Consider the following 576716-nt stretch of genomic DNA (forward strand, 5'->3'; position numbering starts at 1 on the left):
AGCGCACCTTATGGATCTCCATGCAGCTCACATGTAATCTTTCCACTCCATCACTAATGGAAGTTGCCTCCAAAGCAAATTACCACAAGGTCATCTGCAAGCCTGCTTCACCCATAAGTGAGGCCCTAGTCAGCAGGGCCCCCTCACACTCAGGACCTCCCAACCGGCTCCCCATCTGATGCCAGTGACTGATGCCATGACCAAGCATTTCCTTTGGTTTTTAAAACAGAGAAAAGGCAAGTGCAGGTTTCCCCAGAGGTCTATTCTTTGGGCCCTGGACTTCCTCCTCAGGAGGCAAAGTCTGAGAGAGAGAAAAATCCTCAGGACCCCCACACCCCTTAAGCGGGTGGTTAACAGTGCAGGCTTTGAAGCCAAGCCTAACTGGGTTTGAGTCCTTTCTCTACCAATTCCCAGCTGTGTGATCTTGGGAAAAGAATTTAAGTCCTCTGAGCCTCAGTTTATTCTGATAGTAGTAACTACTAAGCAGTTCCTCTGAGGTTTAACACAGGTAAAGTGTGGGGCATACACGAAGTATTCAACAAATGGTGAAACAAAAAGGAGAAAATCCTACTCTCTGTCCCAGTAACCTGTCCAGGAAGAGAGCAGGTCATCACAGAAGGGAAACAAGGCACACTTGAGAAACCCCAGTTAGGTGTACAAGCCCAAGGGAAATGCTGAGTTGCTCCGGGAAACGAGGGGCATGTTTTTAAGAAGAGGCTGTGTGGGGAAAGGTAGAGGAGATAGAAGAAAACACACAAAAGAGAAGACCTTGGCGGCTGGAGAAGAAATGGGGGATTTTACTAAGATGTGCTAAGTTTAAATTGCATCATTCCCACCTCCCCCTGAAGAGTTCAGTAAAGCCTCCATTTTTATTCGCTGCACTGGGGAGCTGGATCTTTTGGGGATGCAATGGGAGGATGGGTTTGACCCATCCAAGAGGCCTCTAGGGTGTAGAGCAAACAGGCTATGCATGGAGTTGCCCCCTGGCTTGTGTTACCGTAGTGAGAGTGACCTTGGACCAAAGCTTTACTGGGCAAGAACAAGATCTTTATTTATTTCATTTTTTATTTCAAGCCCCTACCCCTTCCAAGTTGGCAGAAAACATTGACACTGGGCTTTCTTGGAGTTCCTTTTCCACCTCCTCAGTTATGTGGTGACAAAAGGCTGGGGAGGGTTCATCCTATTCCTGTATCACCCACCCAGGCAAGTATGGTGGAGGGTCCCCTGCCTCTGTAAGTCTGGTGGCCCTGCTCTGGGGCAAGGGAATCTTTCTTTAAAACAGCCCTTGTATTGATTTTCTGGTACAACTGACACTTAGTCTTTCCCTTGCTGGGTTGCTATACACCCCTCAAACCCCCAGCCTGATACACACTCATATACACACACACACACAGCAGGCAAGCAGGGCGCCAGGCACAGCTTCCTGCTCTCAAGAGCTCCTCTCTCTTTGGTACACCCATCGTGTGTTTTCCACCTGGAATCTGCTTCAGTCATCTGCCTGAAGAAAGCGTGAGAGGTGGGGTAGAGGACGTCTTTCCAAGTCAGTACAGATAGCCCTACTTTATTCTCTGCACTTGTCGCATCGTATGGATAATACAATGATTTTTGGTTTTGTTTGTTTTGAACCACCTCACTATTGATTGGGGGTTATTGAAAGGGTCAATTTCTTGAAATATCACCCCCACTCTATTCTGTTACCCTGTCACCGGTATCATCCTGAAGGCCTGCTCTGTCATGGTCACTGACACACCTGAACAGCCAGACAGAGACGGGGCACTACAACCTGAACAATATCAGAGGTGGTAAGGACTCTTTTGCAGACTTGCTCCAACCCAACTCTTTCCGTGCACAAAGGAGGGTGAAGGGGCCTGCCTTTGGCCACACCCATTCAGTGGGTCAGAGAGCCAGTGCAAGAATCCAGGTCCCTGAAATCCGTCCCAGGTTTTCCACTCTGCCAAGAGGAAGGCTGAGAATTCTCAAAGGGGATTGACTACCCTTGCTCCAAGCCTGCTCCCAGTGCAAGTCCTCCTTCCCTCCCCGGGCATCTGGAGCAAGCCATCTACTTTGGAGGCGGGAAAGTGTGAGACCCAGCGCCTCCCCATAAAGACGTGTAGCTCCGTGTCTGTTTCTGTTGTAGAAATAAATGGTTTCATGCCACACTGATTTCTCTACATCTTTGCCTTGGTCACCTTTCCTTGTCAGGATACATAATTCTACTTTATTCTCTGTATTTGCCTCACAGTATTCCACAGTCTAGAGTTATCATGTTGGGTTTTTTTTGGGGGGGGGTTGTTTGTTTTGTTTTAACCAACCCTCTATTGATGAACATTTAGGTTATTTCAAAGATTGCAATCCACGCTACAGCAGAAGTGCTTTCATGCCTCTTTGTGCACTTAACTCTACACTTTTCAAATAACTCTGGCACCCACACCATGGGCAGTGTGATGGGTGTCTTCACTACGAAGCTAGGTGTAGGGAAGGGTGGAATTTGCCCACAGTCACGCAGTAGGTTTGTGCTAGAGCTGGCAAACGTGGAGCCCCCACCTCAGCCTCCAGACCTAATACTCTCTTAGTGCCAGTTAGTGATCATGTAACTGTCCTCTAGTTTGGGTCCAGTTTGAATTGGCCATGGTGGTCTGCTTATTTCAAATGGCCCAGAAAAGGCAAGTGTGTGGGTTGTGCCAAGCACTGTGTCCTCAGTGCCAAGAAAGGGAAAGACCACTAGAAACCTTCATTGGTTGACAGGGTCCCATGTGTGGGCCCCCAGGAGATGATGTAGCCTGGACCATCTTCCAGGCTTACAAAGCACACTTAAACCTGTGATCTCATTTTAATCTTCTAGGGTCTGTATTATTTACCTTCCCCTTTTAGAAAAGAGGAAATTGAAGCACAGAATGGTGACTTGTCCCACATGATACAACTAGTGGTGGTGGAGCCAGGACAAGGGACTTGTTCTTTAAAAATACATACACTATTACTACTGAAAGGGAAAACAAATTGCTGTAAGTATGAAAAACTGAAATAATAACTACAGAAACAAAATGGCAACACTGCAGAAAGAAACTCGGGGCCAAAACCAAAACAAAACAAAACAAAAGCAAAAACCTAAAAACAATCTTGTTAGGTGATAAAGGGCACATCATCTCATCCGTTTGAACCTCAGTTGTTTCATTTTTAAACAAAGAGAACGGTAATAACAATAATAACATGCACAGCAATGGGGCTGACACACACTACACACCACCCTCATGCAATAGCCATTTCCACATCTGAGCTTCCCCTGGGGGCTTGCATTCACACATACATACTTAATACGGCTGTCATCAAAGGAAACACACAATTTTGCTTCCTGCTTTTTCACCTGACATTGTCTCATAAGCTTTTCCCACTCGGCTACCTGGACTCAGCAATCACTTTTCCAGTGGCTGCATTTACCCAGATTAATTAATTCCTGCCACTGGTGCTGGACATTTATCACCACCAAGTTTTCACTATTTTGGCTGATGTTTTCAGCCTCAGAGACCCAAAAGTCTGAGACTGCCTGAGGCCTTCAGACCCTGAGCTCCTGCTCTCCCCAGGCTGTTTACCCAGCCCCACCTGCCCTCTGTCCTGGTGCCTGGTTCAGCCCTTGCCTCTCTCGGGCCTGAGGCAGAGCTGAGACCTTGCCTGACGGTGTCCCGTAAAATCTCCAAGCCACAAAACATCTTCAGAACAGGCTGAGAAAAGCTCTTGGGGAAAAGGGTGAAGAGAGCTTCCCTTGATATCCCCCAGCCCTTCCTGAGAACATATGCATTTATGCTCCATACCCTTAACTCAGGGACTTCTTCTAAAATCTAACCTGAAATCCCTTTTTCTCTTCTTTCTTCACAGGATGTAAACTTTTTTGGCCATGGACCTATGAAAATGTCTCCAGAAAGTTTAAGAAGGCATAACACTGTCTTTATAATTTCACCAGGTTCTTGAACTCCTTGAGCTTGCCTGTGCAGGTTAAGGATGCGGCTTAGGGTGACATTATCTCCTTCCACTCCTCCTGGCTGCCTTCCATTGCTTTCACTGAATACAATTCCACCACACAAGCACCTCTTTTTCAGCCTTGGGCCAGAATCTGTTCTACCCATTTACCTGTTAGTCCCTGGAGGTTTCAATAAAGTACTAGATGCACACCTGAGGGACATGGGAGGGGGTGGAAATCTGACGAGCTGGGTACAAGTTATGCTTCCCCACTTGTTGGCAGTGAGACCTTGGGTCAGTCATGTACCCTCCCTGAGCTTCAGTTTCCTCATTAGAAAAATAGGGGAAATTATAACCTGTACTTAGCAGGAATGTTGGAAGATTCTGTTTGTGAAAACGGGGGATATGCCATAAAGCAGCTATGAGAGTCCCGTGCCTGGAATCACTGTGGAAAACATTTCAAGCCTCCCCCCTCCCCCCAAGGTAATGTTCTTCGTTGCTCTTCCTACGCACATAGACTAGGGGCTTGCTCCACTCTGCCCCACCAGGACCCTCCAATCTAACCGTGTCATGCTCAGGTGAGCCCACATCTCAGACCCCAGGCAGTGAGCTCATACTTGAGACTCCGACCGCGAACATTCAGGACCCAGGAGGACCCTCTTCCTGTCTTCTGTACCCCTCACCCTCGCACCCAGACTCGAGCGTGCCCACCCACCCAGCTTGTTTCCCCCTCTTTCCCAGCGCAGGCGCGCAGCGGAGATACTCACAAAGCTGCCCCCAGCACATCTGGGTGCGCGGGCGGCCACAGCTGGAACGCGGGCAGGTGCGCGGTCCGGCTACCGGGCTCCCGGCCGCCCCCCGGGCCCCGCAGGTAGTGAAGAAGGAGCGGGTTGGGGGAGCCGGAACGCGGGGCGGGGCCCGAGGGGTGGGGGCGGGGGCCTCTCGGCCGGGCCGGGCCGCCGACCGACAAGGGGACAGAGAGCGGGAGGTGCGTGGAGCCAGCCGCAGCCGCAGCCGGAGCCCGAGCCCGCGCCCGCGCCGCCATGCCCCTGGCCTTCTGCGGCAGCGAGAACCACTCCGCCGCCTACCGGGTGGACCACGGTGTCCTCAACAACGGTTGCTTCGTGGACGCGCTCAACGTGGTGCCGCACGTCTTCCTGCTCTTCATCACCTTCCCCATCCTCTTCATCGGTGAGCGCGCGCGGCGAGCGGCGGAGGAGGGAAGGGCGGAGGCGGGGTGGGAGGAGAAGGCTCCGAGCGCCGCACCCTCAGGGTCCCCTTGCGGCCAGGCGACCACCGCTCGCCTCCCTGCTCTGCGTTCTGCCCCAGGATCCGGGGCGTTCACACGTCCGCATAGCTCTCACCCCCGGGGTCCACCTGCACCCGCACCCACCACAGCGGACGCTCCTGACCCAAGTTTTGCCACGGCAGGGCCCGAGCTCAGATGGAGAAAGGGGAACACAGGGGTCTCCGTATGCACTGGAAAGATCAGGAGGCGTCGGGTTGTACCCTCAGTGGCACTGTGGAGGGAGCTGGGTCACCCCTCCCCCAAGGCACCCTTCCTGTCAGCCGCAGCGGGGCTCTGGGAGGAGTGCAGCCTGCGCCTCAGAGGCTGGAGTGGAGGCCCCGCGAACCCCTGTGCTTCCCCGAGACTGAGCCGGTCAGCAGCCTCCGACAGTTCCGGGGTCCCACTCGCCCTGAGGGAGGAGAGGCTCCGCTTCCTTTGCGAACCCCACCGGGGCGCGCGTCTCCAGAGCGCAACTTCTCAGGCTTCGTGCAGAGCAACCCCGACTGACGCGCAGACTCACAGCGACCCCAGAGGCCTCCAGAGCCCTTGTCTGAAAGCCCTCTGCAAAGTTGGGTGTCACTGCCCAGACAATCCGACAATCGTGCGTGCCTCTTTTACTCGGGTCCCCTTCATTTCTCTCCAAGACCTTGAATTTCCAAAGCTGGCTAGCTCTATCAACTCATAAGATGTCCCCTGCCTCCCCCCAAAAGTTTTCATTCTCTAATTAAGAAAAGCAAATTTTAAAATTCATATGCAGTTTTGGGGAAGAAAGGAAAGATTGTCACAAAATTAGAAAGAGGAGATGCTGCAGAAGCAAAAAGTTGCTAGTTATTGACAAAGATAACTAGACAGAAATAGGAAACATACTCTCATATGTGTATCAAAAATTGTACCAGCATTTACACTTCTGTTCACAACCAACTGGTTTATTTACGTGGTAATTTGTTCTATAAGAGATCAGTATATAAAATGGATATCTGCACAGGTGGGCCTCTGTGGGTCCAGGCTTCATGCTAGGACATATAGTCCACGTGTACCAGACTGGGCATTCTCATGCCCAGGTGTACAACTGGGTACACTCCTTATCCCCACCATGGACCCAATGCCTAAGCACTCTCCTGGAGTTCATGCAGCCTCCTCCAGATGAGTCAGGCTTCTGCCTCTTCCTGTCTCTCCTTGCAGGATGGGGCAGTCAGAGCTCCAAGGTACATATCCACCACAGCACGTGGCTCCACTTCCCTGGGCACAACCTGCGGTGGATCCTGACCTTCATGCTGCTCTTTGTCCTGGTGTGTGAGATTGCAGAGGGCATCCTGTCTGATGGGTGAGTGACTCTCAGAGGACTCAGGAGAGTGGATCTACTCCAGGGTGCTTCCTGAAAGGCCCAGGGAGACCCCAGCTCACCTGTACTCCATTAGCCAATATCATTTTGTTTGCTAATTGATCCAGCCACTGTTTATCCAACATCTTTTGTGTGCCAAGCTCTCTGTGAGAACCAGGCCCTGCTCTCAGTGCAGCGAGGTGGAGGGAACCTGGATCTGCATGCCAAGATCCAGTGAAATAATCCTAGAGCTGAGTGCTCCAACTCCTCTGGATGATGCCAAGCCTCTTCCATGAGCTGCTGGAGTTACCCTCTTGGGGGAAAAATCTTGCTTAAGCTCTTTCCTTGGTTCTCAATTGTTTATAAGGTCCCAAGTCTTCAGCCTGGCATCCAGGTTCCTCACAGTAGGCCCTCATTCCCAAGATCCTTCTCCCCAAGCCCACCTTTCCTGTGGGACTCACAGCACACTCTTCACATCTCTGCCACAGCACAGATCATACTTTATGTTAACATCTATATCTATCTGCAAACTGTCTCCTTCTAAGTCAGAATGACCTCAGAGTTGCAATCTGGGCTTTATTCATCTTTGTATTCACAGTGCAAGGCACACGACAAAGCTCCGTAGACCCTCACTGACTCCTTAAGATGCAATAATGTTGCAAGTAAGCACTCTGGGATGAGAAAGGAAGGCAGAGTTGGGCAAGCTTCAAGGTTGAGGGGGCATCCGAGTGGAGTCTGGAGGGATGACTAGGGTTCTGACAGGCAGAGGAGTTCCAGAGAGGGAGGGCCTGTGGAGCCTGAGGGAGGAGAAACAAAGGAAAGTCACCATGGAGGAAAGCAGGCCGGGTGGGAGCAGTGCAGCGGTGCTGAAGCATGAAATACACGCAGGAGAGTGATGCAGGCTGAGATTTGGAAATCGGGGGCATCTCCAGGAGAGCTTCAAATGCCAGGCTGAGTGTTTGGGTTGGATTTGTCAAGTTTGGAACAGAAGAAAGATGTAATCAGAGCAGCATTTTTTAGGCAAGAGCTTGAGAGGGTGTCCAGGGTAGCTTGGAGGCAGGGAGAGGCTGGGGGTAGAAACAGCACTTAAGAGGTGGTCTCATTAGTCTAGGTGAGAGATAACTGCAGCCGGAAATGGTGCGTCAGCAGTTGGGGGTGCAGCCCAGGATGATTTGCAGCAACCACCTCACTAAGGAAGAGTTGAAGAATCAGCGAGGCTCAGTGACTGCCTGAGTGAAGGGGTGGTGGAGAGTGGTGGGCATTTGGCTTAAATACCTGAAGTCCATTCCCTGAGAGCTGGAATCAGACTATGCCCAGCCAGACAAAAGCTGGCTTTTGCAGCTGGCAGCAGGGGGATGAGATTTCCCCCTCCAACCCCGCCAGTCACACACACACACACCCTCACCCTCCCACTCCCAATGTCCCTGCATTCTGGCTTCAGGAGCAGTAATCTCTGTGATAACTGTTTGCCTCAGGCATCCTGATTATCAAAGCCCTCAGATGAGCAAGAGGACCAGAATGCATACTGCCACATAACTAGCCGGTGACAAGTCCTCCTCCCACCTTCCATCCCAACACCCCTTCCAAAGCTGCACAAATGCTAGAGAGGGGAGGGATACCTTGTGGGCCTCAGGCCAGAATATAGTCACCAGGTTATAATGAACAAAGTGACAGAGAGGAAAACACCCTTCCTGCAGATAATGTAGACCTGGATCTTCACTAGCTTTTCTGCTACGCTACATACCAGCTGTGGGACTTTATACAAACCACCCAGCCTTTCTGGGCCTCACTTTCTCTGCCTGTGAAATGAGCATCATAATCCCTGCCTTGCTTGCTTCATAGGGCAGTGGAGAGGGAAATTAGGGCGAGACAGGCTGCAGGGCGCAGAGTGCAGTGTGGCAGAGCTCTGGGCAGACAGTATGTTCCCAGAATGTGTGAAACTGGAATGAACCAGGTGGCTGTCCAGCAGCCCCTCCCAGGTGAGGCAGCACCTGTGTCCCAAACCGCTCCAGCTCGGTGCAAATTGCCATCTCCTCCCCAGAGGACAGGTCAGCTCCTCAACTGGACACTTTTCACCTGGCCTTTGCTGGTTTCCATCTGCAGCCTACACCCCAGGGCAGGTGAGCATGAAGGAGGGACATGGGAACGGGAACAAACAGGAGGAGAAGCCACCATCCTTGCCCTGTGGCACCCTCAGTCCACCTCCCTGGGTTTGCAGACTTGCCTGGAAATCTAGGGGGCAGATGAGAGAGGGGGTTGGTTAAAGCAGTGGTCTTCAAACTTGAGTTTAGTTTAGGGTAAGCCTCATTTAGTGATTAATTAAGGCATCTCTAGCCTGTAGGGATTCCTGTCTTCTTTTAGGTGTTGTTTCTCTGTGATGCTCTGAATTCAGAAGAAACAAAGCAGTATAGGTTAGTGAGGAATTTTTTTTTAATGTAGAATGTTTTCCCAGACCACCATATACTGGAAAAAGGCCTATAAAGTTTTTTAACCTAATTTCTTACCTAATTCAGAGTATATTATTCAGTAAAGAAGTCAAAATCTATTCTATTAAGTTATGTCATAAAATACGTATTTCACTTATGGTTATTTCTTATCTTATTTCATCTTATAAAATGTTTATCATTTCTACCTCCTATTACAAAAAATGAATTTATTTAAACTTATGAAATAACATTTTATATGTCACTTAAAAATATGTGGGAGAGTATAGAGTCTTTCAAAATTATTTCAAGGAGTACAGAGGCAAGGGTTTGGGAGACACCTGGGCAGGGTGTTGATTTTTTCCAGTGTCCCCACTAGTGGCTGATTGCCTTGTACCTTCTGTATCAGTGTGAAGACCTTTTGCTGAGACTATCCACTAATCAAGGTTTGAAGAATATCAGCATTTACAGTCTCATTCAGAAATCTGGGATGTGAGGGCGATCTGGCTGCGACATCTGTCATCCCATTGATCACCAGGGTTGATTCGGCTGATCTGGCTGGCTAGGCAGGTGTCCCCTTCCTCCCTCACCACTCCATGTGCATCCCTCCCAAAGCTGCATGCTCAGTTGAAGAGGACGACCATCCCCAATAGAGGAGGACCGTTCTTCTCCATCAAGGGTATATGAGTAGCTGCGCTCCCCTGCTAGAGCCTCCAAACAAGCTCTCAAGAAATCTGGAGATCAGCTTTTTTAGTTGATGTGGTGGCTTGGTGATAGCATCAGGAATGCAGGTTGTCCCCATTTTTCTATACCATCTTCTGTGTGTCCCTCATACCTTCCCTCATGGTCACAAGATGGCTGCCCAGCTCCAGGCATCACTTAGGCAAGGGTAAAGGGAGCATACTCCCCAAATGCCTCTTCCTTATGCAGGAGATCATCCTCCATAGACATTCCTTTACATCTCATTGGCCAGAACTGGGTTATATGGTCATCCTCAGACCAGTCACTGACAAAGGGGTCTGGAATTGCATGCCTGATTGACTAATCACTATCCATTCTTTGGGGCTGAGCACATTGCTGCTGGAGCAAACTTGTGGTTCTTTTAGCAGGGAAGGAGGAGAGCATACCATTAGTTGAGCAGCTCACCTCTATATTACACCGTAGTCCCACCAGACTACTTGGGATCCAAACATGGCTCTCCTCATTCTCCCACCACCCCCACCTTTTCTATTGAACTCCTGCTCATCCTTCAAAGTCCAGCCTGGTGCTACCTCCTCTGTGAAGCTTTCCCTGGTTGCCCCCCCTCTCCTTTGTGCTCTCAGCCTTCTGTCCATCTGCAATACCTCTTCCCTAGACTGCCTAGTCAGACAGCTCTGAGCACGGTTGCCACCTCCCTACCATCAGCTTTTGAAGGCAGGGACCTTTGGCACACTGAATGGAAGGACCAGTACCAGCAAAGGCAGCACCAAGGCTGGAGACTGGAGGAGGCCTTCTAGGAATGGAGGGGATCCCAACATGGCTTCAGTGGAGAGAGCAGGCCCAGCAGTGCTGGGGAAATGACTTGAGGCCATATCACCTGTGCCATTGGCACTAGGCCTGGGTTTTGCTTTCTATAGGAGGGAACCTTGGAAGGACATGATCAGGACCAATTAAGGTGAGCCTCCTCACCAGTTGGGGGGGTGGGCTGCATTCTGGGAGAGAGCTCTGGTTCTCCATGGGGCTTATCACCAAACCCGAGCCCACCCACCAAGGTATCTGTGAGTTAAAGTGGGGAGGGGATAAGCTGGTATTGGCTGCCTCCACCCCCATCCCAAGGGAGGAAACAAAAACAGTGCCTTTAGGCTTATCACTTAGCCTCTCTGTGCCTCAGCCCTAGAATGAGAAGACTAAGAATACTGACTTTATAGAATTTTATGAAGATGAATGAGTTAATACACATCGAGTACTTAGAACCGTGCCTGGTGCAGGGTAAATGCCCAATAAATATTGACTCTCAGTGTTGTAATTACATCACCTGGGGAGGGATGCCGATGCTGACTTACACTGTTCATGTTCTATGGGGTGATCACTAAAAAAGTTGTGGTCTTCAGGCCCTTGTATTGCCCAGGGGACCCCAGGGCAGAGACTCAGCTGTGTTCACTCCCAGAGAAGTGGTTCCAGGCCAGAGGCTTTGCGGCTGCGACTGCCAAGGCCAGCTGCCCTACATCAGGTTCTGTACGCGTGAACCCAGGGAGGGAAGGCCATGAATTTCAAAGCTTGAACACCGATCCCGCACAGCATCTCTGTGTGGCCTCCTGGGCCCCTTAGTTAACAGGTGTGTTTGGGGTTTGGGCTGGGCAGTGCTGCCAGCATAGGGTATGGAGCTGTGCATATGTTCTGGAGGCCCTGCCATGTGCTGAGCCCTAAGCACAAGGCCTGGGCTACTCTGTTGGGGTACTCAGTCCACCCACTCTTCTCTCTCTCTCCTGCCCCCAATCTCAGGGTGACCGAGTCCCGCCACCTCCACCTGTACATGCCGGCTGGGATGGCGTTCATGGCTGCTGTCACCTCTGTGGTCTACTATCACAACATCGAGACCTCCAACTTCCCCAAGCTGCTGATTGGTAGGGAAAGGCGAGGAGGTGGGAGAGGGAGGGGGTAGGTACCTCCATTGGTTCCTTCAGATAATGCTTGCTGTGGACTTACTATATGCCTGGCACTGCTCTAGAGTTTCAGAGGTAGAGAAGAAGAAAATTCCTGCCTTCATGGAGTTTCCAATCTGGTGGAGAAGATAGATAGGCAAAGACATTAAATAAACAAACAAATAAGTAGTGATGATGCTATGAAGAACACAAAGCTGGGTACGGGGTAGAGAGTGAAGGCCGTATTGCTGTCTGTACAGGATGCTCAGGGGAGGCCTCTGATAGGAGTGAGCATGCAGATATTTGGGGGAAGATATTTCCGTGCAGACGGCACAGCGAGTACAAAGGCTTTCTGATAGGAACAAACTTGGCAGAGAGGCCAGTGTGGGCAAAGCCAAATGAGCAAGGAAGGGGAAGAATGGTAGGAGATAAGCTCAGGGCCCAGGAGAGGGGCAAGGAAGACTCCTGGGCTTTGGGCCTGGGCACCTGGGCGAAAGGTGGTTTTGATAACTGACATGGCAAAGTAGCAGGCATTGGGAGTGTTTGGGCCATACTGAGTTTGAAACAGCCAACTCAGGTGTCAAGTGTCAGATGAGCAGTTAGACAAACAAGTCGGGCATCCTGGGGGAGGTCAGGGACAGTCATGGGCTTATAGGTGGCATCTACAGTTTGAACTCCGATGAGGCTACCTGGAGAGAAAAGAGAAGGCCCCCAGGACCAGAGCCAACATTTAGGGAGACCCAGGAACGAGGGCCCGCTTAGACCTTCTGATGCCATGTGACCAGGGTCCCAGGCAGAAACAGCAGCGATGAGTGTTGGCATTTATTGAGCATGCACAGTGTGCCAGGCTCAATGCTGAGCTTCCTCCATGCATTATCTCACTTAACCCCTACACTTGTCCTCTTGTACTGTTGCTATCCCCATATTACGGATGCAAACACTGAAACTCAGAGAGGTTAAAAGTAATAACAGCGAACATGCACTTGGCACATGACGTGTGTCAGGCACGATCCTAGGTGTTTTACTTAGGTTAACTCACTGAACCCTTACAACAACTCTATGGGGTAGGTACAATTATTGTTCCCCTTTTACAGATCAGGAGACCAAGGCTTAGAAGTTAAGTGACTTGCACTAGTCTCCCCAGCTGGTCAAGGGGCAGAGCCGGGTTTAGATCCTGCAAGTCTGGCACCAAGAAGGCTCTTTAAAAGGCTGAAACTGTGTGTTCAAGGGTCCTCAGACTGTGCTTAGGCCAGAGGTATAAATCCACAGGTCTGCCTCTGCGTGTCTGAGGCTGGGGCTGTACATGTGGCTATTAGGCTGTGGTCAGACTGTGTGTCATTAAGTCAGACTGTGATTTTTAGGAGTCACAGCATCTAATTGACATCTGGGAGTCTGGAACTCTGTGTGCTAAGCCAGAGATAGTACAGCATCATAAGAAGGCAGAAGATGTTTCCGGAGCTAATCACAGGTCTACCTTCCTGTGTCAGGTGGGAACGGCTCCATCAGGAGCATCCAGGGTATGCCCCCACCCAGGGGTCCCTGTGTGAGTGTGGCTGGGGGACTAGGGAGCAGCAGGTGGAGGAATGTTAAATACAGGCACCAGTGTCTGAAGCAGCTTCTCAGGCACAAAGACCCCTCATTAACCACCAGGGCCTGGCTGACCCTGGAAACAACCTGTCTGGACATCTGGTAAGTTCATTTTCTCATTCTCCAGAAAGGACATAATGTTATCTACTAAAAGCACAAGTTACCACCCATGAACGGACCAGTCCTGCTCTAAGGAACAAGGACTAGAGTTTTGCGTTCCACAGAGCCAGAAATTCTAGAACAGGGAAAAGTGAAGAGGGTGCACCCCATGAGCTGCAGGGCAATGGCATTAGGGGAACAGCTGGCCTTCTGAGGAGGCTACTGGCTGGTCACAGGTCTGGAATCCTGCAGAAAGGTGACCCATGATGCGGCTTACATTGTCCCGTGAAGTAATCTTGTTCCTGAGTCCAGGTGAGATCAGGAAGTATTCTATGAGAAGGTCATGTTTGAGCTGAGAACTGGAGGATAGGTGGGAACCAACTGGGAGAAGGGACAGGGGAGTGCTTCAGGCAGAAGGAGCAGCTGGACAAAAGCCCTGAGGCAGAAGCAGCAAAGACGCTAGGAAATGTGGGGGGAAACAGTGCTGGAGTGCGGTGAGCAGGGGGAGGGCTGAACTTTGAAGGCTGAAGTGGCAGGTGGGGCCTGTACCGGGCTGGACCTTGAAGGCCACACCACAGGCGTTAGTCTTCATCCTGAGGACAATGGGAAGCCACTGAGGATTGGAGTGTGTGGGGTGTGTGTGTGTGTGTGTGTGTGTGTGTGTGTGTGTGTGTGTGTGTTAACATACACATAACATAAAACTTTCCATTTTAACTACTTTTAAGTGTACAGTTAGTGGCATTCAGTACATCGACATTGTTGGGTAACTGTCACCACCATCCATCCCCAAAACTCTTTCATCTTCCCATTAAACAATGACTACACCCATTAAACAATAAGTCACTTCACCTCGAAACCACCATTCTAATTTCTGTCTCTGTGAATCTGACTACCCTGGGTACTTCAGATAAGTGAAATCATACACTGTTTTGTCCATTTGTGACTGGCTCATTTAACTTCACTTAATAGTCTCAAGGTTCACCCATGTTGTAGCATGTGTCAGAATGTCCTCCCTTTTCAAGGCTGAATGACATCCCATTGTATGTATACACCACATTTTGTTTATCCATGCGTCCATCAATGGGCAGTTGGGTTGCTTCTACCTTTTGGCTGTTACAAATAATGCTGCTATGAACATGGGTGAGTTGAGGTCATATTTGATTAAATTTAGGCTAGATTGGAAAAGGCAAGAGGGGAAGGGGGGAAACCATGAGAAGGCTCTCAGGGTAGTCCAGGGGAGACATGATGGTGGCCTGACCCAGGTGGCCACCCCAATGAACAAAAGTGAATGGATTCAAGATAATTAGGAGGTAAAATAGATGGAACTTGGTAATAGGTGGGATGTGGCACTGAGGGAGAGGAAAGCGGGGGAGAAGCAGAGGTAATGTGAACTCAGAGCTTAAAACCCCCCAGCGGCCCCTGTGCTACACCACTTTCTCCCCTTTCTTCTGTTCTCTCAGTCAAGCACTAAGCCTTTGCCGAGTGCTGCCGTGTCTGGCAACAGGCTGAGGGCTCAGCACTGTAGGACAGGACTGTTGAAATCAACCCTAGCGGTCCTGGGTCCACCGCTAACTCCCTTTGTGACCTTGGACAAGACACTCAGGCTCTCTGAGCCCCAGTTTCCCCATCTGTACAGAAATAGTAAGCCCCTGCCTAAGTCGTAGGGTTGTTATAAAGATCAAATCAGACCGTATCTGTTAAGTATTAGAGGTAAGACCAATTTAAGACGTATTTTCAAGTCTTGGCCCCAGTAGTAAACCTACTAAAGATGTTCTGGTGCCTGGGATAAAATCTGTCTGAGGGAGTGTAGGTGTGGAGGCAGGGGGATGGCCTCCAGCTAGAGGATTCCTTGTGACCTGGAGACCAGACCCACCTGAGGGACATCATCCCAATCTTGAGGGGTGGAACCAGAAGCAGATGCTCCTGCCCTCAATCCTAATGCTCTCACCCAGGGACCCGAGATACACGGCATTTGCCCCTCCCTGGGCAAGTTCAGTGTCTCAACCTAGTTCCCAGCCCAGAGCCAGACTAGGGCAGACCCCAGCTTTTGTCCCTACGAGATGCCCTGGCGTTCATGTCCAGGCCCACCTAGGGATAAAGAGCAAGGCAAAGATCTCCTTCCTTCTCTGTGGTTCCTTTAGAGAGGAGCTCTAGGGATTTAGGCTGACCTTGTATTGTATGTTAGATCATACACATCATATATCATAGAGCATATGACTCTCGGGAGTAGCGGGGTAAGGACTGCCTGTGCTAAAGCACCCCCTAAAGGGGGACTTAGTTATTGCTGTCTTTTGTTGTCGCCAGCTGACAGTGGTTTATTGGCAGATTTGAAAGAGGGTGGGTGAGTGGGGATTTAGAGATAGAATCCACTGATAGCTTCTGATGTTTATGGTCCCAGGTCTGAAATCTGGAGATAGTAAGTATATTAACAAGCTGATATCCAAAGAGTACCCACTGGGTGCCAGGCTCACTGTGCTAAATGCTTTCCATACATTGCTCACAACAACCTTTGAGACAGTACTATTATTATTCCCATTTTATGGATGAGGAAACTGAGGCCTAGATGGGTTAAATGACTTACCCAAGGTCACATTGCTATTAAGTTACAGAATCTGAACCCAGGTGTATCTAGCTGCAGACCTAACTCTAACCACTATATGCACTGCTTTGCAAGGCGGTGACTCACTTTTTTGTATCCCTCATTCCCCCAGGCTCCCTGAGGAGCATCACCATGCTGCAATGGACTCTGGACTGGGTGGGCCAGGGATCTCGGCCCTTACCCTCTCTCTGTCACTGGCTTGCAGTGAGCTTGGGCAGGTCACTCCTCACTCTGGGCCTCAGTTTTCTCATCTGCAAAATGAAAGGGCTGGATTGGAGGACTTTTAAGATCTTCCCAGCTTGGAAATTCCACAGTAGAGCACACATGCAAGGGCTCTGGCTCTAGGCCAGCCCAGCTCTGCCACTTAACAGCTATGTGACCTTGGATCAGTTACCAAACCTTTCTGAGCCTAGATTTCTTGTCTGTTAAATCGGGGGTGATGGCAGTACTTCCTTCATAAGGCTACTGTGAAGAATAAGTGAGATAAAAATATTTAATGTGCTTATTTAACACAGTCCCTATAACTTCGTTAAATTCAAGAAATAATTTTCCTATATTTCTTATTATTATTTATTGTAAAGGGAAATTTGGCTGACCACCTTGACTTACAAGATTATTGTTATTTTTGAACATGCCTATCGTAGATGATTTAATGTATGTACATGGTCTCAAAACCACACACTCACATATTCACACACACACAGACATCCCTTCACTCAGAAATGGGCACGCTCATACCCATAACGCTTATCCACACACACACCTCCTTCCTGACACGCTTCTTTTCTCTCCTCTCCACACACTTGCACACACGCGAGTGCATAGGCAGACGAATATGTGCACGCACGTCCTCTGTGCTCTCCTGTCTCTCCTCGGCAGCCCTGCTAGTCTACTGGACCCTGGCCTTCATCACCAAGACCATCAAGTTTGTCAAGTTCTACGACCACGCCATCGGCTTCTCGCAGCTGCGCTTCTGCCTCACGGGGCTGCTGGTGATCCTCTACGGGACGCTGCTCCTCGTGGAGGTCAACGTCATCAGAGTGAGGGTAAGCAGGCCGCTCCTGGGCTGCCACCCAGCTGAGGACACACCTGGGCCGGGGCGGGGCTTCTGACCAGGGTCCTGCCCCTGCATGTGGCCCCATCCTGCTTCTTAGCCATGCCCTAGAAGGAGTCAGCTTGTTTTACCTGCCCCCAAAAGGGGAGTTGAGGCCAGTGGGAGAAGTCTCAGGAGGAACATTCCATCTGTCCCAGCTGCCCTCTACCCCAGGCTCCCAGGGAAGAGGAGGTGACAGGATGTGTTAGCCGAGGCTGTAGGATTCTGGGTTCAATTCCATAGAAAAGAAATAAAAGCTTCAGGGTACTGGCTTCTCCGAGCCTGTTTGATTTACTTTTTTTTTGAGGTCAGAATGGACTTGTAATTATGCATATGAATAAGTAAATTTGGCTGTATTCATGTCTTTTTTAAAATCATTTTTTCTGGCCCCCTTTCCCTCTCTGAGAGTCATACCCTCCCCTCCTCCAGCCTTCCCTCCCCGAGGTAACCGAGATTAACAACCTGGTATGTGTCCTTCCATTCTTTGTTTATGAATATAATACCACATACTTTGTTCAGGTTTTTTTTCTCAACACATAAGTATTGTTTTTTTTCTCTCAATATTTATTTTATAAAAATGGGATTATATTCCACAGTTTTTTTGCATCTTGCTCCTCTCATCTAACATAGCTCTTAAGACTCCCTCCAAGTATGGTATGGTTAATTTTGTCTTCTTAATGGCTGCATAATATTCCATCATGTGCATGAGCCATAATTTATTCAGCCATTACCCTATTGATGGGCATTCACTTTGTTGCCACGTTTTTACAAATAACATATTAAATATACTTATATATTTATGTATTGCTGCTTTTATTTCTATGGGAGAGAATCCAAGGAGTGGAGTTGCTGATTCAAAGGGTGGCTGTATTTTAAATTTTAATTGATGTTGCAGATTACCTTCCAGAAATGCTGTAATACACCAGCAGTGAATCAGAAAAGCTTTCTCCCTTCCTCCGACCAGCAGTGGGAGTTACAGCCGTTCTAATTTGGGCTAGTCCGATGAGTGTGAAGTGCCACTTGAATTTGCATTTCTCGGACTCCTCTGCTTTTGGTTGGTAATTTGCAGGGTACAGAGGCTTCTACATTCCCTGCCTCCACTGACCCTCACAGCATCCCTGTGATGCAAGTACCACCCCTTTTTTAGATGAGGAGACATTTTAGATGAGACTTGTCCAAAGACACCTTGCTAGTAAGTGGAGGAGGCTCCACTGCCTGGCTCCACATTCTGCAAATCCTACATGAAACAAGGTGGTGTCCTCAGATTTGTAGAAGACAGTATATGGGAGATTCCTACTCTTCCCAACCCAAATTAAACCCAGCTCAGCCCAGAGGATTCAGAGTGGACCTCAGTGAAGAGTTATGGGTTAGGAGACCCTGGCACTATGGGCCGAGAGGAGCTGGGGGATCCTTTTCCTGGGGATAGGTAAACAACGGCCCCATCTGTTAGAGGTCAAGGGTGGGGTGTCACAACACCAGATCGTTGCTGGGGCAAAGTGGAGGGTGTTGAGGTTGCAATTACCCATCCCCAGTGGCTCATGTGCCCCACAGAGATATATCTTCTTCAAGACGCCGAGGGAGGTGAAGCCCCCCGAGGACCTGCAGGACCTGGGGGTCCGCTTCCTGCAGCCCTTCGTGAACCTGCTGTCCAAAGGCACCTACTGGTGGATGAATGCCTTCATCAAGACTGCCCACAAGAAGCCTATTGATCTCCGAGCCATTGGGAAGCTGCCCATCGCCATGAGGGCCCTCACCAACTACCAACGGCTCTGCGAGGCCTTTGAGGCCCAGGCGGTCAGTGGGGGCACAGCCACACCATCCATTCCCCACCTTCTGATATAGAGTCACAGACGGGGACATCAGATAGCATCAGGTCAACCCCTGGTGGGACTGGGGGAAACTGAGTCCCAGTGAGGGGAAGAGACTTGCCCTAAGTCACAGTGAACCAGCAACAAGCTCAAGACCAAAGACTCATAGGACGGTCACAGCCAGAATGTCCCTTACAGTTTAGGTCCTCTGATCTAACCCTTTAATTGTCCATGTGGGGAAACTGAGGCCCTGAAGGGAAGTAACCCTACTGGATTTCCCATGCCCTGTGCTCGTCCTTGTGGAGCTCGGTGACTGTAAAGACGGGAATTATCACCCATTTGGAGAGCAGGGGCATTAGTGGCCTGAGCCTTACAGTAAGTCTATGAGTTGGACCCGGCAGGGATTTCTCTCAAATCACTGAGGGAGAAACTGAAGCCTTGAGAGAGGCCATGACCTCCCTAGAGCTGGTGCACAGCTGGTAAGTGGTAGAGCCAGTTGCCTGACTCCCAGTCCAGTGCTCTTTTGCTGTCCCTGCCCTAGCATCAAGGGGAGACACTGAGGCAGAATGGTGGTGCCTGACTGGCATATGCACTCCCTTATTATGGTGCTATGCTCACGACATAGTCCCTGACCAGCTGTGTGACCTTGATTCAATCTCTGGCCTTAGTCTCCCCATCTGGACCATGATGGCATTGATAAGACCCACACAACCATACACTTGGCGGTTCCATGATTTCTTCCTGGAGTTCACCTTTTTGCAGCAGATATGGCCACAGGGTTTCCCCAGGCAGCAGGAGCCAGGGGCTACCTGGGAGGCTGGGCCTTGCTGTGAATGAGTCCTCAGTGACTCTGATCTAGCTGTGGGTCTCTCTGGGCAGCAGAAGGACACACAAAGTTCTCAGGGTGCCCGGGCCATCTGGCAGGCCCTCTGCCATGCCTTCGGGAGGCGCCTGATCCTCAGCAGCACCTTCCGCATCTTGGCTGACCTGCTGGGCTTCGCTGGGCCACTGTGCATCTTTGGAATCGTGGACCACCTGGGGAAGGAGAATCGTGTCTTCCAGCCCAAGGTAGGCCACCCCGGGGTAGAGCAGGGCACCCTTTGCAAGGTTTTCACTCATGGATGACAGTGGGCAAGAAAGTGATGAGTGTGAGCTGTGGCTGTACCGAGGAGGCGGGGTGGTCCTTACCATGCACAAAGCAGTATCCCCCTCCAGGAGATACTCTGCATCTGGTCAACAGAGATGCTAGAAGGTGAGCCTGTGCCCCTAGAGGAAGCATGGTGCCCTGCTCTTTTCCCCACACCATAATACCTCTCTCGGTTATTTAGCCACTCAGAAAGTTGCAGGAAGTGCATTTGTTTATCCAGTGTCTAGAGCTTCTATGATTTGTTAACTTTCAGTTCATGTCATCTTAACAGACTCTAAATAACTTCTCAGGGGTCTATCATCTTCAGTGTTGTATATCCATAGCACTCGAGGTTCTGCAGGGCCATCTTGGGGGTTGCTGTTATGGGGAGGAGAGTGGGAAACCTCCATGTGTAGGGCTTTTTCTCCCCCTACTCCAAATGTTATTAAAAACTGCTCTAGTTTCTTAATATTTTAGATTTTCCCATTAAAATTTCTTTTTAAAGGAAAGCACTATGTCTCAAAAATATTTGAAACCCATTAGACTAGATGATATCCAATGGCTTTCCAGCTCTAAAGGTGCTACAAACTGAAATCTGTCTGGCAAAAGAGACAGAAAATCTTTCCGTGGGTTTATTTTCCTTCCTTGGGGGCAAAAGCATCCTCGCTGGGGGAGAGGGGGGAGTAGAGTACTTAATTCTTTCATCTGTTTCTTTGCTGCTTAGGTTTAGATGGTCACAAAACAGAAGACTTTTCACCTCTGATAAGACTCAGTCTTATTTTCCCAGCAAGAACGTTGTTACAACCTTTTAACCACAAACAGACAGCCCCAAAATGATGCAGGGAATTACTAATTAGGGATCTGATTACTAATTTTCGACTCTCCCTTGTGTAGTGTTATTCATCTCATGGGCTCCAAAATTGCAGATAGCATTTAAATCCTCAGGAGGTTCATTTGAATTTTTTCTGGAGACATAATTAATCAGCTGAGCACTTTTGGTCAGGAATATGAGACACTCCAAGTCTGTTTGTCTGATTTACTCAGCAAACATTTATTGAACCCTACCATGTGCCAGACCTGGGTTTGGCTGCGGGAATACAAAGGCATTGGTTATGATGAGGGCATTTAACAGTATAACAACCACTTACTGACTGCTTAATACATGCCTGGCTGTGTGCAGAAGTTATCCATGTGCTAATCTCATTTAATCCCTAAAACAACCCTCTAGGGTAAGTTTTTTTTTTTCTGTAACAGCTTTATTGAGATATAATTCACGTACCATCAACTTATGAGGTAGGTATTTTTATTCCCATTTAACAGATGAGGAACTGAGGCTCAGAGAGGTTAAGTAACTTTCCCTAGAGTCTCTCAGCTAGTTAGTGACAGAATCAGGATTTGAATCCAAGTCTCTTTTACTCCATAGTCTGAACACTTGCAATCATGATGCTATATTGATGATGATGATGATGATGATGATGATGATGATGATGATGATGATGATGATGATTATCAGCCAACACTTCTGGCTCCAAGGATTGTGAAACCCAATGGAGAAGAGAGAAATCTAAACAAAATATTTTTATGTCATGTGTTAAATGCTACAACTAGGAGGTAGATACAAGGAACTGTGGGAGGAGGGAGTGACTAACTCAGCCAGTGATCATGACACCTTCATAGAGGATGAGATATTTGAATGGGGCCTTGACAGATGAATAGGAGTTGGCCAGGCTAAGATAGGTAGATTTCTTATTTAATCAAGAATGTGAGACCTCTTTTTGCTTATTTAGACTTCCGTGGCTTTTGGGGCCTTCTCTGTCTTTTGAACCTCTGACTTTTACTTGGCCCCAAAAGAGGGAGAAAGAGACTGTTTCTCCTGTCTAAGGAGTGTCACATTTAGTTTCAGTCTGACCATAGGCAACCCCCAAATACTCCATATTGATAAACCTACAGCAGCATGGAGCCAGTTGTTAATATTAGGGGGAAGTGACCCTAGTCAGAGCCCTCATCAGCTTGTCCACATCGTCTTTTTCTTCCTGTGTTTCCCAAAACTCTTATGCGAGTCTCCTAAGAGCTCTGAGGCCAGATGTGTCAGAGATAGTGAGAACAACACTTAGAATATTAGTTCATCTGAATGTTAGTTTTGCCTTCGCTTTTCTCTTTGTATACAAACCCTGGGGTTTGCGGCCCTCTCATTGGAATACTCTTGTCTCAGTTACTTGTCAGCACATAAATCCCCGGGACAGATGGCCCTGCCTCAGTGGCAGCAGGCCCTATCAGATTTAATATTTGTTCCCTGCAGCCCAAATACAATCAGCAAATTACAGACATAGAAACGAGAGTTGAAAGTAAATACAGTCTCCAATGTCAGCAACAAAGAGTCCTCAATCGTGTGGTTGCCTGGGATATGGTTTAATTTTCATTTGGGTTTCAGGGCTCAGAAAATGAGGGAACAGGGTCATTTATTGAAGTTATTTGGTTCACCCCCTCCCTCCCCCCTGCCTCTTGGCAGCTCTAACCCAGAGAGACAAGTGCTATTCTGGGCTTTATGAACCTATTCTGGGCTTTATGAACCTGCAAAGAAGGAGGCTCTCTGCTACATGTTGCAGTGCTTAACAACCTGCTCAGTGAGAAAGCCCTTCTTTCCGTCCAGCCTGAATCCATCCTGCTGCTGTCAGCACAGCCGGGCACCCGTTCTTCACTTTATTATCAGTAGCCACCCTGTCCTCTCTTCCCTCTGCAGGATACTCGCAGTTGGCAAGAATCATACTGCCCTTGGTATCCTCAAGGACAAGCATTTCTTATTTCTCCTTTAATTACTGGAAGTGTCACATGGCCTGCTAGATCTTTGACACTTGTGTCCCCCCGCCACTCCCCAGGGAAAGCTGGGACCCGGTCTGGGCATGACCCCTGATAGATTTCTTTCCAGCCCCCTCTCCCGCCCAACCCCCATCCACAATCTGTCACCTGCCGTGGATGCCACTGATCTCGCTGGAGGGCAAGGGAATTGGATTCATAAAGAACTGCTGGCATCTGAAACTTGCCAGCACTGCTCTAGGCTATCAGCTGAGCAGAGAAAGAAATAACAGGCTGGGTTTGCTCTCAGGGTCAAAGCTTCCAACAGCCTCTAAACCTCAGTGGAAATTGTGTGTAGGTTAATGAGAGTTTGTTTCTGAATGAGTTCTCCTGGGACCTGCTTATGATTCTACATGTGTGTCTTTCTGTTTGTCCCTGGGTCTCTTGGTATGTCTCATTCCATGTGTATCTGTGTTCCCACTTGGATACCCATATTTGTGACTATCACTATGGCTATTTTATGAACTTATAGGCATTTCTGTGACTTTGTGTCACTAGCGTGTGTTTTGGTCTCTTTACAACAATGCCCATGTGGCTGCTCTAGCCTCACTAACCCCTTCTCAGCTGCCAAGATGCACCTCCAGTATCACCTCCTCCAGGAAGCCTTCTTCTGGTTGAATTAGATGCTCCTTTTCTGTGCTTCCATTATTTCCTATACTTGCACCATGAAAGCACCCCTTGTCTTTTTCCTCAACTTGACCCTGAGCCCCTAAGACAGGAACTGCATTGTCTAACCTCTCTGTGCCCAGATCCATGTTTGACACCCAGGAGGTCCAGGAGAAATCATTCTTCAACAAGTAATGCAGGCATTACTGTATATTGAATGCTTACACTTACTAAATTTTTTGTTTACCTACATTATTACATTGAATTCTTACAACTTTTGGAAGTAGAAAACCCTTAGTGGCCTCATTTTACAAGTAAGGAAACTGAAGCTCAGAGAGGTTGAGGAACTTACCTAATGACACAGTGGCTAACATAATGAGTCAGAATTCAAACTCAGATGTGGCTAATCTCAAAGTCTAGGCTCTAAACCACCATGTCAAAAGGTTGTGAATGGATGGGTGGGTGCCTTGGTCTGTGGGTGGTCAAAAACAGTTCTCAGTGTTTACACCCAGGGCCTCCTAGGGCTGTGAGACCTGAGGGCAATTCACCTTTTGGCCCATGCCAAAATTGGAAGCAGGAGCCTAAGTGACCCCCTCTCCTTAAACTCCAGAGAACAAAGGAAGGGGGCCTTTCCAGTTATACCTTTGGCCAGGCAGGGGCAACGGGGTTCAGAACGGTAGAATCAAGAGTCCTGGGTTCTAGTCCTACCTCTGCAACAAACTCCCTGCTATAAAAAGTAGATGGAGGATGAAGATCATATGCATAAATTAATTTAAAATATGTTTATTGAGCGCTCCTGGGGAAACCCTTGGAAACAAACATCATTTCTTCCCTGAGAGCTTGTGAAAATGTGAGACTAGGGGCATCTGATCTTCCAAAGCATTTACCTCCCACCAAATGTCAAGCTGTGTCTTTGGCCTTTTCTCTCCAGCCTCCAAGGTGCTGGGCAGTGCCAGTGCCCTCACAGCCATTTGAAGCTTCCCAGGGTAGCATCCCTGGCCTCTTCGGCTAGTCTAGTACCCACTTCTTGGGTACTTGGCTATTCTGGCCTCCATCTCTTTTATGCTGTCTCTTTGAAGAGAGATCAAATAATGACCCAATGACTTACACCTGTAAGGACATTGTCATTTTAACAGGTCCCCAAATTCTTGATCCAAAGAAATATAACTTCCAACCCTTTCGAGCATGTGTGTTGTTAGGGGAAGGGGTCAAGGTTTTCCCTTTAAAGCTGCAAAAAGAGAATTTGTTGCTTGGTTTAAAATGTACAAATATTAATGAGTGCACTTAACAGATACCATAGCCTAAGCAATGAGATTGGTGGATTTTTCTAGCCCTCATTCTCCAGCCTACGTGCTTTCTGACCATTACGACACAGTGAATGCATGTCATTCCACGCTGCGGGAGAGCTTTCATGATGATTGGTGTTCTTGGGTGCACAGTGTTCCCATGAGTATCATAATATATACTTAATCATTCCCTAGGGTTGCATTTACATGGATTTTTGCACTCTCCCCCTGCTATCATCCAGAGACAGTACATCTTTGCATATATAGCTATTTCCTTATGTTAAATTATTTCCTTTGGGATAAATCCCCACTATGTGCTTTATGGCTTTAAAATAATGGACTCCATTCTCCAGAGCTGGATCGCTACAGAGGCTGGTAGAACAGAAGAATTCAAAGTCATGTTAAACAGGACCAGGTTTTTCCCAAGCCTGGAAACCTTCATTTTTGACCCAGAACCAGCCAAGCGGGCATGTTTCTGTCTCCTACAAGTCACAAGTTTGTAGCTGACAATAGGAGACTCAAGGTCAAAAGGCTGGATAAAGATTACATAGTGGATCTAGGGTAGTTTTTGGCATCACACAGATTCGTGTTCACATGTTCTCCTTTCCCAGCATGTGACCTTGGGCGAGCCACTTAACCTTGCTGAACTCTTTTTCTTCATGTATAAAATTGGGCTAGTAATGGTACTCCTCTCATTAAGGTATCGTGAGCATTACCCTGATAAATGTTGTGTCCTGCTCCTTGCTTCCCTGTCAGGTCAGGTCTCAAGCCCCGCAGCCTAATTTTAAGGTCTATTTTGTTGCTTCCAGTCCATCCCCACCCTCTCCCTTCTCCCTTCTCCCACTGCCTTTCCCTGTGGTACTTTAACAAATGAGACAGACTCAGGGGCTTCAGTTGTTGGTAGGGCCTTCCTCTAAGAGGCCTCACTTCTGCCTATGGCTTCTTCCTAGTGTCCCCCAAAGGGAGAGACCCTTGTCCCACAGAGCAGGGGAGATACAGTTGTAAGCAGGACCAGCTCTGTGGAGCTGTGAGGGCTGGTTAAAAGGCCCTGTTGAACTGAGAGGCAAGATCTTTTCTACCATCAGGAAGCCCTGTATCTGGGTTGCAGGAATTTCTGACTCTAGAAAAAGAACTTCATTTAGAATTCTGTTCCTTTTGGCTTGATCCTGGCCACAGTCATCCCTCAGGCTCTTTCTCATCACTTTGTTCCCACCACCCCTTTACCCTGCAGCAGCAGCTCCCACACCCTTCCAAACCACTTGCAAAGTTCCAGGCAGAGCCTCAGAAAAGGGGGAGCTATGGAAACATTGATGTGTCTCTGCTGGGGAGTGATGGACTTAATCAAGATCAAAGTTTTCCTGGGAGCTGTTGATGCTGAATTTAGAAACACATGCCGTTGTTCTCTGGTATCTTTAGCAACGAAGTCAAAATGGTTGTTTTTTTTCCCCACTGTTTATCATCTGAGATCTTTCTGGAGGTGCAGGGGGAAAAAAGCCTTAAATTTGAAAGGAGATCCCAGGAGCCCACAAGGCTGGGGTGTTTGGGCCTGAAATAATCTGTAACAGGCGATGAGTTCCCATCTCTCGCCTGGGAGCACTACTGCCATGTTTTCCAGTGGTCTTTCCTCCCCAGAAATGTCTACAGGGCAGGCTGTTGGTGACTGGGGGACAAAACCTCAGTTGGATCTGTTTTTGTAGCAGACAACACACATCAGGAGATTTGTTTTAGCAGTTCTAGTTTTGGCTGTTCTGTGAGTCACTCTATTTATTCTCGTCCCATTCAGAGTGAGCTCCCTGGGGCCTGGTGCCCACCAAGCTGAGAGTCATATCTACAGGCATGAGGTTGGAACTGGGCTACATTCTGTTCCCCTAGGTGGGATGATGGAGAGGGTATAGGCAACCCTCCCTGTAGTTAAAAGAATGTTCAGTCTGATTTTTCACCCATAAACAGTTGCACAAGGTTTTGCAAGCATAGAAGGTCCTATAATAGTGGCCACTGTGGCCCAGTAACAGGTACCAATGGCTGTCATTTTGCTGGCAATGACAGTCACCTCCGCATTTCTCTTTCCAACAGACACAGTTTCTCGGAGTTTACTTTGTCTCATCTCAAGAATTCCTTGCTAATGCCTACGTCTTAGCCGTGCTTCTGTTCCTTGCCCTCCTACTGCAAAGGACATTTCTGCAAGCATCCTACTATGTCGCCATTGAAACTGGAATTAACTTGAGAGGAGCAATACAGGTACTTGAACGATTCGTTTTTCACTTCATAATAAGAACGGCACTATTTGTCCTCATGAACATGTTGTCAGGGCTGATAAGGCAGCCACACAATCATCAGAGACCTCGGCTCCTCCTGTCGTGGTGCTCTGCCAGCCTCCTCACATGACTTTTGTCTCATGGTTTAATAGGACTATTGAAATTGCCACTATCATATATACATTTAAACCAGCAAGAAGAAAGATGGGACAATAGGAGGGAATGCTGCCTTATTTTAAAATCATAATGTAGAAGTTGCACAGATCCTCACATCCCATTGGTGAGAAATTGGCCACATGGCTATACCTAGAGAGGCTAGAAAGTGTGGTCTTTATTCTTGACAGCCATATATGCCTTGCTAGAAATTCTTCTTATGAAAAGAAGAGAATGGGTATTGGGGGACAAATAGCAGATTCTGCCATACCCAGCAATTCTCATGAAGTCACTAGAACACTAGGAAGTTGTGACTAAATTCCAAAGCCACTCATTCTTCAGAAATGTTCCTCAGAATCATTAACTTTGATTGGTCCTCTGGGAGCCAGGATCAGAGACATTGCAGAAAAAGGACTGAGAGGAGAAGGGTATAGCCTGGGCTGGGGACAGTATCAGGGTCCAAACTTTGGTTATCCTGGTATAGTCTACGTGAACGGCGCCCCCTGGAGTTGACATGACATAACAACACTGCCCATCCCCAGTGGTTTTCTCATTGAGAAAGCAGAGCCATTACCTCAGGAATATCATCACGTAAGAATATGGGAAAGATCCCAGGAAAATCCAAGACCCTCTAGGACTCATAAGGGAAGAGCTCTCCTAGCTCAGAGCTAGGAGAACCAAGCTATTGCTTGTTCCAAAAACCTCTCTAAAAACCCCAGCCACTGCCCAGACCCTTCCAGTGACAGGCAGGCATGGGCCGCCACAAACAACAGTAGTAGTTTTGTAGTCTGATTTTGTAGTCGAACAGTTTTGTAATTAAATCCACTTTCTACTTCTATGTCACAAATCGCACACTGGCCCAATATTTTCCAATTACAGAGCCAAAAATGTTGTTGTTGTTGTTGTTGTTGTTGTTGTTGTTGTTGTTGTTGTTGTTTTTAATGTATTAGGATGTAATTGTTTTTTATTAAACTGTCTGAATCTTTTGCACAAATAACAGAGAGTAATTCATATGTCCTAAAAAGAAAATGCTGACTTTAATTATGGGAACAAATTGGGGGAAAATTTCTTCCTTTCAGAGATGTACAGAGATTTATAGATAAAGGTTTATGTTTTCATGTGTTTGCGAACAACTACAGTTCTTGCATGAAAAGTTATTAAGAGAAATTCCTGTATTATATATAATCAGTTGGTTGTGTAATTCTGTGTATCCAGGTCTTTACTTAATCATGCTTTATTTGATAGCTTATGTTCCTACCTCACTGAAACTGGATTTATTATTATTCTTTGAAGACTGATTTCACATAACTTAGGATGTGCATAGATCTGTCAAAAAATATCATTGCCATTACTTTAAACCTTACCCAATATGTATCTAAACTCATAAAAAGACATAAGATAGGTTCATGCTTTAAGCAGATCTGACCCACAAAAAAAGCCTGGGTTTACACAAAAGATGGATTAAGGGCTGGAAATCTGCCTTACAACAGAATGCACAATAGAATTTCCTTTAAGAGCAGGCATCCCTAGGACATTCAAGACAGGAATGCACTTTTCCTTGTTTAAGGGCACATAGCCTGAAAATTGCCAACTTTCTGGGAGGCACGATCACTCTGCATATAGAGCTTTTAGGTTCAGAGCTCATGGGGAGTCATTACCATGGCCACTCTCCATCTGCCCTGGGGAGACAGAACAAGGTCCTGGGGGCAGGGACACTCAGGACAGTGCTGGGGCTGATTGACACAAACATTGTTTCTTACAAGAAGGAAGAAGACCTTCCCATGCTGAACTCTTGCTCTGTTTCAAGGCTCAGTTAAGACAGGACTTGGCCCCAGAGCATACCCCTTCCCTGGTTGGAGACAGCCACATTAAAACAGACGGCTGCTGCACTTCATCATTTTTATGGCTCTAAAGTGTGTTCTCCACTGGCTTCTGGTAAATCAAGAGTACAGCTGGACATGAGGATCGCTTTTAAGGCTTAAGAACTAATTAAGTCCTGTCTCCAAGGGAAAGGTCTTGCTTGCTGGGGAAGTAGCTTGCCATACTGGCGTGGATTCCTTATGTGAATGCTGCCTCTCTGACTTGCTTGAACTGTAATCAAAGCCCTTTACCTCTCTGAGCCTTAGTTACCCTACTTGTAAAACTGAAACAACCATGCAGTGCCCCTTTCCAGAGCTGCTTTTGGGCTCCGTGGAAGAATGCCTGAGAAGCCCCTGGCACCTTATAGACACAGGGCATCTGGGGTGGTGATTAGGATGTTGATGATGACAAATGTGAAATATTCTGCTCTCATTTCCAGACCAAGATTTACAATAAAATTATGCATCTGTCCACCTCTAACCTATCCATGGGGGAAATGACTGCTGGGCAGATCTGTAACCTTGTGGCCATCGACACCAACCAGCTCATGTGGTTTTTCTTCTTGTGCCCAAACCTCTGGGCTATGCCAGTACAGGTAAGGGATGTGTGCTTTGTTGGGGGGACACAAAGCCAGAATCTGCTGGTACATGCCCAGTGATGAGGAGCTCACCATCTTCCACTTCAGGTTTGCCTGTACCTTCCACCCCCTTGGGGTCTCCATGGAGTGCACCCCTGGTTCCTATACTGTCTCACACTCTGCAAGTGGTCTAGCCATCTCTCTCTTGAAGATGAGAGAAGACAATGTCATTAAGACTTTAAAAATGCAGCCAATCTTTTAAAAAAAACTATATAATAATCATGCATGGACCACTTCGGCAGACATTAAAAGTTATGTGATAGTAAAGCACTTAATTACATTGAAAAGTGTTCATGGTATAATTTTAAGTAAAATGAGTACAAAAAGGCCTTATGAGATTACAAGTGATTTTTATTTTCTTTATGCATTTCTAAATTCTCCAATAGGCATGTGTTATTTTTGGAAATCTAAAACATGGCATTTTCTAAAGCCAGACAACCTTTGGGACTAGCTCTGGAGGAGGTGCATTCTCCCCCAACAATAGAGATTCCTCAGCGTGGTTTACCTGACTCTTGGCCTTATCTGCTCCGTCTCCCATCCGGAGCTCTTCCACCACTCCTCCACCACGGAGTCTGTGATTCCTGTCCTGTGCCTTGAAATGAATCTTCACTCTGTGCTCAGGCCAGAAGCTGAAATCCCAGATCCATTCCCAGAGGGCCTGCAGGCTGCCAGGGGGCTGCCTGGCGTAGCAGAAAATGTCTGGATGTGGGTGAGACAGGCTGATTCAAATACTTGGCCTCTCTGAGCCTCGTTTCCTCAACTGTGAAAAGGGGACGATTCCTTCTCTCTGGAGTTGCTCTGATGATTCAATTAGATAATACAAGTAAAGCACCAAGCAGTATGCCTGGCATAGAGTAGTCACCAAGTAAACATCAGATCCATGTAACTTGCTCACTTTGTTGTGAGTAAGGACGTTACCAGCCCAGAATCCACTGCTTCTTGGGATATAGAGTCCATTAACCTTAATCTAAAGTGATTTTTATTGGTCTTCCTTGCCTATAAAGTTTATATTTAAGAGACACTAAAGGAAAATAGGAGAGACTCGCATAGGGAGGCAGCTAGACAAGATTGGATGTAGGACAGGAAATCTGATGGCCCTTTTTACGGCAACAGCTGTATATGCCGTCCCCCATTTCCACTTACCCACACTCAGACCCCTGTGTCCCCTCCACTCTGCCAAGATGGACCAATGACTACAAAAGCTCTAGAAGGGCCTGGAGAGCTCATCTAATACAGTCCCGGCCTTTTATCCTTTCTCTTGTGTTCCCTTGAATTACCCATTTCAGAAGATTTTGCCCACCAAACCTGCTGCATTGTTATGGTTACTGTTACTAATAATGTTTGTTGTACAGACACCATTGCTAACAATACTAATACTGACTAATAGCTGATAACCCCTGCCCTGTGCCTGGCCTGCCCAGCCTCTTTCACTTGTGTAATTAATTCTCACAACATGGGGTTGGGAGTGCGAAGGAAATTTTTACATCCGCTGATTACTTACCTTTGCTTATTTATTGTGAAGTATCATTTTATTTTCTATTTTTAATTCCTCAAAAACTGCACCTTTGCGCTTAGAGCTTTGACCGGCCCTCAAGACCCTGTGTTACCACTGGAGTTGATACAATCCCTTCAACCTGGTCAGGATTCCAAATGCAATCCAGTTGGCCACACAGCACCCAAGGCTTTTGATAGTATTGAAATTAGCTCAGGAGCCCCATTCCTTGTCCCCAAGGACTTTCTCGCTGATTCGTAATCTTTTTTTGGTCATATGTATTTTTTTTTAAGTAACAGCTTTATTGAGATATAATTCACCTGTTTAAAGTGTGCAGTTTGGTGGGTTTTAACATGCTAATGCGAATTGTCACCATCACAATTTTTGAACACTTTGATTATGCCAGAAAGAAACACTCATCCCTGCCCTTGGTCCCAGGCAACCACTGATCCACATATACTTTTGAAAACCTAATGACACTGTCTTCTCCGAAAAACAAATGTGTATTCATGCATTTTTCCTACAATTTCAAGGCTTTATGGGCCCCCTGAGGCCAATGGACAACCATGTTAAGGAACTTGGCCATAGTGAGGACCTCATGCTTCCTCATGCCATGGGCCTCAGAGGTCCAGAGAGGGCAGGGCCCTTACCCTGGGTGACACAGCAAACTGGTGGTAGCACTATATCATGTATCTCCTTTCTGTGGGTCCCTAGTGACAGAGTTCCCATGAGGCTTGTTTGTTTTTAAGAAGGAGGGTCAGCCACCTTGTCTCCAACTCTATGCCTGGCACTATTCTAGGTGCTGATCATGTATGTTCATTTAATCTTCACAACATTCCTGCTAACTAGGCAATTAAAATCACCATTTTAAAAATGGAGAAAAGGAGACTCAAGATTGCAAAGCCAGTAAATGCTGGGACTGTATGCAAATTGAGGGCTGCAGACTCCTGGGACTATAACCACCCCAATTCACAAGAGGTTGCTTTCCTAATTGTGACTAGGAGAAAAAATAGCCCTTTTATTCCCCACAGTCGCACTGCACACTCAGAATCCCTGATCTCTGGTGTGTTCTCCTGTGGGGTCTGTTCAAACCCTCATAGAAGGAAGATGGGACAGAAGGATCTGAGCAGCATGACAGGGGGTGGGTGGAGCATGAGGAGGAGCCCAGTGGCAGCAGCCGCACCCCCAGCTCCTGCCCCAGCAGCTGCCAGCACTTGAAGGTGGTGGGGGTACAGAAGCCAAACCCCATTCGGGGCCCTAGTGGTGACTCTGGGAGAACTCTGAGAGCTTACTAGTGTCTGGTCTACCCAAGCTGCTGAATGACACCCTGAATGCCTCCGAATGAGGACAGCAAATGAAAAGATTGGATGCCAGGGGTAATTTTCCAGAACAGTGATAGGTGTGGGGCCCAACAATAGTGGGAAGGTTCTTCATCTCCTGATGTGCTCCTCTGCCCATCCGTTCCGGCATTTAACATCAGTTAAACACTGGGAGGCAGGTAGTGAAGGGGTCATTTACCAGCCCCTAAGGACCTGCTAATGCAGGAGGCCTTCTGCAATTAATAGACATTACAGAGCCACCCACCCACCCCTCTGTCCTTGAGACAGTGCGGGAGCTTAGTGCCGGTGGGTGGGTGTAGGGCTCAGGGAGTCCAGGGATAACCCAGGCACAATTTTTTTTTGCCAATTAAATAAGACAGCACATCTGTTCCTCTAGAATGAGCCCTGAATTTAGAAGTATCTGCCTATGAAGGCAACCTAAGGAATTGTCATCTTGATGCTTTGGGGACTGGCAAGAGTAATTTACACTTCTCATAAATATTCAGAAGCAGGCAGTCATTTACATAGAGCTAGAAACAGAACAAATTCTCTTTTCAGAGAATACCTGCCAGATTCACTAAAAAAAAGATAAATAAATAAAGACACCAGGAGCGTAAGAATGAAAAGTGAACTCTCAGACCCGGAACTGGTTGTGTCTGGCATGGCTGCAGCTCTTTTGCCCCTTTGCACATGTACCGCTTTTTCCCAGTGAGAGTGATGCATCATCCGTGATAACCAGCAAACAGAACAAAAGGTGCTGCCATGCATTGTGCAGCCTCAGCTGGGAGACTTCCATCTGGAAAATAGACTTGGAGAGAGTTAATGCTTCAGCCAGCCTTGCAGATAAATGCAGTTACCAGCCCAGAAACTCTCTGCCCATCGTGCTCATCCCTCTTTCTGAAATTGCTTTGCCCCACCTCCTCCTCTGACCCCCAAGAAACTTCGGGAAGCTGGGCACCGAGGCATGTCCCACTATAGGGGAACTTTAGGAGCAGTGAGGGGATTTTGCAAGTACCTCCTGGTGGGGCAGCCCCCAGATCAAAGGTCACTCATTGCTATGACCCTCCCTCAGATCATCGTGGGTGTGATTCTCCTTTACTACATCCTTGGAATCAGTGCCTTAATTGGAGCAGCTGTCATAATTTTACTGGCCCCAGTCCAGTACTTCGTGGCCACCAAGCTCTCCCAGGCCCAGCGGAGCACACTGGTGAGTATCTGCAGGTGGGCACATGCCCCTTTTCCCCATCCTTCCCCCGTGTGTCTGCCTGATCCCTCTCCCCTCAGAGTAGTGGGTCCCCTCACTCTTCCTCCAGTTTCTGCCAAACAGCCCCCAACACACATCTGCACTATGATTGACCTTAAGAAGTTCACTTCAGCTGCCCAGACTTTCGTTTCTTTGTGAAATGGAAGTAATGGAGATGGCAGGCAGCATCCCTGTGGGGACAGAGGCGGGGCGTAGTCTATGAGATGGTGAAGGCATTGACTCCGCTCCTTCCTCTTGGGTGGGATGGGTCAAGGGAAACCCTTCTCTGACTCAGTGACTCCTGGCAGGAGTATTCCAACGAGAGGCTGAAGCAGACCAATGAGATGCTCCGCGGCATCAAGCTGCTCAAGCTGTACGCCTGGGAGAACATCTTCCGCACGCGGGTGGAGAAGACCCGCAAAAAGGAGATGACCAGCCTCAGGGCCTTCGCCGTCTACACCTCCATCTCCAGTGAGTCCCCCCACCAGCCAGCCCTGTGTGCTGCTGCCTACATGCCAGGACAGGTGTCAGGGCTGAGGGAGGAAAATGGGGCCGGAAGTGGGAGACTTTGGGATCAAGCCATCCAGGAGAGCCTCAAACCGTCTCTTGTAGCAGTACTCGCAGAAATCAGTGTTCCTCAGTCATTTATCCAGCAAATATGTACCAAGAGCCTGCTATGTGCAGGGCACTGGGCTGGCCTCAAGATACAGTGATGCTAAAGACGGGTGAGGTCTTTGATGTTGTATCCAGCTGGTATGTTATCGAGAGGCAGCAATAAGTGGATAAATAACAGGAGTTTCAAACTTTCCCAAGTGTGGGGACTCCTTTTCAGTAAGTCAGACTGAGTTGCCACTGTCCTAAGGAAGCTACAAGGAAGCTTCCATCTACCTGGGGCCATGAGAGAGAGAAGATTTTTCTTTGAAGAACAGAAGCCCAAGCATGAGTTCTCACAGGTGTAGGGACTGAATTTATGTTAGCTAAGTGGTTTGGGAATCTCAAGACCAGAAAATAGAGGGAAAGAAAGACCCAAACTGGTAAAACTCCTATGGTTCCAGAAGACACGCATATTAAAACTACTTTCCAGCCACTCTCCCTTCTGAGATGTCCCGCACTCTGTCTATGGAGTGGGTGTCTACTTCTACCTTAAACTGAGCACCCAACCCCCACACCTTGTGGCCTTTCTTTTGCTTCCTGAAACAGCCTACACTCTGCCTAGGGAGTATCTCTCTAAATAAATCTACCTTTACTCAAAAAAAAAAAAAAAAAGAAAAGGAAAGAAAAGGAAAACAACCATTTTCCAGAGAACATAGGACTCCAGTGGCAAACATGCCTGTTAAACAATGAACTAATAATAAAGAAATAAAAATCCACCAGAAGAAAATACACCACCAGAATAAGAGTCAGCAAATGCAACAAATGGGAGAATTTGTTACCTGGAGATGACAGAATAGTCTGAAAGAGGTAATAAAATAAGTGTGTGAAAATAAAGAGCTAAAGGAAGGCACAAGGCAAAAACAGCAAAAAGAAAGCCAAAAGAACTTCTAGAAATTAGAAATTTAGTTATTGAGATTAATTCAGATGGTCCCCTGGTCAGAGCGGACATACGGAGGTCTTTGAGGTCAGGTGATGGATGGAGTCCTGGCCCAGGTTTATCTCACAGTTGGTCTAGTGGCTCTGTGGACCCATCCCTTTGTGGCTACTACCTAAGTGCATAACTGGGATGTAGATATTTAGCAGCTCGAAGACCTCATGCTGATTCCCTGACCTGTCCAGTTTAAGAGCCATTTTGGTAGGAAGGGCCACGAGGAAGCCCCCAGAGATTAAAAGCAAAAAAGGGACAAAAAGCAGCTCCGTGTACAGGTTAAATGAATTAACATAGCTGAAGAGAGAATTCGTGAATGAAAAGATAGATCTGTGGAAATCGGTGGAACAGAATGTGGTAAAGAGTGGTAAATGGAAAATATTTTTGCAAGTTGGGAAAACTGTTTTACAGATGAGAAATTGAGGCCCAGAGGTGGGCGTCTTCCTGGGGTCACCTCTGAGGTTAATGGCACGGCTCAGACTAGATCCTCTGGAATCTCTTAACTCCCAGCCTCACGCTATTTTCCACACAGAGCTGGGAACCTATGTGGGGTAAAGAAAACTTAGGACCCAATGGGGCACCAGTTTCAGGCTGTTGTCTCTGAATAGAAGAGAAACAACCTAGCATGGGCTCTGAATGGGTGGGAAATAGGGAAGGAAATTAGGAGAGAGAGACATGACTAACCCACTCCCCCAGCTGAAGCTGTTTCTTTGGGTGTGCCAGGAAGAGACCTGTGGGGGTGGCAGTGGTGGGGCAGCAGTGGAGGGTGCACCAGAGGTGTCTCCCAGACAGGCACGTGGAGAACAAGATGGACACTCAGGTCATCTGTGTGTTCCTGGTATTCACCCTGCTTAGAGAGAGGGTCTGCTGGGGCCAGGTGGCCAGCATCCAACCTGAAGGTTTTCACAAGGCAGAGCTTGCACTGAGCACCTCCCAGTGTCCTGGTCCAGGTAGCAGTGACCAGACCATCCACCATCATGGCACCAGCCATGGCATCTTTCTGCAGAAAGTCCTGCTAGGAGCTGATTTTCTCAGAATGGAGTGATGAGCATAGCAAGCTTCCTGGATTCCTCACCAGGACACTCCAGGTTCCTCATCCCTGACCCTGTGGCCTCCGAGTACTGCCAGGCTGAGCACTCAATAGGACAGGAGAAATGGGGACAAAGCCTCTGGGGAGCTCAGAGAAACCAGTGTCCATAGCCCCAGGCCCTCTTCAGCCTCTCTATCAGCTCTGCCTGCTTCTGGGCCTGGCTGTGGTGACAGTAACCCCACACTGTGTACAGCCCGTGAGTTATAGGCTCCTGGCTTTCAGACATCCCATCAGGGGAACAGCTGCTGAGGTGGGGGAGGGCCTCCCCTGACCCCAGCAACAATATGGCAGGGTGGCAAAGGGCAGGCTCACTGTTGCTACAATGGGAGAGAGGGAAGGGAAGCAGCAAGGAAGTTGGAGGCACTGGGTCCCAAGATTCCTGGCAGCAAAGTGGGAGCAGCCTCGGGTCATGTAGATGGGGCAGGTGGCAGCTACTTTGCTTCTAGGAGATGTAAGCTCGCTTCCTGCATTCCGAACTGCAACCAACTGGGACATGGTTTCCTGCGTAAACAACAGCATGAGATGCCTGGGTTCCCCGGCTGGCCCACGAAGCCTATCGAGCAGGTGCTCTTTGATCTGTGGGGCCCCCAGAAGACAAGCCGTGGCTTTGTGAAGGGTCTGGGGCCAGGAGGACCTGGGGCAAGGAGACTCCATGTTGTCAAGAACTGAGATGACTCTGGAAGGAGTCAGAGGCTCTGGAGCTAAGCAGGGCTCTGCCCAGGGCCCCTCACCTGTCCAGTACACGGTGACCTAGAAAGATAAACAGAGCAGCCTGGGCTGCTCCCTGGAAGGAGGCAGTGAGGCGGGGTGGAAGAGCCCTCCTGGAGAGAGAGCTCTGAAAGCCAAGTGCTGTTTGCTCAGGGTTCGCCTGGCAGTGGGGTGGGGAGAGATTGGGTGGTGGGGTGGGGCACCCCAGGCTGCAGGTATATGCTTTAGTGTGTTTTCATTTATCTCCTCCTGAACTTCCTGCCTTCTGCTCTCTGTCACCTGGGATTAGGTTACAGGTCATTAGGCTTGAGGTAATGGAGCATCTTTCATTCTCACCCCTGGCGCCAGCCATGGGGTCCTGGTGCCGCAGAGGAGCCGTGCAGTCATGTTTCCTGGTGGGTCCCATCCTGGTGCGGCCTGCTGGGATTTCAGTCTGGTCATCGGACACCAGGCAGTCAGACTGTCAGGCAGACATGGTTACCTCTGACATCCATCTGATGGTCTCTCTGTCAGCATCACTAAGAGCTCCTGTGTGTGGAGCCCTGAGCTGGTGCAGGGCAGGGCAGCGCGAGAGGGCACCCCAACATCAAAATCCAGAATCGATATTTTTTTCTCACCACCACATCCTCCATGCCTAGCACAGGGTCTGACACATAGCAGGTACTCAGTAAATATTCATTAGATAAGCGAATGAAAGAAACAGAAGAGACCAGGGCCAGGTGAGCACCAAACAGAGAGCGCAGGACACCTGACACTGACCCTGTGGCTCTGACCTCTTGCACGGTCCCCGCTCACAGCAGGGTCCCCACAAGACTGTGAGGGTGGTGCAGCCTCCTGTCTAATGCCCAGCGCCTCGGGAAAGTCTGGCATAGAGAGAATGCTCTGGAATGGGTGCTGCACAAACACAGGATGAACTGGCAGCATGTCGTCTGATTGGCGGGTAGAGCCTGGGACCCCTTTGTCACCCTTGCAAAGCTTGTCCTCAAATTCATGGCCGGGCTGGACACCTAGAGTTCTGTGGCTTCTGCAGGGAAATAAGGGTTGAACTGACTTCCAAGGGGAGTGAGCACAGCACTGGCCTGCAGCTTTCCGCACTTTGTCTGCTACTCATTGAAAACCTGTTCGGGCCAGGTGCAGCCCCGGCCTCCTCGTGCGTGAAGCTCCGTGTGGACTCTGAGCCCACGTGGACTTCCTTCTCTGTTCTCTGCCATTTGCTCACCGAGGGCCTCAGTGTGTCCCTTCACCTCACTGAGCCTCAGTCTTCCCTGCTGTAAGTCTCACACTCCCTCTCTCCCCCTCAGCGGAGGCCCTGACTCAGAATAGCCAATGTTGGGGGACAGGGTGACCTCCAGACCTGGTCCCCCTTCCTTCTCCAGCATCTCTGAACTTCTTCACTGTCTGTCCTTCCTTCCACCAGCTGGTGCAGCCACAGTGAGTGGCTGATGCATATCCTGGCCTGCATAGGGGTGCAGTGGTGGAGGGGCCGAGGGGGAGCTAGAGGCAGAAATCTGTGTGACTGTGAGCCTCCTGCCTCGCCTCCACCGCTTCCAGCACCAGGCACACTATTAACCTGCTTTCCTTCTTGCTCTGTTGACTTCAGACTGACTGTGGGACTGAATAGCCCTGTGCACGTCAAAATGCATGTCTCCCTCCTGCTGGTGCAGCCTATGGTTAGGCCCAGGCTGTGAGCCGGCAGCTCCTCCCCGGCCCTGGGCAGGGAGGGGGTGAAGTTAAGCAGAGGCACAAATGGTTCACTGTGCCTCCCTGATGCATGGCTTCTGAAATATTTATTAACGCTTTGGAGATGAAAAGCTCCTGGTATTGCAGTGCGAGGGCTGGCACCCACAGGGCCAGGCAGCATTCCTTGGCCAACCCAGGGGGAGTGGGTGATCTGAGCCCTGCTTTGTTTTCAGTTGATTTGTTGTTTTGTTTTGTCTTGGGGAGGGGGTGGTTATGGAAAACTGACAAAATTGTTCACCACCATGACCCCAGAACCCAGCATGATGCCTGAAATGGAGGAGACCCTCAAAAAAGAATTTCTGAATGAATAGTTCTTAAAGGATATGGGGGGGAGGGTTATTAAAACACCTACCCCTATCTCTACCCCATTACAGAGAGGCTTTCCCTTCTGAACGTGGCCTTTCAGTCCTGCCTACAAGCGACTAAACTTTTCCATCACAGCATCACACTCACACATCGTTTTGTAATCTTCTGCTTTCACTTAGTGTTATTTAACATTATTTCTTACTCCTTAACATTCAGCACTGTCATGTTCTTCTTTTTTTAAATTTTTTCCTAGATCAGATCAAAGTGAGTCAGCCCACCCCGTGCCAAAGTTGGAGAGAAATCTATTCTTGGTTATATTTCCCACTCCTCCGTGGCCTTTAATGTCCCATAGGGCCTTATGTGATTCAGGAAAATGGAGGCAAGTCTCAGGTCTTCAAAGCCATGACAGCTGGGCTGCTCAGCTCCTTCCCACCCCCCTACTCAGGCACCCCTGTTTGCTGAGCCCAGAGAGGGGCCAGAGCCTGCAGCATCCCAGGGTTCACAGTCTCTGGCACTGACATCCCCAGTTCTACCCATGTCCACCCCTGGTCCTAACGAGGTGATCTTCAGAGAGACCTTAAAACACAGGCAGCTGGTGAGCCTCTTCCCCCAACCCCCACCCCGAAGGGGACCTGGAGCTCCCTGCTCAAAGGCTGTCCTTCCAGAAGAGGACAAGGAAAATGGAAAATAACATTTCATTCTTTAGTGTTTCCATACGACAGCCAGAGCAGGACGGAAGTTGGTTATATCATATGCATTCTCCATGTTGCTGCATCCGCTTTGGAATGCTCCTTTTCAAATTTATATATAGTTTGTCTCATTCCTCAAAGGAGTTCAGGCAGCAACAAGAATAAAGACAATAAAATAGAAAAAAACATACATATGGAAAAAAATCACGACCAGAGAAAGCATGCAACAGCACAAAATGTCAGTTGTCGCACACTCCCTGACTGCAGACCGCCCCTGGGGCCGATGTCCCTCATTTACTGAAACGGCTGCTCCCGGTGGATGTTTTCTGTTTGCTTCGTCTCGGTGGCTTGTTGCTGTGGTTGTGGTTTTCGTTTTGCTGTGACAGATAGTACTGCAGCTAGCACCATCTTGCTGAGGTCTTTGTGCTTCTCTTGAGTGATTATTCAGGATAAATCCCCAGGAGAGAGATTATAGGATCAGAAGGTCTGAACTTCTGTGCGGCTCTAGCTACAAAGCACCAGACTGCTTTCTGAGCAAGTTGTACCAATTTATAATCTAACATCCGGCCCTATTCTTTATCTGGGAGTTGGGCCCCTGAATGTGTGGGAAGGGTCTTGGTTTGGGGCAGGGGCTGAGGGGAGGTGCACAGGTGCCTTTTGATGGGATGGGCAGGAGAGGAACAGAAGGCGGCCCCCGCCCTGAGGGAGCTCCCTGGAGTAACTGCCCTGGAGGGGAGGGGCGAGCGAGGCTGCCTCATTTTTAGAGCTATATGGTGGGTGAAGGTCAAAGACTAAGGCCTGATGGACATCCTCCTCCCCCTCTCTCTCTCCAGCCAGTGATCGCTGTGCTGGGTCCTACGTCCCAGTTCTGGGTTCCTTACACTGTGGAAAATCCAGTAATGCTTATCCTGCCCCCTGCAGTACAAGAGGGCCATGGGAGAAGGCTGTGGCGTTGTGGTGGGTACCTGGAGACCACGGAGCCTTCATCAGAAGGACAGTTATAGCACTGTCATGTATGGTATTGGAGTTGATAAAAAGCCTGTGGTCAGTGAGATTGAGACTGGCAACACCCCAAGGGCTCCAACCACATCTTCTCCATGAGACAGGGGTCCTCTGATGGCAGCAGCTGTGTCTTCCCCATCAGATTGGGAATTCCCAATCTGGGAACGATGTCTTTATCTGCTTGGGATCTCCCAAGGGGCATGTCCCCTGTCTCTCTGTCATATACAGGGCTCCCTGGGAGCATAGTTCCTGTCTCTTTCCTCAGACCGGGAGCCCTCTGAGGGCAGGGGCCACAGTCTTCCAATCCCTTGGAGTTCTACACCTCTGGCACACACCGTGTATGCACTAGCTGGTGTAGGATTCTTGGAGTAAGTAGACAGTCAGCTTCTTGGAATGGTGTTGACCATCTGGAATTCTTCAAAGTGTCAGACACTTCACCATTCATTAAACAGGGGCCGTGTGCACAGGCTGAGCCCTTGGCCTCTGGCTCTGGCTCCTGGTTCCTTCTGCTTTAATTTTGCTAATTGCAGAACCAGACTCCTTTCTGGACTGGGCTGGAAAAGGCTCCTGGAAGGAAGGAGGATGAGATGGGAAGGTGGCAGCCAGGATGGGCATTTCTTACTCTAGGAGGGCTCTCTCTGGTCAGGGCTCTGTGGGGCATCTCACAGCTTGGGCCAGAGGAGCAGGGCTAAGCTAGCAGTGCGTGAGGTATAACCCTCAGGTAGCACTGAGCACTCACAGAGCCTGTTCCCTACATTATCTGCTCGCGCATTGGAAAGAGCTGGAGCGTGTGAACAAGTACAAGTTTACTAATATCAAGTGAGGAGACTGAGGTTCAGGGAAGGTAAATGACCTGCCCAAGATTACACAGCTTAAAAATAATGAGGATTCCACCTTTCTCTAAGTCCAGCTCTCTTTGCCCATTGGGGTTCCTATGAAGAGTCTGAGGGCCACTCTTTAAACAGAATAAGGAGGGGCCTCTGTTGCAGCCACCCACCCGCCCCACCTGGGCATGGACTCTCAGCCTTAGAGCTAAGGCTCACCCTGCTTTAAGCTGTTCTCAGTCACTAATAGCTCAGTGAGAATGAGTGTGAAATCCTTCCTAAGAGCCATGAGAAACTGGGAAGACTCTAAGCCTCAGAGAGAACCTGGCTTGCAGGGATTCGGGGACCAAAAGCAGAGGAAAGAGTAGCAACTTGGTTCCTCCAGAAACACATGCTGCTGACCACACGGTTGACCACAGGCCACCAACTCTCCAGTCCCTTCCCCTGCCACTTCTCACAGGGCTTTCCCCACACTGTCCATGTGGAGCAGAGTAAGAGCATTTCAGCCTTTATGTAAAGGCTTAAGTCTCAGAGACAGGGCATAAGCATCCTGAGGGAAACAGGGTAAGGAGCTAGGGGTGCCCCAGGTCTAGAGTTCTGCACATCCCCACCCCGGCTCCACCCCGCAGGCTGCCCTGCCTCCAGACCAACGTGGGCAGCTTCACCTCTATCCGCCTCCTTCCTCCCACTAAACTCCCCCTGTGCTTCCTTCGCAGTTTTCATGAACACGGCCATCCCCATCGCAGCCGTCCTCATTGTAAGTGGACCCATTCTCCGTCTCCCAGCGGGAATTGGGGAGGGATGTCAGGAGTGAGAGGCGCCCAGGGTTTGGCCTTTCTGCACAGGGGCTTGACAAGATGGGCTCAGCAGTGGGACTGAGAATGAATAAGGTGGTGGGTGGAGAGTCTGTATACGGCCGGTCACTCCCGCACTCCCGACTCCAGGCAGGGAGGGCCTCTGTCTCCAGGCCTGGAGGACCTGGGGTTTCGTCTTCAGAGCAATTAAACTTTCTTTAAAACACTGCTATCAAACTTTTTAATTATAAAAGTGAAACATTTTTACTGTAGAAATGTTGGGAAATTCAGAAGGGAAAGGGCAGAAAGAACTTAAATCACCCACAGTCCCCACTGCAACATGTTTAATGTGTTTCTTTCCAGTCTTTTTTTGAGTTATAGAATACAGCATTTTTACAAAAATAGGATTGTGCTTCATATGCAGTTTTGTAACCTGGTTTTTAAAATTTAAGAACACAGCGGGAACAATTCTCCAGGTCATTAAATATTACAATGGTGGTTTTCTAAAGCGATTTTGAACAAAGCTCTGTGTGAGCTGAGCAGTGAGGGTCGGCAGCGTGCCTGTCCAGAAAGGCCACACGCCCACAGCCCCTTCACCCAGCTCTCCTACCCCTGGCTTCTGTGACTGTGGCAGTTCTTTAAAAAGATGCAGTTCTTTCCCCCAGGGGCGGCGTCCCTGAACTGTGGCGAGTTCACAGCCTGTCAGTCATGCTTGGGAATTCACTTTCAACATGATTTATGGGGCTGGTTCCTGGCCTGGCTCCTTGAGGAACTCTGGGTAACAGTGGCCACGGAGCCAAGCCAGGTAGCTGGAGGCTTGGAGGGGCAGGCAGGCCAGGAGGTAGTTTTGTAATTATCATGTTTACAATTTCCCAATTGAGGACTGTCATCCGAGAGGGGGCAGAGCTGACCTAACCTGAGGGCTCCTCCTTGGTCATTCCTGGAAAGGAGTGGACAGGGCAGGGAGGGACGGTTCCATGAGATGACTGTGAGGATGATGGTATCTCCAACCAAAAGGTCCTGGCGGTCCCCTGCTGCAGCCCTCTCATTTCCTTCCCAGGGGCTGAGAGCCGCCAGCCTGGGAGGGGCCCACGCTCTGAGTCACACTTGGCTCTGTCTCATTTGTGCCTCTGTCCACAGACCTTCGTGGGCCACGTCAGCTTCTTCAAAGAAGCCGACTTCTCCCCCTCGGTGGCCTTCGCCTCTCTATCCCTCTTCCACATCCTGGTCACGCCACTGTTCCTGCTGTCCAGTGTGGTCCGGTCTACAGTCAAAGCGCTGGTCAGGTGAGGGAAGGGTCCAGCAAGGGCAGCGGTCAGGCCACTCACGTGTCAGCACAGGGTTTGCTCCGGTGACTCCTGGAACCACAGCTGTTTGGTCCCAGGACATGCCTGCTCACTGATCTGGGCTTCGCAGAAGCTGGTTGTGGTTTGTCAAAGGGACATAGGTCACGAGTAGCTTTCCTCCCTGAAAAGGATTAGCTGACTTGTTTATGTCCTCCAAGGAGAGGGAACTCAGTGTCACCTCCAAGACAACTCTGTAAAAAAAATCAGTGTTGAGCCAAAATTGGATATCCTCATAAACTCCAACCATTGGTCCTAGTTCTGCCCTCCAGAGCCACGCAGAATGAGCACCGGCCCTCCCCCACGTGACAGCCCCTTGGATTTCAGATGATATCCAGGATCTCCCCAGACTGTTCTTTGCATGGGTTTCAGAGCCTTCACAGCCCCGGTCAGTGAAGGAGCGTCCCCTAGGTGCCTGCAGGTCCTGTCCCCACTTGGCCCGCAGGGCTGGGAGGCCCCACTCCTGTGCTCTGGGGCCCAATGGTGACTCTTCCACACTCCCAGAGACATCGCTTTCTTGGGAGTGATAGCCTGAAGGTGGAAGGCTGAGGCTCTGCCTGGGGGATGCCACAGCTGGAGTGTGAAGGCTTCCTTGGGCCTCTGAAATAGCTCCTTGAAAGCAGGGGCCTGTCATGCCTTTGGGGAGAGCTTGCCATGTCCTTTCCCACCACCAGTGGGCCCAGACAGTAACAGATATCCTCTATGCCCAAGCCCCTTCAGCCTTGAGGGAAGTGAGACCCCTGTCTTGGGGACCCTGGCAGGTCCTAAGCAGCTGGCAGGGAGGGGTAGCTGTTGGCATGAAGTAGCTGAAGGAAGGAGCAGCTTGTGTGAGGAAGCTCTGGCAGGGGTTTAAGGATGGAAGCCGGGTGTAACACAGCAGAACTGTGGTCATAGGAGTATCTGACCGGGGAGTAGCTGGCTGGAAGGGGATTAGCTCCCATTTCCAGGGTCGGCTGTGCTGACTTAGTTTTACTGGTCTTGGCATTGTGACTTCTGATGATCAGGCCTCCCCCCTCGCCCCCACCTCAAGCCCTGTGACTCTGTGTAGAAAAGTCAAGGTTGCTACACTTACGGGAAGTCCCTGCCTGATCCAGAAGGATTTCTACGCAAATACTCCTCATCTCACTGTCACCAAGATAGCGAAGGCCTTTTCAAAGAGGGAGACCAAACTCTGGGCTAGAATTGGAAACAGGACACAACCTGAAGCTTTACCAGAAGGCCAGCTTCACCCCCGCCCCAAGTCAGGACTATTGAGAGGGTGCTGGAGCAAGGACAGAGGAGGAAGCTGGCAGAGACTGGCAGTCTGCTCCTGGTGTGGGGATGGGGTGCCAGACACAGAACAGAAGCAGGAGTTGGGCTGGCCGACCCTGGAAATGGGAGCTAATCCCCTTCCAGCCAGCTACTCCCTGGTCAGATACTCCTATGACCACAGTTCTGCTGTGTTACACCCCCTTCCATCCTTAAATTGGATATTTAAGCAAAGGTGGGGAAAGGAGTATATGGAAATTCACAAGAGTCTCCAGACACCCTGCCCACCCCCAGGGATAAGAGAGAATGGATCAAAAGTGTGAAGCTTCTGGAACCTGCTCTGAGTCCATAAGGAAACCCTGGGGGTGGGGAACAGTCTTTCCCTCCATGAGTTAGGAATAACACTTCCTCCAGAAAGATCAAATTATATAATGGGGATTAAATTATGTGCTTATAAAGCACTTAACAGTGTCTGACATGTAGTACATGACCAAAAAAATTAGTTACAGTTAATAACCAATCCTAATCCTAATTAAGCTATCAGAACTCTCACAGTAACCAATAAAGCCTGACACCAACCATCCTTCAGCCTAATAACCCAGACTAACCAACTTTACCATTAAACTAACCCTAAAATTAGCCAATCCCCCCTAATCCAGATGCTAACCTACTCCAGCTGACTAGTCAATCCTCACAAACCCTGGTAACACTTATTGCCCACCATGGAATGCCCCCTGGCCATCCCCTGCAGTGTGGGCTTTGTGGGGACCACACCTGAACCTGGAATCGTCTCAGAGCTGCTCTCTCAAGCCTCGCCCTCCTCCCTCTCCCCTCCCCTCTGCCCCTGGCAGGGTGAGGGGTGTCTGTGCTTCCTGTGCAGCGTGCAAAAGCTGAGTGAGTTCCTGTCCAGCGCAGAGATCCGCGAGGAGCAGTGTGCCCCCCGGGAGCCCACGGCTCAGGGCCAAGCCAGCAAGTACCAGGCGGTTGTGAGTACCTGGCCTCCCTTTGCTACCCCCAGGGTTTTTGTCTAATGCCTGCAGCTTGTGACCTACTACGCCCTGCCTCAGCCTTTCCTCCCTGGAAGGGGGGCTCCCTTCCTGCACAGCTCTCAGCTCCTGGGCCCTCACCTCCTCCTAACCATCCCCAGCCCCTCAAGGTTGTGAACCGCAAGCGTCCAGCCCGGGAGGATTGTCGGGGCCTCACAGGCCCCCTGCAGAGCCTGGCCCCTGGCGCAGATGGGGTGGCTGACAACTGCTGTGTCCAGGTGAGTCCTAACCCCGCATCCCCCACACCCAGCCACCCAGCGCCATCTCCAGGAGGAACCTCAGCACCTGAAGGACCAGAGACCTGTGTGCTGAGCCCTCTGCCCAGGAGGTCACCCTTCCTGCCAGTAGTGTCCATAGGAGTGGAGGGACCTGTGGCCATCCTCGTGGGGAGGGTGCCTCAGGTAGAGGTCTGCATGAGAAAGCCATTCCCCACTTCCCAGCCCTGGAGGTGACCTGGGGACTGGCATCGATGATTTTTGGCTACCGCAGGATAGAGGAGGCAAGACTATTCACACTGAAACCCCAGTTGCCTTTTTCTATTCTCTTCCGGGTGGTGGGGCGCGGCCAATGAAGATCATTGGAGGCTTTTTCACATGGACCCCCGATGGAATGCCCACACTGTCCAACATCACTATCCGCATCCCCCAAGGTATGCCCCGGCTTACACCTCCATCATGGGCTGCGGGTGTATCCCCCTCAGAGTCATGTCTGAAGCACCTCCTCCCCATGTCCCACTGAGTGACATGGAGAAAGAAAGGAAAATCAGCATTTATTGAGCACCTGCTCTGCGCGCACTCTTGGTGGGTGCTCCAGAGTGTGAAGGCATCCTCAGGGAGTCCACTGCTAAGAGGGAGTGCAGCAGCAAGGACGAGCGGGGCCTTGCTGTCAGACCACCTGTTGCAGACAGTGTAGGTGCTTTGCAAAAGAAAAAGCAGTCCCGAGTAGCCAGGGAAGGCATCATGGAAGATGTGGGGATTTTGAGAATGAGCAGGTCCCTCAGGCCAAGAGGCAGGGTGGGCACTCTGGCAGAGGCAGCAGCATGAGCAAAGCATGGAAGTGGGAAGGAAACGGTGGCCTTTGTTGGGACCAAGAGGTGCCGGGTTCACACAGGGCAACATTGAAAGGAGAAGCTAGTGCTTAGGAAGGAGCAGAAGGGACCAGCAGTGGAGGAAGGACCTGGGGAGTCAGAAGGAAGATGTGGGTTTCCAAAAGGAAAGGCTCAGTGGGGGAAAGGACTCCCTGGGGATTCTAGGTAGGAGGAAAGCAAATGGGGGCCCCAGGATTGGGTGTATTTGTCTGTCTGTCTGTCTTTCTGGGTGGTGTTTGTTCAGACTCTGTCCTGCCCCAGTCCCATCTGCCGCCCTCCCTCCCTGCAGGACAGCTGACCATGATCGTGGGGCAGGTGGGCTGCGGGAAGTCCTCGCTCCTCCTAGCCACTCTGGGGGAGATGCAAAAGATCTCAGGGGCCGTCTTCTGGAACAGGTACTGCATGCGTCCTCTGGGCTCAGTGGGGAAAGACAGTGGGCAGGCGGGCAGCCCTCCTTTAAGCATCCTTCTCAGTTGAGGATGCATCACGTACTTACTGAATACTCACTGTGTGTTCAGGGAGCACTCAACGAAAGCAGTTTATTGTTACTCTCATTACCATCATTAGTATTTATTAAACCCTTACTATGTACCCGGTACTTTTACTAAGTCCTCTGCGCACATTATTTCATTTAATCCTTAGGTAAACCAGCAAGGTGGGTACTGGTCACAGATCTCGTTTTATAGAAGGTTAAACTATCCGCCCTAATTCACCCAGCTAGTAAGTGGCGGAGCTGGAATTCGAACTCCACCCTGTTTGACTCCAAATCCCACATTCACTCAGCTGCACTGTAACACAAACTTCGTTTTCTGGCTTGGTCATCAGCAAAGTTGATACAGACCATTCAGTGGGTCTTTCAAGGAGCCAGAGAGAACCCAGACAAATGTGGGTTTCTGGGCAAGGATCACTATCTTAATTAAAGAGCCAGAACCCCAGGCTGAGTCAATCATGAATCTATTATTTATACCCACCTACTTCCAAAAAGCACTTGAAACTAGTTGATAAAAGATACACATGAAATAGAAATTTTTTTAAAAGAAGGGAAAGAAGAGCCAAGAAATGAAGATGGTGGAAATGCGTTCAGAAACTTGGGCAGAATATGGCTATTACAGTCAACGCACGAGCTGGCTTGGAGCCCACGGACCCCCTGCCCTAACACTGCATCCATAACCCCCGGTATCTAAGAGAAAGAGGGATCTGATCAAGGTTTCAGGAATAAAGGTTGCAGCCAATTCAGCAGAGGGCAAGCTTTCCCTAGCTATCATTTCTTGGGGCAAATTAGCATTCAAGATGTCAGGTTTCTTCATAAGCTTGAATGCCAACCGAGCAGACAGGGCCTTGGACTCAGTGTCTGAATACCTGTAGGCACCCTCATTTCCTGCTTTTCCAAAATGTCCCTGAATGGTGCACCCAACAGATGGCAAGTTTCTTTCCTCAGTGGGGCTGTGGGCTGGCAAACGAGCCCCTGTGACCTCAGTCTCTGGAGCCATAGTTCCACTGTGGATGTGCTGTGTCTGGGGGCAGAGGCGTCTCTGCCTCCTTTCCCAGTCTTATTTCTTGACACTGCCTGACTGGGAAGGTCCAGGCATTGGGTTACCAGCCCTTGTGCCAACTGCCCATCAGAGATTTGGAAGGAGGAGCCCGTGCCCGTTGGCTGCCTGTGTGCGTCTGTGATGGGAATACAGGAGCCCCAGTGAACTGTGAGCTGAGAAAGCAACCATTATTTAATGGGCACCCGCTGTGGGCCAGGCCCTTTGCTAAGTGCATCGCAAGCACCATCTCACTGAAGCCTCCTGCTGGGTGTTATCACCCTTTTCATAGAAGTAAGAACTGAGGACAGAGAGGGTGGGTGACTGACTGGTCAGCATGTTGACCAAGGACACAAACCTGGGCTCCTTCCCTCAAGTCTGGCCATTGCCTTGGGCCGGGGTCCCTTGGGTCCTAGTTCCAGGGATTATTCTCCAAGTTCCATGTGGAGGGCAAGCTGGTCCCAGGCCCTCTCTCAGGGCAGGCCATTCCTAGATGGGACTGCAGAGCCCAGAGACTGGGGCTGCCCCCCTAGATTGCCCTGCCTGTGTCTCACTCAGCATGAGTCAAACCCCCTCTGAGCCTGTTCCCTTTGCCCCACTTTCTTCATCTCCTCCCCATCCCTGCACCTCCCTCTGGTGCCCTCATGCCAGCATCAGCACCTCTTTGTCCTCTGCAGAGGCAGCTCAGCCTGCCCTGCCTCAGTCCCCACCTCCTCTCCAAACTGTGCCAATCCTCAGGGTCTGACTGCTGCCTCCTCTCTCTTCAGAGACCCTGCCCCAGCCCAGGGGGTACAGGGGGCCTCTCCAGGGTGCTGGAACACCATTTGTGTTGTGCCAGACACTGTGTAAGGCACTTTATTTACTTCATTGTCTCAGTCTTCACCAAACTCTGTGAGGTAGGTATTATCATTATCCCCATTTAATGGATGAGGAAACTGAGGTGAAGCAAGTTGCCCAAGGCCACCCAGCTCTTAAATGGCAGAAGTGGTATGTGCACCTAGGTGCTCAAGTGCACGGGCTTTCCACTGTGTACTGAGAGAGAAGGGGCTCAAGAATACATGAAGAAATAGCTAGCCTGACACTCCAAAGGCCAGCAGCTGCTATGGCTGTGACCCCACCCCACCCCTTCAGCAGAATGACCTCACCCATGCTTACTGCCATGCTCGGTCCGAGTTGACACTCACTCTCCTCCACAGGCAGCTCGGGCCCCAGATCCTGGCTGTGCTCAAGGCTTGGGGAGAGGGTGGTGATGAAAGGATCTTATTCCTCCTCTGTGCTGCGGCTTCCCTCCCAAGTGTAGCGAGCACATCAGGGTAGCCTGCAACCAACCCTGGGAAGCTGTGAGAATCGGTTCGTGACTCAGCGGTGCTCTGGTTTCTTTACATTGATGGATTCACTCGCCTCGTATTTATTGAGCACCTGCTGTGTGCCAGATTCTGGGCACAGCAGTAGGGATGCAAAGATGGTGAGGATATAGCCGCTGCTGCCAAGGAAGGGAAAGGGAAATCAGTGTCACTGTCAAGCACAGAGGAACAGTGAACTCTAAGGTCATGGAGAGAAGGCTCATGGACACGTGGTATCTGGGCCTTGAGGGACTAGTGTAGTTTCATCAGATGGAAGAGGCAGGGGTGGGAGAGGAAGGTGTTCCAGGCAGGGGTATTGGTGTGGTCAAAGGTGTGCTGACGTGAGAGGGCGTGGGGCTGGTGCATGGAGCAGTGGGTGTGTGGGGCGTGCTGGGGAAGTGGGCTGGGCTGAGGATGGACACCTGGTATGCCAGGCCAGGGAGATAAAAATTTAAGCCTGAAGGCTGTAGAAGAAACGTGCTGGTGATACAGGATGAGGGATGGGGAGAGAGAGGCTGCAGGAAGGGAGACTGGTCAGGAGCTCCTTACAGTGCCTGGGAGGAGGAGGCTGGGCAGACATGGCTCAGTTGACTTCTTCTGCTGTTTGCCTCTCAGGATCCTAGACACATGCACAGCTCTGCCCGGCCCACTTACCCTGGGCAATGAGTTGAGAGTGGGGGCTGTATATTGAGGGCCCCCCCTCTGTTACTTGCAGGAGCTCCACGCCTCAGACTCTGAGCCCCAGGTCTGCAGGTGGGGATGCACTTGCAAAGTGAACCAAGAGCAAAACAGCATTTGCCCCTCCAGCCCCTCCTGCGGGTCTGCCTGTATGCAGCCAGCGGCGAGGGCGTTGCCGGGCTGAGCCGAGGTTTTCCATCTATACCAGGGGCAAGGCCTAGTGACCAGGCAGCCAGAAAGAGTTCCAGGAGGTACAAGCCGAGGAGTTGGGGGATTAGGAAGTGCACGGCGGAGAATGCTCTGGGGAGACTCATTTGTTTGTACAACCATTCATTTACTCCTTCGTTGAAAAAAATGAGCAGTATTGCTGAGCAAGTAGGAGCAAAAGTTCTGGAGGCAGGCTGGCCGGGTTCAGTTCTGTGCTTTGGGAAATTCTGTGACCTTTCTGTACCAGTTTTCCCTTTTAGCCACGGGGTTAATGTGAGGCTTAACCTGGCACGTAGTGAGTGCCCTATAAATATTATTATAAATATTATTCTTTGACAATGTACTTCTATGTCAGGAACAAAATTCCCCTAATGCTCTTTAATTCTACTCCAGCCTGTCTCCCAGGAGAGACTGTAGTGAGCTCTCTGGGGACAGAGATGATCTTATTTGTCTCTCTGTATCCACAATGCCTTTGCTAAATGAATTCATTTGCTAAATGAATGAACCAGGAACAACTTGTGCCCTTTGGGAGACTGCCCTTAAGTGCGTCTTTACATCTCTCTCTTTCCCCCATGCATTTGCCCAAGCTTTTACCCTCACCCAGAACTCCACCACCCAACTTCTGCACCCACATTTGGAATGCGCAGATCCTAGCAGTGCACACCTCACACCGTATGGTGATTATCTGCTGTGAGTCTGTCTCCCCCATGACACTGGAGACATGTCCTTGGAGACAGGGCTGGAGGGTTATTCCATGCTGTGCCCTGTGCAGGATGTGTGTGTTGTGAACTGCTCAGTGTAAGCTACAAAGGAGACGACCTGGTCCCTGCCCTCAGGGAGCCTACTGCTCCTGGGGGACAGAGGCGTACAGGCAGAGCCCTAGGGTTAGGTCCTGCACTGCAGGCAGGAGAATAACCACAGCAGCCCTGAGCAGATCCAGCGTGCCCACCACCCGGTTCCCAGTCTCAGGGAGAACCATGTGGCTCCCAAACATTCACTTTAATAATAGTTGCCTGCCCCTGCCTGGCTCTCCACTTTGATGCACTGTCAATTTGGGAATTTGCAAAGTCTCTCCTTAATTTTTTTTTTTAAAAAAAAACAAAACTTTTTTTTTATTGAGCTATAGTCATTTTACAATGTTGTGTCAAATTCCGGTGTACAGCACAATTTTTCAGTTATAAATGAAGATACATATATGCATTGTCACATTTTTTTTCGCTGTGAGCTACCACAAGATCTTGTATATATTTCCCTGTGCTTCTCCTTAATCTTTATGTGGAAAACATTTTGATACACAGTCAAAATTAGCAGATATACTCAAGTGAAATTCTTTCCCTGGAAATAAAGAATAAAGTCATTAATGTCCAGTAGAATGATTTTAAACGTCTCCAGGGAGCCAGCAAGAAGCAGGGATCAGAGGAAAGCATTGGGGTGGGAGGAAGAGCCCACCTCCCTGTGAGGAACTGCCCATTGGCCTCGCCGGAGCTCCCCACTGCCCCTGCCCACCCGCTGAGGCGTCCACAGATGAACTATTTATTTCTTCTGTCTGGGCCCTGCTTGTTCTGAGCCTGCCTCAGAACATTGTTGCCTTGTGGTGGTGGGTGTGAAGGCCGCCTCCTGAGACCCCTGATTCCCCAGGGGTGAAAAATAGGCTCCTCTCAGGACTTCCCCGTGGTCTCATCTGCCCATAGAGTTCGTGGAGCCTTTGGGGAGTCGGGGTCAGGGGCTCAGGGGCACCCCAGGTTTCCTGGAGGAGGCAGATGTGATAAAATGGTGGGCAGACAGAAGGGGCACTGCATGGATATCACAAGCCAATGGCATCAATTGTGAAGGGCACTGTAGGTGAAAGGTAACATTTCAGGGCAGCAGCAAGCCTCTGTGGGGCAGGATGAATGGACCAGGGAGACCAATAAGTCCTAACTTCCCCTTCTAACCTCAGTTTCCACCTCTTTCCTTTTTTTTATTGTTAGGATCCTAAATGAGTGTTGGGGCGGTTGGATTCCCCCTCTGCCTGCACCTTTGAGGCCAAGCAATGAGCTGAAAGGATGATCTCCCCACCCCCTATTCACAAACCCCACCCACGTCCTTCCCTCCAACCAGCTCTGAGCTGCATTGGTAAAATATTCTTCCAGCGTCACTGAGCTTCCTGCCATTCCCCCAGTTTTAGAGATAAGGAAACAGGCTCCCCTAAGTAAAGGGACTTGCCTAAGCTTTCACAACCAGTGGGTAGAGAAGCCCCTTGGATACAAACTTTAAAGCCCATATCCTTTCCACTTCTCTACACTGCCCACCCTCATGCTGTCTCCTCCTCCAACCTAGAACTCCCTCCGTCCACCTCCACCGTCTGTCTCAATCCTTCCGCCTTCAAGGTTCAGTTCCCCTGTTACTTCTATGAGTCCTTCCTCGCATTCTCAGATTTCTTCCTCCTCCAAACTCCTTGTGAAAATTACATTTTTCTCTGATTCTAAAACAATGCACAGTAAATTAGAAAAGATACACAAGTATAAATAAAAAGATAAGAACCACTAATATCCCACCACCCAGAAGTTCCCAGTCTTTGGGCATTAGCATATGTGTTTGTGGGTACTTTTCCCCAAAACTTCTATGATACTTTCTTGCTCCTACTCTTCTTCTGGTCCTTATAACTTTCTGACTTCTGTACCTGTCTGATTCGCTCTGCCAGACTGTGAGGCTCTTGAGGGCAGGCTCTGTGCCTTGAGATTCAGGTTGGTGTGCATGCAGACACCCAGCTCATACTGAAAGGAAGGAGGTGGGTCAGAAACTGGGAGATTGTCCTTTCAGCTCAGTGCTTGGTCCCAAAGAGCAGGCAGAGGAGGAGCACTCATGTAAAGGGCCCAGGAATCGATGAGAGGAAGTGTGTGCCCTACATACTGTTCTTTACTTTTCAGATTAAAACATACATGCACAATGTCTTGAGGAGGCTCATTCTAGGGAGGCTGGAACTATACTGGAAAGAGGAGAGCATGAACCTGGATTCATACCCTAGCTTCTCTTCTTCCTAGCTCTGTACCCTTGGGCAGATTGTGCAAACTCTGAGCCTCAGTTTTTCCATCTGTAAAATGGGGATACTAACACCAACTTAAAGGGTTGTTGTGAGGATGAAATCGTGGCTACAAGCAACTTCACACAGTGCCTGGCATGAGGACTACCTGCTTTGAGTGCTAGTCCCCCTCCCTTCCTTCTTCCCAGATGATTAAGATGTCTGTTCCAGATCTGTTATGTGCTAAGCACTGCGGGGGCTGAAGAAGATGCTCTTCCTGCCTTAAAATCCCACTGGAGATAAAAGACTTACCCAGGAGCTGATTAGAGAGGAAGTTAGTCAATTATAAGGGCTAATTGAGCAGCCCAGATAATGATGCAAACTGAGTTAGGGTGAAGGGAGCACATTGTGTGCTGGGATCCTCAAGGAGGCCACAGATGCGCTTCCCTCCAGACAAATAACAGCCTTTGCAACTCTGGAAGCAGTCAAGGCAGAAGACTGCAGAGATACGCTTATCTGAGCTGTGGCGGTAGAGTTGAAATCTGTGGGCTTCGGTTTTTTATCTGTCTCAAGTTACCAGCTTATCCATCAATTACAGCAATCTGATGGTTAGGGAACACAAGGTTAGGTTGGGTTGAGAGAATGAAATGAAACTACAAAGATCAGAGAACAGGTTCACAGGGGACTGGGGATTATAGACCATCAGGCTCTCTATTCAGTTTTGCGTCTCAGCAGAGGACAGAAGAAAATTTCATCGGAGTTCTTTCCACCCATCTTTTTGTCCACCCTGGTTTTCCAGGCAAGAAGGCATTTATCAAAGCTATGGGCTGAGTAATCACAGTGAAGCAAATGTGGCATAGTCGTTAAGAAAGCTTTGGAATCAGACAGATCTATTTTCTCTGCTAATTGATGGCTGTGTGACTTTGGGCAAGTTACTTAGCCTCTCTGAGCCTCACTTTCCTTGTCTATAAAGTGAGGCCAATTAAAATCAACCTTCATATGGTTGTTCTGGGCTTTAAAATAGATAATACTATTACAGTGCTTATCCCAGTGCTTATCACAGTCCTGATAAAAGTTAGATAAATGTTAGCAGGTTTTAGTATTTTTAAAGTGAGACCTGTATGAAAATAGAAGATTGTTTTCCCCTAAGTGTGCATGTCAGAAGTACACATTTCATTGGCAGGAGACTGCTTCTGGAAGGTTGAGAGGTGGCCTGGGACAGGAGAAAGTGGCAAAGTTGGCACCAAAAATTTGGGTCACCTCACTCAGTATTTTTTGAAAAATTTTTTACTATAATCTGCAATGTGAAATGCATTTTGCATCACAGTCCACTACATTTATGAATTAATAGATCAGAGAAAAATATTCACACACGAAAAATATTCACACTCAAAAAATATACATCTTGACCACATGCAGTGCACACTGGTATTTTCTATTCTTTCTTTTCTTTTCTTTTCTTTTTTTAAGTGCAGTTGCAATTTACTTATTTCAGACCCAATTGTTGGGTCCCAAGCCACAGTTTGAAAACGCAGTATAATGTGATTATGACCTTGGGAAGGGCACTTTCCCTCTCTGAGCTTCAGTTTTCCCAACTATAAATCAATCTTGATGCCTCACCAGCCTCACCACGGCTCCGAGTTGAGCCAGGAGCACTGACAAAGCCCTTGCTGTTTGGACCATGCCCATTCAGGTGCTGTGGGAGGGACAGCCCTCAGGAAGCCAGCTGGGGACACTGGGGATGGTGGGCAGGGTGGAGATTGGGGGGGTTGCTTCTCCCCAAAGGCCAGTGTGGTGGAGAGAAAGGCAATGGAGTAAGAAGTAACCCGTGTTGTTTTTTCCCATTTGTGCCCCAGCAGCCTTCCTGACAGCGAGACGGGAGAGGACCCCAGGTACAGCCTTGGAACTGGGTTGGAAGTGGGCCCCAGTAAAGGGGGGCATCCGGGCAGGGGGCAGGGGGCAGGGGTCGGGGCATGGAAAGGAGTACTGAGCATGGATTCCAGGGTGTATAGCCCCTTGCTGAGACCTTATAACAAGTAAGGCATGCGTTCTCAATGAGAGCAAAATCTGATTCTTCGGAAGAGAAAAAACTTAGACATTATAACGCTTTGTGGCCCTCCAAAGGCCATAGTAATAAACAGATATACAGTAGATCTGTGGCATTAAAATTTCATGGTGGACAGAGTCGGAAAGTAGATCAGTGGTTGCTACAGGTGGTGGGAAGGGAGGAAGGGACTGGCTGCTAATGGATACGGGGTTTCTTTTGAGGGAGATGAAAATGTCCTGGAATTAGATAGTAGTGATGGTTGCACAACCTTGTGAATATAACTTTTAAAAACACTGAACTGGAAAAGAAATGTGGCGAGGAGAGGAAAACTAGAAAAAACAAATGTCTAAAATGGCCTTAGTGGGTGATCATGAAAGAAAAGTTGAGAAAGATAGTTATAAGGAGAGGAGGTGGGTATCCCCCAGGCCAGACAGAAAATTCAGTCCTGTTGCTGTGTTCTGTGTGCTTTATGTTCTGGTTGTCTAAAACATCCAAGTGAAATAGAGTAATGATGCTGAGGCCCTCAAAACCCTCCCTAATCCCACCTCTCCCACGAACATCTGAAACACACTGAAGGTGGTGGGAAGTCAGGACTGGGAAGGTTGCCTCAACCCTGTAAATACGTTTAAGCTTCTGGCCTTCACTCCCCAGCACCACACAGGTTTCACTTGCCCATATTTTCCCTGCCCTTTCTTCCACCTTGTTGCCAAGTGCCAGGGTGTGATGACAAGCCCAGCCTCTCTAGCCATGGTGACCATAGTTCTGGAGCCAAAAATCAGACCTCCTGGTATGTGACAAGTATGAATTCGTGGATGACATCACAACAACAGGACAGAATATTTGGCACTGGAGCAGCTGGGGTCAGTCCAGGCCCCGTGGACACTGCAGCTGACTGTACCTCCCAGCAGATCCCCCGGGCTTCTGCCAGGGCCACATGGGGCTGCAGATCACGCCTGGAGCCCTTCTGGGCTCTCTAGGTACCACTCCCAGTACCATAGGCTGAAGGTTCCAACCCCAAAACTACAGGCAGCTGCGGCCGCCTGCCCAGCCTGGCCTGGCTGTGGTCAGCACGCCCCCGGCCCCCACTGGTTGTGCACTGTGTCAGCTTGAGACCTCCGCCAGTGCATCTTATTGCTGATGCAGAGGCTGGCTCTGAGGAGCCACGTTTTGGGCCTCATACTCCTCTGACTTGGGAAGCCGCCCCACCATGAGGCTACACCAGTGGTGCCTGCCCTCCCCCCACCTTCTCCCTTGTAACATAACTGGGTCCCCAGAGGCCCTCCTCACATATCACCCCCAACATGTATTCAGGAAGTGGAGGCTCCCCCAAGATGACATGCAGCAGTTGTGGCTGCAGACTTGGTCACAGGGACTGTAAAGGCACTCACACTGGATTTGAGGGAAGCTCAAAATGTCTGTAGAGAACTCAGTCTACTAATACGAACCTGAAGGTGCGTCTTTCCTCCCCTGCTGCAGCCCAGAGCGGGAGATGGCGGCCGACACGGACATCAGGTACTGGGTCCTGGGAGCACCACCCTCCAGGGCACCCACTCAGAAGGGGTTTCAGGCTGAGGGAGCCACGGAGCTTTGGAAGGCAGCCCCCAGGTCCAGACCAGCTGCAGAGGAGGCCAGGGAGGGCTCTGCGCTTCAGGGGGTGGCTTGGAGGCCGCCACTGCTTCCATGCAGCACGCTGCTCCTCCCTTCACAGCAGATTGTCTTTATCTGATAGTCATTTTTTCCTTTTCTTTCCGGTTTTTTGTTTTTGTTTTTTTTTTTTCAGTCTTTAAAAACCACATCACACTACATGTGGTTTCTTTGGAATCATTTTTTTCTTTTTTTAAGAGCTCCTTTTGGAGAGTTACCTGCTAACATAGAAGTTGAGTGGTTTGAGGGCTATGCTAAGAAGGAGGAAATCAGGGTCCCAGTGTTTACTTAGTTTGGTCAGGCTCTGGGTAGAGACTTAGGAAGGGGAACAGACAGCAGGGGTGGGGCAGGGAGGGTGCCCAGCAGAGAAGGGTGCTGAGCAGGGAGAGGAGGAGGTCCCATATCCCCCAGTCAGCTAAGACTCAGCAGCCAAGCCTGTCTCAGGCCCTGTCTCAGGCTCTCAGGGAAGGAGAGGCTACCAGGGGTCACACGAAGCAGATATCTGCCAACTACACCTCATCATCTCAGCGCTGCCCCCACCCCTTTGTCCCAGTTTAAGCCATCAGCTTGACATCCGCCTCTGACAATGAGCTCCTGAGAATGCTTCCCCTACTCCTGTTCTGCTTTTTCCAGGAAGAGAGGTCCTGTGGCCTATGCATCTCAGAAACCGTGGCTGCTAAATGCCACGGTGGAGGAGAACATCATCTTTGAGGGTCCATTCAACAAACAAAGGTAAAAGCCTCTTGGAGGGAGGCAGGTCGAGGGAGGGGAGAAATTGGTCTTGGGCAGCATTAGCTGCCCACCCCAACCCCCAAGCCTAGCCAACTGCCTGCCCCTCCATCCACCTCCCACACCCAGTCCTCCTGCTCTCCAGCCGTCGTATCTGGATCCCAGCCTGTTCCATATGGTCCATCCTGAAATGGTCCAGATGTGCCTGGGCATCAGGGCAGTCCAACTCCTGTGGTTGAGAGGGCAAGGAGCCGGGTTTGGGGGTTGGTGTGCAGGAGCCCTGCTGCTTTCTCTTGAGGCTGGCAGGAAGGCTCCCCAGCTTTGCACGAGTCTCCATTCTTGTGATTTCCTACCCCCAGCTCCGTAGCAGGTGCACAAAGCACTTTCCAGTGATAATGACCATTAAGCTAACCCAGAACATGCCAAGTTCTTGGTGAGGTGCCTTGGTTGATACTGAAGATGGAGCTCTTTCCAGATGCTCTTTGTGTGCATGGTTTCCTCTCATGCTCACATCAATCCCAGGAAGCAGGTGCTGTCATTATCCCCATTTCACAGGTGAGGAAATCAAGGCTCACAAAGGTTAGGTAACTTGCCCAAGGCCAGTAGGCGACAGAAATTGGTTTCAAATCCAAGGCTACCTAATACACAAGTGCACATCACCAAGACACTCTGATGCCTCCATGCACCCTGGCTGGCACCTGCCCATGCTGAGAGCTGACCAGGGAAGTAGAGGAGGAGCAGGCTGGGCAAATATTTGACCAGCCATCATCATTATTGCCTAAACCAACCAGCAGTGATTTTTGCTGGCAGTGCCCCAAGCATGGGCTCTGGCTGTTGCTTTTCCCACCTCACAGGAGCCCTGGGCCCTCTCTTGTCACTTATGTGATATGTTTGCTCCCATCCAATTTCATCCTTCAAATATTTAACTTGCTCTAAGATGGTGTGAGGTGCTGCCCTCAGCTCTTTTGAAGCGCATGTGGTGTTTGCTTGCACCCATCAGGAGGCCCATTAAAACCATTTCGCATCCTGGGCACAGCTGCCCAGAGGGTAATGACCCTCTGCAAATGCTCAGGCCCACCTCTGGCCAGGCTGATCAGCTATGTCCCCGCCCTGCCCCACTGCAGGTACAAGATGGTCATCGAAGCCTGTTCCCTTCAGCCAGACATCGACATCCTGCCCCATGGAGACCAAACCCAGATTGGGGAACGGGTTAGTAGCAGCCTCCAGGGTGTTTTCTCAAAGCTGAGGCCCTGCTTCTCACCCATCACCATTACCACACCCTGAGATCCTTCTCAGGGAGAGCAGGTAACTGAGAAATGAGAGGAGGGAAGGCTAAAGAGCTGCCCACAGTGGGATTAAAATGATCTCCTTGAGTCCTGGGCTGAGGACTGTCCTTGACCAGTTTTCAGTCTTGGTTGGTGCAGAGGTCAGCTTAGCACTTTCCCAGGCTAGAGATGACTTGACATCCCCATTCATGCCCCGAGAATGCACTGAGAGTTCCCCCTGCACTGTGCTGGGCTCAGGGTTGTTCTTCCTGTTCCCTCTCCAGGTGGGGCCCCTCCTCCATCAGCTTAGACAAATTTAGGATTCTCCTAGGGCTGTCTTCCTTGTGTATGATTTGTGTCCCCCGTTTGTCTGTCCTGGTTTTCACTGCTCAGATAGCACCTCCAATGATGACTTTTCAAAGACTTAGGGATTGAATGGATCCAGTAAACATGTCCAAGTTCCTCCTCTCTGCAAGGGGAGGAGGGGGCAAAGAGGTGGATGGAGCCAGGCCTCCCTCCCAAAGAGCTGGCAGTTGAGTAGGGGCCAAGACAGTCTGTCCTGAGGGGCTATGAAGCCATGACCTTTCCTCCCTTTGGCGACAGGGCATCAATCTGTCTGGTGGTCAGCGCCAGCGAATCAGTGTGGCCCGAGCCCTCTACCAGCACACCAACGTCGTTTTCTTGGTGAGTGCACCAGCCAGTACCTCCCTTAGGGTCTTGTCTCTGGCTGCCTCCCTGGCTTGTTGCTTACACAGACAGACAGACAAACACACACACACACACACACACACACACACACACACACACACACACACCATCATCCAACAACCTCCCTTTCCAGGAGCAAACCTCTCCCCTGGAGGTATTACCTACTCATCTTACTGAAGGAGAAACAGAGGCAAGGATGGTGCAAATAACTGCTTTGGACTTCACACTGAGTTCTGCAGTAGTTACAGGCTGCCTCCCTGTAGGACAGCCCCAATCTAACAACACTGATTTAGCCCAACTGTAAGAATGGCAAATACATGGAATGTGTGCTGCCACTTCTGATCTCATGCCCAGAGCAGATATTGCTAATTGATCACAGCATTCTTTCCCCTGGAAACTTAACTTGGCCTCAGAATCCTTCTCAACACAGTACTCCAGGTAACCACTAGCCATCAAATCAAACATGAGATAAAACTTATTAGCTATCCCTGCCCTACTTCATGCCAGGTTCTGGGTGAGGTGCCTTGGTTGATACTGAAGAATTCTAAAACCCAGCCTTTGGCTTCAAAGGTTTAGAGTCTGATTAGCGAGACAGAGCTCACCCACACTCAAGAGCCACAGCCCAGTTAAAAGCCAAACTGTGTGACACAGACTATGAGGGTCCTTGTCCAGGAAGATAACTGAGGGCTAGAGTAATCAGGGAGGACTTCCTGGAGGAGGGGCTTGAAGAGTGAGTCAGTTAGACAGAAGGAAAGAGGGAGGCCATTTGGACAGAGACTTAGAAGAAGGAACCTCGGGTCTTTGATCCTAGCTTTATTCTCCACCTGCCCCAAACCAACACACATAAACACTCCCTGTCAACACACTGCATAAAGTTCATAGTCTTTGTTACCATCTGACATGTGCACAGCACTTTGCAAAGTACTAGCTCATTCATGACCCCATGTGAGCTTTAAACAACCTTTTTAGAGAGACGTAAAGTGGATATCTTAGTTTATCTCAGCAAACCTTTAAGCTCCTACTCTGTACCAGACACAGGGGTTCTCAGTTTTTGGAGGCCTCACAGTCAGAGGTGGACAAATGACTCTCAGAACTGACTCTGTGCAGGGTATCACTGGAACAGAGAGGAAGGAGGCTAGACATGGATGTCAGGAAAGGACACAGGAAGCACTAGTGCTTAGGTGAAGCGCTGAAGGATGAGTGATAGTTCACAAGACAGACAAAAGGCAGATCAGCACTCCAGGCAGAGGGAACAGCTTGGGCAAAGGCTTGAAATAGCAAGTTCCCTGGAAACTGGGAGCTTGGACAAGATGGATGAGAAGTGAGGCTGGAAAGGAAGATGGAGCAGGTTGTAAAGGGCCTGGATTAGAGTGCTAAGGAATTCAGATTTCATAGACTATGGGGAGGTTCAAGAGTCAGGAAGTACTTGTGATTAGATCTGTTTGAGAGTGATAACTGATAGTCCCATTTTGAGACGAGGCAACTGAGGCCCAGAGAGGTTAGGTGCGTAGTCGAAGCCTGCATGGCTAACTGGTGTCAGTCCCTTAATCGGAACTGGTCTAACTCTGGTGGTTTTTACACTCACTGTTACCCTCTCTTCCCACACTTGTCCCTACCTTCTCCCTTCTACCTAGGATGACCCTTTCTCAGCTCTGGATGTGCATCTGAGTGACCACCTGATGCAGGCCGGGATCCTTGAGCTGCTCCGAGATGATAAAAGGACAGTGGTCCTAGTGACCCACAAGCTACAGTACCTGCCACATGCAGACTGGGTGAGGGGCCACAAGGGGGTCGAGCTGTGGAGGGCTGCGGTGGGAGAGGCAGTCAGACACCTTCAAAGGAGTCAATCAGTTGTCTCAGTAGCACTTGTTAAGGGCCACAAAGCAGAAGAGATCAGCACTGGACGGTTTCATGCAGGCTGGGTGGATCGGGGAGAGCTGCATAGCCCAAGGGTTTGCTATCACCTAGACCTGCAGACGTTCCCTATCCTGACCTGGGGCCCCTGTGGGTGCACACAGGCTGGCACCAAACAGTCTCAGAAAGAAGCAGACACTTAGTTCCTGCCTCTGTTTCCTGCCCAGTTTGATGACTCATCCCCCGGCCTTGGGGACTGCCCATTTGGATGGGAGAGTCACCTTCCTGCCCACTGGTGAGTCAGATTCAGGTCAGGATCAAATGGAAAATATGGAAACAAACAACAGCACTAGTAATAGAAACTTCAGTAGTATCAGTAGAACGCAATTCTGTGAAACCCCACGTGAACAAACTTCCCTACTCTTCAACGTGTAAATAATAGTTACTTTTCAACTAAACGGGAAGCATTTAATTTTAAAGATGGAAATCACGTGACTTTTGAAATCTGGGTCTTGCCTGACTCATAAATTTGCCTCTGAAGATTGAGGCCCTCCCTGAGTTTCAGGCCTGTGCTAAACGGCCCTGCTAATTCCTCCCAAATAAATCTTCCTTCTACATGTGGTAAGATCCCCTCTCCTCCATGAAAAAGAAAAAAAATTTCAGATTAAAAAAAAATCTATTAAAGCAGGTGCAGGTTTGTGCCTGAGTTTCTGTGGTGACTCTGGCAAGACAATTCAGGACAATCCTTAGTCCAAAGAAGGCAGACACAAGGGTGCCTTGTTCCTTGAGGTATCAGTGAACAAGGACTCCTGAGCATCCAGCCCTAAACCCCAGCATGGGGTGGGGGAGAGTGAGAGGAACAGGGGTGGGTTTCCGAATTAGTGGCAAGTCTAAGTGAGTATGAAACACTGACTGTTTCAAATAAAATAAGTTTCATTGATATCAAAGAGGTGCTGCCACATACACATAGACCAGCAGGTGCTTTGCCAAACACTGGTGGAACCTATCAGACCTGCCATGAGGAGGAGCTACGGGTAATGTGCTATTGGCCCATTAAGTGTATGAAAACAGCTGCCACTGCTGGAGGCCTTGGGGATTAGCAGACAGCTTGACCAGGATGCACTCATTTGTTCTGCAAGCCCTCCCATCAACCACGGGTCAACCACTGAGAATTACTCCCCAGGGGTACCAGACTTTAAATCCTGGAGTGTGCTGGTGAGGGTAGTTTATCACTACCAGCTCACTTCAGGGGGCCAGCTGGAGGCCATTTGTGGTAGGGGAGGGATGTGTGCACTGTGTACATCCATCTCAGACCCCTCGATCAAGTGGGCATTTGACCTCCACTCCCCTCCTAAGGCAGCCCCCCGCCGGGTTTGCTTCTGCCTTTACAGATCATTGCTATGAAGGATGGCACCATCCAGAGAGAGGGCACACTCAAGGACTTCCAGAGGTCTGAGTGCCAGCTCTTTGAGCACTGGAAGACCCTCATGAACAGACAGGACCAAGAGCTGGAGAAGGTGGGTATATCCTGGGGGCCAGGTGGCCACCCCCTGAGGGGACATTTCTGCTCAAACCTGAACTCATAAAGGCCTTCCTGGCTTCATTGGCCCCAAGAAGCCCCCCTACAAAGGACAGATGTGGTAGCTGGGCCTGAACTTGCTCCTGCCAGAGGAGAGCCAGTACCTGTGCTGGCTACTCAAGGCAGAGTCAGGTGGATGCCTTCCCCATATCCTGAGATGGTCAAATACCATTTAGTTACAGAGTTCAGATAATCAACTCAAATTGGCTAAGCAAAGAAGAAAGGGAGAGTTAAGGGTTTATTGGCCCATAAAGCCAGAAAGTCCAGTGATGCCATAGCTTTAGGTGGCGCTGGATCCAAGTAGTCAAACAATGTCATCAGGAATCTGTTTCTCCCCATCCCTTGACTCTGCTCCCCTCACATTGGCTTCATTCTCATGGGAGCTGTGAGGACCATTGGCAATCTCAGACTTCCATTCTCCCGGATCAATAACTCTGCCAGAAAGAGAGTGCCTCTTTCACAATAGTTTAGCAAAAGTCCCAGGGCTAACTCTTATTGGTCCAATTTGGTCACGTGCCCACCTCTGAACAAATCATTGTGGTCAGGGATGTGGACTGTGACGACTGACCCATCCTGGGAGCCAGCCCACCTGAATCACAGAGACTAAGAATAACGGAGAGGTAGTCTTCACAGGGATACTGGGGTCTAGTAGCTGATGAGGAGGAAGGAGTAAATTCTGGCAGGCAAACGTGTCCATCTGGACCATCCCCCAGGCAGGGGCAACCTGGAAACTGACACAGGTCATCACCAAGGATGGTTGCCTCCTACCCTCCTTTTCCCCACTGCTCGCCCCAAGGGCATTGGCCAGGCCCCATCTGTCTTTCAGGAGACTGTCATGGAGAGAAAAACCACAGACCCACCCCAGGGCCTGCCCCGGGCCATGTCCTCGAGAGATGGCCTCCTACAGGATGAGGAAGAGGAGGAAGGTACGGACAGTGGGACCGGGAGTGAAACCATGGCCTGAGGTCTGATCAACCATGAGGAGACTAAGGTTTGGGGCTCTGGGAGTGGTGAGATAGGGTGAGAAGGGATGAGATCCCTTCCCCTCTATGTGCCTCAGTCTTCCCATCTGTAAGTGGGGATGACACAGCTTCTGATTTCCCCTTGGAGGGATGTTCAATGTGAAGCCACAGGGGCGTTTTGTGTCCTACAGAGGAGGCGGCCGAGAGTGAGGAGGAGGATAACCTGTCGTCGGTGCTACACCAGCGCGCCAAGATCCCGTGGCGGGCCTGCGCCAAGTACCTGTCCTCCGCCGGCATCCTGCTCCTCTCGCTGCTGGTCTTCTCCCAGCTTCTCAAGCACATGGTCTTGGTGGCCATCGACTACTGGCTGGCCAAGTGGACCGACAGCGCCCTCACCCTGAGCCCCACGGCCAGGAACTGCTCCCTCAGCCAGGTGTGGCCAACAGCCCCAGGGAAGGGGCAGGAGAGGCAGGGAGGGAGAGGGCTGAGCATAGACCACCCCCGACCCGGGACCCCTCCTCCTTCTCTGCCTGGCCCAGGAGTGCTCCCTCGACCAGACTGTCTACGCCATGGTGTTCACGGTGCTCTGCAGCCTGGGCATCGTGCTGTGCCTCGTCACGTCCATCACAGTAGAGTGGACGGGGCTGAAGGTGGCCAAGAGGTTGCACCGCAGCCTGCTGAACCAGATCATCCTGGCTCCCATGAGGTACCCTCCCTGCCGGCTGTGGGCAAGTCACTGTTCTCTGGGCCTCAGGTCTCCCACCTATAAAATGGGAAAATACAATCTCTGTCACAGGCTGCTGAGGGTGACTCAAGGAGACGATGTGGGTAAAAGTACCCTCCTCGGTGCAGAAAGCAGAAGGAAATGGGCATTTACTCAGCCAGACACAGTGCTAGGAATTTTATATGGTTAGCTCGTATAATTGTCACAACAGCCCTTCAAAGTGAGTGTCTGCAGGGGAAATGTTAGTTTCCCCTCTCTAGGCAGGTACCACCCACCCTTCAACTCTCGCCTCCCTCAGCCATTCTGTGGGTTCTCACCCCAGGGACATGGGTAACTGTTCTAATCTTCTATCAAGAGATGGGTAGATCTCCCAAAGGCCGCTTGGTGTGAAAGAAGTTTACAGCTGTCACTGCCCAATTAGCTGGCCAACTCAGTTTACAAACACAGCAGTCAGACAGGTTATCTGTCCCCTCATCAAGGCCAGACCTCACCATCTGACTGCACTCCTTACTTTTCAGCCTCATGAGCACTCTGTGGCCCACCAACACGGTCCCCACATTTATTCACCCTCTCTGTGTCCCAGATCTGTAGTTCTGAAATTCTCAGGTTGGGGTTGGGCAGATTCTGGGTCACTGCCAGAGTGCTGACAGCCAGAGTGGCTTTGCAGGGTCAGCCAGCCGACAGGCTGCCCCAGGGCCCTGTTCCCCCTGTTCCCCCCAGGGCCCTGTTCCCGACAGGCTGCCCCAGGGCCCTGTTCCCCCTGTTCCTACTTTTCAGCCTCATGAGCGCTCTGTGGCCCACCAACACGGCCCCCACATTTATTCACCCTCTCTGTGTCCCAGATCTGTAGTTCTGAAATTCTCAGGTTGGGGTTGGGCAGGTTCTGGGTTACTGCCAGAGTGCTGACAGGCAGAGTGGCTTTGCAGGGTCAGCCAGCCGACAGGCTGCCCCAGGGCCCTGTTCCCTTTGCAGGGTCAGCCAGCCGACAGGCTGCCCCAGGGCCCTGTTCCCCCGGAAGGGTTGTCCTTCCAGAGAGAACTCTATGTCCCCGGGAGGACAGCTGCTGAGTGAGTCAGGCCAAGAGAGCAGCTGAGAATGGTGGCAGTGTCACACGTGGGCTTGAGGGTCAGAGAGGTTGGGGAGGCCTGGCACCCCTTTCATCAGCCGCAGGAATGCTCAGGGACACAGGCCAGATGTCTACAGACCTGCCAAGACTACTGCCCCTGGAAAGCCAGACCTGGGGATGACTCCAGAGACACTGAAATAAAAGAAATAACTATCTTCTTTCAATAAACAGGAAGGAAATAATAAACGAATGAGTAACTGTTCCTCTGATTGCCTCCTAGGTTTTTTGAGACCACACCCCTTGGAAGCATCCTGAACAGGTTTTCATCTGATTGTAACACCATCGACCAGGTACACAGGGCTGCGATTTATTTCCCCAGTTCAGAGAGAGAGGAAGATTCCCCAGATCAGGTGAGGGGGTCAGAGCCTTAGGATAGGATCCCAGTAGCCTCTGATCTGATTACAATGCTGCTTCAGGGCCTGTGGCCTCCCCTGGGAAACCCTCATCATAAGGCTGAAAGAAACCACATCCCTTTAGCTTCTATCCAGACCCACCCAGGCTCACAGTAAGGCTCCAGCATATTCTTAACCAAGGTGACTGATTTTGTGGAGAATATTCCTGTTGATTCAGCCTGTGTTCTTGATTTGCCATCATCCTAGATGATGAAAAACGAAAGACCTAATTCCAAATCTCAGGAAGCCTACAGTGTAGCTTCAGGGATAAGACATGCCCCTGTAGTAAAGGAATAGAGCAAAACATGGCGGCAGGTAACACACTGAAGATAATCAAATACCCGAACTCACCTTTTTCTCACCGTCCCTTCTCTCAGCACATCCCATCCACACTGGAGTGTCTGAGCCGCTCCACCCTGCTCTGCTTCTCAGCTCTGGCCGTCATCTCCTACGTCACACCTGTGTTCCTCGTGGCCCTCTTGCCCCTGGCTGTGGTGTGCTACTTCATCCAGAAGTACTTCCGGGTGGCATCCAGGTGATGGCAGCACTTGTCTGGGGGTGAGGGTTGGGAGATGCTTTAATATAGGCACTTCTGTACTCTTATTAGAATCATCAAGGTAGAATGTTCCCCCCCAAAAGGAAAATAGAAATATTCATATTCCACTATCCCAACATAACCATTTGTCAGCACACACGCACACCGCAGTTAATATCTGGACTCTTTCCTTGGGTGACACACTCAGGAATGGAACTGCTAGATCAGGGTCTATACACGCATCTGTGCCCTTCTTTCATTTTGCCAAAATACTTCCCAGGAGGGTTTTATGATTCCAGTGACCAGGCTGACCGCTGATGCATAAAGTCAGAGGGCACCTGATGTGAGGGATCTTATGGCAACCAGACCTCCCAGCCCACATGGGTCCAGAGCGTGTCTGGAAGCCTTGACTTGAGAGAGTCTCTCACAGCCGTTCTCATTGATCACATTCACCCTTGTGAGCCTTGGAGCCACACATGACTGTTTCCTACTCAAAATTTTCTAAGAATGTTCTCTAGGAAATTCTTTCTGGGAGTAATTCTGTTAAGCTCATAGATTCAAATTTTTGTAGGGACAATTTTAAAGAACCTGTAGGCCAGTGTTCCTCAAACTGCCAATTACAACTTATCAGTGGATCATGAAATCAATATCATAGATCACAACCAGTACTTTTTTAGTGAAATGGAATAGAAAATATTAGACTGTATTCACATAGTAACAGTGGGCTTTGCTTCATGAAGCCCTTTTTTGGGTTGTGTATGGGTGTGTGGGTGCATGTGATAGAAAATGTATTTCTTACTAGGGGTTCTGGTCAGAAAGATTAAGCAGTCTCCCAAGTGTGCAAAGTTGGTTAGAAATGAGTGAAAATGCTGATTGGCAGTAATAATAATGATTAAATTTAGAGACATTTTGGCCACAATTACCTTGCCCACAAGGATCAAGATTTGTCTAAATGGCTTTTTGCCTGGATGATCCAAAATCCCCTGATACACATGAGGAACATAGTGCATTGATACTCACAAAATCACAGTCGCTTTTTAAACACTGTACAAGCTGTTCTACAAAGTTCATTTCTTCTGCCAGAGAAACTGCCCTGTTCCCCTGGCACCCACTCTGGCCCTAGAGATGGTTTGTCCAGGAAAAGCTGCTTCCTGCATCCCAATCTGGCCTCCCGGGCACTACCACGCTTGTCACAGGGCAGCTGTGGGGAGCAGGAGCAATTCTGTTGCCATGGAAACCATTGGCCTTTCCCTCTCCAGGAGCTCTTTAGATGCTAGCCTGTGACGTGCCACAGCCTGACATGGTTATTATGGAGGGGACTGAAAGCTTGGAGTTTGGTCTTCCTGTGTCTTTGACTAGTTGCCTTGAGGTTCAGGTTGCTAACCTGTGAAAAGGGAACTGGCCCTGCCTGCCAAGCCTTGCTGCAGAGCGAGGCTGTGCAGCAAAGCAAATGGACGGATGCAGACATGAGGTGGATGATGCTCGGGATAACAGTAACCATTCCAGCATGCTCTGTTTGGGCATCTACATAAATCATCTCATCCAGGCCTCAGGGTACCCTTGTCTTCCTTCTTTACAGGTGAGAAACTGAGGCCTAGAGAGGTGAAGCCATTTGTCCACACAGCAGCAGGAGGGTGGAGCTCAGATTCAGACCCAGGCTGAGCCCTGAGCTGCCCTCTTAACCATTCCACTCTGCTCCCCTCGCACAGGGACCTGCAGCAGCTGGACGACACCACCCAGCTCCCATTGCTCTCGCACTTTGCTGAAACTGTGGAAGGCCTGACTACCATCCGGGCCTTCAGGTACCAGACTCTCTGGGGGGCGTGGAGCCAGGCTCACAGGTCATGAGATTCTCAGGGTTCCACTTAGGAAGGCCCAGGATACCATCTCCCAATCCCTCCTCAGGCCCCAAGGTCGGTCCACCCAAGGGGTCAAGCCCAGTGGGCTCCAGCTGTGTGATTCAGAAAGGAGACTCTCAGCCTAGAGCCAAGCCCAGAGCCTCTGTGAACTAAGGCAGAAAAGAGGCAAGGCGAAGACAATTCCTCACATATCAGTGGCAGAAAGACCCTTACATGGGCCAGCCCTGAGGCTGTCTTTCATTGTGAGCCAAACACTATGCTGAGTACTTTACATACAGATCTCATTCATTCTGCACTGCACTCTGAGGTGGAAAGCTTGATTATTCCCATTTCTCAGAAAAGGAAATCAAGGTTCTGTGTAAGGTCCCACAAAGCCCAGACTTGAACCTGCTCATTCATTTGACAAACACTTACTGAGTGTTCACCAAGCCCCATGTCAGGCACTAAAAAGACAAAGAAAATCAGATAAGCCCCTGCCCTAGAGGCATTTACAGTCCGGGCTTTGAGCAAGCCCGAACAAACGCATGTGACAAGTACTCTGAAAGAAAGGGGGACACAGGCTATGGGAGCTTAGAAGGGAGGCAGTCATGGAAGGCTTCATAGAGGAGGTGTCATCAACGCTAGGACTCAAAGGGTAGGTGAGAGTTCACCAGGCTAGAGGAATTCCCCCAAAACTTTAGTGCCACCGCCATCGTCTTGCCACTCTGCGTTGTGATGTTGGGCTTGACAGGAGCATCAGAGGCTGTCTTGGGAGTGGAGGGGGCTGTTGCTCCCCACCTCAGTCTCTGATGTATTGGGGCATCTCTCCTTCAGACAGACAGCCCAGAGACCCCTGACCCAGATACTGGGGCTCTAGCCTCTAAGCCTCACCCAGAGAGTGATTCTCAGTTATTTTTAGGATGGCACAGCTGCGCAGAGCGTGACAGCAACCATGAAACACCAGCCCTGTGTCCAGGAGTGACCGTAGGGCTCAGGGACCAGCTGAGGGGGGTCCGAAGAGGCTTGCATCTCTTCCCTCCAACCCCCAAGGTCCAGCCGCAGCCCTGGGAGAGGTGCCCAGGCCCCTGGTGCAACAACACCGCAGCCCCTGTTCACTCCCTGGGGCATCTAGGGCTGGTGGGAGGTCCTCTTTGGGGTCTTGTCTGAGTAAAGCAAAGCGAAGCAGAGCTCTGCCATGTCTCTGCTCCCTGGACATCCCATGCTGCTATGCAATCCTGTGCTGTCTTCCCCATAGAAGCTCCCTGGATCCTGGCATGACTCCAGGGTTTCCTCCCAGCTTAATTCTCTTCTCAAGCCTGAACTTCCCTAGGTCCTTCAACTTCCAGGCCCCTCAACACCCCCATGCCTAGCCTCTACTGTAAGTTTTGGTGATGCTCCTCTTAGAATTGGTGCCCCAGAGGCCTTCGGGCTGGGCCTGGGGCAGAGAGATTGTGACTTTCCTAGAGTGGGCCAGATCCCCTCAGTGGGTATCTGAGTGGATGCCAGCCTCCTGCAACTAGCCTCAGACCAAGCCTGCGGTCAGCCAGAGCAACTGCTGCCCGGGAAGCCTCCCACACCCAGCACTGACACAGTGGATGATTTTTAAATTTGAATGAAGGCCTTTTAAAATCATCCTGGATATGTTGAATTCATTGGCTTTTGCCCAGCAGCTGGCCCTGTTGAGAACTAACTAGCAATTATTGGTTGCACACTTCCCACGTGCCAGGCACTGTGCTCAGTGATGAATGCAAATTTTTTTAAATTGAAGTAAAGTCAGTTAAAATGTGTCAATTTCTAGTGTATAGCATAATGTCCTGATTAAACACACACACACACACACACACACACACACACACACACACACACACACACACACACACATATTCGTTTTCATACTCTTAAATGAAGATTCTTGTGTTTAATCCTCACCAGAGCCTCATGACATGGGTAGGAGAAGCCACGTTCTACAATGAGGCTGAGTACCAACCCGAGGTCACACAGACAGTAAAAGCTGGTGCTAGGCTAGGAATCCAGCCCTGTCTCCCCTTCTCTTTTTATCTGGAGGCCCTGCTTTTTCCCCAAAAAGGTTTCAAGAGTACCTGACACTAAGTAGTTGTTTCAGTCCATGTAGGAACTATTACTAATCCCATTTTACTGATGAGAAAACTGAGTCTTGGTCCTGATAATACTCAGACTCCAGCTTGCATCTTTGTGGCCCCAAAGCTGGGCCTCTTTCCACATTCCTCACACTGCCACACACCCATCACAGAAGCACCCATTTCACACACACCCTCCTGCTCACCCTCCCCTCAGGCCAGTCACACACCCCTCAGACTCTTCCGTCATTCACACATGCACTCTCACATACACACTTTCAACACCCACTTATTCAATCAAACCCTCAGACATATGGCTTCACACTCCCCTCAGACACATCACCCCCACACACACATCCAGCCCGTGGCTGGGCAGTCACACCCTCTCACACCTCAGAGATTCACTTTGCTCCCCTCAGACATGTGGTTCAGACACAGGCCCTCCACCCAGAAATAATCAAAGCAGAACAAACACTTTCCAGGAGTGAAAAACAAATGCCCAACAAGACCCATCTTGAGTCCCTCTGAGTCCACCTCAGTTGTTTCCCTAAGACCATGCTGAGATGGCTTTCATTCATTCTTCCATTCATCATTAAACCAGTATACCTGCCCTTTCCTCTTGGCCTGGCCTAAGCCAGCCAGTTCTAAGGGGGTGGCCAAAGAGAGTGATACCAGGAGCCCAAGCAGTTCAGAGAAAAGAGGCAGATTTATACAAAGAAACACAAGGGAGAATGTGTGAAGGGCACAAGGCACAAGGGCAAGAAAGCCTCCAGAGTTCCTTGTGCAGAGAGATCCCTTCTACCTTAGAGGGACGGTTCTATTCATTCACTCAACAAATAGTTATTGACAGCGCCAGGTGCTTGGGGTGCATTGGTGAACAAAACAGACATGGTCTCCATCCTCATGAAGTTAACAGTCTAGTGAGGGAAGTGGACAATAAAGTTAGAGAAATTAATACATGAGCAGAGATTATGAAACAGACTGGAGATGGAGAACAACAGACCAGGAAAAGCCACTCTGAGGACGTGCCATTTAAGGTAAAACCTGAAGGTTGAGAGGCGTTAGCCTTGGAAAGAGCAGAGGAGAAAGCCTTCCAGGCAGAGGGAATAGCACGTACAAAGGCCCTGGGGCAGGGAGAAGAAAGTTGGTATTGTCACAATACTGAATAAAGGCAAGTAAAGTAATAATTAAATTACATTCTTGTAATTTCTGTGGCTGCCACACAGTGAACGAGGGAATTTGTGGCATGGAAGGAGTCTGGTGGGGTTGGCAGGATCTGGCTCACACAGGCTCCTGGCAAGCAGGTGGTTCTTTATCCTAAAAGCCATTCACAGTCTTAGCAGGGAGAGATACGATGTAATTTATGATTTAGAAAGATTCTGCTGGCTACTGGGTGGAGAGTGGTCTGTAGGGAGGTAGCAGTTGGACCTATAAGGAAGCCGATGCAATCGTCCAGGTGAGTTTGCTTGGGCAGGAAGCTGGAGAGAGGCAGGCAGAGGCAAGAACTATCTTGCAGGTAGAAATAAGAGAAATTTCTGAGGGACTGGATGTGAATCCAGATGATTCCTGGGTTTCCTGCCTCAGCAACCGGTGAGTAGAGGCACCCTTTATTGTAACGGGGGAGCCCTGCAGAGAAGAACAGTTCTTGGGGTGAAAACAAGAGTTTGAAGGAAAAAAAAAGTTTGAAGGAGATGGCCCTCTTGACAGGATTGAAAAAGTAGAAAGGAGCTGAGAAGGCATTCCAGGGAGGAATGGCAGGTATAAAGTGGCAGAGGTGGTATGTCTGGGGGCTGCTGATGTCTAGGTGCCCCCACCCCCTTGCAGGTAAGGAGAGTCTGGGGGGTTCTGTGGACCAAAATTATCCCCCCTCACCTTCCTCAACCTCCCTGCAGGTACGAGGCCCGGTTCCAGCAGAAGCTCCTTGAATACACTGACTCCAACAACATCGCCTCCCTCTTCCTCACGGCTGCCAACAGGTGGCTAGAAGTCCGCATGGCAAGTGCCCCCACCCCTACCCCGGGCCCCAGGACAGGGGCTTCTGACAGGGCTGTGGAGCCGGAGCAAGTGTCAGCCAGGGACCAGAGGATGGGAAGAGAGGATGGATACCAGCCTGTGTGTGCACATGGGGTGGGCGCCGAGCCCTCCTGCTTCTCCCAACCCTGGTGGTCCTCCCTGTGTCTGACCTGAGCTTCCTTTTCTCAGTATTACTGCCTGGGGGCTTGTGAGTCTGAGATATGTGCTAGTGGGTCATATGACATGTGTGGGATGACTGGTGAGGCATGCGTGTTGGGGCTGGGGGCTGGGAGTGGGAGGGGGTAGAAGCTGTGGGTACACTTTATCTCCTAGGGCCTCAGCCTTTACAGGCCTTCTGTGTGTCTGACGATGTGTACGTGTGTTTTGGAGCTGGAGTTGAGTCTCAACTGAGCTGCTCTCTGCCCTGAAGGGAGTGAGGTGGGTGGGGGACACTGTGGCTTCAACCCCTGAGGGCCTAGGCCAGCTCCTCTCCCTCTGCAGGAGTACATTGGTGCGTGTGTGGTCCTCATCGCAGCTGTGACCTCCATCTCCAACTCCCTGCACAGGGAGCTCTCCGCCGGCCTGGTGGGCCTGGGCCTCACCTACGCCCTAATGGTGAGTGGCAGCAGGAGGGCCAGGGCAAGGGTCAGAAGGAATGCCAGGGCACCTTCCCGACGGAGACACCCCCAGGCCTTACCCCAGGGACCAGGCGGGCAGGAGGGCTTACTGTAGGTCCCTGCCCCTCCACCCGGGGCCTGGGCTACAGAAGGGTGGTGCGTGCGTGCGTGAAGAGCCGCATTCATCGTAACCCCTAAACCGCTGAACAGCCAGCAGTGGGCGCAGAAGGCATCCTCAGCTGTAAGAAGGGCCATCCCGGTGGCCAGGGATAGGACTGAGTGATCACTGACTTTGGCTGGCTACTCCCCACAGGTCTCCAACTACCTCAATTGGATGGTGAGGAACCTGGCAGACATGGAGATCCAGCTGGGGGCCGTAAAACGCATCCATGGGCTCCTGAAAACTGAGGCGGAGCGCTACGAGGGGCTGCTGGGTAAGGGGCCCAGGGTGGGGGTGTTTGGGTTGAGGGGGACACGAGGGGCCCGGGGGTAGGGTGGCACCCCTGGATACCAGCTGTGGCCCACGCCTGGCAGCTGACCCCCAGCCTGGCCCCTAGCACCGTCGCTGATCCCAAAGAACTGGCCAGACCAAGGGAAAATCCAGATCCAGAACCTGAGTGTGCGCTACGACAGCTCCCTGAAGCCAGTGCTAAAGCATGTCAATGCCCTCATCTCCCCCGGACAGAAGGTAAAGGGGTGGGGAGGGCATAGGGCTCGACAGCCTCACAGTCACCTCGTGGCCCTCTGGCCCTCCAGGCCTTGTGCCCATTCAGACGCCCCAGTCTCCCAGCCCAGGGCCCCTCACAATAAGAGGCTTAGCCCTCCTCTCCCTCCCTCCTTCCCTCTCCCCTTCTCCTCCTGCTGCCTTCACTCACCCACCAAGGAGACAGACACCCTAGACTCCCCTGGCTTAGAGGAGCTTGGTCAGGCCTTCCCTGCAAATGGTTGGAGGCTCTGCCAGGACACTGGCCCCTGAGCTTCAGAGCAGGGGCCTCGGGGAAGAGGGTGAGGCTGCCTTGTCCTGGGGAGGGAGCCCCTATCTGGCACTCCCATCTGACTGTGATTCCCTCCTCACTGCCCCTCTGCTCTGACACTGCCCCTCTCCCCACTCTCCCTCTCTGTCTCTCACTTTGCCATTGTCTGTGGCTGGCTGTCTCACTATCTCTGACCTTTAGATGTACCTCTGTCCCTTCCTCTGGCTCCTCCCATCTGTCCCTGCTTCTCTTATCCTTCTACATCAGCATCTCTGTTTCTGTATCGGTCCCTTATTGTCATTTCTGTTGGTACCCATGGGCCAGGAAGCAGTGGGGTCAGAGATGACTCCAGTTGAAGGTGGGACACACAGATACATCCCTGTACACCACACCCAGCCACCCCCATGCCCTCTTGCCGCACCCAAGCAATAGACACCAGTACCTCAGCTCCCCTACAGATGTGTGCCAGGCACAGCCACGCCCACACCCAGCCAGGCAAGTAGGAGCCCCATCTGGACTCACTACCAGAAACAAGCCCAAACCGCAGGTCCAGCCCTAGCTAAAGAGAAGCTGCTCAGAAAGCCAGGCCAACAAGAGCTGCTGGGACCTCCCATGCCTATACAGCCCAGAGCCAGCATTAGAGGCTCCTGGCCACCCCAGGTCCCCACAGCATGCCTGCCCCTCTCTTTCCAGATTGGGATCTGTGGCCGCACAGGCAGTGGGAAGTCCTCCTTCTCTCTCGCCTTCTTCCGCATGGTAGACATGTTCGAAGGTGAGTTGTAGGATAGGTACCCCTCATGTACCCATGCCTGGGTATGATCAGACGTCTCAGGAAACCCAGCAATCACTGCCTTCACCTGCATCATCATGAGGACCCAAGTCCCGGGCGGACCCTGTCCCCAGCACCACCATCTCCCCGCTCCTTGGTGCCCCACCTGTGACACTGTCCATACGCAGGGCGCATCATCATTGATGGCATCGACATCGCCAAACTGCCGCTGCACACCCTGCGCTCGCGCCTCTCCATCATCCTGCAGGACCCCGTCCTCTTCAGTGGCACCATCCGGTGAGCCCCAGCACCCCGCGAGGCCCACCCCAGCCCGGCTCCTCCGGATCTGGGGCACAGAGAGGATGGGGTGGGCGAGGTCAGGAGCCTCCCTGGGCAAGCAGCCCTGCTCCAGCTCTGGCAGTAAGAACGGGTGCTGCTGCTTCAGAGCTTCCTCTCATGCCTTTCTCTTTCCCATGGGGCCTAAGCAGACGCTGGTAAGCTTCCCCCAACCCTCAGGCCTGGGAAGCTTCCCTCCACCCATGCCAGCACCTTGCTGCCCCCTTCCGGCCAGGACCCCAAGTCAGTCATTTCCCACTCACTGCTCCCTTCACCAGCCTCGGCCTCTGGTCGTCTCTTCCTGCTCCCCTCCCTAAAGGGGCTTTCTGTGTCACCCTCCAGATTTAACCTGGACCCAGAGAAGAAGTGCTCGGACAGCACGCTGTGGGAGGCCCTGGAGATAGCCCAGCTGAAGCTGGTGGTGAAGGCGCTGCCCGGAGGCCTCGGTAACTACTCCTGGCTGAACACTGTTCGGGCACTAAAGGGCGCCTGTGAGGGCCAGGGAGGGAAAACTCACACCTGTGTCTTGGCTTTGCCCAGAGTTTAGAGTCTAGGATCCAGTAGGACCTCAGGGACCATTAAGTTCTACTTTTCACCATACAGGAGCTCAGAGAAGTCAAGTGACTTGTCCCAGATCACACAACTCATCAGTTCAGGATCTGGCCTCTCCTGCAGGGCACAGCGGGGACAGTAAGGGTCAACGTGAGATAGAGCTTGCAAGTCCCAGATACCATGATGATATATTCAGCCCTGCCCTCCCCATCCACCTGCCTGCTCAGTTCTGCCCTGAGGAAGGAGAGGACTGAAGGGGAAATCACAAGCCCGGGTCACTCATCAAGGCCACTGGGAAGACTTTGCCCCCACCCTGGCAGTCAGCAGAGCTTTGTAGTATCTGCTGTAGCCGCCGGGGTGGTGGGGGCCGGCCAAGCCTTGGCTTCAGAAAATCACCCCCTCAAGGCCCACACACATCCAGAACGTAGACACTCCATTCTCATGCTCCTCCTAGAACTGCCTGGGGCCACAGCGGCGCATAACTCCAGGGGGCGCTCTTTTCTTTGTAACTCCTGCACACGGCCCCTGTTGTATAAGGTGCAGCAACCTTGTGCACACCTGCACCCACGGCACACACCTACATATTTGCCCCAGTACACACATTTCCTGACACCCACAAGCCACTCCATCCACTAAACTCACGACACAGGATTAATTCAGGCCTGCTCTGCCTCCCTGGGGCTGTTTACAGATGCCATCATCACGGAAGGAGGGGAGAACTTCAGCCAGGGCCAGAGGCAGCTGTTCTGCCTGGCCCGGGCCTTTGTGAGGAAGACCAGCATCTTCATTATGGACGAAGCCACGGCTTCCATCGACATGGCCACGGTCAGTACTGGGCATACCCGTAGGGTGGGGGTTTTGGAGAGGGTTTTCAGGGGCTGTTAGGATGAAGTTTGCACAAAGCGGTCCTGAAACTCAAGTCACCTTTAACATCAAGGGTCATTTGGAGTGAAAATAAGGTGAAAGGCTGGGGGACCCTCAATCCAGCTAGTCTTAGGGCATGTTCGTAACAAATATATACACAATGGACCCACACACTTCACAACCATTCCCACAACACAGCATACCCAGACACACAACACACACATTTGCACACAGCTGAACTCCCAAGAGGCTGAGCCAAGCCCCTGAACGCTGGGAACCTGGTCGGTCCTGTGGGGACTAGGGCCAGAGGGAGGTGGTAGGGCTAGGGTTGGGATCAGATGAGAGCTGGGCCACAAACCTGGGCCCCACATCCCCAAAGCCAGACCAAACCCCATCCTCTGGGCAGATGAGCCAACAGCTACTGCTCCCACCTGGCAGGAAAACATCCTCCAGAAGGTGGTGATGACGGCCTTCGCAGACCGCACTGTGGTCACCATCGCGGTAAGGGGCCCACTGGTTGGGTGCGGGGGGACACCCAGAGAGAGGGCTGGCCTCCTGGGGCTGTCATCAGTGGGCAGCCTCTTGGCTCACCTACACCTGATAATTAAGAGAAAGCCCTGGGGCAGTGCAGGGCAAGGAGTCTGGTGGGCTTGCTGGGAGCCTACATTGCAGGATTTGGGGTGTAGGAGGGTTTGCACCTGCACGTCCCTCAGACCTCTCCTCTTTCTCCGCTTTCCAAGGTCCACCCGGTCCCAAAGGCCCTATGGACTAGGCTAGAGTTACTTCTCCATAGGAAATGGGAGATGGGGGGTGTTGGAGGATCTCCTCATCTTGAAGCCTGGAGGTGGGGGCAGAGCTGAGACGTGGTGAGGGAGAGAGTGGCATTAGCAGAGGGAAGGCTGGAGGCACAGCCACCGGGGAAAAGGCAGCCACCACAGATAAGGCGTTCTGGCCACAGGCTGCAGGAGGGATGCCCTCAGCTGCCCCCGCCCTTCCCCCACCACCCTGACAGCCCCTCCCTGCCCTGCCCAGCACCGTGTGCACACCATCCTGAGTGCAGACCTGGTGATTGTCCTCAAGCGCGGTGCCATCCTTGAGTTCGACAAGCCAGAGAAGCTGCTCAGCCGGAAAGATAGCATCTTCGCCTCTTTTGTCCATGCAGACAAGTGACCTGCCCGCCCAAGTGCCCCACCCTGCCCCACCTCCCACCTGGACTTTCTAACTGTAAATCACTTGTAAATAAAGAGATTGATTATTTCCTACCGGAGGCCATGGGTCTGGGGGGCAGGGACGTGGGCAGACAGTGGGTCCTGTGGAAGCAGCAGACCCCAGGAAGCTGTGTGAGTGTGGGCAAAAGTGTGTCTCCTCATCTTGAAACGAGGGCTGTCTAAGTCTGCAGGGTTGTATTAGTCTCCCGCAACAAAATACCGCAGACTGGGTGGCTTAACAAGCAGAATTTTTTTTCTCATGATTCTGGAGGCTGGAAGTCCAAGACCAAAGTGTGGCAGGTTTGGTTTCTCCTGAGGCCTCTCTCCTTGGTTCCAGACAGCCACCTTCTCGCTGCGTCCTCACATGGCGTTTCTTCTGCGTGCACGTCCCTGGTCTCTCTCCTTATTAGGGTACCAGTCATATTAGATGAGGCTGCACTCCTATGACCTCATTTAACCTAATTACGTCTTCACTGGCCCTGTCTCCACTGTATAGTCACACTGGGGGGCGGGGGCTCCATCATATGAATTTGGCAGGGGAGGCAAGTCAGTCCTTAACAAGGTTATAGCATTTTTTGTGATTATCTCATCAGATTGAATACTTGGGTTAAAATTGTGGGCCCCCAAGTACCCTGGATTAGCGCTATTTCCATTACAAATGACAGGAACCCAACTCAAAGTGACAAATAAAAACTGGAATTTGTTGTCCTGTGACTGAGAAGGCCATGAGGTGTACTACTTCCAGGAGGTGCTGGATCCAGGTGTTTGTTTGGATTCCATCTTCCTCTCCATCCCCCATGACAGTTGGCCACTAGCACGTCCAGCTTACACCCTATGCTCTGAAAAAGAGATGCTCTTCCCCAGTAGTTCCAGCAAAAATCTTGAGAGCAAATCTCAATGGACCAACTTGGGTCACATCCTCACCCTCACCCAATCACTGTGGTCAAAAGGCTGGAATACACTGGCAAAGCCTGAATTACATGTCCCCGTCTCCATCTCACACATAGGGGCATTCAGGATGGCTGTTCAGAGGGAAAGCACAGTACATATACCACAAGTCAGCCAGGTAGTGACTGGGAGATGCTGGGGCCCAGACACTGTGGAAACTAAGATAACCGCTGTCCCTCAGACTCCCATCAGAAAACAGGAGTGCACACCTGCTCTCAGCCAAGAAATAATGGGTGATCATTTACATATCATTTTATTATTGTTTACATGTTGCCTTCAGTATTGGCTGTACCAGGTCCTGGGGTGTAGACCCAGGAGTCTTGGGCCTGTGCCCTCTTCTTCCCAATGTAAGGAAAACCATCAGTCATTGGAAGAGGCCCAGCAGAGTCCCTTCTGTCTGTTCCAGGAGCCAGAGGAGCTCAGGAAGGGGGTGCTCTGTGAGGACTGGCAGGCTGCCTGGGAGAGGCAGGATTTGAGTTGGGTGTGGGAAGGATGGGAATTAGATAAGTAGAGAGTTAGAGAAAAGGGCCCAAGGGGAAGGAGAGCCTTGAATGCCAAGACAAGGAGTCTGGGACGAGCCTATGCACAAAAGGGAAGTGGAAAAGGTTTTTGAGTGAGAAAGGACTTGACAAGTGCAGTGTTTGGGGGAAATGAGTATGAGGAGGTGCAGGATGGAGTAGAGCAGGAGGCTGAGCCCTTTGGGAGTGGGGCTCATCCTCCTGGAAAGGGCAGAGCTGAGAACACCTGAGGCCTCAGGGCCACACTGAGGCAGATCCTGGCTTTTCTAGCTCTTGAGATGCCTCTGGGGGCCCAGCAGCTCCCTCCACTGTTGGGCCTCCCAGGAGCAGAGCCTGGGGAGGGAGAATGGAAGTAGCAGGGGTAGGGCACTGCCCACACCAAGGCCATCCCAGACCAAACCTCCCTATAGCACGCCTGGTGGTTGGCCAACCTTAACTTGGATACCCTACACACCTGGGTCATTTCTGGTTATTAGAACTGACTCTTCAATATATGAAATCAAAGCCTGCCTCTGTTCTACTCAGTGTCTATACTAGTTCTATACTTTGGGACACACAAAATAATTAGTCCATCCACCTTGAACCCCAGGATTTCTGCAGTAGTACCCAAATTCCCTGGGAAGGCTCTCCAGTGTTCTTCTTCTGATGGCTGAACAGTTGCAGTTGTTCCAGAAGTTTCCTGTGTAACTGTGTCTCCTTGAGCTCCCCACTCTGCTCATCCTGTTTTCCCCCTTCCCACGCTAAGCACTGCACCTCGGATAATATAGCCCAAGATCATTTTTACCATGAGTAGTAGTGTTCACTTTGCTTGAAGGTGGGTATCGGAGAAAAAGAGGAAAACTCAATATGAAAACTACATTCTGTCCCACTGTGGTCCACACTCCCACTGTCCCTATCTTTCCAGCCCCTACTTTAAGCCCTCACACCGACAAATGAACACACATGGGTCTGGGGTTTCTCCATAAGGACTTGAGCCGAAGAGAGGGAGTGGGGCCATTACTGCTACAATAACAGAGATCTAGCAGGCTTTCTCTCCCACCTGAGGATTGGGGGGCAGACCTTGATCCCAAGCCACAGGGATGGGATGCCTGTGATAGAAACACCACTCATGTTCAGGCTAAGGGCTTAGGACCCCCAGTGCACAAATCAGCCCTAAAACAGCCCCTCAGACAGACCCAGGTGCTTCTCATTATCTATGATAGAAGAAATGAGGCTGTGGGTGAAGGAAGTGTAAAGCAAGGGCCAGCTCAAACCCTCTTTAAAAATGCAGGGGTGGGTTTGGGTATGGGGTCATGACTGAGAAGGTGCAACCACCCAGGGTTCTGGACTGCAGCATCTAGCATCCCCTGCAGTGGGCGTTAAACTATGTTTCTACACCTACTAAGATACATTTATTTTCCGTGGAGTTCATGGCTTGCATCAGATTCTCAAAGGATCCGTGACCCAGAAAAGATTAAAAGCATCTCCAAAGAGAAGAAGCGATCAGTTGAGAAGTCCTCGTGCCATCTCCCCCAGTCACCAGGTTGCTGACACAGCCTCTCGGTGCCTCCTTTCCTTGGGACCCCGCAAAGTCAAGTGCTGGGAGGTTGATACTGACCCAACTGAGGATGGGAAAATTGGGGGAGGGGAGCCAGGGTGATGAGGGTACCGGTTCCAAGACTAAGAGGGCGGGTGACGACTCCCTTCACGTCCCACCCCCGGCCCCGCTCCGCCCTAATTTCATAGCCTGTGGGCTGGAGAAACCTTTCGGTCCATCTGATTGGGCAAATTCCCAAGGCCAAACTGTGAGCCGGGAGGAAGAAGGCGGCGGAGAGGTGAATGGCGAGGGGCGGGACTTGCGCCTGTGCCCGCCCGCCCTCCAGCCCAGGAATAGGTCGGGCTCCCCCTGGCGGCCCCTGGCCCCCACTCCACGCCTCAGGAGCCCAGTGCCCTCAATCTTCCACCCCACCTAGCACAGGTCGGTATCCGCGGGCCAACTGACGGACAGACGGACAGGAGGGCGGCCCGCCGCCAGTGCCCGGGCAGCAGGAGGGGGCGGGGAGGCGACGACTGCGGCTTGAGGAGCAGGAGCAGGTGCTGCGGCGACAAGCGGGCGGGGCAAGGACGGAGCGACGGCTGGGGCGCGGCGCCGGCGTGCTTGCGGCGGCGGGGAGCCGGGAGGCCGGGACTCCGAGTGAGCCCCGCCAGGGCGCGCTGGGGGCGAGGGGATCTGGAGTGGAGCTGGGTGGGGTGGTGACTCTGGAGGGCGCAGGATCCCAAGGAGACAAGAGAGGACGAGAGCTGGAGGGGGTTTCGAAGAGCGGCGAAAGCTCTACAGGGCGTTGGGTAGGAAAGAGGGAGCATTCCTGGAGGTGAGACGGTATGAAACTGGAGCTTGGAGGGGAGCCTGGGGCAGAAATGGGCGAGATGAGAGACACAGTATGGGTTGTGTGAGGTCTGGTCAGTTGGTAAGACTCGGAGGTGTGACGTTCCCAGGTGGGAGAGGCAGGTTGAGAAGGAAGGCTGGGAGTGGAGAAGGGGTCCTAGGGAGATGTCCAGGGGTGGTCAGAGGGTGGAGGAGAGTTGAGCTGAAATCTAATGCCAAGTGAGGAACAGGCAGAGTGGGGAGTTCACTAGGCAGTGGGCAGGTGGGTTGAGGTGTGAGGCTGGTATAAAGAAGTGAAGCAGGGGCCAGGTGGATGTGGGGATGAGGCTGGTTGGGGAGGCATCTCAAAAGTGAGGCCAGCGCAGACTGAGGTTGGTCCCAGGGAAGGAATCCCACAGTAGGTCCTAAGCTTGGTCAGGGGGTTCCCCCCATGGGGGAAGCCTCTCCCTGGTGGTTGCTGGAGCCATGCTGTCCCGCAAGGGCATCATCCCTGAGGAGTATGTGCTGACAAGGCTAGCAGAAGACCCTGCAGAACCCCGGTACCATGCCCGTGAGCGGAAGGCCCGCTTCGTGTCCAAGAACGGCAACTGCAACGTGGCCCACAAGAACATCCGGGAGCAGGGCCGCTTTCTGCAGGACGTGTTTACCACCCTGGTGGACCTCAAGTGGCCATACACGCTGCTCATCTTCACCATGTCCTTCCTGTGCAGCTGGCTGCTCTTTGCCATGGTCTGGTGGCTCATTGCCTTCTCCCATGGTGACCTGGCCCCTAGCGAGGCCCCTGGCGACGGTGCCACTGTGCCCTGTGTCACCAGCATCCACTCCTTTTCATCTGCTTTCCTTTTCTCCATTGAGGTCCAGGTGACCATTGGTTTCGGCGGGCGCATGGTGACAGAGGAGTGCCCTCTGGCCATCTTGATCCTCATTGTGCAGAACATCGTGGGGCTCATGATCAACGCCATCATGCTGGGCTGCATCTTCATGAAGACTGCCCAGGCCCACCGGCGGGCCGAGACCCTCATCTTCAGCAAGCATGCAGTCATTGCCCTGCGCCATGGCCGCCTCTGTTTCATGCTGCGTGTGGGCGACCTCCGCAAGAGCATGATCATCAGCGCCACCATCCACATGCAGGTGGTGCGCAAGACCACCAGCCCTGAGGGCGAGGTGGTACCCCTCCACCAGGTGGACATCCCCATGGAGAACGGTGTGGGTGGCAATAGTATCTTCCTGGTGGCACCCCTCATCATTTACCACGTCATTGATGCCAACAGCCCGCTCTATGACCTGGCGCCCTGTGACCTGCACCACCATCAGGACCTTGAGATCATTGTCATCCTGGAAGGCGTGGTGGAAACCACGGGCATTACCACCCAGGCACGCACCTCGTACCTGGCCGATGAGATCCTGTGGGGCCAGCGCTTTGTACCCATCGTGACTGAGGAAGATGGCCGCTACTCCGTGGATTACTCCAAGTTTGGCAACACCATCAAAGTGCCCACACCGCTCTGCACGGCCCGCCAACTTGATGAGGACCCAAGCCTGCTGGATGTCCTGACCCTTGCCCGTGGGCCCCTGCGCAAGCGCAGCATGGCTGTGGCCAAGGCCAAGCCCAAGTTCAGCATCTCTCCAGATTCCCTGTCTTGAGCCCTGCTCCCTTGGGCCCTCCTCCGCATGTGTGTGTGGGGCAGTGTGGCATGGTATGTAGAGCGGATGTGGTGTGGACCCCTTGGCCAGGCCCGGACCTGGTGTGATGCTAGGCCCTCCTCAGCTCTGCCTTCCTGCCTGCTGCTCGCCCAGGGTGTTACAAGGAACTTGTCACTACGCTATTTCTGGCCTCAGCGGGAGCCTGTACTGGGTTATTTTTGTCCCTGCTCCTCCCAGCCCCAAGTCAGGACTGGCTCATCTCCCTCCTGCTGCCCCAGGCTGGGGGAGCTGTGGGAAGTATCAGGTCCTAAAGCTGGGTCTCCATCTAGTCCTGGGCCCCCACAACCAACTGGCTGCAAGCTGGGCAGGTGGCTGGGGGAGAAGAGTCCCCAGATTGGAGGACTGCTGTTCTATGTCTGTGGCCCCAAGAGATGCCTGTGGTCAGGCTGCAGCCCCTACCTGGTCCCTGAAAAAAGCGATGGATGAAAGGGTGGGCCCAGCCTGTTGGGGAGGTCAGTCAGTGTGGGAGCACAGTCCAGCCGGCGGGTTGGAGGTGTGGAGCCTACACGGGCAGGCTGGGGCTGACAGGGCTCCCTTCCACCCGGCAGGCTCAAGCAGGAAGGACATGTCACCAGAAGGTTCAGCTTGCTGAGCTCTGCTCAGGCACAGGGAAGGGGAGATGGGCCCCTGTGCCCCTCACCCTAAGGCTTCTTCACTGAGGGGCTCCCTGGGCTGCTCCCTTTCTGTCCCCTGCCCTGGGGAGCAGGAGTGGCTGGGGAAGACCCTGGAGTGCCAAGCTGAAAGAGGCTGAGGAGAGGCCAGGGGTCTGTGTCCACCACACTTGACAGGCCTCAGACCATACTCTGGTCCTGGCTCCCCACCCGTGGCTGCCACTCACTTGGTCCAGAAGCCATGGAAGGTCTTTGGGTTGCTAGAAAAGGAGATGCTGGAAAGCTCAGGATGGTGGGGTGTGGGCGAGATCCCCAAGGCAAAGAAGCCCTTGGTCCTGACAGGCCTGACCCCAAGCTGGACTCTTGGAGCAGTGCTGTGTGTACTTGCCCAGAATTTTGTCTTCTCCATTGTCAATAAAGCTTTTCCCTTCATGATCTCAACTCTGAACTCTTCTTGTTGGTGGGCAGGGAGGGCAGGGGCTGGCAGCTACCAGCCCACATTCCAGAGGTGCCATATTCCTGGGAGACCAGGAAAGGGACCTGGGGCTGGTCCTCTTCCCCTCATTCAGAGAGACTTTTCCTTTCTGCCTCAGGTAGCCCAGCCCTGCCAGCCTGTCTGACTATCTCTCCTGGGCACCCACCAGACTTATAGCCCTGGGCCCTGCTCCACTCCCAGGGATCTGCTGGAAGGCAAGGGAGCTCAGGGAGAGAGGTGGGGATGTCATGTGCATTAGTGTGGTGAATGGAGCATAAGCTCTCAAAATAACTGTCTGAGTTCCTATCCTGGCTCTAGCTCTAAGACCTTGGTCACATAACTTAATCTTTCTGTGCCTCAGTTGCCTCATCTATAAAGTGGGGATGCTAATAGTACCTACCTCATAGAACTGTTGTGGGAGTAAGTGAAAAGCATATGTCAAATGCTTAAGTGCCTCGTTCTAAATAAGTGCTCAGTAAATGTTAACTCTTGTGACTGCTGTTGAATCAGCGACATGATGAGACAACTGAGCAAGCGAATGTTCAGAGAGAAGGTGCTATTATATGTCCCCTGGTGATGAATTTCTCTGCCTGGTCTTCCTTTCTACACAAGACCCCCTCCCAGCTCAGACCTTGATGACAGGAGACATGTAATATCCCGTTACCTGTGCTTTTTGTCTCCATCTCACCTGCAGTCCTTCTGCCACGCAGCCACCAGAGTGGTCTTATTAAAAGACATCATTCCCTCCCATGTCAAGTGCCTCCGGTTGTTCCCCATCAACTTCTACTCAAGGCTAGGCCCATGATTTCAGGCTTGGCCTGCTTTCCAGCCTTACAGCTCCCTGTTCTCTGGCCAAGACCCTGTGCAACCACCCTCTCCTCTGGCAGCCTCAGTAGCCCCTCCTTGCATACAACATTGACCTTCCTACCTCTGAGCTTCTGCTTACGTTATTCCCTTTGCCTGGACTGCCCATTGCTGCCTGTTGAAATCCATAAAAATCCAGGTCAAATGATGCCTCTGTGAAGCCTTCCCTGATTCCTTTGGAAAGTGACGGTCCCCTCCCTACCTCTGTACTTGTGAGCATTCTCCTTTTGCCTGTGTTGATGTTTCTGTCTCCCATCCTCAAGTCCATGGCTCCTTGACGCCAGGGACTGTGCCTAATTCAGTACTGTGACTGGCACTGAGTAACTGTCAAGTGAATGAATGAATGAATGAATAAGTGATGGACAGTGTACAGGACAACAAGCCAGGGTCATTGCTGCAGTTTGAGGGCTTTGGTTGGATCAGTGAGAGTTTGTCCCAGGCTACTCCAGCGGCAGGACTGAAGGGCCAGAAGCTGCTGGCCCGGGCTCCAAGATGCTCCTTCCTTGCACTCACAGTCTCCCAACATTGATTCCCTTCCTTGCTGAGCTAACCTGTTTCTGGTTTAGAGGAAGAAGGAACAAGAAGCTACTCAGTCATCCCAGGGTTCTAGGGACAATGCTTGGCTCTTGGGTCTCAGCTTGGATGTCTTTAAAACCAGGGGCAGGGGCTTCGCTAATGAGGAGCCTCTGGGCAGCACCATCCTCCGGGCCCCATCCAGGGTAACCTTCCTTCACCCCTACGTGTACCTTACGCACTGGTGACTGTGAACCAGCAGAACTGAGGTCCCAGCGCCACCTGCTGGCCACAGACAATACCTACTTGGTCCCAGAAAATCAGGGCTACTGGTCCTATGCTTTCAACTCTGAGAGACCCCAGCCTTAAGGCTTAGCTCGGGGAGGAGCTGAAAACTTCCAGGCATGGAGGGAGCGGCTGTATCAGACCTTCTGAGACCCCCCCTTGATGTTCTTGCCCACTGACAGTGCTCCCTCCAACTTGAGGCACCCACTCTTTAAGGCACTGGCCTAAACAGCACAAGGGAGCTCCCCTGAGCTCTGCTCAGCCCAGCAGAAACTGCTGTGAGAATTCTGTTTCTAACAAAAATAGGACAGCATTGGGCATCACATGAGAGCAGACAGAGCAGTCCAAGCTTGTCCACACCCTGTGCACAGAACTGGTCTCCTCCAGGCCCCTCCAAGAAGGAGAAGGGTATATCCCATGTCACTGTGGTCCAGTGCTGAGGGAGGCACTGTTCTCTGAGTTTACAGATGAGGAAATGGGATTAGAAGTAGTGTTAACTCACCAAGATCTCACGGCTAGTAAGTGGCCAGCCCAAGATTTGGGCCCAAGTCTGTCTCCTGCCAAAGCCCTGCTCCTTACTCGCTGCTGCATGGTCCCAGTGACCTGAGTGTCACCTTTTACTAGGAGTGCCACCTTGCTCTCAAGTGTCAAATACACCACTGGGGGACAGATGTCTCTAGACCAAGAACAAGAGGAAAGTGTAACTCAGGAAGATAACAGATTTGAGATTGACGGCACGCTCAGCTATGGTAAGTGACAGCATGGATCACGTCAAAAACACCAAGGTAGCCAGAGGTACCTCACCATGTGTATGATGAACCCTCCATCTTCTGCCTTCTTGCAAGAGGACTGGTGTCCTTACCTTCCAGGCTACTGTCCCCATGCCAGTGAGGTAGTAGTGTAGACTGATGGGGCACATCTGCCACTCCTGTCTGTCCCCAACTCACACCAGGTGGTGTGACATTCATCCTGGGCCTCAGTCCTGAGCTCAACAGGGGAGGGAAGCCAAGCCACCCTCTTCCGGTAGTGAAACGGAATTGCCAGTCTGGAAAAACAAGCCCATTAGCCATACCGGAAACCTGCTCAGGCCTAGTAATGCCCATGGATTTGGCATCTCCAGCCAGTCACCACGTAGCCCACATGCGGCCCACAAAGATGACCCTCTGGCCTCTCTGCCGGGGAAGACTCACCCAGCTCCTACAGAACTCACTCTTCTCAGGTAAGCATCCTCCCAGCTTTGTTCTGCTCTCAAGTTCCTCTGTAACATCTTTTCTTAGGGAGAACTTTCCTGGGGAGCTTGCTGCAAGAAGCAGAGCAGCCCTGGCTCCCCTCATACTTCTGTGCTCACCTCTGAGGTCTCCCCAGGTCCAGTGTCAGACCCTTTATTGTACCAAGACTTTGGGGAAGAAGACATGCATGCTGCTGACCCCTGACTGGGGCAGGCCTGACGAACAACAGATCTGTTTCAACTTGTAAAGAGTTGGGGAAAGGCCGAACAATGGGATTAAAGTCAGAACTGGGTTCCAGAGAGTGGGTCTGCTGCACTAGAATCTAGATTACTGGTATCCTCTCTGCCAGGTCCACCTGCTTGGGGCATTGCATATTTTCATGGGAAGAGAAGCAAGCGTTACCTACACCGTACTCTTTTTCCATTTGGGGCAGGCCCAACTCTGGAGTGATGTGAAAGGCAGGCCACCTAGACTGGCCAACTTGCGTATAGGAGTGTGAACTTCTATCTTTCGCCCACCCTTAGGTCCTTCCAGGCACTGATGCCAATGAATGGAGCAGTGAAACAAAGCGCATATGCAACTACAGTTTATTATGTAGCCCTGCCTCTGTGTACTCTTTACTGCATTTGATCAGTTTTTCTCATAATGCCATCATAACTGGGGAAGGGAAGATACTCCAGGGTAAACCAGAGAGAAGTAAATGTGTACAGTTCTGACTGAAGCTTTGACGCAGGTCTGGTATCTGTGAAGGGAGGAAGAAGGGGTGACTGGGTAGCAAGAGTCTCAGATGACAGGGTTTCTCCAAGAAAGTCTCAGCCACCAAAGGGAACAACAGGGAACTCCGAAGATTCCTGCCATGCTCAGCCATTGGCTAGCCAGGGAGAGCATGGCATAAGCTCGAAAACTACAGCAGATCCCTGAGATGCCACAGCTGGAACACGGTGGCTGAGTACACTCTTCACAGCAGGCTGTCTCTTGAAGAAGGTCTCAGCAGCACATCTCTGTGGCTTTTGGGTCAAAATGCAACTTCCTGAGGAGCTGTATCAGTCAGCTTTTACTGTGTAACAAGCCACCCTATAAAGCAGTGGCTTTGAAAGAATAACTAATTTCTCATGCATTTAAGAGTTGGTTCTGTTGGCGCTGACGATGATCTTAGCTAGATTTACTTCTATGTCTGGTGGCTGTCATCTGATCTAGACTGGCCTCTGCTAGAGCATCTAGCTCCAGCTTCTGGTGTCTCTCATCCTCCAGCAGGCTAGCTTGGGCAAGTGTCCTCCTCTCACAAATATCAGAAGCACAAAAGAAAGCAAATGGAAATACACAAGGCCTCTTAAGGTGTAGGCTTGGAAATGGCACACTCACTTCTGTCTCATTGTATTGGCCAGAGCAAGTCACACTGCCCCAAGTTTAAGGGGCAGCCCATGATTGGAGGACACCAAAAAATTACATGACAAAGGACATGGACATAGGGAAGGGTGAAGGATTGAAGCCATCACTGCAAACCGCCACAGAATCCAGGCTGGTGGTGAAGGCTTTTGTCTCTTCTTCAAAAAGTATCAAAAAGAGTGTCCGTCCGGTACCTTAGATATCAGAAGCCAGAGGAAGGCAAGATATATGAGAACATTAACCAATATCACACGAAACATTTGAAAACCATTTTATATCTAGTTTTCTCATCGGTGTAGGGCCAATTAGAAGAATAAGACCCATGAATCAGTTGGCCACGTTTAGACAAACAGCCTTTTTTCTTGATGGATGGATTGTTCTACTTCTCCTAAAGCATTTATGAGATGTATTAGCTACTGCACAGCTTCTGCCTTGGCAGGCCCATAAATAACTGGGGGCAACTTTATTATCTAGAACAATTTAACCAACACATTTTCACTGGTCTCAACAACAGCTTATGTTGTTTTATTTGCTATTTGGGCCATAGGGATAAACATGTTTGGAAACATGTTTTAGTTTGGAAATACCCTCACTAGGGTTAGAGATTCTTGGTTAAACCAGTAAAATCTGGGGGGTAAGTGATCCCATTGAGCTATTAACAAAATATGAGCAACTGGGGGAAGGACTTGCCCTCTCTGAGCCATGGCTTCTGTATGTGAGAACAACAGTGCAGCCCGTGCAGGATTCACAGGCCTGGTGTGAACTAATGAGGTCTGGTTTGATTTCCCGTGAGACTTGTTTATTATGAGGAGGCAGAGGGGTTTTACATTGCATCTCCCCAGAGTCACAGGCCACCACACCGAGACCAGATGAGAAAGTTCTTCCCCAACATGTCAGAAAAAGCAACATACCACCAGAATACTTAGAATACTCCCCAACACCATGCATTAGCCATGCTCCCTGAACCCCCAGAGTCAACTCCAAAACACAAGGCTAAACTTTGTTTTGGAGACCTTACCTTTTACAAAGAAAAACTAACATTAATATGATTAGCACAATAAATAACAATCCAATGCATAACCCAACAATCTTCAAGTCAGTTTTCTTCTCAGATTCTGCAGAGAGAAAGAAGAGGAGAACATTAGGAGGAAACCTACTGGCAGGGGCCAAAGACACCACATGACTGCTTCCAGGATCTGTGAGGTTGCATGTCATCTTCCCTGTCAGAACTGCCAACCTTGTGCCACACGTCTTGATATCCTCCAACCTATCACATACACCTCCGCACATCAAAGTGTGCCAGCATGTGTCAGAAATACACTGCAATATCAAACACCACATGCCACATACTCATGCCACACATGTGTTCAAAGCTTCCATGCTACTGCTCCATCCTATGTCACTTATATACTGCTATAGGTTAAGTATCTGTCTCCCTGCCAAAATTCATATGTTGAAGTGCTAATGCCCGAGGTGATGGTATTAGGAGGTGGGGCTTTGGAGTGATTAGGTCATGAGGGTGGAGCCCTCATGAGTGAGATTAGTGCCTTATAAATGAAGCCTTCAAGAGATCCCTCATTCCTTCCACCATGTGAAGTCACAGTGAGAAGTCTGAAACCTGGAAGAGGCTCTCACCTAACCATGCTGCTGTACTGATCTCAGAAGTCCAGCCTCCAGAACTGTGAGAAATAAAGTTCTATGTATAAACCACCCTGTCCGTGGCAATTTGGTAGAGCAGCATAAGATGTATACATATCACCCAGACAAATCCCTTATACCATACACACAAAGTATATTTCATCTTCATATTCCCCATGCCCTGCACATGCTACACATCCCTTCTCACACCACTCACGTAAGCCCTGGCTCTTACTTCCAAGAAAAATTTTTCTCTCCCTTCAGGACCATCCCAAGCCCCATCTGGCATACCCAGACCACATGCCACAGGGCCACTAGTCAGCTTCTGCCTTCCTTACCTCTCTCAGCTCCAGGAAGATGCATTGGACAAGCAGAGTCATCTCTACCCAGGACCAGCGCCATGACCATGGAAGCCAGGATATAAGCTCCCTGAACCCCACCCCACCAGCAGGAGGGGTTCTGTAGTGAGTTGTATTACCCTAAGCTAAGGATCCAGCATGCCTGGGGAAAGCCCTGGATATCTGCAGGACCACCCTATGATGGCCTCCTCATCTTGGGCACAGAACTACAGATTCAGCCTCTATCAGCCAACAGTTTGCAGTGGACTTGGAGCCTAATCAGAAGAGTTGCTGGCAGGGCTGGGGCCCTGGCCCCCAATAGACCCTTATCCTCAGGGGACATGGACAGGATCTTGTCCCCTTTCTCTGCGCAGCTGGCAAACTTTCCACTCCAAGCCATGTAGACCACCCGGAACACTTAGGTGGCCATGAGCTAACAAGTAGCCTGTTTCTCCTTGAGGATTATTGCCGCCACTCTCTACCTATTAGACCCTCTACCTTGGCTTAGTGCCCTTGTCTGGCCGCTGACTTGGGGGCTGAGCTAAACCAGACAAAGCTTTCTCTCCTTCCCCATTGGTCCCCATCTGCCCCTAAACTGCCTGGGAACCCACGTTTTATGTTATACCTCCTCAAGATGAAGAGTAGGGGAAACGCCCAGGAGGATGCTTACCTGTCAGAGGCAGGGTGAGGTTGAAACTCTGGCCTGTGAGCAAGGATACATGCCATACCACGCACTGGTAGCTGGTCACACTGTCTTCCAGAGCGGGCCTCAGGCTCAAGTAGCTGGTAACATTAAATGTACCATCCTCATTCTTGACGGTGGGACCAGTAATGATGCCCTCAGAAACTTCTTGGTACTGAAGATCCTTTTGGGTCCACCTTTTCCACATTATGTTAATGTTCTCTGGATAAAACCCAGTTGACTTACACAAAATATGTCTATCTTCATTATCTTTCACCTTCTCCAGAAACAAGCTGCTGACTGGGTGAGCTGCCAGGGGAGAGAAATCATGTCTAGAAGTCATAACAGGAAGTCAATTCTATCCTCATAACAGGAAAAAAATGCTGAGCTGAACAAACTGCAGATCAACAGCTTTTCTTAGAGCCTTCAGAGAACTGAGGTGACAAGGCAAACCGCCACCCTAAAAACTAGAGAGACAGGCCGATTGAGAGAACCACAGCCGAGATCACATAACCTTAAGCAGAAGGTACTAGAGCCATACACTGGCAGACGCATTTACACAGTAACTCTAAAAATTGCTAAAGGATGAGTGGGGATTAGATTGAGAGCAAAAAAACTCGTGGAGTCTCAGTCTTACGGGCGGGCCACAACACTACCATGAGTTTCACCTCCCGGAACCCCACTAGGCTCTCACTATGAACATCCAAGAAAAATCCCCTCCTGTTCTGAGCTTAGGGGAGAGAAAAAGTACCATTAAAAAATACACCCAGTGTGTTCTCCATAACAAAGGATGCTCTCAAGGGAAAAGACTTTGCCAGAGTCTTATCTGACCTGGGATAGGGATGAGGAGCCAACTCCAGCCCCCCGAGTCTTCCTGTCTCACCTAGGAAAAGCTAAATTTATACTTCCAGGATGCTTCATTCAAAATGTCTGGAGGCAGCCCTTAATTTCTCATCCCCTTGCCAATCAAAAAGTGGCTTGTGACTTCTCCAAGCAAAACTTAAAATGCTCAGTGATCGAGTTTTACCACCTGGAGACCAGTTTTAAAATCAATTTAACTGCAAAGTGCAGAACACAAGTGGCATTTGCTATTGTTACGAACTCACATACCTCTTTCTCCATCATCTTGCATTCTAGTAGTCTGATTGATCCTATTTGAATTTTTTCCTCACATCATTAAAAAGAGTGTAATCTACAGAAAACCAACAGGAAGACCTGGACTCAAATGCCAGTTACGCCATTTGCAGACTGCGGGACAGTGGGCATGCATGAAGATGATGACGCTTGTCATCGAACTCTGCCTCTTTTTCAATTTCTTCTTGATTTACTGCACGGCTACAAAACAAAAATTAAGTGTTGGTCACTAACTACAACTAGACTTGTCAATATTTCTCCCTAAAGAAAATACATTTCTCACTCCCTCTTTTATTAGTTAGGCTATCTTAAAAGTCACATCACAAATATTAACATTTTCTTTATATTTTTCCTCATGTGAAAAATAGATTGGAATTTAGGCTTATGGTAATACAAATCTGTTATATTAGCATTAAATAAATGCCGTTGTAAACAAATCTTGGTTAAAAAAAAGTAGAGCCATCTCCCAAAGGATTTTTTACCACTACTTCTAAATTGCAGTTTCTTTTAGTAAGAGTGAAATATTCTAGAGGACCATTGTCTTTTAAAATATAATTTTAATTACATATACCTAAGTATTCTATAAAATATACATGCTTCATGAAAATTTATACGTGAAACAAAACTCCAAATTCCAAATACATACCACTAAGTCAGCTAAACCAAAGACTACCTAATATCTAAAGAAATATGAAGAATGGGATAAATCAACAACAGGACTGGTACTTTCTAACAGAGCTGGAAAGAATACTATTAGCAACTCTTGAAGAAACAATGAAGGGGGAGGATATACCTCAAGTGGTAGAGTGCACGCCTAGCATTTACAAGGTCCTGGGTTCAATCTCCAGTACCTCCTTTAAAAATAAATTAATAAACCTAATTACCTCCCCCTTCAAAAAAAAAAAAAAGCAGTTTTGGGGGAGGGTATAGCTCAAGTGGTAGAGCACATGCTTAGCATGCACGAGGTCCTGGGTTCAATCCCTGGTACCTCCCCTAAAAGTAAGTAAATAAATAGATCTCCCCCTACAAAAAAAAATAAAGGAAAGAAACAATGGTCACTTGGAAATGCCCAACACTCATAAATACTGGAATTTCTTATGTCCATATATAATCTTAGGGTAACAATTCTTTTTTCTTAATAATATAAATTATAATAATTTGCTGGAAGCTGTGAGGTATGTCTACATTAATATCCATTATTTACTCATGTCAGAAAAGCATTTTAAAATTTCTCTAAGTTCTCCTACAATTATTTTTTTCTTTAATTGAATATATTTGATACATAACACTGTGTAAATTTAAGGTATAAAATGTGTTACTTTGATGCGTTTAATATATTGTAATACGACTGCTGTTGCAGTGATACTGTCACATTACATTAATTGTGGTACAATACTGTTGTCTCCAATTACTTTCTGATTTAACCCCAGTCCACTATCTAAAAAAGTTTATCTCAGGTAAATCCCTGTCTTATCACAATACCAGTTACAGATAGAGACAACAAAAGGATATTCTAGACCATTTAAAAATATTTCCTACAGTTTAAACAAAGAGATAGGAATTCTCCATCTCTATAGAAATATACTCTGCTGAGTGATTTTTGTGGGTTTTTTAAACTGTATATAAGCAGAACTCTTTTAGCTTGCTATATTTAACTTTGGGATCCATGATTTAAGGAAAAAAATCTGAAGTGTTTGAAGCAGTATGCCATGATTATTTTAAAATTTGTAAAAGCAGAACTAAGAGTTTTAAAAATTATTATTGTTAAGAGAAACAATGTAAAATTTTGAGGTATTACAGTAGATTGGTTCACTCAATAGCTTTAAACATGCAATCCTGCAATAGAGGGGTAGGAAATTTAAGTATTATTTCCCAGCCTCCCTTGCAGCTAGGGTCCCAGATATGATTGGTCCAAATAATCAGATGCACTCACTTGAAACTTGTACTCAGAACCAAGTAACATGGGGAGAGAAGCAGGACATGAAGTATCCATTTTTGCTGACCCAAAGAACGGCCGAAGTGGTGTGGTTCTGGAGCTGGCAACTGTTCAGTGGTTTCCTAATCCAGGGTGTAGCTTCCTGATCTGGCAGGCAGATTCTTGATTGTTCCAAAAGCAGCAGCTTCTTTGGCAGCCCACTCTTGTGATGCAGTTCCTAGAAGTTCAGCCTAAGTTCTGTTTTTCTAGCCCTCCCAAAGATGCCATGAGCCGTCTATTCCCCCTAACAATCCCATTCTGTTTAATAGCTAAAGAAGGTTCCATTACCTACAACCAAGAATCTTAACCTGTAGCAACTAAATTTGGTAGCTAGGAGTAATGTGTAGCAACTAAAATGATCTTAAAAATGGAATTGGCTTGGTGGAGGAGGTAGGGCTTTGGGCAGTGATACCGCATGCCAACTGAGGTTAAGGTTTCAGAGAAAGAGGTGGTAGAACTTCAGAATGCTAGCATGTGTGGGCTGTATCTTGCCTCTTTCAGCAAAGTCCTGCAAGAGAGATGTGACTCTGGCTAGGGTGAACAGGTCTGCAGAGATGGAAAGGAATACAGCTTTGCTAAGGGAACTGCTCTCTATCTACCAAATAAATTCACACAGTCCCAAATCTGGAGCTCTGAAGAATTGAAGAAGTCAACTACTTCACTCTAAACTGAAACAGTTATAAGTAAAGGTTCTGAGGAAAGTGCCAAAGCTTTCACAACCTTTCCAAGAAACTTCCTTTAAGAATTTTCTGCCAAGTAACGAGAGCCATCCTAAAGAAAAAAAATCAGATTAAGATGATTGTCATCCCCATCCAAGCCTATAGTTTAAAACGATCCCAGGTAGGCACCATTCACTTAAGACCTAAGTGGAGAAAAAGAACACAGAGGCCAGCAAGTAAAAGATGAGGTTCATTGTCAAGAACTATGTCTTACAAGATCTTTGTGGTTTCTCATGGTAACAATCGAAGAAAACAGACCAGAAACATACTAAGACAGGGAACTGTCTTGCCAAAAAGCAGAACAAAACAAAAACAAAAACCCTAAACCTGGCCTCAAACAGCCTGTGACTATCTGTTACATTTCCCAAGGCCCCAGAGCCACACCAACAGGAAGTGAAGTGCAAAGGCTGTTCAGCCACTAAGAAGGGGACACTTTCCAATGCCCACTTGTGTCCTTGAAGATTAATGGACAATAAAAACTTCCTAGAGGGCAATGCCAAAGGCCCCTGAGGACATCAGAAAAAGGAGTTCCTCCCAGAAAGATGCATCAGGGGTGGCCTGATGGAAAAATGAAAGAATGTATTTCTGGACGGAGCAGAGAGACCTTGCTATTTCTGCCGAGCAGTATATTTTAAATTGTTAGAGACAGATGCCTGGTACGTTTTCTGTTTTTCCCTCTTGTAAAAGGTTGATTTTATTGCAGTTATCCCGTACCAAATTATGCATACGTTGCTCGTGGGGCGGACATGCTGCTCTTTAGTTTTTAGATGGCCAGAACATAAGAAACCACATCTTGACCGGTTGGACGGGACTATACTCATATATCATGGGCTTTGAGCTACACGCAATAATGGATTGGGTTTTGGTGGTTTCCTTTTTGGGGTGGGGGAAATGAGCATTTTCTATGTTTCAGAAGAATGTACATAGATATTTAGGTAGCCAAAAGGCTGTTTAAGTTAAAACTATAAGTTGCCTACCAAACATTCCTTCTTCCCTTCTTAAAAGAAATTCTTCCTTAGTTAAAGAATCCTAACTTTTAGCTGGTGCCATTGCTACATGGATTTCTCAGCTTCCCTAGCAGCTGGATGGCCATATGCCACCATCCTGGCCAATGAGATGCAAATTCAAATGCTGTGTGGTTCTCTGGGAAAGCTGCATCAGCTGGAGGAAGTTGCTTTTGTTGCCTTTCCCCACTGCCTGCAAAAGTCATCTTGGACACTGAGAATGAAGTAAAACTTGAGGATGAAAACCATGCACTTGAGGAGAGCAGAGCAGAAAGTCAGGCACCTAGACATCACCTATTTCCAGGTTTCTTTTATGTAAAAGGCAAAAACTATTTAGTTTAAACCACTGTTATCTTTGGTTTTTCTGTTACATGTAGCAAAACCTGATCTTAAATGATGGAGTTTGAAGCAAAAATATGAATGAAAAATGACCTGAAGTGATACAGCAAAAGCTATTCAGTAGAAGAATTTCTCACAGGTAAGGTTGCTGAAAGTAGAAAAAAGTTTCTAAGAAACACCAAGGAATACTATGGTCTTCTCAGGAGAAGAATTATCAATATCAAAGAGACATTTATTGAGCTAGGGTATGATAAGCACCCATAAAAGAGTATCTTTATGAGTAGGTGAGAGCAATTTATTCTAAAAGCAATGGATGGAGCTTCTCACTTAAATAGTTACTGACAGTTTGATTAAATTACGGGCATAAGGCCACTTATTTAAATCACTAAGGAGAACTAAATCACTAAAGAAAGAAAAAAGAAGGGAGGTATGAAAATGAGAGCAGATACTGAGTTTGTTTCCTTCCTGGTTCTGGTAGACTTCAATCTTTAACTATCTGGGTCCAAAAAAAAAGTTCTCATTTAAAAAGTATCGTCCTTTATTCCATATATGCTTTAAAATATTTATTGGGCAGAGAAAAAGGAAGGGAGGTAAAAAGATGACACAGATGATGACTTAAGAGCTTTCTTCCAAGTTCTGGTGGACTTCGGACTTTAAATGTCTGTTCAAAAAAAAACATGCAAACATGCTCTCATTTTAAAGATATTTTCCTTTATTCTAATATTCTTTTATATATAGAGAGATATATTGAGTTCTTGTTTTTTAAATATGCTTAGTTAATCATAGATTACAATTAAAAAGCATGTCCTCTAATAATATTATTAATAGATTAGGAAGAATTACTAATAATATTAAAATAAATCATTTTTAAACTAATAATAACTTGGGGGTGGAGGGTATAGTTCAGTGGTAGAGTGCATTCTTAGCATGCACAAGGTCCTGGGTTTAATCCCCAGTACCTCCATTTAAAATAATAATAATAACAATAAAACAAATCATTTTACCATAAATCTGGCTATCAAATTATATAGCTTTTGAAATGTGCTGATGCATAAAAAATTTTAGTGGCTTTTTCATTTTTCTGTAATACAAGTTGTTCTGTTTCTACAAGTATATAGAAAATAGAACAGATGTTAATGATTTGAAATTATACTTCTAATAAATGTGAATTTCTATTTATTCAATTTTTTATTTCCTTAAACAAACAAAGAAATTAAACAAAATTACATACGTGACTGGATCTTTGATTCTCCACCAGGCACTGATGGGGAAATTCCTTGTAATTTTTTTTGTTCCATCTGCTGTACGACCTAGTGAATGGAAAAAGAATGTCTCAAAAGTAAGAATTATTTGATTTTCTCTGATATGTTTGACCTTTGACAAAGCATAACAAATTGACTGAAAATTGTTTTCCAAAATGGGATATTCAAATTCTAAAATTTAGAGTAATATTCAACAATGCAGTTTAAAAAAATACTAAAATTTAAAATTCTATAGAGACTAGTACATTGAAATATTATACTACAAAAACACAGGGCTTTCAGCAAAGCCCCTAAAATCCTTTTTAATGCCACAAGCCTTTTACAAAATACCACCTGATGATATTCCAGCTTCTGAGCCTCAAGTTGTTCATGCTGACGTTGCAGCTCTTCTTTCTGTTTCTGAAGCTCATCTGCCTTTTTCTTAAGTTCAATTTCTTGCACGGAGATAAGATTTTCATATTCTTTCAGTTCTTCTTCTGTGAAGAACTGTTGCTGATCCAATGTCTAAAAGAAAAAAATGAGAAAAGAATAACCTTAGACATAAAACAAGAAGGTCTGATTCAGCCTTAAAATTCTATGATTAGCAAAGTACAAAAGTATCTGTAGTTTTTAGAAATATCAGTGCTATGAGATACAAAGACTCAGGAACTGTTTCAGGTTAAAGGAGGTTAGAAAGACATTACAACTAACTCCAATGCAAGATCTTGGAATTTCTTTTGCTATAAAGGACAATACTGGGAACATTGACAAAAATCTCAACAAAGTCTACAGATTAGAGAATAGTATTGTGTGTGTAGCACTGACTATTTTACTGTGATTATGTATGATAAATCCTTGTTTGCAAAAAATACACACTCAAGTATTTAAGGTTAAAGCAGCAGCATCTGCAACTTACACTCAAAAATAACGATATATATTATACACAGATACACACACAGAAAGAGATGAAAAATGGAGAAAGAGAGAAAAGGAGCAGGAGAAAGCAAATGTAGTAAAATGGGAATCTGGGTCAAAGGTATTCAGGAATTCCTTGTTTATTCTTGCAAGTTTTTGTGTGTGTAAATCTGAAATTACGTCAAAGTGAAAAAGGTATATAATTATCTATTGATCCCGTTCACCAGAAGCACTAAAGAGAATTCATGTTCAAAGAATCATAGCATTCTTCTTCACCAATGTCCAGAAATATATTAAATGTTAGACAAAAACTGACAACAAAAAAGCTGACTTATTTAACCTCAAACTAAAATGACCAACTGTCCCAATTTGTCCAGGACTGACCCAGTTTTAGCACTGAAAAGTTCTACATCCTGGGAAACTCCTCAGTCCTAGGTAAACTATGACAGTTGAACATCCTATCTCAAACTGTTTTCTGGACAATTAAAAAGCTAATTAAAATAGTAATCTTTTTATTTTATATTTATTTTATATTTTATATAGAAAAAGAAAATGTTTCTTCTTCAATCTATTTGGGGTGGTACCTCTCAAGCATTCATTACAGGATGTGTATGCACTCATTTATATATAGCAAGTGATGGTATAAATTGGAACACCTTTCTGGAGCAATCTGACAGATATATTTAGAGACTAAAAAATGTTCAGAAACCTTGAAAATAGTTTTATTCCTAGGAATTAATCCCAGGGAAATCATCACAGATGCCCAAAAGTGCATGAACAAATGGGTAGTCATCATAGTGTTATTTATCAGAGTAAAAAAAAAAAAATTGAGGTTGACTCATAATGTCTAAATCTGGAAGAATGGCTATACAAATACATGATAACCACACAAGTACATGGTAAGTGGTTATTTTTTAAATTGTGATTTTGAGAAATGGTATTGGAAAATGTTCATGAAATATTGTTGAATTAAAAAAACAGAATTTCACAAACAAAAAATCATTTATATAGTATGAAGCCGTTTAAAAATATACGGATATAAATTTACATGTATATGTAAATTAAAAATGGGACAGTACACTATTTATACACTATATGCTATATATGCATATACTAAATATACAATTCCCAAATTGTCGTTACAAAATGCATAATTTAAGTGTCTACCTCTGGCTGGTAGAGTTACAGGTAACTTCTAACTCATTCTTTAAATACATGATATTTCTAATTTTCAAAACTGAACATTATTTTACAGTTTTAAAAAGATTCCTAATTATACGCAATGTGATTACCAATAGAGATCAATTGCCACAGCTTTCCAAGAAATCAAGTTCATTATTTTATGGTGACATTTTATATGAAAAGCCAAGCAGGTAAGACTATACATGCAAACATAATGGGGAATAAAGGTTAAAGTTAGAATAGACTGATGCAGGATTTCTTGAACCGTACAACCAATTTCAAGTGGGTTTTATTACCTCCCAGCTATCCGGCTCCAAGAATTCCTTTTTTTCTGTAGCTTTCAAAAACTCTTCTAAAGTCACCAATCGGTCTTTGTTAGTATCAACCTGATTAAAGAAAAATGTGTATGTTGAATAAAATAACTCTTTTTCATTATTTAGACACTAGAAATTCTTCTAAAAGATGCTACTACATAAGCTTACAGCAATTAGGGCTAGCCTAACATCCATAGAAAATAAGGGGAAAAAAACCGAAACAGAACTCTCAATATTATTCTAGAATCAGAAAACATCTTTCTCTTCTATATAATTCAATTTTGAAAATACCCGATACTCCCAAAGATCACCAACTTTAAGTCTTCTGATCTGACTAGCTAGGCTAGAATTATCTTCCTTCCTCACCACACCATGTATAATTCCTCTTGAAGCCAAATGGTTGAGCAAGAGACATAACCTTTCCAGGAGGAGGGCTGTTTTGGCCAAGAGAAAGGAGTTTAAGTTAAAATGCACTCAACATTTTTACCTAAAAACAAACAACTAACTATAAATCAAAACTACAGTTGACAACATTTCCAAATCCTCTTCAATGGCTCTTCAAGTTCAGTTACAAAAGTGAACTCCATAATGGCCAAATAAATTCATTAGTTACTTGGGATACCAGCAGTCAGTAGAAATCCCAATTCACCACAAATAGCTCAAATATCAGGTGAAAATCAGTGAAGCAAAACAGTGGGCTTAAGTTACCTTGCCTATGATATCTATTTCAGATTTTTCAGCTTAATAATGTGAACAAGAAATAAATATTTGTTGCTATAAACCATTAAAGTATTGAGGTTTTGAATTTCTTAGCAAAAACTAATACAGCATTTAAAATATCAAATAATGGCTACTTTATTTTTTACTTCTAAAAGAATGTTTTACAGCATTATTTCACGTACATTTTTTAAAATCATGATTTTGAGGAATAGCATTGGAAATGCCATTGGAAAAGCATCCTAACCTTTTTAAATATTTTAAAGTAGTTACAAATAATTTTATTTACATTAAGGGAATCTACTGACTATTCTAGATCAAAAGTGCAAAACCCAATTAAATACCTAGTCTATATATTTATTTTCTACTTTATGGGAAGATTTATTGCAAGAACTTGAATAATCCATAGAAGTAACAGATAAACTTTAAAAACATACCTCATTCATTACATGTTCCCTCATTCTAAGCCTTTCTTCCTCCATTTCTACCATATCATCCTCTTCATTTTTGGGGTCGTATACTTTCTCCAACTAAAAAGAAAATTTTAAAACCAACATAAAGGAAAGGAAGATTATAGAAAGGAAATAGAGGAAAAGCATTGAATAATGAGTTCATTTACCTCTTTAGTAAATAGGGCTTCTAATTCTTGTTCATCTAGAAAGCCATCACTATTGACATCTAAAGTTTAAAAGTTATAAATGCAAAAACTGAATTTAATATCTTAGAAAATAGATAATTAAAATGTAACTAATTATAAATGGTTTACAGAAGTATTACAAGAAGCACCAACATGTTACAGAAAAAGGCTTCTTTCTTTTTTATGAAGCCTCAAATCAGTCCAACTGATAACAATTCACTTATTCATAATTCATAATAGTTTTTAAGAAAAATGTATATCTTAACCAATTTTTTCCCAAGAAATATAAAGTAAAACAATATGCCATAAGATTAAAAGTAAATTTTAATATTATACCATAAAGTCTGTTAGATATAACCTAGCTAGTCACTGAAATACCTTCATTTGACAGAGATATTTGTTATAAGTCATATAAAGACTAAAAGTAACAGCAGGTATAAAGACACTGCTTCTGACCTAAAATATTTTATACTGTAGACCAGCAAGAAAAACTATTATACTACCCTAGAGAAAAACTCTATAAACATTTACCATCAATAAGATTCAATTAGCAAAGCTTGGCAGAAATCAATTAAGAGTAAAGCATCTATAATTTGTCAAACAGAAGAAATAGATATTAATATTTATATCAAATCTGTCACCATGTAATTTGAAAAATGTCTTGGGGTCAAAGTCATTAGGATCCAATCCATCAGCCTCTTCCCACACCTCTTTTAGTTGATCTTTGCTTCCCTGTGAGTCAATTAAAAAAAAAAAAAATCAAAACAGACTATAAGCTATGTAAATTGACTTAAAATAAAATATAAAATTGAGAAACTTCATAGAATTAAAAATCAAGATATTAAGCTTATAATTAATAACCTATGATAAAATTCTATTGTCTGGTACAAAGAAGTATCTTCATCTAATTACGGTTTTTTTAAGTCATAATTCTTACTGGATGATTAACTTTGGGATGATTTTCATGCTTTTTCTTCATTTCTTCAAATTTAGATTCTTCTTCTTTTCTCTTTTCTTCATTTAGTGTTTTTAAATATTCTCTCCTTTCATGTTCCTTCATCATTTCATATTTTTTAAATTCTTCATGTCGAGCCTTATCATAGTGTTCCAGATCACTTGTAGCCTATAATGCAATATTTAAAGTAAATAAGATGTGCTTGAAAAATATAAATAAAGGCTTTCTTGCATATTGCATACTCTCTAACAGAAGGTTGTATGAGGGGGCCGAAAAATCCTTGTCTCCTGTGTTAAATTCTACCCTTTCACTTTAGTCATGATCATTACTAGTGATGTAGGCAACCAAAGAAACTAAAGGTTCAAGGCTAGCTTCAACTTTAGGAAGTTCCTCATAAGCAAATAACATATAAATTTATTTTAAAAAGAAGAAAAAGGAAGGGATTGTATCAAATCTGTACAGGGTGGAAAACTAGAATGGTTTCTAACCAATTAACTAAATCTAATAACACCCACGCTAGAACATCCTAGTTTGCTAACTTCCTACAGTACAACATGAGAGTCTACAAATTATTATCTAAAATTCCTAAGAAATTTAGTAATGTGTTTCAGAACTTTCTAGATTTCAGAAAGGACATATGGTATATATGCCATATTATGTAACACCCCTGAAGAGTCTGTAATCAAACAGATTAGTACTTCCTTATCAGCAATCTCACTCCTGGGCATATATCCAGAGGGGACTTTAATTCAAAAAGATACATGCACCCAAATGTTCACACCAGCACTGTTTACAATAGCCAAGACATGGAAACAACCTAAATGTCCATTGACAGATGAATGGATAAAGAAGTTGTGGTATATTTATACAATGGAATACTATTCAGCCATAAAAAATTAAAAATGCTATTTGCAGCAACATGGATGGACTTGGAGACTGTCATTCTAAATAAAGTAAGCCAGAAAGAAAAAAAAAATACTATATGATAGTACTTAAATGTGGAATCTAAAAAAAAAAAACAAATGAACTTATTTACATAACAGAGACTCACAGACATAGAGAACAAACTTATGGTTACCAGGGGAAGTGGGGTGGGAAGGGATAAATTGGGAGTTCAAGATTTGCAGATACTAACTACTGTATTTAAAATAGATTAACAACAAGTTTATACTGTATAGCACAGGGAACTATATTCAATATCTTGTAGTAACCTATAATGAAAAAGAATATGAAAATGAATATATGTATGTACATGTATGACTATTACACTGTATACCAGAAACTGACAAAACTGTAAACTGACTATATTTCAATTTAAAAAACTATGAATACTCACAGTAAGTAAGCTAAATAAAAACTATAAATAGCCTTATTGTAATTCAAGCCAGGTTTTTGTTTTTACAGTGTTTTGGATTTTGGAGTTGTCAGTAAGGGATTACAGACCTGTATGTCCACATTGCTATCTGTACTAATAAGGGTTAAGCTATCTCCCTTTAAAGACATTCTGGAGTGTATGTAACAGTTATGCTATCACTTCATAGAATTTACTTGTCAAATTACAAAACCTCAAGGGCATGACAAAGACAACATATTTTAGAATTATTCTCACCGCTTTGATTAACATATCTAAATCTGTAGATTCAAACTTGTCAGGATTCAGGTGATTTAGGTGATCAAATTGTTTTAGAAGAGCATGGTGGTCTATGCCTGTATCTGAAAGGAAATGAGAAAACTGTCAATGATAAATTACTAGAAGTTAGAAACATTAATATAAATGATACATAAGAATAAGTATTTATATTTATCCCTATAGGATTTTATAAGAAAATTCAAAGTTTTAGTTTAAGAGTTCATAATTTCTTTTAGACTACTATACATATTGTTATTCTAGGCAAAGGTAATGTCTCTGAATTCTAAAATGGAATACAATTTAATATGTACATTTTAATGTTATTTCTAGAGAGACTAGTTGACTATTAGTATAATTTACAGTAAAAACTGTTTCATTGTTGTAAAATTACCAAGTTTTCTACTTTTAATTGGATAAACTCTAATATACTGCCCTCATCAAAGATCTAAGTAGAATTTCTAAAAGGAATTGCTCTAAAATTTGCGTGAAGAAACTCTTTGCATGCTGCTCTAATAAGTCCTTATGGAACAATAAAAATTTAATTCAGTAAATTCATTTGATTATGATTTATCTTTAAAAAAAGTTGTTTTCTTTGTAAAGAACTTTTAAGAAACAAGCTACAGTGTGCTATTGTTGAATGGGTGAAGCAATTCTGGACTATTTCAGTTGTATTATAGACGAGCAAAATAAGTATATGTTGATTTGTTAGGAGTCAGGGTTCTCACTTAGGAGAAAGGGATATACAAACATGGAAATGGAGGGAGGCAAGAAAGAAATTTGTGGAAATGGATGGGAATTAGTATTATCTGTGTGAACTTATTATTTCTAATATATATACACACACACATACATATATAGATGTATGTTTCACATGTACATGCACGTGTGTACATGTGTGTGCATATGTGTATGTATGTGTGTACAAACATGCATATATTTCCTACCTCTGTCCTATGCAGGTGTCTAGAAGAAAATATTTTCCAGAAGCATTGAGCACACCAAGTGCCAGCCCTTGGTCTGTAATATGATTTCCCACTAAAAAGAACCAGGAATCCTCAGAGAAATGGCTGATTCCAGGGCTGGGGCAGGATACAAGGTACAAGATGAGCCTGGAACATGTTGTTATGCCAGAAAGTAAGAAACTGCTAAATTAGTTCAACTAAGCTTTCACTGAATTCCTAGTATGGCACTGTACTAGGAGTTTTACTTGCGAGGAAAAGATTTGTTATGAGACCTAGACCTAAAGAATATTATCAGTCAGTGAAATACATGAAAAGACGCTTAGCCTCACTCAAAATAGGAGAAATACATATTAAAACTGCACAATTATACCATCTAACAGAATGGCAAAACTCCTAAAGTTTGATGATACTTATAATTAGCAAGGCTATGAGAAATTTATTGCTGGTGGGAATGTGTATTGATGAACCTCGGTGGAGGTGGCAGTATCTATTAAAATTACAAATGCATATACCTTTTGGCTTAGCAATTTCACAGTGGGGAACTTATCCTACAGATAATCTTACATGGATACATGGTGGTATGTGTACAAGAGTGTTCACTAGAAATTACCCAAATATCCATCAACAGGGGTCTGGTTAGGTGGGGAGGGTATAGCTCAAGTGGTAGAGCACATGCTTAGCAGCACAAGGTCCTGGGTTCAATCCCCAGTACCTCCTCTAAAGATAAATAAACAAACCTAATTACCCTCCCCTCAAAAAAGGTTAAAACAATTTTTAATAAAACAGGGGTCTGGTTAAATAAATTATGTTATATCCATATAATGGAAATCTATGCAGCTGTTAAAAAAAAGAAGAAAATGAAGAAGATGGTCTCTGTATTAATACAGAAAGATCTCCAAAATATAGTAGTAAAGGAAAAATACAAGGAACAAAATGTCTATTGCATGTACCTTTTGTATAAAAAGAGAGGAAAAATGAGCACTTTTATTTGTATTTGTTTATATGTGAATAAAGAAACTCAAGAAGGATGGTGTTGGGGGCAGTGGGAACTGATAGGGTACAAAAATACTGGGGGGCTTTTTTGTTATATACCTTCTTACACTTGTTTTAAACTATGTGAATGTATTGTCTTGTTTAAAAATTATACCATCTGAAAAAAAATTAAGACCCTGTAAGCCCTTCTTCAAATTGTCAGAAATTTTAATTCATAAATTTTGAATCAATAAGAAAGTATTCATAAGTTTTCTAAGCATATTACAGTTTTCTTTAGGTAATGAAATTCAGTCTCTGTCTTGGAATAAAGGAAATATTGCCAAGGTTAAGGGGATGGAAGTTGTGTAAGGGGAAAGAAATTTCTAACCACCTTAGGTCTGGCTTCAAGGATGGAATTACCTTGTGTCTGACCACTTGATGTAGGACGGTATGAGTTAATTTACCTCTCATTGATATCCTTAGTTTCAGGATAATGAGTATTTGGTACTTGTTTTCTAAGTCTATTCACCAGCAGAGGGTTTAACGCTCTACACAGTTTCTCCAATATGATCCACTGACCAGAGGTACATGTTTAAAATGCAGATTACTCATCCCCAGAATCAGAATATCTGGAGGTGAGAGCCAGTCATCCCTATTTTAAACTAGCTCTCCAGGTGATTCTTATGCAACCAAAAGTTTAAGAACTGCTATTCCACCCTGAGTAAATGTTCAGTTATTTATTGATGACAGTGAACCACCCAGATGACCAACCTACAGGGGCATGTCACAAGGACACAGAAGCCAGCTTGAAAAGTCTCTCATTTGCCAAATTTGGCCCCTTGACTTTGATTCATAATTAGAAAATCCATTCCAAGACAATAAAGGAATTCAGTTATGTTGTCAACTGTTGCTTTTATGGTTTTATTTTTACATTTAAATCTTTATTTATCTAAGCACCAACCTGATGTATATGAGATATGAATCTAACTGTATGTACCTTTTTCCAAATGGCTATCCAACTGTATTAAGACCACTTATTTTAAAAATATTATCTATCCCACTAATAATAAGGTACCACCTTTAACTCAAACTAAATTCCATATGTATTTAATTATATTTCTGGAATTTATATTCTGTTCCACTGGTCTCTCTATTTATATGCCAAAACCATAGAGTTCCAGTGAGTGAGGCTTAGTGATACATTTTAATATCTAATACATCTAGTCCTTTACTATTCTTTTTTTTTCAGAGGTATGTCACTTTTCTTGCCTGTTTCCCTCTTCATGTGGACTTTAAAATTAACATGACTAGTACCAGGGGGAAAAAGTACATCTTTATATTTGGATCATGTTAAATTTACAAATTAACAAAAGGGAGAACTGACATGTTTATAACGTTGAGTCCGTGTATCAAAAAGATGTTATGTCTTCCCATTTTTTTCAAGTCTAGTTTTGTGTCCTTCAGGAGTGTTTTAAAGTTTTTCTCTGTAAGTCTTGCACATTTCTGAATAGGTTTATTCTGGGCATTTTATCTTTGTTGGTATTGTAAATGGAATCTTTTCTTCCATTATACCTTCTAACTGGCTGTTGTTGGGACATATGAAAAATACTAATTTCTGTATATTATCTACCTTGCTGATTTTGCTGTTGTATATACTAAGTTTTTCAACAAGTTACTTTGGGTTTCTCAAGTGTATACTTTCCAGTGTTATAATTATATCATCTGCAAATACAGATGGTTTTAGCACCTACTTTCTAATTATTTTACCTCCAATTTTTTCATTTGCATAATTGTTTCGGCTAGTACCTCTAGTATTAATTAGTAGAGATGACAGCAAGCATCTTTGTTTTGTTCCTGATTTTAGTTAGAATACATATTTGTGTTTCCTTAATAAGTATGTGTAGCTGAGTTGGACATATCTAATCATGTTACAGAAGTATCTATTGATTATTATTTTATTACTTTTTTAAAATTAAGAAGAGGTGTTAAATTTTGTCAAATGCCTTTTCTGGATATATGGAGATGATCATATGAACTATGAGATCACTTTCTTTAGGATATCTTCTCATTTCAAGAACTCTGCTTCATAGCTATTTAATCTTCTCATAGTCTAAAATTGAAAGAATGGAGCAGGGGATGAATAGGCAGAGCACAGAGGATTTTTAGGACAGTGAAACTACTCTGTATGATACTATAATGGTAGATACATGTCATTATAAATTTGTCTAAACCCACAGAATGTACAACATCAAAAGTGAACTCTAATATAAACTATGGATTTGGGGTGATTTTGATGTGTCAGTGTAGGTTCAGTTATAACAAATGTACCACTCTGGTGGGAGATGTTGGTGTTGGGGGAGGCTGTGAATGTTTGGGAACAGGTGATGTATGGGAAATCTCTGTATCTTCCCCTCCATCTTACTGTGAACCTTATATTGCTCCAAATTTTTTTCTTAATTTAAAAATACACAAATTTCAAAGATTGATTCCAATTTATTACTTGTCTTTTGACTTTACGATTTCTTTTGTCACAACAGAATTTTTTTCTTCTTATATCTATTCATATGATAACTTATAGTATTAGACTTCCTAAAACTAAGTCAATATTGCATTCCTGAAATAAATACACTTGCTATGATAGAGTATTCTTTTATTCAACAATTTTGGTTTTGGCATCAATTTACAACAAGAGTGTGGAAGTTTCCTTCTTCATCTATGCTCTGGAATACTTTAAATAGCACTGACAATCGGCTTTTGAATTTTTTGATGGAATTCCCTTTGACACTGTCTGAACCTAGTGTTTATGAGGCGCTAGTTCGAACAATGTTTCTATTTCATCTATGGAAACTGTTCTAATTAAATTTTCTCTGTTTCCTTTTGGTTGGCTTTGATGTTATTTTTCCTCTTTTAAGTCAGTAGGTTAATTCATTACTTTTCATTCTTCGTTTTTATTGATATAATTACTTAAGGCTAATCATTTTGATTTTTGAATGATGTGACTATATAACCTATTTTAAAAATTAAATTTTAAAAAATTAAGAGAAGCCATATCAATACTAGCATTAAATTTTGACTAGAGGAACATAGTAAACTGACCTCAAAAACCACATATTGAAATTTTCCTACCTTTTCTTTAGCACTTACCTTGAAGGGAATCCAATTTCGCTTTAATCAGCATTCTCAACCTTGCCACTTCTTGCCTTTTCAGTTCATCAAGTTTTGTCCTCACATGGTGACTCACTAAATCCAGCTCTTTGCTTAGCCTCCCACTCTGTTAACAAAGTTAATAAATTAATTTTATCTATTCTACTGCATATTTAGACAAGACACAGTATATTTAAAGTAGGGTTATAATAAAGTAGTGTTAAATACTTTTGACTAATTTAGATAAATTTGATATTACAAACAGCATTTCTTTCAGAAGATATTCAGTTTGTAACTCTAAAATCAAGATGTCTAAAAGCCTTATAATTTAGAAAAGCATAATTAAAGCACAAAGAAGAAACTCAAAGGGTAACTTAAATTCTAAAATGGTGCAACCACTTTGGAAGACAATTTGCAATTCCTCAAATAGTTAAACATGGAGTTACCACATGACCCTGCAATTCCATTCCTAGGTGTAGACCTAAAAGAGTTGAAACATATGTTCACATAAAGTCTTGTATATGAATGTTCATAGCAGCATTATTCATACTAGCCAAAAAAAGGAGAAATAACCCAAATGTCCATCAACTGATGAATTGATAAAATATGGAATAGCCATGCTGCAGAATATTATTTAGCCAATAAAAGGAGTGGACATACTGATACATGCTACAACATGATGAACATTAAAAATATTAAGTCAAAGAAGCCAGGCACAAAAGGCCATATTTTGTATGACTCCATTTATATGAAATTTCCAGAACAGACAAATCCATAGAGATAGAAAGTAGCTTAATGGTTGCCAGGGGCTGAGGAGAGAGAAGAAAGGGGGAATGATTGCTTAGTGGGTATAGGGATTCTTTGGCAGGGAAATAAAACTTCTCTAAAATTAGATTGTGGTGATGGTTAAAGTAACTTGGCCTCCTTAATAGTCATTCCATGTATAAATAGCTTTTCAGAATTCATCTTTCTTAGCTTGTCTCCTTTGATTACTTTTTTCACAGATGACTAATCAGATACACATTTCAAAATTTAAGAAACAAAACAGCCAGTGGTTTACTTTCTCTTGTTTATAAATTCACCTACCATCACAAACTGCAAATCTAACTAGCAATCAGGCACACAAATCCTTCAGGACTGAGTCAAGAGGGCCTGCTGAGGAAGGGAAGGAAGAGAAATCCCATAAAGGACACCAAGAGAGAATGTTCAGAGAGGGAGAAGGAGAGCTGGGAGAATATGCAGAAGCAAAAAGAGCAGTGCAATTTCAAGGAGCAAATGGTCATTACAAAACAATGGTTCTCAAGTGTGGTCCCCAGGTGGAGGCAGCAGCATCACCTGGGAACTTCAGAAATGCAGGCCCTAGACTTACTGTATCAGAAAGTCTGCAGAAAGGGCCCAGAAGTCTGTTCTAACAATTTAAAATCTGAGAACCACTGAGATAAAATAAAGGAGTCCAGGAAGAAGAGGAATAAAAAGTGCTCACTAGATTCAGTAATTAAGAAGTCACTGACACCATTCACAAAAGTACATTCAGGGGGAGGGTATAGCTCAGTGCAGGGTGCATGCCTAGCATGCACAAGGTCCTGGGTTCAATCCCCAGTACCTCCATTAAAATAGATAGATAGATAGATAGATAGATAGATAGATAGATAGATAGATAGATAGACTGACCGACCAACCGACCTAATTACCTCCACCCCAAAAAATGAAAAACAAAAACAAATAAACAAAAGTACATTCAGGGAAGTGGAGCAGGCAGAGCCATAATCTTTCTAGTTAGCAATGTTTGGTAAGTAAAGAAATGTGGTATGATTTCCCTTTCAAAACGTTTAGCTGAAAAGGAAAAAACAACTTCTAACTTTTTTTTCCCAGTTTTTCCTGAGACAAGAATCTTTGCTGAGCTATCTGTAATGATTTCATTGGCTTGGGTTTTATGGTCTATTTTTACTCCTCTTTTTTTCCCTGTTGAATAACTGTTAAACTTACATCATTTTGTCTCCCCCCCTTCCAACCCCACAGGGAATAGGAATTGACTGTGAAAGGACGACAGTAATAAAAGAATTCCTACACCAAAGACAAGCTTGTTGTCTTCTTTTCCCTGATTATCTCTATATATTAACTCCCATTACCCACATTTTCTATTATCCCCCAATTAATACTCAATCCTAACTTAAGTAAATAAGAGACACTGAAAGTTCTACATTAAATACAATTTATCCCAGGAAATTAGGTCAAATGAATTTTTTGGAAACAAGATTATTCTCAAGACAATTCAGGGGATTGATGGAATTATGCTAAGTCAAATAAGTCAGACAGAGAAAGACAAACACTGCATGACACATGTGGAATCTAAAAAAAACGAAACAAGCAAACCTACCAAACAAAACAAAACCAGACATAGATACAGAGAACAGGTTGGTAGTTGCCAGAGTGAAAGGAGGTTGGGGATTATAAAATGGGTGATGGGGATCAAGAGGTACAAATGTCCAGATATAAAATAAATAAGTCATGGGGATGTAATATACAGCATGGGGAATATAGTCAATATTATTGTATTAGCTTTGTAGGGTAGCAGATGGTTACTAGACTTATTGTGGTGGTCATTTCACAATATATACAAATGTCCGATTGCTATGGTGTACACATGAAACGAACGTAATATTGCATGTCAAATATACTTCAATTAAAAAAAGACAATTCAGGGGAATTACTGGCATAATGCTGTTACCTTTCTTCCAGAACAGTTCACAGCCTCCAAGAGAAAAGCTAAAATCTACACAGAGGTTCTGATAGTTGCCACAACCTGAGGTGGGTCAGACTTTCAAAGGGGCCCACACTAGGGACAGAGACTAAAATAAGAAGTATGTTTGACCCAGAAAGTTCCCTTCAAAGTTCTCTAATTGTGATTCTGGATACAGGTGAGATAATTTTTTAGGAAAGTTAAAACCAGATAAATAAAAATAACATAAGCATATCAACAAAACTGTATGAAGAGGTATAACTGAAGGTTTAAAATTAAGTCATTGGAAATTTCTTTACTGCTGACTCAGTATTAACCCAACTAAATGAGTTCAATGCCCTTACAAGATGGACTTTGAAAGACTCTCATGTCAGATCTTGTTTTTACACCCTCCTTTCTTTATTATGAGTACTAAGGAGATGTCTAGGGCTAGGGAAACGTCTAATAAATGGAGTTCTTAGGACAGAGGCAAATAATTAAACCTCCCCTATTGAGGTAAGATATGGCCCATTCCCACTTTTATTAATCTAGACCTGATTAAAACAGCAGAACTAAACCTATTCTAAACCTTTGAATAGCCTCCTGCTGTCCTCACTTCATGATTCAAGCCCCTTAACATGATGTACAAGGCCCTCTGTCACCTAGCCCATGACTCTTTCAAGCTCATCTTTTAGCCAGTCATGACCTCCACTTCCCAGTCTAGGTTCCAGCAACAGTTACTACTTCCACATTCCTATATATCTCCTGACTCTGTACTCTTGCACCTTAGCCTAGGATGCCTCCCAGTCATTCTCATTTTCTCAGCCACATCTTTAAGCATGGGCATAATATCTACCAGGATGAAAGACTTCCTACCTTTCCCCTCTGCTTCATACTGAATTAGGTGTCCATCCTCTTTGTCTCCAATATATATTATACACTCATCATATATTCATCTTAATAATCTTTTTCTAGATATTAGTCTCCCTCGAGGCTTCTTTAAGGGCTGAGAATGAGTCTCATCCTTGTAATTCCAGTACTTAGCTCAGTGTCCGGCATGCTCAAATGTTTGTTAAATAATATTTAATTACATTTACCTTTATATCCTCTATGTCTGCTTTCTGGAGCTTTTCTCTGAAATGACTATCTGTTTCCAGCACATCGATCACTTGCTTGAGGTATTCATCATAATAAAGTCCAGTATCCTTCAAATTAAGAAACAAACAATAACTCTCCTGAAAGTTTTTCCTCCCCTGCATCTAAAGATCTCAACCCTAAAAAAAAAAAAAAAAAAAAAAAAGTCTAGCAAAATGGCATTGAGACATACCTACTTTGATGGTTTGGACGAAGTTAAAAGCTGTATTTCTCAAATGAAGAGAGTTGTATCAGAACCAATATCATGTTTTACTCTTACATAAAGGTACATTTTTCTCTATGGCTTAGACAATGAAGATTCAACCAATAAGACTAATAGGTTTTACCCCATTGTCACCTGTCTCTCCTCATTGTTATCTGTCTCTCTTTTGAATATAATACAATGTTTTCTTAGCTGGTTATAAAAATATTGGAAATATAGCATGATTAATTCTTCTATGCACTATCTAATATCCTAACCACATTAAATAAACATTGCCTAATATTAAACATGTGCCAATACTCTTTTCACTGCTATTTCAGAAATAATTCCTAAATGTCCAATTCTATAAGTAAAACATATTGGCAATATTTTAGTTAAAATTCTTCCCACAAGGTTATCTTTATCATTTCACTTACTGGTGGTTCTATCTTTGCACTGTCCACAGGCTGAGTATTTTTCACTTTTGTCTTGTCTATGTCTATAGGCACAGCTTCAAGAGCAGTAAGTACACATGTAATGAAGAGAAAACAATATTGTAGCAGTATGGTCCTCCACTTCATCTGAAATAAAGGTATAATTATATTAAGTCCTAAAAAAAGTTTTCAAACTATATATACATGCATTCCTAATACTACATTAATAATATATTCAATTTCAGGAAGTTTAATTCAATAAGAATTCTAGGAAAGGGGTTAAAATAGATTATAACTTATCAAAAATAATGCTTAAAACAGACCACTAAGAAAATCAAGGGAGTAATGCTCTTCAGCTAAAATTAAAAAGGCAAGTAAATAAAATTTTAAAATCTAAAAAGGCAAGTAAACAAAATTTTAAAGTCTAAACTGCTTATATAGTATAACAAAACATTTGGTTAATTATAAAAGCTTTAAATAAAGATGGTAATGAGGAACTCAAATTTTAAAAAAATGAACAGCCCAAATTTAAGTTAGGAAGAAGCAAGGGTAAACTATATATTTTTTCCTCAAATAAAATACAAAAGAGCCAAAATGATTCCTGGACATAATATTTAAATTAGCTTTAATCTAATTTTGAAAATAAGTTGCTTTATGAACATAAGCTGATTAAGAGACAAATAACTAGCTACAAATATTCTCTTAACCTTGCTAAACATTATTTTATCATAGCCAACAATCATTTGCTAAAATTCTTTTTGGTTAATAATTTTTCAAATAAATAGGTCAATAAAATATCAAGCAGGATATAACAAAGTTAAAGCAAAAGAGGAGCAAACATTGATGGTCCCACAATATTATTCAAATCTTGCTCATTCAGTTTTTACTTCATAAGTTTTTTGTAGCTCCAGAGGATCTACTACAAGAATTAGAATGAATAAAAAGCTCATACTTAATTGACTCTATACATATAGATTGATGTTAGGATTCAAGTCAAAAGTAATGGTCTGACCATCAATCTGGAATATGCATTATTTAATTCAGAGGCTCCCAAATTTAGCTGGCAATTGACTTTTTTTTAAGTAACCCGTTTTTATCCACAAAACACAATTTGGAAGAGTGGATTGCCTCATTTACACCACAACCCTAGGTAGTACATAGAACAGTAACTCATTTTACAGATGAAGAAATTTCTAATTGAATCAATTCACTCAGAGTATTGTCTGGCATTAACAAAATCACTAGAATCTACATTTTAGTGCTTTTTCTAGTATATCAATTTTTCAGCCTCTTTATTGAGCTATAATTCACAGGCCATAAAACTTATCCATTGAAAGTATGGGATTTGACTATTCCACAAAGATGCACTCAAATTTTAGTTCTCAAACTTGAAGGATAAAATCACCTGGGAGCTTGTCAGAAATGCAAATTCTCAGGTTGTACCCAAGACCTCTGGAATCAGAATCTCTGGGGTGGGTCCCCAGAATTTGTTTTAACAAACATTCCAGGTGAATCCTACATATGTATGCTCAAGACCAGGATTCACTCTTCTCTAGGACACTAGTTCTTCAACACAATTATAAGCATGTTTTATAATGAAATGTTTGGGAGATGCTGGCTCAATGAAGATAAACAGGTTTCTATTTCACAAGACTTTCAGAACTTGTGATGGGCTACTATGCATTACAAATCTCTAATACAAGGATGGTTTGTTTCCCCACAGAATCTTTTCCCAACCACGGATCACCTCCTCTTCCCACAATTATTTTTTAGGACAACAAAGGTTTATCTCTCATTCACGCTTCATGCCCATTGCAGGTATATGTTTTGTTTTTGCTTTTTTGAGATATAATTTACATGCTATAAAACTTACCCTTTTAAAATTATACAATTCAGTGGTTTTTAGTATATTCTCCATACTGTGCAATTATCACCATTACCCAATTTTAGAACATTTTCATCACTCCAAAAAGAAACCCCCTAATCATTAGCAGTCACTCCCCATTCTCTTATTCTCTGGGTCTCTGGTAACTATTAATCTACCTTCACTCAGTCTGGATAGATTTGCTTACTCTGGACATTTCATATAAATGGAATCATACAACATGTGGCCTTTCACACCTGGCTTTTTTCATTTAGCATTATGTTTTCAAGGTACAAGCATGTTGTAATATGAAGTAGCACTTCATCCTTTCTCATAGCTGAATAGATATTCCATTGTATGGATATTTCACATTTTGTTTATCAATTCATCGGGTGATGGACATTTGGGTTATTGCTACTTTTTAGGCTAGCAGGAATAATGCTATTATGAACATTTGTATTCAGGTAATCGTGTTAGCATGTTGTGAATTCTTTCGGCATTATACCTAAGAGTAGAATTGTTGGGTCAATTCCGTAACTCCATGTTTAATTTTTTGAGGAACTGCCAAACTATTTTCCATAGCCATCAGCAATATATGAGGGTTTCCCATCACCACCAGCAATATATGAGGGTTGCAATTTTTCCATATCCTCACCAACATATGCTATTGTCTATCTTTTTATTATAGCCGACATCCTGGGTGTAAAGTGGTATGCCACTGATTTTGATTTGCATTTCACTGGCTGAGTGATGAGCATCTTTTCAAGTATTAGCTTCACCTGTTACCTTATAAAAAATAATTTAAAAGTATCACTGAGTTAGTTGTTTTAAAAATATCATTGAGTTAGCTGAGTTTTTTTAAAAAAAAAAACTGAATTGAAACTTTTGTTTACCTTTGCAAGTGCTGTATGCCATTGTAAACAGGCTGACCAAATGACCATTAAAAAACCTAAGAGTTTTCAGTGTAATCATGGCTGAAAAGCCCAAGTTATGACTTAACTGCTCAAGTCAATTCTGATGTCTTCTACTCACACTTCTGGAGCTTAATTGAGTCTCCATGGCTCCTGGCATGTATGGTTTTCAAATAATTAGAAAATGAATTAACTGCTAAATTATTGAATAGTCTATGATGAGCACGTGGAAAGTCAGCTCAGTGATATACCTCAGAAAGTTCATTTTGCAGATCCCATCAGGAGCTGTGATTATCGCTTGATGTGGTCAATCCACAGTTTAAAAGAGTCTTTCACACAGACTCCTCCCCTCCACCTTGCGTTCATCTGCAAGGTCCCTTAGGCTCTCCTTCTCTCACCAGACAACACACATACACATTAACAAGTAGTTCTATCTTAGCAGCTGGCAGCTATGTCACATATTTTGAAATATGTTCTTTTTTTAAAATAGTGTCCACCTTTACTTCAATACACAGTAGAAGCCTGAGAGTAATAAAAATAAACGATGTTAAATCCAATCTTGGAAGTGGAATCCCTTTACCAATTTGTCACTTCTGCTGTCTCACTCTTCTTTCAAGTCTACCACAAAAATGAAGAGAGTCAAGGAAGAGTATGTTGTATATATGAATGTGTCAGTGTGTATGTCCTGACAGCATCTCAGAGTGACAAAGTGACAAGAAGTCTCCAGGCATCTACTCTAAAACACTGACTGAATGTATGGTTCATAGACATTTAACTGGGTCCCAAGCTTATTACAAATAACAATAGAAACCACCTACTGAGTGTTTACTGTGTACCAAGAAGTATGTTAAACATTTTTATTACATTAATTTAATTACTACAATGACCCTGTGAAATAAATATTATTATCTCCATTTTAAAGTATAGGAAACTGAGACATATCAGTTTAAAAACTTGATCTGGGTCACAGAGCAGTAAGTCATAGATCCAGAGTTTGGACCTGGGAATGACTGACTCCAAAGCCTATGTCTGCTTTTATGAGCTGTGGTTCTCAAAGTGTGGTCCCTGAGCCAGCAGCATCAGCATCACCTGGGAATTAGTTAGAAATGCAAATCTTCAGGGCTTACTCCAAACCTCCTACATCAGAGAATGTCTGAGGGTGGCAAGGAAGATGATGGCGGGGATAGGGCACAATCTGTTTCAACAAGCCCTATCGGTGATTCTGATGCATGCTAACATTTGAAAATACTGCGTCCCTTTGCTCTGTTAGTCACAAAACTCTTCTACAATGAGAGACAAAAAGAATGCTCATCTGAAAAATAAATTTAGATCCTCAAGGGAAAGAAAAATGGGTGTTATATCTAAGAAGGGCAGGGCAAAATTAAATTCAGGTCTGTATTCTAATTCCAGCTGCACCACTCATTTGCTATGTGACCACAGGTCAGTCAATTAACTTACTTTGTCATTTTTTTACATAATGGATTTTTTAAAAAAATAGGAATTTAACTAGACCTCAGTATTCTTTAAGCTCTTAAATTCTATTACCATTTTATTCTTTTGAATAAAGAGTAGATCTTTTCTCTTACATTATCAGAAATACTAATAAAATTGTACTCATACCAATTGTAAGAATGATTACGTTATATGATTTATAAATGCCTTTAAACTAAACATTGCTTACTCAGCCAGCTGAAAATTATCCTGGTAGATCAAATAGAAGATCCACGTGCTGCAATATAAAAAATACAAAATTCAACTACCAAAGAAAGTCCCTATCCAGTATAAAAATGAGGTTAAGCCAGGAACATTTCATACTTTGATATAGTGTGAGACATCGTACACTTTGAGAGGCTGAATTTTATGATATGTGGATCAAATTTCAATTTTTTTAAAAGCAATGAAAAACAGAGCAAAAAATCTGAGCTTGTAAAATAAAATGTGAACATTAAAAAAAGACAAATACAATTTGCAAATATCAGTTACCTATAGGAAGCATAGATGTTTAGAATGAGCCATGCTCTATAAATTTTCATTATTATCTTGTTTTTACATTTTAATGAATTTTGCCTGGGTGTCTTATCATTACTAGAAAGGTAAATGAAAATCTGACACTTTAATTTTGGATTTACCTGTTTTTCCTTATAATTTTGTCAATTTTTGTTTAAATATTTTGAGGCTATGTTATTAAATGTACACAAATTTAAGATTTTCCAGCTTTCTGTTAGATTTAATCCTTTTACTATTTGAGTGACTTTTATATTCCAGTTTGCCTTAAGGTCTATTTTGATTGTAATATAGCTAAAGCAATTTTCTTTTGATTAATATGTAGATACACACACATACACACACATACACTCTCACATACTTCTTTTTTATTCAGCCTAACAATCTTTGTCTTCTAACTAGAGTATTTTCTGTTTATATATTTTTAATGTATTTAGATTAGTTTTTAAAATGGGCTTGATGTTATTTTTATTCTATTTTTTGTTGTTGTTGTTGGGGGTTCTTTTGGTGGTGAGGGAGGTAATTAGGTTATTTTTGGAGGAGGCACTGGGAACTAAGCCAAGGACTTCATGCATACTAAGCATGCGCTCTACACTTGAGCTATCCCCTATCCCCTCTCTGTTTATATTTAATCAAATTGCTGACAATAATTCCTCAGTTTAATATCTTAGAAATCAGAGACTGTTTTTCAGTTAACGCAGTATTAATCTTTACTGCCTGCACATGCGTGGACTTTATCATAGTTATTCCTACAGCCATTACTTCAGATTGAGCTTTTGCATTTTTTGGTACAAATTGAATGTAACTGCCATTTAAAATGTCTTCAAAAGGATTAAATTGTGATTTGGCATTGAAATAAAAGTTATTTTGTAAACACAGAAATAAAGCAGCTGATATTAGTGAAGTAAATAGTTGATGTTAAAGGAATAACAGCAACTTTAGTTTTCTTGTAAAGGAACAACTAAGTGCTTTACCTGACCTTAGACAGGAAGGTGCCCACAAGAAGGTAAAGCTGCTTTACATTTTGTTACTGAGATATAGCAAGGTTACCTACAAGCAACCAAACAATGCAAATCAAGGCAGTGGAAACTGACAGTGCCTCCAATAAATTTTTTAAAAATCTATATGGAACATGAGGCTAATTTGATGGATTCATGTATTGTTAAGGCAAATGTCAATTTGTCAGAGACTTCCTACCAACACTGAACAGAAACTGCATAACTTCCATGTGATTCGATGAAAAAACAAAGCTGAGTTTAGTCAACAGGAAATGCTGACAAAATCCTGATGTTCCTTTACAGGCACTGAGAAATGAAACTTTAATGCTAAAGGTGCTAAAGAGATGAATATCCTGAGAATGGGTTACACAGGAAACAGCACATCACTGTAACACTGGCATCAACACCTATGGCAAACAAAAGCAACAAAAGTTGCTGCCATATTCAATTTTAGACTACAAAATAATTTCCCAGAAATGTTTTATATGCATAAACATGAGGGGAGTGTATGATAGCTGAACTAAAGGAAGGCTGGTTTGAGTGTCTGAGAGCCTTTCATAGCCTGCCGGGCATATGTGTTTAGCTCTTGATGTCTTCTGAGGCTGTATATCTGAATATTTAAAGGACAGGCTGCCTGAAAAATGACATAACTTGATGTTATCCCTGATGCCATGTCTAAACAAACTGTAACTCCTCAACTTTTTAGTCAGTAAACCATTGAAGGAAGAGCTGAGGAAAGAAGATGAACTGAAAACTTTCCGTTGTCATCTTTTGAAAAACGCTAGCACCAAAGCCTGCAAAATGAATATCATCTCAAGAATGTACTAGCATCAAAGCTTGCAAAATGAGTGTCAGAGGCTTGGAGAAAATTCCAGGCAAATGGTCTTAAAGAAATTCCCAGAATAAAATCATCCTCACTCTCCATAGTAGACAGAACAATGCTATGTGGGAAAACACAAACAAATAGAATTCTGAATCAAGAAAGTGTTTCAAGAGGCTCAGACTATGAATGTGAAAAAGTCTTAAGAATACCTTAACCAATTTATTTAACTTTCAATTTCTTTATGTATCTGTGAAAGTGATGTGAGAAAAATCTATATGTCTAAATGAATCTTAAAAAGCACTTTCACAATGTAAACTGTGGACTTTGGTTGATAATAATGTGCCCATGTTGGTTCATTGATTGTACCAAATATGCCACACTGATGAAGGATGTTGAGGGTAGGGGAGTATATATGTGTTGGTGTAAACTGTCTCTATTTTCTGCTCAATTCTGCTGTGAACCTGAAACTGCTCTAAAAAAAAAAAGTTTACTAAAAAAAAAAAAGCCCTTTCAGTGCTCACTTCATCAGAACATATACTAAAACTGGAATGATACAGAGAAGATTAGCATGACCCCTGAGCAAGGATGACATGCAAATTTGTGAAGCATTCCATATTTTTCTAAATGAAATAAATCAGAGAGACAAATATCATATATCACTTATATGTGGAATCTAAAAAAAAAATGACATGAACTTATTTACAAAACAGAAACAGACTCACAAACATAGAAAACAAACTTAAGGTTACCAAAGGGGAAGAGGTGGGGAATGGATAAATTAGGAGTTTGGGATTAGCAGATACAAACTATATATATAATAGATGAACAACAAGGTCCTTCTATATAGCCCAGGGAAATATATTGAATACTTGTAATAACCTATAATGAAAAAGAATATATATATATATATATGAATCACTATGCTGTACACCAAAAAACTAACACAACATTGTAAATCAACTATACTTCAATTAAAAAAAAAACCCACTTTCAATAAAAAAAACACAAAATGAAATTGTAAGTGATAAAGCACAGTGTCGTAGTCTAATTGGGAGTATGTGTTCTATAGGGCATAAAATGATGTGTCTTAACATCTATCAATGGAGTCAGAGTCAATGAAATACCATCTTCTTTTGGGCTTTCTATTTATTCTGCCTCTTTAATATTTATTTCCTCCCCTTTCTTGCCTTTTTTAAATTTTGTTTTTGATTGAAGAGTTTTTAAAATACGCTTTTCTATTCTATTTTCTAACCTTTTAGTGTATATTCTAGAAATAATTCAATTAACTTACTGAAGTCTAAAGCTAATTAGAACATTTACTCCCTAATAAGGCTGCAGTAAATATTAACTGTTATCATAACAAAAGCAATAAAAAAATTTCCTAGCTCATTAGGTAGAAAAGTAAGGATACAAAAATCTCTTTAAATACCAAGATAATGTCAAATGTGTGAGAAATAGGTTTACAGATTTACATGAACCCAATGTATACAAATGTCCATACAAAAAAGAAAGCAAGATGAGCGGTAAGGAGTGGCAATGGGACGAAGAGGAGACTAACCTACTTTTCTTCCGTTATCAGGTCAGTAAGAATGGCCTTCTCCTTTCTTTTATCACCCTCTTCTTTCATAGAGACCTAAAGAGGACATACTGGGCTGAACTAGGCTGACACAGTACCCTAACCCAGACCAAGAAAGGCTGAAAATTTATGCTCTCAAGTAGTATGATGTGAAATTCTAAACCAAGCAACAATCTCATGACAGTATGGAAAGCCCTGAACTCAAAGGCATGGGAGCCTCAAGCAAAATTACAAAATAAGCAGAGTTCTTAAGCCTCTCCTAACACTCAGTAGATATAAAATAATTTCCCTAAATTTCCAAATTCTAAAAATAAGCTTCTCTCTCCTTCCCTGTCTCCACCAAATTGAGATTCTCATTCATACAGGGAGGCAAATTTAACTACTAATTCATACCAGTAATTATCCAGATCACGTTTACTTGGTGTGTGGGGTGTGTGTGTGTGAAAATAGTTTCTTGTTTTGCTTGTAAGGAGAAATATCCTGGAAGTGGTTAAAAAGAGTGGTCATGGGTGAGAAGGGTGAAGAATACAGAAAACTGAAACTAGTTTGTCTCTCTTTTCTTTTAATAGTCTCTATTCCTCCCTCATCTATCTTTTTCCTCCCTCCCTCAACCCTCCTCTTTCACTCCTCTACCTTTTAAATTTAAGACTGAATTAATACATGAGGACACCAGCCAATGGAGCACTTCTGCTAGTCATTCCAAAGGTGGTAAAGAAGAAAAGTGCCGGTTTCAATGCTTTGTTATTTTTAAGCTCCATTATAGCTTCTGCTGTATAACATTTCTTGGGCAAGCCCTCGGTTACTTTGACAGTGTACCTTGAATAAATTCAGCCACAAAACAAAACAAAACAAAATAAGACTATATTGAAGTATGTTTTCTTTACTCTGTTGTATGTTACTTATTAATTTAACAAATTTTTATGAAGTACCCAGTATGTACCAGATATTAGGCTGGATACACAGGTAAGTGAGAAAGACACGGTCCCTACCCTCAAAGAGTTATCAGTCTAGTGTGAAAGGCAGCCTATCAAACAATCACAATTTGAAAAAAGCTGCTTACAAAACAACACGTAGCATGATACTTTCTGTTAATTAAAAAAAATTAATGCATTAAAATGATATTCAGCAAATAGACTTACAGGTGATTTACAATGCTAAATATCTCTTAAAAACAAAACTAGCTTGTTTTTATACTCATAAAACTCCTGATTATTTTGTTTATTTGGGGTCAGTGGTTCTGATTGGAAAAAAAGGAAATCAGACCACTGGTAGCAAAGGAAATACTATACTTTGTGCTTAAGTGATTATGGAAAAATTCAAAACCTTGCAAAAACACAAATATATTTTGTAGAAATAAAATCTTAATTTGCTCCTTATCTTCCTTCTAATATCCCTAAAAGATTGCCTGAATCTTTAGATTTGTCCTCCATCAAAGTTCTAGTTCCTAAATTTCAGTTTTCTTTCCTCAAAACAGTAATTCTCTTTCTTTTCAGACAGAATGGCATTTGAACCATTTTGCAAGACAAGTACAGGGTATATTTACATAATATTCACCAAAAACAGTCTGGAAGGAAATAAAATATTGATATACCTAAGTAAGTTAAGCAAGGGCTAGTAGTTAAGTAAGAGGAAATTTCAAAACAGATAACAGTTAAGTGGTTGAAAAAAAAAACAAACCACAACTTTTAACCAACAAGCAAGATAAAAATGTTCCTAGTGTGACAGTATTGAACTTAAACATGGATTTACACTTTCCAACAAAAATTTATTTCCTGATGATTTATTATGTGACACTTTTAGGATAAATTATCTCTGTCTTTTCAGTACTTTGCATAAAGCAAGTGGCTCAATAAATATTAGCTCTTTTTTAAAACATCCATAAATTATACAACAAACATCTAGTATTGAACATTTATGAGTAATTTTAAAAAAATAATCAGAACAAATACCCAATCAAGACAGAAAGCCTTCTATAGTGAATCATGTAATCAAAGTAAGAAAGAGATACAATTTATTAGATGAAACTTATTTCCTTCTGGAGACAATGGTCAGACTTCAAGCTCTGCCATGGCAAATAATGAAGCTTCTATTAACAGTTATTCACAGCTTACAGATCTCAGAGAGGAAAGAAAAAGAGATCCATACTGTGGCAAAAACTTCTATTTGCCTGCCAATATCCAAATCTTCCCTTCCTCTTCAATAACAAAAGCCCAATTTTTTCCAGGTCAGCCATGCATCCAGCTACATTTCCCTGCTTCCCTGGTAGCCTGAGCTTTGATTCAGAAAATTTCCTTAAAGGGAGAGGATGCATCCTTCTTTGTCTTTATGTTACTGCCTGGAACTTGGCAGTGACTGTTAGAGCTCTGGCAGCTATTTTGGATATGAAGACCAGGGCCACACCTTAGGGATAGCAGATCAAAGAACTGGAAAAAGTTTAGGGCCTTGGTGACTTTATGAAGCTACTATATCTATGCTAGACTGCCTACTTCAAGAATTATTTTACATGAGAAAATAAATATTGTGTGTGTCAATCACCATTAAGGCTATTTTCATTTTTGCTTCCTTAACTGATCACTTACCTTTAAACGGGTAAAGAATTTTTATTTCCTTTTTACAGATGAGGCAACTGAGATCCAGAGAAATCAGATGATTGCACAACGTCAAATTAGTGTAGAGTTGAGTCTTGGCTCCTCTCTCAATGCTTTTTCACTAAGAGCTGATTCTTAACAGGCTCTAAATATAAAAAGTAAATGTAAAAATTCATTAAATATAAACATAAATTTAGCCTTATTACAGTGGTAATGGTATACATTTGTCACATCCTCTGAAAAGAAAAAGTGCCAAATTTTTATCATGTGAGAAGAGTCTATATCATATTCCAGTGGAAAAGGAAAAGAAATATATTAAATAAACACAATCAAAGACCAGAATAAGCAAAGATATTGATTTTGTGCCCAGATTTTACTATATTGCTCCCCTTTTAAATACTAAGAAGAATGTAGACTAAAAGCTTATTTTCCTTTGCAATGGTACTTCAAGACCATTAAATTCTTAACTGGAATTTTTCTTAAAATCTTTATCTGGAATCTTTTTTTACCCTTATGATCACTTTTAAAAATTAACCCCAGCTTCAGTCACAGTGATCAGTAATAAAGCAAGACATCTCAAATTCTTTTTTGAAACCCACTACCTACCTGTAAAATACAAGGCAGTTAGCTCATGTGCAAGCTCACTGGTGAACATAATCAGTTATTTCTATGCAGTATGTAAAGAAAATAAGGAAATAAATTATCTTCAAAATTTAAGAACACATGTATTTAATCCTTTTCATGATACTATATTCAACATAAAATTATCTAAGCAAGAGAGTGATCATATGTATGTTATGTGCTGGAAAAGCACATGACCTTTATTAACACAGTATGGTAAAAAAAAAAAACAGCATATTGAATCCTAACCACTCCCATTTACTGGCAAGCTACTTGACTCTCTGAGTCTCGATTTTCATACCTATGAAACTGAACTAATACTTCTTTATAAGTTTTTGACTGGATGAAAATAAGAATGAATACAATGTAACTAGCACAGTACATGGCAATAGTAAATGCTCCATAAATAGTAATGCCTTTCCTGTCTTGAAAATTTAATATATATGTATATTAAAATAATTAAAATCTGTGATGTAAATACCCAGTCATTGAACTTAAAAAGCAATAAACCAGTTGATATACAATGTTAAACACCATATTCTGAAAGGCCATGTTAGAGCTCTCCTCCTAGCATTGCCACAGCCAAAGTCCTGATGCAGCTGTAGGCCAATGAAAAGAATACATCCAACAAAAGAAGAACACAATCTCTTCCTCCCTGGTATTAAAACAGAGCTTTTTGCAAGAGACCCAGGTTTCTTTCTCCAAGGCCAGGAGAAACCCAGCTTTCTCCCTGAGCCAGGAAACCCAGGTTGCTTCTTCTTATTGTCAATGTCAGAATTCTAACAGTGAAAAGGAGTGGGGTGGAGAAAAATAAATGGCTTCTGAATTTCTCCATGGCAGCAGTGACAAGGGCAACAGATAATCTAGTGTTCAACATCATTTTTCCATTTGAAAATTAGAGTCAATAGGAAAGTGCGACTCAAATAAAATATCAGATGTATGACCAGCTCAGCTGGACTCCGACCCTCCTGTGTGTCAAAATATCGGTATTGATTTTAGTGTCTCTGATGTTCGTATCTGTAGAAAAGGACACCAATCAAGGAAAGCAGTATATCGCTTTTTTCCCCAATCTTAACAGTTGGTTACAGTATTCTTTTTTTTTTCCTAATTGAGTTATAGTCAGTTTACAGTGTTGTGACAATTTCCAGTGTAGAGCACAATTTTTCAGTTATACATGAACATACATATATTCATTGTCACATTCTTTTTCTTTTTCACTGTGAGCTACCACAAGATCTTGTATATATTTCCCTGTGTGGTTACAGCATTCTTGATAACTTTTTTAATAAGCTTCTGAAAAGCAGATACTGTTGCTCATATGTATGTGCAATAAACATATGAGCAACAGTAAAATTTTTAAATTTATTAAAGTTACAGTGTCTTCATTATTTATACATACTGTACTTCAGATAACTAAAATACAATATGTTAAAAAGCTCTGCCAAAATAAAAATATGAAACTGCTATCTCATTTTCATTAAGTTGCTTTAATTTTTAAAATCAGAGAATTCTAGGACCAGAAATTATCTTAGAGGTGGTTCAGTTCAGATCTTACTTTTATAAAAGGTTGTAAGGCACAGGGAATTTAACTGACTTGGCTACGATTATTTGGCAGAGCCACATTAGGATCTGGCCGTTTAATTCTAATTAAATATACTTTTCATCATATCATGGTGGTTTTAAAATTTTTTAGATTGAAAATCATTAAAGTGATCAAGGTTTTTCCTTGAATAAAATTATTTGAAATGGTTAGGAGCCTGTTCTTTAAAGTCCACAAAACTAATTGCATGTAAACATGAAAATAGCAAATTTCCCCTCTCTAGACCTTCAATTATTTAGAAAAAGTTAATCATCTACCATGCTAAATATAGTCAACTCAATTACTGACAATGCTTAAAAGATTATTTACTAAGGATTATTTTCAATACATTTTGAAATCCTACACTTGATTCCTCCAGCTACCCAATACTTAAAAGGGTATTTTGCACACCTCAATGATCCAAAGGGTCCTTAGAAAGTGGAAAGCAATTTAAATATTATTCTAAATAACACAAAATCACTTTGGTATGTCTACAGAGATACACAACATATCTCAAAATGAAAAGACACTGGTGTTGATCATGCTACTGATACTCTATATTAGTGCCCGTAACCAATAACTAGGGTCTTGAAAGGTACCCTTATTGCCTTGTTTGTGCATTTCATTTTAACTGGTATTTACAGAGCACAAATCAACTTGGAAAAAAGCTGAAAGGATATGTACCAAATGTGTGGTATGAACAGTAAGTACTTCAGGAGATTGGAGAGAGGTACACACAACATGGACCTGATGCTTGCAAAATGGTTAAAACTAGGATAAATGGGGAACAACAGAGGTAACTACAAGGAGACAGAAATGAATTTTTCACTCACCCTTTAAAGTTGGACCAGATCATGGAGAGCTTAAGGACCAAGATGAGAAATATAAGTTCCTATGTCCACCCTAATAACAAGAGTGATATTATTTGTAATTTCATTTCTAATTCTAAATTTCCATGTTTTTCTTAAATTATTGACTATTAGCTGAACAATTGTTGAAACATTTGTTCAATATTTGTTGAACTTGGTTTTAAAGTTTTATAAAACAAGAACTCGCTCAGCTTAAATCAGAATGAATCCTGGAGCAATATGTATGAGGGGAAAGATGAAAGAATTTGAATATTGCGTGACACTGTTCAACAGAATTCACCTGGGAAGGTCTTAAGAAACAAGTCATTTAAGCAGGTTGTAAAAGAAGCTACAGGTTATCTGATCCAAATCTATTATACCACTAGTCATACTACTTTTAATGAATTCCTTAAAGCACTATCTCATCAATTCTTTTCATTCTTATAGGGAAAGTCCACACTCTCTTTCAAACAAAACTGACTAGCAAATATATTTGCATTTAACTTCCCTTCTCCCCTCTCCCCGTTTTTTTTTTTAACCAAGGTAGTATATCGTTTGGTGTTCATATTTATCCATGGATTTAAGAGCCTTAATACACAGCTTAGATAGTAGCACTTACTTATTCAATTGTGTAAATGGATATTGTCCAATTTAGGAGTTTAGTGGACACTTTGAGACTTTCAAGAGGTTCTGTCTTCCAGAAATGAAAATAATGGCTCAATGATTCATGTTCATATGTTCTGTCTCTCTCTTGACACTGTAAAATAATTGTCATCCAAGACCACTGTCAGGAGCAACCACAATAACCACATCTGCTCACTGAGTATTCAGCAGGTGCAACAAGGAAGTACGGTCTCTCTCATACCCAGTACCATCATCTCACACCTAATGACCTGTGACCTAGGGAAAACAATACCACAACTGGCAAGAACTTTCTCCTCTCCTAAGTGTCACTGGTTGTCGATTTAAGAGAACAGCAGAAGAGCAGAATTCACCGGCCTAGCTTTGCTCGGCCTGGCGAGGGGTGGTGAGCATCACCTCAGAACTGGTGGGTATACCTTCCTCACCAGTGGGTACTTCCCTCGCCCATCGACCTGCCAAGGCCAGGCAAGAGCTTTGCCCGGGTCTCAGTTCTACACCCACCTCCGCCTGCTCCCCGCCAAGAGCCTGCCACCTTCATCGCCCCCAAGGAAATTACGGGTGCCCTGCAGCGAATGGAGCGGAGGAAGGGACCCCGGGCCTCAAGCTCGAGCTAGAACCCACTCCCCACTGTGCCCGCCCGCCGTGTGGCTCCCACCAGCCTCACTGCCGGGGCAGGGTAGGCGAAGACTTGAGCCTTATCTCAGGACCCACTCCAGCATCCCGCGGCGCTGATCCGAACCCACCTCGAGGCCACCGGCCTTACCCAGCTGGGTCTCAGCGCACGAAACTCCGCCTGCTGAATGCTTGCAGCGCACAGACCTGTCTCTCCAGCCCCCAGCCGGCGGCTTTGCTCTGTGCTTCTACCCACCGCGCGCTCCCGCCTCCTTGGTGCCATGGCGACAGTCTCCCTCCCAGTCCCCGCAGCCGCTGATTGGTCCTACCCGGATAGTGGAAGGTGCGGATTGGTGAGGGCGGAGACCAGGCCGCGCCGGAGGGCTCGGAGGCGGGCGGTGTGGAGAGAAAACGCGTAGGAGCCCAGAGGGAGGGTGAGCCAAGAGGGACGTGGCGCTCTGCTACGCGGGCGGGGAGGCCGCGCCCCTTCCTTCTCGCGCTTCCATGGAGAATCCTGTGGAGTAGGATTTGGGCGGGTGAGGTGCTTAGCCGGGACCGGGACAAAACCCCAGGTCTCGCCACCCGCCTCGGCCGCTGGCCCGCGCCGGCAGTGCCCAGAGCGGTCCGAGACAGGCTGTCAGGCTCATTTTCGCCCACAGGCCTCTCTTGGGTCTAACACCCCAGGCCTCCTCCATGGCGGGAATCTTACTCATGTTTGTAACTCACCCCACCCCGTTATGCTGGGCCCTGGGCCACTATGGCTTGATCGCTTTTTACTCCACCGTCTAACACCCGTGTGCGGACATCTCTTTTTCTCTACAACCTCCTTTTCATAAAACGGAGACCTCTACTCCACACCCTCATTTTAAAGATGGGGAAACCGGGCCTCAAAGATACTGGTTGCTCGAGAGTTAGAGAAGCTTTTTGGAGCCTCGACGCCGGTTTTGAAGTTTGAGTCTACCAAACAATGGCATCTCTTTCTGAGCCTTCATTTTCTCACTTGTGAAAAATAGCGTCTACCTCAGAGTTGTTAGTGAAGGTAAGAATACAGAAAACCAGTACAGAACCTGCTGCATATATACTGGTAATGGTGGCTTCTTTTTATGAGGAGGTAATAGAGGGTAGCAGCTAAGTCACCAATTTGGAGCCAGACTGCGTGTGTCAAAGGAACTCCATGACGCGCAGCAAGTTAACGTAAGTGCTCTGTACCTCAGTTTCCATGTATGTAAAACGAGAATAATAATACCCTCCTCCTTACAGCGTAAGTTAATAGAAAATTGACTGGCCCGTAGTAAGTGCTCAGTAAATGTTAGCCTTTCTCACGTTAGTGACTGAGCTAGGACTATAATTCAGGTCTCTGGATTCCAAGACCAGCAATCTTTCCTCACGCACACTTCTTATCTACATACTTAGAACAGTGCCTGGAGGTTAAGCTCCTTTTTAAGCTTCAGGAGGAAACACTTGTTCATTTTCTTTCAATCAAAATCTCAAACTTATTATCATGAAAGTCTTAGAATGTGTGACCCTGCCCCTACTGAAGCTTTCATAGCAGAGGCATATGTGAAGGAAATAATCATATGCAGTTCTGATGGATAGATTGAAGAGTAAAAGCACTAGAAAAAGAAAAAAATATTCAAGTGGTTATGGTGGAAAAGCACTAAATTTCTATTTGAAAGACATGAGAAATATTATTTTGGTATTGGTTAGGTATCATTAGTAACCAATGTTAGTGTTAGTTAGGAGACAATACCCATCCCATCACTGTGGAAAACACTAAACTGTAAATAAATCAAAGGCAGGAGCTATCTTCCACATTTTCATTACCTATTATCTACCATTGGGACTAGCACACAGTGCCTGATCCAAGCACTAAAACTTGGGATAGCCCCTTTACAGGGAGCCCCTGAAAGATCTGGTAATAATCTGTCTAGATTATCTAGATAAATATTATTTATTACTATTATCTAGTAGTCAAATGGAGAAGAATGGAAAATGAGAAATTGTATTAGTCCAACAATACAATAAAAAGAGAAAGGTACACTAGCTTGCTGACTATTGCTGGTGTTATTCTCAGCAATATTCTGAGGTGAAGGAGAAAGAGAAGACAAGAAAGGGCATACAAAGATGAAACAGCAAGATTCAGGATTAGGAGAAATCTATGAGGAAGGTATTTCCAAATGTCATGTGCCTGTAAATCAGGTAACAGCATCTCTTATACTAGTAAAGATTATTTTGTGGTAGAGAAAAATAGAAATGTTGATAGTGAGCCCTGGAAACATCCTAGGAGCTGAGGAACTTATAAGGAAATGTTACTTAATAGGCAGAACCCAAAACTAGGGGGTTTACCACTGATGGAAAAATCTCATGGAGAGGAGGACTGAAGAACATGCTACTACATTGTACAAAGGAAAAAAACAAAGCTTTGGAGTCATAACTGGGTCCCAGCCCTGCCTGGGTTAAAAATCCAATTCCATCTCTATTGGTTGCATCTCCTCTGGCAAGTTCCTTAACCTCTCTCCTTAGCGTGGCTTCCTCATCTATAACGTGGAGGAAATAATAGTTGCTACCTCATAGACTTGTGAGGATTAAATGAGTTTATATTTGTAAAGCAGAGTAGTGCCTGGCACATAGTAAGTGCTATATTAATGTTTAATAAAAAATTGGTCTCAGTTTTGCCATCTGCAACCTGGGATCGTAATAGTGAACTTACTGTAAGGATTCAAATTATGTGTGTAAAATGGTAGAGATGCTCAATAGATATTATTTCTCTGCCCCTCCACCCCAGCCAGCCCCCAGCCTACTAGCTTTGAACCCCTCTCTGATTACCACTGCCACTGCCATCAAGGGGCTGTTGCTAGCCTGGTCTAAGCAAGGATGAAATATCTTTGCTTGATTTCCTTTGGCTCAGGTGAAAAACTCAAAATGAGTTTACTGGAGTCCAGGAGAAAATAAAAGGGAAACAACTCCAGAGAACCAGCTGATGTCAAGTCTGCCCCATATTGCTACTCCAGAAAAAAAAAAAAAATGGTGTCAAGGAGAGTCTGACTTTTTAATACTTTAATTCTTCCCCTTCTCACTTCTTCTAGGATCCCACAGGACATCAACTGGCCAAGTTCTTCATTGTGTTCAGAAATGAGAGAGAGGGAGGCAGGAGTACTTACAACACACAGTGAGTAATCAGAAAGAAGAAAACTCAACAGTACACTCTACATGAGCACCGAGACTTAATACTTTTATTAAGATCTAGATCAGTGGTCAGCAAACTATGGCCCTTGGGCCAAATCACCCAACTGCCAGTTTCTTAAGTAGGTTTATTAGAACATACCCATTCTTAACAGCTGCACTCATTTGCCTATGTATTGTCTCTTGTTGCTTTTGTACTACAATGGCTGGATTGAGTGGTTGTAACAGAGAAAGCATGGCCCTCAAAGCCAAAAGTATTTACTACTTGGCTGTTGGAAGGAAGGAAGGAGGGAAGGAAGGAAGGAAGGAAGGAGGGAAGGAAGGAAGGAAGGAAGGAAGGAAGGAAGGAAGGAAGGAAGGAAGGAAGGAAGGAAGGAAGAAAAGAAAGAAAGAAAGAAAGAAAGAAAGAAAGAAAGAAAGAAAGAAAGAAAGAAAGAAAGAAAGAAAGAAAGAAAGAAAGAGAAGCTAACCCTTGAACTAGGTAATTCACCCAGAATCATCTGTCAGTATCCCCAGTGCAGAAGTTTTCACCTTCATCAAATCCTCTAATCCATTGCTTCTCAGACTTTAATGTGCATACAGATTACCTGGAGGTCTTGTGAAAATACAGATTCTGATTCAGTAGATCTACAATGAGGCCTGAGATTCTGCATTTCTAACAGACATTAGGGTCATACCAATATTGCTGGTCCCTAGATCAAACTTGATCCCATCAGTTTTTTTTCTTTTTTCTTGAGATATAATTGACATATAACATTATATTAGTTTCAGATATGCATCATAATGTTTCAGTATTATATATTCAATATGTATATATTGCAAAATGATCACCACAATAAATCTAGTTAATGTTCATCACCCACATGGATACAAATTTTCTTCGTGGTGAGACTTAAGATTTACTCTTTAACAACTTCCAAATATGAAATACAGTATTTTAAACTATATAGTCACCATGCTGTACTTGACATCCCCAGGGCTTATATACTTCATAATTAGAAATTTGTACTTTTTGACCACCTTCACTCATTTCACCTGTTCCCCACCCACTACCTCTGGCAACCACCAATCTGTTCTTCGTATCTATGAGTTTGTAGGGTTTTTTTTTTTCCAGATTCCACATATAGTAAGATCATATGGTATTTGTCTTTGTCTGACTTATTTCACTTAGCATAATACCCTGAGGGTTCATCCATGTTGTCACAAATGGCAGGATTTTCTTCCTTTTATGGCTCAATAATATTCTATGTTATATATTTATCATATTTTCTTTATCCATTTATTCATTGATGGACCCTTGAGTTGCTTCCATATCTTGGCTGGTGTAAATAATCCTTCAGTGAACATTGGGGTGCAGATATCTTTTTAAGTTAGTGTTTTCATTTCCTTTTGATAAATACCCAGAAGTGGAGTTGCTGGGTCATATGATAATTCTATTTTTAATTTTTTGAGGAACCTCCATACCATTTTCCATAGTGGCTGTACCAATTTATGTTACCACCAACAATGCTCTAGGGTTCTCTTTTTACCCCACATCCTCACCAACACATATTTGTCTTTTTGATAGCAGCCATTTAACAGGTGTGATGTGATAGCTCGTTGTGGTTTTTATTTGCATTTCCTTGAAGATTATTGATGTTGAGCACCTTTTCATGTACCTGCTGGCCATTTGAGTATCTTCTTTGGAAAAATGTTTATTTGGATCCTTTGCTCATTTTTAAATTGGATTATTTTAGTTTTTGTTATTGAGTTGTGTGAGTTCCTTATCTATTTGGATATTAACTCCTTATCAGATTTAGGATTTGCAAATATTTCCTCCTATTCAAAGGCCATCCCGCACTTCTTGCTCCTCAGACCTCCCATTCTTTCTTCCCACTCATTTTCAGCTGACTGTCAGCTTTGTTGAGATCTCCTTGTTCAAGTTAAAGAACTCCTGTTTTAAAGCAGGGTTTCTCAACAGCAGAACTGTTGACACTTTGAGCCAAATATGTTTAGTTGTGGAAATTTTCCCTGGGTGTTACGGGATGTTAGCAGCATCTACACACCTGATATCTATTCTCTAGATCCCAAGAATACCAACTCCCAATTGTGTCAAACAAAAATATCTCCAGACGTTGCCAAATACCGCTTGAGGAGCAAAATCTCCGCTAATGGCAACCACTGTTTTAAAGCACCAGAGATCAACTCCAGCTAACTCAAAGAAAAAGGGAATTTATTGGGAAGATACTGGAGGGACTCATAGGCAGACTGAATGGGAAAAGAATCCCAGGACCAGGAGATTCTTGGGCTTTCTTTCTAGAAGTGACAATTAGGTTATCTCCGTCTGTCTTTGGGTGTTCCTAATTAAGTGTAAAATTCTCAGCAGGAAGAATCCAAGTCCTGTTAGGTCAGGTATTCACTCTTGTGGCCTGTGGAATAGAGTCTGTAACCAGACTCAAGCGAGGAAGGGGTGTTCAGCAGAAAAAGGAATAGCTACCATACTTCCCCCATATTCTATATCTTTATTCCCCTAAAATGACATAAAATCTGACTGCAGAGGCTTCAGTGAATTGGAGTTTATTTTTCTATGATAAAAATAAGCCTAGAGGTGGATAGCTACTGGCATCGTTTCAGCTACCAAGCAGCAGCATCCCAGCCTCTTTCCTTTTGTCAGCTCTGGTTTTTCATCTTCAAGCTTATGGAAGGTTGAAAGATGGCTGTCATACTTCCTGACATCATGAATCATGACCACATTCAAAAGTAGGAAACACACAGGAGAGGGGGAAGAGAAGCAAAAGGACATTATTTGAGAAGTTTCCTCTCCTTTTATCAGAAAAGGAAAAGCTTTCACTGAAGCCCTTTTTGAAAGAAAAAAAAAACCTTAAGTTCCGTTGACCAGAAATAGGTTGTATGACCATTCTCTTATCTGCAGGCTATGATGGGAAAGTTAGTACTTGGCAAAAGGGAATGCAATAGTCACGACTGGCTTAGACCAATCACTATTAAGCCCTGGGTCTGGGCCCTTTGGTGCCATATAGCAAGAGGAGAGTGTGTAAGCTGTTAGGCAATAGTGTAGTATTTGCCATGTTTTCCCAGTAATAAATCCATAAAGAGTTGATTCTGTAACCATTTCCTCTTTTTTTGCTTCTGAAACAACAAAAGGCAATCCCTTTTCCTGTACAATGAATCCTTTCCCCTCCCCTAGTTCTCAAGGACTTCATTTTTTCACATTTCATCCCTTCTTTCCTATATCATTATCCTTCCCTAGCTGTTGAATCACACTCCAGGCATACAAACATGCTCTAAGAGTGTTTTTCATCTTTAAAAATCCCTTCCTTATGGATAGATAAAAAGATGTGATAAAGCAAGTATAGTAAAATGTTAATTATAGAACTTAGTGAGATTTTTTTCAACTTTTCTGTATGTTTAAAACTTTCATAATAAAACATTTGAAATAAAATCCTTCCCTTGACCCCAAATTACCCTCCAACTTGTTTTTCTGCTTATTATTTATTCAAATTCCTTTAAAAAGTTCCTTGCTCTACTTGCTCCCCTCCCTTGTATTCTCAGCTCATGCCAGTCTGGCTCCCGTCTCCACCACTCCTCTGAGATTGCTAATACTTATTAAGCTCATCTTTTAATGGACAGTTTTCTGTCCTCATCTTATTCAGTTGTTCAGCAGCATCCTTTGCTGCTGACTTCTCTCTCCTTGAAACACTTTGCACTCTTGACGTCTGACACCTCTCGCTTCCAGTTTTCTTTCTACCTTTGTAGATACTCCTCTTCAGTCTCCTTTACCAGCTTCTTTTTCGTTACCCAGCTCCTAAACTGGATTATCTCAAGGGTTGGTTCTGGGACCACTTCCCTGTCTACAGCCAGTTTTTCCACAGGGACACTATTGGCATTTTGTTGAACGCTTTTTCATTGGGCAGGATTTCCCATGCATTTCAGAATGTTTTACATTCTTAGACCCTACTCACTAAATGCTGGCAGTGTCCTCCTTGTCCTTCTAAGTCAACGCTACAATCTCAACTGCCTCCAAACAGCCCCTAGAGAAGTGATACTTCTCATGATTAAAAATTATTTTGTCTCAGCCAGTCTATGACTTTAAATATCATACATATGCTAAATCTCAAATATCTCTGGCCCAAACACCTCTTTTGGATTCTAGACTGCCTCCAACTATGTGCATGATATTTGAATTGTCTATTATGGAAGCTCAATAAATATTAGATGAATGAATGATCTAATTAACTAACTTAGCCCCTTTCCGATTTAAAATGAAAATCTTGATTTTTCCCTACCTGTTGTTCCCTGTGGGGGACAGGGAGATGGGCTGCTCACCGACAGCCTCCAGCTGTTACCTGCTTCAGGATCCACCTCAACTTTAGAGCCAGAGTTACACTCTTCTTGGGGAAGCTCCCAGCTAATGAATGAGCAAGGTGGTATTACAAAGACCTAGTCCAACACAGAACTCCACCAATTAGCAATCTTTGCTCTGGAACTCCCCATGGGCTGGTGGAGACTTTGTCAGATTTGTATCACTATCTGTGGCTTCTCCGTTCAATTCTGCTTCTGCTTCTTTTCCTTTTACAAGTGTTATTCCCTGAGAAACCTTTTGCAAACCTAGCTGTCTCAGCATCTGCCTCCCAGAGAACCTGTTCGGCACTCTCTCTTTCTCATTTCCGTAAATGGTATGCACCAGTTGCTCAACCCAAAACCCCATGAGTCATTCCTGATTCTTAGTTTTCTTTCATACTACATATCCAATCCATCAGCAAGCTCTGTTGACTCTACCTCCAAAATACGTGACTACTTCCCACACCACTCCCCAAGTCTCTCCTGCTACCAACCCAGGCCAAGTCATCATCATTTCTCATATTGCAAATAGCCTCCAAAGTACTGGCCTCCACCCCCTTTGATCCCCTACAATCCATTCTCCACAGAGCAGTTGGGGGTGATCTTTAAAATACAGCACTGCTCTGCTTGAAAACAACAGCTTCTAATCCAAACTCCTTACTGTATTTGTCAAGGCTCATCATGATGCCTCCTACCTTTCTGTTCAACTTCATTTCTTATTACCATCCTTCTCAATCACTATACTCTATCCATGTTGGGGTTTTTGGTTTTTAGAAACCATTCCCAGCTAAGGCCTTTGCCGAGCTGTACCTCCTTCAGGAGACCACTATTTCCCCTACATTCTATATGGTTGGATCCCTTTCATTCATTAGAACTCAACTCAAGTGCCATTGCCTCAGAAAGACTGACTCTGACCACTCAACCTAAAGTAGTTTCCCTCTCCTCCTTCCCATTATCCTCCCTAATAGTATATGTGTGTGTGTATGTTATGTATGTATGTACATATATATGAAATTCATTTATATATAGATATACATATATGTGCACTTTTTTCTTAATTGTTTTTGTCTATCTTGCTTACTAGACTAGAAGACCCATGAGAGTATAGACCATACTTAATTTGATTATCACCATTTACCCAGAGGCTAGCACAGTATCTGTTACACAGACTAGGCAATCAATATATATTTGTCAAAAGAATGAAAGAATGAAAGGAAAATCACCTAATTATCTTGGGTCTTCACATTCTTGGGGGTGTTTTTTCTCAGTGTTTTGGCAAAGAGCTTGATTTTTGTTTTTATGTTTTTTTCCTTAAGAAGGAGGATGGAAATTATATCCTCTGCTTGCTATTATAGTGACCATCACATAGGAGACAAACATTGATAGCAGCAAATGACAATATCTAGATCCATGTTACAATGACTATAATTTCAAGAGTCCCTTACTTTAAAAAATAGACTATCTCTACCCAAAAAGTTTTATAGTATCCTAAGAATAATAGTCCTACTCCTACTTTGCAATCCTAAAAAATAGAAAAGGATAAACTAGAAACAAAGACAAAGTAGTATAAAGTATATGTTCCATGATTACAAGAATTTAGTGAGAAAAAGTTTAGTCATGCTGCAGTAAGGAACATTATCAAATAAATATTGTGTGCTACGTTCATAAGTTTTGTTTCCATTCAGCTTAAAATGTGTAGTGACTACAGCTAATAAATCTTATATCAAATCACTGGATTTTCATTTTATGAAGTTAAAAAAGATAACCTCTCACTCCCCCTAAGGAACAGACAGTATATTCAGAAAAGCGTCTCTTTAGAGATCTCCTACAAAACTTCGCTATGATAGACGTTTACCTGAAATACTTGGAAAACTGAATTTATACCATACCTTTTACTCACTCTAAAGTGACCTAAATCACAGTATTTATATGTCCTTCTCTAATTTTTATTATTCTTTAAAAAAATCTCTGTTAATGTAGACATTTTCTTATAACATCATGAACTTCCCCAAATAACTTCATCCTTTTGTGATGTCATACAGATTTTATATTCCCACTGCCCATTCCAGGTTGCAGTCCTAGGGTGAGGTTAATACATGATGTCATGGGGTATGCTACAAAGAAATATGCAAATGATTGCAGTGGTATGGGGAATGAGTTCTTTCTAAGGTGGCAGGGTAATTCATGATGTCATAAATGGTGTGGCCAGGCAAATTCAAGACTGGAAGGGAAGATTGTTGGTATAGTTCATGTTGTCACAAGGAGAAGGGTAACACTTGATGCTTAAAGAAGTGGGCAAACTCTGAAATTACTGGGAGGTGATGCAAAATAAGTTCTTCACAAGAGAAAAAGGTTGAGTCCATATTTGCAAAGCCAGTAATATTGGAAAGAGATGGAACAGTCCTTCATTCCTTCAAGTATGATATCATAGAAAACTAGGAAAGTTTTGGAAAAAAGGTCACTAACTGGGGCCCAGAAGTGGAATCAGACACATCAGACACATTCTGTTGGCCTGCCTTCAGGTTTGGCTTTTTTTCCCACCAACTAGTTACCAAATTGCAAGTTTCCATAATAAGAATCAGGATTTCTGGCTTTTCTTAAAAATGTTGGAGTTCTGACAGTCCTTTGCCTGCATTCCTACATGGCAATGACTGGCTGGAGCAAAGTAACAGCTTCCCTCTTTGGACAAGGCAGATGCTCATTAGTTTATCAATCCCAGCTTAGCCAGCTTTACTTCTGTTATCCACCTAAAACTTGTAGGCATTTAAGTTCGTGTCACTGGTTTGGGGAATTCCATATAACAAAGAGGTGAGTCAGTGGTGATGGAGGGGAAGATAATCTATGACATAAGGTATATAGACCTTGGAAAATTCATTCTGACAAGTGTAGAAGCAACAGGATATTTATCCCATCATTTTAACCCAAGAACATTCTTTCTGATCCTGCTACTCTGACTTCAGAGCATTTTGCCTGCATTATGTATTTGAGAGCTTTGCAGTCTATGCATTAGTCAGGGAATTAAACGGGATCAATGGAATTTAATTCACAAGATACTTTCCCCCCAAGTTCACAAATATTGGCATCATTTTTATTATATGTTCATTGTCAAATGTTCTTTTTGTCAAACACCCATGGGTCAGATTTAGAACAAATCTCATTATCCCCAAGTGGTGTAAACCATTATGTTTCCAGATAAGCTATTCCATAGTGTCACCAGCTATTTGTCCTTGGAGCATCCTATTTTCCTTACTGACTGCATGCCTTGGCACAGACTGCTTCTTTTCTTGAAATGTCTTTTTCTCTCACTGAACTCCTAGTCATACTTTAAGGAATAGTGGAGAAATCACTTTCCATAATGACACCCTCCTAACATTAAGGAAAAAATTGCTCCATTAGCTCTCATAGAATTTTGAACATACTTTTATTAAAGAACTTATACCTTTATTATAGAACTGCAGTAGTTTTTTTTTTTTCAATTTATTAATCTCCTTGGGTAGAATTAAAGATTGTGAGTTATTTAAAGGCAGTATTTTCGTGTCTCCAGGGCTTGGCAATCTAAAGATATTTAATAAATATATGTTGAGTGAGAGGTCATAAGCAGGTATAGAAGTCTACTAGGTCAAAAGGTTAGGGGTGGGGCCATGATGGGACATGCTAACATGTAATAAAAAGTTACCATGACGGGATGACACAGAATATGATGTCATGAGAAAAATCTATGAAAACTTATCTCATGACAGTAGTCTGGAAGTGTTGACTACAACAGGAAGAGGAGCTGGACCCTGCATTTAGGCCACTAGGGTAGGGTGATGCAAGCCTCTCTGGAATCCTCCCAAGCCCAGAGAAGCATTAACACCTTCCACAGTGCCTGGCAGGCCTGCAATAATTACTTGTTGAATAAGTTGATGAGGGAATGAGTCTGGAAATGAGCTAAATATTCTGGGCTCTGGGTCATCATAAACCAGACTTTGGTTCTAAACGGGGTTAGTCAGGAGTGGTTTGGTTTCTGTCAAGCTGGCCTGGCACGTAACTATATTTTGAGTTGGGCTGATCTTTTAGCTAAGGACATGGTTGTCTAACTGTGTCAACACAACTCTGGGTACCACACTGTACTGAGATGGTACTGAATGGGATTCTGACTGGATTGTAAATTGATTTCTGAACTGATTTAGGATTGGTCAGCAGGTCTAATCTTGGCTATGGGTTCCAGTCAGCATGGCATTTTCCTTGGCAATGGAATTAGCCCTTAACTGAAATCATGAACTAAGTAACAGGTGTAACGTGATATCTCATTGTGGTTTTGATTTGCATTTCTCTGATGATTAATTATGTTGAGCACCTTTTCATGTACCTGTTAGTCATTTGTATGTTTCCTTTGGAAAAATATCTATTGAGACCCTTTGCCTATTTTTAAATTGGGTTATTTGATGTTTTGCTGTTGAGTTTGATGAGTTCCTTATCTATTTGCAATGTTAACCCTTTATCAAGCATATGATTCACAAATATTTTCTCCCATTCCATAGGTTGCCTTTTCATTTGTTAATGTCTTCCTTTCCTGTACAGAAGTTTTTTAGTTTGATGCAGTCCCACTTGTTTATTTTTGTGTTTATTGCCTTTGCATTTGGTGTTAAATCCAAAAAATCTATAAGCAAATATCAAACTCTAGTTGGTTTGGTTTTTTGCCATGGAACAAGTTAGTTATTCTGAAACAACTTTTCGTGTATTCTGAAATAGGGAAAATTAGTAAACATATGAGGATAATTTCTAGATTTCTCACTGTCAGAGAAGAGTTCAAATATGGAAAGGAAGAAGGCTAGAATGAACCCTATGGTAATAAAATGAAATTGGGGAAATCAGTATAAACTCATGGTTTTATGTAAATAGATAGATGGTGGTCAATTGATAGTTCATTTCCTAGGTCCTCTGGAAAGCAGACATCAAGACAGAATTAAACATGCAAGGAATTTATTAAAGGAAATGTCTTTTCAAGATAAAGTGGTTAGGAGCCAGAGAAGACTGGGAGATCTGAGTCAAGGAGGGAAGGAAGGAAGGAAGGAAGGAAGGAAAGAAGGAAGGAAGGAGGGAAGAAAGGAAGGAAGGAAGGAAGGAAGGAAGGAAGGAAGGAAGGAAGGAAGGAAGGAAAGAAGGAAAGAAATTAATTAGTTAGGGTGGAATGCTTGGACTGCCATGCAGTTACAAGAAAAGTTTGCCGGGACATCAGGTAATCTTCCAGCTGGTCTCCACAAGAAGAGCCACAAGTCTCCCAGGAAGGGGCCTACTTTCGCATCCTTGCTGTGCTAGGTCCCTGCTAGGGAAGCATGGCCTTGGCACAAACATAAGAATGAATTTCCAAGCACAGCAGCTGAGGCCTACAGCTATTTATGCTCCCTGTAGTTAGAGACCCAAGAGGCACTTTCTCATAGCTGCCATAGCCCACCCATTGTACCATGTAGATCTACTTCTCCATGCAGGTTCAGGGAGCACCTCCTCCATCTGCCCACGGGCCTCTCTCCTTGAGGGGGAACTTTCTTCCCAAGGGAGGTGTGTTGGAAGAACTACAGCATCCACTGCTGCATTTACTCTCAAGGCCTCAACTGGTCCTCATCCTCTCCTTCCTCCGCTATGCATTCTAAATTCCCCTCACCCTCAGCTACCACCTCAGCAGGTCTGAATGGCTTACCCGATAGTGCAACTGAAACTTTTATCTCTGAGGGGTCTGAATCTATTGACAGTCCATACCCTTCTCAGTCCAGGTTTGCCACGTGTAACCATTCATAGTTAGGATGGAGCAAAAGAATTCCAGGAGGTACCCAAGTGGATGAAAGAGGCCTGATGTACTCAACTTGCCACTAAGTAGCTGACTGGTCTCTTGGAGGAATAATGTCATAAAAGCAAGCCCTTTAAGACAGAGTGAACTTCACTAAAATGTTAACCAATTTCATAGCTTCTTTCCAAACTCAGGTGGTATAAACCAAAGCACTATGGTCTAAATGTTTGTATCACCCCCTCCAAATTAATATGTTAAAATCCTAACCCCCAAAGGTGATAATATTAAGAGATGTGACCTTTGGAAGATGCTTAGATCATGAGGGTGGAGCCTTCATGAGTGGGATGAGTGCCTTATAAGAGACTCCACTATTGCAATCCTAGAGCTATAACTGATAAAGCAGCATCAGTCACTCATACTAGCTGCTATAGGGAGCTCTTTGGTCTGATACAGTCTGATATGTAATAATCTCTAATACATACTGTCAGATGAAAAAAAATAAGCAGAACAGTATATATGGTATATTCCTACTTGTGAGTACACACATACAGATGATCCATCCAACACCTTAGTTTCTCAGTTGCTTAATTCCTTGAATTATAATTATCTTGTGTGCACATTGGCTAGAGAAAAATATGCAATCATGCTAACTGACCTGATTTTAAATTTCTGACCACAGTCCTCAAGTGGGCCCTCTGTCCTCCCCGTCAACCCTACTAATTTCCCTAGACAGTTCACTCTCTTACTTCCCTAACATGTCATTTAACTCTTCCTCTTTCTCTCCCACTCCCACTCCCAGCTGATGACATTGCTTTTTATTTCACTGAGAAAACTGAAGGAACCAAAGAGAACTTCCATATTCTCTCACCAAAAAAATCTGCTAGATGACCTACATCTCTATCGACCTATATGCTCCATCGCAGCTCCCATCTAAGGCCAACTCTTCTATTTATGTGGTTTTCACTCCCTCTCACTTAACTGGTTAGACTTCAGAGCATTAAATGCAATTTGAGATCCAGTAAATTCAAGCAACTGAGAATTATAAGAAAGCACATACTACAGATTAAAGAAGCTATGAGTTGACTCCCAAGTATAAGGCAAGAATTTTCACAAGATCAAGAGGGCTAAGAATCAGGAGGTCTATTGGAGGAGTGTTGGAAGTTTTAGTAATGGCTATGCCACCAGCTGTATGAACTTGGAGGGATGCTGGGAGGCCACAAATAAAAATAGCAAAACTACCTTTTGACCCTTGGATCCCTTCTGTAACGTACTCTCTGAATTAGTCAGGGCACTCACTTATAAGCAATAAAAATCAACCAAGCTAAGTGGAAAAGAAGTTTATTAAAAGGATATTGGTGGTTCATAGAATCTCTAGGAGGGCAAGGAAACCAAGATTGGTTTCCTGCAGCCAGGAACCGAGCCCAAAAGCACACACAGCCTTGAGCTGACCTAGTGAAGACACCACAGCTACTACTAGGCCCAAACACTACAGCCTGTGTCATGGATCCCTCAACATGACACTGAATGCCTGCCGCTAGGTCCACTGCCCCCACTCCCTCTGGGAACTGGACGGAGCTGTTATCACTGCAGCCACCTAACTAGAAGAGAGTCCACATGGCCCCTGCCTCCTTACATCTCTAGTGTATACCCAGTATTTTCTTCCGAAGAAGCTGCCTCACCCAGCCCTCTACTGAGGGAAGGTATGGGAGCCAAGCTTTTGCATAAACAGAGGTGGCAATTGATTGGACAAGGCATGGAACCTGATTCAAGAACCATAAGCCCACAGACTGGCCTGTGACCTATGAGATTGCTCTGTGGTCAAAGCTCTGACCAATGGGCATAATGAAATTAAGTCGGTGTGGCTCTCTGCTTCTGAAATCTGAAATTTGAGACAATATTGAAAGATTCATTGGATGGCAGGAGGAGGGGATACGAGGAGACACACAAAGAGAAACAGAGATAAGAGAGACGAAAAAGTCCCATTAATAATGGGGTGATAAATATCAAGGAATGATAAAAAATAACCTGAGTCCCCAGCTAGCCTTGCTTTTTGAAGGATAGCCAACCTAAGATTTCTGTAAAATTCTTTTTCCCTTAGTGCTACACATATCCTGCTTGGGTGATGACTATAAAAATTATTAATGTATTAGTGTCAAAACCTTCCCCTTTCTCTTGCCCTCTAAGGAGAGTATGGTTTTTCCCAGCTTGGTTTTCAGGCTGATATAGTAAGCATTCATTAGATGGTGGTTGTAGTGAATTGAATTATGTCTACTTAAACTCTCTCACTTTATAGCAGCTTGTTCTTGTATAGGGTTCTTGTACCCTCTGTGAGCATTAATTTCCTGATCTGTAAAATAGGATGTTTAAGGAAATGACAATTGCTGACCTTTATTGAGAGATTACTCTGTTCTAAGTTCTGTATTTTACCTCTGTTGTCCTATGTAATTCTTCCAACAACCTAAGAGATAGTATTGTTATTCTCATTCTACATATGAGAAATTTGAAGCACAAGTCGGTTAGGCATCTTGCTGAAGAGTTAGAGCTGGGATTCTGCCAAATAAAGAATGTTGCTTTCCTTCTGGTTCTGCAAGAATTAAGTCACTAATTGCTGCAATCCCTGACTTTTAACCCACCCTGAAAGGAATTCAGGGCTGAGATCAGGAAGGAGGCACCTTGTACTCTGGGAAAACTGGCAGAACACATCTTCAGATAGATACTTTCAGGAGAAAGTTTTATGAACCCAACTTCTTACATCTTCCCATTCTTAGAAAAGCACTAAAACCATTAACTAAGACATCTGTTCCTAGTGACTAGCAGGAACCTTCCACTGAGACATGTACTTGATTGCTTGTACCCCTTTCCAAAATCACATATATGCTGACCTCCCTCCTACCTCTTCAGAGCAGTGCCTCAGAGCTATCTGAGAGGCTGTCTTCTGAGCTGTAGTCCTCAGTAAGTCCCCAAATAAAACTGAAACTCACAGCTCTCGTGTGCATTTTTATTTCAGCCGGCAATTCAAAGCCAGGCAGCCAGTCTCCAAGGCCTACCTACCATAACACTTGACTCTCTCTTGTGGTGCCTAAACCAACTCCAGCACCATGCCCACTGCAGTTACCACTGCCCTCAGAGAGGATTTTCTGTGGCTTCTCCCTCGTTTTGCATTTGCTCCGGATTCAAACTGCTTAGTTCATATGAATGGCTGAGCCTGAGCATTGGAAAATGAGTATTTGCCATTATTCGTTTTTAGAGTAGGAAGTGGCTCTGCCTCTATCAGGTCTCACCAGTACTCCCCTTACATAAGAAGTGGGTTTGATACAGGAAAATGGGGCACAAGAGGATAGCTGTGTTCCAGGACCCAGGCAAGTCCCTGGGACTCTCCCCGCCAAGAGAGTGTCCTTGGCTTCATGCAGGGAAGAAGTGAAGAGCGAGCCACAGTTGAGTAACATTAGATTTATTTAGAGAGATGTACACTCCATAGACAGCATGCATGCTGTCTCAGAAGGCAAGAGAGAGCGACCATGAGATGCAGTGTTGCTAGCTTTTATGTGCTAACAAGTAAGAGGATTATTCCAACTACTTTGGGGAGGGAGCAGGGATTCCCAGGAATTGGGTCATTGCCCTTTCTTTGACCTTTCATGGTTAGCTTCGGAACTGTCATGGCACTTGCAGGTGTGTCATTCGCCTTGCTAATACATCACAATGTGTGTAATGAAGCTCAAGGTCTACTGGAAGTTGAATCTCCTTCTATCTTGGGCTTCCAGGTCTATTGAGAGTTGACATCTTGGTGCTAATTGCCATATCATTCCTTCAGTGGCTGTGTCCTGCCCCCTTCCTTCCTGACTCAGGTTCAGAAGCCAAGCAGCCGAAAGGACAAATGTCCACTCTCATCACTTGCTTTGTAGTCCTTCCTTAAGAAGAAAGCAAAGCATGGACTTAGAAGACTACCTGGGTTTTGTCACTTACTAGCTGTGTGACTTTGGGCAAGTTACTTATCTTCTCTGTGCTTCAGTTTCCTCATTTGTAAAATGAGGATAACAATAGCACTATCTCATAGAGTTGTTATGAGGATTAAATGACCTAATATTTACTTGGGAAGTACTTGTAACAGTGCCTAGCACATATTAAGTGTTATGTAAATATTACACAAAGATACATGAATAACTTCGCTATCTAGTTTATCCATTTCAAGTAATATGTTCAGGTACACTAATGCTAAGTATATAATAATATAAAACTTTCTCAAAGGAGAAAGAGTGGGGAGGGACAGGGTATATCTACAAAAAATGGATGGGGTATATTTTTTCTCACCACCAACCCCTTCTATATTCTCTGATTGTGAAGAATGTCCATTGAGGACACCTGACACCCCTACTCACGTATCTGTACAGAAGACAGACTCATGTTCGGTTCCATTGTCAGATCTCCTTCCATAGCCTGCTTTGTCCTCCTGAGAGTACCCTTCCTTTCAGTTCCCCTCCCTAATGCTTCAGACCTGCTCCTTTGCCCGAGCCCTGCCCCTATGACCCTGAACTAGTGGGAGGATCTCCTAGAGACAGAATATCCGCCTTGCTAACCACACAGATGGGTCAGACATGGCCTCTGCCCTTAAGTCACTCACAGACGAGAGGATCAGTACTGTGTAAAGTTGAAACTAGCAATTTGTATGTGAGAACTTGACCTGCTTTCATGTGGTTCTCTAGCATAATTTATATCTACATCTCTGACCATAATCAGTCAGTTGTGACTTACATTAAGCCACCCGAAAAATAACCACTTCCTTAGAGGGAATTATGTTAGACCAACATCTTCTGTGGCTTTGTTCCTGGTGCATTTTCATTTTAATAGCTGGGAAGTTCATCTCTGAAAAGAATTTTAAGTTGACATTGTAGAAAGTGTCCTCAGCTGGAAATCAGGCATCTTGGAATTCATTGCTAGCTCTGCTCCTCTGGCACTGGGGGTGAGCTGCTTCACCTCTCTGGGTCTCTTCTTACTAAAACATTGAGTGGTTAAGGGAAATGGTAAATGCTTTTTGATGCTCTCACAATCAAAAGTAAGCCTCTACTGAATCAATGGAACATTGGGACTGGACACCAACGAGTCTAATCCCTTATTTTACAGAGGATAAAATGAGGCTAATAGTGATAAAAGTAGCTTAACAAAGTCAGACATCTAGCTGAGATCAAAGTCAGGACTGTGTGATAAAGAACTGTGCTCAGTTGTTTGCTAGACCCCAAGCCATTATGTGCCTATTGGTTATTATGTAGCAGCTAACAATATTGTGCTTGGCTTAATACACAGTTTTCATCCTCTATCTAGATAGTTCCCTTTGAAGGAAATAAAATCCTTGCATTTGCTGTGATGTACTTTGAGGGGTAACAAGCTTTTATCTTATGTTGTTGATTATAATAATTAAAACTTTGAATAGCTTTAAACATTATTTGTGGGATACGAAAAAATTAGATAAAAGTTTCTGGAAGATGAAAAATTTCTAATTTCATAATTCAACAAGATGCTTAGCATGCAGGAAAAAAAGGGGATATTAAAGTGCCTTTATTTGGACTTAAGAATTATAACAGGATTTCCTTTGTGAGAGAAAAACCATAGGGACAAGTTTTTAAGACTTGAAGTTTTTTTAATAATCAACAGAATGGTAATTAATTTTCCTCTGACATGTTGCACTTTATTCTTGTATAACACCATTCATCAAAAGGTTATAGATGAGTTTTGATCTTGTCTATTCTTAAGTTTTATATAACCCATTTATTTAACTCAGTTTTCAGATGAGCAAATCAAAAATTTCGGAAATAGGATATCCTCAAATGCCCTGCAATGCCTGTTCCTTACTTAAGCAAACTCAAGTCTGAATATGGCTTGATTCAAATTTAGTTACAGGAGTGATGATCCCATCATGCAAGCTGCAAGTTCAGGGTTTGCCAGATAAGCTGAGGTCTCCTAGCTCCACAGCAATCACCTACCATCACCTCTTCACCACCGTCTCGTGCTCTTTCCCCACTTAGCCAGCTAATTTTGCTTCAGCTTCCCCTAACTTGCCTCTGACCCATGTTCAACCACCTCTCTCTCAGCTTCAGTCTGCCTCAGACAGGGTACCTGCCCAAAGCAGCCATTGAGCCAGTGCCCTTGCTGGACCTGCCCTGGATGAGAGAGAGGGAGATGTAGACACCCACTATTGCCCCATGCTGACCTCTGTCTAAGTATGAAGAACAAAATAAAGGAAGCAGATCAAAGGTTTGCTCTAGTCCCTAGATATTGAGTGTTTGTGCAAGCAAGCATTAGATTCTGAATGGGAAATTTATGAAAACCAAAAGAAAGAGGGATGATAAAAACTATTGATGAATCCTTGTTGAAAGTAGAGGTGTAACTGGAAGTGGGGGTGTGTTGTCTGCGGTTTTGTTACTCACAGTGTGATCCAGGGATCATCAGAGTCAGCATCACCTGGAAGCATCTCGGGCCCCACCCAAGACCTATGGAATCTGAATCTGCATAAGATGTCTAGGTGATTTGTGTGCACACTGTCTAAGATAAGTCTGGCTCAATCTGCCTTTTTCTATGAAAGGCCTCAGAGTGACCAGGGCCTGAGAGACCAGGGCCCCCCAAAACGCACCAGAGCCAAATGCTAATCCAGTCATCCAGAGAGACTCATTGCCACAGGATTTACGTGCTTGAAGGCTGAATACTTGCTCATTTCTCCCTATTGGCAAACTGAACCCAGGAGGCTAGATCCTCAGCAGGTTAACAGGAGAGTGTGGGATGTTTACTCTTCCTCCTAAATCATCCAGTGTTTCTCAGAATACATTATTGCCAGCCTTGGAACCCTTCAGTCTCCTTCTTCCACTTCTGAAAAGCAATTTTACTTGCCTCATTTTCTCAAGCTTGGAGGACATCTCCTGGTAACTCTCAAATAATCTTGATAATCATGTCCATCACATGACCTCATTTAATCCTCCTAACAACACTGTGTATGAATATTATTATCCCCATTTTACAAATGCAGAAATTGAGGCTCAGAGGTGTTTAGTAACATATTCAAGGTCATGCATCAAGTAGTAGGGGATCAGAATTCTTGCTGGCTCCAAAGCCTGTGATTTTAGCACCTGTAACATACACACCACTTCTTCGGCCTTTTCCTCAGGCATGCTCCAAAGCTGCTTTGCAAGCTGTTATGTTGATACGTTTTCCTGCTCCTTCATGTGGTTCATATGTTGTGTGACATAGGAACGTGCAACATAGCCTCACAACAACTTCACTGTTATGATTACTATCATTTTCATCATTATCAATTGACATTTGTTGAAAGCTTTCATGGTACTGGACACTGTAATGTTAATTCCCTACCTGTAGTTTCTGCCTGTATACTCTTCCTTTTAAATAATCACATTACTAGGAATATTTTCATTTGAAAGTGTGACAAACTGCAAGCAGGTGCTGACACATGTGTTTTAGTGCTGGAAGCTGGAGAAAAAAGCATTTGCTCACTTATTCACTATGTACAAATCTAAACAATTGATGTCCCACTTTCACACTTCATGCTTGATGGCTTCTAAGATCAAAATAAATCCTTTCAACCAGAGGAAAAATAAATTCAAAGGAAGTTAATCTGTGGTCTATTACTGCTCAATGTTGAATGCCTGTGCTTTCATTCTATTCTTATTTCTTTTTAAATTTTAAAATGCTACGATTTACTATTGAAATTTAGAGTTTTACTGCTTAACCTTTAGATCGTGGATATTTATATCAGTCGGTAAGTGGCCATGTAAAGAAGGTCAGTCTTATATCTGAATTTTGGTTAGTATACTTACCAGCTGGGTCCCTTTGGGAATGTTACTTCACTTCACTGAGCCTCAGTTAATCTACTTATTGAAAGAGATAATAAACTCTTAAAAGAATTCTTATCTTTTAGAGATACATACTGAGTAAAATGATATAATGGCTGGGATTTGCTTCAAAATAATCCAAATACAGGGGGAATGTGGGCAGGTATATAGTTGAAACAAAACTGGTCTTATGTTGATAATTGTTGAAGCTGAGTGGTGGGTACCCAGGGACTCATTATACTATTCTCTCTACTTTTGTATATGTTTGAAATTTTTCAATTAAAAGAATGAGAAGACCTCATAGGAAGTTAATCTGTGGTCTATCACCGCTAATTTGTGAATATTAGAAGATACATGTAAAAGTGCTTAAGTCTGGAATAATAGCGACCAGTTTTCAGCATTTCCTCTGTGCTGTATGCCATTCAGAACAATTTACATACGCTATCTCCTTTAATTATCACAACAGTTGCGTGAATTAGTTATTGTTATTTTTTTACATACATATATATTTTCCTTTCAGATTCCCTTCCATTATATGTCACTACAAGAAATTGAATATAGTTCCCTGTGCTATATAGTACGTCCTTGTTGTTTATCTATTACATATAGTAATATGTATCTGTAGGTATTGTTATTATCTGCATTTTAGAGATAAGGAAAAGGACACACAGAGAATGTAAGCAATTCACCCAAGGTCACACAGCTAGTAAGTACCAAAATCAGGGTTCAAACCTTAGTTAGCCTCCAGAGCCCATGCTACATTGCCACTCAGCTGATAAGCATTTGAGTAACAGCAAATAATAGCTGCCATTTTTTTTGTGTTCCAAACATACTAGGCATCATCCTAAATGTCTCCTCTACATTATCTCTTATTTGTTCATTTTTTTCTCTTACTCCTATGCCCACTGTTTAAACATATCTGTCCTAAAACACAAGGAAAAGGCTTATGATATAAAGTCACATAAAAAGAGCAGACTATGAAAATGAATATATACCATTATTTCAAATGTATAATGTTATACCTGTGGACAAATACTGGCAGAGGGAGAGAGCGAGAGAGAGTAAAAGAGATGTCCAAGAGTGTAACAGCTGTAAGAGGGTGGAGGTTAAAATCTGGGGTGGTTCTTTTTCATTCAGTTAATCATTCTTTTTTTTTTTCTTTAAAATTATCTCAAATAGTATCTTGTTTTCTTCAACACAAAAGAAAAAAATCAAAAGAGGGTTTGAACTCATTGGGATATAAAATATGAAGTCCAAAATTAATCAAATAGTGTATCAGGATGAAAGTAAGATTATTTTTTAAGTGAGAAAAAAAGAAACTTTCAGGAAAGTAATCAAAGGGTAGTCACTTGAGATTTGAATGTGAAAAAAAAGAAAAGATAGTTCACTGTATTGCAGGAATCTTTCTTCTTAGCAAACTTGCTTGAGTCAGAACTATAAGCAGGCTGGAATAGTTGAGAGGCAGGAGATTCCCTGGGGAGCTCACTGAATGTTGCAGTGCTGAGGATATCAGCCCCAGCACTCCTGTGATCACTTCTGACACATTCTTCCACCAAAGCTGCCTGAGAAATCCAAGAAGGGAGATGGAAATCACGATGACCCAAGTTGTGGAAATAACAAGCCCTTTGAAATCTGTTAATCTATCTGCATACTGCTGAGTTCAGTGACTTTAAGATGCATAGCCACCACTGCTGCTCCAAAGTCAGTTTTGAATAAACGAATTTGCTTCTGTTTCAGTCGCATTTTCTCTAAATTAACAAACAGGCAAACTTGGAGCCGGGTTGACTGAACCCTCCGAACTCCTTTTAAATAAATTAGTGACATGTTTAGTATGCTCCCTAGACAACGCATCAGCAATGAATAGAGTGCTAGTTCATGGTTAACAACTGGGTCTCTGGCAGGGGGAGAGTGAAAAGCCCTGATTTGGAGCATTTGCAGGGATAAATACTCCTACCCTGGCCATTTTTGCCATGCCATTGAGTGCAGAACTGGGAAGAGATGTGCAGTTACTGTACACTGTTATACAGGATTTCCACCCTGCAGATATAGTAGATATAGATAATAGTAAAATGTAACAGAATAAGGAAGTGATGCGTTTTGATCACTTTTTTTTGCCTTTGTTCTTGATGTAATTTTTTAACTGTAAGATTATATAAATTAACTTTTAATAACAGCATTGTTTAACAGCTGGCTCACAAAATCTCTGAAAGTTGAACAGTTGACTCTCTTGAGCTGTAACAAACCAGTTCCAGCATAACACTATAAGCCAAAAGTTTGTTCTCTATCAGTTAAGTGACAGTAGTTAAGTAGTTATTGTTAGCAAAAATTATTGGTCTTAAAATTAGGAATTTGCAGAAGACAGTTTAATTACCAGATTCCTTTTCATTCAGAATTAGCTTCCCAGGTATAAATACAAAAATATGTGTTGATCTAAGACTCCAGTTTGGAGGGATTTGTGAGTAGAGAGATGGGTGACTTTAGAAAGAGGTAATTTCTGCTCAAATCTAACAACCAAATGACTCTAAAATGTAGCCCATCAAGAGATTTGAACAGACATTTCCTATAAAAGAACTAGAATGGCTCTTCATCATGTGAAAAAAAGACATCCTTCAAGAGAATAAGACAAGCCACAGACTGGGGGAATCTATTTGTAAGAGATATCTGATGTATCCACAAAATACAAAGACATCTTAAAACTCAGTAAGAAAACAAACAACCCAGTTTAAAAATGAGCAAAAGACCTGATAGTTACCTCACCAAAGAAGATATACAAATGGTAAGTAAACATGTGAAAGGACACTCAACATTATATCTCATTAGGGAATGGCAAATTATAACATCAATGAGATATGACTACATACCTATTAGAATGGCCAAAATCTAAAACACTGATAATACCAAATGCTGACAAAGATGTAGGAGTGATAGGAACTCTTATTTATTGTGTGGGAATGCAAAACTTTGTGGCCACTTTTTGAAAGACAGTTGACAGTTTCTTACAAAATTAAACATACTCTTATCATATGACCTTGCAGTTGCTCTCTTTGGTATTTGTCAAAATGACTTGAAACCTTATGTTCATACAAAACCTTGCACACAGATATTTATAGCAGCTTTATTCATAATTGCCAAAACTTGGAAGCAACCAAGATGTCCTTCAGTAGGTGAGTGGTTAAGGAAACTCTGGTACATAGAGACAGTGGAATATTATTGAGCACTGAAAAGAAATGAGTTATAAAGCCATGAAAACACATGGAGGAACCTTAAATGCATGTCACTAAGTGAAAGAAGCCAGTCTGAAAAGGCTACATACAGTATGATTCCCAACTATATGACATTCTGAAAAAGGCAAAACTATGAAGAGAGTGAAAAGGTCAGTGTTTGTCAGAAATTAGGAGGGCAGGAGGGATGAACTGGCTGAGTACAGAGAATTTTTAGGGCCGTGAAACTACTATACATGATACTCTACAGGTAGATACATGTCATTGTAAATTTGTCCAAACAAAGAGTGTGCAACACCAAAGGTGAACACTAATGTAAACTATGGACTTCCGGTGATAATGACATGTTGGTGTTTCATCAGTAGGTCCACCAGTGGTAACAAATGTACCCCTCTGGGGCAGCATGTTGATAGTGGAAGGCTGTGCATGTGTGGGGGCAGGGGGTATCTGGGAACTCTATGTATCTTCTGCTCAGTTTTACTGTGAACCTAAAACTGCTCTAAAAAATAAGTATATTAAAAAAATCATCCAGACTCATAATAGACATACAAATTAGAACTGTTGAAATATCATCCTCCACCATCTGATTAGCAAAAAATAGGAGGTTTGATAACATACTGTTGGTGAGGCTGTGGGAAAACAAACATTTGCTTACTCCACTGATAAGACTGTCAATTTCTATAACCCTGGTGGAAGACAGTGTGGCAATAACTCAAAATTAGAAATGTATGTACCCTTTGACACAGCAGTTTCACTTTGAGGAACTTATTCTGAGGATGTACTCATTCATGTGTGAAATCATGCATGAACAAAGGTGTGCATTGCAATGATTTCTATGGTAGCAAAGATTGAAAACAGATAAAATATACATCATTAAATAAATTATAGTTCAAACAAAACTCCCCTAAGAATAAGGCAGCTCTTTATGTACTAAATCAGAAAGTTCCCTAGATAAATAGAAAAGGAAGAGGCAAAACTGCATGGTTATCTGTTCTCTTTAAGGTTAAGAAAGAAACACAGGAAGATATATTCACATTCCTATGTATTATCAATATAAAGAATATCTCTGAAAAGATACACAAGAAACTAATAATAGTAGTTACCTACTGGGAGAGTGTGAGAATTGAACAGATGACAGAAGGACAGAAAGGAGGATTTTCTCTGTACACTTAAAATTTTTTTTAAACCATGTGAATGTATTACACATTCAATAAACTAAATATATAAGTATATACCTGCAAAATATATATATAGCCCATGCCCAAGTCATAAATATATACGCCACTTCTAATGAAATGGGAGAATACCCCAAATATCAATTTGCTTTTGTTTGAATTTTATAGTTGGAATTTTAAATGATTTAAATAGAGATATGCATGTATGCATATGCACACATGTGCACACACACACATGCAGGTATTGAGAAAGGATAAAAGCATCCTCTGACATCTGGGAACTGGCATGGTACTAACAAACACTGCTGGGCCTTAGAGTTGCTATGAGCTGGTCTGACATTCACAGCTAGGTTTGATGTTTTCCTGCTGAACTAATTCACAAAACATAACATCAGACGAGGCCACTCTGTGACCATGACGCATAAAGACAAAAACAAGACCACTTCGTAATCATGTCTGAACACAAAACGTGAACTCTGTCAAAGTCAAAAAATATCACACATCCTCCTACCCTGGCTAATGTGAGTGATGCTGCTTTAGCCTTGCTCTAGTTTTCCTTCCTACAGATAGAACTGTCCCCCGTTTCTAGCAACCAGAGTGAACCCTCTCTTCTTTGTACCCTCCTCAAAATCAGCCAACCAAAGCTCAAGTTGCAAATGAGTCCTTTCTAACACCCTCTTACTGAGATGCCCTGCAGTTCCCCACATTGTATCTTCTCCTCTGCTGCAATGAATTATAAAGCAAACCTGTGCAACTACAGGAGTGTACTCGGTGGTATTTGGCTGAAGGGCATGGACAAAATATGTGAAACAAAGATCAGATAATTTCCAGCTTAGCCTGGCATTTACAAATTAGACTCTGCTATAGGCAAACCTGGATTCAAACCTATCTGTAGCCCAGTCAGCCCAAAACCACCAGGGACAAACAAGCATGCAGACAACAAAGTCAGGTAAATTGACTCCTTACTCTGAGGGAGACTGCAGTTCAAGTAGTGTGTTTCCTTTTTACTGAAATAATTTCAAATGAAAGAGTTTCCAATACACTGATTTTAGAAAACAAGATTTTTCAGTGAGGAAGAAAGCAGTAGTCATTCCAGAAGGGGATCATTATGACACTTTAGCTACAGTGTGTTCTTGGGAGAAACAATAGTTCTTGCCAACTTTGCAGCTAGCTTTATCTGTGTCTGTCCCCTCAACCCCAACCTTGTCTGCTCTTACTATGTACTTTCACACAAGTACTTTGACCTCTTATACTTTAGTTACCTCAGCTGTAAACTGGGGATACTAATAATACCTACTATACAGGGTTTTTTAAAGAATTAAATGAGATAATGTTTGTAAAGAGTCTGATAACATGATATATGGATATAGTACATACTCCAAAAAATTGTCTGTCTCCATAGAGATACACTTCCTAGGTCAGATGAAATGTTTCTCTTGGATATGTATATATATATCCTGGTTGTCTAGGCTATGAAAACAAATCCTGTCTTACGAGAGCCTGTTAGATTTCATCCTGTTGTGTGACAGTCCATTTACTGAGTGCCTAAACTATTGGGAAAATAAAGATGAACAAACAGTAATAACCACCCTCAAGAAGCTTACTGTTAAAGAGAAGCACTATTCACTTTGTGGGGGACAATCAGGAAAGAAACTTCATTACACAAGGAAAAGTTCAGCCCTTAGAGCCAGCAGTGCAGCCTGAAAGGTGAAGAGTTTGACTCAGGGAAATTACGGAAGCAGGATTCTTTTTTTTTCTTCCAGTTTTATTGAGATATAATTGACATATAACAGTATATTAGTTTTAGCTGTACAAATACAATATAAATAGTATCCTGATTAATAAAATTTTAGCATACCCTCCAGGTTCAATAGCTACTGCAATTTACATAATATGCTGTCGTAATAATGTGCTATTAGAAGGAAGGAAGGCAGGAAAGAAGGAAGGAAGCAAGGCAGGAAGGAAAGAAAAAGAGAAGAAGGGAAAGGAGGAGAGGAGGAGGGGGAAGGAAGGAAGAAAACTATAAATACAAGCCCAGAGGTGGGCTTTCTTTGTGATGTGCCAGAGGATAGAGCCCTTCTGAGCTATGAGGACTGAAAAATATGTATTTCATCCTACCTGTAACATTTCTGAACCATTTTATCTTGAGCATCTTCTAAGACCTTTGATCTTTTTCTTTCTGTTCTGAACTGTACATAATTAAATTTGGATGACTAGCCATCTAATCCTCTAATCCTAGTTGCATTCAAATTTAGCCAGTAAAGAATATAAAATGCATCATGATTGTTTAAGCATAAGAGTGTCAGTCTCTGAATATACATCCTTGAACAAAAATCATCAAGAAAAAAATTTTTTCAGCCTTATAAATGTTCGTATCCTTTGACTTAGTAAAAATTTATCTAAAGAAAAGAATTCCAACTATGCAAAAGCTTTTATGACAAAATGTTAACCAAAACACTGTTTATAATGGTGGAAAATTGATAACAATCTAAAGATACAACTATAGAAGATCTATTAATTATGATACTTCAACTGGATAGGCTATTATGCAGCCATTTTAAAAAATGGTATTTCTGAATAATTTATAAGCCCCTAGAAAAAGCTTATAAAAATTGTTCTTTAAATTCAGAAAATAAAATTGGATATAAAATATGGTCACAATAACAACAAAAAATCTAATCTTTAAAAAAAAAAGGATGAGAAAAAAATTGATGAAAATGTTAATAAAGGAATAGAGATTGTCTTTGGTTGGGCTGGGATTATTGTCCCTCATTCTTCCCACATTTTTGTATTTTTGCAACTTTTTCATAATAACACATTGTATATTTGCCTCTTGATGTTTCTTCATCTGTTCTTATTATCTTTATGTAACTCTTAGAGCCCTGAGCAATAGCACCCCTAAGGAGCTGTGCTGTGGAGGAAGGAGTACTGTACTAAAGAAATGGAGGCTAGAACTCACCATCCTAAGAACTTAAGTAGGATGCATTCAAAGCCAATGAATGTCAGACATGTTTTTCATGTGAAATGTAAACTCCAGAGGGAGTTGGAAGGGGAGTCTCTAGACAACAACCATGTAGCAGGCTTATAAAACGACACATCTAGATTGGAGGTGTATGAGGACAGAGGATTCTAGGAGGAGCACCTCCAGGAAAGCTTGGAGATCATCCATTTTACTCTGTAAAAGTCTGTAATGAGAAGCTGCTGGAACATATGGGAAGAATTAGCAACAGATGTATAGAAAATTGAGCAAATTTTAAAATGAAACAATAATTAAATCTGGAAAAAACAAATATATATAAGAAAAGAAAGACAATTCATGTATGATACATGCTTCAGTAGTAAATTATACTTAGTTATATTGAATTAACTAAACTTATTTACATAATTGTATTGGAAGAATGGGAGGAGTAGAAGAGATTGGTTGAAGACTGCTAAATCTCTGTTCTAATTACAAAATAATTATGACCGAAACAGATAAATCAAGAAATAACAGTATTAGCATATTATTTAAGACTATGGACTTGAGGAAAAGAAGAACAATTAAAATAGTTGAAAAACTGCTCTAAGGAGCAGGATTGGGGGCAAAGAGGGATGAGATAGGAATGAGGACATTACAACCATTTTAGAATTGCATTATTTTACTTTTTAACCCCATGCATCCATTTTTAAAGGTTTGATTTTGATTTTTTTATTTTGGGGGGTCTTTTGGGGGGGTAGTTGGATGGGTGGGTTTGTTCGTTTGTTTGTTTGTTTAAATGGAGATACTGGGGATTGAACCCAGGACTTTGTGCATGCTAAATGCACACTCTACCGCTGAGCTATACCCTCCCCTGCTGATTTTTTTTTAAATTAACCACAAAACCACAATGAGATGCTACCTCGTAGTCATGAGAATGTCTACTATTAAAAGAACAAAAACAAAAGCAGAAAATAACAAGTGTTGATGAGGATGTGGAGAAATCGGAACCCTTGTGCACTTTTGGTAGGAAAGTAAAATGGTACAGCTGCTATGGGAAACATTAAGGCGTTTCTTCAAAAAAATTAAAAATAGAATTACCATATAATTCAGCAATTCTACTCCTGGGTCCCAAAAGAATTTAAAACAGGGTCTCAAAGAGATATTTGTGCACACATATTCATAGAAGCATTATCTACCATAGCCAAATGAGGGAAGCAACCCACGTGTCCATCAATAGCTGAACGGATAAACAAAATGTGGTATTTATGTACCATTATATATTATTCAGCTTCAAAAAGCAAAGAAGTGGGTGTATAGCTCAGTGGTAGAGCACATGCTGGGTGTGCATGAGGTCCTGGATTCAATCCCCAGTGCCTCCATTAAGGGATTAAAAATAATAATAATAATATAAATTAAAAAAAAAAAGAAATTCTGATACATGCTACAACATGGATGAATGTTGAAGACATCATACTAAGTGAAATCAGTCACAAAAAGACAAACACTTTTGTATGATTACACTTATACAAGGTACCTAAAGTAATCAAATTCATAGAGACAGAAAGTAGAACCATGGCTGCCAGGAGCTGGAGGGGAGAGGGAATAGAGAAGTTGTTGTTCAATGAATATAGAGTTTCAGTTTTGTAAGAAAAAAAGCATTCAGGAGATTGGTTGCACAACAATGTGAACATAATTGGTTTCTATGAGGCAGGAATGGAAGGGGGAGAACATCCCTCGAGCCCTGTTGTGGAGAGTAGGGGTCTCCTCCACCCCACCGCCCCATGTCCTGGCCACCCCTCAGTCCCACCCTTCACCTACCCCAACTTACCTGTCAATGGAGACTTCCGCGGTCAGAGACTCACTGCCTTCCTGGAGTTTACTTAAAAATGGTTAAGATGGTAAATTTTGTGTTATGCATATATTACCACAAATTTTTTAAAGTTTTAAATTAACCCAATTAGTTGGAATGCAGACCAGACTGCATATGATTATGACATGTGCTTTGCTGTTAGACTCCCTTGTGGAGTATAACAATCCTTGGCTGGGCTCTGCAGTGCAACCACACATCTTAAGATATCAGGAAATTGTAAAGATAGCCCAAGAGAATGTAATATATTTTCCCTCTTAAGATTAAGTGATGAATATTGCTTATAACATCTGACCAAATTTAGACTATGAAAGGAGGTAGTTCTAGTCATCCTCAACTGGAGCAGTGTCACTAATCCCTAGAAACTGGTTTGGCATCAAGCTAAAATCAATGTCAAATTAATTGATACATATATTCAGTATTCATTCAACAAATGTTAACTGAGCACTGTCTATGTGCCAGGCACTGTGCTGGATACTGAAACTACCTTTTAATTCACGAGCCAACCTCAGGAAGAGAAAGGGACCAAGTCAGGAAGAGCAGAGTCTGAGTGCCTATAGAGTACCAAGCACTGTGGAGCTTTATATACATTATCTCCACTAAGCTGCACACCACGAGGTGTTTTTCATTAGCTGTCAAACTATAAGCCAATTATTTTATGAAGTAAGCATCATAACTGCCTATGATATTTTTTTCAGGCAGCATAGAATGCATTTGTTAATTACTGAAGAATATATATCTAAGCATGCCCCATCTTTCAAACCACATTTACTATAATACCTTTCTAGCTGACACTTTCTGCTTCAATAATTTTCTTTCCAAACTCCCATAGCCTATTGTTTATCATTCCTTTTCACACTTTTCAGCTTTATAGTTTTCTAAGTCCACTTTTCATATTCCCACTGGATTGCAGAGATCAGGGGTTGATGTGTTCACTACAAGTGTTTAATCTCACATAGAGTGACTAACCAGTTTGCCCCCGGACTGAAGGAGTTCTCAGGTTGTGATTCAGTTTTAAAATCGAGAAAGTGTTTGGCAAACTCAGTTTTAACAGTGTAAATCCCTGGTCCTGGGAACCCCCTTAGTCCTGAGGTTGGTCATCCTAACTCTCAGTTTTCTCTTCTCATGTCTATTCTTGATTGTGTGTGTGTGTATGTGTGTGTGTACTTACATACAGTCAAGCGTTCAGCTGAGCAGGAGAGAGCTGAGCTGCCAGATGTTCAGAGTGCCCTATGAAAGCAACAAGCTAAAATGAAAGTAAGAGTCAAGTCTTTCATCACTTACTGCGGTGGTGTAAGCAAGAGGCTAAAACCAGAGAAAGTTCTGACTCCCACTCCTTGCATTTTCCCCCGTGGGACATCGCAGGTCAGATGGATCAGCACAGATATGGGGTTGGATGAGTAAGGGGGTTTAAAGGAGGGCTAGCAGTGGGAAAGTACTGAGTACTGAGTCAGAGTGGAAAAATGTTAGTACTGAGTCAGTAGGAGAAAGTGTCTTCACGGTTTCTCCCTCTCCTCTCTCCCACCAGTAAGGATGCCTAAGTAGAGGGCCCAAGGAAAGTCCTAGAGAAAGAGCACTCCAAATGAGGCTCCTGGTATAGAAATTCAGCTATGTAAGACCATGGGTGGCTATGGGTCCTGAGCCCTTGACTAAAACTCCCTTTGGAGATTGCAGTGAACTGCCTGTGCATCAAGTCTAATGAGGACAGTGCTCCCCCATGAGGCCCACCACATAAAGGCTTTGCAGTTGCCTACAGCTGAGCCTGAAAAATCACACATCGGTTTTTGGCAAGGAACTGGAATATATCTCTCTTTCTCTCAACAACCCAATAGAAAAATAGACAGATTATGATCAAATAGGCCACAAAAGAAAGAGAAATATTAAATGATTCTTAAACACATGGAATGGTGTTCAGTCTCACTCATAATAAGAGGAAATGCAAGTTGAACCTGCACTAAGATCACAATTTTTCACTTCACACTCTGTGATGGTGAAAGAATGGGGAAACAGACATTCCTTTTGCAGGAGGGCGTATACATCGGTACTGCCTCTACAGAGAGCAATTTCACAACTTGAATCAAAATTACAGATTCAGGTATCTTTGACCAGTAGATACACTCTAGGAATTTATCCTGCAGATAGGCCCACACCTGTGGGAAATGTCATACACACAAGAGTCTTTATTCCTTGCCATTCATTGTTTATAGTAGTAAAGGATTGAAAACCACCTAACAGCAAGGGACTAGTTAAACACAAATATAGTGCATCCATACACAGAAATACTACACAGCCATTCAGAAGATGTATCATTAGGTTTTAAAAGCAAATGTGGAACAGTTGTGTTCAGTATACACAGTTTGTGTGATAGTATGGGGAAAATAACATATATTTTTTGTTTGTGTTTAGAAGGATACATAAGAAACTAATAGCATTGGCTTTCAGAGAGAGAACTAGGTAGCTGGTAACAGATACGGAAAGAGAAATTTCATTGTGTACTCTTTTAGATATTTTGAATTTTGAATCATTTTGAATGTAAATCAAAATTTAAAGAACAACAACAAGGGAACAAACCAACCACAAAAACATGGGCTCTGGTGTCAGACTACCTGGGTTAAACCTTTCTCCATCGTTTTACCAGTCGTGTGACCTTAGGCAAAAACTGCTTAACTTTTTGTATCTTTCCACATCTGGGAAATGGGTATAATGATAGCAGGGACTTCAGAGAGTTGTTGTAAGAATTAAAAGAGATCACACTGGGTCAAATTTTCAGATCAGTAGCAGAGACTCTGGAGCCAGATTGCCAGGGCTCAAATGCCAGTTCCACCCGTCCTAGGTTGTGTGACCTTGGGCAAGTTATTCAACCTCACTCTTCCTCAGTTTCTTCACTTGGAAATGGGGTTAATAATCAAATCGTGTGAGGATTAAATTATTTAATACTTAAAGAGTGCTTACAACTGCATTTGGAATATATTAAGTGCTATATAAGTGTTTGTTGAAAATTAGATATTTATTTAACACGAGTATTAGTTATTACTTTTAGCTATTATCCAACATTGTTGAAATAAACCCTACTTAGGTTACTTTTTCAGAATTATCTTACTTACCCTCAACCATGCTCCTCTCCTCTCTATACAAATACACTGCATCTGTCATTTGCTCATATTATTCCCACAGACAGGAATGCCAATTCCAACCATGACTGACAGAAGAATAAAACTGTCTTTCAAGACTCAGTTCAAAGATCTCTTCCTCCTTATCGGTGGCTGCTCTCCCCTGCTAGCTGCCCCATCACAGACCTCTAGTCTGACCTTTTCCTACTTTGGCTGTCTCTCCTCCTGCTCCAGGACAGGCAACAATTCATGCTTGTTGGAATAAATGGATAAATTGAATACTGATGTTTTCCAAGGATCTCAAGAGAGTGAAAGTTTTCTTTTGTGACATGTTTCAACTTCATTTTTATGCCCTAAAGTCTCAGACAGAGAGGAAAGAAAGAGCTGTTCAGGGACACTTAAAGGAAATTAGAAATAGAATACTTTGGAAATTAAAAAGTATTTTTTAGTGGGGTTTTGGGGGGCTTGGTTTTGGTTTGGTTTTTGCCTTTAATCAACATGGACCTGGCTCCCCCTGCTGGATCTAAAGTAAAACATGGATGGACTTGGAGGGTATTATGTTTAGTGAAATAAGTCAGACAGAAAAAGACAAATACTGAATGATACCACTTATCTGTGGAATCTAAAAAATAAAACAAACTTGTGAGTATATTAAAAAAAAAGAATCAGACTCACAGATATAGAGAACAAACTAATGATTACCAATGGGGAGAGGGAAGTGGGGGTGGGAAAAGAGGCTTAGGAGATCAAGGGGTACAAACTGCTATGTATAAAATAAATAAGCTATAAGGATATATTGTACAGTACAAGGAACGTAGCCAATATTCTATAGTAACTATTAGTGGAGTATAACCTTTAAAACTTGGGAATCACCTTTAAAAAGTGGGAATCACTATGTTGTACACCTGAAACTTACATAATTTTGTACATCAACTATACCTCGGTTTTAAAAAATCAATTTATTTATGTAAAGGCAGAGAAAACAAAACTTGCAACATACTTAAAATAGTATCTAGAGCTTTCATCAAGGTTCTTATTACTGATGACAGAGTTGTAGCTAAGACATTCCGGCATTCCCATAATGACTGACTACATAACAATTACAGTTACCTCATATATTTAGAGGGAGAGGTGTGGCTTTGAAATCTAAGTCCAGGACCGCAAGCCAGGAAGTCCTGAGAGTATATTCAGCTTTGATGACAACTGCAAAAAGTGGCCTCTGGCAAATAATTTAGCTTGGTTTTTTGTGGTACTGTTAATTTTTACTTTACCATTTGTGTGATAAGCATAAGAATGCTACTAGCATCTCATTGCCATTGAAGCACTTGAATAATATCAGTCATCATTTGAATACCAAATGTCTCCCATGTGCATAGCAACATTCAGGGCTCCGAGGAACCCAAGAGCACTACAGTGTTCCTCCCCTTAAGGATCTGTGTGTCTTAAGGGAATGTGGAGGCTGTATACAGTACTTTGAGTGATATCTGACATACAGTAAGTCTTCAACAAATGTTCACTCACTTCTTTATTGCACCCCTGAATCTGGCTTCAGCCCAGGGCTAGAATCCCTGATTCCAGCCCTATTTCTTGAGGTGGATTCCTCCTAGACTCCACTAGACTGTCCACACTATGAGAACAGGGATTAGGTCATATTCATGCTTCATCCCTGGATTACCCAGGGAGTACCCAGGATTATCCCTGGCACATAAAATGTGCTCAGTACATTTTGTTGAGTGAATGATCTTTCAGGGAAGCTCATTCATTTTTGGTTTAGCCTCATTGTTAAAGAAGTGAGCTGAAATCTGCCTCCCTGTCACTTGCATTACTCACTGGTTCTTATCTTGCCTAATCTTAAGAGTTCTCAATAAATGTAAGCTCCCTTTCTACCTTTCCTTCTTGCCCATCTGTCATCATTGCCCTTATGAATATCACAAGAAACTATTTAAATCCCTTGCTGAAATCCAGATACTACTAGCTATACCTCCAGTGTTCCTCTAATCCATTAGTCAAATAATTAAAAATTCACAATGTAATTGAGGAAATCCATCCTGAAACACAAAACGAAGAGGAATCAAAGCCTTTAAATGTGGTGAGTAATTGTGGTCAGACAGCAGTAAATTCAAGAGTTCAGAAGAGGGAACTATCCTTAGGGTATAGAAGAGTCAGAAGAGATTTTTCTGCAGTTTTTGGGTTGGATCATTTATTCATTTGTCTTAAGACCCAGATGAAGCAAACAACACAATACTTTCCCTCACATGTTTGCTCTCTAGTGGAGGAGACAAATAACTAGCAAGTGAAAGAAAATGAAGGTAGAAGGAAAAAAAAAACAGTGCTGTGAGGGAGAATAATGACGTGAGGTGAGTAGGGGACAAACATTAGCTTTAGAGAGAATATGAGGGTCAGAAAATCTCTTTGAGGAGCTGTTGAGAAGGAGCTTAAAAAGAATCAAAGGTGAGAGGCATTTAAAGCGTGGTTGAAGGACAAATATTAGAAGCAGTGGAGTATAAGGAAAGAAACAAACATGAACTCCAATGTAAAATTTGTGTTTAAGCAAATAGCTAGTTCAGCATCTTCTGTCTGTTATTCCAAATGCTTGAGCATTACTTCATAAATAAACATATACATGTAAATACATTCTCAAACATGTAAATAACTTATGTGTTCCCAAGAGGGTTCAAAGCAATTTATAAAAATATGACAGGAATTAAATGAGTTAAGAAATTGGGGTAGAGGTGAAAAGTAAAGACAAACAGGAGAAGGAAAATAAAGTCAATTGTTAGGATGGGCATACCAAAGTGCAGGTTATACAGTTTTTAACAGTAGCTAGATCTGGGCTGTATATTTGATTCTGAGCTTCCAGGAACAAAGCAGTAGGGAAATATGAACAATTATGAAATCCAGTGTCCCTATAAAAAAAAATGAAGTAGTTCTTAAGAAAATACAGCTTCGTGGTAGATCTGAGAGGAATGTTCCTTCATCATGAGTCACTCTATGACATAATGGTCAAAGTCCTTGACAATATCCCTACAATAAACACAACAGCCAGATTCGATTCCTAGGGCCATCTCCCGTAACTGGGGGTCAATGTATAAAACCAAAGTGCAACTCAGTACAAGCAATTCTACAAGGGACCAGAGGCAATCCAGCTACACAGCGTATCCTGCAGCTATAAATCAGGGATAATATATAGAATGTCTACAGAAATGGATGGATTACTTGTCCTTCAAGTAATCCTCAGTGAATATTATTTCTTACACTTGAGCTTTTGATGAATAATGTGCAGTAGAGAATTTGAAGTCATTTCTCTGGCAAGACACTAGAATGGAAATGATCTTTGCTGTAGATGAATAGGTGTTTTGATAATCAGTGGAGCTGAGACAGGACTAACATTCTTTCAAAGAAGTAAGGTTTCTAACAGTATGATAACTTGAAAGAAGGCCATCCTATAGCCATTGGGAAGTGAGCCTAAGACTTTCCTCAAAAAATAGATCTGTACCAACTTAATCACATGGACAGACAAAGTTCTTCCACACACATGTGGTCAAGATCATTTTAGCTTCTGTTAGTCAAAAGAATACCTAAATTAATCAATTAGTTAAGAAATTTACTTTCCAGATAATCGCATAGTTTATGTTCTATATAAATTTTCTGGCAAGAAATCAATTAAATGTTGGAGGACAGCTACTAAAAGCAATATTTGAATGTAAGAAGAGTTGCTCTCAAGCCATGCTTTATGACAATACCGAAAGATTCAGAGCTTGCTTAGTGGAATAACACCATATCCTCAGCATATAGGCAAATAATTCTCTCTCCCTGTTTAAAAAAAAAAAAAGTCATGCACTAAGATCATCTAAAAGCGGTTTTAGTTCTTTAAGGAACACATTTTGGGGAAAAAAAAAGGGAGGGGTGGTGGATAAGCTTTCAGCTGGAATCAACTCTGTTATCTGATCTGTTGGCATAACGGAGATTGGCTAGCTTGTTACCAAACTGGTTTCCTTTCCCTCCTGGCCCACAGTTCAACATTTCCCAGTTTCTCTTGCAGTTAGATGTAGGCAAGAGCATTCTGGCCAGTTGAATTGGATGTATTTCACCTTCAAGTTGGTGCAGGAAACCTCAGAATGTCTTTGGATGCAACATATTGAAGAGAATGGACCTTTCCATCAGTCTAGGTTCCTCAACACCCAGTGTTTTATTGGCCTTAAGTGAGAGAGAAATAGCTTTCTATTGTGTTAAGCCATGAGATTTCAAAGTATATTGTTACAGCAGCTAGTGTACACTCAATATAGCGATGAGGTCAAGAACATGCTTCTGCCTCTCTGTACCTCAGTTTCTTTATCTATAAAATAGGGATATTAATAATACTGACCTCATAAGTTTGCTGTAAGAATTAAATATGTTAATGCATTTAAGTGCTTCAAACAGTGCCTAGCACATAGTAAACATTCAATTCAGTGTAGCTATTATTGTTATTACTACAAGTTTTTCCAGTAGTATTAAGATTCAAGGTCCCCATAACTCAAATTTCCTCTGACTTGTTCAGATTCTAGTAACAAATAATGTCATATTCATGTTACTATCTGCATTGTGCTGATCTGTGCCCCCATCACTGCAGAAATTCATTACATTCCTGGGCACCTTGGGTTGTCCCACACATGCTCTGAAATTATTCTCCCATCTCCACTTTGTTGTATGCTAACCACTTTTGAAGTTACTGGGAAGTAGGGAGTAGGGGGCAGAATGAGGAAGGCTTGCTGTCACAGTGTGCTAATCCTGCCCAAGGTGCTGCCTCTCATTTGTTCTAAAGCTGTAGACCCTGAAGATGCCAAAACAGACTCCCATACATTTGTATCTGTTTTTTTCCAAATATGCTTTAATTTTTAAACTTAGTGTAATAATATACTGGATTTCAGGAAAGTTTAGAAACACACTTGAGGAATTATTCTCAGATGTCACAGAACAATTTTTAATTCATTTAATTTTCTGTTGTCAATCACGGGCTTATGGGAAAGGGTGATCAGTCTACACCATTGAAACCAGGAGTTCTTGGTCAGTTGCCTGGGCCTCTTCTTAACCCACTTCCTGTCCATACTCTGAATCACCACAGTATACCCAGTAACTGCTCTTAGGTTTGGCTGATGGTGATTCTTAAGCTAAGACCCACAGACCTCCATACCCAGCTGAAATAACCCCCAAGAAATCCATGGACAGAACTCAGGAGACCTATGAACTTGGATGCGAAAAAAAACTTTACTTTTACTAACTGCTAATAGAAATTCAGCAATTCCTTTCATTACTAAGGTAGGCAACAAGTCATAGTTGCATTAGCAGTATCTGTGACTTTGTTGCCAGTAGATATACCAACAGATATTTCTGTGTCACATTATGGCTGTTAAAATATTTTGAAATATCTCTTATACTCATACTACTATGAAATTACAGAAGTTGCTAGACCTGCCATTTGTCCTCTCCTTTGTCTTATTGAATACATTAATAAAGAAGCATGCATATTACTATAGCAAGTGCTGATTTGATATTCTGATAATTATATTTTAATGTAATTGGCTTCCAAATGTTTGTATGTAATAATATTATTCTGAAAGAGGAGTCTGTAGACTTCACCTGACTGCCAAAATGGTCCATGGTACAAAAAAGAACAACCTGTGGGTTATTAGGTTTGACATTTTAATCCCACACCCCCTTTAACTCCATACCCCTTGTATTTTTCCTTATTTACCCTCCTCTGTAGTCTCAAACAGGACTACAGTAGTGACAAACATTCAGACACATTGAAATGCCATCCCCTGGGACAGCACGGTAGGTGATTAAGAGCTTGGGCACTGGAGTCAGCTTGTCCTGCTCCACTACTTATAAACTGTGTGACCCAGGGCAAGTTACTTAACCTCTCTGTGTCTCATGTCTGTAAAATGGGAATTATAATTTTTCCTTCCTCATAGTATTACTGTGAAGAATAAATGAGTTAATCCATTAAATCTCTTAGAGTCTAGGACATAGTAAGCTCTCAGAAATGTTAGATGCTCTTTCAAGTGCCTGTCACAGCTGTTTCTTTATGCTATTTACCTGGAGGGGAGAAGGGGAGAGAAGAGTAGGTTAGCCATTCCTCTTGTGAGTCATAGCCTACACATATTACTTTTAAATGATGCACAAAATTGATACCCTTTTTTAAAGCACACGAAGGAAACTGGAACTTCCTTGAAAAGTTTCCAATTTAATTTTACATTTTATAAAGTAACTCCCAACTGCATCTTTTTTAATGCTTTGGTGGCAGTACAAAAGTGCTCCCTGCCCTTGGTTGACAAAGCAGGGCTTCCATTTAGATAATATTATTCCTTCATAATTCATGCTCATTTCTAAGCCCTTTAAGAGATGAATCTTGGCTACGTCATTTTAATTGACGGGGAGAAGACATCAAAAATAAATGGAAGTAAACCACTATATATAAAAATAGATAAAAGCCAAATTTCTTCTGTATAGCACAGGGAACTATATTCAATATCTTGTAATAATCTTTAATGAAAAAGAATATGAAAATGAATATATGTATATACTTAGCATGGACTTTGTGTTGTTCATCACTAATTCCTCTGTATTTAGAGCAGTTCTGGGCATAGAGCAGGAACTTAATAATTGTTAAATGAATGAATGAATGAATTTACTTCCACTTTTTTTTTTTAATTTAAAAAATTTTAATTGAAGTATAGTCAGTTACAATGTGTCAGTTTCTGGTGTACAGCATAATGTCCTAAAGTCCCTGCTGTCATTGAGCTTACATTCTAGTGTGGAAGACAATGAACTAAAAGTATCAGGAGGTGATTGATGCTTCCAGAGCATTAAAATAAAGTCACGTTATATACATAAGGATCAGATGGTTATTTCAGATCCGGTAGTCAGGGAAGTTCTCCCTAAGGAGGTGACATTTAAAAAGCAGAGATCTGAATAACAAAATTAAGCTAGCCAACAAGGGGATAGCACTCCAGGCAAAGGGAATAGCTAGTGCAACTTCATTAAAGCAGGACTGAGCTTACCTGTTCTTATCTCTTTAGGAATGAAAAGAAGGCTGCTGTTGCTGGAACACAGTTGGCAAGAGAGGTAAACAGGGATCAGACAGAGTGAGGTTCTGCAAGTAAAGGCAAGGTTTATTTTCACTGCAATGGGAAGCTATTACAGAGTTTTACTCAGGGGTAATGTGATCTGATTTACCATTTTAATCACTCCAGAGTAGGGAGGGAGGGTTGAAAAAATAAATAAACTCCATTACTCATGGGGAGTGAATTTAGTGGGGTATGACTGGATATGGGAAGACTGGTTAGAGGGTGGCTCAGACCAGGATTACAGAAGAGAGATGGCAAAGAGGCTCAGCTTATGCATTAGAGTATCTTTTGGAGGTAAAGCCAGTTGGATTTACTGATTGGGATGTGAGGAAATAAGAGGAATCAAGGATAACTCCTGACATTTTGGCCTATGTAACTGGGCTGATGGTGTCAATTAAAGAAAAGGATAAATCCGGGGGGGGGGGGGTAAGAGGCTAGGGAAGTGGGGAACAGATGTGAAATAATAAATTGAGAGTTCTCATTTTGTGCTCGTCTTAATTTTGAATTGCCTATAAAACATCCAAATGGAGATATCGAGTATACAGTTACACAAGTTTAAAGTTCAGGGTTGAAGTCAGGGGCTGGGGGTATAAATTTGAGAATTGTTGGTCTAGGAATGGTATTTAAAGCCACAGGACTTGATGAGCTCACCTAGTTAGTGTAAACAAAGGAAAAAAGAGTTGAAGACTAAGTCTTGGAACACTCCTAACTTTGGAGTTATGATGTAGGAGAAGGAGCTGATAAGAGACTAAGAAGTAAGCAGGAAGGTAGAAGGAAAACAAGATGGACCTGGCATCGTGGAAGCTTTGAGAACAAAGTACTTCCAGGAGCGAGTGATCATTAATGTCAAAAAAGGCTGAATGGTCCAGAAAGAAGATGACAGAGAGTTGACCTGACTCTGGCAAGATATGAGTCAACAGTGACTTGATAGGAGACATTTCAGTATGTGGAGGGGATGAAAGTCCAATGGGGTAAGAAAGTAGAGTCAGCAAGTACAGACAGTTCTCTTGAGTTTTGTTATAGTAGGAAGCAGAGAAATTAGGCAGAAGCTGGAGGGAGTGTAAGGGCAAGGGAGAGTGGCAAGTTATGTGCCTAAGGGGATTAAAGGAGGAGGGCTGGGTAGCAAAGTTGTGAGACAGGAAAACATCTAAACTTTGGTTTCTGCCCTCAGGGAGTTTATGATCTTATCTGGGAGAAGCTGAGGCTAGCAGTGATAAAAAAAATAATTAGGCTTTGGATTAAATAAAACAGTATCTGTAATGCTGAGCACAATGCTTAACAGTAAAGTAAGAACTCAATAGATAGAAGGAAGTTATAATTACAAAACAATTCAAAAACACTCTAAGATAGGAAGTAATTAAGGACTAAACTGAGTAATTAAATGTTAGGATTTTAGAACATGGAGAGATTACTGTCAGCCACAGTGACCATACTCCCCAATTAAAAATCAGAACACATCATATGACAATGGGTTGAAAAAAATCTGTTAATATAATTATGTGAACAAATTTGCAAATCTCTACAGATTAAAAACAAACAAACAAAAACAACTTTCAGCCACCTACTTAAATAATTGACTTTATTGGAAATATTTAAATTCCATGTATCTCCAAATACCCTGAGCCATTTTGAGGCCTCTGTACCTGTGCTCATGCTTTTCCCTCTGTCTGAGTGAATCCTACTCATGCTTCAGGACTACTTCCTCTGGAAAGCCTCCCTTGCCCTGTCCTCCCCTCCAGCAGGGCTAGGTGCTCCTCAGTTGGCACCTTGTGCACAATTTTACCATAACTTTTACCACAGTGTATTTACATTTTCTACTTGTGTAACTTTTGTGTTTTTTCTGTTGTTTTGGGGTTTACTAGACTGTAAACTTTCCAAAGGCAGGGTCAAGATCGTCTTTACTGTTGTCTCCCTTGCACCTAGCCCAGCTCCTGGTAGATCTCAACCAATGTTTATTGAATTCAACTGAACCTAATTTTAGGCCTATGTTGGAAAATCTTGCTAGGCACAAGTCCTTGAAGGATTCATAACTAACTTAAATACCTCACCGTAATCTTATAACAGGTTTATAATATGAGAACTAATCAGGACCTCATCCTTCATCACAGCCTCTGAGTTTGCACAACTCCACATACTTCGAGAGCTGTTTTACACTGCTTCCAAACTTAAAAAATTTTTTTGAATATTCAGTTTCTAATCAAAATGTATTAGCATCCTTCGTGACAAAATTACAAAGCTCTTATATGTTTTTTCTTTTTTAAATTTGAAAGGAGTATATGCTCATGGTAACAAAGTCAGTCTGTATAAAAGGAATATATGGTAAAAAGGAAGGCTCCCTCCTATTGCTGACCCCCAGCCTCCCAGGTCCTCTTTGTAGACATGGCCACTACTATCAATTTCTTGTGTATCCTTCCAGAGGTATCCTGTACTATTACAACACACTCCAGTTTTTTAAACATAAATGCTAGCATTCTACAGATTACTTGGCAACTTGGCTTTTTCCTTTAACAGAATACATTAGAGATTATTCTATATTGGAGATTTTTCCTTATTAGTACATATTTAAACAGCTGCATAGTATTCCAACCCACATTTTATGACATAACAAATCTACTTAACCCATTCCCTATTGATGGAAATTTAGGTTGTTTTCACTCTTTTCCTACTATATGATTATTATGGATGGACTTGTGTTACCCTCAAAGTTCATATGTTGAAATCCTAACACTTAGTATCTCAGAATGTGACCTTATTTGGAGATAGGGTCATATAATCAATTTAAAATGAGGTCATTAGGGTGGGCCCTAATCCAATATGACCGGTATCCTTATAAGAAGAGGAAATTTGGACAGAGACACTTAGGAAGGAAGATGATATAAAGACATTGGGAGAAAACCGCCAACTACAAGCTGAAGAGAGAGGCCTAGGACAGATAGTTCCCTCACCTCTATCAGAAGAACCAACCCTGCAAACACCCTGATCTCAGACTTCTAGTCTCCAGTACTGTTGGACAATTAATTTATTGTTTAAACCACTCAGTTTGTAGTACTTTGTTATAGCAGCCCTAGCAAACTAATACAATGATGCTTCAATAAATATCTGTCATCTTTCAACCAATGGCATTTTACCTCCTTGTTAGTTTCTTCAACTGAATCAGTGATATTCCCTAAGTCCTCATCTTGTCATGGAATGGCCAACAGCAGATCCCTGAACACATGAAGTTCTTGCACACCTCTGTATCTTTGCGCATATCCTTTTCTTTGCCTAGAATGCCCTTCTTCCTGAGATGCTCTTGAAAAACTCTGATAGAACCACTTCAAGTGCTGCTTCCTCTGTGAAGCCTTCTGTGGTAGTCAGCCTCTGGGATGGCCTCCAATGACCCCCCACTTCCTAGTATTCAGGCCTTTGTGTATTCTTCATCTTTGTGTATCCCCTCCCCTTTACCACGGTACTTACTGATTCCTAATGAATAGAGTATGGCAGAAGTGATGGGACATCTCTTCTGAGATTAGGTTACAAAAAGACTGTGGCTTCTGTCCATGAGTGCTTGCTCTCACATACTCTTGATCTCTCTTGCTTTTTCTTGGTCACTCATACTGGGGGAAGCTAGCTATCCTGTTGTGAGGCAGCCCTGTGGAGAGGCCTGTGTTTCAAGAGATCAAGACCTTCTAACAACCACATGAGTGAAAACGGAAGTGGATCTTTCCTCATTTAAACCTTTAGTTGAGACTGGCAGCAGACAGCTTGACTGCAACCTCATGAGAAAAGTCTTGAAGCAAAATTACCCACCTAAGCCAGGCCTGGACTCCTGACTAAAGAAACTGTGAAATAACAAATTTTTGTTGCTGTAACTGCTAAGTTTTGGGGTAATTTGATATGCAGCAATAGATAACTAATATATCTTCCCTCTTCCCCTCTTCTCTTCCTTGAGCTTCCAAAGTTACTTAGACGTATCTGTAGTAATACTCTTAGCATACTACATCATACTTGTTTCTAAGTCCCTTTCCCCTACTTGACTATCTCCAAGGACAGGAACCCAGGCCCAGTTAGCTTTATATTTACTGTGTCTTATACAAAGTTCAAGCTACCATCATTACTTCCCTACATTGTTGCAATAACCTCCAAACTGGGCTGCCCAAATCCCCTCTAGCTTCCTTCTACTCCATTCTCTACCCAGCCCTAAGAAACTTTTAAAACTGCAACTTGAGTCATTTGAGAGCTTAAAATCCTTTTCCTCATCAGTAGAATAAAGACCTAAATTTTTAATACAGCCCTCCAGGCCTGGCATTATCTGCCTGCCTCATCACCACATCCAAAGCTACTTCCCCTTTGTTCCCAGCACAACAGCAACACTGGCCTTTCAGTTCCTCAGTTGAACCATTCTCCTTCCTCCCTCACTGTCTTTGCTCACACTGTTCCCTCTGGCTGAGATGCTTTTCCCCTCCTCCTCCCTTAATTTCTTTCCCTTTTTTTTTTCTTCAATTTCCACTTATCATATAGATTTCAGCTCATTGTCACTTCCTGAAGGAAGGCCTTTCTGCCTTCCATTCTAAATCAAAGAATCCTGTAGTTCTCCTTCACACCACTTATCACAATTGAGACTGAGTGATTGTTTAATTAGGTGTTTTATATTTGTCTCCCCTGTTGGCTTCTAAGCTCTGTGAGGGCAGGGACATCTCATCTTGTTCACTGTTGTATCCCTAGCACAGACGATAGTACCTGCCATAATGGAAAAAATACTTTTATTACTTGATACTTTTTTCCCCCTTTTTTTGCTAAATGAAACAGAGGATAAACATTTCCTATTCCTTCTACAAAGTTCACATCATTTCTTCATTTATGCATTTAATGTTCTGAGTGTGATTCCTCTATGACAGTGTTATCTATCTTAGGTAATGATCTCTGAGAGGTAGAGACCAGCTTTTAAGTTGTCTGGTATAGGACCTTGTAGAGTTCTACTGGGGTGGGGATATAGCTTTGGGAAAGGACAGAGAGGAATAGGTTCACTTATTAATGGCCTTTCATAGCAACTTTATTGCTGTTAAAATCTTCCTGGCCTGTTCAGGGCAGTGTGAAATTAAAAGAGCATGAGCCATGTAGTCAGACCCAGCTTTGGATTCCAACTGTACTATTTAGTAGCTGTGTGACTCTGGGCAAATTACTTAAGTTCTCTGTTCCTCAAATTCCTCAGCTATAAAATGAAGATATCATAATGGCACCATTTTATAAGGTTGTTGGAGGCATTCTTGTAGATCCCTCCCCATGACTTGTAAAACACTAAGAGCAGGGCTTCCCAAATGCTCAACAAATGTCAGCCACTATTTTTACCTGTGGTAAAATAAAGTTACCCATTTCTCATTTGGTACTGGAAGAAGTTTGGGAATATTTGTGGTACTGTGAAGTTCTCTGTGGGAGGTTAGGATTGGAACACTTAAAAATATAATGCCTCCTCCTCAATTATTTTCTCTACCTTTAAAACAATATTGAAGCCAGTGGGAGAAGGTAAAGAGGAGAAATGGCTACCAGCTGTGTTCTGTTTGATTCCAAATAACAGCAGCACCATTTTGCACTTTCTCCTAGAAGTTGGTGTTTCTATTGTTCGCACACGCATCTTCATATACCCACTGCCAGACAGATGACACATGCTAAGCGAAGGCTACTAGTTCAGATTCTTGACACCTGTCAATTTGTGAATGCTGGGTTTTGTTTGTTTGTTTGTTTGTTTGTTTGTTTTTGGGGGAATCCGGAGAACCATCAAGCTCCCTTTCTTCCTCTTCTTATTGGGACCTTTCTGGTGGATCAGAGCCTACAGAATATTGGCCATTCAAGAGCTGTAATAAAATAGTGAAGTCCAAACTGCAACAAGGAACTCACTCATGCAAGGGCCCTCTGCTGCTGGGACCCAGAGGACATATTTCTCCTAAGAAAAATGTAAGAAAGATACAAAAAAGTCAAACAGATAATTTTCCCTGAAGACACAGTGTTCTCTCAAGTCCCCTTCCTTCTTTTCTGAAGGCACACTCAGTTCTGCACCAGAAGCTAGGAAACCAGTCTAAGACAATGGTGTCTCCCCTCCCCTTTTAATCTTATGAAAGAGCTGCCAATTCTAGAAATTCCTCCTTTGATCAGAAGATAAAGCAGAACAATGGTGTAGCACTAAGCAGATTCCTAAGGGACATTCTTCTAGGGTGTGTAAAGCCTCACTGGAAGTGTGTACATGGTGGGGGTGGGGAGGTTGGTGGGAAAGCTAGGAGTAGGAAGGGTGGGTGGACAAGAGTTGGTAGCCACAGCCGCAAGGAATATACGGTTGCTTCTAGACTTCGTAGAGTAGCAACTCCACGCAGTCTCATTTCCTGAAAGGTGTAGGTACATTTATTGCAGTGTTTAGAGGGCTTCATCCACTTCACATCCTCCCTCCCCCCCCCAAAAAAAGAAAAAGAAAAATTAGGCTCCCCTCCCCCGACTATTTGTTGGAGATAAGCTTCTGCTTGTCTTACAGCTTTCTCACAATTTTTTTTTTAAACTAAGAACTCTTGTCCAAACTAGTCTATCTCATTAGATTGCGAGCCTCTGGAAGGAGCTGTTCTCTTACTGTTTAAGGGACTATCTGTAGTAAAATGTTGTGGATTGGAGGGATTGTATCGTGCCCACAGCTTCACCATCTGTAAAAAGACATAATTCTCCTACCTGTTTAATACGGTCATGTAATTTTTAAATTTAACATTTGAGGGCTAAACGCTTTACAAGCATAATCTAATTCAATTCTCACGAGGAAGCTATTACAGAGATTGTATGTGAAGATATTTTGTAATGTAGAATAGAGCCATCTGGCTGAGTTATTACTCAGCTATCTTCCTCACCTGGCTGTTACGAGAATTAAATGAGACACTGATGTGAAAGCACTTTACACAATCCACGTGATGGGCGGGCGGCTAATCACGCATCCCGCAGCACCTGATCCACTGCGAGGACTCAGTAAACGCGGGTAGGAGTGACCGATTTTATACCTTGCCTGTTCCTTTCAGTCTTCCAATCACAAACTTATCTCCGCCCGGCCTGGGGCGAAAACCACGAATCTGGGAGCTGCAGCCCGGATGGAGGCGAGTGCAGAGTCCCAGGAGAGGGCACGGGAACAATAGAGCAGTTCGGTGGTTGGTGGGACTTCGGACGCCAGGCGGGAGAGGTGGCCGGCTGGGGTCCCCGGAGGCCCCCTCCCCAGGTCTGGGGCAGCACGGAGAGAAGTCCAGAGCCAGCTAAGAATTCTTCTGGGAAAGCCGGACTCGGTCCCCGCCTACCCCAGCTAGAGCCTGAAGAGACGCGCCCAAGCCCCGCCCCCTACCTCAGGTAGGCCGTCTTCGCCAGCCAATTCGCGAGAAGCCTGGGCGGGGAAGGCGGTGCTTCCCGGCCGGAAGTGACGTCTATGCTTGGCTGGCCGCAGAGTCTGCCGAATCTCTCGGCGGCGGCTGAGGCGGCTGCGGGGAAAATGGCTCGGACTGTGGCAGCTGTTGTGACTTGGGTTGTGGTGGCGGCAGAGGCTCAGGCAGCGTGAGGTGAGGAGCGGTGGTAGCGTCAGGGGCCGGAACTAGGACCCTGCGCTGCAAAGGGGGCGAGGGGCCCTAGGGATCCTGGGATGCGAGAGTGTCTTGCCGCGGCCCCTAATCCCCCGAGTGCCCGCTTCTGACCCTCCATCCCGTACTCTTGGCGCTGCCCCCAGTCCGATTCAACCTCCCTCCAGGCCTTGCTTCCATCCAGGCTATTGCAAGCTGCCCCGCCAAAGGTGCCTGCGCCCCCACCAGGACCCTCTTGTCTGGGGCGAGGGGGGAGCGCCTGGGACTTAGTTTTGTCTCAAAGAGGGAGGGGAAGCCACCCCCTTGTTCTCGGGACCCGGCTGAAGCCGCAGTGGCCGGTCCTGTTCTCTTGTTGAATTGTTAAAGAGTCTGGAAAGTGTGTGTGTTGCTCTTCTCAGTTAATGCTCCCCACCGCCCTTTCTTTTCACCTCCTAGTCCCATCTCCGGCTTTGGGGCTAATGATCTTTTTTCTCTCCTCCCGTTCCCCACCCCAGTTTCCTTTTTGCCGCGAATCCACTTGCTTCAGGAAGACAGAATTATTTCACTGTGTATTTAGCGCATCATCTTTCTGGGAGAGCGGTCAGATTAAAAATGTTTGCTTAACTCTTCTTGAGTAACGGCGGAACAATAAATAAAGAAAAAAAGCACATAACTATTTTCCTCACTCAGTGGTTTGGCTTTAAAAACGAGGTTCTCCAGCTGTGGAATTTTTTTCCGGGGGGAGCAGGGATTGAGGAGGGAAATGAGGAAGGAGAAAAGTAAGTCAGGAGTAAAGTCTGGAGATAAAGAACACGGAAGAAAGAGCGTGGTAGTTCTTTCCCTATATTAGCCTGATAGAGGTTCAGTTTGTAATTATATTTTTATCTTAAACAGTGGGTGTTAAATTGAGTGCGAGGAAGGAGGCCTTCCCCTTCGAACAAGATTGCTTATTAAAGAAGTATCCTAAAATTTCTTCAGGTGGGTGTCAGGCAGAAAAGTTCTGCTGGGAAAATTGTGTATTACTTTGGAGCAGCAAAGGCACAGATTACAAGAGATGCAGAAAAAAGAAAGCTATTCTTAGAAGAGTGGTGAAGATGTAGTGTAAAAAGTGGCGGAGGCTGTAGGGAGGTCCAGAAACACTGATTCCAGGAGAGACTTTGTAACCTTTGCCTCCTTGGCTTGTGGTTAAGTCTGCACAGAAGACACCTCTTAGCAGTTCTGCCAGAGTTGGGGGTTGATGCTTTTACTCATAGTAGCACATTAGACCGAAGGGCCTTAGTTGAGGTTTATACAGTGGAAGATAACTGCTTGTTTACTATTGAGTACGGTAAAGCATTATGACTAAATTATTTAACTCAAGCTTAATTCAGGAGTGATTTTATATAGGAACAAAGCACATATAGAGCTGCTTCAGGTAATTTTGCCTAAATTAATAGATTCTAAAACAAGTTTTTCTTATGAAAATCTCTGTTGCGATTTGTTTCATATACATGTTGCTTGCAGTTTTTCTTGGGAAGCAATATATTTTATTGTCATTCATAGGTTTCACAACTTTTTGTTTCGTGGAATATAAAAGTTCACGTGCTTGTATTTTAGGAATTCAATACTATGTAATTACCTATATATTAAGCTTATGATTCTTTTTTTTCTCCCTTCTGCCATAAATGATTCTAAAATTTTCAATTAATTGAAGATTGCTGCATAATTCCAATGTCCAGGAATCCTTCTTTAATCTAGCTCAGTGTTTTTGCACTTAGTAAGCACATTGAATAAATGAACTTATACCTAACCAAGAGTGTTCAATTTCCCAAGAGTTCAGAGTTCTTATCAGCATCAGACCAAACTTTTCAGAGCAGCAGTGCAAAGCACTTTTTTTTTAAAATGCTCTGTAACTTGTGTTGCTTTGATAAAATAAGTTATCCATTTTATTGTATTTGACACATTCCAAAAGGAATTTAAGGCAGGTAAATGATAAAGGTGAATGTTTTAGTGCAATTCATTTACATAGTACAGTGACTTGATTTGTTAATTGTACCTGAGTAAGGCTTAGAGTTGACCCTAAGAAAGATCTTGTTGCTTTCAGAGGGCCTGCAAGGGTGCCTGATACTGCAGTGGTTCCAGGGATAGAAAAGTGAATGAGATGGTGCTTGTCCTCAAGAAGTTCTCTAGTCCATCTGGGGAGACAGACACAAATTGTAACAGTATGGTAATATGGGTATATAAGGGGGGTGGATCCAAAGTACTAAATAGGATGTGATCATCTGGGCTGGAAGATGAAGAGGGAGTGAATGCATCTGATGAGGACAGTGAAGCTCAAACTGAGTCTTAAAGGATGAATTCTTTTATTAATGAGGGTGGGATAGAGGTGATCAGCTTCTAGACTCTGCTATGATACTACCAAGCAATGAGATACTAAGCAAGATGTTTAATATATCTGGTTATCTTGTTTTTTTCCCATTCAAGAGTGGGACAACATCTAAATCATGCTGTCCAGTAGAAATATTAAATGACAGCCACATATATAAGGTATTTTACATTTTCTTGGTAAATCTTTGGAATCTGGTGTGCATTTTACACTTACAGCATGTATTACTTCGGACTAGCCACTTGTCCAGCACCCAGTAGCTGCCTGTGGTTAGTACCTACCATTTTGGACAATGGCAGATCTAGAGTACGAAAATTCTGCTTTTTTATCTTGGATTCCTGCTTGAAAAGAAGAAGCAACTATTATGAGAAATGTATTACTAGTAATTTATAATTTCTAGTCATTTTGATAGTATTCACAAATGATGCTCTTCTGATTGGAGTTATGGTCATACCTGGAAACAATATTGCTGTAGGATATCTTTCAGGTTGTTCAGAGAGACCACCAGAGGCTTATTTTAGTCATGATAACTGTGACTAACAGTGATAAAGTAAATACTATCCTTATATTTGTATTGATTGTTGGTTATAGAGTTACTCATGCTTCCCTGTCACCCCCCCCCCGACCTTATTCTCTGTGAAGTAAATAGGGCAGGTATTTTTCTTGTTTTCTTGAAGAAGAAATTGAGGCCCAGTGAAATTGTGATTTGTTTAGCATAATATATTAGACGTATTGCTTGAACTTCTAGTGTCTTACAATGCTAAGCCTAGAGAAAAAATGTAAGGGATGTTATAGTTTCATTTAAAATAGATGAGAGTTAATTAGGCAAGAATTTTTATTTGTGAGTAGAGTTTAGATCTTAAACTTATTGTAGAAAGAAGGTGATGAGGTGTCAAGGACAGGTAATTCAGTGTACAGGAAACAACTTGTGGAAACTTAGGTAAGGGAAAATAAAGTATAGCTTTAAGGAAGGTTTGCAAGTCTTATTTAAAAAGATAAAGACAAGACAGAAGTCAAGTAGGAAATGAGAATAAAAAGACATCTGCAATAAAGAATTTGAGGGCAGTGGTCAAAACTTTTATATTATTTGAATGATTCAGGAAGTCTTAGCAAATGCTATGAACTTGTGTCATGAGTAGTGTGGAAAACATGGTTAAGAGTACAGAAAAAGAGGTTGTTAGCTATAAATGAGTAGTAGAGTAATATTAGCTCCTGTTGTGAAATGAGCAGAAATTTGATAAGGAATTTTACTATGAGGAGAGAAAAGAATAGACAGTGTTCATAAAGGAAAATTGGTTAAAAAATTTGCAGAATGGAAAATCCTAATTAAAACAGGTCATTTAAAATTTTTTTCCCTATAAAGACTGAAATTGGCAGTTTACCTTCAGAAAATGCCAATAGAAGCAGGAAGACGTTAAGTATTGTTAAAGTTCTACTGTGTAAAGAGAGGAAAAAGCAAAGGTACAGTCCTCTTTGTAGGTAAAAGGGTGGGGAAAATGGGGGGAAACAATAGAAGGAAATCAAAGGTAAGAGGTACTTACCTTCTGGTGAGGTAGGAAAAGAACATGGACATTGATGCAAATATTTTATTTGCAGTTTTGAAAGTTATGCAAAGCATGTATTGTTCCTCCCAGATAAACTGTGAAGGAGATTTAATTACCTGTAAACAAAACCATAGTGGCAGAGTAGCCATAGCCAAATTGATTTATCAGGTCACTTTATGTGTTCATAATGTAATTTATAACTGTTCTAACACCTCTTTTTAGTTTAACGTGTAAGTGTTTTTAGACTACAGTGCTGAGTTGGGAAAAGTGCTCTTTGGCTTCAGGGAATATAGCATGGTTTCATCTGACTAGATCTCATGATGACATTTATCAGACTGGAATTCTGCCTGTATTAAAATGCATGATATGACACTAGCTGTTTAGGATTTTTTTTTTTTTTGAGTCAGGTTTATAGATGTATAATTTACTTTTAGTAAAATGTATCTGTTTTAGGTGTTCAGCACTCTAAATTATGACAACTACTGGCAATGTGTAACTGCCACCACCACAATTAAGATATGGAATAATTACATCCACTCCTGAAAGTGTCCTTATGCCCCTTGTAATCAGTCTTTTCCACTCACCTTCCAGTCTCTAGCAACAACTGATTTTTTCTTTTTTTATTCCTGTAGTTTTGCCTTCCCAGAATGCCACATAAATTGGCATCGTACAGTATATATAGCTTTCTGAGTCTGGCTTTTTTACTTGGCATAATATTTTGAGATTCAATAAGCCCTTAAAAAGCAAGTTAATTTTTAGAATAGTTTTAGTTTACAGAAAAATCGTTAAGATAGTACAGAGAATTCCCATAAACTCTGGACCTGGTTTCTTCTATTATTTTTTTATGTATGTAAACTGTATTTGCTAATTGTCAAAAACACAAGATTCTAGAATTAAGTTTTTTGTGTGGAAATTGTGTGAAGGTTTCTGTGAAGATGATGACCTTCTAGTGACTTTTATTGTAAATTATATATAGCAGAATTTGCCATTTTAACCATTTTTAAGTGAACAATTTAGTGACAGTGTTATGCAACCATCACCATTATTTCCAAAATTTTTCATCACCCCAAATTCTGTACCCTTTAAGCAGTAACTCCCCATTCCCCTTCTTCCCAGGCCCCGGTAATCACTAATCTTCTTTCTGTCTCTATGAGTTTACTTAATTCTAGATATTTTGTATAATTGTAATCATGCAGTATTCATTCTTCTGTGTCTAGTTTTTTTTAACTGTGCACAATGTTTTCATACCTGTTGTAGCACATATCAGAACTTTAGTTCTTTTTATGGCTGAATAATATTCTACTGTATATAATATACTGCATTTTGTATATCCACTTGTTGGACACTTGGATTGTTGCCACATGTTGGCTGCTGTGAATAATGCTGCTGGGAGCATTTTTATAGGTATGTAAGTGCCTGTTTTTAATTCTTTTGGGTATATATCTAGGAGTGGAATTGCTGGGTCATATGGTAATTTTATGTTTAATTTTTTGAGGAAACACCAAAGTGTTTTCCAAAGTGGCTGCACCAATAGCATATGACCCAGCAATTCCACCTGGATATATCCTAGAGAAACAAAACCACTACTTTGAAAAAATACATGCACTCCAGTGTTCATAGCAGCATTATTTACAATTGGCAAGATATGGAAGCAACCTGTGTCCATTGATAGATGAATAGATAAAGAAGATGTGATATATATATATCACACACACACACACACACACACACACACACAATGGAATACTCAGCCATAAAAAGGAAGAAAAATTTTCCTATTTGCAACATCGTAGATGGACTTGGAGAGTATTGTGCTAAGTGAAATATGACAGTCAGACAGAGAAGGACAAATACTATATGATATCACTTATATGTGGAATCTGAAAAATACAGCAACCTAGTGAATGTAACAAAAAAAGACACAGATATAGAGAACAAATTAGGGTTACCAGTGGGGCTAGGGAAGAAGGAGGAACAAATCTGGAGTAGGGATTAAGAGGTACAAACTCTTATGTATAAAAAAGCTACAAGGATATACACAGGGAATATAGCCAATCTAACTATAAATGGAATATAACCTTTAAGAAATTGTGAATCACTATATTGTACACCTGTAACTTATATAGTATTGTACATCAACTATACTTCAGTAAAAAAAAAAGTTTAAAAAAGTGGCTGCACTATTATATTCCCTTTTGCAAAATATGAGTATAAAAGTGTTCTAATTTCTCTACATCTTTGTTACTGCTTTTTATTTTCCTTTTTTAAAATTATAGCCATTCTAGTAGATGTGAAGTGGTATGTCATTGTGGTTTTCATTTTCATTTCCTTAATGAGTAATGATGTTTTCATGTGCTTATTGGCAATAAGCTGCCTTTTTTAATGATAGGAACATGCTGATGGTTGTTCCAACAACTGAACAGAGGTAATATATGTATTTTTTAATGACTGTTATATATGAGGCTTTATATGTATATTATTTTATTTACCCTGACAACACTGTGAAATACCTATGTTTTACAGATGAGAAAACTAAGACAAAGGGAGATTAAGTAGCTTATTTAGGATTACACAGTTAATAAGAGAAAGGTCGGATATTTGAGCTCACGTCTTGTTACTACTTCATTTTTCCCTTTGTTATCACTATTGTTGTACAAAACTATCAATTTCATGCAATTGATGTCATGTGAAAATAAAATTTTGTTAGCTATAGAAACTGATGAAGTTTGAGAGAAGATTTCCAGCCGTATTCATGTCAGGTTTTCATTATTATTCCCTATTTGGGGGTTCTTAGTTGCAATCCAGTTTAATTTTTTTCTGCCTTAAGCCATGTTGAAAATGGAGGCATATACCATAACAGCACAAAAGCTTACTGTTTTTTGTCATGTTGAAATTGGGGTAATGTCAGAGTATTTTTAATGATTCATGTTAAATGAATGAACAGTAAAATAGTCCAAAGTTCAGTAATTATCTTCACAGAGCAGCACTACTGTTGGGATTCTGGGTTAGACTGAAAACTGCTTTGTCAGTAAAATGTGTTTGAACAGGAACCTCTTGCTGTGACAGTATCCCTCCTCTTTGTCCCCCTCTCAAACACATACAGTGATACACATATGTAGATATAGAAAGTTGTTTTGGATGAATGCTTTGGTTGTGATCTCTTAATGTTAAGAATGTTGCTCCTAAAGGATGAAGGTGGTCTAATGACTGCTAGTGCTTACTAGACTACAGTGTAGCCATTGCTTTTTGTCGGAATAGGAAAATTAAGCCCTTTATTAATTGCTTATTGTAGTGGGGCAAAGCACAGTTGTATAAGTGTGGTACAGAGGTTAAGGAATGCGGGAGCCAGGCTAGAATCCATCTTTACAGTTGTGAAGAACCTTGGGAAGGCTCTTATCTTTTTCCGATGACTCTTTTTTTATGCCCAGATCATGGCTCCAATTTCATTTTTTCCCCTTACTTCACTATTAAAAATAGTATCCCCCCAACTAAATTATTCTCTGTCATATTACTGATTTTCCCCCTTTTCATTTACTGTCTAAACTTACCATTTTTGTTTGCTTGTTTAAATCAAACCACTTAACATTTCCGTTGCTGTCATCCTAATTCAAGTCATTACTGATTCTTTCCTAAACCATTTTAGTTATTTATTAATTGGTTTCCATTTTTGTTTTTCTTCTGTCTGTTTTCTGCAGAGCAAATTGAGATCTTTGAACAGTGTAAATCATGGGAAAGAGTTGGTGGATGGGTACAGACTTTTTCCATGTCTGGGATTCCTTGTAATTCTTAATCCAGCACTTTAGACCACTCAGTCATACCTCTACTCCTCCTCAGAATTCTGATCTTTCATGCTAGCCTACATGTGGTTATTGAAAGTCTGACTTACTCCCCCTTATGCCAGGATACAGTGCATTCCTCCTCTTCCTGCTGTGTCAGGCTGAGAGTAGGGATGGGCCTGCTTCTCCTATGAAGGGTTTATCATTTTCTGCAATTTAATTCATTGGATTTTTGTGTCCTCTGCTCTCTGATGTCTTAAAAACTTTTTGTTTTTTAGCTTATTTGACTTGTTTTTCATTGTTGGGGTGAGAATGACAGTCTCTTGCCACTTTGCATATCCTGATAAGAAGAGAAAATCCCTCTATTACTTATCACCTTTGTTTTAAAACAGTAAAGCTTGCAAATGATGAAATATTTACAACTCTACCAAAGTTAAGATAGTGAAAAGTAAATCTGTTTTCCACCGTTGGTTCCTTCCAGTCCTTCACTTTTAGTTCCTTAACCTCTATCACCTCAGTCTCCTAAGGTGTCTCTTCCTTTCCAAGTCAGACCTTCTATCTATGCTTCTGATTCTGTCTTACTCAACTGTACCCAGTATCTGAGCTAGAATTTATCTCCTAATTCTTGTGCCTTTCAGTCTTTGTGCACTGAATCCTTCTGTTCAACCTACCACATATTTAAGGCCTTTTTCATTTTAAACAGCCATTCCTGACACCTCATCCTATCTACCTATCTCTTCTATTCTATCTACCTACTTCTCTTAATTCTCTTCACTGTCAAAGAATATGCTCTTGTTACTTGTAATTCCTTATTACTTCTCTAAATCACTAATAAGGGTTGGAGGGGAGAGGAAATGAGGAGTGACTGCTAATGGGTAGAGTTACTTTGGGGAGTGATGAGAATGTTCTGAAATCTGGTAGTGGTGATGGTCACACAACTCTGAATATATTAAAAACAACTAAATTGTATGCTTTAAGTGGGTGAATTTTATAAGTTAATTATATCTCAAAAAAGTTCTTAAAATGATCACAAATGAGCTCTTAAATCTGGAGTTTTTTGAGTTTTCATCCTATGTCATCTCAGTAGTTTCTAACAATACTGACCAACTCCTTTTTAGGACACTCTATTCTCTTATTTCTCTGATAGCAGTCCTCACACTTTTCTGTTATTTTCCTTTGACCTTTTGTTTTGTGGCCCTCAAGATCTCTTTTTCTCTCTTCATTCTGCATGTTATCCCAGTGCCATATCAACCTCTTTCATGACTTTCAGGTCTTTAGTTTTAAATAGATAACTAAAGATTCATCTCTAGCCAACTTGCTCTGTTATACCCAAGGCCAGTACTTTCAATCAGCAAGCAGACATGAATTGTATTTCCCACAAGTACTTGAAATAGTAATGTGTTTCAGTCTGGCTAAAAAGCTATGTGGCTCTGAAGAACAGTTCTGAAAATATGTACACAGTGTACACATTGATTTTCTTCTCTCAGAGAAAGAAGTTAATGGTTTATTATTTGGCACATTTAAGATGATTTCCAAGAACTTTAAATAAAAATCAGTGCAACAGTAGTGGATTAAAAATGTTGTAGCTCTTAGGTTAAAGTATTCATTTTGAGTATAGTTTTGTGTACTCTTGAACATGTTACAGAATACTGAAGACACTCTACAGTAAAGAACTACTTCCTGCTTATTCCAAGACTGTTCTGGGTGCTGAAGATATAAAAGTGAACTTGACAGATAAATTCTAGCTTCATTAAATTTATAGTCTAGTGGGGAAAGTTAAGCAATAAAATAAGTAAAATACACAGTATATTGGATGGTACTACATTGCTAAGAAGAAAATAAGTTAAGTGCATAGGCAGTGAAGTTAGAGAAAGTTGTGTTGTCAGGGAGGACTTTACTCAGATGTTACCTTCTCAGTGAAGACTTGGAGAGAGTGAGCCATTCAGCTATCCAGGGGAAGAACAGTCCAGACATAGGGAACAGAGAGCAAAGGCTCTGAGTATTTGAGGAACAAGGAGGCTAGTGTGACAGGGCAGAGAGGAGACTTACAGGAGAGAGGAAATAGAGGGACCAGATATTAAAGTGCCTAGTGGACTATTGTAAAGATTTTACTTTTTCTTTGAGTGAAATAGGAGCTGTTGGAAATTCTGAGCAGAGGGGTGAGAAGATCTTTTTCAATGTCCCTCTGGCTGCTGTGCTGATAATAGTTAGAAGGTACAGGATAGAGGGGTAGCGGAGACAGATTGGGAGGATATTTCTCTAATCTAGGCAAGAGGTGATGGTTGCTTGGTCTAGGATGGTAGCAGGAATACAATGAAGAAATGCTCAAATTCAGAAATATTTGAAGGTAGAGCTTGTAAGATTTTATGTACATATCCATAACTATCTCACAGAGCCACCACCAAACATTGCTACCTTCCTGACAAGCTATAATTGAATTAAAATTTTCTAATTTAATTCAAATAAGAAGGAAAATAAATTTACTGGATATACATACAATGGTGAGAATATAGACTCATCTCACTGGAGTATCTTACTATTCATTTTTAAATGTTTTACTTGTATTTTTAAATGCAGTAAATATTTTTTACATAAATGATCATCTTATGTGCTGTGCACAGTAAGTGATTCACAGATGGTAAGAATTTGAGAAGCCATATTTTATACTTTGTTTCTTTTCTTTTACAATCTTACCCTATCCACATATCCCTTAATGAGTTAGGACAGTGTCCTTGATTTAGGCAAATGAAAAGGGACAGTGTAGCTCTTAGAACTTGTATTATTTTTATGGCATCACTAGAAAGTTGAAGTTCTTGTGTTCACATAATTTGCCACACGTGGGTAAGAAAAAAATTCTTAAGACTTATCTCTTGCATAAATACCATACTATATTAGTATGTAGTAGTAGTAATGCAGGTGTTTTTGTTATTTTTCACATACCATGTATAATAATAGATGTGAAAATGTGATATTTAAAATATATGGGGAGTGGATTCTTTTTTATTGTGAAATAACACAGAGAAGTGCCTAAAGCATGTATGATTATTTAATAAGTTATTCCAAAACAAGCACTTGTGTAACCATTTGCTAGGTTAGGAACTAGAACATTGCTGGTATTCCAGAAGTCCCCAGTGAACTTCTCCCTTATCTGTCTGTCTCTTCCTCCCCGTGAGTAACCACTATCCTAACTTTTGATAATCCTTTCCTTTGAAGTTTTTCTGTTATGTAAGCGCTCTTAAACAATATTTAGTTTTACATGTTTTTGAATGGAATCATTGTGTGTATTTTTGTCTCTCCATTTTCTTAACATTATGTTTCTAAGTTTTATTTTTTATAGCTTGAATTTGTTCATTGGCATTGATGTGCAGAATTCCACTGAATGAACTGCAGTATAATAAAAAATAAATATTTAGTCTTTGTCCCCAGTTCCTGTCAAGTTCCTGCAACTCCTACAACCCTTGGAATCTCTAGAGCATTAAGTCTTTTTTTATGCTAGTGAGATGACTACTGTTTGGGATCCCCAGGTAGTTTCTGGATGAGGGCTGGTTGCCAGGAAGACCAAGGCTTGATCATAGAGTTGGAACTTTCAGCCCCACCTCTTGACCTCTGGGGAGGGGAGAGGAGCTAGAGACCGAGCTAATTAGTGGCCAGTGATTTAATCAACCATGTCTATGTAATGAAAGCTCCATAAAAATTCTTAAATGATGGGGTTGAGAAGCTTCCAGGTTAGTGAACACATTGCGGTGCTGGGGATGGTCGTACTTCTAGAGAGGCCGTGGAAACTCCACACATTTCCCCACCCCCAACCTTGCCTTATACATCTCTTTCATTGCTTCTTCCTGATTTGTATACTTTTTATGGTAAACTGGTAATAGTAAGCTGTTTCCCTGTGTTCTGTGACTCTTACTCAAGTTATCAAACCTGAGGTGGGATCCCGGGAACCCAAGATCTTCATATTCTTGTTACTACTTAGTATTGTAAGATTTAATATTTTACCCCCAGGATTACATGTGTGTAGTGGTATCTCACTGAGGTTTTAATATGCATTTGCCTGATAACTAATTAGTTTGAGCTTTTTTTCATATATTTATTGGCCATTGGATTTCATTTTTGTGAAGTTCTTGTCTTTGCCCATTTTTCTTTGATTGTTTTTCTTTTTAATTTGTAGGAGTTATTTACCCAGGATTTGAGTCCTTTGGTTACATGATAAAAATATCTTCCTTCCTGTGGCTTGTTTTTATTGTTCTCTTTGGTGTCTCTTGATGAATAAAAGTTCTGGATTTTACTATAGTCAAATTTATTATTTTCTTCATATGATTAGTGTTTTATATATCTTATTTAAGAAATTTTTCCTTTCTCTGATTCTAAAGACTTTATAGTTCCTTTCACAGTTAGGTGTTTGGCTTGGGCTTGCTTTGAGTTGATTTTTGCTTAAGGAGTGAAGGAGGAGTCCCTCCATTTGTTCTAGCACCATTTATTGAAATGACACTTCTTTCTGTGCTCTGAGATGCCACTTTTGTCTTAAATCAGCTGTCTGTGTAGGTGTGTGTCTATTTCTGGGCTCTTAACATGTTCTCTAGACTTATCTCTTGCATAAATACCATACTATCCTAAGTAAAGTTAGTGTTTTAATAAATTTTTATTGGGTAGAGCAAGTCCTCCTACCTTGTTCTTTTTCAAGAGGGTCTTGGCTATTTTGGCCCTTTTGGTTACTGTATAAATTTTAGAATCACCTTGTCAAATTTTATTTTAAGAATCTGTTTGAATTTTGATTGGGATTGCATTGAACCTATAGATTTATTTCAAGAGAGGTGACATCTGTATAAAATTGTCTTCAAATCTGTAAACATGGAAGAATATCCATTACATTGAAATAGACAGTATTTGTCAGTAAACTTTTATAATTTCCCCTGCAACTTTTTATTACATGTATTATTAGTTAGTTGGTGGGTTTCATGTATGTGAATGTTATTGTAAGTATTTTTTGAAAACTGCTTTTTCTAATCATTCATTGCAGGAATATAGAAATACAATTAATTTCTGTATTAAAGTATCATAGCCAGCAACCTTGCTAAACTCTGGCAGGTAATTCTATTAATTACCTGCATATTCTTTGGACTTTTTACTTTATCAGTAAATAATGTTTTGTGTTTTCCTGTTTGAACCTACCCTCTTTTTTCTTTTTCTTGCTTTTCTGTCTAGGAGTCTATAAAATGTTGAATAGAAGTGGTGGTGGGCATCATGGTGTTTGTTCATGGTCAGAGGGGAGGTTCATGGTCAGAGCTTTCAAGGTTTTACAATTAAGTATGATTTTTGATGATACTTCTTGTCAAATAAGGAACTTCCCCTTCTATTCATAGTTGGCTAAGAATACCTATTGAGGTGAAAACATACTTTTCCTGTTGAATTCTTTAATTATTCCATGTGGTAAATTGCATTTTATTTTTACTACTAAGTTTGATTTGCTGTTACTTTGTTTAGAACTTTTTGTGTTGGTGTTTGTGAGTAAGATTGGCTTGTAATTTTCTTGTCTCATCCTCGCCTGGTTTTGTTATCAAAAGTAATAGTCACTTCATAAAATGTTTGGGAAATGTACTTTCTTGTCTGTCCTCTGAAAGGGTTTGTGGAAGGTAGATATTTTTTATTTTATGAAGCTAGGGAAGCCATCTGGCCCTGCAGTTTTCTTCGAGGAAAATATTTTTGGCTGCTAATTCAGTTTCTTTAATGGTTATAAGATTATTCAACTTTATAATTCTGTTTAAGTCAGTTTTAGTAAGTTACTATCTTCTAGGAATTTGTCTATATTTTAAAATTAATATCCTTATTATCTTTCTAATGTCTGTGACATCTGTTGGATGTCCTTTTTTAATTCTTGATATTGTTTATTACTTAATTATTTTTTCTTGATCAGCATCGCCAGGTATCTTATTAATATTTTTAAAAGACCCAGCTTTCAGTTTTGTGCACCTTCTCTGTTGTATGTTTCCTATGCCACTAATTTCTTCTGTGGTCTTTTTTCCCTTCCTAATACTTTTATTTTGCTGTTATTTTTCTACTTTCATGAGATGGATGCTTAGTTCATTAAGTTTTCAACCTTTCCACTTTTCTAACATCATATAAAGCTATAAATTTTCCTTTATCTACTGTTTTATGTATCTAACAAATTTTTGTATGATGAACATTTTTTACCTTTCTCTGTGTGTTCATTATCAATTTGGTATACAGTTAGATTTAGTATAATTTTTAAATTGCTATTGCCTCAATATGAGTAAAGCTAAGCATCTTTACTTTTTGTGAACTTCTTATTCCAACTCTTTGTCCATTTTTTCCATAGGGTTGTTTCTCTTTACAGGCTTTATATTATGTATTAGTAAAATTAGCTCTTTCTCTGTGATATGAATAGCAAATATTTTCCCCAGTTTATTGTTTTTCCGTTGACATTTCTAATAGTTATTTTACTTTACTTTTCAGCACCTAGAACAGTGCCTGGTGCATGGTATACACCCAGTGACTATTGAAGAAATGAATAAATTTAGTGGTGCTTGTTTGCCAAACAAAAGTTATTTTTTTAAATGCTTATGTCCTTGAATATTCTCTCATGGCTTGTAGGTTTTGAATCATATTATGGCAGCCTTCTTTATGCTGGAGGTTACATAGGGACTCAATATTTTCTTTTGGCTTTATGATTCTATTTTTTTATACTTAAATATTTAATCATTTTCTAATTTATCCTATGTGGTCAATTGTAAACACATTTCTCTATGAAATGTTAACCGTTTTCTAATTATAAAAGATTAATTGGAAATTATAAACTTTGAAAATACAAAAAAATTACAAAGGATGATAAAAACTGGCCTGAGTTAAAAGGCCATATATCAGCTATGGAACTTAAAAAAATAAAATTTTATTCTCCTGAAAAATAACTAATTGGCAGTTGAGATATTTTATTGACTTGAGAGGAGAGGTAACTTTGGGGAAGATAAATTTTTCCTTACCATCTAGAAGATAATAATGCTTGTTCACATGTTTTTTGTTCCTTTTCTCATAAATCATAACCTTGTGTTGTCCACTGACTTGTTGTCCTTTGGCTGTTGAGCACTTGATATGCGGCTAGTCTAAGTTGAAACGTGGTAAGTGTAAAATATATACCAGATTTTGAATACTTAGTATAAAAAAATGAAAGTAAAGTATCCAATTCATATTGTTATATTGATTATCTATTGAAATGATACTATTTTGGATATACTGGACTAGGTAAAGTTTATTATTAAAATTAATTTCATCTGTTTCTTTTTTATTAATGTAGCTGTAAAAACTTTTAATTCCGTATGTGACTTGCGTTCTGTTTCTGTTGAATAATGCTATTCTAACCTAATCCAACACCTGGGCATTCTTCTTTTTTGTCTTTTGCAAAAATTTGTATAGTGCCTAATACCAAAGTACTTGGGGTATTTTTGGTTTGTTTTTTTGGTCACGAGTGTTTTTCCCCTTCATGAATCAGTAAAGATAGAAGAAGGTTATCTTCTGTAATGGAGTTGTTTTTTTTTTTTTAAGCACAAATGAAGCATCTCCCATTTTTAGTTTTCTGGTGCCATCTCTAGCCCTCCTAGTTTTAAAGATAATTTTTCTTCCACCACTTGTTTATTCTAAACTCAACCACATGATTTTCCCATTTTAGTTGAATTAGTAATAAATGACTCCTTTAGTCTGTTTTTGGTTTTAGAATTTGTGCTCCTTTTTGATAAAAAGAATGGTGTCTTGAGTTTTGTAGTCAATGGTGCTTTCATTCAACAGCTATAGTAGAAATTTGAGAGTAGAGGATGAATAAAATAAGAATTTGTGCCCTCAATAAAATTATAAATTTGCTACTGAGCTGGTGGTAATAAATTGGTACATGTTACAGCTAAATAGCAGTATTAATTAGTTCATGATAGAATTAAAAGAAATAATTTATTACTACAGAAAGAAAGAACTCTAGGATTGGGGAAGAAAGTTGGTATTTATAAAGGATAAGATATGTCTAGACACTTACTGACTCCAGATAACTGTTAACATGAAAATATATCCTAGTGAGTTAGCACTGCCTAGATTTGAGTCCTGATTTCACCACTTGCTAGCTGCTATGAGCTTGGGCAGATTATATAACTGATGTGCTTAAATTTCTTCATTTGTGTACTAGGGATAATAATAGTAACTACTTATTATAGGTCTTTGCATAAATAGAGGTATATAGATTTTTCTACAGTTTTAACAGCTGTTTTACTGCAGTCTTCATAATTTTATTTTTAATAGTGGCATAATATTCAATTCCAGGGAGCTACCATAATTTATTTTTCTTTGAGATTAATTTTGATTTTAAAGGAGAATGTTTGTATTATTGAACTCAAATAATTGTTTCTCCATTTTCTAGGTATCTTGAATTTTAAGATCAGAAAACATTTAAATGGGTAACAGGACTAACTTGTTTTGTTTTATTTTATTTTTTGAGATTTAAATTTAAATTGTAAATGAACGTCAAAAGAAGCCAAGAGCTTTTAAATTAATTCATTTGGGTCTGTAAACGGTATCCAAGGGTTTAGCTGAATAGTTTAATTGCCCTCTTTTGAAGAATTTTAAAGTAGCTACAGCCTTGTGATCTGCACTGGGTTACTTTATCTTGGGAAATTTTTGGCAGATGATATACAATCATCATTCAAAAACAAGTTATATTGTCCTTCCCAGCTTGAATTAGGGGAACATTAGTACTGAAGTTTTCATTTTGAATTAGCATGTTGGAAATTATTTCCTGCTAAATGTTTGTCATCAAGTGAAGTTTATTTTTGAAAATTAATGGAGTATGTCAGTGCAGCAGCCTTAGAAAAATAGCTGAAGCACAGGGTTACTTTTGGACAACCTGTTAAGTCTTTTGTTATCATTTGAGTATACATGCATAATAATCTTTTGGAAAACTAAAATATGGTGATTTAGCTGCTAACAGACATCTGTTACTGCTTAGAGTCGAATTTACATTAGCATATACTGCTTTGGGTTGGAATTAGGGATAGAGCAAACAAATGAATTGATGATATTAAAATACTGTTAAAATATATTTTAACCTATTAATTTTATACCTTAGTCAATAAGTAAAAGATAATATTAATTTGAAATACTTGGAATAAGAGTCTGTTCTCCATTGAATTAAGTGTATCTCAGATGCACTTTAAAAAATTCCAGATTCCCCTTTGACAAAAATATCCTATTGTTAGTGGATAGAGGGACCCCTAAATTAGGAAGCCCACCAAAGTGTGGGTCCTTGCCACCGATTGTGAAAGAATTCGCACAGCAGAGGCAGAGAAACAAAGTGAACAGCCACTTTGTTGCTCAGAAGGGGAAAAGGAAGGAAAGCGCTTGAGAGAGGAAAAAGCACTACAGCAGGGAGCTGTCAGCCAGGATGGCCAGTAGAGGCAGCTCTGGCTCAGCTGGGGCTCAGACCACATGGATTTTTATGAGAGGCTTCTGCTGTCATGTCCTTCTTCCAGGTATGATGGAGCCAATCATTCTTTGTACAGGCTTTTCTGGTTGTTGCCATGGCAATTGTCTTCTGCCTTGGCGCTGGGTGTATCATTTAGCATGCTAATACATTACAGTCAGCTTATAATGAAGCTCAAGGTCCACTGGAAGATGAATCCTCCATCATCTTGGGCTCTGTTGGTTCTAACCAGTTCTTGTTTCTTATTGCAGCTGCCTCCTGAGACTTAGATAAGAGTAATTGGTTTCTAGTCAAGGGAGGGGCCAGGGGTATAATCCTGGAAGCAACAGCCTTGGTAACCAAAAAAGGTTGCTTTTAATCAGAATGCCAGACCCAGTGTTCCCCCTCAAACCTTTCTGCACTTTCTGCTCAGCCATAAACAAGAGGCAGGTGTTGGGAGGCTTAGTTCCTGCAGAAGATATTAAAGTTATTATTATGTATATTCCTTGAGGAAGAACCAGGACCCTGCCCTAGGACTGTTCCTCCCTTGTTACTGCATTCCCTTCCTTCCCTGACTAGCAACTGTTTGAATCTACCCTTTGAAACTCAGGGAAGGTCAAGGAGGCTTCATGAAGCCTACTTCCCACAAAAGAGAAATGGACAACAGAAAGGATTTGTATCAGGGAGGCCCACAGGGTCCTGCCCCCTTTCACTATCATTAGTAAAATATGGTAGCCAGGAGAATACTTAAATTACAAATTAGCATTATGCTTGTGGAAGATGAATTGCAGTTCATTATCTTTATCTTTTAGGAAAATGTTTTGTTTTAATCCACTTGATTTTGTGAAAAATAGTCAATGTGTTGTGTTGTTCAGTAACAGGTAATAACAGTTGATTCATTTCTCGCATCATATGTCCGTACTCTTGTGCCATCTGAAATCCCTTCTCTAAGACACTCTACTAGCCCTCATTCCTTCTTGTAAAACACATGTTCATTCAACTAAATTCCATATTTATTAAGCAGGATGCTTTTAAATGTGGAGGAAAAAAATGAACAAAGTTGACTTCTGCACTAAAGAAGCTTATTCTAGTCTTTTGGGTAGACATACAGGTTACAGATTCTGTGTTAAATCAAAAATACTCTTGGGTTTTCATTGGCAGAAAATAATTTTAAACTGGCTTAAGCAAGAAGGGGGATTTATTGGCTTACATAAATGAAAAGACTGGCCTTGCACATGGGTTGGATCCATGTTTAATGTAATATCTAGAATCCACCTCATTTCATTTATCTTAGTTTTCTTCTGGCTTGGATTCATTCTCAGGCGGTATCCTGTCAAGTGGTGGCAAAGACAGACAAAACAGTGTCAGACTTACATCCAGTCAGCTTGGCAACTGCAATGATAAGCTTCCTTTCCAAATAGTTCTAGAAATACTGTAGTTAACTCTGATGGCCAGACTTGGATCTTCAGGGGTGTTGGGGGTGGAGATAGGGTGAGGGAAGGGAGAAGGATGGTCCAACCTAATTTGAAGTAGGTAGAACAAAAGGGAGATAAATAGTTTCCAAAAAGGAAGTTATATATTCTACTACCAGAAGAAAGGATGCTGAGTAGGCAAAAACAGCATAACATCTACAAAAATAAAGATGATTAACTTTAGTTGAGTTTAAAAAAAAAATGAATTCTGATAGAAGCTCCTTAAGAAAAGCTTCAGATAGGAGACAGTATTTGAATTGGGCCCTGAAGGACAAGTAGAGTTTTCCAAGGCAGACTGGGTAAAGAAAAGACTTTCTAGGTCATTCATTTGAGAAGTTTGGCAGTGAAAGAAGAAAATTAAAATAAAAGCTGCTGGAGCCTAAAGGGGAATGTTAAGATTTTTTTCCCCTCAGTATGGAGAAAACTTGAGCATTTTTATGGCAGAGGAGCGGTAACAAGTAAGGGAGAAATTAATAATGCAAAAGAGGCAATCATTGATGAAGAAGGGAAATTCAGGGATTAAAGATATAAGTGGAAAGGCATCTTTAGAAAGGAAAAAGGGAACTCTTCATTCTCTGAGGCCAGGTGAAGGAAGATAGTGGCAGTGACTGTGGAGGTTAAAACGAATTTGCTGTTAAAGAGGTAAATGACTTCAGTTTTGTTTTCTAAAAGTAAGAAGAAAAGGTTTATCAGTTGCCTGTTGCTATGTAACAGATCATTCCAAAATGATTTTGTAGGTTAGCAGTTTGGCTTGAATTCAGGCTGGGTGGCTTCTTCTGCTGGTCTTGCCATGGGTCACTCATGTGACTGTGGTCATCTCAGCTGTGGATGGATGATCTAGGATGGTGGCTGCACTCACATATTTGGTGGTTGATGCTGGCTGTTGGCTGAACCTCTCTCTCTTTGTGCTCTCTTATCCTCTGTGAGCATTCACATGGCAGTGACTGCACTCAGGAAAGGAAGAGATGAAGCAGTAAGGCCTCTTATGATAGGCTTAGAACTCCCACAGTGCCACTTCTTTCACATTCTGTTGGTCAAAGCAAGTCACAAGGCCAGCTCAGATCAAGTAGAGAACTAGACACACCTGTTTATGGGAGGAGCAACAAAGTCACATTGCAAAGGGAAGTGTGTACTGGAATGGGAGGAATGTGTGCCCATTCCTCCCCATCCAACATTTTATTCTGAAAATTTTCAGTCTTGAGGCCAAATTGAAAGAATTTCAAAGTGAATACCTATATTCCACCACCTAGATTCTACTATTAACATTTTCCTGTACTTGCTTTATCACGTACTTATCCATCTGTCATTTCTCTGTTATTTCTCTTATTTTTTGGATGCATTTCAAAATAAGTTGTAGACATTAGTATTTTCCTCTAGGTACTTCATGCATATTTAGCAAGAGTCAGTATGTAGTTTTTTTCTTTTGATAAATTGTTTACATGCAATGAAGTGTACAAACTTTTAAGTGTACACCATGCCTAGTTTTGCAGTCTACTAGGTAGTAGAAGGGAAAAATTGGAATAACTTTTCAGTGAAATGCCTCAGAAAGTCAACTGTAGTTGTGTAAAAAGAATTGCAAAAAAAGTTTTTCTTGAATACCCCTTTCTTCATGTCCTCATCATTAATAATTTTTAAATTTAGTATTACCTCAACATTTAGGATTCTCATTTGTGTTACATTAGTTTGATTTTATTTTGAGCATTTCTCTACCTCCTTTCATTAAGCATTTATTGAGCACATACTATAGATCAGCACTATTACAAAAAAGGATGTAAACAGGAGCTCTCTTGCATTAACAGGTATTCAAACTAGATTTGTCTCAAACCAGATTAGATTAATAATAGATGCCATTCATTTAATGCTTATGCTTAAGGTTACTGATAGGCACTTAAAGTTACACTGTTTCATTTAATCCTCTGTAATTTAGGGGATAGGTACTTTTTCATACTTTAAAAGTTAGTGAACTAAGGCATATGGAAAAGTTTTCACTTGTTCAAGGGTTTACAGCTTCATAAATCAAAGTGGTATGACTACAGAACCCATATTTAATCCCTGTATCATTGATTAGAAGCAGGAAATGTGTTCTTTGTTACACAGTAGATAACTAACCCTTTAATTGGTCATCTTGCTTCATAGGATAATCTTGATGTGAATTAAATGTTTATTTTAAATAGAGGAATATAAATGTTTATTAACTGATCTATGAGAGAGTTTAATAAACTATCTTCTAGTTTATGAATAGATATTTTAGCAATTTGAAAAGGAGAAATTTTAGTATTACTAGCTGTTGATTTAACTGTATATAATCAAAATAGAAGTGATAAATTCAGCCATAATTTGACCTTTGAGTAGAGCATTACAGCTTCTTATAGACTTAACACTTTTGTCTTATTTTTCTAATATATGTTACAGTATACCTTGTAAAAATTTCTGGACTATTACAAGTCTTTAATCAGTTTTTCATATGATGTTTTGATAAAATAATAGTTACTTGATTGTATTGTCTAGGTGTTGAATTTATTGCTAATTTGCTTTTGAGCAATTTAACAAATAGCAAAAGATTTAAACTGTTTTGACTTGCTGTTTGCGTAACAGTAAACCCTGTCTGAACTCTTGAAAATATGTGACTAGCACTTAAGCCCTTTCATGCTAAGAATTCTGCCAGAAGTGCCACTGGTTAATAGCAGCCATTGTGACAGATGAAGTGAAAGCTGCTTGAGTTCATTTACTGTGTTAGCTTTCCTATTAGGTCAGGGAATGGGGTAAAGTCATGTATGTAGAAACATCTCTGTTAACCCAACAGTGTATAAGATGTTTTAAAAGTGTTCCTTAACCCAGATTTACCCCAACTGTTCATTTTATTTTAGTGGTGTATTTGTAAGTGGCATTAAATCCTAAATCATATGAACTAGGTTACAAATGAAATAAACTTGTGCTTTAAAAGTCTAATTGAGTGTTATGTTTATTTTTATGTATAGGTTTTGCTATTTTGGAAGCTACAAGAAAAAAAATAGATTGGGGAAGGTTTTGTCCTTTAAGTGGACATGGCTCAGATATCCAGCAACAGTGGATTTAAGCAGTGCTCATCTTCGCATCCGGAACCAACAAGAATAAAAGATGTGGACAAAGAAGAAGCATTACAGATGGAAGCAGAGGCTTTAGCAAAACTGCAAAAGGACAGACGAGTGACTGATAATCAGAGAGGCTTTGAGTTGTCAAACAGCACCAGACAAAAAGCACAAGTTTATAACAAACAGGATTATGATCTCATGGTGTTTCCTGAAGCAGATACCCAAAAAAGAGCAGTAGATATTGATGTAGAAAAACTCACCCAAGCTGAACTTGAGAAACTATTGCTGGATGACAGTTTTGAGACTAGGAAAACACCTGTTTTGCCAGTTACTCCTATTCTGAGCCCATCATTTTCAGCACAGCTCTATCTTAGACCTACTGTTCAGAGAGGACAGTGGCCACCTGGATTATCTGGGCCTTCCAGTTATACTTTACCTTCTATTTATCAGTCAAGTTACAGTAGTAAACAGACTGCATTCCAAAATGGCTTCAATCCAAGAATGCCTACTTTTCCATCCACAGAACCTATATATTTAAGTCTTCCAGGACAGTCTCCATATTTTTCATATCCTTTGACACCCGCCACACCCTTTCATCCACAAGGAAGCTTGCCTATCTATCGTCCAGTAGTCAGTCCTGACATGGCAAAGCTGTTTGACAAAATAGCTAGTACATCAGAGTTCTTAAAAAATGGAAAAGCAAGGACTGATTTGGAGATAAATTCAAAAGCAACAATCAGCAATCTTCAGGTATCTCCAAAGTCTGAAGATATCAGTAAATTTGACTGGTTAGACTTGGATCCTCTAAGTAAGCCTAAGGTGGACAATGTGGAGGTACTGGACCATGAGGAAGAGAAAAATGTACCAGGTTTGCTAGCAGACGATCCTTGGGATGCTGTTCTTCTTGAAGAGAGATCACCAGCAAGTTGTCACCTTGAAAGAAAGCTGAATGGAAAATCTCTTTCTGGGGCAACAGTAACAAGAAGCCAGTCTTTAAATATTCGAACAACTCAGCTCACAAAAGTCCAGGGCCAAATATCTCAGGTATAGTCTTTTCGTACTAACGTCTTAAACCTAGTAGTATAACACAGAATTTGTATTTGTGTACATAATTTATTAGGTAAAAGAAATATTTTTCATTTTGAATCATTTTCTTTATTCTTAAGTATAGTGTGAATCCTAGATTATATGGTACAGGATTAAATGTTTAGGCCAATCGAAAAATCGCTTGCTATTAGTATTTTCTAGGATTATACATTTAAAAACCTACAAGGATCCAACTGTCACTGATATTTTAAGATAGTTTTTATCTGTCTCTCAGTGTCTACTCATTTTATGTGGTCCTGCTTTCTCTTCCATATAGCCTTTATTTTTCAGGGTAAGGAATTTTGGCTTTTAACCCCATTTTAGAAGTTCTCATGTCTACTGTTTTGTTGTTCTAACCATGAGGGAGGAAGGAAGGAAAACCCCAGAGAGATGGGAGAAAAGCCGTTTAAAGGACCCTCTTTAACACCTATATTGATAAGAGTGAAGAACAGCACTACAGTCTATGCGGTAAAGTTGCTGAGTCTTACTATCTGGAGACATTACGTCAGGGTGCCTGGGACAGGATGTCTTGTCCCAGAAGAGAGGCAGCAGGGCTTAGACTTTTCCTTTCCATTTGTAGTACACCACTGAAGATTTGTATTTTGCGTTTATAATTGTGGATTCTAGGAATGTTTAAGGCTCATTCTCAACCTTAACGTGAATTTTATCATTCAGTTAATTAGATCAGCACCTAGCTATCTTTAGGCACTGAGAATCAAGTATCATTTAGGGAAGGAGAAGCGAATATTGCATGGTTTGGATGGATTTATGTTGAATTGTTGATTTTAAAAAGCCATTTTGGATGTCTGGGGAGAGAGAAGCAGATATTAAGAAGGTTAAGAAAAAAGGATGAAGATTTTTTTGGATGACATGATCAGAATCCAGAAAAATCTTAACCAGTGTAGTATTTTCCAGATGTATTTTAACTACAGCTCACATAAGGAATACATGTTATTAAGTTCTCTTAAGCTTTTCAATACTGTTTATAAATTTCTTAACATCTTTCAACCTAAAAATCACAAGTTAATTTCACATTTTTAATTAGAATCATAAATATAATGTCAGATTATTTTGTCTAATTATTCCATGTCATCTTGTCGTGGTTTTTGTTTTTACAAAATAACAATTGTTTCCTAAAGTATTTGAAAGGAGAAGGGAAAACTTTAAGCCAAGAATAATTTAAAAAGGGAGTGGGGGATATACCTAGGAGTGGAGTTGCTGATAATTAATTCTACATCAAGCTGTTTTCATAGTGACTATACCATTCTACATTCCCCTCAGCGATGTGTGAGAGTTCTAGTTTTTCCACATCCATGTCAGCACTTGTTATTTTCCATTTTTTTGGATTATAGCCATTCTAATGGATGTGAAGTGGTATCTCATTGTAGTTTTGACATGCGTTTCCCTGATGATTAATGATTTTGATATCTTTTCATATGCTTATTGGCTGTTTCTGTACCTTCTAAAAAAAATGTCTTAAAGTCATTTGCCCATTTAAAAAATTGGATTGTCCATAGCAGTTTTATTCATAATAGCCAAAAAATGGAACAACCCAAATGTCCATCAGCTGATAAATGGGTAAGCAAAAGTGTTATGTCCATACAATGGGACATTTTTCACCCATACAAAGGAATGAAGTCCTGATATATGCTACAACATGGATGACCCTTGAAAACATTATGAATAAGAGAAGCTGGACACACAAAAAGTGTATGATTCAATTTATATATGTCCAGAAAAGGCAAATCCATAGAAAAAGAAAGCAGATTAGCGTTTGCCAGGGGATGGAGGGAATGAGGAATGATTGCTTAATGGGTACGGGGATTTTTTGGGGGGCGGGGGATGATGAAAATGTTCTGGAATTAGAACATTTCAGTGTTCTTACCATAGTAGTGATTGATGGTCACATAACATTATGAATGTACTGAAAGCCAACAAATTGTACATTTTTAAAAGGTTAAAATGGCAGATTTATGTTCTGTGTATTTTACCCCCCCCTTTTTTTTTTTAAAGAAAAAAGGAAGGCACTGGTCTCCCTGATCCTACCATCCTGCTCAGGCCATGTTACTGTTGGATTCACATTTGGGTTAGTGTTCGAGTGAGAGATCCCTCCCGAACTGTGGGTCTCCTTTTTATGGATTTAGCATGAAGGCATGGTGTTTGACACCATGCAGTCTAGATTAGGGCTGTTAGCTGCTTATAGGAGTTGTTTGAGAAAGACAACTGCCTAGAACCTGGAGATCTCAGGAGATATGGAAAGTTGCAGTCTCTGCTATCAGAGAAAAAGAAGCAAGCCCCTGGTCCTTTAGCGAGCTGAGTTTAGGCTCAGCCCTTCCACTGGCAGAAGGCAGAGCCCCTGTTTGTCCAGGCAATGCAGTGTAAGCATCCAAGTCGCTTTCAAATAACCTTGCCCTTTCATCACACCTCCATATATATACACTTAGACACCTCCACAATGTATGTATGCATTGTAGCCATAATACATAGATTATCTTGAATTTAATAAAATATTTATAAATGAATCTGGTTTATTCCATTATCTCTATATGTCAAATTCTGACCTTCCCAGCACTGGGAAATCATTTATCCACTAAGGGGAAACAGAGTATTCCAGGTGAGCTAAGATTACCATTCCAGGTGAACTGTGGTTATCATCTTAACCAAGCTGAAGTTTGTGGGTTGACCAGAATTATATACTGTCCAATGATCCACGACTGGAACTCAGAACCCAAGAGCTACATGCTTTTTATCTATTCTGCAAATATTCAGTCTGAACTCTTTTTTTATAATCACTGAGATGGTAGAGAGTTCCTAAAAATCCTTTGAGACCAGAGCGACCATACCTGTTTTACAGTTGAGGAAACTGAGATGTAAAGAAGTTAAGGAATTATTAATTTTTTCATGTAATAATGGTATTGTAGTTAGTTAAATGAACTCATATTTTAGAGTTATTAAGGTGATAACCATAGTTATCTAATCTGACTAACTTTTGTTTCATGGATGAAGAAACTCAGATTCAGAAAGTGACTTATCTCCAATTAGTATTTTCTTCATTTTCTTTGCAACTTTAAACTCCTAACATAGAATGCCAGTGCTTTCACTATAAAACACCACTGCTTTCCCTCTTGCAATCTGTAGTTTAGACTGGTTACTTCTGATTCAACTCATGTTTTCTCCACCTTTTCCTTTGGTGGGGGCAGGGCTGTAATACTCATTTACATCCCTTTTATTATCTCTTTGTATACATCTTTTCCTACTCATTTTTAATATTTCTCACAGCACCATCTTTATTTTCCTTATTTGGGGTGTTTTCAGAAAGCATCTTGTAGGACTAATGAGGACTGGTAGTTTTCTAAAGATAGAAAAAAATTCCCCTAGCAGGGTCTGGGGAATCAGATCACATGAGAGTTACAGGAAATTGCTAGTTGCTCAGATGCTAGGAATTAACTAGGCTCTGGGCAAGATGAGTTTTAGCAGGAACATGCTCTTATATTTTGTTTAAAGTATAGGGGGAATGATCAAGGAGTAAGCAAATTGGTTGTGAGAGACATGAGTCAAAGCCAGGTAAGCAAAAACAAACATGATTTGATCAGCTGATCAATTAGAGTGGAGATAGATTACTAAGGTATACGTCAGAGACTTTACTAAATGGCACAATGTCTGAATTCAGGTGGCTTTGGCTCCTTAGAGGAGTCTAACTGTGGCATTGCTGAGGAGGTGTATAGTTCTTGAACATTCCATTATACTCTGCTCTATTAAAACCCCATCTAATAATTATGTTTGAACACAACATTCTAAGAGGAGCACAACATTCTAAGAGGAGGACCACTGCCAGACCAGTGTGTGTCTTGCAAATAGAAGGCTACAGTGTTAAGGATCTAGAATCTAGTTAAAGGAGCTATTGAAAAGACTGGAGATACTTTGCCTGAAGAAGAGAATAATACTGGTGATAAGTCACACTCTGAATGTGAGTTTCTTCATCTATGATAAAGTTGGCTGTGCTAGTTGATTTCCAGGATCCTTTCAGGAATGATATTTAAAGTTTGGAAAGTTGCCATGTAAGATAAAAAGTGGACTTTTTTTTTTTTTTTTTTTAAAGTTTTGGGTTTTGAACATAGGTTCTCAAACCAGAGTAGAGTACCTTAAAATCATGATATTCTTTTAAAAAAGATGAAATAGTGTTGTATTAAATTTTTCAATATATTGAGTGTGTTACTTTGTGCTACCTTAAGTAGCTCTTTTTTGCTGAATTTTAATAGACAAGTGGTGACAGATGCTAAAAGTTAAAATATATTTTATAGAAAGCTTAAAATTCTCTGTTAAAGGAAAAAATTTAATTTAGTAACTCAGTTTTAAAATTTATTGTTCCAAAAAGTAGAACAAGGACTAATGGGGAAGAAAATTCAAAGAGGCAGGTATTATAGTTAAATATGAATAAAGGAACTTATAAATAGCCATTTGGTAATGATCCTTCACATGTAGTTAATGCATAGTTATTGGAAATTTTCAATCAGAGGTTTGGTGTGCACTTGTTAAGGTGCTCTAAAAGAATTTTTATATTCAAATAAGAATTTTAAGCCCCTTTATTAACACTAAGGTTTAATCATTTTGTGTACAGGAAGATAAAGTTTGGTTTGATTTAGGCCAAAAGGGGGAGGTAAACAGAGCACTAATAATAAGCTGACTTTGGAAGTCTGTGGTACAAACATTGGCCTGGAACTTTTAATTTTTCATACACCATTCATCTCTATTTAAAAACTCTTCCCTAAGGTTCATATTTTTTGTTGGGAAATAAGATAGCAGTGCCTATTTTTTATAATTACTTTACGTAAGTATTCATTTCCTGTAAGAATTTTACATTTTGTGGTAAAAACTCTGAAGGGTGTTTTCTTTCTTGCTCAGCAGTCTTACTTCCTGTTTCCTTCTAGTGTCTTTTGTTAATAATAATCTAAATACTTTAGTTGAAATTTTTGTGACCAAGATCAGGAAAAGGCATAGTACTTAAAACTGTCTTCTGGCAATTTAAATTTAAATCATGCTTTTAGTTAATAGCTGTAACTTTAGCTACTTTGAGCAGATTTCAAAGGTTTTAGTAATGAATCAAATTATTTTCATATAATGGTTTTGCAGAATTCTGTGGCTGTTGATTCTAAAAGTTGATTACATTAACATTGTAAAAATTTATATTTCCATTAGCACAATGTCTAACATTAGTTTTTGTTTGTTTTTTAGGGGGGAGGTAATTAGGTTTATTTATTTTTTTATTCATTTTTAGTGGAGGTACTGGAAATTGAACCCAGGACCTCGTACATGCTAGGCATGCACTATACCACTGAGCTGTATCCTTCCTCCTAACATTAGTTTTAAAGAAGAAGTAAACTTCACTAAAATATGATTTTCATTGTCTAGCTGAATGTAGTACACTATTTGAATAGCTTACTGAAGTCTATAAAATTTTCAAAAAATTCAAATAAGGAAATAACCACCTTTGTTCTGAATAGCAAATGATATGTTTATATTCAATGCTTAAAATATGTTCTTTGAAAACTTGGTATACTATCTAACTTCATGGGTAAGATAGCATGAACCTTGGACTTGTGTAGGTGTAAAGCTTTCCAATATTGTTAAAACTGCATTATAGAGTATGTACTCTTAAGTTTTTATGAATTATTTCAAACCTTCACCACTTTCCTTAATCCTTAATCTACCCTTTCCACCTCTCTTCTAATAGGTGACCTCACTACCCTTTTTTAAAATTAAATTATAATTGACCTACAACACTGTTAGTTCCAGGTGCACAACATAATACAGTGATTCAGTATTTCTGTACATTACAAAATGATCACCATGATAAGTCTAGTTACCATCTGTCACTAGACAAAGTTCTTACAATATTATTGACTATATTCCCCATGCTGTACATTTCATCCCTGTGACTCATTTATTTAGTAACTGGAAGCTTGTACCTCTTAATCTTCATTACCTATTTCATACATCCCACCTCCCCCATGCTCTCTGTATCTATGAATCTGTTTCTGTTTGTTATAGTTGTTCAAATATATATATTTGTTTTGTTTTTTAGGTTCAACATGTAAGTGAAATCATGTGGTATTTGTCTTTCTCTTGTCTGATTTATTTCACTTAGCATAATAACCTCTAGGTTCATCCATTTTGTCCCAAATGAGATTTCATTCTTTATGATTGAGTAATATTCTATTGTAGATACATACCACATCATTATCCATTCATCTGTCATTGAACACTTAGGTTGCTTCCGTATCTTGGCTATTGTAAATAATACTGCAGTGAACACAGAGGTGTATATATCTTGTCAAGTTACTGTCTTTGTTTTCTTTGGAAAAATACCCAAAAGTGGAATTGCTGGATTGTATGGTAGTTCTACTTTTAATTTTTTGAGGAACCTCCATGCTGCTTTCCATAGTGGCTATACCAGTTTACATTCCTACCAACAGTGCACCAGGGTTCCCTTTTCTCCACATCCTTGCTAGCACTTGTTATTTGTCGTCTTTTTTTTTGATAATAGCCATTCTAGGTGTGAGATGAGACCTCACTGTGGTTTTGATTTGCACTTCCCTGGTGATTAGTGATGTTGAGCATCTTTTTCATGTGTCTGTGGCCATCTGCATGTCTTCCTTCATAAAATGCCCATTTTAAAAATCAGGGTTTTTTTTGACATTGAATTGTATGAGTTCTTTGTATATTTTGAATATTAACTCCTTATCAGGTATATCATTTGCAGATATCTTCTCCCATTCAGTAGGCTGTCTTTTCATTTTTTTGGTGTTTCCTTTGCTGTACAAAAGCTTTTTAATTTAATGTAGTCCCATTTATTTATTTTTGCTTTTGTTTCCCTTGCCTGAGGGGAGACATCCAAAAAAAATTGCTAAAACCAATGTCAAAGCACATACTGCCTATTTTCTTCTAGGAGTTTTATGGTTTCAAGTCTTGCATTTAAGTCTTTAATCCATTTTGAATTTATTTTTATATATGATGTGAGAAAGTAGTCTGGTTTGGTCCTTTTTTCATGTGGCTGTTCAGTTTTACAAACACCATTTATTGAAGAGGCTGTCTTTTCACCTTTATATATTGCCTCCTTTGTCATAGATTAATTCACCATGTGAAAGTGTGAGTTTATTTCTAGGCTCTCTGTTCTGTTCCAGTGATCTATGTGTCTTTTTTGGTGCTGGTACCATACTGTTTTGATTACTGTAGCTTTGTAATGTAGTTTGAAGTCAGGGTGCATGATACTTCCAGCTTTGTGCTTCTTTCTCAGGATTGTTTTGGCTGTTGAGGATCTTTTGTGTTTCCATACACAGTTTAGAAGTATTTGTTTTAATTCTGTGAAAAATATCATTGGTATTTTGATAAGGATTGTATTGACTCTGTAGATTGCCTTGGGTAGTATGGTCATTTGAACAGTATTAATTCTTCCACTTCATGAGCACAGTGTATCTTTCCATTTGTGTTGTCTTCAGTTTCTTTAATCAGTGTCTTACAGTTTTCCAAGAGCATGACTTTTACCTGTATTGATTAGATTTATTCCTAGGTATATTATTCTTTTTGTTGGAGTTGTAAATGGGATTGTTTCCTTAATTTCTCTTTCTGCTAGTTTTTGTCAGTGTATAGAAATGCAAGAAATTTCTGTATATTAATTTATTAATTATATTAATCCTGCAACTTTACTGAATTCATTTATTCTAATAGTTTTTTGTTGGTGTCTCTAGGATTTTTTTTTCTATATCATATCATGTCATCTGCAAACAGTGACAGCTTTACTTTTTCCTTTTCAATTTGGATTCCTTTTCTTTTTCTTGTCTGATTGCTATGGCCAGGACTTCCAATTACCTTTCTTTTAAAAATAGTGAGGTCAAAGCCATTTTTTTGTATGCACTTGCCCACCTCAGATTTATTTGCCTCTTCTTTCTTGGAGGGAAGAGCTGTTCTTTCCTTTTTCCAAAACTTAACTTTTTTCACCTCTTTTCTTGTTCCTTTCTCCCCAAAGTATTTCAACCATTATTCTTTCAAAGAGAATTTGTACTTACTGGTTTTCTAGTCTCTCATCATCCTCTCTTGTTCCTATCATATTGCAGAAACTTGTTTCTGGTAATATGAATACTAATTGCCAGTCTAGTGACCATATTCACTGTAAGTCTTTTTGCTTCATTTGCAACAATTAACTGAATTCTTATTCTGAAAATTCTCTTCTGTAGCCCTAGTTAAATCTACTTAATACTTTTCTTCCTCTAATTTTTGACTCCTTTTCCTTCTCTAGCTTCTAAACATAGGCATTTCTGTAAGACTTTGTCCTTCATTGTCTTTAATATATTTCATCTTTTCTCTCTTGGTCAGAGCTTTATTCTTGAGGTTCCAAGATACAGAGTTTGAAACCTACTGGTCTAGACTCTTCTTGCAGCAGTGTGACTCCTTGGCTATCTGTGATTGAGATGCTGTTATGATTAATTTTATGTGTCAGTTTGACTGGGCTATGAGGTGCTCAGATATTCGGTCAGACATTTTGGGTATGTCTGTAAGGGTGCTTCTGGATGAGATTAATATTTGAATTGTTAGACTGAGTAAAGACAGATTGCTCTCCTTAATGGGATGGGCCTTGTCCAAACAGTTGAAGGCCTGAATAGAACAAAAAAGCTGACCCTACCACCAAAAAGGGGGAATTCCTTCAACTTGACTCCCTTTGAGTTGAAACTTTGTTTTTGTTTCTGTTTTTCCTGCCTGTGTACTCAAACTGAAACATTGGATCTTCCTTGGCCTGCCAGACTCAGATGTAGAACTACACCATCAGTTCTCTTGGGTCTCTAGTTTGTCAACTGCAGATCTTGAGACTTGTCAGCATCTATGATCACATGAGTCAATTTCTTATTATAAATACCTCTGTGTGTGTATGTATGTATATGTGTGTGTATATATATATGGAGAGAGAGAGAGAGAGAGAAAGAGAACAGGAACAAGAGAAATGATGCTAGTGGGTGCAGCCTCTTAGGTATCCCTAAGCCTCCTAAAAAGACTGTCTCCTATTGATGGAGCTTGAATCCAGAATCCTTTAGGTTGGGATATTGCTCTCTTAGTGATCCTGACGGATGCTGACAGCAATTAGCAGAGAGAAGTTTCCCTGTAGAAAATTGCAGAAATTGGATGATTCCTAATTCTATGTCTTTAGCTCCAGAGTAGAATTTTATGATAGTTGCAGAAATTGGATGATTACCAATTCTGTGTCTTTAGCTCTAGAATATATTTTATAATAGAATATTTCTAGGTGATACCCAAACATCTACATGGATTTCTAAGTCTAAAATATTTACTATAAAACTCAGTATCTTCCCCCACAAACGTCTTCTTTGTTTCCTATATTAGATAATAACATTAGCAGTTTTTTATTTTATCACTTATCTCTTTTGTTCATTGAAAAATATTTAAGGACAAAATGTGAGGGTTACAAATATTAACCATTAACAGGCTTTATCCTTAAAGAACTTGGGTTAGAAGAGGGAGATAGGATGTATGTGCATATAACTGTATTATAAAATAGAAAGCCACATAAAAGTTTGTGCAAGATCAGTGGAGAAAAGAGACGACTTGATGTTTAGGTTGTCTGACTGCAGTTGGAGGGAGGGATTGGGAGCAACAGTTGAGGGAGTAGGTGTAAAATTAAAAAAAAAATTTTTTTTTGGTTCCAGAAAAAGTGGAGAAGACAAAACATGTTAACGTTACTGTACGATATGAAATCATTTCAGCCCAGCTGTTTTTTTACTTCAGAACATTTAATTTTTTTTATTCTATTATTATCTAGATGTATGACTAGAGAATTAGTTATTATAATCTATTTCTGCCAATGTCAGTTGAAACTTATAACTTGCTTTAAAGGACCTAGTTCATGAAAAATGTGTAGGAATGCCACTGAGATTCAAGATATGTTAATCAGTAGAATATGAAAAACAGAATTAAGAAAAGATGGTTATTGGGTCAAGCAAAAGTACAGATTTTGTATAGCATTGCTCCTGCAAAGGTCACAATGCTGTTTTTTCTCATGTTCTAAAGTTTTTTGTTTGTTTTAGGAGACTATTGTGAGGTAGAATGGCCTAGTGATTAAGCATGTAGTTCTGAAGTTAGGTTATCTAGGTTGAAATCCTAACTGTTAAATATATGAGCTGTGTGACCTTGTTGGAGTTAATTAACTTCTCTGTGCCTCATGTTTTAATCTGTAAAATGGGGATAATAATAATAATGGCGCCCTACTGCTAGAGCTTTGTGAGAAATAAATAATACATGCATATATGCATACATAACTAAATTTCTTACAGCAGACTCTGACAGTAATAAGTGCTCAGTAATTGCTAGTTTTTTTTTTTTTAAATCGTGGTAAAATCCATATAACAAAATTTACCATCTTAACCATTTTAAAGTGTATGATTCAGTGGTATTAAATACATTGCTGTGCAACCATCACCACTTTCCATCCCCATAATTCTTTTCATCTTGTAAAACTGATATTCTGTACCCATTAAGCAGTAACTCCCCATCTTCCCCTCCTCCTAGCCCCTGGCAACCACTATTACACTTCCTGTCTCTGATTTTGAATACTCTAAGTACTTCATATAAGTGGAATCATATAGTATTTTTTTTGTGACAGGCTTATTTCACTTAGCATATTGTTTTCAAGGTTCATCCGTAGTAGCATATTGCAGAATTTTCTTCCTTTTTAGGTTGAATAATACTCTGTTGTATGTATTTTCCTCATTTTGCTTGCCTATCCATTCATATGTTGGTGAATACTTGTATCACTTCCATGTTTTAGCTATTGTAAATAATACTCCTATGAACATGGGTGTACAAATATCTCAAGACCTGCTTTCAGTTCTTTTCGGTGTATATCTAGAAGTGGAGTTGCTGGATCATGTGGTAATTATATTTTTAATTGTTTGAGGAACCATCATACTGTTTTATACAGTGGCTGTACCATTTTGCATTACTATCAGCAATGCCCAAGGGTTCCAGTGTTTCTACATCCTCACCAACATTTGTTGTTTTCTGTTTTTTTAATGGTAACCATCTTAATGGGTGTGAGGTGGTATCTCATTGTAGTTTAAATATTACTTTTGTAGTGATAATAATTAGAAAAAGCTTATTTTTTAGAATCTGATATTAATAATGAAAATTACCACTATTCTTTTTTAGGAGATGCTTAAAGGAACTACATGGTGCCTTATATTCGTTCAGTGTTTTATGAATGCTATGCGAAGTTCGTTCATTATATGGAAGTAAATTATAACTTGTTTTTGGAGGAAGCAAAACATTCAACAATTTAACCAATGGTTGGGTGCCTTCTGTACTGGATATAAAGTTTTACAGAAATATACAATTTAATAAAAGTTGATTCTTGTCTTCAAGGAGCTTCCACATTAGGGCAAATATAAAACAGAATGTAATGATATGGTGTTTGGTTCAGACTAAGTGCTTAGAAGTGCTAAGAGGGAAGAAATGCTTCATACTGAATACTCAAGATATTGTAGATGAAGTGACATTCCATTGGGCCTTAAAAACTAATAGATCTTTGACTTGTGGGGGAAGGTTAGGAGGACGGCATTCAAGACAAAGTTTCAGAGGCAACATAGTTCAGTTTGTGTTTTATAGGAACAGAATATGATTCAAGCTAACTGGGACATAGTATTCATTTAGGAAGTTCTGGGAAATATGATTGGATTAGATGGTAACAAATTTGGAGTGTCAAACCAGAGGGCTTGAAATATAAAAATCCATTTTTAGGAAAGTATGGTCTATTTGCTATAGTGCTTGTTTCTGTAACACAAATTTGCATATATAATTGGTAAATGGGATTGATGTCAGTATAATGGGAAAGTAACATTAGTTCAAAAATAATCTTTCCAGTATGTTAACAGTTTAAAGCAATCAAGAACAAACTCTCTCATAGTTAAAAAGAAAGCCTTAGTAAAGGAAATATTAAGGAAAACACTGAAAATCCTGCAGAAGTGAAAATGGTGATTGAATGAGTAACTTCAAGATTGCTTCCACATTCCTCAGGGTTAAGCATTCTGGTGAAGCAGTGAGTACGGACAAAGAAGTTGTCAAAGACATTTTGTTTTGTATTGAGAACCTTGGTGCAGAAGTCTACATCCTGGATTATATTTTTAACTTCATTTTGTCTTCACTAGAAGCAAGTGCCCTTAAGAATCCATATAACAAATTAGGAAGCAGAAGTTCCAGAGTTTAAGGAGGCTTCAAAGGATTGAAGACCATAATTCTAGGTGCAAATTCAAGTGGAGATTTAATTGTGCTAGTGTTTTTATAAGGACTTGATATTGTTTTAGTTGGGGCTTTGACTACAGTTACACTGATTTTGAGTAGTCTGCCTTAACTCTGTTTCCCATGAGCTCTGTTATTTGTAGTTGCGATTTTTCTAGAATTCAAGGCTGGCGGTCCCTCTCCAATGTGCATATCACATTCTAGCTGAAAGGGCTCTGCCACATTTTAAAAGCAGCAAATTCATAAAGGAATTGTTGCCCTGAGTTTTCAGTTTAATTTCCTGACAAAATCTTCTTGTGTGTCATGGTCATTGAAATCCATTACAGTTCTTCAAATTTATACACGGTGATCTCATTCACTTATTTTTGAATTGAGAATGGTCCCATTTTAATTTTAAAGGAAATCTACATTTGAAATTTGTGCTAAATCAAGTATTTTTATGTAGTAAGTCAAAACACCTCTAAATGGACTCTGCTTGCGTGGTGAATTTATCTCCCTAAGTGTTGCACACAAATTTTGATCAGACATAAACTTTTGAAGGACTGTCAGGATGTTTGTACATGTTTATTAACGTAGAAAATGCCCACTAACTCCTAAAACTCATTCTCTTACATAAAGAACCAGCTGTTTCTTGGATTTTGGGGCCTCACTTGAATGTATAGAATTCCTGACCTACTAGAGGAGTCCCAAATGGGCTTGATCTCTTCATTTTCTTAAAACAGAGGGTAATCCTTTCATTTTATTCGACTGTTAATTTTCTGAAGTGTTCATTTCTAGAAGATTTTTAATGGAAATGTCCTTAGCATTCCATTCTTATTGACCAATACAACATGCAGCCTGTTTCTACTTTTGAGCAAGTAAAACCCGTGAACTTTAAAATAAGGTTTAGTTGGCATTACTTTTACAAAGGTGGAAATCCATACTTTAAAACTTTGTTATTGATACGATTTATTTTACCGTCATTTCTTTGTACGTATTTTCGTAAAAATATGTCTATGCTGTATTGCTCTTTAGCATTTTGGGGATCTTTTACTTTTAAAATAAAAACACTTTTTTCATTACAGAGAGACCCAAATGGGACCAGTACTTTACCAACTGAAAATTCTGTTCTACAAGAAATTGAAATACAGAACGAGGAAGTGGCAGCCTTTTGTCAATCTATTACAAAGTAAGGAATTTTTCTTTGTAAAATAAAGATTTTTTTAATTAAATATTTGTTTCTTAAAATTTTAACTTGAAAACCAGCTTAGTGCTAATAATTCTAAAAATTTTAAGTTTTTTATTATTTTCTCCCTGTGGGTAAAATTTCAGGACAGTGAATTGGTACATTAACACAAGCTATAGTTGAACCTGTTTGGTTTCTGAGCATTTAGAAGAAAAACAATGAAATCAGACAGTAGGTTTCTGATACTGTATTAACAAGGGAAAACATGGCTTAAACATAAAAGTTTCATTAAAATTAGAAAATGCCTTTTTTTGTTTTAGGGAGATTTAATTTTTCTGTAAATTTTCTAGCATTCAAAATACTGTTCTACTTAAATTTAAGAGATGATATAACAGGGAAGATTAGAGGAGCATATATATTTTCTGAAGATTAGAAAAATGCATTTCTAAAATGTTCTTTTAGTCTTAAATGTGTCCAATGTTCTTTATACATGAGGAAACAGACTCAGAGAAGTTACCTACTAAAGTTTAGTCAGCTAGTCTGTAACAGAGCCAGGTCTTTGTTGCTTCTGGTTCAGTGTGTTTTCTTTCCATTATATCAATGTATTAGTCAAGACTTCTGTTATGAGTGCAAGAAATGCATCTTAAACTAGCATAAATCAAAGGTTGTGTACTGGTTCACAAACCCATATAGCAGAAAGAGGAAGGGCGGGGCAGAGCTGAGCGACAGCAAGATCCAGGAATTTGCACACTGTAACTCATCCCTTCTCCCTTTGGACTCTCCTTTCCTTCTTCTTCCCTTTTTCCCTGCTGCCTTTCTACCATGTCTGTTGGCTTCATTTTCTTCTACTGCAGTTGGGATTTGAAGGCAGAGAATATAGCCACTGATAATTTAGACTTGATATTCTGATGGTCTTGTTAGCAGAAAGGAAAGAGTTGTTTCAGCCAGCATGAGAAAGAAAAGTCCCACGGAAGGAAAGAGTGGAACAGCAGACATTATGGCCAAGGGGATGAGATCTGTTATCAAAAGAAGGAAAAATAGATCATTACTGGGAGATTTATTCTGAATCCAGTATTTCCCCTGGTGTGGTTTAAGCACAGCAGAGTTTGGGATTTCCAGATCACTTTTGAATATATTCATCATTTTAATGACAAGGGTCTTATTAATATTTTAATAGACTTTCTAGACTATTGGTAATATTTCTGTCTTCCTGTATGTCATCTTTTAGCCAGTATTCCATTTCTACTTTAGACTACATTTGGGGAAAAAAGAAGAAGAATACCAGAAGAGTCACTTTTTCTTTCCTGCAAAGGTTACTCTTATCTGGATTTTTAAAACTCATTTTTTTTCAGCAGGCATTTAAAATAGACTTAGAATGTAAATTGCATGTATTAGAAATTACCTATGCTGTTAAACCATTATGTTTGTATGGTTAACAATTTGGAGATTTTCTTTTACCTTAAAGGTTTGGAAATAATCTATTGTGTGTTCATCTAATTACTTTAATTGTCTTCCCAAACAAGCCCTGTCTATTAGACTGTGTCAAATGACTGTTGCATTTAAGCTTTGCAAGTTGGGAAATTAGGCTATTTGTAATCTGCCTTTTTTCCCACATTTGAATCTTAGAGTTATTTACACAAACTTGGCCGCTAAGCTAAAATGATCATTTTTATTTACACACACAACACACACACACACACAACACACACACCCACCACCCACCCAGATGGCTTATGTAATATAAAACCCCAGAGGAACTAGAGAGAATGAATTCTTTTTTTTTTTTTTTTTGAGAGAATGAATTCTTTTTGTATTTTATTTCCATTAGTAGAGTATGATTGCAACAAATATTTCAGATAAGTAAGAGGTGGAGGTGTTTTTGAAGCCATGTTCTAGGAACTCCTCTTATTCCTTGTACCTTTGGAGATTGGGGTCAGGAGATGTCCCTTGAAGAAACTAATGGCTCTTTCTATTTTTTTTTTTCCAGTATGCTTATTTCTGCAGTGGATTTTAAAAACAAGTATTTATATTCTTAGCCAATTCCTTATTTTTTGAAATCTCTTGAAATGATTCATTTAGTTATTTTACTTCAGTTATGATATTAGTGTAAGACTGTCAGGATGATATTTGTTTACAGTTAAGGATACTGTATAACAGACTTAGAATTAGTGTCAGTTGCAGGCCTTATTTTTTTTTACTTCTGTAAAATTCGAGAATTGGACTAGTGATCTCAAGGGTCTTTTTTTTTTTTTTTTTTTTTCAGTTTAAATTTCTAAATACTGTGATTCAGGACATTTAACTATTACTGCATTTTCTCATTTTTTATTTCTGGTTTTCTTTCTTTTCACGCTTAACCATAATTAACAAAGCTTGCTGTATCTACTAGTTACATAGGTCCAGAGAAAGTTCTTAGAGGAATGTTAGATACCATTGGGAGTCACTTGTGGTCTCCTAGGATAAGAAGAGAAACTGCATTTTATGCTTGTCATTCTGAATAGCCTTTAGTTTCTTTTCTTCATATATGTTTCCAGCCTAATACTTATATCCTATAAGAGTGTCTTGACTCCCTGTAGATTTTCAAGGACTTCACCTCTGCATTTGGTTATATTCTAAACAATGCTGACTGAACTTTCTTAAAAAGTAGTGTCAGCTTAATTAAAAACCCTCATTAAAGCCCTCATTTTAATCTCTTCTGTCCTGATTTTACATGATTTGGCTCTGTCTGGGAGGCGAGAATTCTACCACTGAACCACCAATGCCCTCTCCGATTTAGCTCTATCTGGATGTAACTTTATAATTTGATAGCACACAATAGAAAAATAAACCATGAAAGATTTTAGTATATGCATAGAGATATTAAATTTCCTGAACTATAGAGCCATTTTAAACAAAGCCATTTCTTTGGTGGTAATAGGGAAATGGAAATTTTAAGAGAAAATGATCATTAGAGTTTAAAAAAAGGCTCTTTATAGGTAATTACTTAAGAACATCAGACTACAATATATGGTTTAGAGTGTTCATAAAAATACCTTATCTGGCTTATTATATTTAAGTGAATAATCTATTCTTTGCTATTTGATAAATTATAATCTGCTCTTGTATGTTTAAAAGTTTAGTTATAAGAAAAAAACCCCAACTTGAAGGAATCTATTACCATCTTAATTTTTTCCCAATTCTATAAAGCAAACAATACTATGAGAATGGAAAAAGTCATTAATTTTATAGAGAAACAAAGGAAGTTACTGTATTTTTCTGTTCTATCTTCCACGGTGTCAAGCAGAGACAGAAAGGACTCATTAAATTTTTTTTTATTGTGGTAAATATGCATAACAAAAATTTATTATTTTAACCATTTTTACATGTATAGTTCTGTGATATTAAGTGACATTCACATTGTTGTATAAAAGAAAATACTTATTTTAGGAAAAAGAAATGAAGATTTTTTTTCCCCTTCAAAGTCAAGTTTATAAATGCATCTTTTATCACTAGACTTTTTGTTCAATAAATTCTTGATTTCTGAGCTATCATCAGGAATTTCTGATTTTCCTTTTATCATCCTTAAGGATTTCTGAAAATTGAAGGCTTACTTGGATATAAAGTTCTTTACCATTTCATATATTAATTAATTTCATGATTTGCTATGAGCATCTGTTTCATACTGTAGGAAACAAGGGAGTACCAAGTATGTGAGAAACAATAAGAATCTTAGGCTGGTCCTGTGATGGTCTTGTCACTGTGTGGCAGAGGGGTAAGCTTGGCAACAATCAAATATCTGAAGGTAATGTGTCCACATCTAAAGGTGCATTTCTAATATCAATTTATTACTTCATATTACCTTTTTTCCAGTTACATTTCTTTTATATGGGATCTTTTGTGGCACTTAAGATCACAGTGCAGAAACCAGATTTATTTATTCACTCAGTCATTCATTTGGTAAGATGCTTATAGCACTTACCATGTACTAGACACTGTTCTGAGTGTTTTATAAACTTAATTCACATAATTCTCACAAAAACCCCACAAGGTTAGTAGTAGTAGTATCCTCAGTTTACAGAAGAGGAGACTGAAGCGACAAGGAGATTCAGTAACTTGCTGAAGGTCACACAGTTAAGCAGTAAAATCAAGATTTAAACTTAGGTTAAACTTAGATTTAAACTTAGGCTTGTCCACAGCTTTAGAGGCTGTGCAGTTGCACTTGCTGCCTCTCTAGAGCAGCATTCCTTTTTGTCAACTCAAACTACTTTTATTCTATTCCTATGACTTGATTATTTTAATCTCTACAGAAGCAAATAGGTAATACTCCCAGCATTCATTCCACTTATAGCCTTATGAAAAGCAGATGAGAAGATTGGAACTTGTCCTCTAACTTCCAGAAAAAAGTCAGTTAAAGGAAGCCCACAAGTCTAAAGAAGGCATCAAATCCTCCTTTGTTTTCAGATAACAGAAGTGCTGTCTAGAGATAAGCCATACTCCATGCTCATATGTTTTAATTTAAACTATGTTGCTTCTATTAGTACCAAGAATACTTAACAGGCAATTTTTGCCATTCCTTAAGTTTTAGAAATCACTTTGAGGGACTGAAGTCCTCATAGTACTGTAAAAACCCATTGTCTATGTTTCTCTATCATTGTCTAACAACCAAAAACAATGTGTAGGAAAAAGGATCTCAGAAGAAAGATTTTTAAAAGACAACAAACTTTCTAACCTCTGGCAATTACAATTTAAGGTTATATTGCCTATATTATCAGTAGTTCATTTAAAATGTGTCATTTTGTGTAATTATGCTGTTTAGCGAAAAATCTGAAGCAGTGAACCTCATTTAATGTTATGTATCCAGTGTGTGCTTGGTTATTGTTGATAACGTTACCAAAGGTATCCTGGCAGTACTTAATTTCTTTCTTTGAATTACTTTTACTTAAAAGGCAAATGCTGGTATTTTAGAGTTTTGACAGGGATCCATTCATTGCAGTTCTCCTGAGCTGCTCTAGAATTGGATGACTGTAAGCATGCAAAGCCTTGCTCATGGCTGTCAAATGCAGCTTTCAAAAAAAGAATTTAATTTCTTCTTTTTTGTGAATAGATTGAAGACCAACTTTCCATATACCAATCATTGCACAAATCCAGGCTATTTGTTAAGTCCAGTCACAGTGCAAAGGAACATATGTGGAGAAAATGCTAGCGTGAAGGTCTCCATTGAAATTGAAGGATTTCAACTACCAGTTACCTTTACATGCGATGGTAGGTTTGCAGTTCCCCAGCAATCTTGTTTTGCTTTGACTGGGGAGAAAGTGTTTAAGATGTTAATGTTATCATTCTTTCAGTTAACGGACTCTGTTATCATTAGGTATCCTTCAAAAATTGGTGTGTGTGTGTGGTTATATACTTAACATGCATTAGTTATTTTCCCCAAAATTGCCATTCATATTGATAGCTTTCTGGTTTGGATTAGTGAGAAAACAGTTTACCTTTTTAACTATGTATTTCTCTAAAAACTGCTGAGTAACTTGGTATATCAGAGGCTCTTGGTCAAAGCCCCAAAGCATTATCTAGAAAGGCTACTTATAGTTCAATTCTTTATTTCCTAAAGGAAGAGTTACTGGTTTGGTTTTGTTTTGTTTTAATTTAATTTTATTTTTTGTTGAGGGGAGGTAATTAGGTTTGTTTGTTTCTTTCTTTCTTTTAATGAAGGTACTGGGGAGTAAACCCAGGACCTCATGCATGCTAAGTATGCATTCTACCATTGAGCTGTAGTCTCCCCACAAGAATTATTGTTTTTAAACATACCTTAAATTTTGCTTTGGGAATCATTAAAGTATTCAGTAAGAATTGAAAAAAATTTTTTTTATTTAAGTGTAGTTGATTTACAATGTTAGTTTCAGTTGTACAGCAAAGTGATTCAATTATGCATATACATACATATATATTTTTTCAGATTCTTTTCCATTACATGTTACTACAAGATAAAGTATGCAGTAAGAATTAATACCAAAATTGAAGGGAAACAAAGATCAATTGATTGAAATAAGCATGGATAAACATTGATAGCAAATGTTTTAATTTGTATCAAATTTTGACTTGATATATCAAGATTTGATTGATTTAAAATATTTCAAATGCCTATTGTTTGGTTCTCATAAATGTGCACATTCATAATGTACATCTCTGTTAAGAAATGTAACCATATTATAGTAGAAGTACTTTGTGTTCAAATGATAAATATTACCATACATGTGACTGTTTAGAAATGTAGCTATTGTATTAAATAGAGGTTTTTATGGTCTTTTCTGCCAAGCTGTTAATTTTCATGAAGTTTGGATGTAGTCACTGTCTTCTAAATTGAACCTAATAGCTCTCAGTGTAGAAAGAGGTTACTTTAAAAGATTACTTTAGTTTCTAATATGTTGTAATCTTAATATTCAGCAATTGCCATGTGATAATTGAACAATACTTCCTACTTGCTGTATTTTTATTCTCCATTGGAAAATTTACCAAGCAAATGTCAAACATTTAAAATGGTAATTCTTTTTCCTTCTGATTTTGTTTAAATAATTGTTTGCTAGATACTGCTAAATGTCATCCTTTTTGGAGGAGTCTGTAAAAGGGAGGTGGCTTTCTTTGCTTTAGATCTGCCCTGTCTAATATAGTAACCACTATGCACATGTGGCTAATATAGATTGAGATGTGTTGTAAGTGTAAAATACACACTAAATTTCAAAAACTTAGTTTGAAAAGAGAATGTAAGCTATCTCATTAGTAATTTTTAAATACTGATTATATGTTGAAATGATATATTGGATATATTACATTAAATAAAACATACTACTGAAATTAGCTTCAGCTGTTTTTTACTTTATTCAATGTCACTGCTAGAAAATTTTAAATTATATATGTGCCCTGCATTGTATATCTCTTGTCTTAGATTATAAGAAATACAATCTGAGTAAGTGTATCCTTAAGAGTTAAAAGAGTAGAATAAAAATGATGACTAACTCTTTTACAGTGAGTTCTACTGTAGAAATCATTATAATGCAAGCCCTTTGCTGGGTACATGATGACTTGAATCAAGTAGATGTTGGCAGCTATGTTCTGAAAGTTTGTGGTCAAGAGGAAGTGCTGCAGAAGTAAGTTTATTTAATTACTAAGCAACATCTTTTGAAATTTCATTTGTTAATGCCTTAAATCAGAAAAATTTCCAGTTAAATTTTTAATCTAAAATTACATTGGGTTCTAGTGAATTGATTCATTGGATCAGTAAATTTATATTGAAATATACTTTGTTTAAGACATCATGTCTAAGACAGTAGAGCGATTTGAGAGATAATTAAGATATGATCTTCCCTTAAGAAGCTTATTGTCTTAGGTGGGAAGAACGGTGGGCAACTGGTTGATAAGTGGACTTAATGTTTTCTTTTGCAGGAGGCAATAGTCACATCGTTATAGACTCCATTTTCCTTCTGTAGCAAGCAGAATTACTTTATACAGTGGTCAGCTGTGATTTCCTTTTATTTGCCTGACATATTCACTGTATGAATCTTTTTCTGAACCTTCTAGAAATGCTCTGTCCCTTTTTAAAATTTTCTTTGTCATCTTCTTTCCTTTAACTCTTCTCAGGTAGAATTGTCGCTCTATTTAAATACTTATACTTAAAAAATCATTATATTTTACCATTCTGTTCAATTTCTGATGCATATACAGTTTATATTTTACTCTCACCTCTATAATTTCTAGTTTGAGGAGAATAACATTGATGAATAATTGATATATTTTAACAGTAATCATTGCCTTGGAAGTCATGAACATATTCAAAACTGTCGAAAGTGGGACACAGAGATTAAACTACAACTTTTGACCATAAGCGCAATGTGCCAAAATCTGGCCCGAACAGTAAGTGTGTGCCCTATAACAGAATTGCTAGTGATTGAATCTGAATAATTCTGCTTAGTGGCCAATTTGCAGTTTGTACGTTCTCCAAGATTTTGGGGTCTGACTGGGAATGATGAACTCTTTATCCCCTACTTAAGTCTTTTCAGCAGATGTGGGAAGACTTTCAATCATGGAGGTTTAGATAACAGACTATTCAGATCTGGAGGCATATTTGAAAATCAAACTGGAGGAATTAAAAGTTTGGTTTGCAATAGTTTAAAATAAGTTACACAGTGAAAACATCAGGGTCAGTTAAGAAGAAATGAAGAAGAAAGATTTTGAATTCTAAGTATGGTTGGGGGGAGAAAAAGATCCCCATTGACCTTTGCACCAAACTGAGAAAAATACATTATTTTTCACAAATGAAAACTAATTCTCTGTTTTAAAAGTGTAGTACTTTCTTTTGAGGTTAAAGCAAAACAGAATGCAAGAACTTAGGCCATTTTGTTACTGTATAAAACTTGATGAATTTTACTCTCTAAAGAGAATCATTCTTTATTTTGTAGAATTTTGATTGGAAAACTATCAATCATTTCTACTTTCTCTTTCTTTTATTTTTCTAAGTTTTGCTCCTATGTTAGATAGGACATATTTCACTTGGGTGGAAACTGTTTTACAAAATTCAGTACATTTTAGCAATCATTAACGTCTCTTTTCAGTTTCTTAAGGAATGATGTTCTTGAGTATTTTGCATAGTAGGGTAACAATTAAAGAGACCAGTACCTCATTTATTGAGGATAAGGTAGAAGGAAACTTGATTATCATTAGAAAGATAATGCAGAAAATGAGATGGTCTCTTCCTCATCTGGTCCCCATTCCACCTTCATTTGACTGTCAACCATCTTTAAAAGTGTTTTTCCCTCTCTATACTTTTTGTATAGAACTGAAGTGATTTTGCTTTAGTAGCTATTTATATATCAGAAACTAGACTTTAAAGCATTTATGTCTTTTCCATTTAAAAAACAAATTTTTTTCAGAAGATTTAAACACTTTGAGTCAATTTTGAATAATATTTAATACTGATACTATTTTAATCCTCATCACTTCAGTTTTAAGAATTTATCATGCACTTAACCATGTTTAATTTGGCAATAGAAAGACCAAAGAATGGATTTCATTGTTTGGTAAATATTTGTGTATATGTTTGTTTAGGCAGAAGATGATGAAACACCTGTGGATTTAAACAAATATCTGCATCAAATAGAAAAACCTTATAAAGAAGTCATGACAAGGTGTGGCATCTAAAGCATTAATTGCAGGTTTTCAGACTTTACTTTTGAATGTGAATGCATTTATTTTGATGAATAAAACAATCATTCTTGTATATAGTATTTTTCAGCCACGATAACTGTTCTTTATTTCAGACATCCTGTTGAAGAACTTTTAGATTCTTACCATAACCAAGTGGAACTGGCTCTTCAAATTGAAGTAAGTCTTAGTTCGCATTTTGGCACGATGATTTAAAGATTCTTGCCTGCTCTCTCTTAAATACTAGTATTGGCATTAGATTAAATATTTTAAATGACAATTTAACTATATTCTTGATGTTGGTGTTTGCCGATTTTTTTTTCAGACCCAGCATATTAACAAAAATTCCCAGTAATGCTTGAGTTACTTCAGCTTTATTACTATGAGGAGCCTTTAGTTCAACTCAAAAAGTTATTGAGTGCTTAATATATGCTAGATGGTGGAGTTATGAAAATGAATAATCTAATCCCCACCTACCAGGAACTTAAAGCTAGAGATGGTAGATTTAAACAAAATTTCAATATAGTATAATAAATGTAGAATAGAGGTATGCATTGGAGTTCTCTGAGAGATCAAGAAGGGCACTTTTCCCAACTTAAGTGTTCAAGGAACGCCTCTAAGAAGGGATGTTGCCTGAGCCAAGTCTTAAACAGTATGAGTTAACTAAAAGATAGTTGGGAAGGGCATGTGAACAAAAGCATACAGGTGTAATATGTATGTGGAAGTATAAGCACTTCCATTATAGAATACAAAGTTGAAAGTTGAGAGATGAAATTAGAGATACACAGACATAAGTTAACACCCTGTAATCTGTGTTAAAGGGTTTTACTTTATCCTCTGGATCAGGAGGCCATGTCCAATTCACTTCCCATTCTTGAAAATAAAATTTTTTTGGAACACAGCCACACCCATTTACTTACGTATTTTCTATGACTGCATTTGTGTTCTAACACTAAAGTTGAGCAGTTGGGACAGAGACCATATGTCCTGCAAAGCATAAACTATTTACTGTTTTCCATTTTACAGGAGAAGTTTGCTGACCCCTGCTACAGCCATTTAAGGTGTTTTAAGCTGGGGTTAGGAAGTGGAGTGGAATGGGGTAGGCGATGTGTTTAGTCCTAAGCTCTGAAATCACGCTAGCCAAACTGGAAGTTAGATATAGGGCTGGCAGTATTGGATTCAGGGAGAGTACTTAAGAAGGTTTTTGATGGTAGTCCAAGTAAAAGATAATTAATGGGGTGAAGGTAAAAAGGAGGGGACTGATCAACAATATTTAGGAGATACAATTGGTAAGATTTTGATAGGTAATGAGATGTATGAAAAGAAGAAATAGTGTAGTATGACTGTCAGATTTCTAGCTAATAGTGTATTTCTTAACATGTAAATATATTGATTTATTCAGTAACTATTTACTGAGTGCCACCTCTTTTCAAGGCACTGTTGTAGGTGCTGAGGATATGGCAGTGAACAAAAGAAACTAATGCCTGTCCTTTGAGAATTTACATTCTAGTTGGAGGACACAGACAATGAAATAAACTGACAAAATATATGTTATATCAGGTGGTGAATGCTAGTAAAGAAAAATAAAGCAGCTGGATAATATTGGCAATTTCGAATAAGATACTCAGAGAAGGCGTCACTGAGAGGATGAATTTGAGTAAAGAACTGGAGCTGGAGAGGAAGAAGGTATCTGGTTATCTAGGGGAGTGTGCCTGGTATGTATACTAGGTCTTTGTAGCTGGAATAGAGTGAGGAGAGGGGCAAGAGTTGGAAACAAATCAATGAGGAAAATTTTTGCTTAACCACAGCAAAGATAATGGTGTCTTGGACCAGAGTGAGTACAGTAGAAGTGATGAGAAGGGGTTGAATTCTGTATATGTTTTGAAGTTAACGTTAGAAGGATTTACCAATAGATTGGATGTAGAGCATGAGGAAAAGAAGACTTAAGCATAACTCCAGGATTTTATACCTGAGCATTAGGAAATTCGGTGTTGCCTTTAGTGAGATACAGAAAGCTGAAAGAGGAGCAGGTTTGGAGGGAAGACCTGAACTCAGTTTTGGACATTATGTTTGAGATGACTTTTGTTTATCCACATAGTGATCTTGAGTAGACAGTTGGATATAAATCTGGAATTTAATGAAGGAGATCCAGACTGGAGATAATAAACTGGGGAATCATCAGAATATAAGTATTTTGTAGCCAAAAACCTGGATGAGATCACCAAGAAAACCATTGCAAGTAGAGAAAAAAAAGAATTCAAGGACAGAGCCATGGGTATATTTCCCATCTCATAATAAAACAAAAAGTCCACATCCTCTTGCGGCAACCACCCCACTTCTCTATTCTCCTTATAGCAGAACTCTTGAAAGTTGCTCTGGTTTTGCTACTTCCACTTCCTCTCTCCCATTCTCTTATGAACCCACTCCAATCAGGCTTTCATTCTCAACACTTATCTGAAACTGTGCTTAAGGTCATCAGGGACTTCAGTGATCATAATTCCAGTACTAAGTTCTTAGTCTTTCTTTTTCTCAATTTTTCTGTGGTGTTTGATAGAGTTGATAATTTCTTCCTTCTTGAATCACTCACATGGCCTCTGGGATATCACGTTCTTGGTTTTCCTACTTCCAGTGTCTGCTCTATTCTCATTCTTACTTCTAGCTTCCTCCTTAAGAGCGCCTTATCATTTTGACCTCTAAACATGAGAATGCCCAGGGCATTTAGTTCTAGGACCTCTTGTCTTCTATATTCACATTTTAGGTGATCTCACTTAATCTCATGTACTTAAATACCCTATATATGTTGATTCAAATATCTATTACTTGACATTTTTATACGAATGTCTAATTCATTAACATCTCAGATTTAAGATATACAAAACTGAATTTTTTTATATTACCCTTCGTATCTATTCATTGATCTTCCCCTTCTTAATAAATGGCAATTCTGTCGTTCCATTTGCTCAGGCCAAAACCTTGGAGTCATATTTGATTTCTCAAAAAAATCTTTCACATTCCTTATTCAGTATCATTCCTGTCAGCTCGACCTTAAAAATACATTCAGAATGCAACTACTCTTTACTACCAAAGCTGCACTCCTAGTCAATTACAGTAGTTAACAACAGTTCCTTATTGGTCTCCCACCTTCTGCCTCTCCTTCTAGTCTGTCTTCCATGGGCAACCAGAATGATCTTTTAAAAATAAATCACCAACTGCAGTGTGGTATTCTAGATTGTAGCCTGGAAGAAGGAAAATATATTAGTGGAAAAATGGGTGAAATCTGAGTAAAATCTGCAGTTTACTTAATAGTAATGAGTATTAATGTCTTAGTTTTGATAAATGTAACATGGTTATGTAAGAAGTTACTTAACCCAGTTTCCTTTAATGTTATAGGAGAACTCTGCACTTTTTTTGCAACTTCCCTATGCATCTAAAATTATTCCAAAATAAAGTTTATTTTCAAAAATGAAATTAAACATGGAAAGGAAATGTGAAATAAGAGAAAATCAAAGCCAAAAGATGGTTCTTTGAAGAGATTAATAAAATTTATAAACCCTTAAAAATACTAAATCATGCCACTCTTTTGCTCAAAATCCTGTTTACTATCTCAGTAAAATTCAAATCCCTAATTGTGGCTTCAAGGCCCTACACATTCTGACCCACTTCCTCTCTGATCTGGCTTCCTACCCCTTTCTTTGTTCTGGTTGATCTGCAGGTATGCACCTCAACTGGATGCTTGCCTCAACTGGGATGCTTGTGCTTGTTCCTTTTTCTTTTAATGCTCTTCCCCCATATACTTGCATGACTTAACCCTTTCAGTTCTTTGAGGTCTGTGCTCAGATGTTGCCTTAATCAGAGAGCTCTTCCCTGACCATCTTGTAGGAAATAGTGACTATCATATTTATTCCCCATATTTTATATAGCTTTATTGAAATATAAATTATGTAGCATAAAATTTATTCACTAGATATGTACAATTCAATGATTCTTTTGGCAAGTGCATAGAGTTGTATAATTATCACCACAATCCAGTTTTAGGACATTTCATCACTCCTGAAAGTTTCCATGTACTAATTTTCAGTCATTCTCCATTCCCATCCTTAGCCCCGAACAACTGCTGCTCTGGTTCCTGTCTGTATAGATTTGCCTATAATGGAGATTTCCTATAAATGGAATCATATCCTACATAATCTTTTATGTCTGATTTCTTTCATATATCATATTGTTTTTAAGCTCTGTCTGCATTGTAGTGTGTATCCATGGTTTCTTTTTTGTTTTTTATTATTTGTTTTTAATTGCTGAATGCTTCCATTATATGGATATACCACACTTTGTTTATCCAGTCACCCAATAACTGACATTTTAACTGTTTACAGTTTTTGGTTATTATGAATATTTATATATAAGTCTGTGTAGATGTATGTTTAATTTCTCTTAGGTAGCTGATGTTTTGATTCCTCCTGGTCTTAATTTTCTAAGGATATGATGTTAATTTATTTTACTAAAATGAATTTGGAGTGGCAGTAGGGGTTTTGAGCCAAGGAATAATGGTTTGGCTTCGTAGTTTAAGGGGAATGGGAAAGAGAGCCGACCAAGGGCTTATAAAAGGAATGTTAAGTGTCAGGCAGATGCCTGCTGAAATTGGAGGAGACTCTTGGTTTGTGTATGGTTGTGTGGTTTTCCTTAGAAGTACTGAGCTGCCCAGTAGAAGAAGCAGAGAAGAGAAGTCTCTGAGCTAAAGAACAGGTTTGGTTAGAATGAGAGTGTGAAGTCTGGAAGCAAAGAAGATTGTAATCAGAGTATGAGATTGTAGTTAAGATTCTGATAGCAGGGAGGGTGTAGTTCAAGTGGTAGAGGACATGCTTAGCACGCACTAGGTTCTGAGTTCAATCCCCGGTGCCTCCGTAAAATAAATAAATAAACCTAGTTACCCCTTCCCCTCCCCTCAAAATGAAAACAAACAAACAAAAATATTCTGATTGATACTGTTTCAAGGTTGAAGATGCTGTGAATTTTCCACATGGATATTTATGTAACTGAGGCTTCTTATAGAATAGAGTAGAAAGTCAGATAAATGTCTGGAGCAAAAATAAGGCATCTAATTGGGGAAATAACCACATGTCAGTGGCAAGGCAGATCAGTCAGGGGCCAAGTTAGGCAACAGAAACTACAGTAGCTGTTTGAACAGGGAAATTTAAGGAAGTGTTAAATAGTAAAAGGTATTTAATTACTACAAGGGGTAAAAGAGAATTACATAAAGAGTTGATATATTATGGCTCACATGCCAAATCTGGCCAGTTGCCCATTTTTGTAAATAAAGTTTTATTGGAACACAGCCATACTCATTCATTTATGTATTATCTGTATCTGTTTTCACACTCTAATAGATATGAGTTGTGACAGAGATTGTTTGGCCTACAAAGCCTAGAACATTTGCTACTTGGCCTTAAAAAAAATGCAACCTTTCTCTAAGGGATCCAGAAGTAACAGGTGCAAAATAGCAGCTATTAAAATAGCAGCTAGGTTGAGGAACAGTGGATAGTGAAGGAACTCTGAGGACTTATGATAGAGCCTCTCCCCAGACTGAAATTCAACCTCCTTGCAGAGGATATGGCTATCACAGGAACACACAGGTGGCGTATGGCAAAGAAACTTGGCAGAGCTGTCAGACTGAGAGAACATGGCCCTAGGGTACAGCTGAAGATGGTCTTTGAGGCCCACTGGGCTTCTATGCTGAATTAAATGGAGGACTGGAAACCTGATGAGAAGTATCTTCCTGTTGCTTTTGCCTTTGAGTATCCCTTCAGTGCCCACTATTGACAAAACCTAACATTGTGCCAGCTGACTAAGGAGAAATGTTTGTAGGGTCTAGCTCTAGTATCACAAAGTAGAGCAAAGATGGGTGCACTTGGAACTGATAGACAATAAATTGATATGTGGTACATAAAAAATGGTGGAGAATACTATAGGAGAATGGCATGAGCCTCAAAACTGGGAAGGTTTCTAAGTAAAGGTAGAGGAGCAAAAGTAAGCAGAAATACAAGTCAGACAAGCAGAAATGGGGGCCGTCAAGCCCTGAAGACCACAAGGTTTTTGGGTTTTTGAGAACATGAGGAGGTTTCATTTAAAGCATGAAAGTGAAGAGAACATTTGGTTTATGGTAGCCAAGCCTCAAAGGTGGAAAGATTTTAATTTTTAAGGGATGGAACAGTACTGAGTTTCAGCCCATTCTAACAGTACTTGGCATTTCAGTTTGGCATAAATATTTGATTAATTAGTTCATTATATGAGAATGTTTCTTAGTGAGATAATGTACTTTAAAATGATGATAAGGGAGTAGAAAAGAATTTTTAAATCATTCTCATCAGGTAAATGATTTTATAATATATTTATTTGTACATGTATACTTTTGAATCATGGTGAAGTGAGCTGGTATTGAATAGCATAGAAGGATCGTCCTCAAGAAAGTCTTTTCATCAGACGGAACTTAAAAAGTGATGGTTGTATAGATGCAGCATAATGATGCTGAAAATTGACTCACTCTTAGTAACTGTTGCCCAATATTAATTTGTGACCAGTCTCTGAACAACTTGGCTTTTGACACCAAATTTTTGCAGAAGAATGAGAAGGGTTGATATTTTTAATGTAGAAATTATTCCCAAATGAAAATTTAAAAGATAACTCCAGTTTTTTAAATGATTTTATAATTTGTTAATAATTATTGCTTTTTCTTCTGATTTTCATAAGAAACTAAGGTATTTGCATATGAATAATTAGGCATGGTGAAAATTAACCAGGCCTGCTTTTTCCTACTTCAAAGTAAATTGTGTAATTGAAAAGCTATCTTGTTTCTTTTCTTTTTCATCACAGGAGTAGAAGATGTCTGTTCTTAGGCACATCTAAAATGTCTAGTTTTTAACTTCGTCTTTGAAGTTGATCCTTTAAATTGCACGTACTTATATTTGTTTTGCTTTTTATTTTTATAGAACCAGCACAGAACAGTAGATCAAGTAATTAAAACTGTAAGAAAAATTTGTAGTGCTTTAGATGGTGTGGAGACCCTTGCCATTACAGAGTCGGTAAAGAAGCTAAAGAGAGCAGTTAATCTTCCAAGGAGTAAAAGTGCTGCTGTGAGTATTTTTTTAGTAATTACCATTTTGTCACATGCAAATATAGACTTAACTGAGCATCTGTCATTTAAACTGGGAGATTTTGCTTTCTAAACAAAATGTTACCATTTTAACTTTGGCTTTTACTGTTGAGCTGATTTGGTCACTGTCTTGGTAAGGCGGGAAATTCCTAAGAGGAGATGGACTGCCTTGGAAGAACTTTGTGAGAGTTGACATTGAATGGGTGGATGCCAAACTGAACTTCTTCTGTGTAGAGGAGGAACTCTGGCAAAAATGAGTTGGTTGGGATTTTAAGGTTGATACTATGCTTGAAGAACCTGGATTGCAACAGCTAACATTTCTCCATGTGGATGGAAATGTCCATGGTTGTCGATGAGGAAAGTTCTACTTTGGGCTATACTTCCTTCCAATGGAAAGACCCAGAAGCCTCAGGAATAGTGACTTAAATTGCCTCAGAAGCAACCAGGTTAGGAGCCCTCTCTTAATATCATACTGTTGCATTTAGTAAAAGTTCTCCCCATGGTATTTCCACAAGAATTTAATTAACTATGTTCAGAGAGTTGTTTATATCTCTGATTGGAAGGATGAGAGAAGGATCACAGGATGTGATAAATTTAAAGAAAGGAAAGTTTTATTGATGGTGTGTTCCTCAACAGATATGTAGGAGATAGCTCAATCCATTCATTCTCACGGAGAGCCTATCCATGTGGTGTACAGATATTTAGGTCACTCTTTTTTTTCCCTCTTTCTTATTATGTGCTTGTTTTCAGAAATTAAAAAGTATATCTGAAACCACTTGGTGATGATTAGCCGCCATGGTTCTAATGATGTCTGAAGCTTATATTCATTGTGTTCATTTGCTGGATAAAGGACAATAGAGTAGGAGAGCTCAATTTAAATAGTTATAAGAGTCTTTTTGAGACACTAAATGGTAATAGAGTTCTAGTTTCTTCAAGGATATTCTTATCATGCTAATAGAGCAAGTCATAGAAAATAAAATACTGTGTTAGTATATTCATCACTTTTGGATTTCAAATTGTAATTACTAAATTGGGTTAATGAGGCAGATTTTGCTTTACTTTGCAGTACTTTTCAATTACTCTGATTTTCTTGATATTAAAAAATCTGTTTATTTGGTTTGGGTTTCTTTTTGCATTCTTTTTTATTGTTTTATTAATTCTGCAAACACTTTTGGGAGGTTTCTCCTGCAAAGAGTTTCTTTGATAAAGAATTCAATAAATTTATTGAAATTAAACGTAAACATTTTATACTACATCATGGACAATTTTCTGACTAGTTTATATGCGTATATGCAGGTGACTTCATTGTCTGGAGCAGGAGACATTAGCAAGAGTTCAACCAGGGGTATGTATTTAAATTCTTTGAATTTTAGAAATAATTGTTGCTTTTTCAGAGAATTATGTTAACAATTTCTTTAAATCTAGGCTCACTGAATCCTGAAAATCCTGTTCAAGTAAGCATGGACCAGTTAACTGCAGCAGTTTATGATCTTCTCAGACTCCATGCAAATTCTGGTAGGCGTTCTGTAGACTGTGCCCAGAGTAACAGGAACATCAAGGAAGCATGGACCACAACAGAACAGCTCCAGTTTACAATTTTTGCTGCACATGGTATTTCAAGTAACTGGGTATCAAAGTAAGTAACTGTTGAACACTGATGAGAACAAATGCTCAGTAGAAGACAGTACAGAAAACTGCAGGGTTAATAAAGGTGGAAAGAAAGTTAATACAATGCTAATGTAAAGATGGACAGATGGAATGAGGTTGCGAAAAGCAATCAAGTAGTTAGATATGTGAACAATGAGATTAAATTTGAAATACATTTAGAATGATTAACCGATTGTACAAACAAAATGGTTGATGGGTAAGCCTAGCAGTAAGTTAGAATACTAGTAGAATATAGTTTTATTGAACCTAAAATTCCTGGCCTACAAGGCTGCCTGACTGTATTACCCAGTTCTGTACTTGTGGCAGTTAGGGGCTAAATCATTGCTGCCTATAATGAAAGAATACAGTAGAATCTGTCCGCATGGATGTAAGCCTCCTAATAAATTAGGAAGACTGGCTCATTGCAAGTCAGACCTATGCACCATTAATATGCTTAACTGACTCTTATTTCAGTGGCCTAGCAAAGGAAAATAGCACCTAAGGAAGATAATGTTTGTACTATTTATTCCTAGAATTTACCTAGAAATGAAATAATTATTGTGTCATTTAACTAAAATCTAAAGCTAATAAGTAACTGTGCACAAAATTGAGATAAATTCTCCAGTTGGTATCATTTTTGCTCCCTTAGACTGGCACCTAGGAATATATGTTTTTTTCTGTGGTCCCTTTGCTATAACCTCTTCTCTGTTTTTATAGAATTTGCAATAGTTAAATTTTAGACGTCTTTCCAAAAATTCAAGTGAATGGTAATCAAATTATTTCAGCTAATAGTCACTTTTAGGGAAGAATGACTAATGATACATATTTGATTGGTTAACCAATTTATATTATCAAATAAAAATCAAATTAAACTCTTTGTTTTCTCAGTTATGAAAAATACTACTTGATATGTTCCCTGTCTTACAATGGAAAGGATCTCTTTAAACCTATTCAATCAAAGAAGGTTGGCACTTATAAGAACTTCTTCTACCTTATTAAATGGGATGAACTGTAAGTGAAAATTTTGGCTTTTTATTCTTTCAGTATGCCCTGTTCTTTACTTTTTTCCACGTATGCATCTCAGCTGTCATTTTTATTACAATTTCCATTAAAATTCATTAAATTCTTATTGACATCTTTAAGTATCTTCTAGATATGATACTGTAAAATGGACTGAAAGTCTCTTTTAAAAATCTGATATACTGTTTTAACTCTTCATATATTAAATTGTAGAAACATGCCATAAATTCTTCATAGCCTAGCCTTTGTCAAGTTAAAATTACATATAATTCTAGAGATGGTATTTTATAGCATTGTTTTAGTTTAGTATTTATTCTTTAACACTGTCTATAAGAAACTTAGTTCTTAGTTAACAGATTTTAAAAATTATCTTAAATCCATGTACAAGATAATATTTTGCACTGTTAATATTTTTGAAATATTTTTACACTAAGGGAATGCTTTCATTATTTAGGCAGGTAGGTAACTGCAGAACTTTGTTTTATTCTTCATTTATTAAATGGTTTCCTATTTTTCTTTTATTGCTTAAATTACAAAAATAGTACATATCTGTGAAAGCAATCAAGTAATACAAAAATGTTTATGAGGTAAAAAGTGTCACTTTATTTTCAACTCTTACCACTTCATGGCTTCTCACAGTGGCAACTATTGACCTTCTGTGTCCTTTCAGATTTTAAAAAAAAGGACACTGGTAAACATGTCTGTCTGTATATATGTGCATACACATATCCCAGATCAGAAACACTCAAACATTCATCCAGCTTTTCCTAAAGGAAATAAAAAAGTGAAATTGACTTTACAAGTCTTGAGTAAAAACACTAACAAATTTTTGAAGAAAGAACTGTTATATTTGAAACTTTAATGAAATTTCTTTGATTTTTCAAGTATATATTAGCCAACCTTGCTACTTAAGTAAAGATTAGTTGATAAGTAATTAAAGATTACTTGATAAGTCAAATAAAACCTAAAATTATGTCTTATTGTAGGGTTAAACTTCATATTCAGTCTAATTTGTTTTTTTCTATTAATACATTTTCCCCCCATAGAATCATTTTTCCCATCCAGATATCACAATTGCCATTAGAATCACTACTTCACCTTACTCTTTTTGGAATTTTAAATCAGAGCAGTGGAAGTTCCCCTGATTCTAATAAACAGAGAAAGGGGCCAGAAGCTTTGGGCAAAGTTTCTTTACCTCTTTTTGACTTTAAAAGGTAAGTATTACTGAGTTGTAACCGTAAGTTACTGTGGACAAACCTGCAGCATCAGAATTGACTAGAGAATGGGGTGGGGAACAATGACATGCATGATGAGATAATGAGCTGCCTCATTTTTTCCAGTGTGATAAAAAGGTCATTTCAGAAACAGAGAGGAAACCAGAGTTACTCTGCTATGGTTTGACATAGCTATATGGGTATTGAGAGGATTGTTTGCCACACACTGTTCCAAGAATGTTTATTCTTTGTCATTTATGCAAAGCACTATATTATTGACATAATACTCATGGTCTTATAAGTTCACTTGATGCTTAAAAGAAAAAATCTGTTTTTTCTCTTCTCATTCTTTTCCCATCCTTCTCCAGTTTCAGTGTCTACAATTGCATATTATTCCCTTCTCTTTACCTGACTGATCTCCCTCCCTTTACTGCAGTGGGCCCCTGGTCTTTAACCTTGAAGATCCCACCTATGTGCAGAACTTACTGATCCTTAGGATTAAAGGAATTCCTTTCGAGTTTTGTATCTACTAATAGCCACTGGGATAGTGTAATCTATCTGTCCTTTCAGTTGACTATTTTAATTATGTTTTAAGTGATAATATGTTCCATGAAACCGTCAAGACTTTTCCTAAATGGAAAAAAAAATCAGTTAAATAAGTTTGGGATGTTTGATACAGCACATAACATTTTGCAGAGTGATAATGGACATTAGCATATTAAAGTATCTCTAAAATTCTGTAGTCAAGTCTATTGTAGTTAATAACATTATTACTGTAATAACAAATACATAGCATTTGCTGCATGCTAGGTACTAGTCTGAGTGCTGTATACATAGCTTTCATATTCCTCACAACAAACCCTTTGAAGGTAGGTGTTGTTATCCCTTTTTACAGAGGATGTGATCAAAATATGGAGAGCTTAAGTGGCTTACCCGAGGGCACTGACTAAACTAGTAAGTTGTAGAATCTTGGGATTTGAATTTAAACAGTCTGGCCCCAGGGTCTGTGTTCTTAAGTATTATCTTATGTTAAAACCATTCTCAAACTTACTTGATACCATGGTACATTTTTTGTTCTAGAATACATCTTTTGAAACATTGTGTCCCATTGGACAGTTTGGGAAGTGATTTAATAACTGATCTATTTAACCAATAATAAAACAATTAAAAAATAAGAGTGAAAAAATTCTACTAATCTAGTTCAACTTCCTTTTTCCTCTTAAATGGCAGTTTGATTTTCCAATAATCATTTAAAAAAATCATGTGATGTTTGAAATGCTGACTTCATACATTTTTTTAAAATATTCTTTTCCTGTGTTCTTAAATGTAGCATTTATTCATATATACTTCTTTCCTTTAGTCACTTCCTCCATATTTGAGGAGGCAGTATAAAATTTTTTAAGTCTCTACCTTTTGGTGGGCTCAAATTTTATTTGACACTTCATATAATTCTGAACTGCATAAGGCTTGAGAAAAGCAGTTGAAAAGATTGCTGTTAATTGTGTGTACTTTTAGAACCTTTTGCTGAATATAATCCAGAGCTACTCTAAAACAGAATACTGGCCCCATAAAGGGAGGAATTGTGTTCTCAATTGTCTTTAATGAGTCAGTTTCAGGGAATAGTTATGTGAGAAAATTAAATGTAATTGCATCATCATTAATTTTTATAAACTGAGTTCTGAAAACCTTCCTGCTCTTAAAAGCACCAGGAGTCTTTACTTCATTTGAGAATACCATCATTTTTTGCCACTTTTTTTGTCTAGTAATAAATGTTTTTATTGGGTGAATGACATTCTTTCAAAATTCAAGAGTAAGGGGAAGGGCGTTAGCTTTTGTTAGACAATTAAATAGTTTGCATCCAACATTCCACTGTTCAAAACAACGAGCTGATGCCATTAAGCTTGAGACTTTGCCAAGTAGTGTCAGTCTAAGTAATGTTAGGACTTAACGTTTAAGAAATAATCAGAAATTAAGAGGAAAAGTGATTTTGTATTAATACATGTAGAGAAACAAAGTTCATGATTTAGTTTAGTAAATGTGGTATAGTGATCAGAAATCTTGGTCTTGAAATTCTTTTAAAATTGATTGATCTTTAAGGTACAACCTGATGAAGTCACTGTCATGAAAGCCAGATGACTTAGAGGCATTTCAGTCAGCCTCAACAACAAATGAGTTCTTCATTCATTTTTTTTTTTTAAATTGAAGTATAGTCAGTTTACAATGTAGTGTCAGTTTCTGGTGTACAGCATAATGCTTCAGTCATATAGGATCATACATATATTTGCTTTCATATTCTTTTTCACCATAAGTTACTAGAAGATACTAAATATAGTTCCCTGTGCTATACAGTATAAATTTGTTATTTATCTATTTTATATATATTAGTTAGTATCTGCAAATCTTGAACTCCAAATGTATCCTTTCCCACCACTTCCCACTGCCTGTAACCATAAGTTTGTTTTCTATGTCTGTGAGTCTGTTTCTGTTTCGTAAATAAGTTCATTTGTCTTCTTTTTTTAGATTCCACGTGTAAGTGATATACGATATTTTTCTTTCTCTTTCTGGCTTACTTCACTTAGAATGACATTCTCCAGGTTCATCCATGTTGCTGCAAATGGCATTATTTTTTTTATGGTTGAGTAGTATTCCATTGTATAAATACACCACGGCTTCTTTATCCAGTCATCTGTCGATGGACATTTAGGTTGCTTCCATGTCTTGGCTATTGTAAATAGTGCTTCTATGAACATTGGGGTGCATGTATCTTTTTGAATTAAGGTTCCCTCTGGGTATATGCCCAGGAGTGGTATTGCTGGATCATATGATAAATCTATTTTTAGTCTTTTGTGGAATCTTCAAACTTTTCCATAATGGCTGCACCAAACTACATTCCCACCAACAGTGTTGTTTTCTCTACAGCCTCTCCAGCATTTATCATTTGTGGTCTTTTGAATGATGGGCATTCTGACTGGTTGTGAGGTGATACCTCATTGTAGTTTTCATTTGCATTTCTCTGATAATTAGTGATACTGAGCATTTTTTGATGTACCCATTGGCCATTTGTATGTCTTCACTGGAGAATTGCTTGTTTAGGTCTTCTGCCCTGTTTTGGATTGGGTTGTTTGTTTTTTTCTTATTAAGTTGTATGAGCTGTTTATATATTCTGGAAATTAAACCTTTGTCAGTCTCATCTTTTGCAAGTATTTTCTTCCATTCTGTAGGTCGTCTTTTTGTTTTGCTTATGGTTTCCTTTGCTGTGTAAAAGCTTATAAGTTTAGGTCCCATTTGTTTATCTTTGCTTTTATTTCTATTGCTTGGGTAGATTGTCCTAGTAGAACATTGCTGAGATTTATGTCGGATAATATTTTGCCTGTTGTTTCTTTTAGAGATTTATAGTGTCTTGTCTTATGTTTAAGTCTTTAAGCCATTTTGAGTTTATTTTTGTGTATGGTGTGAAGGAGTAGTCTAATTTCATTAATTTACATGCAGCTGTCCATGAAATGAATCAGGCATTTAACCTGCCATTCTTTTACAGTTGTATCTTAGGGTTACCAAATAATTGATGCAAAAAAGTTTTTTATAGAAAAATTCCAGCTAATAGATGCAGAAGGAATGACAGAATATTACAGTTTTGTAACCCCTAATGAAATAATAGAGTGAGGTCAGGATATCTCAGTCTTGACAGCATTCACATTTTGTGCCAGGTAATTCTTTGCTGTGAGAGACTGTCCTGTGCATTGTAGGATGTTTGGCAGCCTCCCTGGCTTCTGCTCATTAGTTGCCAACCAAATTCATGCCCAATTAGTGCTCCCTAGTTGCCAACCAGAAATGTCTCCACGCTGCCAAATATCCACTGGGGTCAAAAGCATTCTTGGTTGACGTTGATTTAAACAGTGATGATCAATGCCTGTTTAAAACCATTGTAATTAACTTTTCTGGAACTTAAAATGGATGGTTTAGACTGATAGTACTTGAACAAACTGTTATCTTAATATCACAGAAAGAGAGATACAGCACACAATGTGTGCCTCTTTAATTGATGCACCAGGAACTAGTATCACCTATAAAGATACCACCTATAAAGTAACAAGTATTCTTGCCACATAACTAAACCTGAATCACATCAAGCCTTTAGATCTAATTCTTATGGAAAATATAGGAGATAAAGGGACACCAGAGGAATGCACTCAGTAAAATCCAGGATATAGAAAAACCTCTGAACAAAAGACCTGGATTCTTCAACAAATGATGGGATAGCATAGAAGAGTGTATGGGTTAAAGCAAGAGTTGGTAAACTTTTTATGTAAAGGGGACCAGATAGAAGTAGTCAAGGCTTTGTAGGTCATGTAATCTCTCACAGATGCAAGAGCAGAGGCAAAAGCAGTGATAGGCAATATCTAAGTGAATGAGTGTGGCTTTGTGCTAATAAAAGTTTATTTGCAAAACCAGGTGACAGCACAACATTGTAAACCAACTATACTTCACTTTAAAAATAAATAAATAAATGGCAGAAAAAAATTTAGTCCATCAAAAACAAACAAACGAACAAACAAAAAACCCAAGTGACAGTCTGGAGTTTGTTGACCCTTGAATTAAAAAAAAATACTTAAAAAGGTTTATCAACCAGTGTAAATGTTGGACCTTGCTTGTATCTTTATTCAAACAAATCAACTATTTTTTTTTAAGTTATGAGACAATAAGGGAAATTTGAATGCTGACTATATAGCTGATACCTTTAAGTAATTATTTTTATTTTATTGTAATTATGTTTAAAATAGTTCATCAATTACATAAAAGTAATTACAGATAAAATAATATGGGAATTTGCCTTAAAATAATCTAGTTGAGGGTAAGGATGGTTGGTTCTCAAATAGAATGTGTCAAAGATTTAAAGGCTGTTACCTGCTAGAAAAAATATGAAAACTAGAGTCTAGTTTGGGAAGGGATATTTGCTGTTTGAATAAAATGAACAGGGTTTGATGAAGTTCATAGTTTCCTGCTTTTATATGTAATATATATCATGTTATTTTTCAGATATTTTTTCTGTGTAAAGATACATCAATATCTTTATTGATAAATATTTTTAATTTCAGTAGGCCCTAAATTGGTAGTTTAGGGCAAGGGTGAGCATACTCCAGCCCACTGCCTATTTTTTTGTAAATATAGTTTTGTTAGAACACAGCACACATTTTTCTTAATGGTTGTCCATGGCTGCTTTGGCATTGTAACAGCAGGGTTGAGCCTGTGGCAGAGATTGTATAGCCCAGAAAGCCCAAAATACTTGCTGTCTGGCCCTTTACAGAACGTTTACTGACCCCTGGTCTAGGGCACGGATACAACTTTTCATTTCAAATGATTAGTGCTTTGCCACAAAGTAGGTACTAGTTTTCTTGGCACGTGTTTTTGTTCTTATGGTAAAAGTCAAGGAGCAGTTAGTTATGTAATCCAAACCACCACTTGGAAGTATATTCCTTTGTAGATGGTCTTCAAAGACTCCTTCACCTTCCAATTTATAAAAGTTTTTGGGACAGGTGACTGTGAGACTTTACCCATCTTGTCTTCTATCCTGAACCCCATTTCTTTCATCCTGACTCCTTTTGTTCCAACTCCCACAGTCCAGTATATTTACCTTAAGTGTCAATACACTATGGAGAGCAACACCTTCTCAGATGTTCTTAAAGGTGATGCTCTTTTTACATAGAGGACGCTTAATAAATGTTTGAATATTATTTCAAATTTATTACCATGTGTTGTGAGTTTTGAATTAATTTTTAAAATGAAATCCACGGTATTCTTCTGTTTACATTCGTGAAGGTTTTTAACATGTGGAACTAAGCTTCTGTATCTTTGGACTTCATCACATACAAATCCTATTCCTGGAACAGTTCCCAAAAAAGGATATGTGATGGAAAGAATAGTGTTACAGGTAATGATACTTCCGGACATGTGGAGAGGTTTAAATTTGAATTTCTCTATAAAAAGTATATGTGTACCATGATTTGGGTTGTTACTTAAAGAAGCCTTAATTGATCTTGTTTCAATCTTAGGATCTGTCTTTAACTTAAATGTCAGTAAACATTTCCTGTTTCTATGAAACAGTAAAAGATGTGCTTGTACCCATCCCAAATAATATTTGTGCTATTGAAATTTACCAATAACAGTAATCACTTTTAACAAAAGGACAAGAAGCATTAATGTAATATTTGACATTATCACCCTGATGCTGAAAAAAATCAAAGAAGTTAATATAGCAAATCTGTGGGCTATTCAGCTGTAATTTGATCAACTTCTATTTTTAAGGTTGATTTTCCTTCTCCTGCATTTGATATCGTTTATACCACTCCTCAAGTTGACAGAAGCATTATACAGCAACACAACTTTGAAATATTGGAGAATGATGTAAAAGGGAAACTTCTTGATATTCTTCACAGAGACTCATCACTTGGGTATGCTCCTTTGATTCTGCTTTGCCGGGGTATCTTTACAATGTAAAGTTCAAGTTAATGGTTTATTAAGTTACCTTGTTTAGTTTATGATATAGCATGTTCACGATTTAGTTCCTGATAAGGAAAGTTTTCTGTTTTTAATTATATAAAAAGACTATATATGAGTGCATATAATTTAGAAACTTGTACAAATCAAACTTTTTACATGTTAAGAAGGCAAACAACAGATTGGAAACTACATTTATAGTAAGTATCTATAGATTAATTTCCTTAATATATGAAGAACCTTTTCATATAAGTAGAAAACCCAATGGCTCAGTGGTAGACAAAGAATGTGAATAGCTAATTCTTTGGAAAAGAAACACCGTGCCTTTTAAACATCTGGAAAAAGATGTTCAGTTTCTCAGTAATCAAGGGATTGTAAATTAATAACAAGATACCATTTCACACATCAGACAGCTGAAAATTAAGATGTCCCATTAAATAAAGTGTTGATGGGATACAGAAAATTGGAAATTATACTTTTGGCAGAACTCTAAAAAGCGTTTGGAGAGCAGTTTGTCAAAATCTATAAAGGTCACAGTATCCATAGTCTGGGACCTAGCAATTCCATTTCCAGTTACTTATAGAATATGTTAGAGAAAACTCTTGTATTTGCTTACGGAGACAAGATCATTCATTGCAGTATTTATTTGCATTATTGTAAAACTGATAGGGAATATTCATCAATGGGGGTTAAATTATGGTATATTTATCTAACAGTACTGTGTAACTAGTAAGAATGAATTATATGTACAAGTATGTACAATAGCTATATGTACAAATATGTAAGATGTTAAATGATGAAAGCAAAGAGCAGAATAATGTATATAGTCTGTTACTATTAACATAAAGGAAAAAAGAATCTATGTACACCTTTGTATATACTTCTGTATGAATAGCTACCACTGGAAGAATATACAAGGTTAGGCAGTTGCCATTGGGAGGGGAACTGGAAGGAGAGAAACTTAATTATGAACCTTTATGCAATATTTGAATTTTTTTAGTATTCTACATGAAATGAATACATTCCAGTGCATGTGTTATACACAAAATTAGGTAGATGGGTAGTAAAATAATGAAATATTTCATTCACATAAATACTTGTCATTAAGATTAAATTGGGAGGGGGAGGAGCTCAGTAGTAGAAAGCCTGCTTAACATGTACAAGGTCCTGGGTTCAATCTCAGTACCTCAATTAAAAAATAAACAAACCTACCCCCCCCCCCCCAAAAAAAAGAAAAAAAAATTTAAGATTAAATTAGGAGTTCCAAATTAAATCCTTTTTATTTTGAATATTTCTCAAAATATTCCTTCTAAAATTTTGTAATAACATTTTTTCTTGGCATGACATTTGATTTTACTTCTAGAAAATGGATGAAGTCCTTGCTATCTCTTTAGGAGGGTAGGTTCTGCTTATTCAACTCTGATTTCTAGTGCCTGGCATCTGGTTAGAGCTCAATAAATTTTATTGTGCTGAATTATCATTCATTTTCTTATCTAAGACCCTTTTATCAAGGCAGAATGATTTCTTTCTATCCTTTAAATTAGGGTAAATTAATGATGTTTGCTGTACATTGCATTTTTCTATATCCCAAATTGGTATTAATGATTCTACCAAGAAATGACTGTCCTCAGATGAATAAATTTCTTCTTTGTATTTTTAATCACTGAGAGTTATAACTGTCATTATGATATCAATGAGAAGTAATTTAATTCTGTTATGTATTCAGACTTTCTAAAGAAGAGAAAGCTTTTTTGTGGGAGAAGCGTTATTATTGCCTCAAACACCCAAATTGTCTTCCTAAAGTACTAGCTAGTGCTCCAAACTGGAAATGGGTTAATCTTGCCAAAACTTACTCACTGCTTCAGCAGTGGCCTCCATTGCACCCACTGACTGCCTTGGAGCTTCTTGATTCAAAGTAAGTCAACTGTGCCTGAATTTATTTGCTCTGTTTTATTGTTTCAATTTTTCCAGTAAGATATTATGTTGTAGGATTAATTCCCTTTAAGATGAAAGCAATTCAATACAATCTAAATGTATAAATGTGTATTTCTACGAACATATTTTACGTTGAGGTTATTAAAAAGAGGTGTTGTATCATTTAAAACTAACCTAGAGCGGTTATAAATTTTGAATAATTTGTTATATTTTTGTAAGGGCCAGAATTAATTAGCATAAACTTAAAGGTTTCTAAATAGTCATGAAATTGAATTTGTATATAGAACAGTAAGGTTTTCTTCTTTAAAAAAAAAAAAAAGAAGAAACACATTGCTTTTTAGTAGCTAATTTGAGTATTTTGTCATAAATAGATTGAGATTGTGTTTTTCAGAAATGAAGCTTCATTATAAAGAAATCACTGTCAAATCTTGATTTTTGTGGTACTCTTCTAGATTTGCTGATCAGGAAGTGAGGTCCCTCGCTGTGACCTGGATGGAGGCTATTAGTGATGATGAGCTAACAGATCTTCTTCCACAGTTTGTGCAGGCAAGTTTTTTTTATTTGATTTCTACCTGCTTACTCTATCCCCAGTTTTTATGAATAGGGACCTTGCTAAGGGATTCCCTTTCTGTTTTTATTAAAAGTACTTTTGTTGTGTAGGAGTGTTGAGGTGCATTGCATTTGGATTTACTGTGAATTTTTTTCCACTATGTTAGCTGCCCCACTTGAACATTTATGTATGGTACCTGGGTCTTTAATTCACAGAATAAACCAGAGTCGAGCTTTCCTTTGGGTTTTTGTTTTTGTTTTCGTTTTGGCCATTTGAACATTGTTAATGAATGTTATTCCGAAGTCTGTACTTTTCTGCTTGATTTCATTAATTTCACCTAAGTTAATTCATCTGTTTCATTTTTATCAGTGTCATCTTTTATCAAAAAGAATAATCCTTATATACTTTCTATGTTGATAATTTTATCCTAACAATGTAGTATGGAGTTGACCACAAGTGTTTATTTTTCTTTGCATGTAGGCTTTGAAATATGAAATTTACTTGAACAGTTCATTAGTGCGCTTCCTTCTGTCCAGGGCATTGGGAAATATACAGATAGCACACAGTTTGTATTGGTAAGATATAAATTTTCTTACATACTTAATTCCTATTTCTATTGTTTATAGAGAGGACATACTCTGAAAGTCTAAATCATATGCTCAGACTATTTGCTGTGGATACCAGGTGTTTGATTGAAGGCATTATTATAAGGAAGCTAAATTTCTATGTCTTCAGAAATAAAACCAGAAATAATAAAACCCTCTATTGCAAAATTATTTGGCACGTTAGAACTCTGTAGTTTTTATAGAACTGAATGAGTTTTTACCTATAACAAATGAGTTTTTAGGCTTATATAGCTTAAAATTAATTACTAGTTATCAAAAATTGAATGTATTAAATAAATTGATTATGGAAAGATGTTATTCCAGTTCTCAGAAGTGGCTGACATGGATATTTTGCTGTATTAGGCTCCTCAAGGATGCCCTGCATGATGCACAGTTTGGTGCACGATATGAACATGTTTTGGGTGCTCTCCTCTCAGTGGGAGGAAGAGGACTCAGAGAAGAACTTTTGAAGCAGACAAAACTCGTACAGCTTTTAGGAGGAGTAGCAGAAAAAGTAAGGCAGGCCAATGGATCAGCAAGACAGGTATGTACCCATAGAAGGAACATAGATATTTTGAAAGGATTTACAGCGCTTTATTGTTATTCTTTATCAATAGATATCTATTAGTACTCTATCTACACCTATGCTGTTCTGGGCAGATTTAATTCAAAGGTTGCTTAAAATCTATATAAAAAGATTTCATATCCTAACTCAGTACCCTTTAATTCCTATGCTTATTAATTCCTTTCTGATCAGAATTGTTCTCTTGAATTTCTTTTTCATAATTTTGCTTTTTAACTTTTTTGTAACTATAAAAATAATAAAAGTATGAGTCGATACTAATGTTTAAAAAGTCCAAATTAGGATTAAGTTTATAAAGTAAAAAAAATAGGACTATTATAGTTTCATTTTCTTCCTATAGGTATCTGTTGTTCATAGTTTGCTGTGTGTCCTTCTTGGCCACCTAATATGATTTTACACATGTGTACACTTCAGTATATATACATATTTTCGGAGTTAAAATAAATTTATTTTTGTAGAAACATAGGTATATGTGAGGCAAAATTCACTATTTTAACCATTTTAAAGTGTACAATTCATTGGCTTTTAGTATATTCAGTGTTTTACAGCTACCACCACTATCTAATTCCTGAACATTTTCATCACAACAGAAAGAAAGCCTGTACCCACTAACCTTTCACTCCTTACTCCCCTCTTCTCCCAGGCCCTGGTAAGAATTAGTCTGCTTTCCATCTCTATGAGTTTATCTTTTTTGGACATTTGATAAAAATGGAATAATAGAACATGTGGCCTTTTAAGTCTGATTTCCTTCACTTAGTCTAATGTTTTCAAGGTCCATCCATATTCTAGCATGTGTATTTATGGCTGAATAATGTTCCATTGTGTAGATAATACTACATTTTGTTCATTCATCAGTTGGTGGACATTAGGCTTGTTTCTACTATTTGATTATTATGAATAATGCTGCTATGAATATTCTTTTAAAATTTGTGTTTTTATTGGTATCATTTAGTGGTTTTTAAAAAATTATTATTGGACTATAGTTTATTTACTTGTTGAAGTTTCTGTTTGAGCATCTTTTTTCATTTTACCTAGGAGTAGAATTACTGCATCATACAGTAATTCTGTGTTTTTTGAGGGACCACTGAACTGTTACCCGAAGTAGCTGCAACATTTTATATTCCTACCAGCAATGTGTGAGGGTTCGTTTCTCCGTATCTTTACCAACATTTGTTGTTTTCTTTCTTTCTTTCTTTTTTTTTTAAACTATAGTCATCCTAGTGGGTGTGAAGTAGTATCTCATGGTGGTTTAGATTTGCATTTTCCTAATGACTAATAGTTTGGGGCACATTTTCATGTGTTTGACCATTTATATATCCTCTTTGGGGAAATTCCTTTTCTAAGGCCTGTTTAATTGGTTTGCTTTTTTGTTGTTGAATTGTTAGAGTTCTATATATTCCGGATACTAGACCCCTATCGGATACACTATTTGCAAATATTTTCACTCATTCTATGTATTGTCTTTTTATGTCCTTGATAGTAGCCTTTGATGCATGAAAGTTTTTAATTTTATGAAGTCTAATTTATTTTTTCTTTTGTTGCTTGTGCTTTTGATACATCTAAGAATTGTTGTCAAACCCAAAGCCACAAAGATGTATATCTATGTTTTCTCCTAGGAGTTTTATAGGTTCACTCTTAAAAAGTCTTTGATCCATTTGAGTTACTTTTTTATATTCTATAAGGAGTCCAACCTCATTCTTTTACCTGTGATTATCCAGTTGTTTTCATACGATTTGCTGAAGAGACTGTTCTTTCCTATCAAATGATCTCTGTACCCTAGTTAAAAATCAGTTGGCTATAGTTGTATTGGTTTATTTTTGGACTCTCAGTTCTATTCCATTGAGAGATAAATATATATATATATATATATCTCTATACACCTCAGTGTTTTCATTACTATAGCTTTGTAGTAGGTTTGGAAATCAGGTAGTATGAATCCTTCAACTTTTTCTTTTGAAATATTTGGAAGTCGCTGGCAGTTTTAAATAAATTTTTGTATCAGCCTACCTATTTCTGCAAAAAAGGCAGAGTTTTTATAAGGATTGTGTGTTGAATCTGTAGATCAATTTGGGAAATATTGCGATCTTAATAATACTGTCTTCCAGTTCATGAATACGGGATGTCTTTCCATTTATTTAGAGCTCTAATTTCCTTCAGCAGTGTTTTTTGTTTTCTTTTGTTTTTGTAAATTGTTGTTTTAACTTTACCTTGGGGAATTCATGTCAGTGCATATAGTTATGCTTCGTGTTTCTTAATGGGTACATAATATTATCTGATATTGTATCATAAGTTATGAACCGTTACCTCTATGTAGGTTGTTTATACATTTTTCTTTTCCCAAACAGTCATGTGATAAACTTTAAGATATAAGTTTTTGCCCCTTTGCTAATATTTCTTTATAGTGTATTCCTACAGTATATTTTTAGTTATAATTTTAGTTATAATAGTGTCTATTATTTTGCAATATCAAAAGAACTCCCAAAATAAAACTATGCCTGTATATGCCTTCCTCCCTACCAGTAGATTATGAAAGTACCTGTTTTCTACCTTGTTGACAGCATTGGTGTTATGTTAAACTTTTCGTCTGTTAGATTAAAAACAAATTGCAACTCCTTATTGTTTAATTTCTATTTGACTGTTAGTATTAATTGATATATTAAATATGACCATATGTACTTTCCTCCCTATGTTTATAGCCTTTGCCCATCCAAATTTTATTTTCATAGTAAAAATAACCTCTTTAGCAACAACTTTTTTTGACCATTTGACAATTGGGCATTTAAAAAATTGTTGTCTTAAAAATAAGGTCTTCATTTTCATTATCTGCTCACAGTATCAATCTCTTTTCCTAGGTTGTCCTCCAAAGGAGCATGGAGCGAATACAGTCCTTTTTTCTAAGAAATAAATGCCGTCTCCCTCTCAATCCAAGTCTTGTGGCGAAAGAGTTAAATATTAAGGTGACATAAATTACTTTTAAGTTCATATTATATTTCCAAATGATGTGTAGGAAGAAGGCAAATGGGCAGGTATGCTTAAAGAAATTAAGGATAAAACCTGCATAGGTTGGTTATAAGTACTTATAGATCTGTGTTTGTGTTTAAGATCCATATTTATCTCAGTATATTCTTACATAATCACTATTCATGAAAGAAAAAAAGTAAAATTATTTACTGCTCAAAATAAATGATTGTTTATTGTGGTATAATAGCTACATAAAAGACACATGTGTTTTTGGTTTTGGTGAGGGGGAGGTAATTAGGTTTATTTATTTATTTATTCTTAGCAGAGGTACTAGGGATTGAACCCAGAACCTCATGTATACTAAGCATGCCCTCTACCACTTGAGCTATACCCGCCCCACCAAAAGGCACATGTTTTAATCCCAACAGTAAGACTACCGAGTCACGGGTAGGCATTATTTTAATTCCCTTATGAATGGCCATATGGACTCTTCTATGTTACAACACTTTTTTGGGGAATCATCAGAAAGTACTTGTAATCTCCAAATTGAGTAATTATGTTTCGAATTGGGCTAATAGCAATACAAATAGTGGATTTTTCTCTAACATGAGTTCGGCAAAAGTAACCAGATAATTTATCCACTAGTGTCTGATTTTAAAGGGCTAACATACGACTATCCATAAAGGAGTCTCAATTAGGTGTTTTGTTTTGTTTTTTTTGTTTTGTTTTGTTTTGTTTTTTTAGTTGCCATATGGCTACTCTTTGTTGAAATACAGCAGTGGGTGCCTGAGTTATATAATTATGTCATTGGAGGTGAGGGGATTACATTTTCTCCTCGGGTTTTGTTTGTTGTTTTCCTTAAATTGCTATCACTGTCTTAAATTAGTCTTTTAACCAGTTTAATTTTAATATTAGATTTGATCTTTGCTAATGAAGCTGTTAAATTTAGTGTCACTATTTGATTCCGTGGCTAAATGTTAATTTTAATAGTACCACAAATAGAAGAATTAGAGATCTCATTCCAGATCACACTGATTTAGAGGAAGGATAAACATACACAAAATTTTGTGCTCTGTTGAAGAATTTTGACAGTTTCAAAGTGTCATATTTCAAACTTTTAATAGTTTTTGTCTCAAGTTTTTAAATTTTTTACAGGAAAAAGTGAAAAGAGAAATTCCTAGGACAAAAAGTATTTTTTGATTTTTATTCCACTGTTATCTTTCTAATGCTTAATGTGTTGTATTTGTAGTCATGTTCCTTCTTCAGTTCTAATGCTGTGCCCCTGAAAGTCACAATGGTGAATGCTGATCCAATGGGGGAAGAAATTAATGTCATGTTTAAGGTGAGCAAAATAAGGTGACTTTGTTTTTAAAAAGTAATTTTAAAATTCCTTCCTCAAATTCCTTTTCCAAAATTGCAAAAGTAATTTTGTTTATTTAGTATGTAATTAAATTGAATAATTATGTGAAAAATTATCACTGACATAAATGGTTCCCAAACAGACTTGGGAACAAGTACAACTCTGGCCTAGAGCCTCTGCATATGGCCATGCTAGTTAAGTACATAATAGCTCCAGGCAGTGCCTTTCACCCAGACTGTGATGTAAATGATGTGCCCTAGAGTTTGCAAAACTGCAAAACTATGAGCAGTGGCACTGGTTTTGGGAAACATACCTTACCTGTAGGAAGCAGCAGGCTTATAGTATTTTGGAGTAGTCTAATTCCAGTCAAAATTTTGTGTGTTGTGATCATAAATTAGTAAATTTTGAATTAAGAATAGAAAGTTTAGTTAATTCAGTGAGTTTTATTAGTGGTTCATCAAGATAGTTTCTCTTGAACCATCTTTGATATATAGCAAGTTCCCTTAACTCAGATCTGATTTTGGACTCTGTTTTACTTTACTGATATATTTGCCCTTTCCTAAAACAGTACCATCTGTTTGAATACAGAAATTGTATACATTTTAATAGTTGTTAAGGCAAATCACCTTATTTTTTTCATCATTTTCAAAGCTAGTCTCAAAAATGTCATTATGTATTTTAACTTAGTTTATCCAATTTAAAAAAGAAAATGAAAACTTAATGTGATTACAGTTAGAATTCATTTTGAGAGGGCTAAATTATGTATGTATGTATGTATTTGGGGGGGGAGGTAATTAGGTTTGTTTGTTTGTTTGTTTATTTAATGGAGGTACTAGGGATTGAACCGAGGACCTTGTGCATGCTAAGCATGCCCTCTACCACTTGAGCTATACCCTCCACTTAGGGGAGGGATAAATTTTCTTTTAAGTAAACTTTTAATTTTGAGATTATTATAGATTCATAGTTCATAGTTCGTTTTACAAAATTATACAGAAATCCTGTGTATCCTTTACTCAGTTTTCCCCAATGCTAACATCTCTCAAAACTCGTACAATATCTCAATCAGGATGTTGGCATTGATACAATCAGGATATGGAATACTTCTATCATGAGAAGGGTACTCCATGTTGCACTTTTAAAAAATTGAATATAATTCACATATCATAAAACCTTTTAAAGTGTACAGATCAAGAAACTGAGACATGAAAAGTTTACTTTCTCTAGAATGCTGCAGAGAGGCAGTTCTGTTCATCTTATTCTTTACTCTTTTCACTGTTCCCACCCCCCCCACCCCCAAACCCCTTTTATTATATGTAATCTATTAAGTCTTTTGGAAATGTACAAGTTTTATTCCTTTGATTTCGAGGTTGGTGAAGATCTGCGGCAAGATATGCTAGCTTTACAAATGATAAAGATTATGGATAAGATCTGGCTTAAAGAAGGACTGGATCTGAGGATGGTAATTTTCAAATGTCTCTCAACTGGCAGAGATCGAGGTAAATCTGTTAGCTGTATCTTATTTTTTTATCCATGAACTTAGCTCAGAGTGTTCCTGTCCTAAGGGTCCTAATACTGGTACACTACGCTCTCAGCCATATCACTTTCCTTTCTCAGGTCAGGATGTACAAACTTTGTCTTGTCAAAAGGAAATGAGATCAGTTTAAGAATTTTTGCTGATTGTTTTTCATGCACTAGCTCAATGAGTAGCCCTAATAAATGCTTGCAAGATAATAAGTCTTGTAAGATTCCTCAACAGGAGCCTACCATTTCATTAGATTAGTTTTTCTGTCACTATAATTTCATAAAGTTTTTTTTTTATTGACAGGGTTTATAGGAATAAATTAAATATTTAAAATCAAAGGCCAGTTCTTAAATCTCAGTTGTTTATTCTCATATTTATCTTGAAGTTGAACTCTTCTTTCTTCTTATGGAATTTCATGTTACTTGTAGGCAGTGAAATTCCTCCCTTTTTATGTTGTTTCTAACTCGTGTGATTGAGTGCTTACTTTGTGCCTTGCCCTGTGCTAAGCTTTTCACTGTTCTCACTGTATCCTTATTTTCCAAATAACAAAATCACATTACATCCTCTGTGAGGTTTTTAAAAAGCACTTTAGTTTATAGTAATCCCTCCCTTCTCCAGATTTAGCAATTAGTCTTTAATATTCACTAGACATTGTGTCTTCCATGCTGGATTGATTTTAAGTTCTGTCAGGGGGTAGTAGTATTTTGTATATCTATGAAATTTTACTCACTGTTTTGTACATAGTAATTACAATAATTTATATGTATATATTTGATAAAGTAGAAATTTGTGTATATATATTAAAAATAAGCATGGTCATTGAATCAAGATGCAGGTATTCATTGAAAAAGGATGTCGCTGTGAACTGTAAACTAGATGATGCAACCAAAACAACATAAAAGATCAAAATGAATCCATTCTGCTATGACCAGACTACAAGGATTACAACCTGGCCTGGCATACTTTCTTTTTAGGATGGACTTGGCCAACTTAGACAGACCTTGGCCACCTTGGTTCCTTCTAGTCCAAAGCAGGTCTCTGTATCCATATCTTTTATTTTGATAGCAGTGCGTTGCGTAGATTTTTAAAATATATAAAACAAATTTTTACAATATATAAGTAATATACACATAGTAAAATAAAATATCCGTATAACACATAATAGAATAAATTGAAATGTTAATCATAGTTTTCTCCCACACCCTCCTAGGCAGCCTGCTCCCAAATTATAACCACTTACATAGCTTTCTGAAAATATTTTGTGTATATTCCAACATACGTAAGTCTTTCTTGTAAACACAGAGGGTACAGTTCTCCATGTAAATTTTGCCTTTAAAAACATATTTTTGAGATTTTTCTATATAGGCACATAGAGATTTACCTCACTGTATTCCATTGTGTAGATGTTCCATAATTTGATACTTGTTTTAATGAGTTACAGAGAAAACAAAAAATGATTTGCCCAGCCAGACATTTATATTTCAGTAAGGAAAATAAAACACATACTTGAAACTCAAACACATCAAAAAGACAATCTTAATCTGTTCTTCCCTTTGAAAGGGCTTAATGTACTCTGAAGCACTACTTATATTGCCCAAATACACAATTAGAGAAAGTTCTTTGTGCTGAAATGGGACAGCATGTATCTTATAAGTAACTTAATTAGCGAGGTCAGTGTAATCTAGTTTGTAAATAAAATTGTTATTCTTTGTGGGAGTACACATGAATGTACAGATTAGAGTCTCAAATAGTCAAATGCAACTTTTGTATCTCGGGTACTTCTGAAAATAAAAAATTATTTTGATTGCTCATATTTTCTAGCATGGCCTTCCAGACTTGATTTTTTTTTGAAATGATAGTTGTTAGCTGGTATCTTGTGTCACAGATTGAAAGCTGTAAATTTTTTAAAGGCTTACTTTGGGTGACATTTTTACATATCTTAATGTTTTGTTGTTAAAGGCATGGTGGAGCTAGTTCCAGCTTCAGATACCCTCAGGAAAATCCAAGTGGAATACGGTGTGACTGGATCCTTTAAAGATAAACCACTTGCGGAGTGGCTGAGGAAATACAATCCCTCTGAAGAGGAATATGAAAAGGTGACTAGCTTGTCTCTTTATTCTAAATAACTGTCAAAAATGTATTACGTAGGTCTTAAGTGCTTTCATTTTCCAGCTCTGGTGACTAGTCATTAAGTTTAAGTTGTGGAAATAGCATCTTTGTCCAAGTAAGGAAAAGAATATACAAACAGAATGCATTTAATGGCAGGAATCTGAGTAAAACTAATGCTAAATTACCAAAGATTTCCAGACATGTACGTAGAAGCTAGCAAAACAGAGGTATTTTGAAAACCTAAAATATTATGTTTCACATAGATCCTGGAAAGAGCTATGGAAATTAGTTAAGAGTGGCTGCATCATGTGGTTGTAGAACAAGGTTATGGACCAGACTCCCTGGGCTTGAATTCAGGTCCCAAGTCACTCACCAGCTTTAGAGTCTTGGGCAGATTAACCCCTTGTTCTTCGGTGACCTCTGCTATAAAATATTAGAGTACATATTATGGCTGTAAAAAAATAATATACTACAAGGTTATTGTGAGAATTAAATGAATTAAAATATATAAAGAGCTACATAGAGTAAATACTTTAATGAATATTCTTATTATTGGAGGCATCAATTTGTTAGGAAAAGGAAATCTCTTAGCACATAAGACCTCTAATGATCCTAAATCGGCCTACGGATGACTCAAGAACACTTTCAGTGGTGATACAGATCCCAGTTTCAATGTCATTTGCCTGACTAGTTTATGCCAGATCATTAATGTACCACATTTACAGATATGTACAAATACTATCTGTTGACCTAATAAAATGAAGTAGAGGAATTTTGTCCTTTGTTGGTCTTTTACAATATTTAAGAGCACTCCCTTTTCTTAATTCTTTGTGGTTTGGGGAAAGCAGTATAGCAGAAGCCAATATTTGTTTATAGTAATATTGGCTCTGTGATTCATGTAAGTTGTTTGGTATACAATGATTGCCAAGTAACATACACTGAGTGTCTTTAATGCTTTTAACTCTTTTACATGCTTTGCCCAGTAAGAGGGAATATAACATAGTGGGATCACATTGCTTGAATTTGAATCTTGGCTCTGCCGCTTAACAGTGATGTAATCTTGAGTACATAACCTCATTTTTCCTCATATGTAAAATGATGATAACAATAGTACTGACATCATTGTTTTGTTGTGAGATTTTAAATGAGTTTAATGTATACAGACTGTGCATGTATGTGTGTGTGTGGAGTAGTGCAGTGCCTGGTTTGTGGTAAGTACCATGTAAGCAGGTTGTTTTCATTATCGTCATCATCATCACTAATGATTTCTAGGGGGTTATGAAATAAAATTAACCACACAGACTCCATTCTCCAAGAAATGTAGTATCTTGAGAATAAACTAAATGCACTCCTTTAGATTAAAATATTGATTGTATGCAACTTGTATCCTTTTGTATGATATTATAGTAGTAATTTAATTGCCAGGATGGGCAGGACTAAAGTGAAAGAAGGTCTTCCAGCTTGGAGAAACTTGCAGGTGACATAGAAGGGGTCACCAAATGGCAACATAACACATTTGCTGTATTATTGGATGTTTAAAGATACAAGCTGACTTTCTTTACACATGCCATTCCTACAAGCCAAAAAAAGGGGAAAATACTCATTTATTTAGATTAATCTTTGTCCCAGTGTTATCACTGGTAGGAAGCAGTAGAGCCCGTGACGAGCAGGGTTCCACAAACATGATGCTTAAAAGATGTTCAAAGACAGTGCATACTCTAAGTAGGGACTGGCCGGATCTCTCTGCCTGTTGAAGACAAATGCTAGAAAGAAGGGGCAGTGACCACCTTTAGAAGACTTTATTTTTGAAAAACCCAGTTTATAAGCTGTTGAGAAAGTGGATTACAATGGTGTTTTCAAAGAGTGGTAAGTTACTTTAATCTTTGTAACCCTGCCTCCTTTAAAAATAATTTTTTCCTAATATGATTTTATATCTTTATTATAGGCTTCTGAGAATTTTATTTATTCTTGTGCTGGGTGCTGTGTAGCCACCTATGTTTTAGGCATCTGTGATCGACACAATGACAATATAATGCTTCGAAGTACAGGACATATGTTTCACATTGACTTTGGAAAGTTTTTGGGCCACGCACAGATGTTTGGTAGCTTCAAAAGGTACTAATATTGTTACTGTTGCTAAAGAAAAGAGAGGCATTCCTATTTCACAAGTTGATGTCCCAAACTTTACTTTTTTTCTTGCTGTTCTTTGTCTTGTAGCTTCCTTTGAGCATAAGGATGAAAAAGGCCCTAAAAGATGACTTTACCCTGTAGTAGACAAGAATGAGTATGAGTGTGTAACCTTTGTTGAAATGAATTAAGGTGTATTTTATTTTATCTAGTTAATAGTATCTGTTAGAAATGTTCCCATTTGTATAGTAGCAATGAGTACAAAGTTTTTCTCTGTGTATGTTTGTAACTACCATTTGCTCTCTCTTTGGGTGTGTGGATTGATAAATATTACCTTGGAAAAAATATCATACGTAAGTTCTATCTAAATAATGAGATTATATGATGGCTTTCCTGAAAATGTGAATTTTTCAGAATTACGCAAATTCAGAAGTGCCTTATACTAAGTTTCTCCGTTGGAAATTGCTATGACTCAGATAGCTTTAGTTCAATACCCATGCAATAGTAATAGCACTATTTGAATATCTTCTGTAAATAATGCTTTTTATGACATTTCTTTTTAAATAGGGATCGTGCTCCTTTTGTGCTAACCTCTGATATGGCGTATGTCATTAATGGGGGTGAGAAGCCCACCATTCGCTTCCAGCTGTTTGTGGACCTCTGCTGTCAGGCCTACAACTTGATAAGAAAGCAAACAAACCTCTTTCTTAACCTCCTTTCACTGGTAACTCTGTTATTTACAAGCATTTAATTAATTTTATATTAATGCTTCTTTTTCAGTATCTAAAAAAAGATTTTGTGATTTTGGAGTAAAATTTATTGTAGTTTCAAATATCAGATAATGTTATTACCAAAATATTTTTAAACTGCTGCTGTGTGAAATATGCCAGATGCTGTTTATGTATAATACAAAAAAATAAGTCACTAGCGTTAGTACCCTGTGGATGAGGAGTAATAGTAACTGAAAGGAACCTAGAGAGGGTCATCTGGGATGATGGTAAATATTTTGTGTCTTAATCTGGATGTTTTCAGATTGTGAACATTTATTAAGTTCTACTCTAAAGATTTCTGTGCTTTTCTGAATGCATATTATTTAAAAAGTAAAAACAAAGCGAAAAGCCTTGCTTTATTTTTATTATTGTGACTGAAATTAAAGTAGAAACAGAAGACTAGACAAAAGGTTTGGATTTCACAGCTTTTATTCCATAAACAGTTGACTTCCTTGGCCAGGATTTTTCTCGTTTATAAGAGAATCATTTAGGTCCCTAAAACACTAACAAACTCCTCAAAACTGTGATTGTTTTCATTTTTGTTTGCTTTATTTTGGATTACTTGGCCAGCTTTTAGGGAGGGATGGGGAACAGACTTTTAAGAAATTCAACTTACAAACTCTTTATCCTATCTATAGATGATTCCTTCAGGGTTACCAGAACTCACAAGTATTCAAGATTTGAAATATGTTAGAGACGCGCTTCAACCCCAAACTACAGATGCAGAAGCTACAATTTTCTTTACTAGGTATGGAATATTTAAGTATATTAGAGAAGGCACATACTGTTTAGCTTTGTTTTCCTTAGGGTAAACAAATGCTGTATATCAAAATTCTGAATTACAGGAAAATGTGATTCACAGTATTAGCAAATAGTAGGTTTATCAAAAGTTTATTTCAAAAGTTTATTTACCGACAAGTATATATAAAATAGATAAACAAGTTTATACTGTATAGCACAGGGAAATATATTCAATATCTTGTGGTAGCTCACAGTGAAAAAGAATATGAAAATGAGTATATGTATATTCATGTATGACTGAAGCATTGTGCTGTACATCAGAAATTGCCACATTGTAAACTGACTATAACTCAATTTTTTAAAAGGTTTATTTACTGAATAAATGTAAAGGATCAGCAATAGGACTTTTAAAAATACATCTATTTCTCTCAAAATATGATCTCAAGTTTTATTTAGTATATATCAATTATAAACATCTTATTTATGAACTATTTCTGCAAAACATAGTTTCTACAGTGCCAAATACAAGATTTTTTTTCCTGAAATGATACCTGTACTAATGTATTTTTCAGGATTCTGCCATACCAATTTTCATGGATATCATAAGAGCTTAAAACAGCAAACTCTGGGACACTGCGATAGTAAATTGTTACTGCATGACATAGTACTTGAAATACATACACCAATAACTGGCACTTGAACTTGTGATTATTGCTTTAAAAGCAGATCTTCCTGGCAAATATGTTCTAAAGGTCTGGTGACCAGATTGGTCAGACTTGTGGTACCACTTCATTAAATGCCACAGAAGGGAAGGGCACATGGGATTATGTTCTTTCTTTTTCTCTTGCTTTCTTCCTCTCAGTGGAGAAGAGGTAGAAAACACTGGATTGGACTTCCCTAGTCTCAAGAGTCTGGGCTGAATTGAACTGAAGGAAGCTGATTTTTGTATAGCCATTCCAAACTAATCCTGATAATTTAGGTATTGGTGGGTTTTGTTTTTTAAGAGATTTGTTGTCTCCCCTGGGCAAAACTATAAAGCAGGCATATAAGTATTAGTCAACTTGGCCTGCCATAACAAAATACCATAGACAGGGTGGCTTAAACAAAGGAAATTCATTTTCCATAGTTCTGGAGGCTGGGAAGTCTGAGGTGCCAGCCGATACACTTCCTGGTGAGAGTTTTAGCTTTCTCACTGTTTCCTCCCAGGAAGGAGGAAGGAGAAGAAAAAGAAAGAAGAAAATCACTCTTTATAAGGACACTGACTACATAAAGGCCTTATGGAGTTGGGGCTTCAACTTACGAATTTTGGGAGACACAAACATTCAGTCCATAGCAAGGCAAAAACCTCTGAGGTTCCCTGACTTTTCTTTTTGAATCTCTTTCGTTATTTCTTTATTCTGTTTTTGAGATTTCTTGTTGCCTTTGCTTGCCTAAAATGATTTATTCAGGCCTGCCTTCCAAATTTATTCACACCAAACTCCCCATCTTGTTAAAACTTCTTTTTCCAACTGAGGGAAAATTATGACTTTCTGAAGAAGTAATCTGATATCAGATTCTACTCTTCTACTATTTGATGGAATAGATTGTTTGGATTACTTTGGATACTTGCTTCTATACCTGTTTAATTGCCACCTTCCTCATTTATTATATAAAATAACAAGTCATCTTTTGCCATTATGCAACCATCTTCTATCCCTAATAGTTTTTTAAATTAGTATTGGATAACTATGTAAGTTTAAAAAGCTAATCCAATCTGTTCTTAGAAACAATGATCAGTACACATATGTAAACTAAAAAAAAATGTGCAATATATTGTATATATGTATTTACATGCAATATAATGTATATGTGCAAACTAATAATTCTACCTAATAAAACTGAAAAAGAAAAAAAAATAAATTAGTATTGGACCCCACAGAGTTTAAGAAATCCAACCATCATTTCTTGGAGACAATGGGATGAGGTGGAATGGAGACTTTCTTCTTGGGGTGAGATATATTTTAATGGGTTTTGGCATATAGAACAAAGGGAATCCTTGACAAAGTGAGAATCTGCTTACTATTTTTAAAGGAATGAAAGTGTTTGTTACCTTTTATTATAAAAATTAAGAATGTTTTCTCATGAGCTTTAATATTAACACATTTTTTTAATTATTTTGTAGGCTGATTGAATCAAGTTTGGGAAGCATTGCCACAAAGTTTAACTTCTTCATTCACAACCTTGCTCAGTTGCGTTTTTCTGGTCTTCCCTCCAATGATGAGCCCATCCTCTCATTTTCACCCAAAACCTACTCCTTTAGACAAGATGGTCGAATCAAGGAAGTCTCTGTTTTCACTTACCATAAGAAATACAACCCAGATAAACATTATGTAAGCTTGGTTTGATATCTGTAGAGACTCATGCATGCAATGTTGTTGTCCTTTCCTACTTCCTTCATTGACTCTGAGAAGCATTTGTTCTTTTCATACTTTTTTCTTCCATGGATGGCCCAAAAGTAAATAAGCGTACTTGGAGCATTTCTAATTATTTTTTGGTATTTATTTCTTGGTAAATTATTCTCCAGAACCATGAGGGACAAATGATACTCTTCCTTTCAGAGACTAGACTAAAAGGGTGGTGCTGTTTTGCTTTTCCCCTTCCTTACCTTCAGTTTATTCTTAATTTCAAAGGTAAAGCTTGCTCATTGTAACAAACTCAACCAAGCATGCAAAATAAAAATCAAAGTTCTTATTCCACTCTCCAGGGATGAAGTAATATAAAACATGTACATAAAGTTTGTTTTTGAACAAAAACAGGATCCTTAGTGTGCTTCCCACCACTGCTCAATTGTATAGCATTATCATCTTTTTTGCTGTTATTTTTGTGCTAATATTTTTGTTGGATAATACTTTATAGCACTGTCAGCCTTGAAATTTTTAACAAGTTGATAGATTTTAGAAAGTGACTTCACTATTATTTTAATTTTCATCTAGTGTATTATTAATAAATTTTTATATGTTTATGGAGTATTTTATCCTAACACCATTTTATTGAGGAGACCATTCTTTTCCCCCGTGATTTATAATGCCACCTTTAAATATACTAAATTTGTTTCTGGTCTTCCATAGATATATGTATCTGACTCTTTGTGCCACCAGTATTTTACTCTTTTAAGTATTTTATAGCGTGGTGACTTGATAATGTAGTTTAAATATCCAGTAAGATGGGTCTTCCCTTAGCCCCCTTTGCCTTTTTTCTCATTTGCTCTCTTAAATTAATTTACTAATATTTTCATTGGAAATGCACTAAAGTTACAGATTTGGGAAGTATATTCATTATAGTTAACCCTGGGAATAAAGTGACTTTTACTTTTCGTACTTGTTTATTTCTTACAATAAGATTACTCTTAGAATGTAGTTAGATATGCTATAAAAACAATAATTTTTATATTTGCTGTTTACTATTGGTGACATATATATTACCAAGTGAAAAGCATATATAATGGTACATATAATGGTCAAGCTGAAAATTTTATTTTTGTCAAGAAACGTTATATTATAAATCTAATGTGTTTGGTGTGTGATTTCTTTTCAGATTTATGTAGTCCGAATTTTGCGGGAAGGACAGCTTGAGCCATCATTTGTGTTCCGGACATTTGATGAGTTTCAGGAACTTCACAATAAACTCAGTATTATTTTTCCACTTTGGAAATTACCAGGGTATGTTCCCATCCTTGTACATTAATCCTTTTTTATAGGAAACAATTTTTTATTATTAAGTATAGGTCAAAACCTTTGTGTAAGTTAGTGTAAGATACTGGACCATGTGTGACTTATTTTCCTTTGTATCACAAGGGCCTAATACAGTACTAGACATAAACAAGGAACTGTAAGTTTGTTTTGGATGAATAAGCAATCAAGATCTTAAACTTATAATATGGAATTTTACAGCTTTCTAAATCACTGCAGAAATACGGCCATACTGAGCTCCTTTGAAAATAATAAGCTAAGGCATAGAGGCTGTTAATCAGAATTTTAGTGTTTAGTTTTATATTTGATATGCTTTGGAGACCTTCAGTTTCTAATGTAGCTAATAACCCATAGATTTCCTGTGTCCAATTGCTCATATTCTTCTCAGACTAGATTTCAAAAATAAGGAGGCAGCAAAGTGGGTATCAGAGTTTATTTCCATGTGCAGTCTCATTTTCCACTGCCACCAAGTAAGCAGAGTTAAGATGATCTTGATAAGAGCCCTATGGCATTTGTGGATTTTACCAGTATCTACTATAAGCTATGGCTGATTGAATAATGATTATTTTGGAGGATAAGATCTGCATATAATATTTGTGAAGACTCTTGAGAAGAAATAAGTAGGAAATAAGTAATAAATACAGCAAAATAGCAAAACTGAAATTTTGTACCAACTTCATAAAAGGATAATGTATACTTGAACTATTTCACCTCTAGTACTTTGAATAGAAATCACAAAAATTACTACATTGTGAATTAAGACTCCACTTCGTATTTAAGTATATAAAAGTACATTTCTAAGTAAATATTGTAGTTGACTCTATAAATACTCCTAGATGAAATAATTTAAATCCCACTTTTTTTTGTTTGTGTTTTTTTGTTTGTTAGCTTTCCTAATAGAATGGTTCTAGGAAGAACACACATAAAAGATGTAGCAGCTAAAAGAAAAATTGAGTTAAACAGTTATTTACAGAGCTTGATGAGTGCTTCAACGGATGTAGCAGAGGTGACTATGCTAACTGAAAAATAATAACATACTATTTTTTGTGCTACATTATATTTAAATTAATGAGTCTTTTTTTTTCCCCTTCTGTCTTAGTGTGATCTTGTTTGTACTTTTTTCCACCCTTTACTTCGTGATGAGAAAGCTGAAGGAATAGCTAGGTCTGCAGGTGAGATGATTTTTTCTCCTTATTGATAATTCATGGCTTTCCTATGACCTGCAAGTCTGTAACTTCTCAGTGGGTGTGGGAGAGTGACAGTGGGGTTACTGTCTGTAACCAGTGAGAATGAGAGAAGGGTAGTCTTTCTAAGCCAGTCTATTGCTGGATAAACATAATTTACCTAATGGCGTGTGACTGCTAAAGAAGTATTTTTCAGTGGCCTACCAGGTTCTTACGTTTTTCCTCCAACATGTGATGGTCCTGGAATTAAAGCAAAAAATTTTTTTGTTGCAGCTTGAACCACTGCAAGCAATATAAAATAAAGATGAACATATTTATATTTTCAGATGCAGGTCCCTTCAGTCCTACTCCAGGCCAAATAGGAGGAGCAGTGAAATTATCTGTCTCTTACCGAAATGGTACTCTTTTCATCATGGTGATGCACATCAAAGATCTCGTGAGTGATTACAGATAATGATGATTGTAGACGAAACTTGTACCTTGGTAGGAAGCATTACTATTAAGGGAATGCTTTTCTTTATAGGTTACTGAAGATGGGGCTGATCCAAATCCATATGTCAAAACATACCTACTTCCAGATACCCACAAAACATCCAAACGTAAAACCAAAATTTCACGAAAAACTAGGAATCCGACATTCAATGAAATGGTAAGTTAAAAATCACTTCTAAAAATTTCCTAGATTTTTGTTTTGAGATTTTAAAATTTTAAACACTATAAATTTCTTTAGCTTTCAGCAACTGAACTATTTATTGTACTAGTAAAGCATACCAATAGCAGTCCAATGGTATTTAACAAAATGATGCAGAATTGAACCCTCGACCCTTGGGCTTTAAAAAGATCTTAACATCCATTATTCAACTACCCTTCCAGTGCTTAAACCCCCTCTACAACTCTCTCAAAAAGTGCATGTCTGATCTGTACTGAAATACTTTCCAGGCCATCCAGTTTGTTTCGGGCAACCCCAACTCAGATTTTTTTTTTTTTTTTTTTTTTTTTTTTTTTTTACTGAGCTGAAATCTTTACTTCCTGTAGTTTGTACCTGTGGGTCTCAGTTGTACCTGCTGGAACCATACACTTCTTTTGGTTCTTTTCCTCTTCTACACAGCATCCCTTCAGATAACTGAAGTTCAGATGCTCTTCCTCTTTATGCTTTTAAAAATATCTTCAGTATCTTTACCTTGGTTTGATAAGATGTAGTCTCAAAATCATCCTTCTGATTTGTCTTAGTTCATCAGCAGCCTAACTGAAAGCAGTAAGCAAAGCATCAGCTGAACAGCCTAGAGCAGAACTGTGACTGCTGAGCTACTCGTGGTCAACTTATAAATCTCCTCATCTGTTAAAACCTGCTTAATCCTTAGTCAGCTACTACCTTGGGATAAACACATTATTTGTGTATATTACTATTACTTCCACACGAAAATGTCTGGATAGAGATTTGGTGGCAAATAATTCTGATTTTTTAAATCAAAGCTATAAATTTATTAAAACTATAGAATATCTTTTCAGCCCTTTAAAAGCATAAAAAATGTTTGGTGAAAACCAGTTGGTATTATTCTCAAAAACTAGTATTGGCTTTTTTTCGAGTTAGTGTTATAGTTTCAAGAAAATGAAGTATGGTCAGTTTTTTTAGTTCTTTTAGTCAAACATAAGGACTAGATTAAGGAGATGTTTCTCAGAAGTTATGGTGAGGCTTCCTTGAAAATAAAAAAAAAATTCTTAAGTGTTGAATGTGGTGTTTGAAACAGAATAATAGCTTTTCAACACCAGATTTGCTGTAAACTGCATTTGGAGTTGGTGAGTTTGCACTGAATTATGAATAATCAGAAATTATCATTTCATGGTACATAAAATCCAACAGAAAAAAGACAAAGGAAATTTTAACCCCTCCTTTTTTTGTTGTTTTTGTTTTTTGGGGAAGGTAGTATTTATTTATTTGATTTATTATCGTTATTATTTTTTTTCTTTAACGGAGGTACTAGGGATCGAACCCATGACCTCATGCATGCTAAGCGTGCACTCTATCACTGAACTATACCTTCCCCCATCCCTCATTTTCTATAAAATAATTATAATTATATGTTTTCAACTTGTTTCTTTTCACTCTATTTTTCTCCCATTCTCTTCCTTTCACTTCTCTTTTTAAGATGATCTGTTAGATCATCTTAAGGCAGGCTACTATGTAATTTCTTTTCCCTTCCCCATACCTCCATTTCAGAAAAACCATGTTTCTACTTTTTAGCCAATAGTAATTTTCTGCTTCGTGCACTCCTGTGTCAGACACCCTGAGGAATGATAATACAAGCCAAGATTCTTGAAGTACAAAATGTGCATCTAAAGTATGACACAGATTCTACGAAATATGTTATAATCAATGTCATTAGTTGTAGTCACTCTTTGACTACTAATCTCACTTGTTTTTACTTACAGTAATCCTAGAAACTAGACAAATTATAATCTACTGTTTCTTTTTGCCTTTGCTATAGCTTGTGTACAGCGGATATAGCAAAGAAACCCTAAGACAGAGAGAACTTCAGCTAAGTGTACTGAGTGCAGAATCTCTGCGGGAGAATTTTTTTTTGGGTGGAATAACCCTGCCTTTGAAAGATTTCAACTTGAGCAAAGAGACGGTTAAGTGGTATCAGCTGACTGCAGCAACCTATTTGTAAGCTAGTGAATTTCTGAGCTTTGGAAGCAAGAACAGTTATAAACATGTGCACGCACACACATGTGAACTCTGTATAGTATTTTTATACTTTTGACAGAAATTGTAAAGTAAGTGTACTTGCTGCATTTCAACACATCTGTTGGACCAACAGTCACTTAACTAACTTTTATAAATTTGTTGTCGCCATTGTCGTTTTAAAGTCACATAGAATGCTATAATCCTAAACCTAATATAAAAGTCCTGAAAAAGACTTTGAGTTGGTGAAGGATTTACTCCTTTCTTGAGTAATTCAGAGGAATAGCTTTAGTGTGGTCTGATAGTACTGTGTCAGTTCAACCATCTACTTTGCATTATTTCTTACAGACACAGCATGTTTGTTTTTCTGTTTTGCACATTTTACAGCCTTTACCACTGTGTATGTTCACAAACACCAAAGGAGAGGAAAGGTGCAGGATGTTACCATAAAAAAATGCAGCTGCTAATTCACAGGGCCGAGAGGCAAAGCACAAATCATAGATAGTTATGTTAAGAACTACTAAGTAGTTTATTAGGGGGAAATAACATTGCTTTTTATTAAACATGTCTTTAAAGCCTTTTCCAGAATAAGTGCCAGTCACTGAAGTTGTAAATAATGGTGCCTTAACTTCATATGCTTCTTTGGCACTTCATTCTGATTTTTTTTTTGTAACTTGATAAATAATTGTAAGTAGTTTTCACTCACTTTTTACTAAACAGAAGAAATCATATACACTTACTAATGTTTTTCCCACAGAAAGATCTTTTTCTCTACTTCTGATATGTGACTTAGTTATTTAAGTATCAGCCATTTGATTTATGTTTTTGTTGTCCAGTAACTGAATGAGGTTCACTGACAAAGCTATACACTAAATTCCACCATTCCATTATAATCCTACATTTATTCCTAGGAGTGTGAGTTGAAGTTTGATAATTTTACCTTCATACATCTAGACTCCACTCTCTTATTAAACAAGGGAAGATGTTCACCTATGTGCCCATTCCTGTTAGGTAGAAGAACTCCATGAGTAGAGCAGCCTCTTCACAAGAGACCCAGGACAAGAATTCTAGGGTCCAGATCGAATTTTAATGTAGAACTTTATGACAAAATTTGTCTTGTAAGCTGTCTTACTTACATTTGTAAACACTGTGCATTCACATGAATTACCTTCCTTAATATAATGGGATTCAGAAGCACAAGGGACATGATTGAAATTATTCTACAGTAACCAGTAAGATTCATTTTTATTAGTTATTCATTCAACTTTACCCATAATTTTGTGTTTAGTTTGGATAAATAGGTTTGTATATTCTCATGTCTAGAATAGAAAATCAGACATTTTTTAAATGGTAAGAGATTGTAGCAGTCTGGTTGCTGTGAGATAACTGACAAAATATGCAATGAAAAATATCAAGAAAGAAAGGACAATCTCCGATTCAGTTGCCCAGAACAGAATTTTATGAACTATGTAAATGTTTGATATAAATGGTGATATACCTGCAGAACAGATATAGAAGAGTTGACGATGTATCAGTGGGACAGGTTATAAAAAAAACTTGAAATTTTCGGTGCCTAACACTAACGGTCCATTTGTAGGAAACCCCATGAGGATGATTTATGAATGTCTTTTTTTTAATTTTATGTTAAGATGTATTGTCTATTTAATAAGTTAATTAAAATGCAGATCAAAGCCGTTTATTTGCTTTTTCCATATACGGTTAACATTTCCTTAAAGTGTATAAGTAGCTTTGCAAATGTAAAGAAGTACTAGATATTTTCACTTAAGTTTTTGAGACCTAATTCCATTCCATGAGTTGTCACTTAGCCACTGTTTAAAAACAAACAAAAAAAAGTACTGTCTTAGTAAAAGGTCATTGTTAATTGGACTCAATGTATACTGCCTATTTGCAGTCTGTTACAGCAGTGTCTTTTACACAAATAACAGAGCTAGAAATACAATACCACTTTTCAATGACAAGAAATATGGATTCTTATCTAAAAGTGTATATTATGATTAATATTGTACAGTTTAACCAGAGTTCAGAAGAAGTGGTAATGTTTTCTCTTAATTTAATTCATTATGTGCCTTCTTTGGTTATTAATAAACACACAAACATGCTTCACATATATTTTAAATGTAAGTTATTTCTTTATGAAATGCTAATCTTAGCCCTTACTGCTCCCCCCTCCCAGAAAATTGACAGAGGCACCTCTTTGCACTACTTACTATCAATAAATTTTAAATCAGTTTTTTTAAAACATTTTTTTAAAGCTTGCAGTAAAGTAAATCTGAAACAAAAGTTTAAACAAACTGGCGAAGACACTAATTTTTATGTGTAATCACAATGTTTATACCTATCTTTACTGAGTAAAAATAATTATGCTACAGGTAGGTCCTACACCAGAAGAATTCTTTCCTCTTGCAGTGTTTGGGATTTGAAAATAATGGTTTACTCAAAGAACCTATTATTTCTCTACTGAAGAACCCAATGTGGAACTTGCACTGATGTTTTTATTACTGCCTTTATAAGAATCTATAGGTATTTAAATATTAAGGCATGTATGACCTTTGATAAAGTATTTTATCTTTTCAAATTAATGTTGTATAAAAGTTTTAATACCTTGCCTTAAATTGGTTGACTGTTCTTTCTGGGATTCAAGTATTGTGGATTTAAAAAAGAAAACATTCAATTTGATACTTTAGATTAAAAAGGAATGAAATCCCACTATCATAATCCATGGATTCACTTACATGCTGTTTGACTAGCAGTGCAAACATGAATGAATATGGCAATTAGTCTCATCTATAAGAACCAAACACTTCAATTATATTATGGTAGTTAGTAGAGATGTATAATATTTTTATTAATATCTTGAATATATTCAGTGGACTGAATGTGACTTCATAACTGTACTATGATTGTATTAAAATATTTCTAGAACAAAGGATCTCTGCTATTATTTCTTTCCTCATCAACATTAACATTTTTGGTTCCAAACTTTAATATGAGCTGTTAACTGTTCTTTGCGTCTCACCCAGGAATTTATTAGGTTCAAATAATCCTGAATTTCAGACTGGCCTGTCATTTGCCCCTAAAAATATCCAAGTAGAGTGTCTAGAAGGTATGGACTGCCACTTAACTAGAACCCCATTACCATTTCATAGAAGTGAAATGCTTCTGTGAGTATGGTCCTTGGATTTAGTAGTTTATTCAAGTATTAAATAGTAGGGTAATATAGCCATATTATAGACATACCTACAGAACAGGCAAATGTTGACTCATAATACCATACCTCCATCCTGGAATGATACCATTGAGACTGTGGTTCTCTGACCCTAGAGGTAACATGTAAAAGAGCCCAGAGACCATGAAAGAGCAGGAAATTAGAGCCAGTTACTTTGGTTGATAAACTCAGTTTCTATCAGGTAAAACAAAAACAAAAACACCTTTATTTTACCCTTACTCTTTGGAACACTTTATCATGTAAATTTTAGACATGTACAAAGTTACAGGACAGTATAATGTCCTCCATGAATGAATCCCATCCCACACCTTCAACAGTTACCTTAAGGTTAATCTTGTTTGAGCTATGTTAATTAGGATGTGCCTAGGTGTAGATATCATTTTTTCTACTTGGGACCTTAAATGTATGGATCAGTAACTTTCTTCAGTTTTCAATAATTTATTATGACTTCTTTTCCAGTTGACTACGTCTTTCTTCAACTGTTTAACCTCTCCATTGAGCATTTATTTTGGTTATTGTATTTGTCACTTCTAGAACAACTGTTTGGTTATTTTTGTTTGTTTCAATCATGACCAAGAAGGAAAAACACAAGACTGCCAAGATCAGTGAAGAAAGAATAGTTTTTTTCAACTAGTGGTGCTGGGAGAATAAGATAACCATGTGCAAAAGAATGAAGTAGGACACTTGCAGCATATACAAAAATTAATTCAAAATGGACCCAAGACCTAAACATTACTAAAATTAAAAAACTCTTAGAAGAAAACATAGGTGTATATCTTTGAAACCTAGGATTAGACAGTTTAAGTATGTACAAAAAGCACAAACTACAAAAGAAAAAGATAATGATAAAAATAAAGATACCCTATGAGGATAATCAGTAAGATACTGTGTTGGGAGGGAGAAGATCTCCTTTAGTCTTCCTCAGGGAAGTCCTCTCTGAAATGACACAGAGGCCAGGATCTGAAAGCCAGATCTGAGAAAATCTTGGAGAAGAGCACTTCAGGGAGTGGTAACAGGAAGAGGAAAGGAACACGCTTGTTACCTTGGAGGTTAAGAAAGAAATGTGGCTGGAGCGTTTAGAACCAAGGGGATTTTGGTAAGAGGTCAGGGGTTTGGATTTTACTCTAAATGCACTGAGAAAGTATGGTAGAGATTTATTCAGGGGAATAATAATCTGATTTAAGTTTTCTTAGATCACTCTGACAACTGGGTGGAGAATAGGTTACATGTGTTTGGGGTGGGCACATGAGTAAAAGCACAAATTGCATGGATACCAGAGTTCCCCAGGTGAGAGATGATGGTGGCTTGGATTAGGGGTAGCAGCGGAAACAAGTGAATGTATTCGTGATATATTTTTGTGATAGAGCTGAGATGACTCTTAAACGGAATAAGACGAGGAAACATTGAGACTCAAGGTTTATGGTTTGAGTAAATGGGTAGTGTTTAATTGATAAAGGATCTGGAGTAGGTAGGTAGGGGTGGAGATTGGGAATTGGAGCCATGTTAAAGTGAGATACCTACCCCATATCTGGGCTAAAGATGTAAATTTAGCTAATGATAAGAATGTATCTTTGCTAGGGAAAAAAAAAGATTACTCAATTTGAATGAAATTCCTAATGCTTTGGGGAAAATTACTCATCAAGTAGTGACATGGAAAGAGTGGTGATGAATGCTTCAATGCTTAAGGTTTCTTTAAAATCTAACCAATTACTTTAGACCTGTAGACAGTAATTTCTCTGACCTTCCTCCTCCCCGATGTCACGCAGTATTTGAACAAGCTCCTTCATTTGCCCATTTTTTCAACGCATTCCTGTGTAACAGCACTGAGTCTTAAAAGAGTTTCAGTGGCAGTTTCCTTGTGCCAACAACTTCAAATGCCTCATTTTCCCCTTCATCCGCCCCACTTCCCTTCACCTCCCTACATCCAGCTCCGGCCTTTGCCATCGTGTTCCCAAGGTTCTTCCATGTTCACCAACTCTCTCACTCCGGATGCGGCTCCATTGCCCAACACTTCTCCCGGCCGAAACTAGCGCCCCAAGCAACGCCCCACAGCCCAGTGTAGAGGAGAGTGACGAGGTCTCAAGTGGTGGGCTGGGTATAGGGTAGAGGTCCGCCAGGGCCTAGTTCAAGTCCCTCCGCAGGTTAGTCTCCGTAGTCAATGATCCCTCCCTTGAAAGATAAGAAATGGTATTGCTAGGCAAGGCAGTAGCCACTACCATTACTTCCAGTGAAGCACTTATCACCTTAGTATTTATTGTACCTGCAAATATTTCAAAAGCAGGGACAGACTCTGAGGTCTTCAGTGCCGAGACATGGCCTGGCGCTAGTGAATGAACAACTGTGTAGGTATGAACGTCAGGAGCCCAAATTCGCTAGGCGGCAAGAGCGCGCAGATAGTGGCCTTCCATAAGGCGGGGACCAAATCCACCAACCCGTGCAGTCATATCTGCTCTGCGCACTCCTAGTCCGGGATCCGAATTTGCACAACCTCACTGCAGTCAGCTTGTCTTGCAAGTGAACAGACGCGTGGGGAGGAGGGCTCTTTTTCCCGCTCCGGCGTGTAGCCGCCTCAAAGACCAATGCATGCCGGGATATGTAGTCCACGTTGAAATGCATTTCGGGCTATGTAGTTACGCCGACGCCGGAAATACGTAGCTCAGCCCCGCCTCCTGCGGACGAGGAAGTAGCGGCGTGTTGCGTCACTTCCTGCGCGGAGGGTAGCTTCCTGCGGCGTTCCCAGCCTCGTTCTCTTTTTCGCTGCCGGACCGTCGCCATCATGGGTCGCATGCACGCTCCCGGGTGAGCCCAGGTTTCTGAGCGGGTTACAGGGCTGGATCCGGGGGTGGAGACAAAGGAGGCGGTGTGGACAACGGGTCGAGGGGGTGAAGTTCTGGGCTGCTGTGGCATGGGCCGCCTCCTCACCCCCAGACTGCTTCTCTCCCCAGGAAGGGCCTGTCCCAGTCAGCTCTGCCCTACCGCCGCAGCGTACCGACCGTAAGTAACATGGGGGGACCGAGGAGAGGTCGGGAGGGGGTGCCATTCGTCGTTCCGGAGAAGCGGCGTGGGGATGGAGACCACGTGTGCACGAGGAGCGCGGTTTTGACTCGGAGGGGATCGCTATGCTTCGGTACCATCCCCAGTTTCTCTTTCTGAGGCGAATTTCTTTTCCATAAACAGTGGCTGAAATTGACGTCTGATGACGTGAAGGAGCAGATCTACAAACTGGCCAAGAAAGGCCTGACTCCCTCACAAATTGGTGAGTGTTTTTGTCTAATGTAGCGCTTTCCGCCTGCCCTTGCATAACTTGCTGAAATAGACTGACAGTAAATGTGTCTCAAGTGGCCTGAAAATTTTCTGCCCATTTTCCTGTCGTTACTGTTGATGATGACCGAGGTCTAGCCTTCATCTGCTGAACTCAAGTTCTTACTTGGGAGACGGTAAAATGATTAAAATGCTTACCAAAATCTAATCAGCGTTCACTTTGGGCTAGGCACTGCCTGCTCTGGGTGCATGATTTTATGCACTTTACCTGTACTGTCCTCGTTTAATTCTGATAGCCAGACTTAAAATACTTTCAGTAAATGCTAGTAGTTTTCCCTGTCTTAAGTTGAGGAAACTGAGGCACATTGCAGCTATACAACTAGCCCCAAATCAGATTGGCTACTCAGAGTGCTCATCACACTTGCTCACAAGATGGTGGAGGTATCATACACAACAGGGAACATGTAATAGATTGTTAGGTGGTGAGATGGTGCTATTATGAAGAATACCATTGATTCCCTTGGTAGCCTGTAGTTCAGCAAGCTCACTATGATGATGGTTTTCCAACATTCGCAGTTTCCACCAGAAGGGTTTTTTCTTTGGTGTTGGGTTAACCTTCCTTGGATGTCTGAGTGAGCTTGGTGTGCTTTCTCACTTTCCTGTTTGTGATGTATGAAAGTAAGCCCTGTTTTGACAGGTAAGAAACACGGAAAGTGACTTGATCTCATGCTTGACATAATACTTGCCAGTTTGTGTGTTTGGTTTGGGAAATTATTTTATTCCCTTTTCAGGTGTGATCCTGAGAGATTCACATGGCGTTGCACAAGTACGTTTTGTGACAGGCAATAAAATCTTGAGGATTCTTAAGTCCAGAGGACTTGCTCCTGATCTTCCTGAGGATCTTTATCATTTAATTAAGAAGGCTGTTGCTGTTCGGAAGCATCTTGAGAGAAACAGGAAGGTAAGAGAATAGAACTGCTTGTGCTAACTCATTTCAGTAAAATACAGTGCATCTGATTTGAATTCTCTAAGGTGGCTTAGTGTGCAAACAGGTCACACTGCAGTTGGCTTTGAAATAAAAATTCTACCAGGAGAGATTTGTAGGGGGAGCTTTGGCTCCCTAGGCGCAGAGTATTCAGTTGGCTGAAAATATTGAGGTGTTTATTTGCATTTTCTATCATTCCTGTTAAGTCTTCTGGAGCCTTATGAACTTAATCTGGCCACATGAATCTTAGCCTATGATTCTGTTCATTCCTTGGTTGAAATAATGTTTAGTTTTGAGTAGTTTTCCTGAATTCTATCAACTTTTACTTTTAGGATAAAGATGCTAAATTCCGTCTGATTCTGATTGAGAGCCGTATTCATAGGTTGGCTCGCTATTACAAGACCAAACGAGTCCTCCCCCCCAATTGGAAATAGTAAGTATCAACCTGTTTTTGTTAATGACAAGAGTTGGCCAGATATTAATATAGTAATAAAAAGACCTGACAGTAAAAGTTTTAGGCTGAGGATATGTGGTCAATTCTCATAGCAAGAATACAGCCATAGAGGATACATCAACACATGGGTGTGGCTGTGTTCTTTTGAAACTATTTACGAAGATGAGCAAAGGACATAGTTTGGTATTTGGTAGACTACTGATGTAGAACACAAGCTATTTGACTCCCTTTTAGATAGTAAAGTTTCACTTACCTCTGCTCCCAGGTGTGTATGTTACCTTAATTTTTGCATAGATTGCTCACTGTGATGATTAATTTCTGGACATTCACAGTTTCCACCAAAAAGGTTTTTCTTTATGTTCGCTAGTTCTTCCTTGGATGTCTGAGTGAGCATCTTTATTCATTGTGCTTGAGCACAGTGAACTGATTCAGGAGCTCAGGTGCATTTTATATATTTGGGGGTTATTTTAGCTGTTAGGAAACAGCTCTATTTTGAGAGCATCTGAATGAATATGGAGGACTTTTATTAATCCAGCTCTTCTCCTCTCCCCTCTTTTTCTTTTCAGTGAGTCATCCACAGCTTCTGCCCTGGTTGCATAAATTTGTGTGTACTCAAGCAATAAAATCATTGTTTAAGTAGAAGCATGTTTTGTGTTTCTTTCCCTTACAAAATTGTCTGGTTTGTGTTTTCTTTTTTGATTTGGAAGTGTTTTAGCAGAATTAGAATTGTGTGGTATCACAGGGAGCAATAAGATAATACCTCTTCACTGCTCAACTAGGTGAGCAGTTGATACCTTTATGAGCAGTTGCTGTATACACGGTGGGTGGTGGGTAGTGGAAGAAATTAGGAAGTAGTGACTTACTGTTCTGATGTTATGGCAGAAATGTTTCTGAGTAATTTTGATACACTTAGATGTATTTGAGGTAGATCTGTGATAGATGTTATCCATAGTATAATGTTAGACATACATGAAGGTTTCTCTGGGGGGCTGGGCATGTTTAGTATGGACAGACATCAGGGGCAGTCCCAGTCTTGCAGGTGAAGTTTAAAGTTTAAAAGATGAGGAAGAAGGGATTCAAGGAACGATAAGCAAGCACAGTTGGAGCAGAGGGAGCAGGAAGACCTACCTAAGATGAGCTCAGGTCCCTGAGCCTTGCAACTTTTGGGTGGGTTAGAATAAAATTTATGTACCTCAGTGTTGTCAGAATATTCCATTTAATTCTTAAAACCTAACTAATGAGGTATATGGGTATCCTGTTGAAAGAGGCAGCCTTGGACAACTGGAGTGAGTTTAAGGTTGAAGACCAGTAAATGAGAAGATCAGGTCTAGCTGGTTTGCAGAGCCATACTCTAGAATTCAGAAAAAGTTAAGCAGGCCATACATATATACTACCTTATTTTCTAAGTGTTTATCACTTGGATATATTTAATAGTAAGCTTTTTACTTAAGCTTTACCCAAAGCAGTAAAATCAAAGTTGTGTTTGAAATCACTCTAAGGCAAAGTCCCGTGTATTCAAGAAACCCAGTCTTACAACTAGCATTGATGTCCTGTGGGGTGCCAGGCTCTGGGGGTAACAGACACCTTGTTCTTTAGGACACTTCACATACTTGCTCTGTGCGGGGTATGCTGCTCTCTGTGCTCTGATGGGTACGTAAACTGGTTCATCCCCACCTCCTGATGGGCTCACAAACAGTTTTGGGGAAACAGGAATGGAATAAGCCAGTTTCAGTATTTTACCCAATTCTTACCTAGTGTTAGATGTGAATTCCTGATCCCTGTGCTTTTGTGTTCATGTCGTAAAAGTGGCTAACCGTCATGAACCAAATAATAAACTTACTGTAATAAGGCAAACATCTCCAAGAGTGGTGAACAAGTAAAAGAACGTAACAACAGCATGATGCTTTGAAAACCCCAGTTAAGCTAGGCAAATGGGTATTGATGGTTCTGGACCCAAAACTGGTCAGTAGTAGTAGATTTGATGTTTCAAAGCATCTCTAGGTTTTAATTACAAGAAGTATTTATATCTTTATAATTCTTGCCATCAAACCAAAAGAATTACTGCAAATACTAAATGTGACTACATGTTGGGAGGTTTTTTAATGCATTAAGCAATATACTTGGTTTTAAACAATAAGGAAATGTAAAAACCACCTGCAGTCCTTTTGAGTGTGGGCAGAGGATTCAAACTTGGTTTTTGGAAACAGCCCTGCTACTTAAAAGGCTGTGTGGTTTAGGGGGTCTGATCTCAATCTCTAAATTACTGTGAGGATCACATGAGGTTCTTAATATGTGGCAGTAGTTAAATCATTCAGAGAAAATTTTAACAATCCCTTCAGTGACCATCCCTCCAGACCACTTCCTGTTAATGTAATCACAGGCGCTTTTTGCACATGGGTATTATGATTGTCATTCCATAGTCTTCACTTGTTACGTCCTGGTTTTGGGTATTTCATAGAAGATGTTATGTACTCTTGTCCTGTTGTCTTGAGATAAATTTCCAGAAACAGGATCTTTGGTATGTATATTTTATATTTTGTGTGTTTTGCAGAACTCATGTGTACTGATACGTACTCAAAAAGTGCATGAGTGTCATTTCTTTACATCCTCTTAAAATTGTTTTTGTTTACATCTTTAAGAAACTGATATTCTCCTTTACCTCTTTGATGGCTAATGAATATTGTACATTTACTTTTTGTGAATTGCCTATGGGGACCCTATTCCAGTTTCTCTTTCAGAACACTGTTATTAACCCTTTATCATGTGTTACAAATATTTTCCCCAGCTTATTCTTTGTCCTTTGATCTTATGGTCTTTTTGCTGTGTAAGTCTAAGAATTCTGGACACTGTCCCTGATGTTTTTCCTTAATGATCTTTTTCTTTTTTAAATGGATCATTAATTAAGTTATTTGGGGGGGGTTCTCCCTTCTGTTAAATATAGTATGGTCTTCATCTGTCTTGTAGACTTAGACATTCATTCTTCCTTTTCAAACGAGAGCTCCCATATGCTTTTTCTTAGTCACATCTATTTTGACAGTTGGAATCAGCATATGCATATTATTTGTCCAAATCTACCCATATGTGAGCTCCTAGGATTTGAAGGTTTCCTTTAACAACTGTTCTCTTCATTTAAAAATAGTCCTTTCTTCAAATGGCAGGAGTTTGTCTTATTTTTTAATTGAAGTTATGCATATATTTGATTTTATGAGACTTATGACTAAAAATAGTCCCTTTCCTTTTGCAGCCTAAAGTCCAGGGCAACCACTTCAACTCCACTATTTTTCTTCTTTTTTGTTGTTTTTAAATTTTGTTTTTATTGACATGTAGCTGATTAACAATGTTAGTTTCAGGGGTACTCAGCTGTTTTTCTGACATACAGTATGCCTTCTTATTTCTAAATAACTTTTTTTTTTTTCCTAAATTGAGGTGAAATTTACATATAAAATTCATCACTTTAAAGTGAAAAATTCAGTGGCATTTAGTACATTCATAATGTGCAACAACCACTCCTATCTAGTTCCAAAACATTTTCATAACCCCAAAATAAAACCCCTTACTCAAAGCATTTACTCCTCATTCTCCTCTCCCCTCCAGCCCTTGGCAACTACCAGTCTGCTTTCTTTTCCTATGGGTTTACCTATTCTGAATATATCATATAAATGGAATTATACAACGTATGACCTTTTATGTTTGGCTTTCACTTAGCATGATGCTTTTGGGGCTCACTGACGTAGCATGTGTTTGTATGTCATTTTTATGGCTAATATCCCACCTTATGTTTATACCATAATTCTTTTATATATTCATCAGCAGATGGATATTTAGATTACATCTATCTTTTGGCTATTTTGAATAGTGCTGCTATAAACATTCATGTACATGTACTTGTTTCCAGTCCTTTTGGATATATACTTGGAAGTGGAATTGCTCTAAGTAACATTCTTATACTATGATTTCTTGATTTTAGTTTATACTTCTTCCCCTGGAATCCTCATAATTATATGTTTACATATATGTAATTCTACACTTAACGTTTCTGTAAGTAGATACATTTACATAAAATGTTAGTAATTACTTTGTTCTTCCATCTGCTCAGTGTTCTGTGCTCCTGTCTCATGTGTTCATCCCTAAATGTTGAACCATAGTTCAAATCTCAATATGTTCAATCAATTTTACTTTTGTTTTTACTATGTGGTGATACCCCTCCCAGGACTCTTATCCTCTAGCTCCAACTCAAACAGGTTACTCTTGAGATCTATAGTTCTGGGGTCTCCTTTTGCCATCAGTATAGAATTCTTTTTGCTTCCAGTGTCAGAGTACCCGTTTCCACATCACGTCTTCCTCTTTCTTTGTTTACTGTTTCCTTTCGGTGAAACATCCTCTAGTAGCTCCCGAAGAAAGGGCTCAATCCTTGGACCTCATTTCTTCTCTGTTTATACTAACATTGAGTCTGGCTTTAAATGCTATCTGAGGTTATTATGCTAAAATTTCTACCTCCAGGGCAGATCTCTGAACTCCAGTCTGAGATATGCATCTGCCTATTCAGATCCCCAAGCGGATCTCTGATATACACCTGGACTTTATCCTGAACTAAACTTGATTTTTGCAGCCCAAACCTCTGTCCCAAGACATCTCCATCTCAGTAAATGGCAACTTGATTCATCCTTGGACCAAAAACCTGCGTCATCCTTGCCTTTTTTCCCTCTTACACCACATATCCACTTGGTCACCAAATCCTCTTGGCTCGATCTTTACAATATATCCCCAGATTTGACCACTTACCACCTCTTCTACAAACACCCTAGTCTGAGTCACCTTCACTTACCCTTACTATTGTAAAAGCCTCCTAACTGTTCTCTCTTTGACCTCCACCAACATCTTCTACATCCAGCATCTAGAGTGCTTTTTTTTTTTTAAGACTTTATTTTTTAAATAGTGGTACTGGAGATTGAACCCAGGACCTCGTACATGCTAAGCATGCACTCTACCACTGAGCTTTACCCTCCCCCTCTAGAGTGGTCTTTTAAAATCTAAGTCACATGGTGTCCCAAGTGCTCAAAAACTTCCAGTGGTTTCCCGTCTCCTTTAGAATAAAATTTATAATCCATACCTTGCCCTACAAGGGAGCGTTAGGATCCTGGCAGGAAAACAGGTGAGTGTCACACTCAAACTGAGGAATTTGGAGACTGTTTACTACAGGAACTCTTTTCAAAGGTGTGAGTGGGGTTTAGGGAAGCCACGGGCAAACTATGTGAGGTTCCCTGGAGCTGGCAATCACGGGAAGGCATTAGGCATTCCCACTCTAGCTGAAGAACGAAGGGAACTCAGAGCTGCTGAGCATCACCTGGCAGAAGCTGTGGCTCTCAGAAAGACTCTGCCTGCCCTCTGATTTTTGCAGATGCCTCCCATTGGCTAAATGTCATAGGAAGCCAGACATCAAGAGAGCCTGTTGGCATGGCCCATAATCAGCTCCCCAGGCAACAGAGCAGGGTGGATAGTGGGTCTAGGGGGACAAAAGCAAAGTATTCAGGACAAAGGGCCCTGTGATCTGTCCTATGCGTTCATCTCCTACCACGCTTCCCAGTCATACTGGCCTGGTTTCACAAGTACTCTTCGCTGGTCATTGCCCTTGTTCATTCCTGTGCCTGGAAGGCTCTCCCCCAGATATCTGTGTGGCTTGCTCCTTCACTAAGGTTCAACTGACCTCAATCAGTGAGGCCCTATCCAAAAGAGCTCCCTCCCACCCAGCACTCCATCCCCCCACTTCAGAGTCCTGATTACCACCTCACGTGTTATTTTCAGATTATATGAAAGCCCCGTTTGTTCACTGCTATATCCCTAGTATTTAGAATAATGTCTGGCACATAGTAGGTTCTCAATAAATATTGGTTAAATAAATGCACACAAGGGATGAAAAAAACTTTTGAGATCTTGGGAAAAGTCTTTTTCAGCTCCCACTGTGGATTGATAAAATTTGAATGGAAATAGAGTCTTAGTTGGAAATCATTTTTCCTAAAAACTTATCACTGCTTATTTTTAGCTAAAAACAAACAAAAACTGCTGTTGAGAAATCAGATGTCATTCTGATTCCCACTCTTTTGTTTGTAATCTTTTTTCTTTTTCTTCTTCCTTTTCTTGACCTGATGCTTTTAGGATCATCTCTTTATTGCTTAGTGTTCTGAGATTTGCAATAATACCTTGATTTTTGTCTGTTTTCATTTGTTCTGCAATGTGCTTAGTGAGCTATTTCAGTTTCAAAATTGCCTTGCAGTTCTGGGGAATTTTCTTGAATTATTCCTTTAATATTTCTTCCATACTATTTTCTATGTTATCTTTCTGGAACTCGTTATTTACACATCAGATTTTTGGACTGAGCTTCTAATTTTTGCATCTTTTACCAACTATTGTCCATCTCTTTTCCTACTTTACGAGAGATTTCAACTTTATCTTCCAAAATTATTACTAATTTTTCCATTTCTACCTTTATCTCAGAGCCAGTGGTATGTTGGTAAATGCTGTTATATGTATGTTGGTGTGTGTTTGTATATATGTATATATACATAGTATTTACATATATATGTTGTATATATGTCTGCATGTTGTGTGTTGGTAAATGTTTTAACAACTCTGAAGTGAAGGGGACAACTCTGATTTGTGTAGTTTACCTATTTCTGGGGTAGAAAAACTCCCTCTGTGATCAATTTCAAGCTACCAATATGGTATCACTTAGCAGTAGACCATTACATAGTACTTCCCCCATACAGAAACAACAAACATAAGTGACTTCAAGATCATGGATAGTAACAAAACTATATAAAATAATTAGGAAGTGAAGAGCTTTGAGTATTTGTTTTGAATATAATTTGTTTTGAAATAATTTATTTATCTGAGTTTATATAATTTAATTTTTAATAACTCCTTGTGCTTAACTGGCTTGCACAATTCCTGCAAATGTAACAGTTGGCTCTTGGCGAGCTTTTATGAGCCAGATCTAGCTCACCACCGCTCAGAGCTCATCTTTGTACCCTGAACTTTCTTCTTACAGAAACCTGTTGTTTCACAGATGAAATACCTTCTCATCTCTGAATACATTAATGATAATCTTAAACTTTTTCTGCCTCTACATTGTTTTCTCTGAGCTCCTTTTTTATTTGCTTGTCTTTTATGTTAGAGGGTTTCCTCACATGTCTGATAATCCTCGTAAGGATCTGAATTGTGATGCCCACTACAGTATACAGACAGCACAGAATTGTATCCAGATGCAGTTCCTCTTTTTCACTACTAGGTGGCGTTGATTGCTGTTGTTGCTGGGGATGCTGACACTACCCCATACCTGCAGCTTCTTAAAATTTAAAAGTTTTCTCACATTTGTTATTTTTTTTGATTTTCAGCTTCCCAAAAAGTTGACTCCACATTTCTTGGGGAGGAGGTTTGGCATAAATTCATTTAAGAAAATTGCCTCCATTTTAAAGATGAGGAAACTGAGGCTCAGAAAAGGTAACTCAAACTAAGGTCATTAGGATGCCTGGTGTTCGTATCACTGTCCCTTTATGCCTCTTATCCATTGTCTCAGTTTTTTTTTTTTTTAAAGAGAAGTGCAAATTAACAAAGACCTTTTTCTTTGTTCTTGTTCTTCTGGACAAATCAATTTAAAAATTATTAACAGTTAACATTTTAGCTACTTCCTAATATATGATAATATATTCATTAGAGAAATAAAAATTTTAAATCTCCAGGAGTCTAAGTGAATTTAAGCACTTTTTTATATTGTTTTTCTCTCATTTTCTTACCTGTGAGTAGAAATCATAGATCTCTTAAGCTAAAGATAACAGTACTTTCAGCTCTAAGCCAGTGCTATTCCCAGCATCCCAGCCTCACCTACCATCACACTATTTCATATACTATTATCTTTGCTGCAAACACAGTGACATGTATAGCAGTAGTTTGGGAATGGTAAGCCCCCATATCAAGATAGTTTTACCTCCCTAGGGGAAAGGAGGTGGGCAGGATTGGGCAGAGAGTTTTAACTCTGTCTATAATGTTTTATTTCATAAGCTAAGAGGTAGGTACAAGGGGTTTTGTTATATTCTTTTTCTATGCTCAACCTAACTCATTTTAAAAGTCACTATGAGGTTTAGAGTTATAAAAGCAGTTCATTTACTCCACAAATAGAGTCCACATGACCTATGGTTTGGTTTGGGTTGGGGTCGTTACAGATGGCTGTTCAGTTTCTGTTTTAACTCCGCCAGGGACAGGAAGATCACCACTCAAAAGAGGTTTGGTTTTTACTGTTGGGTAGCAGTTCTTCATGTGTCTACTGGGTCTCACCCGGAGCTCTATTTCACAGGGCTGTGGTGAGAGGGAAGGAGATGGAAGAGGAGGAAGAAGTTGGAAAAGCAGAAAGCATCTGTCTCTGCAAGGGGACGGTCCTCTCCGGTTCCAGCAGCCAGTGTGCCTGAGGGTGAGCCGGGCTCGGGTATCTGACGGGGGAGAGGCTGCGCTGGGGCTGCGCGCCTCTCCACTCAGGCACCGACCAACAGGTTGGAGGTTGGAGCTTCTGGGTTGCCTTTGCGTTGCCTGTATGGGGACACTATGGTGCTGGGCCTGGAATGCAGGGGGGACTTGGGACAGAGAGACCATCCAGTGCTGGAGGTGTGGGACAGTCCATGTCACCCTGGCGGTCCTGCTCTGCCAGTATCTGCTCTTCTAGTTCAGGGACAGGGCACTTTGGACTGATCCGGGGTCCTCTCAGCCTGGGTCGTCAGCACCAGCACTCACACCCCACCAACATGGCTTTTCGCTGAAATACTGGAGCAGCACTCTTGAAAGAAGAATGGTTAGGTAGGTACCCTACCCTGTGAGGGGCATTAGACAGAGCCCCTCCCATTGCCCTAAATCTCTAGCTAACTTGTTGCAGCGACTGAAATCCCATCATTGGAAAAGAACATACATTTCCTAGATGGTCTGGCACATTCTTTGAAAGCCTGCACAGATACAGTTATAAGCTAACAGATTCACAATGATCCAAAGGTAAACAGCAAAGCTCTACACTAACTAAAATGATATTATTTATGCAAATCACCCCTGAGCACTAACCACCTCTAACTTAGGATCAGGGAGTTATGGGTCGCAAACCCTTTTGTTTCCATGATTCACTGGAACCTTATAGCAAACCTGTACTGCAGGAAGTATTAAACTTCTCTGCCTCAGTTTCCTCTTGTGAAATGGAGGTAAAGGCCCTTGCCCAAGGTCATATGGCCAATTGAGGCCACAAAGACAGGACACTAGATTTTAGAGACAGAAGGACTTATTTCTTCCTATTTTCTCAAAGCAGCCTGGAGTGTGACACTCTCAACTCTATGGAAGGACAGGTCTCTGACCTTTGAAAGCAAGATAAAGAATGGGTGAAGCTGGAAAGGGAAAGTCATTTGGGCGGGTGTGTGATGGACCTGGAGTGCAGGTCAGGCTGGTCACTGAGGAAACTGAACCGGGATTTGGGAATGTGGTCAGTTAGCTGTTCAGGTGATGAGACTGAGGTCCCCCCTACCTACCCAGGCGAAGAGCCTGGGTTGGGGAGTCTGCAAATAGCACAGTCAGGATGGAACCCAGGCTGTCAGTGTCTGAGCCCTGTTTTCCCCATCAATGCACTGCCCCCAAGGGGTGCTGTGTGAACTTCGGAAGTCTCACTGCCCTGCTGATCCTTACTAGAAAAGAGGAGTTTGGACCAGGTAGGCTTCCCTGGCTATGCCATGCCAAGTTCTGGAAGCAGGTGAAACGGTTCAAGTCTCCAGCACCTCTAGAAGAGAGGCCCGGGGACAGGAAGGATGAGTGTTTCCAGTCCTGACTGAATCACTTTTTCTTACATTAGAACAGATTCCTTTCTGGGCTGAAGGTTGGAAACTCAGGTGCACCCATGCGTCATCTCCTAGGCTCTGCCTAGCCTGCCCATTTATTCATTCAGCAACACTCTCTAAAGCTTACGATGGCCCTGGCCCCTCCTCTCTCCTCTCTTATCCAGCTATCCATCCATCCAACCAGTCAACAAATAGTTATTGAACTATGTCAGCTGCTATTTTAGGGTTTGGGATACAACAGCGAACAAAACCAAACATAGTCCCTGCTCTCATGGAGCCTACATAGTTTTGAAGGGGAGAGGTATTAAGCAAATAATCACTATACAGATGTAGATGTCAACCACAGAAGTGCTGCAAAGGAGACTAAAGGAGACATGCCTGGTGCTGTGAGAGCCAACATGGTGGGGTGGGGGTGGGGGCAGAGAAGGCCTCCCTGAGGAGGTGGCTCTTGAGCTGTTATCTGACGTAAGGGGGAGTGGAGTTGGGGGTATGTAGTGGACATTCCAGGCACAGGAAATAGCCTGTACAAAGGCCTTGTGGCAGAAGGGAGCCCAGTGAGTGGGGGAGGGAGAGTGGGGCAAAGGAGGAAGGACAGGACACAGGGGCCAGACTCACAGGACTATAGGCCTTTGAAAGGAACTGTCTTTTCTTTAGAGCAACAGGGATAAAGGGTTTTCATTGGGGAGTGACATGATCAGCTTTACATTTTGAAAATATTCTGGCTGCCTGCTGAGTGAAGAGTGGACAAGGGTTGGTAGAAGGGGAACTGGACCTGGTGAATTTGGGAGACCAGAGAGAGGAGGCCAGAGTCCAGAGGAGAGATAACTGCGGCTTGGCCTAAGGGGTCAGAGTAGAGATGGAGAAGAATGGACAAATTAGAGAAGTATCTGGAAAGTAAATCTGTCCAGACTTGGGGTTGGGTTGGACATGGGGTATAAAAGAGAGAGAGTTATGAGAGATGACTGCCAGTCTCTGGCATGGGCAAAAGGAAGGATGGTGGGTCATTTGTGAAGACAGGGAACACTGAGGGAGGGGCGGGTGTGAGCAGCACATTATGAGTTCAGTTTTGGAGATGTTGAGTTTGAACTGTCTTTAAGATACCCAGTTGGCGAGGCCAAATAACAACACTTCCTGAGCACTTAGGCGTGCTAGGTGTTGCACCAAGGGCGTTGTAAGTATCATGTTGTTTAATCCTCACAAGGCATCAACATCTTCATTTTTCAAAAGACACTGAGGCGCAGAAAGGGAGAGCAGGCGGGCCGCTGGACAGACTAGCCTGAAGCTCAGAAGAAAGCTCTGCGCTGCAGACGTAAAGGTTTCCAGGAGAAGTAGAAATTGAACCCATGGTCAAATGAAACTGCCCACAGAGAGACGTGCCCAGCTTCTTCCCTCTCTTCTCCTTACCCACCTCGAGCTGGGCTCCCCTCAGGCCTGCTGTCCCATGCTGGGCAGGACATGGGGTGCCTGGATCCACCCTAGGTGTGGAGACTGTCTGTGTCAAACTATTCATTGTCCCCTCAAGAGGTGGGGTCTCACTGCCCTCCCTGTCAATCTGCCAGGCCCATGACTTGCTTATAATTAACAGAATTCAGAGAAGTAACACTTTAGGACTTAGAAGCTAGGGCAGAAAAGGCCTGGTTACCTGGGACACTCATGCTTGGGGTAGGAAGGCCAACCCTGAGGCCTCCAACCCACGAGAGAGCCGAGGCCACTTGCAGAAGCCATGCACAGGTGGTCCAGAAAACAACCACACTGGAGGCCCAGGAGGCAGCCAGTAGTAGCCCCCAGCACGTGGGTGAGGTTATCTCCACGTGATTCCTGCCCTCAGCCCGTGAGGCCCCCCAGCCACTGAATCTGCTCAGCTGAGGCCCCAGACATTCTGGAGCAGAGACAAGCCATTCCTGCCATGCCCTATCTGAATTCTTGACCTACAGGAACCTTGAGAACAATACAGTTATTGTCTTAAGGCATTAGATATTGGGATAACTTGTTTCACAGCAAAAATAACAGGAACATTTACTAAGGACGGGGAGGCTGAGTTTCTACAGCTTCATGGCCGTTCCAGGGACAGGGCAGCGGCTTCCCGGCCTTTCTCCACGCACCACCCTCCCAGTTCTCACCTCACCTCACTCTGAACAGGCGTCCGTGGATGTGTCTGTCTGCCCTATCAGACAGGCTGTGAGCCCTGCCTGGGCAGGACGGCAGGACCTTCCTGGTTGCCTCGAGTCCTCGGTGCCCAGCACGGAGCCTGACACGGAGAGAATCAGAAAGTGCTCGCTGGGGACGTGCAGCCTGCAGTTGGTCTGATGTTTCTTTCACCGGAAGTGGGGATCTCAAACCCCTTCCAAGGACACGGGGGTGCTGGACGGAAGCTCTTGCTGGCTGCCTCACACAGAGACAGAGGATTGGGCTGAAAGCAATTTTTCGGAAAGCATTCTCGTGAATACAACATTTTGATTGAAACAATGATTTGATTGAAAATGAATATTCCCCAGTTGCTGGGGTTTTTTTCCTACAGTGTCAGTTATCATCCTTCATAGATAATTTTCAACCCTCTAATAGTTTTAAAGCATTTTTGCCTATTTTCAGGATTTTTCAGGACTTTACCCCTAATTATTTGTAATTGGTTTTAGCCTACTTTACTGTGTTTGAATATCTGAAATAGTTGGAATTTGCAGCTGCCTGAAGGTCTCACTGATGAGGAGAATGCTTGGGACCGTGGGCTCAGAATCACAGGGGAGGAACGCCAGAGGGGGCCCTTTATTGGGGTGTTCACTTTGTGTGAGGATAAGCTGAGGCTCTGAGAAGGAAGGAGCTTGTCCCGGGTCACACAGTGAGGGGACAGTGAGGACTATCCAGGCTCCTGGCCTAGTGCCCTTTCCCCTCTGTTCCTGTTCCAGGTGTGAGCAGAAATGGTCCCTAAGGCAGGACTATGGGAGTTGTTTAAATCTCCCTTTTGCACATCTAGTTTCTGATGTTTATGTAACAGTGTGAATTGCTCTGGGCACAAGAAAAAAAAACGAACAGTAAAAGAAAGAATAAAGAATTTGATGAAAGGTATCTTACCTAAAGCCCTCGCCCAACCCTGACACACATGTACACACAGGCAGTACTACTGCCCTCACGTACAGCGCTGCCTCTCCAAAGACTATGGCCTTTAGGGACATTCTAGACTTAGGGTCACACAGATCCCAGCTCTGAGCCCCAAGGTCCAGGGAAAGGCAGTATGTTCTGGTGCACAAATCCCTGGGCCCTGTCCACCCCAGGGAGGTGGGGAGCAGATGCTAAGAGGGAAGAGGTGGACCCTAGAGATTTAGAGGGACCGTGAGCCCCAGGAGCCCCACCAGGGACCAGCAGGAAGCTGGCCCTAGGCTCAATGAGTCCTGCTGAAAATGCCCCTGGGGGTCCCTAGGCTCCATGCAGGAGAATTTCCCTCAGGTTCTGAAGGAGGAGAGTAGGAAAGACACTTTAGGTTTGTGTGGAGAGATGACCAGTATAGAGCCAGGGAGGCAGGAATTAAGAGGTCAGAATTGCCAGAGGTGAGGATGGGGACTAGACACTCCGTGCAGGCAGGCGGGACAGTGTCTGTTTTATGTGAATAGCTGTATCCTTAGAACCGTGCCTGGCATACAGTGTGCATGAAATTAATACATATTGACCAAATGTACAGACGGAGATACCACTGCGTGGGGGAAGGGAGGGAAGGAAAGGGATGGCAAATTTTGAGTGGAAGACAAAAAAGAAAGGAATTTTTATTTATCGGCACCTACTATTTTGGGGTTAATGGACTAATAATAAGCTCTTTAAATTCATGACCTCTTTTTTCAAGTTAGTTTTTTAATTGAAAAAATAGTACATGCTTAAGGTTAAAAAATACAAAGCAAAACAAAAATTTAAAAATACGTCTCACTCTCATACCAGCCCTGAATCCTCAGAGGCTAACAATGGTTTTTGCTTATCTTTGTAGAAATATTATATGCATATCCCTTGAGGGTCCCTCCTGCATCTTTGAACCTCCAGACTCAGATTAGAGCAGCATTTCTTAAAGTGTAGTCTGGGACCGCTTTCAACAGACTCACCTGGTAGGGATACCACTTACTAAAATGCAGAATTTCAGGCTTCACGTAGAGCCCTCAGAATCAGGGTGAGGGAATCCCTGATCTTCTGCCCCAGGCGATTTTGATCCCCACCAACATTTGAGAAGCACTGACCTGACTCACACATCACTTCATGGGGAGATGGCCCAGACAGCTCTCCGTACAAATCTAGGCTCCACTATTTCCTCATTGGGTGACCTTGACCCTGGGTGAAGCACTTCACTTGTTGTCTTAGTTGGCTCCGGCTGCCATAACGAAGTAGCGCAGGCTTGGTGCTTAAACAACAGAAATGTATTCCCTCACAGTCTGGAGGCTGTAAGTCCAGGATCCAGGTACGAGCAGGGTTAGTTTCTGGGGAGGCCTCTCTTCCTTGCTTGCAGACGGCTGTCTTCTCCATGAGTCCTCACATCTTTCCTCTGTACCTGGGAAGAGAGTGAGGTCTGGTCTCCCTCTTCTCATAAGGATACCAGTCCTAACGGATTAGGGCCCCACCCTTATGACCTCAGTTAATCTTAACTACTTCTTTAAAGGCCCTGTCTCCAAATACAGCCACATAGGGGGTCAGGGCTTCAGTATATGAATTTGGGGGCACAGGGACACAATTCAGTCCATACGCTTCTTATTCCTGCCTCCTCCCCAAATCTGGAGTCTTCCTACTCAAGGCAGGTCTCTCCCATTTATTCAAGTCATGTTTTATAAATTTCAGTAATAATTAGGAGTTTTCTTCATATGAAACTTTCATAGTTCTCATTAGTCTATTACTAAATATTTTAATATTTAATTTTTGTTTTTTAACCTTTATACCCTCAACTTTTTACTTGGGAAATTTTCCAACCTACAGAAAAGTGGCAAAATATACAGTGAATACCCATACACCTAGATTCACCAATTGTTAAACTTTTGCCACATTTGCTTTATCTTTCTCCATGTATCTGTATATATATTTTTCCTGAACCATTGTCTTCAGGCTCCTGTAGTGCTCCCCTAGCAGCTCGAGGGCAGCAATGGTCTTCTGGTATTTAAAGGTATTATCCCCCAGTATTGAGAATTCTTGAGGGGAGGGACCATGGTGTCTGTCTACTGCCAATAGATGTTCAATAATAAGAGAAGTGGCATGTCCAAATTCACACGGCTTAATGAGGGGCAGCACCAGAATCACATGCACGACTGTCAGACCCCAAAGTCCATGCTCCGCCATCACACCACCCTGTCTACTTGATAGTAACAGCACTTTTCACTGGAGAATACTGCATTATTGGTTATCTGGAAACTGAAAATTCTTGGGCACATGTTTTGTTGACTGAATCACATTTTAATTCATCTTTGAACATAAACTATTTTGCATTTAAGGTGATTGCTTAGTGCCATGTACATTTACAGAACTGTCTAGTATAAACTAAAATCCTTCCCCAGGGCCAGTCAAGGGAAATAGCCTCTGGATGACAGCTTCTCTTATTGCAGATGCTGGTGGTGATTTGTCCTAAAAAAATTAGGTTGGAAAGGGCCTTGGACAGGTGTAGAGAGGTGTTTGAGTCTAGGCTACATTGTAACTAGTCACACAATCTTAGGTGACCCACTTGCCTTCAGTGGGCCTCAGTGTCTCCTCTGAAAATGGGGATAAATACTCTTGCCCTGCCTACCTCCTAGAGATGCTGCGATCAGAAAAGGGGGGAAAGCACACAAACCTTCTGTGTTTTAAATCCATCATAAATTCCATTCTTCTCCAATATTTGTAATTGTACCCAGCTGAGGATCATGTAAAACTTAAAAAAAATTCATTACTTTGTTTTTATAAACTGAAAAATTTGCCATGACTAGGCAATAACTGACTGGGAAAAATTCATGTCTTGTTTTGATCAATCACAGGAAGTATCAATCCAGAATAGAATTGGCATCACATCTTTGCGCTCCAAGTCAAATGTTACTTCTTAGCCTGTAGAATGCCTTTCTTTAATTATTTAAAATAAAAAATGAGAAGGAGGGAGGATATAGCTCAAGACGCAGGGTGCATGCTTAGCATGCATGAGGTCCTGGGTTCAATCCCCAGTACCTCTATTAAAAAAATAATTAAAGTAAGCCTAATTACCTCCCCCCAAAGAAAATTGAAAAAAGAAAAGAAAAGAAAAGAAAAAAAGAAATAAAATAAAATAAAAAATGTGAAAAAGAATTCTTTAGGGCCTGATACCTTGGGGTCATCCATGGTGCTTATGAATCTTGGGTGTACTTTAGAATCACCTGGAGAGATTTAAGTTCATACCAATGCCACCAATGCCAACTGTATTGCTTGGGGTAGGGCACAGGCATTTTTGTTAAAGCTCCCAAGTAATTCTAATGGGCAGTAAGGCCTATAGGTACATGACAGCGTGACATGAAAAAGCTAAAACAGGGGGAAGGGCAAAGATGGCAGAGTAGGAAAACTCTGAGCTCCCCTCCTCCCACGGGCACAGTAAATTACAACTATTTACACAGCAATTATTGATGAGAAAGGTCTCAAGTCTAGCAGAAAAGTTCTTCTACAACTAAAGATATGAAGAAGGAACAAGACAGGTAGGAGGGGTGGAGACATGGTGTAGTCAAGACCCTCAGGTGGGTGGCTCACAAATGGGAGGATAATTACAGCTGTGGAGGTTCTCCCCAGGGAGTGAGGGGTTGGAGCCCCAGGGCATCAGGGTCTCCAGCCTAAGGGTCCTGCCCTCTTCCTGCACCAGGAAGACAAGCTCCTAAAACATTTGGCTTTGAAGGCCAGCAGGGCTTACTTTTAGAAGAGCCAGAGGGCTGTGGGAAATAGAGACTCCACTCTTAAAAGGTTACACACAAAATCACACAAAGTTTGACAGAAAGGCAAAAGCTAAAAAGAGTTTAGTGCCGTGAGTTTAGCTCTGCAAGAAATGTTAAAGGGACTTCTCTTGGCAGTAAAGACAAGATCACAACTAGAAATATGAAAAGTAAGAGAGGAAAAATCTCATTTGTAAAGGCAAATATACAGTAAAGATAGTAAATTAACCAAGTATAAAGCTAGAGTAAGGTTAAAAGACAAAAGTAGTAACATCTATTTCCACAGTAATTAGTTAAGAGATACACAAAACAAAAAGATGTAAAATATGATGTCAAAAATGTTAAACGTGGGGTGTAGTAGTGAAGTAAAAATGCAGGTTTGTTAAAATGCATTAAAAGTTAAGAGATCAGCACTTTAAAATAATCACATATATATGAAGATTGCTATATATGAATCTCATAGTAACCACAAACCAAATGTCTATAATAGATACACACACACACACACACACACGAGAAGGGAATCCAAACAACACTAAGAATAGTCATCAAATCACAAGGGAAGGGAGCAAAAGAAGAAGAAAGGAACAAAAAAGAACTACAAAAACAACCCCCAAATCAACAAAATGGCACTAAGTATATACCACTCCTGGGTATTTACCCCCAAAAATAAAAGCACTAATTAGAAAAGATACATGCACCCCTATGTTCACTGCAGCATTATTTACAATAGCCAAGATATGGCAGCAACCCAAGTACCCATCAATAGATGACTGAATAAAGATGTGTATATACATACAATGCAATATTACTCAGCCATAAAAAGGAATGAAATCTTGCCATTATTGACCACATGGATGGACCTATAGGGTATTATTTTAAATGAAATAAGTCAGACAGGGAAAGACAAATCCTATGTGATTTCACTTATATGGGGAATCTGAAAAACAAAACAAATGAACAAATAAAACAAAACAAACAGTTATAGATACATAGAACAAACAGGTGGTTGCCAGAGCGGAGGGGAGCAGAGGAGGAGAGAAATAAGTGAGGGAGATTAAGAGGTACATATTTCCAGTTGCAAAATAAATGAGTCATGGATATGAAATGTACAGTATACAGAATATAGCCATTAACTATGTAATATCTTTGTATGGTGACAGATGGTAACTAGACTTATTGTGGTGATCATTTTGAAATGTGTAGAAATATTGAATCACTATATTGTACAACAGGAACGAACATAGTGCTGTAGGTCATTTATACTTTAAAAACAAACAAACAGACTCATAGAAGAGATCAGATTTGTGTTTAGCAGAAGTGGGTGATGGGAGGAAGCGGAATTGGATGAAGGAATCAAAAGGTACAATGGTCACTAAACTTATTGCAGCAATCACTTCATGATGCATGTAAGTCAAATCATTATGCCTTAAACTTGTATAGTGCTATGTGTCAATTATATTTTAATAAAACTGGAAGAAAGAAAAGGAAAAAGCTAGAGCTGCACTGTCCAATTAAAATATGTGAACCACAAAGGTGAGCCAATATATATGTAACTTTATACGTAACTTTAAATTTTGTAGTAACCACTATTTTAACAATATATTTTACATAACCCAATATACCCAAAATATTATTTCAACATGTAATCCCTATAAACAATTATATTATTATTTTTTTTTATGAATGAGGTATTTTAGATTTTTCATACTAAGTCTTGAAAATCTGCTGTGTACTAGGGGGGAAGGGTATAGCTCAGTGGTAGAGTACATGCTTAGCATGCATGAGGTCCTGGTTTCAATCCCCAGTACCTCCATTAAAAAAAAAAAAAGTTAAATAAATAGCCTACTTACCTTCCCCCCTCCAAAGAAAAAATTAAATAAATAAATAACGAAAATCTGCTGTGTACTTTACACTTAGGGCACATATCAAATTTAGACAGTGCAGGCTAGCCATAATTCATGTGGTCAATGCCTACTGTTTGGGGTAGTACAGAGCTAGAATATATAATATAAATATTTTTGCTAATAATTCATTGGATTATATTACTAGTACTTGCAAGAATTTCTAAATCTTATAAGGACAATTATAATGCATGCATTGTTTTTATGGTTGTTTTTACATTTACAGGTTTAACTTTGAAACAAAGTTGTTACAGGATTGGCTATCTCTCAGTAAAGCTTTGTAGTTTCCATCACATAGGTTTTATACATCTGTTTTGCATATACTTTTTCATTAGGGTTATTCCTAAATTGTTTATGTGTTTGCTACTGTTATAATGGGGAGAATTCAACAGGTTATTAAACTATTAATTTTGTAATATCATCTTGGTCTTGAATTCCCTTATTAATTCTAAGCGTTTAGGGTTGTTCTCCATGTTTTAAGGCATTATGCCATATTATCTGCAAATAAAGGTAATTTTATTTCTTTCCCAATACTTAAATCTTTTATTTCTGTTTTGGGTTTGATTGTATTGGTAAGAAATTCTGAAACAACATTAAATAATAGCATTACCATAGGTATGTTTGTTCTTTTTAAAAAATGTTTATTGTAATGAGCATGTCTTTAAATATTTCATTGTTAAAGAATGTTTGTATATGTCTCAGAAGTATACTCTCAATAGAAACATATGGTTATCTGTAATTTTCTGGCACATTTCTTAAACTTTTTATTTTGAGATAATTGTATATTGCAAACAAGTTTGCAAAGACAGTAAAGAGGTCTCTATTTACCCTCCACCCAGTTCACCAGTGGTTACATCTTACGTAACTATAGGACAATATCAAAATTAGAAAAGTGTGTGTGTTTGTATCATTCTATAGTCTACAGAATACAGACTATATCATTCCATAGTCATTTTATTGATTTGTATAACGACTATTGCAATCAAGATAGAGAACTATTTTATCACTACGAAAATCTTCCTCATGCTGTTCCTTTACCCACATCTTTCCCCTTCCCACCACCATCTTTCCCCTTCCATCCCTTACCCTGGCAACCACTGATCAGTTTTCCATCCTCATAATTTTTAAAATTTGAGAATGTCATGAAATCATATAATATGTGACTTTATTAGATTGGCTTTTTTCATTCAGTATAATAATTTGAGATCCATTCAAGCTGTTGTATGTATCAGTAGTTTGTTCCTTTTTATTACCAGAAAGTATTCCATGGTATAGATGAACCACCATTTATTAAGCCATTCTACTACTGTAGGACATTTTGTTTGTTTCCAGTTTTGGGCTATTATAAAAAGCTGCTATGAACAGTCATGTACACGTTTTTATGTAGATATGTTTCATTTCTCTGGGACAAATGTCCATGAGTGAGACTGCTGGACATGTGGTAAGTAAATGTTAAGTTTTTTAGGAAATTGCCAAACTGTTTTCCAGGATGGCTATACTATTTCACATTCCATTAGCAATGTGTGAGAGAGACAGTTTCTCTGTACACTCATCAGCATTTGATATTATCATTGTTTTAAATTTTAGATTTGAAAATGATTTTACTTTTATTATTTTTTGTGATATTATAAAAATTTATTATAAACATAGAAAATATGTTAAGTATCTGTCACTGAACAAAAAATCAAAACAAATTATTTTGTAAAGAATAAAAGAGAAAAATACAGTGACTACTAGAAAGTCTTTCCAAAATTAAAAATTTCCTTCCCAATATACTCTTTTTTAAAATTATTGAAGTATAGTCAATTTATAATATTGTAGATTCTAACATAATTTTAAAAATGATGGCTTTCTCAAATACATCTTTTGGCATTTATTGAGATAATTTCAGGTATTTCATATTGGATCTCTTGATGAATTGTATTTTATCTGTAAGTATACACATGTATTTTCGCCTCAACATTGCATTTTATTTTGGGGAGAGGGCAGGAGGAGTATGGGGGAGAAAGCAAGGTCCCACTGGAGTCCCTTAAGTGTATGAAACTAGTAGTACAGGGATGAGCTGAGATGACCAGGCAGATTACATGGAAGGCCCCCAAGATTCTTCTTTCTACTGATTTCTATACTCTAATGAAAACATGACATATGTAAGTGCCTAGTGCATGGTATTCAATAAATGTCAGTTGCCTTTTCTAGCATGGTTCTCCACAGGATAGGCTGTACTTAGGTATTATCATCCTTCTCCTTTCAGGGAATGAGGCTCACCTAGAGAACTAGGCAACTAAACGTGCAGTACAGTGTGGGTAATGCAGTTGGCTGGCTCAGTGCAGTCTGTTTCCCCACCCTCTCTACTTCACTGTGCCAGGGAGGGACAAAGAGTAGTTTCCCCAGTGGCTGCCCAGGGTCCTAGCCAGCTTGTCTTAGCAGATTCCATGTGGAGGGCTGTGGGCTGCAGACTCAACTGTATAATGTTGAATATAGTTCCCTGTGCTATACAGTAGAAACTTGTTTATCTATTTTATATATAGTAGATACTATCTGCTAATCTTGAACTCTCAATTTATCCCTTCCCACTCCTTTTATCCCCTGGTAACCGTAAGTTTGTTTCCTATGTCTGTGAGTCTGTTTCTGTTTTGTAAATAAGTTCATGTGTCTTTTTTTTCTAGATCCCACATATGAATGATAATCATATGGTGTTTTTCTCTTTCTGGCTTATTTCACTTAGAATGACGATCTCCAGGTCTATTCATGTTGCTCAAATGGCATTATTTGATTCTTTTTTATGGCTGAGTAGTATTCCATTGTATAAATATACCACTACTTCTTTATCTAGTCATCTGTTGATGGACATTTAGGTTGTTTCCATGTCTTGGCTATTGTAAATAGCGTTGCTATGAACATTGGGGCGCATGTATCTTTTCAAATTAGAGTTCCCTCCAGATATATGCCCATGAGTGGGATTGCTGGATCATATGGCAAGTCTATTTCTAATTTTTTAAGGAATCTCCATACTGTTTTCCATAATGACTGCACCAAACTACATTCCCACCAGCAGTGTAGGAGGGTTCCCTTTTCTCCACACCCTTGAAGAAGGTCTCTTTGAGCTCATTTGGTGACCTATGAGCTTCATGAACTTGGATATCCAAATCTCTTCCCAGATTTGCAAAGTTCTCTGCCATTTTCTTTAAATAAGCTTTCTGCCTACTTCTCCCTCTGGAACTCCAATAATTCACAAATTATTTCTTTTGATGGTATCCTACAGATCATGTGAGCTTTCTTCATTTTTTTTCATTCTTTTTTCTTTGTTCTCTTCTGATTCAATAATTTCAAAATTCCTACTTTCTAACTCACAAACTCTTTCTTCTTCTTGATCCATTCTGATGTTGATGCTCTTTTGCATTTTTAAAAATTTCACTCACTGTATTCTTACCTCCAGAATTTGTTTTTTTTTGTTTCTAATGTACATTATAATTCAATAGCTGTACACACTACAAAGTGATTACCTATTTAATTATTTTTTATGATTTCTGTCTCTCTGCTGAACTTCTCATTTTGTTAATATATTGTTCTCCTGATTTCAATGAATTGCCCTTCTGAATTTTCTTGCAGCTCATTGTTTCCTTAAAACAGCATTTTGAATTATTTATTGGATAAATTGCATATCTCCATGTCTTTAGGAGTGGTTACTGGAAGGTTACTGTAATCCTTTAGTGGTATCATGTTTTACTGATTTTTCATGTTCCTTGAAGTTTTGAGTTGCTGTCTTTGCATTTGAAAGAGCAGTGCTCTCTTCCAGTTTTTATTAACTGCCCTCTTCAGTGCATCCAAACTTGTATTTTTTTGCTCCAGTGGTGTGCTGGGACTTCACACCAAACCTGGACTTCCACAAAGACCCTCTTGTCTGTGGGTGACTTTCTAAGACAGTGTTTTCCAGGGCTCCTGCACCAAGTCTGAGAGGGGCTGAAGCTGGTTCATGGGCCCCTTAGGGTCCACAGCTGGGACCCAAGTCTGTATACCTAATTGTCTGAAGCATGTGTGGGTGAGATCTCCCCCTGGGTCCCTTGGCACATGGCGCTGGATCCCACAGTTCCCACAAAAGCACTCTTGTCCCTGGATGGATGCCATATTGTTGTTGAAGAGGGAACACAAATGAAGGGTATCTTGTTCAGCTATGATGCACCCTATGTGTTAATAGCAGCATACCACATACACAGTTCTACATTTTGCATTTCACTTAATATCTCAGAGATTATTCTATATCAGTACATAGAGATCTAGCTCATTCTTTTTAACAGCTGCATAGCATCCCACTGTAGGAGTATGACGTAATTTAACTCATTTTTAAAACTGAGGAGTAACTGACGTATAACATTATTTTAGTTCCAGGCATACAACACAATGATTCAGTATTGTATATATTGCAAAATATCAGCACAATAATAATAGTCTAGTTAACATCCATCACCACATAAACCCATTCTTTTGGGATAGATACTTAGGTTGTTTTTCATCTTTTATAACTATTGACAGTGCTGCAGTGAATACTCTAGTACACATATGTTTCTGTGCCCCTGTGTAAGCATTAACGTAGGATAAATTTCTAGTAGTGGAATTGCTAGGTCAAAAGAGACATGCATTTAAATTGTAATAGCTGTTGCCAAATTGCCTTCAAAGAGACAACCATCTTATAGTCCTACCAACAGTGAACAAGAATGTCTTTCCCTACGATGTGCATTTCTGCCAATGTGATAATAAAAAACAGTATCTTACCTTAATTTTAATCTGCATTTCTCCTATTACGAGGGAGTTGACTATTTTTTCATTTGTTTCAAAGCCACTTGCATTACTTTTCTGTGAACTGTGTGTTCATGTCCTTTGCCCATTTAATGCATTCTTTTAAATTAATGTTTAACAACAAAGACACTACTTTTCCCTTGTCATTTGCTCAAGAATTTCGTCAAAGGCAGGAGGCCCTCTCAAGCAGGTTTCAAGGTCCTCCACAATCATACCAACTCTCTCTTTCTAACTCATATCAGCCCCATTCCCCAATACACTGTGTGTTCCCAAGGAAGGGCACCTTTATGGTCTCCTTAACATCCCATACCCCTCCCACAATCCCGTGTTTGCTCTCCCATCCCTCCCTTCTCAGGTGCTCTCTTCCCACTCAAATCTGACCAGTCCTTCAGTATCCAACTGAATTCCACCTGTCTGGGGTGCCTTTCTGAATCTAGCCTACAGTCTCACTTTCCCCCTCAAAGGCTGGGGCTGACATCTCCCAGAGCCCAGCTTCGTCTCTGTCCATGCTCAGTGTGCAGGGCTGTCAGTGTGGAGTGTGTTTCATGCACTCGTCCAGCATTTATTGACTGCATACATGAGTTTGGCGCTATTCCAGGCACTGGGGATACGGCTGTGTATGAGACAGACCACGGCCCTTCTTCACATCCAGCTGACATTTTACTGGTGTGTGTGTTAATATACAACAAGAAGGCAATTAAAAAAACCACAAATAATAATGTCAAAGTGCACACATGTAAAGAAATAGATAGTAAGTGGAGGACGGGAATGGTCTCCTTTGGACAGTGAGGTCAGGGTAGGGATCCTCCAGAGGCTGAGACAAGAGCAGAGACCTGAATATGAGAAGGCAACAGCCATGTAAAGAAGCTTCCAGAGCTTCTTTAGAGGCCCCACCTGTAGGGTCTGTTCTTCTAAAGATGGATGAGATGCAGCTCAGCTCTCAGCACCTCTCTGTCACTTGACAGGAATTAGAGGCAGAAGCCTTTGATTCCTGCCACTTCAGGGCTGTGTGTCTGTGTGTCGGGGAAGGACCTGCGCCCTCCTGCTTCACATGCCAGGTGCAAACTTGGGAAAATGAAATCACGCCAGACCTGGGGTTAGTAAGAGCACCTACTACGTGCCAGGGTCCAGTTAAGCACTTTACACCATTTCTATCCCACTTAATCTACAGAATAATCCCGTATAGTATTTATTACTAACTTCGTTTTACAGAAAAAGAAACCGAGGCTCGGAATATGGAAGTAACCTGTTTAGGTTATTAGAAAGTACAGTTCCGGGAGAGAGCTATGTCGTGGGGGTCCGGTGGGGTTTACCGACTCATTCGGGGAGCACCATGTTTCAGGAGTTTGCCCGCTGCGCCCCGAAGATGGCCCCCGCCCCTCTCGAGCCTCGGGGCCTCAGGGGCCAAGGGGCGCGCGGCGGGCTGGGGGCGGGGTAGGCGCGGGGACAAAGGCCGCGGCGACCGCGCTCCGGCGGGCCGGTGCGGCGGCGAACTCCGGCGGCGGCGCCGGGACTCCGCACGCCCGGGACCCGGCCGTGCACCCGCGTCCGGAGGAGTCCGCGCCGTGATAGAGCGCCCCGGGACGCCGCTGGGGCCCGCGCAGGCTGAGCCCGCCGGCCCGCCGCCCGCACCGCCCCCTCCCCCGCCTTCTCCCTCCCGCCCCGCGGCGGCCGCGGCGGCTCCGTGCGCGGCGAACATGGCGGCGGCGGCGGTCGGGCGGGACACTTTACCTGAGCACTGGTCCTACGGCGTGTGCCGGGACGGCCGCGTCTTCTTCATCAAGTGCGGCGCGGGAAAGCGGGGACGCGGGCTAGGGCGTGGGCCGGGCAGGGGTGTGGGGCCGGGCGGGCGCCCCCGGAGCGGCGGCGGCGCTAACAGGTGCACCTCTCTCCCCGCAGTGACCAGCTCCGCTGCACGACCTGGCTGCACCCGCGCACCGGGGAGCCCGTCAACTCCGGCCACATGATCCGCTCAGGTGGGCGCGGGGCGGGCGGGATGGGGCGTTCTGGGGGCGCGCGCCTGAGCGGCCCAAGTTTGACTGGACTTTCCTCGCGTTTCCGCAGACCTGCCCCGCGGCTGGGAGGAAGGCTTCACAGAGGAGGGCGCCAGCTACTTCATCGAGTGAGTGACCCGGACTCCGCGACCGCACCTGTGCCCAGCGGTCCGACCCGGTTCCCGCCGCGCCCCCGCCCCGTTCCCTCTTTTCCCGCTCGGGTCCTGGCGCGTTGGCCCGCACTGCGTCGTCGCCGCGCTTCTGTAGCGGTGTTTTGTGCCTGAGTTGTGTGGCGGGCTCCAGTGGGTGCGCAGGGTGAGGGAGGGGCCTCATCGTCGTGGGGGAACCCGGGCGGGGGTCAGAATTCGGCCCGCTGCGGGAACTGCGCCCTGGACGCGGCGATTGGGCGGGATTTCGGCGCTGGTATGATGGGCCGGACACACCTCCGCCGCGGGGTCTCGGGCTGCGGGGAGCCTGGCGGGTGCCGGCACCGGGATGGGTGGGGTGGGGAGAGCAGAAGTAGGAGTTTCGTCAGGGGTCCGGTAACTAGGTTGGGGAGAGGGGAAAAGAAACAAAGCTTATCTCGTCTGGGGGACTTTAACTTCGGCCGCGTTCTCTGGGATGGTGGGGGGGAGTTGGAACCGCACCCCCAACTCCTATGTAGCGCGGGCCTGCGGGGGAGAGGTGGGGATGGGGAGGGCAACCAGTCAGCCAATAACATTCCTCGAAGACTCCTTGTCTCTTCGGCTGGTGTTTTACAGGGACAGTCTCACCTCCACTAGTCAAGCAGTAGCTTTTCCGCAAAAGCCCGAGAGCATCGCCCTACTCGTCAGGAACCCTAGACCTAGGTCTGTAGAAATGAAATTCAGGGACAGTAAGTTATAGCGCTGTGCTGACGCGAACACTGCTGTAGTCTCTACTTGCCTACTCCGGGCTTGTACCTGGGTTGCAGCGTTTCTCAGCAACCCTCTGCCTGCTGGCCGGTGAGCTCATGAGGTCAGAAACTGCTTTTGATCCTTTACCCCAGTGTCTGGCGCAGAGTAGGCAGAGAATGTTTGTTCACTGAATGAATAAACTAGCCAGAGGATGGATGGTGTTGTATTTTGGAGGACTGTGAGTCAGAATTACTTTCCTCAATAACTTGAAAAAAAAAAAAAAACAACCCACTGCTAGTCAGTATGGAGCAGCATATTCGAAGCTCAGATGGTCCTAGAAAATCCCAGAGCCTCCCTCCCTAGTTTGGGCTCAGGCAGGATGGTTGAAGCCCTGATGGATGAGATTTATAGAAATGAGCCCTAGCACTGTGGCTGTGGTCCTGCTGTTGTGCCTCACATTGGTGTTTGAGAGAGAAGTTGGGGATCAGGCTGGGACCTCTCACCTCTCGGTCGGTGGCCCTCTCAGGCTCATAACTGCATCCGCTGATGTTTCTAAGATTTCTCCTGCATGCCACACATTGTTCTAGGCATTGGGACTACAGAATTGAATGAGGCAGACGCTGGTCTGGGTGCTCATGGAGTTGGCAATTGAGTAGAAGGGAGGGAGCAGAAAAATAAGCAAAAAAACCAAACAAGAGTAATGTCAGATAGTGATAACTACTATATGAAAATTAAAATAAAGTGATATGATACCAAGTAATTGGGCGGCTTGGTCAGATAAGGAGGTCAGTGATGGTGTTTCTGAATAGACGAACTTTTAAGGTAAAATTTGAATGACAAGAAGGAGCCATCCTTGTGTTGATGAGGTGGCAAAGCAGCTCCGGAAGAGGGAAACAGCCAATGCCTGGGCTTTAAGGCACCAAAGAGCTTCAAGTTTAAGGAACGGAAAGGCCAGCGTGGCTGGAGTGCAGTGAACAAGGGAGAAAGTGGCAGAAGAGGTTACAGACAGGAGACAGCTGAATGCTGTAGGGCTTTGTGAACCAGGGTTAGGAGTTTTCAAACTTTATTCTAAGCTCCGTCAGAAGTCGCTGCAGGGTTTTGAAAGGGGAATGATGTGATCTGACTTGCATTTTTAGAATGGTCAGTCACTCTACCTGCTCTAGAGTGTTGGGCTGTAGGTGGGCAACTGTAGGGATAGTAGTAGGAGATTGTTGCAATATTCCAGGCACGAGTTAATGACAGCTTGACTGAGGTCATAGCACCTGAGATGGAGAGAAGTGGTCAGAATCCAGCTTGGTGATTAGGATGCAGCTTGTGAGAGAAAGAGAAGGGTCATAGATGACTCCTAGGGGCTTGAGCACCTGAGTGGATGGTGCTCATATCATTGAAATGGGAAGGCTGGGAGGAGCAGGTTTGGGGTGGGGGAGAGCATGAGATCTTGTTTTGCCATGTTACATTTGAGATGTGAATGTATCCTAGTTAGATATATGAATCTGAAACCCAGGGGAGAGGACTGAAGAGGTACATTTGGGTATTATAGGTGTGATTCAGGGTCACAGGATTAGATGAAATCACCTGGGAAGAGAATGTAGACAGAAGAGAGAAGATGACCAAAGCCCTGGGTTGGGGAGAGAGGCAGCTCCAGCAAAGGGGACTGAGAAGGAGTAAGAAGCTGGGAGAAAACCCTGGAGAATGAGGGACCCCAGAGCCTAAAGGGCAGAACCTGACTGGAACAGGTGGAAGAGAACGTATGGGGTGAGGAAATGGAATCAGTAGGTAGAAGGAATCTTTCAGGTGGTTTTAATACGAAGTACAGTTGAGGAACTAACAGAACTAGAGAGGGTGTGTGTGGGAGGATTGAGGGTGTCCTTTTTTAGAGGGAGATCGTAGAGCATGGTTTGTTTGGATGAGAATGATCCAGTAGAGATGGAGAAATAGATGATGCAAGGAACAGGTGGGCCAGCTGCTGGAGCAGGGTTTCTGAGAAGGTGGGAGGGAAGAGATCCAGAGCTTTAAGTCTCACTAGTTTCAGACGGGAACAGGGCATTTCATCCATTTGAGGGGAAGAAGGGCTGAGTGCCAGGGCTGATGCAAGGAGGTCAGGGTTGGTAAGGGGAGAGGTGGGTGTTCCTGTTCCTGTCTAATGGTTTCTGCCTTTTTCATGAGGTGTACTAGGCATCTTGGGCTGGGGGACTTCGGGGGTGTGTAGGACGCCAGAGTCACAGCCTCTCGACCTTCGTGTCTTTTGCTGACTCTTCTATGGTAACTGTGTATCGAGTCCCTGGTGATCGTCTTACAGCAAACCCTGGCTCCCTACCCCCCAGGGCCTTGGCTGAGTCCTCCCAGACCTGAGGGAAAGCAGTATGTGACAGGGTCCCCTGCTGTCAAAGGCGAACCACGTGGGGAAGCTGAGACCCTGCGACAGCTGATTATATTTCCTACTACCTCCGTGACAATTTCTTGAGAGACTTAAGGGTTTGGGATTAATCATTTTTTTCCGTACCTAAAAAATGTTTTGTTTCAGTCTGCTTTCTTAGATTTGCTGTGAGCATTTCTGAGTGTTTGGGGGTTTTCTTTTTTCTTTGTTTGTCCCTCCTGGAATAGGGCTCAGCTAGAGGGACAAAGCATGGGCACGGATGCTTTTCTTTTCCCCAGTGGATCCTTGGACTAGAAAGTTGTGTGAGGTTTTCAGGATGCATCAGTTACTGCTGATACTTAGCACATATTTGAATACTTTCCAAAGTCCACTTCTTGAAGCAGAAAATCTTGAGCTAAGGCAGGTGGATTTTAGTTTTGATTTCTGCACTTTTGGCTCAGTTTTGGATTAATTCGGGATAAAACATGTAAGGAGTATACTCCTGGGTCTCCCAGTTCTGGACGGGGCAATGCTATATGCCCTAAGAAGACTTCTTGTATTCTAAAACTTCTCTACTTTTCCATGAATGCCTTAGCCAGCTGGCAGGTTGTGACAGTAATTGTGAGAACAATGTCATTAAGAGCAGCAGCAGTAATAGTAGTAGCAATTATGTAATAGCCTCATCTTTTCAAGTCCTTGAAAAATGCCAGGAGCTGTTTTACAACTGTTTTCTGATTTAATTCTCACAACAATTTGACAAGGTCGGAACTGTTACCAGTCCCATTTTATCCATGTGGAAACTCGTATAATCCTGGGCATTCGGGCAGCAAGGGACAATTGGCTTTTTCCGGTACCTTTTCTTATTTGATCCTTCTAACAGCCCCTAGAAGCAGCAAAGCAGAGGTTATTCCATTTTTCAGATGATGAAGCTCTGGTCCATGAAGGTTCAGTGATTTGGCTGAGGTGTTAGAGCTGGGACTAGACTGTAGGTCTTCAGCCTCTAATATGGTCACCATGGTAGTGGTGGTGGCTCCTACCTCAGGTCGCAGGTGGGAGCCGGCATCAATACTTGAAGGAGACTTGTGCCACATGCCGTTGCTCTGAGTCAGGCCACCCAAGGCTCACGGGGCCAGACCCCTTCTTTGTTTTGTTGGGAGTTGAGGTGCCTTGGAAGAGCAGCAGCCCTTGGTGTCCCATGCTGACTGGAGATGGTGCACGTCTCTGATTAGTAAGAAATGGAAGACATTAATTATTACATAGTAAAAATAGTTTGGCAGACACAGCCTTTCAAACATGAAACCCATGAGGGAAAAGTTTTAGAAGAGGCCTTGGGAGCTAGAGTATTACAGTGGGCTGGTCTTCAGGGGTTTCATGGAACCCTGTGGTTTGGATTCTTCCTCCAGCGGGCTTTGAAAAGTCCTGAGTCGATAAGAAGGGTAAATGGCAGAGAGGAGGGGTCTTGGCTCCTCTGAGACTTCAGTACCCTGCCCAGTGCTGGGCACTGAGTAGGCACTTGGTATTTACTGAAGCAGATCAGGGGTAGAGGAGACTGGGTAAGGTGGAGGAAGCAAAGCAGCCAGGAATCACACCTGTCAAGGCTGGTGCCCGGACCGCAGGCTTCTTGGTTGCTGTCAAGATCAGCACTCAGAGCAGTTACCCGGCCTCCTCTGGCTTCTTCACCTCATAGTCTCATGCTCTGCATCTGGGGAATGTGGCGTCTGTTGGCCTTTAGACCAGGCCTTCCTCCTTCCTTGGTTGCCAGGCCTTGGTGTCTGCTGTCGCTCGGCTTCAGGGTCCCTGTGGGAAACAGCTGATTGCACAAGGTCTCTTCTAGCTTTACGTCTCTCAGTTTTAGCTTTGGAGCCTCCCAGGCCATCCTGTGTAAGTGTCATCCTCCAAGGGAAGGCAGTGAGGCTCTTGGGGAAGACATTTCTGAGGCTCAGAATAAGACCATGGAAGGTCCTGAGGCAGGACTGCCTGCGTGGTTTGCAGGACCCTGTAAAAAGAAAGTGCAGGGCCACTTGTTCAAAAAGCTGAAAAAAAGTGCCATTAAAGATATTAATGTGTAAACCTCTTTCCTTTCTTTTGCAGTCTTTGCCTCAACTTGTCATGACATTTTTATTTCCTATTTAATGTCATTCTAAGTTTAAAACAATTAAAAATTTAAATCATAACATAAATTTTATGGTTCATCTCTATATTGTACAGTATAAAGTTTTAAATGCAAACATCAGGGCATTGACCTCACAGGCTGAGTCACCACCACCACCTCCCACTCTGAGATACCACGAGGCAACAGCACTGGTGCTCAGGCCCCCGGACATGAATGAGGAGCAGCCATGCTGGTGGGGCTTGGGGCTCCAGGGGCCTGGCAGTGGGCAGTTAAGAACCTGTCCTAATGGGACAGGGTATGAAGACCAGGCATGAACCAAGGCTTCAAACCCTTTTGGAGTAATGCTAAATATCTAAGCTGTGTGTTTTTATATTCAGCAAACCCATTGTCCAGTCTGAAATTACAGCAAGAGAGGAGGAGTTGGGAGTGAAGGCTGTATCAAAGGTGACAGGATGTCCAGGTGGGGGCCCCAGTTGGCCACAGGCAGCAGGTGTAGAAGGCCCTTCGGGAAAGCCTGTGAATACTGGATGGCCCAGGAAGCTGCCCTCTTGAGGTTTAATTAAGCTATTACCCAAGGGACAGTCTTCCAGGCCACCTCTAGAGAGAAATGTCCTGTCTGCAATGCATTCCTCCCCAGACAAATGTTGAACTTCATGGTGCTGAAATTTGTCTTGTAGTGTGCCAACCTGTTAATTCAAGTATTTGTCGTCTCTCTCATTGAGGTACTGCTGGGAACAGCAGTTGCAGCAACTTTATTTTGAACCAGAAAGCAACAGTTCCACAAAGAATTTCTGGGAAACTAGCAGCTTACATCTATTTAGAAGGGAAATTCTGAAACCTTTTGTTGTCGAAGGTTAAGAAAAGGTTCTCCCAGCTTGGCAAGCTTTGGCATAATCCCACAATTTATGTTTCACTTCCTGGTTGTTTCATCAAGGGTGAAAACTGGCTCATGGATTGAAACGTTGGGTCCTGTGCGAAAGGAACAAGAGAGGTGTTGTGTAGAGAGCTGGAGGATTAAGAGCCGTGATTTGTGCCGCGGTCTCAAAACCAACCCAGAAAAGATCTGGGAAAACCTCTTTAAGACAAACGGTGGCAAGTTGCTTTCTGAGGCTCTTTTTTTTTTTTTTTTTTCAGAGAAAGAACAGGGGTGGGTGGTGAGGGTGTTACCCCCTCTTCCTGACTCCCATGCCATGCATGTACAGAGGGTGAGTGTGAGTTTCTTGTGAGTTAATGGCATTCTCTCCATTCCTTTGGTGTTTATGGGAGTAAATTTTGGGCTTCCAAAATTGAGGACTCTGGAAAAAGGGGCTTATATTAAGAAAGCACTTCGTGATGTGGACTATTTGGTGATTTAGTGAGGTGCCTACTTTAGTTTTCTGTGTCTCTAGAAAAGAGCATGGGTGTTTTGAGTCTTTTTGCTCAATATAAGACAGCAGCATCTCAGCAAACAGGCAGGGTGTCTTCAGTAAATATTGGCACAGGGGAAAACATGGAGGAGTGTGGTTTTATTTGTCTGTTGTTTTTAAGTGACTGTCAAAACATTTACTTGTCGATTTTCTGAACTGAAAAGTGTTTTGGGTTAATGATTTATTGTTTATGGAGTGCTTCATGAATATTATTTGGTTGGAGGCTCACAATTATGGCATTTTTAGGTGCAGAGATGTGGGCTCAGAGGGATGAAGTGACTTCCTGAAGTCATGTGCTACTTTAGCTCAGCCTTTTCAGGATTCAGGGAGGAGGATGGGCATGTTGTCTCAGACCAAGGCTTCTCAGACCAAAAGTTTAATGTCAAGAGGGTTAAGGCCAATTCACCTGGGAGACTGGGTGGCAGAAAACGTCCTCAAAATGGTCCTCTGGGCTGTACGTCTCTGAAGGAGGATGCGCAGGCTTCCAGGAAGACACCAGCAGCTGTTGTGACTTCAGTCGTCTCTTGTCTGGACTGAGTTGTGCCAGAACACCTTTCTCTCTCACTCCAGCCTATTCATGGTCATCTGGATGTTGGCCTGGCGGCAAGGTTGGTTTTTCTTGAAGCCCAAAGCACAGCAGGGCAACTTTGTCATGCAGAAAAATGTGTGGGGGTTGTTAGGTGGTGGTAGCCTGTGTAAAGAGGCAGTGAATAAGTGCATGGGCTCTAGAATCTGATTCCTGAGAGTCTAATTCAAGCTCCTCCATTTGCAGCTCCCTGACCCTGGCAGGTTACCTACTCCCTTTGAGCCTCACTTCCTCACCAGTAAAGTGGGGATAAATGTGATAAATACATGAATTAATTGATGAAAAGCGTTTAGCAAGTGACTGGCTCATAATAAGTACCCCAAAATGTGAGCCTCTCTTCTGTACATCCATTAAGCAATGAGATGTGACTCCTGGGTCCTAATTGTATTCAGCTGCTGCTGCAGGAGTCTGGTGCCCTTGGACTGGGGTTGCCTGGCTTATTAGGAGCATGCAAACTCTAGGACTCAACTCAGGAATTCGTTTGGATCAATAAAAACTGTGTAACCATTTTGTTTGTTAAAAAGATGTTCTTGAAGCATTTGCTTTTAAGTGGTTGAGGAAAAACTAAAAAATATGCATGTGTGTATTCAGGGGAGTGGACGATAGAGCAGATGGGGCAAAGTGTTAAGAGTGGGTGAGTCTGGGTGAGGGGTATATGGATATTCTTTGTACTATTCTTGCAACTTTTCAGCACGTTTGAAATTTTTCCAAATAAAAAGTTATTTAAAAAAATTACACTATATAACCTTGTCCCACAAGGGCTATGCTGTCCCAAGGTCGTGGGTACCTTGTCCAGGCTGTGGGGACCTGAGGACCAAGAGCCCTGGGTAATGAGGTGTGAAAACGGCTCCTGGTTTGTCTCTTACTGGGCATTTAGAGGGCTGCACAGATGTCTGATCCTTAATCTGGGCAGCCACCTGGTTATCGGCTCTCACTGCTGAAGGACGGACATTGTCTGGTGCTGCCTGGGCCACAGATGTCACAGTAATAATCTCCAGGGTGCTTGATAGTTGAAAAACACATACATTCCTTTTAGAAGTAGGTATTTTTATTATTTTATTGTCCTCCTTTTGCAGATCAAGCATTTGAGGTCAGGGGTCCGAGAAGAGTAAAAAGATCTCTTCAAGGCCAGAGCATCAGTGGGGGAGCTGGAACCTGAACCTGGGTCTTCTTGACTACAAATTTGTGCACTGTTTCTATCATGGTACAAGGTGTCTTCTGGCTCCCATCACCTCTCTTCTACCCTGAATCCTCCCTTTACAGTCTGTTCCCCAAAACTGGTCCTCAGTACCTTCCCTGATGACCCTGAGGCAGAAGCCTCCTTGGGCCTCCCTCAGAAAGTCCCCTGCAGGATAGAAGAGTGGTGGATGGGGTAGATGGTTCCCAGGCAGGGCAGTGGGTTGGATTCCTGGTGCTCTGGGGGAGTAGATCCCCCCGACTTCCCCCCCAGATGTCAGCTGACCACAGCTTAGGGGCTGATGAGCCTCTTAAGCCTGCTTAGAGCCAGGCTGTCTCTTTCAGGTTCTGCCAGAAGAGCGTTTCCAACATCACTGTTGGTGTTCTCAGGGTATTTCAGGGGCTTTTCCTGCCAAGGCAGAGCCCTCAGCCTCTTGAGGTCTGACAGCTTGAAGTTAGCATGCATTCTCTTCTAGCAGTTGCTGGCTACCTCCTGTGTTTCCCCAGAACACTGCAGTGCGCGGGGCAGGGGTGGGGGTGGTGGACAGTGTGCTCGAAGGATGAAGGGGACCGAGGTCCCCTTCCAGCTTTATACCCAGGCCCCTCCCCTTGGGTGAAGTGGGAGATGAGATTATCTCCATCCTGGGAGCTGTGGAGGAAGAGCAACGCTTTAAGTTAATGCAGTAACCTCTGCAATAATCCTGTCCTCTCCGAACCGAGTTGTCTGTGCATGTCCACAGATAGTGCCTGGCTGGAGGAGTGTTTAACCAGAGGCTGGATGGTTTTTGACCCAGGATTTATCCAGACTCTGATGAAGAATCTACTCTTATGTCAGTCTCCACACTGGCTGATGTGGAGAGAAACTGAGGTCACTGTCTCCACCCTCCAGCAGTGCCCAGTCCAAGAGAGGAGAGGGACACTGGGCAGTTTCAATATGGGTGAATGGGGCTGGTGGCCTGAGGAGGAAGCCCTAGGAAGCTTCAGGGGGTGAGTGTGAGGTAGCTGTGGAGAGGAGCAGCCCGAGGCAGGAGGGGCCAGTGGAGGAAACACGAAGGAGCTGGGGGTGAGGGTATGTGAGTGCCTGTCTTGGAGAGGCCGGCACTGAGTTGAGTAGTAGGAAGTGGCTGGGCTTTAGGAGAGTGACGTAATCGGGGATTTTGCCTAGGGGTTCCCCAACCTCTGTGTCTGAGGGATGGTGCTGTGTGCTGGTTAAAAAATATGTATTCCAGAGTCCAAGTGCCTGGGTTGAAATGTTGGCTCTGCTGCCAGCTTGGGCAGGTCCCTCAAAGCTCTCTGTGTCTTCAAATGTTTCTTCATCTGCAAAATGGGGACAGGGAGTTACTGCTGATTTAGAACAGTAACTAGCAAATCGTACGTGCTGTATAACCAGCATTAGCTGTTAACCATTGTTCCTCCTACAAGGAAGCCCCCTTCTATGGTGGAATGTGTCACCATTGGCAGAAGTGCGTATTCTTTTGGGGGACTCTTCCCGAGATCAGACTAGCAGGAGGGAGAATTGTGCTTTCTTGTGGAGACTTGTCTTTAAAAGGAGGCTGGGCACTAAGTGGTCGGGGCTAAATGTCAATGAAATGATTCTTCATCTTCGAAGCCCTGTCCAACCTGAGAGAAAATTGATAGGTTCCTCGCACTTGTGTTTGACACATTTTCCAAATGGGTGTGATTGATTTCCTCCTGGCCCGCCCTCCACCGCCACCCCAGGGAGAGGGTTCCCAGATATTAGTGTTAGTGTTTGCACCGCCTGGCAGGGCATCTGAGCTCTAGGTTTTGGAGGCACTAACCCTGGTACCTGTGTTAGAGCCCTTGATGTGGGAACAGCGGGGTGGGGGGGAGACAGGAAGTAGGCGTGGCGTTCTGGACTGGGGATGAGCATTATTACAAGCTCCGCGGGTGACTCTGATGGGCTCTGGGAGTGAAAACGTCTCAGAGCTTCAGCTTCCCGCTCTGTGCAGTGACGACAGTGCTGCTTTCCTCTCTAGTATTATTTGAGAATTAAATGTGATGGCCTATTTGAAGCTCCTAGCTTCTGTTTGGCACATAGTAGGTGCTCAGGCCTTGTGAGCCCTTTTCTTTACAGAGGACGTCTGTCGGGATTAATTAGATGGAGCTGTGAGAAAAGCCTTGAGAGAGTGTCCGTGGATACAGCTGTCTGTAAGGCCCAGCCTGTGATCCCAGTTAGATCCTGGGGGGCTGGGCTCCCCGGGGGCCTCTTGTTTCCTCCCTGGAGGTTAGCAATGTGCTGCCCTCCCCTCTGTCCAGATGGTGCTGTCAGCCCCTGAGGTTGGCAGTGGGGCTGGTCTTTTGGGTGACCTCTCAGTGGAGACTGTGTCTGCCGGGGGTGCAGGCTGGCTGGTCCACATCTCAGAACCCCATGACCACTTAGCGAGCCTTCTGAGGACAGAGGAGGGGCTGGGGCGAGGGGTGGCTTATTCTGAGTGGTTGACAGTGATAGCCAGAGCAGGCAAGCAGGCGGCAATTAAGTTGAGAAATGCGAATGCTTCCTCTGTGTGGGAGAATAAATGTGTCCCCGCAGACAGTTATGATGATGAGTGAGTCACAGAGGCGTCTGGTGTTGCAGTGTTTCCTGAGCTGGTCCTGGGGGAGACGGGTGGGGGCAGGACTGTGACTCAGTGCCATGAAGGGCTCACTAGCTCCCTGGGGACAGTGTCAGGCACAGAGTCGTTGCTCAACCAAATCGGTGTGGCTTATTTGATTTGACATTTGGCGTGATCCTCTGAACACTGGCAGGTACACAAGGAGAGAGCGTTGATTGGAGTTAGGAGTAAATTGGGGTTGTAAGCTGCTGGGTGAGGAGGGGCACAAAGTCAGTGGTCAGGGTCCCTGGGAAAGCAGTTTGTTCTCTTCCCTGCCCATTAAAATGTTTGGAAAGATTTTTTTTCTCCACACATTTTGACCTGGGGATTTAAAAAAATTAGACACATGAATGCTGTGAAGCTAAATATCTATAATCACTGTACCCGTTAATGCATTTCTAAACGGAATTGGCGGCACCTGGAATTACATCCATTTACCAAGGCTTTGAGTAATTACATTTTTTTTAGCCCTGGTGTGTAGGTGGGAGCTGGAGAGAGCTCAGTCGGCCTCTACTTCAACTTTCTCTCAGCCCTCCTCACCTGAAAATGCATGGATGTGTTGGTGTGTTTGGCACCATATGGTTTCTAAAACTCAGAGGTGATATTAATTCTTTGGGGGAGGGAAAAGTAATTGGCTTCCTGGTCTGTGAATAGATGGATATTTAAATTAGAATCCAAAGCACGCTCTTCTTATTTGAAAAGCTCCATGTTTCTGAGGAGCCCAGTGATTTGAGAGGTAATGATTGTGTCATGCAGTGATCTTGCTGGGCCTTTCCAGGCTGCTCCTTGGGGCAGAGTGGACCTGGTTGGTGCTGGATTGCCTCCTTGAGTTCATGGAAAGGTTTGAGTTTTTTTTTAAGGCCTCTGTTGGATTTTGCTTGGTTTGGGGGTGCAGTAAGCTGAGCGCTGGGGCGGGGGACTGTCACACTGAGAAGCCAATTGCTTTTGTTGAGTCCTTATTTATTTGTTTATTTTACAAATGGTTATTTGGTGCACACCGTGTGCACTGTTGTAGGGGTTTGACAGACAGGCTTATATAATCCTCGTACCTCCCCTGTGAGGCCGGTCCTCTTATGATCTGTATTTTACAGATGAGGGAGGTTACGAATTCGCAGCAAAGTTGTTAGGTGGCAGGGCTGGCATTGCCCGTTTTAGGGATGGATGCTCCCCTCCCCAAGTCCCATCCAAAGTGGAAAGAAGATTTTGAAAATAAACTCCTCTTCATAGTGAAAAGGTGTGGCCTTTTGAGGAGCGTTAGCAGGAAAACCTCACATCTTGTGCTTTCCTGTACCTCCAGGTTATTGCTCAGATCCCAGTGCTCATGCATTCCTGGTGGGAGGAGGGGGAGGCAGTCTGTGGGCTGAAGCAGGGAGAAGGCGGCTGGCTTTTCTGTCCCCATAGTCACCTCAGGGGTGTTGTAGGGGAGTACTGGCCACATGGGGGAGTAGGCAGAAATGTCTGGCTCAGGGTGGAGCCTCCGGGCAGGGGAATCTCGCTGGGTTCTGACAGATCCACAATTTGCATGATGTGAGAAAAGGGCCCTGTAGCTCAGCCTGGGACTTACAGGCAGAGAGTCAGAGTTTAAGGTGTGACGTGTTCTGTGGCCCAAGACGGTTTGTCTTTGCTGAAGACCTTAAGTTCTTGACTTCCTTCCTGCTCATTGATAACCCCCAACCAGCCTCCCCGATCCCCCCCAGCCCAGGCAGCCTCTGCCTGCCTCGGGTGTTGTTAGCAGGAGGGATGGGTGGAGGAACCACTTCCCTCAGTGTTGAGAGCTTCTGACCAGACTCAGACTCACACATAGTTAAGCTGTTTCCACTCCAGGCTTTAGATAGGACACCTATGGGGTCATGAATGAGCACCCGGGCTTGGCAGCCCAACTTTGTGGCTGCAGAACAAAGTTTTAAATAAAATAGGGCAAACGCGGGTATCTACCTACTCCATAGGACTCTTGTAGTGGCTACAAACTGAGTACTGTAAAGTACTCAGTCCCCAAAACATTGTATAGTTTAACGAAGCTTGGCAAATATTTCCATTAACACAGGGTATTCTGTCTTTTTTCCGTAGCGGCTGTGCTGGTCCAAGTGAATTTGGGCAATTCCTTGTCTTCACATCCTGCAGCGACTCTTGTCTTCTGATGTACACAGAGGGTACCTGTGGATACTGCCCAGCTCAGATTCTTTAGTTATGGGTGTTTTCTAACAGAGGGCATTGAACATCCTGATGCGTTTTGCCCAAGGGGTTGAAAACGTCCAACTCTACTTGCTGTTTTTAACCATAGCTGCACCCTAATTATGACCTTGGCTGTAAAACCTTATGGGTTTCGGCACGTCAGATACAGCTGCAGCAAAGGTTGTGTCTGGCCTGAGCCCTGGCTTGCTTCCCCTGGGCAAGGGGGAAAGTAGCCCTGGTGATAATGGAAAAATAGGGGAGGCAGGGTTCAATTTAGCATTTGCGTCCAATTTTGTTGTGAGCCTGGCACCATATTTATTGTATTCTGAGGGGATCTATCAGGGAGCCCAGGGAGCTAGCTAAGTGAGATGTCTGCACAGCCTCAGGTGCTAGGATGGTCAGGCGGTGTGTAATGAAGTGTCAGGGAAGTGGCGCAGGTACAGCATGGAAAGGAGTGTCCAGGAGGAAACAACTCAGGGACTGGAGGAGTCAGGGAAGACCTGGGGGGTCTTGTGAGCTGGGTTGGGTAGAGACGAGAGGAGGAGCCGGTGGCTCAGGCAGGGGGACCAGTATTCCTCATTTAGAGGGGTCCCTTCATACTGAGCACTCAGTGGGTGCCAGGCACCGACCTGGGCACTGTGGATACCAAAATGGGAAAAGCAGAGTAGAGAAATCAGCACTAGGAGGCAAAAGGGCCCAGTGGTTGGGAACATGGTCTACCACAAGATTACCTGGGTTTGAATCCCAGCCCCGCCACTTACTAGTTTGTGGATCCTGAGCAAACTGTGTAATATGGAGCCTCAGTTTCTTCCTCTGTAAAATGGACATAATAATAATTGTGGTGGAAATTAAATGAATTAATACAGAATACTGAGAATAGTCTTGAATATAGAAAGTGCTCTTGAGCGTTGGCTATTATTATCACTAGAATATGAGCTTCAGAGGGGCAGGCATTTTGTCTGTTGTGTTCACTGCTCGTCCACTGGCTCCCAGAAGGTACCTGGTATCTGGTAGGCATTCAGTTAATGAATCAAGGTGCTGTTGGTGTCCTCAAGGAGCCTTGGAGCTTGTTCTCTGGTGGGGACACAGACGTCAACAACTAGAGGATACTGTGCAAGTGATTTGATAAGGGAAGCATGGGGGCTGGAGGGGCACAGAGAAGGGTGGCTAGGGGAGGCTTCCTGGGGGTGGTGGGAGCCTGAGCTAGACCTTGAGGAACAAGCAGGGATTTGTTGGATGATGACAGAGAGTTTGGATGTTCAAGAGAGAGGAAGCAGCATGAGTACACATGTGCAAGGACATTGGGAGAGGAAGGAGGCTGCAGAGAGGGCTGCTCAGAGGATTTGGGCCTTCACCCTGAAGGTGATGTGGACCTGGGCTTACGCAGGGGTGTGACGGCCCCACTGTGGTTGTGGGGGAGGAAGGTGGGATATGCTGGGGCTGCTGCTCATTCTCCCAGACTCCAGCTCAGGAGACCATTGAGGTGGGGCTGGAGGAAGTAGGTTGAAGCCTGAGAGAGATCCCACCTGGCAGGTGAGGGCTTGGCCTCCAAAGGGGGAGAAGTCAGGTAATCCACACGACTGTCTGGCAGCACTCCTGCCTTAAAATAGAAAGAGATGGAGATAAAGAGTGAGTGGTGGTGTGAGTGTCCGAGGGGTGACCTAGTTAGAACCTGACCCCCTGGAAGTGTAAGAGCCACCCTCGCTCAAACACCAGAGCCTTCTAAGGGGCAGCCTCGCCCTTCTTACCTCTCTCACCCCTGCTCGGCCCTGAGCCACGTGCAGAGGTCCTGTCAGGAGGAGGCCTCGCGCTGCTGATGGAGGAAGTCTGGGTCCCGGGCCCGTGTGCTTCAGGGGACGGGTGTGGGGGCTGAGGGTTAGAGAAATAAGGGGATGAAAGTAAGTTAATGGAATCAGGTTAGTGGAACCTATGTATTTAGCAATTCCAACTGAAGCAGGCTTTGAGGAAAACTTGTTTATATGTCGGCTTTTTCCCCCACAGTGTGTCGTAATTCCTCATAGACTTAATTATCTGGCAGGCAGTAACACCCTTGTACTCCCTGTCCCTTCTCCCTCCAGCTTCCTTTAATCCCACCCGGAGGGAGCAGGAAAGAGGAGAATGGAGGAGGCTTTCGCTTTTCTCTTAGACTCTGCCTTCATTTTCCTTTGGTCTGTCCTGATTTCTCTAAGCCTTTGGGACTTATTTCTGTGGCTGATAATTCATATGCAGAGTCTGCTGAGGGCCCTTTCCTAGGACTTTTAAACTTTAGCTGAGGTTGTGGGTATGACAGAAGTTGTGTGAAAATGCCATTTGCAGATATGTGAGGTGGAACCATCTAACTGTTGCCCTGGTGGTGTTTTTCTGGTCTGCACTCCTGAGTCAGGAAGGTGCCCCAGGCTTGTTTCTGTAACCACATAACCACCACTTCACCACCTACTATGTGCTCGCCGGCCCTTCAGCCTGAATGGCCTTGTGAGGTCTGGGTGGCCAGCAGGGATTGCCTCCACCTATGACCAGCAGGTGGATGGTTGTATCTGGTGAATTGGAGCCTGAGGCCACGTTTAAAGTGCTGGGAACTTTGAGCCTGCAGGAGTGGGCTTCTGGTACCGAGCCTGAGGGAATGTGCGGGAGGAAAGGGTGAGAGCCTCCGCTTCCGTGCATGGGTGGAAGGTGGGAAAGGTAGACAGAATGCTCAGGGGTGAGATGATGGCATGGAAGAGGATTCCACAGGATCAGATCAAATATCACTTAAGGGTCTGGAGAGGATTTCGCAGACATTGAGGTACTTTTCTGTAACCAGCACTTTTCACAGATTATTTGCTTTGCTCCTCATGGTAGCACTAAAAGGTGTTATTCCCCACCCCCCTTTTATAAATGAGGATTGAGGATGCAGAGGCCCAGGGAGGCTGTAAGTCCAAGGTCACACAACTGGGAATGGCTGGTGTGTTATGACTCTGTCAGCCAGCTTTTGTACATCATGATATATATTAATTCATCTAAACCTCACAAGAACCCCACAGGTGGTGTATTATGATTTTCATGTACATACGTGGAACTGAGACCCAGAGTCACACATTTGAAGGTGGAAGGTGCTGGGCCTTGGACCCAGACCTCCAGGTGCCTCACTCGGCTTCCTTAAGAGGTAGTTCTGCTTCTGCCTGGAGTGGTTTGCCCTTGAGCCAGCCAGCTCTTCAGGGTGGGGATGGGGATGGGGATGGGGTCTGCGAAAAGGTGGCACTAGTGGTGAGTCCTGCTGGGAGAGGCCCCTCCTGGCCAGGTGAGAGTGTCCCCATCTCCCTGGCACACAAACACAGAGTCACTTGGTTTCCTGCCTACAGCTCTGCAGCCGTGCAGTTTCCACACTTGTATGCCTTATCTTTTGGTCCTCCCAGTGCACGCAGCTGGTAATGCCCAGGACCACCTGCATCAGACTTTGGAACTTTTAAAACCTGCCGCCTCTCCTCCTTTGAAATATATCCCCAATTAAACCATTCTCACCACCTGTTACCTGGACCTCAGCACTGTCGTCTGTTGCCTGGACAACTGCAGTCCCCTCCTGACTAGTCCTTGTGTTTCTCTCCCCCTCCCCCAGTACAGTAGCCAGAGATTGTTCTGTCCTGGACGTTGGATGAGCTCAGACCACCTGAGTGTGCCCATCTCACACACAGGGGATCCAGAGTCCTCACAGTGGCCCTTGAGGCCCTGTGCCATCTGCTCCTGCCCCTAACCCCATTATCTCGTTTACTCCTGTACTCCCCACTGCTCTGCTCGAGCCACGTCGGCCTCCTTGCAGTGTGAGCACCACCGGCCTCGCTCCTCTGTCTGGAATGTTTTCCTTCAGATATTCCCATGGCCTGCTGCTCCTCCTCTTCCTTAGGTCTCTGCTCAGGTGTCACCCTTTCATGGTGGCCTTTCTCAACTCTTCTTCCCTAGCACAGCCTGTCTCTGTATTTTTTTTTTTTTTTTAGAATTTTCAACTTGAGCCAGGCATATTATACTTTAATTTGTTTGTCTCCCACTAGAATTTAACGTCCGTGATGACACAAAATAGTGCCTGTTTTGTTCAAGGCTGTACCTCTGGTGCCTGGAATAGTGTTTGGAACAAGTAGGTGTTCAGAAAATATTTTTTTTTAGCTTGATTGAGGTTTGATTGACAAAAAAATTGTACATATGTAAGACGTACTATTTGATGTTTTGATATACATAAACATTGAGGAATGATCACCACAATTAAGCTAATTAACACGTGTATCACTTCACATGGTTACTGTGTGTGTGTGTGTGTGTGTGTGTGTGTGTGTGTGGTATGGGAAAATAATTGTTAAAGAATTTATCAAATTGTTCAGTGAACTTTGTGATAGTCTCTCCTTGGGACTCTGCCTAGGAAGCCAGTCAGCCACTGAGTGCTGCCTCCCTGCTGTGGCCCAGGAGGCACCAGCCTTGGGTGCTCTGGCTCAAGTATCCACAAAGATTCCTCTTCAGTGTGGGGACCATGTGGCATCCTTATTTATCTCCATGCTGGCTTCCAGTTACTGGTTCTGGGGAATTATCTGAAAATAGGCGTTTTCTGTCACTCCTGTTTACAGTGACCACAGCAAATTAAAATGGGTTTGCTGACTGGCTCACCATCAGGAGCATCTGAAAGCCCATTGAGTTCTCAAAGCCATCCAGATTCTTGCGGTGGTCAGAGGAGATGCTGTTATCATCTCTCGAAGTTCTCCCTGCGGAGTTGGAGCTGAGCCATGCCCAGGACAACAGCGTGATTCAGGGCTTGATGCAACAGACTGGAAGGAAAGCGGCAAGGCTGAGTGAACACCTGTTGTGTGTAGCACATGGCTGCAGTGATTATGTAGTCATCTCACTCTTAACCACGCTCCAACCTTGAGGTTGATTTTGAGTGCCTCTCTGATGGGATGGGGAAATTAAGGCTCCGAAGTGATGAAGTCAAGGTTCCCACTGACTCCAGAGCCTTGGGAATAAGTAGGAGAGGATCTAAAGGGGGAACCCACAGCCAGGCTGTGAAGGCTTGTCAGTATCTGAGTCACAAGGGCAGTGTGGCATCAGGCAGTGGCACAGATGGAGAAACAGGAATGTTCTATCAAGTGTGGCTTGGATGGTTTTGAGACAGCTTGTTGAATATGAACAGGTGTTTTTGTTTTTTTTTCCCCATTGTTACTTACCTGGGAGCAGAGAGAGGGTATCTTAAATGAAGCCCCGGAGATCTGGGGCTAGAGAAGCCCTAGTACCAATGTTCCCCCACACAGGACCTGTGCATCTCGGGGTCACCAGGGACCATCCCAGACATCGCTCATCTGACTACACGCAGCTCAGTCTGGCTTCAGGAGCAGCTTAGAGCAAACCTCACCAGTCTTGGCCATTTTGTGGTTGGAGAAGGCAGAATTTTGCTATGTCCTGGGTAGGGGAAGAGCCCGAGGAAAGAATAGGGGCTGTGAAATGGGCTTCCCTGTCTTGTGGGGGTGGTAGTGCTGGCATGAACTAAATGTTTCTTGCTACCTAGCCCCTGCTGGTGGGATTGGAGCTGCTGAGAAAAGGCCTGTTTTCTTGATATTCATTTAATTAACTTGTTCATATAATCATTCATCCATCAGCATATATTATTAGCTCCTATTCTGTACCAGGTGGCACCATGCCAGATTCTGGGGCTACAAAGACAAGGATGTGTTCAGGGAATTCACAGTTCAGAGCAGGGAGAAAGACAAACCAAAGATGATATTCAGCACGTAAGGGCTGTGGGACAGGAAAACAGGGTGGAGTAGGAGCGTGGTGCCTAAGGCCACAGAGCTTTGGGTTGGCTGACTTTGCTTGACTCTTATCCCAACCCAACCAGTCACTGGACGTTGGGCAAGCTCTTATTCTGGGCTCAGTGCTTACGTACTTTATCTTATTTATTCCTAAAATCAGCCTGGTGAGGTAAAGTTTTCCCCCATTTTATAGCTGAGGAAATTAAAGCTTGGAGAGGGCCAGTACTTTGTCTGGGTCACTCAGTAAATAAGTGGCAGGACCAGGATTCTAACTTGGGTCTGACTTCAAAGTTCCTGTGCTTTCTGCTGGAACTGGGGGTGTTTCATGTGGGGAAGAGGACGCCCACAGGGAAATGAAGGCTGGCTACAAATACCTGAAGGGCTGTTATGTAGAACAATCTCAGTCTCTGGGAAAGCTACAGAGAAAAGTTTGGACTCCAGTTTTATAACAGAACCTTCTAAAATATCTCAGGGTGTAGTGAGTTCACTGTCACCAGAGGTAATCAAGCACAGGTGAAAGCAGTGGAGAGCATTGAGTAAATGCCCTCTATCATTCCTGGGTATGGGTCCTCGGAGAGGATACAGAAGGGAAGGGTTTAAATGTGTCTCTCCCAAGCCCAGATCTCCTCAGCAGACTCCAGGATTACATGTGCCTCCAGGAGTGGTGGGGCAAACACAGAGTTAGAATCAGAATTTGAAGACCTAGGTTTGAATCCTGGCTCAGCCCCTTACACTGTGTGACCTTGGACAGTGCATCCCCTGATCATGTCAGCCCCTCACCTGTTGGCCTTTCATAAGGTAGTGAGTGAGCAAGTGCTTTGTCAAGGAGAGAGGGTTCAAACACTGGTTATTAGCAGGTGCAGCTCTGGCCACCAGGAGTATGATGAACTTCAAGGAGCTTGGCTGCCTGAGCTGTGTCTATGAAACTTCACCCAGTGGTGATGGAGGACCTGTTAGGTGCAGGTGCTTTAGAGAACTGGCCCCAGGTTTGTGCAGAGCCCTCTGAAATATTTTGTGATAAAGTGCATTCTCCATTAATAGTGATAAGCAAGAGAGTCCCGTGCTTTCACAGCCCATTGAGTAGAGGAGGCAGAGGAGAAACTGGGGCAGATGTTGAGAAGTGAGGGATCCAGGAAGTCTTCATGGAAGAGGTGACATTTGAGTAGGGCCTAGACACGGATTTCATTATGCAAGGAAGGGGGCAAAGGCCTGGAGAAGGCAAGGGCATGTGCGAGGTATGGATAACGTGGAGGGAGAGAATCAGATGCTTGGGTGGGTAGGGAGTCTCCTTGTTGGGGTAGGGTATTGCTTACCAGCTGGAAGACCCTTCCTTTCCTGAAATGGAGCATTAAACTCTCTGGTGGCTGAAAGAAATCCAGGTTTACTGCAGTTTGCTGGTGAAACATGGGTCATAAGGAGGCAGGGTGGGAAGGTTTGGGGAGGCTGTTTACGTTCCCTTCATTTCTCAGATGAAGGTGAGGCCTGGAGAGGAAGAGGGTTTCCCAGAAGGTATAGAGTAAACTGAGGTTAGTACCAATGCGTGACACCTCCTCCAGGTTTTCACCATATTCCATGGATGAGTTGGCCCAGATACTGTTTTTCCTGGTTCTGTTTCCTGACAGGCTGTTCCTCTTAAGAAGGAAAAGGAGGAGAGGGCAAAGTTGTATTTACCAAAGGGGCTGGTTGGGCAGGTCTTCTTGCTGAGGCCAGAGTCTTAGGCCAAAGTCAGCTGGGCTGGCTCCTAGTGGGTGGAGGTAGGTGGAGTCAGGGGGCTTTTGGTTGGGGTTGACCACCGGTAGGAACTGAGATTTTTCCAAGACACTGCCCCTGAGAACAGTGGGCTGGAAAGATTACAGCCCACACATTCTTTCTCAGGAGATTAGGACCATGGGAGATTATGGGATACACAGGAGGCTGTAGGAGGCCTGTAAATTTCCCATTTGGGGCAATTAATTTGATGGATTGTAAAACAGCTCACCACTTCCTCCCCCTCCCTGGACTGGGCTGGGTAGTCAGACTGGCCAGAGAATGTCCTAAGAATGCCCTCCCTGGAATCCCGCACTGCCTGCTTGCACCGCTTGTTAAAGCCTACCTGGGGGCAGGGGCTGGGCATGTCCTTTTCCTGCCTCCCCTTGGTACAAGGAGCAGCACACAGTAGGTGCTTTATAGAGTATAAAGTACCATTTAGAGCTGGTACTTATCTGATTGCAGCCTTTCCAGGATGCTGTTAGGGGTGGGATGGGCTGGGGCTTGTGGTGGCAGCTTAGTTTATAGATGGGGAAGCTGAGCCCCAGGGGTGCGGTAACCTGCCCAAGGTCACTCAGGTCACTGGAGATACCTGGGACTCCAGCCAGATTTCTCCACTCCTGGGCCAGGGCATCTTCTTCCCAGTTCTGATGTGCTCAAAGTGAAAGTGAAATAAATCATGGACTTTTTTTTCTGGTTTCTCTCTGCTCCCAGCCAGTCACAGGCGTCCCTGCTTCAGTGATTTTGTATGAGGAGTGACATGGTCCCGCTCCCATGCCCCCCAGGGAGTTTTGCAGCATTCTGATGAGGGCTGTGGTGGGGCGGCCCTTCTCCTGTGTGCTCACAGTGCGTTGTGGCTCATCTTGGCTGTCTGCCTCCTCAGTGGGCTCTGGCGCCTGTGGCTGGTGAAGGTTCCTGCACAGCGCCTTGCTCTGGTAGCTACTGAGGACCTGGCCCTTACCAGCTCCCACCCGGACTGGTGCAGTTGGTCCTGACTGGTTGTCTTGCCTCGGTCCTGTGTTCCCTCCAGGGGCCCAAAGACCTCATCCAAATGGTGCCTCTGGATCAGGGCCTTCTAAGGTATTCCTGACTTGGGGCTTCTCTGCATGTGGGCTACGTCCTATCAGATTACAGCATTCACCCAGGCCGGAAAACAACCCAGAAGGATCATGGGGCTTATAGCATGTTCTTCCTTCTGCGCCTTTGCTTTTGCTGTTCCCGGCACCAGCCATGCCTCCTTTCCATCAAGATAACTCCTGTATGCTTCCGTAAGACTCAGATATTTCATCAGGAAGCCTTCACTGACCCGCCTCCACCGAGGCTTTGTGACATCCCTCTGTTGGTTCTTCCATTCATTTACAGCCGTGAACGGAATAGAGGTGTCTGTGCTGGCGGAGCGTCCATCCTAGCCTCCTCTCCTGCTACCTCTCACCTTAGTTTACACTGATGTTCCTCTGTCCCCACATTAGCCTGTGAGTTCTCATGTTTTATTCATCTGTCTCTCTATCCCCAGCACTCAGCACAGTGTCTGGCAAAGAAAACTTTAAAAGTTAATGTTGAATGAAGAGTGAAAGAGCAGGCTTCCCAGCGTCCTCTCCCCTCTTCCCTGATGGTGGGGTGTGAACGCCCAGCTGCTGTGTGCAGCACACACCCGCCCCCGGCGCTCTCCCCCCTCATATCCTGGCGCTGTGTGTGCTGCTCACATGACCGTCCTGCTTCATGTTACACCTTTTTGTGTCTGCATCTCTCTCCCTCACCTGGCTGCAAATTTCTTCAAGGCAAGGGCCATTTCTAATTCAGTTTTTGTGTACTTTGTGTACTTGGAACTTCTGCCCTTTCTGATGTTCAGTAAAATGAAGAGCAGTATGTGAAAGGGTAAAGAAATAAAAATATAAGGACAGACCAAGAGCCTAGAGGTGAGTTGATTTATTCACAGATGTCTGGTGGACACCTGCTACGTGCCAGCCCTGGGCCAGGTGCTGAGCATTCATAGGTGAATGAGGCAGAGCCGTCTGCCTTGAGGAGCCTGGACGGAGGAACACGCAGATAGGATGAGGAGGTGCCCAGCCTGCTGGCACCCAAGATATTTGTGGTGTAGGATCCCCAGACTCTCATTTTGATCAAAGAAGATGACACGACAGAGTTAAGGAGGTTGTCAGACAGGTTGTCAGATTTTTAAACCCATCTCTGTCCCTTGCTAGTGTGTGACCTTGGACAAGTGAGTCAACTTTTCTGAGCTTCCGCTTCCACATCTATAAATAAGCGGCTGGTAAGAACACCCACCTTGTAGGTCATTCATTCATTCATGAGTGTCTGTCCTCCCTGCCTCCACCCCCAGAATCTCAGGCCTTTATGGAAAGGTCTTGGGACCCTGATGTGGTCTCTGATGCGGTTTACCTGCTCACCCCATACAGAGATCCCTTCAGCAGCAGTGCTGATCAAATTGCCTCTGATTGACTCCTTTGGATAACAGGAAGAGCTTGCTACCTGACAAGGCAGCCCCTCCTGTAATTGTCATGTCATTTTTAGAAGTTCCGTTTTAGGTGGAGTTGAAATCTTTTGGGCTCTGACTTCCCTCATTGCTTTTAGTTCTGAAATCCAGGGATTCAGTTATAGTCTCTCTCACCCCTTCTATCCCCTACCCCTCACTTCCTCCCAATTAGGGAAAAGTTTACTCGTATCCCAGGAGGCTCTTTGTAGTTCTTGCTCTGTTACTCAGAGTGATCAGCTAGTTGGGGAGGTCAAGGAAATTGTAGAGTACATGATGCTGGAGTGGGGTCCTGGAGATGAGGAGTGAGCCAGGTCAGGAAAAGCCTTTGAGGCAGAAGGTAAGGTGGTGTCTTCTGATAGTGTGTAGAGTCCAGGAACTCTAGATAGTTTGTATCGCAGGAGCAGTAGGGTGTGTGTGTGTGTGTGTCTGTGTGTCTGTGTGTCTGTGTGTGTAAGGGAAGTGAAGCCTGAGAGGCTGGCCAGACCCAGAGCATGAAGGACCACCTGCCAGGGGTCATGAACCTGAGGTCAGAGGGCTGCCCAGGAGAATGGGTTTTAAAACAGGTTTGTCTGGGGGCCCAGGTAGCACAGGTTTCACGTTCTCCTAGAACTGATGGATGAGTTTCTGAGCACCTCTAACTCTCCTTCATGCTCTGATCTGGAGTTACTGATTAAACGTGTCCTTGGGACCTCTGTGGAGTGGAGTGGTGACAAGTTAGCACCTTGAATGTGCCAGTTGCCCTTGACATCATGTGTCTGAACTCAGACCATTGGCTGAGCCTGCTCCAAGCCCTTGCCTCTGGAGCACCCCTTCCTTGGGTTGGAGTGGAGATATGGATGCTGTAGCCATGGTCAGCTGGCCTCCGCTTGCCTCTGTCCCAGATTTGGCCGGACACACAGGCCTGCAGGGTTTCTCGTCATGTCTTCATGAACAGTGCCTGGACTCCGAGCCCTTGGCCAAACATTCCAGATTCTTTGGGAATAAAAGATTTTCTTGGGGGGAGGGTATAGCTCAAGTGGTAGAGGACATGCTTAGCATGCACAAGGTCCTGGGTTCAATCCCCACTACCTCCTCTAAAAACAAACAAACAAATAAACCTAATTACCTCCCCCCAAAACAAAACAAAAAGAAAAAATAAAATAAAAACATCTTAAAAAAAAAGATTTTCTGAAGGGGCCTGGGGCCGCCCCAGGGCTGTTTATGCCCCACACAGATAACTGTTTGTATCTGATTTTTATACATTCCCTAAAGCATTTTCCAAGAGTCATCGGGGAAGTCCATCTCCCCCAGCCTGGCCAGCTCATTGGGAAACTTCTGGCAGACCTGCCTTGCACTGCTGGCATATGGAGTGCCCTCTCACCACCGTCTGTCCTTCCCCAGGGTCTTGGATGCTGAAGGGCTGAGGGTGGAGTGGGGCTTTTTGTTTTGTTTTTAAATAGGGGCAACGTGGGTAAACAGAGCGGTGTTTTCGGTGCTGTCGGAGGGCCAGGACCCCACATTCCGGTTCCATGACGACAGCCTATTCTGTTGCTGCGTGCTGGGCTGCGGGCAGCGGCAGCTTAGATGGGAACAATGGAGGCTCTGTTGAGATGCTGCTGCTGCGCTCGGGCAGAATGCATTTTAATTGAACATTTTCCACCCTGAAACCTGGGGATCTGGTGGCCCACTCCTCCTCATTCCTTCATTTTCTCTTTGCAGCTCAGGAGCCAACTTATTACTGCAGCTCCTTTTTTACCACCTCTAATATCACCAGCCTCTTGCGGGGGTGAGGGTGGGGAATGTGTTTCCATCCTGGGATTAGTTTGCATTTGGCTGACTTTGCAATGGTGAAAAGGAGGAGGGTGGGGGTGAGGGCCTGGGGGACATCCCTGTAACCTGGGCTGGAGTGTTATCGTAGATGCTATAGGAAGCTCTCCTCCCCTGGGACACAGCTGCTTGGGACACAGGAGCACTGGCTGTAAAGTCAGACCAGCTGGGTTGGAATCCCAGCGGTTATACGTCTCACGCTGGGCCTCAGTTTTCCCACCTGCAAAATGGGGATAAGAGTAGTGTCTAACTCATAGGATTGTTAGGAGGATTAAATGCATTTAACATATATAAGGTGCTGAAGATAAACACCCAAAAGATGTATTTATCATTATATCATTTTAATATTATATTCTGATCATCATCAATATTACATTCACCCTTCAAGCCTTTATCTAAGACTATAAGACAAACGGAGCAAAATTCTTTCTAAAATTTCTAAATTTGATTTTGTCACTCCTTGGCTTAGAAAGCCTCAGTGAGTCCCCATTGATCTCTCTGCACAAGGAGAAAGGAACTTTTGTTTATCGAAAGCCTACTGTATGCTAAGTCCTGGGCACTTGGTGCACTTCTGGTCGTTTAGACTAAATCCAAAGTCTAGCCTGATGTGTAAGACCCTTCATCAATTGGCTCTATCTTGCCTGTCTTTTCTTCCCTAACCCCTAAAACCAAGCCAAGGAAAAACATAACTCTACTTCAAAGAATAATTTGTTCTTCCCTGACTTCTCATTGGTTTCCATCCTCCGTGCCTTGGTGCATCTTCTGCCTTCTGCCAGGAATGCCCTGTGGGTGGTGGCTGTGGTCCCAGGAAATAGACCACACCAGGGGAGAATCTGGGAATTCCCTAACCACCATCCCCTGTGGGCCCAGGATGCGTGAGAGCCCACTGGCCAGGCTGGCTCTCAGTGAATCCTGGCTCCCCCACTAACTTTGTGGCCCCAGGCGTGCGCTAATAATAGCACCTGTCTCATAGGTTTCTTGTGAGAAGTTAATCCACATAAAGCATTAGAACAACGTCTGACAAACTGTGTTCAGCATGTGTTAGCTGTTTTTACTATTGCATTTCTTTCCAAAGGTCGCTGTAGCGTTTTTCTGTTTGGGATATTTCTCTTTCTAGGTTCTACGCTGGACCTATTTCTTTGAGGGTAACAGGAATCGAAGAGGTACAGTGGATCAGGGAGGTCTCAGCAGGGGTTCCTTGTCCTGCCTTCTCCGCTCTGTCTCTGGCAGGAGTCAGTGCTTCTCAGCCACTGGCTTAGCTCCTTGTGGTGGCAGCTGGGTACCAGGCAGGGTGGCTGCTCCACAAGATGTGGAGACCCTGTGTGCACAAACCTGCTCACTACGGATAGACTTGCCCAACCATGAATGGGACACTTGGTATCTAAATGGGAATTACTTATGGACTGGAGGAAAAAATTGCTCTTATTTGAGATTAGCCAGATAACCAGTCTCTGGTCAGGAAGGGGGGAATATGTCTTTTTTCCATCTTGCTGAGTTGATTAGGGCAAAGTTCTCAGAGACTGAGTATCTTGCAAGTACCTCTCATTGAAAACAACAAAAATGATGAAATGCTTTAGAAAGAGAAAAGAGTGGAAGATTTAATTTCAGGGAGCTATGGTGATGTTTGGCATGTGTCACCTCATTCTTGGATTTTGAGGCTCAATTGTCAGGAGAGCTGGGGCTTTATCCTCTTTATGTCACCAACTGACTATGTGACCCTGAGTAAGTTGGGCCTCAAATTCCATATCTGTAAAATGGGAATAACCATCTAGCTTTGCCTGTCTCCCAGAGTTGTTTTCAGGAGCTAAAAATCGCATGTTCTTGCGGATTCATACTTATTCATTTAACCAACCAACCTTTGCTCAATCTACTGTATTCCAGAGCCAGGCATCTAGGGATGGATAGAATATCGTCTTTTTCCTCGTGGAGCCCAGAGATGGAGGTGAAGCTGGGGGAATGTGTGAGTGGATGGACATCATGAACAGGACAGTCTGGCGAGTGTTTTGCTAGAAGCACATGAAAGAAACATTGGTACTTAAGTCTGGGAGGTCAGGGGAGGCTTCCCAGAAGTGGTAACACTTGAGTGAGGCAGAGATAAGAAAGCTAGGGGTACAAGGTAGAGGCAGACACACGTTGGCATTGTAGAAATGGGCCGAGGGATGAAGGTGGGGTTGTGGGCACCTGGGGAAGAGGCCGCCCTGTGGATCAGGCTGGAGGTGGGCTTAGTGTTGGAGCTTTGCCCTAAAGATGTTGGGCATGGGGGCAGAATGACCCGAGGCACCGGAGTGCAGAATCTGGTCAGTAGTTTGCAAATCTCATTCTGGTGTCCATGTGGAGCGAGATATGACCAATGGCAGGGAGACCTGCTAGGGGAACCTTGTGATGGTCTCAGTGAGAGATGATGCGAGCCTGAACTGGGCACGGAGAAAGACATGAGGCACCTTTGTGTGTATGTGAATGTGCGAGTTTATTTGTACATGTTCTGTGAAAGGTTAAAACTTTCTATCTGCACAGTGGATAGTTTTGTTTACTGAAATAATCAAAAGTACAGACACCCAGTAGTTCCATCACTAAGGCTCTATTCTTCCAGGGTAAGTAGATAGGATTGCAGAGGTACATGTTCAGGGATGTTCATTGCAACCTTGTTTATAACACTAGGACATTGAAAACAACCTGTCTATCAATTAGGAACCAGATAACTAAATTAGGGAGCCATGCAACCCCAAATGATGCTGCAGGTTTGTTTTTCTGAACACAGCAAGATACATACATATATCAAATGAAGGAAAGGAAGCACATATGTGCAGCATTTAACCTGCCACCGCTTTGCCATTATTCTTCATGATTGGAAAGTCCGTCAAGGTTGGATTTGCTCTTTTTCCCTGTATGTGACTTTCTATCTTATGTTACTTGATAACTGTGTTGTGTCCCGGTCTCTATGTACAAGGACCATGCCTTGTTCTTGCTCCCTTGTTTCCCTCAAGCAACAGGAGTAGGTGGCTGCTAATTATTGCAGAATTTAATTGAGGGATGTGAACAAAAGGCCTTGTTATCAGCATTAAGTGATATTAAGCTGTAGGCTGATTCTCCCTCCCTCTTACAAACAGAAACAGTGTGTCTGGCCCATAAAGAAGGTTTTAAACTAAAGTTGTGTTAACAAAGACCTCTTCCAGAGACCTCCCTGCTTGGGGGGGTGGGGGCAGGGAGCGGGAGTAAATTCAGGCTTTGTTTCCTCTGTCTTAGGGAGCCAGCTGGAGGTGAGGGGAGATGAGGTATGCCTGCCGTCCAACCGGTTTTCATGCATAACGTCTGAGCCGGTGTGTTTTTGTTGGGATGGCAGAGGGGGAGAGGAAGGCTTTGCCTTGCATCTGCTGAGTGCTGGTACCGTGTGTTGTGTCATCCTCACAGCAACCTGAAGCTGAAGGAAATACTCGCCCTCATTTTGCAGACGAGGGTACCAAGGCTCAGAGAGGTTGAATAATTTGCTTAGGTTGCCCAGCTAGGAATGGGTACAGCCAAGATTTGACCACAGGTCTGTGTGCCCGTGAGCAGGTGTGCTTTGCCTTAGCCACCAACGACCCTAGAGGAGAGACTGGGCCATGGTCTGGGCAGGTAGGCACTGTTACCTTGTGGGTTTGGCCTTGGGTGATAAGCTAGGGGTAGGAGGCTCTGACCTGGGGCAGCGTGAGAATTAACCAGTCAGGTGCGTGTTTCAGATCTGCTGTGTATGCAGCATGATGCTGGACACTTTGGGGACACAGAGAAGAGGCCAGGATGACACTGTCCTTGTCTACCATCTGGTTGAAGTCACTGATTCTTATTAAGAGAGATACAGCAGGGGTGATGGGGGATGAATAGGGGCACGGAAAACAAGAGGTGCAGGCAGTCTAAAGAGGAACAGCCAGTGGGACTGCGGTGGGCAGGGAGAAGAGGGGTGAAGGTGGGGAGTCTGGGCTGAAGTGGGGGCTTCTTGGAAGTGAGGAGTGAGTGGGAGCTTGGTTGGGAAGCAAGGAGGGTGGTGGGTTGGGAACCCTTGGATGCTGGACCAAGGAGCTTCGCCTGATTCTCTGGGTGATGGGGAGCTATTGAAGGCTTTTGAATGGAGAGTTGATATGGAGAGAGACAGTTCTAGGGTGATGCACCTAGCCCTGCTGTAAAGTGTGGAGTGATGGGGTGAGGGAGGAGGAGTTGCCTCACCCCTCTAGAATGTTTACCCACGTGCAAGAGTAGTAGTGGGAGGGGTTGGGTTGCCCCAGCTGAGGCGGACTGGGGAGATCAGATCTGCTTTGACATGGGTGTGCGATGGTCCTGACAGTAGGAAGAAACAGACAGCTGTGTGTGCTCTGGTCCAAGGGTGTATGACCACACACTGCTGGGTGCTCAGCCTAGGAAACGATTGGCGTGCATGTGTGCCTTCAGTCAACAATTATTTTTTGAGTGTCTACCATGGCGCTTAAGCTAGGCATATGGTAGTGAGCAAAATAGACGTGATCTTCTTCTTGGGTCTGGCTTTAAAAGTAAATGTCATGAGGGGGAAAAAAAGTGACAGGAAGAAAAACCCAAGCTGCTTTAAAAAAAAAACCAATTTGCTCCATAGCCTGGTTATTCCACCGGAGTGAAAGCATTGCTTCTCACTGCAGAAATGAGGTCTTGCAGAGGAAGCTGCTGGACAGAGCTTGCCCAGAGGGGTGGGGTTTTAGACAGCAACTCCCTTTATTTCGAGGTGAGCTGAACAGTGGGGCCTCCCAGAGGTTGGGGGAATTCCTTGGAGCTGCACCACACATTCCTGTCTGTCCTTGCTTCCCAGCACACCTGCCCAGACTATGCTGGCTCTTCTCTGGCTGAGCCAGTCTTTCCAGGCTGGATTCTGCCCTTGGGTGGGAGAAGGAACTGGAGGAGAAGAGGGGATAAAAGTGGAACAAGGAAATATTTCAAACAGGAGAAGCCCCACAGAAGCATCCTCTGTGGGCCAGTGAAGCTTCAAATCAGAAGTTCAAGGAGGCTTAGGTGGGGCTCAAATCTTCTCCAGTTACCCATGATTCAATTCCAGGACTTATTTCTGAAGGCCCTGGTGGTGGGGACCAACATGTCACTCACTTCAGAAGGCCAGATACCTTGCAAAAATTCCACAGGCTTTCCTTTGATCCTTGGGGCTCTGGCCAAACAGCCCCTGATATGGTTGCCACCTCAGGTCCTTCTTAGGTATCTGTGTTCCACCCCTGCAAGGGTGGCCCCCCGGGCCGGGAGAGGTAGATCTCAGAAATGGGGTGGGCCAGCCCTCCAGCAGCTGTGCTCTGAATGGAATGGGTCCTAGAATAACCCGCCCCGTATACTTCTGCCAACAGGAGGAGGACACAGTTTTGGCTGGAAGTTTCAACAGTCACAAAATTGGAGCTTTACACCAAGTATTTAAAAAAATTACTTTCTGTATTATAAAGTCTCTCCTATTCATTGTTGTCAATTTAGACAATGCAGACAAGCAACATGAAGGGAATAAAAATCTCCTGTAATCCTGTCACCCAGAGATAATCACTGTTAGTGTTTTATTTTACATCTGTTTGTCTGTGTAATGTGTATGTTTTAACAAAAACAGGATAATAGAGTATATAATACTATTTTGTCTTTTTTAACTTTATATATTCCATGTCATTAATTAACATTTATCTCATGAGTTTTAATGGCTGCATAACATTTCCTTGTACAGGTGTGTTGTGATTTACCTCACTAGTAATAGATAAGATTTTAGGGGGTTGTTTTCCAAATGGAGTCTCTTTCTTGTGGTAGCTGATGATAGTATAAACACATGAATTAGAGTCTTTGACGCTGGGCCCCTGGCAGTGTCTTCTTTAAGTGCCCAGTGGTTTTACTGTACAGCCAGGGCTGAGAACCATGTGGGGAGACTGTGAACACCTAAGCGGCGCTTTCTCCCCAGGACTCAGCACAGTGCAGGGCGTTGAGGAGAGGCACAGAGGGAAACACCTCACTTCACTGCTGCGTTGTCTCCCGCTGCTGCCATCAGGGGAGTGTGAGGCTGGTGTGAAGGTGGTCGATCTGGGGGCTCCCCACTGTGGCCCCTGATGAGTCTGATGTCTGTGTGCTGGTGGCCCTTTAACTGGGATTCTGGCCCGCATGTCTCCTCTTTACCTCCTCTTTACCGTATGTGGCGATGATTGCTAATTTTGAACACTGCAGTTGATGGCTTCATGTGGCCCCAGCCCTTGCCCACCCAGAGGTGGGGAGGGGCTGGTGAGGACCCGAAGAGAGCTGATTTGGAGCGTGGTGAGTGTCTGGAGGGATCAGAGGGAGACGGTGATATTCTCTCTACATATCCATGGTGCTTTTTAGGTCACAGGGTGCCTTCAGACATGGGCTTACCCAGTCCTCACAAGCAGCCTGTAGAGCGGGCAACCCAGACAGTCTTACTCCTGCTTTATAGTTGGGGGAACTGAGGCTCTGCGAGGGTCTTTGGTTCAAAGGAGTGAGTCAGAGTTGAACCTCTCGATTACTAGTCCACTTTTTTCCACAAAACCGTATAGGTCCGTGGGTTTGCTAGAGGCCTCAGGTTTATGGCTCTTCGGGAAACCCTTTGTTTTATTATAGCAAGGTGTATGGTTACTGGCCAGAAGGTTTCTAGTTTTTCAGGCATTTATGAAAACTAGCTGCTGAGTGACAGCACATGTGTATTGGTATGTTAGTGCCTGTTCATCAGAATGTTCGGAGGTGCCTGGAAAACAGGAAAGGGCTGATTTTAAAATATGCATATAACAGCATTTTTTTTCCTGGCTTCCAGAGAAACATTTCCAAAAGCTTAAGATAGTCAACAGAACTTGGATATCTGACTGGAACCTGAGTGATAATAGTAGTAGTGGCTCTGATAGTAATAATGGTTTGTATTTGAGTGTATACTATGCTCTGGCACTTGGAACACCTAAGCTCAAAGGATTGCTGAGGAGGTTAACTATTTCTTTCTTTCTTTTTTTTTTTTTAATTGAAGTACAGTCAATTACAGTGTGTCAAATTCTGGTGTACAGCACAATGTCCCGGTCATGCATATGCATACATATATGCGTACTATTTCTATTTCAGAAATCAAACCAAGGAAAAAATTCTTACCACCTCTTAGTTATATTAGTCATGATACCTCCATGCAGTGAATTGCTATGCATCTGTTTAAGTGGTGCTGTAAAATATTAACCAGTGATATGGAAAATGTTCCTTGTACCCTAGTAGATAAAAGAAAATTGCAAAACAGGCTGGCACCTGGAGGTTCTCAATGAATGTTTAAATCCACATACAAAGTGGTACTATCACCCTCCTCATTTTCTTGGTAAGGAAACTGACTTGCCTAAAGGTCACACAGAATTTTGGATCTGGGTCTTTTTTAAGAATCCAATGTGTTTCTCACCATCCTCATGTTTCTGTTATTTAAAAAAATAGAGAAGTAAGACATTCTGTAATCAATGGCTTACTGCTCTGTTTAGAGCAAAAAAGACAAATGAGGCAGAGAGACCTGGTTGACACACACTTTACTGTTTCTATAACTCTTTACAGTTAGTAAAGTGCTTTAAAGCGTATACAACTTTTTCCTGAGTTTAAAAAGAATTCATATTCATTATATAATCAGGAAAGTAGAGGAAAGTCCAGAGAAGGAATAAATATTTATAATTCCTCAGGGATAATGACTATTAACACTGTTGCTTCCTGTCTTTTCTCACTGCAGATATATTATAAATTTTGTAAGCTTGAGATCATGTTGTACATAGGGTTTTGATTCTCGCTTCTTTCACTAATCTGTTACAGACCATTCTCCCTATCAGAAATATGTTCTTTTCCAACGTGGCTTCCAACGGCTGTACAGTGTCTGGTTTTTATGAGTGATTCGGCATTGTTGGACGTTAGGTGGTTACTGATTTTTTCATTACTATGAATGATGCTGTTATAAACACCCTTGTCTTTACGAACATCTGGTTGTTTTGTCAGGATAAATTCTTAGGAGAGTCATTGATGGGTCCCAGGCTATCTCCCTGTGATAATGCACTCTTCACTTACATTTTCTCTTTTGAAAGAAAACCCTGATGCTCATACAGGAGGGGCTATTGTCCTCATTGTACACATTGGAAGCTGAGGTTTGTAAAAGTTGCAGTTTGCTCAAGATGAGAAACTACTTTGGAATGATACAGAGAATTGCTTCAATCCATTGAGTCTGAGGGCGTAGAGTAGGAGATGGGTCCAGATTCATCAGTTTTGTTGTGTTATTCAGATTTCCTAGACATTCCACTTTCCGTAACTTCTGCTAATATCCTGGGTCTGTCCTCTGGCCCATCTTAGAAGAAGTCTTCCTTTCAGTATTTCAAGAAGCTCCCTTGTGGCTCTAAACTTTCCCTTTTCCAAATTAAATCATTCTTGTTCTTTTATGAAACATGGTTTTTCACAAACATACTGTCTTTGATGCCACTCTGGGCATATTCCACTTCATCTGTAATCCTCTTAAAGTGTGTGTGGTAGTCAGCTCTTCAGGTTGGAAGTGACAGAAACCCAATTCAAAGTAGTTTAAACAGGAAAGGAAATATATTGGCTCCAGTAATTGGAAACTTCAAGGGTAGATCTGACCTGGCCTTGGCACTGTTGAACCCCAGTGCCCAGAGGGCATTTTGATGGTTTTGTTCTCTCTCCTTTCAGTGCTGCTAACCCCCTTGTCAGAGAGATGCTCACGCGCTCAAGATCTATAGGCCACTTCTTAGAGAAGATTCTGATTGGCCTTGCTGGGATCAGGGGCCCACCCTGGGGCGGCACGTTCTGGTTGCTGGGGAGGCATGGCTTTCTGTAGTGAAGGGATGCCTGTGAGCAGTGCAAGCCCATCACGCTGTGATATGTAGAATGAACCGTGTGCCAGGTGGCCTCTGGCCAGCTCAGAAGAGAGAGGGATCATCAGCTCTCTTTTTCTCAACATTACACTTCTATTAGTGTTGCCTAAAATCAGAATAGGGTCCCTTTGACTAATCGTATTACATCAAGGACGGCTGCTCAGCGTGTCTCTCCCCTCTTGTGCTGCCTCTGCTGGGAGACTTTGGACTCAATATGAGGCTTTCAGCTCATCCCTGTAGATTCCCCATGGCTGTACTGGGTGTAGAGAATCGGCCTGTTGAGATCCTTTAGCCCTAATTCTGTCACTGGTCTCCCTCCCGGCTCAGTGCTCTCTGCAGTCAGGTGATAAGATGTGAGTGACATTTGGTGAGGGGTGAGGGAGAGATGAGGGAGTAGATAGCTCCATGCAGTCATCTGCATCAAAAGAGCCAGAATCTTCTCCTGCCTTCCCCTTTCCCAAACCTCTAAAGTTTCCTTTCCATGGCCCATGAGGTCAGCCTTCTGGGTTCATGGTGTGTCACAGGTCACCAGGAAGGGCATCGGCAGTCTGCTTTTCTGCTGAGGCCCCAAATGGACTTCAGTTGAAGTAGGAAGGCTCTAAGTTAGACATTAATCACTTCTTGTCATGGGTGGGTAGGGGAGGCATTCTAGAGAAAGTGGCAGGTCCCTTTCCAGAGGCTGTCAGGTACCAGCAGGTTCCTGAGAAGTCTGCGGTGCTGTAGGGTGGCTAGCAGGGGATTGGAAGTCACTAAGAGCCTTGTTAGGGTTGCAGGTCAAGCGTGCCAGCCTTGGCATACGGGCATTCTTGGTAGCAAGGAGGGTGGCATGGGTGTGCCGGATGGCTTTTGGCCTCCATCATTCTATTGAAGACTCCAAACTGTGTTGTTCAGCTGCAAAAACAGTTTTCTTCCTTTGCTAGCAAGAAGCACAAAGCGGCCCTTGAGAGAGGGTGGGTGGGCGTGGGGCAGTGCTGGCAGTGTGTCACACTCATCTGATGCAGCACAGGGTGAACCACCCAGATGGCCTGGCCGGAGCAGAGCTGGACAGCAGCCCGTGGAAGAGCCCTGGGGAACTGAGGGCAGTGGCGGGAGCCTTGCCCTGGAAGGCCCCAGACCACAGGCGATGGCGGGGGGAGGCCTGATCTAGGCACCGGCTTGCCTGTGAGTTGGGCAGGAATGAGACTGGAGAGTGGTCTTCTCTGCGTGGCCCGGTGGGTCTGCTGGAGCCTCATGTGTGCTGTGTGTGCATCTCTGTGTCCAGATCTGAGTCTGGGAGCAGTTTCCCTAGGGGTCGCTGGGGAGGAGATGGAGGCATGTTAGTTTGCTGAGGAGCATTGGGGGTGCCTGAGGCCTCCTCACCTTGTGCTGACTTTGCCAAACCACTCAGTACTTTGGCAGCCTGTCCTCTTGATCTCCATATGACTTCCTGTGGGTAGAGCCTGGTAGCTGTCTATTTTCTCTGCCTGCGCCTGATCCCTGTTGGACTTTGGATTTTGGCTTGGGCTGAATGAGGTTCTGTCTGCTTGTCTTCTGTCTCTGCCTTTCCCTCTCATCCCCACTTTTCTCTCCCCTTTCTTATCTGCCTCACTTCTTTCCTCTTTTCCTGCATGCCCCGAGCCCCGTTCCACCCTGAGGGAGGTTGGGGGTTGGTTAGACAGGGAACAGCATCCTCATATTTAGATGAGCCCCTCTTCCTGCCAGGTTGGTCCAAAGGAGGACCTCAAGTCCAGTGCTGTGACTGACGGCTGAGGGGGTGGGGGTTGAGGCAGCAGGCTGGCAAGTCTGTGTGTCTAAGGCAAATGCCTAAATCACTGTGGTAGCTGGAGGGCACAAGACAAATGCTTGTCTGGGTCTCATTCTGGGCTCCTGGCCTGTGATGCCAGAGGGACCCAGTTTGGAGCGTGCCTGTGCGTTGGAGAAGGTGAGTTAGTGGAGGGAGGCAAGCAGAAGTGAGAGGTGATGGGCTGCTTTCTCCTGGCAGGAGGCGACTTACGTCCACATCATGGCTTGTAAAGAGTGGGCCGCAGGTGTGGAGGGCCTCGTGACTTTAAGCAGAGCTGTTTTCTCCCTTCCCCAGCCTGGTGGAGCCATACATGAGTATCTCTTCAGTGCTTGTCCTTGATCAGCACTGCCCAGACTTCAGACACCCAGCCGAGGGTCAATTTAAATTGTCCAGATTTTCCCTTATTTCTGCTGTTGGAGGGCAGATGCCAGTTTGGGGAAATCCTGTGGGAGGAAGCGGGGTGCTAGTTGAGATTTGCCCTAATGAAATGTGCTCTAGGCTGTTCTTGGGGGTTGCTGGAGAAATTATATTTTAATGGGAATGTTCTTTTCTAATCTTTAACTAGCAAAGCCACAGAAGTGTTTGCAGTTAATGATGTACCTGGTGAGTTGTTGAGCTGAAGTTTAACAGCCAGTTTAAAAAACAAGGTAGGGAGTTTAAAAAATAGGACATTGAGAGCATGCGTGTCCTGGAATGATTTCAGTGTTTCTGTTGGGATAAGTGGAGGAGGGTTTCAGTGGTCCTGTTATGGTGGTGGCCTTTCCAGGAGGCCCTGATACCAGGCTCCCTGTCCCAGAAAAGTAATCTACTGGGCAGCCCATTTGTAGATGAACCATGTCACCACTTTGTAAAGCCGCAGAGCTGGGGCAGCTCTTCCCCTGGTGGGGTGCCTAGTGAAGATGGCTGCAGCAGGAAAGGGAGCCCCAAAATTGTGATGTGGGCAGATGTCCAGGCACACAACAGTGATACAACCCTCATGGCTGAACAGGGGTGGGGCTGACCCAAGGAATAAAGCAGAGAGTCTGGAATCTGAGATGACAGAGTTCTTTCTCAGAGTTTGCTTTGGAAAAGAGAAGAGGTTTAAAAAACATCTCTGAATGGAACATTTAGGGAAACTGAAACAGAGGCTCCTCTTGGAGTCCAAGGGGTGTGTGTTACTGCAGGAGATTGGTACCTTTTGTTAGAGGACCTGGATCTCAGGCCCTCCCTAGCTTAGGCTTCCAGTTTCATGTTCACACCCTGGCTGGTGACTCCAGGTGTCCCTGCGCCCTGCTCACTCTCTCTGGTGCCCTGGTGGGCTCGTGGTTCAGTGTGGTACCTGGAAATGAGCTCAGACAGTGGACTCTGCCTGGCTCGTGCCTGCATCCTTCAAGCTGTCCCACACCAGTGGTTGCTCAGTGGATGTTTGTGGAATGCCTGGGGTGCTTAATTACAGCGGTGTGCACAGTACACACGTGCACACACCACGCCTCCAGTCCTGTCCCTGAGTTTGCCCTCACTCTTCCAGCTCCATCTGGAGTTCTTTTTTTGGGTCTTGTGTGTCCTCACTCCTGCTTGTTTTATTAGAACACCTAGTGTATGCCAGGCAGGCATTGCGCTAATGCTTTATGTCAACTGACTCATCTGCTGCCCATAGCCACCTACAAAGTAGATGCTAGTATTATAATGTTGCCATTTCACAGATGAGAAAGTCAAGGTCAGGAGGTTAATTTGCCGTGTCTGCTAATGGTGATACTGCTGCTCACCCATGGTAATCTCTGATTCAAAAGCTGAGTTCTTAACTTCTGGGCTACAAACCTCCCTTTTCTGGGCTTTGAGCTGGAGTGGAGTGAGTACCTTGGGGGGAAAAAACACTGCGCATTCTCCCCTCCCTTGTGTTCCACTGCCTCTCACTTCCACCTGGAGTAGGAGCTCCCTAAAGATGAGTTGGCAGTAGGAAGGTGTCAGGCTCTGAGGGGATGGGATGGTGGGTTTTGTGAGTTTATTTACCCCTTTGTCATGATGATTGCTGTTGGTACAATATACTGTACAAGTCAGGAAGGAAAAAAGGCAACAAAGGAGGGATTGGTCTAAGGTAGGAGTCTTCAAACTTTTTGGATCATGTATATTCCATTAATAAGTTAGCGTGTACATACATATACTCATTTATAAATTATATTCATAAACTGCTGTGCTAATATGCCTGTAAGACACACACACACACACACACACACACACACACACACACATATGCTTAAAAGGATGACGAAAAATAAACATGAAGAGATGTTCTAATGTTTTCTTTCTGAACTGCAGAGGGTCATCTTGAGTACCTCAGGGTTGAGTGCCCACTTTAGAGACCCCTGGGTCCCTCCAGTTACTGGACGAGTGCTCTGCTACTGTAGTCCAGTGCCCTGGGACGGAGGGTGTATCTAGCTGGACCTTCCATTTTTAGGTGCTCTGATTTTCAGAAGCAGGCAGGCCCAGCCCTTCCAGCTCTCATGGTTTTTGCTTAGAATTTTACCAAATTGCCTAGAACCAACAGGGAAACTCTCCTAGCTGCTGCTCTGGCTGCAGCCCTTTGATGTTTCTCCTGAGCCCCTCAGTCAATCCCAACAGCTTGCCGACATCCTCGGGTACAAGGGAAAGGCTGTGTTCTGGGGCTTGGGTATAGCCCAAAGATTGGTGAGGATGTGAAGAAATTGGAACTCTTGTACATTGCTGCTGGGAATGTAAACTGGTGCAACCACTGTGGAAAACAGTTTGGTGTTTTTTCAAAAACCTAAACAGAATTACCATATGATTCAGCAATTCTCTTCTCTTCAATACCCAAAGGAATTGAAGGCAGGGGCTCGAGCAGATACTTGTACACCAGTGTTCATTGCAGCATTATTTACGGTAGCCCCAAAGCAGAAATAACCTAAGTGTCTGTCTAAATAGATGAATGGGTAAACAAAATATGGCATATATACAACGGACTATAAATCAGCCATAAAAAGAAATGAAATTCTGTTAAATGCTACAACATGAGTGAACCTTGACATGATGCTGCCAGACACAAAAGGACAAGTCCTGTATGATTCTGCTTATATGGGGTACCTAAGATAGATACATACAAATACATAGAAGCAGAAAGATTAGAGGTTACCAGGGGCTGGGGAGAGAGGGAGTGGGGAGTTATTGCTAAATGAATGATTATAATGTTTCTGTTTGGGGTCATGAAAGAGTTTTAGAAATAAATGATGGTGATGGTTATGCAACATTGTGAATATAATAAAATAAGTAAAGACTTTTTTTTTTAAGAAAAGACTCTTTTCAAAAAAGAAGAAGCAAGGAGAGGAGGCGGGGGTGCTGGGGTGAAAAGACAGGCAGTTAATTCTTTTGTCTGAATGTGTTACAGCTGCCAATCAGATGCCAGGCTGTCCCTTTCCCTGTGGGCACCTGCGCCTGCCTGGCATTAGGGCCACTAGAATGGGACACCTGTGGCCGCACCCTGGCCATTCTGAGCAGCTGTACAAGTAGCTCTTCAGGCCCCCCAGGGGACTGGTCATCAAGATTTAGGCCATGAAGTAGGGACATTTGTCCCCCTTCTTTGCCCTGTCCCCAGTCAGCTGATGACAGCTCTGGTACTGCAGCTCAGTACCCTGTGATCGAGGGCACACCTTTCTGGATGTTCCATTGTCAGCTCTCAGATTTTCAGAAGCAGGTAATCGTTTTCCTCTGAGGGCTGGAATCATGAAGTAGGGCAGACAGGTTTCTTTGGAGTTAAATTTAGGGCTTAGAATCCAGGGGTGGCTGAGAGAAGCTGTATTTAACAATTACCCCCCCACCAAAAAAAAAAATGTCCTAAATTAAGCAAGGTACATGGAATGTGAAGATACCTCAACCAAACTGGAACATGTACCTCTAAAAATAAAAGATGCTGAAATCTGGAAAATACCAAATATGGCTGCTTGGTCAGGTGCTCGCTTCTCTGCTTTTCTATTTTTAGCATCCCCTGTCCCAGGACTGCAGCTGGACAGGGACGACGTCACCCTTGTCCCGGAGGACTGGATTGTGTACACGGCCTTGCCTTTAATGGTGTGTGGTCCCTGGGGTGGGGAGTGGAGGCTGCCTGTTCTACAGATGGGGAGGCAGAAGCTAAGAGGGGCCTTGGCCACTGTCCCCTGGGGTCACGGTAGCTATCCCATTCCTCATTACCCTCTTTCCCAGAATGTCTGTTGTAGCCCTTGGGTCTCCTGGGGAGGGCTGCCTTTAACTCAGAAATACCCTTGATGCCACCTTGTTCCAAAGCCTCCAGCAGCCAAGTGCCACATCTCGGGCACTTGATTTTTCTTGCTGCTCCTGGGCAGACTAGGGTGCACGAGAGGGTCTTAGAAACACAGGTTTAAGGAGATTGCCCAAAGGCCACATCAAGGTGCCTGTTCCCACAGGTAGAACTTGAGTTTGCGGGAAAGAGGACTTCCCGTTGTTTTAGGGAGTGAGTGTTCCACAGAGACAACAGTAATAATGGTGAAAGATACTGGGCACTTACTGCATGTTGGGCCTGGCTCAGGGGTCTTTATGCAGACAGCCTCACAGCCCCATGAGGTGAGTACTGTGATCATGCCCATTTAGAGTGAGAAAACTGAGGCTAAGTTTCCTAAGAGGTAAAGATGGTATTTGAACCCGTGCAGTCTGTGCACCTAGCTACACTTGAGTCAGTCATTTCTGTCAAAGCCACAGGGCTGTCTCACTCCTGAGGCCCAGTGTCAGGACTCAGGGCTTTGCTGCTCTTCCCACGGCCTCCTGTTTCGGGGAAAAGGATAGAATAAAAGTTGCCCTGCTCTCGCCCTCATTAATTCCCCTTCTGGGGTGGGGATGATGTCAGCCTGACTTTGACATACAGGCTTCTGCTTTCTGCATTTGCATTTAGTCAGACCCACCACGGACATCCTTATCAAGCACTACTGTGTGCCAGGCCCTGTGTTCAGTGCTTCATTCATAGTGTCTCACAACCGTCAACAAGTTAGGTATTCCTGGCTCCCAACTGACAGATGAGAAAACTGAGGCTCAGAGACGTGAACCACTTGCCCAAGTTAAATAGCTAATCAACGGCAGAACCTCAATTTGATCTCAAGACCATCTGATTTAAAAATCCGTGGCCTTTCCAGCCTCTTCCAGGGGAAGCAGTGGGGCTGCCGTGACCTTCCACACTCCTAGCTCTGCCAAAATCCTATCTCCAGCTTTTATGATGCCAGGGTAGGTTGGAGGGCCAAGGCTGAAACAACATATGCCCTTTCCAGGAAAGATGCTGGGGGTAGAGGTGGGTGAGGAGGGTCCCATGACCTCCCGCAGGTGTCCTGAAGCTCCAGCCCTGGGGAGAGAGAGAAACAGCTAGGATGCCCCGCTTTGGGCGTGGTCAGGGCTAAGGGCCCCTTTTCTGGGCCACTTCTCCGGTTGCTGCAGCTGTAACTGTAAACTCTCCAGACAGAGCTTTTGGCTGTCTCGTTGGAGGCTGAGGCAGGGTCAGTGCCTTTGAGGGGCCAGGACAGGTGTGAAAAGCAGGTGCTCTTCCGCCTCTGAGACTTGTCCTCCAAGGAGCCGCAGAGCCTGGCCTCAGGGTCCCCTCAAGGAGCTGGAGGCCTCTCCACAGCCTTTCCTGGCTGAGCTGCCGAGATTCTGTCATTTCTTTAGGAGCATTCTGGTGAGTTGCTGAGAGACCAGCCCAGGGCGGGGGCAGTTTGGGGATCTCACTGAAGGAACTTTGCTCGATGACCTGATTTTTCTAAAACTTGAGGGCTTTGTGTTTTGGGTTTGGAAAAAGCTGTAGCCAGAAAGTGAGCAGGAATATGTTTCAGAGAATCAGGCTCTTCAGTCTGAGCTACCCCCCTCCCCAGGGCACAACCGGCAATGGGCTTCCTGCCAGGGTACAAGGGCGAGCTGCTGGCCGGGCTGTTCCTGGGGAGGATGGACTGGAGATGTCAGTGGTGGGAACTGAGGTGATGAAAAGAATATGAACTTCAAGGACAAGTTAGGGTTCAAGGAGTTGGCAGGTGACTGGAGTGTGAGCTTCTTCCCTGCCCTGGGCCAGCCCCCTGTGTTCCTCAGTGTCCCCATCTGTACGTTGGGGGTGACATTCTCTCATTGCAGTGTTCCTGCCCTGGGGCTTCGAGAGGCCTCAGCCTTGGGGTTGTTGTTGTTATTTATTATTCAAGTACCTCTCCTGTGGCTGAGCAGGGGCCTGAGGGTGGAGTGTCACCTTGGGCAGCAGGGCCCGTTTCTCTGCTGGACCCTGGACCACCTGTTTGTAGTTAGCACCTCCTGCTTGCTGGGGACTGCGCCAGATGCTTCACAGGAGTTAGTCTCAGAGGCCAAGGAGCCTTCCTGCAATCCCCGGGAAAACTCTTCCCCCCTCTTGTGGACTCTGGCAGCGCTTGTCTCTGCCACTGCAGGTGTGCATGACCCCCTCCCTGCCTTCTCCTCCTGTTCTCCCCCACACCAGGGACTGGCACGATCCCCTCTCTCCTGGTTCCTGGCACCCAGGTCTCAGGAAACATTTGAGTAAACCAGGGCCGGGGGTGGGACTCTTGATCTTCAATGTCTTCTCTTCTTATTCCTGTTTCCTGGGTGCTCATGCCTTCTGCTCTGAGTGCCACACACTTGGTAGCTGTGCCGGTTTCTCCAGGACTGGCAGGACTTGAGGCTGTGATGGCTGCAGAAGTGGGAGCGGGGCTGCCAGTGGCTGCATACAGGACAAAAGGACACAGGAGTCAGCGTCCAGGAGTGAAGGTGCCATGGGGACAGAAAGGATGTGTGGCCCAAGGTGGGCAGAGTAGTCAGTTCACAGAAAGGGGTCTGGTTGGTGGAGCCGTTGAGGGATGTGAGGGGAGTGTGTACACGTGCTGGGCCTGGACGGGAGAGTGGAGGGCTGGGTGCACAGGAGCTGGGCCATCACTCATCTTCTTGTCATCCCTTGGGCACAGTAGGTTTCAGCTCTAAGAGTCCACCAGTGTCACCTGGGCTCCTTCCACTTGGCTTGGCCTGGGTGAGCCCCATGTGAGATGCAGGCCTCTGTGGCCTCGGAGGGCCCTTCCACCCAGAAGCCACATTTTATGGTAGAGCTGGAGCCAGGAACTGCACACTGATAAAGAAGTGTTTTCATTCTCGGGGGCGTTAATTAACACAGATTAGATTTCAACTGAGTGGGCCTTTTGTTGCAGGAGCCTGTCTAATCCAGGTAGTGTCAGTACTGCTGCGGTTTCACTGAGCCAGCTCAGGTCCATTACTCTGGTCTGTTACCACCTCGGGTGTTTAGCCCTCGTATTATTACTTACGGCCCCACTAGGTCCAGTTTTTCAAGCTTGATTTAACTGCTGGCCTGGCATCTCTCTCAGGCATCACCCTCATAGGGTGCTGAGCCTGGAAAAAGATAACCCAAGCATGTAGGCACATTTTCTTGGCCCTGTGAATTTTATTAAACACTTACAAACGTGTTTTCTTCAGTTTTCTGAGGTAATCTGTCACAAACACGATGGGCTTCAAATGTTCTTTCCAATTGTCGTGTATATGAATAATTCCATCAGTTCTGCCGCTTGGAGAAACACTGGAAAGGAATCAGACCGTGGTGGAAGGGAAGCCAGGCTGAAAGTAGGAAGGGGCACTGTGGCTGGCGGCGGGTCACCAAATATAAAGACAGGGAGCTTCTTGGTTTGGGCCCCTCAACACCATCCCCCAGCTTGACACTTCCATTCTTGCAGTGGGCACTGCTTGTGCTTCTGGGTGACAGACTTCATGATTCTTTTTCTTTTCAATGTTTCTTCTCTGTTACATCTGCTGTGTAATTAAGGAATTAGCAAAGAAAAAAATTTGTCACCCAGTATCCTTCCACCCCTAGATAATGATAATTAAAATCTTAGCATAGTACCTTCTAGATTTTTGTGGTGCATTTAAAATTATTGAGGTCTTATACTTTACACACAAAAGTTTTATATATATATATTATATATATATATATATATAATATATAATATATATATGTTTTACACTTGCTAAGTAGTTATTTCTTATTATTATTATAGAAACATATAATATTGCATATTTGATTGTAGAAATTTTGAAAAATACAGAGAAAAAGCACAGAGAGGAAAAGTAAAAATTACACTAATTATTATTCCATCTAGAGAGACCACTGTTCGCATGTGTACACTGCCAGTCTCTTTTCTCAGGCACGTACACACATTCTCTCGCCACAAATTGGGGTCATGCTTATACAGACACCCTTTCTTTTCCCTTTTTACTTAAAAATATCCCATGAATGTGTGTCATTACATGACATTTTCCTTTGAGACATGATTTTTTAAAAAAATAATTCATTTACATGAAATTTATGTAATATTAAATTAACTAAAGTGAGCAACCCAGTGGCATTTGGTACATTCACAGTGTTGTGCAACCAGCACCTCTATCTAATTTCATAATATTTCTATCCTCCAAGGTAAAAGGTAAGCAGTTTCTCCCCATCCAGCCTCTGACAATCAACCAACCTGCATTCTATCTCTGTAGATTTATCTGTTCTGAATATTTCATGTGAATGGGATCATACACAAGACATGATTCTTAATGGCTGCATAGTGTGCTTTTGTTGATCTGTCTGAACAGGTCCTGGGTCTTCAGCGTAAGGTGCTACCATCACTGAGCTGGGATTCTGTTACACGGATATACCATAATTTATCTAATCCCTTATCTTTGGAACTGAGTTTGTTTCCAGTTTTTTAATGCCTATAAGTAATAATGTGTTGAACATCTTTGTGCCTAAACCTTTTTTTTTTTAAATATTTCAGATTGTCAATGAAACACATTCTTGAATGTCCCATGCAATTTAGTTTGAAAATAGTTGCAATGTGAACTTTTTTGGTCTCCTGGAATGAAAGATTCTCTAGCCTCTAACCTTTGGGCTCCCTGTTAATTTTTTTTTTTTTTTTTGACAGTTTTCTCTATTTCATCAGAGCCATTCCTTGGCAAGGGTGACTAACGCTGCCTTAAACCATGCAAAGTGATAATACCTCACATTACACAAAGGTAGCACTTAAACTTGCCACTTCCATTGGGATCATCTGTGCTATTTTTGCTGAACCTTTTTGTAATTCAAGGGCAGCATAACTTTCGCAGAAACTGGTTGAACTGCTTTAGATTTTGTTGACAGGGCTGGCCAGTGCTTGTGGGACTTGTAGTAGGTAGTAGCGGTTTGCTGCTTCCTGTCTCTCATCCAGGTGCAGGAAGTCCCAGAGTAAGGCTGGCTGTGAGATGCCCTGTGTAGTGAGCTTGTAGATTAGGGCTCAGCCAGGAGCAGACTTCCGGAGAGGCTTCAGACTTCCTGCAGGATCCAAGACTGGCAGGATGTCCCTTTGTCCCTGTCACAGACCTGGATTTGATGTTACTAAAATATGAGCTACCTTTGACTCTTACTGTGGCATCATTGAAGGGTTATCAGCTGACTCTGTGGATAGAGAAAAAGAGCGTGCATGCCACAGAACCAGCTGATGGGAGAAACACTGAGGTGAGGTCTAATCTTTGCTGTGCTGTTAATGAGCTCTGTGACTTTGGGCAAGACATTCTGCCCTCTGAGAATCAGGTTGTCTGTACTGTAGATGGGTGTTGACTTCCCTGGGCATTAGTGCCCCACTTCAGAACTGCATTTGCTAGACCATCACTGATGCCTCTTCCCTCCAAGCCTAGCACAGTGCCTGGGGCAGAGTGAGTGTTGAGCACACTCACACACACACACACACACACACACACACACACACACACACACACACACACACACTCTCTCTCTCTCTCTCTCTCTCTCTCACTCACTCCTCTGAGCTGCTCCATTACGATGATAGAATGTACCTATTTTCCTGGTCTCTATAGAAGTCAACCAAAAAGGACATATTCCTACAAGTAGATCACTGGGCGTAATCCTCCCCCTACTCTGCTCTGTAAGTGGCTGTGTATGCTCTCTAAAATCTCACCTTTTCTAGATGACTGGGGTGTCTCACCATGCCTCCGTCAATTTTACATCCCTTGTATGGGCTCACTAAAGCTGCCCTCACTTGAGATGACTGGGAACAGTCCTCAAAATTCCACCCCCCTCAATTCTAGAGCTTTCTAGAGGTAGACTGCTGGCTCATGTTTGACACAGCCTGGAGGAAAAAACCTTAGAACTCTATCTAGATCAGTAACTTTCTTTAAGCTTCATTGATTCTGAGCTTAACTATATACATTATCTCCTCTATTAGTCTGTAGACAACTGACTTATTCAATTAATTCAAATATTAGCTGTACCTCTACTGTGTGCCAGGCACTATATAGGTGCTAGTGAATCAAAGATAAGTAAATCCTGGTCCCTCAACATGTCCCAGCTCAGTGGGGATGAGCAGATACATAAACAACTGTAATGTGACAGGTGTCCTTATGTGGATTTGCGTAGGATGCAACAGTAATGCAGAAGGGAGGACAATCCATTCCATGGGATAGGTTCATTCGGGAGCAGCAGTGAACTTGTCCTTGAAGGATGGGTAGGATGTCGCCACATGGATGAGGAGGAGAGGAGTATTCTGGGAAGAACCTTTCATTCCATTCATTTGTTCAGCAAGTCTCTCCTGTTAGCCTGCCATAGTCCAGGTACCGTGGTTTGTGAGGAGTTTAGATTTTCTTTATATTCTCTAGGGTGCCTCACATAGTGCTTTGTATATAATAGTTTGGGAAATATTGGAGTAAATTTTTAAAAATCTATCTGATAGAGAAGGGAAGTAAAAATTACTCTGACATTTACAGAAACTGAATTTCAAATGAAACAATATATATGGAAATAAAGTATCAGACAACTGTAATATATATATACTTAACATTTACCTCTCTTATTAGCTGTTTTAATTTTGTTCTCTTCCCAAGAAATTTATTTGGAGGATTTCTATGACCTTTCAAATAACTACAGCATCCTGTAATCATTAGTATTTTATTTTGTGCTCCAGTAGTGCTGGATAAGAGAACATTTATGGTGATGTTTTTATTTTATTTCATGATTATTTGTTATTGTTCAACAAAATAAATAGGTCCAGAAATCCTACAAATTCCTCTTAACTTTTGGAGGTCCATCGTCTTTGTGGTAAGTTTGCTTCTTTAAAGCCCTGAACTTCCTTTCTGACTCCTCCATTTACTTTAGCTTCCTGTGGGTCTGAGGGGTCAATTTCTGAACTTTATATGTTTCTGTTTGGTGAGTCAACTTTCTGATCACGATAAAGGCCAAATTATTCTTTTATAAACCTTTGTGATTTATCACATTCCCGTCTTTCCAGTTTCTCAAGGGGGAAGGGAAAGAAAAACATAAGCACCCTCTATATCTGCTTTGCATTTTCCTGCAGAGTAAGTAATAGGCTTTTCATTTATTTGAACAACAAAAGTAAAATAAAATAAACACAAACTAGAAAAACATTGGCCAATCAACCAAATGTACCTTTAGCAGGTAGTTTGAGTTGTGCCCTTAAATGCAGTACTATTTATTCAAACATTAAAAGTTAACCAGTAAAGGGCTCTGATGTAAACTTTGTCAGTGTTAAGTTCTATTTTGGTGCAAAAATATGTAGAACATAAAATAAAATCTTGAATTTTGAACATGTGACCAAGGGTCTTAGTTTATTACTATGAAGAGCCCTGGTCCTCACAATTTGGTTTAGCTTGTTTAATTTTTAAATTGGGGTGGTGTTCATAATTGCTCTTTTTTAATTTTATTTTTGGAACCTTTAAGCTTCTTGTAGATTAGTTCTCTAGCACTCACAAAAGAATTAAAAAAATTTTTTTCTTTGATTTCTTCATATTCATTTATTCTTATATTTATCTGATCATTTAACCAATACAAAGCATTTAGCTGATTACTGAGAAGAAGACCAAGGTTTAAGACTGTCTATGAGAATGTATAATCCAGTGGAATCTAATTTTATCATCTCCATGCCTCTACATAAGCTGTTCCCTCTGCCTGGAGTGCCCTTTCTTTGTCCCCTCTTGTGCATCTGGCAACTTAATCCTTAGCCTTCAAGGCATAATTCAAACCTCCCTGTGTTGTTCGGGGCAGTAGATCCCCATCTTTGGGCTGTAGATTCCTGAGGGGACCCTTGGAGTTATTGCAGTGGGTCAGCAAATTTCCATGGATACTAAACAGTATCTGCAGACTGAATAAACAATATGTCATTTGTCAAAAATACTGTTTTTCAAAAAAAAATTACTTTTCAGATGTATGTAGATGGCATTGTGAAAAATGAAATAAAAATTTATTTCAATATATTTAATTAGTTAAACACCTGATTGAATGCATAGTAGCTCTCTGTCCTTTTATATTTTTACAGTCAGCAAATACTAAAAGTATAACTACTATGATGGAGGTATATGAATTTTTTAAGTTAAAAATCATTATTTTTGTTTTAGTTAGGGTTATCTTTAGTTACAAATGGTAGAAAACCTGACATAACAGAGACTTAAAGAAATTTATTTCTGTTTCACACAAAAGTCTGGAGGTAGTCGTTCCAGAGCTGTTAGGTTCGCCTCAAGAAGTCTTCTGGGCCTCAGGAACTCTAATTTTGCTCTGCTATCTGTAGTACATAGCTTTCATCTCAAAGTCCAAGATGGCTGCTTGAGCTCCAGCCATCCTATCTGTATTCCAGACAGTAGAGGATAGGATCACCTCCCTACCCACCCCACCCCAAACACACAGAGTTGTATCTTTAGGAACATCAGGGGGAAACTCTTTATCAGGAGAAACCGGATCCCTGGAACCTTCTCCAGAGTGGGCATCTCTTCCCATCACTGGTGTGGGAGCTCTTCCTGCACTCCTTTGAGGACTACTCTGCCTTAACCTAAGATTCCAGCTGAATGGTGGTCAGGGCTGTGCCCGTTGGTTCTCCATTGTCTCACCTCACATGCTAGGGCGTGGCCTACAGCAAATGGGAAAACGCCTCTCAGCTTCTGGGAAATTGTTCTCAGTTCTCTGCTCTTTTCTCCCACCTCTATGGACCTCCTCTGCCTGCACTCATGCACTCACTCTCACATTTGCTGTCTGGTTTTCACCCTCCACTCTTTGAGATCTCCTTGGCTTCCTACTCACCAGGTCCAAAGGATATTGTCAGGCCTAATTCCCCTCACTCTTTATAGAGTTTGACTTTAGTGACCAGTCTCTCTTTCTCAAAACCTCATCTTAGTGATTGTTCTGTTGTCTCATCTTCCCTTACCCTCCTATCTCCAGTTTGGTTTCTTTCTCTCTGAATTTCTGTGGCTCATGATCTCCATATCTTGATGGCATTTGCTACTTTCTTGTACTTTGGTTTTACTTTGATGATTAATATTTATCTTTTAATTCCTGCATGCTAGACTCTCAGAGCGAGATCTGGTCCTTAATTCTCCTCTTTACTCCCCGAAGTGCCTAGGCAGTCAGACATTGGAATAAATGAATGAACAAACAGTTTGCGGGGGATTTATTCTAAGTTAACTGCTCAGTGTTTCTCAAAGTGTTTTCCACAGATTGTCTGCATCAGATTCATGTGTGTATAATGAGGTATTTGTTTAAAATGCAGGTTTTAGGGCCCTGTTCAGATTGACTGAACCAGAGTCACTGGGAGTGTGGTTCTGGAACTTGCATTTTTAACCCCCCTCAGGTGATTTTATTCACACTGAACTCAGAACTCATGGTTTAATGGACATTGAGCCAGTCTTATAAATGCATTTCAGCTGCTGGGCATCAAATATAATATCTTCTAAATGAGGCCCGTGAGGTGAGCAGGATCCCATCCACCCCTTCCCACCTGTAGGGGAGATGGGGCTTGGGTGGAAGGCATGGCTTTGGGAAGTGGTGAATGGGAGGGGAGCGCAAGGGAGGTGAGGGTGTTATGCTGAACCAGATGGACAGGTAAGGCTTGCTAAGTAGAGATGGGGAGAAGGTAAAGAGAAGGGGGCTTGGGGGGCTTTCTGGGAGGAGGAGCCACCATGAGCAAGGCATGGGGGTGCGAAGTCCAGGGTGTGGGAGTGACAAGGGGTTGGGGTGGGCTGGATGGAAGCACTTGAGGGGAGGCAAAGAAAGACTCAGGTTGCTAGGGCTCAAACGCCATCCTGAGGAGTGGTCACTTCTTGCCCTAAAGATGACACTGGGAGAGCGGGAGTGTGGGCATCTGTGTGGCCTGTCACCTGCAGGGCCTGCCATTCTCCCTCTGTATTGAGGATGTCCCTGGGGACTGGGGAGCAGGGGGTTTGGGGAAGGGCTTTCATGGAGAGGGCTGTGGGAAACCTGGAGCTCCTGTGTGTGTGTGTGTGTGTGTGTGTTATATGTGTATATGAATTTGTGCAGATGCTGTGTTCTGTTTTCCTTTTTTCTCATTGCTACAACTGCTGTCACTTTCCTGGTGTGAGAGAAATAGAGGATGAGGCAGTGTGAATCATTCAGATACGTTTTCACAGGCCGCTAGCTGAGGAAACAGCAGCCTCTTCGGCGGCCACCACGGCGGCTGACAAATGCTGTGGCTCCCCAGGTCCTGCGGGGCCCAGACATCCGTATTCTTCACAGGCTCCCAGGGGAGCTTGCTGGGGCTGACGTAGATGCATTTTGGAGCCAGCTGCCCAGATAACCCAGCCACTTCGTCCTTTTACCAAGGGATTAAGCGCCTGCTAATTCCTCGGCGCGGATGGGGTTTTTTAAACTTGAGAATGACTCCTTCTTCCTCCACTTTGATCAGCAGAGAGGAAAATACCTCACAGAGCAGAGAGGTGGCGGAGGGAATGTCCCCCCAGGTCTCTGTGCGGTGGGTGTGTGTTGCCAGGGCCTGAGTCTAACAGGATGCGCATTAAGACCCACACCAAGTTGGGGCCTGTCAGGAATGAGTCCTCTTTGCTGTTTTCTACAGAAATTTCACTTCAAAAACCTGATGTGCCTTCAGATACCCTGATTTGCCATTCCAATTAGGCACTGAAGTCGGGCTTTGTGGGCAGGTTTGTGGCGCCCTCTGTGCCTCCGAGTCTGTGAACCTCTTGGGAGACACTTGAAGCAAAATTCTTTGAACACATCAAAAAAAACTCAACACAAACAAAAATCCCAGCGATTTCCAAACCTTAAAAATATTCAGTGTTCAATTTCCAAGTTCCTATCCCTCCTCACTTTAAGGCTGATGTAATCCTGCCTTGCGATATGAATGAAGTGGGGAAGGAGGGTTTCACGCTCAAAGGCGGGGTGGAGGAGGGTGGTGGCTCAGGGCTGGGGGCCCTGGCTGGGGTCCAGTCCTCTTCAGGCTGGCTACCCAGTGACTGGACTGTTTGAGAGAAGGCCCTGGGAGAAAGCTGGGAGGCCGCAGCCTCAGGCCGGCTGGACTGCGGCTCACGTAGGTACCAGTTCACTTTGGGAGCCAGCAGCTGAAGTGCCCTGAGGAGGAGAGTGTGGGTGGCGCCACAGAAGGTTCCTGCTGCCCCCGTGAGGAGGACTTTGGAAAGTGAGCAACTTCCTGACGGTGGAGGCTCTGGCTTCCCCGAAATGAAGAGGCTAAGGAATCCGCAGGGGAGGGAATCAGGCTGGTTCCTGTCTGTGGCTCCGTCATAAGCAGACAGGGATAGCCCTTGAGGGTGTTCCCTTAAAAACAAAACCAAATACACCTGTTACCTAAACAAGGGAGCAGAGCAGCAACGTCCTTTGAGGCCAGAATGAAAGTACGAGACTTTGTAAGATGTGGTTTCCTAATCCCGTCCCTACCGGGCCCATGGTCCAGCCTTTTCCTAGGCCCAGATCCCTGATTCTTTTGAAACTGCCTTTTAGTAAGACCTTTGCTGCATTCGGCACTGAGCCTTCTTCCCTTCAGATCTGCTATTTCTAAGGCCTCCCAACTCCACTCCCCACCCCCACATCCCCACGCAGCCTGCCACCTCCAGAGTGCCAGATACTCCTGGACCAAAGCTATTATCCTGTCCACTACTTAGAAACCTTATGGAGCTTCCATTTACTCAGCTGATAAAATCCAAGGATCTTGATCTCCCTCTTCTCCTGTCAGGCTCGTATCCATCCACCCTATACTTACTAAGTACTACAGGGCTTTGCGAAGTTCCTGGGTGGAAAGATACATATGACAGAAGGAGGAACAATCCTTAAGGGACTCTGATGCTGTTGGACCAGGCAGACAGCAGTCAAGTACAGGGGCAAGTTTGGTGAACTGTGCGATGACAGAGGAGGAGCACCTGTGTAAAGGTGAGCTGGATCTGTTAATGATGGTCATCCAGTGTTTGTCAAGGTCAGAATGCACGATATGCTGGAAAGAAAGCTAGTGATTTTTAGTGTTAGGAGGAATAATGATAATGAAGCATTTACATTATGCAGATCTACTTCAAATTAAACTTGACTAGAAGTATTAACTCTTCTGAGCCTCAGATTTCTCATCTGTAAATTGGGTAAGACGCAATAATAGCACCAACCTTATAGGATTGTTGTTAAGGATTAAATGAGATAATGTATATTTGTGGAACATAGTAACTGTTCAGTAAATATTGGCTATTGTAATTATCATCAAAGTCAGAGAAGAAATTTTCTCCAGGATCCTTGGAGAGAAGTCACTGAAAATGCAGAGAAAAACATCTCCAACAGTTTGCTCAGCATGAATCCAACAAGTTTTATAAACCTGTCTGGTGTAACACACCTCAGCATAAGTGAAAGGAATAACTCCAACAGTTCATTGGTGAAAGAAATCTACCGGATAAAGAGTAACACCCTATTTTATCAAGTGTGGGTTTTGCATGTTGGTGCCCCACCCCTACCCCCAAGGAGAGACCTTTTAATATTCTAAGGTGGTTTGGTGCAGTCATTCCCAAAGAGAGGCAACATCAGAATCACCTGGGAAGTGTCTTTAAAATACAGATCCTGGGGTTCTGCCTTTCTCCCCTCCCCCAAACTGCTGCAGTATATCTGGACAGGGCCTGGAAGTCTGTTTTAAATAAGTGCCTTCAGGCAATTCTGCTTTGAGGCTCAGGGAACCCAGGACAGAACTGGGACTCCAAGGCCAAGCCCTGGGCTTCATTTCTCCTGGTGCTGCTGCCTCTGTCTATATGGGTGAGCTCCTGGTCACTCAGGCTCTGGGAATCCCCAGGTTATCAGGCATGAGTATCTGATGAAATGATGAGTTTGAGCACTTCTGTGTGAGCTGAGTAAATAAAGGTAAGGGATTATCATTCCTACTTACTCATTATAATACAATCCCTTTTCCCCAGTCCACTCCTTCCTAATGATTCAGTCGTAGTTACCACGGCACAACATTTATCTTTCAAGCCTGCTGTTTGATTCAGATAGGATTTAATGTTGTAAAATAAGTAGCAAGAGCCTGTGCTTTGGCCTGAGAGCAAGTTTTGTTTGTTTTGTTTTGCTGTTAAGAAGCCCCTGATTCTGAGCTTTGGTCTATCTGTGGAGAGGAGACCATGCCAGGCATTTATGACTGGGACTCGAAAGCTTGAGGTCTGTGCTGTCCTAAAAGGTAGCCACTAGCCACCTGTGACTATTTAGCGCTTGAAATTTGGATTAAGATGTACTGTGAATTCGAAATACATGACAGATTTAGCAGACTTAATACTAAAGAAAAAACGTAAAATATATCAATAATAACTTCTATACTGATCACATGTTGAAATTTTGGATGTATTGAGTTAAGGTATGTTATTACAATTAATTGTCCTTGTTTCTTTTTGTCCTTTTTAATGTGGCTACTAGAATGTTTAAAATTGCATATGTGGCTTGCAGTATATTTCATCAGACAGCGCTGCTTTAGCTTTTACGTCAGTCTTGGGGGTCAGTTAAAAAAGTTTACAGTGTTTACTCTGCAAATTCAAAAAGTGAGTTTTGCATTTGAAATGGACATCCAGAACAGTTATCTAAATCATTTAATTCAACCTTGAATGTTTGCAGTATTGTTTATTATCACTGGTGCTTTTTTTCTTTCTGAAGTGGGACTTCCATGAAATTCAGTCTGAAGGGCATTTGTGACTTACCTACTATTTTAAAAGAGATTCTTCTAACATCTCTAGGAAGAACAGGAAGAAAGCCTAAGTGAGACATTGCTTTACCCTGATTGGATTTTTATTGCAGAGCTGCAAAGCCCAGAAGACAGCAGTTTATAGTGGACACTGCAATTCATTTTTAAACTGTGGACTTGGGATGAAACTGCTATGAAATAGCAATGAAAGCACAGCTTATCCTTTTTCCTAATCATTTTTGGAAAGCCCTCCACTTTCTCTCTCTCTTCCTCTGATGTTTGGTGATTACAGTGTGAGGCTTGGCCAGGCAGCCACAAGGCCAGGTTGAGAAAAGCAGATTTAGCTCCTAAGAAATGGCCAAGTTGGAGTGGGCACCAGTCCCTGAATTTCTTTCTAAATGGCAGCATTCCTGGGAATTCAGACCAAAGTGGCAATGCTGAAAGTTCTTGTGTCTGCCTCATGGTGGGATGATGAGAAATAAAAAGGAGAAATAAGAAGGCAGAATGTCTGGGGTGTACAAATAGTTGATAATAAAAGCCCAGAAGATCAAGGTCCCCTATCATTAACTGTTTCTGTGGCAAACAGTCTACCTTCTGTAGGCCTCTGATCTTTCTCCTCTTGTCAACTAAGGGAATAGAATGGTTCAATATAGTTAAAAAGACACAAAGTCTGATCCCAGATTGAATTCCAATTCTGCCATCTAATAGCTGTGTGACCTTGGGAAATCTACTTGACCTCTCTGTGCCTCCGTTTTCTCATCTGTAAAATGGGTATAATAGAACCTGCTGTGAGGCTATTTGAGCTAATACCTGGAAGATCCTTAGAACAGTGCTTGGAACATAATGAACACCTTGTGAACATTGGATTCATTCAGTCAACAATATTTTTTGAGTGCCTTTTATGTGCCAGATACTGTTCTATGCACTGGGCACAGCAGTGAATAAAGCAGTAAAACTTGCTTTGAGAGGGGTCCTTTTAGTAGAGGAGTTCAAGTTCTATTTATTATAATTATCAGAGTTTATGTCACTGCCATAGGGGCCTTCACACACAGTGCTGCTTTATTTTATTCATTGGATTTTGACAATAAGATTCTATTTTTTAAAGGGTTGTACTGCTAAATAAAACAGAACAAATTGGGGATGAGGTGGGAATAGCTCAGTGGTAGAGTGCATGGTTAGCATGCATGAGGTCCTGGGTTCAACCCCCCAGTACTTCCATTAAAAAAAAAAAAAAGAAAAAGAATACAATAAAAAAAAAGAAGTTTGGGGAAAAATAAAATAAAAACAGAACAAAGCACTGTTAACAGCACTCAAGCTTTGGAATATCATTAAATGGTTTCTGATTAGAACAGGACTAATGAAATTACTCATATGTAGACATGTTATCATGAGCATATAGGGACTACCTCCCAAGCTTTTAAATTAAATAAAGTTGTTTTAAAAAAAGGTAAAAAAAAAAAAAAAAAGCGGAACAAAGCAAATACAAAACCTTGGGTTTCATTTCTAGCTCATCTGCCCCTTCACTGTGTGACCTTGGGCAAGTTATATTAACTCTCTGAGGCTTTATTTCCTCATGTATAAAAAAGTTAATGAATAATACCTTGCACAAAGGAGAGCCTGGGAATTAGATGTTGTATCATATGAGACAATGCATGTAAAGCTCCTAGCATACGTTTGACTTGTAGTGAGGGTTCTATAAATACTAGCTATTATGCCTTTGCTTTTAGTTCTGGGGATTCTGGAAGTCAGTGGTTTTAAGTTAAAAGTTCCCCAGGCTGGTGGAAGAGGAATTTGAATCATTTTCTCCTGCGGTGTCCCATGGTTGTTCACGAGTGCCTTGGGAACCACCTTTTTTGGAGAAAAACTGTAGAGATCCAGAATTTCAATAAAGCCGCCCAAAGATGGAGCGGGTTTTCTTGAGAGGTAGGAGTCCCTTGTCATGAGGGGTAGACAACCGGTTGGCAGAGATTTGTAAAGGAATGAGCCTCGCATCTATGGTTTTTGAATACTGTTTCTAGCACTAAGATTACGGAGCCTTTGATCATCAACATTTGATCCAGCTGGGGAAGGAAACCCTAGTGAGGGGCACCCGATCATCCCAGCACCTTGGGGGTGCTCATTTCTAAAGGGCACCTGGTGACCTCCGAGGCTTGCTGCCCAGCCAGGAGGGGCACTCATTCTGACATTGCTTCTAGTACTACTTCTCCCGAGCGTAGTTATTTCTTGGACACTGATGCTAAGGTTGAGCTGGAGAGAGGCATGTCACTCCTTCACCACGTTGTTTATCCAGAGAGTGAGGGTAGCTGAGTCTTGGCGTCACATTTCTCCTTACACTCCTTTTTCTGGGGATGGAATAGATTGAAATGACTTCAGAGCCAGGTGGCTAGTGGAGGAGCATGCCTATGTCTGAACACCGGCCAGCTCTGGGGAAACCACAACCAGCTTTTAATTTTGGTCTCAGTCACTCCTCCATCTTTGTTTACTACCTTGGAATTGCCTACAGGCAGTGAAAAAGCAAAGTCACTGTGTTTGCTGGATTCATTTGCTCTTTTCTAATGATAAGCAGTTTATTTGTTTTGAAAAAACCATTTCCTGAGCATCTGTGGTACAAAGTACCTGCTAGCCACTATTCTTCTGTTCTTTCAAAGTTCCTGCTATGTGCCAGGCACTGTGTGAGGGCCTGGAGATACAGGGCTGAGAAAAGACACAATTGGTCCTTTTCTTGGAAGTTACAGCCCAGCAGGGGAGACGGGCATTGAGTGAGGAGTTCTAAGGTCCTGATTGTGAAGGGGAGACAGACCCACACAGACTGTCTGAATGGTGGCTGTTCCTTACCCTTCTTGTCCCAGTCCCCAGTGGCCCTGGCCTTGGTTTGGCAAACTTGGCACATTGTCTGATCTCCTAGGTTCCTGTCTCACTTCCTGTGCCAATGTCTGGGTCTCATCAAATCCTGAGTGTCAGTGAAATGCAGCTAGTCTTTGTCCCCTTACCCTGGTCAATTCCCTCTGCTCAGGCAGCTCAAGGAAATGCCCACCATTTACCCCACACACATCTCCTAGCCAGACAGCCTTTCAGCCTTCATAATCTTTGCAACAAACCAGAATCCTCTGGCTTGTAACAGAAGGAAAGCTCGGAGGGATAAGAGTGACGTGGGGTATGTATTGCCAAGCTAGCTGGTTTAGGGGAACATGAAGAGAGAGAAAAGGAGAAACAATGTACTTGAATGAGCTGCTTTATGAGAGTGACTTTTTTTTTTTTAAAGAATTTATTTTTTAGAGCAGTTTTAGGTTCACAGCAAAATTGAGCAGAAGGTACAGAGATTTCCCATATACTCCCTACCCCCACATATGCACTGCCTCCCCCATTGTCTGCATCCCCCATCTGAGTGGTACATTTGTTATAGTTGCTACATTGACACATCATTATGACATAAAGTCCATAGTTTACTCTTTGTGTTGTATGTTCTATGGGTTTGGAAAAATGTTTATGACTTTTAGAATACATCTGCAGTATTTTAAACCTAGATTTTGTGAATCCTCTATGCCGTGTTCCCTAACTTCAGGCATCCCAAACTTTAGGCATTTCTGTTCCACCTCTGCATTTTTGCAATAACCATATATAATTGGCTCAGTTAAAAAAAAAAAACAAACAACAAATAAGTGAATTTTAAAAGTATCATATTCATTTTTTATTAACCTTCATAGCTCTTATGTACATTATATGTAACTATTAAGTATAGCCTTTATAATTTTTCAAATGTTCTTGCCACACTGCCATCTCGGGTACCCTCAGGTAACTTGCTCCATTCTTAGGGAGAGTCTGCCTAAGGCGTTCCTGAATGGACTTTCAGAAGGATCTTGAATCTCCTACAACTGGTCAAAATTTTGTCTATGTCTCATTTTCCTGGGGAAACACTTCAAAGTTTTCATCATATAAAGGAGGCCAGGACCAGATAAAGAGAAGAGCCACAATTTACAGTTCTTAGAATTACAACTAACTTTTGTTTACAAAGATTTCATCTTCCCAGGAAGAAGAACAGTTTTCTATGAGAAATGCACTTTTTACTCATAAAATACCCTTTTACTCATAAAATATCCTGTTTTTTTTTAAAATGAGGTGCAGATAAACTGCAAATTGAAAAATGGTAATGGCCTCTCCCACATCTTCTCATCTCTATTTGTTTTCAACCTTCAGCATGTGAACGTTAATTCCTCATGAGAGTACAGTGACTATTTTCTGATCCAAAAATTGTGATGTATGGTCCAATAAAGAATTTGTGTGTATATATTATGCCTTTCAGAGGTATAAAAGAAAAACTCCAGTTAATATATTTAATGAGTTGCCTTTATTAAACAGAAGACATTGCAAAAAAAAATTGTTTTAGGCACCTATCCTGGAATATCCAGAATGTAGGTTCACTATAAATATAGGTCATTGAATGTTTCAGAGAAAAATGAGCAAAAGGAAAGCTGCTTGTTAGGGTAGAAATATAACTTGATAAAGTGCCTCTGGAAAAAAGCACCATCGTGCTAGATCATACAAACCACAAGGAGCTCACTGCTTGTATAAAAGTGGACCAAGCCACATGTCTTTCTCTGCCTCTGGGATAACACGCCAGGCGGGGACACAAAGGGCACTTTGTTAATTCTTTCCAGCTCAGCCCCTCTGCCTTAGAAAGAGTATTAATAAATCTCTATTTGTTTCCTGCCTCCTTTCGCCAAAGATTCATGACACTAGATACAAAGATAAAATTGAAATGGGAATTTGAAATCAGGACTAAGAAAATATAAGTAAAGAGAAGACAAACCAAGGGAGATGGGGAGGATATACATACGCGTGCATTAGGGGTCTACATAATTGCTAAGCTTCACGTTTGACATGGAACTTTCTGGCAGCCAAGACAAAAAGGGACAGGTTTTGTGGATTTTACTGTTAGAGAAGAAAAACCCCCTCGTCATTAAGAGGAACCTAAGTGCTCGCAGGTTTGTTCCTTTAGGTTAAATTTCCTATGTAGGGCACACTGAGGGTGTGGAGGACAATGTCCTCTTTAGCTTGTTTCTTTATCTTATTAAGCTTTTGTCATCCCGTGGTTCCTCATGCTGAGCTGATTTCCTCATTTCAGGTGGCCTCCTTTGTAGTACTTGTCACAGATGTACATTTATGTCCACTCATGAGATTATTTTGAAAGCTTGCTTTCTCCACTAGACTGGAAATCTCATAAGGCCTGGGCAACATTGTCTTTAGTCCTTGCCTCTGAGCCCTCAGTCAAGACTTGTTTGAACAAATGAATAAGGCAAAAGCAGCCAGGGATTTGATGTGACTGATTTTTGTAGCACTCTCACAGAAAATCGAGGTTCTTTCAAGGATGCAAACTATACCTTGTCCAGAGAGCTTAACCACTGTGGTCCTCAGGACGTCTCCAAGTTCATTTACTCTACTGTACCCTTCAGAGATAGTTAATAATAACTCCAGTGTCTTGTGGACCTGCAGTAAATCCAGTCCTGTAGTAGGCACTTAGTACACGTTGAAGCTAGTCCTCGATGAGGGAAGCTGAGGCTCAGGGGAGGGAGAGGGCTTGCCCAAGGTCACATGGTGGGTAAGAGTCACAGTGCAGGTCTGCCTGACTTCACAGTGCGTGCTCGTTCCTCTCTGCCTGCTGTGTCCGAGCCTCCGCCACAAGTGTCTGTATGAGTTATGGGTTCTTATCTCTTGGCAATTAGAGCTGCACAGCAAGGTATTTCTGGCACAGGCCATTGCTGCTTTCTGACAGCTGTTAACATTCCAGTCTGACTTGAGTTGGGGAAAGAAAGCCCACACCCGGGCTTGGCCATGGCCATCTCAGAACTCATTTTCCCTGGCTTTTACACACAAAGAATGTGTTTATTGCTCTTGTCACACTGTCTCCTGAAGTGCAGGTGCATTAACATTGAATATTATTTTCATAAAAGTCACTAGGGAGAAAGGGAGAAGAGACACAATTCGGTTGTCTCAAGGAATAATTGGATTTGCCCAGTGATTGGGAGAGTGGAGGGGGAAATGACAGCATACCAGGAAGTACATTTGATAGTGCATTGGATTCCACATTTATTAGGCATGTATTTTTGATTACTTTGTGCCTGTTGTCATTCTTTTAATAGAGACCTAATTTTTAGAGTGGGATTTATTACTATGTTAAACCTCTATTCCACAAGGCTGGCAAATGGGAGATTCACATGGCTCAGTGTTGCCACCTACTGTGTACTACATGGAGTGTCAATCTTCAGAAAATTAGAAGGCAATAAAACACATCTTCAGACTGCAACAAGGCATAATTTGATCTGTCTGTTCTTCCACAGGGTTGCAAGTCCTCAGGGTGAGCATTATAAGTATCTGTCATCACTGTGTGCTCTACGGCACCAACGTACTGGTTCCAGTGACTTCTGGTGATTAAAAAAATACTACTTTTCCTTTGCTCCCTTGAGAATGAGCCTCCTCAAAAACATTTGCTGCCTGCATGTGGGGATCTGAATAATTGCTATATTCAGGTTTATGTGAGAGAGTGTTCCCGAAGAAGGCACTTAAGGGGATGCTTATGAATGTGACGGGGCTTTCAGTTCTATCTTTGGCCCACTAGTCTCAGTAAGGATTTTGGCTCATGTCAGTGATTTAGAAAACCTAAAAATTTTTATGTCTCCAAAGTTGTGTTCCTAGGCTGCAGGCTATTTCATATTCTAAAACTTGTTTCTGCATTTAGAAGAACACTAAAGAATAGCAGTGGGCATTGACATGCCTTCACCTTGCCACGCCAGAAAGGGACAGACAGATTCCAGCTTTGCCTGTGGGTAGACTTAGATTGAGTCTTATTCTGATTTCCTTCAGTGGCTTTGACAGGTCTTATTTGGGAGATGAAGTAGCGCAGTTACTGAACTGGTTCCTGTTGTTCCTAGTTTGAATGGTAAGAGCCAAACAATCATCCATACGTATACAGGACTTAAGATTTCACCCACTTTTCCTATAAATTATTGTTCAGGCAATTAGGGCCAAAAAAATATGAAACATTCAAGCACTACTTATTACTATATTTTCCCTCTCTTTTTTTTAACAAGAGATCAAATTTTTAGTGTTTTACATATGAATTAGGGCATTTCTTCCCCCTAACCTCCAATTAATATCCACAATAAACAACCTTTATTGACTACATAGATCTGAAAGTTTAATATCCAGGAATGTTTGATACCCAGCAATAGAACTGCTCACTATTTGTTCATCTATTGCTTTATCCTCTTCCACTGTGGATTTGAAGCAGCTTATGGGAAAGGCATAAAATATGAATGAAAAATAAAACAGTCAGCACCAGCAGGAGTATAAATTATACGAGGTGATTAGGCCTAAGGAGGAAGGAGAGTGAGAACAGGCTGGTACCATTTCTGTTAAGCTAAAAAGCCATTTCATTGGACAGGTTGATGTAGCCATTTTTTAAAAGCTATTTGAAAAGCTTTGGAAAGCTCTATGTAAACATAGGCAGCTCCGTGTTCCTGACATTTCAGCTGAACTTTAAAAATTGCCTTCTTTCCCCTTTACAACCTCTACCTGACCTCTAGCACACACCCACTTCCTCTGAGCGAAGGTGGTGTCCATACCGAAAGTATTTTATCAAGTGAGGTTGCTATATTTCTGGAAATGGTGTAGCCTGGACGTCAGCCGGGCCTTTGGGAAGCCCAAATGTAGGAGGCTTATTTTGGAAACCCTTTCATTATCATTGCACTCAGGCCCTTGTGAGCAGTTCCAGGGCCTCACACCGGATGGGTTTCAATGATAGGAGGACCAAGAAAAGAAGTGTTGAAGTGGAAGAAGGGGCAGAAGTCCTTTTCTCACAAGCCAGCAGGATGCCCGATCAACTCCCTTCCACAGCTTCTATTTCCAGCATCTCCTCCAGGACCTCCAGCCTCTGTTGCCTTCTGGAGAGCTGACACACTGGTGGTCATCTTGAAAGGATGCTGCTGACATAGGCTCCCAGGAAGCTGGTTCAGAGGATGGGCTGGGATGCAGACTTTCCTGGACCACAGAGGACAGGCTGGGCAGGGTACTTTCAGCCTCACAGCAAGTTGTAGTCTTGTGTTGACAGGCAGCTCTGCTCTTGCTTGTTACAACCAACCAGAGGTCCGCAGCTGAGAGAGCCCTCCTCCTCCACCCTCACAATTATACGTACACCAGGTAGGGAGTCATGTGACGATGATACCTCTGATTACATCTCCAGCCCTGACCCCTCCCCTGAGTGGAGACTGCTGCAGCTCGCTGCCTGCAGGACTTCTCCACTCGGGTGTGTAACAGACATCTCAGACCTACCATGTCTAAAACAGAGTTCTTGATTGATTTTAATGCCTCCTCTCTCCTTTCATTTGTCCTTCCTCAGGCTTAATCATCTCAGGAAACTGCACTGGCATCTACTCAGTTGCTCAAACCAAAAACTTGGGAGACTTCTTTGCTTGTCTCTTTCCTTCACCCTGTCATAAATCCCATCAGTAAGTCCTGCTCTGCTTCCAAGACAATTTGCACAGCTGCATCCCCCTCAGCATCTTCACCGTTGCCATCTTGGTCCGCCCTCACCCTGTCTTGCCTGCACTCTTGCAGTGGCCTCTTTACCTAGCGTCACTATTTCTCCTCACGTCTTTTCAAAGCATTAGAGAGGCACTGCAGTCAGACCATCTGGGTTTGCATATTGGATCCTTCAATTACTGTGATGAGCAAGTTACCTAATCTTTCTATGCCTGGGTTTGGCATCTATAAAGTTGAACTGATAATAGTACTTATATAAAAAGTTTTCATGAGGATTAAAAGAGATCATACGTGTAAAGTTCTTAGGACAGTTCTGAGCACACTAGTTAAGCACTAAAGAAATGTCGTTTATTATCCCCAACCCCAAAGCCATTCCCCAAATAGCAGCTACAGAAGTCTTTTTAAAAGGCAAATCAGATCATGCATCTTCCATGGCGTGATCTTTTCTTTTAAAACTTTCTATGACTTCGTACTGTGTTTGGAAGAGAATTTAAACTCCCACCAGGTATTACGTGGCCTCCATAACCTTTGCTGTGTGACCCCCCCGTTTCCTCTTTTACCATCTGTCCCACTGGTCACCTGGCCTATGAGGTGAGACTAGACTGGTATCAAAAGTACACTACCCTCATCCTTTTAAAAGATAACAGTTTTACATCACTTCCTATGTGCCAAATGCTTCCTTATATTTGTCTTTTTCTGGCATTCTTCATCATGCCCTGGTTTTGTTGTAATTTTGTTGAGGTTTCATAAGAGCTTTCATTCAGCTTCAGTTGTAAGTTGATTAAAGCCCACTTGGGTGATGCCTGCTAGAAGATAAGGGGAGATGGATGTGTTAGGCCCTCCCGGCCTTTTAGCTTCGAATTTCTCAATGTGTGGGCTCCAGACCACAAGCAGCCAAATCACCTGGGTTGTTTGCTAAAATGCAGATTCCCTGGGCTCACCCTAGACTTGTGGCATGAGATTCTCTAGGGATAGACCCTTGAAGTCTGGTTTTTTATGACCAACCAAGATTATTTTTGTTAAAATGAATGTATGAAGATCATTTACATTCATACATGTGAATGATATGTGTTCCACCTAATTAGGTGTTTTGTGATTTGGTTTTGTTCTTGATTTTTTTTTTAATTTGTAAAACTGTATATTTGCTTATTAATTATTCATTTTATCAGAACTCATTTGCATGGCTTTTAGTCTCTGACGAGAGAGCAAGTAGGCTTTTTTCCCTTTACTTTAATCACTCTTTGGCTCCAAGTCTCAGACCCGAGTGGGCTACTTTGGTCAGTGTGTTCAATGTTCCCTGCTTAGGTGAAGCAGGGTGCCTCATTTCTGTGCCTGTGCGTTGTTGCCTGGCTGTGTGTTGGGGGGCGGGGGTGGGGGAGGGTGCTGATCTGTTCTCAAGAAGGCTGGATAGTTGTACAAGAGCAGACCTTCTCATACATTTGGCCCCATTAACATTATTTTTTTAAATCAAGTTTGCTCTTATTACTTCCTTTTCAGAAACAATTCTGGAATAATCAAAATTCCTAGCTCTTGAAGGCAGTGCTTTCCTCCCCTCTGTTTACTCTGTAAACAAAGGCCCCATGTTTTAATAGATGCCATAGCAGTAAAATTAGCTTTATTAGACTCTAGGTGGATTTAAAATGTAACCTAACGGCAGCTCTGTCTGGCTTCGAAGTCATGTGCTTTTCTTTGAGCGGAGAATGCGTTTAGTTGCTGTGCCTGGTAGGGGATTGAATGATTATTGAATTAAAGTGTCCAAATAACACAAGCATCCCTTATCTTTAGATGCTGCCCGGGTGGTTTTTGGCTATTGTGTTTTGAGAAACCTGGGCCTCCAGCTTGGATTTTTAATCCCACCTGCCTTCTGTCCTTGATTTAAGATTTCCTGAGTTACGCCATAAGAGGAAGTCAGCGCAGTTATGTTTCCTACCTCCACCTTCCTCATCTGCTGTGTGAGCACTCTAGGTTCTTAGAAAGCTTGAAATCTGATGCAAATTGTGCCAAAGAACCCAAAACTAACCAGCTCCTTCTCCCCTCAAAAGTCCTGGAGTGTACTTTTATTAAATAATAACATGCTACACTGAGGTGGTTCTGTTCACTTTGTCCTAAGACTTTTATATCCACCCCTTAAAAGAAATGTAGAGCCTTTATTAGGCTAATTAACAGGGGAAACTGAGACACAGATCATTCAACCAGTTATTGGCTGAGCCCGGTCTGATTTGTGACCTGTCCTTTTTCTACTGGTCCTTGCCTTGCCATTGTGCGTGGTGGCACCATCAGGTCTGGGAAGAGCAGGCTAAATAATTTTTGGTCCTTAGGACCAAGGGTATATGTCTTACATGTCCTCAGTTTATTAAGAACCTAGAATATTTGACAGAGTGTTTCAGAGGTAGGAGATCCATTAGTGGATGGTCATGGCTGCTTCATTGTGGACCCTTTAGTCTAAGCTTCTAATCATTATTATAAGCACAGCCCAGGAGGTAAATGTAAAAATAATTTTCTTGCCAGTTTTTCCTGCATGGTATCCTAGCGACGATGTACTGTCTCTCCTTGGGTGTTGGGGCACCTACTGGGGCAGTATCAGAGCTTATAGAGAAAGAAGAGATGCGAAAGGCATGGTCAGAGTCACCCCTTTTAAAGTCAAGGCATAGTTTCTTCTTATTTTATCTTTTGGAGGGGTTTTAACCCACTTATTTTTAAGCAGCATTTTATTTTCTGATTACCAAGGTAATATATGTTTATTGTCAGACAACTTGGAAAACAGACAATCCCAAAGAAGGAAATAAAAATCAACTGTAATCTCAACATTGTTAACATTTTGGTAAATATCCTTCTGTTAGTTTTTTTTTTCTGAACTGTCTGTCCTACAATGATTAGGTTCTAAACTCAGAGTGTAAGGGGGAAAAAAAATGTCGTAAAGTCAAGATTACCATAAACCACCATGGACAATAACTTTTATGCAATCTCAAGTTTGGAAACTACTGAACTAGACTCAAGGAAAGAATGACTGAAAATCTATATGAAATGAAAAGTCTGGGGGTAAAAACCATTCTACCTTTAAGATTACTATCAAATCCCTAAAGGTGAGTGGGTGGCAGTGGAGACTTGAACTGTGTTCCTGCCTGCCTATAAGGTTTATTTCATTCTGTTTTAATATTAAGCTTCTATAACTTTCACATTGGTTAATAGATTTACTTGTGAGGGTGACATGCCACAGTGGCATCATCTTTTGGTCCAGGGGGTAGGTTCTGAATCAACAGTAAGAAAAATGAACACAGTACACTTCCACCATAGGTGCTTACCACCCCTCCTCCAAAAAAAAAACCCTCCACATACACACATGTATACACAATTGGGATTATTTTTTGTAACCTTTGTTTTATTTTATTCACAGTAAATATTCTATATATCAGTTTTAAAGTTTCATATATTCAATTGCAAAGATGTACCACAGTTTATTAACCAATCTCCTGTTGTGCATTTAAGTTACTTCCAATCATTTGCTCTTATTAAAATGGTGAAATGAACATTCTTGTGGACAAATCTTTGTGTTCATCCATAATTATGTCTCAAGGATAAATTCTTAGATGTGGAATCAATAGTTCAAAGGATATGTACATTTTTAAGGCTTTTAAATCGTATAGCTAATTTGTCCCCAAGAACATTGTATGCTTCCTTCAAAGTGTCTGTTTCCAAGCATCACTGGAAATTATCACTCAAAAGAGCCTTCCACAGTATGCCTTTTGGATGACCCATGGCTTCTATTCATTGCCCAGCCAACTTATCCTGGAAAGAATAAAAGAAATGAGGCTAGAGATGATACGCGCTTGTGGTCAGGTTCATGTGGGAGGGATGGGGTCAGAAAACAGGAAAGGGGTGAGCTTGGAGACCATTTCTTTACTCCTGCTTCAGACATCATTTAATGCTTAATACTTATATGGCATATATAGTTTTAAAAGCACATTTGATATTATAATTTTTGATTTGGAAAATGATTTGATGTCCTGTCATCATAGACACTACAGAACAGGAATGACATTTGTATATTTATCCAAAAGGGAGTATAGATTTAAAAAAATAAATGTAGAAACACTGTTCTAATCCAAACCCTTATTTTAAGTAGAGAAACTGAAACCAGAGAGTAGAAGGGATTTCTGTAAAGCCACACAGCAAATTGATGATGGAGTTGGGAGCCAGGAGTAAAGGCTCCCAACGACCTGTTCAGAGCTCAGTCATGAGGTGGCCAGCCTGGTTCTGGGGGGGATGAGAAAGCAGACATAGGGCCTCTTTGTACAGACAACTAGGCTCTTTTCCAGGGCCTGTGGACTGCCCCTGCCCCGCCTGGACAAAAGCCCAGGTGTCTCCAGCATGGCAGTTCACATCTGCTTGATCATCTCCACCTGTGAAGGGGAGCAAACCTACACTTCAACAACTGGGGTCTTTGCCTGAACATTCCCTCCCCCGGATAGCTTCTCTTCATTCCTCAGCAGCTCAAATGTCACTTCCTCAGGGAAATTTCCCTGACTGCCAAGATAGTTTAGGGTCCCTGTGTATATTCTTATAGCAACTCTTACCTTTAATAGCCTTGTCACAATAATAATTATCTTGCTTTGTTTTTAATCTCTCTCTCCCTGACTAGGCTATACCCTCTATGAGTGTAGGGCTCTATGAGTATAGGAACGGTGTTTATCTTCTGTTGCTCCAGGCATATACTAAGCCTTAATAAATGCTTGAATGTTTGACTGTTTGGATGGATGCTAATGAGTGAATTAGAAGTGTGTGTGGGCTGCTGGGTGGTGCTGTTTTCTGATTGCCTGCAGAACCGGGAGCGCTGTCCCTTACTGCCAAGGGCATCGGGAGAAGAGAGAAAGGAGACCCAGTTGATGCTGCTGGTATAGCCACAAGCCAGAGGGTATGGTCAGCTTCGCTGGGCGTCCTCTAGTGGCCTCCTGCGTGGCGGGGTCAGCAGCCACATGCAACCAACCGTTCATTCCTGGCTTGGCAGAATCAGCTCTGACAATTTAGTAGGGGTGGATAGAGAGGAGCCTCCTTGAGTCATTATCGGCAAGAGAATTCAAGGTCAGCACTCTTTGGCGGGGAGAGGACAGCATCCTCAGTCACCTGCAACCTGGTCTTCATAGTCAGTGGGCACTTGCGGCAACGCTGTAAGGTCAGCTGGTGGCTGGCTGGGCGCCTAAGCAGCGCTGCTGTTAGGCGCAGGTCCTGCCCCCTCCGCCGGTTTCCCTCCGCCTTCTCCATCTTCCTACACACTCCCGCTTGCAGCATCCTCTGCAAGGAGAGGAATGTGCGGCGCTCGGACGCGCCGTCCTGGCGGAGCGGCGGCACCCGGGGTCTGCCGTCTGGCGCTGCGCCACGTGCTTTGATCCGCGCTGATGTCAAGTGGGTGTGGGCTCTTAGGGAAGGCTGGGCGAGGACGAGGAGGGCGCGCGATGCGCCGCGGGCGCGGTGAGGCCCCAGCGCGCTCCGCCGCCCAGCGCTGCTGACCGGTGGCCGGCCCCGGCTCGCGGAGCGGGTGCATGGAGTCGCGGCGCTGCCCGCTCGGGGACGCCTGTCCCGCCGCCCTGGGCGGCTGGCGGGGACCGCCGCGGGGGTGCTGCAGGTGTGTCCTCGCGCCGTAACTTTCGGGGGGCTGCGGGCTGTTGGGCGGGCAGGGCGCAGAGTGCACCGGCTGCATTTGGGGGTGCTTTTGTGCCTGGGCGCTGGCGTGACGGGAGCCGGTGCGTCCCCAGCCCGCCATGCGCGTGGGAGCCGCAGCTCGCCGCTGGAGTTTTCAGCGAGAGAATTCATTGAGCCGGCGCCCGGCTTTGGGTTACTCATTGGGAAGGACGCCGAGGGAGCTGCGTTGTTGTTTTGAGAATTGGTCTCCAAGTACAGCCTGCATTCATGGTAACAGGATTATCTCTCAGCAGACAGCGCGGCTTCCCGAAATCGGCTGTGGTTGGGGGCACCAGTCGGTTGGGGTGCGGGGGAGGAGGAGTGAGCTGAGGCGACCTCGCCACGCGTTACGCCCGGAGTGCGGGGGGCGCCGGCCCCTTCCCCCACCTCTTCTAGCCGGGAACCAGCTAAGGGGGAGGTAAGGGGTCCGCCTCTCGTCATTGACAGGTCTGGTTTCAGACACACCTTCCCGGAGGAATGCGGAGGCTTTGTTCCAGGAGCTCGTCCCAGCCCCGAGCCCAGAAGCCCGCGGGCATGGGGCAGGGACTCCAGTGCCATTACTCATCTTTTATGGCTACGCTGGCGAGCTCCCGGGTAGGCAAGTTAATTATTAATGTGTCTGGGCTGGAGGGAGGGAAACTGGAAATGAGATTGGTGGGTTGCAGGTTTTTCTTTCCCTTTTTTGGCATTGGCAATCAAGGTTTAAACCCAGGATATTGCAGCCTATTTCCTGAGAAGGATGCTGGCATTCCCCGAGTAACCGGCACTTCGCGGAAGGGGTCCCCTTTCCCCATCTGTGGGACGGTCCCTTCCCCCGAAGACAGGTTTTTATCTAGTTTGGAACCGGCCCGTACCTTTCCTCCTTTGCCTCCTGAAACCAACCTCACTCCCACCCCCTGCCTCAGCGCAGCTTCCAGATGGCTTTCCAGGCCAGGTGTGAGAGATCGGAGTCCTCAGCCGGCAGTCTGAAGCGTTCTGAAAGTGCTTGCCTTGTCCCAGCCCCAGTGTCTGAGAACCTCCGCCCCGCTCAACAAGTGCCCTGAGGTGTATTTTCAGGCCCCTGCTCTGTAGGACTGTGGCCCCAGGCTTAAGTGTGTGCCAGGTGGTCACCTGACCTGCTTCTCCCAGATCCCTCTGCGCCAAGAGGAAGGAGGAGGTCAAGGTGGGGAAGGGCTGGGGGCGGAGTTCGCTGTGGTTTCAGTTTCCCTCCCTGTAGGCTGGGAGAAGCTGCATTCTAAGTCTGGTAGTCTCCTGAGGTGTGCTCTGTGTGTGCTATTGAATGGGAGTGGGAGGGCCCCGGCTTAAAGGGAGGCCTGTGGATGGGTCTTGGCTTTGGGGATTGGGCTGGTTGGAGGCCTGAGGAGATTTTGCCCCGGCTAGGGCCTGGAGAGAGCTGCCAAACTCAGCCCTCCTGGTAGCACTGTGCCTTAGAGACCTCGGACAGTGCGTTTTCTTTGTCAGTTTAGGATAGAGGACTCAGCCTTTCAAACCAAAGGGTTAACAGATGTGTACAGTAAGTGTGATGAGAAGATGAGCATGTCTTGGAAGTTGACACTCTTGAGGGTACAAGAGGAGGCTGGACTAATGAGGGGAGAGGAATGTGAGTAGGGGGCTGGGCCTATGGAGATGAGGAATGTGTGGAAGGGGTGGGCTTGGGGAGGTGAGGAATGAATGCAGGGGGATTTTAGCTGTGGGCTGTCCGTTGTATCAGAGCAGTTCTCTGAGACAGGCTGTTGTGGTACCCCACATCCCTGTCTTCAATTTTCTGTCCCCTTCCTCAGGGTCTTAGCTTACTGGATTCCTCCTGGCTCTGATTTCTAGGGCTGGACTGTTCTGATGGCTGCCCAGGGACACAGACCCCATCTCACCCCAGCCTTCCGGGGAGCAAATGAGTGAAGGAGGGCTTGACTTCAGAGAGGCTGCTAATCGTGACACCCTGGGTTATTGGGGAGTCTGTGCCACCTGTCCTCCCACTGAGTTTGTGGCGTGTACACTCAATGGCACCCTTCCCTCAATACACATTCTTTTAAAGTACCACTTTCTCCAGCAGTGCCTTGAGCTGCTGGTGATCTGCTGGCACTCTGCCAGGTAAGGGTTTGGAGATAGTCCTGATTAAGAACAATTTTTGTCTCTATTATGGGAAGGCTGCCACCTAACGTCTGCTCACCTTGCAGCCCTTCTGGTTGTGGCTGAATATTCGTTGATAATGGCTGGGTCGCTGCCTGGAGAAGCTACTCAGGGTGACTGTGCAAAGAGTAGATGGGTCCATGGGGGCACTGTGAAGTGCAGTGGTCATCAGGAATTGTGAGGTTGTGGGGAAAGTGAGGCAGTGGTTAGAAAGGCTGTGGGATTGTGGAGTGAACCACAGATCAGGGTCACTATGAGTGGTAGAGTCGGAGGACTGAGCAGGGTTGGTTTGGAGATTCCTCCATGTGTCCTGTTCCTAATGTCCATGCTGGGCACAGTGGGTTTTGGCGAGTCCAGCATCAGCTGAGGCCTCTGTCCTAGGGTCTGATTGCCCCTGCCACCTGGGAAAGGGGGTAGCCTGTTTGTACACCAGCTCCTGGACTTCTCCCTTCCCTCTAAATGGAGGTGCTGGGTTTAATGGTAGCTGTTACTGTTTTCCTCAGCCCCAGCTCTGGCAGGGAGCCTCTTCTTGGGATGAGCAGGAGAAAGTACCCAGGCTAAGAGAGAGGTGCTCTGAAGGTTTGTTCTGAATCACACAAGATCAAGAGGAGAAACAGAATAAAGACCCTGGCAGCCTTTGCAGTCTTGGTTGGCAAAAGCACCAGACTCCTCCATGGGATTTATACTGTCTAGTGAAGAAGAAAGAGGCTAGTTATTCCAGGCCTATGCCCTGTGGGTATCCAGGTGAGGGGAGGGAGAATGAGGTGTTAATTGAGGCAGATGGTTTCTGGCATTTTCTCTGCGGACTTGGGTTCAAACTCAGTCTCTGCTGTTAACTAGCTTTGTGTCCCTGGGCCTCTCCTGAGTCTCAGTTTCCTTGCCTGTTAAATAGGGACAAGGTTACCTCTCTTCACCCGCTTCCCCCACAAGATGTTTGTAAAGGATTTAACACAATGCTTACCAATTAACTTTGGTAGTTATTTTTAATCAGTTAAGGGTAAGGATCCTTGGAGCAGCAGCTGAGAGTTATTTTATTATATAGAAGATGAGAATGTCAGAAATGCCATTTTGTGCCCACCTGGGAGGCCGTATATGGACTCCTAGGGTCAGATGTGAGAACTGTCCTGGAAGGGTTTCTTCTGACTTTCACATTAAGCCTGTTTTCCAGTCTCACATTATTCAAAGAGGCCTTGGAGACCCATGAGTCCCTGACTGCAGGCACATAGCGCAGCTGAGCTGGAAGGGTAGCGTGCACAAACTCTTGCTAATGCAGCCATCTCTGGTCCAGCCACGATTATGGATTGTTAGTGCCAAGAACAACCAGATACCTGGCACTTCTCTGTGTAACTCTGGACAAGTCCTTTTGTCTCTTTGAGCCAGTGTCCTGGGAGAGTAATAAAACCTGCCTCTCAGTTCTTATGATCAAATGGGAGAGTGTATGCAGAGCTGTAATGCAGCGTACAGGAATTACTGGTAGCTTCCTGTGTACCAGACGCTGTTCTAAGTGCTTTCATATGTTATCTCATTTAATTCTCACAATAATTTATGGTGCGCTTAATTACTGCCCACATTTTATTGACAAGGAAGTTGACTGTTAGGAATTAAATTGTTATTGTTGGGTGACTGATCCCCTGTGGAAATCATGCATCTGAAGACCTCTGTCTCCCAGAGTAGGAATAACCCCAAATTTCTGCAAATACATTTGCACACTGTCTTTCTTCCATTAACCTATTCTAACATTCTGAGCTAATTCTGCATATGTTTATGAAATGAGTAAAACAGGTCCTTATTGGTCATTTTGGTTTTTTGGTGTCCCCCTCTTGTCTTTCCTGCCTTTCATCCGTAGGCTCTGTGGGGCTTACAGACAAGGTACCTTCCTGGCTGTTACTTTTAAGTGTCATTTGTGTGGGACTGTGACCCTTTGTGTTCACTTGTTTAATGGTACCTTTGAAGAATGAGGTTGCTGATGGATCAAAGATGGTTGAGATTAGTAATGCAAGGTATGTAAAATGGATTACACATCAGCTTGCCTCAGTGCTGGGCAACACTTAGATCCTGAGGACCAAATGTATCTCCTTCTGACTTGAGTGTAATTCATGTAAATAAACTAAATGTTTGTGGATTAAAAAAAAAAAAAAAGAGGTTGCTAGTTTGACTCTGGGCAGGGGAAATGTTTGCTTTAGAGCCAACCATTAGGCTTGGAGTTTTCAAGATCCCATCTTTCTTTCTGATGGTTCTGGTTAGCTGTTTTGCCTCCTTCCCTCAGCTCCCAACCATTTGCCAGTGAGCACTCCTGTCTGAAGTTTTAAGTGTTAGGAAAAAAGGGAAGAAAGAAACGAAACACCATGTGAAAATAAGGGCTCACAGCTGGTGGTGTTTCCACACGGGTGGTGCTCATTAACAGAGAGTTATGATCATGGCCTCAAATTCACTCATTACTTTTGTAGCATGTTTGTAGGTTAAGAAAAAGGCTGGAGCTTTGTGGACTGTTCTTTCTTTTTATGACAAGAATAACATTTATGGGTGTCTGACACCAAGGACTAAAGGTCTGGTTAGGAATAAAAAGTGAAAAGCAACTAGTGGGGCTCAGGGTATGCTTGGAAGATTCCAGAGCTCTCGTTAGTAGAGATTTTCACAGCACAGACCTGGGTGCCCTGGTTCCCACAGCAGCCTGGTGATGTCGTCACAGTGTTACTGTTCCTGTCATTTTACTGGAAAGTGGAGGGACTTACTTGAGGTCAGGTAGCTGGATATGTAACCCTGGACACTGGACCCCAGGTCTCTGACTTTCTGACTCAGAGGCAAGCAGTCTCATTATCCTCGTAACAACTTTAATAACTTTTCCTGTTATGTACACATGATGAAAAATGTAGACTATTATAAAGGAAGATCAAAGCAAAGGATCATGGCCCAAGTACCAGAGACAACCATTGTTTACATTTTGGTGAATTTCTAAAGATTTTGTTTTTAGGAAGACGGAATGTTCATTTTTGTCAGTGAAGAATTGCTGGTTATTTATACATCTCCGGTGTTCCTGTCTTGGAGCAATCCCTCTTTCTGTAAGCTTTGATTCCCTACAAATTCAGGCCAAGTTCTTTGTGTGAAATACCATGCTAGGCACAGTGGAAGAGAGAAAGATGAACAAGGCATTCCTGCCTTCAGAGAGTTTGTACGGAAGAGGGAGAGGCAGATGTGTACTGGCCCGGTTAGTCCAGGCATAATAGTAATACAAACAGCGACTGTATCCCCCTCTGTCCCTGGTACTTTAGACGAGTTGTTCACACTTTATCGCCGACAGCTTTGGGAAGGAGGTATTACCCATTTTGTAACTGTAGTAACTACAAGGTTAAAAGGCCTGCCTAAGGTGATAAAACTACCATCCAAGCTGAGATTCAAATCCGGTTTTTCCATTATAAGCCCAAGTGCCCTCTCTTGAAAAACTGCTGGTATAATAAATTTCTTAAAAGAGAAGCACAAAGCTGGAGTTCCTTGAGATGAGGGAAGGTGTGGCATATACCTCTCTGTCATTCTCTCCCATCCTTTTCTTCTGTCATCTTTTAAGATGAATGGTTCTAATTATTTTGAGTGGTATTCATTACCTTTTCCAAAAATTCCCTGCTTGGATTCTTTTGCTTATCTGCGTCACTTGATAATGAATGTCATAATCTCAGAACTGGAAGGAAACGGAAGGGTTGTCTAGGCCTTCCTCTCTATTTTCTTATTTGGGGGAGACTGAGTCTCAGAGAAGGGAACTGACCTGGGCATACCTAACAGTTGTTAGTTGACTCAGGACCAGAACACAGGTTTTTTCACCACAGTTTCCCAAAATGTAACAGGATATGGGATAATACAGGCATGGATATTTTTTATTTTAATAGTTTTACACATGAGTATAAATGATTTTTTAATGTGAAATTATTGTTTTTCATGTGAAATATAGCTAGAATATTAAATCTATCATTTGGCAACTACTGTTGCTTAGGATGCAGCTAAAGTCTGTGCTGTCTATTTAAAGAAAAAAGTGGAAGTGCAGGTTGGACGCGGAGGTGGTGGAATCGTGGAGGCGGTGTGTGGGCATTGTGTGGATAACATTGGGGAAACAGTGCATATACACCAGATCGCACTCTGAGAGGATTTGCTTGCCCTACCAACTTGATTCTTTCAGGAGCAGGAGAAAGGGGGCCAGAACCTAGTGGAAACATGCTACCTGCTAGGCATTGTACCTGTGGGTCAGTATTAATGGGCTCATTGTGTGTATGTTGAGAAGGCTCAGAGAAGTTGATTAACAAGCCCATGGTCACACAGGGTAGACTGAAGAGTCAAGATTCAGATCCCAGCTTGGGCTCCTTCCATTGCACCTCCTTGCCATCAGCCACATTCCACAAGGTAGATGCGCCCTTGTTGTCTGGGGTTCTGACACCTCGTTCAGGTACCAGGCTCAAGTGGAAATGAATGGGATTGGGTTGCTAGGTGGCTGCTGTAGCCTGCTAATTTAAACGCTGGTTTTGATAGAATTTCAAAGAATGTGCTGTATTTATAATATGCAGTATTTATCAAATCTGACTCATGCTGGTAAGTGATAAAACCCTTATCCTGCTGCCTTTTGGCTTCTGTACACATTGTGATGACGCTGTGTGGATTGTGAGCTCTAGGAAGACATAGACTGTGCCTGTCAGTCTATCTAAAGGGCAATTAACAGATGATTTTTGAGACTGATTCATTTATCCATACTTTCAGAGTTGGAGAATCAACCAGTAGGTTTTTACTTAGGGCAGAGGTCTGGAGGTGTGTGGGCTGCTTGCATGTTAGCTGAAGAAACCCAGTGTTGCAGGTTATGGAGAGAGCACCCCCTTTGGGAGATACTGGCTAGAACATGGGCTGTAGGCTTTTGGTCCCTCATAAAGCAGCCCAGAAGGTTCTCCTTCTCCATGGTTTAGGACCACATGGAGCATGGTTTCTTGCACGAGGCAGGCAGTCACCACCCATCTGCTGTGCACCAAGAGCTGTGACAGTGCGGTAGGCCAAATGATGGCCCCGCCCCAAAAGGGGTTCATGTTCTAATCCCCAGAACCTGTCAGTATGTTACCTTATGCGGTAAAAGGGACTTTGCAGGTGTGGTTAAGTGAGAAATGGGGAGATTATGCTGGATTATCTGAATAAGCCCAATGTAATCAGAAGGGTCCTTGTAGGAGGGTCAGAGTGAAGAGCAGGAAACATGATGACAGTAGTAGAGGTTGGAGTGATGCAGACTCATGACCAAGGAATGTAGAAGCCTGGAAAGGCAAGGAATGGATTCTCCCCTGGAGCCTCTAGAAGGAATGCAGCCCTGTTGACACTTTGATTTTAGCTCAGTGAAACTGACTTTGGACTTCTGACCCCCAGAACTGTAAGATTGTAAATGTGTGTTATTTTGAGCTGCTAAATTTGTGATAGTTTGTTACAGCAGCAGTACAGATGGGTACTGAAGATCGGATAATGAATATAGCACAGTCCTTGCTTCAGTGGCTCTCAGTCCAGTGGGGGAGACAGGCAAATACAAAGCCAATTTTGATAATAGTGGTAAGTATCCCAACAGGGCTGTAAACTGAGAAATCTGTAAGATAAGGGAATTCAGCCTGGGGAGATAAGGGGAGACTTCCTGGATGAGCTGACTTCAGAGCTGCCGCTGAAGAAAAGTTGGAGTTACAGGATGAAGGGGCCAGGGAAGAGCCTTTATGGAGGAAGAAGAGCATATTCAAGGTCATCTCAGTAAGATCTGAAAACTAGGTGGAGGCTACTGGCCAGGCGTTGAAAGGCAGAAAGCTGGTTTCATCTAGTAGGAGGCCCTGTTGGCCCTGTTTTCAGACTAAAGCCTTGCATAGTGGGAGGTAAGATGGAAGAGTCCGGGTGCTACGCCTTCAGGGTTGTGTTAGAATAGACTCAACACCATCGCAGGCACCGGCCAGCTCCTTCACCTATACTTTCCCATATAATACTCGAAACAGCAGTGAGAGGTAGACGCTATTATTTTCTTCATGTTGTGATTGAGGACGGTTAAGATTAACTAATGAGCCCAAGGCCACATAGCTCATAAATAGTGGGGCTGAAATTTGAATCCAGGCCTTCAGGTTTTAGATCCCTAGTAGTTAGTATTGTCCGCTGTGGTAGAAAAGTCACTAGACCAACGATCAGGGGACCTGAATTCTAGTGCTGGCTGTACTGCTTATTAGACTTACATCAGTCTACTCTTCGACCTCAATTTTCCCATCTGTAGAATGGGATAAGAGGCCTACTTGCTCCAGAGATGTTGTGAGCCTAAAAGAGATCCTGAAGGAATGTGTTTTGCTGTGAACTCCTCTCGTCTCAGCAGAGCTTGAGACGCCTCCAGGGAGGGCCCTGCTTGTTAGTGAGCCCCATCTTGTGGTGCTCATCTTCCTTAAGGGTCATGAGGCAGGTTGGGGAATTTGGCCACAGTGGATCATTAACGTGACCACATGGGGCAGGAGGGTGTGCATCTGTTGGGGGTGGTAGAGATAGAAAATGGGCAAGAGACAGGGGGTGGTGGCCTGTCTCAGGATACCAAGAGTGGGAGTGTAAAGTCTGGAAGAAAGAAGTGTGATCTGCATTGTGTTCCCCGCAAAGATGCTAATGTTCAAGGTGACTGAGGAGGAAACTTCCTGACATGGAAGTCGGGTGAGCAGCATATAGTGATTTGAGGCAAGCTGACGTAAGTTTGGAGCCTCAGTCTCTCCATGCATAAAATAGGCTAATGATTCCTACTTTGCAAAGTATGTGAAAGCATCCTGCCCTTCCTGGCATATAGTGAACATTTAGTAAATAGTGACCATCTCTAAAGCTGGCAACTCAAGACTTCTTAGGGTTAATACAATAAATTCTATTTCTTTGCAGGATTCCTCCCTTCTCCCTTGCCTTTCAGACTCACTTAGGCAGGTTGTAATTGGATGTGAAGGGAGGTCTGGCCACAGAATGAGAGACCCACGAATCTTTGAGGGGAAGACCCTGGGCTTCCCAGCGAGAAATAGTGATGAGTGGTTTTCAGGTGGCTGCAGTGGGTTTGCTGAGCCATGTTGGAAGCGAGAATATGTTCATCTTGCCAAGTGTAAGATGGAGTGGCACCGTTTTGCTTTCTGGGAATAATGGCTGTGCAGATGAAGTAGATTTATGGCGCTGAGGTACGTCAAAGAGTAGACTCCCTTTTTTTTTTTTAATGCCTCCATTTTCTGATTGTTAAGGTAATGCTTATTTTAGAATATTTGGAAAATATTTTTTAAAAAGAAAATAAAAGCATTTACTTCATACTCAGAGACAATTACTCCTAACAGTTTAGTGTATTTCCCTCCATTTTTTGAAGTGCACATATACTTTTTTTGCAAAATACATAGTTTAATATGCTTTATTCACTTAACGTCAAATCATGTGCAGTTCCCAGATTATTACGAATTCCTTAGAATTTATTTGCTATATAGTAGTCTGTTGAGTACATGAGCAGTAGTTTTAAAATCATTCCCCATTCGTTAGTTGGGCTTTTAGATTGTGACTACTGAAATACACATTTTAGGGGAAAATATGTATTTATGTAAAAATATTTGACTATATGTTTTGTTTGTATTTTACCATCTTCTTAGATACCTAGAACTGGAATTCTGAGACCAAAGAATAAGTACATTTAAAAGTGCATATGGGTGGGGATTATCAGGCTGTCCTGTTTACCTTATATTTAAAGCAAAAAAGTTGTGGCCTCCTAGGTGGTTGTGGGCCAGCTGAGTGTGGTGCCTGCTTCTGACCATTGTGCACAAGAGGCTGCCTCCTCGTCACTCAGTTGCTTCTTGGCAGGCAGTACAATAGCCCCTTGTGGCTCCCCAGTGAAATTTAAGTAATGGGTCAGCTTTCCAGTGCTTTCCTCTCTGTCAGGAAGTTCATCTGTGAATCTAACCTAAATCTCATCTGCTGCATTTTAAATCCTCACCCACTGCCGCCTCCCCTCAGCGGAGCGGAGCAGAGCGGAGCTGCTCACCTGCAGGCAGCCCACTTGTCTCTCTCCCCATTGCCTGACCTCCTCGGCTCTAGCCACCAGCCTTATGTTACGCTGGAGGAAACTTGAGGGTCTCTGGCTACTGCTGTCACGACTGGGAGGGCGGTCCCTGCATCGAGTTGCTGCCGATAACGCCAGGTAGGATTTCCAAACCCAAGAGTGTCCACGCGGTGGAGGCCAGCTTCCTGGCCTCTCCCGTGCCCTCTGCAGAACTCGTGGGGGCAGTTAGCATTCAGAGTGTGCTCTCCTATTGACACTGCAGGTCTATCAGATTCATTCTCTGAGAAGAAAGAAATGTGGCTAGAGCAGGGATTAATTGTGTTTTCAGTCCCAAGCGCATTGGCCAAGTGGTAAATGTGCAGTGGAGGAGGCGGCCAGGCGGGGAGGGGAGTTTGTGTGCATTCTGGTGATGGGAGAGCCAGCTGTCAGTGTAGAAGGGATAGGGGCCCACCCTGGGCCTCCCACCTTTGGCATCAAGTGGCCTCTGTACCCTTTGCCTGAACAGCCTTGGCCACCTTTCTTAGCTAGAGTCCTTTGTTGGGATCTGACAGCTTTATTAGCAGTAGGATGTTAATTTGAAAGGGAAATGAATATAGCAGTAACTTCATGGGCAGCAGGAGTCGCCTCTCTTGGGCCTTTTAGGGATGGCTGGCAATAGGCCAGCAGGGTGGACCAAGTTGTACAGGAAACAGACAGGGAATTGAGTCCTGCAGCACCTGTGGGAGTATCTGAAAATGGCTGGAGCCTGAAGCGTCCCTGGAGCCCGGCTCAGGCTGGCTGACCTCCTCCAGCTCTTTGCCCTCCCCTCCATGTCAGTACCTGGAGATCCTGCCTTAATGTGCACTGCTTGATGTTCCAGCTTTACCTCCTTGGAAGGTCTGCACCCTTAAGACGAGATGCCTTGTTTCCTATTTGCTGTTTCCCCCTTCAGCGCCTGGTACACTGCTGGTGCATGATTGAAACGAAGCAAGCATTTATAAGGCAAAACCCAGAGGTTTTATGCATTTAGCAAAGAAACTGTTCTTTGGCTTCCATTTAAAAATTCCACGTCATATGGTTTTTCTTCCTTTTGTAGAGGTGGGGGCTTTCCCTTCTGCCCCCTCCGTATTGTTATCCCACAGACACTTTGAGGCTGGATGTCCTTGGTGCACTTACCTTGACAAATCGAAGCCCAGTGTCCCCGCTGTGAGACCTTAGCCCAGCGAATGGCCATCCTTGGCTGCTGCTTGTTAGACTCCCTTGGAGAGCTTTTTTTTTTTTTTTTTTTAATTGATGCCTAAGACCCAACACCAGAGATTCTGATTTATTTTGTCTTGATTGGGGCTCTGGCATCATTATTTTAAAAACATTCCACAGTTGATTCTAGTGTTCAGTAATCTTCCCAGAGTAAGGAGTAAGGTATTTGTTCCTGCCATGTCCTGTCAGCAGTTTCCCTTTATGGGCAGATGTGTGTTAGAAGCCTGTGATAGCTGTAGTAGTAGGCTGCTCCACATCCTTTATGGAAGCAGAAAGGATAAAATGGCAAATGAGGACTGTGTCAGGCCTTTCGTGGGTGGTATCAGCTTGATGGGAAGGCCCTGTGGATGTATCTAGCATCCCTCTCTGTTACCAGGGTGTGTTCTGGCTGTCACTCTGCCTGGTAATTAAGCAGAAGACCTGGACAGGATGAGGATGCTTTAATTAAGGTGAAAGATAAAAAGAAACAAACAGGGTATGAGCCTGTTTATATTTAGTTCCTTAGCTAGGGCGTAGGTTTGCTTTTTTCTCAAACATTTGGAGCACAGGGCACAGGAGGGATGGATGGGTAGCAGGGCTGTGAGTGAATGGCAGAGGGTGGTGTTCAGTTTGGGGCTAGAAGACAGACAGATCAAAGCAGCAGGTACCTGCAGTGGATGTACGACTCTTCGTGGCTCAGTCACCACCTGCAGGCTTGGGTCACTAAGGCCTCACTTCTACGAGTTTCAGTTTGAATGTTGAAGACTCCTCTTCCAGAGGAGACAATAGGAGACCGAGTTATTGCCATAAGTGAATGAGCCCCTTCACTAAGTGTGCTTCTGGATTTGCCTGTAGGTTACTTTACATGATTTGGGAATGGTTATGCTTCTTGTTGGTTAATGCATTTATCCTCTTTGGGGTGCTTGTGGTCGGGGCTTTGTCCCATGAGTAGCCTCTCAGGTTGAGGGGCTTCATTGATAGTTTCAGCTGAGCCTTGGCTTCTGTCTCATGACTGAGCCATCTCTAGGCCCTCTCAGCCTTGGAGAAGTTGGAGCTCCCTTGAGAGAGCCCCCTATAGTTTTACCAGAGGTGAGGAGGCCTCTGGATTAACCCCTAGGGTGCTGATGGCACCATTTCTCAAATTCACAAATCCTGCTTAGAAAAAAAACTATACACATTTCCTTCCTTCCTCCCTCCCTTCCTCCCTCTCTTCCTCCCTCCCTCCCTCCCTCCCTCCCTCTCTTTCTTTCTTTCTTTCTTTCTTTCTTTCTTTCTTTCTTTCTTTCTTTCTTTCTTTCTTTCTTTCTTTCTTTCTTATCTCATGCTATTCAAACTCAACTTGCTTACCATCTGTAATAGATTCCCCTAGAGTGCTTGTTAAAAGCAGAATCTCTGGGAATGGAACCTAGGAATTTGCATTTTAGCCAGTATTCCAGGACCTTATCAGGTACAGGAATGTTTGAGAATCACTTTGTTTAAAAAAAAAAAAAAGTCACCCCTTTGTTTTGCAGAAGAAATATGACACAGAGTGAGTGGTTAAGTGGTTTGCCCAGGATCACTCAGTGAATTAGGGGTGAAGCCAAGCCTGGAAGGACCAAAGCCAAGTCCAGAATGTTAATATCACCTCATAGTTGTATAGAGCTTTGTTCCTTGAAAGCATAGCCCATCTTTCTGCCTCTCTAGTTTGCTAAGATGAAGAGTATCATTCATCGTCTGTTTTGAACCAGATGTGGGGAACTGTCCTGTGCATTGTAGGGCATTTAGCAGCATTTCTTGCTTCTACCCCCTGGATGTCAGTAGCATCCACCAGTTGTGACAATCAAAACTGTCTCCAGGCATTACCAAATGTTCTTGGGGGGCAAAATCATCCCAGCTGAGAGCCACAGCTTTAACAGCAGAAGCCATGTGTCAGGGATGTCCCCTGATGGCATCCTACGACATTTATTTTTATATCTGGGGACTTCACTTTTAAAATTTGCATAGCTGGCTTCTACCCGACTTGGCTACTGTGCTGGATTACATGCATTAATGAAGTCATGCTGAATATAAGCTCCCTCCTCTTCTGTTTTGGCCTGCAGAGGGAAGGCATGAATAAGCTTGGCAAGACCACTGGCTTTGGACTTTTGTCCGAGGTTTGCCTGCCAGCCTTGCACTTCCTCGCTGTGCAGAATCTTGGGCAAGTCCCTTGCCTTCTTGAGCCCCTTCCCTCATCTGATTATGATAGAAATAAATTGTTTGTTTTGAGTGAGAATTAAGTGACACCTTGACTGTGGAAGTGTTTACAAAACATTACTCACATATTAAGTGGCAATGGTAAGATTCAGGTCTAATTATCAGCACTTGAGGTTTTCTCAAATTCAAAAGGGTGGAACTCAGCACAGCAATCCTAGACTTGTATTTGGCCAAGTACATCACCCTTGTCGTCTTTCTGCCCTTAAAGTTAATCTTCCCCTCTCTCACTTTGGATTTAATCTCCTTCTTCTTGGCGTCTGCAAGATTAGTTGTTAGTTTATCATCTGTGACTGGCAAGACGCAGTTTCTTTCTATGGTGAGGTTTCAGAAGGGCTGTCAAATAGTTATGAAAATCAAAACCAGTGCCTTCTTTTCCCTCATTGCCAGTACCTAGAGAGTGCATGGTAATTGGTTCACGAGGCCAAAGTGCAGGCGGTGAAGCCAGCATCAGCCTGCAAAGAGTTGCATGCAGATGAACTTGGAAATTAAAGGTCTTTGATCTGTTGGCACAGCAAAACTCAGCTAGTCCAGGACTTTATCTTGCAGACAAGGAAACTGAGCCCAGAGAGGGAACATGTCTGAGGTGTAACAGGGGCAGAGTGAGATTAAGGCCTGGGCTTCCCAAGTGCCAGCTAAGCTCTTAGCCTGTATTCACACGTGTCCAGTTTGCTGCCTCGGACGGTGTGAGAACCAGACCCGGCTCTGTATCCAGGGTGCTATGGCTGCGTTCTGTTTTACTTCAGATAATGCCTGGAGGTCTCATGAAATCTTCCTTTTTTGCTCAGTAATTTATGGATGGAACTTCACCAGAATTCACACAGTACATAGTATTCACTGATTCTTATAGCAGGACATTTTGAGGGGAAAAGTCACCAGTTTCAGTGTGAACATACTGAAGAGGAAAAAGAAGGAGAAGCCGAATCCCCTCTCCTTTCTTCATTCACCTCAAACACCACCCCTCGGCTAAACGTTTTCTCCCACTATGAGGTGCTCCTCTGTGATCATCACTGCTGTATTGTTAGTATTCTGAATACTTGCTGCTGTTTATTGAGTGTCTGCTGCATGCCAGTGCGCATGAAGTGTTTACCACTATGTGCATCTCAGTTGATCCACCCAAAATCTCTCCTAAGAGGGTACGAGAGCTGTCTCTGTTTTACAAATGGGAAACAGATTAAGGAACTTTCTCAAGCTCACAGAGTGGGAGGGTGAGCTGAGATTCAAACCCTTCCAATTGATGAAGCCTGAATAGGCTTGTTCCTGATCTGTAGTTCCTGACTCCCACAGGGGCAGTTACTGGGAACCCACCAGCCCGCTCCTCGCCTCCAGCCAAAGTCCATGCCTTCAAGGACCGACTGTTTGTCACATGGCCAGTTTGAACCTCTATGCTTTACTTTTTTTTTTTTTAAATGGAGGTACTGAGGATTGAACCCAGGACCTTGTACATGCTAAGCATGTGCTCTACCACTGAGCTATACCCACCCATCCCAGTTTGAACCTCTAGAGCTGCCCTGACTGGGTAGCACTCAGCTCACTAGGTCACCACCTGCCCCTCGAGCATCCCCTCTCAGTCTGTGCCAAGAGTCTGAATGAGAAAAGCTGTCCCCGACTCAGAAACCTAGGGGCCAGCCGTCAGGGGAGGCATGGCCCTTAGAGACTGAGGCCTGGATTTTGGTTGGATGGATCCCATAACCTTCTGGAACCTCATCTTCCTCAGTGATAAAGTGGAGGCCATTCCTGTCTCACAGTTTTGTTTTTCTGTTTTCGTTTCTATTTTTCTGAGAGTGTTAAATGAAACACTTCATTTTGAAAGTGTTTACAGACTCTGGGTTTAGGTGGGATTGTGAGACTAACGATTACTCAGTGCCTAATCCATCACTGCCATGATTCCAGAGGAGGGTAGAGTTGAAACCTGGAGGGAGAATGTTCAAGGGAATGAAATGCAGGGACAAGAAGAAGCAGACTAATGTCCCTTTGCCAGTCGTTTCAAATGTCTTCTCACCCCGCCTTCTACCTTCACGCAGCGCCAGTGCACCATATGTTTCCACTTCCCTACCTGCTCTGGAGGAAGTGATCACAGGCACTGAGGGTGGACTGGGAGGTTCCTGCAGGTCCCCCCTGCAGACACTCTCCAGAGGGCCCCATCCTGCTGTTTCCTGGGGTGAAGAGAGCTGCTTCGGGGGACTTGGGTTGTTTAAAGGGAAATTGCTATTAATAGATACTTTGGATTATGGTGACCTTGAGAAAAGCATAGAATTAAAAAAAAATTTTTTTTTCTTCATGAATGTAGTATAACTACATTCCATCAAAAATTAGATAATAAAGAAGAGGGGGAAATGCACCCATATTCGTTTCACCTTAATGTATTTTTTCTGGATTTTTTGGGGGGGAATAATCATTTTTATCTGTTTTAAATAGGTGTACATAACATGGCACACATTTCACAGGGTCTAAAGCAGGGAACAATAAGTCTTCTTATAGAACATGTTTTTAGTCACTTTGTACATGTGATTTTGACTCTTTCGGTTAACATTACTTGATCTTCATATGCTTAAACATGTCTTCTTCCCCATTTTAAAGATTTTGAAAAATTTTGCAAGTAATCTATGCAAAATATATTTATAAATTTTTATTCTTACATAAGTGGACAGCAAAATACCAAATTGGTAACACTGATGACATGTTACAGGTGCCTTTCATTTTTATTTTTCATGCTTTTATTTCTAAATTTTCTACAGTGAGCAGAAATTATTAGAGAAGTATGCAGAGGAGATACTGCCCATAATCTTAGAATGAACATTTTGGCTTATTTTTATCAAGTATTTATTCTTTGCATTCTATGAACATAGTTGAGATTATATTTTATGTCAGCGTGGATCCTGCTTGGTTTTCATTTAACATAAGTGTTTATTAAGCTTAGGTTCTTTATAAACTTTGTTTTTAATGGCTGTACCATATTCTATCAAGTAGAAACACTATATTTTATTTAATCATTCCCTCGTGGTTGGACAGTTAGGTAACTTCCAGTTTTTACTGTTAAATAGTGCCATAGTGAGCAACCTAGAAAATACAATGTTTCGAAGTGTCAACCCTGAAAAAAATCAGTTCGGAGTTCAGAGGAACTATATTCTCAATGGATAGGTGTGCAGCAAGCACTCAGCAGTTGCTTGTGCTTAGTGAATGAGGGGAATGAGTGAAGGAGTATTCTAGAAATGATTTCAATAAATGATAACATGAAAGAATAAAGAATGTTTACAGCAGTGAAGGCCTGTCACGGGACCCCAGAATGGACTGCGAAATCCAAACCTGGCATCCCCTGATAGCTCTAAGGTTTTTGAGAGGGTTCTGCAGTTTGGGCTGTGAAAGGTGTTGTGCGGAAGATAGTGATCTGCAAAATTGTCCAGTAGGAATAGAGAGCTTGCTCTGCCTTTGTGCCACGTTGAAGGTCAAGTGGCACTGATGCCTTTCCAGGCTCTGAAGGAAGGGAACCTGGCAGGAAGGACAGAAACCTAAAGGTGGTTTGTGGTCTGACTGCGTGCTGCCCAAACAGCTGCTGGAATCAAATCAATTTATGGAAGGCTGAGAGGGTTTTCTTGACTTGACTCTCTCTTTCGGAATTGGAGAGGAAAATAGAATTTCTCTAAAAAGTGTCTCTGTGCCTGGAGCACTCTGTAATTTGGATCTTGTCAGAACAGCCTGTCTTTATTTTGAGTTTGGAACCACTGACTCCCCTTTTCTTTACACTGAGCTATTTATATGCCAAAAAAGCACAAGCAGAGGCCTTTTCACCTTCTCACTCACGACTTCAAAAAATAAATAAAGGAAAGCAGCATTCTCTAGACTCCATAATTTCTGAGCATTAGCAACAAGGAAATGAGAAATACACTAATGTAGACGTCTCTGCGGTGGTGCTGGCCTGTGGTTGGGCAGTGAGAAGCTCGGCTGCTGGGGCCTGCTGTGCTGTTTCCTAGCCTTTCCTGGGACTCTGGGGAAGGGAGTCCTCATTCCCCTAGCTGAGTATACATCCCAAACATGTTCCCTTTGTCCATTTATTCATTCCATTCTATTTGGTTCACTTCAGTTGATGATCACCTAATGTCGTATGTCATGCAGTGTCAAGGCTATAGTGATACAACTGTGACTAAGACTTCCTGTTTCAGTCAGAGTTCAATGGCAGTAATGAGAAACTAGCTCTTCTAAACAGACCTGGATTGAGTACAGTGAATTAGGTGCTTACATCATTACGGGGATGGTGAAGGAGCAGGATCTAAGCTGACCTGTGGTAGGGACTCTTAAAACAAGACTCTGAAAACGGTCCACTGATAACTGTTTTCTTTTTCCCTTTTTCTCCCTCTTTTGAACTCCCCCTCTCCCCTACTCCCAGCTTCTCTGTCCCAGATCTTAGGCTGTCCCTTTTTGGGACTAATGGATAGTAAAGTATTAATGATTGAATCTGTTGTTAATAATAATGGCTGTTACTTGCTGACCCTCACTGAGTGTCCAGCTGTGTGTGCTAAGTCCTTTATATGCCTTCTTAAGTGACTTACCCAAGATAATTCAGCTAATAAGCAACATTTGAATTCAGGCAGTATCCTGGTCCAGAGGTACTTGTAGTTAAACTAAAAGCTGGGCCAAAGAGCAAATGGCCAATAAGCACATGAAAAGATGCTTAGCCTCAATAGCCAGAAAGAAAATGCAAATCAAAACCATAATGAGATACTATTTCACACACACTAGAATGTCTACATTCAAAGAGACAGATGCTTTAAAAGTGCTGGTACGGATGTGGAGAAATTGGAACACTAATACACTGCTGGTGAGAATGTGCAACACTTTGGAAACTAGTTTGCAGGTCTTCCAAAGTTTAAACATAGAGTCACATATGTTTCATGAATTCTACCCAAGAGAAATGAAAACATATATCCACATAAAGACTCATATGTAGATGTTCATAGAAACATTATTCATAATATCCCTAAAGTGGAAATAACCCACATATCCACCAGCCAGTGAGTAGATAAATAAAATGTGGTGTATCTGTGCAGTGAAATATTATTTGGCAATAAAAAGAGTAAAGTATTGATAAATGCTACATGGGTGAACCTGGAAAGAAACAGTTCACAAAAGGTGACCTAGTGTATTATTCCATTTATATGAAATGTTCAGAATAGGAAAATCTGTAGAGATAGAAAGTAGATTAGTGGTTGCCTAGGGCTGGGAGGAATGATGGCTAAATGGTATGCGTTTTATTTTTAGCGTGATGAAAGTGTTCTAAAATTGGGGTTATGGTTGCACAATTCTGACTATACTAAAGACCATTGCATTGTACACTTTAAATGGGTGAATTGTTTGACATGTGAATTATGTCTCAATAAATTGTTACCAGACCAAAAAGAGAGAGAAGAAAAGCTAGGAAGGACAATCCTTACCCAAAGAAATGAATTGCTAATGATGGAATTTAGGAAATAGTAAATAAATCCCATACAGTTCTCTTAAACTTTGGCTTATATTAGTTTGTCCTCGCTAGAATGTATGTAATTCAGCTTAATATTAAATACTTAGTTCCCAGTTGACTGTCTGGTTGGTGGACTTAGAGGTGTTTTTTCCTCAGCTGTCTGCTTTTCTACTTTTCTTGATTTTTCCATCAGGGGTATCTATTACTTTTTATATGTAGGGAACCAAAAGTAATGTCATATGTATTCCATTGAGTTATGCAAAAAGAATATCATGACTTCCACCCAGTATGCCATTTCAACTAGTGTGAGAATAGTTGTCCTAGAGAAAAACATTTCTGGGGGGAAAAAAGTGAGAGGTCCCACAAGTATTTGTTCCTGAGTTGAGCTGATGTCAGAATCCATTCACTTGAAGCCTCCTCTTTGAGTATATCCAAGGACCACCGAGTTGTTAATGATCACAGTGCTGTGTACAATTTTGTACCCAACTTTATTTAGAGGGAAAGCTGGTGGTGGTGGGGGAAGCAGTGAGGATAGATGGTCAAATTGAATACTAGTGAAAGGGAGAGATGTCGTGGGGTCTGTGCCCTTAGGTAATTTGTTCCATTGCTGAGACCAGCATTTCATAGTCTAGTTGACTACTCTAACCCAGTGAAATACATCATGAAAGTTACAAGGCCTTCACAGAAGGGGAATTCACTGTAGCCCCCTCCTTTCTACCTAAGCTAAGACCATACTTATGTTTTGTTCTATTTTTTTTAATAGGATTACGGATCAGTGAAGTGAAATGTATTGAGATCCAGCTGTATGTTTGAGGGCAGAATTTGCTCTCAAGCAATCAGAGTAAAGCTGAGGATTTACAACCCAGGAGAGGCTTAAATGTGGAGAGTTTTGTTCCCATTACACATTAAGTAGGCAACTTGGAGCATGACCTGGATTTCTCAGGCTGGAAGCAGCAAGCTCTGGGCCCTGAGGCCACCTTGTCTACTGTGTACACGTGTGTTTGTCCACAAGTAAGGTCCAGGTGCCTTCCAGGTAAAACAGGGAGTGAGAAGTAAGGGCCAGGGAGCAGGTCTACTATGTGCCTGACCCCGGACCACCCCCCTGCCACTTCACTCCAGTGAGCCTGCCAGCACTTTTCTGCACACCCCTGGCACCCAGCTCTCTTTCCCTGCTGACACCTGGGACCTTTAAGAGCAGGCCTGAAACAGCACACAAGTATGGTAGAAAGAGAAATCTCAGAGGGCAAGGTTCAGGTCCTCAGTCTACCACTTACAAGAGCTCTTTGTCTTTGGGCAAATCACTTATCCTTCTTAAGGTTTTCCTAATCATTAATAGAAATAATGCTATGCCTTCCATGCTCGTGGTCAGTATGGCCATACCTTGGAGATGTTGCAGGTTCAGTTCCAGACCACTGCAATAAAGTGAATATTGCCATAAAGAGACTCTTGCAAATTTTTTGCCTTCCCAGTGCATGTAAAAGTTATGTTTACACTATACTGTAGTCTGTTAAGGGTGCCACAGCATTATGTCTTAAACAATGTACATATCTTAATTTAAAAATAATGCTGTTGGAAAATGATGCTGATAGACTTGTTTAATGCAGGGTTGCCACAGACCTTCAATTTGTAAAAAAAAAAATAAAATAAGGCAATATTTGAAAACGAGGTATGCCTGTCTTAAATGAAAATCATATGGAAAATGCTTTGCACAGTGCCGGGGACACATTAAGCATTACCTCTTTCCCATTGCACTTTTCTTCACCTCCCCTTTCCCTCTCCTGGTTCCTACACTGGGCTGGCTAAGAAAGTCATCCTATTTTCTCCACTTCCCGAGGCCCCCTGTCAGTATCATTAAAGTATTTTCTCTCCCACCTACCTATTTTTGTGCTAAATTTTTGTCTCTATTGAACACATTTCTCCAAAATAAAACCCATTGAAGCAAAAAACTGTTTATTCTAGAATAACCTGTCCAATAGAACTTTCTAAGATAATGAAATGTTCTCAGTGCTCTTGTCCTTTTACTCTTTCAACTTAGGTTTTAATAGATTTGTGAAGATCCATGAAAAATCCTGTGAGATCTTGATTTGTTTCATGTTGAATTTATAGATTAATTTAGGGCAGAAGCAACAACTTTACAACATTGGGGTTTTCTAGCTCTCTTTTCATTTAGGCCTTAAAGTATTTTTCAGTAAACCCACATTTTTCACCCTATCAGAGGGTCATACAGACCAAAGGATCTTGGTTGGGTGGCCATGAGGACGGTGAACGAGAGCAGGGTCTGGAAGTGGGGAAGTCAGTGAGGAGGCGGTTGGAACAGCCCAGGGGAGACAAGATCAAAGCTTGGATTTAGGATGTGAGACGGGAAGAGCCGAGACATGCCAGAGACATTTCCTTGGAAGAGTGGACAGGACCTTACTAAGTCTTTCAGGGCAAAATAAGGCAGAGGAATAACACTTGCTGCCGTAACTCACTGTGTACCAGGCAAAACGCCGGCTTGTTGTGCTCCTGTCTTCATTCCTTCTCGCAGTGCTCAGATAGGCACCATGACTTCTATCCTCCAGGTGAGGAAACTACATCTCAGAGAGGTTAAGTAACTCACCCAAGGTCACCCTGGGGAACAAAGCAAGTATTCAGATCTTGATCTGCTCCCACCCGGAGGCCACTGAACACTTGTCTAATCTTGGGTTGTTGCAGAGTTTATTGGAAGTTTTATGAAAATATGCCATACCTTTTGAATTTTATGACTGAAATAAAAATGACGAAAATCCTGTTCACATAGTCAGAAAATTAAATTGGAATGTTTACCTGGTTTTATAACATTTGATGAAAGCTCTAGACAAGTCTGAATTTATGAGATCTATAAAATGTGAGTTGTTGAGAGGGCAGCAGGGCTGGCTTTGGGGATGGAGATCATGTGACTCTGTGGAGAGCAGCAGAAGGATTTCTGAATTCTGAAAGTGTTCTTGGTCATGTATTTCTGGCTGACACTTTGTTGATGTTTTTCATCCATTGGTCAGAAGGAAAAAAAAAGAATGGCCTTAATTAAAATTTCTATTGTCTTTGCTGCAGAGGAAGGAAGCCTTTTTGTGGTTGTCATGGTGATGTCTGAATGACGCTGTTGAAGTGGGTAGTGATTGCCATCCGGAGCCCTGAGATGAGCATTTATCATTTTCCTTGCCCCCTGAGAGGCCTGCAGAACCATACGGCACAATTCCTTCATCGCCATTTAAATTCGAATTTGAGCCAAATGTGTGTGTGCATGAGGGAAAGAGCTGCAACCGTAGTTAGAGCCATAAAGTCTGAACCCCACTTCTAATTACTTTGTGCTCCTGAAGCAAAATGGCATATGTGAGGTGCTCATGAAAAGTCTCAGAAAGTAATCAGGAACTGCCAGCCTTTCACGTGGCACAGCAGGACAGCCTGGGAGGCCTCCTCCCATTCCCAGCCCTCCTGCCCGCTCCCAGGCACTCTGAAGTCTTTGCCTGACACACCTTCTCTGTGGGCAGCCCCTTGAATGTGGCTTGCACTTAATGCATGGCAACTTTAAATGCTGCCACTTACCATCAGTCCTCCGGCACCCCTCCCTGTACCCAGCTGGCACACTAGAGCCTTCAGGCTGCACGCAGGGAGAGTGTGCTTGTTTCTGACAGTAAAACCAGGCTCTCTTGCTGGCTTTGGGGTTGCTGCACCATGTGATTTTGTGTAGGAAAGGAAAGGGGGGAAGAATGATGTTGTGCAGCTGGGTAATATGGATGGGTTTTTCAGAGCTTTGTCTGCACATGGGTCACCCCCCACCCCCGAGGCCTGAAGAAGAAAGGACAATGACACCCCTCTTCCCCAGTGATGCTGCACAGCTGCATAGTGTGGGTGGATTTTCCATAGCTCTGTCTGCAGGTGTGAAGAAGACAGGCTTATGATACCTCCCAACCCCACCAGGATATCTCTACTATAACCTTTTAGGTAGAGTGGTGTCATGACAGAGAGCAGAGAATTTGCCTGCAGGGAACTGGTTCAGGTGTTAGCTCCACCCCTTAGCTAGCCATGTGAGCCGGGGCGAGAACTTAACCTCTAGAGCTTTGGTTTCCTCTTCTATGAAACTGTAACAATGACAGTAACTCTCTCTCCAGGTCATTGTATTGTGTGAGATGATGCTTTGTTGGCTGTATGTGATATATAAGCTGTAAATTCTAATTCTTTAAGCTCATATTGTATACGAGGCTCTGTGTTGGAGAATCAGAGCTGACAGAGAGGGAGTGCCAGAACAACAATCAGAATAAGATGGAAATGTGTGATAACTGTGTGCACCAGCAGGCACTTAACCCTGCCTAGTGTCAGGGAAGGCTCCTAAGAGGCGGTGACCCTTGCCTTGAGTCCTGAAGGATGGATAGAAGTTAGCCAGAGAGACAGGGAGACAACCTTCAAGAAAAGGGAACTGTGTGCAAAGACACTGAGGCACCAGTGCAGCCTACCGAGCGGTGAACCATGAAGCAGGGAGCAAAGAAAGGCTGGTGTTTGCCTTTGTCCAGAAGGTGAGGGGAGCTAACGGATGCTTTAAGGCCAGGAGTGACAATTTTATAGATTTAGAAATACTGCTGGTGGCTGTGTGGAGAATTACTGAAAGTTACTTAGGAATAGGTGGATGAGTACAGAGATGGGGTGATGACCTTAGAGGCTGCTGCAGTCATCCCAGTGAGAGTGGCCGTGGGGATGGAGATGGTGGGCTGGACTGTGAAATAGGAAGTAAGGCGGACTAGTCTGACTGACAGGGAATAAAGGAAAGCCATAGGATGACTCCAGCATTTCTAAATGGTTTTACTGTTGGCATTTTGGGAGGGACAGATTTTCATTTTGAGTAACAGTGTCCTCACCCTGGATCCCCTGTCCAATAAAAGCTCCCTTCTTATGACAACAGAAATGTCACTGTAATTTTTCCAAATGCCCCTGGTTAAAAACCATGAAATGGTCGTTTCACCAACATAGGGAATAAAAGAGGAGGAGTGGGAAGAGTTCTCTTTGGGAATATGTTGATTTTATGTTTGATTTACATCTTGGTGGACATACAGGCGGTTGGATCTTGGGATCCAGTGCTGGAGATACAGCTTCAGGAGTCATGCCCATGGCAGCAAATGAGCTTTCCAGGGAGGATATTTAGCATGAGAAGGGGCAAGGGGAAGGCAGAACCTTGGGGACCATCGTGAATCTTCTTCGACACTGTGTGTTGGGGAGGACAGATGGTATTCCAGGGCCTGCAGGGAGGAGGAAACGGAAGCTTGGCAAGAGCAAATGTCGTTTCCAAGTTTCTTTTTAAGTCTGTTTTGACAAATTCTCTACTTGGCCCAGCCAGTGTCCAGATGAGGCAGTGGAAAAGTGGGTTTTGCCCCTTTTCTTTGAGGGCTCTTTAATGCTTTTTTTTTTGTGGCCAGTTGGACCAAGTGCCTCAATGACTTAGTTGTTACAATCATTGTGTCACCTTGGGTTTAGATGTCTGTGTACATTCGTAAGGAGGCATCTCACGATTTGCTTTTCCCCTGCAGTGGCAGATTTCTTCCTCGGCGCCCTCTGTGTTCTTGGTTCACTGATTAATAGACACTTGAGGAATTGCAGGGAGGCGTTTAACATGCATCAGATACCATCACTAGCAGAGAAAGTGATTCACTGAGCTCTCTCCGATGCGCTGTCTGCATCCCTTCCCGCCGATACAGTTTGACGTTGGGGAATTGAGTCTGGATCTGGAAAAGTGCAGTTTGAATGTGTGATTCAGAGTCAGTGATGTGCAGCTGTCTCCAAAGTAGGGGTGCTTGGAGAGGCGGATGGGGAGGGGCCCAGGAAGCTTTGCACACCCACTGCCATTCCATTACCTTCTTCAAAGGTAGGGGTCATTCCAGGCTAACGATCAACAAGTTCTGGCCTCTAGCCTTTAGGCTTTCACCCACCCCTACCCATGCCAGGGGGTTGGGACTTCAGACGGGGATGTGGAGGGCTAGCGATTTATTTTCAGAGCATGAAGATTCTAGTAAGAATGACTTCTAGTAAGCCCTTACCCTGTACCAAAGTTTTCGTCTTGCCTTGGGAATATACAGAGCCAGTTTTACCATGTTGTCTTCATGGCAAATAGTCCTTCCTTTGACTTCAGGGTCCACTCCAGATGGTAGAGCCCTCACCATCTACCTTTTCAAAGTTGGAGTCAAAGGACCTAGGTTTGACTCCTGGCTCTGCCCCTGTCTAATTGTGCAATCTTGTACAAACCCTTTAATTTTTTTCATCCTCAGTTTCCTCATCCGTAGAATGGAGATAATTCTTACCTCCTAGGGTTGTAATAAGGCATGAGATAATGCCTGCAGAGTGATGTCCTGGCTGCAGTTACAGTTGTGGATCTCTGTCTCCCCTTGTGTGGTTCTTTACCACCACCCACCTCCTGCCACACACACACACACATTTTTGGTTATCTGCAGAACTGTCTGGCACTTTGCACAGTGAGCCCTCTATTTAGGGACGTGGAGAGCTAGTAGGTTTTCTTTAGGGAGAGGGGACCTCGATAAGACCAGCTACCCTATTTTCACTTCCTTGATGCCACGCACCATTTAGAAGGTCTTTCACAGAGTCCACACTGGCAATGTGGGACCAGAACTGGCTCCAAACACATACTCTTCTACTGACTCTGATGCCTTTCCCCTGCCCCGTCCCCTCTCAGGCCTGCTTTGCCTCCCTCTGCCCTCAAAAAGTTAGAAAGGAACAAAAGAAAGAAACACTAGAATAAAACCAGAAAAGGCTGTCAGGATATTCTGTCTGGGTCAGTAGTTTGCTCACTGCAGAGTCTGGGTCCTGTGGGTCAGGTGCCTTTTTCCTGCCGTGCTCCTCAACCTGAGGCTCCCTTCCTGAGCTGGCATCACTAAGATTGAGAAGGAAATGGATTTGGGTGGGGGATTTCCGAAATCATCCTATTTTGCCATTTGCTAGAAGTGAGATAGGCAGAGAGAGCCCCTCCCTGACCGGATGTCTGGAGTCCCCCCTGCTACCCAGCCCAGCACTGAGGGTGCAGTGGTCCCCTTCCCCTGGGTCATGGAGGGATGCTGGGCCAGCCTGAGTGACTGGGCCTCTAGAGTCCCTTGGCTCTGTTAATACCGTTGCTGGAAGACTCCAGAGGGACAGTTGGGAAATAGGCGGCCTTAGGAGGTCCTGAGCAGACACGTGAGGAAGCAGCCTTGGAGGTTGGGCGGCTGCCCTAATCTGAGATCAGGACAGCATCCACGGAGGCTGTGCTGTGAGAGCAGCTGCCGGAGGCTCCTCCCTCCCCTGGAATGTGGCTGGACTACTTTATGTCTCACACCCCACCGACAACTTTATCTCTTCCAAACAAAGACCCCATGCTTTAATTCCATGTGGCCATCCCCTGGGCCCTGGCACAGCTAACCCTCAGATCCTGTGCTGATACTTTACAGCACAGCCCAGTTTGTGGACTGAAGTGCTAAATGTCAAGATTTATGTGGGCCATTCTACACCACATGCCTGTGTGCGCGCCAATACAGCCGACTGTGCACCTCTTCTTGGTTTTCTCCTTCCATCACTGCCCTGACCTCCATGTAGCAGGTAAAATGTTGCTCGCTGAGTACCCCTCATTGTGAATACCAGATTTACCACCTTCCCTATCACCACTTTCTCAGCTCTACCAGTGTGGAGGTGACATGGAATAAATGAATCTCGTCGAGCAGCACCAGGTGTGAGAGCTGGAAGGTCTCCTTGTGCTCATCATCTTTGATCTTTTCCCATTTTACAGACAAGGAGACTGAGGCCCAGAGAGGGAAAGCCACTTGCTTGCTTCCCGCTTGCCTGGTGTTGTTATTTACATTGAACAAATTAAATGCCTGAAGTAGGATGCAGAGAAGACAACATGGTGCAGGAAAAGAGTTTGGCTTCTGGACCTAGATTCCAGTGGGAATCCTAAATCCTTCTGAAATGTGTGGCATCAGACAAATGACTTAATCCCTCTCCACTTCTGTTCCCAAGATGATAATGCCTTGCAGTGTAGTGTTGAAGTGACCATTAGAGGTGATACAGGCAAACATCTCAAGCAGTTACTCATGATGGTGGATATTCAGGAAAAGGTGACTGCTACTTTGAACATAATATAACCTCAATGGTTTGTTAATGGATACTGGCTGCATTGGACTGTGACTGTTAAAGCCGTGTATAGAAGAAACAGCTTGACGTAGGTATTACCAATCTCAGTATAAGCTTCCTGTGAGAAGGGGCTTAAGGAACCTCACCCAGCCTCCACTATGGGGCTGTGACCACCTGCTCCTGCAGTCAGGTTCCTGGGAGTTGGGCATAGGTTCTCAGCCATAGCTTTGTACAGGGCCTTGTTTCTTTGTTTTCCCACCAAAATACTTCTCAAGCTCAGGATCTCGCCATCCTACCCATGTATTTTAGAAACCTCTTGACTCACATAATTGCTAAATAGTATATTTCATGGATTAAGAGAATCACAGAACTAGTGAGGAGCATAAGGTCATCTTGGCAGATTGCAGACCCGGGGTTTGTGTTCTTTCCTTAGCAACGCGTTGCCAAATGGTTTTTTGGCCTGAGCTTAAAAACTTCCACCAACAGGAGGTAGCCAGTCAGTCTAATGTTCAGAGGCCACTCTGACTGTGACATTGTTGACACTTAATTCTTTAAAAGATAGGCCTGCCCGTGACTCCACCCACTGATCCTAGTCTGCCATCTTGGACCTCGGGGAACATGTCAGATTACCCTTGACAGTGGTCATGTGCTCTGAGTCTTCTCAGTCCATGAAACTCCAATTCCTTCAGAGATGTAGCTTTGACCCATTGGTGTCCTGCGCAGTCCTGGCCTGTCTTTCCTGGACACGCTCCAGCTTTCCACTCTGGTCTGTAGGTGTGGTTACCAGAAGAGAACACAATATTTGGATCAGTTAAAAGTGGAACATTTTCTACCTCCCTTGTTTTGGACTCTACCATTAAGTGAGTCCCAAGGTCCTACTGGCTTTGCAATGGATTTTCTACACTGTCAGCTAATTGGGTTTGTAGTAAATCAAAGCCATTAAACCAGTACGGATTCTGTATTATTTTCTAGGGCTACCATAACAAGTTACTACAAATCTGGTGGCTTAAAACAGTAGAAAGTTATCCTCTTAACAGTTTTGGAGGCCAGAAGTCTGAAATCAAATGAAGCAGCAGGGTTGGTTCCTTTGGGAGGCTCTCAGGGAGAATCCATTCCATGCCTCTCTCTTTGCTTCTGGTGGTTGCTGGCAATTCTTGGTCTTCTTTGGCTTGTAGGTGCTTCGCTTCAGTCTCTGTTTTCACATGGCCTTCTCCCCCAGCCTGTGTTTTATATGCCACTTGAATCCAGACCAACAGCACTGGATTCTGTGCAAGGTCTTTTGACTGGACCCAAGATTTTCTAGCTGTAAAATGTATTTTTCATGTTTGTTAGTAGAAATTAATCACTGGAAGATGGATTTTTTTTAAGGCAGGAAATTAATTTTAAAACAATGTGATGAGGTCTTTTTATTTTTTTTTATAATCCTTGTTTTCAGGAACCTAGTGTTAATTTATGGTTAGTAATAGCTATGACCTTGACCAATTCTTTAACCTTCCCAGACCTCAATTTCCTCATCTGTAAAACAAAGAGATTGGATGGGGAGAGCTCTGTGTCATTTTCAGGTCTAAAATTCTTAATACAGTGACTTCTGGAAAGCAAGGGTTACCCTTGGTGATAAACGGTCTTAAGTTGGCTTAATAAACTGATTGAGAATTTACAGCTCTTGACTAAGAAGACAGATTATCACTCATGAGTCTGAAAATCTGAAAAACTCTGTCCTTTTGTTCACCTTTGCCAGGATATAGAGACTGAGCTGTTACACATCCCCTCCCTCTTCGTGGTTACTCACGCAGTGTAGGACTACAAGATTGGCATCTAGTTGGCTCTTGAGTATTTGTTACATGAAGGAACAAATATACTTAATACTTATGTCACATATAGTTATTGGGTGCAAGTAATGCAGTATCATTAAGTCTGATCATCTAGTAATTGTGGGCCTTTAAAGATTCCTCCGAGTCCCTACCAGATGCAGTTATTTTCACTTATTTATTTTTCTTCCAGTTTTACTGAGATATAATTGTCATACAACACTGTATCACTTTAAGGTGTGCAGCATAATGATTTGACTTACATACGTGAAATGATTATCACAAGTTTAGTGAATATGCATCATCTTATTTAGATACAAAATGAGAGAAATAGAAAAAAAAATTTGTGATGAGAACTCTTAGCATTTATTTTCTTAGCAACTTTCATGTATAACATCCAGCAGTGTTAACTATGTTTTTCATGTTGACCATTATATCTTTATTACTTCTTTATCTTATAACTGGAAGTTTGTAGTACTTTTTGCCTGCCTTCATCCAAGTCCCCGTCCCCCAACTGACCCGCCCATACCATTACCACCTCAACACCCACCTCTGGTAACCACAAATCTGATTTTTTTTCTGTGGGTTTGTTTGTATATGTTTTTTGAAGTATAATTGAGCTACAACACTGTGTTAGTTCCTGTTACACAACATAGTGATTCACTATTTCTGGACATTTCAAAATGATCACCATGATAAGTCTAGTTATATGTCACCATTTAAAGGAATTACTTAGTTATTGACTGTATTCCCCACATGTACATTTCATACCCATGACTCATTGGTTTTGCAGCTGGAAATTTGTACATCTTAATCTCCCTCACCTGTTTCTTTCCTTCCTCTAACCAAGAAGCAATTATTTTTCAAAGATGGTGGCAATGTTTCAAAGTTGCTTTCTAGAGTGGTTTCCTTGTCTGTGATGCAGGCGGCTGTGAGGGCTGGACTTCAGGGCCTGCGCTCTTAACACCACGCGAGACTGCATTTTTCAGGTTGGGAGAAGTCTGGCATCTTGTTAGAGGCAGCACCTGCTCAGATGGTTTTCTGCTGCAGGAGCCCCCGCCTGCTGTCAGTGGCCCCTGTGGGTGTCCCTAAGGGGTTGCAGCCACTGGCACCTCTCTTCCTTTGGATTCCTTAGGGACAGCACCGTTGGTAGCGCCTCTCTGGATTTTTCACCGTGTGCTGGCTGTGGTGGGGTTTACCTTTTCAGGAGACCAGGCAGGGAAGGCTAAGGGCGAGTCTACTTGTTGTTTTTGTTGGGAAGACTTGTAAGTTTTTTCATGAGAAGGAAATTTTTCTAACCTATTTTTGCCATCTTCTTTCAGTTCTTACTCTTATGCAAGGAATCTTTATTCTTTATGATAGATCTTCTTCCAGGGAGATGGGTATAGCTCAATGATAGAATACATGCTTTGCATGCACAAGGTCCTGGGTTCAATCCCCAGGACCTCCATTAATTAAAAAAATATATCCTCTAAGAGGAAGAGCTTGTCTAGAATCAGTGGTGTTGGTACAGGGTAGGGGTTGCAAACTCAGCTGTCTCTAGAGGCTTAGCAGATAACAGAGAAGCAGGCTGTGTGTGCTCCCGTTTGTTTCAGGAGTCCTCTGTCCACTCTGTATCTTTTGTTTCCCTAATTCTGGTTGAGACATGGGTACGAAGAAATTTCTTTCCTGTAAGAAATTTAGAAATGCAGGTGTGGTGACAAATAGTGCTAGGTGTACACCCTTGACACGGGGAGGCGGCGGGGAGTGGTGGGGACTGCAGTGAACCCGTTCCACCTCTCATGGGGCCCCAGTATTGCCACAGTTTTTGGTTTTCCAAGATGATGAGCTGGATTTTTATATGAAATTTTCCTGTTTTTAAACTTTGGCTCAATTTAAAAAATCTGTGTGGTTCAAATAAAATGAATTTTGGGGACAGATTGGTTTGCAGGTAATTAATTTGAAACCTCACATTCATGTTGGGGTAGACTGGCATGTGGGGTGGGCTCCTGGGTCCTCTCCCTGTATGGGTTGGTCTGGCCTGGGGCTGGGGGGAGGCCGTCCTAGGGGAGCGGTGTGTGGAGGGGACTGCTTATGTTCATCCTTGCATATGAATATGGAAGAATTCAAGATACTTAGACTAAAAACCAAGTTATAGAACGATGTGTACAGTTTTATTCTATATATGTAAATTTTCTAAAAAGATGGGTATATAAAATTTTAAATGCATAAAAATTTTATATGGCAAAAAAACAAAAACAAAGGCTACACAAGAAACTGGTGAAGGTGTTGCCTCTGAGATTGACACTGAATTCAAGGCAAGAAAGGGACCTTCTGCTTTAGTTTATACCCATCTGCAACACAGAATACAGTCAGCCCTCTGTATCCGTGGATGCAGAACCCGCAGGTAAGGAGGGCCTACTGTCCTGTGCCATTTTATATAAGGGACCCGATCATCTGTGGATTTTGGTATTGGGGGTAGGAGTGTCCTAGAACCAATCCCCCCCCCAGATACAGGGACCTCTGTACTTAAATTCTGGAAGGTAAAGTTAAAATTGTTGGGAAGTATAATTGCAGTATAAAGAGGATAGGCCTTCAGTGCTGAGAGTACCAAGGAAGAAGGCTGAGTGGTCTGGGGTGATCAGGAAGAGAAGGAGCCTTGAAGGCTGGGCAGAAGATGACAGGAGCCAAAGCCCAGGGGTGGGAGAGACAGGGTGACTTGGGGACTGGTGAATGGTTAAATTTGGCAGGAGCTGAGGATCTAGGGAAGAGATGAGAGATAGGAGGCCTTAGCAGTGAGGAGCCACGAGGGCTGTGTACCAGGAGATAAGGGACGAGCCATGCCCCAGCGGATCCACCAACAAGGACGGGGGAGTTTGGAGGCAGGACTACAGGGTGGGAGCCTCTCATGGGGCCTCTTCCGGCTTGCAGGTAGCTTCACTGATCCCTACTAGGGTGTTGCCTGGTGGACGAGGGTCACAGGTATACACCTGCTGAATAAGCTTATGAGGCTTCCTGTTCCTCCACTCCCAGCAGTGTGGGCCCTGGAAGTCGGCCAGCCTCTGCTGGTGCTCGGTGTTCTGTACCTCTGCCACCAGCAGGCCTCCCCAGACGTTCTGGAGGTACTGTGGGGCGACTGGCTAAGTGTAGCCACTGAGAACAAGCCCATACTTTGGAATCAGGCAGATATGGACTTGAATTCTGACGTTGTCGCTTACTGGTTATGTTACCTCGGAGTGGCACATGATCCCTTTGGGTCTCAATATTCTCATTTGCCAAATGGGGATGAAACGATTTACCTCATAGGGCTGTTGAAACCCAGCAGGTTAATACTTAGTAAATAAGTGTGCCTTGCTGTAATTTTACTTCGTGGTACTCACTCTGATCTGCAGTTAACACATATTTATATTATTTATGTTTAATATTATGAAATACCTATTTGTTTGTATCTATTTATGACCGTATCAGTCTATTCTGTTGGATTGTAAGCTCATATTCAGTGGAGATAATTATGTACTAATCATTGTTTTACTCCAAAGCACTCAGTGCAGAACATACAGTAAGGCTAAATAAATGTTGGACGAATGGAGTTTGGAGCTCTTGAACCTACTCCAGTCTTTATAGCAATTGGCTTGTGATTACTTAGGATGTCTGTAGTCAAGGGCATATCTCCTCTGTGGTTAGAACAAGTTTTATCAAATCAAATGCCCTTGTTAAGGTGACATGTCGGGATGGCTCATATCCCTTCATTCTTTCACTCTCTGGCAGATCTATATTTTGTGAAGCTTGATGTTTATATAATTTAGGAGGCCTTCTTTAAAAATATATAAAATTTCAGGAAGCATGTACACACATTGGTGGGCCCTTTTCTAGGACCTTGGAAGGGGCTTGTGAAAGTGAGGGGCCCTAATGCTTGAGCTTCATTAGTTTCACTGTATATCATTTCTGTATTTAAAGGTTTATAGAATGTTCCCTACAGGCAGTGGTAGGAGTTATGAAGGCTATGGAAATTTCTGAAAGGGAAAACATCATGGTAATGGATACAGGTTTTAGTAAAACTGTCATCCCCAAATTAGGCTCAGAACAAAACCTCCTGTGTTTTTTTTTTTTATTCAACAAATATTTATTGAGCACCTACTATGTGCAGGCACTGTGTGGGCATTGGAACATAGCTGTGAAAACAGAAGTCCTTGTCCTGTGGAGCTCATATTTCAGGTGGTCACCTGCATTGTGACTTGTAGACCTACAGAGGTGCAGCGAAGAGCCACAGTGTTGATCTCAGGCTGTGGCAGTTAAGGCACTTTGGTGCCTTGCTATGCCTTTCTGACCCCCTCACCTTCTCCTTTCCAGGCCTGTGCTGGGAGTGAGAGCCACATGGTTAAACTGATGCTGAGAAGGCCTTGGCCATCCCAAGCGGTGATGAAAGAATCATAGATTGTTATGAGTAGGAGTGGGTATGGGCAGCTTATAACTGCTCACCCCCTTCATGGCCCTGACCGTGAGAGAGAGTGATAAAGGAGTCCTCATTTCTCCGTCAAAGCCACAGTGTGGCAGAACAGAACTGCGTGAGGAATTCATCCTGACTCCAGGGCTCACGAGTGGAAGTGTTTCTTATGTCCTGCTACCAGAGGGGCAGACAACCCCATGGTCTCAAAGAAGAACAGAAGAATTGGGGCCTGGAGACACGAAGTGCTTACCTTACTGTTTACCCCCAGCCAGTGCTCCCCTTGGCCACAGCAGGGCGGTGACTCAGAGTTGGAACTGTGTTTTTGCATTGTTGCCAGCTTTTGCATGGTGCGGTGGGGAGGAAGGAGAATGAATGAGTAGGAGCAAGTGGCTGCTGGATTTGTAACACCTTGGGAGGCAGCTGCTCCAGAACCAAAATTGAAAGAGAGCAGGCAGGCTGGGAGCCTCCGCTTCTCCTGGGCCCACGGCCGGGCCCCTCCCTCCCTGTCTGACCTGAACTGGGGTTTTAAGGCCCAAGGCTGGGAAGACACAACCTGGAGCTTGAGGAGAGAGTGTTTCTGCCGCGTTTCCCAGGAAGTACGGGAGAGCAGGTTAGTCCTGTACTGGTTTCATAGGGCTTCAGTTTGCTGCGATGTGTTCTGTGTTCGGGTTCAAGAAAGTCAAGTAATGACTGAGAGAAGGGAGTTTTTGATGGCTTGGTTGGGAGTTCCTGCAGTTAAAGAAAACCCCAAACAATCCAATTTAATTGGGAATAAACAGGACAAAAGTGTCATTAACTGCACCTCCCTAATGTCATTACAAAGGGTATTCTGTTGGCAAGTGAAACTGGGGAGGACGGCTGTTCTGCCTCCTTCCTTTGTGTTTTCAATTACGTGCAGTATTGTTGCATTACAGTCTCTGGCTCCGGCAAGAGTCTGAGACGAACCTCAGCGTCTTAAGATGTTAGAGCTGGAAGATCCCTAAATCATCACCTGGTCTAGCCTTCTCATTTTACACTTGAGGAACCTGACTTATTGAAGAGCATTAAACAGAAGCATAAAACCAGGTGTTCTCTGAGGTCGAAAATGTTTCCCGTGAAGTTGTTAAACTTCCACAGAGTGTGTGTTCCTGGCTCAGCACAGCCTACTGGGGAGGCTGCTTTTTTCTTGGGCTGCACTTTCCGAACCATGGGGCTCAACCCAGTGAGGGACAGAAGTGTGGCTGAAGGAAGGAATGTACTTATTGATCTGAAACCACTTTGCCTGGCAGGCAAGTTCTTTAAATAGAAGTTTAAATAGGGGGCTAAGTGTTGTGCCTTCATTCAAAGGGGAGAAAATCCGTTCTTGAGCCACTGTCCTATGGCAGACTAATAATACTGGGGTTTGCAACATAGAAAAAGACGAAACAGCTCTATTAGAGTGGAGTTTGCGAGCTAGCAAAGAAAAATGTAACAGGCACTGGAGGTTGAGTGTCTGCCCTAGGTCTGTCACATTATCAGTACTCTTTGTAACAATCTTGCAGGGTTGGAATTGTCTCCTCTTTTTACAGAGAAAGAAACCAGCACTTGGAAAGGTCATTAACTCTTTCAAGGTCGTGCACCACCAGCGTACAACAGAGCTGGGATTTGAACTCTAGCCTGTGTAACTCTGAACAGCCTGGGGTTCATGCTTTGAAGGCTTCACGTTGGCCTCTTCAGATGGAAGGTCTAACCCCCTCGTTGGACAGATGAGGAAACCAAGACCCAGAGAGGTTGAGTATTTGCTCAGGGTTGTGAAACTAGTTGATAGTAATAGAGCTGGTACCTCAGCTCCTATCTCATTGCTTCTCTGTCAGCTTCCTTTAAAAAAAAAGTTAGGAGAGGGGAGGCTATCTGGGTTTGATTTCCTCATTCAATCTGGAGTTTGGCTTTAGTCTTTTCATGGTTATTGAAGTCCTGTGGAGCCACAATTAAAACTTCCTATTAACTGAGTAGCAATCCTAAGTACTTGGGGCCCCATGTGGGGACCTGGGAAGAGGACAGGTTTGCAATGTGGGCTACTGGGTCAGAAGAGGTAATTTATGAAGTGAGTTGGCGACTGAGTGGATCTGAAAACACCTAGAGAGCCTAATGAAATATAGAGCTTGTTCAAATCACGCTAGAAGACTTCAGTCTGTTAAATCCAGTGTTTGGAAAGGACAGACCTCCCTCTCTGCAAGATGTGAGAGCTTTCAGTTTACTCAGTTAGTTTTGTGACTCCCTTGAGCCCAGCTTGGTCTGTGCCAGGCTCAGCCCCTTTTGGCACCTTTGGGCAAGGAGAGCAGGAACTAACTACGTCTCCAGCTGGTGGGTCTGAGGTTTGGCCAGATTTCAGTGTCTCTGCCTCATTGGGTGTGTGAGTGAGTCAGCTGTGGGCAGTGTGGGAGTGAGGGAGGTCCTTCCTTGGTCCGCGCGCCATGCTTCCGAGGGCTGGTGGAGTCTCCCATGTAGGATCCTTTATCAGGGCCCCAGGGTCCCTGCCTCCCACTCTCTCCGGGGCACGTGTGATACACTGGGCTGCTGAAATCAGAAAACAAGATGGATTCTGCACAGCCTCGCCCTGAAGGTGACGTGTGTTTATGAGCAGGCTGTTGAGATAAAGGAGTTCAAGTGCCTGCTCCACGGGTATTGCTCTTCTGTGCTGCAGGAGATATGGGAGAAATAAGTGAATGGCTGCTCCCAGCCCTCTGGGAACTTACGATCTTCCTGGAGGTGGGGGTGAGGGGGAGGAGAGCAAACGCATGAAATAGTAGACAGCAATGTGAGAGCGTATAATCAGTCACCAAATTACAGGTTCCACACCAAATGCTCTCCCAGTTCACGAAAGGGAGATACAGGTGATGTTTGTGTTATCCTTCTGTGTGGTTTTAATCACTTGGTAATTTCCTCTCGGGTATTTGCATTCCGTTCTTTGATTCTCTATGCCCACTGGGTTATCTCTCCTTTGTGGGCGTGGCGGGGAGGTGCAGGGGAGGGCTAATTTCTTCAAATTACTCTGTAACACAGTTAGGAGAGAGCCAAGGATGAAGCATTCTTAGCATATTGGTGTCTGGTGCTTCCTTCCTCAGATGGTAAGAGCAGTAACTTCTGATGGCTTCTGGCCCTTTAAGTTCTTGTCTCTTTGTGACCCGAGTATAGACTTCTGTGGGTTAGCCAGCCTGTTTGGAGGCACGGCCTCACTTTAAAGTAGGAGTCTTCTCAGTCATTTCTCATTCACTCATTCAGCAAATAGAACAGAGCCAGATACTGTTACAGGCTGATAGCAGTGAAAAGACAGACCAGGTCCTTATTCTTCTGGAATACACATACTAGTCAGGGAGGCTGATGATCATCAAACACATACATAATTAATAAGAATAACAGTTAGTAATAATTAGGATGATGTGGTTTGAGGTGACTGGGAGCCTACTTCAGTGGGTGGCTGGGAAGGGCTCTGAGATGATAATTCTGCTGAGGTCTGAACGACAAGGAACCGGTTGCGAGAGTACCAGGGAAAGAGCGTCCAGTACAGAGGTTGTTAAGTAGAAAGAAGCTTGATGTTCAAGGAGCACGAAGAAGGTCGGTGTGGCCGGGGCAGGATGGGGAAGGAGGAGAGTGGTACAAGAGGAGGATGGAGCCAGGCAGGGGTTGGATCATCTAGGATCTTGTAAGCCCAGGTAAGGAGCTTGAATTTTACTGTGTGTGTGATGTGGAGCTATTGGAGGGTTTAAAGGAGGAGGGTGACGTGATCTAATGTACATTTTAAAAGATCCGTCAGGCTTTCGGGGAGGAGGGTAGGTGGTACAGAGGCCAGGGTGGAAGTGGGAAGAGCCGTCAGGAGGCTGTTGTGATGACGAAGGGGCTGGCTGTAGAGATGGAAAGAAACAGATGTGTTTTGTAGATGGAGGCAACAGGACTTGCTACTCAGTGATGTGTGGCGGTTAAGGTAAGAGTGGAGGATGACTCCAAGGTCGTTGGATAGTGATGCCGTTCATGGACATAGAGAAACCCAGAGGAGGAGTACTGGGTTTGGTGGGAGTGAAGAGAGGAAACTCATCCTGTTTTTTGCCCTGTTAAAAGTTAGACACCTATTCATCATTGCCGTGGTCGGGACACAGTCAGGTTCAGCAAATGTTACGCTAGGCGTTGCATGATGGACTTTCATGTATGTTCCCTCGTTCTGTCCTCACAGCAGCCTTTTGGAAGGGTATTATTGTTCTTCTCTGTTTGCAGATGGAAAAACTGAGGCTCAGAGACCTGAGACGTCTTGTTCTGGTTGAACCCAGATCTACTCACTCCAGGACTCTGGGCTGACTTGTCGCCTAGGGCGGAAGTTGAAGGAGGCTGGTTAGACTGTGCTGACGGCACTCACTTGGAGAGAGGATGGGGACCATATGTTGGCTTCTCAAGGCCTGATTCCCACACTTCTGGAAGAAGGTCCTGTCAGAATAATGCCTGTGTGCAGCGAGCTGTTAAAAATCTTAACATTTTTCAAAACAGTGCAAGCTCCAAAGACCATTTCAGTAACATCTTCAGCCCCCATAGGAAATGCCACATGAACACCAGTGACACTTTGTACTAAGCAAGCAATTGTGTAAAAGTGTTAGGTAAAATAAAACAGGTTGCTTAAGAAGTGCTGAAGGAATGTGGAGGTGCCATTTTGACTTCTGGCTGCAGCCCAAATGGGAGCTGAAGGCGAGGAGGCAGTTTCTTGTGTTTTTGGAGTTTTGATTATCAATTTGAGGACCTAACTAGGAGCACATTATATGGTTACCCAGAACTCTTGGTTTTCTGGAGACACTGGGATTTAGAACAAAGATAGTAAGTACCTTAACAAGCCTGGAGGCAGTGCTGAATGTGGCTTCGGATCTGCAGGGTGACTCTTAACAATATTCCAGGAGCTGCATCGAGGAGCCAGAAAGTCCAGGGGGTGGCCGTGGCCAAGCATACCAGTGAGGAGAGCCTTGATAGAGTCCCCCCGTGGGCTCTGAGGTCGGATACTTTCCTTACACTTTAAACTGTTTCTTCTCTCTATAGCATAGGCCAGATAAGAGCTAGTGCTGACAGAGCAGATCTGCCCGCTCTCAGCATACCAATACCACCCCTGTCAGAAAAGCAGATTTATCAGGCTGCTCCCACCTCCACTCCTGAGCACCATTCATGTAACTCCGGAACTACTTGCCACGCTGAAAAAAATGGCCATGCTGAGTAAATTGGAACCTTTATGTTTAACCAGCCAGAGTCACTGCTCACATTATAGTCAAAATTTGTATAAATTGAAGATTAATCTTGCAAAAATGTTGCAAGAAACTGTAGGACCCGTTTACATTTTGACTGGCCATGTCTGTGGTTGTAGGTGGGCTCTTCCTTCTGCTGAGCTCAAATCAATCTCCAGTTCTCCCTGGACCTCACTCTGTCCTCTTATCAAGTCCCTTGTGTTGGCTGTCGGACTTCTTCGGGGCCTAATCCAAGTCCTTCTAGCCTGTGAAGACGTGCTTGTTTACGTGGCCCGCCTTTACAGGGGTTGTCCTTCCCTGCTGACTTCCACCTGTAATCCCTGGTCCTCTGCAGGCGAGACTGACTACCATTCCACCTGGATGGGTGCTCCTGGGAGGAAGAGCGGGATCCGAGAATAAAGGCTAGGTTGTGTTCTACCTCATTTGCCAAGTACTTTCTCAGGAGCCTGAAGAGCAACAGAAGCCTTTGTATGGAGAAGAGAGAGTTTCTGTGCTCCATTGAAACCAGCCGCCTGGCTCCCCGCCGGGCCATCTCCATCACTGCCGGAGAGCAAGGTGGCAATTCAGGTTTAAGAACAGGTATTTCAGGGGATTTGTCTGTGCCTGCTAACAGCGTCTTGAGGCAGGGTGATAGGACATGAGATTCTTCATGGATTTTAGAAAATCAAAAATCAGGATATGGAGCAGGCTGGGGGCTTTAGGGCTGAGGGGTCAGGGACAGCAGGTGAAGTCAGGGGACTTTGGTATCTCCAAATGGGTGTGGGGCTTCAGTGTTCAGTAGGCAACCTCCACGTGGTGAGGGTGAGTCTGGAGTAGTAGAAGGATCAGAAGGACGGTGGTTGTAGGGACACTGAAGCTGACTGATGTGGGCATGTCATTTACCCTTTCTGGGCACTTCCTCACCTGTGGCTTGATGTGACTGACTACAGCCTGCCCTGCTGGGTATTCAGGAAGATTAGATGAAATAGCTCAAGGACCTCAGTCTTCTTTGCTCAAAAAGTGCTGAACCAGAAGCTCTGCAGTTAGCAAGCTAGGCGAGTTTGATCGGAGGCCATCAAATTTTAAGATCTCAGTATTCAAGAGGCATTACTCTGATTCCTCTCTTTTCTCAATGTATTGAGTCCTTTTTTTTTTTTAATTTAACGATCCAATAACATCCCATACTCCAGATCTTCAGTTTCCTTTTGTGTAACATGGGAATAAAAATAGCTGCCCTGCCTACCTCTGTGGGTACTTGGGAGGGTCAAATATGATGATGAACGTGACCACACTTCAAACTTCGTGTAAGTGCAAGAAACGGTGGTGATGATGCTGTGGTTGATAACTATTTTTGGCAAAAAGGGCAACAACCATATAAGGCAAGAAATGTTGGGAAGCTGCCTTTAGATCTGATCAAATGACAGCTATATTTTTGTCCACTTTAAAAAACTATTTTTCTTCTAATGTTAGAATGTATAATTCATGCCTACACCTTCCAGCTCAGGATTCATTTACTCAAGACTCTGGGCTTATTTACACTGGTACAAGCTGGGTGTAGGGAGCCCAGGAGTTGCTGTTACTGTTGTACAGTGTATATGAAGCCGTTGTTGGATGCTGGGTGCTGCTCCAGGCACATGAAAGATTTGCTCTTTGCCCGCATCTACCAGGGATCCAAGTTGACCTCGTGATAGGACCAAAGACTGCGTGGGGGCTCCTAAGTGCCATATAGATTCAGTCATTCAGAAATTTGACCCTGGGCATAAGGGGAAGGAAGGAGAGGGAGGAGCAGTAGACGCTGCTGTTTTTCTGATGCTTTGTCTTTAGTGATTTGTGATCATGGCCAGGAAGTTGTCAGCCCCACAGAATCCTAAGGGAAGAGGACAGCAGGTTATCATGCAAAGAACATCAAATTTAGAAGTGAAAGACCTGGATTTATGTCTCAGTCTTATCACTTATTGACGAAGTTTTCTTGAGAAAGTCACTTAACCTCTCTGAGCCATTTCTTCATTCATAAAACAGGGGTGGACAGTGTTAACCGCTCAGCTGTGTAAGAAAAGACTTTGTAAAGGTAATTAGTGGATAGGATTTATCGTTACTCCCGTCATGAGCAGAGTGTTTTTCTTCGCCGGGTGGAAATGAGACAGGCTTAGGTTAGAGTTTGTGTTTTCAAATTCCCTGGTGAATGAAGATGTCTCTAATAGAAGCTGGGTGTAAATAAAGCCTAACCCACGAACACAGTGCAGGGATTTCTGAAATAGGTGTTGAGGGGGCCTGCTTCTCATCCTTAGCTAAATGCTCACACCTTAACTCTGCTTTTTTGGGAAGAGCAGCCTGCTGCCTGCCTGATGAGGTCATACGATTCCAAGGGCTGGCAGTGGCTGGGAGGGGTGAGAGGGTGCGGGGGTGTTGGGGGGGGTGCACAGTCACAGGGCCAGGGAGCAGCCTGGCCCCAGGGCTTATAGGATTCAGGCTGCTCAGCCCTCAGTGCCAGCTTACCCCAGATACCAGGACACAGGATGCGCTGACCAGGCCCCAGGGCAGAGTAAGGGAAGCTTTGTAGGCCTTGAGTTTTTTTTCTCTTTTAACCTTTATACTATGCTCATTTAAACCTACGATTCTCCGTGGTGAGTCAGGGCTCAGTTTGGAGATGGGATTGATATCTTTACACCGTCAAACTGAGATGATATATTGACTCTGACAGTAAAAGCATTTTAACTGTCTGTATTAGGAGCCTTAAAAAATGACCATGCCCTTTGATTAATTTCACTTCTGGGACTTTAACCCAAGGAAATCATTTGAATTGCAGAAAAAGCTTATATATGCAAAGATGTGTTGATTATAACAGTGGAGGTGGGGTAGGGGGAGCACCTAAACTGCCCAGCATTAGAAGAATGTAAACCTTTCTAAAATATAAGCACCACGGGGTGAGGCTCTTTTGTTTACTGTGTATCTCCAGCATCTAAAGCAGTACCTGGCACACGGGTGGCCAGTAAACATTTTCTGAACAGTTGTATGAAAGCAATTTTACAGTATATGATAAGATTGTTACTCACTTGTTTCAAATGAAGTCTGAATGACATGTGACATTTTCTAAGTTAATAGGATGTGAAAAAAGCAGGATACAGATTTCTAAGTATAGTAAAATCACTTTTTTTTTTAATATATAGAAGGATAAAAAAGCTAGGAAGATACCCAGATACATCTCTAGGTGGTGAGATCATGGGTGACTTTTTTTCTGTCTACATTTTCTAAAATTTTTTAAATGACTATGATTTTTGTGATTGAGAAAAACATTAAAATAAATCATATTTTTTAAAAAATGAGAAGGTTAGATTAGTTTATTCATGGAGCCTTTAGAGCCAGCTCCTCCTTCCTTTCAAAGAACCAGGCAGCTTTTATGAATACACAAAACACCTACGCACTTTGGTTGTGTCTGTCAACTTAGCGTGGAAGCCGATCCCTCCTCACTTCAAAAGGGTGATAGAAACTTCACAGTGTTGAAATTGTACAGGTCATGTTGCAGAGACATGCCCATACATTTATATCCCATCATCGAAGCGAAGACATTTTGTAGTAGGAAGAAGAATTTTAAGAAGATAGATTTTTCTGGGTGGGTGGTTAATTCTTAGAATTCTTTCCCTGGTTCATGGGTTTTGGAAGCTGTTGAAAGTGCCGTCTGCTTTCCTTCATTCTTGTTTTCAGCTCGTGCCATCTTAAAGTAACTTTTCGCTGAGTGATTCAGTTTGTTGGAGTAAATGCTTCATGGACTGTCTCTCTAAGATGCAGTGTTCTCTTGGAGCCAAGGCTTGCCCAGAATTCAAATTTCCATGTCTTAGATGGGCTTTGGCACCTGAGCTGGAAGTGTTTGGTGTTTAAATGCGTTGGGTTCTGACAGATAAAGTGCCTCTTGGAGGAAAGGCCTGTGGTCTCACCCTGGGAGGAATCTGATGGTCAGGGGTCCTCAGACCTTGCTGACCTGTTGTTGTGTCTATGAGCCTTTCCTTTCACGTGACTGCTCATTCATTATCTCTCTCTCTCTCTTTTTAGCCATAACCAGCAGACCACAGCGTTCAGGCATCCTGTGAGTGGGCAGTTTTCTCCAGAAAATAGTGAATTTATTCTTCAAGAAGAGTAAGTACATTTGTATATTCTCCTTTTCCAGGCAGAGCTTGGGAGCTTAAAGGCATTTGTTCAAAACGAAGCTTGTTGGACTGTTTTCTCTCTCATACATAGAGGGTTGGAGTAGGTTGTTTGATTTGAGGTGAAACTTGAGAATTTTGTTTTCCAGTGTCCAGACTTCCCTCAGCGGGTAGATACGGGATGTGAAAGGGGAAGATGATATGGGGATGCGCTGTGTTGGGTGTTGTCGGAGCCTCTTCAGAGCCCTCTCTTCCCTGCAACCCTTTCCCCTCAAGCACCACCTAACACACTAGCTGTGCTCTGGGAGGACCCACTCATCTATTGTGAAAGTACCTTGAATACAACCTCAGATTGAGTTGAGCCCGCCTCCCAAGGAAGCCTCAAATAGGAGTGCAAAGCCAGGGCTTAGAAGAGAGGAGGGCTGGTGGCACCCATTGTCCCGGAAAGTTTTGAGTCCTTTCTGCTTTTCCTAACGCGGGAACCTTCTTGCCCCTCAGTCCCATTTCAGGAGGGCCTCCGGGTGCTCAGAGGCAGGTTCTGCCACCCAAGGCTTGTCTACTTAAAAATGCATGTACAGCCCACACAGGACATGCTCTCCCCACCATGAAGGCAGAGCAACGTGGGCAAGTATCTGTGTTCCCTTCTGATCATTTGAGACAGTTCTGTCGAAGAAAACAATTCTGTTTCAGAAACTAATAGAGGCATTGGCTCTAATTTTTTTTTCTTTTCTTCCAAGTCATTTTTTTGTGTTCAGTCACTTAGACATGTTCAAATACAATCTTAAATTATCAGTATTTATAGTTTGACAGCATTTCCCTCTCTCAATACTTACAGTTTTAAACTAACATGGAAAATTTCAAACATATACAAAAGTAGAGCAATACGGTAATAAATCCAATGTATTCATCACCCATCTTCAACAGTTTTCAAAGCATGGCTGATTTTATTTTATCTATACCCTCCCCTTCCCCCTTGGGATTGTTTTGAAGCAAATTCCAAACATATCATTTCATTTCAGTAGTATTTTCAGCTTAGAGTCATTATCCTACAGAACGTTTAAAAACTAAAAATCTGTAATTATGGTCGTACTGGCATTCCTTGCGTGTTTACTCTGTGCTGGGGATTTTATGTGCATATCTCATTTAATACAATAATCCTGAGAAGTAGACAATCATCACCATTTTAGAGACAAAGATGCTGAGACTCAAAGAAGTCACATCACTTGCCCAAAGTTGCCTGGCTACAAGTAGAAACCAGGATATCATCCAAGCTTGATTTCTTTAGTCCAGTCTAACCCTTGCCCTAGTCAGAAGCTGTTTGCTCAGTTATTTTAATGCTGGTGGCCCACGGGACATGACAGCCAGACTGTGGGTTTCGAGGTGATGGGGTGTGCCTGACTCTGAAAGCATTAATACTATTAGAGAGTGGGTGGAAGGTAAAGATTGTCTTGTCTCCTCATCCAATAGGAACTGCTATGTAAAGACAAAGCCAGAATGTGGATTCTCCGAATTCCAGCTTGGAGTGAGTTTGTTTATAGACTCCTGAAGGTCAGAAGCTCTTGGGAGGTCATTGAATTCAGCCCCCTTTCTTAGGCATCCTGGAGACATGGGCGCCTGACATTATTAAAGGTCTGGATGCAGAATCTTTCAGAATACTTAGCTTGAGAAGTTGCCAACTTTAATAATAATAAGAGCTTCTGGAGAAATGCAGACTTTCCATCACTAAACACCTCTGTCACACACACCTTCCTTTCCTCATTGTTAGCAAAAGATCCTGACCACTTCTGAGAAGGTAGCCTCTTTATTCTCCCAAAATATCTGTCTCTAATCTCACTTCCATCCAGTTTCCAAGGAAAAGTTATTCCTTCTTTTCAAGGGTCACTTTTTCCCTTGAGGTGCCATTTCTTCGATGTCATAAGAGGTGCTTGCTTGTCTCAGATGATGGGTGCAGCTATATGGCCAGACATTCCTTGAAGGAGATAGAATGTGCTTTAGGCATTGAGAGGAAGGGAGGATTCCTGTGAACTGATGTGGTGACTCCTGTGCTTATTTGTTAAACCCTTAGTAGGTGCTTCCGTGTGTCAGAGGCTGTGCCGGCCGCTGCAGTTAAAGCAGCAAGCAAAACAAATGTAGTCCTGCCTGTGAAGAGCTTGCGGTTGAGTAGGGAAGATAGATAATTAAGCAGGCGATCACAAAGGAGACAAATGTTGAGGGTAGAGGGAGCATGGGGCTTAGTGGGAGCTAATAAAAGAGGGTTCTAACCTGGCTTAGGGATCGTAGAAGACCTCTCCATCCTGGGAAGGATCTTGTTTAAATTGAAATCTGTTCAGTCAAGGTGAACAACATGTTCAAAAACCTAGAGGGGATGGGGGGAGGGTATAGCTCAGTAGCAGAGTGCATGCTTAGCATGCACAAGGTCCTGGGTTCAATTCTCAGTACCTCCATTAAAGTAAATAAATAAATCTAATTACCTCCCCTCAAACAAACAAAAAACCCCAACAGACAGACAACCCCCCCAATTGTAAAAAACAAAAACCTAGAGGGGAGAGCAGGGAGGATCTAAACCAGTTGAGTTAGGCTGAAAAACGAAGAGCACCAGGTGGTTCTGGAGATGCTTGGGAGGTAAAGTTGGCAGGACTTGGTGATTGATTGGCTGTGTTGGGGACAAGAGAGAGAAGACTTCTTTGAAGTGTCTGGCCCTAAGTTAGAGGAAGGGGGAGCATTAGATAAGTGAAGATAAGGGTGCACGTGTGTGAGGTTCATTCACAGCCTAAGGAAGTGTGACCTGCCTTGGCAAGGAGACTGACCTGTAGCGGAGGTTTGCGAAGGAGAAGGTGGAGGTAAGGTTGGAGAGAGAGTTTGCAACCGGTTATCCAAATTGCTTCCTCCAGAAGTACACCTGGCTTTCTGTCCAGGTAAATCCTGAGAGAGCTCTGGAAGGTAGGTGAGACATAATTTCCCCTCCAGAAACCTTTTTTTTTTCCAGGTGTGACAATGAATATGATTCCTATTTTGTTCCCTTAGACGAGCTTCATTTTGTTGTGTAGTATGTTAAGTGGTGAGAAGAAAAGGCTGCAATGATCATTTGTGTCCTTTACATCAGCTCTCAGATTAATTTATTGGGTAGAAAAAGGAGAGCTGGCTCTTTTTCCTTCTCCAAAGAGCGTTGGTTAAAGTCACACAGACTTCTCTTGCCAGAACATCCACCCTGGTTTCTTGGAGTGATTCCTTCTGGAGCAGTGGTTCTCCACATATGGTCTCTGAACCAGCATCTCCTGGCAAATTCTCGAGCCCCACCCCAGACCTACTGAATCAGAGGCTCTGAAAGTAGGACCCAGGAAAGTATGTTTTAACAAGCCTTCGGGGGATTCTAATTCTGATGAAAGCCCGAGAACCCTAGCTTAGACAACCTGCTGTTCCCATCCCTCCTAAATTACTCCCAGATTCTTCTGTTCATTTTGAAGTCTCCAGATAACCCGTCGTTCTCTGGGTTTCAATGATAATCTTAGGTGGATTTTAGTCAAATAATCTCAGTTTCCTTCTCCTGTGAGAGTTTAAAAAAGTCTCCATGGTGATTTTCTTTAGAGCATTACTGATGTGAACAGGGAACACCTCCCTCACTGCTGGCAGGGGGGCTCGCCTGGGCTGCTTGGTGTACCAGGTGCGTGCCCACCAGAAGATGGTTTCCTGTCTTACAGACTAGAAGCATGGGGAAGAGAAATAATGTGAAAGCTGTGATCTGGTGGATGCAGAGGACATGAATGCTGAGTATTCTAGTTCTGTGTCAGCAATATAGAATCAGTCAGGATAGTGTCTGCTGTGGTAACAACAATGACAGACAAAATCTCAATGGCTTAAAACAATTAAGATTTCTTTCTCACTTTTAATCCATATTTGTCACAAGTCACCTGAGGGGTTCGGCTCTGTCACCTTTACTGAGGGACGCTCCGTCTCTGTGCTTCCCTGATTTCCAAAGGCAAGAAAAAGGAAACTTGATGAGTTCTGCACTGGTGCTTTCACTCACATTTAACTGGCTAAGGCAAGGGGTGACATGACCACCCCTAACTCCAAGGGGACAGGGGAGTGCTTTTCTACCGGGCACCTGGGAAGAGAATCAGAAACATTTGCTGGGCAGCACTAATGACCACACCTAGTAACCCACAGTGCAGAATTTTTTTTAAAGGAAGCAGGACCTTTGAGTCTGTCACTGATGACTTTCTTTGCTGCATTAACTAGAGTGTTTGCTTTCTCATTTCACCTTTTCTTTTATGCTAACTGGTTCTTTGTCAGAACCCCCAAGGTGAGGAGGTGTCAGTCAATAGGTCCTGCAGCCTTGACCCCCAGGGGATACCCCTGCACACCCAAGCCAACAGGCATGTGGAAATCCCTCTTGGAAGACCTAATGTAAGCTCATGGTGCATTAATAAAAATACAATGCATAGAGGAAAGGGGGAGGATAGCTGGTATACTATGCTGTTTGTGGACTACTTCATTAATTCAGTCCAAGTCTGTGGAGTCCAGGAACGTGCCAAGCCCCAAACATTATGATCTGGGTACTAAATTTCAAAAGGAATGTTGAACAATTGAGATTCCTCTGTGGAGGGGGACCATTATGGTGAGAGGTCTGGAAACCCTGTCCTATGACTGATCATGTTTAGTCTGAGGAGAGAAGGTGAAGGAGGATATGCTGTAAGTCTTCAAGAAGGTGGAAGTGGCTGCCAAAGGCAGTTATCAGATCAATGAATCAAAGTTATAGGCAGGCAAATTTCATCTCAGTCCATAATCTTCCAGGAGAGCAATCTTCTAGCAACTGTTGTTTCAGGATCTAGAATTTCACCTTCAACATTAAATGAAGTAATCTACTTCCTAGAATAAGAGTTGGCTTTTTCTATTAATAATAATACTAGTTTCATAGTTAGCACGTAGAGCCCTTATGGTTTATTATCAGGTACTTTTCTAAGTGCTTTCCATATGTTAATTTCCACAACAGTCCTATGAAGAAGATACCATTATTATTATGGCTACTGAGGCACATAGAAGTTAAGATGTCTTGCCAGAAGTCACACAGCTAATAAGTGAGAGAGTTAGGATTTGAATCTACGTGGTCTGGCCCCAGATGCAATGCCTCTCATTTCGGTGGTCTTCAAGGGACATTCCCCTTCCTTGGCTGTACTTGGGCATTAATGTGCTGACTAAGTAGGCTACTGTTACTTAGAGATTTTAATTGTAATTGTATTTGCAGTAATGAAATTTGATCTAATAACTTCATGCTTGCTTGAAAGGCACCAAGTTTCCTCGGTAATCTTTTCTCCAGAAAATGTTCTCAAGCCTTTTAACAGAGCCTCAGTTACAGTGATTAAATCATGCAGTCTCTTCTTCTGAAGGCTTCTTTGCTGATTCTTAGTGATTTTCCTGAAGTGGAAGCTTGTGGCTTAGAGGGCCACACACAGGGGCCCTCCTAAAGGTGTAAGCCGGGGTGCAGGGAACTCCCGGGCTGTGGTTTCGGTGGTTGGTTCTCTGCACAGGAGCATTTTCTCCTCAGTGCTGGGATGCCCAGGAAGCTGCTGACGGATGCCTCTACAGCTCCTGGGGAAGAGGAGAGAAGCATTCTGGAGCTGTGACGCTGGCGGCTGACTGGCAGCAGGCTGTGTGCACTGATCCCAAGGCTCTGTCAAGCATTTGATGTTGAGGTGGGACCTCATTGAGAGAGTATGTGCTCTGGAAGTTCAGAAGCTGCTTTTGTGCTCAGAAGCCAGCAGCAAGGCCCCCAAGATAGCCTTGGAGTTTCCTAACTGGGGAGGGGACCCTTGCCTGGCCTGCCTTTCTGGGCATCCTAGTGAGTTTAGCTTGTTCCTTCCATTGGGGTCTGAGCAGCCGTCCATTTGCTCATTGGACTGTTTAGAAAAGAACCACAGTTGGAATTGCCTGGAAGGTCATGAGTGGTGTTTGGAGGATAGGACTTTAAAAGATACTGTCTTGCTGAAGGTAAGAATTACCTTCCTGACCGTTGACCTCTTTGGGGTTCATTTTGCAGGATGCAGAGCCAGACTCTCCAAGACATACGCGGATTATGGGCCCAGGGGTGGGGTATCTCCTGCTGCTAGAGATGGCTGTCTCCTTTTCCTCCTGCAGTTACAAGGTGGTGAAAGCTCGCAGTGAGAGATGAAGGGCACAGGGTGGCGGAGGGGGTGCACTACAACTCGGAGCTCAGGGGAGGAGTGTGTCCTGTTGCTCATCTACTAAGCCCTGGGCTGTGAGGCTGCTGTGTTACTGTCTGCAGCTGATAGAGCCAGCACCTTGTCTTTCCAGACTGGCAGTCTTGGGCTAGCTTTGCCTGTTGCATTTGGTTGCCATAGCAGCAGAAAAAAATGAGGAAAAATAGGAACACCTGGCAAGCAGATGCAGAAACTTGACTGTTCAGTTTTCCTTCCCGGTCAAGGAGACGGCGTTTGTGACAGTCACAGGTAGGAGAAGAGATGGTGACAGTGTCCTTAGTGCATTCAGGTGCCTGGGTGTTGGCTTGGCTTTTGGTGCTGATGTTTCGAAGGGCATTGGCACCGGGAATACCTTCGTTGCCACACAGCAACCGTGTCTCCGGCTGTCTGTGCCAGGTGAAGATGCTGTAGTGGTGGCTTTGCTGTGTGTGGAAGGGAAGCTGCTGCTTGCAAACAGTCATTTTGTCTCTTCTGTGACTTCCCTTCTTGTCCTCTTCTTTTACCTTCCCCCTGTCTTGGAAGTGTCCAGATCTCCCTTAGAAAAAGCTCTTTTCTAATGAGTAAAGTGGCTGTCTGGTAGTCAGAGGGAGCAAATAGGCTAGAATTCTAGCCCAAAGGCTGGGGCTAGAATTGTAGCATCTCTGAAACAGCAGAACAGAGGTGAAAGGAACAGTAGAGGTCAAGGTCTGATTCTCCCTCGGCACAGAGACATGGAGCCTGGACAGTGGAAGGGGCTGGGCCAAGCTCATACAGCAGAGCGGGGCTCAGGCAAGATCAAGGCAGTGCTTGGATTTGGAGGTGGGAGAGAGGAGCCCTGGAGGCTCACTAGGCTATTTCTGTGCTAGATGAGGGGTGCTGGGGTGCTGTTTGGGCTGGTTTCCAGCTCCCGAGGTGACTTGAGGTAGGGGGAGGACCTGGAGCCTGTGTTTGAGAGAGGAGTTGGGAGTGAAGGGAAGGGAACACAGAAAGCCATAGTTGAGTAATGAGGCCACCGTTGCTGAATGAAAACCCATGTCAGACAGCCTCCTGTGGGGTGTTGGGGTGTACAGGGAGCGTTGGCGGTCTGTGTGTCTCTTTCTCTGGGAAGACGGGGTGTGGAGTTGTCTGCTTGTTTGGGACAAGAACTTTTATTCCTGCTTTTCACTGTGTATTTCTTTTTTCTATTTTTTAAATTGAAGTTCAGTCAATGTGTCCATTTCTGGTGTACAGCACAGTGTCCCAGTCATGCATATACATACATATATTCATTTTCATATTATTTTTCATTAAAGGTTATTACAAGATATTGAACATAGTTCCCTGTGCTGTATACACTGTGCGTTTCTTTTCCCAAACCGCTTAGGTGATGGGTGTGAGCTCCTAAAAATTGTGCTGGTTGTTTGTGAGTGTGCCTCTTCTTACGCACCCAGTAATTTTAGCTGAGTTCTCTATGTAGAATCCTTGAGGACAGAGCATCAATTTGGGGCCTGTTTTTTCTAGGAATGAATGGGATACAGATGTCAGGTGGTGACGTCTTCTCAATAAGAGATCCCCAGTTCCCCATAGTTTTCTAACCTCCCTTGATGGCCGTGGAGACTCTTGACATCATCATTCACCAGGGGAAGGAATGGGAATCTAATCCCCCAGCCACAGGGATATTGCCCTTTATAGAAGCCCCAGTAAGATGTTTATAGGGGTGTCTGTAGGAAACGATTGTTGTTTAGAAGTTAATTGTTGGGCAACTTGACCTTTCTGGAGAAAAGTACCTTGGAAATAAAAATAAAGTGTACCTGAGATTTAAATTCTGGAGTGTCCACTGGTAACAGTCACAAATAGTGCTTTTCACTGAGTGCAATGCTTTGTGGTTTTCGAAGCGTAACTTCGGTCCACCTAGCTGCATTGTGAAATGAGAGTAGTGTTCACCCCGTTTTGCAGAAATGGAAACTGAGGCCCAGAGAAGTGATATGACTCGTGGAGGAGGCAGTAAGCTGCAGAGCTCTGTTGGGACCCCATTGTTCTGGGTTCGTGGTCTTTCCACCACCGTAGGATCTCCTTAGCTTGAGGATTGGTCTTGGGGCTGAGAAGAGCAGATGCCTACCTCTTTCAGACCTTGGGACTTGCTGCAGGATGGTGGCTCTGTGGCAAAGCCCAAGTTTTGGAGTCTAGCTTTTGTCTTGGGTAAATCATTAATCTCTCTGAACCTTGGTTTCCTCATCGATAAAATGGAGATGGTAAAACTGGCTTTGCAGGGGTGGGTGAGATAATGCAGGCAAAGTGCCTGACATAGTAGGTACTAGACAAGTACAGCCCAGTCCCTCTGCTTGCTTGACCTTGTGTACCTGTCTCTGAGGGTTGGTGGCACTTGACCTGGCAACCTACCTGTTACAGCAGCGATAGGGTCTTGCTGTGATGCCACTTCAGGTGGATGCTTCAGTTCACGAAGTTGGCTGGGAAGTAGCTGAGGATCCCATTAAGCAAACTCACTAAATTCAGACCCAACAGAAGGAAATGGCTTCTTAACTCATAACTTCTTTTTTTTGGAAGGTTATTTGCATTGGCTCCTGGATGCGTAGGAGGCAGAAGCAGCTCCTTTTGTGGGTAAATTGAGAGACAGAGAAAGTGACTTCCTGCCCAGGCTCACCTGACATATCCTTGAGGAAGTTCAGAGTAGAATGAAGTCACTTTCCTCCTGGGCTTCTCCAGACTGATTTTTATCTGGTTCTAACGTCTTTTGTTCTTTTCAGATGGGAGGCAATTGAGTTAAAACTCCAGCTCACTGTTTTGAACTTCAGCCCACACCCCTCCGGCAAAATAATCAGCATTCATGCAGCCCAAGTCAGGGAAAGAGAAGTCTTTGTTCGAATCATCCCACTGTACTTTGGGAATCAGGATAACACAGAAACCTGGCAAACAGGCTTTTAAGTTAATAGATTTTATTTAATGACACCAAGAGTCTGTCTTCCCATAGCGTGTGCAGGTTTTTTGGTCTCCTCTCCTGGGATCGTTGTGACTCATGTGCCTGAGGGCATGCTGTTGGGAACTGAACCGCCTTCACAGCTGCTCAGCTCAGGGGCTCTTCGCTAGGGGAGGGGCCAGTTCTTGGATGAAACTTGTCAGGAGTGTAACTCAGTCTGAGGAGCTGAGGACAAATCAGTGTCTGCCCTGCCAGACTCTTAAGTGGGGAACACACCTGTAAGATGTAACTGGTGAGACTTTGAGACTTTTTTAATATCCTCATTTTTGGATACCAAGTGGTGCCCGAGCATGACCACCATCTTCATCATCCTTTTTTCTTTTCTTTTTTAAACTGTTTGAAGTTCCAGATAACTTCTAGAGGTTTCCAAAAGTCATAGTCACCCTTGGAGGACCTCAGAGACCATCACCCATGCTGAAGAGATTCAGAGGAATATCCTCTGAATGCAGCTCTTGTTTCTTGGCCAAGTGGGTAGCTCTGTGTGCCTTGTTCTGCCAGAGAGCCAGGTCAGGGACTGCCAGGCAGTGATTGAGTCTATTGCTTGAGTGGGGAGCCCTGGTGGAGACATACTACCTGTTTGTAGAGGTGACATGGTCCCCTCCCTGGAGCAGACTGAGTTTGGACGTTAGTCCTATCTCCTAATAAGCCAGCTTTCTGTGGTTGAGGCTGAGCAGTGGTCTCTGTAGTCATGGAGAATAGAGTTGTCTCTATGTGTTTCTTCCTGACCCTTGCCCCTCAACTGTCCCTCACCGATGTTCAGTGTTGGGGCCACAGCCAGGCCTTTTCTAGCTGAAATCTGTTTATACCTGGCCCTCTAGGTGATGGTGGTACCTCCTTTTCTCACCCACCCAAGGCTGCAGGACAGTCATCTTTCTTCCAGTACTTTTGGCTGGAGGAGCTCCCTGGCCAGCCAAAATCCCAGAAGCTAGTGTGGGGAGGGGACGTGGGGTTAGAATGCAGGAGGGTGATTAAAGTTAGAGCTCAAGACTGGAAGATGCAGAAATGGCAAAAGTGGCCATCTGCCCTGATTTCCTGGGCCAGTCACAAATCCAGAGAGTCTCTTCTTTGTCCCACGTGGAGGAATGGCATATCTAGTTGATGGAATATGATGCAGTCATTTAAAATGACACGGTTGAGGTTAAAAAACTGGAGAAAATGTTTATATTACAATAAGTTTTTAAAATCAAGATGCAAAATCATAAGCACAGTATGATCACAGTTATATAAAAACAAAAAAGCACCCTGCCCCCTGTCGCCCCAAAACCCAGGCATATAAAAAAGAATGAAAGTAAATATACCAAGTATTAAAAATGATTTTCCTTTAGATAACAGGACTATGGTGATTTTTTTCTTTCCTTTTAGCTTTTTTCCTTATATTTCTCAAGTATTCTATAATAACTCTCTATCAGTGTCTTAAATTGGAACCAGTTAAACTTGATAAAATTCCAAACCAGTCTTTTTTATTGTTGGACTTCATGTCCTGCATTTTGGCTTAGAGATACAGCTGCCATAACTGAGATGACCTAAGAACTCTTCTTCCTTGTCTCAACCTCTGGAAATCTGAAAAGTCAAGCAAGACCAGGTTCCAGGAAGACGTTTTGGGCATAGCTCTGCCTGGAGGCAGGGCCTGGACAAGGCAGCCTCTCAGAGCCCCTTCCCACCCTCAGCTGGCGGTTGTCTCTCTGCTGCACAGCCTCTGCCAACAGTGAGCGGGCTCCAAGTGTGGCGACATTCTCTGAGTGGGGAGCAGTAACAGAAGTCTGGCTGGGATGGAGGCCGGGGGCGGGGAATCTGGAGTGAGTGCCTGAGCTGATAAGGAGCCAGTGATCTTTCTGCCTTGTGGGACTTGCACCTCTAGCTGCCAAGCATCAGGCAGGGCCCAGCCCCTTGGAAAGCTGCTGCCCACTGCAGCGGTCCTGCTGCTGGCACAGCTCAGAGAGCTACTTCTGCGAAGAACTTCCCTAATGGTGCAGGGTATCTGGGCTCTGTCTTGGGGCGTGGGAAGGATTGCATATTCCATTGAGCAGTGGTGGTTTTGAAGAAAGCAGCTCATCTTTGAAGTGGAAACCAGGATTTTCCCTCGTAGCACCTCTGTGAAAGAGAGCCTGGCGAACGGACATCCAGAGCACATTTTTCTCAGCTGTGTTCTTCCTGGATCCTCCATGTCCATCTCCTCAGGGCCCTGGCCCAGGCCTCCAAATTAGGTTTTCTCCACTCCTCAGGCAAAAAAACCTCAGTTTACTGCTGCCTAGATCCTGTTGGGCCATCAGAGCAGCAGACACCCACACCGTTGAACATTGGAACTTATACTTTGAGCAAGGCTTACAGATCCTGGAGTTAGCAGGGTCTGGGAATCAGGCATCGAGCTGTTCACAGATAGGGATTGGATTTGTGTGGAGTCATTTGCTGCCGCTGCTGCTTTGAAAGACTCTGGTAAATGCTGGGGTTCTTTGGAGGCAGGTGAGAAGGGTTCTCTACAATGTCTGTTAAGTGCCGCACCAGGATGTTCCCAGGGTGCTGGCCCTCCCAGGGCAGGTGGGACTCCTTGGTGGGAAGCATGATGTAACTGGATACTGACGGGGATGCGTCAAGGGGCTCTTCACTGGGGACCTAGGCATGCTTCTTTTTTTCTTGCTCTCCAGACATGGCACAAGGGGTTAATCTCTCCGATGGCTCTATTTTGGGGCTAATGGAGTGTTCCTAGAATAGGACTCTTTGTTGAGTAGTCTATTTTGGGAGGCAAGCCCCACTGGCATTTATGTAAGCGATTCTCTCTGTGTATCTGGGGGTGTGGATGTGTGCGCAAGTGATTTCTTGTTACTAAGTATAACCAGCTTCTTTGGGAGCCAGGGAGATGGAGGTGTGTGTGTGTAAGGAGTATGGATTGCTCTCCCTGAGAAGAGTGGTGTGACTGTGTGTGCCCATCTGATGGGGGATTTGCCACAGACACCCAAGGAAGAGAATAAATGTGGGGACCTTGGGAGAGCAGGCAGGAATGACTGCCTTGGGCCCTTCATGGGGTGTCAGGCTGTGGAGATTGCCCGGCTTTCATGGGTAGGCTGGGCAGCGTGCCCCTCCAGCTGCAGTCTGGGATTCAGTGATCTCTAGAAGATCCGAGCTGGGTTCTGTAAGGCTCATCAACCAGTTCTAACTGGAAATAAATCAGATTCCACTTCCCATTGCAGCCTGACCACTTATGCACTGGGTTCTCTTCTGTCTCCCTACAGGCCAAATCCACATATGTCAAAGCAAGAGAGAAACCAAAGACCGTCCAGCATGGTCAGTGAAACATCAACGGCTGGGACCACGTCCACCGTGGAGGCCAAGCCTGGCCCCAAGGTGAGCTCTAGGTCACTTGTCCCTACCTTCCCTTCTTCTGTATTTTGCCAGGTCCCTTTGTAGCCAGAGACCCATTTGACCTTCACCAGTTTTGTGAGGGAGCCATGTAACAAGTATTCTCCCCAAATGACAAATCAGGAAATTGAGTCTTTTGCGGTTATGTCACTTGTCCAAGAAGCCAGGTGATTGCTCACGGAACCCGGATTGACATCTAGGGCCTTGGACACAGTCTTCATTTTCCCGGTGTGTCTTGGGAGGGCCACACCTCTGTGCACATGTGGTGAGATTCATGACAGAGGGGCCCAGAGGTTTCTGTGCCCAAGATATGGAATTACTGACTGAGGAGCAGGGAAGAGAACCAGCAATGTGGAGAAGGGAAGAATGCTGAGGACCGAACCAGATAGGAGGGGTAAATACCTGGAAATTGGCAAAATCAGTGACCAAAAGCTAGCATTGCTCCAGAAAGCCATAGGACACATTAGGGCCAGGAGCTGCTGGTGAAAGTTGATTGAAAAACCCCTGTACGTTTTTTTTTTTTTCTCTCTGTGACCCAGACAGGAAGTCTGCTAACTCTTGGACTTGCCTTTTAATTAGAATGCTGTGGCCACATGCATGCCCATTCTCCGTCTTCTTGCTGTCCTTTTGATCAAAGGGCACTATGGCTTAGATGAAGGCACAGGGAGCCGGCGGCCCTCATGTCATGCAGGTGCTTTTTTTGGGCCTCTCTAAATCCCCCCTGCTTCTAGAGTTCACGTCTGCTCTTTTCCTAGATCTTAAAGTCCAGCAATAAAGTGCACAGCTTTGGGAAGAGGGACCAGGCCATTCGGAGGAACCCCAATGTTCCAGTGGTGGTGAGGGGCTGGCTGCACAAGCAGGTGAGGAGACTGAGGAGGGAGGGTGGCAGGGAGATTGCCGATTTCCTTCCTTACCCTGACCCCCGGGAGCTGGGAACAGGCTCGTAATAAGCTTTCTGTTCCTGAGTTTGTCTGAGGCCTGTAGATTTCACCCATCGTGCTCAGTGATTTGCTGTTCCTTTTTGTGAGTGGACAGTCTGCTCAATGGCTGCAGCTTCCTTCCCCAAACCACTTAACTGCTTTGGTTCCCAGTGCTGTTGGCTGTCCTGGGACCCAGGCCTGAGTGTGGGTGGGTCAGCTTGAATCCAGCCTTACTGCCAATCCTCTGCCAGCACTTCTCTTCCTGATTTAAAGAGCCTTTGCTAACATTTGGCTGAAAAAAATTCCGTCTTTTTCTTTCGCCCAGTGTAGCAAACATATCTAGCTCCCTAGAACTTCAGATTCCAAATCAGCCAAACTCAGTTCATTATCTCCTCACCCCTTACCTGCCTTTTTTCCCCAACCTACTTTTTCTGGATCTTGGTGGTGATACCACCATTCTCCCAGTCACCCAGGTTAGACACCACAGCACCATCACCAGGTCCTCCTTCTCCCACATCCATTTGGTCAGAAAGTCCTGTCAGCTCCATCTCCCTTCCCTCCAGGCCATCCTTCATCTCCAGCCTCACACCAGTTGTTCTGCCTCTGATCCTCTGGCCATAGATAGGCTGTGAGCTCCAAGGTGCAGAGAACACATCCCTTTTGTCTCCTTCCTTCCCTTCTTGCCATCCATCCATTCACCCACCCACGCACCAAGTGTCTCCATGTTCTAAGTGCTTTCACAGGATCTATAAAGAGCAATGTGTGCTTCCAGCCCTTGAGGACTCATGTCATAGTCTACGGGGGGAAACAGATATGGACCTCTCCCGCGTCATGTCATCACCCAGCACAGTCTCTCACATATCATATTATCCAAAAAACCACAAATTCGGAGAGAAGTGATGTAAATTTTTGCTAAAGTCTTCATGGGAAGACAGAAGAGGGCATTTCTTTGTATACTGCACAGAAGAAATTCCTTAAAGTTCCCTTGAAATCTCTCCCCTGATTCTGTTCCCAATGGCAGCTACCACAGCTCCCCAGCCTCTTCTGGCAGACACTCGTCTGGCACCCCACCTTTCTCAGTAATACCCCCTTCCCTGACAGCTCGGTCTCATTCTTTCTTAGCTCTGCCCATCTCTTTTCTTATCTAAGTAATCTAACCCTCTGACTTTTTCTGTTTGTATCCCTGTCCCCATTAAACAAAAGGATGCTCCTTTGAAATGTGGAGGGAGAGGGAAGGGATTGTGAATAATTCTTCTCCCCAACCACCACCCCCTTGCCCAGGCCCTTTGGCTGTGCTGTCACTGTAACAGAGGTCTGTGTGGAGTGCTGTGGACACACAGCAGAATGTACTGTGCTTGTGAAGTGACATTTGAACCAAGTATGAAAGGATGGAGAAGAGCTTTCCAAACAAAGCAAATATATACCAAGACGTTAGAGACCACCTGGTTAATGCAAAAGATAAAACCAAGAAATGCCCGAACTCAACAAATTAAATTTGTTTTTAGCACTTTAGTAAGTGGAGAATGAACAAAATTTTTTAAAAATTTAAGCCTGTCAGAAACTTTTGCAGAAGGAAGACAGTTTTAACAGCTAAAAGTGGCTCTGGAATTTTCCTAGGCTTGGGAGAAAAGTGACCTTAAAACACTACTGTTTTCCTACCCTAGCCATATTTAAAAAATTTTTTTGCAATCACCTAAAATGTTTTCAGTAAATGTAATGATTTACATTTTAGATGAGTAAAGACAGAGTCTTGTTATGATAACAAGAAAATCCAGGTCTTTTTCTGTGGGTGGAGGAAAACAGGACCAGTCCCTGGTGGTAGAGAACTGAACTTGCTGAGACGAGAACTTCGGCTCACTGATTAATTAGCTAACTTAAACTCTTTGTTCCATACTATGTAAATCAATTTTTTAATCAGTACAAGTGAAGGTATTCCACAGCATAGTACCTGAACAAATAGGTTAACTAAGTAAATAAATAAATAACTTGCTTTTTGTTAAAGGCTGATTTCTTTCTAAATGGAAGAACTGTATTTTTTTTCACATTTTTTATTGAGTTATAGTCATTTTACAATGTGTCAAATACCAGTGTAGAGCACAATTTTTCAGTTATACATGAACATACATATATTTATTGTCACATGGAAGAACTGTATTTTTGAATTCATTTCTTCCTTTCTAAAAGAAGGATGCTTATGATCTATTAATCTGTTTCCAGGAAACAAAACTTCCTGGAGATAAACCATCACTGGATCTAAGTTTTAATGTCCTACCCAAAGAATAGCTATGCAATAAAATATTATTCATTTATTTAAAGAAAGAATGAATATGGGCAAGTGTTGGTTCCAGAATCAGGTTTTACGTGACTGGGGACGGGGAACACTGCTCAGATATTGCCCTGATTAGTTTTCTTTGCTTTGCAGGACAGTTCTGGGATGAGGCTATGGAAAAGGAGGTGGTTTGTGCTTGCTGATTATTGCTTATTTTACTATAAAGGTGAGCTGAAGCTCGGGCCACCAGGGCTCTTTGTGTTGGAGGGGGTGGTGAGGTGATGCAAGTGGTGGTCTTCTCAAATCAGTGATCGGACCAGCGGCCTGAGCTCATTAATCACCCATTAAGCTGACGAAGTGTTCACTTTTACATTCATGGATGATTGGTGACTTCATTTTTACCAGTCCCAGCACTGGAAGTGCCTTTTTTTTTTTTTTTTTTTGAGTTGAAATAATAGAATCTGGCTTGCCTATTACTTAAGGGTCTCAAGGTCTGGAGTTTTTCCAGCTTCTGCCCCGCCTTGGGGCATAGGCACGCCTTTGATGAAATCTAGAGAGCTAGAAGTGTAAATGAGCCACTGTATTTTGTAACTGTTATCTGGATTTATCCCCTGTTATTGGATGGGTAACTGGTGAATGGCCATATGAACATTTGTGAAGCCCCAGCGCATAGAATTAGGGGTTGTGCAAAGGTGAGAAGGAAGTAAGGCTCAAAATACAGAGGAAGAGATAGCCTACTTTTAAGACAAGACTAGGGGGTGATAGGTGCGTTAGAAGATATCCAAAGTGCTTAGGTAGTTCAGGGGGAGTGAGAAGTTAATCCCATATTGGAGAATTGGGGGAGGCTTCTTAGAAGAGATAGGGTTTGAATTGGGCTTTTAAGGTTGGATAGAGCTTTGCCCGTGTGCAGGGGGAAGATGGGCATTCAAGCAGAAGAAACAACATGATTCAAGTTGTAGAATCCGAAGAAGTGGAATGACAGACTTGCAAGGCTAGAGTGAGACTTGCATGGAGCATATACTGGGAGATGAGGCCCAGGAGGTAGGTCAGGACCAAAATGCAAGAGGGCTGTGACCCTAGGCAGAGGACGTTGGGCTTCATTCTGTATTCAGTGGACAGTCAGCAAGCACCTCTGAGCAGGAGAGCAATGGAACCAACTCTGTCATGAGGAAGTCAGTTACCTCTGGTAATGAAGATGGTTTGGGGGAGGAAGAGAATGGACGTGGAAGGTAGGGTATGTCACACCTGCTCTAACTTTGCCTGTGAGGTTTGCCCCACCCAGATGTCCCTATCCCATCCTTTACAACACTTTAAATATCATCTTCTGAAGCCTTCTCAACTTCCGCAGACTCTGTGCCGCTCCTGCCTCTGTGTTCCCGCAGCACTTGGTATGCTGCTGTATTTCAGGAGTTAGCAGGTGGGGCTGAGCGTGTTTACATGCCTGTCCCCGTCCTCAGGGGTGGGGCCTGTCTGATGCGCCTGTGTAGTTCCAGCATTAGCACAAAGGTCCCTGGAGCACCTGCCTAGACCATCAGTAATTGCAGTCATCCTGGGAGAGATGAGGAGCCCTGAATTGGGCAGTGGATGCACCAGCCCAAGGGAAGTGCCACAGAAGGTTATTCTGATGTGTTTTTGCATTCAAAGACAGCCGAGAAGAAGTGGTCCTTGGGAGCATCCCTCTGCCCAGCTACGTGATTTCGCCGGTGACCCCTGAGGACCGCATCAGTCGCAAGTATTCCTTTAAGGTACTGCGCCCTCTCTGCTAATGCAGCACCTCCGTCCTAAGAAACGTCATGTTCCCAAAAACAATGGCTTCACAAAAGCCATTGTTTTTGGGAAGGGGGAAGAAGTTAGGAAATTGAGCGTTTCAGACTCATGTTAAACAAGAATAATATCACATCACAAGTGCTTTCACTTGTATCTGAGCTTTTGCCCCAGCCTTACTGATGTATTTAGACCCCTCTTTTCCTATCGCTGTTCATCCTGTGGTTACATATCGAGCATGGCCCTTCTCATGTTTTCTTATCACTGTCTCCATCCCTGGTGAGTCCAGAGTTGCTGTGGGTTGAAGATTCTAGATCCTCCTTCACGTCACGTTGCATGAAACGGTATTGCCTTGTGTCTGTAAAACCTTTTATGATTAAGAAGTGCTTTTATCCATGTTACCTCGTTTGATGCTTGTGGGGAGCCTGTGAGGTCAATATAATTACCTTCATTTTAAAAATTAGCAACATGAGGATCAAAGAGGTAAAGAAACTTGCCCAAAGTCCCCACACTGGAAGCTGCTAGAGGCAGAGCTGCACCCTGAACTCCATGCCCTTCCGACGATGTTACAGGGAGGGAGGACGATTTCTATCTCTTCCTCTGCTTTTTCTTCCACGTCTTATTCCGGTCACCTCCACACACACATTGCAGGAGGTGGGAGGTGGTTTGCATTAATGTTTATTGGTATCATTTTAGGAATACTCTTCTGTTTAATGGTTCAGGAGCCTCTCCTGCTTGTTGCTGGCTCTGCAAATGTTTTGTTCAATGAATTTCAGAGTGGTTTTTTGCAGCCTGAAAGTCTTTCTCAAAAAACCTTCCTTTCTAGGATTGAGCATTGCTACTGGGCAAACAGTTGGGGTAATGACGCTGTCTGTGATTTTTGGGCAGCAGCATTTGGAATATCCCCAAAGTAACTGATTATAGTAACTATATATATTTCATCTTAACACTTCATTGGATAGTGTGAAAATACATTCTAGGAAAACATCTTTTATGTGTCATAGATTCTTTTCTTTCCAAAAAAAAATTTTTTTTTAGAAAGACTTCACCAAGAGTGTTCCCTAAATCTTTTGTCTGGGAGACAGAAGGCATGCACGTTTGGGGGGAGTCATTAGGGTCTTGAGAGTCTGAGAGCAGAGAAAAGCTACTACAGAGAGATCTGGTGATGCTCAGCTGGTTCTCCAGAAAGGGCTGTGGTTTCCTAAGTGTGGAACAGTTCTCTTTCCCTTCGGGTTGCAGCACCATCATTTTATGGACCAGAGGATGGGCCCTGGGGCAGTTCAGGATCCGTGTTCTTGGGTACACTGAGGACTGTGCGCTGTTCCGTGTCCCAGGCCTTATAGTTGCCTCTGCTGTCAGTTCTTTTCTATTTCCAGAGCTGAAATTCTCTGACTGTTGCTAGGGCACCTTGCCTGAGATTGTTCAGAAGGTGTGTCTTCTCCAACTGTGCTCGCAGCCTGGAAGCCTCCAGGCATTGCCAGGGAGCTGGGGTGCTAGATGGACCCTGAGGCTCTGCCAGGTCTGCAGGATGGGCCAGGCAGGGCTGAGGGTGGCCTCCAGGAGCCACTGTGCACCCCCCGACCAGCGGGCCTTTCGTGCTCTGCAGGCTCCCCACAGAGCTCCTGCTGGATCCACAGTTTCCCTTGGCCTGTGGATCCAGTAGGAGCCCCTCAGATCCAGGACCTGGAGCAGAAGACTTCCCCATGCAGCCAAGGGTCTAAGAGTCTTCAGTGGAGAAAAGCCTTAGCTGCCTCCCTTTTAGCTGTTCTCCCTCCCTCAAGTCCAAGGCTAAGGGTTTGTGACCTGAGCTCTACAGACCCCCAAGTAGATAAATCACACCTTCCTTTTTTTTAACCTCTACATGTCGATGAATAAATCGTATCTTTCTTTTTCGTAACCCATAACATTTCCTTTGATTAAGAAAGCAGGCACCAGCAGGTAGTGGGAGAACCTGTGCTTGGTCACCAATAGAAACCAGAGATATCCTTATATCACATTACAGTCGGAAATACCTTGAAATACCATTTATGCTCATCACCACTTTGAGATTACAATAATTATTATATCTGTCACTAGATTTTATATGCAATACATTATTAAAGAGGCATTTGTATCACTATATCACAACATTAAAACATATTTTGATAACTGTGTTTCAATATAATGTATTTCCTTTGTTTTACTTGTACACTTAAAAACATTCTAAGAAGAGTTCATAGGAGTCACCGTACTGTCCAAAGGGTTGATGCCATGAAAAGGTTAGGACCCGCTGCTTTAGATTCTGGCTGAATGCCAGACAAAAGACAGGGTTTTTTTTTTTACTTACGTCTGTTCAGCAAATATTTATTGTGCTCTGTTGTTGTGCTTGGCTGGATATAGATGCATATAGATGCTGGGGACACACCAATGAAAAGGACAGAGTCCTTGCCTTTGTCTGCATCGGCATGGAGGTTATTAGGGGATAAGAAGAGAACAGGAAAGAGCTGTCTTCTCCTCTACCATTTCGATTTTGTGCTTTGTGTATCTCTCACATCTCTCTCCTTTCCACTGCTGCTGTCGCCCTTCCATCTTGGCTGCCGTCATCCTTCCGCTAGATAACTAGCTCACTGCTGGACCCGCGCCGAGCACGTAGTAAGCACCCTGGGCGCTGGCCGTCCCTGCTTCAGCCTGCAAACTCCTCTGCAGCCGCTAGTATCCTTCACACTGTTCCTACATTGCACACCTGCTTAGGTTGTACACCCACCATCCACCCTTCAGTGGCTCTCCACTGCCTTCAGGATAAAGCCCAGTCTTGGCTTGGAAGTCCCAGCTTATCTCTCCAGCCACATTTTAAGCTCCCTGCCTTTCCAACTTCCATCTTATACCTTCCCTCTAGCCATATACAGTTGCCTAAAGGTCCAGGACATTTCTTTCCCCCTAGGTCTTTGCTTAAGCTTCAATCACAACCTGGAATACCTTCCCCCAACTCCAGGAAGCCTTCCCTGAGCCCTCTGGACAGGTTGGGTCCCTTTCTTCTGAACATCCATGGAGCTGGTATCACTGCACTGTAAATGCTTGGTTACGCATGCAGAGCTCTCTCCAGGAAAACTAGTCATTAGCCAGTTCTGCCTGAGTGGATGCAGGTAGTCCCATTCTGCAAACAGATCACGTGGTGCAGTCATTTGTCATAGGAGTCATGGTCAGTGACGATCCTGCTTCCCAAGTTAAGGTAGGTTCAGGCTTATTTGTATTTCATGGTTAGTCCCCTATAAGTTAGTGATTTTGGGGGAGGGCAGAGAATAGTGTTTTAAAGTTTCCAGAAGGCTCACTCAGTGAACTACCTTAGGTAACTCAAATAAATGCCTATCCTAGAACTCGCTGTGACTGGGCAGGGAGTGTCAGAGATCTTACCGGGTCTTTGTCCAAGGGAACTTTTCCAAGAATTTCTGCTGATACACAGCAAGGCAGGCACAAGTCCCATTTCATGCTCCTCTTTCTGCCACATCTCCACCTTGCTGAAGGAGGAATCCCTCCTGGGACAGATTGTGACTGCTTATACATGTCGGGAAGCAAGTCAGGTTTTCTCTGGCTACTGTAGGGACCCTTAGCTGCAGGCCAGGTTCGCCTGGACTCCCTTGGCACCAGGCTGGGTGGATTCAGATATGTGAATGTCAGAAGCAGGCCCATATTTAATGTCCTTCTTGGACCTGGATGTTAGGGGTGTGAGAGGGGAAGTAGACACTGACGGTTCATCTGGGAGGTTTCATCCATGACCATTGGTGATTTTGGAAACAAGTCATTTTCCAGATTCTATTTGGTTCTCTCATTTTGCCTTCTCTGACTGTTCCTTGCATGGCACCTGCCTTTCATTCTGGATCCAGATTATCATGCCAGTGATCTGTATCCTCATACTCATTTCTGGGTAGACCTTGGGAGCATTGTACAGAGAAGCTTGGACTCGGAGTCGGACAGATGTGGGTGTAAATCCTGGCTCCAGCTTTTCATTCATTCAACAAATATTTATTGGACACCTGCTGTGTGCCAGGCACTGTTCCTGGGGGTGCGGCAGTGTACAAAATAAAATCCTTGCTCTTATGGAGTTTATATTCTGCAAGAAGGAGACAGACGATAAACTAGTGTGTAAAGTAAACAATACAAGGTAATGGTAAGTGCTGTGAAGAATCTGTGACCAGACATGGAAATCTAGGAAAGTTACCTCGTTTCTCAGAGCTCTACTAGCTACTCCTGTAAAACAGAGACTCTATTCCTATGTCTCAAGGCTGTTGGAATTAAAAGGTTAAAGTCACAGAAGTAAGCAAGAGGCACCCTGTAAATCTTCCTCTTTCCACATTACCTTCCCGTGCAGATTTGATGAGCTCTTTCCTTGCAAATGTAAACGACACAAGGGGAGAACTGGTGCTGCCTCTCGTTCGCAGTCCGTCCCAGTTGTTTTTCAGGGGTCATTCCCAGGGCGCATGGAACATGTGAAAGCACCTTGAGGCTTCCTAGTGCATAGCAGGTGTGCCAGGATCTCCGTCAAGTGTTAGACCCATTCAGGTGAGCTTTGTGGTGCTGCTTTGGAGAGACGGAAGAGCAGCGTCCCTGATGGGCACGCATCACGTTTCAAGCCCAGGTAGGGAAGACAGTGAATATCTGCACCAGGTCGCCTGCTCTTGCTGCTGATTTTTGAATCAATTCCAGCCATCAGGTGCTTCAGAAGAACCGAAACAGGGATTCCCGAGAGTCTGCCTCTATGGAAGGAAGGCCTTTTTAAAAAAATCTCTTTCTCACGTAAGCCTTGAATTGACTGTGTGCCCCTCCCTAAATGGGAGTGAAATAATAGGGAACAGGTACAGCTGCAGGGCTTCTGCTGTGGGGAACAGACACAGCCGTTCCTGGGCCTGCCTGGCTGCACTAAGAAAGGGGAGCCCAGCCCATGACGTTTTCCAGGTGTGGAAACAAGCCGGGTGGTGCGTGGGGTTTCCCTCTGGAAGAGGGCAGAACCTGGCCAGGGTGGTCCTGGTTTTTGCTCTTGGGAGTGAAGCGTGTGCTAACCTCTGCGACCTGGGTTTCTGTCTCCTGCTCACAGGCTGTGCACACGGGCATGCGAGCGCTCATCTATAACAGCTCCGCTGGGGGCTCTCAGGCCGAGCAGTCGGGCATGAGGACCTACTACTTCAGCGCCGACACCCAGGAGGACATGAACGCTTGGGTCAGGGCTATGAACCAGGCTGCACAGGTGCTGTCTCGGTCATCACTGAAGAGGTCAGTCCCCGTGGAGGGTCCCTGCCAGAGCACCTCCTACACAGGAGGGGGACCCAAATAAGAACTCTTGGTTGGGTGCCCAAAATTCCACCGTTCACTCACACATACTAAGCATTACCCTCTCATGGAAGTCCTTTTTAATGATGAATTCTTCTGGGAGGAGGATGCATACATGGCCAGCACATGCTGCAGGCAGAGCTGGGAGGTACCCTGGAAATGATGTAGTCCACTGTCCTCACTGAACAGAGAAACAGGGGGTGCTGGGGGTGGGGGGAGATTCTCGGATACTCAGCATTAGAACCTGGTTGTGTGTTTCTCAGGTTTTCTTCTCTTGTGTGTGGTGGAAGTGACAACCTTGGGGCACAAGACTGGGGAGGAGGGAGCGGATGGGCAAGAACGGTCTTGCAAACTAGAAATGGGCCACCAACCGCCCACCTTGTTGTTGAGAGCTGACCTGGGAGTTGTCTTCCTGCTGCCCCTTCCCTCAAGCGGGCCAGTCAATGGTACCATCAGGGATCTTGAAGTTTCGGAGTCTACTGGCCATGCGTGATTCCCAGAGAGAAAGCGGAGGAGGAACATGAGTGGAGTAGGGCTCGGAGAGCGTAGGGTAGCCCTGGAAAAGCCAGGGTGCCGTTAGCCAGTCCTCATCTGACGTGAGCCCCGTTCTTCACTGTCCGGACACCTTGCTCTGCCTAGAGGCCTCTTTGACAAAAGTCTGTTAGTGATTCCTCAAAACAAAAGAGTAGCATTCTTCAGCAACCTAAAGGCAGGATTTTTCAGTGACTGCAAATGGATATCATGTGGTGTTTTCATCTTGTCCACCTTTTCCAACTCGTGTATGTGATTTTTGGTATTAGTGGTACTTCCTAGCTTCATGCCCTCTTTCTTGAGGCGAACAGACCTTTAATATAGAGAGTGATCCCTTCAAGAGGCCAGGTGGGGGGCAAGCACCACCCTTGGAGCTTCCTTAACCCCACGGCTAAGGAAGCACCTGTTACACTGTTTTTCTTCCCCCTTCTGTCTACTTTTCAGTATCCTAGGCTTCAGGGCAAGGATCGTCTTTGTATCTTCTGCACGCCTGACACATAGTAGGCCTTCATGTGTCTGTTCAATGAGTGAGAGCTTGGAAGATTGAATTAACATGTTGGGTAGGACAGGACCAAAGACTGTCCTGGAAGTTTTCAGTGGGCCCTGAATCAGTAACTAAACCAGGTATTCAGTCAGTTTGCCTCTACCTCCTAGCATCGTCATCCAGTCTGAATTTTTGTTGTGTCCATGATGACGATACGAAAGGCTGTGCTCTTTGCCTGCGGGCAGTCTGTTCAGAGGGACACTGGCATGTCCATCATCCTACCGGGAGAAGGAAACTTGCCACGTCTTCCTCCTAGTGCACGTGCTGGTCCCTCAAGCTCACTGTTTCCTAGTCTTTGTTTTTCATTCTTTAAAAAATTGTATACATTTAGTGATATAATAAGTGAAGACGTTCTTCTTATAAAAAGTGCAAAAAGTAGAGACAGAAATATCCTTACTAACCTTCTTAGGGTTTCCTTTATTGCTAGGTTAATAGAGATCCTTTTAAACTATTTTCTGTTCATTTATGTGCATATGTGTGCTTATAGAAATATAAAGGATTACTTTTGTTTTTTTTAACTTTTTTTAATTGAGTTATAGTCATTTTACAATGTTGTGTCAAATTCCAGTGTAGAGCACAATTTTTCATACATATATTCATTGTCACATTTTTTTTCACTGTGAGCTACCACAAGATCTTGTATATATTTCCCTGTGCTATACTGTATAAGGGTTATTTTGTTTTTTTTTAATAGCATGAATGATATTGATCTTGAAAACCGTCCTGTATCAGTATATATGGGCTGATATTATTTTTGACTGTTGTATGGTATTTTGTAGTGTAGATGTACCGTAATATATTTAAGCATGTGCCACACCTTAGATAGTTTATTTTGTTGTCCTTTTTTACTGTTATAAATAGTCATATAATGAAAAACCTTCTATAAACCTCTGCATGTGTGAGGCTTTCAGATTGCTGGGTCAATATACAGTGCATTATTAATTTTAATCAATACCACCAAACCGCCCTTTAAAGAAAGTTGTATATTTCACTGGTGAGTGTACTCATTTCCCCACATCTTTGCCAAAAGTTGATATTATCAGTCTTTTTCATTTTTTGCTGAGCTGCTGTGTAGATGGATGGTATCTGGTTATTTTAATGTGTATTTCTGAGGCGAAGGGAACCTTTTCTATTTATTGGCTGCTTGTATTTTCTCTTCAGTGAATTACTGGTACCTATTCTCTGCCCATTTTTCTATTGAGTTGCTTACTTTTCCTCGGTGCTTCCTTTACTACATGTGCTGAAATCTGCCCACTTAGGAATGCAGCTTAGCCTCTTGCAGAGGTTGGTGGTGGGTTCTCCGGCTCACCAGTCCTGTGACTTAAGAGAATCTGTTTTTCCCTTCCTTTGAAAATGAGGATGCTGTTTGTCAGTCTGTAGTATTCCGGCATTTTCTCTGTCCTCTTGGATTCCTCAGAGATCAACTGGGAGGTTTCTTGAGCCCATCTCCAGGGTCCCTTAGGGCCCTGGGGTGCTGACAGCTGGGCCTTTCCCATCTTCCTCCCCATCTTGGACTTTCAGTCTCTCTTAACCAAGGTTGTTCTCCTGTTCATGGTGAAGGCCAGTCATCTTGATGAAGATATGGAACTAAATCCAGAAGTTAAAGAATTTGTGCTATGTCATCTTCCCAAGCAGAGATGCCTATGTCTCGAAATTTTTTTTTTAAAGCTCTCCCCTCCTTTGTTTTAATTCTTAGAAAATAGAAAGTTTTGGTTTGTTCTGCTTTGATGTAAATAAACAAACCTCAGTTGCTTCTAGACTTCACCCTGTTTTTTTTTGTTGGGGGGGTGGGTTAGGTTGGTTTGTTTGTTTGTTTGTTTGTTTGTTTGTTTGTTTATTTATTTATTTATTTATTTATTTATTTATTTATTTATTTATTTATTTATTTATAGAGGAGGTAGTGGGGATTGAACCCAGAACCTCATGAACACTAGGCATGCACTTTACCATGAGCTATATCCTTCCCCCTAGACTTTACCCTTTTTGCCATCGTTCATGTGGGCCCATTCCACTGGATTTGTGCTTGATTTTTGCCCCACACGCACTTCTTGTGTCCTTTTATACCGAGAGTTCTGAGAGCTCCCTGTGTTGTTACACTGGTTTCTTCCGACCAGCAGTGGCAATGGCTTCACTCTTGAGCCCCAGCTTTGCTCAGTTCATCATGCCTGACAAGTGCACTGGGTCGAAGATAGCTGGAGTATGAGATCAGGCTTAACAGGAAAAAGTGCTCTAATTTATAAGTGGTGTCTACCTTGCACAATTCAGGATGAACTTGCTAGCCGAGGTTAGGGTTTAAAATTTTTTTTTACTTCTTCCTACCTGCAGATTTTGTAATTATCAGATCTTGGTTTTAGAGGGACTCCCTCTCTCTTATCCATTGGGCTGCCTTCCCTTTTAGGATCTCAGGCCATTGTATTGTCACTAGCTTTTTTCTGAACTTTTAAGATGTATTCTTACTATGCTCTTAATAATCTCTTAAAATCCTATAATCATCTTTGCCAAAGATCCTTCTTTAAAAAAAAACCAAACAAAAAAACCCAACTTGTTCTACCTTCTGACTCAGACTAAAAGCAGAATAGCATTTCCCTTTTACTTTTTGAGAGATGAAATTATCAACCAAGAAAATTTAGACTTATTAAATGTTCTATTTTTCCGGAATAAGATGTTCAGACATTTGGTTAGTTAGAATTATTCATCAGGCAGGACTGCACCTTGCCTCTCCTCCGTGTTTGAGATCTGCACTGGAAAACCTCCATCTCTGTTACATGGGTGCTCCCCCCCCGCCCATCAACAGTAGCTTTTTGTTCCATCCCTCCCTGATTCTCAACCCAAATCTTCCATCTTTATTCTTACAGACAGATGCCTTCTTTATGGATGTGTATATTAGGATTTCTGATTGTAGGTAACAGAAAATGAAGACAAATTTACCTTAAAGGGTAGGGGGTACTTAATGATTCATGCCACTGAAAAATTCAGGATAGATCTAGCTTTAGAAATAGCTAGGTTCAAGGTGAAGGCAGTATCATCACATGTCATTCTCTCAGGCTCTGGACTCTGCCCACCTGGGCTGGATTCCTTCTTGAACTCCATGTGGGGGTCCCTGGCAGATCTAGGATCTAGTGGCAAGATAGGTACAGTAGCCCTAGACTCACATCATCCAAGTTCAAGTCCAGCAAGAAAAAGCCAAAGTCTTGTCCAGAAGCTCTGAGATCTATTCTGATCAGACAGGCTCAGGGCCCATTTGTACCTTACATCACATGCCAGGGGATGCATGTGCTGATTGACACAGGCTTGGGATACCTGCTTCCCTTCTGAGAACCAGACCATGGGGACTGAGAGTGAGGTAGGGTAGATTCCCAAGTAACATTAGGGCTGTGGGCAGAGAAAGGAGAAGTGACTTGGTGGGATGTGGTAAAGGGGGTGCAGACAACCAATGTCCAGGACACTTCCTGCTGTATCGACTTATTTTGCCTTAAGCATCTCCTCCCAGAGTTTAGTTTCTGAAGTCAGATGGACCTGGGTTCATGTCCCAGCTCTACTGCTTTCTGACTGTGTCATTGTGCAATCTAGGTATGCTTTTTAAACCTCAGTTTAGGTTCACAGGGTTGTTGCAAAGATTAAATTAAATGGATGTTCAAAGTGCTTACTTATCATGCTTGAGACATAGTAGGCACTCCATGTCAGGTATGCTAGCTTCCATAGGGTTTGGTTTAACAATGTCATTCGCCCTTTTTTCTTTACACTCTTCCAGTCTCATCGTTAATCCCCTGGGTTACATTGATGGTGAATCTCCCGCGAGCACATTAGACTGTCTCCCTTGCTGGGGTGTGCCCATCACCTAGCAGTGTGCGTGTGGCTCCACAGCCCAGGCTCTCTGCAGCCCCGGCCCCTGGCCTGCTCCTTGCTCCTCCCCTCCAGCTCTTCCTGCATCACTCCTCTGACCCCAGAGGGAGCCGAGCACCCTCGCTGCACCTCCTCCCTCCATCCTCTTGCTTCCTACACAGGCTTCAGGTTCCCTCAATAGACACATGCTCTTGAGACCGCACCCCACACTGTGAGGGGCACCAAGCACCCCTGCCAGAGCCCTGGGTTGGATTCGTTCTTGAATCCCTGTTTCCACATTCTTCCACTTGCCGGACTTGAGAGTCTGGGTTTTGATTCTCTACAGCCTCCTTGAAATCTGTCTTCCAAGTTCCCCCCATTGAACCGCTTTTCTTTCTCTTGTCTAAGGATGTCTTGTCCTCCCGAACAAGCTAAAGCACTGAGCACGGAGGTCAGCTTGTTGTTACAGCTCACAAAACTGACAAGCAGTTCAGATAGGAGGCCTGTCGGAAGACCACTTATCTCTTTTTTTCAGTTTCCAAACCTCTCTGGTCTCTGGCATCACACAGTTCTGTCATGGGGCTGAAGGAATTTATAGTCTAGTCACCTTTGCAGTAAAATCCAATCTCCTTAGTAGGGCTTTTGATCCCTGTTTGGGTTTGGCTCCTGCAGGTGCCTTTGGCTCACGTCTTGTCTTCCCCATCCTGTCTGCCCCAGCCATGCTCAAATTATTGAATTGGGTGCATTTGTCTGTGCATTCATCCATTTAGTCTTTTATTCTACAGATACTTACTGAGGGCGTATTGTGCATTAGACACCGTTAAATATACTGAGAAGTAAAGCAGTCTTCAAGAGAGAGGCAAAGTTCCATGCATTCTTGAGTGAAGGTAGGAGAGACAGGCTGTAAATAGGCAAACAAATCAACAAGATGGTTTTCTTTTCTGATCAGTGCATGAAGTGATCATATGGAGTGATGGGGCGAGAAGGCACTAGGGGGCCAGGAGTAGCCGCTTTTGTTTGGGTGGTCAGGAGAGGCCTCTGTATGGGGAAGATGTGCAGGTGAGGCCTGATTGATACGAGAAAGTTGCATATGTAAAGCTTTGAAGAAAAGCATTCTGGGCAAAAGGAATGGCACTTACAAACACCCTGAGGCAAGAATAAGCTTGGTTAGTTCAGGAAACAGAAAGCTGGGGAGTTGTGGCTGCATTTAAGTTAGCAATGGGCGGAAAAGACTGTGACGAGCTCTGGAAGGTGGATAGAGGTCCATCTTATGAGGCCCAGGATCCCTTATTAGGACAACTTCAACACATCCTTCATTCTTAGCCTCCATGTTATTTCTTCCTTCTTTGACCTTCCGTGTGTTAAGATGCCCCTGATTGAAGCACTCTGTCGTTCCTTATGCAGAGAACTTTTATGCTGAAGTTGTGTTGACACATTGTCACCTCTGCTAGACGGTAAGTTCCTTGAAGCTGAGCATAGTGCCTGGCACATAGGAAATGCTCAGTTAATGAATGGGTGCTTAGATGTTTGGCTGGCTGGGCAGATGGGTGGTTGGATGGATGAACAGAACTTCTACTTCTAAGATGTTTGGAAAAGGACTCAGAATGTCTGAGAGCAATCCAAGCACTGTAGTGGGATTGATGTGTAGGAATCAGCCTGCTCTGAAGTGGCTCACACGTTTCTGGCTCTCTGCACTCTCTTCAGAGAACAAAATCTTTGGTCTTCCAAACCTTGATCACTTTAGTTAAAGTGTGGCAGGACAACACCTGAGGTTGGACAAGCCCCTTGGACCCTTGACAGAAGCCATTTATAGACATGTTTGCAGCCCAGGTGCAGAGCTTTGGAGTTGGACCAGATGGAATTTGAGCCCTGCTTCTGTCACTGCTTGCATGACCCAGGGCAAATTGATTAACCTCTCTGAGCTTCACTTTCATTACCTATGATGAAAGAATAATATCTCTAGCTTTGTGCGATGATAAGAAGAGGTAATATATTTAAAGTGCTTAGCTCGGGGTTTTGCAGTTGGTTAAGTGCTCAGCGATGGCTGTTGCTGCCAGAGTCCCTGTCCTTCAGGAGGGGCAAATTATTGTAAGTAATCTGGTACACGTGTGACTGCCCTCAGCCTCCCTGGGCTTCACAGTACTGACCTTGCAAGATTGTAGGGAATAGGTCTATGTCAAGGTCCTGGCACACAGTAGGACCCAGCATACAGTGACCAGGCATTGGCCACAAAAAGTGAATGACCCAGACTGTACCTGCCACAGGGAGATGGAAACTGAGTGAACTCGGCACGTGCCAGGACTCCAGACTGGCTCAGGTTGGGCTGTGACCATTGCGTGTGACGTACCCAGGTGGAAGGAAGAGGGGAGGATTCTCCAGGCAGGAATGGACAGGGTGAGGAGGCCTGGCAGCCATTACACATCTTTCCTTGCTGCTTTGTCTGGTTTGTCAGCTCCTTAACACTTCACAAGGGACTTTTCCAGTAGCCGCTTTGTGTGCTGAGGCGAGCGACAGCCTCAGCTTGGCTGTCTGGTGTTTCATGAATCCCTCAGCCTCACTCCTCCCTGGAGGAGGGCAGCCTGGAGAATTAGGGAGTGTGTGGCCAGAGATGGTAGGCCCCCTGTTGTTAATTTAGAGCAGGGCATGAACAGTAGCTGGATGTCTTCCCCTGTCCCAGGGGGACTGCCCTATTTAAGTCTGGGAAAAGAAGAAACCAGCCCCTGTCCCCATGTCTCTCCAGCCATTTCCTTCCTCAAATCTAGGAATTAATTTAAGTGAGCAGGCCTATCTTAGAACTCTCTAGAAGCTTTGTGCCTATTCCCATCAACATTTTGTACAAGTGTGTGGACTGTGTCCGGGGTGGGTTCTGGCTTTCAAGCCTACTGTCCTCCTCAGACCAAGAGTCCGTGCTGAGGACTAGGCGTCTGTTAGCACAGGCTGAGCTGGTTTTCCAGGACGAGACTCCTGCCACCTGACCTGGCTCAGACCAAACTCTCCAAGGATCAGTGGCCTGACCCTTGTTCCTGGGTTATTTGAATGTGTGGTCATTTAGGTATGGTGAGTAGGGAGAGGTCTTCCAGTGGGCTTGAGACAGAGGGGCTGCGTGTGCCAACAGGACCAAGGTCCTAACAAGCCCCTACACGCTGCCGTTCCACTTCTCGCCCCAGCCTGAGTGAGGTTTCATGCGTGTGGGGTATGTGGGTGTGTTTAACATTAAGATGAAAGTAAATATTATTCCTTATTTCCTGGTGAGATAAAGGCTTTGGAGGCAGAATAAAATAATAATCAGTGGATAATTGCTTGGTATGTTCTGTTAACTTCCAAGCTCTTGTGAAGAACAGGAATAAGGTAGAAGTGTCCTCAGTCTGAGATACATGCTCCTTCCACTGCGGGGGAAGGCAAGGATTTGCTCTAAGCAGGTACACAGCATTGCTGTGATGTGCTGAAAATGGAGGGGCCCGGTCCCTGCTAATGATAAGCTTCACCCTTTATATCAGTTAGGGTTTATGTTTGGTTGCTCAGAATAGAAGAACCCGACTTAGGATGGCGAAATCAAATTGTGTTTTAGTTTTCTTACGAACAGGAATCCAGAGTTAGTTCTGGCTGGTATGGTAGCCCCGTGATACTATCGGGGACCGAACTCTCTCTCACCTTCTACCCAGGTTTTGGCAGGTGGCTTTTGTCCTCATTTTTGTCGCCTTGCGGTCCAGCATGTCTAAATTCCAGACAGGAAGAAGGGAAGGGTTAGCTAAGCCAGCTAAGCATGCCTTCTTTTAAAGACTTTCCTGAAAGACCCATCCAGCAATTTCTGCATTATGTCTTGTTATCCAGATTTATGTTACACCATCACCCTCAGCTCCAAGGGAAGTTAGGAAGTGTGAGGTTTTTGTTAGGTTTATTGTTGCTTTGGAAAAACTAGGGCAAGGAGGAAGAGAATAGATGTTGGGAGCTGATACATTTGTGTTTGAGGGCCTGCTGTGCGCCAGACGTGGTGCTGTGCACTTCCTGAGCGTCATCTTGCATCCTCACAACCCAAGAAGATGAGGTTTGTTCCCATTTTGCAGATGTAGAATGTGAGACCAGAATGGTCAGGGACTTGCCTAAGGTCACCCAGCTTATATGGGCTAAAGCCAACTCTTGAATCCAGGTCTGACTGGCTCTAAACCTATGTCCTCTGGGTTTGTGATGCTTGAGAAGTGACTCATCTGGCCAAAATGGTCACCAAGTGTCAGGAATTCCCTGTGTTTTTGAACATCACTGATTCCAGCTTTTCACAATGACAGTAATGACCTGTACAAGAAGGGCTTGTATTGTCATAGCTGAACATCAGTGCCCTGCATGGCCACCTTCTCTGGATGAAACAGTCACTGACAGCCGAGGGGGTACTTCATTCTTTCCCACCATTGTGCTACATCGAGCATAGCAAATCTATTTTGTAACAGGTCTCTTGGTTTGAGAAGTCGTATGTTACATTGGTGGGAATGTAATGGAGACAGGAAGAGAACCAAAAAATATTTTTGTCTTAAATCCTGTGACCTAGTAAGTTAAATGTTTAAGTCAGGTAAGGTGGGGAAGTGGAGATCATTCCCTTCACCGTTCTTACCTGCTGCCTTAGCCTGAACATTTAGGGCCTAAAAGCATCTTATGAAAGTCCCAGCGGCTGTGGAAATAGAAGATGTTCATAACCCCAAGTTTTGGGGCCTAGAAAGCTGCCAGGTGGCAGGCAGACTGCCATTCTTTTACCTACCCTCTAGAGGTTTGTTTGAGAGGAAATGCTGGTGTCAATCTGAGAAAAGGATTTATCATTCTCAGCTTTATTTTTAGGATGCACTGACATGTATCGGGGTGTCTGCGCTCATATGTACACACAAAGTAAGGACTAAGATATATAGTTATAAATTAGCTCCAAGGTTGGAAGAGACAGCAAAATCCATGATTTAGGGTCAGCTTGTGAGAACAGTATTAAGTGTGGTTACTGTGAGTAAATTGGACTTTAAGGGCGTCTGGCTTTGACAGCAGCAGCTATTTTCTCCACTGCTTTCTTTTGCCCCCCAGTGCCCATCCCAGTGGGGACGTATAGGTGCTCAGTAAACATGTGGAAGCTGATTGGTAAAGAAAGAAAAATCCCCGTTACAAGTGGTTGGGCTGAGATACTGTTGAAGAAACCCTCTTTTCCCTTCAGTTCTAATATCACCCATTTAAGTGCATATTTGTTTCCCTGCGTGGCCTTTTCCGTTTATCTTTGGGGTGGGAATAACAAGAGGGTATGGTTACTTTGGTCTCACAATTGGAGCAACCAGGTTATAAAGCTTCAAAAACCTGGCCAGGGCGTGACCCAGCAGGTGGCTTCCAGTGGGAGATGGTCATGAGAGGGGAGTTCTTCGCTGTGGCCCTGAAGCTCTTTAGCCTCAGTTGCCATCCCGACCTGTCACTCCCACCCCATCCTCCTTTGCCGTTTCCAGGTCTGCGCGTGTAGGCCGAGGACATGTGTGTGGAGCACTGGCAGAGAACAGTGGCTAAGGCTCGTGGGCTCGGCAGTCTGCCTGGGGTCAAGCCCTGGTGCCTCTCTTTTCCGGCAGTATGATCTTGGGCAAATCATTTATCTTCTCTGTACCTCACTTTCCTTATCTCTGAAATCTGACTAATAATACTGTAGAGAACTGTTGTTAGGTCAGTGCTCTTTTGGGTTCCTGTTGGAGCAGTTCCCTGATGAGATAGGTAAGTGGTCATATAAAGAGGTTGCTGCCAGTTCTCTGCTTATTATCTTGGAAGAATGTAATTGTGTTGCTCATTGCACTTTGGGCTGTGCTTGTTGCCAGTGGGAGAGACCCTGGGCTCAGGAGCCTCTATTCAAACTGGCCTGCCCGAGACAGACAGGTGCAAAAATAGCAAAGAGGAAAAGCGTGAGAATGTCGCATGTACCATTTATTTGTTCAGTGGTATCTGTAGGGCTTCTGTCCTGTGCTGTCACTGCAGAGATGTTCTGGGCATACTGTGAATGGCCAGCTGGGCCTCTGGCCTGAAGGAACTCATAGTCTACCTGGGCGTTAGTTGAGTAAACACACAGTTATGATCCAGTGTGATTAGTGTGACAGTGCAGTCAGCTAAGATCTTGATCTAGACTGGGGATGTGTGTGTGTGTGTGTGGCCTCCTGGAGGAGGTGACATTTAAGCTAGATCCCAAAGGAGTAGAAGTTAGGCCAGCAGAGTAAGGGACTAGGCACAAAATGGGCTTGAGGCAGAGGGACGAGGCCATGCAAAGGCCTGGAGGTAATTAGAATATAAAGTGTGTCCTTTGGGGAGTCTTGGCTGCAGCCGTGCTGTCTGGAGCTAGTTGAATGTGCTGCTGTCATTGCAGGGACGTGGATAAAGTGGAGCGGCAGGCGGTCCCCCAGGCCAATCACGCAGAGTCCTGTCGGGAGTGTGGCCGCGTGGGACCCGGGCACACGAGGGATTGTCCGCATCGCAGCCATGAGGAGTCCTTCGGATTCGAGAGGCGGGAGCAGGAGGAAGATCGGTACCGCCCCCAGAGGGACCCACTGGAGGGCAAGCGGGACAGAAGCAAGTCCAGGTCTCCATACTCGCCAGCTGAGGAAGATGCCTTGTTCGTGGATTTACCCAGTGGCCCGAGGGGCCAGCAGGCTCAGCCCCAGCGGGTGGAGAAGAACGGTGTGCTGCCTGCCACATATGGCCCGGGAGAGCAGAACGGGACTGGCGGGTACCAGCGAGCCTTTCCTCCCAGGACCAATGCTGAAAAGCACAGTCAGAGGAAGAGCAGCCTGGCCCAGGTGGAGCAGTGGGCAAAGGCCCAGAAGGGGGACAGCAGGAGGTCAGTAAGAGACTCACGTCACTGCTACTAATGAGCATAATAACACAATGACACTAGCCATCGCTTACCCAGCATGTGCTTGTACATACTGGCCTTAAACTCTCTACCTCCGTTATCTCCATAAATCCCTGCAACACCCTTGCAAGGAAGGGTGGTGGCCCCAATTTATAGATGAAGAAACTGGGGCTTAGAGAAGTGAGGGAACCTGCCCAGGGCACATAGATTAATTACATCCAGGGCTTCCCCATTCCCTAGAGAAACCCAGGGGACAGTAACTGATCTTCTCTGCTTGGCTACTTCTCTGCATCCAGGAAACATTTGTAGCAACTAGAGTAATACAGATCCATGTTTAATTCCAGGCACGTAGAGAAGTGCTCAGGCACTGTTGACATTGGCCTTTATCATACCCATTCCTTTAAGAAGTGATTTTAATTATTTAGAGGCATGCATCTCCTGCTTTGTGCAAAGCACCATCTGTTTTTTATTATAATTTTAGATCAGTTAGGACACATTTATGAATGGGAAGAATTCAGGGTCACTCAGCTTCCCCATTGTCCCCAGAAGCCACTGTGTGTTGTCCTCACTGTGAAGACAGCACACCCCCCTCACCATCCTCAGGCTTCTAAAACAAACCGTGAACTGGAGAAGAGATAGCAAAGCCACGGTGCGTTCAGAAAGCCCCCGCGGCTGGAGGGGCGCAGTAGATGTGCCAGAGCTCAGGCCGCATTGGCCACAGACCTGACACATCTGCTCTGAGGTACCCCCCTCATTCTCCCCATTGTGTGGCCCAGGCCTTCCACCTGTGGGCTCTGGAGGAGGTAGTGCTCCAAGGGGAAGAGCCTAGGCCTCTTTTTCAGTGGGTGTGGCCTCTTTTTCTTGTGCACGTGTGGGTTGTGTAACTTCTTTAATCTGGTCCTGGAGGGCAGTTGTGAGGGATGATGGTGAAGAACTCACATGGGAAACCCCCTCAGCAATTGACACATTGTTGTGGGACAGACTAGGAGACCACTAGGTTAAAACACGGGCCACTGTGTTAAAAACAGAACAAAAAACCCATATTCTTCATTTTGCTTTTTTTCATTTAATATTGTCAGTAAATATATATGTATACAGATATTTTAATATATCTTGATTATCTTTCCATACCAGCACATACAGATATATTAATTTGAAATGGTGCAAAGTATGTCGTTGTACGGATCTCCAGTGCTCTTTATACCATTTCCCTATTGATGGACAATTAGGCTGGTTATAAACATACGCTGTTGCAAACTATGCTGCGAAGAATATCCTTCCTTGCCCAGTCATCTTCGCACACAAGTCCAAGTATACTTGAAGAACAGATTACTTGAAATGGAATGATTATGTTGAAGGATATATGTGATTTTAATTTTGATAGATATTACAAAATTGACCTCCAAAAATGCTGTTTCAGTTTCTACCCCACCAAAAATATTCCTGTTTCCCCACTCCCATATCCTCACTGAAAACTGCTATGCTAGGTTAACTGCTTGCTCTGGTGACCATATGGAAGATGGTTAAATGGAGAAAAGTCTGGAAAGAGAACATGTTCAAATATGAGGTAGTCATATTTTGGGTAGGAGGCGAGGGAGACCTAAACAAAAGCAGTTTGTGAGGAGGAGATGGATAGATGCATGGATGTTGAGATTGGGTAGGTTTAGGGCTTAGTAAAATGATTTATCCAGGACTGGAAGGTGGGGAGAGCCACAGGGGGAGTTGAGGCTAACATTCAAGTGTGACTTGATTAATGGGTCGATGTGCTGTGAAAGATGTGAGCATGGGAGAGAGAAATGAGCTTGAAGAGGAATGTGGTACCCATAGAGTGGCCAGGTGGAGGTAACCGGTATGTTATAGGGAATGTGGGTTCAGATCACAGAGAGATTTGGAAGTCATTGCCCTGGAGGTGGTAGCTGATGTCCTGGCAGTAGTTGAGATCACCCACGGTTGAATGCTTAGAGCTGTGATTCTTCATCTTGGCTGCATGGTTTGATCATTTGAGGCTTTGCCCCAGAGAATTTGATATATGTGGTCTGGGGCAAGGTCAAGGAAGGAACCAGTCTGTTTTAAAAGCCCCCCAGATGATACCAATATATGAGAGATGTCTGACATTTACTGAGGCCTGGGTCCCGTGCCAGGAAATCTGATTCTGATGGATCAGGAGTTTTCAAAACATCCCTACCCCTGGCAGTCCTAACATGCAGTTAGGGTTGAGAATTCCTAGCTTAGAGAGAACAATAGCAGAGGGCCAAATGCAGAACCCTGAGGATCCCCAGCCCAAGGGGGTGGGCAAAAGCAGAGTCTCCATATAGAAGTCTAGCAGGAGACAGAGGAGGAAAACCAGAGTGTAAGGGAGTTTCATTTGGAAGGAGTCCAGTTGGCAGCATGAGATGCTGCCTGGGGATGGTGCCTTCTGAGGGGGCTGGGCACCACCAAAGGAGTCTGGAACCTTGGGGTCTCTGCTGGTCTTATGCCCAGTAGCAGAGGGCCTTGGTTCCCCTGAGCTTGATGGGCTCAGATGGGCAGACCTTAACAGAGCTAGAATTTTGAAGTGAAGTCAGGAGGCAGGGTAATGGGAGGGGGAGGTGGAGGTGGAAGGGAACCAGAAAGATGGCATGGCCAGTGAGAAACCCTTTGTGGCAGGGGCGCAGAAAGGGCTCTCAAAAGCTGTGAAACTGATAGGCAGTTGTAAGTTGTGGTTGGGAAGTGTCTCTACATAACTCTCTGGCAGCCCACAGCCCTACGTTACTCTGCTACACATAACTGGGGCTGGGGGCAAATTGGGGAGCTGAAGGATGAGAGGTCAAGTACAAGGAGATAAAGGTGGTTGGGGAAGGCATTGGACTGTCCCTAGGATGTGAGATGGGAGTTTGAGCCTTTCTTATCTAAGGGACAGGGTGACATTAGGTCTCTAGATGAAAACAGTTCATTGGCCTTGAGCACTCAGTGAGAGGAATTTCAGTCCAGTGGTAGAAGCTGTTCTCAGTGGGCTGAAAAGTAAAAGGGATTGAAGATGACCCTTTGGAGAAGAAAGCTGTCAGTCTGTGAGGAAGCAGAGTGCTCAGTCTCCGATCATTCACTTGTATCTGGGAAGGACTGCATGTTGCATCCCAGAGTTATCTTTTTTTTTTTTTTTTTCCTTAAAGATGAGTTTGTAATCTCTTACAGTCAAGTTTTAAGTATATCTGGCTGGTTAACAAAGGAACCTCCTCTGTGAAATTACAGCGGAGGGATATCCCTGCCCTGTGGGACTGAGACAGTACTGATCTCATTAGATGGAGCATGGTACACACTGGAAGGAGGGTTATGTGAACTGTAATATGATCTCATATTTGCGGCTCTAGACCACACAGGGCATTGTTTCTAACTATTCTTTTAGTACTTGGAGATGTATATATTTTACTTTATTAAACTCCTTTATAATGATGGTTTGGGAGGACAGACTGATATACACTTAGAATCTTACCACATTCTATGAGATTGTTTTGAAATTCTAGCCTTCTAATTTTTTCCTGGTGTTTAATGTAATGCATACTTGTGAAGTAAAATGGCAGGGGTAGGGGCAGAGTCAGGGATGCAAACATTACCATGAGGAACAGAGTAGAATGTGAAATTCCTGCACAATTGATATGGAAGTTTGGGTGTGGACTATCTACTGCATAAGTAATTGGTTATAAAAATTGATTTCACATTTCAATATGACCATTTTATAGTGGCTGTATCAAAATATCCTGTTTGGTGCCTTTTGGAACAGGGAGGCCCCATGGCACAGAGCAGGGTATGAGGGCAGGAGACCCCAAGCCTTCTTTTTAGATAAGGCTGGGTTGGGGGCCAGCCAGTGGATCTGCTCTCAGGGACACAGCAGCTCCTGCATGCTCCCAAGGGGACCTTTACCTCATTTTACAACCCTACCACCTGTGTCCCTCCCTCCACCGTCAGCTAGTTACCATGGTTTGGTCTCTGGCACCAGGGCTCACTGTTGCACTGGGGTCTTTAGGGTCACCCCCAGATGGCTAGCACTGGGGGGATGGCAGGCAGTGCATAAGTGGAGGGCGCAGGCTAGAGGATGAGCTGAGGGCTTTGTGGCACTGCCCCACTGGGGGCTCGTACTGTCTGGGCATGACTGGCAAAACGAGGAGTGGGCCACAGCGCCAGACTGCGGGCGGTATGGTGGGAGCGTGGCTAAGACGTGCTGTGCGTGGTTGGCATTTTGCTTCAGGCAGAGTGAACAGTGGATGGTAAAGTCATGATCTCCGTTGGGGGAGCCCCCAGCCTGGTTTCTGCCGCTGCCAGCACTGCTGTTTGAGGAGTCAGGCACGGCCCCTTCCTCAGAGACATATTTCTCTCTGTCTTTGGGAAATCAATAGCAAACCCTGCCACCTGGTGGCAAGCAGACAAGCCAGGAAAGTCTGGGCTGAAGAGATCTTAAAATTACCTCCTGTAATTGTAAAGATAAAGATAAAAAGGGAGAAGAAAGCTAGCATTTTTGAATGACAGCCACTTCTAATCTTGACAACAATCTATTAAATGGTTCTTCACACCCCCATTTTACAGTAAGGAGAGGGAGGACATAAAAGACACTAACCTGAGGTCCTATAGGTAGGAAGTGATGAGATGAGTTTAAAAACAACTAGAGCAGCATTTCTCAAACATCAGCCACTGGAGGCCACGTTAAAACACAGGTGGGAGGGTAGAGCTCATGCTTAGCGTGCGCGAGGTCCTGGGTTCAATCCCCGGTACCTTCGTTAAATTTAAAAAAAAAAAAAAATGAAGAGAATAGCTAAAAACACGGGTGGCTGGGCCCCCACCCCCAGGGTTTCTGGTTTCGAGTGGGGGCCCGATAACCTGCATGTCAAATAAGTTCCCAGATGGTGCTGATGCTGCCGGACTACACTTTGAGTAGCGCTGGCTTAGAATAAGGTCTGGCACATGGTAAGCACTATGTGAAGGTTTGTGAGATGAAATTGATAGATGAAGGTGGAGTCAGGATTCCAACCCAGGCCTGACTCCAAAACCTGTCTTTTTACATCATGCTGCCTCTCAAGGCTTAATAAGGCTTAATAAGACTCTCTCCTTGGCTCCTTGCTGAATTTTTATTTCAGAAAATAAAATGGCTGGTTCATAGTAGTTTTCCTGATCCTGTCCAGCTTTTGCGAGCCGGAGTATTTGCTGAAGGGCTGGTTGTGCGTCAGGACTTTCTCAGACTGTGGACAATAGCACAGAATGTGAGACACAGTTCCTGCTTGGTTGGATAAGAGACATCTTGCAAATAGGAGAAGGTTACGTCAACACAGTACCTTGGAAAAGCTACAGACTGTACAGTAACCAGGTCAGAGCAGAGCAGGAAGCCCGAGGGCATGGCATTGCCTCCGTGGAACAGGCGTGGGCCAGTGTCCTGGGGAATGAGTGAGATTTGGTGATATGGCAAGGGGGGCTCATACAGGGAGGGGAAGGAGGAACAGTATTATGAGAATAAGGAGAAGGCAGGAGGGAGCACCCACTGGTAAAGGTACTTTCTGCGAGTCAGGCGTGGAGCCTGTGTTCTCTTGTCTCATTTATTCTTCAGGACGGCCCTATGAGGCAGGTGTTTCTGTCTTCATGTTACAGTTAAGGAGTCTGAGGCTCAGAGCAGTCAGGTAAGCTGCCTAGGGTCACACAGCCGGTGGACTCAACCCTAGTTCAGACTACCTCTGCTTTTTCCACTGCAAAAAGTTTCCTTTGCCCAGGTGTGTAGGAGGCCAGGCAAGATTAGGGCCCAGCAGGTGCAGGGGTGCACCTGGGAGGGGATGCCTCCATAAGTGTTTGACCCTCAACGCCCAACTTGCCCCAGTCTGATCCTGGCCCCAGTAGGAGGGGCAGTGAGGAAACAGCAGGAAGGCAAGGTGGGTTGAAGTCAGGTGCTAGAGGGCTATAAGTACCAGGCAGAGGGGTTTAGATTGAACTTCATAAGCAGCAGGGAGGAGGTAATATCCGTTTATTTTATTTTATTTTTTTTTTTAATGGAGGTACTGGGGATTGAACCCAGGACCTAGTGCATGCTAAGCACACACTCTACTGCTGAGCTGTACCCTCCCCTCCCACAGCAGGAAGCCACTGAAGTTTTTGGAGCGCAGGAGTGACTGGATCTAAGCAGCTGACTGTGTACGGCATGGAAACTTAGGAAAGTCTCAGAGTTATCTGGGGGAGGGAATTAATTAGTATCTGGACTAGAGTAAAAGGGAAAGAAAAGAACTAATGCCAGCCACTTCCTTTAAGAACCTTCAGAACTTGGCGCTAGGGAAAGTCTTGGTGACTGGGAGGAGGCATTTCCTAGAAATATGCACACCTATTGGAAGAGCTGACTGACAACAAAAGAGGGCAGGTTTAATCACACCGCACTTGAAGTGATGGGTATAGTACAGCCAGGTCAGCCCAGTAGGGGGGTTGACACTCCAAGGTTGATAGAGAAAATGATTCTGGACTCTGCTGCGAAGGGAAGAAATGACTGAAGTCCTGGGTGTCTCCTTTGATTGTTTCTGTGGGGGTCTTTCTGGCTTTTCTCACATGCCTGGCTTTGTGGTTTTACTTGGCTGTGTTTCCAGAAGCCTAGCAGACCCCTTGCTGGTCCTCTTACCTGTCCTCTCCTTTCTCCTCAGCCTGCCCTTGGACCAGACCCTTCCTCGCCAGGGTCCCAGCCAGCCCCTGTCCTTCCCAGAAAACTACCAGACTCTTCCCAAGAGCACCCGACACCCCTCAGGGAGCTCTTCGCCCCCTCCTCGAAATCTGCCGAGTGACTATAAGTACGCGCAGGACAGAGCCAGCCACCTGAAGATGTCGAGCGAGGAGCGCCGGGCACACCGCGATGGCACCGTGTGGCAGCTCTACGAGTGGCAGCAGCGCCAGCAGTTCCGCCACGGCAGCCCCACGGCACCCATCGGTGCCGGCTCCCCGGAGTTCACTGACCAGGGCCGCAGCAGGAGCATGTTAGAGGTGCCCCGCTCCATCTCTGTGCCTCCATCTCCCTCGGACATCCCTCCCCCGGGACCCCCGAGGGTCTTCCCACCCCGGCGGCCACACACGCCAGCAGAGAGGGTCACTGTGAAGCCACCGGACCAGAGGAGGAGTGTGGACATCTCGCTGGGGGGTTCTCCCAGGAAGGCATGGGGCCACACCACCAAGGTGAGACTCCGGAGGCCCAGCATTAGGGTGCTGGGAGCCTTACATGGTTTGAACACAAATTTGAGCAGTTTGGTATTATGATAGGTAGCATTTACACAGAACGTATAGGTGCTGAGTGCAGCACTAAAGGCTTTGCTTTAATTCTTACAACACCCCTATGAGGTAGGCGCTCATATTACAGGCTCCTCACTCCCCACTACCTAAAAGTAAAGTGTTCCTGTGAAACCTTTCATAAGCCAAAATGGTGTGAAGTGAACAGGCAAGTACCTTTTTCTGTAAAAGTGAAAATCCTCTTTGGATTTCTTTCGGTTATCAAGAAGAGGTAGTAAGGTGGTCTTCTGTAAAAGCAAAGTGGCATAAAGCAAACTTTTGTGAAACAGGGGGATACCTGTATGCCTGTTTCACAGATGAGAACTCTGAGGCATGAAGAAATGAAGTTACTTGCACAGGGTCACACAACTAGAAGTCTGCTTCCTCGCAGCTTGAAAGGCAGGAAAAGATGTCTGTGTTCAGCTAGTTCAATTATTTATACTAACTTGACTTAAGTTTTAACTCTCTGAGGGGCTCTCACAGTTTGTTGTTGTTATAACCCGGTGAGAAAGACATGGATCCCCGTTTGACAGAAGAAGAGTCTAAGGCTCAGAGAGGTGCAGTGCCATGTGCTCGGCTGCCCTGGCAGTGAGTGGCAGAGGTTCTGGCCCCAGCCCCGTCTCCTTGCCCTGTCTCACGTGACTTCTTGTCTCCTCACTGCAGAACTCCTCTCACATGGACCGACGCTCCATGCCCTCCATGGGTTACATGACCCACACTGTCAGCGCTCCCAGTTTACATGGAAAATCGGTAAGCGGTGCCTCCTCTCCGCCTTCTGGTGAATGATCTGATATAGCCTGCGAAAGGCTAATCCCATCAGAGTTCTCCCCTGACCCTGTCAGGTGCAATCCAAAGGGCAGCTATCAACCCCATTTTAGAGATGAGGAAACTAAGGCTCAGAGAAGTCAAATGATTTGCTCAGGCTCAGCCCACTGGCACTGGGTCTTCCCAAGGTCAGCAGAATTGCTTGGGGGAAGTGGAGGAGAATGTGGTGTTTCTTCTCTTTCGGGCAGCATTTAGTCTGCAGCATTTTCCAGCCACCTGTTTTCTTCTCCCATTAGCTCTTGTCCTTTCTTCCCGGTCTTTGCTTTGATTAGTTCACTGTCTTCAGAGCTTGAGTCTGGGTGAGGTTGCATTGCTGGTGGCTGTTTCCTGAGAAAACTACTTCCTGCCGCCGCTTTTTCTGCCAGTCACTTTTTTTGTCCTAATGAGAGAATTAACGCAGTAATTACTTCAGGGTGTCACATCAGTGCTGTCCCGGCACCGGGGTGAAGAGTAGTTATAGCGTCGTGCTCTTGCGGTGGCTAATTTCCTCGTGATGTGTCTACACGCCTGCAGCTGGAGGAGCTCTCACTGCTTCTCACCCGGTTACGGCGGCACCAGGCCAAGCTGGCCAGTGTGCGAAATTTCGCCATCGGCCAGTTGCTGCAGCACCAGCTGACCTTCCCCACCTGCCAGGTCAGCTCTGGTGGGCTCTCTCAGGGCCGGGGTCCACCCCGGGGGCAAGGGAGTGACATGCTGGCCCGTGCTCCCTCGTGCCCGTGCTCTAGTCTGTCCTGCTGTCTGGCTCTCTCCCTTGTCCCCCGCCTGTTTGCTTCTGGATGTTGCTGCCAGCCACTGCAGCCGTGCTGGGGCCCAAGCCCCTGGTGCTGGGGAGGAGGCTGCATGTGGTGTGAGGAACCTGAACTGTGGCTTCTGTGGCTGTGAGTAGTGACTGCCAGGCTGGTGTGTGGTCATGTCCAAAGGGCTGTGCTGACTGTCATCCTTGTTGCCACCTTGAGCGCTCTTTGGGATGCTGCGAGGTGTGCATCAGCCTGGAGGGAGAAGGCTGTCTCATCCAGACAGTGCCCTGCTGGTTGACAGAGCGTCCTCACATCCCTCAACCTGGTGAACTTCACTGTAACCTGGGACAGGTTAGGTAAGGGGGCGGGTAACAAAGTGACTTGTCCAGGATCCCTCAGCTAGTGGCATGCAGGCTAGAGCCAAAATCCACGCCCTGTCTGGCACAGTGTTCTGAACTGTTTCCAAGGCATGACGGGTTGTAGGCGTGCGCCTCAAAGAGCGGCCAGGCGGTTGTTCTCGCCGGGCATCCTGAGCGGCTTAGAGAAGATGCTGGTCCACATGAGGCTGAGCCCTTTAGGCTGCACAGAAGTAGGCAGAGGGCAGATGAGGCGAATGATGAGACTGTCACCTTCCTTACCTGTCCTGTTTTAGTGGGGCCTGGGGGACTCAGGAAATGTATTTGGAAAAACGAATGTAAGGGAGCATGTGCAGAAATCTTACATTGTTAATTCCAGTGATATTTTAATAACATTCCTCTGCTCTGTCCCTCTTACTGCTGTCAGACTGGGCTGATTGAGGAAGTAAGGATGGGTAAGGGGACAGTTTAGGGGCAGAAATAAGATCGTGCAAGTCACTGGTGTCCCCGGCAGTGGTCCTTCAGGTTTTCTCATGCCTAAAAGCACTGCCTGAGCATTTCACATTATTTACTTTTGTGTCTGTTTTACATCAGAGCTGTAAACTTGGACCACCTTCCTAGCCCTGGCTTGCTTTGGCTTGCTGGGAAGTCTCTTAGTCGTCTGAGAAAGTCATGCCTACACTATTTTTCTTAAGCTTTTATAGGCCCTCTGCTCACAGTTAGCTTCTGTGATCTGTTACATGGGAAGCACAAGTTTTAGGAAATCAAAGAATCTTTTCCTTGTTCTCAGTGTTTCTGGTAGTCATACTGAAGAACCCAGCGGGCTGTCAGAGACGACGCAGGCAGGTAGGTCTGCCTGCGCCTTCCTTATCTAGCTCATGACACAGCCGCGTTGGCTCCATGCTGAGCAAAGGCAGCCAAAACTTCCAGGGAACTTGTAGCGGCTACTGGTGCTTATCTTTCTGGAACACAAGGTCATAGGGGGACCTCTCTGGGTCACCTAGGTCATCTCCCTGCCTCTTGCAGGCATCCATCCACACCAATCAGGGGGTCATTTTGCTTCATGCATGTGAAGTGGCCAGTGCAGAGGTTTGATGACAAGAACTGTAGCATTGGTGAGCGCTGAGGCTCTTCCAGGTAGACCTGTCTAGCTCTGTCCCTGCTTTCTCTCTCCTCCCCATCAAATTGCCCCCATCCAATGAGGGGACAAACTGGCTTTCCCCACATGGTGGACCCGCAGGACCCACCATGCTGAAAGGGCTCTGAGCTGCACCGAGACATTTGCGCTTCCTCTGTGGCCCGGATGTGTTGTCTGCTGTGGTCTCTTGCCCCCGAAGCTGCACGGTGTGAATGATTTACACATGAAGCCCTGAGTTACGGACCCCTTGGTGTTTATAACTGTCTTTTTCTGTCTGTGCTTCACTTAAAGGCTGACGATACCTACCTCCAGCTGAAGAAAGACCTGGAGTACCTGGACCTAAAGGTGAGTGGCTGCAGGGGTCTTGATTTCCCTTGCTTTTTGGATGCTTAGATTCCTGACGGTGTCAGCCTCGTTGGAGCCCAGCCCAAAGCCATAGGCTGTGCAGGTCTCGTCAAATAAGGGTTCCAAATGAAGACATCTTCTGTCATCAGAAGGGAGTTTTTTGTTTTTGAGTTTTTTATTTTTCTATGTTGCTGTGGCTTTTGAAAAGTTCACTTTTTAAGTTGAATGTAGTTGACATATAACATTGTATTAGTTCTGGGTGGACAACATGATGATTTGATGTTTGTATAGATTGGGAAATGATCACAAGTCTAGTTAACATCCATCACCATTCTTGGTTACAATATTTTTTTTCTTGTGATGACAACTCTTAAGATTTACTGTCTTAGAGGCTTCAAATATGTAATACAATATTATTAGCTATAGTCACCATGCTGTACATTACATCCCCATGACTTAACTTATTTTATAACTAGAAGTTTGTACCTTTCAGGAGAGTTTTATTTCTTACAGTCTCAGACTCTGGGCTCTTCCCAGTTTCTTGTGAATTCTGCTGTAAGGGCTCTGGCTTACAGAATGTGGGCATGAGGGCTTGATCTCTTCTTGTCCTTGGTCAGAACCTCAAGTTCCCTCCAAATAGTAACCAGTGGCTTCTTCAGAGCCTCCAGTGGGGTGGGGATGGGTTTGGTTTACGGGGTGTCACTGATGTGTGTTTTCAGGCACAAGCAGTTTGGTGGATTGTTCAGTTTTGTTGCTGGGAGAGCAAGTTCCACATGGACTTATGTGGCTCTGAGGGGCGCAATTGTCTCCCATCTGCATTTAGGAGATGAACACCCTCCCTGTAGATGACAAAGCTTCAGGCTCTAAGTCAGCCTCCATAGCACAGAGAAAGCCCAGGAAAGCTGCTGTGGAAGCTAGAGACGTTCTGCTTGGAAGAGAGCTGCTGCTGTTTTTTTCCCCACAGCTCTCTGAAAGCTCCCACTGTGAAGAGCTCTTCTTATATCTGAGCCATGACATAGACTGAAGGAATGTGACCTTTAATTAACTACGGGTGTAAGAGGGCGGGCGAGGTGCCCCGTGGAAGGACACCCAGGTGACTGCCATGGGGGCATGCCTCTCCCAGCCCCCAGTGTACCTGGCTTGAGATGTTTTTAACCCAGGGATCGGCACCCAGCCTTGTAAAAGCAGGGGTATGAACACTAGGCCCCAAGGTAGCAGATGGGGGGCCTCCTGACTCTGAGGCAAGATCGGGGCCTTTGGTTAGGAATCGCTCAGTTGACTTATATTATCTGTTAATAAGCTGAGCACTCCCGGTATACCCACCTCTGGAGAAGCCTAAGGGAGATGCAAGAGAAAAATTGAGGCTCTCTGGACTCGAGAAACTTCCAAACGATCTAGGCTGGGGAAAGAAAATATCCCCAAATAACACCGATTTATTTGCAGTGAGTATACAAAGATCTGTCTGGCTCAGAGCTGAGAGGGTGAGGATCACTGTGGGCTGTGATACTGGGAAGGCTTCTGGAGGAGATGGCACGTGTCTGGAGCCTTAAAGAACCAGAGGGTTTGGGTTGGTTGAGATTAAAGGGAAGGGAACAGTGGGAGCCAAGGAGAGCGAGGGTGAGGGTGGTATGTCTGGGGCAGGGGGAAGTGGAGGCAGGTAGTCCAGGCTCCTGCTTCTGTCCTGGGCTTTAGGAAGGAAGGTGCAGGAAACATCTGTCTTCTGATTCCTGTTTGTGGGATAGCTGAAACTCACAGTTGATCTAGAGAGAGGATCCAGCTCAGGTTTGTTTTGTTTAAAGACTGTAGAACTTGAGCTAAATAAAGGGGATCTAGGGAGAGAGAGAAACTGAGGCACAGGATAGCAGAGCAGAGCCAGGAGTCCTCACGTGTCCTGACTGCCTGCATAAACTGAAGAGCAGTAGAGGGTATAATGTGTGTCAGTCACCACGTTTTACTTTATTTCTCTTAAATTATGTAACCCTTGCTGTAGCCCTCTGAGGGAGGTGGTGTTACCTTTTTCCCACTAACTAAGGCTCAGAGAAGTAAATGACTTTCCCAAAGCCAAGGCCACATTAGTAGTTACTGGAGAGCTGATATCTGGGTGTAGGGCTGACCCTGAAGCTGGTGCTCTTAATCACCCTGCCTCCCAGCCACTCTTAAAATGTTGCTTCTACTGTGGACCCAAAGGCATTAAGTCTTTTATGGAGCTGAACTGGGGTCCATCTGCCAGGAAGTATGTATGATGTGGTACAAGCAAGGTGCATCCTTGGGGTGTTTCATCAGCTAGGAGCTGAATGTGACCAGGACATTAACTAGTGATTAGATGTTGTCACTGTTTGTCATGGAAAACAGCTGTGTTGATACCAGAACTTCCCTGGTCTTATAGCTGTTACTCCAGTTGCTAAGCTCCTCTTAGATAACCAGTCCCCCAAATGAACAGCACCAGCAGGTGAGAGACGCTTGGCTTACCAGCAACATGTGTGGGAAAAGATGCTGGGGTTTGTGCTGTGTGTGAGTCATCATTCAGAAAGGCTCATGCCACCTTGGCCTCCTTCCAAGGGACAGGGCACCCAAATCAGGGAGGCAGTGGGTCTGCTCTGCTCAGATCCCAGATGGGTGTCTCACTTCAGGATCCAGTTGAGTAAAGGGCTGGAATCAAAGGAGGTGCTGAGGAACTGTGAGAACCATGGCTAAGAAGTGTATTAGGTGGGATGGGATGCTTTTGTTCACAGCGTCTAAACCCCACATCAGCCGGCTGAGCCACGAAGGGAATCTGCTGCTTCACGTGGCCAGGGCCTGCCTTCCAGGGGCTTGGGCACATCGCCCCTCTTCTACTTCCTACGTGGCCAGGGAAGAAAAGTGGCCGCTTGCACACCCAGGTTCGCTTTGTCCCAGCCCAGCCTCCCTGTGAAGAGAAGGAAGGGTTCCCTAATGGGAAAGCACACTGGGCAGAAACAGGCAACGCAGCAACAGCCACACAGCTGCAGTGCCGGATGGTTGCAGAGGAATGGGCAGTTCAGGCAAGACACAGAGACAGTCTGTAAAGCTCTGAAATATTACCATGTGTCTTCCGTGGTCTAAGGTGGGGATTAAGGCAAGTTGATAGCAGCTACAAGTAGACAGGTTTCAGTGTAGTAGAAGAAAAACTCTAAAAGGGCCACCATAGGTCGTGGTGACCTCCCCATCACTGGGATGCAGCTGAGGCCAGGTGAGCACTGAATGGGAGGAGTGACCGGATCAGGAACGCCCTCAGGCCCGATGGCTCTTGAGAGCCTCTGATACGCTAGACAGGAGGAGCTGATGCTGAGCCCAGCTGGGCTTCCTGAGACGAGGGCCTCTGAGGACACAAGTGAACTGGGCCCTGGAGCCCAGCCTGGGTGTGGAGATGGCAATGAACGCACCCCACTGTGACCATCTTCTTGTGAGAAGTCCCTCCTGGGTCCTTGTGGGGAGAATAAGAAGGTGAACTTCTCTGGAGAAGGGTGTGGTTGCCCTGCCCCTAGGAGGCCTAGAGTCCCCCTGTGTCCTTGTCCCAAAGGCCACAGACTTAGGGATCCAGAGTCCATGTCGCTTCCACCCCCATCAGCTGACACTCAGCTTTCAGAACCAGCTGGTGGTGTTTGCTTGCCCGTGTGTTGTGGAGTTTGCTCTCCTGAAGTGAGCGTTCCTGCTGGGGTGCCAAGTGATCAAATAAAGGCAGGCTCCACTCTCTTAGAAGACTCTCTGTATTACTGTTCTTTCTGGAAACGTTTACTGCCTTGGCATTTTACTTGGCGGTGCCAGGGTGGAGGGGATTTCATGTTGCTTAAGCGTCTGTTCCTGCCTGGCAATGTTTGGACACCGGATGTTCATTGCTTCACTTAATCCTCCCAGCAACTTTGAGCAAATAAGGATTATTATCCCTACCTTACTAACCAGGAACCCAAGTAACAGAGAGGTGACTTCTGCAGAGTTCTGCACTGGGGTGTGAACTCAGTGACTAACTCCACACCTGCCTTCTTTCTTCTGTATACCATGTCCTTTGCCCACCCTAAAGCTGAATTCACTGAATTGTGTTTCTGGCATTAAAGTTCTGCTCTTCAGTCCCTTACACCCCAGCCAGGTCTGAAAAGGGAGTGTGCAGGTTCTCAGCTGTTGACAGCTTGAATTGTTTTTATGCAGCGGGGAAGCACAGCTGGGAAAGTGGGGTGGAGGGTGCCGGCAGTGGTGCCTTTTAGGAGGAGCAAGTTGCAGTCAGCCCCAGAGGCGGGGGCTGTCGTCAGTGATGCCGAGTGCCTGGCCTTCAGACTCTTCCTGTTTAAGCCTGAGAGCTGGGCTTCTCTGTTCAGGGTCTGTTTCCAGTTAGCTTCTGGAGCAATTTCTTAAGTCGTTGTCTGGACACTATCTATCTCAGGATCACCTGAGAGCTTGATGAAAAAAAAAATTGCAGATCTAGAGGGTTCCGGTGAATTAAAACCTCTGGTAATGGTGCCCAGAATTCCGCATTTTTAAAATCAAGCGCTGGGGTGATTCTTGTGCACACTAAATTGAGGTCTGTTGTTCTGGAGAGAGATTGTTAACCCGGTCATGAACTAGAACAACTAGGGGAGTCTTTAAATGAATACGAATGCTTGGATCCTATCCCTTAGAGACTCTGATTTAGTTGGTAATACTCAGATATTACTCTTTAAAAAAGAAAGTTAGAAGAAGAAGAAAAACAACCCCTGAGGTGTTTCTAATATGTAGCCATGGCTGAGAAACATGGTTTCCAAGCAATGGTCCTCAAAGTGTGATCCCAAATGAACATCAGCAGTTCCTGGGAATTTGTTAGAAATGCAAAACCTTGGGTCCCACCCCAGAGCTGCGTAGTGGGAACCTGTGGAGGTGGAGCCTAGCAAGTCTGAATATTAACAGCCCTCTGGGTGATTGAAGCCTGCTCAAGTTTGAGAGCCACTTTTAGAATAGTGGTTCCCAATCCTGACGGCACATTAGTCTCCTCCAGGAGAGGGCTTTTAAGAATCCCAGGCCCCACTCCAGACCAGTTACATCCCGATTCTCTTGGAGTGGGACTCAGGCGTCCATACATTTTAAAGCTCCTGGGTGGTCCCAGTGTTGGAGCCAGGGTTGGGATGCAGCGCCTTGGTGGATGGAGACAGTGTTCCCTCAAAGGAGCTGGAAGCCTTTGGGATCATTGGTAAGACATCATTTTTGAAGTGTGGAGTCAAAGGTGGAAAATGTTGGGCAGGGGTGAGACTAATGCTTCACTCTGAACATTCGGTATCTTATAGTTTGTGACCAGGGAGGATGAAGGAAGAAGTAGAGGCCCCCCTCACCTCCTAGGCAGAACCAGGGAGGGCACGGGCACTAAAATCGGCACTCTCGCATAAACTGGCCTGTGCGAAGATCCATCAGGCAGCGCTTATGAACCCCCATTTACAGAGGAGGGAACTGAAGTCTGGAGAGGTCCCCCAGCTGGGAAGCAGCGTAGCCAGACTGAGACTTCCTCAGCTGAACTGCACAACCCTCACATACTCCTTCAGGCTTCCCCTGGCCAGTTCCCCAGATTCTGGCTCCTTCAAATGTCATTTGATGTCTCACCTGTTACGTTTTGTTGTATTTGCCTTTTTGTTTGGAACAGATAAAAAATAATGAACCTTTGATCAACGTGCTTTACAAAGTGCTGAAGAAGTCAGCACGGGGCTGTCGGCCCAGGAGAAGCGTAAGATGATCTGATCTGTGTCTCCAGGCGGGGCCATTCCATTGCTTCTGGCTCAGTGCCGACTCCATCACTTGCTTAACCAGGGGCTCTCCTGACCGCCCCCAGGCTTCCTGCAAGTCATTTTGGTTTATTTTCATTCTATTGAAGCTCCCTCAGCATTTTGGCTGGTGCGCAGGCTGAGCCTCTCACCCGTGGTGTTCTGTGGCTCCATCTTTTGTGCTGCCATGGGGGGTGGTGGGAGGGGGTGGGGCTTGCCTAGCTTGCCACCAGCTTGTGTTGTGTTTCCATTGTCACTTGTCTGCCTCCGCGGTGAGGGCTGACCTAGAGCATGAATTCCTTGGGAGGGAGCAGCAGTTCCTGGTCACCTTGGAGGAGCCGGGTGTCCTAAGATTCCTCCCTGGAATTAGCGTGGCTCTTCTTCGGGGCAGGGTGTTGTCTGAAAACAGTCTGGAACTGGAGTAGGGTAAAATGCCCACCCTCACCATGCCCCGCTTTGAGTGGTGCAGAAGTGGTGCGTGAAATGTGGCCAGCTTTTACAGCATTCCAGAGGGGGCTGCAGGCTGGGAAGCAGGTGTGTGTCCAGTCATCTTGAGCCCTGAGTACAGGTGTCTTGGGATGTGGTGGAGGGGAGTAAGATGCCTGGGCAGCCTTTAATTCCTTTCTGAAGCAGAGACTCTTTCAAATGGATGAGTGCCCACTGACTTTCACTTTTCCTGGTCACAGAGATGCCAGGGACCCATAGTTGATTCTTTTAATAGATTTAAACATTGCTATCACAAAGGGCAATTTGAAAAGGAAAGTTAGATATGGCTGTGTCTTAGTAGCCTTGGCGCTCTGGAACAAAGCTGAATTCAGAAGCTTAAAGGACCTCTGAGCTGTGTGAACATTGTCACGAAGCCCGTGCTCCAAAGCCTGTGACCTTTAACCCTTAGGCAATGGTCTCAGGCCCTGAGCACAGCCAGGTCACCTTGCTTTGTTCTATTCACAGACTCACTAAGCAGATGCTTCTCAAATATCCACAGTATGCTGGGCCCTGGGTTGGGCTTTGAGGATACAGAGAAAATGCATCACAGGCCCCACAGTCAGCCCAGTTAGGTTACCGACTAGTGAGGGGAGACGGAACGTATCGCTACTAAGGCCCATAGTAGTGGCAGACCCAGGTGTGGGACAATGTCCTTTAATGGGCACCAAACCCAGATGGAGCAAGGGAGACAGGAAAGAACAGCAAATGTGTCACCTCTGCTGAGTTTCTAATCCTAAGGGACTCAGTCATTTGAATTCCTAATTCATAGCACGTTAAAAGCAGCACATTAAAAGGGGGACAAAGAGAAAGTGACTTCTTAGGAAAGAGGGAGTGCTAACATCCTCAGAGAGAAGAGAAACATGTCAGTCTGAAGTGGAAGTGAAAGCACGGAAATTTGGGAACATTTAACCAAGTAGGCAAATAGTCCTAAACACGGACTTCTAAGAAATTCTGCATTACTGGTTTTTATAATCATGACTCTGATTCATCCCCCACAAGGTTGAATTTATATTCAGTATTCTGTGAAGGCAGTGAAGGACATACTTTTAGAAGGCTTTCCATCAAAAAGTTTGAAAGACTCAGCTTTCTGAAAGTGCCCTTTTTGTGTAGAAACACCTCATTCCTTGCCTGATGGTGCTGGGTAAATGAGGCCCTGCTCAGCTAGAGTCTCTGCCTTGCTATTTCAGTATCAAAAAAGATATCATCTGGAAAAAGCTTCATTGGCATAAAGGGAAGAGTTTTGCTAAGAGGAAAACTCCCCAAAGCATGTCTCCACTTGAAAATGGTTTCTTCCTGGGAAATGCGCTAAGGGTCAGCGCCCTGGAGAGTAGACAAGTTCATCACCCCTCACTCTGGTGAAGGACTGTGACACAGCGAAGACTTCCCCACCTCTACCTGCTGGGTTCCCCTGGGTTTAAAGGCCCAAGTCTTGTCTGGGAAATTCTGCTTTTGTGATTAATAACCCTCTCTCCTTTCCTGCACCCCCCACCCCTTGTCCCCAAGGAGCCAGCACAGTCTGTTTTTTGTAGATTGTTGCTGTGGTCAGTGTGTTCTGTGACTGTGTGTATGGTTGTATGTACACATAATTTGCCAGTTTGAGGAGCAGAATTTGGAGTTCTTCTTTCTCTAGGACTGACCTGCATGTATTTCCCTTTGACCTACCTGCAAGGCAGTAAATACTTTGCCGAGTGCCTTCCAGTGTGCCACGCCTTCCTTTCAGGGCTGACTTTACCAAGATGAAGAAGACAGTGGTCCCTGTCCTCTGCTGTGCCACCAGAGCATCGGAATGGTGGGGGCGGGGCTACAGCCCAGGCGCAGTCCTCAGCGCAAGGCATGGAGAGGGCTTCTCCCTTGACCTTGACCTTTGGACTTGCTGGTGATACTTGTCAGGGAGAAGGGAGTGTCGGCCAGTTGAATACATGGCTGGCTTGAGTTGAGGGGAATATTTGCTAATATATTTCTGCTTGTGATTCACACTCACAAACTTGATAGAGCAGGGAGAAAGTGAGGGCCGTGTCTCCAGCGGCTGTGTGTTCATCCGCACTGGGACCTGCTGCAAAGTACACACGCCACCTGTCTCTGCTGTGGTCAGCTCCACCCTCCATTTTTCTGGTCAGATCGCAAAATGGAGTTCAGCAAGACGGCCTCCTTTACATGGTGCACATTTGACCCAGCTGTCCCTGACCATGGCTTAGCTGTGGGGGTGCGTCTTTGAAAAGGGTCCCCCTGCCCCTGCACAGCTTTTGGCAAGAAGGAGATTTGGAGGAAATGAAAACATGGACTCAAGAGTTAGGCCTTGGTGTTGTATGGGTCAGTGAGAGATGGGCAACATGTTGCCCACACTGGGTCCTGGGAAAGATGGCAAATGTGGGATTCCACTAGCCTGTAAGTTTGAGTGATTTTTTTTTTTTCCTACCGCTTTGTGGTTTCCTTTCTTGACAGGACAGGGTAACCTGTAACTTGTATTACAAGTATGGCCTAACCTTAGCGATTCAGGGATCAGTTGAAAACCCCAACCAGGCATTCTCTGGGTTCCTTCTTCCCTTGGCCAGATCCTTTTCCCAAATAGTGGAGAGTGAGGAGGGCTGGTCTTACTCATGGGGAGGTGGGCTGCTCAGATGTTCTTAAATCAGAGCTTGATGATACCCAGGGGATTTGCTCATTCTTCTTGGCCTACCCACCCCACAGCCCTGGGTGGGGGTCATGGACTTCTGTTATCTGAATTTGACCCCAGGTTTAGTAGCAAAACTCTCTCTTAAATCAATGGCAAATCTTTTGAGATTCATACTGAGCTCATTTGGGGAAAATTTAAGCTTTTTACACTGGAGATACTGTAACTCGAAAGTCTGTTTTTGTTCATTTGAGAAATTTACGAGTACTAATAAGATCTCAAAAAGGTTTTGTTTTTTCCCTAAAATGAAATACACATAAAAGTAAAGCAGGGATTGCCCAAGTTTTTTGCCCTTTCCATGCTGTGACCCTACCTGCCACTGCCAAGACTTCCACACCTGCCCATTAAAGGGCTAACTTTTCTTCCTGAGTTCTGATCCTGAACCCTGTAGTTAAATCTCCTTTAAATTGTTCACCTCCCAGATGACAGGCCGGGATCTTCTCAAGGACCGAAGTCTGAAGCCGGTGAAGATTGCCGAGAGTGACATTGACGTGAGTGAGCAGAGTGACAGGCTGACCCCTTGGCTGCCTGCTACCTCCAGACCCGGGGTGGCAGCTTCAGGCAGGGTTTAGATGGTTCTGTAGCCAACGGCTTTCTGATCACACTCCAAGGCCATGCACTTTTCTCATCATCCCAGGCCCTCTCCAACCTGTTCTGTTCACAGGTCAAACTGAGTGTCTTCTGTGAACAAGACAGGATCCTGCAGGACTTAGAAGACAAGATACGAGCCCTCAAGGAGAACAAAGTATGCACCAGTTTTGCATAATCTTGGGCTGGGTGGTGTGGGATTTGTCATCCTGTCTTTCCGCTCTGTAGCCTAGTCTCATGTTAGTATTGAAAAACAGGTATTAATGTATCCAGAACAGTGTCTTTGGGTTTAAAGGGTATTTTTTGTGGAGCTTCTATCTGAAACTGTATAGGGAGACCTCAGCATACTTATTTCAAGTACCACCTCCCTGACCTTAATACTGCCCTGGCCTGTCTCTCCTTGGAGGCCCTGTGAGGTGAGCCTGGGAGTGGAGGGCTCCACTGGCTTATTTGTGATGACCCTGGACCCCTAAACCCAAGGGAAGGGGGCTGCCTTGGAGAAGGTGGCCATAGTCATAACAGGGCTGGGGTTTTCACTTCCTAAGGCCCCTTTCCCCTTGAGATCTGGGAAATAGAAGAAGCAACTCTGGTGGGAGGGGAGAAGTGGTCTGGGGGCCACTGATGTTTAGTGTGAATTTTTTCTTTTCTGCATTTAAGTGGCATTATGTTTGTGGTACTCAAGGTTTCTATATAATACACTCTTTTTTCAAGAGCTTAGCAAGTTTTCCATCTGTTTGTTGGTTTAGCCTCATAGTTTGTCCCATAAGAAGTGGATGGCCTTTGGCCTACTAAATAGATGAGAAATCTGAGGTGCAAATTTGTTACGTCTTTGTCCCAGGAGTCCTCCCAGTGGGCAGAGTCAGAGCTGGAATCAGAGGCCCTGACTTTCAGGCCCCCATCTGGATCTTGGCCCTTCAGCCTCAGTTAGATCCAGCAGGTTTGTTTAGTTCCTGGCATGGTGGGGGAGTCTCAAGGGACTCCTGAACAATCCTCTTGCTCTTTGGCCCTGGTCTGATGCAGGATCAGCTAGAATCCGTGCTGGAGGTCTTGCACAGACAGATGGAACAGTACCGAGACCAGCCCCAGCACCTGGAGAAGATTGCCTACCAGCAGAGGCTGCTGCAGGAGGACCTTGTCCACATCCGGGCAGAGCTCTCCAGAGAGTCCACAGTGCGTAGAGGGTGTGGAGGATGGCAGACACCCCCCTACCCTATCCGTTCCCTTCCCAGGATGGGCTAGCCAGGAGGCCACTTTTCTCATCTCCCAAGCTGTAGTTGAGTTGGTGGCCAGGGGTGAGAGTCTTGGAGTAGCAGAACTCCTCCAGGCTGCCTCCTGACTGTAGCTTACTTTGTCCAGGTTGACAAGTCTATCTCTACTGGTGCCTTAAGCTGTTCTATCAGTGACTCCTGGATGGCTACAGTGACACCCAAAGGGTCAGATGTCTCAAAACAGCCTGCCATGTTGTTCCCCTGATCCGTGTGCAGTTAATTCTAAGATGTCAGAATTTCTGCTTTTTTATTTGTACATCTGATGTGATACAGGCCCTGTCTGCTGGAGCTGAGAACCAAAGCATCCTCAAGGGTGGGAGAGGGCACAGGGCAGGTGGCCAGGGTCAGAGCGTGAATGAGAAGACAACCCTATCTCTCTGCCCAGGCCTGCCTGGGGCTCGCTGGGCTCCCCTTCCCCTTCTCCCGGCTGGGGCAGCAGAGGGCAGGAGCACAGGTGCTTATGGGCCCTTCTGGGGGGCCACTGAGAATGAGAAGCACTTCCTTATCCCACAGGAGATGGAAAACGCCTGGAATGAATACCTGAAGCTGGAGAGAGATGTGGAGCAGCTGAAACAGACGCTGCAGGAGCAACACAGAAGAGCCTTTTTCTTCCAGGTGACCCAAGGTTTCTTCATCCCTTCTGAGCTCTGGTTTCTTCTGAGAGCCTACCCCTGTGGGGGCCCTTCACCACCCCAGGCTCTCCTCTGGGGAATCCTTCCCCCAGCCAGACAGTTGTGAGAAGCCTCACCTCAGCCCCCTCTGCCTCTCCGCTCTCAAAGACAAGGTCTTGGGTGTTTTTTTTTTTTTTTAAGAGGTTTTACTACTGATCATTTGTAGTACCATGCTGTACTGTACTGATCATTTGAGACTACTGTCTCCCTCAGAGGAGACACTACTACTGACCTTAAGAACCTTACGGAGACTTGAGGGTCATCTGTCCTCTGTGGTTCTTGGCCTGGTCTTGGGGTCCTAGCTGCTCACTTAGCAGCAGGAAGCCCCGCCTCCTTCCCTCCCTGACTCCTGGGGATTGATGTCATTAAGCCCTCACCTGATCGGTGGTGTGAATTCACGTTCATCGAGGCGCTTCTGGTCTCAGGTGGCCATTCGCATTTCTGGAGGCCAGGCTGGGCGATGCCTGTGGCTGCAGCCCCTGCCTCGCTCAGGAGAGGCAGCCTTAGAGCCCTGCCTCCTCGACTTTAAAGCCAGGCCGCCCATTGATAGCTGCGTCTGACTCCAAAGGTGAGCGAGTGAAAGTCCTGTGTGGTTTTCCTTCTTGCGGCGGGTTGGGTCCTTCTGCTGTCAGTGTTCCCTCATTGGGGTGCCCAGCCAGGCTTCCACCCCACCCTCAAGATTTTGAAAATGGAAAATAACCCACTTTCAAACCCAACTTCAGATCCATGTCTCCTCTTTCAGGGCCCTGACATAAATTCAGTTTATTTGAATTCAGCAAGCATTGAGGCTTCTTGTGTACAGGGCCCTGTGCTGGGCCAGTTTAGGAGCTAGAGTTGCTAACTGATGAAGTAGCTCTAGCCAGCGCTCTTCACTGAAGTGATTTAATGAATGTGTTGACTATCTAGACACCAGCATCACCCCGAGAAAAGAGAAGGAATTCGAGAGGGGGTTTAGGTTTGTGGACCAGGAGGTTTTCCCAGGCGCTGCTATCCCTCCACTCACCACTTGGAGCTGGTCCCAGAGAGCCGGGTCCAGGACCACATGGAAGAGACTCTTGCCTGTGGCTAAGGTTGGCCTATGAGGTCACCCAGAACTTGTCTAGCTTCTGTAGCTGTTGTTTTTTCCCCATAATTTGCCTTCATTTGAACTAACATTTTCCTCTTCTTTTTGAATCCCCAGCATTTAACATAGTGGCTTGAAATAAATAGATGAATATTGTTGGCAAAGTCCTTCAAACAGTTCTCTAGTTACTTGTTCCTTGAACTGTCCTGTCTCATAATATTTACCTTCTTGGACTTCAGTGATTCACATGAATTTCAGCAGTATTTTTTTTTTTTTTAGCTTTTCATTCCTTATGTTTCTTTAATCATACAAATAACACAAATGCATCTCTCTGAAAATTTTATACAATGAGAAGCAAAACCAAAAAAGGATGCAAAAGCTCCTCCTCCCTTCCTCTCTCTGCCCCAGTCCCATCGCCTTCCCTGTACGTAATCAGTGCCATCAGTTTGCAGCGTTGCCTTCCAGATCATTTTCTACACATTTCCAAATGTATGTACATACATAGTATCATATAATTTATTTGCGGGTGGGAGTTGGATTTACTTAAAGAGGAATCATACTTTCACATTATTTGATAACCCACTTTTTTGTCATAACTTTGTTATGGGAATCTTTCCAGGAAAGATACCCCCAAGCTTATTCTGCCTACAACAATAGCTATTTAAATTTAAACAGAAATTAATTTAAATTAACCAAAATTAAAAATATATTTCTTAATCACACTAGAATCATTTCATGTGTTCAGTGGCCATATGTGGCTAGTGGCTTCTATATTGGACAGCACAGATTGTAGAAAATTTCCATAATTTCAGAAATTGTGTTGGACATTGTTGGTCTGAGTCAATGAGATTAGTTTTTAACTGCTACGTAGTATTTCGTAGTCTGGATACTCCATACTTTTATTTAGCCATTCCTCCTCTATAGGCATGTAAGTTATTTGCAGTGATTTGCTTTTATAATCAGTGTCACAATGAGCATTTATGTAACTGCCTTTTTAAGCTTGTTTATAAGCATCATTCTAAGATAGGCTCCTAGGAGTGGACTTGTTGGGTTGAAATGAGTGTGCATGTTAAATGTTGACAGATACTGCCAGATCCCTCTCTGCAGGGCTGCACTCATTTGCCCTTCCACTCCAGTGCATGAGAGCACTGAACCTGTTTACCCACATCCTTGCCAGCACTTGATGTTATCAGTGTTTTTAGCTTTTGCCAGCTTGCCTGCTAAAAAAGGACATCTTGTTTTAATTTGCGTATATTTGAATACTAGTAGGTTACACATCTTTTCATATGATTATTGGCTATTTGTATTTCTATTGTGCCTTATTTAACAATGATTTAATGTACAGCAGGTCCACAGTCCTTCTTTCCCCTCCAAAAACCAAATAGGTCTTGTCACAGACTTCTAGAGAACCTAGCCCTGTTAGTTACTAGGAGACAGGCCAATTTGAAGCCTGGTTCCTGCAGCTCTGTTTCCACCCAGCCTAGTGGCATTGCCCAGGCTTTACCTGGGTGTCACAGTGACCTGGGAAGCTCACAAAGCCCTTCTTTGAGCAGGCTCCATGCTAACTTCTTTGGTGTAATTCTAGGCCAGACAAGCTGTTAGAGTCCTGAATAAATCATTGACACCGGAGACAGGCTTGCAGCCCCAGATGCAAATTCTTAGTAATGGGGCTGGGAAACTCGCTTCTCTTTAGCCAGGTTTGGCTGTGAGAAAATCCATGGCCTTTTTGGTAAAGATGAGTAGCTTTATTTATGAAGATCCTCATGGCCACTAGGCAGGGAAACCGGAGGATAAAAGAACTTCCAGGGAACTGTGAGAGTCAGTAATAGGTGAGGCAACCTATAGGTGTCCCTGCTTCTGGACAATGAGTTCAAGCCTTTGCTGAATGTGGAACATAGGAGCCTTCCTGCACAGTGTGATGTGAGGATAGAGGGGTGAAACCCCACCTTTGTGCTCCCCAAAAGCTTCATTCACCTTGTCATTAAGTTCTGAAATTCCATTGTCTTTGGGGAGAGATAGAAGTTCTCTGGCCTTTGCTCCTCTCTGCTCTTCTTTTACATGTCGGGGTGACAGGCAAAACGGGGGCAGCATTGTGAACTTACAGAAGTAGGCCAGGTAGACGGCCAGGGAGGAGAGAGATGACTTAAGCCTCAGGCTCGTCCTTCACCTGTTCCCAACACTCTGCTCAGGGACCTCAGCTCTAGAGATAGTCCCGTTTGCCCAGGCGTACATCTGTCCTAGGACACTTGCACTTCAGTGCGGAGCTGAGCATCAAGCCTTATATTTGCTTACAGCCCTGAGGACATGCACTGGCGTTGGAAGGGTGGGGAGAGTATGAGAGTGTGAGCCCCTTCGAGGAGGGAGGCCTCAGACGTCTGTTGTCACAGCTGTTGGTCAGTATTTGATCAAGGAACTTTATGTGGTTGGTCCTTTATTTATTCAGCATCACGTACTGAGAATCTGCTCCGTACCCAGCCCTGTGGGGATGTATCCAGGAGCAGTGGTCTAGGTGCAGGATCGGGCAGATCCGTAAATAACGCACGTGTGAGAACTCTTCCAATTAAGGGTGGCCAGGTGCCCTCAGAGGAGACAGGGGAGTGGAGCCTTCCTTTTTAAGTCCATGGGGTGGGACCGTGATAATTTTAAAATTAGAAGAATACCATATCTGATGTTTAAACAACTCAATTAAAAGATACCTGCGACCCCTGCTCACGTCTTTCTAGGGCCTCTTCCCAGGTGGTTTTGGTTGTAACTTTCAAAGTGAGGTCACATAGCCTGGCTCTTCTTCCCTTGTGCTTTAAAAAAATAACAGCTTTATCATGTAATTCACATACCACAAAATTCACTATTTTAAAGTGAATTAAATTTAAATGCAGTGATTTTTACTACATTCACAGAGTTGTGTGACCATCCCCAACAATTAATTGTATAACATCTTCATCATGCCCAGAAAGAAACTCAGTACCCAGTAACAACCACGCCCCATTCCCACCCCAGCTCTCAACGCCTGCTCTAGCCGAGCACTAATCGAATTTTGTCTTTATGGATTTACCTATACTGGGCGTTTCATATAAATGAGGTCATACAATATGTGGAATTTTGTGTCTGGCGTCTTTCACGTGACATAATGTTTGCAAGGTTCATCCATGTTGTAGCACATATATTCATTCCTTTTTGCTGCCAGGTACTATCCACTGCCCATGTACTCTTAACTAAACCCCCAGATCCCAGGATAGATGCTCTTTATATCCTGGGGATAGTGTAACCTCTAGTCCTTGCCTTTTCTTCCCTTCTGCCGTGGTTGCCTAAGACAGTCTGTTTTTTAAATCGTAAAATACACATAAAATAAAAATTACAACCTTCACCATTTTTAAGTGTACAGTTTGGTAGTGTTAAGTGTAGTCACGTTATTATACACCCACATCTCCAGAAATTTTTTCATCTCGCAAAATTGCAACTCTGGACGCATTAAACAACTGTCCCAGTCCCTTGTCTCCCCAGCCGCTGGCAACCACCTTTCTACTTTCTGTTTCTGAATTTGGCTACTCTGGATAACCTCGTATAAGTGGAATCATACAGTATTTAAGACAGTCTGTTTTTAAATTAGGTGAACAGGTGAGCGCTCCTCTGAAATCTCTCCCCTGGACCTCGGGCATCTTCCACGCCTGCACTTCCCCAGGGAGCTGCGAAGCAGGCATGGTTATAGCCCCGGTGGGATTTCCAAAGGGGATACTGACCCCCAGGGTCAGGGGCTCTGTCTGAAATGACAGCATTCTGGTAAGGAGCTAAAAAGGAAATGAACAACTGGCCTCATCTTCCTCAGGAGAAATCGCAGATACAGAAGGATCTCTGGAGGATTGAAGATGTCATTGCAGGCCTGAGTGCAAATAAAGAGAACTTTAGAATCCTGGTGGAATCGGTCAAAAATCCGGGTGAGCGGGCCATCTTCCCGGGGGTGAGGGTGTTGGAGGCCAGCACCCAGGGATGTGGGATGGCCCCTGGGAATGTTGGATCTTCATGGCGTAAATCACTCCTGTGTCCTCCGAGGAAGAGGGTCTTTGTTCCATCGCACCCTTTGCTTCCCTCCGTGCCCCTCAGAGAGAAAAACGGTGCCTTTGCTTCCTCACCTGCCTGTGCCTTCACTCTCGACTTCTGAGAGCAAGCCGCCCGCGCAGCCCAGCCCTCCCACCAGCCCAGTGCGGACCCCTCTGGAGGTTCGACTGTTCCCCCAGCTGCAAACCTACGTGCCGTACCGACCTCACCCGCCCCAGCTGAGGAAGGTGACGTCCCCCCTGCACTCACCAACCAAGACGAAGCCCAAAGTTGTGAGTATTGACGACCAGGAGCCGAGCACGATCGTTTCCTTTCTGGTGGATGATTGTTCCTCTCTGTCCTCAGGTCAGCTTCTCTTGGGAGAGAAGCTTTTTAGGAAACTTGGGGAGACAGAACCAGGCAGAGTCCTGAGGGGTTCCTGAGCTGTGAGCACTTAAGGAGTGATGGGGGCCCTGCTGTTGTGCTTAGTCTCTCTGAGCTAGAAGGGCCCTGAGAGGTGGTCTAGCCCAGCCCTCCCCATTTACAGCTGAGAGGGCTGAGGCCAAGTAAGAGGAAGTGACTGCACTGAGCAGGGCGGAATTTGTGATCTGCATCGTGCAGGGAGGTGTGTGCCTGCCCTGTGCAGGGCTTCGTGCATATCTGCAGTTACATAAGCCTGTGGGCAGTGAGTGCATCTCAGCAGAAGAGCGTCCTTATCTTCACCTGTAGCTGAGCACCGTGCTGGGTTGTGAGGATGCACGTGATCTTCACAACAGCATCATGGAGTAGAGGCAGGAAGGGCAGTATCCCCATCCCACAGACAAGAGAACTGAGGTCTTACAGTGTTAACATTTGCATAAGGTCTCCATGCTAGTGGATCCAATCCGCATTTCCCGGCCATTCTTTGTACCATCTGACGTCTAATTAGACATTCAGCCCTGGTCCTCAGGTCAGGCCTGTGGCCCATGAGGTTGCCGAGGCCAGCACCTTGGCTTGCCTGACATGGAGAAGGGCCAAGCCCTTGGCCAAATCTGGGAGCACAGGAGGCTCTAAGGAAATAGAAGGCATGGTCCAGGCTCATGTCTCCAGGGCCAGGCCAGCCTTGGCTGGGAAAAACGAGGGGCCTGGTCCAAGTGACAGGGGAGCTATGGCAAAGGGGACCTTGGAATGGGGCCTCCAGGTTTTTGCCAACAAGGGCTTGGAGGAGCTTTGCCTGGGCACCGTGTGTGTTTAGGACGTCTGACGAGATCGGTGCACAGTGCTGGCTGAAACACACAAGTTCCCGTACCTGGTCCTCACTGTTCACCTGCTTCCAGCCACAGCCCAGGGCCCAGAGCTAGAAGACAGGTGCTGGGACCCAGGGTCATTGTGAATTTCTTCATCCTGAGATCTCCTTCCCAGTGCCAGATCAAAGAGTCATGGAGCACCAGCCACCAAATAGGAGGTAGAAAATAGCAAAACAAATAGAAGGAATGACTGGGGCAGACGGCTGCTGCCAGCTGGGACGAGGAGCAAAGGGAAACAAGCAGGGCTGCCTGGATCGCAGCCATTGTCTCTCTCTGGGTCCTCAGACAGGACCCATCTCCTCTCTCAGCTTCTTCAGTTTCCCCTTATGCAGAACAGGCAGCTTGAAATAGACGATCATGGAGATTCCTCTTCAGAGCTTAGTCTCTGTGGCTTCGAGCCAGGGCTTTTCAACTTGGTTGAACAACAGGGTTACCAAGGAGGGGGACAGGATCTTTTCTCCCCTCCTAGTACTGTATGTGTGTTCATTTTTTAAATTGTTGGTTGCTTGTTTTATATTTATATTTGTGAAATAATGATATGCATCCTGAAATTGACATAAAGCATGAATATATAATTTAGCAAATAGTAATAGAGACCACTTACATTGTACCAACACCCAGACCAAGAAATAGAACTTTTCTAGCAACCAGAAGCCCTTGGAGCCTGTGGGGCCCTTCTCAGTGCAGGCCCTTTCTCTTTCTGCCAGAGGTGCATATAAGCTGTAGTCCTTTTTTTTTTTTTTTTTTTTAATTTTTAACTGAAATATAGTCAGTTTATAATGTTGTGTTAATTTCTGATGTATAGCATAGTGATTCAGTTATACATATATATTCATTTTCATAATAGGCTGTTACAAGATATTGAATATGGTTCCCTGTGCATATAGCTGTAGTTCTTTCATTTTGTTTGGTTTCTCTTGTATTTAATGTCATTTATGTTTTTATTAGACAATATCCTGAAAGGGTGCAAAATAAAAGGATATAAAAAGTATGTAAAATGTCTCCCTCCCAGCCTCTATCGTGAGACATTCTATTGCCTTCAATGAAAGGCAATCAGAGGTTTGTGTGTATCTTTCTGTGGGGCTTTTTACAAATTGGTGATTCTGAGATCTTGTCAGGGTTGGAAATTACTGATGCTCAGAGAGCCTATGGGTATCTTGGGTAGGCGGTTTAAACTTCTCACAACAATGAAATGTGTTGCTTTAAAAGAATGCTGATAAACCTTTGCCAAACAAGCTTGCAGAACCCTTCCCTGAATTCTGAAAATTTCTGAAAAACAAAGCAAAATTAGACCAAGAAAAGGGGCGTTTAGGAGGAAGGAGTCTTGATGGTCATTTGTCCCAGAAGTGGGTGTTCATGGCAGCCGGGGGCCAGGCTGTCGGTCTGTAGAGAAGCCACAGCCTTGAGAGAGCACTGTGGACCGGGGATTCAAGGAAAATAGTTACATTCATCACAGTGCAGGGAGTGGGCTGCAGGGAAGGCAGTGAGTCACCCATCTCGACTGCCTATTCAGTGCCTGCGTCAGGAAGGAGGAAATATTTTGTAACCATGCACATTTTTGATAGAAAGGGCAGGAGGATGTCGACTGTCCTTGCTCAGATCCCCCCGCCTGCTGGAGGGAGGACGCAGAGACTGTGCAGGGACAGTGAGCCAGCTCAGTCTGAGCACCGGGGGTCGGGTGGAGGTGGTGGGGTGCTGCCATAAACATACAAATAAGTGCAGTTACCAGCCTGCTTCCCCTTATGGTGCACCCTGAACAGTGGAGGGAGAGCATGGACCCAGGAGACTGGGTTCTGAATTGTGTATAGTCAACGCTCTGAAACACACAAGATGTGTAAATCAGGGAAGGATGGGGTTGGAGCAGAGGCATGCTCACGGCTCAACCCTCAGCAGGGGAAGTGTTGGCATCTTTGTGCTGAGGTGCTTATGCTCTGTAGGCCAAGGCGGCCAGCTCTGGCCGTTTGGGCCACCACTGTGATGGCGCCCCTCAGCATCCTCTCACTGGCACTCATTTGGGGTTTTCTCCTGAGCAGGATGACGAGGCTCCTCCCAGGCCCCCACTGCCTGAGCTCTACAGCCCGGAGGACCAGCCCCCAGCCGTGCCCCCTCTGCCGAGGGAGGCCACCATCATCCGGCACACTTCAGTGAGGGGCCTCAAGCGGCAGTCAGACGAGAGGAAGCGAGACCGGGAGCAGGGGCAGTGTGTGAACGGGGACTCGAGGGTGAGCAGGCAGGGCCCCAGGGGTCGCCCCGCTGTGTGTGGGGAGAGGGAAGGTGGCCTGACACCGGGCAGGTATGACAGCCTCAGGCTCTGCCCGCAGGTGGAGCTGCGGTCATATGTCAGTGAGCCTGAGCTGGCGACCTTCAGTGGGGACATGGCCCCGCCCTCCCTGGGACTCGTGGGCCCCGAGAGCAGGTACCAGACGCTGCCAGGCAGAGGTAAGGCAGGACTCTCCATGGAGTCTTTCTGGGAACCCCGCCACTACCACACCACTGCTTCCCAGCCCTCACCCGGTCCTCACACCCTTCTCTATGGCGTTGGGCCTTGGTGTGACTAGCAGCTGTCACAGTCTCTGGGATGTAGGGAGGGCCTGTCCTTCCTTCCTCTGGTTCACATCCTGATTCTCTTCCTCTTTTATTACAGCTGGCCCCGGGAACAATGATAATAGAAATTACTTGTAAAGCCCAGCATTCTATTCACTTAGTTAAGATTCATGATAATCCTAGAGAAAAGTACTGTTATTATCCCCATTTTAGTGATAAGAAAACTAAGGCCTAGAAAAATTAAATGACTTGCCAATTAGCCAATAAGGAATGGAGCCAGAATACAAGCCCAGCATTCCTGCAGGCTGGGATGTTGGGTGACTGCCATCAGCGTGGCCATCTCAGGCCTTCTGGAGGGTTTTCTCCTCTTCTGTGCCACTCCAAGACTCAATGAGTCCTTTCTTTAAACCAGCACACCCTTCTCCTCAGTTGACCCCCTTCTCACTCCCTTCCTCTGTCCCTTCGAGAAAGGGGTGGGAACAGACTTGGGCCCTTAGACTCATCCATTTTCCCCACAGCCAGAGCCTCTTCCTCAGAATTCCTTTTAAAGGGAGGACACCAGACATCTCTGTACCTGGGCCTCCTGGAACCCCTGAGCAGGCTGACCACACTCCCTCATTGCTCCTCACCTGATCCTCCTGTCTGCTCCCTACGGGGGAGGTCAGGTGCTTTCCCCCGTTGGCTGTATGTGGAGGCGGGAGGCCACACAGCCGCAGGTCGGGCACCTGTGGGGTTATGTGACTTCCAGCCCACCATGCTGTCTAGGCTTGCTGTGGCCTGCCCTGGTCCCTGGAGGTGGTGGGCTCTGACTTCTGCTGAGTTGGGCCACAGCAACCCTTGGTGTTATGCCCAGGAATGCTGTCCCCTTCATTCATCACAGTCTAGTGGTGATCATCAGTGCAGCATTAGTGGCATGTGGGACAGGATGGTTCTTTGTTGCTTAAGGTTCTCTGGGCATTGCAGGACATTTGTCAGTCTTCTTCCCATGTGCTGAATACTAGTGGTGTCCTCAGTCAGTGTGATGCCCATTTCTGGATGGCAGGGACCACCCTTGGTAAGAATGCCACTAGTGGAGAAAGCGCAGGCTGTGGCTTCACGTGACCTTGGACAAGTTGCTTAACCTCTCTGAGCTTTAGATTGCACACCTCTGTGTTGTTAGGCAGTGCTACCTGGTAGGGCCAGTGGGACAAAATCTATATGAAACACCTGGCGCCATGCCTGCCTGCTGTACAGGAGGTACTCTGTGCTCAGTGCTTTCTTCTTTCCCTTCTTCATTTGTTCATATATTCAGTCAGTCAGTCAACCTGGCAGTGTTGAATCTGCAATCTGATTAGACATATGTTGACTCTGTGGTTAGTGCAGCAACCAGTGAATATACTGAAGGATGTGGGGAAATAACTGATTCTGCCTGGGGCATTTGAAAAGGCTTCTCACAGACAAGGCACTCAGGTTGGGTCATGCAGGATTCATAGGAGTTCATCAGGAAAAAGGGATGCAGGGCATTCCTCGACCTCTATCCTTTCCTTTTGCCAAGTAGCCCAGGTCTCCTGCATGTGAGGGAAGACTAGGGTAGTCCACAGATCTCTAGGGACAGAGGGCACCCAAGGGCTGGCCCTCATTCCCTACCTGGGGACTTGCTTTTCCAGGTCCTGGGCAGGAAGGAGAGCAGATTGTTGGTTAGGTCCTTGTGGTCCCCTCACAGGAGTGGGAGGTGACTGGGGAGGGGCTGGTGGTCTGTCCTCCTCATCACAAATCCATTTGCATGTCTTTCCTCACTAAGGGCTCTCAGGGTCCACGTCGAGGCTCCAGCAGTCGTCCACCATTGCTCCCTACGTCACACTCCGGAGGGGCCTAGATGCCGAAAGCAGCAAGGTGACCTACCCTGTGAGTGGCCTTGAGAAATTCTCGAGGGGCTCACTGCTCCCTCATGCACAGAGGGAAGGGCTCCGAGGTGGACAGTGACTGGAGATCGTATGAAGTGACCTCAGCCCTTCCTGAGCTCAGAGTCCCTGTCACCTTGTGCTCATGACACTCTCCCTACTGCCCACCAAGAAGGGCATCACACTGCCCTCTCCATTGCCCAGAGTTCCCCCACCTTTCTCTCTAGTCTGTGAGGCTCGCCCAGGAAGTCTACACCCTGAGTTCTGGCCCATCATGTGCTGCATGTGTGCCCGACTGGACAGGCCTGGGCCTCAGTGTCACATCTGCAGCTGGGGCACTGCCCTGAGAGCCCGTGAGGGCCAAGGGTATCATGTCCATGAGTGTGCTTAGCAGAAGTGGTTCTCAGTGGCCAAGTGGAGCCCACTGTGCGTGTGAATATGTATGTGAGAGAGAGAGAGGGTGCTGCCTAGTGTGTTCCCAGCCCAGCTGCCCTTCCGTCTCTCACCCTCCTGCCCTCAGAGACCCAAGAGTGCCTTGGAGCGCCTGTACTCAGGGGACCACCAGCGGGGCAAGATGAGTGCGGAGGAGCAGCTCGAGCGCATGAAGAGGCACCAGAAGGCACTGGTCCGGGAGCGCAAGAGGACGCTGAGCCAAGGAGAGAGGGCGGGGCTGCCCTCGTCCCGCTACCTCAGCCACCCGCTCCCCGGAGACCTCGGCTCAGTATGTTAGGAGGGTCCAGGCAGGCGGGGCTGGGACAGGGAGCAGAGCTTCCCCGAGTCCCCCAGACACAAGCACATCACACCCTCGAGACAATGGGCCGTCGGCCTGGATGGTTCAGAGAACACCCCGTGGGCTGTGTGTCCGCAACCTGGGACACATGTATGACTTGGTCAGAGTGCTCGAAACTAGAGCAGGAGTGAGGATGTCATGGCAGGAGCCTGGGAGCCGGAGAAAATGTCCAAAGTCAGTTCTCCAGTGGAGCTTGAGGGAGGACTCTGTAGGCACCAGAGTCTCGGCGAAGCAGGGACTTGAGAGTGCAGGGCTGGCAGGTGGAAGAGGAAGATGGTGCTATGATCTGAGGAGGAGGAGCGTAAACCAGCCAGCCTCCCAAACCTCCGAGCAGGTGCCCTGTGGGTCAGCTGAGCACAGGGTCGTGCCCCACACCTCTGAGGCCTGGGGGTCTCCCACAGTTGTGGTGCTGGCCCCCTGGTGCCCCAGGAGAACCAGGGTGTCCACGCTGCCCCCTGGTGGTGCTTCCAGTCACTGCACCCTGCCCACTGTCACCTTAGGTCCCTTTTGGAAACATTCCATTTGACTTTTCCCTGTTGTTTGACATCAAGTGTTTCCCTAGACTGCTAGCCTGACTGTTCTTTCCCTAATTCATTGCACAAGCTCTTTTGCTTTTAGTGTTACCGCTCATTGCCTCTAACCCTGCCTGATTGTGTTTACAGAAGCTTCTAATTTGCATCAAGCATTCTCTAACTGGCCTGTGCTCTTGTTACCAGGCTTATAATAGCAGCTCTTTTCTCCATAGCCTAGCGAGCACTCCCATGTGTGACTCACCTTTCTGCTGCCCTTTTTATGTAGGCCTACTGACTCATAATTCACGATCCCAAAGGCCGCCCCTCAAGGCTAAGCCAGCCCCACTACCTGAGGGCCGTGGTCATCGGCAGAGGTCTGTGCATGATGCATTTATCAAAGTCCATGCCTTACACCTAGATAGTAGATGTGGACTTCAGAGATTGCATGTTTGAATAAGTTCTTCCAGGTCTGAGGTGGTTCGGTTTTAATTCCTCCAGTCCCATCAGCACAATTTCTTATGGAAAACTTTTTGTATTTCTAGTATTTAATAACATGAACAGATAGAAGAGACATTATGTTCTGTCTTAGGGGGCCCCTTGCAGCTGGTTAGCTCAGACACCAAAGGGGTAAGACCCAGGACACGTAACCTGAAAAGCCGCAAAGCCAGTAACTTTTAAACTTTTTAAGTAAATGTCATGTGGGGTAACACTGACTTTTTACAACCTGATGTTTCAAATGTAGAAAGATGATCTAAAAATCGTAACTTGAATACCTTGTAATTTTTCTCTTGAAAAGAAGACTTGTGTAAGTCTCTGCCTCAGCGCCAATAAACGTGTTGCTTAATGATAATGGATTGGCGTGGTTCTTCCCCAGGAAACATTGTAAAATCTAGTGAACTTTTTCTGTTTGTGGAAACAATCAGGCTGGGTTTATGTGAGGACTTGTCTCTATTTGGGGCACCAGTGAGCGTGTAAGAAAATGTGCGTTTTCTTTGTGAATCATTAAATTAATTTTTGACCCCTGAATTTTCAGCTGCCTAATCCTTTCATACCATAATTGGAAACTATCACCTAAGAGAAATTACACTGATTTAGAGTCATCACTGAGAGCTTGTGCATGAATGGGTGAAATGTGCTGATAATGGGTATGGGACTGGGGGGTGGTGGGGGGCTAGGTAGGGCATTAAAGACCGTTGTGACCACTCAGGGCTCTGAGGTGGATGGAGTGGGAGGGAGGAGGTGACTTGGGATGTAGAAACATCTGCTTGGCTTTTGCTCAAGAGAAAAGAGGCTTTAAGCCCATTCCTTCCTCTCAACAACCCGCTCAGCTTTGAGGCCACAGGTGATCAGGAAGAGCTGAACTGTTGTGCTGGGATCTTAAAGTGACTAGGTTACTGTTTCCCTCTGTGCAGCCTGCTTGTTACAGAGTTGGTACTGAGAAAGAGCCTTGGAAATGTTGTATTTGATTTAGCATTTTAATTTTACATGGTTTTGTTTTTTCTAACATAAAACATCTGCCCCAAATAGATACGTGTTATGCAGCGGTTTATCTGCCTCACTGAGCCCAAGCTGCTCCCATTTGGACCTCCCCAACGCCACTGTGGGTGCAGTATTCCCCACCCTTAACTTTGTCCTGTTGAGAATACCTACTGGAAAGGCTCTTGGCTACTTCACTTGCTTACCAGGGCCTCAAAGGGCATGTTTTCCCCATTATTTCTGAGCTGGGACATATGGCTCCTGAACCAGAAAGTCTTCCATGAGCTGTCAGGCAGCAGAAGCAGCAAATCCCTTCTCTGGAGCTCTGTCCCAGGTTCTGTTTTGGGGTCACCTTTTTGGACCTGGGAGCCTCCTATGTCCCCGAGGACCATTGTGAGTCTAAAGTCTGTGCCCTGGAGGTTTGTACACTCTGGGACCCAGATCAGAGAGAAATCAGCAGTCTAGAATCAGGCCGCATCAGAGAGGCAGAGCCTTGGTCTCTGTTTCACAGTTTCAGCACACAGCAGAGACCATACATATCACAAAACTGCTGCCTTATTTCAGAGATGAGGTTGAGGTCCTTGGTCACATAGCTTTTCCCTAATGAGTCACAGGCCCATCTTCCCAAGAACCCCAGTTGCCTGCAAGACCCACCCAAAAGGGAGTCGGGAAGTGACTACATTTCATCCTCTCATTCTGTTGCCAGTGGAAGCGCGAGCAGGACTTTGACCTGCAGCTGCTGGAACGGGCCGTACAAGGGGAAAGAAAGGACCAAGAGGAGAATGGCTGGCTGAAGGTGCAGGCCATGCCTGTCACTGAGTTGGACCTGGAACCACAAGACTATGACTTGGACATCAGCAGAGAGGTGAGGGCAGGGGCTTCCTTCATGCCCCACCAGGAGGCATGGCCTTCAGACTCCCAGCCTGACCAACCCTCCCAGTGGCCCTGGGAGGGTGTCGTTCTGAATGGGGACAGGCTCAGCCTCAGTGAGGCCCAAGAGGATGCGTGAACAGCAGCTTGAGCCAGTAAGAGGAGCTGAGGCATTTTGATGCAGGTCCAGATCTGTCTCTCTCTATAATTTAGGGCAAGTCATTTAACTTTTCAGTGCTTTGGTTTCCGCAGCAGTGAAGTGGGTTGTGGTGAGGGCTAGGTGACCCAGCACACTACCGGAGCGATTAGCAAGGATCAGAAAGCCGTGAGCACGTGGCCTGGCACATAATAGACATGTGATAAGGTAGTTGTTAGGATATGTACCCTGCAAAACCAGAGGTTGGTTTTGCATCCAGCCGGTCAGGCCAACTTGAGCAATCGGACTTAGAGAGAAGAGTGGGTGGGGAGACAGGTTTGGAAATCACAGACAAAATTTCCAGCCAAGATAGCGGCGGGCAGCTCTGCATAGTTCTGGTCTGAATTCTTTCGCCCTCTGGTGGCTAAAGTGTATCATTACCAGGCAGGCCCCGGAAAGCAAGTAACCCCAATCAAGAATGTATCTTATCCACGAGAAGAGAAGAGAAGAGGGGTCAGAGGGTGACATAGACTCAAGGTCTTCAAGACATGTGGTGGTCTCCGGTGGCCTGTGTAAGCTCTGTAGAGCAGTGTCTGTAGCTGTTTTGTTCACCTTTATGCACCCAGCACTAGACCTGGCACATAGTAGATGCTCTGTAAATGTTCGCTGAATGACGATTCTACTGAAGTGCACAGTGGCGGATAGATTTCCCAGACACATTTGGCCTGGCCTGAAACTGCATGAGAGGAAATGCTGTCACCACATGAAGGACAGATCCAGGTTTGGACGCACTGATGCCTGTGGAGTTGCTGAGTTCTCGGCTCAGCTGAAACTTCAGGGATTGACGAGGCCAGTCCCCTGCCTTCAGACCTTTTCCCTTTGGCACCTCTAAAACAGCCAAAGGTTTGTGCTTTCTCAGATTCACAAAAGAAACTTTTGCACGCTGCCTTGGCAATGAAAGTGTGTTTTGTGGTGTCCTAATTGGCCTGCCAGCCAGGGGAAAAAGTCCTTCCTTATCTCTAACCTAAATCCCTCCTGCTACAATGTAATCTTCTTCCTTCCTCTGGATCTGCTCTCATTGGAAATAACAGAGAAGAGCTTATTTCTTGCCATCTTTCGCCATGGTTTAAATTCAAGTCCAGATTTGTTCTGGGATTGAATTTAGCTTGTTTTTAGAAGCTTCAACAAACCCTGTTTTAATGTGCTGTTGTAGTTCAAGGAGGAAAAAAATTCCTTTTGGTGTGCAAAAGTTCCCTTTAGGATTCTTGGCCCCAGCAGCGTTTCACCAAGCTGAGGTTGCTGTTTGGTTTGTGTGAGAGACTGATGGGGAGGAGTTGGGCCATTTTTCTCTTTAAAGCAGCAAGTACAGCATGGCTGCCTCCTGTCTGGGTCAGAGGGGCTTTTGTAGGGACCGAACACACTGTTGCTCTCTTTCATCCCCCACCCATCCACCAACCCACCCATCCAAGGAGTGTTTGCTGAAGGGCTACCAAGTACCAGGTCTCTGTGTTAGACAGTGGAGAGACAAATGGAAAACAGAGGGAGTGGAGGGGTGGGACACGGGGGAGGGGCAGGGAAGGGCTCTGGAGGTGAGATCAGAAGGGTGAGAAGGAGTTCATGAAGCACAGGGAGCAGCATCCCCGGCAGAGGGGATGGAGGTGGGTCCGTGAAGTGGAGAGGTCGGCAGAGGTCAGGTCACGTCAAGGGTGGCATTAAGGGTGATCATTTTTATCCTCAGAGCTTCTGGTCTAGTTATTTTTGCCTTCCCTCTTCTCTTCCCTTGGCCTGGAGGAGGTTGCCTGATATGGTGGAAAGAACATGGGCTTTGGAGTCAGACTCAGGTTCAGATCCCGACTCCACATGGACTGCTGCTGTGATCTTAGCACGTGACTTCAGTCTGTGGGCTCCATGCGCTTCCTCTGGTGGGAGACAGGGCCGGGGAGCAGCTAGCTCTCAAACCTAAACATCTGTACCCCCTACCCCCACCACCTCCTGGTACTTTCTCAGCTCTCCAAACCAGAGAAGGTCTCCATCCCTGAGCGTTATGTGGAGCTGGATCCTGAAGAGCCACCCAGCCTGGAGGAGCTGCAGGCACGGTACCGCAAAGCTGAGAAGATCCGCAACATCCTCGCCCGGTCCAGGTCAGCCCGCGCGCTGCCCGAGTCCTGACAGCCCACTGGGCCGACTGGGGGTGTCTCCACTGAATTGGCCCTGGGCCGGGCTGACCAGGATGTGTGTTGTGCCAGGCCTCCGTCTCAGACAAGCCTGCTCGCTGGAAGGGGCAGGCTGGCTCTCGGCACATCACCAACAGATCAGCAGGGAAGATTGCCCAGGTCACATGAGGGGTCCCGAAACACTCTGAGGGCCGTCCTGGGCCCTTGGCCCCAAATCCTGTGGCCCTCGTGAGCGTGGGGAGTGGAGCTAGGAATGGCAGTGAGGTGGACATAGTTGGAGATTGGCCCCGCGGATGGCACTCTCAGTGTTAGGGCCTGTGTTTCCTCACAGACCAGAGCTAGGGGCCCAGCCTTGTCCTGAGGTGCCAGAGGCCTCGCCCACTTTCCTGGAGGCCAGGATGGAATTTCCTTCCCCTCATCCTCTGTAGCCTTGGAAACTAAACCTGGTACCTGAGGGCCTTCCTTTCAGAGCGAGGTTAGCCTTTCCACGTCTGGATTTAATAGGAGCCTAGAGCTAGAACTCTTATCTTGAGGTCTGTGATCCGCCAAAGGAAGAACAAAGCTGTGCCTGGGTGTTTGCAGAGAAGCGTGTGCACCTTCGTCTAGAGAAAGTGCACCGTTTTTCTCTGATGCTCCCAAAAGGGTGAGGTCCTCAGGCCGGGGAGAGCCTCCTCCCCTGAGGCAGGTGCCCCGGGGTGGCGAGGCCCTCAGCCTGCTCTCTGGCCCTCCCGCAGCATGTGCAACCTGCAGCCGCCCTCTGGGCAGGACTGGAGCAGCGTGGCCGACGTGGACACGCAGCTGCAGGAGCAGGAGCGCATCATCACCATCTCCTACGCCCTGGCCTCCGAGGCCTCCCAGCGCAGCAAGCAGGTGGCAGGTGAGGCCGCGGGCTCAGCTTCTGAGGTCGGGTCCCAACCGCTGCATTTTGGGGCTCAGGGCTCAGTGTGGTCTGTCAGGCAGTCAGTGGAAAACCGGGCATCAGGCTTGGCAGTTGAGGGCCAGTGGTGGGCTCCTCTGACCTGTGAGCGGCTCGGGGCTTGTGGGGGCACCTGCAGCTCAGGACTGTCAGAGGAAAGCGGGCCGGGAGGGGGCGTCTGTAGCTCACTCCTAAATCTAAGAGCGGTGCTATTCAGCGTTCTCTGAGATTTCGAGTAAGAACAGATTTTTTTAGGCTCCTGAGCTAAGGGGCCAAGGCCAAGGTTTCTGGCTTCACAAAGAAGAGGGCAGGAGAGCCGCTGGTGCTTGGACTTCTTCCTGGGACAAGGCAGAAGGGGGCCCCCTCTAACCTTCCTGGGGGCCCTGCTCTGGTCCCAAAATCAAAGCCGCTATTCACCTTATCAGAGTGGCCTGTGCCAAAAAGCAGGACTTGGGAAAGTGCGACTTTGCTCTCCAGTGGGAAGAAATAGCACCATGGGATGGGAGGGTGTGTGTGTGAATGTATGCATGCATGTGCGTGTGTGTAAAAAAGGCTTTCTCTCTCAGCCAGGAAAGAGGCTCCTGGCCCCTCTCTCCACCCACATCCGCCCTCCCCGTGTGCGCCCTCACACTTCACCCAGTGCTCTTTCTTCCCAAATGCCACTGTATGTCCAGGTGGTGCCCCTGCCCTTGGCCAGGTGTGAGAGGGGGTGGTCATAGAGCCTTAAGTGGTGTCACAGTCCCCACCAGTCCTCCAACCCTGGCCAGAGGGTCTAGCAGTGACCCAGGGTGGGGCCTGCTGGGTCCTGAGGTGACTGTCCTTGGGGAGCAGAGCTTTAACATCGCCTCAAGAAGCCATGGGAGTGACCGAGGACAAGGGTAACCCTGTTCTCTGTCCCTAAGCTCTGATCCCATACGGAGTCCCTGAAATCTCTGCTGTCCTGACTCCCTGGAGGACATGTGAATGGGCTGAGAGGGGTCACTGTAGAGGAGACAGCAGGTGGCTCCCTGTGGCCCATCTCGGCAAAGTTGAATTCCTTCCTGTGTCAAGGGGTCCAGCAGGGGCCCCCTCCCCACCGTGAAGTGCCCTCCTCTCTGGCCTGTGCTTGCTCTGGCTGTGTGGATCTGCTGTCCTCGGCTTCCTCACCACCAGCAGGCAAGCACACCTCAGACCTGACATTCTAACCCCCGGTAGTCATGTCCCCACTGAATGGCCACCTTTGCTGCAGTCTTTCCTCGCTCTTGCTCCCTCTCTTCACCTCAGAGACATTTCTGGGAACTGCAGGCTAATCCCAGTCAGGCCCCATGGATGTGCCCCCTAAGCCCAAGCCGTTAGTGGTGAACAATGGGACCCACGCCACCCCGGCCCTGCTAAGCGGGGCTTCTGGTGCTGCGGGAGCAGACGAGGGGCCTAACGCACCGCTTAATTCCTGTGTGCCCGTCTAGCGCAGCAGCTGGCCCTCCTCCCGCCTAAAGCCCCCCTGTCCGCCAGGACGGTGCCACCCTACCCCCCCTTAAGCAACGGACTCCACTACACCTTTGTCTAACACCTTCCAAGTAAGAGCCCCCGCCTGGCGTGGCCCCTCGCCTAGTGCTGAGCATGCCCCCTTCCCTCTGCTGCTGGGATGCGTGCAGTGCCACCTGCCGACGCTCCCTCCCACGGGCAAAGCGGCCGCTGGGGGGACCACCCAAGATTGGGAGGCAGGTCGGGGGCTGATGGTTTTTAGGAACTTAGTGCTCAGTGGCTCCGATATGATAGAGACCGTGTGACCCAAAAGTCCTGGTTCCCTAAAATCTCAGGAGCCAGAGCTGTACCCCTTCTCACCCTGCTATCCTTCCCGCAGGCGGCCCAGTGCCCCAGGGGACCAGTGCAGGCCAGACTGCCAGCTTTGGGGAGGGGGGGCAGTAGTTGGAAAGGAAGAGTTAGATCTCAGCCTCTCCCTGTCCAGGTTTTGGCCAAAGAAATTGGAGAAACGGAGGCCTAGAAAAATCAGTTTTGCGGATGAGGAAATGGGGCCAGTGAGGGATGGGGGCTCACTCCAGGTCCCATGGAATGAGTGTCAGAGCAAGGACTAGGACTGCCCTTTTGTCACTTGAGCTACTTGAGCTTCTCAGGAGGGAGAGGAAGGGAAGCTTCAGGGGAATCTGCCTGGGGCAGTGGCCTTAGCCATGCAGAATGTTCCAGAACCACCCCTTCTGAGTTCGCCCCACGTGAGCATTTAGTGAGGAGAGGAGGCAGCATGAGATTAAGGAGGGAGCACTGGACCAGGAGTCAGGAGGCTGGCGTCTGGTTCTGGCTTGTGGCGAGTTGTCGGCTGTTGCTTCTGAGCCCAGTTGCCTGACCTGGACGGGAGGGCGGATCAGGGGTTTCAGCAGCTCTTTCCCTGATGTCCCGTCTCGTTCAATAGTGTAGGGCTTGCCTTTTCTTTCCTCTCTGAGTTCTTAATGGTTAATGTTGTTGAGCACCTTCTATGTGACATGCCAGGCATGGTGCTGAGCATCTCCTCTGACAACATCCCTAGGGAGATACTCACCCTGTTTTACAAATGAAGAAACGCAGCTCAGAGACCATGAGGGACTTGCCCAGGGAGGCACGGCTGTGAGCGTCAGAGGCAGGGCTGGAACCACTGTGTAGGTTCAGAGCCTTTGTTCTGTCACCACTGGTGGGCTCATCTGGGCCACCCCCAGGAACTCGAGGTGTTGGAGAAGGGAGTGAAGTGAGGGATGGGGCTGTGTGTTTAGGGCGGAGGCATGACCTTGGGCAGGTGCTTCCCCCACTCCTTCCTCCCCGGGCGCTCCGTCAGCCTGAGGGTGGCAGGAGGAGGCTGGCCTGTTGGGCCAGGCTCTCAGGACGTGTGCCATGGGGACCCCAGGACTGAAGAACCCCAGGGAAATGCTTCAGCCAGGTCCTTTGTAGAGGCCACAGAGTCCTCTGGGGCCACGAGAGGGTGTGTGAGATCTGACGTGGTGATGCCACCCCAGGCCACAGAGAGGCAGGCGAGAGGCCCTGTCCTTCCCGGCCTCTGTTGCCTCCGCAGCTGTGAGGGAGGCTACTGTCTTTTTAGAGCACATCCACATTTCCTTTTACCCTCCCAGCCTCCTCATTAGAAGATGGGTATGATCACTGTTTTTAGATTTAAAAAAACTGAGATCTGCAGAGGCTGAGTTACCCACAGTTGCTCAGCTAATGAAGGGCAGGGTCAGAACTGGACCCCCGAGTCCTCTCTGCTCAGGCCTTTTGTCCTTTCGGAGCAGGGACCCAATCTAGGGCCAGCATGTGTCTGGTGAGCTTCCTAGAAGTGGTGGGGTTGGAGGGTGGGTTGGGGCACCCATGAGTCCTAGAAGCCGAGGGTCCCCCAGCGGCGGCCGCGTTGCCCCAGCCCTCTGCTCTGCTGCTCTCTGTCTTGTCAGCCTGCTGTTCCCCGTCACATGTGTGTGCAGACATGCCTACCGCCTGCTCCCCAGACGTGGCCTGGGGTCCTGGCAGCCTCTCATTGTCTCCTGTGCTTTTTGCCAGCCCAGGCAGTGACTGACCCGTGACCCAACATGCAGAGAAGTCTGGAGCCAGGGGCCAGTGGAACCAGTTTCCTCTGAGAAGATTGATCCTTCTTCCTCCAGAGAAGCCCCTTCCAGCTAAGCAGGGGTTCCGGCTGGAGGATGGAGCAGCCCACTGACTGTGGGGCATTCACCACAGGGCTAGGTCCTAATACCCCCGCTTGTTTTAGTTCAGACTCCTTTTTACATGTGACAGAGGCACTTTTGATACACATTGTAAAATACTGACATTGTATTTTAGAATCAGAATATATTTTATAATGTTCACCTCAAGGGCTGAGTGGCTGAGAAGGTGAGGATGCAAGATTTTGGAGCTGCACATACAGATTCAGGTACCGTCCGGGTGGTGGGTGTGGGTGGGGGGACAAGGGCGGGGGAACAGGTGCATTCAACGTCTGATGAACTCAGGTGAGGTTGGATTGGTTGCTTCCAGTGGATTCCAGTGTTAGGCTCGTTGGCGTGCTGTCTGGGGCAGAGATCAGCCATCCCTGACCTGCCTAATGACCAGCTCTGGAGGGTGAAACTCCACCAAGGTGGCACATGGAGCCCAAGGCTGTGTCTCAGCCTTGGGTCTGATTTAGGGCCAATGGTGTATCCATAAACTTTGGTTCCCAACCTACCCATGAGGTTCTCTCTCAGCAAAGGGCTCTTCTCCCCCCGCCCCCCACCCCAAATAAGCAGTTCGCTTTAATTAAAAAAATATGCTTTGAAATACAGAAAAGGTAAGAGGAAGCACCTTTGATTGTATCATAAGCAATAATGGTCACCCTGGGTGGCCTACAACTCCCCAAGTCCACACTGGGCTGTGATAGGAACCCTGGGACCTTGGCGGCCTGCCCTGGAGAACACAGGTCAACTTCCTGAGGACTTGGGTCAGGTGGCAGGAGGGCAGGCGGCATGCCCCCACCATCCCTGATGGCCAGCAGCCAGTAGGGCCATGATGGCAGGACCGTGACCTGACTTCCAGCCTAAAATGGGGAGGGGACTGCCAAGCCAGGCGTAGTGTTTGTGGCCCTTTATATAAGTCATGAGCTCATAATATTCTGCATACAGAAAAGGAGGTTGAAAAGGAAAACAAAAAACAAAAAACTCCATTGGGTGGAGCCACACTTTAAATGAAAATTTGTCTTTGACTATGGTCAGAAAAATAATCTTGAATATATTTAGAAGTTGCTGTCTATTTTTAACTAACTCCATATGCTGCCAGTATCGACTTCATGACATTTGCCAAAATAAGATTTTATTTTTGCCTTTATAAGATTTTGTTGGAAAAATGAAATGAATATTTTGCAAGAAAAAGTTAATTTAAATAAAAGTGTAATGGTTTGCAAAAAAGAAATGTGATGTACAGATTAAAGTATTAACCTGATATGCTTTTTGCTGGCTATATTCTCATGAGTGGCCTGTGTTAGTTTTTTTCCATTTCTTTGGAGAATCCCCAGTGTCGGCTCTCGATCCTGCCATGTTCACCTATGAAGTTTCTCCTGATGACAGTTCCTTGACACTTCATTGACTTTGGAGGCCTAGGGGAGGAAGGCCTGTGCTCTTGGGCGCTTGGCTGGGCTTCAGCAGCTGCTCAGGATGGCCCCCTACCCCACCCCCGCCCTGTCCAGGGGCTGCCGGGCTGTGGACTCCCATGTGGGGCTGGTTTGGCAGGCGGACTGCAACCCAAGGTGGCGGGAGGGGCTCCACAGGCCCTCTTCCAACCCGCATGCCATCGGCTTGTTCCAGTGAGGCGGGTTAGTGACGGACCATTGCAAACTGGATTTGTATTTAATTCGTTTTGACTTGTGATGTATCCTTAAAACAGAAGGCAGGAGGCCAGTTTGGTTTAGGGATGTGTACGTTTCCAAGTTAGTTGTCATGACAGTTTTTCTCTGTCGCCAAGAAGAGCACCCGAGGTTTACAGTGACTTTCCAACTATTTAAACTGGAGAAAATAGATTCCAAGGCGTTCGGAAGAGGGGACACTGCTGCTTTTTTAGCTACAGATCTCTCTTTGAATTTTAAAATGAAAAATACTCTTTGCTGTTAAGCATTACTTGGAGGTATCTCCATGACAGATGAAAGGGATGGGGGAAGGATTTGTCCACAAGTGAGTGCAAGGCGAGAAGGAGGGACAGGAGGCAAAACCCCCAACACAGGGTGGCTGCCTGTAGACATTCTCTCAGCAGAAGCGCGGTGGTGGTTTTCTTACTAGTTGGTCTCAGTTTCTGTTTTGCACGTCCCACCCTGTGTAGGAGCAAACGTGGTGACTCCAGCTCCAGCTGGGAGGAGGGGTAGCCTGTTCTCTAAGAGTTGTGGCCCAGGTTTCAAACAGAGTTCATGACAGGCCCTCAGCTCAGACTCTGCAAAGAGCGTGTGGTTGGGAAAAGGCCCGTAGCTCCAGTTAAGTCCCGTGTGAGCAGGCAGCAAGGCCCAGCCCCCTCGAGGTCAGATGGGTCCATTTGCGAAGGTACTGGCTGACCAGGGACCCTCCAGCTGGGGGCCATCCTGGGAAACTCCACATGGCCCAGCGATTCCAGCTTCACTTCTTTAAAGGGGCTCACGGGGCCTGAGCAGAGTTTTAAACAGTGGGATTTCAGTTGGCAGCAGGGACGCGAACATGCTTTTGCATCTCTTGCTGACATCCATTCCTGGCTTCCTGATCTTAACTTTAACCCAGGTTCCGGTTGAGCCCAAAATGTCTGTCTTATTCTGTCTTATTTTAGAACATTTTAGGATCTGGTGTAAAATGGGGGTTGGAAATAATTTTCCCCTAACCCTCACTTGATCCTCCTGGACTGCCCAGATTCTCAACATGTCCAGGGTGTTATTTAAAGGATTACAGCTGAGATGTAGGTACATGTGTGAGTGCATGTGAAGTAGGTGTGCCCAGGCTGATGTAGAGGTTGAAAGCTGGCCCTTTTTGTTCCCTTTCCTTCCTTTTTCTTCCCGCCTCTGTGTCTGGCTTTGGCGGGGCAGCGGGGCACGGGGTAGAATCTGCAGCTTGCCCCTTTTCCCTCAAACCCCTTGGCCACCTTCACTTACGCTGGTTTCTCCAGAATTTTCCTGGCTGTTGTAGGTTGCAGCCTAAGGCTGGGGAAACCTCCATCTGCCCAAGGTCAGCTGGAGGATGGAAGGTGGGGGGTGGAGTGGATGGGGACCCTGGCTCAGCCAGACAAGAGCCCATGTTTGACTCTGGGAGTTTCCCCAGCCGCAGTGCTGTACTGTATGGTGAGTCCTTTTGTGTTCACACCAAGGGTGGGAAAGAAGCAGCAAATTATTTGTCTAATCCACAAATCACATTTCTGAGATGAGGCAGGCAAATGCTAGGAGCCCTCTGCTTCGAATCCAGCATCAGACGCCGGGGCGCGTGAGGGACTTTGCCCATGTGGGTTGCGCGCCGTTATGAAAAGAACAAAGAGGAGACTGGGGGGATGCGGAAAATGGCAGCCCCTCCCGGCCTGGTAAACACGCCATTGCTTTGCCGCCTCTACTCCAAAGGCTACCACTTTCTTTGCTCTCTGAGCAAAGAAACCTTTCTTCAGAGCAAGTGGCGGGGTACAAAGGCAGAGTACAAAATGTGTGCACATCACAGTCCCTGCAATTCTGTTTGAACAAGCATATTGATTGGGTCTGACCTTGTTACATTTTTTCCCTATTATTTGAAAAGGTGCATCTAAGTGTAGTGAATTGAACCAGCGGAGCTGAACTTTCCATGAAAACTTCTCGAGGTATTTCTTTAGTTCAAAGCTTTTGAATTTTAAAGGGCATTTTTAATACGAGTCTGTTGAGTATTCTCTGCCACAGCTCAACAAGGGATGTTAAATGCAGTTGAGGCTGGAGCAGGGGTGCACGTGGGGGTGGACGTGCCGCACAGTGGAGAGTGCAGGTCGTGGTTGGAGTGTGCGGACCAGCCCAGGAAGGGCCAAGCTTTGGGGAGAGAGCAGCATACACAGATGCTGCAAAGGGGGACAGCTTCGGAGATGGGCAAGGGGCTTCCCAGCTGAGAAGTACTTGCTGGGGTCTCCTGATGGATGAGGGTTTTGTCCTCATGAATCAGGGGCTCCTTACTCAGCCACTCTCTTTCTCGCACACTGTGCTTTAGAACTGAGAAGGAGTAAGAGGCACAGTCCCTTGGCTGAGGTCACAGAGTCAGACAAGAAGCTGCCACTGTCCTCAGCCCTTGACATCACTTCACAATTGCAGGTACTTTCCCACTGAGCCCTGAGCTACATCTCAGTCCTTAGCTGTTTCAACATCTTGTGATGTTTTGCTAGTTGCAGGGGCCATAGCAGTGTCTCTCTTGCCACCCTGGCCTGGCCCTTGGAAGCATCCACAGGTCTTCTTCCCCACCACCACCGGGGGCCTCTCCTCTCCCACTGAAGGCACACAGCCCTTTTTGACTGAGCCGAGTGTCTGGTGGCCTCTGGTGGCCTCTTGGATCTAGAAAGCACCTCCTTCCTAAACCCAGAATTCGGGATCAGAGACAGAATTGTCTGTAGGAGGAGCTGGAAATTCAGGTCCTATGTTGAAAGAACCCAGGTTTGAGTATCTCAGCAAAGTCCTTTGTGTCCTTGCCAAACCTCGAGCCTAGAAGACTGGCCTGGGGAGGTCAAAATTGGGTCAGGATCATAGTAACAAAAGGTAAGACACCCAGTCTTCTCTGCCCACAACTGGGAACACCAGCCCCATTCAGATTCCTCCTAGAGTCTAATCCTGGTTGTACTATTTTTCCAGCCCTGTGACCTCCGTCAAGTTACCTAACCTCTCCATGCCTCGGTTTTCTCACCTGTAGAATAAGGGTTTATATTAGCAGCTACCTCAGGAGAGTTGTTGTGAGGATTAAATAACTTTTTATGTAGAAAGTGCTAGGCATGGTTCCTGGCCCCATAGGAAGCATTAGAAAAAAATGTAAGTTATCATTTACCCGCATTTAAGTTACAATTATTTAACACATATCACATTCTCATTCTTTAATTAGTCTATTTGTTTATTGCCTGTCTCCCTCACAAGAATATAAGCTTGGTAAGAGCAAGGGTTCTTGTTCAGTATATTATGCCTAGTGCCCAGGACAATGTCTGCCACAGAGTGCTGAGAAATAATTCATTGAATGAATAAGGGAGTGAAAGAAGTCAAAAGCTGTTGGCCAGGGAGCCCTCTCTCTTCTTCATATCGCTTTGCCTCTCTGCTCTGATCAGTTGCATGTTATATGCTCTAGTCCCCAGAGAGCATCCCTAGTGCCCTATTTTTAAGTTTCTTGAGTTGTAGGTAAGAGCAGGGACTGTGGAAAACAAATCCACCCATATTAACTCCAACCTTGGGCAAGTCACTGGACCTCCTTAAGCTTCAGTTTCCTCCTCTGAAAAATGTGAGTAACAGTACCTACCTTACATGGGTGACGGGAAACTGCATGAGACCATCCTTAAGCACCGCCCCTGGCGTGGGACCCTCTCAGCCAGTGGGCATCGTGCTGGTTTGCCCTTGTGTATGATCCTTAGTGTGAACAGCAAGGCTCCAGGTGGGTCTTCCACATTCAAACCCTGTCTCCTTTCCCTGGCTCGGCAGGATAAAGGGGTTTCGGGTCAGCTGCCAACCCCCGCCCTAGTCTTCTGCCCTCTGCTATCTGCTTGCCATTTTAGACAGTTGCCTGCAGCAAGTAAAGCAAGGGCTGAGGGCTTTTGAAGTTGGGGTTCACAAGGCCGTGCCACTGCCAGGCTGCCTCCCTGAACTCTCCAGGGGCTGAGGACGGGCGAACCCTCTAAGGCCTCCCCTTGCAGCCCTGCGGCTGTCCATCCCGACAGCAGATCAACCTGTGCACGCCCCTTTGATGTCAGTTCCCACACTGGAGCCTCGTCCCCTGCTCTGAGGACCTGGACTTTGAAGTTGGTCTATAAACTGAGCTTTCAGGAAGAAAGTTGTCTGTTGTGCCTCAGAGCATGGCTGGGCCCTGTAAAGGCACGCGTAATGCCATGAACACCTGATAAATAATTCTTTCTGGGCCCAAGAAAGATTCATTCCATTTATAGGGGAGGAAAATTCCCTTGACCTTTTCATTGAAGTTCTTGGGGGGAGGTGGTTAGGGAGGGTTTTCGTGTCTTCTCGCTGAAGTCACATGGGGCAGGCAGGTTGTCTAAGAGCTGAGCTCCAGTGACTTCTCCAGGAGGGCTCCCTGTCCCATGACCCCAGCCCGAATTCCCCTTAGCCCGCCCTGCTCCCCCTCACGCTGGCTGCCTCCTATGGGGGAGCCTGGGAGAAGATCAGGCCCTCCCACAGGAAGAGGGGCCTCAGCCTCCTCCAGGCCAAACCCTGCTGCAAATGGTAGGGCTTCCAGGAGGCACAGCCCTGTTGTCTTCCTTTCCTTCCAGGGCCTGGCATGGTCAAGAGGAGAGGCAGACAGGATTTCCCACCTGAAGGAGCCTTGAAAGTGGACACCGGCTCATAGCCACTGAGCACTTACCTCAGGCCAGGCCCTCTGCTAGGCCCCATTTTGTGCACAGCTGGATTATAGGATGTGGGCATGTGTGTAGTTTTGTGAAAGCTCTCTTTATGACAAAATGTAACATGCATTTAGGAGGAATGCAAAATAACAGCGTTCAGTGCAGTAAATGATCAGAAAACGAACACCTGCGCAATCACTGCTTTAGCCAAGAAATCAGTTTGCCAGGATGCAGGAAGCCCTGCTCATGCCCCTTCCCACCCCTCCCATGAAGGGTGACCATGCTCCTGACTTTTGTTCTAACTACTTACTTCTTTTTCTTTATAGTTTTACTATCTAAGCAGACATTGCCAGAGTCTGTAACTTAGTCTTACCGGCTTTCTGAAATGTGTATGGATAGAAAAGTAGACGAGAATAATAAAGAATATATTCCTTTGTCTGGCTTCTTTTCACTAAACATTGTTTATGATATTCATCCACGTAACTGTATTTCCCTCATTTTGCTGTTGTGTAGTAGTATTCACTGCAGGAATAGTCAACAAGTGTTTATCGATTCTATTGTCAGAGGACATCTGGGCGTTCCCAGGGTGGAGCTGTTACAAGCAGTGCTGCTGTGGGCATTATCTACATATCTCTCGGTGCACGTGCACTCATATTTCTTTGGTATATTCCTAGGTGTGGGGTTGCTAGATTATAAGGTAAGCATACCTTCAACTGAGGTAGAAAATGCTGAACTTCCATTTCCAAAGAATTTCCCAAGTCATGGTATAATTTATGCTCCTACCGTCAATCTGTGAGTGGCGCCACATGCTAGCTGTGGTGGCAGTGTCTGAAATGGCTTGCACCCTCTGTCGGCCCTCCCCCTACGTGTGGGCTGGAGCTGGCAATTCCCTTCTAGTGAATAGGATGTGACAGGACATAACAGGATTCGAAGATGAGGTTACGCAGAGGCTGTAGCTTCCATCTTGGGTATCCTCCTTTGCTTATTTGCTTACTGTGAGAGAAGCCATGCTGTGAACTAACTTACGGGGGGGGCTCACAGAACAAGGAACTGACGTCTCTGACCAACAGCCAGTGAGGACCTGAGAACTCATGTGACTAAGCTTGGAAATGAGTCCTCCCTCCAGTCAACCTTGAGAGGATTATAGCCCTGGCTGACACCTGGATTACAACCTTGTGAGAGACCCTCAGCCCATCTGAGCCCAGACTCCTGACTCACAGAAACTGTGAGGTAAATGTTTATTGTTTTAAGTTGTTAAGTTTTGAGGTAATTTGTTATACAGCAATAGATGTATATGCAACAAAACTTTCTTTTATTGTAGCCATTTTGATGTGTATAATCAGGTTTATTAGCATCTTCCTGGTTATTAATGATACTGAGCATCTTTCAAATGCTCATTGACCTTTTGGATTTCCTTTTTTGGTGAAGTACCTGTCAGGATTCTTGTCATTATTCCATGGGTGTATGTGTGTGTATATGTATATATATATGTGTATGTGTGTGTGACACACACACATGTCTTTTTCTTGTTGATTGGCAGGAGTTCTAGATACAACCCTATCTTAGCCTGGGTTACCCCTAGAAAGTAGAGCCCGAGGCAAGGGGAAATGATCCTATGGAACAGAAGTGGAAAGGAAAGGAAGGGAAACAAAAAGAAGAATGCCTTCTCAAGTTGGTCAGTGTTGTGGGAAACGTGGGCTCAGTCTCACTGGGACCTTCTGAAGAGCCATGTAAAATGCTCCTCAAAATTATCCACCTGTGGTATGAAAGAGAACATGGATCTTCTAGCTCAGGGCCCCTCCTTGACCAAGAGCTCCCCATGGGGTGTTAAGTCCCATGTGTCCCAGATCCCACATGTGTGAGTGATTCCCTTGTGAACCCACACTGGGGCTGCTAAGAAGGCCTGGGGCATCACATGAGAGGCGTGGCTAAAATGAGTTCCTGCCGTAGTAACAGAGTAAAATGGGGGCTGAGAGGAGGTGCCGGGGAGCACAAGGAGTATCTAACACAGAACCTCTTATGGATAATATGCATTGCAGGTATCTTGCCCCACTCTGGCTTGCCTTTTCACTGTGACTTTTAATGAAGAGACATGACTAATTTTAAGGTAATTGAGTTTGTAGATTTTTGTAGTTTGTGGGTTTTTCCATCTTGTTTAAAGACTCTCCCTGTACTTAAGTCATACAAATGTTCTCCTTTGGTATTTTCTAGAAGCTTTGTTGTTTTGCATTTCACAGATACACGGTCTACCCGGAATTGGTTTTTAAGTAAGGTGTGAAGTGGGCATCAGGCTTCATTTTCCTGTATAGATGTCCAACTTATTGAAGAGTCTCATTTCCTCCCCACTGCTGTGTAGTGCCACCTTGTCATAGTCAAGGATCTATGTGTGAATCTATCTCTGGGCTCTTTTTTTCCTTTCCATGTCTGTCTGTCTGTCACTGTGCCAACATCACACTATTTTAATTACTGAAGCTTTATAGTAAGTGTTGATGCCCAGAAAAACAAAACGTCAGTCTTGTTCTTACTCTTCACAAGTATTTTGACTAATTTTTTTGACTTTGCATTCCCTTGTAAATTTTAGAACTAGCTTGCCAAATTTCACCCCCTACCCTGACTGGATTTTTTTCTGTTGAGACTACATCGTATGTAGATTACTTTGGAGAGAATTTCATCTCTACAATATTGGGCGTCCTAATCTATGAACATCATATATATATATTCATTTATTTAAAACTTTAAGTATTTCTCTCCAAATTATTTTATAGGAAAGAATTATGCTTTTAGCAATGGTAGACAAGGTTGCTTTGAACCAGCTTTCCCACTGAGAACAAATAGGCTAAAATATTAAACACACACACATAACTGAAGGCACTGGAGGGCTATCAAAGGTGTGAAAATGTATGGAGCCAGAGGAAAGGAGGAAAGACAGGAAGCGTGAGGTCAGCATTTGGCACCACATTCCCCCCTGATGTGGGCTGCCTGTTCCAGAAACTGTGGCCGAAAAGAATCTGAGCAGGTCTTTAGCTGTTAGTCTCTATGTAGCTGGTTGGTTGGTTGGTTGGTTTGTTTACTATTTTTTCTTGATGGACTCTCCTAGTCTCACCCTGTTTATGTTCAGCTTAGGAGTCAGCCAAGGATCCAGGAGAGTTTCTTTATACAGAGTCTGGGGGCGCTACAGCTCCCGTCTCTGGGGCTCTTCTCTCCAAACCCCGGTGTCCTTGACAGCCCTGAATGCTGTGCTGAATGCTGGCAGCCCTGAATGTCTCTGCTTCTTCCATCCAACGGGTCTGCCCCCTCTGGGCTTTCATTTTTTTTGTTTGTTTGTTTTTTGTTTTTACTGCAGTTGATAAATGACCTCAGGGAGATATCTGGGTAGAATGTGGGACTCACTACGTGTGCTTGTCTTTCAGTGATCAGAAGCCCTTTGTGGGCTGGCCAACACAAATTTCTTCACTTTTATTCTTGGAGGATATTTTCACTCGGTGAAGGACTATAAATTAGTGAGGTTTAAAAAAATTTTTTTTTCTTAGTGCTTTAACGATCTCTTTATATTGTCCTCTGGCTTTTGTTTATGTTGAGACGTTAAATGCCTTATTTTTGTATGCTAAATGTGTCTCTTTTCTCTCTGCACTTTTCTTGTTTTTGGTTCACAGCACTTTTACTATAATTTGCTTAGATGTGATTTTGTCTTTATCCAGTTTGGGATTTGTAGCTCTCCAGTCTATGGGTGAGTATCTTCTGTCAGTTTGGGGAGATTCTTAACCTTTATCTCTTTGAAAATTGATTCTCCCCATACTCTATCTTCTCTCAGGGACTCCAATGATATGATTGCTAGCCCTTTTCACTCTACTTTCCACTCCCGGGAAACAATATCTCATTATGCAAGAATCCATTACATCCATGTGGAAACAATTTGACAAATCAAGTAGTCCTTCTCTTACTGAAATGCTTTTGCCAGTCGAATTCTCCTGTACTACGACGTGTCTGTCTCTGACATCAGCAGTGATAAAGCCCACAAACCTTTATGGGATTTGGACATAGTCATCTTTTGTTTCAAGGACATAGGGCAAAAGATGTGGAGGATTTTTCCAATCACAAGGTTCAATATTTAAGGTTTTAGGCTGCATTATGCTTGTCCTCAGTGGCAGACTGAGTGACTGAGGCACTTACATGCTCTTTGATAAATGTGTGTATTTGTGATATGCAGGGTTCTCCAATGCATAGGCCCCAAGGAGGGAGTCTATCTCACCCAGGTCTAAAGGCGGGGTTTCTCAGCCTCAACACTTGATATTTTGGGCCAGACAATTCTTTGCAGTGAAAGTCTGTCTTGTGCATTATAAGATGTTTAGTGGCATCACTGGCCTCTACCTACTATGCACCAGTGGTACCTAGTTGTGATGAGAAGAAATATCTTCAGATTACTGCCAAATGTTCCCTGGTGGGGCAAAATCCCTGAGAACTACTGGTCTAAGGATATTGCTCCAGACAAGAGAGACCCACTTGGAAGATGATACCAATAGTCCACTTCATCAAGGAGAGCACATCACCCATTTAACGTAGAGACACGGGCATGTTTTCCTTCGGCTTTGGCTGTTTGCAAGCTCAAAGCCGAATTTCCTGTTTACTACATGAACTGTGAGCCTCAGTTTTCAGGACTGATCTTATTTCTAGTGTAACAGTCTTTTAGGAAAAGGCTTCAAGTAATTTGAAAAGATTGGCAGACTGTCTCCATGTGAAGCACCCTTAGGAGGGAACATCTTGATACTGGTAACAGCACAAGAGGCACTGTTTTCAGCAGTGCAGGTTAGGCTCCTTGAAGCAGCTTTGAGGGCAGTGAGTTTTGCGAGGTGGGAAAAATAGGGAAGGCATTGTTTATTTGGTAACTGTGGGCGGTGTACCTTGTGGGAGCATTCAGGAGGTTCTCCTTTGGTTTTTCCCAGACTAGAAGTAATTGTAGAATGCTTCCTCAGACTAGGGTTAGTAGCTAAGCTCAGAAATCAAATAAGTAGGAATTCAAGGCATAGTAATTTGTTAAAAGTTAGTATGTACTTCCAATTTGGAGACAGAAGAGTAAAGTCCTTTAATTCTTCTCCTGAAAATCACCCCAAAGCAACAAGAGAATGAGAAAACAAAGTTCCGACTCCAGCTTCAACAAAACAAGGAGGCACTGGAAATTCTTAACTCTAAAACGGGCAAGAGTTGAAAAAGTGAGTATCAAAGAAGAGTACAGGGAGATGCCTGCCTCTGTAGGGTTTGAGAAACCTAACTAGTGTCGTCTTTAAGGTGAGGCTGTTTGCAGGACCGGTCTGTTAGAGCAGCAGGAAAGAAAGCCCCTGCAATGTTAAGAGGCCTTTAGCTTCTGGTCTTCAATGGCAGGGCTACAAGTGTTCACACACATAACTCTGGATCATGAAAAAACTTTCTGCTAGCTTGACCCTTCCCCAACATGAAAATCCTGCAAATACCTGGAAAAAACTTCACTTAAAGGTGAGTCATCAGTTTTCTTCATCTAGGTAAATGGAAATTTCATTCTTCCAAGAGTTCACTTTTGACTCTTCTCTCACATGCTACATCCAAATTTTTGGCAAATACATTTGGGTCTAATATATCCAAAATCTAATTTTCACCACTTCCACTACTGCCATCTGAGTCCAAGCCTCTGTACTCACCTGGAATATTGCAATAATTTCGTAACAGTGCTCTCCATTTTCATATTTGACTCCCTATAGCATTTTTTCCCCCCAAACACAGTTGCCTAAGCTGTATTAGTTAGATCATGTCAATCTAATAAAAAAAAAAACTCACCAATGTCTTCTTAGTCTCCTCAGAATAAAATCCAGAGTTCACATCATGGCTATAATGATCTTATTCCTGCTGTCTCCTTGAACTCATCTCACAACCCTCTGCTGCCCCTAGCTTATTTTATTACTTTCACTGCATCCCTTTACCTTGTTTCCTTAATATTTATCACAATTTTTATCACATCTGATATATATTTGTTTATTTTTGGCCCTCCTCCCCCAGAATGTGAGCTTCATTAAAGCAGGGACTGATTCTGTTCACTGCTGTACTCTCAGTGGCTAGAACAGTGCCTGGGACATAGTAGGTACTCAGTAAATATTTGCAATTGACTAAACAATAAAAAAAAAAAAAACTAGCACAGGCTTTGTATGAGGATATTAAAATAGAAAAGGATCGAGAAAAAATAAAATGGCAGGTGAAGAACACTCACCAGAAGAATGCTGCTTCAAAATAGTTAAACTGTGATCAAAGATCTCATGACAACCTTAATATCATAATATTTCTATAAAATAAGAGCCTACATCAGAATTATAAGAGGCTATGAGGAGACAGAAAAGAGAAACATGAGCCAGCAGGATGCAGGGGGAAGGATTACATAATAATCATAAAAATGAATATAAAATTGGAATGATAGCGTATACAGTGCTCAAACAATAAAGGGAACAGAGAACAGTTTTAGATCAGATTAAAAATAAAGAAAAAAATGATATAGAGATAGGAGATGCAACACACACACAAGTGGTGTTCCTAAAGAAGAAAATTTGTTTCCTACTTTTATAGGTGGAAGCACTGAGGAAACTTGCTCATATGAAATAAGTCAGTAATAGGTTTTAGAAACTTCAATCCTCTGAACTCTTGGAATTTAGGCCAAGTATCCTAGTGGAGATCTCTCATCAAATAGTATTTCTAATAAATCTATCAGCTGACAATTCACTTTTGTTCTCTACCAATTTTATTGAGGGCATAGAACTAGAAACCACCTGACTTGCAAAAGGAGTCTTTCAGGCCTCAACAGCGTTCCAAATTGTCCTTTTGTTTGGAGCCTCGAAAGGCTAGGAGTAAGTACATATGGATGTACAGGGGAGGAGAATTGATTCTGTTGAACCTCTTCATGCACCCTAGGAATGTATATTCATTTGAAGACTACTGGTTAACAATGCCAAGTGCTGCTAACAGGTCAAGCAAGGAATGAACTGAAAACATGGTTTTGGAAAATAAGAATCATTGATTTGATGAACGTATTTTCAATGCAGTTATATTAAAGTTGGGTAGAAACCATACTGGAGTGGACTGAGGAGAAAGGAGATAGTAGTGAAGCTGAGACAGTAATAGAAACAAGTTAATAAAACTGGAAATAAGATTAGAGCTGAAGTATACGGTATCTAGGAAGAATCTTTTTAAAAAGATGTGAAATACCTAGGGACTTGGGGACAAATGTTGACAAAATAGGGTCAACAGACCAAGAGAGAATATAAAAGAATATAATCAAAAGTACTAGGTTCACAAGAAAATGCGAAGGATTAATAGTACCTGGTATTAACTGAGTAGTTATTACCTATCAGAGTGTTAAAGCTATTTTAACTAATTCTCACAATAACCATACAAGGTGGTTGCTATTGCTGTCATTTTACGGATGAGGAAAGGAGACTCAGATCTAGTTATATCCAGGGTCACTCAGTTCATCACTAAGTTAGTAGAGTTGGGATATGACCTAGAGCAGTGGAGCACTTCTCCATGGTTGTTGATTTAGATGGATGTTCAGGAAATTTCTAATAAAATCTCTTTTTAATGCAAGCTAGAAGGCAAAGACATGTTTTAAGAGTGAAGAAGAGAGTGTCACAAGTTTGAGAACAGGGGTTTTCAGCAGTTAAGAATGGCAAAGAAAACAGTAAGGATAACATGCAATGTTGTCAGTTAACATTAATTTTTAGTAATACTGCTTTACACATTTGGTTGTCTTTCTCCAAAAATAATCCATAGGAAACTGGATACACCTAGGGCTGTATTTTCTAGGAAGGTATGACATTGGGGAGGGTTACTGACAACAATGATACTGAATTAATAGATCAGTTAAAAATCTAGACAGGGCTTATGAAAGAGGTGAAAACAGACTGATAATGACCTGATTTGAACATGTGTAAAGGAATAGAGCTGTTGTTACGGTCAGAGGTGAGATTTCTACATTCATGACTTCAGAGGTAACGTTGTCTTTGCATACTGGGTATTGTCTTTGGATTTTGTTGTTGAGACAAAGTAGTGGAACTAAAGCCCTGTAAGTGGTCACTGATGTTAAACAGGAAGTTGAAGTTTATTTCCTCAAAATTAACTCAAATATGACCTATCTGGGATGGCAGCCAAGATGGCCGAACAGAAACTCTTGAGCTCACCTTCTCTCACAACTATCTGCAGAACCATTGATAAAAAAGACTGGAACCTACCAGAAAAGATCTACAACTATAGACCTAAAGGAGGAACCACGAGATGAGTAGGAGGGGCGGACTTGCAATATAATCAAATCCTGTACCCCATCACCCCCACCCCACTGTGGATGACCCACAAATTGGAGAATAATTATATGGCAGAGGTTCTCCCACAGGAGTGAGAGTTCTGAGTCTCATGTTAGGATCCCCAGCCCAGGGTGTCTGGCACCAGGAAGATGAGCCCCAAGAACACTTGGCTTTGAAGACCAGTGGGGATAATTTCAGGAGCCCCACAGGACTACAGGAAAGACTTCACTTCTAAAGGGTGCACAAAAAAATCCCATGTGCACCAGGACCCAGGGCAAAAGCAGCAATTTGAAAAGAGCCTGGGCCAGACCTACTTGCTGTCTTGAAGAGTCTCCTGGGGAAGTGGGGTTACCTGCAGCTCATCCTGGGGATGTGGACACTAGTGGCAGACATATTCTGGAGTATTCGGAGGCTAACATCTTGGATCATTAGTGTCAAAATCTGGCCCCACCCAACAGCCTATAGACTCCAGTACTAGACTCCTCAGGCTAAATAAGCAACTGGGTGGGGACACAGCCCCACTCATCAGCAGATAGATAGGCTACATAAAGACTTCTGAGCCAACAGCCACCTCCAGACATGCCGTTAGACATGGCCCTGCCTATCAGAGGGCCAAGACCCAGTTCCACTCACTATTGGGGCAGGCACTGGCCCTTCATTCCAGGAAGCCTACACTAGCCTCTAGACTGCCTCACTCACCAGGGGGCTAATACCAGAAGCAAGAAAACTATGATCCTGCAGGAAACAGCTGCCCACAACCAATGATTTGAAATAAATTCTGGGAACCAGACTCCAGGAATTAGCTCTGCCTGTCAGTAGTCTGGACACTGTCATCAGGATCTGGCTTCACCTGCCAGTGGGTAGGAAACAGTCCCAGAGTCTGCAGGATCCTGACACCACCCACTAGTGAGCCAGCACTAGCCTAGGGACCCCCTAGGGTTCGGTAACAAGCAGCCTCATGACCAGGCCCTGCTAAACAGCAACCAGCAGCATCCACACAAGGCAGGGTAAGGCAACCGACCAGACTAGGGGCCAACTAAGCCTACCAGTATGCCCATGTATATGGTCAGCCATCCACAACAATAGGATGTATGCAGCCTCTTGGGGGAACCCCTAGAGCATGTGGCTTGGGTGATAAGAGGGGAGTGCACTGTTGGGACGCACAGGACGTCTCCTACAGAAGGCTACTTCTCCAAGGATGAGAAACATAACTAACCTATCACATATATAAAAATACAAATAGCAACTTGGACAAAGTGAGGAATATGTTTTAGAGGAACAAGATTAAAAAAACCCCAAAAACACCAAGAAGAACTAAGTGAAGTGGAGATAGGCAATCCACCTGAGAAAGAGTTCAGAGTAATGATCATAAAGATGATCAAAGAACTCAGGAGAATGGATGCACAGAGTGAGAGGTTAGAAGTTTTTAACAAAGAGTTAGAAAATATAAAGAACAACCAGAGCTGAAGAATACAATATTGAAATGAAAAATACACTAGAAGGAATCAATAGCAGACTAAATGATACAGAAGAATGGATCAGTGAGCTGAGAGAAAAAGCAGTAGAAAACACTGCCACTGAACAGGAAAAAAAAAAAGTGAGGATAGTTTAAGGGACATCATCAAGCACACATTATAGGGGTCCCAGGAGAGAGAGAGAAAGGGCCTAAGAAAATATCTGAAGAGTGAATAGCTAAACTTCCCTAACCTGGAAAAAGAAACAGTCACTAAAGTCCAGGAAGTGCAGAGAGCTATATGCCAGATTAACCGAAAGAACACCAAGTACACACTGTAATCAAAATGACAAAAATTAAAGATAAGGAGAGAATGTTAAAAGCAGCAAGGGAAAAGCAACAAATAACATACAAGGCAATTTCCATAAGGCTACCAGCTGATTTTTCAGCAGAAACTGCAGGCCAGAAAGGAGTGGCATGATATATTTAAAATGATAAAAGGGAAAAAACTACAACCAGGAATACTCTACCCAGCAAGGCTCTCATTCAGATTTGATGGAAAAATCAAAAGCTTTAGACACAAGAAAAGCTAAAAGAATTCAGCACCACCAAAACCAGCTTTACAACAAATGTTAAAGGAACTTCTTTAGGTGAAAAAGGCCACAAGTATAAACAAAAAAATGATGAAATAAAAAAGTTCACCAGTAAAGGCAAACATAAAGGTAGGAAATTATCCGCACACAAAGCTAGTAGGGAGGTTAAAAGACAAAAGTAGTAAAATCATTGGTATCCACAATAAGCCGTTAAAGGATACACAAAACAATTAAATGTAAAATAGGGTATCAAAAAAGTAATTATGGGAGGAGGAGAGTACAAATGCAGAGGTTTTAAAATTTATTTGAGATTAAGAGATCAACTTAAAACAATTATATATAGATATACATTGCTATATGAAAACCTCATGGTAACTGCAAACCAAAAATCTATAATAGATATACACACAAAAAAGAAAAAGGAATCCAAACATAACACAAAAAAGTCATCAAATCACAAGAAAACAAAAGTGGGGGGGGGACCTACAAAAACAAATCCCAAACAACTAACAAAATGGCAATAAGAACATACATATCCATAATTACCTTGAATGTGAACACTGTAAATGCTCCAACCAAAAGACAGAGTGGCTAAATACAAATACAAAAGTAACACCTGTATCTATGCTGCCCACAAGAGACTCATTTCAGACCTAGAGACACATACAGACTGAAAATGAGAGGATGGAAAAGGTATTCCATGCAAATGGAAAATCAAAACAAAGCCAGAGTAGCAATACTTATATCAGACAAAATAGACTTTAAAGAATGTTACAAGAGACAAAAAAGAAAACTATGTAATGGTCAAAGATCAATCCAAGAAAAAGATACAACAATTGTAAATATATATACACTCAGGCAAACATTAACAGACATAAAAGGAAAAATCAAAAATAACGCAATAATAGTAGGGGACTTTAACCATCACTTACATCAACAGACAGATCATCCAGACAGAAAGTCAGTAAGAAAAATACAGGCCTTAAATAGCACATTACCAAATGAACCTAACTGATATACAGAGAGCATTCCATCCAAAAGCAGTAGAATACACTTTCTTCTCCAACGCACATGGAACATTCTCCAGGATAGATCACATGCTGGCCAACAAACACAGCAAGCCTCAGTAAATTTAAGAAAACTGAAATCATAACAAGCATCTTTTTATCACAACTGTATGAGACTACAAGTGAACTACAAGAAAAACTGCAAAAAACCCACAAAACACGTGGAGGCAAAACAATATGCTACTAAATAACCAATGGATCACTGAAGAAATCAAAAACGAAATTAAAAAATACCTAGAGAAAAATTACAACAAAAACACAATGAATCCAAAACCTCTGGGACACAGCAAAAGCAGTCCTAAGAAAGTTTACAGCAATACAAGCTTACCCCAGGAAACAAGAAAAATCTCAAATAAAAAACCTAACCTTAAACCTAAGGCAACTAGAGAAAGAAAAGCAAACAAAATCCAAAATTAGTAGAAGGAAAGAAATCATAAAGATTAGAGAGCAGAAATAAATGAGACAGAGACAAAAAAGCAACAACAAACAAACAATAGAAAAGATCAATGAAACTAAAAGCTGGTTCTTTGAGAAGACAAATAAAATTGATAAACCTTGAGCCAGATTCATCAAGAGAAAAGGGGCCCAAATCAATAAATGAGAAATGAAAAACAAAGTTACAAATGACACCACAGAAATACAAAGGAGCACAAGAGACTACTATGAGCAACTACATGCCAACAAGATGGACAACCTAGAAGAAATGAAGAAATTCTTAGAAAGGTACAATCCCCCAAGACTGTACCAGGCAGAAACAGAAAAATATGAACAGACCAATTACCAGTATTGATACTGAGTCAGTAATTTTAAAACTCCCAATGAGCAAAAGTCCAGGACCAGATGGCTTCAAAGAATTCTACCAAACATTTAGAGAAGAGTTAACACCCATCCTTCTGAAACTACTCCAAAAACTTGAAGAGGAAGGAACACTTCCAAACTCACTCTGAGGCCATCACCCTGATACCAAAGCCAGACAAAGACATCACAAAAAAAGAGAATATTATAAGTATTACTTATGAATATAGAAGCAAAAATCCTCAACAAATCACTAGCAAATCAGTTCCAACAACACAATAGAAGGATCATACACCATGATCAAGAGGGAATTATCCCAGGGATGCAAGGAGTTTTCAATACCTGCAAATCAATCAATGGGATACAAAACATTAACAAATTGAATAAAAACCATGTTCATCTCAACAGATGCAGGAAAAGCTTCTAATAAAATTCAACATCCATTTATGATAAAAACTCTCTAGAAAGTGGGCACAGAGGGAACATACCTCAACATAATAAAGGCCATATATGACAAACACACAGCTAACATACTCAATGGTGAAAAGCTAAAAGCATTCCCTCTAAGATCAGGAACAAGACAAGGACGCCCCACTCTTGCCACTTCTATTCAGCATGGTATTGGAAGTCCTAGCCACAGCAATCAGAGAAAAATAAAAGGAATCCAAATTGGAAAGGAAGAAGTAAAACTGTCACTGTTTGCAGACATCAAGGTTCTATACATAGAAAACCCTAAAAATGCCACCAGAAAACTACTAGAGCTCATCAATGAATTTGGTAAATTTGCAGGATACAAAATTAATACACAGAATTCTGTTGCATTTCTATACCTTAACAATGAAATATCAGAAAGAGAAACAATTCCATTTACCACTGCATCCAAGAGAATACAATATCTTGGAAAAAACCTACCTCAAGAGGCAAAAGACCTGTACTCCAAAAAGTACAATAAAAATGCTGATGAAAGAAATTGAGTATGACATAAACGGATGAAAAGATATATTGTGTTCTTGGACTGGAAGAATCAATAGTTAAAATGACCATACTACCTAAGGCAATCTACAGATTCAACATAATCCCTATCAAATTACCAATGGCATTTTCCCACAGAACTAGAAGACCAATTTTAAATTTGTATGGTATGGAAACACACAAGATCCCGAATAGCCAAAACAATCTTGAGAAAGAACAGAGCTGAAGGAATCACGCTCCCTGACTTCTGACTATACTACAAATCTGCTGTAATCAAACAGTATGGTACTTGCCTCAAAAAAGACATACAGATCAATGGAACAGGATAAAAAGCCCAGAAATAAACCCAAGTACTTATAGTCAATTAATCTATAACAAAGGAGGCAAGAATATACAATGGAGAAAAGACAGTGTCTTTAATAAATGGTGCTGGGAAAACTGCACAGCTCCATGTAAAAAAAAAAAAAATTAGAACATTCTTTAACACCATACACAAAAATAAACTTAAAATAGATTAAAGACCTAAATATAAGACCAGAAACCATAAAACTCCTAGAAGAAATCATCAGCAGAACACTCTTTGACATAAATCATATAAGTATTTTTTTGGATGTCTCCTAAAGGAAATAAAAGCAAAAACAAACAAATGGGATATAATTAACCTTAAAAAAGCTTCTGCACAGCAAAAGAAACCATAAGCAAAATGAAAAGATAACCTATGGAATGGGAGAAAATATTTGCAAACAATGCACTTGAGAAGAGGTTAATTTTGAAAACAAATAGTTCATACAGCTCAACATCAAAAAAAAAAAAAACAAACAAAAAAAAACCCAATCAAAAAATAGGCAGAAGACCGAAGTAGACATTTCTCCAAAGACATAAGATGGCTCATGACACATGAAAGATGGCTCAACGTTGCTAATTAGAGAAATAAAAATCAAAATCATAGTGAGATATCCCCTACACCTGTCAGAATGGCTGTCATTAAAAAGAGCACAAACAACAAACGCTGGCAAGGATGTGGAGCAAAGGGTACCCTCCTACACTGTTGGTAGGAATGTAAATTAACACAGCCATTATGGAAAACAGTATGGGGTTCCTTAAAAAACTAAAAATAGACTTAACATATGATCCAGCAATCTCAGTCCTAGGCATATATCCAGAAAAGACAAAAAGTAATTCAATAAGATTTATGCACCCCAATGTTCACAGCAGCACTATTTACAACAGCAAAGACATGGAAGCAGCCTAGGTGTCCACTGACAGATGAATGAATATATCTATATCTATCTATATCTATATATGTGTCTATACACACACACACACAGAGGAATACTACTCAGCCATAAAAAAGAATGATATAATGCGACTTGCAACAAAATAGATGGACCTAGAGATTATCACACTAAGTGAGGTAATTCAGAGAAATCAAGTATCACATATCACTTAAATGGGAAACCTAAAAAAAAGATACATATAAACTTATTTACAAAGCAGACTCACATAGAAAACAAACTTATAGTTACCAAGGTGGAAAGGGGTGGGGGGGATAAATTGGGAATTTAGGATTAATAGATATATACTACCATATATAAAATATATAAATAAGGACCTACTGTATATAGCACACAGAACTATATTCATTATCTTGTTATAATCTACAATGGGAAAGAATCTGAAAAATATATATACATATTATATATATCTGAATCACTTTGCCATACACCTTAAACACACTGTAAATCAACTATACTTCAATTTAAAAAAAGCTACAGCTAAAATAAAAATTAGCTAAAGAAAAGAATGTGACCTATCTGCCTTTCAAATTACTGTTTAATCAAAACATCACTTCAAACTTTTTTCTATATCTTGAATTCTTTCAGGTTTGAAAACCTACAGATTTGAGGAATTTTACCTAGTAATACACACAAAATTGGAAAACCTTTACAATAAAAAGATCTTTAGATCACTGGTATAGTCAAACACTTGGGAGAACTGTATTTCAGGTAAGAAATGATCAGTAATAGGGAAAAGTTGCCATTCAACTTTCCACTGAATAGCAAGTTTCACTGCACAAAAATAAACTTTTTCCTCCTGGTACTTTATTAGGGTGGCATGGCATCTGTCTTCCTTTTACTATCCCCACCCCCACCGCCCAATTTGAGAAGTCAAAGCAAAAAACAACCTGATGTTCCTGCTTAAAAGACAGCCATGATATTTAATGTGGTGTTGGGACACTAGGCCACATGGACCAACAGACCCAAATTTATTCCAACTCTGAATTTTGTTAATGTCCAATAATGTGTGAATTGGAATGGAAGTCTCTATTTGGAGATTAAGAAAAAAAGGTCTTCTAGTGTAGTTATTTTAGAAGACTGTTCTATTTACAGATTAAGAACCAAGTCTTATAAACAACCTAGCACAAACAATAAATTGATGAAAATACTTTTAAAAACGTAATACTGGTCTTGCCTTCTTCCATTCTTAAACATACATCAGTTTTCACTATCTACTTGAACTAGCTGTCTTAAGCAACCCTACAGATCAAATATTTGAAAATCAGTGGCCAAACTGAAATTTGAATAAACCATACTGTATAAACCAAATATTATTTGTTAAATGTCATACATTCTGTGTACTACCTTCTGACTCACCTTTTTGCTGTACAGGGTAGCACATACAAAAACAATGTGAGAAATAGAAAATAAGCAAGATATTGGGGGTCTGATACATGAAAAATATTTCAGGATGGATTGCATAAACCGGAAATGACCTGTTCTAGTTGCTGCACTCATCTAAGACATTCTAAATTTCAAAATGACAAAGGAATAATTCTTTTAAAAAATCAAACACATACTTAAGTATCTAGATGTGTAACAGTTCAGCAAACAAACAAGTTTAACTCAAACCTTTGAACATGTCACTTAGAAACATTAAGATTTTGGACCCAATTACTCATAGATCATTGACTAGTCCAAAATGCAGTTTGTGTTAATCTGCTGTACAAATCAACCATGTAACAGTAGTCAGGTGATTCTTTTTACTCCAACAAAAGCAACAATAAGAAAGAAAGCAATACTATTTCTAGTAATTAGATAATCAGGATAATAAGACTTGGGTAAAATGAGAATTTCTTGTTCCAGCTTCTTGTTCAATGAGCCTGTTTCTCATTTTCAGATAATGAGGATAAAGGTGTCACAACAAAATATGGGAAACTGCTTTCTCTTTATTTAGGCCTTGGGAAGAAAATTAATTTTGGTCACATATTACCTTAAAAAAAAAAATCCAGTTTTACATATTTCTAAACAGAACCAAATGATCAGAGAAATAATTTCTTCTGTAAAAACTGGCCAAATTTTATAAAAAATCTAACATACAATGTAATTCAAATTATGTAAAGATTGCTTGGGATCATAACATTTCAAATATATGACAGTTGAAACTCCATCCTAACCAGTGTGGTATTTGCTCTCATGCTGCTTTGGTCCAAAAGAATAGAGCTGAATCAGTAAGAGTAAACTGTAAATACCTAAATCTTTTGCCAACATTAATTTAGATTGCTATTGGCAGCAGAAATATCCATGATGAATAGTTCTACTATAAGTACAATAAAAGAATATTTTTCATGAATTCATCACAGTACCAGATAAACTTTTTATAAGAGAAAAACATGAAGGAACAAAAAGAGATGAAACAGCTACCACACAAAAAATAGTGTCTCCCCTATAACTGTATTTGAAGGGATAAAAAGGTGATATTAAAGGTTTGATGATGCTAATATGAAAGGAAATTGAGTACTGTATTTCTTATTTTATACAACTCTTACTCTTTACAAAAATGGTTATAGTCATGCCCATAAAAGTGTAACCCATGGCATCTGAAAGCAAACACTCTTTGTAATCATTTAAAAGGGCCTTTTTAAAAATTATAATACAAAGGTCTGTGCTCTATAAGCAGTCCTCCACTGTGCATTATAACAATAAGGCTTACTTTTAATACAAAGACTGAGTGTTTGGGAGTTATGAGCCACTGGATTTAACAAACATCATTTTGTAGTTGCTTTTTGCATCTTTTTTGTTTTTGGGATCCTCCACTTCATCAGGGTGCTCAGTAGCTTGGAGTTCTTCAGCAGATTCTTCTTTTTCTGACTCTGAATCACTTTCAGAGTCATCTGGACTTTCAGGATCAGGTGAATCATCATCATCATCATCATCTCCAGCCCCATCACCTTCTCCATCATGATCTTCTACCTAAAACCATCAATTAACAAGCTATTAAAATAAGTTACCCACTATAAAAACTGGGAAAGACACTAATTTTTGTCACAGTCTTAAAACAGCCCACTCACTACCCATTAAATTAACAGTTTCCGACTGTCTTATGATCAGAGGCTGCCAAAGGAAGAACTGAGGACTCAGGCATCTCCATGTGTTTTATACACTGGGACTTGAGTAGGATTTTGTTTTAAGAAAGGGCTCTGAAGCCCACTCACTTGTCTCCTTTCCCCCCACTCTGAAAACAACATATTATTATAATATCTTCCTGAAGGAAACAATCTATTTTTTTAAGTAAGTAAGGCAAGTTAACCACTGATCCACAGAAATGTGGAAAACGGCCATCGATGTTTTACATATTACATTACTTTGGAGTAATTAACCAGTAGTTATAATATGAAAAGAGACAACTTAGGAAACAACTGAGAGAACTCTCCTAAACCACTGCTTATATGAAATATTTGACCTAACTTGAGTATGTTGTTCATGCCTATTTAAGATGTGCTCTAATGATTATCTGAACAGAATTTACATTAAGTTAGTATCCTAAAACTCTCAAAAATGGTTTTCATTATCTACAAAGACCTAGTTTAGCACAGAAAAATATTTTAAGTAACCATAAGGTTTTCTACATAGGATTCTTGACTGCTAGAGTAATATAACAGAAACAAATGATATCAAATTGGAAATTATCTTCCTATTTAATGAAAATATGTAAATTACTACCTCACTGAAGCCAAGTCCACAATGTCGTCGATATCTTCCTGATAATTTACTGTCCATACTTTGCTGGTATTGAGACTCCAGTTCTTCATTAATTTTCTTGTCTTCTTCCCCTGCATGTCCAGTGTACTTTGGTTATGTTTCAGTCAAATTAATAAAAATATTTAATTATACAAAAAACCCATAGTACAGACGTTACTATATTCAGGGCTGATTTCTCCAACTGTAACTAATTTTACAGTCAATTTTGTGTATGGGTTTATATACCATTAAGTAGTTACTGAACAGACACAAAATAACTAAAGGATGTATTTATGATTACTCCTTTAGTAACCAACCCCCTGAACTACGAAAGTTGTTTATAAAAGATGAAAAACTTGTATTTTTCCATGTAGTAATTCAAACCAGATACAAGAGTCTCAGAAGGAACTCCCTGAAGTTCAGATATTATAAATATTAATTACTAAGAACTTAGGGCATTATATGTTTTAGCTTATTTATAGTCTAATGATAGTTCTTCTGATAGTAAAATTTTCTCCTAGTCACATACAAAAACCCTCTAACAAATGAAAGCTTCTGTCTTTGAACAAAAATAATGAAAAGGCACACAATTCTATTCAGAGAATGGCTTAATACAATGACGTTGTATTGGCTTTCTTTTATTTCCTTTATGACTTTCTTTTATTGAACCAATATAAACTTGCTATTTTACCATGCAACATTTGATTTTATATATATATAAACATACATTGTATGTTATGAAACAGAATACTAAACAACCACCTATATACTTATCACCCAGAAACTAGAACATTACACCAATACCACTGAAGCTTTCTGTACGTGACATTATAATTTGTAAATACAAGAAGAATTTCACATTTTAAAAGAATAAATGCAGCAGTTAAATATATTTCTATTCTGCCAAAGCTAAGAGACTCTTTTGCCTTTTGTAGCGATACAAATCAATTTGAAATAATTGTTCAACGCTAGAAAAAAAGACCTATTGATGTCTAAAATGTGCTACATATTTTAGATCAGTGTAAAGTTAATTTAAATAACATGATTAACAGTTCTCCCAAATATATCTAGGTCATTATACTCTATTATTAAAAATGTCCAAGATTAGGGTCAACTTTAAATAGGAGCAAACTTTACTTTTCAGCAGGGTGAATTCAAATCCAAATTCTAATTCATTTTTAGTTTTTAATTTAAAAAAATTCCCCCCCCCAAATTAAAAGAAAAAGTTAATTTCTTCAGGCTTTGCAATGAGTATTCTTCAAAGATTTCAGAGCAAAACTCAGTAAGCTAAAAACCAATATAATATGCCAACTCTAACACTGTATATTAAATAATTCATAAAAAATATATAAATTCTATAGATATTACAGACAAGACAAGGCATAAACCTCAACTACATCTTGTGAATAAGTAAAAATGAAGACAGAAATAGGTCAGTTTCTTGGTTAAAATATATTGATGAATACTCTCAAATCTTTTAAAAATCAAAGTATATATTGTTACATGATATATGTTTACATATACTATGTATTTCTAATATTTTAATCATTAAAATTAATCATCAATTATACACAGAAGTTAGAATATTTTAAAATATGTACAAATGCTTCATATTCCAAAATTTAGCACCACCACTTTAATTATATTTTACTTTCTCACCTGTTCGGAAGTGAGATGTTGATTTGTGATCTCCTATGACAAGACGACCAGTATGTTCTTTCTATAATAGGAAGGCAGAAAATGTATTAGAATCTGAGACCACTAATTCAACACAATTATTAAGTGTCTACTATGTGCCCTACACTATTCAAGACTTGCAGGACACAGTTAAGATAAAGGACTAAATTAAGATCCCTGACTTTATGGAACTTACCATTTTTGCATGTGTAGGGATGGGGAGGAGAAACAAAATCAGTAAGTAAATTATAGTACGTCTGCAAGCAATGTCATTAAAGCAAACTAAGCAGAGGAAGGGGATAGAGAGTATGTAAAGATCAAGCTGCAATTTTAAATGGATGAGTAGGTAACTAGAAAAATGAATCAACCTCAAGTTTCTTTCCTAAAAGACCAGTTAAATGAGTTGCTTTAACTTTCCTACCTTCTCTTTCTGATGCCTCACACATATTTTATGGACAGAAAGCAAATGACACTATTTAGCTAGCTAAAAAATGAAATTAATCAATATATTTATAACATACAAAGTTACAGAAATTTAAAATATAAAAAATGGGAGAGATCAAGATGGTGGAATCGAAGCGTATGGAGCTCACCTCCTCCCACAAATACATTAAAAATACATTTACATGTGGAACAACCCTCACAGAATACCTATTGAACATTGGCAGATCTCAAAAATTCAAATCTGCAAGAAAGATCACCACATAACCAGGTAGGACAAAAGAGGGAAAAAAACCCCAGGAAATTGGGGTAGGACCTACACCCGTGGGAGGAGGCTTTGAAAAAAAAAATCCTCACCCTGGGAATACCCTTCACTGGCTGGGAGATCAACTGGGACAGATAGGGAGCTCCCGAGGCTCAGAGGAGAGTGTAACAGCTGGCTCATGACAGGCAGAATAGAGACCAGCACAGATGGTCCTGGCTACCCTGCTGCACTCCCCAGGCCAAGATGTGTGACTGCTGGTGGGCATGGGAGCTGCCATCCGGCTTTAGCCAACAGATCCAGGGAGGGGACTGGGATTTGCTGTGTGGAGACAGCTCGAAGGGACTAAAGTGTGTTTCAGGCTACTACTGAGTGGGTACACAGGATGGAGCCTGGATCCACGATATAGCCCTACTGTTGACGCATGTGCAAAAAAGGGAGGGGCAGGTCCCCGCCATAGCAGCCGCTTTCTCACAGCATGCGGAGCTCTGCCTCTATGACATCTGGGAGTGCACAAGCACTGGCGGGGTGCCCATACAGAGGCGGGGCTGAAATCTGAGCCAATCCCCAGAGGCCATGTGACTTCAGAAGGAAAGTGGGCTGAAATCCAAGCTGTGTCCCAGGGGCTGTATAAATTTGGTGGAGTTACGACACTTGTGGCTTTGTAAACTCAATGCTTGTGGGACATCCAAGCGATTTTACTGGTGCTCCTGTGGCTGGGGCAGATCTGGTGTGAGCAGAGACCAGTGTGTGGGCTGATTCCATGGCTTCCACAGCGAGTCCAGATGTGTGACTATAGCAGGTGCCAGTGACTGACTTCAGCGGATTTGTGTGGTGAGTTTGTGTGCACAGCACGAGGGACATCTGGGCTAATGCCTTGAATTCCCATGGCCAAGGCAGTGCCAATGACACTGTACTTTGTATGCACACAGGTGAGGCAATGTCACATAGTGCACGTCCTAGCAGACAGCTCCTACAGAAGGATACTCAGTGGCTCCTCTCCTCTCCTTCCTTTGCATAGGACTTAACATCTTACATGATCTCTCCCTATCCTGAACCCCACTGTTCTAGTCTGGCTAACTCTTTATCCTTTCAGATTCAGATCAGTTCTATTTACGGGAAGCTTTCTTGTGCTGCTAAGCCAAGGTTGGCTACCCCGTCTTAATTTCACAGCACTATGTGCGTAACTCTCTCATAGCAATTGTAATTCTATATTGCTATTATCTGGTTTCTTTCATCACATAATGGCTCTAAACATGTTATTGAAATCTATGTGACCCCCCATGACCTACTATATTGCCTGGCATGTAGTAGATAGTCAATAATTATTGGTAAAATGCATGAAGCATTCCCCTATGAACAGCAAAAACAAAGTGCAAAATTTCATCCCAAAATGCTTAAAACAGAAAAAGTCTTCCTATTTCTCCCAGATTAGGTTTGCAGAAAGACTACTGGGACAATGGTAGGAAAATAAATTTACTTGCTTACAAAAAAAATGAATGTTTAGAAATCACTGTACTTCCATGTAAAAATGAACTGCTAGGAACAAGTTTTTTCTCAGTAGATGTTTTCCTGGCACCTATACTTTATATCTTCTATTATGTTAATCAAACTGAAATAGATTTCAAAATATACTGAACATTTTTAAAATTAATTTTTTGATAAAGGCCATTCCCTTGGCTACTACTTCAAGGGCTGGAAGGAGGTATAAAATATGAAAGGCCTCCCAAATGGTCTGCCCAGAAATACTCTGTATCAATTCATCAGGCTAACAAATGGCAAGTCATAAACTCCAATTTTTTTTCTCTGTATAGTCTCTAAACATTACTGCCCAGTGGCACTGAGAATCCCAGAAGTGGCTCAGAAATAGTATAAATTTTAAGTGCTCAGTTAGGTCAGCTATATTTTGAAAGCCTTTTAAAGTAATCATGCAGAACAGTAAGTATCTTCACTGCTTCTCACTGAACATACATTAAAAAAAGGGCATTATTTTCAAAGAAAAAATAAAAATATATTCTGCCGGATGCTTACCTTTCCTGCACCCATAAGTCTCAAGAACTTTTGTTTTCTTTCTTCATTACCTAAGTCTGCTGCCTCCCAATTGCTAGATCCAAGCTGGAAAAGAAAATGGCCAATTAATTTTTTTGCATAATAATAAATATTGAAAATTAAATCCCAAGTTTTTTCCCTGTCAGTTTTAATTATAAACAGGGCTCATTCTTGCTTAGGAAGTTAAGCATAAGCATGATATTCGAATGAATATATACACTCCTTTTCTGTTACCTCAAGGCAAACTCCTTTAGTTCCTTTGCAGCCAGAATTTGGTTCTCAAAAGTTTACACCTGTAAGAATCACCTGGACGACTGGTTAAAACACACTGCTGGGCTACACCCTGAGAGTTTCAGATTCAGTAGGTCTAGGGTGGGGCTTGAGGATTTATTTCACTTCTAACAAATTCCTAAGAGATGCTGACACTGTTGATGTAGGGGCCACACTTTGAGACCTACTGTCTTTGGGTCTTGTAGGGCCTTAGAGCACCTAATACTTTTAACCCAGAAGGCTGTTACTGCTACAGTTGTTAACTGAAGTTAAAAACTCTGGTTTTAGTGATACTTTAAAGGACAGTATAACATCAGAGTCTATCGGACCCAATTTTAGTTTTTCAGTTTTTTGAGTAGTTCCTGTAAGGACTGATGTGTTATGACCTTGATCCTTAAAGGTCTTCCAAAGAACAATGAGAAAATTTACTTTTTTTTTTAAAAAGGAAGAAATAAAACTCATTCTATTTTGTGATTAACAAATGGGTCTATTAAACCCTTTTATAAATTTAAGAAATACTATGGAATCCTAGTTATATTCTCCCCTGCATCTTAAATATAAGAATTACTTCATTATAATTCCCTACATCTTGAAACAAATGTAAGATTTATTTCACTACAAGTCATTAATCATCCTAATTATGCTCAAACTGACAAAAATAGTACATAGAAAAATGGTAGAAAAGTTTTCTCATCATGTTGTCCAAAGTATTGCATCATTTTTCAAGAAGAAATCACTCCTGTTGTATACTTCTAAGCCTTCTTTGGACAGAGTTGACAATTTTACATTTCTACTCATAATGGCAATTGAGTAGAAAACTGAAAACTGACAGGAGGCATTTCACAATTACTGATGAATTAGGCGAATACAAAATGACAGAAAGTGGACTCTTAAACTAATGATAATGGCAAACTTAAGTGTATATGCCAAAATCTTAGACTATGAGTCTTTGGATGATCACTTTTCTCCAATCCAGCAATCAATGAGAGACCAAAAAAAAAAAAAAAAAAAAGTTAAGAAAAGATGATACTCTCATCTAGAAAGTCATTCAACAGGAAGAACTTTATCTTGCAATATTTTGCAACATTGCAGTAACAGTCTGGACCACCCTGTTTTTCTAAGCTACATATGTTTCATTTTATCATTCATGGCATTTGTACATTAAAATTTACTTGGCATGGTCTATAAGCACCATACTAAGTAAATGCTGAGGGTAGACGGGAAGGAATACAGAAATGAAAACATTCACTGGGCTGATCATTCTAATTGAGTTTATAATCTAAAAATGAAAATGATTTGCAATTACAGAGCAAAGAAGACAACACTCCTTTGACACAAAACTATGAGCAATCAAAGGTTTCAAAAAATTCTTCAAGTATTTTAATGATGCAAATGCAAGAACTCAAGAACTAAAATAAAACTAAAATCTATCAGAAATAGGTTTGAAATCTGAAATTGTTTCAGTTTCACACATGAAAACTGACAAGCAGTTAGCTGTATTCATAGAATGCTTTCACAATACATATACCCCAAATATATAATTTATATATTGTGAAAACCAAGAAAATTTGGTTTGCTATGGTTAAGTTCATATCAAAATTTCTAATAAAGTTGTTTTTTTTTAACTATTCTTCTATTCTTACTTTTGAAAATTACTCATAAAAGATGAATAGAATAGACATATAAAAACAATGATGACCATTCTTCCTGGGCATATGACTGTTGAAGTATTTGTACCACACTGGCCACCCACTTACGGTTCTTCTAAATTCTTTTTGGTGGCGGGCTTACTATATATTCTCATGATTCTGGCTAATGAAGTTCCAAATCTCTACTTCTTTCCAACTGGTTAGTTCTTAACTATTTCTGGCTCAATACAGTTTAAAAAAAAAAAAAAAGTACTAGTGAAGCTTAAGTTCTAATTCTCACTAAATCACCAGACCTGGCATTTAACTTCTTAGTTTTAATTCCTCATTGAAACAAAGTCTTCTTTGAAAGACTGTCTTAAGAATACTAACACCTAAGAATTGCATAGTGTTTTACAACTTACAAATCACTTTTCACGTACATTATCTCAAGAGTCCATTTAATAAATAAGGACACTGAGGCAAAGAGGCGAACTGACTTGCTTTGATCCTCTGTTCCTTCCACATCATACTGTACATAATCAAATGAGACAGGATATATGAAAGTAGTTTATGAATTACAGCTATAAAAATATATATATATATATATATAATTAAGGTAAAAACAATTTGTCTTTAGTAAAAATTAAAGATTCCCAAACTTTCTTTTAAAAGGGCAAGTATCTTCAATGCCTTTACATAAATAACTTATCTACAATTTATAATCTTAATTTTTTTAAGCCACGAAGTCCTTCTAGTTCTCCCTTTCAGACCTTAGCATACAGCAGCAAGTACCATGCCTAAGTGCTGCATTCTGAAAAGCATATGGGTGCCTGATACATTCTTAGAGACTCTCCACCACTTACCAAAATTAATCCCTCATTCGTCTTCCTAAAAGATAGCTTTCATTTCTCTATTCCATTCAAACCAATGAAACCATTTTTAAGTTGGCTTCATCCTTAATACCTTTATTATAAAACTGTAATTAATTTACTTCATCCTCAGCACACACTGTAGTAACTCTTAGAATTTATTTCTGCCATTGTCAGCATTTTTCTAGAGTTGGATTCCATGATCTGTTACCCCATTTAACATGTGAAGTTAGCAGGCAAAGAAAACTTTATCTTTTACATGCAGATGTTCATTAGAAACTGCGGATCAACTACATATTATAATTAGCTGATTTTATAAACTTAAACATATATTTAAATTTTTAAATTATATATTATTTTTAAAATATTAAAAACACAAGCACTTAAAGATAACTCCCAATCACCAGCAAAAATATGAAACTGGCTTAAAAAGATCATTATCAAGGGACATGTTACTGTATTGCACTAAAATATAAAATTAGCAACATAATCATTTTTAGATAATGTGTGAAGGTCCTAGCTCTAATTTTGAATTGCAACAGTAACCATCTCCTTCAAAGAGAATGTTTATAGGATTGGAAAAGGTCTTAAAGGTCATCTAGTTAAACTGATCCCATTAAACTGTAAAGGTTTAATTACTTAATTCCTTTAACTTTGTTAAATTACCTAGTATCACCAAGAGTTTTCTGTCCAACTAAGATTATGTCTCTGATCCTAGCAAAACAGGTGCCTGACTTTCAAGCAATCAAGTCACAGCTAAGTACCAGGAGGAAAACAATGTAATAGCTTTTAAAATGGCACCCAGGTTACTCAAAAGCCTAGATAAGTTCCTGATAAGTACTGGATTACCATATTAACAAGAAAAGATCTCAAAGTCAGCTGTAGGGCCAAACAGTAGGCATGAATAAATCTCACTATATAACTATTCACCACCAAATCTTCACTGATTACTAATCTTTCTGAAGAGCTAAAATCAATTTTCTTAAAGGGCCTTACTATTCCAAACCTAACCCCACCACCTACTCAAAAGGGGGATGTGTCTTAACGTCATCTCATTTGCTACAACTGATGCACTAATAGTATTCAGTGAGCCTTTTATGGTTCACAAAGTAAGATATTATGAAAGGCACTTAACTGCACTATAGAAAATAAAACACTCTACACATTCATAAATTGATACCGCTTTAAATAAAAGAAAGAAAACTACATAACCTCCCTTCGACATCTTTAATGATGACCTATGTCCCCTTCCCGCAAATTCCATCAGCGTTCTCATGGCATTTATTCATTTAGTTGTACGTTTACTCGTTACTGCAGTCTTCATGACACTGCGCTAGGAGCTAGTACAACTATACAAAAAGCCTAGGATAAGCACCAGAGTTATTCATCTTTGAATTCTCAACAGCTGACACAACAGTAAATATTTGTTTACTTTAAGGAATGAATGGTTTGCTATTTAAACTGATGAGCCGGGGGCGGGGGGGGGGGCGAAGAGAGGTACTTGACGTGAAAACGGGCCTCTAGGTCTCAACGTCTTAGACCTCAGCACCGTGCACCACTATTATTCCCCCGGTACAGTTTTTCTGTTCAATACTGTTCTTGGTTTACTCTTAACAGTACAGTTAAGTTTAACTCTTAACAGCGCATTACAAAAATAACCCCGGCCAGAAAATGTCCAAATTCGCACGAACATCTTGACTTTGTCACAGAAGCATTTAAAGCCTAAAATAGGGAGGAGGGTTTTGCCGTCTCTATTGTGAGTAGAAAGGCCCCACAAAGAAGCTTCATCAGCCCCGAAACAGGCAAATATGGTTCTCTGACTAAGCTCTTTCACTTCTCGACCACTCAGTATTTCTTTCCTCGAACCCCCTTCCTACGCAGGTCTCCGGCTCTTAGCGTGTGGACCTCTTCAAACATTCCAACCCTAATTAGGAAAAGCGGACATTTCCCACTCTTCTGGGTCCTCCCCCTCAGCTCTTCCCCCCAGGCCACCTCAGGCGCTTCCTCCTTCCGCACCCACCCTTCCCGGCCTACCCCAACCTTTAGTAGGCCTCAACCCTCATCCACTCCGCCATTGTTATTTACATCGTCGTCTGGGGAGGCTGAACGCTTCACCCCGTGCGGATGGGAATCCCTGGCAGCACTCATCGTTGTGGAGACCCAGACGGGAAATGCCGAACCCACTCGCCGTTCTCCTCAGTCGCGGCTCCAACAGCCCGCAACCTGCCACCGGCCCAAGCAGCGCCACTCCAGAAGGCAGAGCCCCTCCGGGCCTTCTCTGCCACGGTCGTCACCGCCGCGGCCTCTCGCCACCCCGGAGCACTCTGGGAGTTATAGTTTTCTGGTTCACTCCACACCCTTCTGAAGAAGGGATGGATGGGTAACTAAAACTACAACTCCCAGGAAGCTCAGCGGCACAGCCCGCGCTGTGTGGCGGGAGTGCCCTTCGAGGCTACGCCTCCATCGGCTGGCGAAGGGAGCTTTCTCGCGGATGAGAATGGCGGTGAGCTTTAGTCAACCTTCGTCGCCACAGAAGGAAACTCAGCCTGGGTTTTCGCGTTGTACTGTGAGACGCTGCCCCACTGACACAAGTGAATTTGTTACAGTTAAGCACCTAGATTGAAATATAGTGTTTGAGGCCTACTGAATCCTCACGCGTACGCTCATCGGAAGACAAAAACCTTTCCAAAAAAAAAAAAAAAAAAAAAATGGCTTCTGCTGTTTCCCCCGTAGTGTTCTCTACTGCTCCCAGGATATTTCTAGATCTGTGGTGCAGCTTTTGGAAAATTACCGGCGAACGTTTTTTCACTTTCTTACTCTCATGAAAGTGAGTTCAGTATTGGTGTTACGTGCCAGTTAATTGGCTATAATTGAAACTAGAGTCCACCTGAGGGAATTCTATAAGCTTTTCACAGGACCTTGTGAGGTTGGGGTGATCCTCTCCGACCTCACTGCTGGTGTGTAGGCTTTGTACTTTAGGGGCTTTCACCAAGTGAAGTACGTCTCTGCCAGAAAGTCTTGTACCTTTTTCTTTTCCTTTAAAAAATACTTAAAATTTCACCTCAATTAAGAAAAAAATTAACATAAAATTAACCATTTTGGAGTGTAAAATTAAGTGGCATTTAATACATAAACAGTGCTGTACAACCATCACCTCTTTCTAGTTCTAAGACTTTTTCTCACCCAGAAAGGAACTTCAATACCCATTAAGCTGCCTTTCCCCCTTCTCCCTTTTCCCTACCAACCGCTAATCTACTCAGAAAGCACTGAATCTAAAGGTATTATCTGGATATTGGAGTTTAATTCATGCGGTATCAAGGTGTCTAAATTTCTAACCAGGCCTGAACCTGGGTGCCTTCAACCCTAACATTCTGTCAGGATCCTTTTCCCTTACTTAATCTGAAGCTTTCTGACCTTGTTCAGAGTTTTTTTGATTTTTTTTAAAAAACAAAAATCAGTAAGTACAGTCTATACAGGCAATACAGATCTAGAGTGCATTTTGGTACTGAGAGCAGCCTGTGAAACTGCTTAACTGTTAGCTTCTGAACTCAGCAATTACCCTAGTTTGACTGCCTATGTAGAAATAATAATACTTTCCTAGATTTCAGGTGATCATTGAACCTTTTATAGAACTGTGACCAGTGGAAGACAATTCTTTAATTTATGCAGTCATGTATTTAAATATTACTTTATTTTGAAGCAAAGGAATAACAATTCTAGGTAGGATGATATGAAAGAAAAACCTCAGATGGGGTCATATTTTATAACTAAGCAAAGGTACCTTTATCAGTTAGTTCTGTGGTGAGAATAAACCAGAAATCAAGGAGGAGGAGAATTAACCCATGAGAAAAAGTATTTTTGGAAGTGGTTGCTTACTCTTTAGTTTTAAATTTTAAAAATATTTTGCCTAACTATAATTCTACAGAGTATAAATATAACTACTATGAGATATAGTTAACTTAAAGAATTTTCTGGGATGGACTACAATTCACATCCAAAGGGTTTGACAGACTATAATATATACAATTTAGAAACCTTAGTTTTGTTGCCAGTAGACAAATAGGATGGCTGAATAGGTAATTTAGGTCACTAAGAGAATTCTGAAATAAAAAAGGGCTATCAGTAGGGTTAATAGTTACTGTATAGTTCTAACTTTACTAATTGGTGAAAGTCCAGAAAAGTTTAATGTGCTAGCAACTTGTCTTTTATTTCTTCACCAGAATTGTTGGCTCCTGGATGGCTAAATCTTCAAGTTATTATAAAACAAGATTAAAAGCCAAAAAGTAACATAGGAAATAATAAGGATTGGATCATTTCATCAGATTTTACTCAGTTTCATATACAGAAGGATATAGGTAAGGATGATATGATACAGTGTTATAGAAACGTATATGTGGCACAGAAACTTGCTAATACACTTCTTCCTGGTTTTGTAAAAACAAAAAGATACTCTGAAATACCTTCTTTAGTTTTGGGACTGTTCCATCTTCCTTTTCTGTTTCTGTATTTTCTAGCACAATGCTTGCCACATGGTAGTTAATAAGTTTTTTTGAATTAATATAAGAAGTATGAAATTGTATAATGTAACAGAGTGGTGTCTCATAAAAGGCCCAGAAACTCAGCAATGTGCTTCTTTCTTGGGTAGTAAAGACAAGGAGAGGATATCCTGTTACTAATAGGGTTTTAAAATACTTTCCTGAGTGTAGAGACCATGCCTCCCTCATTTTTATTTACCTAGTGCTTAGCATTTGGCATTCGTAAGTGTTGAGTACATACATTAATATCCCTCAACCAAGGGTAGCCATAACTGAGCATAGTTAACAGACCTAAAAAGAAGTAAAATCTCTGATGAATATGCTCTGTACAAAAAAATCTGCTGTTTTACCTGAGACTTTAAAAAAAAATTCCTTGTGCCTTAATTATAACTATTATTTATTAAATATCCATTATGCACTATACACTTTGCTAGGTGCTTCTTTATAATTGATCTCAAAGCTTCACAACAATTTGCAAGAATTTTTATTTTGTAGATAATGAACCTTAAGAAAAGTTAAATAGTTGCCCATAGTCATATAACTAGTAAGTGAGTGGCTAAGCTGGGATTCAATCCTTAAGTCTAACTCCAAAAACCCAGGCATTTTCCACTGTTCCAGTATAACTCAACATTTATATAGGGTGCTTAGTATGTGTCAGGCAGTGTGCTAAATTTGAGGAAAACTAGAATAAATAATGTGTAATCCTTTACCTCAAGGAGTTTACATCTCAGTGGGGGGAAGAATGATTAAGTGGCACCAATAAGTTACAGATGAAATGCTCTGGGAGCAGTTCATTTTAGCTGAGGGAAATAGGGAAATTCTTCCCAAAAGTTTTTGAACTAGGCCTTGAAAAATAGTGTAGGCAGGGTGGGGCATAGAGTCAGGAATGGTTAGTGTCCTGTGTGATTGAAACCCGATATGCACAAAAGTATCATATTCTGAGACAACTCTGTAGGCTTATCAAAGTCAGCCTAATCAAAACCTTGAGTTTGAATCTCCCTGTATGTGCTCAGGTTCAGAGCATCTGTTTCACAGATTTATAGTAACCTCCCATCCTCTAATAGTTACCCAGTTAAATCCATTTTACACATCATGGCCAGGTCCATCACTTGAAAATGGAATGTAGAGGCTCTCTTGTTCAAAAACTTCCTGGAGCTTCCCATTTTATACAGATTTAAGTTGATATAATTAAGCCTATAATTGAGGGTCTATATTCTGATTTCAATGATCCATTGCAATATTGTTTTCTACTACTACCTTTTATTTATCTTGGTTAGTTTGTCATCACTAGTTACAACAAAAATATATGTGCTATAATAGAGATATGAACAAAGATACATGTCTTGCTGGCTATTCTAGGCTGTAAGATTCTTTTTGGTAGGATCTAAGCTTAGCACTATGACTTGTATATAAACCATGACTCTAATTCTTGTTGTGTTAATGTATGAATGGATGTGGTTAAAGAGGAGCAGGTTATGTGGTAAGATAATGAGTTTTTGATTTTAGATGTGTTAAATTTAAAGTATTAGTGGGATACCAAGTGAAGTTATCTAGTAGACAGTTAGCAATATGAGCTTCAAAGTTAGGAGAGAGCCATACATGTGGATATCACCCATCTAGAGATGATGGGCAAACTTGGAGAGTGATTGAGTTCACTCAATGAGCATGTAGAAGAGAGGTACTTGGAAAAGGGGAAAAAAATTTAAGAGTAGAATGAGGGAGAAGAACCTGAAATTAAAAAATAGATGTAGAAGTAGAACAATGAGAGTTAGGTGTCATTGAAGCCAAGGGAAAAATATTTGAAGACAAGGTTTAAAAAAATAAATGTGGTTGTGGTTGATGATGACATAAATTCCTATTCTGTTCATTGGACATGCTGATTTGCCACAGTGCTACTGTAATTTAAAATGTGATGACATACTCCACTGTTAATAGCAGCACTGTTTACAATAGCCAAGGCACGGAAGTAACCTAAGTGTCCATCAACAGATGAATGGATAAAAAAGATGTGAGAGAGAGATATATATGCAGTGGAATATAACTCAGCCATGAAAAAGAATGAAATAATTCCATTTGCAGCAACCTGGATGGGCCTAGAAATTGTCATAGTAAGTAGAGTAAATCAGACAGAGAAAGACAGATATTAGGTAATATCACTTATATGTGGAATCTAAGAAATAATACAAATGAATTTATTTATAAAACAAACAGATTCACAGACATAGTAAACAAATTTATGGTTACCAAAGGGTAATGGAGGGAAGAACAAATTAGGAGTATGGGATTAACAGATACATACTACCATATATAAAATAGAAAACAATTAAGATTTATTATATTAACACAGGAAACTATATTCAATAGCTTTTAATAACCTATAATGGAAAAGAATCCAAAAAAATGCATATATATATACAAAAGCCACTTTGCTGTATACCCAAAAATAACACAATATTGTAAATCAACTATACTTTCATAAAGAAATTTAAAAGAAAAAAATAAAGATTAAAAAATTAAAAAAGTAAAACATGACATAAATATTGGCTTGATTGTTTTACACATAATCAGACACTTGAAAGAGTAAAGAATGAAAAGGGAAATGAAAATGTATTTGCTTATAAAACTTCTTCAACAAAATTGTTGTTGATGGATTTTCTAATCTGATCTTATATATAAGATCTATATACACGTAAAGCAGAATGTTCTAATAGTTGTTATCAAAGAGAGCTTATAAGTTTAAATCTGTGGATGATGTCTTTTTTTTGGTGGAGGGGAAAGTGAATGAGAACATTCTAGTTTTTTTCTCCAAAATTACTGTGCTGTTCTTTCCAATTATAAAAGTAATATGTCAATATGAAGGTAAATAAATTGTGATAATCCATACCGTGGACTAGCATGTAGCCATTAAAAAGAGGAAGCTCTGCAGGTACTGATATGGGACAATCTCTAAGATATATTGTTGAATAAAAAAAGCAAAGTGGAGAATAGTGTATATATTACATTGTACTTATATTAAAAAGAAAAGAATTAATATATATGCATCAAATATTCCCACAAAGATACCCAAGAAGTAACTGGCAATATTCATATACTCCATGCTTGTGGTGGTAGCTGGGAGACTGAGGTGCGTTGTTAACAAGGAGCCTTTTCACCATACTTTTTGTATCTTTTGAATTTTAAATTATCTGAATCTATTAACATATTAAAATATAAACCATAAATGAACACATAAGTAAATAAACTTGAATTTTAAGACAGAGTCACAAAGGTAAGCACACATACGTAAAGATAAAACAACCCTTTGTAGAAAATGTGGAAGACAAAGAAGAAATAAAAAATCACTCATAGGGTCAGAGTTGTAAGGTAACCAGTTAACATCTTAAGTGTAATCCCTTCTGGTTTCTTTTTTCTATTGATTTGGATGATATGCTTTTTGTTTTCAATACTACTAATGGTTATATTTTAGTTTTAATTCTAATCAAGGGTGAAACAATGCCTCAGTGGCTCCTGACTTCCCTGTCAGATGTATAAAGAATTTAGCACCTTTTGTTTTGCTCTGTTCTTCCCTTCCTCACTTCCAGGATAATATAATTTAGGATTTAGGTACAGATTTTTGTTGTTGCATTAATTTTTATATAACAGATATTTTCCATCAATAATATTTTAGGACATGCCTTAAACTTTTTAAATAACACATTTATTGAGATATAATTCACATGCTACATAACTCACCTATTTAAAATGCACAATTAAATATTTTTTAGTATAGTCACAGAGTTGTGCAGTTATCACCACAATCAATTTTATCATCCTCAAAAGAAACCCTGCATCCATGAACACTCACAGGTCTACTCTCTTTTTTTTTTTTTCATTTTTAACATTTATTTATGTATTTATTTTATAATATCATATCTTTTAAATTGAAATATAATTGACGTACAATATTATATGTTACAGGTATGTAATATAGTAATTCACAATTTTTAAAGGTTATACTCCATTTATAGTTATTATAAAATATTGGCTGTATTCTCCATGTTGTGCAATACGTCCTTATAACTTATTTTATACCTGATAGTTTGTACCTCTTAATCCTCCACCTCCATCTTGCCCCTCCCCCTTTCCTCTCCCCACTGGTAACCATTAGTTCCTTCTCTACATCTGAGTCTGTTTCTTTTCTGTTATATTCACTAGTTAGTTATATATATTTTTTAAGATTCTGCATGTAAGTGATATCTTACATTATTTGCCTCCAATCTACTTTTTGTTTGTAGATTTACCTTTTCTAGCTATTTCATATAAATGGAATCATACCATATGTGGTCTCTTGTGATTGGTTTGACTTAACATTAATATTTTCAGGGTTCATCTGTGCTGTGGAATGTATCAGATCAGTACTTTATTCCTTTTTAAAGCTGAATAAGAGTCCATCATGTGGATAGACCACATTTTGTTTATTCATTTATCACTTCATATGCACTTGGGGTTATTTCCACTATTTGACTATTGTGAATAATGCTGTTATGAACATTTATGTACAAATTTGTGTGTGAACATGTTTTCAGTTCTCGTGGGAATATGTCTAGAAGTGGAATTGCTGGGTCATCAGGTTACTCAGTGGTTATCTTTTTGTGGAACAGTCAGACTGTATTCCAGAGTGACTGTACCACTTTCTCACTGGCAGTGCATTAAGGGTCCAGTTTCTCCACATCCTGGCCAATACTTGTTATCTGTCTTTTTGATTATAAGTATCCTAGTGGATGTGAAGTTACCTTCAGTTTTGAAACCAAATCTTTGAGTTGTTTTGTGACAAAAATCAAGGTGTGCAAGAAACCAAGCATACTAATGGCTATGTATACTAATGCCTTTATATTAAAGTCCAGAGAGAAAGATAAAATCTTACTAATTTAACACTGATGGTTCTCAAACTTTAGTTTGCATTGGAATCACCTAGAAGATTTTTTGTGAAACCTTATGTTGTCGAGCCCTACCTTAGACTTTCTGAATCAGTAGGACTGCGATGTGTCAGAAAATTTACATTTGTAACAAGTTTGTAGATGCTGCTGCTGGTCTAAGGACCACGTTTTTAGAACCAGTGATTTGAAAACAGGTTGGCAGTGCTTACTTTGTGCCCAGTTTCTTCCTTAAGTGTTATCTATGTTAATTTATATAATCTTCACACAGGTAGGTACTTTTATTATCTCACTTTACAAGTGAAGAAATTGAGGCATATACAGATTAAGAAACTTGTCAAGGAAACTCAGGCATATAAAGGCTACTAACTTGTTTAAGATCACATATCTAAAAATAGTGGAAATGATGATTTCCTCTGGCTCTAGTGTTTATATTCTTAATTACTATGTTATGCTGCTGGGCTGCTGCATGTAGAGTTAATTCACACATGGTATATATGATGTTTACTCAGTGAAAACCTGCAAATAATCAATTTCCTACGAATTTAGGATGTATAGTTCCCAGGAATACTTGTTCTCTTTCAAGACAGTAATCTAAAAAATCAAGGATTCCCTCAATGGGCTTGTGTCTAGTAATCAATTCATTCATTACTGTGTCTAGTAATTAAAAAAATATTTTTAGTTTATGTTTTTATGTTTATTATATTTTATATTTTATGTAATATAGGACTACTGTGAATTATAATTTTTATAATAGCAAATATTGTTGAATATCTAAGTAGTTGTATGACCTTGGAGAGTAACAAATTCTTTGGGCTTCAGTTCTACATCAGACTATGTTTCTATGACTTGGATTTAGTTGTTTTGTTTTAAGATTCATTATGATGACATTTTTTTTAGTTGAGAAGGGGAATTTAGTTTAGTAGATGGGATTTTCTCAGTTTTAAAATTTTCTCCCTTAAAATGTTCTCAACTTTAGAAAAGTTACTGATGGAAAAACACAGTTGATCATACTTCGACAGCTTGTTGTGATTGTGCTTTTATATTGTATACATACAATTTACCAGTAATTTCTTTATAGTTTCTCCTATTTCATATATTTGTATTTCATGATGTTTTATAATTTGTTAGTTTCATTATTTAAACTGTCTAAAGTTTCTAAAGTTTGTACTACCTCAAAAATTTTGTGATATACCTTGATTATATACACATTAAGTTCAAAACACTTTACTAAACATTTCTAGGGGATGCATAAAAAAGAGACACAGTTTTTTGCCTTCAAGGAATTTAAATTTTAATTGTAACAGTTTTAATTCAGTTAATTAGTAAAATGTATCAGGAAAATTTGTCAAAGAGTTGGAAATGGACAAAAAATAAATCACTGGGTTTCTTTTCAAGGTAATGCTGAATGTCTAGGGACCTCCAAGGTTTATCTGATTCTAAATGAGTGTGCACTTTTGATCATCTTTGATTGACTAGGCTATTTTACAACTCTGTAGGGATAAAAGTTAAATTGTAGAGAACTGAAAACAATGCAAGTGTTTTCTGCCCATAACAATGCAAATGATTCCTATTCTTGCAGTGCAAATGGATTTTTTTCCAGGAGAGAAGATAAATCTGTTTACAAACTCTGTTATGAATTGGTTTTCACTTCTTACTGGTTTCCTCATTAATTAATAAGTTAAATAAAATCCCTGGCACTTAACATTTTGACTCATGCTTTAAAAAAACATTTCTATGGGACACATGATTTTATCGTTTTAGAAATTATACTTTAGAACTTTTAACTTCTTATATAATGCACATATAGTTAACTATAAGCATATACGTATATGAATTTTTAAGATGTACTCATATGATATGCTGAAAAGTAGTGAAACAGCACTTATTTTTTAAACTAAAAGTAACATTTCCCCTTACTACAAACAATGCATACACACTTAAGATGAATTAAAATATATTCATAAGCAGAAAGAAAATTAAAAAATAAAAACATTTATGATCTCACTATCCAGAAATAATAATCACTGTTAAGACCTTGGAATACATGTTTATTCAATTTTTTTTCTGAAATAGGATAATACTCCGGGGGCAGGATATAGCTTGGTGGTAGAGGGCATCCTTAGCACGCACAAGGTCCTGGGTTCAATCCCAGTAGCTCTGTTAAAAACAAACAAACAAACCAACAAACCTAATTGCCTACCCACATCAAAAAAAAAAAAAAAAAAAAAAAGGTAAAATAGGGTAATACTGTATTCTATATTGATTTAAATTATTTACACCTTTTTTTAAAATTTAGAAGTATACAAATGAGCACCTTTTTGACATTTAATTTTTGAAGACTGAATTTCAGCATTTCTAAAGAGAGGGAGCTAACAAAGCTTCTTGTTAGCTATTTTAGTTCCAATAATTTTGCAGGTGATATGTTATTTTAAAAATGAAATGATGTTAAATAGGCACATGAAATCACTAAATACAGAAGAAATTAAAGCAAAAATGTTTTAATACTTTAAATTTCAAGAGGTGGCCTCTCTGGGATCTTAGAAGTCTGCCTGTACACATAGCATGATGAATGAAATCTTTTTTTTTTTTTTAATTGTTTTTGTATTGTTTTAAAAAAGAAGATGGCATGGAGGTTATTGGGGGATTAAGGGTGGGGAAGAACCATAGACTACAAAGAAAATGAAGCCTGGAATATCAGTATAGAAAAGCAGTCCTATCCTAGCTGTTAACATTTAAAAAACCCTTTCAAGGACTAAAGAAAGAAAGGCTACAAATGTCTGGAGCTTGAGATGGCTTTTATACTTTTGAACCTGTTATGAAAGCTTTTCTTAGAACTCTCTTTCCTCCCCCTCCCCCAAAACAAAATAGTTTAAAAAAAGAAAGAAAGAAATTAAACAGGAAAAGACCAAACCTAAAGGATGTTACAATAGCTTATTTTAAATTTCTGAGCCAGAAAAACAGCTGCTTCTTAAAAAAAAAAAAAAAAAAAAAAAAAAGGACAAAGAGGAAGAATTGCCATATTTCAAAGTCCAAAGGAAACAAAGAGAATAAGTGGTTATATCTTTGAATCCTACAAATTCCTCGTAGCTCAAATGTAGGTGCATTTCTAATAAGAATCAGCACTTTTTGATTTTGTTGCTACAAAACTGGTTTGTGAACAAGTTCCAAAAAGTAAAAGTGGAAATGTACATTGAGACTATTCTGTTTTTAGTACAGTATTTGGTTGAACACAAATGTTCTGTATCTGTTTTCATAAAGAATAAGTTAAAAAAAAAAGTTCAAAGGACATGGATTGCTAATTCTTATAAAGTTCTCACCAGAAGGCCAAGTATGACTTTTCTACCTTGTTTTATGATTTATTCATTATTTTATTATAACTGAAATGGAAGAATGAATGACCAACATTCAGTGACTTTTAGTTTTTGTCCTTTTAACATTATAATCCATCAAGATTGTAGAGGGACTCTAAGTCTCTCAAATGGAGTCTAACTCTACTTAAATTAAAAACTTTTAAACCTGCAGTGTAATATGAAAGTTCTGAATTTTAGTCCCATGACTGTTATTAATTTAATCATGGCCAAATCACCTAACCTCTCTCAGAGCCAAACTAGTTCATTGTTTCTTCCATCTCCAAAGCTCTGTAATTCTGTTCCTTTAAAAAAAAAAAAATGTGAAAGTAATGTTAAGGATAAAATCTTCTTTAAAAAGCAAGTCTCAGTTTAGAAAAATTCTTAAATTCCACATGATGTCTTAATTTAACTAGTAATATAAAACAAAATTTTAGTGTGAACACAGAATTTTATTTTTTGAATAATTTTTTCAAAATATGCTAGAATACAGAAAACTGCACAAATTTTAAGAGTATAGTTTAGTTGTCACAAAATGAACATATCTATGTAACCACTGCTCAGGTCAAGAAATAAAACATTTTAAGTGCCCCTTAAGTCTTTCTTCCCTCCCCATTACTGCCTTCTGTTCCTTCTCAAAGATAGCTATCTTGACTTTTAAGAACATAAATAAATTTTCCTTGTTTTTGAGTTTTATTTAAATAGAACCATACAGTATGTATTATTTTATATCTAGCTTCTTTTACACACTGTTGTATTTGTGAGAATCATTACTTGTCATTATGTAGCAGTGGTTGGCCCATTTTATTTCTGTATAGTATTACATTATATGAATTTACCTATTAATGGATATATGCATTGTTTCCAGTTTGGGGCTATTGTAAATAATGGTGCTATAACATCTGTATATGGTTTTTTTTTGATAGAACTGTGCATTCATTACTGTTGGATGTATGCTTAGGAGTAGAAAATAATGCCAAAATTTTTTCCAAAGCACATGTGCCAATTTATACTCCCACTTGCTCAGAACATAAAATGTTAAAATTTCCTTTATTATTATTGGAATGGAATGATCTCTTCAATGAAACATTTGATATTTCCCAGAAAAAAAATGGCATATGGATACTAATTAAGCTTATTAATGCCTGCTTTTGAAAATGTCATAACTCTACTCTTTGGCAATTAGGACTCTGGAATTTCTCACCTATCAGTTGATCCAGGGAAAAGCAATAGATTTTTTTTTTCTTTTTTTGGCCAACTTTTGTTTGCTCAGAGAACTGAGAATGATTGGGGAAAAATAAAACTTCACAATAACTGAACTGTTGTTTTTATTTTCTTCTTTACTCCCTTGGCTAGGCAATGTTATAATAATAAATTCCTTTAGTTCTTCTTGAATATATAGTACTTTTTGCTTTGAGCAGAGAAGAGATAAATACTTATTATCTATTCCTATGATGATGTTTATGTCCCCCCTTTTTTTTTTTTTTTTGGCTAATCTCATTGAAAGTATGTATTTTCATTTAAGGACTTTGCTTCTGTGGGCTGTTTACTACAACACATTAATCAAAAGCCATTTCTTTTGGGGAAAACAAACACCAATAACTAACTTAATTGTAGCAATCCAGATATTTTCAAAGACTTTATTGACTAGTGTCCTGATATTTTTGTTCCATTTTAAATTCAATTCTGGAAAATAGATTTTCTTCAACCAAAGCATTATAAAAATGCAGGGATCCTAGATGATGATGGTTGAGTTGATATGGAAAGAAGTAATAAATCAAAATAGAAAATCAAGAGAATCAAATGAGGTCATATGTTTGAAAGTACATGTTCAAATTTAAGGTGTTATCATGATCATGATCACTATTACCATAGGGATAATTTAGTTTTTTTGTAAGAGGGGGAGGAATAAACAGCTTAGAGATAGTAGAACTCTGTTTATTCAGTGGGGCCAGTGCTGTCCTATGGAAATATAAAGTGAGTCACGGGGGAGGGTATAGCTCAAGTGGTACAGCACATGCTTAGAACACATGAGGTCCTAGGTACAATCCTCAGTACCTCCTCTAAAAATAAATAAGTGAATTGACCTAATACCCCCACCCCAAAAAATAAAAAAGAACTATATAAAAAAAAATAAAGTGAATCACAATGTGACTCATATATGTAATTTAAAATTTTTTAGTAGTTACACTAAAAAGTAAAAAGAAACACGTGACATATTAATGTATTTTATGAAAACCAGTATATCCAAATGGTACCATTTCAACATGCAATCAATATAAAAATTATGGAGATATTTAACATTATTTATTTATACTAAGTCTTCAAAAATCCAGTATATTCTTTATACTACAGCACATCTCAATTCATGTTTCTAGTAGCCCAATAAGTCACAGGTTGCTATTGGCTACCACATTGGAAGGTTTGAGGTTTTCCATGATAGATAGCTCCATGCTGTACAGACTAGACATGATTTACTCATACTTTTAGCAATATTCCATTGTAATATATACTAATAGTGGGTTGTTAGTTTATGTTTGAGATATAGGATTTTGAGTTTCTAAAAGTGGCTAATAAAGAACTCTGAACTCTACTACTAAAATTTATTTTTTGAAACTTTTCCAACAGGACTATTTTGCCAGAGTTTAAATGACTACTTTTAAATCAGAACCTTGAAACCTATAGGAGTCCAATATATTCCAAAATAATTTTCATACTAATGAGGAGTGGCAAGACACACATCTGGTGGACTAAAAAGACCCAATGAAAATTAAGAGACACAGCATTCAGAACAACTGGTAGGTAAACAAAGGTATATATAATGTATATATAATAATCGTGAAATTTTTATAAAGGAAAAACAATGGATATGACTTATATGAAAATAACTCTGCTATAGACTGGATATTTATGTCCTTCCAAATTCACATGCTAGAACCTAATCCCCAGTGTGATGTATTTGGAGGCAGAGCCTTTGGGAGATGACTAGGTCATGAGGGCTCTGAATGAGATTAGTGCCCCTTTAAAAGAGACCACAGGAGCTCCCTTGACCCTTTTACCCTTTGAGGACATAACAAAAAGACAGCCACCTGTGAACTAGGAAGTGGGTTCTCACTAATCTGCAGAGCCTTGACCTTGGACTTCTTAGCCACTAGAACTGGGAGAAGTAAATGTTTGCTGTTTGAGTCACCTAGTCTATGGTATTTTTGTTATAGCAGTCCAGATGGACTAAGACAAACTATGAAAGTTTAGCATAGTAACTTTGGGGAAGTAAAAAAAAAATCCCATAAAAGCGGATTCTTTTTTTGAGAACAATTCTGTAAATAATGTCCTGTTCACTAGGATAGTCTACATAAATCTACTTGAACTATAATATAGCTGAAATACTTATCATTTGCAGTAATAAATACTATTATAATGATAAAAGTAAAGGAAAATAATTCATATTTTATAAATTTTAATACTGAAAATTATGTAGAATTCTTTATGAGAAAGGAGTAGATGAAGACATAGCTACTTTTAAAGAATAAATGATTAATGAAAGAAGTTAATTTTTCTAACCTTTTATTATGGAATTTTAAATACATATACACAAGTGAGTATTGATACTATATATGTAATAGGAAAGTAAAAGTTTTTGGCAAAGAAAAGTTAGATTAGAGTTTCCTCCACAAGTCCCAAGGTGACAGTTGGAGTTTGAGATAGTTTAGTAGCTAGTTAATTTGGATTCTGAAGGAGTAGAAGGAGCGGGAGGTAGTGTGCAGTTGTGGCAACGTAGGCTGTATTGATTCATGGACTGAGTAAATAGACACATGGCTAAATGCTTTACAGATGAGAAATCAGATTCTGTTAGTAGGCAGTATAGGATTCCTGGGTTGGATTGTTTCTTCTTTTATCTGTAGTTATTATTAACTGTAAATATTTTGCTCAGTTTCTTGTTTAGTTTCAAAATTATATGAATTTTATATTTTGCATGAATTTTAGAGTGTTACTGGCATTGGGAAAACTTACAGTAAATTTTTAGGGACAAAGTATGATTCCCTAAGAAAGTATTCTAAATGTATTATCCATATGAAATAAAACTTTTTATCTTGTGAAGTAAATGATTTATGCAATGTAAAATAGAGAACCATTTGTTTACATTTTGAAATTTTTCTTTAAAAACAAAAACAATTATGTAAAAGATTTTGACAGTCAATGCTTTGTGTACTACTACTACTGCTACTATATATTTTTTTTCTTGTATCACCTGAGGTTGTAAATGGTTGCAAAAGTTTTTAGTGGTATTTTTGGCCACTTTGCAATAAACTTCTTAGGCATATTTTTGGGTGGGGCTATCAGCATAAAGCAGTGTGGTATAGAAGAAAAAGCCTGAATCAAGTCAGAAAGCCTGGGGTCATTGTGATTCTGTCTCTTATTATGATGTGTCCTTGGGGAAATCATTTTTCTTTCTGGAACTCAGTTTTTACATGAGAGGTTTGAACTAGATAATTTCTACTATCCTTTAAGGTGGTAGCATGATATAGTAGAAAGAATATTAGTTTTAGAATCAGACCTATCTGGTTTTCGTTCATTCAGCAAGTATTTATTGAGAACTTTATTATATCAGATACTGGAAATAGTAATTAACAATATAAATAAATTAACTAATTAATCTCTACCTTCGTGGAACTTATGTTCTATCTTGGTAGACAACAAAAATACAAATACATAAAACAATTATAAAATACAATAATTACCATAAGGAAACAAATGAGGGATTCTTTTTTTTTCTTCAAATTTTATTGAAGTATAGTAAATTTACAACATTGTAAGGGATTCTTGACAGTGTGGTTTAGGACTGTATCTTTGAGGTAGTGACTCAGGATGAGAAGGAGATAGCTAGGTGATTAATGGGGAGGTGTTTTAGGTAGAGGGAACAGCATCTGGAAAGGCCTTGAAGCTGGAGAGAAATTAGTTTGGTCTGGGAGCTGAAAGAAGAGCATTGTGAGTTAGAGTGAAGTGAAAAGATGAGAGAATGGCATAAGATGAGGTTGGAAAGACAGGCAGGGTTTTGTAGATCATGATATGGAGTTTGGATTTTATCCTAAGTACAATGGTAAGCCATTGTAGGGTTTTTAGCAAAACAGTGATTGACTTGATGTTTTGAGAAACTCTTATTACAGTGTGAAAAAGGATTAACGGAGATTTAAGAGTAGAAGTGAAGCTTTTGTATGGTCAGTTTAGAAATAATGAGGACCTGTGTTAAAGTGATAGGGTGTAGATGAAGAAATGTGGAACAATTTAAGATATATTTTAGAATTAGAAACAGCAGAACTTGCTAATAGATTGTATATTGGGTTTGATGGAAAGGAAGAAGAGAAGATGATTCTTAGGTTTCTGACTTGAACAACCAATGGACAGAATTTCTGTTTTCCCAGATAGGGGAAGATTGATATGTTTGGGTGAATAGATATCATAATTTCTTTTTTGATTTCTTCTTTGGACTCAGTAAGTTTACAGTGTCTTTGAGATGTTTAGGTGATGATGTCAAGAAACAGAGTAGGTAATTAAATATTCAAACATGAAATTTACATAAGTCAGGGCTTGCGATACATATTTGGACATCATCAGCATAAGAACAGTATTTAAATCCATGGGAATGGATGAAATATTCTAAGACAAGAGACAAGTTTCAAGGGGCTCTGGCCTGAGTCTGAGGAACCCTAGAACTTACAAGTCAGATAGAAGAGGTAGATTTAACAGTGGAGACTAAGAGGTAGTAGCTGGTGAGGATGAAATAAACCAAGAGAGTATAGTATTTGGAGTAAAGAGGTCAGTGTTTCAAGACAAAGAAAGGTGTTGATTGTGTTGAATGCTGGTGAGAAATGCGATTTGGATGAGCACAGAGAGATGACCATTGGATTTGGCAACATTTGATTTGAATTCTGGCTCTGCTACTTTCTAGCTGAGTGACCTTGAACACTTCATTTCACATTATTAAGTCTCAATTTTCTCATTTTCAGAAAAGGGAATAAAAATACTTCTCTCACATGGTTATTGTGAAGTATGTGAAGAACTAACATGTGTTTCCCTGAAACAGTGCCTGACAAATTTGGGATACTCAATTGATATTAGTTTGTTTCTTCTGAAGTTGTATGATGCCTTTTGAAATTTTGAATAGGGTACACTTATCCTTTGGTTAAAGATGTTAACTTTGTTTCTGAAAATTCTGCTGTTTAGTGAAAAGCTATAAAATAAAAAAAAATTTCCATTAATTTTAATGGTAAAAATTAGGATATATTTCATCCCAACCCAAGATACCCAAACTCTTCACAGATAGGAAAATATATCATTTGAGGAACAATGAAAACAAATTTATATAAATAATAGACGACATTTAAAAGTATATAAATGTAGGTTATACATAAACTATAAAATAATAGAGTTTTATTATACTTGTTGAAGGAAGAAAACAAGAATGGATAATGGGTGGTGGAAGAGAAGTGTGAGTTATGGCACACTTTTAGAGTTATACAAGATGCTACCTCTTCATTCTTCATTAGCAGGGCATAACAGTTTGGGTCATCTAAACATGGTAAAAATGTGAAATTTTCCAGGTGATATTCTCTGACTAGAAATTGTTCAGTCAACTAGTGAGTGTTTTTGCCTGAAATTATAATATCTAAATATCACATCTTATAGTATATTTATTTAGTGTGTTTTGGGTGAAGAAGTTATTCTAGAAAAAAAAAAAACCAATGTCATCTGAAAAGTGATAAAACTTTTTCGGAGCTGTTTTAAAATAGTAAGTTGCTATCTGATTTAAGTCCTTATTTACTGTTTATCTACCCCAAGCATGGCTATATTAGGCTCTGTGAGGATAACTAAAAAGCTTATAATTTAATGAGTCGCTTTTAGAAAGCAGAATTTTTAAGTAATTATTAATTTTAAAGGAAGAATAGTGAAAAGACAAAGTCACTTTTTAGTGGTATCTCTCTCTAATAATGTGAAATGCTCTCTCAATTGAACAAAATTTGAAAGTCTAGTTTATATTGACTGGAAATGAAAGAATCTCATTACGAAAAAAGTAGGTATGTTTTTAAGCTGTGTGGTTTTTTGTTTTTTTTTTTAATTTTCTTTTAGTTATCATTTAAACACCCAAACTGGCAAACCTTCTTGTGGGGAATGATAAAGCTACTCTGGCAGATGGGTAGGAGTATGCATGTATCAGAGAACCACTGATAGGTTGTCCTGTCCAGGCAGGTTGAATTTCCTCTGTATCTAAGCCTATACATCTAAGGCACATGTATTTCTTGGAAAAATCTGAATTTCCTGCTGAAAGTCTTGGCATAGGCAAGCATAAGATCAATGATTTCCAAGATGGGGCTCTGTGCCTTAAGTATCCATGTGTAACTTCTATTGGCATAATGCTTTAAAAGAAGATATATTTGGTAAATTACTCATTTCCCCCTCCAAACTATAAGGTTGTTATATGGTAGCTTTAATAATCTATTGTGCAACTGTTATTACTGGTTTCTGACATTTAAACCTTGGTCCCAGAGCGGTAGCATGTGCAAATTGAAAATCAACTCAAAATACTTCCTTATGTGAATATCACAAAGTGAGGTTTCATTCTGTTTCTCTCTGTGATCATTTTCTTTTTGTATGATATTAGATTCAGTATCCAGGTTAATTGCCCATCCAATGATGGGGTTTGTAGGCATCCCTAAACCTGAAAAAATGGTTGAAATGAACTCAGGGGCATTTTTTTACTTGCTGAAAGTAATTCTGTGTGGCTTATTTCAATTTATTTACTTTTTTCTCCAGAATTACTGTAAAGATTTTCTACTTCACTCATTACAGCATAGTGTTTTTCACATTTGAATAGACTGCATCAACATGAATTCTTTATAAGGACCTTAAAAACAAACTTTGCCAAGTCCCAGAATACAGAAGTGAATTCACATCCCAATACTCAGCTGCCTCATGAATAAAGGAGAGCCTGTGCCTGACACTTTGAAGCTGTAGCTGTTAAACCATACAGAATATTTACCTCAATAAATCATTATAAGAAACTAAGGTACAATTATACCCACAGAGAAAAAGAATTCAAAACACTGATTTATGTGTTTCAGTGCCTATTCCCTTTTCCCAGTATGTTTTGAATTTTATGCATGTTTGTCATCTTTGGCTGCTCCTATGTATCTTTAAACTAATGGGTTCTGATTTTTTTTAAAACATTCCTCATTAAGTTTGTTATTTTTCTTAGACACACAGACATGATTTGCATAGTGTACAACATTTTACATTTAAAATTAACTATATCTCATTTCTTAGGGCCGAAACTGAAAGTGGAAAAAGTGACTTATTTTAAACAAAACACTGACTTTACTCAATTTGTGAGCATTTAAGCTGAAATTCCATATTAAGGATTTCATTTGGAATTTATTTTGGAGTACTGGGAAAGAGTAAAGAACTGGGATATAAATAGGAAATAAACACTGCCTTAACGAACCATCTTTTATTAAAATATTTTGCTTATTTAAACTGATAATAGTATTATGGAAAAGTATATTTGTTCACCAATGTGTATTTTGTTTTTCTGAAAGTAAAAAAATGCAAAAGCAAAATAAAGCAGTAACATGGATAAAGGAATGACAGTGAAGTTGACAAAGAATCAATGCACAGATAGGAGAATTTTGCCTAGAATAATTTATTATGATCACCTGGGTATAGTAGAAAACAGTAGTTTTCTAATGGTATGCTGTAAATTTAAAAACTAGAAAAAGCATTTTAAAACAGCTAAATAATTTATCAATAAGGATAAAAAGTTTTTTTCATTGGCTTAAAACAATTTAATTGTTATAATTTTAGAAAGTCAAAGTACATACAATCTCTGAGTCTTCTCTATAGAAATCAGGGCCTGAATTCAGTTGATCAAAGTTATGTGACCAGTTTGGATCACAGAGTTATACTTTTAAATGATATAATGTTATATAAATGTTACCCCATTTTTCAATCCATGTGAAATTGTGGATGTTAGAGTCAGACTTTTAATGAATTCTTTATTACCCAAGCATTCATGCTCATAAGATTTCTCTTATTTAACCTTACAAATGGAAGAAATACATGAATACATATAGATTATAGATTATCTGAGATTCTGAGATCTTGTCTTCCCCTAATTCTCTAATATTACAACCTGTTTATTGCCTTCCAATCACTCTAATCACAGTCTATAATTATTTTATTTATTGTGTGCTTTGTTTATTGTATGTCTTCTCAATAAGAGCTCCATGCAGCAAGAATCTTGTTTATCTTACTTGATATTATATTCCTACTACCTAGATGGATGTTCCTGGTGCACAGAATGTGCTTTAATTTATAGAATAAAGGAATGAAGTATAGTGGGCTCCCTTGTTTATTTTAACATTTATTTACCATGAGTACAGAGTAGTTCAGGTAAGTGGAGTTAAATCTTTTTTTTCTTTTTTAAAAAATTTTCTTTAATGGAGGTACTGGCTGGGGATTAAACCCAGGACCTCATGCATGCCAAGTACATGCTCTACCCCTCCATCCCAAGTGCAATTAAATCTTAAGGATAACGAGGAGGCCAAAGAAAGAACCAACACAAGACAACAGAGAATCCAAATGGAGAAAAAAAAAGAAAACCTATTTATCAAAGATCAGAGGAAATATTCAAAATTTTTTGACTTTTCATGTAGAAAGAAAATGATTCACAATAAAAAATCATATAAGAAGGGTAAGATCAACAAGTTAAAAAGGAAAAAGAATGAAAAAGAAGAAGCTACAGTGAAAAAAAAAAACCCTAATCCATTCACTTTCAGTATATTTTATCAAACACCTCATATATAAGGGAGCGTATTAGGCATTAAGGGTGTTCCCAACTCATTTTTGCCTTGAAGGAGGTTAAATCTAGGAGAAAGACAAAATATGTAAATTAGTAACAAGGAAGGAAAAAATGAGAAGCATGAACAAAAGTACAAGCAAAATTCTCTTGGAGTTCAAGCTAGTCACAAAAGTCTACATACTATATTATGCTGTTTATATGAAATGTCCAAAATAGGCAAATCTATACAGACAGAAAGTAGATCAGTGATTGCCTAGGGCATGAGGGTGGGGTAGGGGGAAAAGGGAAGAGATACCTGATGGGTACTTAGTTTCTTTTGGGGGATGATAAATCTATTCTAAAACTGATTGTGGTGATGGCTGCACAATTCTGTGAATATATAAAACTCCACTGAATTTCACACTTTAAATGAGTGAATTATATGGTATGTGAATTATATCTGAATAAAAGTGCTACATAAATGCTTTCAGAGCATTCTATGAGAGTTTTGAAAAGATATGTGTAGAAAGAGTGTGGAAGTGGGGATCAGAGGAGATTTTGAGGATAGGGAAGATGTAATGAAACTGTGGGTTGTCAGGTGGCAGATAAATGGGGCAAATTGACTTTCTTACTTTTGATTAGGGAGTTTCTGGGAATGAGGGAGAGAAGTGGTTAGGACTGGCAGTAAGAGGACACCAGGTACTTAAAGTAAGAGTGAAAAATCTATAGATAAATTTTGCTTTAGAGATAGTCCTTTATGTGGGTGAAAGAAAGAAGGTGGGAGCAAGAGTTAAGAACTATCGAATAAATATAAGAAAACAAATGGATGTGTCAAAGTACAGGTGGTTGAGGGAAAAAGGAAAATAAGTGTAAGAGGGTTAATTAGATGAGAAGGACAGGGATTGAAGGGGTAGGTGGGAAGGTAAGAGGAAGTGATGTTGATGACCTTTTCTTTTGTTTTCAGTGTTCAGGCACTCATGGTCTTTTTTCTGGTTCTTCTTTCTTCAGCAGCTCCATCCCATCAGACACCCAGTCCTTCCCTATTGTTAGTCTGAGATCTGGTCAACTCATTTACTCTTAAAGGTTAGGGAGCCAGGCTATTCCTCCTTTCAAGTTCTTTTATTTTTAAAGACGACTGTAAGGAGAAAGCAGTGTTCAACACAAAGATATTAAATGATGGAATTTGGACGTCTGATTAGAAAGTTTGACTTTTTTTCTCTAAGGGGTAGAAGGTAATTTTTTTTTTATCATACTATGTTAGGCAACTCCTCCTTTATGAATATGAGCAGAAGGGATGGAAGACTAGATGATCTTTAGTTTTTTTGATTTGCTTTATGTCAAATGGATTTTTTTCTGTTAAATAAAATTTCAAGTTTCCAAGAGAGTGTTTGAATATTTTCTTGCTGGAAAATTCTTTAAATTTCCTTTACCTTCCCCCAAACTCCCTATAATTTTGCACCTAAAAAGAGCTGAGTTCTGAACTGTGTTTCGTAATAAACACTTTTTAGCTTGGGAGAACCCAGTCTAGATTTATTAACCTCTGAACAGCACATTTGGGTGTTTTGTAGGAAACTCAAGCTACATATAAAGTTCAACCCTTTGTTAACTCCTTACCTGCGTAATAATAGCACTTCACTAGGCTTTTTTCATCCAACAAGTTATTTATTGAATACTATTGTGCCAAATCCTGTGCTAAGAATCTCATACAGAGAAGTTTAATAAGTGGTTACTTATTTTTTTAAAAGGTTGCTATTGTTTGCTTAGCTTGTTATCATTCTACTACCCATGTCTATTACAGTATTTTGAAAATATACTATGTTTAGGTTTCCATGTACTTCAGAAAGGAAACTCATGTAATTCTTGAAACAAAATAAATTATTTTCAAATAATGAAGTGGAGGAGATCATTTTAGCTGAATTGAGTATAACATTTGGTTTTAGGCTACTTGGCAACCCAGAGTAAATGAAAATCATGGTATTGTTATCCAACAAAGGAAATATACTTGTTTCTCAAATGATACAAACTTTTCTCTAGCATTCAATTCTAAGAGGAATTTATTGCATTGATCTTTATGTAACTGATTCTGAATAAAATTGATGGTTCCTTCGATAGCAAATTAGATTTGTTGGTTTGACATGGTAACTGTTTAAAAGTGAGAGGTTGAAGTGGAAGTTGTATAACTGGCAAGAGAAGTTAAGGCACTTCAACTGAGCTTTATTCATTTATTCAACAAGTATTGAGTACCTGTTGGTGAGAGAAAAATAGAAAAATTATTATTATGAAAGCTATTTGCAAGGTGTATTACAGAGTGATACTATTGAGAGAAATACCCTCTGTGTTTGTGTGTGTGTGTGTGCTTTTTTTTAATTGAAGTATGGTCAGTTACAATGTGTCAATTTCTGGTGTACAGCATAATGTCCCAGCCATACACATACATACATATATTCATTTTCATATTCTTTTTCATTAAAAATTCTTACACGATATTGGATATAGTTGCCTGTGCTATACAGAAGAAATTTGTTTTTTATCTACTTTTATACATAGTGGTTAACCTTTGCAAATGTCCCAAATATATCCCTTCCCACCCAGTTTCCCCTTGTAACTATAAGATTGTCCACTATGTTTGTGAATCTGTTTTTGTTTTGTAGATGAGTTCATTAGTGTCCTCTTTTTTTCTTTCTTTCCCTTTTTTTTAGATTCCACATATGAGTGATAACATATGGTATTTTTCTTTCTCTTTCTGGCTTACTTCACTTAAAATGACATTCTCCAGGTCCATCCATTTTGCTGCAAATGGCATTATTTTATTCTTTTTATGGCTGAGTAGTATTCCATTGTATAAATATACTACAACTTCTTTATCTAGTCATCTATTGATGGACATTTAGGTTGTTCCTATGTCTTGGCTATTGTATTAGTGCTTCTGTGAACATTGGGGTTCATGTGTCTTTTCGAATTAGAGTTCCCTCCAGATATATGCTCAAGAGTAGGATTGCTGGATCATATGGTAAGTCTCTTTTTAGTTTTTTGAGGAATCTCCATTTTGTTTTCCATAATGGCTGCACCAAATTACATTCCCACCAGCAGTGTAGGAGGGTTTCCTTTTCTCCATACCCTCTCCAGCATTTATTGTTTGTGGATTTTTGAATGATGGCCATTCTGACTGGTGTGAGGTGATACCTCATTGTAATTTTGATTTGCATTTCTCTGATAATTAGCAATATTGAGCATTTTTTCATGTGCCTAATGGCCATTTGTATGTCTTCATTGAAATTCCTCTGTATTGTAACTCACAAGTGATGCTCCATGGGTAAAATTTTATTTATTTATTTATTTATTTATTTATTTATTTATTTATTTTTTACTTTTTTTGCTGGGGGGAGATAATTAGGTTTATTTATTTTTTTTTTAGAGGAGGTACTGGGGATTGAACCCAGGACCTTGCGTATGCTAAGCATGTGCTCTACCACTTCAGCTATATCCTACCCCCACCAATGGGTAAAATTTTAAAACAAGCTATCAGGTTTGATTAAGCATGTTACTAAAAAGATGAAATAAACAAATAAGCACAAATGAGTTTTTTAAAGTAAGTTTGTTTTTGATGGGGGGAGAAGTAAGAGCCAAAAATGTGTCAAGTTTATTTTATAGCACTCAAGCTTTCCATTAGCATTCCCCTCTACTTTCTAGCTTATATTTCTAGTTTATATTATTATGAAATATTTTGAGAAACTCAAAAGTGAAAAAGGTCTTTGTAATTTAAGTAAGTCTTTGTAATTAAAAATTCCTCTGTGCTAGAACTTGGCAAAGAAGTCTCCTATCTTGAGTAGTCTTTTTCATAAAAAATATTCACTAGCCATTTAAAAAATTCTTTTTTATTTTAACTTTGTTGTTTTTTTGGCAGGGGGAGAGGTGGAGAGGTTACTAGGTTTATTTATTTATTTATATAATGGAGGTGCTGGGGATTGAACCCAGGACCTTATACATGCTAAGCATGCACTCTACCACTGAGTTATATCCTCTCCCATCACTAGCCATTTTTTAATCAAACAAAAATTTGAAAGAAAGTTTCTAGCAGTTGCAAAATAATTGAATGTTTCATTACCAGGTGTTCAGGGAATTTTATAATGACCAATTATAAGCTATATTATTTAGCATTTATATGAAATATTTTGTGACACCCTTATGGTCATTAATTCATATTTGTGAATTATGTGTTTTCCATGTATTGTACACACTGATCAGTGTGATTTGATCATGTAGTAAAGTACATTCTATGCATACACTCTGTAACTTATTAAAGTATAAGCATATAAGGCACATTTTTAATGCTGCAGGAAAGTAAATTCAAATTTCATGCTATTTGTGGCCTTATAACAATTGTTTTATTTATTTATTTATTTATTTATTTATTTATTTATTTATTTATTTATTTATTTATTGCTAAATGTTTAAGGGAAACTTATTCTTTAAACAGATGTGCAGGGAAGAATTTTATGTATGTGTTTATTACATAGGTAGTTTCTTTGACATGGACTATTTCAGTTGAGATGTAAAATACAATATTCAGGATTTTTTTTCCTTGTTCATAAAATATTACAGTACAACACAGGCTTTCTGAAGGTGTCTGGGACATCAAACACCTTCAGAAGATTGGGGAACTCAGGAAAACAAGAAGGCTGGCCAGTGGGCTGGGAATGGGGACTGTTCCAAATTCTCCATTCCTAGAGGGAATGAAGAATACTAGTGGAAAAAAGCAACTGAACTTCAGAGCTAGCCAGTTCCTTGGACTGGAAAATGGTCTGTAAGAGGAGGGTTCTGATGTTTATAGAAGTGCCTTCCAATGGTTTGACTCAAGAAGTCATATAGAGTAAATTTAACAATTTACATAGTCATTGTGTTTTTCCCAAGTAAATACTCATCACTTGCTGCTACAGGGACATAGGCTTTATTTCATAGAGTGTTAATATACTTCAAAGAAGTTATCTCTTCTAATAAATACCAGTATTGCATTTTTAAAAAATACATGGAAACTTTTTTTTAAAATATAGAGTCTTAGATGACAAAGATTTGGGAATTTGTTTTGAATATGTATAGTGACTAGCAAAATTGCATGAACATTAGCATACATAATTGATATTTTATAATAAAAATAGAATTAGATAATCCATCAGTTTTAACTTTTACTAATTTGTAAATCACTTGTGAATTTTCTCAAATTATTAATATTTCCTTGAAGTTTCATAAACACTTTAAAATAGCTAAATAAAATTATTTAAATATTTAAATTTAGGTTAATTTCAGGAACCAGATAATGAAGTGTGCTATTTTAGGAAACTTTCAATTATTATCTTCTGAACATGAACATTTGATTTTATTTCAGATAGAACTGCATGCTTATGTTATTGAATATTAACTGATTACTTTGTTTTGCTGAACCAGATTTGTAAGCCTTTCATAGCTGTAAAATCCTTATTGAAATCAGGATGAAAGTCAGTAATAGGAAAAAATTGTATATCACACTTGAAAAGCTTACTCTCTATTTAGAATTTACAATGTAGGAGGTGATAACACAGTATGATATAGTTTAAAGTGTACTAGAATTGTAATAAAAGACCTTGGTTTTTGTCTTTGCTCTCCATTAGGAAATTAATGTACTCGGTCTCAGTTTTAGTTGGTTAGTTTTCGAGGAATGCTATGTTTTTAAAGTAAACTTCACACTAAAAACTACAGTATAATGAATAATTAATTAGAAGTGAATAATAGTATCCAAAGTTATAAAACTCACAAACAAGTTTATAAAAAAATCAAAATTTATTTCAAGGAAACCAAAACATCTAGGTATATGCTGTCTAACCAGTTTGGTTGCCACTAACCACATGTGGCTATTTAAGTTTGTATTTAAACTAACAAACATTAAATGAATTTCAAAATTTAGCATTTGTCTTACTCAGATTCTCAATAGTCACTAGTAGCTAGTCGCCAGACAGATACAGAACATTTCCATCATGGTAGAAAGTTCTATTGTACAGCACTGATCTAGGTGCTCAAAATGGTCTTGATTTCCACAGTAGTCAAGGGGCATTATATGTATAGCCTGTAATCCAGATTTCCTACTATATATTATTCTGTTACAGGCATGTAAGTTGACAACTGCTTCCGTCAAATGGACTATTTTTGGACTTGGGGCTAATGCTGCCAGTCCAGAGAACTCCAGTATTTATTAGTTTGGGAGAAATCCCTTGCATTCTCATAGGCTAAGGAGAGACTGTGGATTTATTGGGACTGAGAAATTCAGCTCAAACTAGACTTTGTTTTGGAAGGAGAGTTGTATTATATATTTATGTACGTAGTTTATTTTAAGTTTATGTATACTCCTACCTTTTTCTAACAATGATTTAGGGCAAATTCTTAAAATATTTTTCTGTTACTTTACCCAGAGTGACTCATTTAGGTCTATTTAACATATATTTATTAAGCGCTAATGCTCAGTTAGATATAAAAACTAAGAAATGTTCAGATCTTTGAAGAACAGTTCCTGCCATTAAGGAGTTTGTAGTATGAATAGGAAAAAATATGTTTTTCATGAAAAGCTTAAAAATGAAAGTAATTTTAATTAGGTCTCACTTGTTTATTTTTGCTTTTATTTCCTTTGGTTTAGGAGACAGATCCAAAAAATATTGCCTGAAATTCATGTTGAAGAGTATTCTGCCTATGTTTCCCTCTAGGAGTTTTATGGTTTCTGGTCTTACATTCAGGTCTTTAATCCATTTTGAGTTTATTTTTGTATACGGTGTTAGAGAATGATCTAATTTTATTCTCTTACATGTAGCTGCCTAGTTTTCCCAGCACCAGTTATTGAAGAGGCTGTCCTTTATCTATTGTATTTTCTTATCTCCTTGTCATAGATCAATTAACCATAAGTGTATAAGCTTATTTCTGGGCTCTCCATTCTGTTCCGTTCATCTATGTGTCTATTTTTGTGCCAGTACCATACTGTTTTGATTACTGTAGCTTTGTAGTATAGGCTGAAGTCATGGAGTGTGAGTCCTCCAGTTCTGTTCTTTGTCAAGATTGTTTTGGCTATTTGGGGTCTTTTGTGTTTTCATACAAATTTTAGGCTTATTTGTTCTAGTTCTGTGAAAAATGCCATTGCTTTTGATATTTTGATAGGGGAGTGCACTGAATATGCATATTGCCGTGGGTAGTATGGCCATTTTAACAATATTAATTCTTCCAATCCAAGAACACTGTGTATCTTTTCATCTGTGTCAAATTCAGTTTGTTTCATCAGTGTCTTATAGATTTCTGAGTATAGGTCTTTTACCCCCTTAGGTAGGTTTATTCCTAGGTATTTTATTATTTTTGATGTATGATAAATGGGATTGTTCCCTTAATTTCTCGTTCTGATAGTTCATTAGTGTTTTGATGTGCAACTGATAGCTCTATATTAATTTTGTATCCTGCAATTTTATCAGATTCATTGATGAGCTCTAATAGTTTTCTGGTGGTATCTTTAAGATTTCTCTATGTATAGGATCATGTCATCATCAAACAGTGACACTTTTATTCCTTCCTTTACAGTTTGGATTTCTTTTATTTCTTTTTCTTGTTTGATTGTTGTGGCTAAGACTTCCAATACTATATTGAATAAAAGTGGTGAAAGTGGGTATCTTTATCTTGTTCCTGATCTAAGAAGAAATACTTTTAGCTTTTCACCACTGAGTATGATGTTAGCTGTGGGTTTGTCGTATGTGGGCTTTATTAAAATGAAAGACAACCTACTAAATAGGAGAAGATACTTGCAACTGGTATGACTGATAAGGGGTTAATACCCAAAATATATAAACCACTCATGCAACTCAACATCAAAAACAAACAAACAACAAAAAACCAAACAACCTAATTAAAAAATGTGCAGGAGACCTAAGTAAACATTTTTCCAAAGAGGGCATGCAAATGCTCAACATCATAAATCATCAGGGAAACACAAGTCAAACCACAATGAAATATCACCTCACATCTGTCAGAATGGCGATCATCAAAAAGAACACAAATAACAAATGTTTTAATTGATATCTATAGAGCATTCCATCTGAAAGCAGCAGAATACACATTCTTCTCAAGTGCACGTGGAACATTCTCCAGAATCGACCACATGCTGGCCCACAAAGCTAGCATCAGTAAATATAAGAAAATTGAAATCGGGCCAAGCTTCTTTTCTGATCACAACACTGTAAGGTTAGAAATCAACTATAAGAAAAAAACTGCAAAGACCACAAACACGAGGAGGCTAAACAAAATGCTACTAAACAACCAATGGATTACTGAACAAATCAAAGAAGAAATAAAAAAATACTTTGAGACAAATGAAAATGAAAACACAAGGATCCAAAACCTCTGGGACACAGCAAAAACAGTTCTCAGAGAGAATTTTGTAGTGATACAAGCCTACCTCAGGAAACAAGCAAAATCTCAAGTAAACAACCTAACCTTTCACCTAAGGCAGCTGGAGAAAGAACAAACAAAACCCAGTTAGTAGAAGGAAAGAAATCATAAAGGCTAGACAGAAATAAATGAAGTAGAGACTAAAAAAATAATAGGAAAGATCAATGTAACTAAAATCTAGTTCTTTGAAAAGATAAACAAATTTGATAAAACTTTAGTCAGACTCAACAAGAAAAAAAGGAAGAGGGCCCAAATTAATAAAATCAGAAATGAAAAAGAAGTTACAACTGACACTACAGAAATATAAAGGATCATAAGAAGCTACTATGAGCAACTATATGCCAACAAAAAGGACAAGGTAGATGAGATGGACAATCTCTTAGAAAAGTAAAATTTGCCAAGACTGAATGAGGAAGAAATAGACAATATGATTAGACCAATTACCAGTACTGAAACTGAATCAGTAATTAAAAGACTCCCAACAAACAAAAGTCTAGGACCAGATGGCTTCACAGGTGAATTCTACCAGACGTTTAGTAAAGAGTTAACACCTATCCTTCTGAAACTATTCCAAAAACTTGCAGAGGAAGGAACACTTCCAAACTCATTCTATGAGGCCATCATCAACTTGACACCCAAACCAGAGAAAGATAGCACCGAAAAAAAAGAGAAAATTACAGGTCAATATCACTTATGAATATAGATACAAAAATCCTCAACAAAATACTAGCAAATCAACTCCAACAATGCATTAAAAGGATCATACACCATGATCAAGTGAGATTTATCCCAGGGACGTAGGGATTTTTCAATATCTGCAAGTCAAACAATGTGATACATCTCCTTTACTTCTGAATGAAATTTTCTCAGAATTCTAGATTGGTAGTTTTTTTCTCAATACTTTAAATAATTCATTTTATTCTTTTCTTGCTTGCATGGTTTTTGAGAAGTTTGATGTAATTATTATCTTTTTCCTTTGTGGGTAAGGTGTTCCCCTCTCCTCTGGCTTCTTTTAGATTTTTTTTTTTGATCTTTGATTTTTGTCTTTTGAATATGATATGCCTAGGTACAGGTTTTTTGTTTTTGTTTTTGTTTTCATTAGTTCTGCTTGGTGTTTTCTGAGCTTCCTGGATCTGTGTCTTGCTATCTGGCATTAATTTGGAGAAAATCTCAGTCATTATTGTTTCAAATATTTTCTTTCTTTCCTTCTTTCCTTCCTTCCTTCTTTTCTTTTTTTTTCTTTCTCCCTTACTTCTTCCTTCCCTCCCTTCCTTCCTTCTTCCAGTATTCCCAGTGCACATGTGTTGCACCTTTTGTAGTTGTTCCACAGTCCTTGAATATTGCTTTTTTTTTTTTCAGTCTTCATTCTCTTTGCTTTTCAGGTTAGAGGTTTCTATTTATATATCCACAAGCTCTGAGATTCTTTTCTCAGCTGTTTATTAATAAGGCTTTCAAAAGCATTCTTTATTTCTATTACACTGATTTTGATCTCTAACATTTCTTTTTAATTCTTTGTTTTTGGAATCTTTATTATTTTACTGTGTTAAAATATACAAGACATAAGATTTACCATTTTAACCATTTCAAGTGTTTTTTAGTTCTTTCTTTGGATTTCCATCTTTCCGTTTATATTGCTCGTTTGTTTTTACATGCTGTCTGCTTTATCTGTTAGAACCCTTAGCATAATAATCATAGTTGTAAGTTCCAGGTCTTAGAATTCCAGTATCCCTGATATATCTAGTTCTGATACTTGCTCTGTTTCTTTCAACTGTGTTTTTTCTCTTTTGGTATTGCTTGTAATTTTTTCCTGATAGCCTGACATGAGGTACTAGGTAAAAAGAACTGCTATAAATAGGCCTTCAGTAATGTGATGGTAATGTGTTGGGGGAAGGAAAGCATTGTATAATCCTGTGATTAGGTATCAGCCTAAGCCTCTGGACCATGAACCTCACAAGTGTTTCTCAGTTTTTTTTTTTTTTTCAATTGAAGTATAGTCAGTTCATAATGTTGTATCAATTTCTGGTGTACAGCATAATAGTTCAGTCCTACATGTATATACATGTATTTGTTTTCATATTCTTTTTCATTATAGGTTGCTATAAGATATTGAATATAGTTCCATATGTATAAACTTGCTGTTTATCTATTTTATATAGTTAGTATGTGCAAATCTCGAGCTCCCAAATTATCCCTTCCCACCTCCTTCCCCCGCTGGTAATAAGTTCGTTTTCTGTGTCTGTTTTGTAAATAAGTTCATTTGCCTTTTTTTTTTTTTTTTTAAGATTCCACATAGAACTGATATCATATGTTATTTTTCTTTCTCTTTCTGGCTTTCTTCACTTAGAATGACGATCTCCAGTTTCATCCATGTTGCTGTAAATGGCATTTTATTATTTTTTATGGCTGAGTCATATTCTGTGGTATAAATATACCACAACTTCTTTATCCAGTCATCTATTGATGGACATTTAGGTTGTTTCCACATCTTGGCTATTGTAAATAGTGCTGCTATGAACATTGGGGTGCATGTGTCTTTTCAAATTAGAGTTCCCTCCCTATATATGCATAGGAGTGGGATTGCTGGATCATATGATAAGTCTCTTTTTAGTTTTTTGAGGAATTTCCATTTTGTTTTCCATAATGGCTGCACCAAACTACATTCCTACCAACAATGTAGGAGGGTTCCCTTTTCTCCACAACCTCTCCAGCGTTTATTGTTTGTGGACTTTTTAACGACAGCCATTGTGACTGGTGTGACATGATACCTCATTGTAATTTTAATTTGCATTTCTCTGATAATTAGTGATATTGAGCATTTTTTTTATATGCCTATTGGCCATTTGTATGTCTTCATTGGAGAATTGCTTGTTTAGGTCTTCTGCCCATTTTTGGATTGGGTTGTTTGTTTTGTTTCTCAGTTTTTTGTTCCCTCTTAAAGGGTACATAATGGTAGAGTGGGCTGAAATTCAGTATTTCTCTTCTCCCAAGTAGAGGAATAGAGCTGAGTAGAGTTAACTATTCCCTTTTCCTCAGGAAATTAGGCTCTGATAATATACGAGCAGATTAGGCTCTGGGTAACTAGCTCCTGAGGTCAGGCCTTTTTAGGAGGAACAGAGTGTTCTGGCATATTTCAAAAAGTTTCCTTTCCATCTCCCCTTGCCAGAAGCATGAGGGAATTTTTCTCTGATATTTACTGTGAATGTGATCAAGCTCTGGAGTTAAAACACAAAAGTCTGGGGGCATCCCATGACTGGGTTCCATTGAATTTTTAGCTCTCAGACTTGTCTTCATTGAGTTTCCAGCTCAGAATGTTTGAAAGTTCTAATTTCTCCGTCACATCCTCACCAACACTTAATTTGTCCATCTTTTTGGTTGTAGCCATCATAGTATGTGTGAAGTGGCTTTCATTGTGGTTTTGATTTGCATTTTGGGAATAACTAATTATACTGAGCATTTTTTAATGTGCTTATTGGATAAAATTTATTGATTTCTTTTAGATTTTATATATTAATCGCAAAATGGATAGAATAGAATTTATAACTTTATGGGAGAGTCAAATATCCATTGTATCCTAGTTACAGAACCTCAGTTTTATTTAAGGTGTTTGTGTTCCAGTCAGAAGACTACATTTTCTAAGTAGCAAGGATTCAACATGTGTAAATGCAAAATACACAGGACCTAAGGGGAAACTGACAGATGACTTTAACACAACCCCTTCAGTAATTTTTCAAGCAGGTCAAATGCAGTAATGATACAGGAAATTTGAAGAATATGATTAATATGTCCAATCCAATGGACATATGTTACACTCAGCAATTGGGTAATATTTATTATTTTCAAGTATAAATGAGATATATTTCAATATTGAGCATATACTAGGCAGAAAACAATTTTTGAAATACATTTAAAGTAATACTTTATTTTCTGATCCCAATGTAAGTAAGTTAGAAATCAATAAGAAAAATATAACTAGAAGAAAAATCATATATTTGGAAAACTTATAAATATCTCAATAATGCATGGGTGTTTAAAAATGTAATCTATTAGAGGATTGTCAAGAATTATGAAGAAGCTGGTATTTTGCTCTGCTTGCAAGTAAATAAATGAGTCTGACACAGTTTTATGGATCCTGGAAGGATATATGAAATCCTAGATTAGCCAAAAAGGACGGTTTATGACTCTCAGCAACAGCAATAGCTAAATCTGGTTATTATGTGTCCCAAGCCTAAAATCCAACACGTGACATGTCAGGGGTCAGGTGATGCTTGCACATAGAGTAGGCTGCAGTACAGAAGAGGAAACCTAAGCTTTGGGAACCTGAATTTTTCGATCAAGAAAAGCTTCTCATCTTTATGGCTTATCTGAACAATCAATTGTCCTATTAAAACTGAAGATGGTCCTGTTGCCTAAAGGAAAGAGGGAAGAATGGACACAGGGTGACAGCAGTTTGTGCTCCAACAGTTCAATACAACAAAAGATTAAAGGAGGAAGACCTCAGGGGCATATCAATAAATGATGAAAAATTATATGCTAACATTCTGAATTCATTTATGATAAAAATTCTCAACAAATCCAGAACATAAGGGGATATCCTTAATTTGAGAAAAGATATTACCAAAAACCCTCTTTTAAAGTTCATGTTTGATTTTGCAACGGGAAAGGTATTCCCTTTATAATTAAGAATAAGTCATGGATGCTGCCTGTTACCTCTTTTGTACTATGCTATTCAAAGTGTAGTTTATGTGGTATACACAGGGAAAGAACTAAGATATAAAAGGATCATTGTAGATAATATGAGTATGTACTTTGAAAACCAAAATTAATCTACAGATACATTATTAGAATCAATAAGATAATTTAGTAGTATTGCTGTGTACAAAATTAGAAAAATAATTATATATTTATAAGCTAGCAGCAAAGCATTAGAAAATGGAGCAAAAGATCAATTATAATAGCAAAATAACCCCACACCAAACCCCAAGACTACATCTAGCAGAAGATGTGCAAAAATCTTTGAGAGTAATATTACAAAACTTTATTGAATAATGTGTTAGTTAGGGTTATGCTGGTTTAACAGATAAACTCCACTTGCCAGTGGTTTAGTATAGCAGATATTTCTTTCTTTCTCAGGGTAATCCAAAACAGATGTTCTGGATTAGTGGGTGGCTTTCCACCAAATAGAGATTTAGGTACTCAGGCTCTTCCCATTATTTTGGATCTGCCATATTTAACATGTGGCTTTGAAGGTTACTGTAATAAACAGACATGGAGGATCATGTAAGAGAAGTTGCTAGGGGTAGGAACTAGCAACTCCTGTGGGCTAGGAGTGGAAATGGTGTGGCTTTACTTTTGCTCCCATTTCATCCACTAGGATTCCATCACTTTGGGATGCTGGAAATGTAATATAATTCTGTGCTCCAGAACAACAAGATTTTTTGTACAAGTAGCTAATCTTTACCCCAAGTGACATTAGAGAGCAGGGAAATAAATGGAGAGTGAAATTCCATATGCAGGGTATAGTAGAGGGGGAGAAAATAGAAAAAAAAAAAAAAACAACAAAAAGAACCTTGAGCAATACTTCACTCCATATACAAAATTTAACTCAAAATGGATCAAAGACCTAAATATAAAACTTAAATTTATTACGCTGCTATATGAAAACAGGAGAAATTTTGTAAGCTTTGTTTAGACAAATATTTTTTAGATATGACATAATTGCATAGTCAATAAAAGAAAAGAATGATAAATTGGACTTCATCCAATTAAACACTTTTGTGCTTCAAAAGTCACTGTTAAGAAAAGGGGAAAGCAAACCACAGATTGGGTAAAATATTTCCAAAACTATATGATGTTAAAGGACTTGTATGCAGACCACATAAGGAATTTTCAAAGAACAATAATAAGGAAACAAATAAATTAGGAGATTATTTTTGATAAACATTAGTATTCATAATACATAAAGAATATGTAAAGAACTCTGATATTTCAAGGGCTGATTTTGAGATTTGCTACTAATGCTAGGAGGCTATAAAATTTGCTGCCTATTGTGGCTATAGGTCATAGTTTAATTAGGAACTCGCTCAAGTTTTCTTCTCTGAAATTGATTTCATTGGCTGATCTCTGATATGCTCTTTCTCATTGTACGGCAAAGACCCCCAACCACTGTTGCATGATCTGATTTTGAACTGGGGACTGCTGGATTAGATGGATATAACTGTAAATATATTAACTAAGTGGGAGAGTAAGGAGAGAGAGAGGAGAAAACAAAATTAAATTTTCTACCAAAAATAAGATTATAATCTAAAGTTTAAAACATATGAAAAAATCAAAGTTAAGGCAGACATGTGAAACCAACAAAAATCAACAATTGAAATACAAATGTGTTGCATATGAAATTGAATTTGTAAGAGTCTGATAATGGCTTTAAAGTGAGTATGTTTATGATGTCCAAAGAGATAAAATAAAGCATAAAAAAGGATCATAAAATTTGAAACCATAATTTGAAGAAATTTAACAAGATATTTGGCATTAACATAATTTTTTATTTGCTGCAAATATATACAAATGCACTAATTTAAAAATATTAACCTTGTATCTTGTGACCTTACTAAATTTATCTATTAGATGTCATGATTGGTATATTTCTTAACCTTTAAAAAATATAGTCATAACATCACCAAAGGAAGACAGTTCTACTTTTATTTTCTAATCTTCATGCTTTTAATTTCCTCTTCCTGCCATATTGCAATGGCTAGGATCTTCAGTGAAATGTTAAATAGAAGTGAGGAGTCTTCATTCAATATTTCACTGTTAAGTATAATGTTATTGTAGCTATCATCTCCTTCTTACTCCCCCACAGATACCTTTTATAAAATTGAGGAAGTTTCCTTTTATTTCTAATCTTTAAGAATTTTTTAAAATCATGAACTTCAGTTGCATTTTTACAATTTTTTGCATCTGTTAAAATGGTATTTTTTTCTCTTTTATCTGTTAATATGATGAATGTTATTGATTTTTAAAATTTTTTATGGTTTTATTTATCTTATTGATCATTGATGTACAATATAAGTTACAGGTGTACAGTATAGTGACTCACAGTTTTAAAGGTTTTACTCCATTTATAGTTACTGTAAAATATTGGCTTTATTCCCTTTATTGTACAATATATCCTTACAGCTTATTTTATACATTATAGTTTATACCTCTTAATCCCCTATTCCTATATTGCACCTAGTTTGTTTTGTATATCTGTGAGTCAGGTTTTTTTTTTGTTATATTCACTAGTTTATTTATTTATTTAACTTTTATTTTTTATTGAAGTGTAGTTGATTTACAATGTTAGTTTCAGGTGTACAACAAAGTGATTCAGTTATACATATACATACTGTATATATGTATTTTTTTGGATTCTTTTCCGTTATAGCCTATTACAAGAAATTGAATATAGTTCCCTGTGCTATACAGTAGGTCCTTGTTGTTTATCTATTTTATATATAGTAGTGTGTATCTGTTAATCCCAAATTCCTAATTTTTCCCTCCCCTCCCCTTTCCCCGTTGGTAACCATAGTTTGTTTTCTATGTCTATGAGTCTATTTCTGATTTGTAAATAAAATTTGCATCTTTTTTTTGGGTCTCACATAGAAGTGATATCATACAGTGTTTGTCTTCTGTTGTCTGACTTATTTCACTTAGCCTAATATGCTCTGAGTCCATCCATGCTGCTGCAAATAGCAAAATTTCATTCTTTTTTTATGGGTGAGTAATATTCCATTGTATGTATGTATGTGTGTGTGTGTGTATATATATAATCACATATTTTTTTACCCAGTCATCTTTTGATAGATACTTAGGTTGCTTCCATATCTTGGCAATTGTAAATAATGCTGCTATGAACTAGGGGTGCATGTACATTTTCAAATTTGTTGTTTTTTTTTTTTTTTTTTTTTCTGATATATACCCAGGAGTGGAATTGCTGGGTCATATGGTAGTTCTACTTTTAGTTTTTTGAGAAACCTCCATACTGTTTTCCACAGTGGCTGCACCAATTTACATTCCCACCAACAGTGTACAAGAGTTCCCTTTTCCTCACATTCTCACCAACATTTTTTATTTGTGTTCTTTTTGAAGATAGCCATTCTGACAGACGTGAGGTAATATTTCATTTTGATTTTGACTTGCATTTCCCTGATGATTAGCGATGTTGAGCATCTTTTCATGTGCTTGATGGCCATTTGCATGTCCTCTTTGGAAAAATGTCTACTCAGGTCTACTGCACATTTTTTAATTGGGTTGTTTGGTTTTTTGATGTTGAGTTGTATGAGCTGTTTAATATATATTTTAGATATTAATCCAACCTCCTGCTAATAGTCATCCCAGAAAAAGTGAATATGAGATTGAGTAGGGTAGAAAAAGAAATAATACAAGAAAAGTGTTCAGAACTAAAGGTCATGAATTTTCAGATTGAAAGAGCATCCAGGTGCCCAGGACAATGAATGAAAAAAGATCCACATCAAGGTACATTATTGTAAAATTTGAAAACAACAGGGATAGAGAAAAGACTACAAGAGTTTCCAGAGAGGAAAAAAAAAGTAGATCATGTAGGATGAGGAAAGAGACATTTCAATACCAACACAGAGTCTGGAGTACAATAGAGCACTGCTCACAAAATTCTGAGGGAAAATGATTTCAACTTTGATTTCTGTACATAATCAATCTGTCAATTGAATGTCATGAGGGATAGATAAATTTTTAGGTATGCAACAACTGAACTTTATTTCTCATGTATTCTTTTTGTTAAAGAAGTTACTAGAGAATGTACTTCAATAAAATAAGTAAACCAAGAAAAAAAGGAAGACATGGAACCCAACACAAGAAAGCATAAAGGCAAATACCAGGATGACTTATCTAAAGGCATAAGGAGTAATCAGTCTGAATTTGAGCTGAAAGACAGAGTTTATGTATTAGTCTGGGTTCTCCAGAGAAACAGAACGAATAAGATGTATATGTATGTATGTATGTGTGTGTGTGTGTGTATATATAATATCTAAATATTTTATATATATACATATATAATATCTAAAATATATATACACACACACATACATATACATCTTATTTGTTCTGAGATATATATATATATATATATATATATATATATATATATATATATATATATATACATATATACAGAAAGAGATTTATTATAGGGAATTAGCTCACATGATTACAGAGGCTGAAAGGTTGAAAATGTGCAGGGGGAGCTGACTGGTTGGAGACCCTTGAGAGCTGATGCCTCAGTTCTAGTCCAGAGGCCATTAAGTTGGAGACCCAGAAAGGCTGATGTTTCAGTTCAAGTCTGAAATCTGTCTGCTAGAGAATCCTCTCTTACTCAGAGGGTCAGCCTTTTTTAAAATTTTTTTATTTTTGTGTTCTATTTAGGTCTTCTACTGGTTGGATGAGACTCACCCACATTGGAGGGCAATTTGCTTTACTCAAAGTTAATCTTATCCCAAAACACCTTCATGGAAACTCCCAGAAAAATGTTCACCCAATTATATCTGGGCACTGTGGCCCAGCAAAATCAACACATAAAATTAATCATTACAGTTTCCAAGGAAAATTTTAATCTGATATATTTGACAATTTGGAAAACAATACCGATAGGCAAAAACATGTGGATAAGGCGATGATAGTTCCATAAAAGTAAGTAAATTGTTGCAAATAGGCTTTTAATAAGGAAGAACAAAAATATGTAAAATAAATGATGTTTATTTATAGTATACTACTTGGCTCAGCCATAAACCAGATTTACTTTGTGTAATAAAGCATTGACTTGATTTAGAGTCAGTGAGTTGTTACATAATTAAATTGGGAGGATGGGAGAGATGCTATATAAGGATTAAACACTCACCTGTAAAATAAGAAGACAATAGAGAAAATAGCTAAAATTTTAAAATTAAAAATCAGTTTATGTACAAAGCTTAAAATATACTTATAAGCACATAATTTAGAAATGTACAGTTAAATACTAAAAGACTTGAAAATGAAAAGACTTGAAAGTGCTTGTCTTTAGGTTATGTAAATGGGATGAGGAAGGGTGTGGCAAAGATCCATTGTTTTATAATATAAGCTTTTAAGTAAAATTCTACTTTTACCTTTTTCAAGCATTACTTTAACAAAAATGAAAATTAATTAAAAATTAAAAACAAAGTATGTACAGGATGACTTGGCAATGATCCTTTCAGTGATTGTCATAAGTAAGTGAAAACATGTACATTCCTAGCTCCAAAAAGAAATCATATCCTGGACAAAAAAGTAGTCACATCAGATAATTTCATACTAGCTTTAAAAGAAATATGAAGATTTCTGTCTTTTTTTCTGATTGAATTTCATAAGACTCTCTGTGTATAGGCATTCTTAGGATATCTGCTATAGGGAGATGCTTTTATTTTCTGTGAATGTAGAAGTAGTACTTAGGCCCTAGAAATGACTTAGAATGCAGGATTATTAATAGATGTATTAAAGGGGACTACAAACTTGGCAGTCTGAAAAAAATTCTGCAGTTGAATGATTTGTATAAATTATTTTAGAAACTGATTTATTAAACTATATGCTGGTCTTTAGTTTAGGGTAGTGTCTATATATACATAGTCAACAAGAACAAAATTGTAATATTAAGACAATCTGATACTGTAGGTCATCTCTAAGTACAGCTCTATACTCTCTGGAATATTATTCCCACTACTTCTAGGTTGTATTTGCCTTTTGTGACATTGGAGTAACTGTGCATTTCAATGTATCTGATGCATCTTTCAGTACATCTGTTGGTATGACTTGTGATGATTGTGAACTGTGAGCTCATGGAATCCAGAGACTGTGATTCCTTTTCTTACTCTTCTTAGATCTTAGCACCCATGCCTTGCACATTTGGATATAGCTTGGATACATTTTTCTTAGTTCTTCATTTTAAGATTTTTGGCTTACTTAAGGATACCTCAAAGTAATTGTAAGCAGTACATGAGCACTCTGTATATAACTATAGAGCTGTAGAATATTAGCTGTGGTATGTATAACTTTGTGTGTGAAATACTAATTGCAAACAGACCAAAACCAAGTTTGCTAATTGCAGGACATATCTTACTAAAGTTTCCAAGATGAAATATTGAACATGTTGGTAGAAAAAAAAATTAGATTTCATGCTCTTCCAAATATAGGCACACAGTTGAAAACAGAATGAGAAAGTTCACATTTCAGGTGCTCAGATTTGTCAAATGATAAAAGGGAAATAGTATTTTTAATCACTGTGCAGAAATAATTTGTGAAACAGTGGGAAATATATTAAAAGTAAGAACAACTACACAAAATTGTAATATGGTGACTGAGTGGCTCAAACAAAATTATGGCAAAAAGAGTTAATGAAATTAAAAGAAAATGAGTAGGTCCTGTAACATATTGTCCAGATCAGACCAATATGGCCCTATTTCAGAAAAGGTGGGTTGGTACTTCATTTTCCTATTTCTATATTTGGAAAAATCACAAAATTGCTAACATTTTGAGTCAAAAGATTAAAAAGTAAAAATAAAACAATTATATTTGATCACCTATCCCACACACATATGTGTATAGTCTTATTGATATTAAATGTAATATCTTGATTTTGATGAAACCTTGAACATATCTTACACTTAAAGAGTTTTCCACTGCTGACTATTACAGTGTATTCCATTTCCTGCCACCCAGGAAGTCATTGCAATTTTCTCCATTATCCTGTCCGGACAGATAATGTATGCTCACAAGAAAATATCAGTGATAAAATTGTCTCATTGACTATGCAAAATTATTTCTTAAACATTAATAGATAAAATATTATTTTAGAAATACTTTAAAAAGAGAATAGGAGCAAAAACATTGGAATCTTACTCATAAAACTTAATATATATATAAGAGATTTTGCACAACTATTGATTTTGAACATCGAAGTCATTTCTCCCTATTGTATAGTATATTAAACCTGAGTTTTAAGGGTAGGGTAATAGAAGTCTGTTGATGATTTTAACAATCTTTAAACTAAAATAATAATTTCAAGAACCAAAATGTTGCTAGTTCAAGGTGGATTCTTTGTTCCTTATGTTTAATAAGTGTCACATGTCTAACGTAATTTGAAATGTTCATGTAAATAATCAGCTTAATATTTAAAAAACTTTAATTGAATGAAGTCAAATACATGAATATATTTCATACTTTATAATTTGGATGACAATTCAAGCTTCAGTAAATTACATTCAATTTCAATAATAATATTCATATAAATGTCTATGAGTTACTGAATAGTTAATAAAATTTTAAGGACAAGTAATTATCTTCTGTTGCATTTTTCATATTAAACAAAATTTTAATTTAAAATGTAAATTTTTAATACATTCAGGATTTTTCCTAATTAGATATTTTTGCTCAGTTTATGTCATCCAGGTACTGTTACATATTGCACCTGTTGCAATATACCTATTTTCTTTCTTTTTTCAAAAATATATTTTCCATTTTGACTAATTAGAAAATATCAGGGGTAAATTTAGAAAATAATCCACCTGGGCAGTAAAAACACTATATTTCTGTTATTTATTAAGCTATATTTATTCTCTGTTGAATAAGAACAAGAAACAACATGGACAATAACCAAAATGAGAACTTACCTACTATCTGTAGTGGATATCATATATACAGTTCCTGTACTGAAGACAGGAGATAAATGCTTCATGAAGAAGATTTATTATTAAGATTTAGTTTCACTAAATAAAAATACACAAACTAATATTTAAAAAAATAAACATTTTTAAAGAGCCTAGCACGGTGCTTGGTTCAAGAAATAGTAATATATCCAAAACATCAGTTATATTTTAAGTGTTTTTTTGGTAACATAGGCCCATGATTATGACATACAACTTTTAAAGTATTCATTTGACATTTTCCAATATAATACTAGATATATTAGATGATACTGTTATTGCCTTGCAGGGTCACATGATTTTCAATTGTATCATTATATTTTCTCACAATGGTGATGTAGTAGTTAATGTGGTTGGTTGTGTAGACAGCTAACACCTGGCTTACTCAGACTAACACTTTCACACCAATAAGTAAAACTTGGTAGGATAGATTGTCTAATACACAGATCTGTAGTTATAGTGTTAAGAAGTCCTTGTTATTATGAATGTGCATTATGAGTATATTGTACACAATCCTGGTATGCAAATGTGTAGCATTCAGAGAAGTGAAATAATTCTGTGTTATTATTATCTTTGTAAATTACATCTTAAGAGTTTTTGAGGACTTTATGAAGGCAGTTTTCTATAGTCACAGTCATACAGTATGTGAAGCACAGAGTGTTTTCTTTCACTATTAACAATAACTGAGCCAATGAAAACGCTTTTTAAATATACACCCGACAAGCAGTTATCTGGCTCTTCGTTCTTACTATCCACAAACCATCTTTTACCGTCTTTTAAGACAGCAAATGAAACAGCTTTGTAAACATCTGTTTTTCATTGTTAATTGTCAGGAAAACTAGGGATTTAAATGCTTCTTCGGAATCCTCTTAATCCTATCAAGAAGAATAAGTTATATATGGTTATCTTTTCTTCTTTAGATTGTTTCTTATCATTTGAAGAAAAATACACATACTGTCTTCATTTATTTCCTAAAAATTACTTTTAGGATTATAATATTTTATAGCTATTTTGAGGACATTGCTTTATAGAAATTAATTGAAATTATTAGCAATATAGGTTATACTGTAACTAAAAAAGATGCGTGATAAATATAGATTTAAATATAGTGTGCCTTTTCAAATCATTTTCAGAATTTTCTTAGGCATATTCCATTTCAAAATGTGAAATGATAGAAAATATAAGAAAAAGGTATGTGTTAGTCAAAGAATAGATTAATTTAGAGCTCCAAATCTCTTTCCATATTTATTCTTTAGGAAATATATGCTTTATTTTCATGGGCTCTTTCTGTTTCAATAATCAAGCCATTAATGTCAGTGGAATATTTCTGGCAGTGATCTACTAAGAAGGCTTTTGCAATAATACATTGCGTCTTCCTTCTAAGTGAAAAGGATCTGTTGCAATAATTACTTTAAAAATATTAAAATTCTGCTCTACTTGTTTTGAATTTATAATGTAAAAGCAAATGCACCTATCTCTTGAGAACAGAGAGAGCATTCATAATTTAATAATTAAGTAATTTAATAACCAATAATTTTTGTTACCTATAAATAAACCTAAGTAACAAGAGTATGGAATACTAAGAGAAGTAGCTGATTGTTAATGAAAACTTTTTTTTTCAGAATGTACCCAGTTAAAAACATTTTATAACCTTTATTAAATTGCTATCCTTTCATGCAATTAGAATGCATTGTGCATTTTTCTTCTGTAAAAGGCTTGTAATTTATTAGTTTCTAAACTGGATAAACTGGAAACTCATTATTCGCTATTTATATTGCTTTTCGGTCTTTGCTTTTCAAACTTGTATTGAAGTGATGTAGAACTAGGCCCTATCACTGCATATAAAATTAATTGAAATGACATATTGTTGCAGTTTCTATGGCAACCATATCATGATGCTGATGCTCTTAAAAATTTATAAACTATAATCTGAAATATGCTAATTCTAGTGAACATAGTTAACACTTATTTGCTTAATATTCAGTTTAGTACTAAACTTCATCAACTTTGAAAGTAGGTTGATAACATATTGTATACAATTAAAAGAGGTTTTGTTTTGAGCTCTTGAGTTTAAATATTTTCTCCAGGAGACTACTATTCTTGAACTTTAAGTATGAATAAGTGAAACTTTTCACTTATTATTGTCTTAAAGAGACATGAATTAACATGAAGAAGATCATTGCTGCAGATTCCCAATGTTGTTGTCCTCCCCTTTCCCCTGACTTAAAACATATTTGAACCTCATGCAAAACATCTTGATGCAAAGTTGAAAATTCAGTAAAGTCCAATGAGTTATTTAAATAATAGCAAACATCCAGATACTTGGAACACTGATTTGTTTTTTAGCCTTTATTTGTTAGTTTGACTTTAGGTAGATAATATTTTTATCTTGTATGTACAACTATGATACATGTTGGAGACATAAAACTTAGTAAGTTATAGAATAATTTTGCATAGCAATTACATTAAAGACTGATTTGAAGTTATGGTCTGAAGTTTCTTCTAGAACTCCTTTAAAAGTAAAATGTGCAAAATATGTTATTTGGAATTGATTTGTAACTATGGATTCTGTTTTTAAATAAAGCTTTTTAAAGATATATCTTTTGACAAATCAGAAAAGCATTTTAAAGTGTGATAGTTTGTTGGATAATAAAAATATGTGAGGTAACTTAAATAGTATATACCAAATAAAATGAATTAACATCACATGTAATTATCAAATGTACTTATATTGAAAAGAATACTTCTGCTGATATATTTGGTAAAAAATAATTTTCAGTATATATATAATAGACTTTTACTTAATATTTATTAAATTATAAAAGTGCCAAAGATAGAGCCTTAGTTAACACATTTAATTATTTGGTTTTTGCATATTAGGTCCTCAATAAATATTTTAATATGAATTAAAAATATGGAAAACAGCAAAATCTTCAACATGAATGTGACATTTAAACACAAACACACAAAAAATCCTCTATTTAGAAATTTTAAAAATAGCAATCTGGAATTTGGAAGAAAGACTTTTAAGTAACAAATTTTAAAATTATATAATTTAGTCAAATTCAGGTTTTAAAAACAATGCTAATGCATAATAATACATAAAGCACAAAATTTCTGAGGTAAATTATCAAACTTTTAAAGGCTAGTAATATTAGTAGATTATTGTTTTATTGTTTGATATTTATCAGTGAACAGTTTTACAGCATTTTTTTGTGTCCCTTGCTTGTCTTTTATTAGGCATTGGAATGGATCTACATGATTTACAAAATGTTTCTAGTGTGGCTAAAATATATAGTGAATGGAGTGGTAATTATCTTAGCTAATTGTAAACCTTAGTTTGGCAAGAAGTAAATATTTCTTTAAACAGAGAGTGGCACATAGGAAGGAATGCAAATGCTTGAGCAATATTCCTTGATGATGACAAGGTAACAATATTTCAGAAGGATCCTGTCGTGTGAGATTCTTTGAATTTTAGTGAATAAAGTTTATTTCTGTGGTTGATTATACTATAACTCTTCATCATATTTTTACTGTCTGTGGTTTTTGCAATATTCATGCTTACCTGTGTAATTATCTAGATCACTTTTAGTTAGAAAAATAATTCTGTGTATCACTGTAAGATAAACATTTGGATGACTGATAAAAATTTCATTTTTCATACAGATCTTTTAGTGGCATTAGTTTTGGCAGCCTTAAGCTATAAAACAGTCATTACTTTAATAAATAATTTTCTTTCAGATAGCATTTCAAAACTATTAGATATGGCATTTAACAATATTTAGGTCTGATGTGTATTTTAAGGAGGAAATTGGTAGAGGTTTATCATTTTCTGATTTCTACCACATTCCTTCTTAGTTGGTTTTATTTCACTGTATTTTGCCATTGATTTTCTATTTATAGTAAAGTGAAGCATATGTGCTGAATAGCGATAACTTCTCCTATGTTGTTAGGATTTTGATTTAAAGATCATGGAATTGGTGCCTGACTGCACATGTGCCATGTGTTTCAGTTTCATAGTCATTGGCCTTTGATTTGATTTTTCTTTGTGAGGTTTCTACCCAGGCTTAGTTTCTGCCAGTTACAGTAGACTTCATGTATATATCCCTTCCATTTAAGAGATGAACTGCCAGGATTATGTGTGGTAAAACCAAGGTCCCTCTGAGATAAGGCTCTGGGGGCAATTCTTCCATGAGGTTGGCCCACCCCACTACATCTAAGAAATGAGATGATTTGAGGGCTATTACATGCTTGAGGTTTTCATAGTGGATTAGAATAGCATTACTTAGCACAGGTGTTTCTATAATTGGGATTCCCTGGGAAAATTCAGTACTGTATTCAATAACACTCAGCTTTCCACATGAGTGGAGGAGTGATCCAAGGTTAATTTGCTAGGTGGTGGCATGAAACAGGGGGATGGGGTCTGGCTGGGGGCCTGTTGCTTCTCTTCTTTGAAGAGACATTTCCTGTTGTCCATCATTAGCACTATGTTGCTGTGTTTCTCTTTAAAAAATATATTTCAATAATAATAAAATATAATAATTATTATTCTGAGCAAAATACTGAAACGCCCAAGTTGAAGTCAGCAAGGGATGACTTGTAGCCTCATATAGCACAAGATCGTCCCTGAGTGTCCTCTTTCTGGAGATAAATAAAATTCTTCTTCTTCTCCTTTTTTAAAGCATTACATTTAAACAATGTGTGCGCTGAAGTAACAGGGAAACGACTGAGGCATCCTTGGGACAGTTCACGGAGAAGGATAGACTTGGAGTGGCCTTGCAGACGTCCTTAAGCATTGGAGGCAGTGTCCAGGCATAACAAAGAACAACCGCAAGTTATTTCAGAATTTAGCTAGGGTATTCTTAAGCCTGGATCCTTGTAATGCGAGGCGTGAGTACAGGAAGAACGCTGTGCGAAAAAGGGTTTCAATAGAGGTAGGTGTGGGAAAGTTGAAAATCGCTGATATAATTAGCAATCATTACTATTTTACCAAATCCACTGTTAGACAATCAGAAGGACTGACTTCCTGAGAAATGGGCGACTATAGGGCTAAGTGTTCAGCCCTCGCAGCAGGCGGCTGGGTTGCCAGAGCACAGCTTATGCACGCAGCTCTCTTCCGGAAGCCCCCTGCTAGTGACCTCGGATCTGGCCGCGTCCCGGAGTCCCTTTGTCTCCTGTCCCGAGGGTGGAGAGCAAGCGGGAGAGGAGCCCTGGGGAGTGCGGAGCTCGAGCTGAGCCGAGGTCACTACAGAAGGGAGCTGGGTCCTCAGTCGGGACCTGAGCTGCTGCTACGCCTCTCCAAGGCTGCCTCCACCCACCGCTACTGCCCTGGGAGTTTGTGCTTGAAGTTTCAGGGCAGCAGCGCCTGCCTTGGAGCTGCAGACTCTTTGGCCTGTAGCTTTGTACTTTGCTAGAAGAGTGCTCTTTTGCTCGGTTCTCGGCTCTTGGTTTCAGCTAACTTGCAGATACAGCCCTCACTCTTCTCAGCCCAGGTCTCAGAGGGCAAGCCATGCCTCGCTCAGACGGTCCGTTCGCGGGGTGCCCTCCTTTTGCTTTCCTTTAAAGCAGTCCCCGGCGGTCTCCAAGGCTGCCGGGCCGGTGTCAGCCGGGTTGGTCTCGACAACCAGAAGCCGGGCGCAGTCTTCCGCTCGACCTCAAGGTGGCGACTTAGGCACGTAAACAAAGCTCGGCCAAGCCGGACGGTTGGCACCCTCGCGGTTCATCCACGTATCACCCTAGTTTTCCCGCTGCTCTCAAGCAGGCTGAATTGACTGTTAAAGGGACTTGAGTTGAGATGAGGAGTTCGGCCAGAACAGCAGAATGAGTGTGCCTGTGTGTGTGTGTGTGTGTGTGTGTGTGTGTGTGTGCAATCGCGCGCGTGGAGGTGGAGGGAGGTAGTGATAGGGAGAACTCCCGGCGGAACCCGTTTGGGACGCCGCAATTCTCCCCTGCATCACCTGAGACCTCAGGCCAGGCGACCCAGCGGGCTCGGTCTTCCGGACCGCTCTTCAGTCCGAGATGCCGCGACCAGTGTGCAACCGGCAGAGGGACAGAGGGTCTGGTGCCTGCCGCCAGCGGTAAAAGATTTGCTAATCTTGTTTCAGTGACACCCACAATTTATGAGTAGAGAGACCTGGAAAATAAAGCCCTATGTCGTTCTGTGTCCTTCTCCCGGGTGTCTGCCGGCTGACATGAGTGGGAGGGGTCCCTCAGGGTGGGGAAGAGAGACACACAGACAGCGAAAGAATAAACGTGCGACAGTCACATAATCTTACCTCCGGGACGAAAGGACACGGTTCCTAGGACTGAGATTTCCATAGCCAGTCTGCATCCCAGCTGTTTCTCCCGTAGGCTCTTTCCTGCCTAACACAGCCTTCTGACTAACTTGGACAAGGCTTGAGCTGCCCCCCTCCTTTTTTCCTCCCTTTTTTCTTTCCAGACATTCCCTAAACTCAACCCAGGGCAAATCCAGAAGTCGGTACAGTACAGAGCTTCCATTCAATCATGGGGGTGGGGGTGATCCCGTTTACAATTTCTCTTAAGCAGATGGAAGAAGTAGATGGTTATGGGACTTGGAGGGGTGCATGGGGATGGCATGGGGTTTTGGTGGCAGGGAAGCGCGATTTCTCTTAGGTCTTGCTCCTGCAGGTAAGGTTCCCAGATTCCAGCTGCCCTTCAGTCGAGCTGCGGTGTCGGGTGAGAGTGGAGGGCGATCCTCTTCTGATTAAAGAGGAGTGGAGGAGGGTAGAGTGGAGGAGAAATTGACCCTGGGCAGGCTCCACGGACACATTGTCTTGGTTCGTGTTTGTTCCTGCTCTCTGCTGAAGCCTTTGGGAGCCTCTTGAGCAGGGTAGTACGTCCGAGGCTTTTTCTCCCCTTCTTTTTAACCCCCTTCTAAAATGTGTTTAAAGAGAAGTGACTATCCTTCTAAAATAAGTTAAAAATCTTTCTCTGACTTTGCATTTGAGATGTCAAAAGGATTAAATAAATGAAACTTTATTTGACCCGGGAGTTTACCCAGAGACTTAACGACATCTCTGGGTCTTTGGCCTTATTCTAATTCCATGGTGGTAATTACCCTTCGTTTCTTTAAGTGCAATAGATTTATTGCCTTAGAGACTATGCACAGTTTGATTGAATTATTCATTTTTTTTCTTTGGTGTAGACTGCATCTGGGGACTCTGATGTGACGTGTAGATTTTTTTTTTTCAGGAACAAAGGGAATGTGGAAATGAAAGAGAGAGGGAGAGAGAGGCTGGCAGATGTAATGAGACGCGGTGAAGGTGTACGCAGACTGGCACTCCCACTCCTCCCTTCTGCTCTCACTGCAGCCCTGGGTAACTCGCAGGCTAACACAAACAGCTTTTCTCCCGCAGCCTGCCCTCTGTCACTGTAAGTACATCAGCCTTCTCTTATCAGCATGCAGATTCCAGCCACGCACTCCCCTAAACTCGGCTTTGCACCTTAGACAGCAGAAGAACATTTAAAAATTAACTTTCCTAAGCCAGGAAAGACATGTCTGTAAAACTTATTTTTGATTTATCTTTATTTTTCTTTGAAAAAAGTTCATGCATTTTTACCACTTTCCCCCACCTCCTTTATGGCGGTGCTGCTGCTGCTGCTACTGTCGCCGCCGTTGTGGTCTTCCCAACAGGAAGACGCGCAGATTCAGATGAAATTTTGTTATTCTCTATCCATTTAAAGTCGAGGGACAATGCTTGGTCCTTTGCAAAATGACGTCTTAAAGAACGCAGAGCATTATTCACAGTTTGTTTTTTGCTTTTGTTGTTGAAACACGAGTTCCGACCTCTTTGAGGCAGAGTCCCAAAGGCACTGTTATTTGGGAGTTCGGGTTATTTGGTTACACCAAACTTAAATGAAGTGCGATGGACTGCTGGAGTGTTGGTATGTTTGTTATCCCTGTTTAAGGAAATCAATTGCTAAAACTTTTCTCCGGGCTGTAATTAAAGTTTTCAACTTTTTCCTTTTTCGCTTTTTATACTCTTTCACTTATTCTTCGTTTCAGTAAAAGTTCTTATTCCCCGTGTTTTAGAAGTGAAGACATTTATATTTGTCCTATTTATACAGTACCTATTAAGCCCTTCGTGAAAGAAGTTAGCGACCTTAGGATGAAGTCATGTAGGTATGAATTGTTCTCCTCGCTGGTGTAAGGAGACTTTCAAGGCAGGAATACGAGGTTTTAACAGTCGTTATGATTTTTGCGTCGGTGCTTTAAATATTAACTTCTCTAGCAGAATTCATTGCGTTGCCCTTCCCAAGTTAAGGGGGAGCTCTCTCCAGGAACCGCGCGCGCCTTTCCTTTCCCGGTTCGCGCCTCTTTCCTGGAGGTGCGAGGCCAAACTTAGCAAATACGAGTTGCCTTTGCCGGTTGCCGTGCGCAGGGACACCCGGACAGCACGGAGGCAGCGACAGTTGCGGGCAGGTAAGTCAGCTCCTTCCTGCTCACCTTTTCTTCCCTCCCTGGTTCCCCTTGTTCCGCGCCCTGGGTTGTTGCGCCTCACGGGACTCCGACCCCCAGGGAAAATGAAGCATAGTGCGCCGGGATCTAGCTACGGTGCCTGGGTATCCTCCGCTCCTTCTCGGACTTTCTGGAGCCCGCAGGCCAATGCGGACCAGGTGGAGAGCCCGGCACTTTAACCCGCTGCAGCGCTCTCTGCCTTGCCCTCTGCTCTGTACTATCGCGCCCAAGGTTTGAAAGGAAACCCTTAGGGCTCACCCCCGCCCCCAAAGGCCACGTGTCAGTCCATGCACAGCCTGAAATGCGGCACTGAGACCCCAAACTTTACTTTCTTTCCTTTAGGGATTGATGTTGTGACCGGCTTGGGGTTCTGCCTTATCAGTCTACTTTGGTATCAGTTTATTAGATAAAATCTAAAGAGGATCCCTGCCGCTCCTTCTCTGAAGGTCCACCGCGGCCCAGTATTAGGGCCTTGGACGCTGGAGATCTTGATAAAGTCGCCTTTTTTCCCCCCTTCTTCCCTCCCGCCAGCGGCCTGCAGCTGGTCGGCAGGGTCAGTCTTACTCCCCAGATTTCCGAATGCAGGGTGATGTAAAGAGACGAATGCGCTGACACTTGCAAAGCCAAACTTGTCGCAGCAACTCTGAAGAACCCAAATCGCGCCCCAGCATTTCCATCCTGTATGTTTCACCTTCCTCGGTGGCTCTACCCTGAGGATTCAGGCTTTGGGACTTAAACTACCCCCTCTTTTCTCCGCCCTACTCTGCAGACATTTAGGACAGGTCATTCAATTTTGACCTGTTTAGGGTTCGGAGAGATTTTTTGCCCTCTGTTGTTGAGTTCCAGGGCCGGCGGCCGAAGAGCGTGAGGTTCTGGAACTGAGCGTGGGCCAGGCCACACTCATTCACAAAAACAAAATAAAACAAAAACAGAATCAAACCCCAGAAGAGATATGACCCTTGTCTAGGATAGAAACACCGGTCTGGGTTTGCCCGTTGGGCTTTTGAGGTCAAGGGGCACTCCCGGGACTTCTGGGAAGCGAGGGCGGAAGAAGCTGGCATGCGAGGTGCCAGGTATTCTTTTCACCGGCCTCTAGGCTCTGGCGTCTGGAAGCAGGTTTCCCAGTCCTGAGAGTTTCTGTGGACGATAGGGACACAAGATTTCTGGCTGGGGACTAGCTCTCCTCTCAGCCAACAGTCATCAAGTCACTTTAACTTGCAGTCTCCAAGCTTTCAATCCTCAAACATCATCTTTCCTATTGGGGTAGAAGAACCGGGCTATTCCTTCTGCCCCACTAATCCGAGGTGCTCATCCCCATCCTTATTTCTGTCCTTTTCCTTCCCATGTCTGGAGTTCATCTGAAATCAAACATAGAGTATACTTTAATAAGCCAATATATGACTGACAAACATCTCAGCTTGTTCCATCTTCTGTGCTTGCTTATTCTATTTTCTTCAAAGTTAATAGAACAAAGATGAGGCTCTCTCCCTTGTATCTTTTGTCACTTAATCTGTGAGAGATCTTCCTCAAATTGGCAACTTTAGATTACCATTAAGTTTGTGAATTTCCTAGTCAAAATTCCTGACCTCTCTCCCTTGGTCCATATCTTCTTTCACAAAAAGTCCCTGTTTATGAAATGTCTCAAAGTGGCCATCTCATATCAGTTTCTACATAGTAAGGACCTCACCTCCACAGATCTCTGCAGGTTTATGCTGGTCATGGCAGAACCTCTCTCCCAGTTTTTAATCTTAATGTAATTTGGAGTCTCTACTGACCTCAGTTTCTTAAATCTATTTCTTTGGCCCTGTGTTAAGGCAGGCCAACCTCACCTAGTGCACATTGGCCCCTCGTTAGCTCTCTGTCTGCTGCTGTCAAAGCTGGTTTTCTCATCTATCTTTTTTACTCTGCATCTCTATCTACTACCTGACACCATGATTATTCTCTCCCCTCCCAGTTCCCCATTTTTTTTTTTTTTTTGCACTGAGATAAAATTCCAGGTCTGTGCTCCTTTAGGCCATTCTCTACCCTTCATATCTTTTATCTACCCTACACATGGATCAAAGACAATCTTTAATTTGTGTAGTTTTTTGAGGGGGGGGGGCTTTTAAAAACATAATTTTCTACATCTGACTTACATGTTTCTGTAAAATGCTGTCCTGGGTGACTGAAACTCTTCGTCTTCTGTAACATCCCAGCCACCCATCTTGAAATTGTTTCTCTAAATCTTTTCCTCTACAAAGTTGAGGTATTACACATGTATCACCTACCCAATTCCATGTAACACAAACGTATCCATATAATAAATGTGGAACTATTTTATTTATTGTTCTAACAGTATAATCATTTTCTTTGGTAGTTTGTATATGTCTTGTTATTTATAATAATTTTAACCCATAAATTCCATAATCCAGATGGCCTCCAAAACATTGCCACCTACATATGTTAAGAATCACTGTCAATTGTTTTTTCTTTTTTTCTTTCAATTCCTCCTCCTCCATCTTTTAAAATAAATTTCTCTTCCTCTATTTACTGAGATCCTATATTAACCCACGTGTTTTCAAGATCTCTGCTTCCTGCATCTCTTTCTTAACTCGCTTTTGATCATTTCTCTTTTTCATTTCCTTCATCTTTCTTATTATTCATCCTAATATTCACCCCTTTCTCCTTCTTCTTGGTCTGCTTCAGCCCTTGTCCTTCCCCTTGTTTGTATCTGCCATGACTCACTTCTGTGGTCCAGTTCTGTATTTTGGTACTTCTTAACATTCAGCCCCTTCGTCCTCTGTCACATAACTTTTTCGGAGCACAAACTACCATCCCTACATTTTCCTTTCTCACTTTGTTCTTTCCTTTTCTCCAGCGTGCTTTCTTTCTCCCCAGTTGTCTACCTTTTCCTCACCTCAGTTTGCCTCCTCTAGACTCCTCCTTCCAGCAGCCTCAGCCCTAATAGCGCTCCTTGGGTCCTTTACTCCTCAGCCTGTTTTTCTCCCACTTAATACTTGTCACCATTACCCTCTGACCCCAACTCTCCCTCTTTTTTTTTTTTTTTTTTTTTTTTTTGTCACCTTCCAATCCTCTCCTACTGGTTGCTTCACTCTCTCTTCCCAGGCGCTTTCTCCAATTCCAACCTCCGCTCTCGCCGGTCTCTGCCCTCTCTCTCTGGCTCGCTCTCCTTTGCCTCCCGCTCTCCCCTCCTTCTTCTTTCCCCGGCCCTCCCCCTCCCTCCCAGCTTCCCTGCCTGGCTCGCTGCCTCCCTCGCCTCTTGTCTCATCTTGCCTGTGTTGTCTGGGAGGGGAGCCCTGCCTCCTCTCCCTCGCTCAGATCAATGCCCTGGCCACTCACTTTCTGATGTTGCACGACGGGAAATGCTTTGAATACTTACGACATGGCCGCTCACACTGATTGCCAAGATTGACAGCACTAACCATCGTCTTTACTTGTTTCAAGGGGGAAGCCCCTAGTCACCCCGCTCTGCGCGCACCTCCAGACACCCCGGCGGCAAACTTCTGCGGGTCAGAGTTCCCCCCACCCGGGGCGGAACGCCCCCGCAGACTTGAGTTAACCGGCTGCGCCGGCCGTGGAGCTGGGGGGCTCTGCTCCCTTGCTCCCCAGGCTGTGCTAATTGACCTAGCAACGACTCCCCTTCCTTAAACAACAAAACATTTTTTTATTTGTATCTTTCCCTTTTTCTTTAATGCTATTTACTCCCGCGGCTCAGCGCACAAGGAACCCTCCCGTGCAGTACCATCCTGGAGCCCGCCCAGGTAACCGGGACGGAGCGAGCGAGCTAGAGAGCGAGGGAGGCAGAGCGAGAGCGCGCGGCCCATTTGTGAGCTACCTGTTGGGGAGCCGGAGGGGGCAGGGGCAGGAACCTCGGGCTCGGCCGCCGGCCCCCCAGCGCTTTCCGCTCCTGCCCTTCCGGGCAGCTCCCTTAGGGTTAGTTTCCTTGAGCTGGGACTGAGGGGTTGGGGTGGGACAGGCGGAGGGACAAGAAGTGAACGCGCGGAGCCCTGAGAGGGCGCGGGTTGCCGGGAGCCGCGGCTGCCCAGCCGGGGCGGGTTTCCGTACTTGGCTGGGGAGGGGAGAGGAGGGAGGAGGAGCGGGAGGAGGGCGCTCAGCGGGGCCGACGCAGAAGTGGGGGGGAGTAGAGGCTGAGAAAGGGGCCCGAGCGTCTGCCGCTCGCTGGTGGACGCGCGGATCCCCAGGATGCGTCCCCCTCTCGGAGAGTTGTGCCTTGTTCCGGAGGCGGTGACAGATCTGCGTGGCGGGCTCCTGATTTTCTTGCCACCCCCCACCCCCAAAATCCACAAGGAGAAAACACATGTTGTAGCTGTAGATAACTGTGCGTGGGACACTAAGGCAAAAAGGGCAGGGGAGAGAGACAGACAACGCAACCTTTGACAACAGAAAGCTGTTATCGCCATCCTAAGTATTCGTCCGGAAATCTGTCCGCCCTCTCGGCCCACCTTATTCCTCCTCCTCCGCCTCCCCGTATAGATATTCTAATCTATATTAACTGGGCATGATATGAAAAAGAAGTCAGGTGGCTTAGAGAATGAAATTTTAAGTCTCCGTGAAGTTTGAGGTAGGTATTTCATTGAAGTTTGCGCAAGTATGTGATGGAGGAAGCTTGTGTGCCTGCGTGTGTAGTCTTCTCTCTCTCTCCCTCCCCCCCCCCCCCCCCCGTCTCTCTCCCTCTCTCAACCCCACTGTGTAAGCATAAGCGTGTGTGCTCTGTGAGGGTTCAGATGGGACCGCCGGGTGGAAAGGCCCTTTGTGCCCACAAGAGGGCAGCATCCTGAGGGCTTTGTGAGCGCTGTATCTCTCGTTATCGCTGCAGGCTTGGGTTTAGAGAAAGTTATACCGAAACTTTCAAACTGATATCACATCTTATTTCGTGATATTTAAGAAAGAAAGACAGAAAGAAAGAAAGAAGGAAAAAGAGAAAAATGAAGAAAGAAGAGAGAGAAAAAAGAGAAAAGCAGACAGCCAGCCTACCCCGGGAGAGTCCTAGTCACACCAAGACTAGGGGGAGGGCTGTTTTAATTGTGGGTTTGGCCGACTGACGACTGGAGTGCCCTCCTCGGCTGTCTTAGTTGTAGCCGGAGGTCATGTAAATCGACCTTAAAAGAATGCATAAGCCATAAATTAAAATAAACCCTCACCCAAGGGCTGATCCATAAGTAGACAATATCCAACCTGGACAAAACGAGCTTCCCTTACGAGCCGACCTAAACCGCATCCCCCCAAAGAATAGAGACTAAATGCAAAGTAAGTTTCCCAGCGAATATTTTGTTTTCTTGAAAAGTGTTGGGTTGATTCGCCGTGTGACTGACTGCGACGCCGCAGTTTTCCTGAGCGCTTCAGTCTTAGCCAGGCTCGGGGTGCGGGAGGTCGGGAGGACCTGCTGGGTTTCTGGGCTTCTTAACGCTACCCCCACCCCACCCCCATTTTGGTTTGGAAACTTTGGCTATTTGTGCGGTTGACGCTGGCCGAGGGCGGGCGAGAGTCGAGGATCTCCGCCGCGCTCTCCGCCCGGTTGAAGTTTACCCGGAGGAGTTAATAAGAAAACCCGGGTCGCTAGAAAACCCGTACGCTCCCTCCTCCCACTCCCACCCCACCCCACCCCACCGCCTCTCCGCTGCAACTTTCCCGGGACCCTGCGGGAGTTGCTTCCAGTTCCCTCCGCTATCTCGCTTCCTCCCCCTCCCCCCATTTTTGGACTTGACTTTTTGATCTTTTTAGGAATAAGCAAACCGAACTCCAAGACAATCCGAAACCTAAGTGCTAATCCGTGGCCCTCTTTTCCCCGGACGCTCGGGCAGTGGTGCCGGGCCGGCGGGGGCGTGTGTGAGGGGTCCGCTCAGTCCTGCCCCGCGTGGGCTCGGCGTCGGAGTCGCGCGGCAGGCGCATGGTCGCCCGCACGTTCCTTCCCCACCCCGCGCTCTCCCACCCGGAGTCCCAGAGCCCCGCCGGAGTCCCAGAGCCCCGCCGGCACCCTCCGTCCTTCTCGGCGCCCTGCCCGGCCCCGGCCTCCCGCTGCCCTCTCCGCAGACCGGCCGAGATCTGCCGCTCTGGGGCTCGGCCCAGGCCCGGGGGCGGTGCTGCCACCCGTCCGGGGCCCAGCCCGAGTCTGGCCGCTCCCAGGGGGAGCTGCTTTCTTCTCCCTTAAAGGGCCGGTCAGAAAAGGGAAGGGGCTTATGCAAAGGTTGCTGGGGTTGCTCGGGCACCGAGAGGAGCGGCCCGGGGCTGCGGAGGACAGATTAGCTCCGTTTCCCGGGCGCTCCGCGGAGCTTTAAGATAAAAAGAGAATTGGTGTTTGGAATAGATAAAAGGTGGTTGTTGCTGGCGTGTTTTGAGGGTTTTTTTTTTTTTAAATAAAAGCTGTCTTAGGCTGACCAAGTTTGAAAACGTTTGTTTGTATGAATTGCCAGATATTGAATGCTGCTCCTATTTGGGGACTAAAAATAAGTCTTCGACTGTGCTGGCGGGGCTGGGCTCTTAGCAAGATGGGTTGTCCCCGGCTGCTTCTCTGTGTATGACCTCCTCCGAGGGCCGTGCTTGGAGTTTCGGTCTCGAGATGGCCCAAAGCCGTCGCTGCGGCAGACTGGGCTGGGCTCGGGACCTCCCGCTGCACTGTCAATGGGACGCTCAGATGACGTCCATGTCCGGGGCGCTTGACCGCGGCGCGCACTCTTGCTGCCGGGTTTTTGATCCTGGCCGGGCAGCCCAACCAACAACCCAATGGAGTCGGGATGTGAGAGAGCCCCCTCTCCCCGCCTCCCTAGGGTCTCCTCCCTTATGCCCTTTATAGTCACATGCCCAGGTTTCTCCTCGGGTCCCGAGGAGAACAGACACAGCCCCGCCCAGTCTATTTCTAGGAGGTGGGTTTAGTGAATAAAAAGGTCAAGTGGTCGGGTCTGCGAGCTGGTCCACGGCGAGGGGGGACAGGACGGACACCTGGCAAAGACCGCCCCGCCTGTCCCCCCCCCCCCCTCCCCGCCGGTCTGCCCGCTCACTACTGGCCTCCCCAGGCCACATTCTTGCGCTAAGTGCGAGAGGCTGTGGGAAAAGCAATCCCGAACCGGCCAAGAGCCGGCGAAGCTGATCCCGCGATGGCATTTTGTTTTGAACAGTTGCTGGGGTTGACGTTTCCTCATAAGGTAAGGTGTCACTGGACAGTCGGCTGCCCAAATGCCACATGTATAATTAGCCTGCGCACTCAGCACC

The 576716-nt window shown here is 42.5% G+C and overlaps 9 protein-coding genes, 1 long non-coding RNA gene and 3 other non-coding genes across 28 annotated transcripts in view; 9 read left to right on the forward strand and 4 right to left on the reverse strand.

Annotated features, from left to right (window-relative positions):
- Positions 1-4902: 4902 nt before the first annotated feature.
- Positions 4903-78668, forward strand: ABCC8 (ATP binding cassette subfamily C member 8). Of its 3 annotated transcripts, none has more exons than XM_031459936.2 (39): positions 4903-5142; positions 6422-6563; positions 11465-11586; positions 16769-16935; positions 18534-18776; positions 19670-19858; positions 26735-26899; positions 29369-29524; positions 33450-33584; positions 33929-34091; positions 42278-42318; positions 43496-43641; positions 45827-45932; positions 46094-46210; positions 46566-46641; positions 47369-47474; positions 55694-55729; positions 57361-57396; positions 58162-58260; positions 59382-59466; positions 60126-60206; positions 61865-62002; positions 63476-63601; positions 64490-64589; positions 64817-65058; positions 65165-65331; positions 66696-66765; positions 67245-67402; positions 69112-69204; positions 73229-73331; positions 73851-73964; positions 74280-74400; positions 74524-74654; positions 75634-75712; positions 75898-76006; positions 76388-76491; positions 77289-77422; positions 77900-77962; positions 78494-78668. In XM_031459936.2, exons 1-39 carry the CDS (start codon positions 4995-4997, stop codon positions 78629-78631), a joined length of 4749 nt encoding a protein of 1582 aa, XP_031315796.1. In that variant the 5' UTR covers positions 4903-4994; the 3' UTR covers positions 78632-78668. The 3 variants fall into 3 exon arrangements, with proteins under 3 accessions (XP_031315796.1, XP_064348607.1, XP_031315799.1); XM_064492537.1 differs by having other exon boundaries at positions 4919-5142; positions 46031-46210; positions 55697-55729; XM_031459939.2 differs by having other exon boundaries at positions 4919-5142; positions 19673-19858.
- Positions 78669-82380: 3712 nt separating this feature from the next.
- KCNJ11 (potassium inwardly rectifying channel subfamily J member 11) lies at positions 82381-85235 on the forward strand. Its single transcript, XM_010977211.3, has one exon. The coding sequence runs from the start codon at positions 82966-82968 to the stop codon at positions 84142-84144; it is 1179 nt and encodes a 392-aa protein (XP_010975513.1). The 5' UTR covers positions 82381-82965; the 3' UTR covers positions 84145-85235.
- A 3521-nt stretch (positions 85236-88756) lies between these two features.
- On the reverse strand, positions 88757-97770 carry NCR3LG1 (natural killer cell cytotoxicity receptor 3 ligand 1). Its single transcript, XM_031459944.2, has 5 exons — positions 95293-97770; positions 93336-93560; positions 92214-92534; positions 90586-90682; positions 88757-89761 (listed from the first exon to the last, which is right to left on the reverse strand). The coding sequence occupies exons 2-5, from the start codon at positions 93355-93357 to the stop codon at positions 89728-89730; spliced, it is 474 nt and encodes a 157-aa protein (XP_031315804.1). The 5' UTR covers positions 93358-93560; positions 95293-97770; the 3' UTR covers positions 88757-89727.
- A 174-nt stretch (positions 97771-97944) lies between these two features.
- On the reverse strand, positions 97945-129904 carry NUCB2 (nucleobindin 2). Of its 7 annotated transcripts, none has more exons than XM_010977215.3 (16): positions 129772-129895; positions 128986-129123; positions 128352-128421; positions 125310-125463; positions 114558-114701; positions 113882-113989; positions 110066-110192; positions 104967-105070; positions 103340-103525; positions 103044-103134; positions 102385-102443; positions 102203-102295; positions 101031-101120; positions 98992-99162; positions 98628-98706; positions 97945-98057 (listed from the first exon to the last, which is right to left on the reverse strand). In XM_010977215.3, the coding sequence occupies exons 5-16, from the start codon at positions 114699-114701 to the stop codon at positions 98050-98052; spliced, it is 1260 nt and encodes a 419-aa protein (XP_010975517.1). In that variant the 5' UTR covers positions 125310-125463; positions 128352-128421; positions 128986-129123; positions 129772-129895; the 3' UTR covers positions 97945-98049. The 7 variants fall into 7 exon arrangements, with proteins under 7 accessions (XP_010975517.1, XP_010975515.1, XP_064348609.1 ...); XM_010977213.3 differs by having other exon boundaries at positions 129752-129894; XM_064492539.1 differs by lacking the exons at positions 128352-128421; positions 128986-129123 and adding an exon at positions 122717-122787 and having other exon boundaries at positions 129752-129904.
- Positions 121668-121774, forward strand: LOC116155526 (U6 spliceosomal RNA). Its single transcript, XR_004139412.1, has one exon. It is a non-coding gene; the product is annotated as a U6 spliceosomal RNA (small nuclear RNA).
- A 47694-nt stretch (positions 129905-177598) lies between the features above and the next one.
- Positions 177599-266448, forward strand: PIK3C2A (phosphatidylinositol-4-phosphate 3-kinase catalytic subunit type 2 alpha). The gene is made up of 33 exons (XM_010977220.3): positions 177599-177731; positions 199312-200448; positions 213852-213955; positions 219033-219190; positions 220953-221073; positions 221725-221836; positions 223028-223107; positions 223240-223303; positions 230107-230250; positions 231567-231615; positions 231696-231906; positions 232806-232928; positions 233984-234151; positions 239966-240077; positions 240452-240597; positions 242370-242558; positions 243031-243124; positions 243609-243703; positions 244097-244277; positions 247169-247273; positions 248527-248619; positions 250004-250133; positions 252119-252255; positions 254214-254383; positions 254963-255119; positions 255804-255913; positions 258068-258275; positions 259480-259604; positions 260523-260640; positions 260734-260806; positions 261145-261254; positions 261342-261467; positions 263305-266448. The coding sequence occupies exons 2-33, from the start codon at positions 199378-199380 to the stop codon at positions 263485-263487; spliced, it is 5067 nt and encodes a 1688-aa protein (XP_010975522.2). The 5' UTR covers positions 177599-177731; positions 199312-199377; the 3' UTR covers positions 263488-266448.
- A 2972-nt stretch (positions 266449-269420) lies between these two features.
- RPS13 (ribosomal protein S13) lies at positions 269421-272090 on the forward strand. Its single transcript, XM_010977221.3, has 6 exons — positions 269421-269547; positions 269694-269742; positions 269926-270004; positions 270801-270970; positions 271327-271427; positions 272015-272090. The coding sequence occupies exons 1-6, from the start codon at positions 269525-269527 to the stop codon at positions 272046-272048; spliced, it is 456 nt and encodes a 151-aa protein (XP_010975523.1). The 5' UTR covers positions 269421-269524; the 3' UTR covers positions 272049-272090.
- LOC116155522 (small nucleolar RNA SNORD14) lies at positions 270554-270645 on the forward strand. Its single transcript, XR_004139409.1, has one exon. It is a non-coding gene; the product is annotated as a small nucleolar RNA SNORD14 (small nucleolar RNA).
- On the forward strand, positions 271748-271838 carry LOC116155520 (small nucleolar RNA SNORD14). The gene has a single exon (XR_004139408.1). It is a non-coding gene; the product is annotated as a small nucleolar RNA SNORD14 (small nucleolar RNA).
- Positions 272091-278820: 6730 nt separating the features above from the next.
- On the forward strand, positions 278821-486755 carry PLEKHA7 (pleckstrin homology domain containing A7). 7 transcript variants are annotated; one of them, XM_064492545.1, is made up of 30 exons: positions 278821-278945; positions 279796-279909; positions 296772-296848; positions 296937-296994; positions 407474-407557; positions 419961-420072; positions 420843-420947; positions 423430-423502; positions 424921-425021; positions 430109-430284; positions 441597-442067; positions 448721-449243; positions 449997-450083; positions 450672-450791; positions 452681-452734; positions 462049-462117; positions 462291-462371; positions 463235-463384; positions 463996-464097; positions 469040-469148; positions 469315-469541; positions 472568-472756; positions 472856-472973; positions 474859-474962; positions 475479-475679; positions 478443-478601; positions 480750-480883; positions 481651-481793; positions 483278-483388; positions 485349-486755. In XM_064492545.1, exons 3-29 carry the CDS (start codon positions 296836-296838, stop codon positions 483376-483378), a joined length of 3864 nt encoding a protein of 1287 aa, XP_064348615.1. In that variant the 5' UTR covers positions 278821-278945; positions 279796-279909; positions 296772-296835; the 3' UTR covers positions 483379-483388; positions 485349-486755. The 7 variants fall into 7 exon arrangements, with proteins under 7 accessions (XP_064348615.1, XP_064348610.1, XP_064348611.1 ...); XM_064492540.1 differs by lacking the exons at positions 278821-278945; positions 279796-279909 and adding an exon at positions 296570-296655; XM_064492541.1 differs by lacking the exons at positions 278821-278945; positions 279796-279909 and adding an exon at positions 296570-296655 and having other exon boundaries at positions 474859-474950.
- Positions 282472-296674, reverse strand: LOC116155361 (uncharacterized). Its single transcript, XR_010383396.1, has 3 exons — positions 296604-296674; positions 285514-285821; positions 282472-283712 (listed from the first exon to the last, which is right to left on the reverse strand). It is a non-coding gene; the product is annotated as an uncharacterized LOC116155361 (long non-coding RNA).
- A 21447-nt stretch (positions 486756-508202) lies between the features above and the next one.
- Positions 508203-519515, reverse strand: C12H11orf58 (chromosome 12 C11orf58 homolog). The gene is made up of 5 exons (XM_010977223.3): positions 519296-519515; positions 514426-514509; positions 511674-511734; positions 509997-510106; positions 508203-509246 (listed from the first exon to the last, which is right to left on the reverse strand). The coding sequence occupies exons 1-5, from the start codon at positions 519356-519358 to the stop codon at positions 509016-509018; spliced, it is 549 nt and encodes a 182-aa protein (XP_010975525.1). The 5' UTR covers positions 519359-519515; the 3' UTR covers positions 508203-509015.
- Positions 519516-573566: 54051 nt separating this feature from the next.
- SOX6 (SRY-box transcription factor 6) overlaps positions 573567-576716 on the forward strand; it is a 556086-nt gene continuing 552936 nt past the window's right edge. The window contains exon 1 of one of the 2 annotated variants that reach the window (XM_064492548.1): positions 573567-574071. The gene's annotated coding sequence lies outside the window, so the exon portion shown is untranslated. Of the gene's footprint in view, positions 574072-576521; positions 576650-576716 lie in introns of those variants that run through there. The other variant, XM_031459958.2, reaches the window with a different exon arrangement.

The sequence above is a fragment of the Camelus dromedarius genome, chromosome 12 (assembly GCF_036321535.1).
Source record: "Camelus dromedarius isolate mCamDro1 chromosome 12, mCamDro1.pat, whole genome shotgun sequence".
Taxonomy (NCBI): domain Eukaryota; kingdom Metazoa; phylum Chordata; class Mammalia; order Artiodactyla; family Camelidae; genus Camelus; species Camelus dromedarius.

Bases quoted from the DNA above. Each gene is read 5' to 3' on its own strand.
- PLEKHA7 (XM_064492540.1), top strand. From the start codon at position 296,570: ATGGCGGCGGCGGCGGTCGGGCGGGACACTTTACCTGAGCACTGGTCC. The intron at 430,285-441,596 runs GTCAGTCCCCGT...CTGTCATTGCAG, and splicing joins TCTCGGTCATCACTGAAGAG to GGACGTGGATAAAGTGGAGC. The intron at 449,244-449,996 runs GTGAGACTCCGG...TCCTCACTGCAG, and splicing joins CATGGGGCCACACCACCAAG to AACTCCTCTCACATGGACCG.
- RPS13 (XM_010977221.3), top strand. From the start codon at position 269,525: ATGGGTCGCATGCACGCTCCCGG. The intron at 269,548-269,693 runs GTGAGCCCAGGT...TTCTCTCCCCAG, and splicing joins GGTCGCATGCACGCTCCCGG to GAAGGGCCTGTCCCAGTCAG. The intron at 270,971-271,326 runs GTAAGAGAATAG...TTTTACTTTTAG, and splicing joins ATCTTGAGAGAAACAGGAAG to GATAAAGATGCTAAATTCCG.
- C12H11orf58 (XM_010977223.3), bottom strand. From the start codon at position 519,358: ATGAGTGCTGCCAGGGATTCCCATCCGCACGGGGTGAAGCGTTCAGCC. The intron at 511,735-514,425 runs GTAAGCATCCGG...TTCCTATTATAG, and splicing joins GACTTATGGGTGCAGGAAAG to AAAGAACATACTGGTCGTCT. The intron at 509,247-509,996 runs GTAGTAATTTAC...TGATGGTTTTAG, and splicing joins GTGGACTTGGCTTCAGTGAG to GTAGAAGATCATGATGGAGA.
- ABCC8 (XM_064492537.1), top strand. From the start codon at position 4,995: ATGCCCCTGGCCTTCTGCGGCAGCGAGAACCACTCCGCCGCCTACCGG. The intron at 43,642-45,826 runs GTGAGGGAAGGG...CTTCCTGTGCAG, and splicing joins ACAGTCAAAGCGCTGGTCAG to CGTGCAAAAGCTGAGTGAGT. The intron at 46,642-47,368 runs GTATGCCCCGGC...CCCTCCCTGCAG, and splicing joins CACTATCCGCATCCCCCAAG to GACAGCTGACCATGATCGTG.
- PIK3C2A (XM_010977220.3), top strand. From the start codon at position 199,378: ATGGCTCAGATATCCAGCAACAGTGGATTTAAGCAGTGCTCATCTTCG. The intron at 231,907-232,805 runs GTAAGTAACTGT...TTGTTTTCTCAG, and splicing joins TCAAGTAACTGGGTATCAAA to TTATGAAAAATACTACTTGA. The intron at 261,255-261,341 runs GTGAGTGATTAC...TTTTCTTTATAG, and splicing joins TGATGCACATCAAAGATCTC to GTTACTGAAGATGGGGCTGA.
- NCR3LG1 (XM_031459944.2), bottom strand. From the start codon at position 93,357: ATGCAAGATGATGGAGAAAGAG. The intron at 92,535-93,335 runs GTATGTGAGTTC...CTCCCCTGGCAG, and splicing joins GCAAGATGATGGAGAAAGAG to CTCACCCAGTCAGCAGCTTG. The intron at 90,683-92,213 runs GTAAGCATCCTC...TTCTCTCTGCAG, and splicing joins CCTCACCCTGCCTCTGACAG to AATCTGAGAAGAAAACTGAC.
- KCNJ11 (XM_010977211.3), top strand. From the start codon at position 82,966: ATGCTGTCCCGCAAGGGCATCATCCCTGAGGAGTATGTGCTGACAAGG.
- NUCB2 (XM_010977212.3), bottom strand. From the start codon at position 114,701: ATGAAGTGGAGGACCATACTGCTACAATATTGTTTTCTCTTCATTACA. The intron at 110,193-113,881 runs GTAAATGTAATT...CTTTGTTAACAG, and splicing joins CAGACATAGAGGATATAAAG to AGTGGGAGGCTAAGCAAAGA. The intron at 103,526-104,966 runs GTGAGAATAATT...ATTGCATTATAG, and splicing joins TAGATATGTTAATCAAAGCG to GCTACAAGTGATCTGGAACA.